The following is a 576716-nucleotide window of genomic DNA, read 5'->3' as shown; positions in this document are numbered from 1 at the left end:
TAAACATCTGTCCTGCCACTAAGGCCACTTCACAAGGCTCAGCAAGACAAAGGGACAATGGGCTTTGAACACTATAGAGAAAAGTTACTTCTAAACTTCACAGCGATGTCCCTGCTGCAGTATATACAGAGCCTGCACATCCTATGGAAACCAGGAGCTCTATTGTATCTATCTATCTATCTATCTATCTATCTATCTATCTATTTATAAATCTATCTGTCTTTCTATCCATCTATCTATCCATCAATTTGTCTATCATCTATCTATCTATCTATCTATCCAGCTATCTATTTGTCTACCTGTCTATCTATCTATCTATCTATCTATCTATCCTTCCATCCATCTATCAATCTATCTATAAATATATCTATCCATCTAGCTATCTATCTGTCTATACATCTATCTAACTATCTATCTATCCATCTATCTATCAATCTATCTATAAATATATCTATCCATCTATCTATCTATCTATCTATCTATCTATCATCCCTCTATCTATCTATCTATCCCTCTATCTATCTATCTACAGTTAGGTCCAGAAATATTTGGACAGTGACACAAGTTTTGTTATTTTAGCTGTTTACAAAAACATGTTCAGAAATACAATTATATATATAATATGGGCTGAAAGTGCACACTCCCAGCTGCAATATGAGAGTTTTCACATCCAAATCGGAGAAAGGTTTTAGGAATCATAGCTCTGTAATGCATAGCCTCCTCTTTTTCAAGGGACCAAAAGTAATTGGACAAGGGACTCTAAGGGCTGCAATTAACTCTGAAGGCGTCTCCCTCGCTAACCTTTAATCAATGAAGTAGTTAAAAGGTCTGGGGATGATTACAGGTGTGTGGTTTTGCATTTGGAAGCTGTTGCTGTGACCAGACAACATGCGGTCTAAGGAACTCTCAATTGAGGTGAAGCAGAACATCCTGAGGCTGAAAAAAAAGAAAAAATCCATCAGAGAGATAGCAGACATGCTTGGAGTAGCAAAATCAACAGTCGGGTACATTCTGAGAAAAAAGGAATTGACTGGTGAGCTTGGGAACTCAAAAAGGCCTGGGCGTCCACGGATGACAACAGTGGTGGATGATCGCCGCATACTTTCTTTGGTGAAGAAGAACCCATTCACAACATCAACTGAAGTCCAGAACACTCTCAGTGAAGTAGGTGTATCTGTCTCTAAGTCAACAGTAAAGAGAAGACTCCATGAAAGTAAATACAAAGGGTTCACATCTAGATGCAAACCATTCATCAATTCCAAAAATAGACAGGCCAGAGTTAAATTTGCTGAAAAACACCTCATGAAGCCAGCTCAGTTCTGGAAAAGTATTCTATGGACAGATGAGACAAAGATCAACCTGTACCAGAATGATGGGAAGAAAAAAGTTTGGAGAAGAAAGGGAACGGCACATGATCCAAGGCACACCACATCCTCTGTAAAACATGGTGGAGGCAACGTGATGGCATGGGCATGCATGGCTTTCAATGGCACTGGGTCACTTGTGTTTATTGATGACATAACAGCAGACAAGAGTAGCCGGATGAATTCTGAAGTGTACCGGGATATACTTTCAGCCCAGATTCAGCCAAATGCCTAAAGTTGATCGGACGGCGCTTCATAGTACAGATGGACAATGACCCCAAGCATACAGCCAAAGCTACCCAGGAGTTCATGAGTGCAAAAAAGTGGAACCTTCTGCAATGGCCAAGTCAATCACCAGATCTTAACCCAATTGAGCATGCATTTCACTTGCTCAAATCCAGACTTAAGACGGAAAGACCCACAAACAAGCAAGACCTGAAGGCTGCGGCTGTAAAGGCCTGGCAAAGCATTAAGAAGGAGGAAACCCAGTGTTTGGTGATGTCCATGGGTTCCAGACTTAAGGCAGTGATTGCCTCCAAAGGATTCGCAACAAAATATTGAAAATAAAAATATTTTGTTTGGGTTTGGTTTATTTGTCCAATTACTTTTGACCTCCTAAAATGTGGAGTGTTTGTAAAGAAATGTGTACAATTCCTACAATTTCTATCAGATATTTTTGTTCAAACCTTCAAATTAAACGTTACAATCTGCACTTGAATTCTGTTGTAGAGGTTTCATTTCAAATCCAATGTGGTGGCATGCAGAGCCCAACTCGCGAAAATTGTGTCACTGTCCAAATATTTCTGGACCTAACTGTATCTATCTATCTATCTATCTATCTATCTACCTATCTATCTATCTGTCTATCCATCTATCTATAAATCTATCTATCCATCTATCTATCTATAAATCTATCTATCCATCTATCCATCAATTTGTCTATCTATAGGCCCTGTCTCACACACAGATAAATATGTGGCAGATCTGTGGTAGATCTGCGGTTGCAGTGAAATTGTGGACAATCAGTGCTAGGTTTGTGGCTGTGTACAAATGGAACAATATGTCCGTGATTTCACTGCAACCACAGATCTGCCAAAGATTTATCTGTATGTGTGACAGGGCCTTATCATCTATCTATCTATCCATCCATCTATCCGTCTATCTATAAATATATCTAACCGTCTAGCTAGGTATCCGTTTAGCCATCTGTCTATACATCTATCTATAAATCTATCTATTATGTATCTATCCATCCATCTATCATCTATCTATCTATCTATCCATCTATCTATCCATCTATCAATTCATCATCTATCTCTTGTCTTTTTTCCCTTTAAATATTGTATTTTCTATAACTGTTACCTGTTTGTATATGATCCTCCTGAATTGTAAAGCGCTGCGGAATATGTTGGCGCTATAGAAATAAACATTATTATTATTATTATCTATCCTCCCATCTATCTATCTATCTATCTATTCATCTTTATGATCACACGAATAAAAGAATACAGCAGCACACGGTAAGCGCCAAAATATATACAAACATTGAACATATGAAATTAGAATGGCATTACTGCTATATGGAATGTACTATGAAAATGAAGGTACTAAGTCGGGAAATACTTGAGAGCCCATCGATCATGACAAGGCGTTCTTCCTTGATGGGACCCTAACACTACATCAGGCCTCTCCCTTGCTAAAATCCTACAAATTTATCGACAGGTAGAATGTAAGCATTAGTAAAAAAAAATAGTCTTAGGCTGATGGAGGAGTGCTGAGCTATGACGTTTTCTTTTGACAACGTCTAATGCGAACACTCACTTTCTATAAGAACTTGTGTATTTGTAGCAAGAACAAATGACTCTTGTGTATCTCTGAAGAAAATAAAGCTTCTATGGCAAAATCCTAGGGAACGTCGGATATTCCAGAGCGAGGAAAATTGCTGTTACGCCCCTGGCTATTCACTATGAGATGGGTTTTTGGGAGATGTCATCTTCCCACCATGACAAAAACCTTGCACTCTATCTATAGCTTGGGCTGAGCTCCTATGTAGCTGCATATCTATACACCAAGGTATTGGAGCTCATCCAGTGATATAATCACAGGAGAACACAACCAGAACTATGGGGGATATCAACCAAATCTAGTGATTGTTACCCCAAACTCACTCGCAGGGGACAGAAAGTCAGTAAAGTGGGAGGAAGCTCAGGACCCATTAACATAACAGTGAGCTGAGTCACTAGGTGCCGGGCAGTGAGTTACCCACAATGGATCTTTATGGCTCCTTAACTAACAAGTCTTTTGTGAAGACATTTTTCCTAGACGAAAAAGTTAAAGGTCAAATACATTGAGAAATCCTCCTTTTTTTTCTAGAGAACACAATACTAGAGAATAATAAGTGAATTGTCTCCCCAGCAACAAACAGGACAGCTTCATCAACAGGTGGAGATAACATCGTAAAAAAATGACAGTAAATAACAAATAAATAATCCAATAGATAGATATAATTAAGATAGGTAGTTATGAGATTGATGTAAGGATAGATAGGGAAAAATTGAGACTGAGATAGAATGGAAGACAGGTATAAATCCGAAAATAGAAGCACCGAATAAGAGATCACTAATAGGGCTGATCGAATACCTCAAATATTCGGCTTCATGAATATTTTCCGAATACCTCGCCGCTATTCGATTAGCGCAATGTAAGTCTATGGGAAGCCCGAATAGTACCGAATAGTTGTTATTCGGATTTCCCATAGACTTACATTGCGCTTCGAATATTCACAAATAATCGAATAGCGGCGAGGTAGTCGGAAAATATTTGCGAAGCTGAATAATCGAAGTATTCGATCATCCTTAATCACTAACCTTATCAATGATGCTGAAGTGCATTGCACAAGTGAGTACTGTACCCCCAAGGTGTTATATGTCCCAGTCCAGCCTAGTAGTAGATATTTATCCACTGCTAGGATATACATGTTTATTCGTTATTAGATTTTGCTGTGACTTGTAGTACTTTACAGTTGCACTCACGGCTGGACAGGGCTTAAAGGGAACCTGTCACCAGATTTGGGGACTATAAGCTGCGGCCACCACTACTAAGCTCTTATATACAGCATTCCATAATACTGTATATAAGAGCCCAGGCCACGGTGTAGAACGTAAAAAACACTTTTAGAATACTCGCATAAGGGCAAGTCCGGTCAGATGGATGTCGCTGCTCTCTGGTCCAGCGCCTTCTCTGTGGCGATCGCTGTCCTCCTTCTTCTGAGGCCCGTGTGCATGACATGTCCTACGTCATGTACGCTAGCTGGCATTGAGGTCCTCCGCAGGCGCACTTTGATCTGCTCTGCTTAGGGCAGATCGAAGTATTGCAGTGCGCATGCGTGGATGGTCTTTAGGCTATGTGTGCACAGTGCGTTTTTCGCGGCGTTTTTGCGCGTTTTTCGGGTGCGTTTTTGGCCTCAAAACTGCATGACTTTGCTTCCCCAGCAAAGTCTATGAGTTTTCATTTTTTCTGTCTGCACACAACTGTTTTTTTAAGCTGCGTTTTTGAGCTTGAAAAAAAAAAATGGACATGTCAATTCTTTCCTGCGTTTTTCTGCGTTTTCTGCCCATGCAATGCATTGGAAAAACGCAGCAAAACGCAGAGATCAAAAACGCAGCCAAAAACGCACCAAATCGCGGTAAAAACGCGTGCGTTTTTTGATGCGTTTTTTCGACGCTAGGTAAGCAATGTCACTGAGATTCTAATATTGGCTAAATTAGCAATACTGGATTATATTTAAGCATGTGCTTTACCATTAGGATCCTGATACTGGCTATATTGGATTTATTTATTGAGTTAGCACAGCTATTTATTGTTGGCACAAGCACTTTATTGAAGGCTGATTGGTTGATATTTATATGTATAGCTTGCCTGTTTTTAAACTGTGGATACTGTGTTGCCCCCCAAACATTTTTACATTTTTATGTAGCACCGGCTATTAATTGATTAATTTGAATATATTTATTTTTTATATATCTGATGGTTATTTTAAACAATTTCAATAAATAAATAATATTTTATTGGGCAGAATACTCGTTTTTTGGTTTATTTTATATAACCAAGTTTTTTTATAGTGATATTTTATGGAGTTGAGCTCTAGATTATTTTAATGCACTATCATATGTGAACAAGGTTGATATTGTGTGGGGGGGAAATGTACTGTTGGGACATCAGACTGCGTGTGGGTGAATGTACAGTGTGGCATCATACTGTGTGTGGGCGAATATACGGTGGGGACATCATACTGTGTGTGGGGGTATATACTGTACAAAATTATACGTTATGTAATGAAATGTAGTGTGTGGACATCTTACTGTATGTGGGTAAATGTACTGTGGGGACATCCTACTGTGTGTGGGGGAATGTACTGTGGGGACATCATGCTGTATATGAGTGTATGTACTGTAGGGACATCCTACTCTGTGTGGGGAAATGTATTGTGGGGACATCTTACTGTGTGTGGGCAAATGTAGTATGGGGACTTAATAATGTGTGTGGTGGAAGGTATTTTCTGGACACCATAATGTGTGTAGGGGAATGTAATGTGAGTATGTGGCACCCCTGAATATATCAGGGTGCCACAGGGTACTGCAATCATTGCCAAGGGTGCAGGATCTACCCCCCCATGGTTTCAGGTTCCTAAGAAACCGGTGTCACTAACATCAGCACAAATCCCAATCACACCTCACATCATAACCTGTCAGATACACCAGTGGGTTGGGTAAGCGGAATAAGGCCACCCACCTAGGGGTCAGGTAGACTGGTGGGAGGGAGGAAGTAGGACAGTAGTGAGAGCCCACAAACAGTGAGGAGCTGGGAGAAGTAGCTCATGGGGAGCTATACCGAGGTTGGGTCGCAGACGGTGGTCCGAGACTAGAGGAGTCAGGGACCGGAGGTAGAAACATTGGAAGGGTGCGACAGACATAGTCTAGGAGGACTGTCGACATCAGAAATTAAAAAGAACTAACCGGTACCGAGCACGACGGGGTACAGGACCCTAGGTCAGGAGCCAGTTTATCGTCCTGATAATTAACCTGGGAGGGAGAGTCTCTTTATAAACATCCCTAGGAGCTCAGAAATTGAAGGCGACACCACACACCGCAGGGAATAGGGCTTTCCAGTAACACGGCCCACTAGAATCCCAAGTGCCAGCCATCAAGAGCACAGCTACACTAAAAACATAGTGACTGGGGCCCTAACAGCTTCAAGCCGAGGGGCCACACAGAGAACTAACTTGTGCACGGCGGCGGTTCCGGATTACCAAGTGACACCGGTGGGAGCGGACACCTGGACGGGCTCCCCGTAGAGACTGTGATGCACAGAGTCTTTGGTTTATCTTCAGTGTGAGTGACTGCTTTATAATCCTCATCCTGCACCACGACTACCACAGTGAGTACCCTGGTCGCTTGCACCCTGCGCTTCCAATTACCCACCAATTACCCCAGAGGCCGGGGCCTTCCCTACCTGCGGAGGGACTGACACCTTCCTGCTCCCCACCATCTGCTACGGTACTCCTCCCAGCAGCGGCGGTACTCCCATTACTGCAACCTGTAGGTGACGTGACGAACTTATCCCCTGTAAATAATCCCCTTTCAAATATCGGAGCAAGTGTTGAGCACGGGTTTGGACCCCTCGAGCCACGACCACCCCAGATCCGAGCACCCCGGTCAGCGCTGGGGCGGCACAGGGACATCATACTGAATGTGGAGGAATGTCTTGTGGGTGCATAATAATGTGTGAGAGTAATGTAATGTGTAAACATTATATTATGTGGGGGAATATATTGCAGGGACATCATACTGTGTGGGGGTATGTACTATGAGGGCATCATATTGTTTGAGCGGAAGATACTGTAGGGGCATTATACTGTGTGTTTGGGAATGTACTGTAGAAAATTATATTGTGTGTGGGGGAATGTACTGTGGGACATCAGACTGTGTGTGGGGGGAATGTACTGTAGAAAATTATATTGTGTGTGGGGGAATATACTGTGAGGGCATCATTCTGTGTGTAGAAGAATGTACTGTGGGGGCATCATATAGTGTGTAAATAAATGTATTTGGGGTATCACACTGTGTATGTTAGAATGTTCTGTGGGAACATTATACTGTGTGTAGGGGAACGTACTGGATAACATGGATGTCATGGTATAGATTATAGCTGACAACCACCTTGCTCAGAAACAGCTAAGTTCAAAGGGCACTTTACACACTGCGATATCGCTATCGATATCGCTAGCGTGCATATCCGCTCCCGTCGGTTTTGCGTCATGGGCAAATCGCTGCTCGTGGCACACAACATCGCGTACACCTGTCACACAGGACTTACCTTCCCTGCGACGTCGCTGTGGCCTGCGAACCGCCTCCTTTCTAAGGGGGCGGTTTGTGCGGCATCACAGCGACGTCACACGGCAGCCGTCCAATAGAAGCGGAGAGGCGGAGATGAGCGGGTGGAATATTCCGCCCACCTCCTTCCTTCCTCATTGCCGGCGGCCGCAGGTAAGGAGATGTTTGTCGTACCTGCGGTGTCACACATAGCGATGTGTGATGCTGCTGGAACGACGAACAACCAGCGGCATGCACCACCAACGATATTATGAAAAGTAGCGACGTGTCAACGATCAACGATTTTTTACTTTTTTGCGATCGTTGATCGTCTCTCCTAGCTGTCACATGCTGCGATGTCACTAACAACGCGGGATGTGTGTCACAAACACCGTGACCCCGACGATATATCGTTAGCGATGTCGTTGCATGTAAATGGCCCTTAACTCTTCTGCTACATAACCTATTTATGATGTTAGCAAGCAATTCTATTTTTCAAATCTGACATGTATCATTTTACTCTACAATAAATGTTGGGATGCATCTTAAGCCCGCTTTACACGCTACAATACGATGTGTCGGCGGGGTCACATCGTAAGTGACGCACATCCGACATCGTAAGGTACATTGTAGTGTGTGACAGGTACGTGCGATTGCGATTGAACGTTAAAACGTTCATCGCATACACGTCGTTGAATCCTGACGAATTGCACGTCAGGTTGTTCATCGTACCCGGGGAAGCGCACATTGCAGTGTGTGACACCCCGGGAACGATGAACAGATCTTACCTGCGTCCCGCTACTCCAGCCGGCAATGTGGAAGGAGAGAGGTGGGCAGGATGTTTACGTCCCGCTCATCTCCGCCCCTCCGCTTCTATTGACCGGCTGCAGCGTTACGTCGATGTGACGCCGAACGTCCCTCCCACTCCAGGAAGTGGACGTTCGCCGCCCACATCGAGGTCGTATGGACGGGTAAGTACATGTGACGGGGGTTAATCGTTTGTGCGGCACGTTCAACAAATTGAGCATGCCAAACATACGATGGGGGCGTTGCAAATACGATATCGTTTGCGAAATTGCAACGTGTAAAGCAGGCTTAACATAGTCTCAGATTAGTTTTTTCCTGACACCTTGTACATTGATACTTTTTGACTTTATTAAATAAGATACTGAAATTTACAAAATAATTGATAAAATTGCACTTTCAAAAAAGTGTGTCTGCTCTTAAAACAAATAGTTTTACTATACAAAATAGTTGATAATTAATATGTCATGGAGTATAAGGGGATAAACCGGGGACTGGGGCTAGGAGGCCTTAGCTGTCCCTTATCCCAAAGGTATTGCTGATGAGGTCTGGACCACGAATCTAGTCCTGCTGCTGGCCAGCCCTGCTCTAATACCACCTCTCCCTCACCCTTGGGGGGTGCCAGGGCAGTAGTAGTTAAAAACCCCCACAAAAAGACAAACAGGAATAAATAACTGCAGTTAATTGCTTCCTATAACCATCCACAAGCTTCTTACTCCTCTCACCTGGATTTTTTGACTCATCTTTATAAACTGCTCCAGGTCTCTCATATTTGAAGTCGTCTTCTCCCAACAGCAATTGTAAGATCTCTCCACACATGTGCAATGGGATTTAGGGATACTTTGTATGTTGCGACATCGTTACTGCGATATCGTCGGGGTCAAATCGAAAGTGACACACATCTGGCGCCGGTAACGACGATGCAACATGTAAAGCCTAGATGCGCCGATAAACGATCACAAAAGTGACTCGCCCACCCCAGGGCTTTGGGACACCCGGTGCCAGGCCGGACTAGTCCAGGGGTGGCGGGTGGTGGCGGGGGCTGGCTCCGTGACCCTGGCGGGGTCAACTAATATGGCAGTGGTGGGGATGGTAATCAATAATAGAGTTTGTAGGTTATTCGTGACGCCACCTGTGGAATGCAGCTATGGAGCCGCCACTGCTGGATGGGACCTCCGGGGCTGATGGACTAGCAGCTGGGATGGTTCTGCTCCCCACAGGTGGAGCGGTACCCCGGGGCAACTGTTGGTGCTTGGAAAGGGTGCAGGGCTAATCAGGACAGTGAAAAGAACCGACACAAACAACAGTCTCTTTACCTTCTTTTCTTTTTACTGTGCAACAATTCAGTCCTGGGAGACCGTAACAGGTGGTGAAGGGTATCCGGCCGGCCTGGAAGTAACTGGGGTGATCTCCTTGGCCAGTCGAGTATTGAGGCCTACTCCCTGTTCTCCCTTTAGCTTCTGCAGGACCCTGCACTTTGGTTTTAGCAATGGCCCTCTTGCTGCTGGGACCGGTGGTTCGTCCCTTTCTCCTAGGATAGGCAGCGCAGGCCCTCTCTGATGCTTTCCTGCTGGGTTCCACACCGGGCCCTGGTGATGCAGCTGTACCTTCGGATTGTTCTGGGGGCCAGGAGGACCTACAGTCCTCCTGCCCTTTGGATTCGGCTACCAGGTAAGGGTTTTACACCACAGACTCCGATGTCTAAGTTTCAGTCTGTTCCTCTGAGGCAAACAGGTTGTGACAGTTCTCCCCTAGGATCTTCTCTTTGCCTCTCTACGGCTCCTGTTTTTCTGGGTTGAGCTAGCCTAGCTCCAAACCCCAGCTCACAAGACCGCACTACTCACTCCTCTCTCCTTGAGCTCTCCTAACAGACTCCCTAACTCCTCCTTCAGGTCAGACTTAAGGGAGTGCTCCCTGGAACTTCAGGTTTAGAGCTCCCTCTGCTGGCCTGAGAGAGGAACGATGTTGAATGTTGGTACTTACTGGCCAATAGACTTCCCCAATTACCTCCAGGCTCAGCATTAACCCTTTGGAGAGGCAATGCTGTTGTGGCAACCAGATCCTGGGGCGCCACACTGTTGTTTGTGTCGGTTCTTTTCACTGTCCTGATTAGCCCTGCACCCTTTCCATGACATTTGTACCGATTGTTAGCAGTGGGTTAGATTGTTTGCGATCAATATCTACAATTATCATCCCCTGAGATGGCAATTCTACCCGCCCCACTTTAATGGTTACTTCTTTATACCCAAAATGACACAGTGCCCCTCCAGCCTCTTGCCATCACATACCCAGAGGAAGTGCCTGCAACCCGAGCCACTGCAGGGGCTGTGGCGCAGACCCTGGATAAGGATCCCGCTGCAGAGCTCAGGCAACAGGTCCAAGAACTGACCAAGACAGTGGCTGCCCTCGCAAAAACAGAGCAGTCTCTACAAGTGACCCCATCGCCTGCAAGAATCGAGTTGGCCTCCAGTCCAGATGACGTCCCGTGGATGCGACAGAGGAGGATTCTGCCGACCCGAGGAAAAGACACAGACCGGTATGATTCAGCTGGACAACCGATCTGCCGCCGCTGCAGCCAGGCGGGCCACTACGCAAGGCACTGTCCTTTAAACGGGCCGAACCTGGGGCCAGGAGCCAACCCCCAGGTGGAGTTGATGTTGAATGTTGGTACTTACTGGCCAATAAACTTCCCAAATTACCTCCAGGCTCAGCATTAACCCTTTGGAGAGGCAATGCTGTTGTGGCAACCAGATCCTGGAGCGCCACAAAAGCGTCGTAAATCGGTGTTCTGTGTAGTGTCGGACATTTTCATAATGTCGCACCAATAGGAGATACGATGTTGTTCCTCGTTCCTGCGGCAGCACACATCGCTGTGTGTGAAGGAGGAGCGAGGAACATCTCCTACCTGCCTCCACCGGCTATACGGAAGGAAGGAGGTGGGCGGAATGTTTTCGTCCCGCTCATCTCTGCTCCTCCGCTTCTATTGGACGGCTGCCGTGTGACGTCGCTGTGACTCCGCACGACACACCCACTTAGGAAGGAGGCGGGTCGCCGGCCAGAGCAACGTCGCAGGGCAGGTAAGTGCGTGTAAATCTGCCGTATCGATAATGTTCGCTACGGCAGCTATCACAAGATATCGCATGTGCAAGGGGGGCGGGGACTATCGCGCTCGGCATTGCTAGCATCGGCTAGCAATGTCGCAACGTGCAAAGTACCCCTTAGATCTGGACTCATTGCTGCCACTTCAGAACTCTCCAGCGCTTTGTTTCCATCCATTTCTGGGGCTTCTTGAAGTGTTTGTGGTTATTGTTCTGCTTAAAGACCCATGACTTAGGATGCAGACCCAGCTTTCTGACACTGGGCTCTACATTGCCACCCAAAATCTTTTGGTGATATGCAGATTTCATGACACCTTGCACACAGTCAAGACACCCAGTGCCAGAGGCAGCAAAACAATCCCAAAACATCTTTGAGCTTTCACCATTTTTGCCTGTAGGTGCTGTGTACTATTCTTTGTAGGCCTTGTTCAGTTTTCTGTAAACAGTAGAATGATGTGCTTTACCAAAAAGTTTTATCTTGGTTTCATCTGTCAATAAGATGCTTTCGCAGAAGGATTTTGGTTTATGTATATTTTGGCAAACTGTAGTCTAGCTTTTTATGTCCTTGTGTCAGCAGTGGGGTCCTCCTGAGTCTACTGCCATATAATTTAATTTCATTCTAATGTGGACGGTTACTTTGTGCTGATACTGATGCCCCCTGAGCCTGCAGAACAGCTTGAATTACTTTGGAACTTGATTGAAGCTGCTTATCCACCATCCGAACTATCCTGCATTGCAACCTATCATCAATTTTTCTCTGCAATCCACATTCAGGGAGATTATCTACAATACTACGGGATGTAAACTTCTTGATTATGTTGCGCACCATGGACAAAGGAACATCAAGATTTCTGGAAATGGACTTGTAACTTTGAGATTGTTGATATTTTTCAACAATTTTGGTACTCAAGTCCTCAGACAGTTCTCTTCTCCTCTTCTTCTCTTTCTGTTTTCCATGCATAGTATTGCACAGACAGACACATAATGCAAAGACTGAGGCATTCTCCCTTTTTATCTGGTTTCAGGAGTGATTTTCATATTGCCCACTGTCACTTGCCACAGGTGAGGTTGAACAAGCATTACATGCTTAAAACAAAGGTGTCTACCAACAATTTTGGAAAGGTGGCAACAATTTTTTCTGTCTTAGGGCCCTGTCACACGCAGCGATATTGCTAGGGAGATCGCTAGCGAGCGTACCCGCCCCCGTCGTTTGTGCGTCACGGGCAAATCGCTGCCCGTGGCGCACAATATCATTCGAAGCCGTTTCACGCACTTACCTGCCTAGCGATGTCGCTGTGGCCGGCGAACTGCCTCCTTTCTAAGGGGGCGGTTCGTGCGGCGTCACAGCGGCGTCACTAAGCGGCCACCCAATAGAAGCGGAGGGGCGGTGATGAGCGGCCGGAACATCCTGCCCACCTCCTTCCTTCCTCGTTGCCGGCGGCCGCAGGTAAGGAGATGTTCGCCGTTCCCGGGGTGTCAAACGTAGCGATGTGTGCTGCCTCGAGAACGACGACCAATCTGCGTCCTCAACAATCAACGATTTTTTTAAAATGAACGACGTGTCAACGATGGACGATTTGGTGAGTATTTTCCATCATTAACGGTCACACGCAACGACGTCGCTAACGAAGCCGGATGTGCGTCACGGAATCCGTGACCCCGGCGATATATACGTCGTTGTGTGTAACGGAGCCTTTAGTTTTGTTAGTTTTTTTGTGACATTATGTCCAATTTTCCTTTTTTCCTCTTTTTTTGTGTTGTTCCAATACACACAAAGGAAATAAACGTGTATGACAAAAAATATGTAATTGCAATAATTTTCTGGTAGAAATGCCTCATTTCCTGAAACAATTTCAATAGTACCAGCAATTTCCATCATGACTGTGTGCAGAACAATTGGACACCTATTATTATGCAGAATTATTATGCAGCTAAATGAAAACTAAAGGGGGCTTTACATGCTGCGACATCGCTAATGCGGAGTCGTTGGGGTCATGGAATTTGTGACGCACATCCGGCCGCATTAGCGATGTTGCTGCGTGTGACACCGATGAGCGATTTTGCATCGTTGCAAAAAGGTGCAAAATCGCTCATCAGTGACATGGGGGTCCATTCTCGATTATTGTTACTGCAGCAGTAACGATGTAGTTCGTCACTCCTGTGGCAGCACACATCGCTATGTGTGACGCCGCAGGAATGAGGAACCTCTCCTTACCTGCCTCCCGGCCGCTATGAGGAAGGAAGGAGGTGGGCGGGATGTTCCGGCCACTCATCTCCGCCCCTCCGCTTCTATTGGGTGGCCGCTCAGTGACGTCGCTGTGACGCCGCACGGACCGCTCCCTTAGAAAGGAGGCGGTTCGCCGGTCACAGCGACGTCGCCGGGCAGGTAAGTATGTGTGAGGGGTCTGCGCGATGTTGTGCGGCAGGGCAGCGATTTGCCCGTGTCGCATGACAGATGGGGGCGGGTACCCACGCTAGCGATATCAGAACCGATATCGCAGCGTGTAAAGTAGCCTTTACAGTAGATAGAGATGAGCGAACTCAATGTTCAGTGTTCATACTGAACACGGATTTTACAAAAATAACATAGTTCGGGTGCTTTACATATGCTGACCACTCACTCAATCATAGCTGTGTTCAGGTACACTCGGTGCTCAGCCCAGTGTGAGCCTCTTGTGGGGTTTGAATGGCTTGACTTGGGGGTAACAACAGCGTGATTGTATGTGTGGCGCCCTGGACAAGCCAGGGGCCACAGAGCACAACACCCACACACCCCACACTCCCAGCAGGTACACCAAAGCCAGAACACAAAACCCTTGTTGCCTTCCTCCAGGGGCTGATGATCACACCAAGGGGTGGGCCAGGCGGTTGGTCCCGCCCACCGAGGAGTTCACAGTCCTGGAGGCGGGAAAACCAGGCAGATGAGTTTGAGAGGTGAAAGTGAGCAGAAGGAAGTAGTAGTTGAGCAGCCTTAAGTTGGTCCGGGTGTGTGGCCCGGACAGATCAGCAAGGTTGGCAGACGGTGGTGACCGTCTGCAGGAGTGGCCGATTGGAGTCTACCGTAAGGACCGTGGACGGGCGGTGGCCTGGCGGTACCGGACCGGTACACAAAGAGGAGCCAGCACCATCTGGCAGGGGCTTTTCGGACCCCGGCAAGGCTAGGAGTCGCCGTGAATTTGCCAAATCCGTTAGTGAAGGGGACCTCCTGGGTTTCCAAACAGTCAAGTCCCGACAGAAGGCAACCGTCCAACCGAGTGAGAGAGACACCGCCACCGCCAAGGCAACCGTTTCTCAAGGCCAGCGCCTGCGGGCAAGAGGGGCTCCTCCGGCCCATATCCAAGTTGGGGAGCGGGTTACCGGTGGGAACCCATTGGAACCGTACCAACATCTTAGGTGCAGGGAAAGGCAGTTGCCACCAACCAGCTGAGAGCAACAACACCGCAGCCGTCTGTGGGACCCGTCCATCCAGCCGTGTGTTTTACCGAGAACTGTGTCTTCATCATTGGGCTGAGTGAGTACCACAGTGCCGTGCGGCACAGCGCTGCCCCCGCGACCCTGCACCTTCCCAGGCCCCGTAACCTGCCTGCCATCCATCCCTACCCCATCATCGGGCCCCGGGACAACCAACCCCCCCTACCCACGGAGGGAAGAAATAACAACAAAGCTGCTCCCAGTCACCGCTCCCGGGATCCCCGTCTAGAGCAGCGGTGGTGTCACCAAAATCACCACAACCGTGGGTGGCGTCACGGACAATATCCATAATCAAAACCCCCACAACCAATCAATCCCCTTTTCACTCACAGGCGAGGAGCGCCGCTCGAGTCCCCGGGATCCGGCCCACCGCTCGAGCCACCACCGAGCAGCAGCAGAGGCCGCAGCAGCAGCGGCAGCCGGACCCGAGCAGTGGGAGAGCGCAGCGTCCCCTCCTCTGCCCGCGACAACTTGGCATCACGAACAGGATCCTACCGCTCTGCCGTCTGGTAGAGGTGCGCCTTGTTACTGCCGGAGGTGTCCGGCCGGAAAATTTGAAAAGCCGCCATCTTGGGCGCGAAACGTTCCCGCTCGAGCGTCTCCTCGAGTAGTGGAGGCGCGAAGGCCTAAACCCCGCCCCGATAGAGGAGGAACCGGAAAGAGACTAAGGGGGACGAAATGGCGGCTGGTCGCATGTGAGCGCGGCTATAAAAGCAGGGATGCCAGGACCCTGCGGCCATCTTGTTCCTGGGAGAGGCCACCAGCAAGATGTACATGCCGTCCCGAAGCACCGTAGCCCCCGCGCCTGGAACAGCGGCGTGGGTGGAGATCCGGACCGCGCAGCTCTATCAGAGGCTGCAGGTCAAGATGCAGCTCCTCTTGGAGGAGTGGGAGACCGACATGATGGAGGTCATAGCGACGGTGCGGAGACGCGAGGAGGAAGTTGCGGAAGGGAGGGTGAGTGACCCACGCCCCGGTACCCCTAGTGGGCCGGTCATCGTGGCTGCGGGACCCGGTCTGAACCCTCTCTCCCTACTGCCTCCCTCGCCATCCATCCCGGCTGCCGTGACCCCACCACTAGGCCCGCTACCACCGCAACCGGTAGCGATACCCAGCATGTCCGCCCTGGCGGACCGACCTGTAGCCGGAGCCCGTAGCCGACCGGAGGTGCTACCTTGGAAAGCCCCGAAACCCGAACCGGAGGCATCCCCCGAGAGATTCCCCGAGCCGGAGCCGATAGCCCGCTCCGTGCCGAAGGCCCAGCGGAAGAAAGCCCCTGTGCCCATCCCCTACACCTCGGCTGAGGTTGCGCCGGGTTGCTGCTGCAAGGCGGCGCCCAAGGCCAAGTCACCGCGGGACCTTCCGCCCAGATCACCAGCAGTGGGAAGTGTTCACCAGGTCTCGCGGGTCCCGACCCGTGCGCCGGAGCTCGCAGCAGCACCGTACTGGGATAGGGAGCCGGTACTGTTGGGCCCAGAAATCGAGGAGAGGGAAAGGAAGAAGGCGGAGTTGGTGGCCCGTGCAATCCGGGAGAAAGAGAGCCTGAGACAAGTGACCTTCCGTGTCCGGGGCCCGCTGTATGAGGGGCAGGTGAGGCGGTTTGATGTCCCCCGGGGCTTTGGCTTCATATATGAACCGGGCCTGAAGGCCGAAGTATTCATAGCCCGGCGGGATGTTAATGCCCACCTGCCGGAGGAGCACCCAGGCCGTAACCTGATGCCGGGCGACCTGGTGCAGTACACCCGGCACTGTGGGGAGAGGGGGTGGTTTGTGCTGGATGCCAAGCTGAGGGGCAGCCAAGAGGCCCGGGTGTCCACCGCGTCCCCTCCCCCAGCAGACACCAAAGAGTCGGAGAAAAGGGCAGCGGAATGCCGTTGTCACCGTCCCCGTTGGGACCACAGTGTGTGTTTTAAAGTTTGAAAGTTTGAAAATGATAAGTAAATGATTAACCGAAGATTTACCTGATTGTCAACTGTGATTTGGAACCGGTCGTAGCCGGCAGCTGGTCCCTGTTGGGACCCCCTTCACCACTTTACATAAGAAACTACTTATGAACAGGCCTGAGAACTTGCAGGGCAACCACAAACTAGTGGCATGTAAATAAAAATGTTTGTTACAGCTTCCACCGTTACCGCCTCCGGAGAGGCAGATTGGAGGAAGGGCCCGCAGTGAAGTAGGCTGGGGCCCAGCCACCACCGGAACCGGTGGCAATCCTCTGGGGGTTTCAGGGGTTCCCCATGGACGTGGGTCCCCTGAAAAGGACAGAACCCGCTCGGGCAACTTGTGCAGGACTGGGGTCAAGGGGTGCTGCCTGTTTGCTTAGGGGCAGCATCAGGGCCAGGTTGCTTGGGTGGGAGAGAGCGGAAGCCGTAACCGTTTGCAACCGTTAGTAACGTTTAAGTAAGAGTACCTCCCGATGTGGGAAGATGTTATTATAATTGTATGTCTGTTACCCTTTTTTATCTTTTTCAGTTGGTGAAAATAAAACCGGTGATGGACGGGCAGCCCGCGGACGGTCTGCATTTAACTAAGGGGGAATGTGGCGCCCTGGACAAGCCAGGGGCCACAGAGCACAACACCCACACACCCCACACTCCCAGCAGGTACACCAAAGCCAGAACACAAAACCCTTGTTGCCTTCCTCCAGGGGCTGATGATCACACCAAGGGGTGGGCCAGGCGGTTGGTCCCGCCCACCGAGGAGTTCACAGTCCTGGAGGCGGGAAAACCAGGCAGATGAGTTTGAGAGGTGAAAGTGAGCAGAAGGAAGTAGTAGTTGAGCAGCCTTAAGTTGGTCCGGGTGTGTGGCCCGGACAGATCAGCAAGGTTGGCAGATGGTGGTGACCGTCTGCAGGAGTGGCCGATTGGAGTCTACCGTAAGGACCGTGGACGGGCGGTGGCTCGGCGGTACCGGTCCGGTACACAAAGAGGAGCCAGCACCATCTGGCAGGGGCTTTTTGGACCCCGGCAAGGCTAGGAGTCGCCGTGAATTTGCCAAATCCGTTAGTGAAGGGGACCTCCTGGGTTTCCAAACAGTCAAGTCCCGACAGAAGGCAACCGTCCAACCGAGTGAGAGAGACACCGCCACCGCCAAGGCAACCGTTTCTCAGGGCCAGCGCCTGCGGGCAAAAGTGGCTCCTCCGGCCCATATCCAAGCCGGGGAGCGGGTTACCGGTGGAAACCCATTGGAACCGTACCGACATCTTAGGTGCAGGGAAAGGCAGTTGCCACCAACCCGCTGGGAGCAACAACACCGCAGCCGTCTGTGGGACCCGTCCATCCAGCCGTGTGTTTTACCGAGAACTGTGTCTTCATCATTGGGCTGAGTGAGTACCACAGTGCCGTGCGGCACAGCGCTGCCCCTGCGACCCTGCACCTTCCCAGGCCCCGTAACCTGCCTGCCATCCATCCCTACCCCATCATCGGGCCCCGGGACAACCAACCCCCCCTACCCACGGAGGGAAGAAATAACAACAAAGCTGCTCCCAGTCACCGCTCCCAGGATCCCCGTCTAGAGCAGCGGTGGTGTCACCAAAATCACCACAACCGTGGGTGGCGTCACGGACAATATCCATAATCAAAACCCCCACAACCAATCAATCCCCTTTTCACTCACGGGCGAGGAGCGCCGCTCGAGTCCCCGGGATCCGGCCCACCGCTCGAGCCACCACTGAGCAGCAGCAGAGGCCGCAGCAGCGGCAGCTGGACCCGAGCAGTGGGAGAGCGCAGCGTCCCCTCCTCCGCCCGCGACATATGTAGTGTACACCCCCCAAAAACAAAGAGAAAAACCCTGTACACTCTCTCCCGGAAGTGATCTATTTATGGCTGGCTACATGTAGTGCATACATTGTAGGTTTTTTAACCCAAAGACAGGCATTAAGGTCACTTTACATGCAACGACATAGCTAACGAGATGTCGTTGGGGTCACGGAATTTGTGACGCACATCCGGCCTTGTTAGCGTAGTCGTTGCGTGTGAAATGTACGAACGACTGCCAACGATCAAAAATACTCACCATATCATCGTTGATCGTTGACGCGTCGTTCTAATTTCAAATATCGTTGCTGCTGCAGGTACAATGTTGTTCGTCGTTCCTGCGTCAGTACACATCACTATGTGTGACACTGCAGGAACGAGGAACATCACCGTACCTGCGGCCGCCGCCAATGAGGAAGGAAGGAGGTGGGCGGGATATTCCAGCCGCTCATCTCCGCCCCTCCTCTTCTATTGGGCGGCCGCTTAGTGACGCCGAACGAACCTCCCCCTTAGAAAGGAGGCGGTTCACCGGCTACAGCGACGTCGCTAGGCAGGTAAGTATGTGTGAAGGGTCCTAGCGATGTTGTGTGCCACGGGCAGCGATTTGCCCGTGACGCACAACCGATGGGGGCGGGTGCTTTCAGCAGCGACATTGCTAGCAATGTCGCTGTGTGTAAAGTGGCCTTTAGAGTAGACAGGGACCCAACAAAAAGAGGTCGCCTTGCCATTGGCTGTTGGGCTCACATAAAATTGGCCATTTTTGTGTGCTAAGTATCTCAATTTTTACATATTTTCATAGCAGTAATGCATGTTCATGTTCCCATATTCATTGTTACACATATCTTAGCACTGCAGAGTACAACTGTCTCTTTTCTGTTACTATGTTTCATGTTCAGTTTGTACCTGTTCAAATTATAAAGTTAGGAAGTGCCATCAGTCTTTTTCTTACACTGTTAAGAGAGGTGACTTTTTTTCCTTCACCATAAATATCCCGTTTAAAAAGGGCCCACACGTGCTCAATAGGGTTTAGGTCAGGTGAGGAAGGGTCTTTCATTTTTAAGACCTTTACTTGCAGTCAAACTGTGGAGGCCTTGATGCAATGGCGCATTGCTCTGCATAAAATTCATGGTTTTCTTGAAAGATGCAGACTTTATCCTGTATCACTGCTTGAGGATAGTGTCTTCTTAAAACCTGTAGTAGGTTGAGAATTGATTTTTTTAAGTCCATTTTCAACCTGAAAAGGCCCAACTAGGTCATCTTCAATAATCCCAGCCCATAGCAGTGCCCACATCCACATTGATGGCGTCTCAGTGGAAGTGGAGGTCTTGCCCGTTACTGATCCAGCCACAGTCCATTCATCTGGTCATTCAAGAATCACTCTCATTTCATCAATCCATTAATCTGTGAACAATCTGTCTTCAGATATTTCTTGGAGCAGCCGACATTTCCTCTTCTGGGTTTTTTTCCGTGGTGTTTGGGTTTCAACCTCCTCACCTCGGTCAGGTCTCTGAGCACTGAACAACTTGTACTCCTGTGTCTCCAGGGAGGTTGGAGTTCTGGAATATGACAGCACTGAAGGATAATGAGGTCCTGGTTGCTTCACATATGATTCTTCTGAAATCATTGGCAGTTAATATGCTCCATTTTTGTCTTAAATGGACTGTGTCAACAGGTTTCTGCAATGTAATCTAACGACAGCATGCTGCAAGGGTTAAAACAGAGAATTGAGCCCTGCATGTCTAAAGGTGGTGTCACACACAGCGGCGACGACAACGACGTCGCTGCTACGTCACCATTTTCTGTGACGTTGCAGCGACGTCCCGTCGCTGTCGCTGTGTGTGACATCCAGCAACGAGCTGGCCCCTGCTGTGAGGTCGTTGCTCGTTGCTGAATGTCCTGCTTCATTTTTTGGTCGTCGCTCTCCCGCTGTGAAGCACACATCGCTGTGTGTGACAGCGAGAGAGCGACGAAATGAAGCGAGCAGGGAGCAGGAGCCGGCGTCTGGCAGCTGCGGAAAGCTGTAAGCACTGTAAACATCGGATAACCAAGGGAAGACCTTTCCCTGGTTACCCAATATTTACCTTCGTTACCAGTCTCCGCCGCTCTTGCTGCTAGTGCCAGCTCCCTGCTCTGTGCACATGTAGCTGCAGGACACATCGGGTTAATTAACCCGATGTGTCCTGTAGCTAGGAGAGCAAGGAGCCAGCGCTAAGCAGTGTGCGCAGCTTCCTGCTCTCTGCACTGTGACATGTAGCTGCAGTACACATCGTGTAATTAACCCGATGTGTACTGTAGCTAGGAGAGCAAGGAGCCAGCACTAAGCAGTGTGCGCGGCTCCCTGCTCTCTGCACTGTGACATGTAGCTGCAGTACACATCGGGTTAATTAACCCGATGTGTACTGTAGCTAGGAGAGCAAGGAGCCAGCGCTCAGCAGTGTGCGCAGCTCCCTGCTCTCTGCACATGTAGCGACGTTATGATCGCTGCTGCATCGCTGTATTTGACAGCTAAGCAGCGATCATAACAGTGACTTACAAGGTCGCTGTTACGTCACAGAAAATGGTGACGTAACAGCGATGTCGTTGTCGTTATGTGTGAACCCAGCTTTACCTCAGTCTGTTTTTGTTTACCTGCAATGTTAGTTTAAGCCTCTTATCTTTATCATTAGTGGATCTCAGCAGAAATTGAGCTCTATTACAATTCCACCCCTTCTGTGATTAGTAGCTTCTGTCCTTGGAAATGTATACTGAAAGCCTGGTGTGGGTGGGGGCCGCTCCCAGAGCTCTGCTTCATGCAGTATCTGAAATCTTCACTGTGTCAGAATGGCTGCAGCCACTAATCTAAGTGATATATTGTTGAACTCATGGCCTCTTTGCCTACATCATACTGCTCTTAGATGAGGCAGCATAAACCTGCTGACAGATTCCCTTTAACACACTTTTTCAACTCTGTTGACTATATGCATTAAAACATTTGATGATTCTTTGATCGCCCCAAAATCTTAACAATATCAAGAGTGTTGCATACTCTGTAAGATTTGTAACAATTTTTTAGCTCAGCGTTGAATAAATCTATTTTTTGGCCCATTTTATCTCAGGAAAACAAGCTGCCTAATAATTCTGCGCACTTTGATAAAGGGCGTTGTATCCTCAGGCCTCACACTCTTCCTCATTACGCAAATACACATCACCTGATGGGCTTCATCCAATAAGCTTTCAATTTTATGCAGCTCTGAGTGGGAAAATTTGTATAAGAATGATGTTCTCAAAATACTCACTGCCTAATAATTATACACACACAGTGTACATTGGAATGAGTTGCGATTTGCAACTCCATTCAAAGTGTTTACATCCGGCCGCCACCAGAGAACAGAATAGCTAATCTATAGGGATGCCGAATATCGCACCCCATTGATATGATATCGATGAGCTATCTTATTGTAGGTCAATGATATGGTATGACTGGACAACATCTTTAAGTCTACAAATTTGTATGAGCATCTACCTATAATTGATACCATTTACATATGGCTCAGGTTCAAGGGCGGAACTATTGTGTTCGCAGGGACCGCGACCAGGCCCAGGGTTGCAGGAGGCCCGCTGGCCCCAATCCCTGCTTCAGCTGGATGTGCGTCTGAGGCCGCACATCCAGCGAAAATGTATTGCAGTGCAGAGACCCGCAAACAGAAGCCGGCAGCTTTTATTGGCGTCCCCGTGACTGAGGTGGTGCATAACAATGACATCATGCACTGCCATAGCACGGACGCTGATGAAAGCTGCTGGCCAGCTATAGAGGAGGATGCCATGCGGTGTGGGAGCCGGGGAGGTGGTAAGCACAGTATACACCAGGAGGGGGACAGTATAAACCAGGAGGTGCCCAGGAGAGGAACATATATAGCAGGAGGGGGATAGTATATACCAGGAGGCGGACAGCATATACCAGGAGGCGCCCACGAGAGGAACATACATATCAGGAAGGGGAGAGTATATATCAGGAGGGGCCCAGGAGAAGTTCATATATACCAGCAAGGGGATAGTATATACGGCACAGGAGAGAAACATATATACCAGGAGGAGGACAGTATATACCAGGAGAAGCCCAGGAGGGGGACAGTATATACCAGGAGAGGGACAGTATATACCAGGATGGGGGACATATTTACTAGGATGGCGGACATTACAGGATTGGGGCATATACAGTACAGACCAAAAGTTTGGACACACCTTCTCACTCAAAGAGTATTCTTTATTTTCATGACTCTAAAAATTGTAGATTCACATTGAAGGCATCAAAACTATGAATTAAAACATGTGGAATGAAATACTTAAAAAAATGTGAAACAACTGCAATTATGTCTTATATTCTAGGTTCTTCAAAGTAGCCACCTTTTGCTTTGATTACTGCTTTGCACACTCTTGGTATTCTCTTGATGAGCTTCAAGAAGTAGTCACCGGAAATGGTCTTCCAACAGTCTTGAAGAAGTTCCCAGAGATGCTTAGCAGTTGTTGGCCCTTTTGCCTTCACTCTGCGGTCCAGCTCACCCCAAACCATCTCGATTGGGTTCAGGTCTGGTGACTGTGGTGGTCAGGTCAGCTGGCATAGCACCCCATCACTTTTCTTCTTAGTCAAATAGCCCTTACACAGCCTGGAAGTGGGTTTTGGGTCATTGTCCTGTTGAAAAATAAATGATGGTCCAACTAAACGCAAACCGGATGGAATAGCACGCCACTGCAAGATGCTGTGGTAGCCATGCTGGTTCTGTATGCCTTCAATTTTGAATAAATCCCTAACAGTGTCACCAGCAAAGCACCCCCACACCATCACACCTCCTCCTCCATGCTTCACGGTGGGAACCAGGCATGTAGAGTCCATCCGTTCACCTTTTCTACAAAGACACGGTGGTTGGATCCAAAGATCTCAAATTTGGACTCATCAGACCAAAGCACAGATTTCCACTGGTCTAATGTCCATTCCTTGTGTTCTTTAGCCCAAACAAGTCTCTTCTGCTTGTTGCCTGTCCTTAGCAGTGGTTTCCTAGCAGCTATTTTACCATGAAGGCCTGCTGCACAAACTCTCCTCTTAATAGTTATTCTAGAGATGAGAATGTGACGCCCTGGGCAAGCCAGGGGTCACAGGTCACAACATCACATGCACCCCACATTCCCGGCAGGTACATCTAGGCTAACCTAAAATCCTTGTTGCCTTCCTCCAGGGGCTGATGTCCACACCAGGGGGTGGGCCAGGCGGTTGGCTCTGCCCACCGAGGAGTACACAGCCCTGGAGGCGGGAAAACCAGGAAGATCAGTGAGAGAGATGAACGTGAAGGAGAAGGAAGTGAAGTGGTAGAGGAGCAGAGTAGAGGAGCTTGAGTGAAGAATTAAAAAGGAACAGTTAAGAAAGCCTGAAGTTGGTCCGGGTGTGTGCCCCGGACTGAGACAGCAAGGTCAGCAGACGGCGGTGATAGTCTGCAGGGGGACTGCTTGGAGGTTGCTGGAAGGACCGCGGACGGGTAGTGACCCGGCGCTACCGGAGCAGTATATGAAGAACAGTCAGCACCAGGGCAGGGGCCTTTCGGATCCCGGCAAGGCTAGGAGTCGCCATAATTTGCCAAATCCGTCAGTGAAGGGGACCTCTGTCTCCTAACAACCAAGTCCCGATTGAAGGCAACAGTCCGACCGTTAAGGGGAGACACCGCCACCGCCAAGGCACCAGTTTCCCAGGGCCAGCGCCAGCGGGCAAGAGAGGGGCTCCTCCGGCTCATGTCCAGGTCGGGGAGCGGGTAACCGGTGGGAACCCATCGCTATCAAAAAGACTTTACATAGGTGCAGGGAAGAGACCGTCACCGCTAACTGCAGGGAATATCAGCACCGTAACCGTCAGAGGGACCCGTCCAACCAGCCGTTTGTTTACCGAGAACTGTGTCGTGTTTACTGGCTGAGTGAGTACCTCCGTGCCGTGCGGCACAGCGCTGCCCCTGCGCCCCTGCACCTCCACAGGCCCCATACCCGCCTATCCACCATACCGACCCCATCACTGGGCCCCGGGATCACCAAAACCCCTACCCACGGAGGGGCAAATCAACAACTGGCTGCTCGGTACCATCACTCCCGGGCTCCCCAGACAGAGCAGCGGTGGTGTCCACTTAATCACCACAACCGTGGGTGGCGTCATGGACAATAAACTATCCCAAAACCCAATCCCCTTTCACTCACGGGCGAGGAGCGCCGCTCGAGTCCCCGGGATCCGGCCATCGCTCGAGCCACCGAGCAGCAGCAGCAGCAGGCCGCAGCAGCCGCAGTGGCAGCCGGACCCGAGCAGTGGGAGAGCGCGGCGTCCCCTTCTCCGCCCGCGACAAGAAGGTGTGTCCAAACTTTTGGTCTGTACTGTATATCAGGATGGGGAACATATATCCCAGAATGGGGACATATATACCAGGATGGGGGACATACTGTATGTGGCGCCCTGGACTAGCCAGGTAGTCACAGATAGACCCCCGCACAACACCTATCCCCTAAAAAAGTGTCATCAGCCAACCACATAAAACCCTAATCACCTCCCTCAGTGCTTTATGGACACACCAGGGGGCGGAGCCAGGCAGTTGGCCACGCCCACCGAGGAGTTCAGAGGGCTTGAGGCAGGAAAAACAGTCAGTTGGAGTTGACTTTTAGTGTTGAGTGGAGGAGGTCAGGCCTGGGGGACAGGCCTGTGACAGACTGACAGGTGCCGGGGTTGGAGCCCGGGCACCTTAGGCTAGGAGGCAAATGGTGGCCTTAACCTGCAGGAGCCGGGAAGACAGCTCGGTGGAACCGTGGTGGACCGGGACAGGTTAGTGGCCTGCCGGTACCGACCCGGGGAACCGACTCGGAAACCGGAGCACACAGGGGGTACTCAGACCCTGAAATGAGGTCCAGAATCCACTGGACTGAGTTAATTAACTGATTGCAGTCTGGACTATAGGTCCTTTCCCATCCAAGTCCCGACTGAAGACAACAGCCCAACGAGGGGGATAGAAAGCCACCGCACAGGTAGAGAGATCCCACGGGCCAGCGTCTGCAGGCAAAAGGGCTCTCCCGGCATCCACAAAGCCAGGGAGTGGACTCCCGTCGCTGAAGCACAGGCAGCCCAAGTACACAACACAGTGCAGGAGAAAGGCCAAGACCACCGAACCGGGTGGGGGACCAGACGCAGCCGGCTGCGGGCACCGACCACCATCAACTTTGCTTACCAGAGACTTGTGTGTGTCAATAACAGTGAGTACAACAGTGCCATCTGGCCGCGCACCGCCCTGCACCGCCCAGCTATCCCCAATGGGTCCCCGGGCCATCATCCCTGCCCACAGAGGGGTTAACAACTTGCTGCATAACATCTCCCCCGGGTTCCCCCGTAACTGCAGCGGTGGTGTCTACCTTCACCACATCCCATGGGTGGCATCACGAACTCAAGCGCGGCTCTGGCCGTGCACCTACCTAACCCCCTCCAAAAGCACCAGCATCCCCTTTCAGAGCGAAGTGACCCCGGGTCCGGAGGCGCTCGAGTCACCCACCAACGAGCCCAGATCCGAGCGGCTCGGCTGCAGCCGAGCGCGGGGCGGTACACATCGACTCTTCTGGCATCATGAACAGGATACTTACCTATTCACTTACCTAGTGAAGTGCGCCTTGAAGTGAAGTCAGCGGTGATCCGTTTTCGGAATCCGCCATCTTGCCGCCATCTTTTGGTGCGAAGATTCCCGCCAGAGTCTTTTTACCCAGAGAAAGGGCGCGAAAAACTGAAGCCCCGCCCCCTGGGAACGCGGCCGTGCAGCAAAGCGAGAGGTCGAAAAGCGAAACTTACCGGCCAAAGAAGGGAGTGCCTCGAAAAGTCCAAGGGGGGGCGGGTGAAGATTCAGCGACATGTGACCGAGCTGATAAAGGACAGGGACTCCAGGACCCTGACACACTTCTGGTTCCTGAACCCCGCGAGAGCGCCATGGCCGACCCGACCAACAAGCCCGGAGTACAGGAGCTCGTGCCCGGAACAGCGGCATGGATGGAAGCCCAGACCGCGCGGATGTGTCGCCGGATCCAGGCGCAGGCACGCTTTATAATGGAGCGGTGGATGGCCGAGGTGGAGAAATTGGCTGCGGCCATGCGGGCACGCGAAGTGGAGGCAACTTTAGAGGAGCGGGTAAGCGATCCACGCCCACCCCTATTTCCCGAGGGACCGGCTGACCCATCCCGCAAGCCCGCAGCACCGGAGCCCGCGCCTGGAACAGCGGCGTGGGTGGAAGCCCGGACGACGCTGATGTGCCGCCGTCTGCAAACCCAGGGGTGCTTCCTGATGGAGCGGTGGGTGGCCGAGATGGAGGAGATAGCTGCGGCCGTGCTGGTACGTGAAGTGGAGGCAATTTTGGAGGAGCGGGTAAGCGACCCACGCCCCTGTGTCCGGCCGACGCGGCTGAGGGACCCGGTCTGCCCCTGCCCTCTATGTTGCCTCCCTCACCGCCCGTACCAGCTGCCACTGCTCCCCCGCTCAGTCCGCTGCCCCCAACACCGGCAGCGGAGCCCGTCCAATCCACCCGCGAGGACCCGCCGGTGGAAGCAGCCCGCGGACAGCCAGTCATCCGACTGGTGCTAATACCGCTTCCATGGAAGACCCATCTACAGAGGATGCCCGCTCCCGGTGTGGACCCGCCAGTCCCGGAAGTGACTGCGCCCCAAGAGATCCAGGCCCCGGCAGTCTGCCCAGCTAAGATGGAGGTGGCCGTTGTCCGTAAGCCAGCCCAGCAGGTAAAGCTTGCCGCTCCTAGGTTCCAAGCCTCGGCTGAGGCGTCGCGGGGTTGCCGCTGCGAGGCAGCTAAGCAGGCCACGACACAGCGGGGCTCCCCAGTGCAGAAGGTGTTGGTCATAGCCGGCACGGGGGAGCTCCAGCTGGCCCCGACCCCCGCGCAAAGAGAGCAGGCAGACACTCCGTATTGGGAGCGGCAGCAGCGCCAGCTGGGCCGGGAGATTGCGGCCCGTGAGAAGCAGAAGGCGGAGGTGCTGGCCCGGACAATCCAGGAGAAGGACAATCTCCGCAACGCCACCTATCGGGTACGGGGCCCGACCTACGAAGGTCAAATCTGGCAGTTTGACTCCCGCCGTGGATGGGGGTTTATCTTTGAGCCCAGCCTGGAGGCGGAAGTGTTTGTGTCCCGCAGGGACATGTACCCGCACTTGCCCGTTGGTCACCCAGAGCGGGACCTGGAGCCCGGAGAGCTGGTGAGCTACACCTGGTATTGCGGGGAGAGGGGATGGTTCACCCTCAATGTGAGAAGGAGGGTGAGCCGCAGTGCCCGGAGGCACACTCAGTCCCCTCCCCTGCGATACAGTCCTGAGGAGGATGAAGAAGACTGTTGAGTGAGGAAGCGGTTCCCGGCTACCATACCGCCCGTCCCCATTGGGACTTTGTTTGATCCCCGTTACTGCCCGTTTAAATGAACATGGCTGAGAACTTGCAGGCCACCCCATAACTTTTGGGCTTGTAAATAATCCCGGACCACCTTTCAGGTCCTACAGTCCCCGGGGAGGCTGGTTGGAGGAAGGGCGTGCGGGGTGTTGTAGGCCGAGGTCCTGTCACCATGCAGACCGGTGACAACCCTCCGGGTCAGGGGTCCCCTGGACGTGGGGCCTCTGAGAGATTGCCGGGTAAGGAACTTATTACCTGGCCCATATGGGCAATACCCGGACCTGAACCCCGATTCCTGGACTGGGAACAAGGGGTGCTGACCTGTTTTTAGAGGCAGCATCAAGGGTTAGGTTTGCTTGGGTGGGCAAATGAAAGGACCCGGTCCCGTCCCGTTTAATAAAAATGTTTTAGATATGTTTGCAACGTTAAAGAATAGTCCCTCCCGTCTTGGGATGAACCAGAAGTAATCATACCCATAAATATGTTCGTATGTTTGTTAACTGTTTTTTATCTTTTTCAGTTACAAAATAAACGGTGGTGGTCAGACAGCCCGCGGACGGTCTGTAGTTAACCAAGGGGGAGTGTGACGCCCTGGACTAGCATGGTAGTCACACATAGACCCCCGCACAACACCTGTCCCCTAAAAAGGTGTCGTCAGCCAACCACATAAAACTCTAGTCACCTCCCTCAGTGCTTGATGGACACACCAGGGGGCGGAGCCAGGCGGTTGGCCATGCCCACCGAGGAGTTCAGAGGGCCTGAGGCAGGAAAAACAGTCAGTTGGAGTTGAGTTTTAGTGTTGAGTGGAGGAGGTCAGGCCTGTGGGACAGGCCTGTGACAGACTGACAGGTGCCAGGTTTGGAATTAAACGGTGGCCTTAGCCTGCAGGAGCCGGGAATATGGCTCAGTGGAACCGTGGTGGACCGGGACAGGGTAGTGGCCTGCCAGTACTGACACGGGCAACCGACTCGGAAACCGGAGCACACAGGTGGGTACTCAGACCTTGAAACGAGGTCCAGAATCCACTGGACTGAGTTAATTAACTGATTGCGGTCTGGACTATAGGTCCTTTCCCACCCAAGTCCCGACTGAAGACAACAGCCCAACGAGGGGGATAGAAAGCCACCGCACAGGAAGAGAGATCCCATGGGCCAGCGTCTGTGGGCAAAAGGGCTTTCCCGGCATCCACAAAGCCGGGGAGCGGACTCCCGTCGCTGAAGCGCAGGCAGCCCAAGTACACAACACGGTGCAGGAGAAAGGCCAAGACCACCGAACCGGGTGGGGGACCAGACGCAGCCGGCTGCGGGCACCGACCACCATCAACTTTGTTTACCAGAGACTTGTGTGTGTCAATAACAGTGAGTACAACAGTGCCATCCGGCCGCGCACCACCCTGCACCGCCCAGCTATCCCCAACGGGTCTCGGGGCCATCATCCCTGCCCATAGAAGGGTTAACAACTTGCTGCATAACATCTTCCCCGGGTTCCCCCGTAACTGCAGCGGTGGTGTCTACCTTCACCACATCCCGTGGGTGGCGTCAAGAACTCAAGCGTGGCTCCGGCCGTGCACCTACCTAACTCCCACCAAAAGCACCAGCATCCCCTTTCAGAGCAAAGTGACCCCGGGTCCGGAGGCGCTCGAGCCACCCAACAACGAGCCCGGATCCGAGTGGCTCGGCTGCAGCTGTATATACCAGGATGAGGGACATATTTACCAGGAAGTAGCCTAGGATGGGGTACATAAGAACAGGATGGGAGCCATTACTACATAATGGGGGAGGGCAACTCATTTGTCTTTATAGGATTTAGAACACTAAATGTATCCATACATCTGACCAACACACGGTGATGGGGGACCCAGGTCTAAATTTTGCACCGGGACCCATCAAACTCTACTTACGCAAATGCTCAGGTTCCTAATATGGATGATGCGCCAAATAAAATGAAGCTGCCCTTAAGTGTAAGTGAAACTTCCTAAATTATTGGATCTTTGCATTACATAAGGTTGACTTGGAGTGCTCCTATAAAGATTACTTTGAACGTGGAATTAGGAATTATTAGTCATATGTACTGTACTTCGAATAGGACATTATGGACGGAAGAATAGAAGGATGAAGGCGAAGAGGAAGACCAGAAACCTGATGGCTTGATACAATCAAGAAAATGATGGAGAAGACCCTGGTGGACCTAACTAGGTGGAGAAGATCCTAGTGGACCTATCTAAGCGGAGAAGACTATGGTGGACCTATCGAGGGGGAGAAGACCCTGGTGGACCTATCTAGGGGGAGAAGTCCCTGTTGGACCTATCTAGGCTGCACAAGATCGATCTTCCTACAGACCGTTCATCCATCAAGTCACCAAGGCTCGAGATTGAAACAAAAAATGGTACTTCAGGCGCATTTTTTTATGAGTTATTTGGGTCCTGATATGTAACTTCTAAGGTGGGTGAGCTTTAGGCAGGTGATTGTCTTTGCCCCTATGGTTACTCTGTCACTTTACTTCCTTGGGGAACGATGTCCTACATATACAAGTATATAGCATATATGATATGATGTTTTCAGTTTACTATAGAGAACACAATGTAGCAGTGCCCTCTACTGATAGAATTTAGTTTTTAAGACCATTTATATTACTGGATGCACCTACATTTTCTGGTTCCAAGCGCTGAAGGTCCAGAGTATGGAGCCAAGTCAGTTAAAGCATCTATTCCATTTCTCAAAAAATACAGCATTCTGCATCACTGTCCACATTAGTCCTGTATTTCGCAAACACATGGGCAGTTTTGGTGGAAATACCCATTAATATTCTTAGGCGGGCTTTGCACACTACGACATCGCAGGTGCAATGCGATGCGGGGTCAAATTGAAAATGACGTACTTCCGGCATCGCATGCGACATCGTAGTGTGTAAAGGTTCGATGATACGATTAACGAGCGCAAAAGCGTCGTAATTGTATCATCGGTGCAGCGTCGGCGTAATCCATGATTACGCTGACGCGACAGTCCGATGTTGTTCCTCGCTCCTGTGGCAGCAGACATCGCTGTGTGTGAAGCCGCAGGAGCGAGGAACATCTCCTACCGGCGTCACTGCGGCTTCCGTAGGATTTGCAGAAGGAAGGAGATGGGCGGGATGTTTACATCCCACTCATCTCCGCCCCTCCGCTCCGATTGGCCGCCTGGCGTGTGACGTCGCTATGACGCCACACGACCCGCCCCCTTAACAAGGAGGCGGGTCGCCGGCCAGAGCGACGGTCGCAGGACAGGTGAGTCCATGTGAAGCTGCCGTAGCGATAATGTTCGCTATGGCAGCTATCACAAGGAAATCGCAGCTGCGACGGGGGCGGGGACTATCGCGCTCGGCATCGCAGCATCGGCCTGCGATGTTGCAGCGTGCAAAGTACCCCTTACTTTACCATGAAAACACAATAGCCGAAGTCACATGGAAACGCTTCTTAAAAAGTGTATAATATTAATGTTTAATCTTCACATTACATAACATCCACACGCATGCGTCATACAAAGTCATCAGTTCATGATCATGCACAAAGTATCAGAGATGGCATGTATGCCCCGTATCAAGATAATCCCTATATGAAGATCTGTATCTCTGTATCTGTATGTAGGTGAATGTATCATGATGTACAGAAAATAAAAAGTTAAATAATTCAATTCTGTTACATCTGTATAATGACAATGTGTATCACTTTGGAAAATATTCAGTAAAGATTTTAAATCTGCAACAAAATTGTACTTGGTCAATGGCAACCAGACAGCGTCCTAACGTATGGGCACCAACATGTCAGTGTCTTCTGTGACCTGGTGGGTTATTTACTGAAATTATTCAAAGCTTCATATCTGAGAACCACCTTGTGTGGTGTACAGAAGATAAAGGAGGAATGAATATTGTCGTGGCCATATAATCACTTTAGGATATAACCTCTATAATGTGATGGTGAATGTAATGTATATATAAGATAAGGAAAACATTGAGTTATATCATTTATTCTGTAGTGATCCTGAGTTACATCTTGTATTATACTCTAGAGCTGCACTCACTATTCTGCTGGAGGAGTCACTGTGTACATACATTACATTACTGATCCTGTACTGATTTGTATTATGCTCCATATATATTACATTACTTATCCTGTAGTGATCCTGTGTTACATCCTATGTTATACTCCAGAGCTGCACTCACTATTCTGCTGGAGCAGTCACTGAGTACACACATTACATTACTTATCCTTTTCTGATCCTGAGTTACATCTTGCATTATACTCCAGAGCTGCACTCACTATTCTGCTGGTGGAATCACTATATACATACATTACTTATTCTGAACTGATCCTGAGTTATGTCCCGTATTATACTCCAGAGCTGCACTCAGTATTCTGCTGGTAGAATCACTGTGTATATATGTGGCGCCCCTGAGGCTTCCGTCGCCACAGGTCATTGCACCCCATCTGCGGTGTGATGCCCCATTCTGGGAGAGGAAGAGGGTGAACTCCGGTTTCCTGGTAAATTCACACTACACCCATTGCTAGGGACACACAGGACCAGGGAAAGTGGCAGGCAACCCTCCCATGCTGCATGCTGAGAGGGGCTGTAAGACCCATCCCTGCTCCCATAGGGTGGTAGCTTAGCAACTGGGGAGGTGGGAGGAGCCACCAGAGAGCAGACAGAGACAGGAAGGTGAAGTTTAGTCAGTTCGCTCAGGGAGTGGGAGAGTGAGGAGTGAGCATGTAGGACGAGAAGAGAAGAAGGAGTCGCAGGGCCACGGGTAGTCCTGTAAGGTGCCACGAGCAGTCCTTGTTGGGTACCGCTGCCGAGGGCCCAGAGGCGCTACGGGTAGCTGCAGGCTGCGGTGGCCCGTTCCACAGTGACATCGGTGGAGCGACTAGCTGCGACAGGGGGACGGTCCCTAGACACTGAAGGAGTGAAAAGACAGACTCCAGACAGTAAAAACCGAGGCCCAGGGAATTGCAAGCTCCCAGGGCCAGAACCCAGAGCAGATCTTCAGAAAAGGGGAAATCAGCCGACAGGTGACCCCCCAGCCTGGAGGCTGTAATGGAGGCCAAGCCAAGTCCATCTACCTAAGGCAAGGCTAGTGAAGTCAGCAGAAAAAGGGACACTAAAGAGAGGGAACCGGATTTCACGCTCGGAATCACCCAGAAGGCGGAGGTCCCTGACAGTGGTCCCAGCAGTCTGAGGGTCCTTGCAAGTGTGACAGAAACAGTGAGTAAAAGAACTGGAACTGCACCTTGGACTCGTCTCTGTTATTCCACCTACATAGACACCTACAAGCACCAACTGTGCCCCGGGCATTGCTCCACCTGTGGGGAGCAGTACCAACACTGCTGCCATAACATCATCCCGGAGGCCTCACACAGCAGCGGCGGCTTATTAGCCGCATACCACAGGTGGCGTCACGAACACAACCATTAACAAGCAAGCCACATATTCTACTGACACCCACCAGGGCCACGGAGCCGGGCCCAGCCACCACTGACTACCACCGGACTAGTCCGGCCCGGCACCGGGTGTCCCATAGCCCTGGGGCGGGCGAGTCATTTTGGCGTCACGAACAGGATTTCGTGCCCGGTCACACCGGGTACTGTGCGCCTGAAGAACTGTGTACTTTGCCGAGAAACCGCCGCCATTAGCGCTGCTGAAAGCGGGAAGAAGGGGGGCGTGCAAGAAGAAAGGGCGCGAAGAGAAGCCCCGCCCCCTTGTCCAAGAAAAGCGCGCGAAGCGGTGTCCGCCATAGAAAGCGAAAGAAAAAGAAGTGGTGACCAAATAAGCTGGCCGGCTGGCAGAAACAGCTTAACGACCGATCAACCGATAAAGAAAAAGAAAATGTACCTGATACTAAGCGGAGCGGTACCGGCCGTGATGGGCTGGGCGCCAGTCTGGCGCCAGTTGCTAGTACAGCCTCCGGCCCCGCCTCCAAGAAGGAAAAGGGAGCAGCCGAGTGGCGTGGTCGAGCACTCGAGCAGTGTTCCAGGCAGCATCTCCCAGGCCGGAAGCATGGCGGAGGAGCTGCAGCGAGGTGCCCCAGGAGCCGGAGGAGAGGACCCCGAGCTGGACCTGCTGAGAGAGGAAGTGCGAGCCCTGACCCGGAGGCTGAGCAGCGTGGGAGTGGAAGCGGACCGGTGGAGAGGGGCACCGCTGATACCGGAAGGCCTGGGCCGGTGGATGGACGCCGCGGAGCAGCAAAAGGGTGAGCAAACTGAAACCCCGATCCGTCCGGACCCATGGCCCCGCCACGCGCCCCTGACCAGTCACTTCACCGACCCTCTGGCCTCCCCCGCCGGACCCGCGGAAGCCCGATGGAGCACCGGAGGCCCGCCTGAGACCCCCGCGGACGGAGCTTGGGGTGGGATGACCCCCGAACCGCTAGTGGGCCCCCTGCCGAGTCCCCCTGTGAACCTCCTGGGAATGGCATCCCCGGGAGTGAACTGGGACGCGGCGCCCATAGAGACCAGGGGACTGCAGCGGCCGCTGCGCCCCAAGGAAACTCCCCTGGCCAATGAGCTGACGTGCCAAAGGCTGGTGGTCGAGTACCAGCAGGAGCGGGAACTCCGGGAAGAGAAAAGGAGGGCCCGGGAAGTCGCCAATCTGGCCTCCAAGGAAGAGGTCAGGAAGGCCCTGAAGGGAGCTGAGTGCCCAGTAAAACGGGGCACTGTAGTCGATTTCCGGCAGAAAGGTGGCTGGGGCTTCATCCGGGAGCCTGGCCTGGGCAAGGACGTGTTTGTAGCACGGAGAGACATTGAGGAACACCTGCCCAGAGGCCACCCAGGCCGCGACGCCAAGCTGGGTGATGAAGTGGAGTATACCCGGCTGATGGGGGACCGCGGGTGGTATGCGCTGCATGTGCGCATTGTGCAGGAAGCAGCGGCCCCAGCAGAGCCAGAGTGGCGCCGCACAGCACAAGAGCACAGCATCTCCCCAAGCAGCAGCGCCACCTCCAGACAGACTCAGGCCGCAGAACATTGCAGCCGGCCTGCAACAGTAACCCAGGAGACGCAGACCAGGATCTCCATGGCGCGTGTGATGCAGGGCGCCCGGCCAAAGCAGGGCCCCAGAGACCACAGCAATAGCCCCCTGCAGACAAGCAGCCCCCTGCAGCAGCGCCGTGCAACGCCTACCGGCAGCCCCACTCCAACCCAGGCTGCGGGACAGCGCAGAAGGTCAGGGACCAGTGCCCAAGGGACCCAGACGATGATCTCGTCAGTGGACCTGCTGCCAAGAGCCGTGCCGGAGTGGGATCCTGACATCTAGAGAACAAAGAAGATGAAGAGCTGCCGAACTGTACATAGCCCCTAATTCTTTTTGAAGAAGTCCCTTGTGTTTTGCCCCTTATTCTTTTCGAAGATGACACCCTTTCCTACTGTGCTGCCCCTGATTCTTTGCGAAGACGTCACCCCCCCCATGTTAAGTGCTACCGGGCCACTGAACTGGAATGTGGGCCCCGGTGAATGTTTAGGTGTCATGTCGTACCAGGCCACTGGACTTAGTGGCTGGTGTGTGGTGTATGTGTTTTCTGTCCTACCAGACCATTGGACTTAATGGCTGGTATGTTGTTGATATGTCTGATGCAACCAGGCCATTGGACTTAATGGCTGGTCGAAGATGTTACTTTGTTTGTTTGAAACGAACTGACGGGCTACTGGACTTGTAGTAGCCAAGAATGTAATTAGTTGCACCCGTTGTGCCCCCTACCAGAATTATGGGGGATTTGCCTGAACCGTGCAACGGACTGGAAGTGCACACTTAGAGTTTTCTTTATAAGAAGTTTGCAACGTTCATGATATGTGCCTCCCATAAAGGGAAGAAATGTTTTACTGTTTATGTTATTGCATACAAAAATGTTTTTGCAGTGTCTCCCATTTGTTTTTGTTGTTTTTCAGCCCGAGGACGTGCTGGGATTTGCTGTGGGGGAGTGTGGCGCCCCTGAGGCTTCCGTCGCCACAGGTCATTGCACCCCATCTGCGGTGTGATGCCCCATTCTGGGAGAGGAAGAGGGTGAACTCCGGTTTCCTGGTAAATTCACACTACACCCATTGCTAGGGACACACAGGACCAGGGAAAGTGGCAGGCAACCCTCCCATGCTGCATGCTGAGAGGGGCTGTAAGACCCATCCCTGCTCCCATAGGGTGGTAGCTTAGCAACTGGGGAGGTGGGAGGAGCCACCAGAGAGCAGACAGAGACAGGAAGGTGAAGTTTAGTCAGTTCGCTCAGGGAGTGGGAGAGTGAGGAGTGAGCATGTAGGACGAGAAGAGAAGAAGGAGTCGCAGGGCCACGGGTAGTCCTGTAAGGTGCCACGAGCAGTCCTTGTTGGGTACCGCTGCCGAGGGCCCAGAGGCGCTACGGGTAGCTGCAGGCTGCGGTGGCCCGTTCCACAGTGACATCGGTGGAGCGACTAGCTGCGACAGGGGGACGGTCCCTAGACACTGAAGGAGTGAAAAGACAGTCTCCAGACAGTAAAAAACGAGGCCCAGGGAATTGCAAGCTCCCAGGGCCAGAACCCAGAGCAGATCTTCAGAAAAGGGGAAATCAGCCGACAGGTGACCCCCCAGCCTGGAGGCTGTAATGGAGGCCAAGCCAAGTCCATCTACCTAAGGCAAGGCTAGTGAAGTCAGCAGAAAAAGGGACACTAAAGAGAGGGAACCGGATTTCACGCTCGGAATCACCCAGAAGGCGGAGGTCCCTGACAGTGGTCCCAGCAGTCTGAGGGTCCTTGCAAGTGTGACAGAAACAGTGAGTAAAAGAACTGGAACTGCACCTTGGACTCGTCTCTGTTATTCCACCTACATAGACACCTACAAGCACCAACTGTGCCCCGGGCATTGCTCCACCTGTGGGGAGCAGTACCAACACTGCTGCCATAACATCATCCCGGAGGCCTCACACAGCAGCGGCGGCTTATTAGCCGCATACCACAGGTGGCGTCACGAACACAACCATTAACAAGCAAGCCACATATTCTACTGACACCCACCAGGGCCACGGAGCCGGGCCCAGCCACCACTGACTACCACCGGACTAGTCCGGCCCGGCACCGGGTGTCCCATAGCCCTGGGGCGGGCGAGTCATATACATTACATTACTGATCCTGTACTGATCCTGTGTTACACCCTGTATTATACCCAAGAGCAGCACTCACTATTTTGCTAGTGGAGTGGCTACATAAATATGTTATATTACTAATACTGTGCTGATTCTGAATTACATCATGTGTTATACTTCAGAGCTGCACTCACTATTATGGTGGGCTCACTGTGTACATACATTACTTATACAGTAGTGATTCTGAGTTACACCTTTATTGAGCTCAAGAGCTTCACTCACTGTTCTGCTTCTGGAGTCATTACATACATACATCACTTTTATGTAACAGATTTTCTATGATAAAATAGAGCTGAACAAACAATTCTGTTGATGTTGGAAAGAGTCAATAAGCTTGTTGTTGTCAGAAATGGCCTCCACAGCTTAGCTGGGCTTCTATCACCCTATAGTCTGCCTGTGTGAACTGGTTCCCAGTATGATCAGTACTATATTGCTCATGTGACTTTGTTATTTTATTGGGGAGGTCCCATCTGCTATTTGGAGCATAGCGCAGTTTCAAAGATTGGCTCTGGCACAGGGCTGGATTGGATGATCACCTATAGATCACTAAGTAATCCAGTGACTTCATTAGACATATGTAATAATTAGTGATGAGCAAGTACTTATATGCTCTGGTGCTCGGTACTAGTAACGAACAGTCAGACGCTCGGATGGGCGCGACATGATAATACAATGGAAGTCAATGGGGAATTTGACTATTTTTCCAGAAGATTTCTCGGATAAATGTTAGAGTTTCCCATTGACTTCCATTATACTCGGTACACGAGTCGCGCCCATCCGAGCATCCAAGTGCTCGTTACGCGTACCGAGCACCAGAGCATGGCAAGAAACTAACGTGGGTGTAACTCCCCTATAGTGGGGGGCCTCATTGGGCCAACAGTAGTCATTTCCACCAATAGCTCCATTAGTAATCAGATTTTTCTAAAAGAAAAATAATCAAATAAAACACATCTCTTCAGCTTTTCTGATGATTTCAACTTTGATAAATTTGAGAAAATTACCTGTCTGACCCAGCACAATGCATGAATCACAAGAACTCAGTGGCAATATAGTAGATCCTCTTTAACATTAAAGCACACCAATCACCAGGATTTTCCTATATAACCTAAAGCCAGTGCTATACTGGCACTATCATGCTGATTCTATACATACCTTTAGTTGTGAGATCGGATGTATGGTTTCTGAAATATAGGCAAGTAAAGTTTGTAAAATGAGCAGCTTTTTGATTGACAGCAGCTGCCGGTTAGCTGATAGCTGGGGTGTGTATTCATAGTGATTTCCCACCCTTGCCTGTCCATCCTCCCCCTGTTATTTATGCTAATTCTATTATAGAATCGTTTTACTAAGTGACTAGAAGGACCTGTGCTGATGTCATACCCATGTGACCAGAAGGGGCGGGGCGTCAGCCAACATACTGTAGCTGATACTGTACCAAGAAACAACATTATTTTTCTGTTGGCTGAGGCCCCGCCCCTTCTGGTCACATGGGTATGACATCAGCACAGGTCCTTCTAGTCACTTAGTAAAACGATTCTATAATAGAATTAGCATAAATAACAGGGGGAGGATGGACATGCAGGGGGGGCGGAAATCACTATGAATACCCACCCCAGCTATCAGCTAACCGGCAGCTGCTGTCAATCAAAAAGCTGCTCATTTTACAAACTTTACTTGCTCGTGTTTCAAAACCTAGGTGACAGGGGTGGATATATCTGGGCGACAGGGGTGGAAATATCATTGGTACAGCCTATGCGGCCGCACAGGAGCCCTAGAAGTAAAGTGGCCATTTCTACCTCTAGAGCAGGTGGGATTTTTCATTATCATGAGCTATTGGACTGCAAAGGAACCATATATTTTTCTTGCACAGGGGTCCTCTTCTGTGTGTCCACTAGTGAATGGGTGACGAGTCACTGACGACTCCAGGGGGGCTGTAATGGCTCCCATTACCTTTAGAGGCACAAAAAATAATGCCTTAACATTTTAAACCCCAATCATGAGAAACTGGACATCCCACGCCGACTGCATCAGAACAGGCAAAATAAATGCAAAATTGGTGAAGCTTTGATTCTGTGCACAGAAAATTGTGTGAAAAATAGAATCACAGAGGACAAGCATATAAAGGAAGCTATAATGTGACAGCGATTAAAGGGGTTATCCGGCTTCTTTGACTTTTTTTTTTTATTTCCCTATTGGGCTACATTGGGGCAGGTAAGTAGATAGAGACCACTTACCTGCCCTGCTGTCAGCCCCTCTCCCCCGGCTCAGAGTGGTCATGTGACCGCTCCTGCCGCGATTTTGCTGCTTCCGGTCATTTCATGTCAACATGGGCAGGGCCATGTTGACATGCAAATCTGGAAACAGCATGTCGCCGCCCTGCTGGGAGGGTACAGTGCGTGAGTCCCCGCCCCCCTTCCCTGCACCCTCCCACACATTCCCCCGCACCTCTTTTACTCTCCAGTAACCTCCCCCTGCACTGCTGTGGGGTCCGTGACCTGGGGGCGGGGCCTGGCGGCGGCTGACGTGGTGTCAGCTCCAGCACCGGGCCCCCTGCTCAGGATCAAACATTCAAATGTACCGGCATCACAGATCACCGATGCCGGTACATTTGAAAGTGCTGATGAGAAGCAGCGCAGCGCTGCTTCTCATCACTGTCTCTCCCGCTGTCTGTGCTCTCTTCAGCACAGCGGTGACGTCACTACTGTGCTGATATGTCCAGAGCACAGAGAGCTGGCAAACGTGCAGGAGCGGCGGGGACCGAGGACGGGTGAGTATGTATTCCCTACATGTGTTCCCTATGGGGGGGTGGGGGGTGGTGCAGAGCCATATGTGTGCGTGTGCAGAGCCATATGTGTGCGTGTGCAGAGCCATATGTGTGTGTGTGCAGAGCCATATGTGTGCGTGTGCAGAGCCATATGTGTGCGTGTGCAGAGCCATATGTGTGCGTGTGCGGTGCAGAGCCATATGTGTGCGTGTGCAGAGCCATATGTGTGCGTGTGTGGTATAGAGCCATATGTGTGCGTGTGCGGTGCAGAGCCATATGTGTGCGTGTGCAGAGCCATATGTGTGCGTGTGCGGTGCAGAGCCATATGTGTGCGTGTGCAGAGCCATATGTGTGCGTGTGCAGTACAGAGCCATATGTGTGCGTGTGCGGTGCAGAGCCATATGTGTGCGTGTGCAGAGCCATATGTGTGCGGTGCAGAGCCATATGTGTGCGTGTGCGGTGCAGAGCCATATGTGTGCGTGTGCAGAGCCATATGTGTGCGTGTGCGGTACAGAGCCATATGTGTGCGGTGCAGAGCCATATGTGTGTGTGTGCGGTACAGAGCCATATGTGTGCGTTGTAGAGCCATATGTGTGCGTGTGCAGAGCCATATGTGTGCGTGTGCGGTACAGAGCCATGTGTGCGGTGCAGAACCATATGTGTGTGTGCGGTACAGAGCCATATGTGTGCGGTGCAGAGCCATATGTATGCGGTGCAGAGCCATATGTGTGCGTGTGCAGAGCCATATGTTTGCGTGTGCGGTACAGAGCCATATGTGTGCGGTGCAGAGCCATATGTGTGTGTGTGCGGTACAGAGCCATATGTGTGCGGTGCAGAGCCATATGTGTGCGTGTGCAGAGCCATATGTGTGCGTGTGCGGTACAGAGCCATATGTGTGCGGTGCAGAACCATATGTGTGTGTGTGCGGTACAGAGCCATATGTGTGCGGTGCAGAGCCATATGTGTGCGTGTGCGGTGCAGAGCCATATGTGTGCGGTGCAGAACCATATGTGTGTGTGTGCGGTACAGAGCCATATGTGTGCGGTGCAGAGCCATATGTGTGCGTGTGCGGTGCAGAGCCATATGTGTGCGGTGCAGAGCCATATGTGTGCGGTGCAGAGCCATATGTGTGCGTGTGCAGTACAGAGCCATATGTGTGCGTGTGCGGTACAGAGCCATATGTGTGCGTGTGCAGTACAGAGCCATATGTGTGCGTGTGCAGAGCCATATGTGTGCGTGTGCGTGTGCGGTACAGAGCCATATGTGTGCGTGTGCAGAGCCATATGTGTGCATGTGCAGAGCCATATGTGTGCGTGTGCAGAGCCATATGTGTGCGTGTGCAGTACAGAGCCATATGTGTGCGTGTGCGGTGCAGAGCCATATGTGTGCGTGTGCAGAGCCATATGTGTGCGTGTGCGGTACAGAGCCATATGTGTGCGGTGCAGAGCCATATGTGTGCGTGTGCGGTGCAGAGCCATATGTGTGCGTGTGCAGAGCCATATGTGTGCGTGTGCGGTACAGAGCCATATGTGTGCGGTGCAGAGCCATATGTGTGCGTGTGCGGTACAGAGCCATATGTGTGCGGTGCAGAGCCATATGTGTGCGTGTGCGGTACAGAGCCATATGTGTGCGTGTGCGGTGCAGAGCCATATGTGTGCGGTGCAGAGCCATATGTGTGCGTGTGCGGTGCAGAGCCATATGTGTGCGTGTGCGGTGCAGAGCCATATGTGTGCGTGTGCGGTACAGAGCCATATGTGTGCGTGTGCGGTACAGAGCCATATGTGTGCGTGTGCGGTACAGAGCCATATGTGTGCGTGTGCGGTACAGAGCCATATGTGTGCGTGTGCAGTACAGAGCCATATGTGTGCGTGTGCGGTGCAGAGCCATATGTGTGCGGTGCAAAGCCATATGTGTGCGTGTGTGGTGCAGAGCCATATGTGTGCGTGTGCGGTACAGAGCCATATGTGTGTGTCGCGGGCGGGGAGGAGGGTGTCAGCACACCGCGCTCACCCTCTTCTGCTCGGGTCCGGCAGCTGCTCAGTGGTGGCTCGAGCTGTGGGCCGGATCCCAGGGTTTCTCGAGCGACACTCCTCGCCCGTGAGTGAAAGGGGATTTGTGGTTGGGTGTGGGGGATTGTTATAGTTCGTGACGCCACCCACGGTTGTGGTGATTTCACCACCGCTGCTCAATTCGGGGGTCCCGGGGATGGTGATGCGGAGCAGCCAGGTGTTGCGTTGCCCCTCCGTGGGTAGGGGTTGGTGATCCCGGGGCCCGGGGGTGGAGAAGGAGGTGCGGGGCCTGGTGGGCGCAGGGACGCGGGGGCAGCGCTGTGCCTTGCGGCACTGTGGTACTCACTCAGCCTGAGACTTGGACACAGTTTGTACGGTAAACCAAACGGCTGGTAGGACGGTCCCACAGACGGCTGCACCTGCACTCCCGGTAGTTGACGGTGATGTCACTCTTCCTTGCACCTATGTTTTACTGATGGTAGCGGTGGATTCCCTCCGGTTACCCGCTCCCCGACTGGAATCTGGGCCGGAGGAGCTCTACACTTTGCCCGCAGGCGCTGGCCCTGAGAAACTGGTGCCCTGGCGGTGGCGGTGTCTCTCTGCTTCAGGTTGGGCTGTTGCCTTCAATCGGGACTTGGTTGCTGGGGGATCTATGTCCCCTTCACTGACGGATTCGGCAAATTTGGCGACTCCTAGCCTTGCCGGGGTCCGAGAGGCCCCTGCCCTGGTGCTGACTGTCCTTCGGAACACTGCTCCAGACCACCGGGCACACAGCCAACGGGGTCCTTCCAGGAACTTCCAAACGGTCCCCCTCCAGACAGTCACCGCCGTCGCTGACCTTGCTGTTCTGGCCCTACACAAAGCTGGGCCCTCAGGCTTTGCACACTCTTTGCTCTGTCACCACTTCTTGCTCTCCTCCTTTTCCACTTTTCTTTCCTTCACTTTCCACTTGCTGTTTACTTTAGCCCTGCCTGGGCTACTCCTCCACTCCTTCCACTTCCTCCTCCCTGACTAGACTGCCTGGTACTTCCCGCCTCCAGAGCTGTGATCTCCTTGGTGGGCGGAGCCAACCGCCTGGCCCACCCCCTGGTGTGAATCATCAGCCTCTGGAGGAAGGCAACAAGGATTTCTGGTTAGCTGTGATGTGCCTACCTGGAGTGTGGGGTGTGGTAGTGTGTGACCTGTGTCCCCTGGCTTGCCCAGGGCGACACATGTGCGGTACAGAGCCATATGTGTTATGTGTGCGGTGCAGAGCATACGTGTGCGGTGCAGAGCCATATGTGTGCGTGTGCGGTGCAGAGCCATATGTGTGCGTGTGCGGTGCAGAGCCATATGTGTGCGTGTGCGGTGCAGAGCCATATGTGTGCGTGTGCGGTGCAGAGCCATATGTGTGCGTGTGCGGTGCAGAGCCATATGTGTGCGTGTGCGGTGCAGAGCCCGATGTGGGGCTGTTATTTGCAATGCTGTAGTGATACCAGGTCAGGTGCTGGGGAAGAATACTGACAGGGTATGTGTGTGCAGGAGACGGGCAGAGGGTGGGGCTGGACACTGGGGAGGGGCTGGACACTGAGGCCGGGCGGTGCCAGCTGTGACTGGGAGGTTTGGCACAGGAAGTGGTCATGTTTGCTGGAGCTGAATGTAAACAAGAAGCTGCAGAGAATAAAGGGATAACTCAAGAGGAACAAAAGTTAGAAAACAAAAAATAACAATGTAGGTGTGATTTATATGACAATACAGCACAGATTAGCTTAACAAAAATTTTTGAGTTTATGTCGGACAACTCCTTTAAGCTAATAACATAGGATACTCTACCCCAAGTGAATGGCGTGAGGGATGGATTTTTTTGACATGTCCGACAGTCTATGGAAGACAGAAAACAAGAATAAAGCCAAATACATTACCATACAGACACATAAAGTCCCTTACAAATTGACAAAATGTTGTACCAGTCACTGTGGGTTTTTTTAAGGGTGTGTAAACTTTTGCAATTAAAGTTGTTTTTTGGGGTTTTTTTTTAAAATTATACCAATATATCAATGTAAAGAGAAATGTGAAAAATATATTCACATAAAAATGTACTAACGTTTTGTGTATACAGTTCTTATGCAGATATGTGTCTCCATGGCTACAGACTACAACCAAGTCCTTTGTAGTCAGACATGCAGTCAGACAATGCTTTTACCCCCTCTTGATAAGAACCAACAAACAGGTGTTTCTGTAGGGAGTACAGTAATCGCAACTGTACACAGCCCTAAACAGACAAATAGGTCAGGGATGGATATGGTTCCAGTTCTTCTATTGCAAAAACATAAGTCAGGCTCCACTGCACATGCCATGCCCCTGCACTGCACAATTACCAGCACTGACCGCCACACAGCCATAAGCAATGAACTGGTGGAGGAAGCAGAGTGGCCAGCGGAGGAAGTTGGAAAGTCAGCAGAGAAAGCCAAGAGGCCAGTGGAGGAAATCGAGAGGTGAGCGGAGGAAGCCAGGAGGCCAATGTAGGCTGCCGAGAGGCCAGCGGAGGAAGCTGAGAAGCCAGTGAAGGAAGCCAAGATGCCAGTGGATGAAGCCAAGAGGCCAGGGAAGGAAACCGAGAGGCCAGGGGAGGAAGTCGAGAGACCAAAGGATGTAGCCAAGAGGCCAGTGGAGGAAGCCGAGAGGCCAGCGGAGGAAGCCGAGAAGCCAGTGAAGGAAGCCAAGACACCAGCCGAGGAAGCCGAGAAGCCAGGGGAGGAAGCCGAGAGACCAGGGGATAAAGCCAAGAGACCAGTGGAGGAAGCCGAGAGGCCAGGGGAGGAAGCAAAGAGACCAGGGGATATAGCCAAGACACCACTGGAGGAAGCCGAGAGGCCAGCGGAGGAAGCTGAGAGGCCAGGGGAGGAAGCTGAGAGGCCAGTGGAGAAAGCCGAGAGACTAGGGGATGTAGCCAAGAGACCAGTGGAGGAAGCTGAGAGGCCAGGGGAGGAAGCATAGAGACCAGAGGAGGAAGCCGAGAGACCAGGGGATGTAGCCGAGAGGCCAGTGGAGGAAGTCAAGAGGCCAGGGAAGGAAGCCGAGAGGCCAGAAGAGAAAACCAACGGGCCAGAGGACATAGACGAGAGGCCAGGGGAAGACGCTGAGAGGCCAGGGGAGGACGTTGAGAGGAAAAGGGAGGAAGCTGAGAGGCCAGGGGAGGAAGCTAAGAGGCCAGGGGAGACAGCAACATTAACCTCCACCAGAAAAAAAACAAGAAACCTCCCAGTGTCACATGCTGAGCCCCTGTCCTGCACAATTCCCAGGCACTGATAGCCAGACACCCAAAAGCAGATGAAGTCGAGAGGCCGGAAGAGGAAGCTGAGAGGATGGGAGCAGAGAGCCCAGCAGAGGAAGTCAGAAGACCAGCAGAGACAGCAACATTCGACTCCACCAGAAAAAAACAAGAAACCTCCCAGTGTCCGACAACTGCAAAGTAGCCCTCATTTGAAGTCCCTTCTTATTTTTCTTGTATTTTGACTATTTTTTTTTGCTACAAATTCATCATAATAGTGCAGGCAATTCATGATTTATTAGCAAAATAATAAAAATGCTCTTTTTAGCACAAAAAAATTGCATGATGCACTAAAATGTTTCGAAATTTGCGCCAATGTAGCCCACATAAAGCGGCTGGAAATATTGAAATTGTCTCTCCAGGGAGGAAGAAGAAAAACTCTAGCGCCACCTATTGGAAGTATCAATCCTACAAGTCAAAAGTGGCCTTTTAACAAGCCTTTTCAAATTCTTTGGAGAAATAGAAAAAAAGTGTACAAAAGTGTTAAAACCCTTTTTATCCATCTTTTTGCTACCATAGAGAAAAAGACCAAGCATTTTTGGCAGACTGGAATTAAAGGATTTCTCCCATGGCAGAGGAGAAAATATGGAAATTTTGTATATTTTTTTTTTTTTTGTAAATTATGTTATTATGTTCAGAGCAATTGTTTTTTGTTATCAGCTGTCTTTGCCATAATACAGCATGTGCAATTATAATGTACTCTCATAAGGCATACATATGTACTGGTGTGTGTATACATCTATCTATCTATATATATATATATATACATATATATATATAAATAATATATAAATATATAGATATATCTATCTATATATATATACCCTGTATATATATATATATACACACACTAATATATATATATATATATATATATATATATATATATATATATATATATATTGGAGGGACTAAGAAAAGGCGGCAGACATCAGCATTGAAGCTTTGATGACCTTCTTGTGATACAAGATTTACATACTCAACATACAACAAATTACTTCCGCTTCTGTGAAAAAAAATTATACATTACAGAGAATACCATACAGAATAAGTACAATGTTAGAGATTTTTCCTTTTTTTTAAATCTTAAGATTTTTTTTTTTTTTTTTAGTAAAACAATTTTTTTTAACTCATTAGCAAAACCCACACAAAACAATTGCCATTCGATAATAGAAAATTGTAAAAAGTCACTTATAGAGAGTGGACAAAGGGATTACAGAAGCATGCATAATATATTTATTGATGACGTGTAAGGAGATAATGATTTTTAAGACACATTTTTCATGTACAACAAATTGGATGCATTGTTACATTTTTTTTTTTAGAAAACAAATGTATTTAGCATTTTTTTTTCTAGATTTTTTAAAATTTTTCTATCAGGAGAGCCCAAGCTGATTATGACCTGTAAAATCTGTATTCCTGATTTTTTTTATACATTTTTTCCCTAAGAAAAGCAAAAAAAAAAAGTTAAAAAGTTGTTTTTCGTTGAGATAAGTAAAATACAAGTTCTCTTCTTTGGTGCAGTTTCCAGTTCCGGGTATTAAAATACAAGAAAAGGAGAATTTGTAAACCCTGAAACAAAGTACCTGTCCTTGACCAAAAAGGATATGTCCAAAAATTACAAAAAAATTCAATCCCTAAGACGTAGATCCAATGGAATCTGAATGAAACGTTATGTAACCCGATGACGCAGAAGGTGAACTTAAAAAGCTGTTTGTACTTCCCTTATCTTCTATCTTGTTGGGTTGGTCCTGTCCAGTCCATGTATTGCTTAGCCCCTTTTGCAAATTGTTTGAGTCACCAGAGTTATTTTTTGATGATACCTCATCCAATTTCTGAGATTCAGCCTTCTGAATATGTCTTTGACTATTACGGGCTCTTCGGTGGCCTTCGGTATAGAACCTTTTGTGGTCATCATGAGGTCTATGATGACTAGGTACATTTAGAGTACAACTTTTTCCATGAGGAGAGAATCTCCGTAATACCTGTGGCTCTCGCTCAAAGTCAGTCAGGGTAAAATGAGTAAGTGTAGGATGTTGTAGGGCATCAGGAATGAGAGCAATAGAAGAAGACCTAATTGGACCTTTCCTTGGACTCGGCAGAGGAGTGTCATCGATAAAACTGACCACTTCTTCTCTGCTAAAGCACTTAAAGTCGTCTCTGTAAAGTTCTTCCAGGGTGAAGTGTTTGAGTGAAATGAGGCTCTCAGAGGCTTTCCGGCACTTTCGATAGGGCAAGCTGGCGTCTTCATGGTACATTATCAGGCTACTGCGTCTTTCACGTCTCGGCAGTGTGAAGAATGAAATCGCAGCAATATCTTCTGCGGATCCCCAACCGTGAATGAATGCCGGTATCTGTCCTGTAGTAAATATTTCCGTTTCATCATGGGAATAGCGTCTCGTTGGAGGGACCTACGGTAAATATCACAGAAGACATTAAAATAGGCCGACAGGTCACCATGTTGGAAGAAGTATTTTTTGAATCTATATAAAAAAAACAAGCAGTCTTCATAAAACATCATGGCTTGGTGTCAATCATAATGAGTATTTGTAGAAAAGATGATTCAATTATAAAAAACTAACATGAAAATAGTCTAGTACTATATGATATATAAGCCTATGGATAAGAGACCAAGATGCCCAAAGGCCCTTTATGTCTTTAGACATTTTGACACATTTGGCTGCAGCGCTCATGTGCCAACCAAAGCGGAAGAGGAGAGAGAAACGGGGAGGACTTGGCCAATTGGATGGAGGAGCAATGGGGCATCCAGATCGAGGGATGTTTTATAGAAAAACTCTCAAAAATCTGTTTAAGGCTCTGTGCGCACTGGGAAATGGAATTTTCTTGTGAAAATTCCGCATGCTCTCAAAGATTACCGCACCCGCGGTAAAAAACCGCGGGAAACCGCACCCGAAAACCGCATGCGGTTTGCCGCGGTTTTACCGCGGTATTATTCGTGGTAGACGCTGCCATGATCAAGCCTGGGGTTAATGGCGGTGATCCCCCATCACCATTAACCCCTTGTATTACCTTGCTGCCACTGCTACACGGTGGCAAGAAGAGCCGAGGACACTCCCGGTGCTGCCGCATAATGCATGCGACAGTGCCGGGGCAGCTGCGGCTGATATTCTCGGCTGTGGGAGGGGGAGTGAGGCGGGGGACATTACCCCTGCCCCTCTCCCTCCCCAGCCTGAGAATACCGGGCCGCCGCTGTGTGCTTACCTCGGCTGGAAGGTAAATATGCGGCGGAGCCCACGTTCTTTGTTTTCTATATTTCCGTTTTCTTTCTATGTGTGTTCTATGTGTCTGTGTCTATGTGATCTATGTCTGTGTGTGTGTGTGTGTCTGTGATGTCTATCTGTGTCTGTGATGTGTGTGTGTTTACTCTGCACGGCTTCCTCTTCCTGTAATGACATCACTTCCCTGCAAAACCGCAGACAGGCGATGTACATTACCGGAGGTAAACCGTGAAATACCGCAGGGAATAACGCAGGAAAACGCAGTGAACTGCACAGAATTTGCTGCCTGCGTTATTCCCTGCGGGATTTCATGATTAACATTGAGTCAATGGAGTGAAATCCCGCAGCGATGTGCGGAAAAGAAGTGACATGCACTTGTTTTTGCTGCGGGATTCCCGCAGCAAAACATGCAGCTGTCAAATTCCGCCCAGTGCGCACAGGATTTTTTTTCTCCATAGGATTTGCTGGTGATTCACTGCAGAGATGTTATGAACATTTTCTGCAGCGAAACATGCAGCAAATCCGCGGAAAATCCGCGGCAAAATCCGGTAAGTGCGCACATAGCCTAAGCCTTTAGGTCATACTCTGAAAAAGGCTCAAATGTAAAATATATGGCAGGACTTGTTTACATCTCCAGATTGTATGCCCCTTATACGTGCTCTACTATTTATGGTTCTACAAAAGTCAAATTCTGTAAAATACCATGCCATGAAAGACCTTATGGTGAAAGAAAGACTTGACAAGTAAAAATGATCTATGATTCCCTTATTTCTGAAAAATAATATAAACAATAAAAAAAAAAATCGACTGGTAAATGGCATTATGGTCAAACTTCAAATGAAATGTGAATTAAACCTGCCTATAAATTCTAACATCTCCTACCCTGTAATTCCACCATATCCAGCCAATCAAAGTGTAAGACTCATACAATTGTTCATGACCCAACACTTTTCATGATGAGCAAAACCTGTGGATTTAAAGGAAACATGTCATGACTAGTGATGAGTGAACACTACCATGCTCAGGTGCTCGGTACTCGTTAAGATCAGTTGGATGCTCTAATGGGTTCAACTTGTGTACTGAGTATAATGGAGGTCAATGGGGAACTCAGGCACTTTTCCGGAAGGCCTTCTGGAAAAATGCTTGAGTTCCCCATTGAATTCCATTATACTCAGTACACAAGTCGAGCCCATAAGAGTGTCCAACTGTTCGTTATGAATACTGAGCACCTGTGCATAGTAGTGCTTGCTCATAACTAGTTATGAGTACTGAGCACCCGAGCATGGTAGTGCCCGCTCATCACTAGTTACGAGTACTGAGCACCCGAGCATGGTAGTGCTCACTCATCACTAGTTACGAGTACTGAGCACCCGAGCATGGTAGTGCTCACTCATCACTAGGTACGAGTACTGAACACCCAAGCATGGTAGTGCTCGCTCATCACTAGCTACGAGTACTGAGCACCTGAGCATGGTAGTGTCCGCTCATCACTAATCATGTCCCTTAATACTACTAGCTTGCTGATATGTGGTTAATTTGGAGTGTAATTACGTTACAATGCTGTCCAGCCGTATTACTGAAAGTGCGGCTACTGGGAGAAAATGCACTGTATTTCTTCTGGGAATCATAGACCATAGCTAGAGCAGATTCAGTCACTGCTTAGTACACATGGAGTGGCAGCTCTAAGCACCTCTGTGCAGAGTGAACTGTCAATGAAAGTGCCAGGTGTAGTTACAGCTGCCGCTCAAAATGCTGTGAGTGAAAGGTGACAGCTCCCGGGAGGTATAAACTTCATGTTCTCCTGGTAGCCGAGGTTTCAATAAGGCAGTCGGGCAATTTTGTAATGCAATTAACCTGGGGATTAACACCTATATCTTCAGCTTAATTTAAGGTCATGACAGGTTCTGTCACGCTTCCGCTGTGCGGAGCATTTTGCATTTGGGATGCTTTTGTCATGGCTCCACTGTGCATAGCATTTTGCATTTGAAAATGCTCTGCTATGTGTCTTGTGCACTTGCTGACAGGTTGTCTTTCAGCACTAGTGTCCCCGCTGGTTTTGGGAGGTGTCTTCACAGATGTGCCTCGTTTCTGGTGATTGCTCTGTTTCCTTACTGGGCTTGCTCTGTCTGAACTTCACCAGTCGCACTTCCTGTTTGCTCAGTGTGCTCTTGGCTCCTGTTTGGTGTAAATGTTCTGATCTTGGCTTCTGACCTCGGACCTCATCCTGACCACGTCTCTGTCTGCTCCCTGAATCTTATACGTTACCTCCTGACTTATGATCCCGGCTTGTCTGACTACCCTTCTATTTATGTTGCTCGTAGTGTCTAGCATTACAGGTTCCCTTTAATATTCCAATTTTTTTAGCTCCTTTTAGATTTTGATAAAAATGTTGCATTGACCCTTAACAGCAGACAGAATTGATATATGACCCTTTCAGAAAACTTTGGCAAAACGGAGATTATCATCATTGTCACTTGGCTTTTAACCTGTACAGAGATGCCGATGGTGTAAATAAAAAACCTTACTTATACCCTCCGAATCTCGCGTCCTTTCCGAGAGAGCAGCTGTACATCATGATAATCTTCGTTTTGTCAAACTGCTATCGGGACGATACACTTCTCCAGCCGCTCTGGCACATCAGACTTCTTCAGATGTTGGGTCTTTACACAACCCTTACAGGTGAGCGCTACCATCACCCTTATCTTGTTCCTTACGTTACAGCCCTATCCGTGTGCCTTCGTCCCATCCTGATCTTTCCCTTTCACAAAACTATCATCCTAGAAATTTATATTTCACACTACAAGATATGATAACGTTTGTCAAAACTTCACCTAAAAAAATTCTGATGGAACAGATCAAATTTTGAAATTTTGGTAAATTTGTACCTTGCCTTAGATACTCACATACACAGGCTATACATATATTGCAATGTAGGCTAATATGCACATCTACAACAAGCAAAAATCAGTATAGAAATGAAATTTGTAACTAGAATTTTTGCTATTTTTCCTTTTAGTCCAATATGCCAAATGAATGACTAATTCTGAATTTTAGATAAAAAACCTCAAGCCAGATGTAAAATGATAAGACAATGGCACATCAATGCATGCAGATTGAAATAAAAAAGTTGCACATGTTGAATTAATAAAATCGAAGCTTAATAGCCCCTAAAGATAAAAATAATCAGATTATTTCCACCACCAGTGAGAGTTTACAAGCCTCTGGAGAAAATGTTTGCAGTAGGCTGGAATGAGGTACACAAGAGAGATGGATGGGTATGGGTTTGGTTGCACTTGAAGCCACTCCTTTGTAATAAAAAAATAAAAAGGATCAGCAGCAAGAAATAGATCAATCAGAATTTAGAAAGCAGAAGTTACCAAAAGTTGACAGACACGTCCCAAAAATCAAGAAACAAAATAGCACAAAGACACAAGGGCAGCCGAAGTGCAAGCAAACAATCTATAAAATTGGAAATTCCTTTATAAAACAAAGCAAAAATTAAAAAGTAAAATAATATTACAAAAAAAATGTTTGTTTTTTTTAATCAAATCAGCAACATAATTTGAGAAATAAACTAAAATTCTGAAAAAAAAATAAAAAAATATTACGTGCAAATTGTTAAATCCCTCTGTGCTGCCATTCTTCATTTTGCCCAGCATAATAATCATGTATACTAAAAATAACAACAAGAACACAATAGTGAGACATTCAAGAGTAAGAATCCCAGACCGAATGCAACGTGAAAATTCCAGCAAATTGTGACAAGGTCAAGTAAAATATTAAAGTGAAATTGAATATTAGGAATAAATGTCGGAATCATGGTAAAGTGTTTTCATTAATCATTCAAATCCTTACAAGAACACTTCTGTCAAAAAGAGGTACTTTTTCTTCATACATACAAAGGTGTGATAAAGTGTTTGCCCCCTTCCTGATTTCTTATTCTTTTGTACGTTTCATATCACCAAACAAATTTAAATATTAGACAAAGATAACACAAGTAAACACTAAAATCAGTTTATCAATGAAGGTCTTTGTTATTAATGGAAAAAGAAATCTAAACCTACTTGATCCTTTGTGGAAAAAGTGATTGCCCCTCTTTATAACATAATTTAACTGTGGTTTATCACATCTTTTGGAAACTCAGTTCAATTTCCCTAGCCACACCCAGACCTAATTACTGCCACACTTGTTGTCGATCAAGAAATCACTTAAATAGGACCTGCCTGACAAAGTAAAGTACAAAAAAAAGACAGTTTGCACGCTGATAATGCTAAAGTATGGAAACCATGAATGTGTGAACATGGACCTGCATTACTGCTACGGAAAATCTAAGAAAAATGAGATATTTAGCATATATAAATGGCCATTTGTATATCTGCCCAGTTGCCACTTCACGGCATATCTCATGACTGGGCACCTACATTATGCTGAAGCCTCTCTCTGGGTTAAAAACCTCCTGTGTATGGCCAAGTAGGAACCTGCTATATAGGATAAGATTACCTGTGACAAAGTAAAGTAGACCAAAAGATGAAATTCCCCCAAGAGTACAGCCAGTGTCAGACTGGCTACCGGAGAAACCGCCACTAATACCAGGCCTGGCTGCGGATACCTGCATTGAGCTCCAGAGCTCTCACCTGAGCTCCGGAGTTCAGCCCGGCCTGTCAACAGCTGTCATGAACTGTACCGTAATCGCCGGGGAATCAGTCGGTGCTTGCAGTTCAGTCCTGCAAACCCTGAGTTCAGTCCAGGCTGCACTCTAGAGCTCAGGTGAGAGCTCCGGAGTTCAATGCAGGTAACCACAACCAGGACTGGTATTACTGACGGTTTCTCCGGTAACCAGTCCGACACTGAATACAACAACGACTCATCAAATAGATTGCAAAAGACACCACAACATCCAAATATCTGCAGGCCTCACTTGCCTTAGTTAAGGTCAGTGTTCATGACTCTGCCATAAAAAAAGAGACTGGGCAAATATGGCCTGCATGGCAGAGTTCCAAGATGAAAACCACTGCTGAGCAAAAGGAACATAAAGACTCGTCTCAGTTTTGCTAGAAAACATCTTGATGATTCCCAAGACTTTTGGGAGAATACTCTGTGGACTGACGAGACAAAAGTTGATCTTTTTGGAAGGTGTTTGTCCCATTACATCTGGTGTAGAAGTAACACAACATTTCAGAAAAGGAACATAATACCAGCAGTAAAATATGGTGGTGATAGTGTGATGGTCTGGGGCACTTTTGCTGCTTCAGGACCTGGAAGACTTGCTGTGGTAAATGGAACCGAGAATTCTGCTGTCTACCAAAACATCCTGAAGGAGAATGTCCGGTCATCTGTTTGTGACCTCAAGCTGAAGCACACTTGGGTTATGCAGCTGAAGGAAGGGGTGCTGGACAGCTCGTGCGGAGTACTCCTTCACCCAGAAGACCCCATGAGCGAATGTGACTTCTGGTGGGGTGCATGACACTTACTAGTTTCTTCAGGCCAGTGTTCATCACCCTACTATAGACAGTTAGTAACACACGCAACAATCGCTCGGCTAACCAGAAACGTTGACTACTATTCTTCACACCGTTATGACAGACATGTCCTTTATTACTTTTCTTTCGCGTAGTATGGGGTACTTCTTTTTGACCAGTCTCCCTCCCTCTGATATCTTGGATTTCATTCTCAATCTCCAGGGTCTGTGACTCTGTTCCCCCTCTTCCTTTCACCTGTGTCCACTGCTGGTCCCCAACAGCTCTCTAGCTGGACAACTCTCTAAGAGCCTGCCATGGTGAACTATAGGCTACGGACCTCTTGAGGTTTGAGGTTACCTGTTCCCTGAATAGCCCTAGCACCGAGGCCATGTCTTCTCTCACTTGAACCCTATACTGTACTGACTCCTCTCGAGACCTCCCTACTGTCCTCTTTCCTGCATCTGTCACTTGCCCCTTAACCCTATCCTTTCCAATCCAATCCATTGTGCTGCTATCCCTGCCCAACCCCTAGGTGGTGCCTGTTGGCAACACTCCCGTTCTACTGCACCTAGCTAGCAGCATGATATATTAGCATATACAATCCAATTGTATAACACAAAATACATAGCACACTTCAGTACCGGAGAAAGTTCCCCTTCTGAACAGCAGGACAATGACCCAAAACACACCAATAAGTCAACCTCTGAATCGCTTATGAAAAACAAAATTAAGACTTTGGGATCCTGACTTTAATCCGATTAAGATACTGTGGCATGACCTTAAAAAGACAGTTCATGCTCGGTAACCCTCCAATTTGGCTAACGTGCAACATTTCTCCAAAAATGAGTGTGCCAAAATTCCTCAAGAGCGTTGTAGAAGACTCATTGCCAGTTATCACAAACGCTTAATTGCAGCTGTTGCTGCTAAGGGTGCCCAACCACTTACTAGGTTTAGGGGAAATCACTTTTTCACACAGGGCCCTGTAAGTTTGGATTTCTTTTTTCCTTAATAATAAAGACCTTCATTTATAAACTGGATGTTTATTTGTGTTATCTTTGTTCAATATTTAAATTTGTGTGGTGATCTGAAACTGTCACATGGTATTTCGCTCTAAACCCGACCAATGTCATGGTGGCATTAGACACTGTTCAGACCACAGACTCTGACACTCCACTCTATGCTTTCTCTGGTGCTTCTGATTTGCACAGGCAGGCTCTGACATTGACCAGCTGTGTGCTCATTAGTAATCAGACTAGGAGGAGTAATTGTCTGCTAGCCTGCTGGTTACTTTTTGGATCACATGTTGTGGGAGACCTATCACAGGTACTCCCCGCCTTTTTAAGATGGAGGAACCTGTCTTCCCTTGCCAACTATAGCTTTTTCTAACCCAGGCTGTGTGCTGTTGTGTTCTAGTTGCTGGTGATTTATTGTATGCTGTTTGTTGTGCTGTGGAAACCCTCTTGTTGTCTGGTTATTTCCTCCCTGCTCTTTAGTTCCTCTTTATCACGTATAGTCTTATATCTCCATGTGGGCAAGCTGTGTGATAGAGTCTTGGTTTCCTAGTTTGTCCTTATCTGTGCGTTCAACTACTCCTGTCCCGGTACTCCCCTGGGGTTGGGGAGAGAGGATATTAGTGCAGGGCTATCCAGGGGCAGAGAAAAAGAGGTGGCCCAGACATTTTCACTATCAGAGGTATCTCAGGGACAGCTACGGCTCCCTAGCCTAAGGGCCAGATTAGGAGCCCCAGTCCCCTGTCATGCCCTCCCACCCCGTGACATTATAGTCAGCCATGTTCTCTCCACACTCAAAACCGAGACTGATATGTTTGAAACATTCTATAAACAGAGGGATCTGAATGAGTTTTCCCTGTCCACCTTGCAGCTTCTCCTCTGGACATCAGCCAGATGCGCAATTGATGGCATTCTAAGGCTATGTGCGAACGTTGCGTATTGTCATGCTGAAAATTCTGCAGCGATTTGGCAGTGCATGTGCATTTCAAAACGCAGCCGATATAGATGTATTGTGACTGCCGAATTGATGCAGAATTCATGCGCTCTGGATGCTTTCTTTCCCATAGACAGAGTGGGAACAGCATCTAAAGCGCACAAAATAAGTGACATGTTGCTTTTTTAAACGCAGCAATTCGGCCACAAATTTCAGCATGCAAATCGCTGCGTTCTAAAACGCAACATGTTCATGGAATTTGCACAATTTACATAGACTTTGCTGGGGACGCAGAAAGCATGCGTTTATACTGCAGTGCAAAGCGGTGTGTGAACTCATGATGGAAATACGCAACGTGCGCACATAGCCAAAGTCGCGCAGCACCATCTCTGATCATCTGTTGAGTCTCAGTATCGAAATCAAAAAAAGGTCAGTGGAGCCTCTGTTAGGAGTCTCGACACAGAAATAGCCAGATATCCCTCCAGCAAGGACCTAGCCAAGGAGTGGCTCTTTTTAAGGAGACCAACATAACCACCATATTAAGTGGCCTTTTTAGTCAATATCCAACTTTTTGACGAGTTTCAAGATATGACAAGGGAAATACCAAGGCCAGGTATCCATCCACAGACAGCTGTTTCGGGGTATTGCCCCTCATCAGTGTGGAGTAGGATTCTAGCAGGGTGAGAGCTCTGACCTAGCCAGAATCCTACTCCACACTGATGAGGGGCAATACCCTGAAACAGCTGTCTGTGGATGGATACCTGGCCTTGGTATTTCCCTTGTCATATCTTTAAACTCGTCAAAAAGTTGGATATTGACTGAAAGGGTCACTTAATATGGTGGTTATGGTGGTCTCCTAAAAAGAGCCACTCCTTGACTAGGTCCTTCCTGGAGGGATCTAGTTATTTTCTGTGTCGAGACTCCTAACAGAAGCTCCACGGACCTTTTTTTGATTTGTATACTTCCCAGGCGGCAATGCACCTAGGATTTCACTGTGTTGAGCGCCCTTGTTGGCTGCCGGCAGTGTTTTCTCAGGCTGGTCTCCCCAAGATCAGTGATTGTTTTGTCTTGCGAGTCTCAGTATGGATCAGAAGTGTGAACTGGAGCAGCAGGAGCTGGAGGAGTCAAGGTAGGAGGTTCGGCAAGACACTGACAACACTCAGCAAGTCCTTCGGAGCCACAAGACCACTAAGAAAGAGGCCGATCCGCAGCTTGGAAATTAAAAAAGTAGGGAGTACCTGTGATTGGTCTCCCACAACATGTGATCCAAAAGGTAACCAGCAGGCTAGCAGACAATAATTCCTGCTAGTCTGATCATTAATGAGCCCACAGCCGGTCGATGCCTGAGCCTGCCTGTGCAATTCAGAAGCACCAGAGAAAGCATAGTGATGTATTGCTAAACAGTTATTCATACCGATGCTGTCACATGTGGTACATGAAGGAAAGATGCCTTAGACTAGGATGTGTTATAATGCAGAGGTATTTGGACAAATTATGGTAAGGGCGGCTAATTCTGTATATGAAGTCATAGTTATCCTTAGGTTAAAGAGGAGGCTCTAATGTTTATAGAATACCATTTTTTACAGCATTATGACCATGATTGGCCAGATGACTTGATTTAGTGGGGGCAGTTTCTTACCAGTTTTGGATAATCTAGACTGAACAACATTTTAGTTGTTTTTTTACCATTCAGATGTAAATAAGAATGTTTTTATTCACCAAAAGCAAGCACAGGTGTTCAAAATGGTAAAGAATTAAAATATAAGATAGGTTACAAAGCTACAGAAGTTTTAATTATGACTCATTAAGATTAAAGGGGTTTCCCCCATCTTCAAGATCCTATTCCAATATGTAGTAGGTGTAATGATGATAATAATAATAATAATAATAATAATAATAATAATATTAAATACCTCCAATTAGAAATGTAGTATAGCTCTATTGATATAGCCATGTCTCTTACCTCATGTGCAGGGCATTGCAGAACCTTAGGTATCCATGGTAATGACCACTAAAAACTAACTAACTAACTGGGACTATATGAGTGTGTTGTAACATTGGATATCTAAGGTCCTGCAATGTCTTGCACATGAGGTAAGTGACATAGCTAATCAGGAGAACTATACTACATTTCTAATTGGAGGTATTTGCTAATATTATTATTATACCTACTACATATTAGGATAGGATCTTGAAAATGGGAATAACCATTTAAACTCCTTTATAGATTATGTGAATAAGGGGTAACTATAGGAAAAGCATATAAATCCAAAAATACAGAAAAATCAGCGATACTACCCAGTACTAATGCACTGCAAGACACTAGTATTGTGACTAGGTATTGGTAAGTATGGCTTTTTCTTCAGTGTTTTTTTGATGAAGAAGGGATAGGTTAATAATTCTAATGATCTTCTTAAGATTTGCCTTGGAATGGAATATTAAAAACGGAAAGCCCCAAATATATGTGTGTCTGTCTTTTCACAATTCACTGTTTATAAGACTTAAAGCATAACCGTCGTTTTAATTTTTATCTCATAAATCAATAGTGCACATGAAATCCGCTTCTATCTCCTCCTGGATTGATATCTCCCTCTTAATTCAGGGCTGATATCTGTAATCAGTAAAGACAGATTTTTCCATTACTGAGATAGGAGATGACAGTTGGTGCTTTTAACATTCTATGGAGAGGGAAGGGAAAGGAGGAGATACAGGTAGACATTAACATTCTGCTGAAAGTTCTTCTGAAACGACTGTTACAGTTATGCATAGAATTTTATGAGCACCAACTGTCACCTCCTATCTCAGTAATGGGGAAATCTGTAATCACTGTAGTGAATTTGAGAATGAATGTTCAGTACAGGTGGAGAAAGAGGCAGAATTCGGCAACAAGATATATTACAAAGTTACTTATTTTCATATATACGATTGATTTGTACAAATACAAAAAAATTAAATGACTGCTTACTCTTTAATAACTTTGCTGCTAAGAAAGTCACCATACCTGGAGATAGTGCATTTTATCTTCTTGAGTTTCCTTCATAGGATACATCTGTGGAATTCCCCTTTCTAAAGCCGAAAAGTCATACTTGGTAATACGTTCCATGGCCATGATATCACCTCCATAATTATAGTCATACGGTCTTTCATATATGAGATCAGAGTGCACTCCGCCATCAGGACTGTGGTCTATACAAAATACAAGAGATAGAGAAGTTCTAATGTGATAAACAAGCATTGGTAATGACCACCACCTAAGAGCAACTGTCATAATTACGTCCATGAGCACCACCCATGAATACATCCATGATCACCACCTAAAAGTACCACCCATGAGTACCATACACAAGCACCACTCAATAGCACCACCCATAATTACATCCATGACCACCACCTAAGAGCACGTCCGAGGAGTACAATACATAACCACCATCCAATAGCACCACCCATGATTACATTCATGGTGACAACCTAAGAGCATCAATCATGAGTACATCTATGACCACCACCTATGAGCACCATGAATGAGGACATCCATGGCCACCACCTATGAGCACCATGAATGAGTACATCCACAACCACCATCTAAGAGCACTTACCATGATTACATCCATTATTACCACCTAAGAGCACCAATCATGAATACATCCATGACCACAACCTACGGACATCACCCATGAGTATATCCAGGACCACATCCAAAGAGCACTAACCATGAATTCATCTATGACCACCACATCAGAGAACCAATCATGAGTACATCCATGACCCTCCTAAGAACACCACCCATGAGTACATCCATGACCACCACATAAGAGAACCAATCATGAGTACAACCATGACCACCTAAGAGCACCACCCATGAGTACATCCATGATCAAAACCTACAGCACCACCCATGAGTACATCCATGACCACAACCTAAGAGCACTACCCATGAATACATTCATGACCACCACATAACAGAACCATTCATGAGTACATCAATGACCCCCTAAGAGAACCAACCAGGAGTACATCCATGAAAACCAGATAAGAGAACCAATCATGAGTACAACTATGACCACCTAAGAGCAGCACCCATGAGTACATCCATGACCACCACCCAAGAGCACTATCCAAGATTAACAACTTTGATTTCCCAGCACTATCCAATAAGTAAACAGTACCCTAAATTAATGACATCAACATGAATGATTGGCTGCAGCCATACTACCAGAACCATGTTGCCATAATATTTTTGCTTTTTCCTCACCTTCATTTTCATCATCATTGGACATAATTGCTATACATTTGTCCCAGACGGCTTTCACATCTGCACGATAGCGGTCACAGGCCCATAGGAACATTGGCAGTAGAAGAGCTTGAACTACAGAACACCAGAGGACACCCAGGACCATCCATTCATCTGATTTGTCAAACTTCAGACTGGCAAAACTTACAACCTGTGTACAGAAGAAGACATATCAATTAGAGTAATACAGGATTACCCAATATTTTGTATTCATGCTGGATCTTTGGATTTCCTGAACCACTGGACATTTATATTAACACGGAGGCACATACTTTCCTTTTCAGTTTCCACACCCCAAGCTCCTTTAAATTAAATTTCCCCTTTTCAATAACATGGTTTATATCTCCAGAAGTCTGTTAATTTATTTTTCATATATCTTTCCAGCAGTAGGAGCTCTGATTGATTTACTGCAGCCGTCACTTGAAGGAGTTAATAAGCTCACTGCAAACTGTTTTATGAGGATGTTTGGAACTTATCTTCTATCCAATGGAGAGGGGATAACTTGCCGATTGCTATAGGTCTGACTGCCAATTCCAAGAACTAGGGCTCTAAAAACCCCTGTATGAATAAGGCGGAGGTTGATCATATGCACGGTAGTTCTATATAAATCTATTCAAACAGTAACAAAGAGTCATAATACTGAACAACATCACCTTTTCCTACTTGACTGACGGCTCCTTTGCCTAAAGTAGAACAGCATAGAGACTGCCAGTCAAGTAGGAAGAGGCAGCACTGAATTGGGAATAGAGCTGGAGTGACGTAGCCTTCAGAGGCACCATAGTCTTTCAGCAGTGGTGTAACTAGAGTTCAATGGGCCCTGATGCAAATATTGGTCCTGGGTCACCCTCCCACATGTTGGTCAGATTTAAATCCTATAAAGACATACAGGTTACCTTCCCCCCATTATGTGGTAATGTTCCCCATCCTGTTCTCCTTCCTGGTAAGTATGTCCACCATCCTGGTATACATGTTCACCTACTGGTATATGCTATCCCTCTCTTGGACCTATTCTAATATATATGTCCTCCCATCCTGGTATATACTGTCCCCCTCCTGGTATATACTGCCCCCCTCCTGGTAAATACTGTCCCCCTCCTGTTATAAACTGTCCCCCTTCTGTTATAAACTGTCCCCCTTTTGGTATATATTCTTCCCCTCCTAATATATATTGTCCCCCTCCTTGTAAATATTGTCCCCCTCCTGGTAAATATTGTCCCCCTCCTGTTATAAACTGTACCCTCTCCTGGTATTTACTATCCCCCTCCTGGTATGTACTGTCCCCCTGCTGGTATATAGTGTCCCCCTCCTGGTAAACACTGTCCCACTCCTGTTATAAAATGTCCCCTCCTGGTATATACTGTCCCCCTCCTGTTATAAATTACCCCCCTCTTGATATATACTGTCCCCCTCCTGATATAAACTGCCCTTTCCTGGTATATATGTCCTCCTCCTGGTATATACTGTCCTCCTCCTGTTATATTATTATAAGGGTTTGATACATAAATAATAATAATAATAATAATAATAATAATAATCCATAGATAAAAAAATAGTTTTAATGCAATTTGAGAGTCAACCACAAGAGGGCAGCATTGGCTGTTTGGTTTCATTAGTGTATCCATTCTTCAGTCCCTACCACTGGAATCACTGTATACAAAATATAAAGTAACAAGATCTCAAACACAAATAGATGAATACAATGTATAACATTGGGAAAATACTGATCCAAATACAGTGATGTAGACACAGACGTCAATTCTATCTTCTCCCTGGAATCTTGTACCTATCCATTTCAGAGATAAACGTACTTTTTTTTTTTTTTTTATGTTTTATTAAAGGAGCCACAGACCCCAGGAAAAAGTACACAGCCCTCCCATTCTTCATGTTATCTTGGTGACTGCATCCCAAAATCAGAGAACTTAGGAAAGGGGGGATCCCTCCAAAGGGATCCGTCTGGCAGCCGTGGTCATAAACCCCACTGTCCTGTCCCGAGTCCTCACTCAAATATCCCACCCTGTTTTATAAACTTAATATCCACTACTCAGCCTCTAAAAGTCTCTAAGTTATGCACATATTAACCACTTCAGTACCAGAGGGTTGATCCCTTTTCTTCATTATCAAACCCATTTTGGTGGATTTATACAGTTATGTTTGTGTCACAGCATTAGACACTCAAAATGTTTTCCATGTTCCATTCATGCGGCTGGATGAAGGATTATTTTTGCAAGATAAGTCGAATTAATTATTAGCACCATTTTGGGATACATATAACCAGGCTCGGACTGGCCCACAGGAGAACATGTAAATCCCCTGGTGGGCCATTGTGTAGGGGGTAAGCCACACACTCACCAACATGAGCAGTAATTGGCCCAATTAATTTGATTCTCTATATACAGACAAATGCAGTGTCGTATCCTTCATTCAACAAACTACCACGTTTATCACTATATAGATGCAGGTAAGATTTGTGATATTTGTATGTAGCTGAACAGTGGCCCCCAGAGTCAGTGTTACTGGTGGGCTGAGAAAAAGTGAAGAGTGGACCCAGCACCACAATCCAGTATATTAAAATATCAAAAATGTATTAGATATTAAAAAATCCAACAGATCCAACACTTGAGAGAACACGCATAAGGGCACCTTACGCGTTTCGGACAACAAGTAAAAACAGGTCCTTAATCATAGGTGATCATTAGTCACCTATGGACCTGTTTTTACTTTTTACTGCAAAACCTAGAGCGCAGTTGCCTATGGTAAGCTGAAGCCTCATTACCTTTTTTGTTACCCACCCCAGCCCTACATTGTATATAACTTATTCCATTACTTTTATTAAAAGGAACCTTACAGTGGATCCATGCTGCCTGCACATGAGGAATCAAGCATTGGCTGCGTCATTGCAGCTGCCTACATTGACCATGTGTCAACTATGACTGGTCCCCGGCGGCTTCCCCCACCCAATCTCCTAATCTGACAGATCTTTCCAGATTGCTACTTCCAATAGGTGGCACTAGAGTTCGTCTCCTTCCTCCCTAAAAATACAATTTGAATATTGCCCAGAGGAGTAATAAAATTATAATATTAGTAGCTATAAGTAGCTATAAAATTCTTCACCACTGACAGCCAGATTGGTTTGTCAGTCTCCGCAAAGAGAAATGTTTTCCCCTTAGACCCCATTATAGCTTTTCATACAGCAAGATCAGATCTCATACTTTGCACTGACGAGGAACAATCATCCCGAAACACCATGTCTGCAAATTGAGGTTCTGATCTGGCATAAATCCTAGGTCATATGAAAAGGCTCGTTAAAGGGCCACTTTTGACTTTTAGGATTGCTACTTCCAGTAGGTGGCGCTAGAGTTCGTCTGCTTCCTCCCTGAAGAGACAATTTGAAGATCTTTCCATATACACACACAAAGGTAGAGACCTGTCAGACATAGGAATTGGGGTGGGAAGGAGCCGCCGGGGACCTGCTGCGGGCCCATCATCCAAAACACAGTTTCCGGATGGCCTCAAAATATGGTTTTCTCTGAAACATTGCAACATGTCAGAGCAACAAACCTGGCTGCAATAACACAGTCACACTATATTCCATGCCACTTGTTCAGTCTGCATTAATTAGATGACAAGTTCCTTTTAACTTACTTGTTGGAAGAAAAAAAATAAAAACAGCAAACCCATTGACACCCCTATAGAACATCGCAACGAGCCAAAAGGGAGACACATTCACAAGTCTGAGCTGAGACATTGGGTGCTAGCGAGTGGCAAAACATCAATCTCATCAGACTATCCGGCCACTATGGGGCCCAAGAGTCGAGGGGCCTGATGCAGATGCTAGCGCCGGCACCAGCAGGCCTCAACACCCGTTGAACTATATCCTGGATGCTGATACAATTGAAAGCAGCAATGACTCTCTTGTTTCCATCATTCTCCCTCGCCGTCTAAAATCCCAGATCAGCAGGTGCAATGATGTCACTACAGCACGTCTGCTGTGCAGAAGGTGCATATTTTTTAATCAATGAGTACACTGGTGGCTATAATACTATATGGATGATTATGGAGCATAAATTATTCTATATGGAAATCTATGGGGAGTGCATTATACTATATAAAGGAATATGGGCTGCATTATATTATATGGAGGACTATGGGGTGCATTATAATATATTGAGGGCTATGGGGTATGCATTATTCTATATGGATGATTATGGGGGGTGCATTATGCTATATAAAGGAATATGGGGTGTGCATTTTACTATATGGAGGACTTTGGGGTGTGCATTATAATATATGGAGGAATATGGGGGTGCTTCATTCTATATGGAGTACCTTGGGGGTGCATTATACTATATTGAGGGCTATGGGGTGTGTATTATACTATGTGGATGATTATGGGGGGGTGCATTATACTATATGGAAGTCTAAGGGAGTACAGTAAACTATATGGATGATTATGGGGGTGCATTATTCTATATGGAGGACTATGGGGGGGTGCATTATACAATATGGAGGACTATGGGAGTACATTATACTATATGGAGGACTATGGGAGTACATTATACTATATGGATGATTATGGGGGTGCATTATTCTATGTGGAGGACTATGGGGGGTTCATTATACTATATGGAGGATTATTGGAGTACATTATACTATATGGATGATTATGGGAGTGCATTATTCTATGTGGAGGACTATGGGGGTTCATTATACTATATGGAGGACTATGGGAGTGCATTATACTATATGGATGATTATGGGGGTGCATTATTCTATATGGAGGACTATGGGGTGTGCGCTATACTATATGGATGATTATTGGTGGTGTACTATACTATATGGATGATTATGGTGGTGCATTATTCTATATGGAGGACTATGGGGGTGCATTATACTATATGAAGGATTATTCAAGTGCATTATACTATATGGATGATTATGGGGTGCATTATACTATATGGAGGGCTATCGGATTATGGGAGATGCATTATACTATATTGAAAATTATGTGGTGCATTATTCTGTATGGGGGGGCTATAGATGCCAATGATACTATATGAATGGCTATGTGGAGGCCATTATACTATTTGGAGGCCTATGAGGGAGCCTTTATATTTATGGAGGGCTATTTGAAGATCACTATACTGCGTGCATTATACAGTGTGAAGGATTGTGCGGGGTCCATCATATTGTTTGGAGGGCTAGTGGGAGCCTTTATACAGTGTGGAGTGGTGTGGGGCCATTATACTGCATGTAATCCCTATTATACAGCTTGGAGGGCTGTGTGGGGTCACTGTTGGGGATTATACTGTGTTGGGGTCACCATACTTTGCTGGGGTACAGCAGAGTCATCATACAGTGCATGTGGAGGCCAGGGTACAGGGTACTGTGCAAGAATTCACGGTGGAGGTATCATACGGTGTTTGGGGGGAGGGGGCACTTTTTTTTGCATCACACTTTATGGGTGCAAATGAAAAGGGGTGCTCGGGGCTTCAGTAGGAGGAAAATTACTTTGCAAGTGCTGCAAAGTTGTGAGATATGTTGTTACGCCTATAGTGTGACTTTTTGGGTAATTTCTGTTTGTCTTTTAAAGCTTTTGCTGGCAGCGTCTTGTTCGCAGGCTGCTGCATCTTGATATGAGTTTTTCTTATTCAATATAGTGTTACAAAAATAAATGTGAATATAGATCAGGTTTATATGTTCATTTCTGTATCTTATTGCTTCCATTACCTACAGAAAGGAGAGTCACTGGCCGAGCAGTTACAATGTGTCTGCAGTTATTACTATATCTTTTTCTTCAGCAATGGCCCTTACCTTACACTACTCACTATGGTTCTGGTAATGAATGCCAAAAGTCTAACCTGATAGGTTGTTTTCCCCTCTGCAACTATAAAATGATGATAATTACACTCATACTAATGTTTTCAAGCTTCACATAGTTTTTTTTATGGACAGGGTAAAAAAGTTGTTCAGAAAATTTTACACGTTTGCAACATTGGAACTATTTTTTTCAAATTCACACCACTGAGGATCTTATGGTTTTACTTAATTTTTTATATCTATTGAACTTGGTGTACAGCTTAATGAATGTATCGTCAGGAGGACTCTTAAGCCTGCTTTACACGCAACAATATCGTTAACGAGATATCATTGGGGTCACTTGTTAGTGACGCACATCCGGTGTCGTTAGCTATATCGTTGCGCGTGACACCTAGGAGCGACGATCACCGATCGCAAAAGTGTCAAAAATCGTTGATCGTTGTCACGTCGTCCATTTTCATAATATCGTTGGTGGCTCATGCCGCAGGTTGTTCGTCGTTCCTGCGGCAGCACACATCGCTACGTGTGACACCGCAGGAACGAGGAACAACCTCGTACCTGCGGCCACCAGCAATGAGGAAGGAAGGATGTTCGTCCCGCTCATCTCCGCCCCTCCACTTCTATTGGGCGGCCGCTTAGTGACGTCGCTGTGACGCCGAACGAACCGCCTCCTTAGAAAGGAGGTGGTTTGCCGGCAACAGCAACGTCGCTAGGCAGGTAAGTATGTGTGACGGGTGTTAGCGATGTTGTGTGCCACGGGCAGCGATTGACGCACAACCGACGGGGGGAGGGTACGCTCGCTAGCGATATCGATAGCGATATCGCAGCATGTAAAGTGCCCTTTAGAACAGACCTGGGAAAAGTGCAGACTGCAAACCTCATCCGAGCACTTGGCTGTTTCTATCCGGCCTACGGACCATGACAGCCAAAGGACTGGAAACAGTGGGCTGTGGGCTGCAGCATGAGGCCACCTTCTTTCCTCCCTAGCCCAGTGTCTCAATTTCACCAGAAATCCTCAGGATACAGATACCAGTGAATATGAGGATGTAGGAGGGAGCTGTGTGGGAAACTGTAGGGCCATCATACTATGTTGGGGGCTAAGGGGGCCATCTTGCTGTATGTGGAATGTTGTTAGGTCCATCATACTACATATGAGACTGTGAGGGCCATCATACTTTGTGTGGAAAATTTTTGGATCCATCATACTACTTGGGAGGAAGTGAGGGACATCATACTGTATGTGGAAGGTTGTTGGGTCCATCATACTACTTGGGAGGCTGTGAGGGCCATCATACTGTATGTGGAAGGTTGTTGGGTCCATCATACTGCATGGGAGGTTGTGAGGGCCATCATACTGTGTGTGTGGAAGGTTGTTGGGTCCATCATACTACATGGGTGGTTGTGGGGGTCATCATGATGTGTGTGGGGAAGGTTCTTGGGTCCATCATACTACATGGGAGGTTGTGGGGGCCATTATACTGTGTGTGGAAGGTTGTTGGGTCTATCATACTCTGTTGGAGCTGTGGGGTCCATAATACTGTGTGTGGAAGGTTGTGAGGTCCATTATACTACATGGGAGGTTGTGGGGGAACATTAAACTGTTTGGGGTGTTGTGGTGGCAATCATATTGGGTGGGAAAACAGTGGAAGCCATTATGGTGTATGTGGAATGTTGTGATGGCCATACAACTGTATACGTGATTTGGAGGAAATCATACCATGTGTAGTGGGCTCATATTTTTTGAGGATTGTGGAGGCAATCATAGTGTGTGTGGAGGACTGTGAAGGCCATCATACTGTGTGTGTGTGTGTGGGGGGGGACATTGTACTGTATGTAGGAGGCCATGGAAACATCCTACTTTGTTGGGGAGCTGTAGGGACACCATATTGTGTTGGAGGGTTGTGGAGACATCATACTATGTCTATGGAGCTCAAGGGACCATTATACTGTGTGTGTGTGGTGGGGGGGCTTGGGACATTGCACTGTGGGAACATCCAACTATGTTGGGGGGCTGTAGGAACACCATATTGTGTTGCTGGGCTGTAGGAACACCATATTGTGTAGAGACACCATATCGTGTTGGGGGTTTATGGAGACATGATACTATTTGTGTAGGTGGCTGTGGGGACCATCACACTGTGTGTGAAGGGCAGCAGTGGGGGAGCACTGCAGGAACAGCCTACTGTAAGTTTGGGAGGGTTATTGTGACATCATACTCTATGTGTCTGGATCATACTGTGTGTGGGGAGTGGTGAGACCATTATACTGTGCTTAGGACTATGGGTGATCAGTTAATTTTGAGCAGAATTAATTTTAGCTTATCAGTTCGGCCCTTCACAGCAGTCATAGTCTCTCATGTTAACACCTGACGAAAATTAATTGCCATCCCTGTCTTCGAAACATCAACAATCTATAAAGGTGCAAAATACCCTATAGGGCTTAAAAAAAGGATATACCAGTAAGTTTGTTGAGTTAAATTAGAGAGGGCATTATATTAAAGTTCCAGATTTTACTATCCAGAATACCAGACCCTAACATTTGTCCTCCATACTTATCCATGACCACCTAAGAGGATCCTCTTCTCTTGGCCAAAATGGAGCACATAGCAACTCTGATCCAGATGTATCTGACTCGTGACAATAATTGGCTGCATCAGCAATGTAATGTACTACTGACATTCCCGCTCAGTGATAAGAGACATAATGCCAGTAGTATGGCACGTGACGTCTGCACCCAATGATTGGCTGCAGTGGTCACATGCAATTGACATATAAAAAAAGACTGGAAATATTACAGGAGAATCCAGCGCTGGATAAATGAGAAGTGTTACCTTAATTATTTTACAACAGATGTTTAGTCATCATCATTGACCCTCATATTGGTGTAGCACCCAGGGATATGGGGTACTCGATTCCGGGCAGGGTACGTGTCGCGGGCGGAGGAGGTGACGCCGCGCTCTCCCACTGCTCGGGTCCGGCTGCTGCTGCTGCTGCGGCCTCTGCTGCTCAGTGGCTCGAGCGATGGGCCGGATCCCGTGGACTCGAGCGGCGCTCCTCGCCTGTGAGTGAAAAGGGGGTTGGTTTTGGGGATTTATTGTTGTCCGTGACGCCACCCACGGTTGTGGTGATTGTGTGGACACCACCGCTGCTCTGTATAGGGATCCCGGGAGCGGTGATAGGGAGCAGCTTTGTTGTTATTCCTCCCCTCCGTGGGTAGGGGGTTGGTTGTCCCGGGGCCCGGTGATGGGGTAGGGATGGATGGCAGGCCAGGTGTGGGGCCTGGTAAGATGCAGGGTCGCGGGGGCAGCGCTGTGCCGCACGGCACGGTGGTACTCACTCAGCCTGAGACGTTGACACAGTTCTCGGTAAAACATACGGCTGGAAAGACTATCCCCTACCCTTGCAAACTTCAAACGGAACCTGAAAACGCACCTGTTCAGAAATGCCTACAATCTACAATGAACTCGCTGCCGCCCGACCACCGTGCGGAGCTGCCGCCCGACCACCGTGCGGAGCCGCCGCCTGACCTACACCCCACCTATTGTCTCCTCCCCATAATCCTATAGAATGTAAGCCCGCAAGGGTAGGGCCCTCTTCCCTCTGTACTAGTCTGTCTACTGTAACTTGTATACGTATTTTGTATGTAACCCCCTTCTCATGTACAGCACCATGGAATTAATGGTGCTCTATAAATAAATAATAATAATAATAATAATAATAAAAAGACGGTTCCCACGGACGGCTGCTGTTGCTTTTCCCCGGTAGTTGACGGTGACGGTCTCTGTCCCTGCACCTAGTGTAATGTTGGTAGCGATGGGTTCCCACCGGTAACCCGCTCCCCGACTTGGATATGGGCCGGAGGAGCCCCTCTGTGCCCGCAGGCGCTGGCCCTGAGAAACTGGTGCTTAGGCGGTGGCGGTGTCTCTCTCCTACGGTTGGACTGTTGCCTTCAATCTGGACTTAGTTGTTGGGAGACCCGGAGGTCCCCTTCACTGACGGATTTGGCAAATTCACGGCGACTCCTAGCCTTGCCGGGATCCGAAAGGCCCCTGCCAATGGTGCTGGCTTCTCCTTGTATACCGGTCCGGTACTGCCGGGTCACCACCCGTCCACGGTCCTTTCGGCAACCTCCGATCAGCCTCTCCTGCAGACGGTCACCGCCATCTGCTAACCTTGCTGTCTCAGTCCGGGGCACACACCCGGACCAACTTCAGGCTTTCCAAACTGTCACTTTCTCCTTCACTTCAACTCCTCTCACTTGCTCCTCTACCACTTCACTCTCCTCAACTCTATTCTGCCTTCAACTAACTGCCTGGTTTTCCCGCCTCCAGGACTGTGAACTCCTCGGTGGGTGGAGCCAACCGCCTGGCCCACCCCCTGGTGTGGACATCAGCCCCTGGAGGAAGGCAACAAGGATTTCAGGTCTAGCTTTGGTGTTCCTATCCGGGGTGTAGGGTGTGGTGGTGTCATTACCTGTGACCCCTGGCTTGCCCAGGGCGTCACATACGTCTTGAGAATGTCACGGTGGTGGCTGTTACCCGGTTCCGTGCCCTGGGCCCTTTTTGTAATGGGGATATCTACAGGGGATTAGTGAATAAAGTTTATACATGACGCCACTTGCGGTGTCGCGGCTAAGTGTAGGGAGCCGCCGCTGCAGAATATTCTCTACTGGGGCTGATGGTATTAGCAGCTAGTATGGTAATCCCTCCGCAAGTAGGGTATTGCCCCAGCGGGTGTATGATGTGGTGGGCGTCAGAAGAAGGAGTCCACGCAGGTATTCAGTGCAACTGGTTTACTCACTGCGGAGATGTTAACTGGTTGCCCGAGGCCGGCTGGTGTCGTCTCCAGGTCCCCGTCGTCCCAGTGCCAGGCTGGTTCTCTGGTACCTTCTGCCCCTGCACCTGTCTCTGGTAAGTGGGTCCCCGTGGTATGGAACACTGGGGGTCCCCGGTTTGTGGTTTGTTCACTTCTGTCCGCCTGACGGTAGCGTGAACCCTGTGGGGTTGGAGTCTCTGGTCCTGTCCCCGGTTCTCCCTTTGCTACTGAGTCTTCTTATTCTTTAGGGTTAGTAAGGTCCTTGATGGTCCCCTTGCTGTGCAGGTGTTAAGAGGTCGGCTTGAAGCTCTTTCCTGTTCTAGGGTCCTGTACCCCATCGGTGCATAGCTCTGGGAGTACGCCACTGTACTCCACCAGCAACTACTTCTCCTGGGTACCAGGTCACCGTTAACCCGAGTCAGGGAGTCACTTCACTTCCACCTTCACCTCTACAGTCACTACAGTTCTCATTTAGACTTAGGGGCACTTTGCACACTATGACATCGCAAGCCGATGCTGCTATGCCGAGCGCGATAGTCCCCGCCCTCGTCGCAGCTGCAATATCATGGTGATAGCTGGCATAGCGAACATTATCGCTACGCCAGCTTCACATGCACTCACCTGCCCTGCGACGTCACTCTGGCCGGCGACCCGCCTCCTTATTAAGGGGGCGGGTCGTGCGGCGTCATAGCGACGTCACACGGCAGGCGGCCAATAGAACCGGAAGGGCGGAGATCAGCGGGACGTAAACATCCCACCCACCTCCTTCCTTCCGCATAGCTGGCGTGAGCCGCAGGACGCAGGTAGGAGATGTTCCTCGCTCCTGCGGCTTCACACACAGCGATGTGTGCTGCCGCAGGAGCGAGGAACAACATCGTAACATCGGTCATTTCCAAATCATGGAAATGACCAACGCTACACCAATGATACGATTACGACGATTTTGTGCTCGTTAATTGTATCAAAAAGGCTTTACATACTACGATATCGCCTGCGACGCCGGATGTGCGTCACTTTCAATTTGACCCCACCGACATCGCACCTGCGATGTCGTAGTGTGCAAAGTACCCCTTAGACTGACTACTGACTTCCTGTGTTCCCGACAACTCTCCACAGTCCGCCCCTCCCACCTGGTCAACTAGTGGACTGGAGTGGCTCCACCTCTAGGCGGTCATCCATGGTCCAACCCTACCCCGTACCATTGTATGGGGGATTTGTTGGGGAAAACTGGGATTACCTGGGTTTTTGGGGTTACCGGCACTGGGGTTCTGGGTCTCTAAGGGGGTAGGCCCTGCATCCTGATGAGGATGCAGAACCTTGTAGCACCCTGATGGGTTCAGGGGCGCTATTTTGGCGTTTACCTTTAGCAGCAACTTACAGATTGGATGCAGAAAAGGTAATAAAAATAACTGAAAACGGAATGTAGAAAAAAATAGACATTTCCTTTAAGGCAGAATAAGTTGTAAGCTTTGTGATGGCATTTTCAGTTGAAGCCTATGCGTGCCGTGCTCAGATAATGCTGTAGAGGAGCTTTTTTCCCAGACTTCTGCTTTTATGAGCGTCTCGACGTCAAGGTGAATGCTCTCTTTGTTTTCTTCAGAACTGGGTCAGGTTCCGCGTCTCTTTTATTAATCCAGTTATTGGTAGAAATCTTTATATTATAAGTTTGAAAAATCCTGACAGTAAAGTTTTGAGTGAACTTTTCACCTTGACATTTTCATCTCGGCAGCGGCATTAAATCTATGTATAGGTTTCTAGATCTGACAGAAGAGGGGGAGACTTTTCTAGAACATTACAGGGCGAGAGCTGAACCTTTGTAGAAAGGTGAAAGTGAATTGTAAGAAATAGAAGAATTGCCATAATATTCAGATCTGTTCCAATTACGTAGAATCTAATGAGAAACGTGTCGCTGACGATCTTTGCTTTTTTTTTTAGGAGAATGTGACAAATGATCTTTCTATGCTCCTGATATTCTTATCTTTAAGAAAATATGAGTTTTGAAGTTTTGGCTATAACAATAAGGGTTCGCTCACATCTCTGTTTAATAAATCGGTTCAATTTTAACCCCTTTACCAATCAACGATTTTCCGTTTTTTCTTTCGTTTTTTCCTTCCCTTTTTCCAAGGGCCATAACCTTTTTTATTTTACCATCAATATTGCCGTATGAGGGCTTGTTTTTTGCAGGACGAATTGTTCTTTTGAATGACACCACTCATTCTATCCTATTTTGTACTGGAAAACAGGAAAAAAAATTACAAGTGCGGTGAAATTGCAAAAAAGTGCAATTACAAAATTATTTTTTGGGGTTTTTTATTCACATTGTTCACTATATGGTAAAACTGACCTGGCAGTATGATTTCCCAGGTCGGTACAAGTTTGTAGATACCAAACATGTATAGTTTTTACTTTTATTTAGGGGGTGAAAAAAAGTGTAGACGTTTGTAAAAAAAAAAAAAAAAAAAGAAGAATTGCGCTTTTGTTGATGTGAAGCCCCTCAGGTGTTGTATCGGTGCATACCTTCAGGGACTCCACGTAGCTGGTGCTGGTCACAGGTAGGGAATCTTCGGTTTTGATCGTGACGCCACTCTCAGTATTGCAGTCAGTGGGGACCGCCACTGCAGGTTAGGGGACGCCTGGGGCTGATGGTGGGTGCAGTCGGATATAGTAGCCTCCTGAGAGTGAGGCAAGCCCCAGGGCCCGGTGTGGGTTTGTAGTACCACAAGTCGCAGAATGACCACACAGGCAGGATGTCTTTTAGGGTTTTTACTCACATTTGATGGCAGGGTGAGTAACCCGGGCGTAGCTGGGATGAACCAGATGGGAACCAGGTATCCTTCAGGCTGACTTTATGAGGGTGACTACTGACTCGCCTTCCTTAGCCCTTGGTGGTTTGGGGTAACCCCGACTTTGAGTCCCTATGGGGGTCACCCAGGGAAGATGCTGCAGCCTCTCTCCCCCTTTTGTTTGCCGTTTGCTTGTTCCCCGGACCAGGCCACTCCAGCTGCTTGCCTCCTGTGACCTATGGGCCCTAACTGTGGTTACGTGGCTGCGGCTTTTGTGGTGTTGTGGTGTGGGCTTTGAGAGCCCCACACCGGCAGGTTTAGCAGAAGAAAGCTGGATCTATCTTCGCTTCGGGATCTGCCGCCCGGTTGGGCCTGGTGCTCTCTAGCAGTCTCCTTACTTCCCACTCCGTGCTCTCTCTCTAGCTGAAGCTGGCTTTCAGGTAGCACTCCTAGTTGACCGTTCTCCCCCGTCGGTAGCCACTGCGCGGGCGCTGTTAGACAGCATCAACCCCACAGGTCTGCTCCTCACTGAGCCCTCTGGAGTTCTCCTCTAACTGACTCACTGCTCCTCCTCCCCTGTTCTTGCCTACGCCACCTAGCAACCAGACTCTCCACCACACCCCTTGAGAGGAGATGGAGGCTTTTGACCCCCTGCCACTATTCCAGTGGAGGTATAGGCTTTGCCCCCTCCTGGGATCCCCAGGGGTCCTCTCAAAGGTACATGTGTGAGACCTGATCACTATGCGCCTGTGTTCCACACCCCTGTCAGCCTTCTGGATTACCTGTATTGTACTGTCCCCAGCATGGGTGCAGTACTCAGTGGTGCCTGACCAGGTCAGGGGCGCCACATTCCCCCTTAGTTATCACCAGCACGTCCTCGGGCTGCAAGACAACATTTTAAAATGCATAAAACATTAAAACATGTTAAAACATTTAAAAGCACCAGGTACCATACATCACCACCCTCCACCCACAAGTCCGTTAACCCACCCAAAACCCTTTCACGTTGGCCGCGCCTTCAGCCACTTCTGGCAGGATGTAGAGGCGGCTTTCATGGGCTGGTGGTTCTTCAGGGTATACCTGGCCTGGTGGATCCGCGCCTTCAGCCTCTTCTGGCAGGATGCAGAGGCGGCCTCCACAGTTGGTGCTGACCAGGTACCCTCTTTGTGGTGGAGAGCCAGGCCCCATAAACAGGCATGCTCTCTGGTTGCAGGTGAGCCAAGGCCCTATATACGGACGGGCTCCTCCTGGTTGCAGACGAGCCAAGCCCCTAAACAGGCTGACTCTGGTGGTGGTGGTGCCCTCTGGTGTAACTATTTACACTGCGAGAGTTTGTGGCTATCGCCAGTTCATAGCCTTAAGGTTTATGGTTTTCTCACACAAGTTTATGTGGGCACATGCTTAAACTTGGGAACGTTGCAAAACAAACTTTTCAAAACTTCAACTGGTAACTTCTTTCTTTACTTTACTTTACTCCTCTTTACCAGGGCTTGAGCCTGTATGGCTGCGGCACCTGCTGCTTTCCTGCTCTCTGTCGTCGTCGGTGGTCGTCTCATCCGTAGGTTCTTTTTCTCTGCTTTCTCTATCTCTGTCTTTTCTTCCTTCTCTTTCTTTAGGACTTTGTGTTACGTCCAGGGCATACAATCCTCTTTCGCCTTGATGCATAGTAAACTGGACTGAATCTCCCATCTTTAGATTTCTGCCAGGGTGTCCTCTAGGCAGATGAGCTCTCACATCTCTTCTGTTGACAAATATCCCTTCTTTGATACCAGGTGCTACGATGAATCCATATCCACTTCTCAAATTAAAATCCTCCACTACTCCTCTGAAAAGGGGTCCTCTGACCTGGGCTTTGGACCTTCTCAGGGCTCGTTTTTCTTGCAGGTCTCTGGCTGTGACTTCTCTCTGCTCTGGAGATGACGGTGCAGGGGATAGTTGCGTTCTGTTGCGGTGTGTCTTACGGGCTGGATTCTGTAGGGTGCAGCTCACAAACTCCCAGGTAAGGCTTTTGGGCAGTTCTTCTTCTGCAGATGGTGTCAGGTCTTCCTCATCCCAGCGAGAATAAGGCAGCATCTCTGGCTCTGGGTATGGCTCTGGAGTCAGCCCCTCAACCTCCTGGCCTCCTCCCCCCCTTAGTTCTTCCTGGCACTCCTTGGGTAGCAGTGCTGGGGATGGACTTCTTTCTGCCGGCCCAGGTGGGGAACTCTTTGCCGTGGTTGCTGCAGGAGCTGTCGGGATACTCTTTGGGGTGTGCGGAGGGAGCATGTACCGCTCCACCATCTCCCGTGGGAACTTAGCTTCCAGGTCGGCTTTTAGCTGCCAGTATGCGGAGTCCTCACCTACCAGGGATTGCCTAGCAGGGACTTCCTGAGCCTGGGGAGCCTTGTCTGCTCTGGCCTTGCAGGCCGGGGTAAATGGTACGTCAGCCTTGTCTTGGCGGGCCGCGCCCGATATGGCGGCGGCCTGGTCTTGGCGGGCCGCGCCCGGCATGGCGGCGGCCTGGTCTTGGCGGGCCGCGCCCTGTATGGCGGCGGCCTGGTCTTGGCGGGCCGCGCCCTGTATGGCGGCGGCCTGGATCGGCGTCGCAGCTGCGATGGGGTCTGTGCAGGCTGGGCTGGGCATCGCTGCAGGGACCGGGTCTTGGTGGGCCGAGCAGGGCATCGCTGCGGCGGCCGGGGCTTGGCGGGCCGAGCAGGGCATCGCTGCGGCGGCCTGGGCTTGGCGGGCCGCACCTGGCGTGGCTGCGGCCTGGTCCAGCGTCGCCGCGCCGGGCGCCTCTTCAGGGACCGCGGGCGTGGCAGTAGGGGTCGGGGCACTTGCGCTAGCCGGGGCATCACTCGACTCACCCATCGTTGGCAGCATCGGGGTCTGAGTTGTCACCGCCCGATCTGGCACTCGGTGCGCGGCTCTCTCCTCGTAGGCCCGAACCGCCGCGGTCATCCAGAGGAACTCCTCGCGTCCCTCTCTGATCAGCCTTCCGACCCTGGCTTCTAGTTGATCGCAGAACTCGGCAAGCTCCCGACACCACCAGGCAGCGGAGCCTGGCTCTGGATCTCTGCTCTCAGACGCCATCTTCATTAGCAAGCTGCTGGCTTCTCTTCTGCTCCGCCGTCTCCGGACGCTTCCGCTCTCTTCACAAGCGAGGTCAGAACTCTGCAGGGGATCTCTGGGTAGCCACACCTCTTCGTGGGCGGTAACTTCTTCCAGCGCGGGCTGCTGTTGTTTTTCAGCGCGCTTTTCATGGTGGCAATATGGCGGCGCTTCCAATTTTTCAAGCGGACCGCCCAGGCACATGGTCACCTGTCTGAACAGGTCTAGTCCTTATCCTGTTCGTGACGCCAGATGTGAAGCCCCTCAGGTGTTGTATCGGTGCATACCTTCAGGGACTCCACGTAGCTGGTGCTGGTCACAGGTAGGGAATCTTCGGTTTTGATCGTGACGCCACTCTCAGTATTGCGGTCAGTGGGGACCGCCACTGCAGGTTAGGGGACGCCTGGGGCTGATGGTGGGTGCAGTCGGATATAGTAGCCTCCTGAGAGTGAGGCAAGCCCCAGGGCCCGGTGTGGGTTTGTAGTACCACAAGTCGCAGAATGACCACACAGGCAGGATGTCTTTTAGGGTTTTTACTCACATTTGATGGCAGGGTGAGTAACCCGGGCGTAGCTGGGATGAACCAGATGGGAACCAGGTATCCTTCAGGCTGACTTTATGAGGGTGACTACTGACTCGCCTTCCTTAGCCCTTGGTGGTTTGGGGTAACCCCGACTTTGAGTCCCTATGGGGGTCACCCAGGGAAGATGCTGCAGCCTCTCTCCCCCTTTTGTTTGCCGTTTGCTTGTTCCCCGGACCAGGCCACTCCAGCTGCTTGCCTCCTGTGACCTATGGGCCCTAACTGTGGTTACGTAGCTGCGGCTTTTGTGGTGTTGTGGTGTGGGCTTTGAGAGCCCCACACCGGCAGGTTTAGCAGAAGAAAGCTGGATCTATCTTCGCTTCGGGATCTGCCGCCCGGTTGGGCCTGGTGCTCTCTAGCAGTCTCCTTACTTCCCACTCCGTGCTCTCTCTCTAGCTGAAGCTGGCTTTCAGGTAGCACTCCTAGTTGACCGTTCTCCCCCGTCGGTAGCCACTGCGCGGGCGCTGTTAGACAGCATCAACCCCACAGGTCTGCTCCTCACTGAGCCCTCTGGAGTTCTCCTCTAACTGACTCACTGCTCCTCCTCCCCTGTTCTTGCCTACGCCACCTAGCAACCAGACTCTCCACCACACCCCTTGAGAGGAGATGGAGGCTTTTGACCCCCTGCCACTATTCCAGTGGAGGTATAGGCTTTGCCCCCTCCTGGGATCCCCAGGGGTCCTCTCAAAGGTACATGTGTGAGACCTGATCACTATGCGCCTGTGTTCCACACCCCTGTCAGCCTTCTGGATTACCTGTATTGTACTGTCCCCAGCATGGGTGCAGTACTCAGTGGTGCCTGACCAGGTCAGGGGCGCCACATTGACATTTTCCGAGACCTGTAGTGTTCTCATTTTTCAGGATCTGGGGCTCAGTGATGCCTTATTTTTTTACTTCTTGAGCTCATGTTTTTAACCGTACCATTTTTGGGTAGATGCTATATTTATATCGCCTGTTATTACATTTTAATGCAATGCTGCGGCGACCAAAAAACGTAATTCTGGAGTTTTGATTTTTTCTTGTTACGCCCTTTACAACCAGATTAATTTATTTTATAGTTTAATAGATTGAGCATTTCTCAATGCGACAATACCAAATACAGTATGTGTATTTTTTGGGTATTTTTTTTTTCAATGGGGCAAAACAGGGGTGATTTGAACTTTTAGGTTTTTTATTTTTCAAAACTTTTTTCTTTTACATTTTTTATTTATTTATTTTACTAGTCCCCGTAAAAATGGGAAGGCAAATGGATGCTCCTTGTAATGTTCAATTTTTTCTCTGACCCATAGACTTGCATTGAGAAGTCTCAGCCGTTTTACATGACCATACACTGCATGGCGCAATTGTTGCCTCAGGCTGAAAACATCTGAGGAAAAACTTGCAGATCAGCACTGACTGATTGAATAACATTGGTGTGAGTGTGGTGTAATTTTTTTTATCATATTGCACTCAGTATTACACACAGATGTGAGCGAGCCATTATGACTACCATTTTTAGAGATGTTGACAAATATAGACCCAATGACAGTGAAAACCACGCAGGTTTCAACAGACAAGAACAGTGACCTGATAACTGCGAGAGCCGCATGACCACTATACAGTGATGGACACAGACCTCCATAACATTGACAGGCACATACCTCCATAACACTGACAGTAGTAGACCTCCATATGAGTAGCAGCCATAGACCCCCATATACAGTTAGGTCCAGAAATATTTGGACAGTGACACAATTTTCGCGAGCTGGGCTCTGCATGCCACCACATTGGATTTGAAATGAAATCTCTACAACAGAATTCAAGTGCAGATTGTAACGTTTAATTTGAAGGTTTGAACAAAAATATCTGATAGAAATTGTAGGAATTGTACACATTTCTTTACAAACACTCCACATTTTAGGAGGTCAAAAGTAATTGGACAAATAAACCAAACCCAAACAAAATATTTTTATTTTCAATATTTTGTTGCGAATCCTTTAGAGGCAATCACTGCCTTAAGTCTGGAACCCATGGACATCACCAAACGCTGGGTTTCCTCCTTCTTAATGCTTTGCCAGGCCTTTACAGCCGCAGCTTGTTTGTGGGTCTTTCCGTCTTAAGTCTGGATTTGAGCAAGTGAAATGCATGCTCAATTGGGTTAAGATCTGGTGATTGACTTGGCCATTGCAGAATGTTCCACTTTTTTGCACTCATGAACTCCTGGGTAGCTTTGGCTGTATGCTTGGGGTCATTGTCCATCTGTACTATGAAGCGCCGTCCGATCAACTTTGCGGCATTTGCCTGAATCTGGGCTGAAAGTATATCCCGGTACACTTCAGAATTCATCCGGCTACTCTTGTCTGCTGTTATGTCATCAATAAACACAAGTGACCCAGTGCCATTGAAAGCCATGCATGCCCATGCCATCACGTTGCCTCCACCATGTTTTACAGAGGATGTGGTGTGCCTTGGATCATGTGCAATTCCCTTTCTTCTCCAAACTTTTTTCTTCCCATCATTCTGGTACAGGTTGATCTTGGTCTCATCTGTCCATAGAATACTTTTCCAGAACTGAGCTGGCTTCATGAGGTGTTTTTCAGCAAATTTAACTCTCTATTTTTGGAATTGATGAATGGTTTGCATCTAGATGTGAACCCTTTGTATTTACTTTCATGGAGTCTTCTCTTTACTGTTGACTTAGAGACAGATACACCTACTTCACTGAGAGTGTTCTGGACTTCAGTTGATGTTGTGAACGGGTTCTTCTTCACCAAAGTAAGTATGCGGCGATCATCCACCACTGTTGTCATCCGTAGACGCCCAGGCCTTTTTGAGTTCCCAAGCTCACCAGTCAATTCCTTTTTTCTCAGAATGTACCCGACTGTTGATTTTGCTACTCCAAGCATGTCTGCTATCTCTCTGATGGATTTTTTCTTTTTTTTCAGCCTCAGGATGTTCTGCTTCACCTCAATTGAGAGTTCCTTAGACCGCATGTTGTCTGGTCACAGCAACAGCTTCCAAATGCAAAACCACACACCTGTAATCAACCCCAGACCTTTTAACTACTTCATTGATTACAGGTTAACGAGGGAGACGCCTTCAGAGTTAATTGCAGCCCTTAGAGTCCCTTGTCCAATTACTTTTGGTCCCTTTAAAAAGAGGAGGCTATGCATTACAGAGCTATGATTCCTAAACCCTTTCTCCGATTTGGATGTGAAAACTCTCATATTGCAGCTGGGAGTGTGCACTTTCAGCCCATATTATATATATAATTGTATTTCTGAACATGTTTTTGTAAACAGCTAAAATAACAAAACTTGTGTCTCTGTCCAAATATTTCTGGACCTAACTGTAAGTGACAGCCATAGACCCCCATATCAGAGACAGCCATAGACCAGCATATCAGTGACAGCCATAGACCCCCATATGAGTGATAGCCATAGACTCCCATATCAGTGACAGCCATAGACCCCCATATGAGTGACAGCCATAGACCCCCATATGAGTGACAGCCATAGACCCCCATATTCAGTGATGGACACAGAACTCCAATAGTGACAAATAGTGAAAATGTTTGAGTGCTTCCATTGATCAAATAAGGGTCAGTGTTATGGCTCCCTACCAGTTGCAATATCCAATGAGGTGATTATAACAAGTTCACTAATAATTTAGGTTTTCTGCTTGGTTGATGCTAATGAGTCCAGTGGGCGGTCCTTCTCAGTGACTCTCAGACCGACCTATGTGAGTAGAGCTTTCCACTGGATTCATAAATCCAAAGTGACTAATGACCTACATCAATAAATTACAGAGTATCCTGAATTCGTCCCATAATACTACTCCTGCTGCCCTATAACATTATACCGGCAGGGAAGTGCAGCTATATCACTGGGACAGGTTACCTTTAAAGAGAATCTGTCATCAGGTTTTTGCTGTGTAATCTGAAGACAGTATGATGTAGGGGTTAACACAGATTTCAGCAATGTCTTTCTTTTCACACTGTGTGCAGTTGTTTACCTGCAATGTTTGTTTTAGCTCCAGAAGATTATCATTGCTGGACTAGGTCAGCTAGTCTGGCACACCACTTGCTGTGATTAGCATCTCACTGTCTATACAAAAGTGTAAACAGAGAGTGTGGGCGGGGGCAGATTTCTTAGCGCTGCTGACTTGCTAAATCTAAAACCGCTGATTGTGTCAGAATCACTGCACCTAGAAAACTAAGTGATACATCATTGGATTCAGGGTCTCTACCCCTACATCATGCTGCTCTTAGATGAGGTAGCAAAAACCTGTTGACAGATTCCCTTTAAATGCAGTGAATCAAAGTGAAACGTCAATGAATTGCACTGTCATTTCAATCACACGTGTCCATTATTTCCCTGAAGGTGACACATGACACAAAATAATTCTGGTAAATGTTATCACCATTATCAAATCTGCGAGACACCGATGACTGACGGGGGATCTGATTGAGTCATTATTTAAATATAGCATCTGGCAGACTAGAGCTGTGCTTTAGTTTTTTCACCCCGCTAATCTGTGACATGGACCTCTTCTTCTTCTCCTTTCCTTTCCGGGCCGGTGTTGGCATCTCCACTTCATGTTGTTTATCTAAAAAGGTGTGAAATATATTTTGAAACCTGGTTGCCCGACGGGCTCATCTCTGATGGATGGGTGAGCTTTCGATTGGACATTCTCTTTAACTTGTTTGAGGCCATCTCACTGGCAGACTGCCTGGTTTGTAAGATTTCCAGCTGGTCCAAGTGTAGTGGGTGGGCCTACCCCCTACTAGTTTAACATAGTTACCCGGCATTGTGATTATTAAAAGTGTTGAATTATATGTTTTTATGTGATGTGTTAGGGCACCCCTAGTGGCCGGGTGGGACGGCTGTTGCCACCGGGGAGGAGGAGTCGGCCGGATATCTAGGCTAGGTCTGAATGTGTGTGGGGTAGAGAGATCCGGGTCAGCGGAGTGCGAGCATCTGCAGCGGCAAGTGCGATAGTGTGAGCGAACCATCAAGGGACACCGGAGAGGAGGAGGTGGACGTAACCTCAGAGCCTATTCTGCCGGTGTGGGTCCGGTGTATGCTTGGCTGAATAGTGGGTGCCCGAAGGAAGTAGAGTACGGAGGGCATATCCCCACCCGAGGTGACGTCTGGTCAGAGTGTCCCCAGCTCCACTAATATTGCCGTGATCCGCTGACCGGAGTGGCTTTTACCGGAGTGTCTGTCAAGCTGTGAGATCCGGGACAGCAGTGTGTGCACTTGGGCAGAGTGTGAGCGAAACAGCACGGGACACCGGAGATAAGGAGGTGGACGCAACCTCAGAGCCTATTCTGCCGGTGTGGGTCCGGTGTATGCTTGGCTGAATCGTGGGTGCCCGAAGGAAGTAGAGTACGGAGGGCATATCCCCACCCGAGGTGGCGTTTGGTCAGGGTGTCCCCAGCTCCACTGAAAGTCTGCAACTGCCTGTTTCTTTACTGTCTGCTGTTCGGATTATTGGACTGTGCTGAATAAATGTTCTCTTTTATTGCATTCAACTCTTGCCTGAAGTCTATTTGTGTAATGGAGAACGAAGACACTAGCACACACTGTTTTAACCCTAAAGAAGTGATGAAGACAGGGATGTGCCTGCACCATAGTGCTGCCACGACTACACAGCCAGAGGCCTCCCTGCCTGGTCACTTCATGTGGCGTAGTCGGCAGGATCCGAGTCCTTTGCCGGAGAACCAGGAGTCTGAAGACCAAGTAGTGCCTGAAGCACGGAATTCGGACGATGAGAGAAGATTTCCAGTCCCATGGTGGGAGGAAGAAGTGCCCAAGGCGTTGGACCGGGTACAAGATGGCGGCAAGGAGGCCGTTATCTGTGAGGAAGAAAGGGCGCGAAAAGTAGGCGCCAAAAGAAGAGCCTGGGGCTGGCCGGCGCCGAAGAAAAAGGACAGAGTACTCCGCCCAAAGAGGGGAGGCGCCAGCTCCAGGGCATTGAAGACTAAGAAAAGGAAAAAGAAGTACCTCGGCGGAGGAGTCGAGATGATGCGTGAGGCTGGGGGTGGAGTTTGTTCAAAAGCGGGAAACGAAGACCCGCCTCCACTTCCTCCAGTCTCAGCGTCGACACCACCGCCATTACCAGTGATTCCGTTGAGAACCGAGATGGAGAACTTTGGGCAACCTGCGGAGTTGGCGACGACTATGGCCCTCATCAGCCTTGGCCGAGGCCGACCCCGGTTCGCCCCTGCTAGCGAGGCCGCGATAGCGGATCTCCCCATTGGGCCGGGAGGCTCTACGAGACCGGACAAGGTCTCTTGGAAGACTTCGTGGGACGCTCAAACCGGGAGCACCATTACGGAAGTGAAGGCGACCTATGCTACCCCGCCCATGCCAAGCCGTCCGGGGGTTGCTGTTTTCCCTTGGGACACCCCGCAGCTTAACGCCGCCGCCACACCATTTGTTCCGGTGCCGGAGTCAGCCGAAGAGTTAGCCGGGCGTCTAGAGGAGGACCACCTGGGCTTCTTCTGGGACCCAGTCATCGCCCCGCCGGAGAGGGCGCGTCCCAGTGTTCCGCCCCCGAAGCCTGATCCCGTCCGGGAACGGCTCCTGGCTGAGACCATAGTCCGGGAAATGCTGTCCGGGCCCGGTGGAGAGGATCTGGCCCAGCAGTTCGTGACCGGGGTGGTTGTTAAATTCAACCAGCAGGAGGGGTATGGATTCATCCGTGAAGTAGAGACCGGGGATGACTACTTTTACAACCGAGTTCACCTGGATGTAGAAGGACTCCCCAAGCGACTCCATACCCTGTGGCCGGGCGAGAAAGTCAGCTTCTTGCCGGACAAAGGCAGCCGCGGTCTGTTTGCGGTGTGTGTTTCCCGCATGCCCACCACCCGGGAAGCGGAGCAGTGGCAGGAGGAGATTGCGTGGGAGGAGCAGCAAGAGCGACGACAGAGCCGTACCAGACCGGCCGCGCCTCCTCAACCCCGGCCCGTACCGACGGCTGCCCCGGAAGCAGAGGCAGAGCCAGCCCTCGATCCGGAGAGGCTCCCAACTGTGGTGGCGGTGACGCAAAATGTCAACAACAGGCCAGTTTTCATGCTGGACGCGTCGCCCGCCGCACCACCACCGTCCCGGGCGGAGACGCCATCACCACCAAGAGGTGCAGCAGCAGCTGTGCCGGAGGAGCCGTGCTACGCTCCGGTGTCTTTCAGGCGGATCCGCCGCCAGCCAGGACAAACTCTGGGGGCCTATATCCAGGCTCAAGCGGAAGAGTGGAAGAGGGCCTGGCCCCCAGAGTAAGCTGTTCGCTCCAGCACCTGTGAAGACCGGGATGGTTGTAAACCGGCAGAAAGTTGCTTTTGTTGAAAAGTTTTACGGGCCTGTTGCCCTTCAGCAAAGACCGGGAGCGCTATTGAAGCCTCCGGGCACCTTCAGCAAAGACCGGGAGCGCTATTGAAGCCTCCGGGCACCTTCAGCAAAGACCGGGAGCGCTATTGAAGCCTCCGGGCACCTTCAGCAAAGACCGGGAGCGCTATTGAAGCCTCCGGGCGCACATCTAAGACCGGGAGCGCTGTTGAGCCTCCGGGCGCTATCCAGAGACCGGGAGCGCTGCTGCGCCATCAAGCGCCCCTTAAGACCGGGAGCGCCGCTGAACTGGTGCCGCTGTTGAGGACTGAACCGAAAGGTTTTTATGTGTTTATGTTTTTATGTGTTTAAGAGCCTTGCCGGGAGGCTCGGATTTTAAGAGGGGAGGCATGTAGTGGGTGGGCCTACCCCCTACTAGTTTAACATAGTTACCCGGCATTGTGATTATTAAAAGTGTTGAATTATATGTTTTTATGTGATGTGTTAGGGCACCCCTAGTGGCCGGGTGGGACGGCTGTTGCCACCGGGGAGGAGGAGTCGGCCGGATATCTAGGCTAGGTCTGAATGTGTGTGGGGTAGAGAGATCCGGGTCAGCGGAGTGCGAGCATCTGCAGCGGCAAGTGCGATAGTGTGAGCGAACCATCAAGGGACACCGGAGAGGAGGAGGTGGACGTAACCTCAGAGCCTATTCTGCCGGTGTGGGTCCGGTGTATGCTTGGCTGAATAGTGGGTGCCCGAAGGAAGTAGAGTACGGAGGGCATATCCCCACCCGAGGTGACGTCTGGTCAGAGTGTCCCCAGCTCCACTAATATTGCCGTGATCCGCTGACCGGAGTGGCTTTTACCGGAGTGTCTGTCAAGCTGTGAGATCCGGGACAGCAGTGTGTGCACTTGGGCAGAGTGTGAGCGAAACAGCACGGGACACCGGAGATAAGGAGGTGGACGCAACCTCAGAGCCTATTCTGCCGGTGTGGGTCCGGTGTATGCTTGGCTGAATCGTGGGTGCCCGAAGGAAGTAGAGTACGGAGGGCATATCCCCACCCGAGGTGGCGTTTGGTCAGGGTGTCCCCAGCTCCACTGAAAGTCTGCAACTGCCTGTTTCTTTACTGTCTGCTGTTCGGATTATTGGACTGTGCTGAATAAATGTTCTCTTTTATTGCATTCAACTCTTGCCTGAAGTCTATTTGTGTAATGGAGAACGAAGACACTAGCACACACTGTTTTAACCCTAAAGAAGTGATGAAGACAGGGATGTGCCTGCACCATAGTGCTGCCACGACTACACAGCCAGAGGCCTCCCTGCCTGGTCACTTCACAAGCACCAGTCCAGCTCCTCCAGGGTGTGTCTGGCCAGTTTTTCATAGGCCTCCTCTGGTATACTTGCTTTGTTGATTGATGGTTGGTTACATATTGCTGATATTTTGCTTGGTGCTCGATCTTGCAGGTTGGCTTGTGCAGCAAAATTATTCCTTACAGTACGGAGACTGGCCAGTACCTGAGCAAATGGTGATACAATCAAGCCATCTCCATCTAGGTCACTCGCGATGGAGGAGTTTCTGGACATAGACTTTGGAGAGAGGTCATAGTTGCTGTCTGACCTCTACAAAAATTATTCTCTTCGTTGGCTCCGGACAAAGTTGTCCTGTAAAATCAGCCCTGATCCTGGGCTAGTCATTGGATCCAGGGGACTCCGTCCTGATGAGGTGCCATTGTCCATATGAAACAGTTGCTGTCTTCTGCCATTTTCAGCTGCGCTCTTGTCCTCTCCGGCCTCATGTAATCTGCCGGATCAGATAGTGTCTTCTGTGTAGAGAGGAGGTTTCTTTCTCAATTGAAGTCTAGGAGACTCAGAATGATTAGTATCAGGGATGATCAAATACTGCAATTATTCGGCTTCGTGAATATTTTCCGAATACCTCGCCACTATTTGACTATTCGCGAATATTTGATGTGCAATGTTAGTCTATGGGAAACTCGAATAACAACTATTCGGAACTATTCGGGCTTCCCATAGACTTACATTGCGCATCGAATAGTTGAATAGCTGCAACGTATTCGGAAAATGTTTGCGAAGCCGAATAATCGAAGTATTTGATCATCCCTCATTAGCAACTCACTGTCTATATAAAATGTACATAGAGAGCTTGGTGTGGGCGGGGTTAGCTCTCTGAGCTCTGCTGAATTGCAAAATCTAAAAACTCTGATTGTGTCAGAACTGCTGCACCTAGAAAACTAAGTGATATATATATATATATATAATATATATATATATATATATATATATATATATATATATATACTTATATATATATGAAAGAGGTAAGAGTCCCGGTGCACCACCTACTCCGCGTGTTACTACACGTTCAGCTGCTTGAGCCCTACTAGCCATGGCGGGGATCATGGTGCAGACTTGCGGTGAAGACCAAGATAAATCCAAAGAAGAAAGAAAGTCGCAGTGCACTGGACCCGTGGAAGCTAAGTTCTAGCGAAACGGCACGCCGTCATCCGGTGTTGTATGGCTTGTCTCACCCTCCCCACCGCTTGTACCTTCATGTTTCCCCTGCAATAAAGACGGAGTGATATGGTGATCATCTGGAGTGCGACTTTCTTTCCCCTTTGGATTTATACATATATATATATATTTGGATTCAGGGTCTCTTGCTTATATCATGCTGCTCTCAGATGAGCTAGCAAAAACTTGCTCACAGATTTCCTTTAAATGTAGTGAATCAAAGTGAAACATCAATGAAGTCCGCAGCATTGTCCTTTCAATCACACGTGTCCATTATTTGCCTGAAGGTGACACATGACACATAATAATTCTGGTAAATGTTATCACCAGTATGAAATCTGCGAGACGCCGATGACTGACGGGGGATCTGATTGACTCATTATTTAAATATAGCATCTGGCAGAATTACAGGCTGTAACACAGCTGATTTAATCAGTGAGTTTAGAGGAAGATTAGCGACCCTGATCTTCAGTCACAAACTGTAAGAAACGTGGTATAATATTGACAGGTTAATCTGGACTTTGACTGGGATTCCCCAAAATCCGATAAAACCTATTGTTCTGTAATCCCTTGTTGAGTGATGCTGGAGTCTACAGAGTTTACGTGGAAGAAAAGGATAACTATTGACTAAAGGTGGTGTCACACACAGCGACAACGACAACGACGTCGCTGCTACGTCACCATTTTCTGTGACGTTGCAGCGACGTCCCGTCGCTGTCGCTGTGTGTGACATCCAGCAACGAGCTGGCCCCTGCTGTGAGGTCGCCGTTCGTTGCTGAATGTCCAGCTTCATTTTTTGGTCGTCGCTCTCCCGCTGTGACACACACATCGCTGTGTGTGACAGCGAGAGAGCGACGAAATGAAGCGAGCAGGGAGCAGTGAGCCTGCATCTGGCAGCTGCGGAAAGCTGTAACCACGCTAAACATCGGGTAACCAAGGTGGTTACCCGATATTTACCTTTGTTACCAGCCTCCGCCGCTCTCACGCTGCCTGTGCTGCCGACTCTGGCTCTCTGCACATGTGGCTGCAGTACACATCGTGTAATTAACCCGATGTGTACTGTAGCGCACATGTGCAGCACAGCGACGTGTGTCGTTATGATCGCTGCTGCGTCACTGTGTTTGACAGCTAAGCAGCGATCATAACAGCGACTTACAAGGTCGCTGCTACGTCACAGAAAATGGTGACGTAACAGCGACGTCGTTGTCGCTGTCGTTTAGTGTGACCCCAGCTTAAGAAGTAGGAACACTCGTTTCATGATAATCTTAACGTCTAGACAGGCTGCCAATCCGCCGACGAACGCTCGTTCATCGGGTGAAATAATCTTTTGTGCTGCATAGAATATCATTGTTCTCGGCAGCGCATCTTTTTGTGTTAACACAGGGCTTGTGCCGCCAAGAACAACGGCAGTATATTACAGATTTATATGGCAGATTTTTTTACGGATCGTTCACTGCTCACCTAGCCGATGGAACGGGCTGTTCTATGTCATCTACACATATATTGTACAACTGCAACATTTTTGCCATGATGGTCAAAAAAGGTGTGGATTGTGGCAAAAAAAGAAAAATCACTGCGGCTGCAACTATTGGTTGCAACCTAAGAGCAATGCAAGGGTAGTCTAGCTCAAACGATGGCGGTGGCCCCCTTAAAGGGAATCTGTCAGCCCCTTTGACCGTTTTAAGCTCTTGGACATACAGGTAATAAGATGTTGAAAGTAGTCTTTCCTGTAGGCCTCATAGCCTGAGTTCATTCACCCCCCCATTCAATCTAAGGGTATGACCGCACTTTGCGTTTCCACCTGCGTTTCAGCTGCTTTTTAGGTTTGTTTTGAACTGCAGCGTTTTCATGCCAAAAGGCATGCGTTTTGCTTTTCCATAATAGTCTATGGAAAATGTAGATTTCTATTCCGCACTTTGCGTTTTTAAACGCTGCGTTTAATTTGCATAATTTGTGGCAAAAACCATGCGTTCAAAGAAGCAGCATGTCAATTGTTTTTGCCGTTTCTGCAGCGTTTTGCTAACATTGAAGTCAATGAGAAGTTGTAAAAAGCAACAAACATCAAAATTCCAGCGTTTTACCTGCTTTTAGGTGCAGAAACAATGCGTTTTGGACTTCAAAAACACATGCTTTTCATACATTAACATAATGGAATCATATGTACCTTTACACACACACATAGTCCGACAATTAAATGATTGAAAATGATGATTTTATTGCTATTTTAGCAATAAATATTATAAAACCGCTATAATTTCATGAAATATAACTATTTTTTTAAATAATTCAAAAATTATATATGTTGTGCTTTTTTTTCTCTTTTTTCAGTCTGTTTGACTATTTAATCTTTATTTAGCCTCTAGAAAAAGCGTCTGCGAAACGGCTGTTGGAGGTCTACCTTTTGCCCCCAGAGCCAGCCCCGCCCACCACCAGGTAATGCAGCAGCTCCTTCTCACTTTAGTTCGGGGTGTTTACCATCTGCATGTACACTGTCTCTGCTTTTTGGCGTAATTATTCTCATTTTTGGCACGGTCCCACAGCCATTAAGCAGATATTGTGCTATTTGTTTCTTGGTTCTCACCTTGACATGTCCTACACGCTTCTTTGAGAGGGCACATGTCTTTTCATCTGCCTGATCACAGGTATACACTCAGTTTTATATATATGATTTTGTACGTGTGCGCCCATAGATTGAGCTGTTTCATTTATTATTCCCTGGTTTTATTCACACCTATTACTGGTACACGTGTGGGTTCACTTTACCCACACGTGTTCATTTCTATACCTCTGGGTCTGGTTCTGTGTGGCAACTACCTTACCCCCCAACCTATCTTATAGGAAAATTTTTCCGTACCCACACCACGGTTACCTTTCCAATTTTTGTATGCCTTTTATCATCTTGTATTGTCCTTTAAATTCTTAATAAAATTGTCAATACTTTTGTATATCATTCATGCCTTATCTCCTTCTTCTCCTCTTTTGATAAAAATTATATATGTTGTGCTTTTTTTTCTCTTTTTTCAGTCTGTTTGACTATTTAATCTTTATTTAGCAGTGTCTTGATGTTCAAAACGCATCTGTCAAAACGCAAGGGAAAAAGCATGTAAAAAGCGCTGAAAACGCATCTAAAACACGGTAAATACGCATGCGTTTTTAGCGCTAAATTTCTGAAAAAGGCAACTTTGGCAAAATCAATTAATTCCAAAACGTGCGTTTAGAAATGCAACTAGGACGACGCAAAGTGCGGTCATGCCCTAATGCACATGCTCCGGTGAATCAGCTCCACGTCCGTTACCGGTGCACTGTTGAAAGTCCTCTCAACTTCCTGCCTGCATGATCGCCCAGGTATGCATTTCCGCCTGCCTGCCCATGCATGTGTGTATCCCCATGCATGTGTATATATGTGTATGCGTCACCCTGCATGTGTGTATACTGTACGTGTGTGTGTATTTTTGTCCATGAATGTGTGAACGCTCGTGTATATATACAGTATATATATCTATATATATATATATATATATATATCTATATATACATATATATATATTAGTGCAGACCAAAAGTTTGGACACACCTTCCCATCTCTAGAACAACTTTGTGCAGCAGGCCATCATGATAAAATAGCTGCTAAGAAACCACTGCTAAGGACAGGCAACAAGCAGAAGAGACTTGTTTGGGCTAAAGAACACAAGGAATGGACATTAGACCAGTGGAAATCTGTGCTTTGGTCTGATGAGTCCAAATTTGAGATCTTTGGATCCAACCACCTTGTCTTTGTAGAAAAGGTGAACGGATGGGCTCTACATGGCTGGTTCCCACTGTGAAGCATGGAAGAGGAGGTGTGATGGTGTGGGGGTGCTATGATGGTGACTCTGTTGGGGATTTATTCAAAATTGAAGGCATACAGAACCAGCATGGCTACCACAGCATCTTGCAGCGGCGTGCAACTCCATCCGGTTTGCATTTAGTTGGACCATAATTTATTTTTCAACAGGACATTGATCCCAAACACATCTCTAGGCTGTGTAAGGGCTATTTGACTAAGAAGGAGAGTGATGGGGTGCTACGCCAGATGACCTGGCCTCCACAGTCACCAGACCTGAACCCAATCGAGATGGTTTGGGGTGAGCTGGACCGCAGAGTGAAAGCAAAAGGGCCAACAAGTGCTAAGCATCTCTGGGAACTCCTTCAAGACTGTTGGAAAACCATTTCCGGTGACTACCTCTTGAAGCTCATCAACAGAATGCCAAGAGTGTGCAAAGCAGTAATCAAGCAAAAGGTGGGTACTTTGAAGAACCTAGAAAAAAAGACATATTTTCTGTTGTTTCACACTTTTTTAAGTATTTCATTCCACATGTGTTAATTCATAGTTTTGATGCCTTCAATGTGAATCTACATTTTTTTAGAGTCATGAAAATAAAGAAAACTCTTTGAATGAGGAGGGGTGTCCAAACTTTTGGTCTGTACTGTATATATACTGTATATATGTATATATATATATATATATATATATATAATACTGTATATACGGTATATACACACACAATATATATAGTTTTATAAAAAATAAATACATAATTTAAAAAAGTGGATTTGTCATGAGGGTGTCTTCTAGATGCCCACCCATTACTAATACCAGGGCTTGTTGCCAATTGGCAATTCACAGCTGTCATCAACCCCACAATTATTACCCTGTTTGCCACCGCACCAAGGCAACAGGTAGAGCCGGGTTCAGTGCCAGAATTGGCGCATCTAATGGATGTGCCTCTTCTGCGGCAGCTGCGGGCTGTATTCTTAGGCTGGAAAGGGCCATATAACCAAGGCCCTTCCCATTCTAATAATATCAGCCCCTAGCCTACCTTTAATGTTTTTCCTAATATTTCATGACACGGAGACACCGGAGCACCAAGGATCAATTGATCTGCTGATTAAAAGTGAAAAATGTTATTCCCCAAAAGCTGCACAAGAGCAAAGAGAACCCATTGTTCTGCTGATCACTGGGGATCCCCATAGGTTACACTTTATCCTCATGGTACATTAGACTTTAGTTTGATGCCTTTGTAATAATTGATCACCAGATGATCATTCAAAGAATGGATTCCACCATCAACCTACTTCTAACCTGACATGTCTGACAACCTTTAGGATTGGTCATCAATATATAATCTTTCCATTTTAACATATATTTTCATATGTACAAAAATTGTTTGTTTTTAAATGTGGCTTCAGGAAAGTATTTAATTGCATCTTCCTTGCATGGAATTATTTCCCTTATATACATTTCATAGGTAATGTAATCTAATAATTACAGTCCATTAGTTCACTATTATCACTGATCTGGATTTAGATCCATTAAGTCTCAAGTAGGGAAAACCAATAAAAGCCACTATAAATAACATAGAACTGTCACACTTCCACATCTCAGACCTGATGGAGACTAATACTGTCATTTAGTTATGTCGTTGACTCGGTCATTAAAGGGACTGCTATTTTTAACATCACCTTAGCAAAGGGCAGGTCCCCAGTGACCTGGAGAAGGAAATTACTCAGCAGTTGACACGTATTGAGATCTATGTGTAATGCATAATGTTGGCCCTCAACTCATAATATCTACAAATCCTAATAAGGATATGGAAAAGAGATATTGTAGAATAGTAGCCCACTTAAAGGGGATCAATAGATTGTCATAAATTAGTTTTGGATTCACTAGGTGTAAATGCCGCTGTTCTCCTGAATTCAGTGTTGTTATTTTTTTGTTCCTGTGCCTCTCTGTTCTTGAGATATGGCCCCTTCTTCCTTGTATGTAAATCTAGGCTATTTAAGTGGGCGTGGTCATCAACTATTTTCTATGGGAATCTTCTTGAGGACCACACCCACTTACCTAAAAAGAATACATTTAAATGAAGAAAAAAAAGGCCATAGCTCAGGAATGGAGAGGCGCAGGAACAAAAGAAAAACAACACCGTATTCAGGAGAACAGCGGCTTTTACACCAGATGTAAAAAGTTCCATCTTTATGACAAGTGACAGGTTCACTTTAATGCCGATTGTTACTTGAAACGGAACAAACAACAGGGTATCCCTGACTTTTGCTGTATAAGATATTTGTGAATATTGATTGATATAATTTTGGAAATCCTGAATAAGTAAAATCTAGTAATAAAAATAATAATAAAAAACATCTGCACAAACACATGAGAGAGGAAAAATACAGCATGCACAGCAGATGTTCAGTTTCATATCCAACATTTTGCCAAAACATGGAAAATTACTTTTTGCCCAGATGGATAAAAATTGCAGTCAATGCTCCATGCAGTGGTGACCTGGTGTGCAATGTGGCCTATATACACTTAATCAAACAATTGTATTCTGATATTTGCTGGTTCTTATGAAAATGTATAGCTCTAGAAAAGTTTAGAAGAACGCGGTCCATACCAAGAAGACTGCTGCGAACAATCAGCTGCACCATGATTACATTATAGATTTGCTGGATAAGAGGCTTTTGATTTGGTTCCACAGTGGTACCGTTTTCCTTACGGAGACTACTAGCTGGAATAGGGAGTTTTAGGGTACATGCCCGCGATCAGGACCCACTGCGTCCTGGACGTGGTGGCTACTGACCTGCGGGGCCGCGAGTCTCCTCTGCAGGAGATCGCAGCTGCCCATGCCCACGATCAGGGTTTGGGGTGCTGTGGTCTTTTGCTGTGTTCTCCCTATGGAGAACTCTTGTGACTCCAAAGCAAAGAATTGACATGCTGCGGCTCAGGAAAGCCGGAGCGCAGGTCAGTTTTTGCTGCGGGCTGTACACGCACAGTGAGCATGGGATTTCTAGAAATCCCATCCACTGTGCTTGTACTGTACAATGCAGTGTTTTAGACGCAGCTAACACATGCTGCATCCAAAACGCTGCAAACACTGATCGTGGGAACGCAGCTTTAGGCTATGTGCACACGGGAGTTTGTACCTGCGGATATATCCGCAGGTACTGCCGCAGGTTTCCCGCAGCTGCTCACTGGAATCCGCAGTTATTTTTAGCTACGGCAGTACAGCGAAATAGCTGCGGAAAACCTGCGAACATTCATGCGACTTACCTGTGGAAGTCCCAGCCTCTATCTGCATAGTGGAGGGCCGGGATTTCCGCAGGTAATTCTGCAGAAAGAATGGACATGCAATTACATGCAGCTGCAGGACATCCGCAGCATGTTCCGCAGCCGCACGTATCCGCAGCATGGACACAGCACTCCCTATGTCCCATAGGATAACATGGGGAGTGTCTGTACATGCTGAAACCTGCAGATTTATCTGGAAAATGCAGAAAAAACGCAGATTTTCCGCAGATAAATCCGCAGGTTTAATCTCCCGTGTGGACACAATTAATGTTTTTCAAACATTTTATGAGTATGTCAGATCTGAAAAATGCTTGAATGACTCTTCCTAGTGACTTCTATTGAAAAAATTTCATTTATGTTTCAGATTTTGAGTGTTTCTTAACCGTTTCAGGTTTCTAAAAGCGGAAAGCAGCTAAAAGAAATGAGCGAACCATTTGTCAGGCATTTTCTGCCAATAACGCTCCATACTTTGTAATAGTAGATATTAGGAAGGCTACAATACAAAAAAAAAAGTCCGGAAGACTCCTTGGCATCTTTTTGACAGTTTTGTAAGCAATTTTGTCTAAAAAAATGCTAGCATTTTATTAATTGCTTAATGGAAATAAAAAAGCATATGTGAATATCCACCAAATTGTTAAAAGAATGCAAACAAAAAGTCCAAGGAAAATGACAAGTTAACAAAAATACTTTGGGACGAAGAAGGCCAGCATTTCCACAAGTGGATTTGGCTTGAAAAACTTTGTTTTTGATTGTTTTAAAACCCTCCTGCAGATTAACCATACTTTTGACTGTGTGCACACAGTGCGTTTTTATTGCTTTTCTGAATGCATTTTTAGGGCAGTTTTGCCATAAATCTGCAAGGAAATCTTTATGCCAGAAAAGTGATTGAGAATCCTGAAGTGTTGTGCACACGTTCAGGATTTTTCCCTAGCAGATTTGATTGCAGAAAAAATCTGCATCATGTCAATTCTTTCTGCTTTCTTGGCTGCGTTTTCACAAACTCATTAAAAAAAAACGCATAAAAAAAATGACAAAAGGCGGCAAATAAGTTAATTTTTGCTGCAGTGTTTTTCCTACCCGACAATGCAGATTTGGTGCTGAAATTTCTGGAACCAAATTTGCAATGTGTACACATAGCCTAAGGGTATGTGTACATGGAGTTTTCTTGAGGGGGTCAAATTTTTCCAGACGAAGCAGCTTCAGGAAGACTCCAACAGTTGTTTTCCTGAAGCAACTTTGCCAACGGTTTAAGGGGGCTTTACACGCTACAATTGTGTCGCCCTGGGCAAGCCAGGGGACACAGATAACAACACCATCACACCCCACACTCCAGGTAGGCACACCTGCTAACCAGAAATCCTTGTTGCCTCCCTCCAGGAGTCTGTGATGCACACCAGGGGGTGGGCCAGGCGGTTGGCTCCGCCCACCAAGGAGCTCACAACTCTGGAGGCAGGAAGTTACCAGGCAGAAAGCTCAGGGACATGAAGGAGTGAGGAGTAGCCCAGGCAGGGGCTAGAGTAAACAACAGAGAAGTGAAAGTAGAGAAGTGTAAAGGAGAGAAGCCAGTGAAGTGACAGAAGGAAAGAAAGCCTGAGAGCCCAGCTGTGTGTAGGGCTAGAACAGCAAGGTCAGCGACGGCGGTGACTGTCCGGAGTGGGACAGTTCGGAAGTTCCTGGAAGGACCCCGTTGGCTGTGTGCCCGGTGGTCTGGAGCAGTGTTCCGAAGGACAGTCAGCACCAGGGCAGGGGCCTCTCGGACCCCGGCAAGGCTAGGAGTCGCCCAATTTGCCGAATCCGTCAGTGACGGGGACGCAGATCCCCCAACAACAAAGTCCCGATTGACGGCAACAGCCCGACCATTAACGGGGAGACACCGCCACCGCCAAGGCACCAGTTTCCCCAGGGCCAGCGCCTGCGGGCAAAGTGTAGAGCTCCTCCGGCCCAGATTGCAGTCGGGGAGCGGGTAACCGGAGGGAATCCACCGATACCACCAGACCACACAGGTGCAAGGAAGAGAGAAGTCACCGCCACCTACCGGGAGTGCAGGTGCAGCCGTCTGTGGGACCGTCCTACCAGCCGTTGGTTTACCGTACAAACTGTGTCCGTGTCAGGCTGAGTGAGTACCATAGTGCCTCAAGGCACAGCGCTGCCCCCGCGTCCCTGCGCCCTCCAGGCCCTACACTTTACATCTCTCCACCGGGCCCCGGGATCACCAACCCCTACCCACGGAGGGGCAACACAACGCCTGGCTGCTCCCATCACCATCCCCGGGACCCCCACACCGAGCAGCGGTGGTGCAATCACCACAACCGTGGGTGGCGTCACGAACTATAACCCCAACAAACCACCCCCCTTTCACTCACGGGCGAGGAGTGCCGCTCGAGACACCCCGGGATCCGGCCCGTAGCTCGAGCCACCAGGAGCAACTGCCGGACCCGAGCAGAAGGGGTGAGCGCGGTGTGCTGACACCCTCCTCCCCGCCCGCGACAACTTGGCGTCACGAACAGGATCTTACCGCTCTGCCGTCAGGTAGAGGTGCGCCTTGTTACCGCCGGAGGTATCCGGCAGAAAAATTTCAGAAGCCGCCATCTTTGGCGCGAAAAGTTCCCGCTCGAGCGTCTTCTCGAGCAGTAGAAGCGCGAAGGCCAAAACCCCGCCCCGAGAGAGGAGGGTCCGGAAAGAGCTAAGGGGGACGAAATGGCGGCTGGCCGCATGTGAGCGCGGCTGTGGAAGCAGGGACGCCAGGACCCTGCGGCCATTTATTGGTTCCTGGAAGAGGCCGCTGCTAAAGATGCTGAGTCCGACCAACAACACCGTGGTCCCCGCGCCCGGCATGGCGGCATGGGTGGAAGTCCGGACCGCCCAGCTAAGCAGCCGTCTGCAGGTCCGCATGCAGCTCCTCCTGGAGGAGTGGGAGGCCGACATGGTGGAAGTGGTGGCTGCTATGTGGAGATGCGAGGTGGAGGAAGATTTGGAGGAACGGGTAAGAGACCCACGTCCCTGTATTCCCGAGGGATCGGCCGCTGCGGCTGAGGGGCCCGGCTTACACCCGTTCACCCTGCTGCCTCTCCCGCTACCCGCGTTAGCTGCTGCTGCCCCGCCACTAGGCCTGCTACCACCACCACCGGTAGCGGTACCCTGCCAATCCGCCCCGGCGGACCGACCTGCAGCAGAAGCTCATGACCACCCTGAACCGCTTCTATGGAAGAAGCCAAAGGCTGAGCCCGTCAGCAAAGATGCACCGGAGGCACGGCGGGGATGCAGCTGCCAGGAGGCAGAGGAGGCCATGTCACAGCGGGGTCCCTCATTACTGAAGGTGCCAGTCGTAGCCGACATGGAGGGACTCTGGCTGGGTCCGTCCCCCGCACACGCTGAACCGGAGCAAACAGAAAGTGCTCCCGGCTGGGAGCGGCGGCAACAGCAGCTGCGCAGGGAGATCGATGCCCGAGAGGGGTGTAGAGCGGATGTGCATGCCCGCATGAATATGGAAGAAGATCGCCTGCAGCGAGCTACCATTGGGGTCCAGAGCGGTGCACCGTGTGAAGGTGGCACTAGAGCCCCACGAGTGAGAATGGACTGTTAAGCCGCAAAAGGCAGCGGAGTGCCGTTGCACAGTCCCCGTTGGGACCACCACTGAGTTGTTTGTTTGTTGAAAGTTTTGAAAAATGAAAAAACACTGATTGAACTGAGTTTTCACCTGATTGTCAGCTGTGATTAGCAACCGGCAGGAGCCGGCACCGTTGTCCCCGTGGGGACCGTTTAAAATGCATGGGAACTATCCATGGACAAGCCCGTGAACTCTGCAGGGCAACCACAAACGTTAGTGGCTTGTAAATATGTTGGGTACCGTTACCGTTTCCGCAATGCCACCTCCGGAGAGGCAGGTTGGAGGGAGGGCCCTGAGCAGAGCAGGCCAGGGCCCAGCCACCAAAGGGACCGGTGGCTACCCTCTGGAGGGAAGGACAGATCCCGCTCGGGTGACTTGTGCTGGACTGTGGGTCAAGGGGTGCTGCCTGGGTTTTAGGGGCAGCATCAGGGCCAGGTTGCTTGGGTGGGAGAGAGCGGAAACCGTGACCGTACACCGTTGAAACGTTAAAAGTAAAATGTGCCTCCCGTTTGGGAAGAGTTTATGATTAAAAATGTTATTTATGTTTGATTAACCCTTGTTATCCCCTTTTACAGAAAAATAAAACCGGTGTAGGACGGCAGCCCGCGGACGGTCTGCATTTTGCTAAGGGGGAATGTGTCGCCCTGGGCAAGCCAGGGGACACAGATAACAACACCATCACACCCCACACTCCAGGTAGGCACACCTGCTAACCAGAAATCCTTGTTGCCTCCCTCCAGGAGTCTGTGATGCACACCAGGGGGTGGGCCAGGCGGTTGGCTCCGCCCACCAAGGAGCTCACAACTCTGGAGGCAGGAAGTTACCAGGCAGAAAGCTCAGGGACATGAAGGAGTGAGGAGTAGCCCAGGCAGGGGCTAGAGTAAACAACAGAGAAGTGAAAGTAGAGAAGTGTAAAGGAGAGAAGCCAGTGAAGTGACAGAAGGAAAGAAAGCCTGAGAGCCCAGCTGTGTGTAGGGCTAGAACAGCAAGGTCAGCGACGGCGGTGACTGTCCGGAGTGGGACAGTTCGGAAGTTCCTGGAAGGACCCCGTTGGCTGTGTGCCCGGTGGTCTGGAGCAGTGTTCCGAAGGACAGTCAGCACCAGGGCAGGGGCCTCTCGGACCCCGGCAAGGCTAGGAGTCGCCCAATTTGCCGAATCCGTCAGTGACGGGGACGCAGATCCCCCAACAACAAAGTCCCGATTGACGGCAACAGCCCGACCATTAACGGGGAGACACCGCCACCGCCAAGGCACCAGTTTCCCCAGGGCCAGCGCCTGCGGGCAAAGTGTAGAGCTCCTCCGGCCCAGATTGCAGTCGGGGAGCGGGTAACCGGAGGGAATCCACCGATACCACCAGACCACACAGGTGCAAGGAAGAGAGAAGTCACCGCCACCTACCGGGAGTGCAGGTGCAGCCGTCTGTGGGACCGTCCTACCAGCCGTTGGTTTACCGTACAAACTGTGTCCGTGTCAGGCTGAGTGAGTACCATAGTGCCGCAAGGCACAGCGCTGCCCCCGCGTCCCTGCGCCCTCCAGGCCCTACACTTTACATCTCTCCACCGGGCCCCGGGATCACCAACCCCTACCCACGGAGGGGCAACACAACGCCTGGCTGCTCCCATCACCATCCCCGGGACCCCCACACCGAGCAGCGGTGGTGCAATCACCACAACCGTGGGTGGCGTCACGAACTATAACCCCAACAAACCACCCCCCTTTCACTCACGGGCGAGGAGTGCCGCTCGAGACACCCCGGGATCCGGCCCGCAGCTCGAGCCACCAGGAGCAACTGCCGGACCCGAGCAGAAGGGGTGAGCGCGGTGTGCTGACACCCTCCTCCCCGCCCGCGACACAATATCGGTACCCGCCCCCGTCGTTTGTGCGTCACGGGCAAATCGCTGCCCGTGACGCACTAATCGCTGCCCGTGGCGCACAACATCGCTAACACCCGACACACATACTTACCTTCCTAGCGACGTCGCTGTGGGCGGTGAACAACCTCTTTGTTAAGGGGGAGGTTCATGCGCCATCACAGCGACGTCACACAGCGGCTAACCAATAGAAGCGGAGGGGCGGAGACCAGCCGCATTAAGGACACGTCCACCTCGTTGCCGGAGGACGCAGGTAAGCTGTTGTTCATCAATTCCGGGGTATCACACGTAGCGATGTGTGCTGCCTCAGGAATGATGAACAACCTACGTCCACAACGACCAACGAGATTTTGAAAATGAGCGACGTGTCAACGATCAACGATTAGGTGAGTATTTTTGATCGTTAACACTCGCTCGGAGCTGTTACACGCAACGACGTCGCTAACGACACTGGATGTGCATCACGAATTCCGTCCCCCCGACGACATATCGTTAGATATGTCGTTGCGTGTAAAGCCCCCTTTAGTCGTCGACATGCTTGTAGCACCACGTCTTTTAGGCCGCTTTGACAGTGCCTTCCTCTACCTATTCAGTGGTCACGTTGGGGCTTCCGTCAGAACCTCCTGCAAAATGGGTTTCAGATGAATGCGCCGGCGGGGCCAATGACTATAATGGTGCAGAAGAAGTCACCGTCTGCTCTGTTGTGCAACATTTGTTCTGGAGTATACACTTACTGGAGGTGGACACACAGACGCAGTCTACTACGTCTGGGTGTCCGCCTTTAATAGGTGTACACACCTGAAAATGGTGCATAACATTATGGCTACACCATTATAGTCAGTGGCCCCATCAGCGCATACGTCCGCAACCCGTTTTACGGGGGGTTTGGACAAACCGCTTAACAGAGATCAGAGCACAGTGTGAAAGTGGCCTTACTTTACTGTAAAGTATAGAGAGTGAAGCTGTCTGAATCATGAACATGTCACTTCTTTATAACCGGTGGGTAGCCACCCTAGTAGTCAATCCTTGCCGAATGATTTTACCCAAACAATAGTCTTCTCCAAAAGAATTAGATACCCATCTGAAAACCACTGTAGGCTCTAAAGGCCCCGTTACACGCAACAACATCGCTAACGACATGCCGCTGGGGTCACGGAATTCGTGACGCACATCCGGTCTCGTTAGCGACGTCGTTGCGTGTGACACTTAAGGCCCCGTTACACGCAACGACATCGCTAATGAGATGTCGCTGGGGTCATGGAATTCGTGACGCATATCCGGCCTCGTTAGCGACGTTGTTGCGTGCGGCCGCTAACGATCCCAAATACTCACCAAATCGTTGATTGTTGACACGTCGTTCATTTTCAAAATATCGTTGCTCGTTTGCGACGCAGGTTGTTCATCGTTCCTGAGGCAGCACACATCGCTACGTGTGACACCCCGGGAACGACGAACAACAGCATTCCTGCGTCCTCCGGAAACGAGGTGGGAGTGACGTTCATGTGGCTGTTCTCCGCCCCTCCGCTTCTATTGGTGGCCTGCTGTGTGATGTCGTTGTGACGCCGCACGAACCGTCCCCTTAAAAAAGAGGTTGTTCGCCGGCCACAGCGACGTCGTTAGGAAGGTAAGTTTTTGTGACACGTACCGGCAGCAATTTGCCCGTGACGCACAAACGACGGGGGCGGGTGCTAAGTGTAAAGCAGCCTTAACACCACTAGCAGAATTCAGTTTGCTGTAAAATTCTGACACTTTATTTCTGAATTTATTTTGTTTGGAGGAAATAACCATAAAAAAAATCTTATTACTGTACGTAGTAAATAGCATTCAGACAGTGAGCTGCATTTTAATAGAAAAGGTCATAGCCGGCCGTGGGTTCTGCTTTACTGCAAAAATCCTACCGAAATAAAGTAGCAATGATATTGTTACTTTGTCGACACTAAAGATCATATTTATGCAAAATGTCTTCCTGAATCATAGTTTCTCAGTCACTGGATGCCAAACCATTCCTTAAGAGAATTGCATGATGACAGCGGGAGCATGCATTAACATAACGAATGAAAATAGGTTAATTACATTCCTAGTTGGCAAGTGTAAGAAGTGCTGTACTTGGCAAAGAGTCAGTATTATTGAGCTAAAAAAATAATAAAAAAACAACAGCGGCTCCAAGTATTGTGTCTAATACAATATATCTGGGTCTGTGTGATCATAGCTGGCTGCAAACAGCAGATTTTTTTGCTAGCACATTACACTGCTTTCGATGGAGTGTAAAGGAAATGACAATTGATGGTGAATCTCCCTCTGTGCGATGACAACAACTTCCAAGAACTTCATGTGGCTCGATCAAAGACACAAGATAGATGTTCTTGGCTGTTGTTCTTGCTCTATACTCTTAGGGTGGCTTTACATGCTGCGATATCTGGCCCGATATCGCTAGCATGAGACCCGGCCCCATCGTTTGTGCGCGATGGGCATATCGCTGCCCGTCACGCACAAAATCGCGCACCCCCGTCACACGTACTTACCTGCCCTTTGACATCGCTGTGACCGGCGAACAGCCTCCTTTCTAAGGGGGCGGTCCGTTCGGCGTCACAGCGACGTCACAAATAGACCGCCCAATGAAAGCGGAGGGGCAGAGATGAGCGGGACATAACATCCCGCCCACCTCCTTCCTTCCGCATTGTGGCCGGAGGCAGATAAGGAGATGATCCTCGTTCCTGCGGCGTCACACGTAGCGATGCGTGCTGCCGCAGGGACAAGGATCAACTTCGCCCCAGCAACAGCAGCAATAACTGGCAGCGTACCCCCATGTCAGCGAGGAGCGATTTTGGACGTTTTTGCAACGATCCAAAATCGCTCCTAGAAGTCACACACTACGACATCGCTACAGCGGCCGGATGTGCGTCACAAAATCCGTGACCCCAACGAGATCGCTGTTGCGAAATCGTAGCGTGTAAAGCCCGCTTTAGACCACTTGCACAGTATTTGGTGAGTTTTTTACCTCAGTATTTGAGTGGCATAATCAGAGGAAACATATAATAGAAACACAGGCACCACTTCTGCATCTTTTACCCACTTCTGATTTTGGCTTGTAAATATTGAGGTAAAAAAATTATCAAATCCTCAACATGAACAAGTGGCCTTAGTGGGACCGTGGTTCTCCTAAACATTTAGGCCACCGTGCACATGTTGAAAGGGGAGTTTTTTACCTCAGTATTTGGTGAGCTTTTTTTTACCTGTTTGGTGAAGTTTTTACCTCAGTATTTGGTGAAGTTTTTACCTCAGTATTTGGTGAGTTTTTTACCTCAGTATTTGGTGAGGTTTTTTACCTCAGTATTTGTAAGACAAAATCCAGGAGTGGAACAATCAGAGAAAAAGTATAATAGAAACACGGGCTCTACTTCTGTATTATTCACCCACTCCTGGTTTTGGCTACAAATACGGTACTCAGTTTAGGAGAACTGGGTCCCACTAAGGCCACATGCACATGTTGAGGATTTAGTGAGTTTTTTACCTCAGTATTTGTAGCCAAAACCAAGAGTGGGTGATAAATACAGAGGTGGTGCCCGTGTTTCTATTATACTTTTCCTGTGATTGTTCCACTCCTGGTTTTGGCTACAAATACTGAGGTAAAAAACTCACCAAATACTCATTGTGTGAAAGTGGCCTAAATGCTTAGGAGAACTGAGTCCCACTAAGGCACACGTTAACTATTTGATGACTTTTTTTACCTCAGTATTTGTAGCCAAAACCAGGAGTGGAACAATCAAAGGAAAAGTATAATAGAAACACGGGCACCACTTCTGTATTTATTACCCACTCCTGATTTTGTCTACAAATACTGAGGTAAAAACTCACCAAATACTCAGCGTGTGCACATGGCCTCATTCTGTATAGACTGGCAGTGCTTTAAAATTTCACACTAAACCACAACAAATGCCGCTACATTCGTCTTGATTGATTGCGGCACTGTTTGGATAGTTAGTGTGACCTGTACTTAAATCATGTCAATGCGCAGTGTGACCTTGCCCATGGATGGTACTACATATAAGAGGGCAATGGCCTCACTGACATACTATACAACAGTACAATTGGCAACTGCAGGGAAAGTACCAGTCATACACCTTGACGGAAACACACAGTGCATGGGCAAGATTTTACATCTGTCTAGCTTCCATATTTCAATCAATTTGTTATCTATCTACATAAAAAAAAAACCTGATCAGAGCCTCTCAACAGAATAAAGCAAGTGTCAACAGGTGAAAGCTGCTATGACAGCATAATATAAAAAAAACAATTCAGCAGCCTCTGTAAGAGTTAAGATGTCTACAAACAATGACTATATGACATTTGGACTACATTACTGCTAAATAGAATATACTTATATAATGAAGCCACCTAGTGGACAAATTGGCCAATTCATGAGAGCCCACCAGCCACAACAAGTCATCACTTCCTTTGATGGGACCCTAAGCCTAATATTTATCAAACATGCCTCTCTTGACCTAAAAGTCCACAAATATAAAGGGCAGGTAGGATTCAACACTAATGAAGGCAGCCTTAGCGGTCATTTAGACGTCCAATTTTCTTATACGATTGCTATCTGTGGTTTTGATGGCTAGCACTTGCACCTGTGATAGCCTTTGAAGCCATTTGCATGCACATGATTTTTCTTGGACGGTGTGGTCCGTGAAACATAGAGCGGATATATGTCCGATTTAGATCCAGGTTTCAGATCAAAATTTGCAATGCAAGTCTATGCGTTAGTGGGGGAAACAAAAATCACATTTTCACAAACTAGCATAATCAATAAGGTGGAGAAACTTTTTTTTCTCCATGTACGAGAAAAACTGATGACACTTGGACTACACTCATCAAAATAATCGTCTGTTATTCCCTTACATGAAAAAAAAATTGGACATCTGAATAAGCTTCCTTCCCTCCTTCCTTGCTTCCTTCCTTCCTTCCTTCCTTCCTTCCTTCCTTCCTTCCTTCGTTCCTTCCTTCCTTCCTTCCTTCCCTCTCTCCCTCTCTTTCCTTCCCTTCCTTCCCTCCTTCCTTCCTTCCTTCCTTCCTTCCTTCCCTCCCTCTCTTTCCTTCCCTCCTTCCTTCCTTCCTTCCTTCCCTCTCTCCCTCTCTTTCCTTCCCTTCCTTCCCTCCCTTCATTCCTTCATCCCTTCCTTCCTATTAGAATTTGTCTATTTGCATGTTATTCTCCACAAATTAATGAACTTTATTCTTCTCTTGGATCTCTCCAGACCCCAGAGTATAATAAACATAAGATGTAACAAATTAAAAAATCCTTATATTCCCATTACCATTCACCTCTCTGTGGCCACTCTGCTTTTGACTGACACCTATCCTGTCCGCCATTGGACTCACTGAAATCCCCAAGCTTCTACTGCTAGACCAGGACTTCTGGGTTTCATAGGACCGATAAGGCTCTGCACATGTGCCAACAAGGTTCTCGGCACACTGGAATTTCAGCGTGACCGAGGGGGATCTGAAGATGAAAGGAGGACTGAACAGGTGGCAGTGAGGAATGGAGAGGCCGAAAAGATGAGGGGGTGAGGTCAGAGTTTCTGGGTTTCATAGGTCTGGTAAGGTTCTCTGCATGCGCCAACAAAGTTCTCGTCACACTGGAATTTCAACGTGACTGATAGTGATCCGAAGATGCAAGGAGAACTTAACGGGTGGCGGTGAGGAATGGAGGGGCCAAAAAGATGAGGGGGTGAGGTCAGAGCTTCTGGGTTTCATAGTTCTGGTACGGTTCTGCGCATTCGCCAACTAAGTTCACAGCACACTGGGATTTCAGCGTGACTGATGGTGATCCGAGGATGCAAGAAGGACTGAACAAGTGGCGGTGTCGAATGGAGGGTCCGGAGAAATGAGGGGATGAGGGGAGTATATTTTTTTAAATTCTAATGTTTTTTTTATGGTTCAGTAATATGGTTACTATAAGATGAATCCGCACGGAAGCTAATTACAAACAAATCCGCATTTTTTAAAAATTTAAGTAGAATTAATTTCACTGTAATTCATTTGCTCACCTGTACTATCTATCCATCTCCACTAATACTGGACATTTTTGATCTATTGTTTCCTATCCAGTTCCTTGAAGAAAAACATGAATGGAAAAAAAATGAATCAATGAAAACACGTTGCCTGTTTCGTAGAAAACTGGAATGGATTCAGCAATATATTCATTGTTCTTTTCCCGTGTGTGGACGTTTGTACAATCATTGCCAGAAAAGCTTTTATGTCCAAGTCCAAATGAATGTAGTGTTGATTTTAAGGTAGTTGCTCATTTTAGCATGTGGTGAACTATTACAGAGATCATCATTTGTTTAAGCCAGCAGACATCGGGCTGCCGGGAGAAAGGCCAGGACTTATTACACCGTGGGATCAATAACTGTGGGACACAAAACAAAGCTGACCAGCACCTCCTAACAAATGAAGCAAATGTGAACAGGTGCAAGCTGCTGTGACTACACTAAATATACAGAGTGTATCATCATCAAAAAATAGGCAAACATTATAGGAATTTTAACCCCTTCCCAACTGCACTATTTTTCCTTTTGTTTTTACTTTCTCGTTTTCCTCCCCTTCTTCCAGGAGCCATAACTTATTTATTTTTCTATCAATGACTTGCCCCAGTACTATGGGGTACTCGGTCCCGGGCCTGGTTACGTTGGGACAGTTCACGGGGTGGCCGTTGCCTGGTTCCGTGACCCTGGGTGTCGCTTTAACAAGGTTATTTACAGGGGAATTGTAATAAAAGTTTTTGGCGTGACGCCACTTGTGGGTTGCAGCTATTATAGTGTAGCCGCCACTGCACAGTTCTCTCTACTGGGGCTGATGTTGGTGGCAGCCTGGATGACGGACCCTCCGCAAGAAAGGCCAGGCCCCAGGGGATAGATGATGTTGTTGGGCACGGAAAGAAGGTAGGCCATACAAGGGATTGCAGTGTAACTGGTTCCTTTTACTCACAGCGTTGTTATGGCTGGCAACCAGAATGGAGGCTGGTCCTCACCACTGGTCCCCTTAGTTCCAGTGCCGGTGTGACGACCTGGTGGCTTCTTTCCCTGCACCTGTCTCTGGTTGGTGGGTCCCCGTGGCTTGTAGCATCTGGGGGTGCCCTCCTGGTAGTCTCTCAGTCTTAGTCCGTATAACAGGTAGCTTGAACCCTGTGGGGTCGGTTTCTCTGGTCCTGTTCTCCGGTTCTCCCATTGCTACTGTGTCCCGAACTTTAAGGTCAGTGAGGTCCTGGATGGTCCCCTCACTGTGCAGATTTTATCAGGTCTGCCTGGAGCTTTTGCCTGACCTAGGGCTCTGTACCCCGTTGGTGCTATGGTTCCAGGAGTACTCCACCGTACTCCACCGGCAACCACACGCCCGAGCCCTCAGGTCACCGTTACACCCTCCTGTCAGCACGGTTACGTCCGTCTCCTCTCACTTCCACTTACTGACTGTCTGCCCCCCCCCCCCCCAGTTGTCGTCTAGTGGACTGGATCGGCTCCACCTCTAGGTGGCCATCCGTTGGGTCCAAACCTAGTCTGTCACCAGTCTTTGGGAATGGGGAAAAACAGGGATTATAATGTGTTTTTGTGTCACCGGCACTGCTCTTCTGGGTCCCTGGGGGTAGGCCCTACATCTTTGACAGGATGCAGTACTTTGTAGCTCCTGATGGTTTCAGGGGCGCTACATCAACACAGCTGTACGAGGCCTTCTTTTTTTGCAGTAGGAGTTGTAGTTTTGAATGACATCTTTAATATGAAAATACAATATACTGTAAATTGTAAAAAACAAATGTACAAATGTGTTTAAATTGTGAAAAAAATAAGTATTTTGCAAAATGATTTTCCAATTCAGGAAAATAATTAAAAAAAAACAACACCAAACTAGAATAGTTTTTCATTTTTAATGTTGAAAAAAGTTTGGAAATTTGTAAAAAAAAAATAAGTAAATAAAAATTTTAGTTTATGTCTCTATTTTCCGAGAACCATAATGTTTTCATTTTTGTGTCAATAGAGCTGTAGTTTTTGCATTTTTTGGTGGAGCCAAAGTGACTGAAAAGCTGCAATCCTGGTATTTCGATTTTTAATCTCTTAATGATGAGGTTAATTATATTTATATTTTGATAGATCTGACATTTAAGGATGCAGCGATAACAGATTTGTTATGTTTTTATTTCTTCATTTTGAATGCTGTAAAAAGAGAGATGATTTCTATTATAGTTTTATATTTATTAAAACTCTGTCTTCGAGGACCTTAAATCTTCAATCGTCTGATGACTTATATTATAGATTGCAATACGATAATATTGCAGTATATAGGACAAATCATGGCCCCCCACGGAGGCTAGCCGCAGGTTGGTCACAGGAGTACCATCACGTCAGGCTCAGGGGTCTTCAGCAGACACCTAATGCTCAGATCATGTCATATGCGAACCGAGTGGAAAGTGGAACAGTGCGCCCCCTACACTGTGGGGTGTAAATGCTACTGTCAGAAATCGATAGAATAATTTCAGAGGTTCATCTCCACTTACTGCTGTTGGAGATAGATGCTGACTGTGTAATACAGCCAGCACCAGCTGGGTATTCAGTTCCGCACCTCCAACTATACAGTCTACATTTTTTTTTAGAACCAGTATCTGGACAAGATGGTGAAGTCCTTCAGATTTTACACTTCCATCACATTGTTTAACATTGTATATTGTTGATCTTACTATAAAATTGCATGATAACCAATGTGGCTCTCTTTGTAGATCCCTAAAGGGGCACAGACTAGTTTTTCCAGACCACTAAAAGGCCAATATGATGAGTTGTATACGGATATATATTTCATGTAATAAGTGTTGAGTTGTAAAAACCTTGGATGATACAACTTGTGGACATACTGACCTGGAAAGTCCACATCTTGGGTATCATCTAAACAAGGAACTGAATGGTTGTAGCTTAATAGGCTATTATAGGGAGCAGAGGGACTCTTCCAACTTTCACATATGATAGATAAAAGCTCTAATATTACCAAATAGGAACTTTGATTGACTCATATGGATCCTATAACGCATTTGTGCCAACAAACTCATTTTTGCTTGGACGATCCCACCAAGGGGACCTCAAGAAGGGCTGGGGCGTAGCCTAAAGTGGCCATTTGAGGGGCATTCTGGCATTTTTCAGGCATCCAAAGACATACAGATAGGGATTCTAGATTGTGAGCCCCAATGGGGACAGTGTTGCCAATGTATGTAAAGTGCTGTGGAATTAATAGCGCTATATATTTAATGAATAAAATTATTATTATTATTATTATTATTCATATCCCCAATGATCCATTATAAATATTAATATATTGATGATGTATACAGTCTCTGCATCTTAGATTTGATTCATGTCTGAGAGCAATAAAATAACTATGGCCAATCCTAATATCTATTCAAAGAGTGACCATATTGATACCGTTTTCTATTCAAAACCATAATAAACAAAAATCAATATAAGTATCAAACGCTTTAAGTTCACATTTTCAAGAACATATACACCAAAACAGTGTACTGTGTGCCCCACTTTCAGAAAATGAGACTGAACTTACCAATATAGGGAACCCCATTAGGAAGTCGTATATAAATACAATCCCAGATATCAAATAAGTTATCTGCAGTGAAGTTTTAATGGGTTCTGATCCATCAATTGATGACCTTCGTTTTCCATGAGCGTCCTCGACCACAATAGTGGGCACATTGAATTTATTTTTGTCGATATTCTGCCCAGTTTGTATAGAGAATGTTTGGAAAAGGGAGATTCCAATGCAGACGACCCCTACCACCACGCTGCCGCTGATCAGTAAGAGAAAACATAGTCCGAAGCCCAGTCCGATTTCTGTAACGATAAATCGGCAATCCCCGGCGTAGAACCTCTGAGTGGGATTGTGCCATCCAACTGCAGGTAAGGTGGAAAGAATGAACGATACCATCCATATGCCCATCACTGTGTGCACTGCTTGCTTCTTTGTATTGCTTAACCTAAAGGTAATAAATACAAAATTATCATTAAACAGTATATACATCTCTTATTTAGAAAAAAATAGAATTAAAAGTTAATGATATGTTGTAATTTTATATCAGAGCCGCACTCACTATTTTGCTGGGGGAATCCTTGTGTACATATAGTGTCACAGGGAGGTAGTCATGGACAAGGGATTTACTCCAAATTCCCCGACACACTACATGAAAGAACTGGGTTTGGACTTGTGTCGTATGGGCCATTCGCACTTCTGGGCCACTGGTTGGCTGGTCAGGACCAAATGACAGCTCATTTTTATAAGGACACCACCAGTTCATCCCAAACAACGCTACTTTACTCAACAGTTCATCTTCATTGACAGCTTTATACACCACTTCCAGATAACTTCCAGCACATTACAATTCTACAAGGCATTTTCAGACACAGTTTCAGTTCCCACAGGGTTGTTTTCAATCTTACTGGTCCTGTGGGTCCCAGCACAAACCAGCCCAACTCTACAGTCCAATTTGTAATGGTCCCCTTCCCTTCCAGTGGCTCCAGGTCCAGTCTCTTCATAAGGGAAGGGGTCAGGGGTTCTGTCACTAGTGTCGTCTGAGCTCCCAGATGCTTCTGTATTCACATCTCAAGGGTAGTAATAGTGCCAGAGAACAGCCTTGCACTCTTGAATGCCTGGGGAGACACCGCCCGAGAAAATCAACTCTGCTCACATTTCAGTCCATTTTGATTCTGACCTGTAACCTTTGAGTCTTAGCACCTAATTACTGAAGTCCCATTCTCACCACCCTTCTACCTCGAGCCAATCCATTTGGAGGCTGGTCCCTAGCCTCAGTATTCAGTGTCTCGGTCAGTACTTAAGGCCTAGGCCACACGGGATTATGTACGATCCTCACGTGACACTCGGCTCATGCTTGCAGCAAAGTGGGAGCCGAGTGTCATGCGAGGGTCATACGTTTGTGGTTAGATCGTGTGATTAGACCACAGCTGCAGAGGGCAAGGCCGACGCTGCGGAGGAGAGGGAGGGATTTATCTCCCTATCTCCTCCGTCGCTGGCTGATGCGAGAATCGTTCTGCACTTGCATACACCAGTGTAATGAAGTGCAATGCGATGTTTCTCTCGCCCCATAGACTTGAATGGGTGCGAGTGGAACAGGATTGCATTCCACCCACAGCAAGCTGTGACTGTTTTCTCGGTCCGATTAGGACTGAGAAAATAATCGCTCATGGAAGCAGTCACATAGAGTAATATTGGTCCAAGTCTAATGCAATTTTTTATCGCACTCCACTCGCATTGTTTTTCTGGTCGTGTGTCCTAGGCCTAAGGATCATACTATCTCACTTCCAGTCTCCAGCTGCCACAAGGTTTGGAGCCTCATTTCTAAAGTCCCAATCTCCAGACCCTTCTACCTGGGTCCACGCTGTATTAAGTACGATCATGTACTGATACTGAGTAACATCCTGTATTATATTCCAGAGCTGCACTCACTATTCTGCTGGTGCAGTCACTGTGTACATACATTACATTACTTATCCTGTACTGCTCCTGAGTTACATCCTGTATTATACTCCAGAGCTGCACTCACTATTCTGCTGGTGCAGTCACTGTGCACATACATTACATTACTTATCCTGCACTGATCCTGAGTTACATCCTGTATTATACTCCAGAGCTGCACTCACTATTCTGCTGGTGCAGTCACTGTGTACATACATTACATTACTTATCCTGCACTGATCCTGAGTTATGTTCTATATTATACTCCATAGATGCTTTCACATTTTAGCTGATAATGTCACTTAGCGCATACATTATTTATTTAGTACTGATACTAAATTTTTTAAGAATAGAATTCTTTGAAATCTTTCCAGGCACTCCACAGAAATCTAAATGTAAAACTAGCTGTCCCCTACATTATAGAAGAACAACGTCTATGGGAAAATCTGTATTAGCTGGAAACCGTATTTACAAAATGTACCCATGGATTTAGAGTGAATGATCAGTCCATGAAGAGAAAGAAGCAGATTTCTCTGATAACAAATATTACAAAGTTTCTTATTTTTCTGTGTGCTATTGATTGATGAGCTAAAAATTAAAACCACGGTTAGTCTTTAAGGGTGGTGGTCTCAAAACCTGGGGAGGTTGTAGTGAGGTAATCTAGCTCTATATTATTGAAAGGACCCCGAGGGTCAGAAGAGGCTGCAGTGGGGTTTGGTCGTCGGTAGCCCTGGTACATGTTACGCTAGGTATGGGGAAGTACCACGCATATGGGGGGGACAGGGAAGGGAAACCCTGTGTCTAGGGAAGGGGGAAATGGTGACTCCTGACCAAACCTTCCACTGTCCCCTGGCTCCCATGACCACCCTTGATAGGATCTGTACCTATGTGCTGAGCAGGATACCTGGCCCTAGCTGACCCTGAAGTGGGCCCTAGGTAAGGAACGGATGGGATGAGCACTTAGTCAACCTCACTAAACTCTAAAGAAATAGGTAAGGAAAGGGTGATTTCAATACCGCGCCAACGACCACTCATGAAGATAAAGAGATTAATGTTACTTTATTTCATGCTCAGGTCTGATTTGATGTTTCTTGTGCCTGTATTGTCCTGAGGAAGGGAGAAGAGCCTCCTGAAACGCGTAGACCAGACCTGAGCATGAAATAAAGTAACATTAATCTCTTCATCTTCATGAGTGGTCGTTGGCGCGGTATTTAGAGTTTAGTGATGTTGCTCATCCCATCTGTTCCTTACCTAGGGCCCACTTCAGGGTCAGCTAGGGCCAGGTATCCTGCTCGGCACATAGGTACAGATCCTATCAAGGGTGGTCATGGGAGCCAGGGGACAGTGGAAGGTTTGGTCAGGAGTCACCCTTTCCTTACCTATTTCTACTACCAGTCGAGGGGTTACTGCTGCTGCTGACCGATTTTCTATGCCTATACAGTAGTTGTGACTTTCACAACTCCACTTGGTGAGTAACCTCACGTGCATTTCACCCTGTATGTTTTGGGGTAAGACCCTATTGCGCTCTCTCTCCACAGCTTTAATTTTCTGTAAACTCTAAAGAAGACACAGGGAATACAAACAGGGGGAAGTGAACAAATAACTTATCTCCAAGAAGAATCAGGGAGAGGAACAGCAACAAACAACAATGTTTCTTCAGATGAATACAAGCCGACTGCTTGCATCCAAGGCCTGTACAGGAATATAACTCTATCATCAACAAACACCAAGGGGAAATTTGGGTATTTAAGGACATAAGGGGAAGTCATGATAATTAACAGCTAAAAGGTGAGGATATCCACAAGGTACTAAAAGGAAAAGAAAGATACATAGGATATCATTTACACTACAGCAGGAAGAATAGAATGTCAGGGAGCAGTCTGTGTAGCTAAACGCTGCGACCTTCTACAGCCGGACACCACAGGACTGTCTGTTAACCATGACACACCCGTGACAGTACATGACCTGGAAGTTCAGGAATTACTTATACTGGACTTTGCACTGAAGACAGTGTGAATGGTGGAGTAATTAAAGCTCTTGAGTTAGGGTTTAGGACAGCGACAAAGGGAATGGAAAGAACCCTGGAGAGCAGAAGCTTATGGGAAGAGGTTGCACACAATGTGTAGGAACTATACCTGCAGGGGACGACTTAATCCACGTTTGTAGCAGTTTTTATTTTCTACCTACTTCGGTGTAATCCTACGCAAGTCTATACATGTCTGATATTTTTATCCCGTATGTTCAAGGAGAAAATAAATTCAGGCATCCAGCCATGAATTCATTGTGGATCTGAAGGTCAAAGAAGGAATGTGAGCTTTCTAGGTCACAGGAGCTCATAAATAAACATGGAAATCCACTACAAATGCGAATTTGTGATAGTAACTATTAATAAAATGACTGTAACATCCATTAATATGTTACTTGTTGTAATCCACAAAACATTAACAATTCTCCTGGAACAATCAATAAAGAAACTGTATATGTTTGCTACGTCTCATATTTGCCTTTGATTTCCTCCTCTAGAATTTCCACATTACCCAAAGATGAGGCAGGAATATAATATTATCTTTCCAATAATAAACATAAAGTCAGTCACCGATCACAAGTAATTACTCTTAAGTGTAATAAAGACAGTAACAGCGCGGCGTCCAGATCAATCAATATTTATCACTGGTCGCCCCATATTGATTTATAGGCCAATTTATTTATCTCTTTCATTATTGGCCAAAATTTAGTATAGAATGGAAGCATAATCAAAGATGATCGATCTTTTCATTTCATTTTTTAATTAATATGGTTTAGAAGCCCTGAGTCAGCTTTAATAGTCAATTTCAATGCAGGTTAGCACCGAGGAGGGGTGATGTATGTAGATACAAAAATTAGACATCTTCATGGTCCTGGGTGCATCTAACCAACCCCATCCTCCTCCATTTCAACAAGACATAGAGCCAAATAAAATGTCTTGCTTTGTATAGAGGTGGGGCAATACCCTGAAGCACATGTCTGCAAGCAGAGATTCTCATTTGGCTTTTATACTAAAGGGTGCTTTAGCGCTGCGACATCGCTAATGATATATCGTCAGGGTCACGGTGTTTGTGACGGACATCCGGCGCCGTTAGCGACATTGCAGCGTGTGACACCAAGGAGCGACGATCAACGTCATAAATCGTTGATCGTTGACACGTCGCTCCTTTTCATAATATCGTTGGTGGTGCATGCCGCTGGTTGTTCCTCATTTCTGCGGCATCACACATCGCTATGTGTGACACCGCAGGAACGACGAACATCTCCTTACCTGCGTCCACCGGTAATGAGGAAGGAAGGAGGTGGTCGGCATGTTCCGGCCGCTCATCTCCGCCCCTCCTCTGCTATTGGATGGCAATTTTGTGACGCCGCACGAATCGCCCCCTTAGAAAGGAGGCGGATCACCAGCCACAGCGACGTCACAGGGAAGGTAAGTATGTGTGACAGGTGTAAGCGATGTTGTGCGCCACGGGCAGTGATTTGCCCGTGACGCACAACCGACGGGGGCGGGTACGCTCGCTAGCGATATCGATACCGATATCGCAGCGTGTAAAGCCCACTTAAGTCATATAGCAAGGATCATTAAAGGGTCGATTTTGACTTTTAGGATTTCTGCTTCCAATAGGTGGCATTAAAGTTCTGAAGAGACTATGTTCATATGAGTCAGAGGGACTTTTTGGGCCACCTCAAGATCTTAATCCAGAGATGACTTCTTCTCCCTTCTGTATCCACGTAAGATATTGAGTGGAGAAGAGATCTATTGATAATTGTAAAGATTAATTTAAGCAGTCCAATAATCAGGGAACAAGAATCCTGTAGTGCCGGTGTCTCTGCAGAGACGCAGACTTACCGCCCCGGCTGGGTTGCGTCCTCCCCTGCACTCCCACTGCCCTGTATATGCCGCACAGTGTTCCTGGGAGTGCATCTAAAATGCATCTAAGATGCGAGCGTGAGCGCACCAGCCCTCCTCTTAAAGGGTCAGTGTGCTATTTCCAGGAAATGCCTCTCATCCATAGGAGTATATATATAATACATACAGCAGTGTATTTAAGGCAATCTCCCATTAGGGGAGGTGCCTGCGCAATGTCTCTAGTTAGTCAGTCAGTGTTTCCGTCTGCTACCTAGCTAGTTGTCAGGTCCTGAACTCCTGTCCTGTTATCCCTGTGTACCTGCTTTCCCATACTTTAGTACGTCACCTGACCTGGGGGTCAGCTGCCACAGTGCCACAGTCCCGGTCACTGGCCTGGGAGTGATACCTGACGTCTGCCTCGCAGTGGGTGCTAACCGTAGTTAAGCCCCTGCCACTAAAAGGTAAGCCAGGGTGCCCACTGTGGTCCAGTGGGTCTACTAATCCCACTCGCTGCCCCTACATCGGCCATGAGAGTTACACTTTCACTGCAAAATCTGTTGAATTTTAAATGTATACTTGACCAGGAGATTCTTGAGATCTCACTTATATGTTCAGAAAAGAACAAAAAAGTTCAGGTCACCGATTTGCTGTTCACCTCTCTCTGTCTGGACCCAGCGCACGGAAGACTTGGCTGCCAAATTCAGGATTAAAGAGATAAGAAGTCCAGTGCAGTCCTCAAAGTGTAGTTTTAAAACAAAAAATAGAGGTTATAGGGACCCCATTGAACTATGCATTTCGACACATAGTCTTAGTCATGTTCAAATGAGGAAAGAGTGTCGGTTTCTTTTTTAAAACTACACTTTGAGGACTGCGTTGGACTTCTTATCTCTTAAATCCTCACTTATATGATGACTTAAAAGTTGCAGTTTTCTGTCATAACCTTAAATCTAAATACTCTGGCCAATGTAGGGTGTCAGGAGGGTGCTTGTTGGCACCCTCCTGACACTAGGCACCCAAGGTTGTTTAGATGAGAAACCTTTTGGTTTTCCACCTTCCATGTAATTCTTGTTACATATCTATGGATATCTCACATGGTAATTGAAGACTTTCTTTCCATAATTTCCTTGTATGTATCATGGTGTTCTTCTGACATTTTTGACATGTAGATTCTGACTATGTACGGTCAACATTTTTCGTACTTTGTCTACATTTTGGGAACATGTTGCTTTGAAATATGGGTCCCTACATTTCTCGAAATATATTTAATGACTAATAAACTATAATCCTTGACTGGATGGAGTCATGGACAGAGTGAAATATTTCTTCTTAAGAACATGAAGCTGAAGGCTTTTCTTGGGATTCTGGAGACCTACCTGTAGTTTACTGGCCAACGTACCATCCACATACGATGATAGGATAAAGAGGTGACAGAGAAGCAGGTGACAAGGCTTAAGGTGTAGAATGTGGAGACAAACACTTTACAGACGCCTTCGTTCCATTCATAGTCCGAGTGCTGCTTTCTTAGCTGAACCACCGAGTACATGGTGATGGGTATGGCCATATTAAGGATATGAGTTCCGGCCAATGTGCAGATTAAAAATTCCAAAGGCTTCCATTTCTTCTGTTTGGCACTTATACTAAGAATTCCCCAGGCATTAGCTAAAAGTGAAATCCCTGAACATATGAGCCAGGCTACCGCGTTGTTGTGCAGTCTCTGCTCATCATTCATGGTGGAGGGTGAAGGCACCATTAGGAGAAGACAGTAGTGGATCAGATATGGAGACCAGCAATAATGTTAAATGCATCTTCTGGTACAAGTTGTTAGACTAGTGGGAATGTGTTCTGGAAAATAATATGTCCATTGTGGCTGGGAAACCTGTAAGATATAAATATGCGAGAGTATGTTAACATAATATATCATTGCTCCATCATAGATTAATGCTGACCTTGTGGGCAAAAAACAATTACTATGGGCCCATACTGTACATTTGTGTGGCATAGATGCCTACAGTGTTGCAATGAGAAAGGTAGGTGACAACTGCTCTGAGCACATGAAAGCTTTGGAAGAGTGTTTGTCACAATACCGATTCTTTTAAAGGGTTATTCCCAACTCCAAGATCCTATCCCAATATGTAGTATGTGCAAGAATATAACTACTTTAATAATGCCACTATGTACAAGAATATAACTACTATAATACTGCCCCTATGTACAAGAATATAACTACTATAATACTGCCCCTATGTACAAGAATATAACTACTATAATACTGCCCCCTATGTACAAGAACATAACTACTATAATACTGCTCCTATGTACAAGAATATAACTACTATAATACTGCTCCTATGTACAAGAACATAACTACTATAATACTGCCCCTGTGTAAAAGAATATAAATACTATAATACTGCCCCTGTGTAAAAGAATATAACTACTATAATAATGCCACTATGTACAAGAATATAACTACTATAATACTGCCCCTATGTACAAGAATATAACTACTATAATATTGTCTCCTATATACAATATACAAGTTTTTAACTACTACAGTACTACTCCTATGGGCAAGAATATAACTACTATAATACTACTCCTATGGGCAAGAATATAACTACTATAATACTGCCCCATGTACGAGAATATAACTACTATAATACTGATCTCTATGTACAAGAATATAATTACAATAATACTGCCCCTATGTACAAAAATATAAGTACTATAATACTACATCATATGTATAAAATTATAATTGCTATAATATTGCCCCTATGTAGAAGAATATAACTACTATAATACTGCACCTATGTACAAGAATATAACTACTATAATACTGCCCCTATGTACAAGAATATAACTACTATAATACTGCTCCTATGTACAAGAATATAACTACTATAATACGGCCCCTATGTACAAGAATATAACTACTATAATACTGCTCCTATGTACAAGAATATAACTACTATAATACTGCCCCTATGTACAAGAATATAACTACTATAATACTGCTCCTATGTGCAAGAATATAACTACTATAATACTACTCCTATGTACAAGAATATAATAATATAATACTGCCCCTATGTACAAGAATATAATAATATAATACTGCCCCTATGTACAAGAATATAACTACTATAATACTGCCCCTATGTACAAGAATATAACTACTATAATACTGCCCCTATGTACAAGAATATAACTACTATAATACTGCCCCTATGTACAAGAATATAACTACTATAATACTGCTCCTATGTACAAGAATATAACTACTATAATACTGCCCCTATGTACAAGAATATAGCTACTATAATACTGCTCCTATGTGCAAGAATATAACTACTATAATACTACTCCTATGTACAAGAATATATCTACTATAATACTGCTCCTATGTACAAGAAAATAACTACTATAATACTGCTCCTACGTACAAGAATATAACTACTATAATACTGCTCCTATGTACAAGAATATAACTACTATAATATGGCCCCTATGTACAAGAATATAACTACTATAATACTGCTCCTATGTGCAAGAATATAACTACTATAATACTACTCCTATGTACAAGAATATATCTACTATAATACTGCTCCTATGTACAAGAATATAACTACTATAATACTGCTCCTATGTACAAGAATATAACTACTATAATACTGCTCCTATGTACAAGAATATAACTACTATAATACTGCCCCTATGTACAAGAATATAACTACTTTAATACTGTCCCTATGTGCAAGAATATAACTACTATAATACTACTCCTATGTACAAGAATATAATAATATAATACTGCCCCTATGTACAAGAATATAATAATATAATACTGCCCCTATGTACAAGAATATAACTACTATAATACTGCCCCTATGTACAAGAATATAACTACTATAATACTGCCCCTATGTACAAGAATATAACTACTATAATACTGCCCCTATGTACAAGAATATAGCTACTATAATACTGCTCCTATGTGCAAGAATATAACTACTATAATACTACTCCTATGTACAAGAATATATCTATTATAATACTGCTCCTATGTACAAGAATATAACTACTATAATACTGCTCCTATGTACAAGAATATAACTACTATAATACTGCTCCTATGTACAAGAATATAACTGCTATAATACTGCTCCCTATGTACAAGAATATAATAATATAATACTGCCCCTATGTACAAGAATATAACTACTATAATACTGCCCCTATGTACAAGAATATAACTACTATAATACTGCTCCTATGTACAAGAATATAGCTACTATAATACTGCCCCTATGTACAAGAATATAACTACTATAACATTGCCCCTGTGTACAGGAATATAACTGCTATAATACTGCTCCCATGTACAGAAATGCTACTACTATAATGCTAATATACTAATATAATAGTGTTTCTTCATATTAGAATATATATATATATATATATATATATATATATTAGCTGAATGTAGTAGAATGTATTAACATAAATGTATTCTGCACACAAAAACCACAAAAAAAGGTTGGTGTATGTGTCAAATGTGTGCTAAGGGTGTTATATGTGTTCAAGTACGTGGTAGTGTGTGGCGCATTTTGTGTGTGTGTTCATATCCCCGAGTGTGGTGAGTATCCCATGTCGGGGCCCCACCTTAGCAACTGTACAGTATATACTCTTTGGCGCCATCGCTCTCATTCTTTAAGTCCCCTTGTTCACATCTGGCAGCTGTCAATTTGCCCCAAACTTTTCGTTTCAATTTTTCCCCATTATGTAGATAGGGGCAAAATTGATTGGTAAATTGGAACGCGCGGAGTTAAAATTTTGCCTCACAACATAGCACCCAGCGCTGCCCGGGATAGTAACTGTCTCTCGGTTTCTCTCCCATTCTCTGTCTGTCTCCCCCTCTGTATATATATATATATCTGTCTCTCTCTATCTTTGTCTATCTGTCTCTTTCCTTGTCTGTCTATCTATCTCTTTCCCTGTCTGTCTATCTATCTCTGTCACTTTCCCTGTCTGTCTCTTTCCCTGTCTGTCTCTTTCCCTCTCTTTCCCTGTTTGTCTCTTTCCCTCTCTTTCTCTGTCTGTCTCTTTCCCTCTCTTTCCCTGTCTTTCTCTTTCCCTGTCTTTCTCTTTCCCTGTCAGTCTGTTTCTTTGTCTGTGCCTGTCTCTTTGTGTCTGTCTCTTACCCTGTCTATGTCTGTTTCTTACCCTGTCTGTGTCTGCCTCTTTCCCTGTCTGTGTCTGTGTCTTTCCCTGGCTGCATTGTGACATGCCAACATTCCATATAAGGGCGTGGCTGCGCATTCTTCTGAAGTTCTGGCTGTACTGTGGCTCCCAGCTCCATTCGCTTTAATAGAGGCAGTTTTTTTGGTGAAGAACTGTAAAGAGCGGGGTTAAAATTTCCCCTCAAAACATAGCCTATGACGCTCTCGGGGTCCAGACGTGTGAGTGTGCAAAATTTTGTGGCTGTAGCTGCGACGGTGCAGATTTCAATCCCGGACATAACACACACATACACACATTCAGCTTTATATATTAGATGTGTACAATTTGGTCAAAAATATTCCTGCAATACTATCCCTTAGGGCCAAAAATGTGAATCTGAACAGATAGAAGAATGTTCTTGACCAAAGTGTCAAATCTGGAAAAAAAAACATGGTGATGTAAAACAGGTCTATGAAAAGCCCTTTATCCAGCGCCATCTATCTGCGTAACAGCCGCTGTCCCCGGGGATGGCGTTCTCTCGCAGGACACTGCGCTTCACTTGTAGGAAAGTGCAATTTCTTATCATAAGTGCTCGACATGTCCTTCACTTTCTCAATCTGAGCTGTAACTGCGTCTGTAATGTCTTTCTGCAGAAATATTTTGTCTTAAAGCCTTAAGCCTTGAATATCAGTCTGAACACCTTTTTCACAAAGTACAGAATGTAATAAAACGATGATTCACCAAAGTGTGGGTTTCATAATGCAACAGACAAAAATAACCTGCGCGCTGATACTTCTGTCAAGTGACCTTTACATCTTAATAATCACACTAATCTCTGTGCCAGGCATAATCTTTTAAACACCTTGTTTAAATGGAAGAAATGCATTTGGTTTCTAAGCCGCTTCCATCTTCTAGTTTTGGAGAAAAATATATATAACGTATTACAGTAATTCATTGCGAAGCTCAAATGACCTGTTGAAAACAAAATAAAATCAGAGCTAATGGTTCAAATATCACCATACACCCCAACCTCTTCTACCACTCTACATCCCAACCTTTCCTACCTCCCTATACCCCAAATTTTTCTACCACCCTACATCCCAACCTTTCCTACCACTCCACACCACAACCTTTCCTACCACCCTACGCCCCAAAGCTTCCTGCCACCGTACATCCCAATATTTCCTACCACCGCACACCCAAACCTTTCCTACCACCCTAAATACTAACCTTTCCTACGACCATACACCCCAACCTTTCCTACCACCGTAGACACTAACATTTCCTACCACCATACACCTCAACCTTTCCTACCACCATTCACCCCAACCTTTCCTACCACCGTACATCCCAACCCTTCCTACCACCGTACACACCAATATTTGCTACCACCATTCACTACAACCTTCCCTAGCATTGTACACCCCCAACCCTTCCAATAACGTATACCCCAACATTTCCTACCACCATACACCCTAACCTTTCCTACCACCATACACCCTAACCTTTCCTACCACTGTACACCCTAACCTTTCCTACCACCATACACTACAACCTTTCCTACCACCGTACACCACAACCTTTCCTACCACCATACACCCAACTTTTGCTACCAACGTACACCCCGTTTCCTAACATTGTACACCCCAACCGTTCCAATCCCGTATATGCCAATATTTCCTACGACCATACACCCTAACCTTTCCTACCACCGTACACCCTAACCTTTCCTACCACCGTACACCCTGACCTTTTCTACCACCGTACCCCCAAACCTTTCCTACCACCGTACACCCAAACCTTTCCTACCACCATACACCTTAACCTTTCTTACCACCATAGACACCAACATTTCCTACCACCATACACCTCAACCTTTCCTACCACCATTCACCCCAACCTTTCCTACCACCGTACATCCCAACCCTTCCTACCACCGTACACCCCAATATTTGCTACCACCATTCACCACAACCTTCCCTAACATTGTACACCCCAACTCTTCCAATAACGTATACCCCAACATTTCCTACCCCCATACACCCTAACCTTTCCTACCACCGTACAGCACAGACTTTCCTACCATCGTACACACCAACATTTCCGCTCTTTGAACACACAAATAAAATCACATGAAGTGCAACGAATGCAAAACTGTAAATTAAAGCTGCTTGTTCCAATACTTATCAACACTTACAATGCAAAATTTGGGGAATCTAGGCTTTGCCTCAGTAAAACTAAGCAAGTCCCAAAAATACCCAGAAATAGAGTACAATACAGGCATGGTTTTCCTATTTCATGCCCAGTTTGTAGGATGGTTGACGAAATTGCTCCCTTCCTACCATGTTCCATTTTTAATACTGTTGTCTTCTTTTGTGCCAGTGGGGTCTTTGGATTTCTTCTTGTACCAGGGTCTGGGTGCAACTTTTACTATGATATTTATTAATGAGGATCAATAACGCTCGGTCAGGAATAAGATACATAAAATAGGTAATTTTGTTACTGCTATTTTCATGCAAATTGTTCATTTTTATTGCAGACCCTAATGACTTAAGGGCGCTTTACATGCTACAATAAATCTTACGATGTGTCGCCAGGGTCACGTCGTAAGTGACGCACTTCCGGCATCGTAAATATGATTGTAGCGTGTAAAACCTCCGTGCAATTGCGATTGAACGAAAATCCGTTCATCGCATGCACGTCGTTCATTCCTCAAAAATTGAACGTGCGGTTGTGCAATGTTCCCGAGGCAGCACACATCGCAGTGTGTGACACCCCGGGAACATTGAACGACAGCTTACCTCCAGTCGCGGCTCCCGCCGACAATGCGGAAGGAAGGTGGTGGGCGGGATGTTTACGTCCCGCTCATCTCCGCCCCTCCGCTTCTATTGGTTGCCTACCGCGTGACGTCGATGTGACGCCGAACGTCCCTCCCACTCCAGGAAGTGGATGTTCACCGCCCACATCGAGGTCGTATGGACGGGTAAGTACGTGTGACGGGGGTTAAACAAATTGAACGTGCTGCACATACGATGGGGGCGGTTACGATCGCATATGATATCGTATGCGAAATCGTACCATGTAAAGCAGGCTTTAGTTTTCTGAAAATTCTTCAGCGGATCTTTTTTTCTGGTGGAAATAAGGTTAGATCATATTTACGTCAGCTGAGGATTTCCATTTCCATTGACTATTATAAAGCATTGGGCTGCAGTATAAACTGGATAATGGGGTGATCCATCCTATAATGATCACTGTCACCCACCCTTCTTTTGGGTAAAGACTTCAGCCGTACCATTACATGTCATCACCAATGGTATGATACTCACCTGCTCTTAAAATGCTAGTGACCCCTTTACCTCTTGCGTTCCTGTGCAGGTGCACAGATGCATCAATGCATATGTCCGCCCATGGTTGGAAGTCCTTCCCTTTGCTGATCAGCAAAAGGAAGGACTTCCAACCATGGGTGGACATATACATTGGTGCATCTGTGCACCCGCACAGGAACCCAATCCAACCATGGGTGGACATATACATTGGTGCATCTGTGCACCCGCACAGGAACCCAATCCAACCATGGGTGGACATATACATTGGTGCATGTGCACCCGCACAGGAACCCAATCCAACCATGGGTGGACATATACATTGGTGCATCTCTGCACCCGCACAGGAACACAAGAGGTGAAGGGGTCACTACCACTTGAAGAGCAGGTGAGTATTAATAATAATAATAATAATAATAATAATTTTATTCATTTATACAGCGCTATTAATTCCACAGCGCTTTACATACATTTGCAACACTGTCCCCATTGGGGCTCACAATCTAGAGTCCCTATCTGTATGTCTTTGGAGTGTGGGAGGAAACCGGAGACCCCGGAGGAAACCCACGCAAACACGGGGAGAACATACAAACTCCTTGCAGATGGTGTCCTTGGTGGGATTTGAACCCAGGACCCCAGCGCTGCAAGGCTGCAGTGCTAACCACTGAGCCACCGTGCCGCCCGAGTATTGCATTATGATGAATTATTGGACGGCAAAGAGCCCATATACTGTCCTTGCACAGGGGCCCTCTTTGGTTTTGTGTCCACCAGAGCTTCCAACTATTATTTTTGTGGTTCCTTAGCCCTGAAAAATTTGGTTTGGAAGTCTTTTCTCCTTGTTTTGTAATGTTCAAGTAGGGAATAGCCTATATACGAGAAATATGTGGCTCCTATGGGTGACTGGAGACAAGGGCCACATACCAGGTGGGCTTCATCCTTCCACAGAGTCATGGCAAACATTACAGATGGGGCATATAAGGGTCTGTAACATTGGGAGCTTGGGGGTATGAACAAACCCCAAACAGATTACATGAAAGCGATCCATAAATGGAAAAAGTACAGTATCCATATCCACTGTACAGAACGTCCAAAAAACGGGCAATTATGATAAAAATGCAAGAATATAAAATCCATCTGTAGACAACATCTCCTTATGTCAGGCATGTGAAACAAAACGTTTCCAATTAGACCGGCCATGGAAAATGTGATTCAGTGGTTTTCAGTTGAGCCAAATACAGGAAACTTATTTCGGTAGAAAAGGCAAAAGTATGCACCCGAAATTACATGTTGCCTTTTAGAGGAAAAACCCAGGCGGCAAGGGGTTAAAACAAAATATACAAAAGATTGTACATTGCAGATGCCAGAAGAAGTGATGTGTGATGAGGACGGGCCCCAGATCGTGTTTATGTTACTGCTTGTTGCACAATGTTCTCTATAGGGAACAGAGAAAACTTTTTCTTTTTTTAGTGAGTGACTTGGGATATGAGATGGATGTGCGGAGATGGAGCGGTGTGCAGCGAGGCAGTCATGATTGATTTTCTGAGCAAACAGATCTGTTCTGAAAGAAAGGCAAGAGCAGGTCAGCCACATCACTACAAAATACCCATTTTTTTTTATAATGGCGTGATCACATCCACTTTAAAGAGATACTTAGAATTTCCAACCTCAGAAACTATTTTTATTTTGAGCTGAATATGATCAAAAGTCTCAACTGTTTAATTTCTTAAAATATCTTAATAGTGAACTTAATTATGTCTTATTACAGATGGGCAGGTAGGAACCTCCAGCTGTGACGACAGATAAACTGACAGTTAGTGCCCACCTGAAGCCGCAGTGTGCGGTCACGAGTCACGATCTGTAATGTGCCCGCATGCTGCGACTTCAGGATGTACCAGAGCCGGGATTGTCGTGGGACCTTGTGTGGATTATGTCAGACCTGCTTGTTTGGTGGGTTAATAAATTGGAGAAAGAGGGATTTTATTTCAAATAAAGGATTTTTTTCAGTGCTTGTGTTTATTTCTTTTCACTTTCAAGATTAGTAATGTGGGGTCTCATAGATCCTACCCTTTATTAATTCACGGCTTAGGCACATACTTTAGGGTCCCTCTTAGGGCTCTTTTCCACTTGCGGGAGACTCGCACGTATCTCGCATTGTATTACCCGAGACAGCCTACCTCTCTCACGACAGGAGCGGGTCAGCTTCATGTATTTCTATGCAGCTGAGAGGCTCCTGTTGGGAAAGAGGTAGGCCATGCCGGGTGATGCAATGTGAGATAAGCGCGACTCTCTCGCAAGTGGAATCATACCCTTATTTTGATACACAGCCAAGATAAGTATATGGCTGGGGGCTGCAGCCTGTAGCCATATACTTTATCTATGCTGGATCTCACAATATGGGTGGTCAAAATTACATGTAAAATCTTGAAACTCTGTCTTGAGTGAAATGTTCATAACTGAGATAGGAGATGACAGTTGGTGCTTAGAAGATTCTATGGAGAGTAGAAGGAGGAGCTTGAGGATGACACAGACATTCTGTTGAGAGTTCTCCTGAAATAACAGTTACACTTTAAAGTGTAACTGTTGTTTTAATTATTTTTTCATAAATCAATAGTAAACATGAAAATAATAAACTTTATCATATATCTTATGAGTGACATCTTCTTTTTCCTCCAGGTCTGATCATTTATTTTTCAAATTTTCAGGTAAAATCTATCTTCAGTGAGTACAGACTTTACAATTACTGAGATAGGAGATGGCAGTTGGTGCTCATAATATTCTATGGAGAACTGTAACTGTTGTTTAGTAGATGGCAATTGGTGCTCATAATATTCTATGGAGAAATATAACTATTTAAGAAATGGCAGTTAGTGTTCATAATATTCTATGGAGAACTGTAGTTGTCATTTAGGAGGTGGAAGTTGGTGCTCATAATATTCTATGGAGAACTGTAACTGTTGTTTAGTAGATGGCAGTTGGTGCTCATAATATTCTATGGAGAACTATAACTATTTAAGAAATGGCAGTTAGTGTTCATAATATTCTATGGAGAACTGTAGTTGTCGTTTAGGAGGTGGCAGTTGGTGTTCATAATAGTCTATGGAGAACTATAGTTGTTGTTTAGGAAATAGCAGTCGGTGCTCACAATATTCTATGGAGAACTACAACTGTTTAGGAGTTAGCAGTTGGTGTTCATAATATTTTATGGAGAACTATAACCGTTTAGGAGATGGCAGTTGGTGCTCATAATATTCTATGGAGAACTGTAAGGGTATGTGTACATACTCTGTAGATTTGGTTCAGAAATTTTCTGCAAGAAATCTGCACCTTCTGGCAGAAAAACGCACCAAAAAATGCATGCGGTTTTTTTACATTTTTTTTATTTTTGGCGAAGTCAATGGCTGAAAGGGCTAAAAGCGCAGTAAAAAACGCCCCAACAATTGACACGCTGTAGATTTTTTCTGCACCAAATCTGCAAGGAAACAAAAAGCAACGTTTGCACAGTACTTCAGAATTCTCATACACTTTGCTGGCTTCAAGATAGGCAGGCAGATTTTGGTGCAGATTTCTCAAAAAACACATCAAAAACTGTGTTAAAAAAGCACCATATGCACAGGGCCTATCATTTCAGGAGAACTTGCAGCAGAATGTCGATGTCGGCCTCGAGCTCCTCCGTGATGGCGACAGTAACACATATGGGCTGAAAAGTGACAACTAATTTCGGTCATTTCACTTCATTAAAACATTTATTAAATTGATTCTAATGACTAAAATGGCGAAATCCTCGCACAGATTATCATCAGCTCATTGCATGAGCCGCAAGAAAGCCCAAAGTCTGAACGAAAAATTAGATTTTTTTTTTTAAAGCTTTTCTCGAGGTACCTGTCTTATCAGAAGTGAAGAATAAATGATTCAATACTTTCTTTTCTAATAATAGCGGCGCTTAAAGTGGAACTAACGCTATCCGGGCCGCTTAATATAATCTGATTCTGATTAAGAATTTATACGGCCCACATGCAGCTCCAAATGAGAAAATGATTGAATGTCTATCTCCCGATATGAGAATGGGATTCTGAATAATGTATTTTACCACGCTCAATACATCACCTTGAGAAATAATGGATTTATTATGTTTTTGTCAGTGGGTAGGATGATGTATTTCCGCAAGAAAAAAAAATAAGTCTTGAAAAGTTCACATCAGAACTTTTTATCCATAGAGACCAGATGTATTCTGTAGAGAAAGTGAAATCTGCTTCAGGAGATGCAGGAGATACTTTGGGGAGTATTTGGAGGAGTTTTCAGTTTCCTGAGGAAATTTTGAAGAGTTTTTCACGTATTTTTGCACATTTTTTCCCCCTGAACCCTCTTTTTTGCAGCCTTTTCATTGGATATTGCCTAGTTTGGAGACGTTACTGTAGCGCCCCACGGGGCAGGTGCATTTAACCTATTCGTCGCCGAGCCGTCGACTGTCATTGTCACGGGCGGCCTAGCCCAGCTCCGTTGCCCCAAGGCTTACAGAAGATGGCAGGGGAGAGATGATGGTGGGTAGTAGCGAGGTGAATGTCGTGACGCCCCCTGTGGTATGCGGCCAGGGAATCTGCCGCCGCTGCTGTCGCTGTCCTCCGGGCAGATGGTGGTAGCAGCTATGGATGGTATCGCTCCCCACCGGTGGAGCGGGCCCCGGGGAGGATGGTGAGGGGAGTAGTGATGGCGAGCACCGAATGGCGGGGCAGCGGTGCCGGTAATGAAGAAACAGAGTCTATGGCTGCAGTTCCAGGTTGTTTACTCCCTTTTAGTGCTCACCCGAGTATTACCAGTCCCTGGGTTTCATGAGTAGAACTCTTGTCCCTATATGCAGGTGCCGCGGTTCCGATGTGGGGTCTGGCGTTATCCTAGGCCCCAGATCCTATATGGCTGTGTGCTCTGTAGGACTGGGGCCACTCTGTTAGCGACCCTTTTATTACCCGACCCTAGCCCAGTCCTCAGTGGGAACAGGGCAACCTGGTGTGTATTTCAGCGTGTAATGTAGTGAAACCGGGACTGATCTCCTCAGGATCCTGGCCTAGCATTACACCCAAATTTGGATGCAATACTCTGTGGCGACTGAAGCCTCAGGGGCGCTACATTACCATTAGGACATGCTCTTTTTCTGTGGAGTTTTTGGATTTTAGCTCTTCCAAAAGAACTTCTATCAACACGTTTTGAAGAGTTTTTCAAGCACTTCTGCGCAGTTTTTTATCCCCTGAAGCATTTCTTTTTCAGCCTTTTAATTGGACAGTGCGTAGTATGGAGAGTTTTGGGTTGATCGAATACCTCAAATATTCGGCTTCGCGAATAGTTGCCGAATAAATCGGCGCTATTCGAATATTTGCAAATATTCGATGGGCAATGTAAGTCTATGGGAAACCCGAATATCAACTATTCGGAACTATTCGGGCTGCCCATAGACTTACATTGCGCATCAAATATTCGCATAGTGGCAACCTATTCGGAAAATTTGCGCGAAGCCGAATACTTGAGGTATTCGATCAACCCTATTTAACAATAGAAATTAACAGGAAGAGTCTTTAGCCCGCTTTACACGCTACAATATATCTTACAATGTGTCGGCGGGGTCACGTCGTAAGTGACGCACATCCGGCATCGTAAGGTATGTTGTAGTGTGTGACAGCTACGTGCAATTGCGATTGAACGAAAAACCGTTCATCGCATGCACGTTGTTCATTCCTGACGAATTGAACGTCAGATTGTTCATCGTACCCGGGGTAGCGCACATCGCAGTGTGTGACACCCCGGGAACGATGAACAGATCTCACCTGCCTCCTGCGGCTCCCGGCCAGTAATGCGGAAGGAAGGAGGTGGGCGGGATGTTTAAGTCATGCTCAGCTCCGCCCCTCCGCTTCTATAGGCCGGCTGCTGCGTGACGTCGATGTGACGCCGAATGTCCCTCCCACTCCAGGAAGTGGATGTTCGCCGCCCACAGCGAGGTCGTATGGAAGGTAAGTGCGTGTGACGGGGGTTAATCGTTTGTGCAGCACGTTCAACAAATTGAACGTTCCACACATGCGATGGGGGCGTTGCAAATCGCATACGATATCGTATGCGAAATTGAAACGTGTAAAGCAGGCTTTCTGAGCAATTTTTCAGGCTTCTTTTGGGTCAACTCCAGTCCAAAAGTTTCCTTAGAACATTCTTTATGAACCTAAATTAATTCTGCAGATTTCCTTGGGCTCTACCCAAAATCTCAGCCAAATGATCTTTGGACATTTCACATTAGGATCAAGAGGGATCAAACTGTTTGGATGCCATGTTTGTCATCATTGAAATAAAAACACACCCGGGAGTATCGGGGAGTACCCGGGAGCAGGGCCACTATCAGGGCATTACTAGTGGAACTCCTGTAGCGGGCCCGGTGAGCAGGAGGCGGGGCCCGGACACGCTGACAGGCCCCTCCCCTTTCCCTCCTCTTCTCCCCGGGCCCCAGGGCAGGGGGCGTTGACTACATTTCGCATGGCGGGCTGGTCGTGAAGTGAGCAGGAGGCGGGACCCGGACACGGTGACAGGCCCCTCCCCTTTCATTCCTCTGCTCCCCGGGCCCCAGCGCAGGGGGCGTTAACAGTACACTTCGCAGGGCGGGATGGCCGTGCAGTGAGCAGGAGGCGGGGCCCCTCCCCTTTTATTTCTCTGGTCCCCGGGCCCCATGGGCAGGGGGTGGGGACGTTGCACTGACAGCACCTGCAGTCGCACAGGGGCCCCAAGCGGGAGCGGGCCCCTAGAGCCTGAAAACGTACTGAGTATGTCATAGCTCCCTGGTACTTAAGGACCCATGACGTACCCAGTACGTCACGGTGAGATCGTGGCCCCGGTGGCTGCGATCGCTGCAGATATCTTAGATTGGGGGGGGGATGAGTGGCCCTCTGCCTGACCTCAGGAGGGGTGGTGTCTCCTCCCTGGCCCTAAGGAGGCTGTGATTGGCTGACGAACGCCGCTCAGCCAATCACAGCCACTGTAATGTTCCAACCATTGAAAATGGCTGTAACATTAAAATCCAGCCCTGATCAGTGCAGCTGTAGCACCGATCATTGGCTGGAGCTGGGTGACCTCTGCTGCACCTGCCCCCAGCTGCTGTGAGACCCCCCCACTTGCTGTGAGACCCCCCCACCTGCTGTGAGGTGGAGACCCCCCCACCTGCTGTGAGACCCCCTCACCTGCTGTGAGACCCCCCCACCTGCTGTGAGACCCCCCCACCTGCTGTGAGACCCCCCACCTGCTGTGAGACCCCCCCACCTGCTGTGTGAGACCCCCCCACCTGCTGTGAGACCCCCCACCTGCTGTGAGAACCCTCCCACTTGCTGTGAGACGCCCCCACTTGTTGTGTGAGACCCCCCCCACTTGTTGTGTGAGACCCCCCCACCTGCTGTGTGAGACCCCCCCACCTGCTGTGTGAGACCTCCCCCACCTGCTGTGTGAGACCCCCCCACCTGCTGTGAGACCCCCCCACCTGCTGTGATATCCCCCACCTGCTGTGATACCCCCCCACCTGCTGTGAGACCCCCCCACCTGCTGTGAGACCCCCCCACCTGCTGTGTGAGACCCCCCACCTGCTGTGTGAGACCCCCCCACCTGCTATGAGACCCCCCCCACCTGCTGTGAGACCCCCCACCTGCTGTGAGACCCCCCACCTGCTGTGAGACCCCCCCACCTGCTGTGAGACCCCCCCACCTGCTGTGAGACCCCCCACCTGCTGTGAGACCCCCCCACCTGCTGTGAGACCCCCCCACCCACTGTCCATCCGTCCCTCTGTCCCTCTGCCCCTCTGTCCCTCCGTCCCTCCGTCCCTCCGTCCCTCCGCCCCTCCGTCCCTCTGTCCCTCTCAGGGATGTCACAGGTGGCCCTGCCCGACTTCGTGGCCCCGAGGTGTACAATAAAAGGGGATTTGGATGATGGTGGAGAATGATGAGGATGATAGTCTTGTGACGCCACCTGTGGTACGTGGCCAGGGATTAGCCGCCGCTGCTGTCTCTGTCCTCCGGGGCGGATGGTGTTGCAGCAAGGATGGTTCTGCTCCCCACAGGTAGAGCGGGGCCCCGGGGAGGATGATGAGGAGAGTAGTGGCCGTTGGTGCCGAAGCACTGGGTGACGGCAATCAAAAGGCTGAATCAGCTGCTGTGGTTCCAGCCGTGGTGGGCCCCAGCTGATCCCGGATCTGTTGGAGGTTAGAACTGGTACGGTGGACGATGGGCCCTTCCTTCTTGCGCCTTTACAGATGGATCCCAGTTGCCTGATGCTGCTTGGGGATCCCGGTTCGTGTATTGTTAGCTCCTGTCCCGTGTGTAGGTGACGCGGGGCCGCTGTGGGGCTTGACTGTAATCACGACTTCAGACCCTATGTGGCACTGTGCTCCGGGATCTCGTGGTGGTCAGAGGGACTTGCAATCCCCCGGTCCTGCAGATTCTGGTGATACAACGTGAAGTCTGTTCCACCCTAAGGCTCTGCACCCTGAACCGCACCGGTCCCACTGCTGTTCTCTCCTGCTGGAGAACACTCTAACTGTTGTGTAAGCTCCTAACTCCCCCCAGTGGCTGCTCCTCCCCCGGTTCCCTGTCACTAGTGGGTGGCCGCCCCCCATGTTTGGTGACTAGCTTAAGACCCGACCCTAGCCTGGTCCCCAATGGGGAGGGCAACTTGGTTGTGCATATGAGTTTGTGTTGTGGAACTGGTACCGACCTCCTCTGGATCCAAGATGAGTACTGCACCTTAAGTGAGGTGCAGTACCATGTGGTGACTGAAGCCACAGGGGCGCCACATATCCATCTATCTATCTAGCCATCTATCTATATAGCCATCTATCTATGATTCTATCTATCTGCTGAAAGAGCCTTAAAGGGAATCTGTCAGCAGGTTTTTGCTCCCCCATCTGAGAGCAGCATAAAGTAGAAACAGAGACCCTGATTCCAATGATGTGTCACTTACTGGGCTGTTTGCTTTCATTGTGATAAAATCCATGTTTTCTCTGCTGCAGATCTAGCAATTATACAGAGCTCATGAGTATGCTGGACTACCTGTAGCATGACAAGTAGCCCTGGAATCAGGATCTCTTCCCCTATGTTATTCTGCGCTCAGATTAGGTGTTAAAAACCTTTTGACAGATTCCCTTTGAAGGGGTCAGGTCTAAATCCACAAGTCTGCATTATCACAATTTGGTTTCAATTAGTTTAAAAACTGTGACACATTCCCTTAAAGAAAAAAAAATAGATATATACCAAAGAAGTTAGATTTAAAAAAAAGTTAGAGTAAAGTAGGGCCCGGCCAAAAGAGTCCACCTTGTCGTGGAGTCAGGCTTAAAAAAATCTTTTGGCCAAAACAAAATCTGATGGCTGCGTGTGTGATACGGTGTTCAGTGTAAAGGGTTAATGTGTGATTGGTGAGGCTGTAGTGCAGAAGTGAAGTTTTCCAAGCGTGGCGGTGGGACTGTGGAACATTCGTGGGGTGGAGGCGGAGCTGGGGGCGGAGCCTGGGTGGAGGCGGAGCTGGGGCGGAGCCTCAAGGGGGCCCCGAACTTTTTCCAGTGTGCGGCCCTGAAATTCCTAGTGGCAGCCCTGCCCGGGAGAGCAAGTGCTGACCTTGACGGTGCACTACTGACCCCAGTACCGGCGGTGAGTATATGTTTCAGCTTAAGGGGATAAACACTCTGATTGAGAAGGGATAGTCAAGGTGTGTAAGGGGATAACAGAGGCTGGGGATTCTAGACTGGCCTTACTCCAGAGATAGCACTAATAGTGAAGATGTCTGGGCCGCCTTCCTTGCCCTACCCCTGGCAGGCTCTGATCTTATACCACCACTCCCCCTCCCCAGGAAAGGACTGGGACAGGAGTAGTTGAACCCGCAGATATAGACAAACGGCGAAACCAAAAAAACTCTATCACAAAGCTAGCACTCACCGAGATATAACACAATACATGATAAGGAGGAAATAAAGAGCAGGGAGAAAATAACCAGATGATGAGAGGATTTCCACAGCATACCAAGCAGCCCATAATAAGTCACCAGCAACAGGAACACAAAAGCACACGGAGTGGTTTTAGCAAAAGCTATAGTCGGCATTGGAAGACATGCTCCACCACCTTAAAAAGGTGGGGAGTAACTGTGATAGGTCTCTCACAACATGTGATCCAAGAAGTAACCAGCAGGCTAACAGAGATTAAATCCTGCATTCTCGATCACTAATGAGCACACAGCTGGTCGACGCCATGAGCACACAGCTGGTTGACGCCATGAACACACAGCTGGTCGACGCCGAGTCTGTCTGTGGAGCTGAGAAGCACCAGAAAAGTTAGTGTGGAGTGCCATTCCATTCTGCAATGGGAATTGTGTCAGATGTCGCCATGACACTCAGTGAGTTTAGAGCCAAACACAGTGTGCCACGGATTGTCCAAGTAGTGGACCACCCCTTTAAATCTAATAGAAGGAGGCATGGAGAAAATAAAAGCGAGGAGAGTAGATAACAGGGTCTCTGTGACTCAATGAAAACTCCATAGGTTCTACCTGTGACATAGCATAAGGGCGGCTTTGCACGTTGCAACATCGCACGTGCGATGTCGGTGGGGTCAAATCGAAAGTGACGCACATCCGGCGTCACTTGCGATGTCGTAGTGTGTAAATTCTAGATGATACGATTAACGAGCGCAAAAGCGTCGTTATCGTATCATCGGTGCAGGCTCCAACATTTCCATAATGCCGCTGCAGAGACAGGTACGATGTTGTTCCTCGTTCCTGCGGCAGCACACATTGCTGTGTGTGAAGCCATAGGAGCGAGGAACATCTCCTACCTGTGTCCCAGCTGCAATGAGAAGGAAGGAGGCGGGTGAGATATGTTTACATCCTGCTGATCTCCGCCCCTCCGCCGCTATTAGCCGCCTGCCGTGTGACGCCGCTATGACGCCGCACGACCCGCCCCCTTAGGAAGGAGGCGGGTCGCCGGCCAGAGCGACGGTCGCAGGGCAGGTAAGTGCATGTGAAGCTGGCGTAGCGATAATGTTCGCTACGCCAGCTATCACAAGATATCGTACCTGCGACGGGGGCGGGGACTATCGCGTGCGACATCGTAGCATCGGCTAAGAGTGGGAGATCAGGCATAGGACGAAAACAGAAAACTAGAGAAAATCCAAATGGCAAATCTACCAGTTTTGGAAATTAAATTAGTCTAGAACTCATTTGCTGCTCTGAATTCTACAATATTTGATTAAGCAAAACTATAAAACTAGAAACAGGTAAAAAAAATTAACAACTTGGAGTTTCTAATTAAAAATAGAGATTAGTTTGAAAATCTACTTTATTAGATGCCTCCCATATATTCGACAGAAGGAACAGTTACAGGAGGACCCTAAATGGCTGTTGATTAGACAGACTAATACAAATTTTGTATAGGTATGTGCAATACTTCTTTTCCCCTGCGGAGGCACTGCAGAGAAACTGAATACTTGCTGACAGGTCCCTGGATAAATTACAGCTGAAAGCTGGGAGCAGTGGGATAATATAATGTAAGTAAGCCTATATTATTTAAACTATTGTAATTAAAAGAGATTAATTTATCAATAGATAATACATAGTGGAAAAACGTGCCCAATTTCATTCAATCAAAACTCGCCTATCATTTTTGCTTTGGAGATACAGTATGAAAGTTTCCCTGTGATTTGGTACTATGAACAACATGGCCTAGATGTGTGAAGAGTGGCTATTGCGTTCTCTTTAAAAAAAAAAAGAACAACATTTGTGAAGCCTAAACATTTGCTGACATGGGTCATGGAGTTGTGTGATTCTCTACAAGCCCACCAAGATTCAGGATAGGTAAGTATGGAAAAGGTAGAGTCACACAAGTGACAATGGAAGTATGGCGCACAACGCGACACACTACACCATTAAGGGTACACCGGCGGGGACACTTTAACAGCAGTGGGCCCTAGCATTAGTCAGGGGATAGATGGGACACCTCCTTCACTCACCCTACACTCCTAGCCAGTCCCTATACAGGTTCCACACCTGTCGCCAAACAGGATACCTGAGACTCTGGCAGACCCTGTAATAGCCCTGGCTAGTGAGCTGACAGATGAGGGACACTAGCCCCACTGCTGCACTAATACAACCCCAAGGGAAGGAAAGACAGACAGAGGGAAAAACAACAACAGCCTGCTGAAGTCAAGACTGCAGCCTACACAGCAACTTGCAGAGAGGGCTACTCCTTCCACCTCCAGGCCAAGCATTCAAATGAGAAGAGAATAACCGGCACCCTCTACTGGGAGCAGAAGGTATATATAGCAATTGGGAGTGGTCCAAACCAGAAACACCTGAAGTGGTAATGAGGTGCTTGCTGGCAAGATATACAAGCATTAACCCTCTCCTTGTCAAAGGAAAAGGAATACATTTAATTTGTAGAGTCTCAAAGCAAAGAGACTTTGGCCCAGAACCTGTCACTAATCCCTACCAGTGAGAGATGACTGTTATGATCCGGAACCATGAAAGACCACCATAAATCATTGGTAAAAGGTGACAAGAGCATTGGCAACTAATCTGGCCGCCATCCCCTTACTAACCATCAACACTAGAAGTAGCCGAGGGGTGAACTAACATCCTGTGCACCGCGGACCCAGTCGGAGAACTAGCTATCCTAAAGGAAGGAAAGATGAATAACTCTCTGCCTCAGAAAATAGATAAAGAATAGCAAGCCCCCCACATTCAAAGACCGCGGTGATATAGGAAAACACAATACACAGATAGATGATAGGATTAGCAAAAGGTGAGGCCCTACTGACTAAATAGGACAGGATAGGAAAGGGACTGATGGTGGCCAGAAAAAAACCCTGCAAAAATCCAAAAACCTGATAGTACAAAAAGCACTCAGATCGCTAGATCTGAACTCCATCCTATACCAGGCGCTCTTGTCAAACCAATGAACAGAAAGCAGGAACCATTACTAATTCAAGAAGCAACAGACACATGGACTTATAGGAGCAATACTCCAAACATAGCTGCAGGGAGCTTCCCAGCTAAGCAACTGAGAGGGAAGATTCCTGCATGCAAATAAACTGACAAAAACCACAGCAAATGACAAATTCAGATAAGAGTAAAAAGAACCAAACAACAAATAAAGAGCCAAGCACTTATCTGGGGTAGATGTGGTCTGGAGCAGGATGAAGCAGGCTGGTGAACAAAGAACAACTGACATCCGGCATAGCCTGCCAGCAGACCAGGGTTTAAATAGGCAGAGAGTTTAGCAATGGAAAAGCCCATTGCTCAACACACCTGGTCTCTGTCCAAACCATTCCTGGCCACAAGAGGGAGCCTCACAGCAGCAAAAGCATAACTGAAATTCACAACAGATGACCGTGACAGGTAGGGAATGGAAAATTGTGACACCGAAGATGTTTGCGGAACAATTTCTGCAAAAAAAAAGTAACAATTGAAAGAAGTCTTCATGGTGATCTGGGACGGAAAAGACAGAAGAGTTAACAGCTACAATCAGAGAAGATATCAGCTGTGAATCAATGGCTATAACTATACTGTATTCACTCATCCGGTGTCCATAGCACCTGATATCTCCCTACGTATGGTCTCTGCATTAGGGGGATTGTTATTGGTCTATGTCTAGTGGATTTACTTTGTAATATTATGGTAAAATGATTTTGTCACTATGGAGTTGTCATGGAAGAGATCATGCGGCAGTAATAATTTGGGCTTTTATAGAAGTAATTTTGGTATTTGTATAGCGAGTAATGTTAAGTAACAGGATTGAAGTAATATTAATCCAATTAAGGGTGGTAAAATGTCCCTCCCAATCCCTCTAAACAGAGCCTCCCAAACCCTCTAAAAGGAGAGATTTTCTCTTTACATTTGGCTAATCTTACAGGAGTCCATTGAGTTAAATGACCCCCTCTTATTTCCACCAGTTCACTGGATTATAATGACCTACACAAAACAACAGCCCACTTCCCACAATGCACACCACAGGAAACCAGTCCCTCCATATCCGCATGTCCGTTCTTCTCTGTCCCACATTCGGCCAAGCCTGAGGCTTCCATAGCTCACAGAATTTAGAAAAGACTGTCTCATTCAGTTCACCCAATTCCATAATTACACTCTGACACCTGTCTGTCACGCTAGGTACGGGGGACTACCAAGTGAAATGGAAGGGAAACCCTGCGTCTAGGGAAGGGGGAGATGATGACCCCTGACCGAACCTGCTGCTGCTCCCTGGGGTCCCTCACCACCCTAGATAAGTTCCGTACCTATGCGCCGAGCAGGATACCTGACTCTAGGATGACCCTATAGCTGGGCCCTAGATAGGGAACTGATGAGATGAGCTCTTCGTCAACCTCACTAAACACTAAAGAAGACACAGGGAGCACACACATGAACAACTTATGTCCAGATGAGATAGGTAGAAGTTTAGCAAAAGAGCAGCAATGATCCTAAAGATGAGTGCAAGCCACCTGCTTGCGTCCAGAGCTTGTGAAGGAACGGAATATCACCAGCACAAGTCAAGGGAAAATGAGAGTATTTAAACTCATAAGGAAATAAAGATGATTGGCAGCGGAAAAGGAAGAGGAGGTCCACTGGGTCCTAAAGGGAAAAGGATGAAAACAAAGCAGAGGAGATACCTAGTACACTGAATACTGACAGCAGGAACAATAGAAAGTCAGGGAGCCTTTTGTGCAGTCAAACGCTGTGACCTTCCATTGCCAGACACCACATGACTGTCTGTCACCTGTGACACTGTCGGTCTCTATCTTAACATCTACTGTGGAGCTTCCACTCATGCACATCATCACCCATGGGTATGCTCTTCAATAGACAAGTTGAGATCCACTGCTCTCACTGGACAAAGAAACGTTCCTCCCGCACCCTCACCACACAATCACCATCTTCTTGCTCCACTGACACTTAAGGGTACATTACACGCTGCGATATCGGTACCGACGTCGCTAGCGAGCGTATCTGTCCCCGTCGGTTGTGCGTCACGGGCAAATCGCTGCCCGTGGCGCACAACATCGCTAACACCTGTCACACATATTACCTTCCCTGCGACGTCGCTCTGGCCGGCGATCTGCCTCCTTTCTAAGGGGGTGGTGCGTTCGGCGTCACAGCGACCTCATACAACAGCCGTCCAATAGCAGAGGAGGGGCGGAGATGAACGGCCGGAACATGCAGCCCACCTCCTTCCTTCCTCATTGCCGGTGGACGCAGGTAAGGAGATGTTCGTCGTTCCTGCGGTGTCACACATAGCAATGTGTGATGCTGCAGGAACGACGAACAACATTGTACCTGTGGCAGCAGCGATATTAAGCAAAGGAGCGACGTGTCAACGATCACCATTTTTGAACGATTTTGCGGTTGTTGATCGTCACTCCTTGGTGTCACATGCTGCGATATCGCTACCGGCGCCGGATGTGCGTCACTAACGATGTGACCCCGACGATATATCGGTAGCGATGTCGCAGCATGTAATGCCCGCTTTACTGTCCCAGTCTCCTCCACTCACAATTTGAGCATGGTCCTGTGACGCCCTGGACTAGCCAGGTAGTCACAGGTAGTCCCTTGCACAAACACCTGCCCCTAAAAAGGTACCAGCAGCCAACCTTAAAACCCTGAGTCATCCCTCTCAGGTTCTGATGTCCACACCCCGGGGGGGCAGAGCCAGGCTGTTGGCCACGCCCACCGAGGAGTTTGGATGGCCTGAGTCGGGAAAAACACAGAGAGTTCTGCCTAGGAGGTGAAAAGGAGAGGAAGGAGAGGAGCAGGGAGAGAGTTAGGAGAAGACATCTGTCAGGGATCTGGGTTGGAGCCCGGATACACTGTGGCCAGGAGGCAGACGGTGGTGGCCGCCTGCAGGAGCTGGGATTACAGCCGGTGGAACCGTAAGGGACCGTGACTGGGTAGTGGCCCGCCGGTACCAAACCAGGGAACCGATTGGAAACCGGAGCACCAGGAGGAGTACTCAGACCCAGTACGTGGCTCAGAAACCACTGGACCGAGTCGAATTCACTGATTGGGGTCTGGACTTTAGGTCCTTTCCCACCCAAGACCCGACTGAAGACAACAGCCCAACCATAGGGATAGAAAGCCACCTCCCAGGCATCGAGATCCCACGGGCCAGCGTCTGCGGGCAAAAGGGCTCTACCGGCACACAAACACAGCTGGGGAGTGGACTACCGTTGCTCAGGCATAGGAGTCACCATTCTACTAAAAGCGAGGTGCAGGAGAAAGGCGGAAACCATCAACCTAAAAAGGGGAAAAGCGCAGCCGGCTGCGGGCACCGTCCACCATCTTGTTTGGTTTACCAGAGACTCCAGTGTATCTGTAATAATGAGTACAACAGTGCCCTCGGGCCGCACACCGCACCGCACCGACACGCCAGCACGCATCCGTCCCCTGCCTAAGCACCTCCCTTGGCCCTCAGGACCATCACCCCCCTGCCCACGGAGGGGTCAACACCAAGTTGCGCAACACCGTCCCCGGGAGCCTAGTCAACGGCAGAGGTGGTGTCCATCAATTCACCACAACCCGTGGGTGGCGTCACGAACTTAACCCCCAAAAACAACCGCGGCCCCGGCCGTGGACCTCCCCACTGAACACCACCCATCACGTAGCGCCACCATCCCTTCAGTGCAACGTGACCCCCCGGGTCCGGGAGGACCTCGAGCCACCCACCGACGAGCACGGATCCGAGCGGCTCGGCAGCCGGCCGAGCCCCGAGGCGGTACAGTCCCCTAACACAACATGTGGCTGCAGCCACACACTGATTTACTTCCTGCTACCGGCTTCCTTATATCACCCTCTGATTGGAAAGATGTGGCTTGCAACTATATAATGTAGATACCTGTAAATCTTAGTATATAGCATTACCACATTGTGTCTGCCCTGCCTCCTTCAGAAATACAGAAAAGAAGAGGTTACTAAAGCCAAAAATACTCACCCACAAAGTAGTTACTGGGAAGATAAGCATGCCCATTAATCACACTTAATAAACCACATTCGCATTGAGCACTTGACAATATTGCCACTTACATAAATGCAGTAATTAAGAAAAAAAAAGTGATTGGGACAAATTCGGCAATTCAGTGCAGAACATCCTGTTATGGATCACTATGTCTGGCTCCAGCCGCCGGCAAGCTGGCTGCAAAATACACTCACACTACACTATTTCTTCTTTCTCTTTTATCCATAATGACACATAATATCAGTAAATTAGAGGAGAAGACAGCGGCGTGACATCTTCACAACAATTTACTGCCACCAAGTGTAAGCTGAGGTATCCAGGAACAAAATACATAACAGAGCTGCAGTCTAATGGTGGAAGACAGCCATAATACAGAGCATATACGGCCCAGGGGTCATCTATAGGGTCTAGTGCGGAGCAGTAATATGCACTGTGTCTGCTGAGTCCTCTTCTGGAAGAGAAAAACAGATAGGGGTAGCATGGCTGCTGGTAAGCTCCAGACATAAATGGAGGTGGCACTGTGGGACTGATAAAATAATGCGTTGTATAGGCACTGTACATGATTTTATAGTTATTTTGGAAATGCTACATGGAGATTGCTGAATACTGTGTGGATTTATCTTTATATTGTATGCAGTGCATCATATTTTGTATATAGTGCTGAACCACAGCTCATCACCGCCCTATATCTCCTCCCTCATTTCTGTCTACCGCCCTACCTGTCCTCTCCACAGTACTGTATCACTGTACATATCCTCCCTCATCTCTCTGTCTATTACCCTATTCTCCACAGAGCTGCACCGCCCTACATCTCCGTTAACAGTCTACCACCCTACCCTTGCTCTTCACAGTGATGCACCACCCTACATCTTCTCCCTTATAACAGTCTACCATCCTACCCATGCTTTCCACAGATCTGTATTGCCTTACATATTCTTCCTCATCTTTCTCTACCACCCTATCCATGCTCTCTACAGTGCTGCACTGTCCTACCTCTCCTACCTTATCATGGTTTACCAACCTACCTTTGCTCTCCACAGTTCTGTATTACTCTATATATTATTCCTCATCTGTCTACCACCCTATCCATGCTCTCAACTGTGTTGCACTGCCCTTCCTCTCCTCCCTAATCACTGTCTACCACCCTACACCTGCTCTCCACGGTTCTGCATCACTCTATATATTCTTCCTCATCTCTGTCTACCACCTATATATTGTTTCCCATCTCTGTCTGCCACCCTATCCATGCTCTCCACAGTGCTGCACCACCCTACGTCTTCTCCCTTATCATGGTCTACCACCCTACTCCTCTCCTCCACAGTTCGGTATTACTCTATGTATTCTTCATCTCTGTCTACCACCCTATCCATGCTCTACACAGTTCTGCACCGCCCTACTTCTCCTCCCTTATCACGGTCTACCACCCTACCCTTGACCTCCACAGTTCGGTATTACTCTATATATTCTTCATCTTTGTCTAGCACCCTATCCATGCTCTCCACAGTGCTGCACCACCCTACCTCTCCTCCTTTATCACAGTCTACCACCCTACCCTTGTCCTCCACAGTTTGGTAATACTCTATATATTCTTCATCTCTGTCTACCACCCTATCCATGCTCTCCACAGTGCTGCACCGCCCTACCTCTTCTCCCTTATCTCTATCCACTACCCTACCCAGCTCTCCGTACAAATAATTATATAATACTCTTATGAACTCTTTTATAATACAGTTCGATCTTGAATCATGGCGACTTGATGGATGAACACTCTGTAGGAAGATTGATCATGTGCAAGTCTAGATAGTATAACGGTGGAGAAGACCCTGGTGGACCTGTCAAGGTAACAATGGAGAAGACCCTGCTGGACCTACCTAGGCTGCACACAATTGATCTTCCTACAGAACCATGGATCGAGATTGAGTCAAAGGCTGTTGAAAGAATTTGGCTAAATTTTATTTTTTAAAATGACAGGTCCTCTCGAAGTAAAGTGTTGACATTAAAGGGATGTAAAAAAATTAGATATTAGGTGTAGTGTTTACTATATTGAATAAAAAAATTAAAACAAATACATTAAAAAAATTACTTTTCATATTAGTATAGCACATGTCTACCTAATCTCCAGCGGTGGTGCAGCTGAACACAGTCTACTGTTCTCTGTTAACAGCCACTTTCCACAGCCGACGGCACAGAGAAGGTCCTAAGTGTTTTATTAGATTATTTCCACTCCCACAATTTTTTCCACTCGCTCTATTTATAGATCATTTTACACCTGAAGCTAAAAATAGACGGAGCGATGTTTGAGGACAATAACTCCCCGAGAAATCCTCCTAGACTTCAGTGGTTGCTATGGACTCGTCTCATCCTCATAGGCGACAGAACATTATGTGGAGTGACAGCCGTGCACCCCGGGATAGGGGGAGATGTAAAATATTGCATGGAGGGTAAATATCAGCCCCTAACAACAACTCATGAGCAAAAGACTATCCAAAAGTCTTACATGTGTCTCAAGGGAACAAGACCTGAGTAATGGTCTTTACTAGTTAATAGTAAGTGTGGTGTCTCCAGATCATATGACAGAGGGGGCGATGGAGGTGTGAGGAGCTGGTCTCTATAGCTGCTGCAGAGGTTATGTTGCCTAGCAACAGCACAATGGGAAAGTCTCTAACATTCTAAAATAGCAAAGAATCATTTAAAGCTGAATTTTTGTGTAAAGGACACCTTCATAAATATATATATATATATATATATACAAACATACATCTAATGTATGTATATATAATTGCTTTCAGACCTCAAATAATACAAAGAAGACAAGGTTATCCTGAAAAAACAGTTGCTTCCTTCTGCTCAGGCAATGTTCCCCAACTCTGAGGACTGTTTTTTCCAGCAGGACAATGCGTCATGCCACACAACTAGGTCAATCAATGTGTGGATGAAGGACCACCACATCAAAACCCTGTCATGGCCAGCCCAATCTCCAGACCTGAACCCCATTGAAACCCTCTGGAATGTAATCAAGAGGAAGATGGATAGTCACAAGCCGTCAATCAAAGAAGTTAAAGAATGTACGTCTGGAACAGCTATGGTGGGAACAAGGAGCAAGACTCAAAAATATACAACTAAACAATAGGATAAAGAGTTGCATACCTGTCACAATGTATAGGGGAATAATGAAAATCAGAACTGCTATGGGAATGCTAGACTGAATAAATACAATGGACTATCTGAAAAAAGTGAAAAACATGAAAATGATATGTGCATAACTGCTATGAATAATAGGAATGAGAGATGTTTAGCCATTGTATTGATCAATGCAGAGGAGCCCCAAACCAAACTCCAAGGTAATCTCTATTTCTGGGGTCCCTAACCTATGTGTAACCTCACCTGAAGTTAAAAACTCTGTATGGGAAGCAAAGGACCAAGCTATATAAGTCAAAGAAGAACTGCTTAAACTTTTGCACCAGGAGTGGCATAAGGTCACCCAAAAGCAGTGTGACAGACTGGTGGAAAGCAGCCAAGACGCATGAAAGCTGGGATTAAAAATCATGGTTATTCCACAAAATATTGATTTCTGAACTCTTCCTGAGGTAAAACATTAATATTGCTGTTTCTAAATGATTATGAACTTGTTTTCTTTGCATTATTTGAGGTGTGAAAGCACTGTGCATTTTTTGTTTATTTTGACTATTTCTCATTTTTAGAAAATAAATACAACATTTTTTGCTTGGAAATTCGGAGACGTCAGTAGTTTATAGAATAAAAGAATAATTTACATTTTAGTCAAAAATATAAAGAGAAAAATCAGAAAAACTAAATAACTGACTGAATTTCATTCAAGGGAGGTAAAAACAATGTGTTTGGATGATGCGTGCATGAAAAAAAATCAAACCCATCGCACTGTCCCCCGGAAATGCTATGTTTATAGCTGCCCAATCATTGACTTTCATTATACTCGTTACTTGAGTTACTTGAGTTCAGAGTGTCCAACCTGCTCGAATACAGTAAAGAGCACTTCTGTGCTTGCTCATCATTAGCCAGGTCCTTTCTAAAAGAATTAAAAGTGTCCAGTTTTTATTCTTATTTTATTCTTGCTGCCCCCGAGTATTTATTTTTTTCTTTTTCTTCTTAAACCCACTATAAGGTTCCAGAGTTATGGGCCTTTTTTTATTTGGTATTAATTTTTATTGTCTTTACGAAGAGGGCATGTCCTGCAGGGTTCCTTAAGGGTGTGTCTTGCAGTGTTCCTCGGGGGCGTGTTCTTAGGATGCTTGATATAATTGCTTTGTGAGCAATGCCCTTCTTTGTAAATACTAAAAAAATTAGCACATTGGAAGCACTAAATCGAAAAGCCCCATATCTGTAGGACATATGGGGATTAGAAAAACAAAAACAGAATAGCAGGAGGGGTAATAGAAGAACAATAAGTGTCCACTTTTGACCTGTAGAACGGTCATCTGTAAGGCCATGGTAGGACTGTAGATTTCCTGCAGTGATGTGGCTCTTTTATCACGATCAGTGGGATTCCTATAAGTTGGAACTAATTTTTCACATATTTAAGATTCCCCCAGAGATAAGTCCCCTACCAACAAATAGACCCCAGTGTTCTGCCATCACTTTATTTTTAAGATGGGAATACCCCTTTAAATTTCTTTTTCATGTTAATTTCTCAACCTGCAAGTCACGCTGCGCGTACGAGGACAAATGTGGAAAGATTACGTGTTGATAATGGAGTAAAACAAATACAGAATAATGCTATAATGTCACTTAATGTGGGTCATTAGTACATCATTTATAATCTTCAGGATGACACAGTGTAACCATTAGTCTTTCTGGAGAACATTAATTGTAATCTGGACATTTTATAGAAACTACTGAAGACAAAGAATGCATTAGTATTTCCCAATCCTCAGTGGAAGAAAAACCTCAAGATATGGCAAGCAAGAGCAGTTTATATATTACACAGTGGGGGAGTGAGTGTGGAGGGCTGGGTGGGTGGGTTTTTGCTCTGGGCTCAAAAGTCTAGAGGGGTGCAACATTTCACTTCCCCATGTCACCCCTACTTCCAAGTGATCTGTGCCTTTAAGAGTTTCTTCTTCTTGGAGTGGTTCATAGTTGGTTTTCATAGCAGAGCAGGCGAGGTGAGCTTATCATTGGCTGCTGCACTCTGCATAGGCAGCAACCAAAATAACAAAGCTTTGCATGATGAAGTGAGCTTTATCATCTCAGTAATTATGCAGTGAGCGCATGTTCAGAGTTTGTTTTTGCAGAGCGCAAGAGGCAAGATGAGCTTATCATGGGCTGCGGCGCTCTGCAGAGGCAGAAACCAATATGACAAAGCTTTGTATGATGAAGTGAGCTTTATTATCTTAGTCATTATGCAGCAAGCGCATGTTCAGAGTTGGTTTTGCAGACTCCCACAGGCGAGATGAGCTTATCAGGGGTTGCTGCGCTCTGCAGAGGCAGAAACCAACATGACAAAGCTTTGTATGATGAAGTGAGCTTTATCATCTCAGTAATTATGCAGTGAGCGCATGTTAAAAGTTTGTTTTTGCAGAGCGCAACAGGCGAGATGAGCTTATCATGGGCTGTGGCGCTCTGCAGAGGCAGAAACCAACATGACAAAGCTTTGTATGATGAAGTGAGCTTTGTTATCTCAGTCATTATGCAGCGAGTGCATGTTCAGAGATGGTTTTGCAGAGCACCACAAGCGAGATGAGCTTATCATGGGATGCTGTGCTCTGCAGAGGCAGCAACCAGGATAACATGAGCTTTGTCATCTCAGTCATTATGCAGTGAGCTAATGTTCAGAGTTGGTTTTGCAGAGCACAAAAGGTGAGATGAGCTTATAGTGGGCTGCTGCGCTCTGCATAGGCAGCAACTAAAATGGCAAAGCTTTGTATGATGAAGTGAGCTTTGTTATCGCAGTCATCATGCAACAAATGCATGCTCAGACTTGGTTATGCAGAGCACAATAGGCAACACAGGCTTATCATTGGCTGCTGCGGTTTGCAAAAGCTGCAATCAAAATGGCAAAGTTTTGCATGATGAAGTGAGCTTTGTCCTCTCAGTCATTATGCAGCAAGTGCATGTTCAGGGTTGGTTTTGCGCAACAGACGAGATGAGCTTATCATTGACTGCTGCGCTCTGCATAGGGAGCGAGCAAACTGGCAAAGCTTGTAGGATGAAGTGAGCTTTGTCATCTCAGTCACTATGCAGCAAACGTAAGTTCAGAGTTGGTTTTGCAGAGCGCAACAAGCGAGATAAGCTTATCATGGGCTGCTGCGCTCTGCATAGGCAGCAACCAACATGGCACAGCTTTTCATTATGCAGATGGCTAACTGAAGGATTGTGCTCTGCATAAGCAGCAACTTTTTCTAACCCCAATTAGGATTATTTCTAAGGATTGGTTTAGGAATAGGGCTAGAGTAATAAAATTGTTGCATAAAAATTTTAATAAAAAGAAAAGCAAAAATATAACGTGTAACTTTTAGTTTTGCATATTTTAGCAAAAAGAGGAAAAAAATGGGTGAGTGGGGGGGTCAAACAGAAATTAAAATGACATCAGAGTTTTCCTCAAATTTCAATACATGTGTTTGGGGGGTAAGAGGTTGAATATTGGCTGATGGAAGGGAAGGGGCTCAAGTTCATGGACTGGGGGGGGAACCTTGCATTTTTTTGCAGTCTGGTGACTGTGACTATATCAGCTCCATAGCTGCTGAGATTACATAGCCCACAGAGAAGGATAAGAGGAGCTTTCAAGGGATTAACTGAAATTAAATCAGAGCTGTCAACAAACTTTATAATATAAACCACAGGCATCATTAAGGAGAACTCTAGACCTAATGAAGCTGGTGGAATTACTTTGAAAATCTGTCTGAACGGCTGCTTAATCCATTTTTAAATTTCCAACACCATTGCTATTAAAATCAGCCATTTATAAATCCAGTTATTGATAATATTAGGATTATACAGTCATTCTGACACAGATGATCAAAGTAAGTACACCTGTCTGATCAGGTTTAAGAGATCTATACAGTGCGTCCACCCATATCCTGTCCACCGCCATTAACTTGAAAACGGCGGCAGCTATAGGCACAGAAGTGGTGTCTAGGTATAGTAAAGTAGCCATGCGCTACGCAATGAAACCACCTATAGCGCCACCTGGTGGAAAACAACGGAGTTAGCATTTTTATCTTGAAAATGGAACGAGCTAGAGAAAAAAAGTGAATTACAAAGTGGTAGGGCATCATCAATTCAATACGAAATTTCCTTAAACGGAAATATCAGAATGGAACCTTAGGGGTACTTTGCACACTACGATATGGCAGGAGCAACGTCGGTGGGTCAAATCGAAAGTGACACACATCCGGCGTCGCTGTCGATATTGCAGTATTTGAATTATTTTATATACGATTAACGAGCGCAAAAGCGTCGTTATCGTATGATCGGTGTAGGGTCCGACATTTTTATAATTTCGTTGCAGAGACAGGTACGATGTTGTTCCTCGTTCCTGCGGCAGCACACATCGCTGTGTATGAAGCCGCAGGAGCGAGGAACATCTCCTTACCTGCGTCCCGGCTGCAATACGGAAGAAAGGAGGTGGGCGGGATGTTTACGTTCCGTTCATCTCCGCCCCTCCGCTTCTATTGGCCGCCTGCCGTGTGACGTCGCTGTGACTCCGCATGACCCGCCCACTTAGGAAGGAGGCGGGTCGCTGGCCAGAGCGACGTCGCAGGGCAGGTACGTGCGTGTGAAGCTGCCGTAGCGATAATGTTCACTACGGCAGCTATCACAAGATATCGCTGCTGCCCCTGTCTCTTTTATTACAAGGGAAGGAAAGAGGGAGGAAGGACAGGCAGGGGCGGAAATAACTAGCAAAGCACGACCTATTAGATATTCGGTAGCTGCTATCAATCAAATAAGAGTGCATTTCACAAACTTTACTTGCCTGTATTTCAGAAAGTATACATCCGATCTCACAACTAAAGGTATGTATAGAATCAGCATGATAGCGCCAGTATAGCACTGGCTTTAGTTTATATGGGAAAATCCTGGTGGTTGGATCTCTTTAACACTTCCAGCATGCTGTCTTCAGGTTACACTATAGAAATCTGCTGACAGAGTCCCTTTAAAATGAGGCATCAAAGAAAGACAGCCGTGAGACTCCGCGCATGTCATTCTCATCTGACTATGAGGATCAGAATAGGACGTACCCATAAAAAAACAGATAGCACACGGACACTTCCAACAAAAGTGTGAATGCTGGCGTCTACTTTTCAGAATTTAAGATTGTATCCAGTCTATTTGATAAACACAGCAGCATGTTTTTTCTTTTATCCTGATATTTTGGTACTATGTATCAGCGCAGATATAATGTGGTAAGAGCTGGAGTCTAGACTGAATGTGACTCTCCGCGGTGTGCAATAACCATCTACACAGATGCTCCGCAATGAACCCATCTGTCGTGTCAGCAGGACAATGTCAGGGTTCCTATCAGCACGACAAGGTCAGAGACTGTTAGATTTAAACAATGAATATTACCTTCTACTGACAGCAAGAAAAAGATCATGAAAATGATGAAAACTTTATAACGCTGGAACGTGGCGCTGGCATTTAGTAAAGATCAGCATTTCATGTGCCATAATGAAAAGAGCACTGGAGCCAAAAGTGATACATTTACTGAGGATAGTTTTCTTAATAAATTTGTTCCCTCATTTTCCCGTCCATCTACACTTGCAGTTTATGACAAGTTCTGGCTTCAATTACAGCAATTCTTTGGCTGGAGTCACACTTGCGATTAACTCGCACGAGTGCAATGCGAGAAAATCTCACATTGCACTCGGACCAATGTTAATCAATGAGGCAGCTCAGATCTGCTATTTTTTTCTCAGTCCAAATCAGACTGAGAAAAAAATCGCAGCATGCTGCGTTTTGGAGAGTTTCTCGCGTGAGTCTCTCCAATGCAACTCTATGGGTGCGTGATAAAAAACGGATGTCACACGGACGGCACACACCATCCTAGTGACATCCGTTTTTCTAAATACATTTCTCGCATGTTGCAGAAAACACTGGAAATGAGTGAGGTCTTTCGATGTCGGTCAATCTCTATCTCTGTCAGTCTGTCTCTCCCGCTGTTTCTTTCTCTCTCCCTCTCGGTCTCTATTCTCGGTCGGTCTGTCGGTCGGTCTCTCTCTCTGTCGGTCTCTCTCTCTCTGTTGATCTATCCCTTTCCCCCCCTCTCTTATACTCACCGATCCCCGATCACCAGCACGGCGCTGCACGGCTATCACAAAGCTCCGGCGGCTTTTCCTCTTTTGAAAAAGCCGGCCGCTCATTATTCCATCTAGTATTCATTGCTTTCCCCGCCCACCGACGCCTATGATTGGTTGCAGTCTGACACGCCCCCACATTGAGTGACAGCTGTCTCACTGCAACCAATCACAGCTGCCAGTGGGCGGGTCTATATCGTGCAGTAAATAAAATAAATAAATAATTAAAAAAAAACAGCGTGTGGTTCCCCCACAATTTTGATACCAGCCAGGGTAAAGCCATACGGCTGGAGGTTGGTATTGTCAGGATGGGGAGCGCTACGTTATGGGGAGCCCACCACCCTAAAAATATCAGCCAGCAGCCGCCCAGAATTGCTACATCCATTAGATGCGACAGTCCTGGGACTGTACCCGGCTCATCCCGAATTGCCCTGGTGCGGTGGCAATCGAGGTAATAAGGAGTTAATGGCAGCAGCCCATAGCTGCCATTAAGTCCTAGGTTAATCATGGCAGGCGTCTCCCCGAGATACCTTCCATGATTAACCTGTAAGTTAAAGAAAATAAAGACATACACCCAAAAATCCTTTATTTGAAATAAATGACAAAACAAAAACCACCCTCTTTCACCACTTTATTCAACTCCCCAAATACCCCTCCAGGTCCAACGTAATCCACAGAGGTCCCACGATGCTTTCAGCTCTGCTACATCAGAAGCTGACAGAGAGCGGTCACAGACCACGACCGCTCTCTGTGAGATCCCTGCAACTGAAGTGTCGCGCTATCAGCGATGACGTCACTCAGGTTACCCGCGGCCACAGATCTCAGCGGGAGGACTTCAGCTGTGGCCGCGGGTAACCTCAGTGACGGCACCGCTGATAGCGCCGATCACTTAAGTCACTCAGGGAATTTGCGGTCATCAGTGAGACCTTCACTGGTGACCGAAAATCAGGCCATGACACACAGACAGAGCCGCAGGATGACAATGAAGTCAGGTGAAGTTCATCCGACTTCATTCTAATCGCGCGGCTCTGTCTGTGTCTGTTGTCATCTGCCATTCAGCTCTGCTACATGGCTCTATCTGTGTCTGCAGTCAGCGGGCATGTAGCAGAACTGAATGGCAGATGACATAGCTGCTGAGAATAAAAACGAATCACATACGGATCACACACGGATTGTACAGGGACTACAATCATGAGAAAAATCACAGAATCGCATTGCTGTTGCATTGCACACTGATCAACACTCGGACAGCGCTCATGCTACTTTCTAGCATGAGACTCGGTCCGATTTTACACTCGCAAGTGTGATTCCAGCCTTTTGGGAAGTAGGAGACTGCACCCCTCCAGCTAATTGCCATCCCATTTTTAAAGAGTGCTGACAGTAATGAAAAAATAACAATAAAACAGAATTCCGCCCCCAAAATTCACTTTAATGTTTTTTTCATGTAGATTACTCAGTAGGGGGCAATAGAGTGTACGCCCCACATATTATATTCTATACAATCTACACATATCACCAAGACCCTGCTCATCAGTGTGCAGATGCATGCCCAGCCGGCCACATGGGTGTCTACAGTAAGTCGTGGAGTGAATACATGATGCCCGCACGTCATCCAAAGTCTCATAGGTTTCACAGAGCAGACATGAGAAAGTCCTGGTGCATCGTACCATCTGTTCTTCTTTATGTTTACTACATAAATATCCTGGTAATATGTATCCAATTAACGCATGGCATATAGACAGCAAACTGCAGAACATAAGTGGCAACAGCTGATCTGAGAGTTGTAATCCCAGTTATTCCAGTGCAGCTATTACAGTTTATTAGAGTGTGGTCATTTATGGCGCACCCATACTGCGATACCAGACCAATGCCCCAGTATGAGATTCACTTCCGGACCTTATGGGCTAGAAGTTCCAGTCATTATTTTGTCTTATTGCCAATTCCTCTAGCGTCATGCCTCAAGATACAGAAAAATTGTCAAATGTTTTGTATAAAACTACCACCCTTCCTCAGAACATTATTGATATAATGTGTCACTAAATTGCCCCTGTCCTGAATAACTTTATTCCCGTGCCAGCACTCAACTGAAAAGGACATGAGGGAGGAGAGCATAAACTGGTTTTAGCCAATCAGCATTACTCAGAAGTCTCCCACTAATAATGATTGGCTGAGAACAGCCTCACATTGCTCCTCCCACAGGTCCTTTTCAGTTGGATGCAAGCACAATGTACAATCTCTTATTACAATGGAGTTTTGAAAGGGTGTTCACATATTTAAGGGGTATGCCATAAATGTCTGATAGATGTAAATCTCATCTATATCTGTGTCGCCCTGACCTATCACTCTTTGATTTTACTGGTCCAAGGGATATCTACTATATATACCATACAATTTCCTTATGGTTTATTGTATATGTTTCTCCCTGGATCTATAGATGTTTTCTCCTCTCTTTACCTACGTTAGGGGATAGTCAGTCTCCCTCCATGGGACCTTCTTTTCCTCCTTCTGTCTTATTTAAACCTGTTTTTTTTATTATGTATGTTCAACTACTAATCAGCTATCACATGTGATCTTAATATTGCAATTTTGTGATAATAAAAATGTATACACTTTTTTCACAAATTGTGGTACTGTAGTTCTACTTTCAACATGTTAAACAGCCCCTATTTTTCACAAGTTATCGTATGTATATTATGGGGTTCATGTATTTTACTATGAATATGAGGTCCGCTATACTTGGTGTTTGTTTCCTTGTTTTTTGTATATAGTTGCACCTCCTGTGCCCACCAGAGTCGTCCAACACAATGCCCGGGACCTTAACCAGGTAAAAGACCCACCATATGAATGCAGCGGGTCAGGTTGTTTGGGTGGCGGGTTAATGGGATCCGGGACATTGGGACTGGACTGTCGTGGGTAGAGGCTGCAACAGAGCAGGTTGAGTCTCCGCCACCATTGAAACCGGTAGTGTCCCATTGTTGAAAAGATGAACTCTTTAAAAAAAAAAATTAATAAACCTCTGATGTCCTGTAGCTCGGGGAAGAGCTACGTTTAACCAAGGGGGTATGTGGCGCCCTGGCCTATCAGGTCATCACAGGGTATTGTGCAATCTGCCCTTCTGCCCAGTATCCACCTTCTCCTTGGTTATGGGTCCCTGACCTTTGGTGTTGCCAAGAACAAGCTAATCAAAATCCTAGGAACACTCTGCACCACACCCACCAGACACACCAGTGGATGGCCTGAAGGGAATAGGGTCGCCCACTGGGGGGTTGGTTAAGGGGAGGTCAGGAGTGTCAGGAGCAGTGCAGTTGAGTGGTGACTCTCGAGAGGAGAGGTCAGGAGCTGGGCTCCTTAGTATTACTAGGTGGCAGACGTTCGTCTGGGCCTGGTAGGAGCTGGACCCCAGTCGCAGGGGATCGTGACAAAGGGCACGGACTGTCAAGGAGGACAGCCGGCAGCCTTGTGCCATCACCGGGCAGGGGCCAGGGCACGACGGGGTACATGGACCCTTGGCCAGGAAATAGCTTCAGGCGTCCTGGCCATTTACTCGACGAGGACAGAGCCTTCAAAATCCGTTCTCCACCCGCTCCAAAATCGGGGTACTAGTGCAACGAGGGGGATAGGACTTTCCCACTACATAGTCCAGAAAATCCCAAGCGTGAACCCTGAAAGCAAGCTCACCCAGTTAGCCACACTCGGGAGCGGTACCTGACTAGTTTTATGCTAAAGGGACCAGTTAGAAGAAAAGGTGCCAAGGAAAAGGTCACAGGCTAACAAGCAACACCAATGGGCATGGGATCCAGGCGTGCTCCCTTCAAGCAGCAGTGGTGTCAAGAACTTTGGTTTACCACAGTTGTCGGTGTCAGCGTCATTGGACTGAGTTAGTACATAAGTGACCCTTACCGTCCCAACGACACCTCCCCGCAGCCCTCATCGAGTCCCAGGGCATTCCCCCTACATGTGCAGGGGTTAAACACCAGGCTGCCCCCACCATCGCCACCGGGTACTCCCAACAGCAGTGGTGGTACTCCACCTTACCAGACACCACGGGTGGCGTCACAAACTTTCCACATCCTCCCTTATAAATATTCCCCCTTTTTTTTCCCAAGTGGCCGTGCGACCCCGACCCTCGGGTCCGGAGTTCCCTCGAGCCACCGCGGATCCGGATCCGAGCAGCCCAGCTGCTGACGCGGGGGCGGCACATACCTACACCCAATTCCTTTTCCCCTTGTGCTCTATGGGAGTTATCTAAACAGCTGAGTAAACAGGTTGGCTGTTACGGTAAGGCTGGGGCCACACGGGGATTACTGCGATCCCCTCGTATGACACTCTTCTCACGCTGGCAGTACAGCAGAGCCGAGTGTCATGCGAGTGTCCCTGCGACTGAGGTGCGAGCGGACCTCAGCTGCGGGGGACGGGCCGGCGCTGAGGAGGGGAGGGCCGGTGCTGAGGAGGGGCGGGCCGGCACGGATTAGGAGAGGAATGGATTTATCTCCCTCTCTCCTCGGCTATTGCCATTCTCCCCCTGCACTTGCGGTACACCAGTGTACCGCGAGTGCAATGTGATTTTTCTCTCGCCCCATAGACTTGAATGGGTGCAAGAGAAAACAGGATCGCTTTCACCCGCAGCATGCTGCGATTGTTTTCTCGGTCCGATTAGGGCTGAGAAAATAATCGCTCATGTGTGCTGACACAGGCTAATATTGGTCCGAGTGGAATGCAATTTTTTATCGCACTCCACTTGCACCGATTTTCCTGCCGTGTGTCTTAGGCCTAACTCCCATAGAAGAAAATCTAATACATCCAGATATCTCGGACAAGGCAGAATAGGACCCAGTATCATAATACCACTAGCTTCCCTAGCTATGCCCAAATTGTTCTCGTCCTAAAAGTCAATATTGACTCTTTATGTCACGAGGTGTCTGGCTCAAAACTCGACAAGTGTCAGGACTACATCTGACGCTGTTCACACAGCAGAGTCTTAAGGGTGCTTTACACGCTGCAATATTAGTAACGATATATCGTCGGGGTCATGTTGTTAGTGATGCACATCCGGCGCCGTTACCGACATCGCAGCATGTGACACCAATGAGCGACGATCAACGAGCACAAAAACGTGAAAAATCGTTGCTCGTTGACACGTCGCTCATTTCCTTAATATCGTTGCTGCTGCTGGTACGATGTTGTTCCTCGTTCCTGCGGCAGCATACATCGCTATGTGTGACACCGCAGGGGCGACGAACATCTCCTTACATGCCTCCACCGGCAATGCGGAAGGAAGGAGCTGGGCGGGATGTTAAGTCCCGCTCATCTCCGCCCCTCCGCTTCTATTGGACGCCTACCGTGTGACGTCGCTGTGACGCCGCACGAACCGCCCCCTTAGAAAGGAGGCGGATCGCCGGCCAGAGCGACGTCGTAGAGCAGATAAGTCCATGTGATGGGGACTAACGAGGTTGTGCGCCATGGGCAGCGATTTGCCCGTGTCGCACAACCGACGAGGGCAGGTACGATCGCTTGCGATGTCGCTAGCGAGATCGCACTGTGTAAAGTACCCTTTACTGTCCATACTATGCTGCTTTTGAGCTGCACACACAGGCTCGGGCATCGACCAGCTGTGCTCGTGTTAGTAATCGGGTTTGCAGGAGTTAATTTCTGCTAGCCTGTGGATTACTGCTGGAGTCACATGTCACAGGAGACCTATCACAGTTGCCTCCACCTTTTTTAAGATGGTGTTCTCCCATTCTGATGATAACTGTATGCGATCCCGCTCCTTCTGCTTTGATATTCAGTTCCTGGTGAACTTCTGTGTGTTATTTGGTGTGTTTTGGAATATTCTTGTTGTCTTATTATTTCTTCCCTGCTCTTTACTTCCTCCTGATCACATATGGTCTATACCTCTGTGAGTGATTGCTGTGAGTTTAAGTTTTGATTTTTCCCTGTCTGTTCATTTGTCCCGATCTTCTCCTAGGTGGAGGGAGGAAGGCCACTAGACCAGTGTTGTTCACGAGCTAGGGCAAGGAAGGCGGCCTAAACATTGTCACCTTCAGACGTACCTTTGCGATTAGGGTCAGCTAAGACTCCCCTAGCCTGAGGGACAGTTTAGTCTCCCCTCTCCCTTGAGATCCTGTCACACCCCATGACACTTTATAGGGCTCTATCACATATAGGGCTTTCTGGATAATTCTATTTTCAAACACGTGTTTTGTGTTTGTTGCCCCTCATCAGTACAAAGCAGGAGAATTGATTGGCTGGGTGAGAGGCCTTTGACAGGTGGTTTAAGTGGTAAAGTTTCTCCTTGTGACGTAGTGGGAATTATAGGTCATGCAGTGCTCCTGTGGGAAATTAAATATGTAAATGGCCTCTTCAGAGAAAAGAGGACACGAGCTCTAGTGAAGAACCTACACCCTAGGAAACACAGTGAAATACATTTGTATGAAATTTGCTGATGTGGACCATTTTCGAAAATAGCACTTTTTGGGTTAAAGGAATTTTTTGGTAGTTGACATCATGGCTAAAAGCGGATGTGAAAGCCACTCTCAGCTCATTCTCTGTATATGACCTGCAGTGACAGATGCTTCTATATCTAGAAACAAAAGGGGTGGGAGGTCAAAAAGATCTTCTCCGGGTCACTAGAACGTCTGGCCATTTCCCGGGAGTCCTGTCTATTTACAATCCTTGTGGCCTAATTTTGGAAATCACACTATATGATTTGATGGGAATGAGAGCCTAGAGGAAAAACTCAAAATGGAACAGTCCCTAGACAGTAATACATGCGGTCCCAGTGACTACAACAGAAGCTGGAACCCACCCGGTCCCACTACCAGCTGTCTCAGACAATCAGAGAGCACTACATTCCCCATCGTGTACTGCAGGTTCTGACTTATATAGCGCCAACATAGTCCACAGCGCCTTAATCCATCAGTATGTCTTTAGAGTTTAAGAGAAAACCTGAGACGAGAAGGAAACCCACACAAACACGGGGAGAACATACAAACTCCCTACAGATGTAGGATTTGACCCCAGGGCTGCACGTGTTGACCACTGGTCCACCATGTTGCCCCAATGTCTAAGCCTATCACATCCCCATCATATCAACACACAGAATTCCACTATAATGTGTAGTGATAAGGTACTGCAGAATCTATGTATCTAAGCACACTATGTGTGATATGGCCCCAGGGACCCACATTGCTCCATGTTCCCTATTATAAAATGTAATTGCCACAATATACATTTTTTAGAGGTAATGTGCTGCAGGGACTGACCACCTCAGCTTATTACATGTGACTTCTGTTAAATATTGCGGTCAAGCTTAAAAATTAGTAGCAATTGTATAGTATACATACAGCGACGTGCCTATATACAGTCATGTATATAGTGATATATATACACATAGGTATACCTACAGTACTGGTATATATACAGTGATTATTACATATATACAGGTACGCTTACAGTGTTATACAAATATATACATCTATGAATACAGATACAGTGGTGTACCTATATATACAGCCAGTATGTGTACAATGATGTACCTATATATACAGGTATGTATACAGTGATGTACCTATATATACACGTATGTGAACAGTGATGTTCCTATATATACACAGGTATGCATACAGTGATGCACCTTTATATACAGGTATGCATATAGTATTGTACCTATATAAAGGTATATTTACAGTGATGTACCTATATGTATAGGTATGCATATAGTCATGTGCTTATATATACAGGTATGCATACAGTGATGTACTTATATATACATTTATGCATACAGTGATGCACCTATATACACAGGTATGCATACAGTGATGTACCTAAATATACAGGTATGCATACAGTGAAGCACCTATATATACACATGTATGCATACAGTGATGTACTTATCTACATAGGTATGCATACAGTGATGTACATATATGCAGGTATACATACAGTGATGCACCTATATATACAGGTATGCATACAGTGATGCACCTAAATTTTCAGGTATACATACAGTGATCTACCTGTATATACAGGTATACATACAGTCATGCACTTATATATAGAAGTATGCATACAGTGATGTACCGATATATACAGGTATGCATACAGTGATGTACCTATATATACAGGTATGCATACAGTGATGTACCTATATACACAAGTGTGCATACAGTGATGTACCTATATATACAGGTATGCATACAGGGATGTACCTATATATAGACAGGTGTGCATACAGGTAGATTATGGGCAGGTGTGCAAGATCAGTATTTGGGCCCTTTGCAGTCTAATAATGTGACATACCCCGTGTGCTGCTTTGCAGGCGGTGTTGACCCCTCACCTCTTAGGACCCTGTGTGCTGCTTTGCAGGCGGTGTTGGCCCCTCACCTCTTAGGACCCTGTGTGCTGCTTTGCAGGTGGTGGTGGCCCCTCACCTCTTAGGACCCTGTGTGCTGCTTTGCAGGCGGTGTTGGCCCCTCACCTCTTAGGACCCTGTGTGCTGCTTTGCAGGTGGTGGTGACCCCTCACCTATTAGGACCCTGTGTGCTGCTTTGCAGGTGGTGTGGGCCCCTCACCTCTTAGGACCCTGTGTGCTGCTTTGCAGGGGGTCTTGGCCCCTCACCTCTTAGGACCCTGTGTGCTACTTTGCAGGCGGTGTTGACCCCTCACCTCTTAGGACCCTGTGTGCTGCTTTGCAGGGGGTGTTGGCCCCTCACCTCTTAGGACCCTGTGTGCTGCTTTGCAGGGGGTGTTGGCCCCTCACCTCTTAGGACCCTGTGTGCTGCTTTGCAGGCGGTGTTGACCCCTCACCTCTTGGGACCCTGTGTGCTGCCTTGCAGGTGGTGGTGGCCCCTCACCTCTTGGGACCCTGTGTGTTGCTTTGCAGACGGTGTTGGCCCCTCATCTCTTAGGACCCTGTGTGCTACTTTGCAGGCGGTGTTGACCCCTCACCTCTTAGGACCCTGTGTGCTACTTTGCAGGCGGTGTTGACCCCTCACCTCTTGGGACCCTGTGTGGCTGCACAGGTTGTTCGCCCCTATATGACCATACAGGCAGGGTGACTGCACAGATCAGGCAGATACAAAACACAATGACATAACATTTCCCCTTGGTACCAGTGTTGGGGTCCCCCAGCTCGGGGTGCACCAGTTTAGGAGACCGGCCCTGTTACCCTCTGTGCCATGGATGGTGTACTGCATGGTGGTATTTCCTGAAAACCCCCTATTGTGTCTTTTTCATTAACCCTTTGGTGCCCGCTGACAACCTTGCAGCTTTCCTTCCATTAAACACGTGTGCTGTGAAGCATCACAAACAGAAAACATCCTCGCGTGGGAGAGCTGGCAACACATCCGTCTCCATCAAGTGTGACATGATGGAATTGTAATGAAATGTATCTAATCCTAATCATACAGCCAGGAGTGAGCCATCCACCCACCTCCCCTTACATAACACATGACAAAGGCAGGGGCCGCTGTGTGCCGGCACCAGGGGGGGATTCTTTGTTTAAACACTTCGGAGAATGTATTTTTACATTGGGGAAGACACCACTATAAGAATGGGGGACATGTTTCCATTTACCTAGACTACACGTTCCCAAGAATTAGGGGCACCTCCATTGTCTGGTGATTTCCAAGGACTGATGGTCATTACTTCCTCTACCTTTGTTGGACCCTCCATAATCCGCATCATGGGGTCCTTGTACCCCTTATATATTACTCTCCCTTAATCTTTATCCAACTATTAGGGCTTCTTACATCCTTCTACCCAAGACTCTCAATCTGAGACCACTTTCATGAATGTGGTGTTGTGACCATTGCTACCATTATTGAAGCTGAGGCTGCTTATAAAGATTAAGGGTTCCTGCACCTTTTAGCTTTTATTAGCCTGAAGGTTATTTGGAAATAAATGAGGTTCCTACAAACCCTTACCTTTGGTTAAAGGCTTCTTAGAATTGAAGATGCTGTAACCCCTTTAATTGTTCTGTCCTAGGCAGTTTCCATGAATTAGGGGAGCCCTACACTCTCCTACCTTTTCTACATGGTCCTTCAAACCTTTATCCACCATCAGCACTTTTCCAGGACATAGGGAGGTCTTTATACCCTTCATCCTTATTCTTCATAGTCCATGCACCATTTCTATTGTGTGTAGCCTTACCCTGTATTTAGGGTTGGGTCCTGCACCTCTTCTATTGTGTGTAGCCTTACCCTGTATTTAGGGTTTGAGGTCCTTGCACCCTTCTATTGTGTTTAACCTAACCATGTATTTTGGGTTGGGGGTCCTTGCACCCCTTCTATTGTGTGTAGCCTGACCCTGTATTTAGGGTTGGGTCTGCACCTCTTCTATTTTGTGTAGCCTGACCCTGTATTTAGGATTGGAGGTCCTTCCACCCCTTCTATTGTGTGTACCTGACCCTGTATTTAGGGTTGGGGTCCTCGCACCCGTTCACCTTCAGCTGATCAGTACCTTTAATTTAGGTTTGGAGGTCTTTGTACCCCTTCTATTGTGTGTAGCCTGAACCTGTATTTAGGGTTGGGGGTCCTTGCATCGCTTCTATTGTGTGTAGCCTGACCCTATATTTAGGGTCCTTGCACCCCTTCTATTGTATGTACCTGACCCTGTATTTAGGGTTGGGGGTCCAGTGGCACCCTTCTATTGTGTGTAGCCTGCCCCTATATTTTGGTTGGGGGTCGTTGCACCTCTTCTATTGTGTGTAGCCTGACCCTATATTTGGGGTTGGGGTCCTTGCATCCTTTTATTGTGTGTATCCTGACCCTGTATTTAGGGTTGGGAGTCCTTGCACCCTTTTATTGTGTGTAGCCTGACCCTGTATTTGGGGTTGGGGTCCTTGCATCCTTTTATTGTGTGTACCTGCCCCTGTATTTAGGGTTGGGGGTCCTGGCACCCTTCTATTGTGTGTAGCCCGCCCCTATATTTTGGTTGGGGGTCCTTGCACCCCTTCTATTGTGTGTAGCCTGACCCTATATTTGGGGTTGGGGTCCTTGCATCCTTTTATTGTGTGTATCATGACCCTGTATTTAGGGTTGGGGGTCCTGGCACCCTTCTATTGTGTGTAGCCTGCCCCTATATTTTGGTTGGGGGTCCTTGCACCCCTTCTATTGTGTGTAGCATGATCCTATATTTGGGGTTGGGGTCCTTGCACCCTTCTATTGTGTGTACCTGCCCCTGTATTTAGGGTTGGGGGTCCTGGCACCCTTCTAGTGTGTGAAGCCTGACCCTGTATTTGGGGTTGGGGTCCTGCACCCGGTCACCTTCAGCTGATCAGTAAGTTTCTCTGCAGCTTTCTTACCTTGTGGATGGTGATTCCCAGGATCTTGTGGAACATTTCTCAAAATAGCAGATCCCGAGCTGGCAGCAAATGGACCGAAATAACAGCTCCCGGGAGATCCACAGCAGATCCGATCGCAGACTCTCCACTTGCAAAGTGAATTTCCAGGGTGTTTGTGCTAAGCAATCTCACCCCACGCAGCTTTTCCGATCCCCCGTGGGTAAGCATTGTTCCAAAGACAAGCCAGGTCTGGAGAGATCCCTTTGTGGAGCTGTGCAGGAGCAGCCCCTCAGCCCACCCGTGACAATGGGCTCCCTCTCCCTCTCTGCTGTCATTGCTCCCAACCCAGCCCTCACTTCATCATTTGGGTTGGATGTGTCTGAGAGGATGGCAGTAGACAGCGCAGCCTCACTCGGCTTCCTCCAGCAGCCACTTCTTCTTCATCTGAGGTGGAAAATTGCAATCTGACAACTTTTTTTTTCACCTACAGATGTGTGGATTGCAGCATGGACGTCCTTGTTTCCTCCCACACTCTCATGGTGGGAAGGAGACACAATCTATGCGTGCAGTAATCCTCAGGCTGCTGGTATTAGCACAATGCAGGAGCAAGGAAAGGGTTAAACGCATGCACTGGTGGCAGGAGAAGGTCACAGCTGTCAATCATGTAAAGTTGTGCTGCAGATCCCTGTAGTCTTCTTCATATCCCTCCTGTGCACCCCAAGATGCAGGGTCGAGTTTGGAAGGAATCATGGTCCAGCCTCAGAAGAGGGCTAGCTGCCCTGTCCAAGGCCCTCAGATAGCCCAAGTGCAGAGGGGCCTTATAGCCTTCATGTGTGTCCTGTCCACGTTTGCTCTGTCCACTGTTTATCTCCTCGTTTACATCTAGACTAGAAAGACACCATGTAGTAAATAATAATAATAATATATATACATATATATATATATATATATATATATATATCTATCATAACTCACATAATTTATATATATATATATTACCATTATGTTGTTTGTGCTCCCTTTACTTTTTTGAGCAGTATATATATATATATATATATATATATATATATATATATACTACAGTTCAAACGTTTGGGGTCACCCAGACAATTTTGTCTTTTCTATGAAAAATCATATTTTTGTTGATCAAATGAGTTGCATAATGAATAGTTTTAGTCCAGACATTGACGAGGATAGAAATAATGAAATAATAATTTTCTCCTTCAGACTTTGCTTTCGGCACAGAATGCTCCTTTGCAGCAATTCCAGCTTTGCAGACCTTTGGCATTCTAGAGGTTAATTTGCGGAGGTAATCTGGAGATATTTCCCCCCATGCTTCCTCCCTCTCACAAGTTGGATTGGCTTGATGGGCACTCTTTGCATTCCATACGGTCAAGCTGCTCCCACAACAGCTCAATAGGGTTGAGATCTGGTGACTGGGCAGTCCACTCCATTACAGATAGATACCAGCTGCTGCTTCTTCCCTAAATAGTTCATGCATAATTTGGAGGTGCTTTGGTTCATTGTCCTGTTGTAGGATGAAATTGGCTCCAATCATCCGCTTTCCACAGGGTATGGCATGGCGATGCAAAATGGAGTGATAGCCTTCCTTACTCAAAATCCCTTTTACATTGTACAAATCTCCCACTTTACCAGCACCAAAGCAACCGCAGACCATCACATTACCTCCACCATGCTTGACAGATGGCATTAGGCACTCTTCCAGCATCTTTCAGTTGTTCTGCATCTCATAAATGTTGTTCTGTGTGATCCAAACACCTCTAACTTCGATTCGTCTGTCCATAACACTTTTTTCCAATCTTGCTCTGTCCAATGTCTGTGTTCTTTTGCCAACATTAATCTTTTCCTTTTATTAGGCAATTTCAGATATGGCTTTTTCTTTGCCACTCTGCCCTGAAGGCCAGTATCCCGGAGTCACCTCTTCACTGTAGACATTGACAATGGCGTTTTGCGGGTACTATTTAATGAAGCTGCCAGTTGAGGACCTGTGAGGTGTTGATTTCTCAAACCAGAGGCTCTAATGTACTTGTCTTGTTGCTCAGTTGTGCAGTGCGGCCTCCCACTTCTCTTTCTACTCTGGTTAGAGCCTGTTTGTGCTCTCCTCTGAAGGGAGTAGTACACACCGTTGTAGGAAATCTTCAGTTTCTTGGCAATTTCTCTCATGGAATATACTTAATTTCTAAGAACAAGAGTAGACTGTTGAATTTCACATGAAAGTTATCTTTTTTCTGGCCATTTTGAGAGTTTAATGGAATCAACAAATGTAATTCTCAACTAGCTCAAAGGAAGGTCAGTTTTATAGCTTCTCTAATAAGCAAAACTGTTTTCAGCTGTGCTAACATACTTGCACAAGGGTTTTCAAGAGATTTCTAAACATCCATTAGCCTTCTAACACAGTTAGCAAATACAATGTTCCATTAGAACACTACAGTGGTGGTTGTTGGAAATGGACCTCTATACACCTATGTAGATATTGCATTCAAAACCAGACGTTTGCAGCTAGTATAGTCATTTACCACATTAACAATGTATAGAGTGTATTTCTGTGTAATTTAATGTTAGCTGCATTGAAAAAATAAATGTGCTTTTCTTTCAAAAATAAGGAAATATCTAAGTGACCCTAAACTTTAGAACTGTGGTGTAGGTGTCTTTTGTCTATATTTATTCACTATATATAGATAGATGGATAGATAGATAGATAAAAATATGTGATATACAGTATATATATCCGAATGTGCTGCCATCTTTGAAATTGTTCCAGAAAATTAAGCATTTCTCCCAGAAAATGATAGCAATTACACGTATTTTGTTATACACATATTTTTTTCCTTTATGTGTATTCTAACAACCTCCCCCCCCACACACAAAAAAAGGGACCAAAATACAAATTGGACATAAATTCACACAAAACTCGAAAAATGGGCTAAACAAAATTGTTAGAAATGAGCATTTCTGTGAAAGTTCGGTTTCGCTGGGTTCAGTTGGACAGTAGATAAAGTTCAGTTCAGGGCCTGGACTTGACCTGAACTTAATCCTGGAATGCGAACCCCATTGGGTCATTGTCCTGCTTGAAGACTCAAGGCCTAGGAGACAAACCCAGCTTTCTGACACTGGGCACTACATTGCCACACAAAATCCTTTGGAAATCTTCAGATTTCATGATGTCTTGCACACAGTCAAGGCCCCCAGTGCCAGAGGCAGCAAAACAACCCCAAAATATTTTTGATCCGCCACCATATTTGACTGTAGGTGCTGTGTTTTGTTTTTTTAAGCATTATTCCATTTTCAGTAAACAGAATGATGTGCCTTACCAAAAAGCTCTATCTTGGTCTCATCTGTCACAAGACACTTTCCCAGAAGGCTTTTGGCTTACTCACATACATTTTGGCAAACTTCAGTGTAGCTTTTTAAGGTCTCTGTATCAGCAGTGGGGTCCTCCTGGGCAGGTGCATAACGACCGTGGTTGCAGAGGTCGCCATTGCGACCGGGCCCAGCAGGTTAGGGGCCGCCCTGCAGATCAGCAGCCAGCTCCTTTCTGTGACAGAGGAGCTACACTGTTCTGTTGCAGACCACGAGGCCGCTATATGTCCCGGTGGTGCCGCCGCTGACACCGGGCCCCCCTCCCCCATCATCACACACAGCAATGATAAAGCGTCAAGCGGCGCTCCATCATTCTCCCCCTGTGCCTGCGCGGTGACGTCACTCCTGTGCGACTGCTGTGTTGAGGCATGCAGAGCGGAGGACGGGAAGACGCTGACCAGAGCAGCAGGGGAATGAGGAGAGAGGTGAGGATGGAGCAGCGGTGCAACGAGGAGAGGTGAGTACTTGGTGTTTTTTTTTTTTTAAAATCAGTGAGTACACGGTGGCCAGAGGCCTGGGGGGCTGCATTATACATGGAGGCCTGAGAGGCTGCATTATACATGGAGGCCTGGGAGGCTGCATTATACATGGAGGCCTGGAGGGCTCATTATACATGGAGGCCTGGGGGGGTTGCATTATACATGGAGACCTGGGGAGCTGCAATATACATGGAGGCATGGGGGTGCTGCATTATAAATGGAGGTCTAGGGTGCTGCATTATACAACATGAAGGACACCTTATAGATGGACTATAGGAGTGCATTATACATGGAGGTCTATGGGGCTGTATTATACATAGAGCATGGAGGCCTGGGGGTGCGGCATTATACACGGAGGCCTGGGGGTGCTACATTATACATGGAGGCCTGGGGTGCTGCATTATACATGGAGGTCTGGAGGTGCTGCATTAAACATGGAGGTCTAGGGTGCTGCATTATACAACATGAAGGACACCTTATACATGGACTATAGGGGTGCATTATACATGGAGGCGTATGGGGCTGCATAATACAAAATGAAGGACACCTTATATATGGAATATAGGGGTGCATTATACATGGAGGAGTACGGGGCTGAATAATACAATATGAAGGTTTATGGGGCTGCATCATAATACATATAGGACTATGGGGGCTACCTTATACATGGACTATGGGGGTGCATTATAAAACATGGAGGACTATGTGGTTCAGTATAATATATTTGGAGTACTATGGGATGCATTATAATAAATGGAGGACTATGGGGGGAATTATAATACATGGAGAACTATGGGAAATGCATTATAATACATGGAGGACTATGGAGGTGCATTCTAATATATGAAAGGTTATGTTGGACCCTTTATACTATATGGAGGTTTATGTGGGGGCCATTATAGTATTTGGAGAAATATATATGAGGGAGGACAAAGATACAAGCAGGGGATGGGAATATTTTGTGCTGAGGGAAAAAGGCTCTTTCTCTCGGCACCCAGCTTTCCCATGCTCTGCTATACATCTCTCAGCACCCAGCTTTCCCATGCTCTGATATAGGAAAGCTGGGTGCTGAGGGAAAGATGTATAGCAGAGCATGCGGAATCTGGGTGCCGAGGATAAGATGGATATCAGAACATAGGAAAGCTGGGTGCTGATAGAGGTATTTCAGATCATGGGAAACCTGAATGCTGAGGGTAAGAGCAAATAAGAGCAATCATTTTGTAGGGCCCATTTTTGGAGCTTTGTGTGAAATTGTGTCCAATTTGCCTTTTTTGCTCCTTTTTTGTGTTGCTCCAATACACACAAAAGGAAATAAACATTTGTATAACAAAGCATGTGTAATTGCAATAATGTTCTGGGAGAAATGCTTCATTTTGTTGACAATTTCAAGGCTGCCAACACTTTTGTCCATGACGAGAGAGAGTGTGGAGAGAGTGTAGAGAGAGAGAGAAGAGAGAGAGAGTGGAGGGGGGAAGAGGAGAGAGAGGTAGAGGGGAGAGAGGAGTGAGAAATAGAAGGGATAGAGAAGAGAGGGATAGAGGAGAGAGAGATGAGAGATAGAGGAGAGGAAGAGGAGAGAGAGAGAAGAGAGAGAGAGTGGAGGGGGGAAGAGGAGAGAGAGGTAGAGGGGAGAGAGGAGTGAGAAATAGAAGGGATAGAGAAGAGAGGGATAGAGGAGAGAGAGATGAGAGATAGAGGAGAGGGAGAGGAGAGAGAGAGAAGAGAGAGAGTGGAGGGGGGAAGATGAGAGAGAGGTAGAGCGGAGAAGGAGGAGTGAGAAATAGAAGGGATAGAGAAGAGAGGGATAGAGGAGAGAGAGATGAGAGATAGAGAGAGAGAAGAGAGAGAGAAGAGAGAGAGAGGAGAGAGAGAGAAGAGAGAGAGAGAGGAGAGAGAGAGAAGAGTGAGAGAAGAGAGAGAGAAGAGTGAGAGAAGAGAGAGAGAGAGTGTAGGGGGGAAGATGAGAGAAAGGTAGAGGGGAGAGAGAGGAGTGAGAAATAGAAGGGATAGAGAAGAGAGGGATAGAGGAGAGAGAGATGAGAGATGGAGAGAGAGAGGAGAGAGAGAGAAGAGAGAGAGAAGAGAGAGAAGAGAGAGAAGAGAGAGAAGAGAGATAGAGGAGAAAGAGAGCGAGATAGAGGAGAGAGAAAAAGAGACAGAAGAGAGAGGGGAGAGAGAAATAGTGGAGAGAGAGGAGAGAGATAGTAGCGGGGAGAGAGATAAGAGAGACGAAGAGAGAGAGGAGAGAGAGAAGAGAGAAATAGAGAATAGAGATAGAGGAGAGAGATAGAGGGGAGAAAGAGGAGAGAGAGAGGAGAATGATGAGAGAGATTTTTCAGGACCACGTGTGACACAGTCGAGGATGGTTTGCACTAGTGGCTGCAGGAGATCCTTGGGGACATAGTTGTCAATCACATCTCCTCTTCTTCAAGTTGTGCCTTGGATCCTCTATCCATAGTCTCTATATTCACATTGCAGATAGGCATCAGCAGAGTCTGTGTCATCCATCCTTAGAGGGGTGTTCGGCAGCCCCAGTTTTGTTCTGCATAGACAGCCATCCTAAGCTCTGAGTTTCCTATTGTTCTTTTCTATGTACCCATGTTCTCCTTGAAGGCTTCTGCTACCTTAACCCATTCTGCCCTGATGTTACAGCTCAGAGACTTTGTGTTCATTTCCAAACTAATAGTCCTTATCGCTCTTAACCCTCAAACCATGGATGAATGCTTGAGTCTTTTGATCTTGTAGGGAGGGCAAGCATGGGAGGCTGCAGAAGCTCTTGGGAGGACATAGCTGTCAATCATTCCTCCGCTCCTTGAAGTTATGACCTACATGTAGCCTTAGCATTCCTATTAGCAGCATGGAGAAGCATGGATAGTGTGTTCCTCGTCTTTGGAGCAATGTTTGAGTGTCATCCTGCTCTCCAAGGTCCTCAGATGCAATCTTGAGCTCAGACTGCTCCGCTGTTCTGCACACAGCACATTGCATGTATCTGTCTATGCTCTGTATTTTTCAGTAATTTCTCTGTGCCTAAAGCTAAGCACCATTTTCACCTTCAAAGCCTCTGCCGATTTAACCCTCTCATCCCCATACATTTCCATCTGTCATGGCCTTTTCCATTTACCATTTCAGTTGACTCTGTTGAACCTTGGATGAAATGATCCCTTTCCCCTTGGGTGGATTAATGCAATGTAAATCATTTTAGTCTCAGTTTTCGTGTTTCTAAATATAGGCCATCCCGGATTCCTAGCGATGTAGTGGCTTCCTGATCTCACGTTAGTCTTACTATGTCGATAAATGAAATGTGGGGCTCCTTGGAGCAAAATCATAATTGTTGTGTAGGAGATGAAACCATTTTTTCCCAGAGACAGAATCTAGAACTGTACAGTTTCTACAGGATGTATAAAGGGTGCTTTACACGCTGCGACATCACTAACAATATATCGTCGGGATCACGTCGTTAGTGATGCACATCGGGCGCCGTTAGCGACATCGCAGCGTGTGACACCAAGGAGCGACGATCAACGAGCGCAAAAACGTGAAAAAACGTTGCTCTCTGACACGTCGCTCCTTTCCCAAATATCGTTGCTGCTGCAGGTACGATGTTCGTCGTTCCTGCGGCAGCACACATCGCTGTGTGTGACACCGCAGGAACGACAAACATCTAGCAAGAGTTAATCTCTGCTGATCTGCTTGCTCCTTTCATCACATGTGGTGAGGAGGCCTATCACATCTGCTCCCCTTCTATTTATGCCGGTTGAATCTTTCCACCCATGCCAGCTATAGTTTGTTCTATATTGGTCTGTGAGGTGTGGTGTCCCAGACTTACTGATGAAAGTTGTACTCATTGCTTGGTGTGATTGTGGAGTTTATCCCTGTTGATTTGTATCTTCCTACAGGCAGGTACTAAGGTTCACTCATCACTAGTTATGAGTGTCGAGCACCCGAGCATGGTAGTGCTCACTCATCACTAGTTACAGGTACCGAGCACCCGAGCATGGTAGTGCCCGCTCATCACTAGTTACGAGTACTGAGCACCCGAGCATGGTAGTGCCCGCTTATCACTAGTTATGAGAACTGATTACCCGAGCATGGTAGTGCTCACTCATCACTAGTTACAGGTACCGAGCACCCGAGCATGGTAGTGCCCGCTCATCACTAGTTACAAGTACTGAGCACCCGAGCATGGTAGTGCCCGCTTATCACTAGTTATGAGAACTGAGCACCCGAGCATGGTAGTGCTCACTCATCACTAGTTACGAGTACTGAGCACCCGAGCATGGTAGTGCCCGCTCACCACTAGTTACGAGTACTGAGCACCAGAGCATGGTAGTGCCCGCTCATCACTAGTTACGAGTACAGAGCACCCGAGCATGGTAGTGCCCGCTCATCACTAGTTACGAGTACTACTGAGCACCCAAGCATGGTAGTGCCCGCTTATCACTAGTTATGAGAACTGAGCACCCGAGCATGGTAGTGCTCACTCATCACTAGTTACAGGTACCGAGCACCCGAGCATGGTAGTGCCCGCTTATCACTAGTTACGAGTACAGAGCACCCGAGCATGGTAGTGCCCACTCATCACTAGTTACGAGTACTGAGCATCCGAGCATGGTAGTGCCCGCTCACCACTAGTTACGAGTACTGAGCACCAGAGCATGGTAGTGCCCGCTCATCACTAGTTACGAGTACAGAGCACCCCAGCATGGTAGTGCCCGCTCATCACTAGTTACGAGTACAGAGCACCCGAGCATGGTAGTGCTCACTCATCACTAGTTACGAGTACAGAGCACCCGAGCATGGTAGTGCCCGCTCATCACTAGTTACCATAGGTAAAAACACAGAAATATAAGAAACATGATTCTGAATTGTTACTTCACGGGGAATACAAGCACTTATTAAAAATGACATGTCAGAAAAGGTGATTGCTTATATATAATCTTGATGTATTTCACAGATGGTTTCAGGGGATATGGAGAGGAGCAAAGCTCCTGGAAAGCCTTTAGTCCTAATTCTTTACATAAATTCACTTATACAAGAATGATCTTCCGATGATTTTATCAGGTTATCGCGTCTTTGAATGTGATACTTGCAATTTTTCTTACATTCTGCATGAAATGCTGCACATAGTAAATGTAGAGAACGACATGAAGCATGAAATCATGACCCGAAATACTTACAAGTGTCAATAAACTGGAGGCCTCCAGGCTCGAAGATCAAATACGCCTTACAATAAGAGGACGATGGGAAAACTTCAACATTTCAAGCATTACAGGACATTAAGGCTATTTTAAGCTTCCCATGCTGAAATTGGCTGACTGAGTAATATGGTTTGAAAGGCACGGAAAAAAAAACCTAGAGAGTTATGAGTGAGAATTTGCTTTGTTTGGCACAAATTCTGTTTTCTGTTTTACTTGGCTTAGAGAAATTAGTCAAGAAGGACGCAACGTAATTGAATGTGCTCAGGACAAAGGATTTATTGCACAATACCAATAGAATAAAGTTAAAGGGCCAGTTTTATGTGAGCCCAACAGCCAGCGTGAAGGCGTATTTCGTCATGTTAAAGGAGTTATTTTTTTGGTGCCACATTTGTATATTGAAATTGTCCCTGACAAAAAAAACGAATCACAAGATATCCACACACAAAGGAAAAGGGCCAGTTTTATGTGAGCCCAACAACCAGTGTCAAGGCATATCTTGTAATGTTAAAGGGGTTATTTTCTTGGTGCCACATTTGTCCATTGAATTTGTCCCTGACAAAAAAAACTAATCACAAGATATCCATATACAAAGGGAAAGGGCCAGTTTTATGTGAGCCCAACAGCCAGCATCAAGGCGTATCTTGTAATATTAAAGGGGTTATTTTCTTGGTGCCACATTTGTATATTGAAATTGTCCCTGACAAAAAAAAACTAATCACAAGATATCCATATACAAAAAAAGGGCCAGTTTTATGTGAGCCCAACAGCCAGTGTCAAGGCATATCTTGTAATGTTAAAGGGGTTATTTTCTTAGGGCCACATTTGTCTGTTGAATTTGTCTCTGACAAAAAAAAACTAATCCCAAGATATCCATATACAAAGGGAAAGGGCCAGTTTTATGCAAGCCCAACAGCCAGTGTCAAGGCATATCTTGTAATGTTAAAGGAGTTATTTTCTTGGTGCCACATTTGTCTGTTGAATTTGTCCCTGACAAAAAAAATAATCACAATATATCCATATACAAAGGAAAAGGGCCAGTTTTATGCAAGCCCAACAGCCAGCGTCAAGACGTATCTTGTAATGTTAAAGGAGTTATTTCCTTGGTGCCACTTTTGTTTGTTGAATTTGTCCCTGACAAAAAAAACTAATCACAAGATATCAATATACAAAGTGAAAGGGCCAATATTATGTGAACGCAACAGCCAGCATCAAGGCGTATCTCGTAATGTTAAAGGAATTATTTTTTTGGTGCCACTTTTGTTTGTTGAAAATATGCTTGAAAAAAAACCTAAACAACAAAACATCCATATACAAAGGGAAGGTCCCCATACACATTAGGGTAACATAGGCTGAAGCTGACAATAATGGTCTTGGGGTCTGAGAAGGGTGTTGGAGAAGAATCCGACGCGCCCGATTTCTGACAGATGATGTTCCCAGTTTGTTCTCCACAAGATAAGCAAGAGATGTTTGGCAGTGTCTCATAGAGAACGCATAAGCGCTCGGCACTGTGTATTGGCCAACAGCCCAGTATTGTGTATGGGGTGACAAGGAACACTTTTGATAGTCGGCCTCCATTCTGTTAAAGGGAGTCTGCCACCCCTGTGAAGATGCTCGCTACACTTCTAGGTGTATTAGTGTAGCAAGCGGCATTAGCAGAAGGGAGGCAGGAATGAGGCAGGGAGGCCCCCAATATGCAAATGAGGAGGTGTAATTGTGGACTAAACTCTGGACAACCCCATCGGTGCACCATAGCCCCCTTATTTGCTTACTAATTAAAAGTTATTTTCTTGGTCACTGCACCAGTACAAGTGTAGTTTTTATAGGGGCTAAATCCTCTACATCACTGTATAGTCCATTTAATATGCAATTCAAAAGGTGACAGACTTCCTGTAAATAGAATAGGATCCTGAATGAGTTAGATTGATTTAGAATTCCTTAACAAGGTATTAGAAAATGGGTATTCTACTCGAGTTGTAAGAAAACATTCCTTTTACTAATGATAAAATCTTCTATATGTATACATCCTTGACTCTTCCCTATTTGTCATACTAATACTTATTTACTTGTTTATTTTATTATTTTGATTTATTTATTAATAATAAATAATTTGATTTTTTACTTATTATGTATTAATATTATTTAATTAATCAATACATTACATACATATAGCTACTATAATACTGCCCCTATGTACAAGAATATAACTACTATAATACTGCCCCTATGTACAAGAATATAACTACTATAATACTGCCCCTATGTACAAGAATATAACTACTATAATACTGCCCCTATGTACAAGAATATAACTACTATAATACTGCCCCTATGTACAAGAATAAAACTACTATAACACTGCCCCCTATGTACAAGAATATAACTACTATAATACTGCTCCTATGTACAAGAATATAACTACTATAATACTGCCCCTATGTACAAGAATATAATTACTATAATACTGCTCCTATGTACAAGAATATAACTACTATAATACTGCCCCTATGTACAAGAATATAACTACTATAATACTGCCCCTATGTACAAGAATATAACTACTACAATACTGCTCCTATGTACAAGAATATAACTACTATAATACTGCCCCCTATGTACAAGAATATAATTACTATAATACTGCTCCTATGTACAAGAATATAACTACTATAATACTGCCCCTATGTACAAGAATATAACTACTATAATACTGCCCCTATGTACAAGAATATAACTACTATAATACTGCTCCTATGTACAAGAATATAACTACTATAATACTGCCCCCTATGTACAAGAATATAATTACTATAATACTGCTCCTATGTACAAGAATATAACTACTACAATACTGCTCCTATGTACAAGAATATAACTACTATAATACTGTCCCCTATGTACAAGAATATAACTACTACACTACTGCTTCTATGTACAAGAATATAACTACTATAACACTGCTCCTATGTACAAGAATATAGCAACTATAATACTGCCCCTATGTACAGGAATATAACTACTATAATACTGCCCTATGTACAAGAATTAGTGATGAGCGAGCATGCTTGTCACTACTCGGTACTCGCACGAGTATCGCTGTACTCGGGCTGCTCGGCGGGGACCGAGTAATCTCGCGATACTCGTGCTTTACTCGTGGTCTTCATTTCTGCATGTTGGCGCTCTTTTGAGAGCCAGCCCTCATGCAGGGATTGGCTGGCAGACCACTGCAATGCCACAGCCCTGTTAGTTGTGGAATTGCAGTGATTGGCCGGCCTGCACAGCGTCACCGAGCCTTTATATAGGCCGGCGCGCTGTGCTCTGCTCACAGCTATCCAGACAGTCAGTGCAGGGAGAGTGTTGCTGCTTCAGGGAAAGCTTTGCGGCCCTTTATAGTTAGTTCCGGAGCAGGGCTGCAAACAGTGTGACCAGAAGTCCTTCTCAGGACTATTCTAGTTGTATACAGGCAGGCAGGGTATAGCCAGGTCGGAGTACAGTAGCAGAGTCCTTCTCAGGACTATTGTTGCTATATACAGGCAGGGTATAGCCAGGTCGGAATACAGGCTAGTGACCAGAAGAGTCCTTGTCAGGACTATTGTAGCAGTATACAGGCAGGCAGGCAGGGTATATAGCCATTCCTAGTGGTGACCGTATACCAGCCTTCATCATATCTGGGGCTGGTGTACACAGTGTAAAACAGTCCAGATAGTGTCAGACTTCTCAGTAATTGTCGCTCCTAAAAACCAGTTAGGTTCTTATTGCGTCCGTGCTTGCATTTAAAAACAGCACGTGTGTGGCAGTCGGTGGCAGCGTACAGGTGCGCGTTTTGCACAAACTATTATATAACGCACAAGTCTAGTGTATAATACACGTCAGTCAGCAGTGTCTGATAGTGTCAGACTTCTCAGTAATTGTCGCTCCTAAAAACCAGTTAGGTTCTTATTGCGTCCGTGCTTGCATTTAAAAACAGCACGTGTGTGGCAGTCGGTGGCAGCGTACAGGTGCGCGTTTTGCACAAACTATTATATAACGCACAAGTCTAGTGTATAATACACGTCAGTCAGCAGTGTCTGATAGTGTCAGACTTCTCAGTAATTGTCGCTCCTAAAAACCAGTTAGGTTCTTATTGCGTCCGTGCTTGCATTTAAAAACAGCACGTGTGTGTCTGTCGGTGGCAGCGTACAGGTGCGCGTTTTGCACAAACTATTATATAACGCACAAGTCTAGTGTATAATACACGTCAGTCAGCAGTGTCTGATAGTGTCAGACTTCTCAGTAATTGTCGCTCCTAAAAACCAGTTAGGTTCTTATTGCGTCCGTGCTTGCATTTAAAAACAGCACGTGTGTGGCAGTCGGTGGCAGCGTACAGGTGCGCGTTTTGCACAAACTATTATATAACGCACAAGTCTAGTGTATAATACACGTCAGTCAGCAGTGTCTGATAGTGTCAGACTTCTCAGTAATTGTCGCTCCTAAAAACCAGTTAGGTTCTTATTGCGTCCGTGCTTGCATTTAAAAACAGCACGTGTGTGGCAGTCGGTGGCAGCGTCAGGCTCCACGTTGTCCCTGGATAGAGACGTGCATGAGGGCCTGTAAACCTGAAGTGCCCATTGGAAGGAAGTGGGTCTATTGTAGTATAGCCCTTAGGCAGGGCAGCCAAAAATTGGGAGGCTCCACGTTGTCCCTGGGTAGAGACGTGCATGAGGGCCTCAAAACATTGTTCCCATTGCAAAGGAGCGGGTCTCCTGTCGTTGTAATGTCCATTCTGCAAAGAATGGGCGAAAAAATTTACCACTGGGGGTATACCTGAAACAAAGGCCTAAGTATTGCAATTTGTAACGGTCATCATCATGGTGGCGCATGAGGAGAAGGAGGAGCAGTCCAGCGATTATCCAAAGTCCAGAAGTGTGTACCCATGGGTGAGTGGAGGTACATGGCAAACTTTAAATTCCGCTCTCATTTGCTGGTGGTGTGGTGAAGTCTGGCCCAATCCAACCCTTGTTCATCTTGATCAGAGTCAGCTTGTCAGCATTTTCAGTTGACAGGCGGGTGCGTTTATCTGTAATGATTCCACCTGCGGCACTAAAAACACGCTCTGACAAAACGCTAGCAGCAGGGCAGGCCAGGCCTTCCAAGGCGTAGAGAGCCAATTCATGCCACGTGTCCAGCTTGGATACCCAATAATTGTAAGGCACAGAGGAATGTCGGAGTACAGTTGTTCGATCTGCAAGGTACTCCTTCAGCATCTGGGCAAACTTAGGATTTCTTGTGGCACTACCCCGCACCTCAGGGGCTGTGGTACGTGAGGGGCTGAGAAAACTGTCACACATCTTAAAGACTGTTCCCCTACCTCTGGCGGATTGGACTTGTGCCTCTCTCGGCTGTACGCCTCGGTTGTCCACTGATTCATGACCTATGCCGCTAGCGTTTTGTGAGGGGAATGCTTTGCCTACTTCCGTGACTATGGCCTTCTGGAACTGCTGCATTTTGCCTGACCTCTCCGCCTCGGGAATAAGAGACATAAAGTTCTCCTTTTAGCGTGGGTCTAACAGTGTTACCAACCAGTAATGATTGTCGGCCAAGATGTTCTTAACGCGAGGGTCACGAGACAGGCAGCTTACCATAAAGTCAGCCATGTGTGCCAGACTCTTAACAGCCATCACTTCAGTATCCTGACCAACACGATGACTGAACATGCTGTCCTCCTCCTCCTCATCATCTACCCTGTCCTCTGGCCAGCCACGCTGAACCGAGGATATGACTGCATGTCATATCCTCAATTTGGCCAGAGAGTTGCTCCATGTCTTCATCCTCCTCCTCGTCATAGTCCTCCACTGCACGTTGTGATGAGACGAGGCTGGGCTGTGTGTTATCATTCATCACCCACACCCACTACTGTTTCTTGCTGAAACTCATCGCGCTCCGCCTGCAATGCATCATGTTTGTTTTCTGAGCAGAGACCATTTTAGAAGGCAGAGAAGCGGTATGGTGACGCTAATAATGTCGTCATCGCCGCTCACCATCTTGTTGTAGTCCTCAAAGTTTTGGCGGATGGTGCATAGGTCGGACATCCATCTCCACTCCTCAGGTGTTATGTGTGGAGTTTGACCCATTTCCCGACGGCTTAGGTGATGCAGGTACTCAACAACTGCCCTCTTCTGCTCACATATCCTGACCAACATGTGCAGAGTTGAATTCCAACGCGTGGGGACATCACACACCAGTCTGTGTGCCGGAAGATGCAAACGGCGTCTTAAGCCGGCAAGGCCGGCTGAAGCAGTAGGTGACTTTCGAAAATGTGCAGACAGGCGGCGAACTTTTACCAGCAGATCAGACAGCTCTGAGTATGACTTTAGAAACCGCTGAACCTCGAGGTTGAGCACATGGGCCACGCATGGAACATGTGTCAGCTGGCCTCGCCTCAAAGCCGCCACCAGGTTCCGGCCATTGTCACACACGACCTTTCCTGGCTTTAGGTTCAGAGTTGTGAGCCAGTGATCTGCCTGCTGTTTCAGAGCTGTCCACACCTCTTCTGCATTGTGGGGTTTGTCACCTATGCAGATTAGCTTCAGCACTGCCTGTTGCCGCTTCGCCGAGGCAGTGCTGCAGTGCTTCTGTGTTGCCCTGGACAAGCCAGGGGCCACAGAGCACAACACTTAAACACCCCACACTCCCTGCAGGCATATCATAGTCAAAACACAAAATCCTTGTTGCCTTCCCCAGGGGCTGTTGTCCACACCAGGGTGTGGAGCCAGGCGGTTGGTCTCCACCCACCGAGGAGGAGGGAAAACACAGGCAGTGAGAGTTAAGCTAAGGAAGTGGAAGGAGGAAAGTAGTAGAGAGGAGAAAAGTGACAGCAAAGAGCCTGAAGTTGGTCCGGGTGTGTGGCCTGGACAGGACAGCAAGGTTGGCAGGATGTGGTGACCGTCTGCAGTGGAGGCCGATTGGAGTCTGCCGTAAGGACCGTGGACGGGTGGTGACCCGGCCGTACCGGACCGGTATACAAAGAGAAGCCAGCACCATTGGCAGAGGACTTTCGGATCCCGGCAAGGCTTGGTGTCGCCGTGAATTTGCCAAATCCGTTATTGAAGGGGACCTCAGGGTTTCCAAACAGCCAAGTCCAGATAGAAGGCAACCGTACAACCGTGAAGGGGAGACACAGCCACCGCCAAGGGCAACCGTCTCCCAGGGCCAGCGCCTGTGGGCAAAAGGGGCTCCTCCGGCCCATATCCAGGTCAGGGAGCGGGTTACCGTTGGGAAACCATCACTACCAACACTTAACTTAGGTGCAGGGAGAGACAGTCATCACTAACCTGCAGGGAGGAACAACCGCAGCCGTCCGAGTGACCCGTCCATCCAGCCACTTGTTTTACCCTGAACTGTGTCATCATCATTGGGCTGAGTGAGTACCTCCGTGCCGTGCGGCACAGCGCTGCCCCTGCGACCATGCACTTCATCAGGCCCCGCAACCCGCCTGTCATCCATCTCTACCCCATCACCAGGCCCCGGGACAACCAACCCCCCTACCCACGGAGGGGAGAAATAACAACAAAGCTGCTCCCTGTCACAGGCTCCCGGGATCCCCGTCCAGAGCAGCGGTGGTGTCCACACAATCACCACAACCGTGGGTGGCGTCACGGACAATATCCCCAAAACCCAAACCACCCCTTTTCACTCACGGGCGAGTAGCGCCGCTCGAGTCCCCGGGATCCGGCCATCGCTCGAGCCAACGAGCAGCAGCAGCCGTAGAGCTGCGTCAGCCGGACCCGAGCAGTGGGAGAGCGCACCGTCCCCTCCTCCGCCAGCGACACTTCCAGCTTGGGACTGGTGTGGAGGGTAAAGTGGATCAGGATGCGCAGGAGGAGGAGGAGGCTGAGGAGCATGACATTCCGGAGCTGTAGAGTGTGTGTGAAACCCTGACTGAGGTAGGGCCTGCAAAACTTGGTGTGTGAAGGACGTGTTCCGTCCCTCGCTCAGACTGGGTCCCAGCTTGCACAATATTAACCCAGTGTGACGTCAACGAGATGTAGCGTCCTTGCCCACATGCACTTGTCCACGTGTCTGTGGTTAGGTGGACTTTGGCTGAAACAGCGTTGTTCAGGGCACGTGTGATGTTTTGTGACACGTGGTTAGTTATGCAATGCGGGGACGGCACACAGGGAGAAATAGTGGCGGCTGTGGACCGAGTAACGTGGAACAGCTGCCACCATCAGTTCGCGGAATGCTTCTGTCTCAACCAGCCTAAAAGGCAACATTTCCAGCGCAAGCAGTCGCGAAATGTTAGCATTTAGAACTGTGGCATGTGGGGTGTTGGCAGTGTATTTGCGCCTGCGCTCAAAGGTTTGCTGAATGGATAACTGAACGTTGCGCTGGGACAAGGACGTGCTTGATGATGGTGTTCTTTCTGCGTAGGCAACTGCAGGTGCAGGAGTGGAGGAGGCTTGTTCGCAGGCAGCATGGACAGGGGATTGGCTCGCATGCACAACCAGCGAAGACGTAGCAGTGACATCAGCAAGCACTGCTCCTCGACTCTGTTGTACTTCCCACAAAGTCGGGTGCTTGGCTGACATGTGTCTGATCATGCTGGTGGTGGTCAGGCTGCTAGTTTTGGTACCCCTGCTGATGCTGGCATGGCAGGTGTTGCAAATGGCCTTTTTAGAATCATCTGGAGCCAACTTAAAAACTGCCAGTGTCAGAGTTCCGGGTTTTCCAGTTTTCTTTTGAAAGAGCTTGCCCTTTGTTAACATGGAGTTTTCTGTTCTGTTGCCCTACTTCCTGTCCATCTGTTTAAAAGCCGCCCCTAAAGCTTAGTCCAGTGCCTGAGTATACTGCTTCCTGTGTGCTCCTGCCCTGCTGCTTTTGGTTCCTGATTGTTATTCGGATCCTCTTGGAAAACAACCGACACCGACTCTGGACTTCATCTGGTATCATCTAGCTGTACCTGGACTCCGTTTGCCGTCTTTGGTCGGAACTTCTGCCCGGTTCCTTCCGTTTAATACCACTCTGGACTCACATCACGTACAGACATTTTTCGACTTACCTATTGCCCTTTTGTGTCCCGGCTGCTGCGCATTTAGGGCTTCTGGGGTGATTGCCAGACAGTCCCTGTATAGGGGTTTGCTGTTGGTGGTCTCCCTGGGGGAGTCCGGTGCGCGGTCCCGGGAATTCCCTTTCGCTCAGTCCCTGGAAGGTATTTCCTGTATTTATGTTCTACTGTGTTTTTGTTCCGTTTATGTACATATTTGCTGGTTGCATATTATAAATGTCTTGCACCAAGAACTCGTCTCTGGTTGTCATTGCCCTAACGCAATCGAAATCCTCAATACATACAATAGTATTACAGCCAGACTCGGGAAGACCTAACATTTGTACAGGCACCTTGTGTCGTGTTGTTCCGGGGAACAGTTGACTGACGTCTGCCTGGGGCCACCACTCTGCTTCTTACTGCCTGTTGTGATGCTACGCCTCCCTCCCCCTGTGCACTGCTGTCCTCGCTCTGCATATCCTCCTGCCAGGTTGGGTCAGTTACTGGATCATCCACCACGTCGTCTTCCTCTTCCGCACCCTGCTCCTCCTCCTGACTTCCTGACAATTGTGTCTCATCATCGTCCACCCCTTGTTGAGACACGTTGCCAACTTCGTGAGAACGTGGCTGCTCAAATATTTGTGCATCTGTACATACAATCTCGTCATGGCCCACTTCAACAGGAGCTGGCGAGAGGCCAGAATTTGTGAATGGAAACGTGAACGAACAGCTATTCCGAGTGTCCAAGTGTGGGATCAGTAATGTCCGTGGACGTGTACTCGGCCTGGTGGTAGGAAGGAGGATCAGGTTCTGAAATGTGCGGTGCAGTATCACGGCTACTGACACTTGACCGTGTGGAAGACAGAGTGTTTGTGGTGGTGCCAATCTGACTGGAAGCATTATCCGCTATCCAACTAACAACCTGTTGACACTGGTCTTGGTTCAAGAGCGGTGTACTGCTGCGGTCCCCAAGAATTTGGGACAGGACGTGCGAGCGACTAGATGTGGCCCTTTGTTGTGGCGAAATTAGAGCTTGCACACAACCTCGGTGTCTGCCTGCACCACCATCACGTCCACTTCCTTGTTCGTTGACAACGCCCTTGCGCATTTTGCAATGCTGTGCTGATGTGTATTCACTAGACTTGTGTGTTATATCCAAGTTTTTGCAAAACTCACACAAATGCAGCGGAAAGCTGCCACCAACAGGCACACACGTGCGGTTTTTAAATGCAAGCACGGAGGCACTAAGAACCTAACAGGTCTCTATCCAGGGACAACGTGGAGCCTCTCAATTTTTGGCTGCCCTGCCTAAGGGCTATACTATAATACACCCACTTCCTTCCAATGGGCACTTCAGGTTTACAGGCCTTCATGCACGTCTCTATCCAGGGACAACGTGGAGCCTCCCAATTTTTGGCTGCCCTGCCTAAGGGCTATACTATAATACACCCACTTCCTTCCAATGGGCACTTCAGGTTTACAGGCCTTCATGCACGTCTCTATCCAGGAACAACGTGGAGCCTCCCAATGTTTGGCTTCCCTGCCTAAGGGCTATACTATAATACACCCACTTCCTTCCAATGGGCACTTCAGGTTTACAGGCCCTCATGCACGTCTCTATCCAGGGACAACGTGGAGCCTCCCAATGTTTGGCTGCCCTGCCTAAGGGCTATACTACAATAGACCCACTTCCTGACAATGGACACTTCAGGTTTACAGGCCTTCATGCACGTCTCTATCCAGGGACAACGTGGAGCCTCCCAATGTTTGGCTTCCCTGCCTAATGGCTATACTATAATACACCCACTTCCTTCCAATGGGCACTTCAGGTTTACAGGCCTTCATGCACGTCTCTATCCAGGGACAACGTGGAGCCTCCCAATTTTTGGCTGCCCTGCCTAAGGGCTATACTATAATACACCCACTTCCTTCCAATGGGCACTTCAGGTTTACAGGCCTTCATGCACGTCTCTATCCAGGGACAACGTGGAGCCTCCCAATTTTTGGCTGCCCTGCCTAAGGGCTATACTATAATACACCCACTTCCTTACAATGGGCACTTCAGGTTTACAGGCCCTCATGCACGTCTGTATGCAGGGGCATTGGTGAACCTCACAATTTAGGACTGCCCTGGCAAAGGAAAATACTACAAAGACTCACTTCCTCAAAATGGGCACATTAGACTCAAGAGGCCTTCATGTACGTCTCTTCTCAGGGACATCGGAGTGCCACACAATGTTTTCACGTAAAATCTTTCATGTATTGATCTCAAAAAGTAACATACACCAGCTCTATCTCACTATTGGGTATGTGCCCTTAACATTTCCGCCATGAAAAATCATTTTGGGGTCATTTTGGAAGGTTTTCTGGTGAGTCCGTAAAAATGGCGTAAAACGCGGACAAAATTGTTCACAGCTGTGACTTTTGAGTGATAAATGCTTCAAGGGGTCTTCCCCATGCTGTTGCCATGTCATTTGAGCACTCTTCTGAGACTTTTGTGACATTTTTAGGGTTTCTCCATGCTGCCGGGGGGTCATTTCACAAAAATACTCGGGTCTCCCATAGGATAACATTGGGCTCGTTGCTCGGGCCGAGTACACGAGTATCTTGGGAGGCTCGGCCCGAGCTTCGAGCACCCGAGCTTTTTAGTACTCGCTCATCACTAACAAGAATATAACTACTATAATACTGCTCCCTATGTACAGGAATATAACTACTACACTACTGCTCCTATGTACAAGAATATAATTACTATAATACTGCTCCCTATGTACAAGAATATAATAATATAATACTGCCCCTATGTACAAGAATACAGCCACTATAATACTTCTCCTATGTACAAGAATATAACTACTATAATACTGCCCCTATGTACAAGAATATAACTACTATAATACTGCTCCCTATGTACAAGAATATATTAATATAATACTGCCCCTATGTACAAGAATATAACTAATATAATAATGCCCCTATGTACAAGACTATAACTACTATAATACTGCCCCTATGTACAAGAATATAACTACTATAATACTGCCCCTATGTACAAGAATATAACTAATATAATAATGCCCCTATGTACAAAACTATAACTACTATAATACTGCCCCCTATGTACAAGAATATAACTACTATAATACTGCCCCCTATGTACAAGAATATAACTACTATAATACTGTTCCTAGGTACAAGAATAGAACTACTATAATACTGCCCCTATGTACAAGAATATAACTACTATAATACTTCCTCTATGTACAAGAATATAACTACTATAATACTGGCCCTATGTACAATAATATAACTACTATAATACTGCCCCTATGTACAAGAATATAACTGCTATAATACTGCCCCTATGTACAAGAATATAACTACTATAATACTGACCCTATGTACAAGAATATAACTGCTATAATACTGCCCCTATGTACAATAATATAACTACTATAATACTGACCCTATGTACAAGAATATAACTACTATAATACTGACCCTATGTACAAGAATATAACTGCTATAATAGTGCCCCTATGTACAAGAATATAACTACTATAATACTGACCCTATGTACAAGAATATAACTACTATAATACTGACCCTATGTACAAGAATATAACTGCTATAATACTGCCCCTATGTACAAGAATATAACTACTATAATACTGCCCCTATGTACAAGAATATAACTACTATAATACTGACCCTATGTACAAGAATATAACTACTATAATACTGCCCCTATGTACAAGAACATAACTGCTATAATACTGCCCCTATGTACAAGAATATAACTACTATAATACTGACCCTATGTACAAGACTATAACTACTATAATACTGCCCCTATGTACAAGAATATAACTACTATAATATTGCTCCTATGTACAAGAATATAACTACTATAATACTGCCCCTATGTACAAGAATATAACTACTATAATACTGCTCCTATGTACAGGAATATAACTACTATAATACTGCCCCTATGTACAAGAATATAACTACTATAATACTGCCCCTATGTACAAGAATATAACTGCTATAATATTGACCCTATGTACAAGAATATAACTGCTATAATACTGCCCCTATGTACAAGAATGTAACTACTATAATACTACCCATTAAAAATTTTATAGGAACCAACAGATAGAAATAATGTACATGTAATATGCGGCTTGCTTTGCACAGTATATCTTTTCCTTGCTTGGACAGATTGCTTTTGGAAATGATTCTGGAGCACAGGAGATATGAGTCAGAAATCACGCTGTTCTCTGTAGGGATTGTAGTTTTCACGCTCACTAATCAGTGACTAATTCCACCCAATCGAAAACATTGTGCCATCTTGGTGAACGTCTTCTCCATCTTAGGTGTCTGTGCCGAGCCTCTGATTGCGCTTCTCCTCCACCTGCCTCATGGCTGACAGAGGTCACTCTGAAGTATAAATGGAGTACACTCGGTATGAACTGTGCCAAACTTAAAGGGATGTTCCCAATCAATAGAACACTCCTTTAATCACCGTGTAATAAACTTTATAATAATACCCTTCAAAGAGATCCTGTGCAGCCATTCCTGACATGTTTCAATATCACTGCTTTTTATCAGTACAATCATCCTTCTTCATACCCTGTGCTTGAAATGAAGTTCTGTTCATATCAAATGGACATAGGAGCGGGTCATCTTACACTGTAACAAACCTGCAGATGTGGTAATGGGATAGCACAATGGGGTTTCATATTTAAGAATGTTTCTCCTCAATGACAACAATGAATGCAAACATGTTTCAGTGGTGAGGAATTGAAACATGACAGTCTAGAATGACGCAGAACTTTTACTTTTTTTTACTTATGTAGATTGATAGTAGGACTTGATTCATTGATTATAAGGGTTGATACTTCACTTTAAACTACTTTTTTCCTTGACATAACTTTTTGGGTGACTGCAGCCACCACTAGGGGGAGTTGACAGGATTGTGCATTTTTACAGCTTCATTTGAACTCAATGAGCGCTTGAAGGGAATCAGTCAGATGATTTTCTAGTACAATAGTAATGTTCTCTTTAAATAGGGTTTTAGGAGACCTTTCAGGATCAGTAAATGTTATTGCTTTTTTATCCTGTTATCTTGTTGCAAGCTCCATAGAATTCAGTGTCACATAGTAACTAGTCAAGCATATATAAATACAAACTGCATATTCACTGCTCCCCCTGAACTCAATAAGCTCTTTTAGGTAATTTGTCAGATGATTTTCTAGTACAATACTAATGTTATCTTTAAAAATTGCTTAAGGAAACCTTTCAAGATCAATAAGTTTTATTGCTCTACGTTATACCGTTATCTTGTTGTAAGTTCCGTAGAATTCAGTGTGAAGTAGTAACTATTCAGGCATATGTAAATACAAACTGCATATTCACTGCTCCCTCCAATCTCAATGAGCTCTTTTAGGGAATCTTCAACTCTTCAGCTGTATGAATGGAAGCAGGGGATCATATACAGTGTTAATCTAGTTACTCTTTCCATTAGGTGAGAGTGATAGCTGCATCCACTGGTCCAACATATAACTGCAATCATGAGGTCAATGGTGGATCAACTGCATGGCAGAGGCAGGGTCAATGGCACTCTTAAGGATTCACTGCTCTGGCTCATGAATTGGGGACCTATGTGGGAATTCCACTGCTCCTGCTCATAGATTGGGGATACATGTGGGGGTTCCACTGTTGCAGCTCATAGATTGGGCAGCCACTTGAGGGTTCCACTGCTCTGGCTCATAGATTGGGGACCCAAGTGGGGGTTCCACTGTTCCTGCTCATAGATTGGGGACGCATGTGGGGGTTTCACTGCTCTGGCTCATAAATTGGGGACCCATGTGGTGATTCCACAACTCCGGCTAATAGATTAGGGACCCATGTGGGGGTTCCACTGTTCCGGCTTATAGATTGGGGACCCATGTGGTGATTCCACTGCTCCAGCTCATAGATTGGGGACCGATGTGGTGGTTCCACTGCTCTGCCTCAAAGATTGGGCACCCATGTGGCGTTCCACTGCTCCAGCTCATACATTGGGCACCCATGTGGCATTCCACTGCTCCAGCTAATAGATTGGGCACCCATGTGGCGTTCCACTGCTCCAGCTCATAGATTGGGCACCCATGTGGCGTTCCACTGCTCCGGCTCATAGATTGGGGACCCATGTGGGGGTTCTACTGCTCCAGATCATAGATTGAGGACCCATGTGGAGATTACACTGCTCCGGGTCATAGATTGGGAACCCATGTGGGGGTTCCACTGTTCTGGATCATAAATTGGGGATCCAGTTTCAGGTTTCCCCTTTTTTTACATCTATGTTCAGTAATGGTACCATACACATGCTCCCGTATACTGGTGATTGTAGAACATATTTTCTGCAGAGCTTTTCCTCCCTATTCTCCACTGCCCACGTCGCCCTCGCTGCTCTCATTTTTCCCTCGGTGGCTGAATACGCACTTGCCATTGCCAGGTCCCATAACAGTTAAAAGTGTTATTTTACGTAAGATAAGAAAGTGCACATTAAATATTTAGCGATGGAAAGACTGCTCCTGGCTTCAGTGATGCGGGCAATGTGTCTCCAGAACAGAAGATAATTAGATTGTAAGCTCTTTGTGACACAGATTAACTTTATTTGCTCAGTTACATGATTCAGACTGAAGGGTTAGCTGGCAGCATTAAACGTGGAAGCAGATGGTGTGACACAGTGATTAGGCTGTCAGGCTTTGTAATAAGTAGGTTTACAAAGGACTGTCGAATTGTGCAAAAATGTTAACCCCATTACACCATGTAAGGAGCTTGGTATAGCTGCAATTTAGGAAGCAGTGGAGTAATTTTAAGGTGTTCACAGGTAGAAGAAGCACCCGAGTCCTGAGAAAACCCCTCCGCCATATAACGACATCAGTATTATAAATGGGACCTGGCAGGTGAGGACACATTAGTATCCAAGTGAGATGTTCACACCCATCCAATGCTTCGTCCTATCGGCTCCTTTAGTCTCACCAGTAACATTGACTCTGGGGGCCACTGATCAACTACATGCAAATATTACATTCACACATTTACCTCTGCTTCTATATAATAACACGGCATCCTTGGTTACCTCTTCCCTCTTGATGGCTGGGTTGGGCGATTGTGGACGCGCGCCATGCACTGCGCATGCGCCGATATAGCGATTCGATGATTGGTTGGGAGATTACATCAATAGGTCCTGTAAGATCCAATGCGGTCACATGACCGGCTATTTAAGGTCCTCTTCCTGGGTCATTTACTAACCTGCCCTAAAGAAGCTAAACCTGTGTGACGCGAAACGCGCGTTGGAGAGGTTTTGTACATGTGGGAGACGAGGTGTGAGGTAAATTAATCATTGGTAAGTCATTATGAATATTTAATTACTTATTAAGCCAACGTCTGCCTTCATAACTTGTGGATGTCTGAATGGCAGTTCTACTATAAATGGCTGTATCATTGCTATGATCACTGATTGTTTGGGCTACCTATTACTTTGCTTGGAGATTTTTTGCTGACCCCTGTCTCACATGCTTGTGGGTGTCATCCCTGATTAACATCTATAACACTTTTAGTATTTTTTCACAATTGGTGTTTATTATATACTGTTTTTAATCTTGTGATCAATAAAAAAAATTTTATATTGCCTATAAAGCTTCTGTTTTTCATGGTTCTAATAATAACATACTGGGTAGTTTGCAAAATAAATGATGAGATGCTTCCTTTATCTTTGTTTGTCCCATTATTATGCCAACTACTGATAATGTTGGTGTGGTAAGTGACATACTACTGCAAAGGGGCCCACCAGAGGATCCTCCTGCTCTCCTGTGGGCCAGTCCGAGCCTGTGAACGTCAATGTGAAATCTGTCACAGCACCCAAAGATCACACAGTATTTCATGTACGGAGGTCTGGCAATCTACCAGAGGAGATGTTGGGCTCTCAAGCACAAGGGCCCAGACATGACTCCAATCCAGGGTCCCCACTGACCATGCGCCATTCAAACTGGTGTTTTCTCCTGTGGGCACCCGGGCTTGGGTGTAAGTGGTTTACCACTGGGGGAAAGCCATAAGGGCAGTTGCCCTAGGCATAAAACGTCTTAGGTTGTGTGTACACAGTGCGTTTTTGGTGCAGATTTGTCACAAATCTGCATGTTCTATCTTTATGCCAGCAAATTCAGTGAGAATTCTGAAGTGCACATGTTGCTTATTTTCCCCTTGCAGATTTGGTGCAGAAATAATCTGCAGCATGTCAATTGTTGGTGCGGTTTTTTTCTGCGCTTTTTAGCCCTTCCACCCATTAACTTCACTAAGAATAACGAATGGCACAAAAATGCACCAAAACCACGTGTTTTTTTGGTGTGTTTTTTCTGCCAGAAAGTGCAGATTTGATGCAGAAAATTTCTGCACCAAATACACAGTGTGCGCATATAGCCTTAGGGTGCAAATTGGCAAAAAATAAAAAAACACTACTTTTTTTTCTCCCATTGCTCCCCCACCTCCCTTTCCCCAAACCCTCCTTCCCTCCCCCCCTCTTTCCCGTTCCCAAGGGGGCATTGCTTGCACTGAAGATTTGGAGCAGGGCATGTTCACGCACACTTCTGGCCCGCTGCCCTGCATCTCTGGCTGAACTCTATCGGCACCAACCATGATACCACGGAGAAAGCCAAAAGTCCATGGCCTACTGGACCCCAGCATCGGAACACGGTCAACAAAATGACGTCACTGCATTGTGCCGCTTGCGCGGACCCACATTGTATAGAAAATTAGAAGAGTATACACTATTTTTTTGTACAGGTGGAATGGCACAAAGGTGGCTTTTTTTGCTTTTGGAGGGGGCACTCAGGCTGAATCACTACAGGATTACCTTCTAAAGTGGGCACTCGGGGGGCATTATGTGTTTCCGAATCATCCATCATTGTTAGGTTAGGATGTGTAATACTTGCCATGTCCCGAGCACTAGTAACCCATGCTCCGCCACTGCCGACTCTGCACCTCTTACGGTTATGCCACAGGGTGTAGGAAGAAGGCTAGAAGCAGGGACCCAAATAGTGGTCCTATCGTCCTTTTAACCTTCCCTATAAAGCACTTTGCTAAAATCCTGGCCTTTCCCTATATTGGCTGATTCATATTTGCTGTGAGTGCACAGGCCAGTGCTGCATTACCCGTCCGGTTCATTCACAGTGCCGCCGTACAAGGCAGAGACATGAGAAAATTATCGCATAATTTGCACTGCATCAATTTTTTAGAAGGTAATGAGCTGTTAACTATGGGAATGTCTCGTGTGAGCGTGCAGCACGCCATAAAATGTGACCTGCCCGCTACATAACATTGCACTTCTCTTACTACTCACCAGCAGAAAGTCAAATAAAACTTCTATTTTTACCACTTCAGACGTTTCACATCTTACGGTCTCTTTCCTTTAAAGTTACCAGTGCTTCAGTATGGCTTAAAGGAACTGTCAAAGATTATAAAAAATTGCGGTTCTATTTCTTCCAGAAATAGCGCCACCCCTCTTCATAGGCTGTGTGTAGTATTACAGCTCAGACTGATTTGCTGATGTGACTTATATGGAGGAAAGAAAGTTGAAATCCCAATTTGCCCTCTTCAATAGTGGTGGTTCATGGTACCAATGTCAGGCACGGCCAATATTGGTTAGGCATATACATAGGGTTACTTCTGGAAGGGCTGAAAGTGTCATGTGCAGTCCATATCCGCACACGCAAATTCCTTCTACTGCATTGGACCCTGTTCACATTGCAGTGTCCGACAGGCAACCTGGTCTCAGCTCAGCTGGGCTTCGGCTCAGTTATTTGACTGTTCCCAGCTGTGCAGGGGTTAATCCTTGTGGGAGCAGTGTGCTGAGAGCCAGGTTGCTGATTTCCTTCCACAGCTGGTCTCCTGCTATTGATGGCTGGGGAGTATAGTAGGAGACCGCCGAAAATAGTTTCTGCTTGCAGCTACGATATCCTGGCATCCTTGGTGATCCTCTATTTGGTGATCAGCGATTTGTTGTCTGCGCTGCATGATGGCTCTCTGGTGTGACTTACTCCTGATCCTTTGGTTTATTCGCTCCGGTGTCTTTTTTTCTCTCCTCTGTGGATATTTGCAATGTTGAGTTTCAGTTTATCCACTTGTCTTGTGGGTGGTGTTATTCTTCGTGTCCTGCCCAGCGCTGGGTTGGGGGGGGGGGTGGGGGTATTAAGTCAGGGCCCGACAGGAGACAGGGACACGCTGGTGGCTCGACTCTGACTACCTTCAAGTCTACCGTCAGGATAAGGGACAGCACAGGGTCTCCAGCCTTAGGGTCAGCTCAGGAGCCCCTGTGCCATCCGTACTCCCCATGACAGAAAGGGGTATTTTCACGTTTGGAAGATATCCCTTCTCCAAGGGACAGAGGATAACTTTGCAATCGTTGGGGGTCCAATTATTACCCAAATGATCCCATGAACCGGTGTTTTGAAGGACCCTATATGATTAGAGCGGAGGTCAATCATGTGCACTTCTCCATTCTTAATGGGAGCACCAGAGATAGCGGAGTGCTGTGCTCAGCGGGTCAGCAATAGTCTGTATGAGCCCCAGTTCTCAGGACCAGACGGGGTCCCAGCAGTCGAACCCCCAGAGATTGGAAAGTTATCACATTCAAGCTTGAGAATATCCCTTTAAGTATTCCCTAACTTCTTGCAAGGGCTTGAGGCGACACGTGGAAAACCACATTGGAGGCTGACACTCGAAAACCCCCTCCGCCCTCCAAGATCCATCACTGATCTGACAGTGAATAGGTTAATTGTTGTTTTCATTACACGGAGAGCCGTATAATTCCCGATAATATTATTAGCAGCGAGCGCTTGTTGCCAAGGTAATTAGATTGTAATTCATGGAATATATAAATAACCAGATACAAATGATGGAATATACAGCCGGCCGCGTGGTGATGAGCACATTCATGTCTTATCGTGGGAACCAGATTAACAAAAGTTTGCCTTTCTCAATAAACAGTGGAAATTTTTGAAATCTAAAGGAGCCATTTTATTCTTGAAGACGTCGGAGTCCATTTTTGTCCATTCAGAAGTAAAGACCGTGCTTCATTTACATGAAAATGGGAAAATCCAGATAAAATGGAGTTGTGATGTAGTGCAGGGACTGCTGCACATAGCCGACAATCAGATCTACTGTAGTCAATCTACATAGTAAGAACATCTCAGTCGGCGCATGCTCAATAGTGCAGTGGTTATGTAGAGTGGTGCGAGGCGATAGTCATGGGCGAGGCGTAGTTCCCTTACACCACGACACATTACATGAGAGATGGGGTCCTGGCTGGATGAGTGGGCTTGTCTCGTGGTGGCGGTACACCTGCGCAGGCCGCATCCTGCCGTTGACCTTGGTTGGCCAGAATCAGATGTTGACCAGTTAAGTGAAGGCAACTAAGCAGTTCTTTAAAAATGTTTCCCCACTGCATAACCATTTTATGGCATCTACCGTATATACATGAGATAGCAGCACATAACATCTTGCACATTTCTCTCCACAGACAATCTGTACTCCTTCCACCTCACTTGTTCCTGACCTCACTAGACCTGCTTGTTTCACCACCTCCCTCCAGTGGTTCCTCGTCTTTTTCTCCTTGTAAAGGAGCGGCATTGCCAATATGGCCGGATCTCAGCTTCATGGTCTCTGATGCTTCACTAACTCCCGCCCGAGGCACTCACTTCATCTCATGTTCTATTCCGTCCTAATTCATTACCCTTAAGACTTATAAACTGCTTAGGGCCTTGCTGCTAGGTGTCCTATCTAAGGACTTGTCACTCGTTCATTTGGTCAGTCCGCTGACCTGACTCCAATAGATCACTCCATGTCACGGTCACCTCTCTCTATTTCTATACTTCGGATAACAAGCTCTCCCGCCCTGTCTCCTCACACTTCAGGGACAACCACGTCATGCAGCCTTATTAATTACCCAGACCTTAGGTCTGGCTCTGTCACACAATGGGCTCTGCCTTTTCTAACAGAAAACCTTTACTGTCACTGCATTCTAGCCTCTCCCACTACGGGCTAGTCCCAACTGTTAACTCTCCCTTGCCCTACTGTCGGCAACACACATTTAATACTATAATACACTCTCTAGTGCTAAGATATGTGTCCTAAGTATCTTAATTTTTTTTAACTTGCAGACACAGTGTTTCGAGGTGATTGCCCCTCGTCAGTGCAAAGTATGGGATCTGATGAGGGGCAATCACCCCAAAACACCGGGTCTGCAAATTGGGGTTCTGATCTGGTTTAAATCCTAAGTCATATTAAAGGCTTGTGTCATATCCCCCCGGAGTCCGCCTCTGCGACTTCTGCTCCACTCACCACGCGATGCCGTGTTCCCACTGTGGATGGTGATGGGAGAGGAGTCAGTGCCAGTGGCTCTGCTGGTTGCAGGCTCTGTTCATCCACTAGGCTGGGTTTCCCTGGGACCTGCAGTACCACTGGCTGACAGTAGGTGGCGAGTGTCTTCCAGCTGAAAGTTTGCCATCATTCAGCTGCAGCCAATGGGAAGACACCACACCCTTCTTATTCCCCCTCCTGTCATCTGACCACTGCCAGAGATAGTTCTGTGCTCCTGGTTTGTGTGCTATTTGTATTTTGAGTCCTGTGCGCTAACCTTTGCTTGTTTTTTGACTACCTTCCTGCCTGTCATTTTTGTACCTTGCTGCTAGTTCCGGATTTGACCTCTGCTTTGTCTCCTCACTACACCCTTGCCTGCCGATTGTGTTCCTGTTTAGCATTTCCTGGTTTTTGACCCTGCCTGACCACCACGGACTACAGCCTACCACAGGTGGTGATCTCTGGGGCTCTGTGTAATACCAAATCCCTGTATAAGGGTTAAAGGGTTGCAGAGTTCTCGGGGTCCAGCTTTGTGAGCGGCTCCAGGCAGGCGTTACAGCTTGTTAAAGGGACACTTTTGGCTTTTAGGATTGCTACTTCCAATAGGTGGCACTAGAGTCTGTCTCCTTCCTCCCTAGAGACAATATGAATATTTCCTAGAGGGGCATTGCAGCTATAAGTCCCCTCACCTGCAGCCAGACTGGTTTGTCAAGTCTCCACAAGGAGAATAGTCTTCCCCGTGGTGCCCAACATATTTGTCCATAATTCTAGAATGTCCAAACCTCAAATGGTGCAGGGTTTATGTAAATGGGTATTTCTGGGAGGTGTTTGGGGATTTCCTGGGTGGATCAGGAACATAGATTAAAAATTGCGAGTGGTATCTTAGCGGCAAAAAAATTGAGTTCACCTAAGACAATGGTAGTATACTTAAAGGGAATCTGTCAATAATACCACTCCCCAACCAAGTGCATCTATATAGCCTCTATCTTTTGATGCACTCCAGACGAATCAGCATTTAGTTCATATGAAAATTAGGTATTAAGTGCTATGGGCAGGACAAAAGCACTTCCCACCTATCTGGCTTCCTGGGTCATTTTCCTGCCCAGCACCAGCCTGTTCTCTTGATAGTTCACTGTTGGATTTCCTTGCCTGGAGGTCACACAGTGATCTATCAATCAAGCCAAAGAGGCTGGAGCTGGGCGGGGAAACCAGGCAAAGGAACAGGAAGTGCTCCGTCACACATAGAGCACTTACTGCCTTATTTGCATATTAATTAAATTGCCTATTTCTCCTGAATGCAGCAATGTATTGAAGATCTAAAGGTATCAATGGATTTAGCTTTCAAAGTCCTACATGCTCATGTGGTTTGAGGGTAGGGGTGATCTTACTGACAGATCCCCTTTAATACTGGGAAGCAGCTCTTTCCCCCATAGAGAAATGTTGTGAGAGAATTCGTTATGCGCAGGTTTAATCTTGATTTGCGCAAATGTTGCCGTGGAGCCCGAGCCAAAATAAATTCAGGTGGTTGGATATTGTTTCTTGTATCATCCTGGGAAAAGATCTATCGTAAGCAAGTTGTCATAATTGTCAGTTCATATTAATGGCAGATGAAGCAGGTGTATAGTCACAGACATATGCTCCATCCTTGAGGGAGATGAGCCAGACTCCTTTTGTTTTGTCTTCCTTCCTTCTCGCCTTAGTCTGTTTTCTACATATCCCACACATTTTGTAAATTTCCAGGTCACTAATCTTGCTGCCGAAACTTTTCTTTCCACATCAAAGCAACCGCAAGGAGTCAGGTAAGCGGCAGAGGCAGCTCGTGTAAGCAATATTTTTTGTTAATTGATTTTTTTTTTTATTCCCCCTCTAACTCAGGTTGGATCGAACTTCAAAGCAGACACTCGTTTTCAATGGGAGATAATTTAACATCGTGCATTTTCGTTGGGCTATTGATACGATTCCTGCTTTTGTCTGAATACTTGTGATGGGCATCTGGAGATTGGACTAACTTGAATCAAAATCAATTGATAAAATGCCAGGGAAGCAGGCCTCTTTCATCTAATGTGCAACTGCTGTGAAAGCTTACCCAAGCGCTCCTCCAAACCCAAAACGTAGCCATACTGAAACCTCTACATATCCAAATCACCGTGTGCTCAGCTGTCTGCCTAGACAATCATATTGGCTATATCATATATAAATTTTACTTGCAACTATTTAGCATATGATTAGTTATGCAGACTCTTGCCATGTCACTGCATTGTTACTGTTTTGCTCCTGGTGGTGGACAAATCTTTTTCTTCCTGTATACTACAAATTACAACCTGTTCTCACATTCTCTAATAGCTCAGTGTGTTATTAGGTTGATTCCCAAGGAAAAGGTCAGTGGTTCAAATCGAGGAGCAGCCATGAAGATTTCCAAAGAAAAGAGACACAGCATCATCCAGCTCATTGATAACAATCTCTTGACCAAGATGATTGCCAAACTGCATCATATGAGGCCATGAGAGTTGAAGGAATATGAAATGAAGTCCATCCATTGAATAGTCAAGAGGTGACGTCAAGACAAAATATCAGCCAAAAGGTGGATGTATAAAATACTAACAAAATAATAAAAATGTAAATTTAGATGTTTAGTAGCATAACAGTAAAAAAGCAGTGACATGACAAGAATCTGCATAACTAATTAATATGCTAAAAGGCGGAAAGTCAAAGTTATGTATAAGATAGCCACAATGATTGTCTATAAAACGAAGTTAGTATCAAACTCAGAGCTGTAGTGGATGGTGAAATATGGAGACTGAAAGTCAAAAGTTCAAAACATTGTTACCCTCTTACCAGGCAGAGTATATTGTGATTTGCAAGGTACTGCTACTGAGACAAGCAAGTTGCAAATAATCGAACTTGTTGCGACTTGATGATGATGATACTTTGTGGGTCACATGCAACCACAATCACTTGCATTATGAGAGATCATTGGCCACGTGACCAAATCACTGTTAAAATTACCTCTTAGGGGTACTTTGCATGCTGCGACATGGCTACTGCGATATCGTTGGGGTCAAATCGAAAGTGACGCACATCCGGCGCCGGTAACGGCGTCGCAATGTGTAAAGCCTAGAAGCACTGATAAACGATCGCAAAAGCATCGAAAATCGGTGATCTGTGTAGTGTCGGTCATTTTCATAATGTCGCACCAATAGGAGATACGATGTTGTTCCTCGTTCCTGCGGCAGCACACATCGCTGTGTATGAAGCCGCAGGAGCGAGGAACATCTTCTTAGCTGCCTCCACCGGCTATGCGGAAGGAAGGACGTGGGCGGGATGTTTACGTCCCGCTCATCTCCGCCCCTCCACTTCTATTGGCCGCCTGCCATGTGACGTCGCTGTGACGCCGCACGACCCGCCCCCTTAGGAAGGAGGCGGGTCGCCGGCCAGAGCGACGTCGCAGGGCAGGTAAGTGCGTGTGAAGCTGCCGTAGCAGCTATCGCAAGATATCGCATGTGCGACGGTGGCAGGTACTATCGCGCTCGGCATCGCTAGCCGATGCTAGCGATGTCGCAACGTGCAAAGTACCCCTTAGTCCTAGCCTATATGTTTTTACATTATGCACCACTCTTACTACATTGTTGCAATGCTTGGCACTAAAAGAATGAAAAAATTTAGAGCAATTTCATTTTTTGGAATTTTCAGATTACTTAAAAGGGAACCTGTCACTTTGTACATTCAGTCTGATCTATGGACAACACAGTATAGAGAAGGAGAAACTGAGCAGAACAATATATACGATTCCTGGAAAAGATCCAGTAATACTTGTGCTTTTATTATTTGACATCCCTCTTTTGTGTATGTATGAGTCCAGTGGGCGGTCCTACTAGTGATTGACAGCTATCTCTGTATGCAAAGTTATATAGGGAAGACTGGCAATCATTAGTAGCTCCGCCCACTGGACTACTATATACAAACACCAGGGATTTCAATAAAAATAATTAAAGTTTTATAGAAACTTCTTCAACAATAATTTATATTAATCTGCTCAGCTCCTCCTGCTTGCCAATCAGAGACTAGATCCAACATGATAGGATCCCTTAATAAGATGTGAAACTTGGCAGAAATATTATTTGGCTAAAGCAATATAGCAACAGATTTGGGGTAAAGATGTAAAAATTGGTTGACCATGGTCAAAGTTTCTATTATTTTGTATATTATATACAGTATCTACCCTTCAGTTGCAATGGGGCCTAAAACAGGCATTAACCTCCATGGTTAGATATGGAAGAGGTGATATAATCACTTATCTTAAATTAGGATAACAATGTAATGGAACTTTCACTGTAATTTTTGTTTAATTTAAACCGAGTACTTCAATTACCGATGCTTCACCGATTCTGAAACCGTTTTTCTTTTTTTCCGTTTTACATTCCAAAGTTATGTCCCCTGGTAATAAAGGTGCACATTTTCCCTTCACCTAACTGGGTGTGTACCACAGAACAGGCCAATGAAAGCACAGCCACACCCACACAAGAGTTCTTTGGCACACACCCAGTTCTTGAAGGGAACATTAGCATCTTTACTACTGGGGGGCATACGTTTGGAATTAAGGGGCACAAAAGAAAAAGAAAAACTGTTCCAGAATCAGCAGAAAGGCGGCAATTAAAGGAGGTATGCAGTTTAAATAAAAATAAAATCCACTGAAAAGTCTGCGTTGTGATCTATTCATTTAAAGCATGGGATGGCGGTATTTTTTATTTTTGCTTATGACAAATAGGAGCTGTCCACTCAGTTTGATGGGAATGTAGATCACTGAAATCATTCCAAGCATGACTAGTTATCAAGGCTACAAGAAGCGAATGAAAAATGTAGAGAAGTGACACGAGTGTAAGCATGTGTAAAACTAGGTTAGGGATCAAATGAGGTCTTAGGTATTAGACAAGATAAAAGAAGCAGGAAATTAAAGGAATCAGTTGTTGTGCAAAGCGAAATCCTGTTACCTTAGTGGGATTTTAGGAGGGATAATTCCTTTTTTTGTATTCCATTATTGTCGCATTACCTTTCCCACTATATAACAAGATCCCCGATGAGAAGCCACGAGGTGATAGAGAGGGAGGCGAGCACTGGGCTAATACTTTTCTATGAAGCCCAGGCTACTCGGTGGTGACTGAACTATCTCTCCAGAAAAATGACCGCTGTGATTTAGATCCATCTTGGAAGTGACAGAAGAGGAAAAACACAGGAACGGCGGTGATGGAACAACAGCGGATTTCTCAGTACAACTGTTTTTAGATGCGACTTGAGAGGTTTTAATAATTTACCCTTCTGCTGTGACATGTACTGCATGAAAAGTGTCACCTTGTGCCAGCACGCTCCAGTATACACGACATGAAGGGTTCATTAGGACAGCAGAAAGTGACGTTAGAAATTTTGCATTTGTATGGAGAACATTTGGCTGGTCGCAGTGGAGGGCGCAAACCTCCGATAGTGATTGGCTGAGCCAGCGGTTACTGCTATAGTCATTGTGTCGAGAAGAGACCAGAAAAAAAGAGACCAGTGGTGACCGGGAGAATAAGCTGCAGAGTTAGAGAGGGTAAGGATCGTTACTTTTTTTTTTTACCATACAAAGCCCAATGAAAAATATTTTTTTTCGTATCTGCTGATAACCCCTTTAAGAATTTTTCGTTTCCTCTCTAGTCCATTACTTTACAGCACAAAGCGGCTCAAATGATGTTAGTAATAAATGTATTATGCTGATTCCCTTATTTATTTATATTGTGGGTGATACAAGGGCAGCACATTTTAAAGAGGCACTCAGTATGTGTTTGTTAGAAGGGTTTTCCTATATAAAATTGAATTATGCAGAGTTTTGCAGCCAGTGTTCAGTTTCCCTGCAGCCAGTGATGCAGCCTGGGAGGGCCATAGAGGCGCAGAATACTTAGGGATGGAAGAAATTAAATTTAGCACCTCCGGGCAGTGCCCCGAACGGCTAGTCAGGTGCCCTGGCACCAATAGAGTTGGATCCTGCAATGTTAAGAAAGAGAGAAGCGAAACAGAGACGCAAAAAAGGCAAAGAGAGAAAGGGACAGCAAGATGGAGACACAGAAAGAGAGGTAGAGAGAGATAGAGAGGCACAGAGAGAGAGAGACAGAGACAGTCAGAGAGAAAAAAGAGAGAAAGATACACAGAGAGACAAAGAAAGGTAGAGAGCAATAGAGAAGCACAGAGAGAGACAGAGGGAAAAAAAAGAGAGAAAGATACACAGAGAGAGAGACAGAAAGGTAGAGAGTGATAGAGAGGCACATAGAGAGAGACAAAGAGTCAGAGAAAGGCAGAGAGAAAAAAAAGAGAGAGAAAGATACACAAAGAGAGACAGAAAGAAAGGTAGAGAGCGATAGAGAGGCACAAAGAGAGAGAGAGAGACAGTTAGAGAGAGGCAGAGAGAAAAAAGAGAGAAAAATACACAGAGAGAGAGACAGAAAGAAAAGTAGAGAGTGATAGAGAGGCACAGAGAGACAAAGAGAAACAAAGTCAGAGAGTGGCAGAGGGATAAAAAGAGAAAAAGATACACAGAGAGACAGACAAACAGGGAGAGAAAGAGACACAGAAGGAGAGAGACACACACACACACACACACACACACACACACACACAGAGACAGAGCGAGTCTCATCTATAAATCACAAAGCCTTGCTACACCAGGAGGACCCAGGAGAATGAAGCCCCCCAATACAAAGCACCCAAAGCCAGCCTGACCAGGCCACCAACATACATGGCCTGACAAAAGGCGAAATCCGGAAGACAGTACTCAACAGGCAAAAAGGAATAACTCAGCATCTGGAGGAATGACAAACAAGTCACAGAAACTAACAATATACCAAAATTTACAGAGGGAGTACAAACTAGACCCATATCTGGAGAAACTAACAAACCCCAAAACGAGACAGATCCTGAGCCGGTACAGACTGAACTCCCACAGCCTACTCATCGAATCTGGGTGGCACTGAGAGGACTACAAGCCCTGAGAGAGCAGACTCTGCCAGCAGTGTCTCCAGGAGGCTATAGAGGATGTGGACCACTTCTTACTGCCACAAATACTCCGCAGTGAGGGACTCTCGCTTCAGGAGACTGTCTGATCTCCTCCCAGGCTTCACCTCCATGGAGGAGGAAGAGAAACTGCGGATACTACTGGGGCAAGAAGAAAGTGCGGTGACCATAGGCAATATGTCAGTGCCTGCACAGACTAAGAGAAGCCAAATATATCATTGGCGTCTATAGTCCACTCTGGATGAGTCTCTATCCTCATCCCTCTTCTTTTTACTATTTGCGTTGGCAATGCTAACATGTACTTAGTCCTGCCATTTGAATTGAAAAACAAAGAGGCAGAAAGAGACAAAGAAGAGAGAAACAGAGAGAGAGGGAGATGCAGAAAAAGGCAGCGAGAGACAAAGAAGAGAAAAAAAGAGAGAGATGCAGAAAAATGCAGAGAGAGAGAAAGAGACAGATGCAGAGAAAGGCAGAGAAACAAAGATTAGAGAGAAACAGAGAGAGACAGATGCAGAGAAAGGTAGAAAGACAAAGAGAAGAAAAAGAAACAGAGCGATAGAGAGAGAGAGAGACAAGAGTTGCAGAGACAGAGGCAGAGAGAGACTCAGGCTGGGGCCACACGGGGATCTACTGCGATCCTCGCATGACACTCGGCTCACGCTGGCAGCACAGCAGGAGCCGAGTGTCATGTGAGTGTCACTGCGACTGAGGTCCGATCATGCGAGCGGACCACAGCTGCAGGGGGCGGGCCGGCTTTGAGGAGGGGCGGGTCGGCTATGTGGAGGGCCGGCGCTGAGGAGGGGAAGGAGGGATTTATCTCCCTCTCTCCTCCGTTGCTGGCTATTGCCATTCTTGCTCTGCACTCGCGGTACGCCGGTGTACTGCGAGTGCAGTGCGATTTTTCTCTCGCCCCATATACTTGAATGGGTACAATAGAAACAAGCCTCACATTACAGTTGCAGCATGCTGCGATTGTTTTCTCGGTCTGATTAGGGCTGAGAAAATCGCTCATGGGTGCTGGGACTTCAGGCCGCTTTACACGCTGCGATATCGTGACCGATATCACTAGCGTGGGTACCCGCCTCCATCGGTTGTGCGACACGGGCAAATCGCTTCCCGTGGCGCACAACATCGCGCGGACCCGTCACACTATTTACCTGCCTAGCGACGTCGCTGTGACCGGCGAACCGCCTCCTTTGTAAGGGGGTGGTTCGTTCAGCGCCACAGCGACGTCACAGCAGCGTCACTGAACCGCCACCCAATAGAAGCGGAGGGGCGGAGATGAGCGGGACAAACATCCCGCCCGCCTCCTTCCTTCCGCATTGCGGGCGGGATGCAGGTAAGGAGAGGTTCCTCGTTCCTGCGGTGTCACACGGAGCGATGTGTGCTGCCGCAGGAACGACGAACTACATCGTTACTACAGCAGCAACGATATTCGAGAATGGACCCCCATGTCACCGATGAGCGATTTTGCGACGATGCAAAATCGCTCATAGGTGTCACACGCAACGGCATCGCTAAAGCGACCGGATGTGCGTCACTAATTCCGTGACCCCAACGAGATCGCTTGAGCGATGTCGCAGCGTGTAAAGCGGCCTATAGGTTACTATTGGTCCAAGTGGAATGAGATAAAACATTGCATTCCACTCGCTCCGATTTCATGCTGTGTGGCTTAGACCAAAGAGAACCTGCTGATGGGCTGCAGTCTTCTCTGCTCCCCTAGTGTGGGATATGTGTATTTTTGCTTTTTAAATTATTTAATCAGGGCCGCTTTAAAATTTAGAAATAGATTTCTGAGTAATTTTACAACTCCTTTAAGAACCTCAATGGTGGACTCCCCTTTATTAATGGATTTATACATGGTTTTTCGAAATCCCTTGACCTCAATACTTTCTATGCACTGGACAATACCTTCAAATGAAAGCAAATCAAATATAAACATTTGAGACATAATAAAACGCTCCCTGGTGCTCCCTACTGGGCACAACTCTGGGGGGAAAAAGTCATATATTTACCAGCGACGTTAAACTTTTTCTTCCTTGCATCGTCTGTTCCCAAATTATCACTCTGTAGCCCAAAATGTTTCCATAGATTTTTTTTATTAGAAATAAATATGCAGTGAATTCTGTATAATAGCTCCATCATCCACAACACACAGCTCCAAGCGAAAAAAATAGACATCTTTCTATTGCCAAAATGCTGAAGGTATTGGAGGTATTTGGTTTCAACACTTTAATACATTAATTATGAAAATATTTTCACCTCTAATCTGATGGATGTGATAAAGTTCAGTAAATACTTACAACACAGCAGAGGATTCAGTAAATACTTACAACACAGCAGAGGATAAGTGAATGGACTTAATGACACTTTTAGGCGACTCATTCAAGAAAACATATTCCGAGGCGAAGAACATTCTCCACTTCTGGCTAAACGAAGGCCCCTGCCTCTGTATAGGTTAATAAGGGGCTTTTCAGTCTACTGCACCGAAAACATAATTGCTGCATAATGAAAAGTTTTGTAACTCTCTGAAATATTTTGGGAGGTATTTGCCGTACCCAGGACTTCTGTGTTTGTGTCAATTGATTTATATAAATATTTTGCAACTTTTGGTCCTTTTTCTGCCAATCAAATTCATTTCTTAAAAGCGAATGGATCAGTAAAAGGGGCCGCAGCCAATTGCACCGCAAATAATTCACTATAAATTACACAAGAAAACTGAAATCAAGACGGCTTAAAGGCATAGGCACAACCCAAAGAGAAAGAGGAGTGCACCTTCTAATAAATACAGCACACCTTAAAGAGAACCTGTCAGTAGATTTGGGGCCTATAAGCTGCGACCACCACCAACGGGCTCTTATATACAGCATTCTAACATGCTGTATAGAAGAGCCCAGGCCGCTGTGAGAACATAAAAAACACTTTATAATACTTACCTAACGGTCGCACGGTGGGCCTTATGGGCGTCTCCATTCTCCGGTGCCGGCGCCACCTCTTTTGGCCATCTTTGTTCTCCTTCTCTAGCCGCGGTGCATGACGGGTCCAACGTCATCCACACTCGCCAGCATTCAGGTCCTGAGCAGGGCAGATCAAAGTATTGTAGTGCGCCTGCACAGGATCGGCGAGTGTGTATGACGTAGGACGCGTCATGCACACAGGCTTCAGAAAGAGGAGAAGATGGCCGAAAGGGGAGTTGCCCGCACCGGAGAACGGAGACGCCCATGAGGCCCACCGTGGGACCGTTAGGTAAGTATTGTAAAGTGTTTTTTATGTTATACCCCCGGCCTGGGCTCTTATATACAGCATTCTAACATGCTGTATATAAGAGCCCGGTGGTGGTGGCCGCAGCTTATAGGCCAAGAAAGTGGTGACAGGTTCCCTTTAACCTTAGGCTTTTGGTTTAAGATGTGGGATGAAAAGTCCATCTTGACAGATGAATCCTTCCTTTGTATTTTTATTTCTCACTATTTCAAGATATCTGCTTGCCGTCAGTGACTGGGGATATTCTTCTTTAAAGGCTCAATAGACCTAATAAGTCTCACGGCTATGGGTTTAATACGATTGAACCCAGTCCACACGAGTCTCTTTTAGAACTACTCTTGTATGAACTATTACCACCAACAGCCAACTAAGAAAGCCAATCACGAGACAGTAAGGCAGAAAGCGGTTCTGAGGCAATCACAAGGCAAAAGGTTCTAACGTTTACCATATACAACACTTCGGGTCGATCAGAATTAGCTTAAAGGGGTTGTCCAATACTTTTACATTGATGGCCTATCCTTAGGATAGGTCTGATCGGCTGTGGTCCCACACCCCACACCCCCACCGATCAGCTGTTCTCATTCCCGGCAGCGGCAGTAGGAAGCCGAAATACTCAGTTCTGGTGCTGCTCAATCTTCTGATAGTGACCGTGGACAGGTAGTGCACATCCGCATAGTATTGATTAGAATGGGAGGTGGATGTGCTGTGCTTGGCCGCTATTAGAAGATGGAGCAGATCCGGAACTGAGCATTTCCAGCTGATCGGCGGGAGTGCGGGATGTCGGACCCCGGGCGATCAGACTTTGATGACCTATCCTAAGGATAGACCATCAATGTAAAAGTAGTGGACAACCCTTTTAAGAATCACATAACACATCGAAAGCTATGGAAAGGGCAATCAGAATTTATGTGATTCTCGTCATGGGGAGGATAGGGTGCATTCGGTACCGGAAGGGCCACCAGCTTGGCAAAGGTTTGGGAAGACCGTTGCCAATGTAAGGAACACTTTATGAGCCCTTAATATGCCCAGCGTTTGAAGACTAGGGGAGCCTAATAGTGTAAGGTGCGCAGTGGCTTAACTTGACGGTTGTGGGCCTCAATACAAGATCTCCAAAAAGGTCCCCAGTGATCAGAGGTCTTTGGTCTTCCCTTATAGGCCAAAGGGTCTCTTAGAGATCTCTGAGGTTCCAGGCTACAACTACAACCCCCAGCGACCACTATAGATACAGAAGTAGAGCATTTAATCGTGAGTAGTCATGCTATCTGAGAAGTAATCATCTGGAAGGTGGATAATAGAAAGCAGGTGGAATAAATAAGGCAAAACTAGAAGTATCCTTAAAGGGATCTTGCTTCCGTTGTTTACAAACACATTTTTTTCCTCTACACCTCCTTTTCCTTGACTTTGGTCCAATATCTCATCCCTTAGTATGCCAACTATGTATTTCCTCTAGAAAGGGAAGTCCTGCTCAGGTTTTTGCCACCTAATAGCAAACCTTTGGGACCAACTAGGGCTCTGTAGCCCATCTCCGAAGGCCCCATAGAAGTTGTAAATTATGTAATTCTTCAAAAACACATACTGCCTAGTATATTTTGTTTTTTAATGGGAGAATTCAAAAGGCCAATATAAAGTAAGACAGTGCAATAATCAGAACTTGTAACAAACCTACTCTATTGTGCATTGCTATCTACTGAGTATCCTAAGCTGCACTACTGCTCATTACATAGACACTGCATTCCCACCTATAGATACGGGTTATCTGAGTGCACAAACAACGGCAGAGCATAAAATAAGTTATATCTTACATCACAGAACACAATACTCAGTGATCATTTTGGCCAGTGCTCCTCTCAGTCAAGGCTTTATTCTCTTGATCACTGTGGCAAATCCCTGGGAAATTGGGCTATTGTTGAGTCAAGGACTGTGCTTTCATCTGTCTCTTGGCTTTGGTTTGCAGGTAGCGGCCCTTTCCTTCCTCAAATCGTTTCTTTTCGTCTTCCGTCTCCATCTGCATTAGGAGACACAGATATAACAGGATAAGCGTAGAAATAAGTGCAAAGTATAATTGTACTGTGAGTAACAAGAGACATAATGCAAAAGTATAAAATTGTACAGGATAAGTATTGTAATATACAGTATATACACAGTGACTCCAGTAGCAGAACAGTGAGTGCAGATCTGAAGTATAATACAGGATATAACTCAGGATCAGTACAGGATAAGTAAGGTATGTACACAGTGACTGCACCAGCAGAATAGTGAGTGCAGCTCTTAAGTATAATACAGGATATAACTCAGGATCAGTACAGGATAAGTAGTGTAATGTATGTACACAGTGACTGCACCAGCAGAATAGTGAGTGCAGCTGTGGAGTATAATACAGAATGTAACTCAGGATCAGTACAGGATAAGTAATGTAATGTATGTACACAGTGACCCCACCAGCAGAATAGTGAGTGCAGCTCTGGAGTAGAATACAGAATGTAACGCAGTATCAGTACAGGATATGTAATGTATGTACACAGTGACCCCACCAGTAGAATAGTGAGTGCAGCTCTGAAGTATAATACAGGATATAACTCAGGATCAGTACAGGATAAGTAATGTATGTACACAGTGAATGCACCAGCAAAATAGTGAGTGCAGCTCTGGAGTATAATAAAGGATGTAACTCAAAATCAGTTGTCACGGGTATGACAAACATGGCACGTGCGTTCAGACCAACAGTGAGCCTGATGCACAACAAAAATAAAACAAAATACAAAAAGTAAGGGGTAACACTGGAGACACAATAACAACGGTGAGACCTAGCTCTAGTGAGGGGGGGAAGGTGGGGCACCTCTTATCCTCACATGTAGCTGTCCCTACTCTCCTAGCCAGGCTCCATACAGTCTCCTCAATTGGCACAGAGGTGCAACCTGCAACCCTGAGAAAATCCTTTTGTAGCCCTGGCTAGTGTATTGGTAGGTGGGAGACGCTAGACCCACTGCTGCAATAATATAGCAAAAGGGAAGGTAAGACAAACAGGGGAAAACAGCAACACAAAAGGAAAAAGTCAGGTTTCTGAAACAAGCCTTCACAGGACCTTCCACCAAGGTAGCCAGAATGCAATGGATTTGTATCCTCAGCAAGAACTGCTGGGAAAACACTGCTACTTATACCTGAAGGGACATGGCTACAAAACAACTGTAGCTGAAATGTTCTGCTGGGAGCTGCAGGCAACAAAACTGACATTATCTCCTTAAGTCCCAAAGGAAATGAAACTACATTTAAATATAGAGCCTAAGATGGTAATGAGCAACTCTAGTTCTTAATCTGTCACTAGTCTTCAAAGGTAGAGAGACGACCGTGACATTAGTACAGGGCAAGTAATGTAATGTATGTGTGGCGAACCTGAGTGTCAGGTGCCACAGGGTACTACATCTAACCCCGGGATTCCTGGAAGACCTCGAACACACACAATCCACGCCCTTTTCCCCAGACTGGGTAACAGGCTAGAGATGGACCTGATGGATGGCCACCTATTGGTTGGGACTCATCCAATCCACTAGTCGGGAACCTGGGAGGAGGAGAGGCTAGTCAATGGAGTGGACGAAAGATGGACATCTTGTCAGATAGTGAAAAGTCAGACAGACAGTCAGTCAGAAGTTGACGTGCTGACAGAAAGTGTAAAGTGACTACTGAGTAAAAAGGAGTACGGTTGCCAGGGGGGAGTACGGCATGAGTACTCACAGGACCAGGGCACCGGCGGGTCGCAGAGCCCTAGTTCAGGAAGATGCTTCAAGGCTCACCTGATAACAATCTGCCCGGTGAGGGGACCATCAAGGACCTTACCGACGTTAAGTGTCTGGGGCACAGCAGCAAAGAGGGAACCTGGGAACGGGGACAGAGGTCCAACCCAAGAAAAGTTCAAGCTGCCTGCCATACGAGCCAGGAGTGTGACAGCCGGAGGGGACCCCCAAAACGCTCCAGTCCACGGGGACCCACCAACTACAAACGGGTGCATGGAAGTAAAGCTCACCAGTTCACTACACCGGCACTGGAACAGAGGGAATACCGGACTGGTAGAGACCAGCACAAACCGGGTAGCAGCAACTCCAGACCAGTGAGTAAAGCACAAGTTAAACCGCAGCCCCTGTGTTGTCTGAATTCTTCCTACACCTCTGTGTATATATATATATATATATATATATATATGTATATATATATATATATATATATACCACAACCATCATCATCCTCCCATGGGGCCTAGCTCTACTTGCGGAGGGCCATAACATCTAAGCTGCTTAATACCACCAGCCCCAGCAGTGAGAGACTTTGCAGCGGCGGCTTTCCCATATGGCCATATACCCAGGGTCACGGAACTGGGCAATGGCCACCCAGTGATACGTCCCAGCAAATACAAGGCCCGGGTCCGAGTACCCCAAAGCCCTGGGGTGCGTCATATGTGCACAGTGAATCCATAGTGGGGACCCGATTGGTTGTCAGCAAGCTTTTCTAGGGTCAGACACAGCTGAATAATACAAACAGCAACTCAGTAATTGATTTCATAAGCTTGACTTAAAACAAGTAAGAATATAATGCAAAATGCCAAACAAGACCCCTGGTGCTGCAGGAGAGCCGGGACAGGAATGAAGAATAGAGTGATTATGAAGTAAGTTTTGGGCTTATGCCGCATACTTCTCAAAAATCAAAAATGGAAAATTGTGGAACGATCAAGGAATGCGAAGAAGAAAAGACTGTAATAAACTTAAATATGATCTTTATGTAATAATCGCACCATTAAAGCCGTGGTTTATCTGTACTCTGTCTCCGAGGAGAGCTGCTCGCTCTCATACCTTAAGGCAAAAATGCTACATCTGTCTGACAAGTTGTTCCAAAAAATTTCCTGGCAGAATATGACTGATTTCAGGTCTGGAAAACAATGGAAAAAAACTGCTCAAATTTATTACCAGTAGTAATGCTAAAGCATCGCATTAAGAACATTTTTTATTTTTTTATTTATTTATTTTTATTATTTTATTTTTTTCTGTTCACATAAGTTTATGTGGCGTCGATCAGATTAGGGGCTTTGCCCTGATCCCCTAATAATTAAAGGGACATAGAAAAAAATGATACAGGCAATGATAGGGGCGATTCTTACCTGTGCCAAGGACTTACCAATGTCAAGGCCAAATATGAGGATTTTATGAATGAGTAAACGGGAGTGGACACTAATGGAGGGATAGCGTTTAAGGAAATCGATAGAAGGTGCCTACTTAATCATTGGTGGAACCAAAAATTGATGGAGAGAAGTCATATTGGAAAATTTGCAACAGGATCCAGAATCAGGGTTTTTTAGGTCCATCCGGGATCCAAACGTAAAATTTGTAGCAGGATCCAGAATCAGGTTTTTTTTAGGTCCATCCAGGATCCAAACGTAAAATTTGGAACAGGATCCAGAATCAGGTTTATTTAGGTCCATCCAGGATCCAAACGTAAAATTTGTAGCAGGATCCAGAATCAGGTTTTTTCAGGTCCATCCGGGATCCAAACGCAACTACAGACACTGAGCACCCGATAGTTAAGGGGTTGGTTGGACATTTCCAATCTTGCAACGTTAACAATAATGTCCCGTTTTTAGACGTGGCACGCGTGTTCAGACCAACAGATATCTGACACATGACAAAAATACAACAAAACAATACAAGTAAGGGGGAACACCAGGGACACAACAACAACAGTGGACTCTAGCTCTAGTGAGTGGGATAGATAGACACCTCCTATCCTCATCTGCAGCCGTCCCTACTCTCCTAGCCAGGCCCTATACAGTCTCCTGAACTATCGCCGAACAGGAACCTGAGACCCTGAAAAAAAATCCTCTAGTTGCCCTGGCTAGTGTGTTGGCAGGTGGGAGACGCTAGCCTCATTGTTGCATTAATATGACACAAGGAAACTTAAGACAAACAGCAACAAAAAGGATAAAGTCTGACGTCTGGAACAAGCCTTCACACGACCTTCCACCAAGGAGGCCAGAATACAAATGGATTTGTGCAAATGGATTTTTATCATCAGCAAAGGTTGCTGGGAAACATAGCTACTTAAAAACACAGAGGCATGGCTACAGAGCAGCTGCTGTTGGAAAGCTGCTAGCAGCAAAAATGACATTAACTGTTTCAGCTCCAAGAGAAACAAAACAACATTTAAATGTAGAATCAAAGATGGAAATGAGGGATCTCAACCCTGAACCCATCACAAGTCTCCAAAAATAGAGAGACGACCGTGACAAATGTATTGCGTGGTGGGTCCTATTAACTAGTATGCCATTTTGCCCTCGTATAATATCCTCGGCACCCATATTGTTCTCCAGAACACAGAGATTTGGGAATGATCAAGTCTGACTGTACAGAGAAACGAACTTTTAACACCTGTGTCACACTGAATTGCTTATAGCGTGAAGCTCTGCCTCCTCATCCAGCGCACATTGCCATCCAGCTTAAAACATTCACATTCTTCATTAAACATCTGAAAACACCTAGAGGTGCGAGCTGCTATTTTTAACATTCGTCATACAGATTGAAGCAGCGCAGAGCTCGCGATCTGTTCACAGCTCTTCCGTTCTTTTAGCCCATTTCATCTCATTACATTCACTGTACAATTGTTATATTGCCCAAAAATAGTCAAATGTATGAGACCTGTACCCATTATAAACTGTGTGATCTGATGTTACAGCCGCCCTTGTCAGCCAAGCAGGGCCTTTGGTCGTTCTTTAACAGCCTGTGCCAGACTGCCATAAATACCATCCTCTATACCTTTTTAACAAGTACTTAAAGGGAATATGCCACCACTTTTACCTTATTAAACTGTTAATATGGCCATACAGGGTATAGAATGCTGAAAACAGCCATACCTTTATGTCTCATATCAGAACAAGTCTTGTTGTTGAATATCACCTTTTATCACTTTATGTAAATGAGCTCTTCCAGGCTATGGGGCGGATGCTGCCTGGAAGATAACTCTGCCTACAGAGATTGTTTTAAATAAAAGGGGCGTCTCTGCTCTCACTGCAGAGCTGTGATTATAACTGACACTGGTGCAGGTGCCTCTCCGCTTCAGCCTCCAGCTTGCTGGCAGAGCGTGTTTCAACATTGTTGCAATGAAGCAAATACTCCCGTAGCTGCAAAAAATGTGTTTGAAAGAAGACAATTTAATTTCTCCTGTTCTGTGTCAGTTACTTGTCTCACACTGGTAATGGTCCTTTTATTTAAAATAATCTCAGGAGGTGGAGTTATCTTCCAGACAGTATCCGCCCCCATAGCCTGGAAGAGCTCATTTACATAAAGTGATAAAAGACGATTTTTCCAAAACAAGACATGTGATATGAGACATAAAGGTATGACATTTTTCAGCATTCTATAACCTGTATGCCCATATTAACAGTTTAAAAAGATCAAACTGGTGACAAATTCCCTTTAAAAATCTGAAGATGATTAATAAAAATAGACAAATGCAGATTGTCAGGTGAAATGGTTAAAAACAAAACAAAAAACATTTTTCTGTAATTTTATATTTTGTTTGTTTCACGTTTACGGTGTTTATTGTGTGGTCAGAATGACCTGGTAACATGATTCTCCAGGTCAGTCTGATTACGACAATATTAAACTTGCATAGTGTTTTATTACATTAGTGGCTTAAAAAAATCCTGAACTTTGTGAAAAAAAAAAAAACGTTTGTGTTGCAATTTTTCAACGTTCACAATTCTTTTTTTTTGTCAATGGAGTTGCGTAAAAGCTAATTTTTTGTGTGCCGAGCTATACTTTATGTTGGTATTATTTTGGGGTAAATACATTTTGATCGTTTCCCGTTACATTTTTTTTTTCTGGCGGTGGTGGGTGGGCGGTGGGAGTGCAGAGACATAAAATTGGCAATTATGGCATTTTTTTTTTTACCGCATTTATGTCAGGGGTTAACTAATTTTATATACAATGGATCGGTCTTTTACGGACTCAGTGATACTGTATATGCTTTTTAAGATTTTTTTAGTTTATTTTTGTATAAAGAAAACTTTTTTGTTTTTGTTTATTTTTTAGATTTTTTTTTACACTTTTTATTTAACCTTCGGTCTATGAAGCTGGCAGCTGTGTACGGTGGCGAGTTTGTCGACTGCGTCTGCTCATTATACCTGTTGTATACCTGATGTAATGGTTAGTGATGGAGAGGGAAGGGGTTAAAGAGGAGTGCGGATTTGGGTTTCTGGTCTATCAAAGGCACTAAGGAGAAATTGCTTCAGCACCCACCTACCTTATAAGTAGACTTACATTTGGGAAGAGAAGGAGGGGAAATGGTGCAGGCCACCATGGACTTTAAAGAAATACGCCAATCAAATTTTAAATCTGATGAGGCTGGCTGTTTGATCCATTCCAAAATTAATTTAAGATTTTTATTTTAAGATGAGTCCATAGAGGAAGAAAAAAAAAAATCTAAGTTTATCCAGACACTACTCACCCAACATAACTGACAACTGCAGCTTGTACTGAGCAGTGTGAGATCAGCAGCAGAGAGGAGGACCAGTGAGGAGCTGTCAATTAGGCTAGGTGGGTGGATCTTGAGATTAAACTTTCAAATCGGATTATACAGCCATTCTGACATAAATTATCGGAGTAAGTTAAGTACCACAACCTCATCAGGTCAAAGTGGTCTATTTAGTAATGCATGCAGTCTTTACTTTGGATTCTGATGACAGCTCTGCCATAAATGGAGTAAGGTTTATTTCACACTTGGAAATAGGGGTGCTCAAGAACGGTTCAAACCCGTCACTGGATACAAGAGAACTTAGCACACCAAAAATGAATATAAAGATTTTATTGTAGATGCTATACCCCAAAAATATGGCGCCCTCCAACAGCGTGCAAGATGCTCTACTATACTGCACCATCACATCTATACAGTACAGCCATCTGAGTAATCTATAAATCTCACAATAATTTAGGGGTTGAAACGTTATTTTTTTGGGGTGATTGAGTGTACAATAAAGCTCTGCCATAAAGACATCTTTACTACAAATGCCATAAAGCTTAACATAGTAGTGGCCTGACTGCTGTGACCTCCCACAGAACAGTGTTGGTAAATCACCTTTTCTCTATTTCTACTTCCTGACTGCTGTGGACCTCCCACAGAATAGTGTTAGTAAATCACTTTTTCTCTATTTCTACTTTCCTGACTGCTGTGACCTCCCACAGAATAGTGTTGGTAAATCACTTTTTCTCTATTTCTACTTCCTGACTTCTGTGACCTCCCACAGAATAGTGTTGGTAAATCACTTTTTCTCTATTTCTACTTCCTGACTTCTGTGACCTCCCACAGAATAGTGTTGGTAAATCACTTTTTCTCTATTTCTACTTCCTGACTGCTGTGACCTCCCACAGAATAGTGTTGGTAAATCACTTTTTCTCTATTTCTACTTCCTGACTGCTGTGACCTTCCACAGAATAGTGTTGGTACATCACTTTTTCTCTATTTCTACTTCCTGACTGCTGTGACCTCCCACAGAATAGTGTTGGTAAATCACTTTTTCTCTATTTCTACTTCAGCAATACAGATGGGACATCCGTAGCCGTAGGGGTTTTAGAGGAGTTTACAGCATCTAAAGATCTCCTTTAGTTTAAAAGATTGCTTAAAGGTATGAAGGGTTGAATGAGGATACTTCTGATAAAAACTGTTACATAAAGACATATTTACTACAAATGCCATAAAGCTTAAAATAGTAGTGGCCTGACTGCTGAGACCTCCTACAGAATAGTGTTGGTAATTTACTTTGTCATCTATTTCTTCAATAATACAGATGAGACATCCCTGGTTGTACGGTTTTAGAGGAGTTTGCAGCATCTAAGATCTGTTTTAGTTTTATGAGATTGCTTAAAGGTATGAAGGGTTGGATGAGGATACTTCTGATCCAAACTGTTACATACCTCCATTCTAATAGTACTAATAATACATATATATTCATTAATTGCAACTGGCATCCTACCGATAAGCAGCCTTTCCTACAATATAATGCAGCACAACTAAGTGGATGTTATACAGCGCTTCATAGTAAGTGATGCCGCTATGCTAATGACGACCGCGATGGAGCAGAAAGCCGTACATAGGTGGAACCTGGGAATATCACTTTCAGATCATGACATGTTTCAAAACACTGGAACCAGATGGATTAGCGCGATGGCAAAGCAGAGCCGAGTGAGTGAATATTGCATTGTCCCTGTATCTTTATGCGGCTGTCAAACAAGACAGCTACACAAAGCACTAACCTTGGAGCGGAGCTGAGTGGGATTACAATGGCAAGTGAACTTGGAAGATCTTGTGATGAAGTGTGTAACAAGAACAGCAGATGTGTTTGGGAGTTATAGCTGGTGAAATCAATAGGATGGAAAAAGGTCAAGAAAAAATAGAAATTTTTCGAAGGAGCAAAAACCCGCATGACCTGAACTCCTTGAGCTGTGTGAAGACGTAAATTTGGTTCTCCTACCATAAGATGTTCATATAGATTAGATTAGTGTCCACCAAGACTGTCAATTTTGGCGTGACCGATTGACCATCTGATGATTATAGGGGGGTCCCTCCTCTACCCTGATAGCAAATGTCTTGAGAAAGAAAGATTGGGCTTGTTGGATTATAACAAGCGTGATCCTTTGCCATAATGGGACATAGGCTGCCACCAGAGCTGTATGTCAGCATCTTTTCTTTAATTTTGTACTTATGGGACAACTTTTAGACCTCCCTTTAACAATACAGGGGCACAGTGTGACGAATTATTGTAGCTCAGAATGAATAGTATATAGTATAATAGTATACCACATTGATGCCAGTGGGGTATTGACCACAGACCACTTCATTCATGGATCTCCTAAACGGGGGTATTTTGGTCTAATGTGAATGTGGACCTCCAGACTTTCCCTTAACATATGTTCTTAACATATGTTGGCTGCAGAGAAGGATTGGGTGAGTGAAATATCAATGCCCGATCCTATTGTTTTCAGAAAAGATAAGCTGCTACCAGAGGCGTCTGGATGCGTCTTTCTTCTCTCCACCCATTGAGAACACAAGAAGGCTTAAGGGGGCTTTACACGCAATGACATCGCTAACGAGATGTCGTTGGGGTTTCGGAATTCGTGACGCACATCCGGCCTTGTTAGCGACTTCGTTGTGTGTGAAACGTACGAACGACCGCTAACAATCAAAATTACTCACCTAATCATTGACACGTCGTTCTAATCCCAAATATCGTTGCTGGTGCTGGACGCAGGTTGTTCGTCGTTCCTGAGGCAGCACATATCGCTATGTGTGACACCCCAGGAACGACAAACAACACCGTACCTGTGTCCTCCGGCAACGAGGTAGGCGTCACTTTCTTTCGGCTGCTCTCCGCCCCTCGCTTCGATTGGACGGCTGCCGTGTGACATCGCTGTGAGGCTGCACGAACCGCCCCCTTAGAAAGGAGGTGGTTCGCCGGCCACAGCGACGTTGCTAGGCAGGTAAGACCGTGTGACGGGTCCTAGCGATGTTGTGCGCCACGGGTAGCGATTTGCCCGTGACGCACAACCGACGGGGGCGGGTGCTTTCACCAGCGATATCGCTAACGATGTCGCTGCGTGTAAAGCAGCCTTTAGCCAAGCTGAGCTTATGAGCATGGCTGAGCCGGGAACATTTGGCTGACAGCCATTTCCACTGTATGGCGAGTTAGTCTGTTTTCCAAGTCCAGTGCAGAATAAGCTGACCCTTCACAAACCTATAATATAGGTTACAGGCTTCCCCCTATCTGGCCACTTGCCATGTATTATTGAAAATTAGTGATATCTAAATATTGGAAGGTAATGGTGTATACAAATGCCATCATCCTAATTGATCCCCATATCTTCCCGCTCAGCCTTCTAGACTAAGACACCTTCCAATAAAGATATTCTGCTTTCCCCATAATGCAATTTACATATCGCCTTAACAGCTGACGTCCCATTCTGCTGCAGTGTAAATTGGCCTGGCCAGGCTGCTCGTATCGTTCTGCCTGGAAATATCAGCTTGTACAAATTGCTCATTTACATTCATGCCCCTGATAAATCCCTTGAAGATCCGCTTGGAGCAAGAGGACTCATTTTATAATCTGTCAAATCCTGACGGAGTAACAGGGTTTCCATTACAAAATAGAAGTAGCAATTTGTGAGTTTGTGCAATTAACATACGGATTTGTCACAGACGGCTTCACGTGGTCAAGTTGGGTGCGTCTCCGTGATTGGAGTCCCCGCATCCCCTCCTTCAGTAACTATCATCCACTTTATTGATATCAGCTTATCGATACAAGAGGCTGCTGTCACACTAGGTAAGGGGAAGAACCAAGTGAAAGGCGAAAGGGAAGGGAAACCCTGTGTCTAAAGGGCGCTTTACACGCTACAATAAATCTTATGATGTGTCGGCGGGGTCACGTCGTAAGTGACGCACATCCGGCATTGTAAGTATGATTGTAGCGTGTAAAACCTCCGTGCAATTGCGATTGAACGAAAATCCGTTCATCGCATGCACGTCATTTATTTCTCAAAAACTGAACATGTGGTTGTGCAATGTTCCCGAGGCAGCACACAACGCAGTGTGTGACACCCCGGGAACATTGAACGACAGCTTACCTCCGTCCGCGGCTCCCGCCGACAATGCGGAAGTAAGGAGGTGGGCGGGATGTTTACGTCCCGTTCATCTCCGCCCCTCCGCTCCTATTGGCCGGCTGCCGCGTGACGTCGCTGTGACGCTGAACGTCCCTCCCACTCCAGGAAGTGGATGTTTGCCGCCCACAGCGAGGTCGTATGGACGGGTAAGTACGTGTGACGGGGGTTAATCGATTGTGCGGCACAGTCAAAAAATTGAACGTGCCGCACATACGATGGGGGCGGGTCACATCGCATACGATATCGTATGCGAAATTGAAAGGTGTAAAGCAGGCTTAAGGAAGGGGAAGATGGTGATCCCTGACCAAACCTACTGCTGGTCCCTGGGGTCCCTCACCACCCTAGATAGGTTCTGGACCTATGCACTGAGCTTGATACCTGACCCTAGGTTAGGTTTAGGTTCCCTAAATAGGGAACGGATGGGATGAGCTCTTAGTCAACCCCACTAAACACTAGAGAAGACACAAGGAGGACACACAGGGGGAAATGCATGAACTACTTATCACTAGATGACTCGGGTAGAAGTTCAGCAAAGTTTTCAGCAACTAAACCATAGAAGGAGCACAAGCCACCTGCTTGCACCCAGGGCTTGAATGAACTAAAGAATATCACCAGCACCAGTCCAAGGAACGAATGGGTATTTAAACACCAAGAGAATGCTGATGATCAGCAGCTGAGTGGAAGGCGAGCCACTGCTGGGTCCAAAAGAGATGAATCCAGCAGGAAAGCTCCCTATACCAATGAATACCAACAGTGGGAACAATGGAAAATCAAGGAGCATTCTGTGCAGCCAAATTCTGTGACATTCTATGGCCAGAAACCACAAGACTGTCTGTCACTTGTGACACACCTGTGACAGCTGCGTCATGCATTGCAGCTCATCTCTTTCATTTTAGTGGTTGGTATCCTAAAAATTAAATAGCCCTTGCTGGCCTATTTTATGGAGGGGCCAATAATAATTTAATCCTGGCATAATTACATGACTAGGTAAAATCTCTAGCTTTGGCAGGCTGTTCAGAAACTGAGTTTCTTCTCTAGTACCCCCCTAGTCAGTGCAGACACAGAAATATTGGATAGAAATATTTTTTTCTCTTCAATATCAATTATTGTATAGTTGTGTAGAGATGATAGGTGTCAGTTCCCCTTTAACAAAATCCTAGTGGCTTCTATTGCCACTGACTAGTCCACACACTTACCCTTGTATATGGCTCCTATTATGCAATTATACAATAGGATAAAGAGTTGCACACAAGTCACAATGTGTAGGGGAATGATGAAAAGCAAAACTGCTATGGGAATACTAGACTAAAAAATACAATGAACTATCTGAAAAAGTGAAAAACATGAAAATGATATGTGCATAACTGCTATGAATATTAGGAATATAAGAGATGTTTAGCCATTGTATTGATTAATGCAAAAGAGCCCCAAACCAACGCCAAGGTAATCTCTATTTTTGGGGTCCCTAACCTATATGTAACCTCACCTGCAGTTAAAAAACTTGCTCTGTATGGAAAGCAAAGTTTTTTGAGTCTTGCACCATGTTGACACCATTGGTGTTCGAGACATACATTCTTTAGTTAGTATGCACTTTTTGTCTGAGAACCCTGCCCCACGCATAGCCATTTGTTTCACTTTACATATATAGCTTGGTCCTTTGCTTCCCATAGAGAGCAAGTTTTTTAACTGCAGGTGAGGTTACATATAGACTAGGGATCCCAAAAACCAAAAATAGATTACCTTGGCGTTGGTTTGGGGGCTCTTTTGCATTGATCAATACAATGGCTAAACATCTCTTATATTCCTAATATTCATAGCAGTTATGTATATTCCATTTTTCATGTTTTTTCACTTTTTCAGATAGTTCATTGTATTTTTCAGTCTAGTATTCCCATAGCAGTTTTGCTTTTCATCATTCTCCTATACATTGTGACTGGTGTGCAACTCTTTATCCTATTGTATAGTTATGCTTTTTGAGTCTTGCACCATGTTCACACCATTGGTGTTCCAGACATCCATTCTTTACCTATTATGCAATTGACAATATTACGGTTCTTGAACCGGCTCATAGAAAGCATCAGCACCATCTTCTAGTATATTTAGATATTTCAAATGTAAAAATATAATAATTATATAACTATAAGCATAGCTGTTCTCTGTAGTTGACTGCTGGTGATTTTCTCCAGGGATGTCGCAGTGTGTAAAGTACCCTTTAGTGTTTGAATGATTTGCACTGGGGGTAAAAACAGCGTGATCGGCTGTAGTGTGCACCAAACAAAAAATGGAAAAACCCCGTCCACCCGCTCCTCGGAAGTGATCTGTGCATGGCTGGCGGAATGTGGGACGAGACCTGAACTGCCCAATCAGTGACTTCCATTGGGTTTCAGGTCCCAAACCTAACTTTATCTAAAGTCCAGTTGAACCCGCCAAACTGAACTTCCATGGGTCCACTGATCTCTAGTCATCTGCACACTGGGTGCTACCACCAAAAACCACAGGACACACTTAAAAACAACTCAATGTTGACAAAATCAGCATCGGACAACTCCAGAAATCATCTCAGCTCAGATTTGCTCACATCCTATGGTGATACATTACAACATCCTAGGCTGTTGGGAAGAAGCCGATGCGTAATGAAGGCCAACACCAAATAGCGATCGGAATGCTGGGATTTAAAATAGAATAATAACCACAATAATAATAACAACAATAATTGAGGAATTACAATTTTTGCTTAGTTGTAATATATTTTTTTTCTTTTTAGGTAAAAAAAAAAAAAAAGGCCCTGACAAACCGAATCCATGTCATCTAACAGACATAGGACAAAAGTGCCCGTCGAGCTGTAGCCTAACAAATGCCAGTACCTTAGCTCCGAGGCACCCTAAAGTAATTTCTAGGTCACAAATCATTGCTGGAATAATCTGGCCTAATCTTTCCCTCGTCCTCCTCTTCATCGCCTCAGGACACAAACATCTTTCATGCAGAAACCAGAGCAACAGTAAAGGCACGCAGATCTCCAAAACCGGATTCTGGGGTGGCAGCAAGACACCAGGTGCCTGAACCTAATGCAAATGAGACGAAGAGGGGTTCTTAAAAGGGCTATTCCATCATATAACCCTTTTTAGGGCATTTGGATCTGAAAGGAGACGGAAGATGTTCAATTCCCCAGGAAATATAGTACAGTGGATATTGAGTAATACAAACTGTGCATTTATGGGTTGTTTGTGGAAAGGACAGGTCCTACAGGATAATTTTGTGTCAACATGTGTCACCCTTGGTTTTAAACAACCACTGAATGCTACATGCAACCCAATCAGTGGTCACTTAGATGGAATCTGTCAGCTGAATCAACCCTACTACGCTGTCTATATCGGCATGTAGGTCATATTATAAATGAACGGAAGTGTTTGCCAGTGTGAGACATGTAATGACAGAGTACCCTCCTCTAATCTACATATCTCACACTTTCCTTTAAAATAAGCCCTGCAGGCAGAATTATCAGTGAGATCAACAATTAGGTCCAAACATATTTGGACAGTGACAAGTTTTCGCATTTTAGCGGTTTACTAAAACATATTCAAGCTACAGTAAAGGCTGCTTTACATGTATCGATTTTTCGTGCCATCGTACCCGCCCCCATCGTTTGTGCGGCACGGGCAATTTGTTGCCCGTGTCGCACAATGCTGTAACCCCCCGTCACACGTACTTACCTTCCAAACGACCTCGCTGTAGTCGGCGAACATCCACTTCCTGAAGGGGGAGGGATGTTCGGCGTCACATCGACGTCACACAGCGGCCGGCCAAAAGAAGCGGAGGGGCGGAGATGAGCGGGACGTAACATCCCGCCCACCTCCTTCCTTCCGCATAGCCGGCGGGACGCAGGTAAGCTGCAGTTTATCGTTCCCGGGGTGTCACACGGAGCGATGTGTGCTGCCTCAGGAACAATGAACAACCGGACATTCGATTTTTTGAAAATGAGCGACCTGTCAACGATGAACGATAAGGTGAGTATTTTTGCTCGTTCACAGTCGCTCGTAGCTGTCACACGCTACGATATCACTAACGATGCCGGATGTGCGCCACTTACAACGTGACCCCGCCGACATCTCGTTAGATATATCTTAGCGTGTAAAGCCCGCTTTATATAATCAATATGGGCCTAAAGTGCCGACTCTCAGCTTTAGTTTCAGGGTAGTCACATCCTAATTGTAGTAAAGGTTTAGAAAGTCATCTGTTTAATATGCCTCTTTTTCAAGGGAGGGAAAAGATTTCGACAATTATTTTAAAAGCTCTTTAATTGGCTGCACGGGCCATTCCCTCATTAATACATCATCCATTAAGCAGGTAAAGGTCTGGAGCTGATTCTAGATGTTGCATTTGGAAGCTGCTGCTGTGAACCCACAACATGCAATCAAAAGAGTACTCTTTCTGTGGACAGATGAAACTAATATGAACTTGTACCAGAATGATGGTGTGGCATCCCTGAGGCTCTGGTCGCCACGGGGTATTACACCTCAGTTAAGGTGCGGTATCCATCTCAGGTAAGGGAGGGGTTAATCACCGGTGTTCCACATTCACACTCTACATACAGCTTAGGAGCCTTCCCACAGGGGTTTTGGCTCAGGGTAGGCAGGGGGTGGCCACTGCGATGTATAGGACTTTCCTGGTCAGTGAAGCCAGCCACCTGGGAGGCGGGGTCCACTTGGGGGTAGATATAGGCGCAACACTCTCACATAGAGCAGATCAGTCGAGACCATAGTTCTGACAAGACACTTTTGGAACTCTTGGATTTTACTAGGCCCGGGGCTGGGAGCGGAAGCTCAGCCCAAGTACCTAACCACTGAGGGGGACATCCTAGGAAAAGGACATTCTCTCTCTTTCTGTCTTCAAGCACCGTTGGCGGCCCCTTCAATCGCTTGGGTTTGATCGGAGCCCACGACAGCAGAGACCAGCACCTGGGTGAAGCTTTAAATAAGTGAGTAAAAAGAACCTGGAACCGCAGTTGCCAACTGAGACTCTGATTAGCGACACCGTCTCCCCGAGTTCAGCGCTTCCAAGGGACCGCCAACCCCCGTTATCCACTGGGGCCTGCTCCGCCTGTGGAGATCCACACCTCCCGGATGCCATAACACCTATCCCAGTGAGACATTCTGCAGCGGCGGCTACTCCCTGACCGCATACCACAGGTGGCGTCACGACAAACTTTCCCAAATCACCCCGCTTTCCCTTCGTTTACTGCATGCCTCGGGGCAATGGAATTGGGCAAGGCCACCCGTGACATCGCCTGATCCGACCCATGACGGCCCGGCAATGGGAAGAAGAAAAGTATGGAGAAGGCTTGGAACTGCTCATGATCCAAAGCACAGCACATCCTCTGTAATACATGGCAGAGGCAGTGTGATGGCCGGGTATACATTGGCTTTCAATGTCCCTGCGTAACTAGTGTTTATTGATGATGAGACTGAAGACAGAAGCAGCCGGATGAATTCTGAAGTGTACATGGTGAGACTTTCTGCTCAGATTCAACCAAATGCAGCAAGGTTGATTGGACAGTGCTTCACTGTACAGATGCACAATGACCCAAAACATATTGCAAACGCAAACCACAAGTTTTTTGTTTTTTTCAAAGGCAAATAAGGGCAATGTTCTGCAATGTCCAAGTCAGTCACCAGATCTCAACCTCATTGAGCTGCTTTTCAGATACTTAACCTCTTCACGACACATGACATACTTTAATGGCCTGTTTGGTCTGTATGCAGAGACTTGTGGTTGACTTATCTGATGATCAGTACTGTAAAAAATCATTCTGTGCAGACACATTATCCACAGCACATTCCATATTTACACAGGACCTTTTGCTGCAAATAAAGATGATTTTTAAGCCAACTTCAAAATCATTGCACCCAGTAAATGATGGGGGTTAATTGTTTGTCAGGTGTCTGCCTGGTTGGAAGTGACAGTAATCAGAAACCAGAGTTCCTAACGTTCCCCACCCTGAGCCCATCTAAATGGGTATTTTCATAACTTAAATGGAATCTGTCACCAGGTTTCTGCTTCACCATCTGACAGTAGCATAACGTAGGGGCAGAGATCCTGATTCCAGCCATGTATCACTTACTAATCCAACCACGCCCCCAAAACGGATTGGTCAATTCTGTATATACTATGCATAGGCAGAAATTTGAAAATCAGTGGTGTGGTTGGAGTTATACAGTACTAAGCATTAAGAAAACCAAAAACGGGTAGATCTGCAGGAGATAAAACAGTTTTTGATCAATACTGTAGTAACCAGTAATGTAAGTGACACATCACTGGAATCATGGTCTTTGTTCTCAGATGGAGTTGTAAAAACCTGTTGAAAGATTGTCTAACACAGGATCTCCTCTATGTAGATTATAAAGTGTCCTCCTTGGCATTGTTTATCACTTAGTCAAGTTTAGTTTTAAATGTTATTACCTTTATGTATTATCTGATTATTTTGCATTGAAAACCTTGTTTTTGCATGTACAAAGCCATGGGCTAAGGGTGTGAGATGATATCAACTCGGAATTTCTTAAATTATTCGACGAGAGAAGTTTTTACCGTTACTGTGCATAAAAAGGCGGCAGGAACAAACCATTCTAAGTAACTGGAAACTGTCAGCTCTAATGTATAAAGCTGTGTGAGGTATCAACCGGCTGTATTACAAAGGGCCGGTATGTTTTGCAGAAGCGTGGGTGCTCTGCAATGTGAAGCTGGCTGGGACCTGTGGTTCCACAGGATTGCATTACATGCAGAGCCATGGAAGGGTGTGTGATGCTGATTACACACTCCTTACCACCTGTGGGTGTGGCTCCATGGGTTAAAGCAATCCTGTCTCTGAACCTGGGAGAGTGTCGAGGGCAGTCTAGGGAGAGACTGGCTCTAGACTTCCAGTGTGTGTGCTGGAGATGGAGAGAGCAGAAGCAGGGTGTTTTGCACTCCTCCGGAGACCTTCTTCTGAAGGAAGGGGCTTTTAGGTCCATGTGTAAAGCCATGTGGCTGGAGCCAGGGGGAACCTGGAAAGGACACTAGCCACCTTAAGAGGAAGGTAACTGGGATTGGACCTGGGGTCTGGATACTGACAAGGGTCAGTGACACATGGGTGGCAGTCCAAAAGTGTGTGGACTTTATATTATGTGTTGGTCTTTGAGGAGAAAGCCAACGAACGGCATCTTTATGTTATGTGACCTGATATGGTTTATGGACCTGTTAATAAACCAGATGGTCTGTTAAAGAGACCAATTACTCTGGCGTGCTTTAATCCCGCTACCTGATGTGTGGCCCACATACACTTGGGGCCCACATTGTCACAGCTGGAAAACCCAAAAAATCTCCAAAAAAGAAAAATCGATATCTCCTTGATCTTGAATAAGCCCTTAAATGTTTCTTATTTATAGCAATTGCTCCATATCCCTTACGAATAATGTTTAATATTTATGAATATCTTTATTTCGGAGATACTATACAACACGCACTTGCATCATTTTTCACAGGCGTCTCAGATCCATGTTCGGCCACTATAATTAGAGACGAGAACCAGAAAATGACCGATGTTCCATTAGAATAATTTACAAAAATAGCACCAGCTAATGAGATCTTTTTTTTGTGCAGAGCCTACCAGGTACTTGATGAAAGGGATTCTTGGGAATGGGAAAGAAAAAAAAAAAGGCTTTCCAACTGATGAGAATTTTTGAGTTTAACAAGTAAATGAAAATGCATCTTCAAAGAGATGAAACCGAGCTTAAATCAAGCCTATAGATGACAGATGAATGTTAATGTATACATAGAACGCGTTACGTGAATGGATGACAGTCATTCACATAAAAAATGTCCGCAGCTTAATCCCACCAGACTCTTCTCGATGGATTCAAGGAAGATTAATTACGATGAGCGAAGGACACGAGTCAAGTCTTGGTTCATCATTCGAGAGGAGGTACCCACAAGGCAATACGTGAAATATCTGGTGTGGTACAAAAACTAATTTCCAAATATTTTGCCACATATTTCTCAAGAAGGGAATAGGGCTTTATTTGATCCTGTCTTGACCCATGAAGGACACGAGTCAAGTCTTGATTTCATCATTCGAGAGGAGGCAAACACAAGGCAATGAGTGAAATGTCTGGTTTCATGCAAAAGCTAATTTCCAAATATTTTGCCACAAATTTTTCAAGAAGGAGATAGGGCTTTATTTGATCCTGTCTTGACTCATAAAGGACACGAGTCAAGTCTTGATTTCATCATTAGAGAGGAGGCACACACAAGGCAATAAGTGAAATGTCTGGTTTGGTACAAAAATTGTTTCCAAATATTTTGCCACAAATTTCCCATGAAGAAAGGGGAAGGGGATAAGGCTGTATCGGATCCTGTCTTGACCAATGATGGGTTGTATAGATCCTGTACTTTACCAGTATGGGTTCATGCCATCAACTTTTTCTCACACCAAAAGGACATGAAAGACGAGAGCATGACAGTGTTCAATCTTTCATAAATACGGTAGTAAAGATGAAAGGCCAAGATATCTCCACCAATTATTTGGACATGTATTGTGTGTGGAAAGGGAGCTCTACACAACTTTACATCAGAAGAACGAGGAAAGGGATGACTTGATCCTATGGTCTCTCATCAAGGATCTCATACCACAGGTGCCTACACCCTACCTAGAAATTTATTGCACTTCTTTCCCCTAGAACGGGAATAAAAGGGGTTGCTACTGTCCACACCACCCTGGCCGAGTGACTTCCAAATGTTATTTGATGGAAATACCTTTGGAGAGGGAGCTCTGTGCAGCATTATGAATCTGATGAAAAGGATTTAAAGTCAACCCTATGCAGTGGTCACCCATCAGGGACTATACAGCCAGCGTGTAACAGGTGTGTTATGTGTGACAGACAGTCATGTGGTTTCTGGCCATAGAAGGTCACGGCGTTCGGCTGTGCAGAATTCTCCCTGACTTTCCATTGTTCCTGCTGTCAGTATTCATTGGTATAGGTAGCTTTCCTACTGGATTCATCTGTCCCCCTTTTGGACCCAGCAGGAGCTTGACTTCCACCCAGCTGTTGATTATCAGTATTCACTTGGTGTTTAAATACCCTTTCCTTCCTTTGAACTGGTGCTGGTGATATTTTCAGTTCATTCAAGCCTTGGTTGCAAGCAGGTGGTTTGTACTCCTTTGTAGCTGAGAATGCTACTGAACTTCTACCTGAGTCATCTAATGATAAGTAGTTCATGATTTTCCCCCTTGTGTCTTCTCTAGTGTTTAGTGGGGTTGACAAAGAGCTCATCCCATCCGTTCCCTATTTAGGGTCCAGCACTAGGGATACCTAGGGTCAGGTATCCTGCTCGGTGAATAGGTGTAGGACCTATCTAGGGTGGTAAGGAACCCAAGGGACCAGCAGTAGGTTCAGTCAGCGGTCACCATCTTCCCTCTCCCTAGACACAGGGTTTCCCTTCCCTTTCGCTGTGTGCTTGGTACTTCCCCATACCTAGCGTGACACGGAGATGCCCATAGTCTACCAGTATTTGGTCATTGAACTCATCCTGGGAAGCAAAACAAGAAATCATGGGGCTGAATGGTGTCCAATCCTCCTTGTTCTGGGTTGTTAAATGGGTTTCTGTAGAGGGAGAGCTAAATTGTATATGAAGCTTCAAACATCCTATAAAAAAGGCTAATAGAGAAAACCTTGATCTCGTGGCTGAACATTATGGGCCCCTATAATACGCACTATTTTTCATTAACATCCATCTAATAAGTTAACCAAAGTGTCCTCAATAAAAAGACTTTTATGAGTATCGGGAATGCTTTTTATCATTACGAGCGTATTAGTCGTCTTTGTTCTTCCCAAGTCCCTTAATTCCTGGATGGAGCTCGTACAACGGTAATGATTTAATTAGTTTTAGCACTTTCTTAGGTGATGAAGCGTGTCTCCTATTATAGCCACTTAAATCCTTTACATCTAAAATATATTCTTATGAGGTGTGCAGATACTTGTGAAGTGCATGTAACAGAAGTCAGCGTCTCCAGGCCTCTTATCAGCTTAATTAGACATTTCTTAAATGGATTAATGCCTGAATTTTACAAAACGTATTCTAGGCTAAATGGAAGGATAATAAAACTCAATTTGGGGACGCCACCACAACTCCCTCACATGGACGGTGAGACAGTATCACATATCTGCTCCCATTTCCAAATGGGAAAACAATAATAAATTAGAGAACATCTCCATCCAACTTAATTACCCTCCATTTAATAAAACCTCTGCTGAACTCCAAAATCCAACATAAAAGATGATGAAAAGAGGATACAACGCTCACTTAAAGAGGACCTGTCTGCTCAAAAAATTAGGCTTAGTACCTTGTAAAAATCCCTGCGTTCTGGTTTTAGGAGTTCTTTTTTCTGGATCATACCCTCTGTCAAAACTTTAACAGCCGCGGCCAGGTACTACAGATCCACCCCTATTCAGTGATGGAGCTGCTGTTTTCTGGCAGTAACCGAGAACTTACGCCACCGCTGGTAAAAGTTGATCGGCGGGAGTGCTGGGTATTGCACCATCACCAATCAGATATTGATGGACTATCCTAAGGAGAGATCATCAATAACAAAGTAGTGGCCAAACCATTTAATCATTGATCTCAGTTTTCTCGCCCAATTCCCTTGTTACAGGTGTGTAACATCTGGCCCCTCGCCCCTGGTGTATTACATCCGGCCCCTCACCCCAAATGTATAACATGCAGCCCCTCTCCCCTGGTGTATGAGATCCGACCCCTGGTGTATAACATCTGGACCCTCACCCCTGGTGTATAACATATGGCCCCTTGCCCCTGGTGTATAACATCTGGCCCCTCGTGCCTGGTGTATAACATCCAGCCTCTCGCCCCTGGTGTATATTATCCGGTCCCTCGCGCCTGGTGTATAACATCCGACCCCTGGTGTATAACATGAGGCCCCTGGTGTATAACATCTGGCCCTCGTGCCTGGTGTATAACATCCAGCCTCTCGCCCCTGGTATATATTATCCGGTCCCTCGCGCCTGGTGTATAACATCCGGCCCCTGGTGTATAACATCCGGCCTCTCGCCCCCGATGTATAATATGCAGCCCCTCGCCCCCTGGTGTATAACATCCGGCCCCTCACCCCCGGTGTATAACATCCAGCCCCTCGCCCCCTGGTGTATAACATCCGGCCCCTCACCCCCGGTGTATAACATCCAGCCCCTCGCCCCCTGGTGTATAACATCTGGCCCCTCACCCCCGGTGTATAACATCCAGCCCCTCACCCCCGGTGTATAACATCCGGCCCCTCGCCCCCGGTGTATAACATCCGGCCCATCTGCATGTTGTCTGACTATACTAACATATGACTGAATGGCTATCGGTAAAGATCTCACTCATACCAGTTCTGTAATAGGAGCCACCAATGTAACAAGTTTGTTCAGGACATTTCTGCCTCCTAAATCTTCCCATATCACCTGTGAGGGATACTAGTGGGAAGTGGAAAGAACCGCAGCAACTCAGTCATGAAGTCACCATTTCCCATGGAGCAGAGGGCAGAAAAATTACCAACTCTATTGCTGACCTCATAATTGCAAAGCTTCTATGGTAAAAATATCAGCATAAAACTCTGCACCCAAAAGGGTCTTCATGGCATGGGTTTCCACAGAACAGCACTTGCATGCAAGCTTCGAACCATCAAGCACAATGCCAATCGTCCGATAGAGTGGTGTAGAGCTGCCACCACTGGACTCTGGAGCAGTGGAAACGTGTTCTGTGCAGTGATGGATCACACTTCTCTATCTGGCATCTTATAGATGAGTTAGTTTTGGTGAATGCCAGGAGAACATTGGCTAGCTGGCTACATTGGTGGAAAAAGGGTAATGCTCGTGTTTCGGGGATTGGACTCGGCTCCTTAGTTGCAGTGAAAGGAAATCTTAATGCTTCAGTGTAGCGCCCCGGGGCTCGGCCGGCTGCCGAGCCGCTCGGATCCGTGCTCGTTGGTGGGTGGCTCGAGCTCTCCACGGACCCGGGGGGTCACGTCGCTCTGAAAGGGGGGTTGGCACTACATGTAGGGACTTCGGTGGGGAGGCCCACGGCCGAAGCCGCGGTTGTTTGTAAGGGGATTTGAGTTCGTGACGCCACCCAGCGGTGGTGAATGGATGGACACCACCGCTGCCATTGACTAGGCTCCCGGGGACGGTGTTGCGCAGCTTGGTGTTGACCCCCTCCGTGGGTAGGGGGATGATGGTCCCAGGGGCCCGAGGGAGGTGCTGAGGCGAGGGGATGGATGCGTGCTGGGGTGCTGGTGCGGTGCACGGCCCGAAGGCACTGGTGTACTCACTATGATAAAACACGCTGGAGTCTCTGGTAAACCAAACAAGATGATGAACGGTGCCCGAAGCCGGCCGCAGCTTCCCCTTAACAGTTTTGTGGTTTCCGCCTTTTTCCTGCAGCTCTTTAGTGTAAACGTTAATGACTCTTATGCCTATGCAACGGTAGTCCGCTCCCCGGCTTGCTATGTGTCGGGAGAGCCCTGTTTGCCCGCAGACGCTGGCCCCTTGGGTCTCTATGCCTTGGCGGCGGCTTTACCCTAATGGTTGGGCTGTTGTCTTCAGTCGGGTCTTGTGTGGGAAAGGTCCTAAAGTCCAGTCCTCAATCAGTTGATTTGACTTAGCCTAGTTGTTTCTGGACCTCGTACTGGGTCTGAGTACCCCTCCTGGTGCTCCGGTTTCCAATCGGTTCCCCGGTTCAGTACCGGCGGGCCACCGCCCGTCCCCGGTCCCTACGGTTCCACCGGCTGTAATCCCAGCTCCTGCAGGCGGCCACCACCGTCTGCCTCTTTGCCAAAGGTGACTGGCTCCAACCCAGACACCTGGTGTAGACTTTGGCAGGCCTGAGCACAGGTCTGCCCTTGAACTCCACTGTCAAGACTAATCTCTACTGTTTTTCCCGCCTCCGGGCCTGTGAACTCCTCGGTGGGCGGAGCAAACTGCCTGGCTCCACGACCCCTGGTGTGAACATCAAACCCGGAGGGTGGTGACAAAGGTTTGTAGTTTGGCTGCTGTCACCTTTCTAAGGGGGGTGTGTGTGTGTGTGCATGGGACTACATGAGACGACCTGACTAGTCCAGGGCGTCACATTAGCACAAGACATTTTGTACATTGTAGCTTCCAGCTTTGTGGTAAGAGTTTGGAGAAGGCCCTTTTCTGTTTCACATGACTGTGCCCACAAGGTTAATAAATGCATGGTTGTGGGAGTTTGGTGTTGAAGAACACGACCAGCCGCACTGGGCCCAGATCTCAACCTCACCAAACACCTCTATGATGAACTAGACCAGAGATTGAGCCCAGCCTCTTCTAAAACATCAGTGTCTGACCAAACAAATGCTCTTCTGGATGATTGCAGAAACAAAGAGGAACCTGTGGACAAGAAAGCGCAATAGGGTCTTACCCTGACAAACAGGGGGTGAAAGAAGAGTAATCCTACTCACCAATCAGGGTTGTGACAGGCACAACTCCTGTAACAGCATAGGTATGGATCAAAGGCAGCAGTACCCCAAGCGGCTGATAGCAGAGAGAAGTAGTGGAACGGGGCTTTAAAGAACCGCGCCAGAGATCACAGATGCAATCTTGGATTAATGTAAACTTTTATTTTGGCACAGGTCTATGCGTTTCAGGAGGCTCAGCTCCCTTCCTCAGGACCAGCAGGCACAAGATACATCAAATCAGAGATTTGATGTATCTTGTGCCTGCTGGTCCTGAGGAAGGGAGCTGAGCCTCCTGAAACGCGTAGACCTGTGCCAAAATAAAAGTTTACATTAATCCAAGATTGCATCTGTGATCTCTGGCGCGGTTCTTTAAAGCCCCGTTCCACTACTTCTCTCTTCTGGATGATTGGGCACAAATTCCTACAGACGCTTACAAAATCTTGTAGAAAAGCTTCCGAGAAGAGAAGTTGTTACAGCTGCTAAGGGACTAACTCCATATGAATGTCTACGGGTGTAGAATAGGAGGCCACAAAATCCCCTGTAGGTGTAATTTGGAGAAGCCCAATACTTTTGCCCATGTGGTGTATTTCCTGAAATGGCTCAGTTCTCAGATTATTCTTCTGAAGTGAAAAGCATATTAATAGTTCCCAATTAGGCTCCTAATGTCTAATCCAGCATTCTGTCATTGATTATTTATTGCGGAGACGACTACCACTGATTTATGAGATGTGTCCTTGTTATGGAGGCCTGAGGGATTCTCAGTTAGGCGGGATGAATTTTAATGAAGTTGTGTATTTATAGCCCAGGTATGTTTATATTGTAAGATCTTCTGTTTCATATAAATACATGTATACTCCCGACGTGCGTCTTTCATTGTTTATCAAATGAAAATGACACAAACTATGGGATCACTCTATATCTGGAATGGAAGTATTGAAAGGAAGTTCCTTAAAGGACATGTCTTCGAAGATAAAAACAGTACACTGCTTCTTCTGATGATGTTTTTATCACTTCTTATTTAGCCATTTGGAAACTATATTTGGGAAAAGTTGGTGACAACCAATAAACTTGCCACACACACACACACACACACACACACACACACACACACACACATTATATATCTATATAGCTATAGCCGCTCGGATCTGTGCTCGTTGGTGGGTGGCTCGAGCTCTCCACGGACCCAGGGGGTCACGTCGCTCTGAAAGGGGGGTTGGCACTACACGTAGGGACTTCGGTGGGGAGGCCCACGACAGAAGCCGCGGTTGTTTGTAAGGGGATTTGAGTAAGGGGATGTGAGTATCTCTCACATATATGTATATATATATATATATATATATATATATATATATATATATATATATATATATATATATATAAACAGTACAGACCAAAAGTTTGGTCACACCTTCTCATGTCTAGAACAACTGTTAAGAGGAGACTTTGTGCAGCAGGCCTTCATGGTACAATAGCTGCTAGGAAACCACTGCTAAGGACAGGCAACAAGCAGAAGAGACTTGTTTGGGCTAAAGAACACAAGGAATGGACATTAGACCAGTGGAAATCTGTGCTTTGGTCTGATGAGTCCAAATTTGAGATCTTTGGATCCAACCACCGTGTCTTTGTAGAAAAGGTCAACGGATGGACTCTACATGGGCAGCACGGTGGCTCAGTGGTTAGCACTGCAGTCTTGCAGCGCTGGGGTCCTGGGTTCTAGTCCCACTACGGACAACATCTGCAAGGAGTTTGTATGTTCTCCCCGTGTTTGCGTGGGTTTCCTCCGGGTTCTCCGGTTTCCTCCCACATGCCAAAAACATACATACTGATAGGGAATTTAGATTGTGAGCCCAAATGGGGACAGTGTTGCCAATGTATGTAAAGCGTTGTGGAATTAATAGCGCTATATAAATGAATAAATATTATTATTATTATTATTACATGGCTGGTTCCCACCGTGAAGCATGGAGGAGGAGGTGTGATGGTGTGGGGGTGCTTTGCTGGTGACACTGTTGGGGATTTATTCAAAATTGAAGGCATACTGAACCAGCATGGCTACCACAGCATCTTGCAGCAGCATGCTATTCCATCCGGTTTGTGTTTAGTTGGACCATCATTTATTTTTCAACAGGACAATGACCCCAAACACACCTCCAGGCTGTGTAAGGACTATTTGACTAAGAAGGAGAGTGATGGGGTGCTACGCCAGATGACCTGGTCTCCACAGTCACCAGACCTGAACCCAATCGAGATGGTTTGGGGTGAGCTGGACCGCAGAGAGAAGGCAAAAGGGCCAACAAGTGCTAAGCATCTCTGGGAACTCCTTCAAGACTGTTGGAAAACCATTTCCGGTGACTACCTCTTGAAGCTCATCAAGAGAATTCCAAGAGTGTGCAAAGCAGTAATCAAAGCAAAAGGTGGCTACTTTGAAGAACCTACAATATAAGACATATTTTCAGTTGTTTCACACTTTTTTTAGTATTTGATTCCACATGTGTTAATTCATAGTTTTGATGCCTTCAATGTGAATCTACAATTTTTAGAGTCATGAAAATAAAGAAAACTCTTTGAATGAGATGGTGTGTCCAAACATTTGGTCTGTACTGATATATATATATATATATATTGTGCAATACGTTGCTTGTATAGTGACACTGGGCCAACGCATGCGCACATTGATTTCAGGCGCTCTAGTGTCCAGAGTCCTAACGGGCATGCGCAGTTACAATCTCGGGGACATTGTAGCCCCAGGCTTCCATTGGCTAGTGATTATGACCATTTCCTGGCACTACCATTTAAAATCTCCATTGATTCACATGAACGCTGCTTACAGCCATGGATTACCACCACACAGAATCTGCTGCTGTCTCCCCAAGCCTCCTGACGAACCTTTAATGGGAAAGGAGAAACGCATAGAGGCTAGGCAGGGATGAGGACCTGCATTTTTCAGGGAAGTGAATCATCTTCTTTTTCCTTTTTTTGTCCTATGCATAGTATCTGTGTGGGGCTAATTGCACCCTAGTAGGACATTAGTATTTATGTGTGGTAGGGAATTTTTCTGCTGATTTCCTGGTCTTTTCCTGATTGTGGAGAGACTTAGGCTGCTTTCACACATCCGTTTTTTCCTGTGCGGCACAATCCGGCGCTTTGCAGAAAAAATGTGACGTCCTGCGGCAAAAACCGCATCCGGCCGCCGTATGCATTTTTTTCCACTGCGCATGCTCAGTAGCCTGCCGCAAGCGGCAAAAACCGGACGGGCCGCATGTAAAAAACGTATGCAAAGGATGCGGTATGGTCACCGCATCCGTTGCATAGGTTTTAGTGCCGGATTGGCCGGCTCTGCTAAAACCGGAGGTGTGAAAGCAGCCTTTAGTGGCTCCTTTTGTGACACATTGCGGTGCAATAGATTATTATATGAGCTAATTTCTGCAGACACTTTTGTTTGTGTATCACCTCCTGTGGTTGTATATCATATCACTTTGAGTCAGGTTTTGAAACACATTTTAGTGTATGGTCCCTATTGTATTTTTGGGAACGGCATTCCTTTTTCCTTTCCTCTATTTGAATTATCTTCTCTATTTTTAGGGCAAGGAAAAGGGAAAGTCGACGTGGAACGGGGGCACCCGGTAACTTAAGGTGCCACACCCTCCGTTGTCAGTTAGGGACTCCTGATTTGTTGAGGGTCATCAGGGTTTTCCCCTCCCTCTAACCCCCCTTCCCCCTTCCTTTTTTATCAGAATATTTTGCCGTCCTCCTGTATCGATATAGGGGTCACCTGACCTCGGTTTTTCTTTGTTTGTGTGTCCTTGGGATTTTTTTAATAAATTTATTAATAAACATATATCTTATTAAGGGTTGAGGTAATTTGTGAGCCCACAATATTCAAACCCTGACCGATTCATATTGAAGTGTCAAATGAGCGTGTGCAAAATGTCATTGTGAAGGGAGGGTGAGCAACTCAGTTGTGACATCAGCTACTGTGAATGTTAGATGCTTTGTATAAGAGGTGTCATCCGGCATTGTAATCCTGCCTCTGATGATAAGAAAACGCCTGAAAACTGTTCCTGAAAGAACAGGAAATATTAAACTAAAAACAGCCCCACTGGCCAGTGTGAAAATTATAAGATTACTAATTTTATTTTTTTTAATGAAGAATGTGATAGATATTTTTTTTTTAATTATATGGAACGCAAAAACCTGATTTCAACCATTGATCGTTTTCTGATTATATAGTTTCCCTTTATAGAGTTTGCTTGATAGATTCTGCCTGTCAAAATGCCAAACATCTCAGCAAAAGCCAAAATACCCCATTACAGTGACAGCCACAGATTCCCCATAAGTGACAACTACAGATCCCCCATAAGTGACAACTACAGTGCCCTCATAACAGTGACAACTAGAGCTCCCATAAGTGACAACTACAGAGCTCCCATTACAGTTACAACTACAGAGCCCCATATCATTGACAGTCACACTGTCTACATGTGTGTAAAAGTCACAGAGCCCCCATAACGGTGACAACTACAGAGTCCACATAAGTGACAACTACAGAGTCCACATAAGTGACAACTACAGAGTCCACATAAGTGACAACTACAGAGTCCACATAAGTGACAACTACAGAGCACGCATAAGTGACAACTACAGAACCCCCGTAAGTGACAACTACAAAGCCCGCATAAGTGACAACTACAGAACCCCCGTAAGTGACAACTACAGAGCCCGCATAAGTGACAACTATAGAACCCCCATAAGTGACAACTACAGAGTCCACATAAGTGACAACTACAGAGCCCACATAAGTGACAACTACAGAGCCCGCATAAGTGACAACTACAGAGCTCCCATAACAGTTACAACTACAGAGCCCCATAACATTGACAGTCACACTGTCTTAGTGCCTGCAAAAGTCCCAGAGCCCCCATATCGGTGACAACTACAGAGACCCCAAGTCACCATAACAGTGACAGGCATAATAACCCCCAAAATTATGTCAGTTAAAGTGTGCCAAAATAGTGCAGGCCAGAAGGACCCACAAACAAGCACTATGTACAATGCCCTCTTTATAGTACTATCCACCACTTAGTGGTGATGACGCCATTGCCGTCTGCCACTTGGTAATTCTATCAGGCTGCAGCATTATAGGGGCAGGGGACATAGTACTAACTATGGCAGCACATTTGCCACTGATGAGTCTATAGAAAACTTGTGATAACCCTCAGTGTCAGTAATGGATGACATACTGGTTTCAGTAAAGATTTTCTAAGAAGCAGAGGAGACATTTTAATAACTTGATATTTGAAGATGCCAGTATGAGGGACACATTGGACATCTTACTCACCACAATCTGAGGAACAGGAAGAGGTTTTGCATCTTTGCTGAGAGAGACGTAAGTGAAGAAAGCGCTGACCGCCCTGTATCGCTCCTGGGTGTCACCAACTAGAGTGTCTGCGTCCACAAACACCTCGATCTCCATGGACTTGTTACTAGTGAATGTCATACGGCCAGACACTGTAATGATGCAACCTGAAAGAAATAGAAAATGTGTGAGTATCGCACATACAGCGGCCATGCTATATCAATTATATTACAGCGGCCATGCTATATCAATTATATTACAGCAACCATGCTATATCAATTATATTACAGCGGCCATGCTATATCAATTATATTACAGCGACCATGCTATATCAATTATATTACAGCGACCATGCTATATCAATTATATTACAGCGACCATGCTATATCAATTATATTACAGCGACCATGCTATATCAATTATATTACAGCAACCAGGCTATATCAATTACATAACTATCAGTCAAAAATAAGAAATAATCTTGCAACCATTTTTGCTCCAATGCATCAAAAAGTTTAAAAGAATAAATAATTAAAGCATTTTTTTTTTTAAACAGCCTTGTTAAGGCTAGTGCTACATGTCGACTTTTGCTGCAACAGCCAATGTTTCGGAAGTCCACTGCTATATTGCAGTGCCATGCAGTGAATGGGTTTGCATTGCGACACCTTTACTACCGAGAATGTCACAAGCAAGTTGCAAAAAATCCAACCAAGTCTGATTTTCGGGACTTGTTTGTTGCAGTAGTTTTGGAGTCACAATGCGACCCCTTTCACTCGCACAGCGCTGAGATGTAGAAGCAGCACATAGTGATCTTAGGTCGCGCGGCAGCGGTCTCAACCAAAGTTGCCAAGTAGCCCTAGCTTTAAAAGTCTAGCATTTAGTACCTACAACGTCTACAATCTACCTCCTCATTCCCTTTTGCTTGCAAATCGGCAGGCAGTAGATGAAAAACTAATATATGACTGAAGGTTCAGACTACACAGAAGTTGTAGTCTGTTGCCATGGAAATGCATAGGCTTGCAGAGGAACTACAGCAAACGGTAAGATATTTAATTACAGAGTTCCTTTATTTTTAATTTTTAAAGGCGTTGTCCACTACTTTGACATTGATTGGCTATCCTTAGGCGGGCTTTGCACGTTGCGACATCGCGAGCCGATGCTGCGATGTCGCACGCGATAGTCCCCGCCCCCGTCGCAGGTACGATATCTTGTGATAGCTGGCGTAGCGAAAATTATCGCTACGTCAGCTTCACATGCACTCACCTGCCCTGCGACCGTCGCTCTGGCCGGCGATCCGCTTCCTTCCTAAGGGGGCGGGTCGTGCAGCGTCATAGCGACGTCACGCGGCATGTGGCCAATAGCGGCGGAGGGGCGGAGATGAGCAGGATGTAAACATCCCGCCCACCTCCTTCCTTCCGTAGAGCCACCGGCGTCAGGTAAAGTGAAGTTCCTCGCTTCTGCGGCGTAACACACAGCGATGTGTGCTGCTGCAGGAACGAGGAACAACATCGTACCATCGCTGCAGCAAAATTATGGAAAAGTCGGAGCTTGCAACGATGATACGATAACGACTTTTGCGCTCGTTTATCGTATCATCTAGAATTTACACACAACGATGTCGAAAGTGACACCGGATGTGCGTCACTTTCGATTTGACCCCACCAACATCGCACGTGCGATGTTGCAACGTGCAAAGCCGCCCTTAGAATAGGTCATCAATGTCTGATTGGCCAGGGTCCGACACACCGCACCCAGCCAATCAGCATTTCTCGGTCCCGGCGATGCTCAGTTCTGACAGTGCTCCGTCTTCTGATAGCGGGTACGGCCGGACACTGCACATCTACCTCCTATTGATCTGAATGGGAGGCGGATGTGCAGTACTCAGCCGCGGCCACTATCAGAAGACGGAGCAGCGCCGGAACTGAGCATTTCCGGCTACCTGCTGCCGCCGCCGGGACTGAGATCAGCTGATCAGCAGGGATGCGATGTGTCGGACCCCAGCTGATCAGACATTGATAACCTATCCTAAAAATAGGCCAGCAATGTCAAAGTAGTGGAGAACCCCTTAAGATTCATAGAAGCAAAGAAAGTACTTGCAAAAGTATACACATCCTTTTAAAAAAAATCCTTTTCAGTTATTTGTGGTGACCCTACCCCTGATAGTGGTCCCAGGGGGGAGGTGGAGGGCAAAAAAAGACACAATTATAATCAGATGTGATATTTTGCCCAATAGGAATGAGAAAATCATCCAGTCATCCGGAATACCCGATCATCTGTTATGGGAGCGTCAGAGCTTTCCTGCGCTGACATTAGCACAATGTGAGGTTAGGAAACTTTAGAACTTCGAAACATTCGACATGTGGCTCTGAAAAGAGCAAAATTAGTCAAGCTTCAAATGTTTGCCAAAAAATCCTGCCTTCTCCAGGGCATTTTAATATATTTAGAAGCAGCTCCTTGCATGGTATAGCTGAAACAATCTGTGCCGCTCGCTTTCTCTCGCAGCGTTCCTTAGACCGCTCCATACAAGACGCCCGGATTCCTGTTTTCTGGCAGACAGACCTCTAGATGCATTATTGTATTAAAGATTTAGGCATCTGCTGTAGATTCTCTACATGGGAGATGAAAACTTATGAAAACAACAAGTAGGTGCTGAGCTCCGTAATTGAAAACATGGGGGACTCAATTAGAAGGAAGACATGAAATGCACCAAAATCCACCATGAATAATTAAAGGCAGTAAAAGCATTGCAAACTTTACACACGGGTAGATGTGCGGGACAGATGGCCGACAAGACGAGAAGAACATCGTCAAGACGAGCTCTGTGCTATACTCAAATACACACATTGGTTACTTTTTTCTTATGGAGGAACATTCTCTATTTTAGGATTTGAGTACACAGCGCTCCACCACTCTGCACCTTCCTACATCTCTGTCTCTTTGCGGTATTTAGACGCAGGACTATGGAAACAACTAACATATCTTTGGCATGGGTGTAATCAACTGTGGCTTGAGAAATACGACAGTTTCCCAAAATGTAACAAGTTATTGTGCGGTCACACTAGCTTTCTATTGGGGAAGCTTCATAAGAAAAAAGACAAGTGGCACTCACCATCCATAAAAAAGATCGTTTACTGCGCCACATTAAAAAATCCATCAAAAGCAGGAGAGCAGGAACGCAAGGAGCGTATGTACAACAAATGTTTCGCATGGCTTGAACGCTTCATCAGGTCCACATTTTGTGTAGATGTAGCGCCCCTGAGACCATCAGGGTGCTACAAGGTTCTGCATCCCTACCAAGATGCGGGGCCTACCCCCTTAGGTACCCAGAACCCCAGTGCCGGTACTACCAAAAACCCAGGTAATCCAAGTTTTCGCCAACAATCCCCCATACAAGGGTACGTAGCTAGGGTGGGACCATGGATGGCTGCCTAGAGGTGGAGCCAATCCAGTCCACTAGTTAACCAGGTGGGAGGGGCAGGCTGTGGAGAGTAGTCAGTCTAGAGATGACAGCAGAGGTGTAAAGGTGGAAGTGAAGTGACTCCCTGACTCAAGTTGACGGTGACTTGGTACCCAGGAGAGGTGATTGCCGGTGGAGTAATCCCAGAACTACGCACCAACGGGGTACAGGACCCTAGGAAAGGAAAGAGCTTCAAGCCGACCTGTTAACACCAGCACAGCAAAGGGGACCATCAAGGACCTTGCTGACCCTAAAGAATCCGAAGACTCAGTTGCAAAGAGAGAACCGGGGACAGGACCAGAGACTCCAACCCCACAGGGTTCACGCTACCGTCAGGCGGACAGAGGTGGACAAACCACAAACCGGGGACCCCCAGTGTTCCATACCACGGGGACCCAATTTACCAGAGACAGGTACAGGGGAAGAAGGTACCAGAGAACCAAACTGCCACTGGGACGAAGGGGACCTTGAGGCGAAACTAGCCGGCCTCGGGCAACCAGTTAACACCTGAAAAGTGAGTAAATCAGTTGCACTGAATACCTGTCTGGACTTCTTCTTCCGACGTCCACCACACTATACACCCACTGGGGCAATACCCTACTTGCGGAGGGACTATCACACTAGCTACCAATAGCATCAGCCCAGTAGAGACACTGCAGCGGCAGCTCCTTACACTTAGCCGCGACACCGCAAGTGGCGTCACGAATAACTTATTCACAAATCCCCTGTGAATATCCCCATTACAAAAAGGGCCCAGGGCACGGAACCGGGTAACGGCCACCACCGTTACATTCCCAATAGAGACTCTGCCCGGAACCGAGTACCCCATATCCCTGGGTGCTACACAGACCTGATGAAGTGTGCAAGTCACTGCTGTTGTACGGACGTTTCCTGAGTTCCTGCTCTTCTGACTTGGATAGACTTTTTTTGTGACACAATAAAGGATCTTTTTTATGGATGGTGAGTGCCACTTGCTTATTTTCTTACGAAGATTGTCAGATTTATTTCAGCTTTCTTTCCCATTTTGCCACGGGAGTTGCAGACTGCATTACGATAGCGTTTGGGTAGTGCCGGATTTTTTCCTGTTTATTTGCCTATCTATTGAGGAATGCCTTTACAAGACTCCTCATTCTTATGGACAGCTGTGACTTTCTTAAACATACAGTGAATATACTGCATTGTTATGTCTTGCCTTTCAACAATGGCAACTCCATATTCTGTAAAATAAACTGAGCAGGTACTCATCAGGCTTGGACTGGCCCACCGGAGAAGAGGAGAATCCTCTGGTGGGCCCCTTTGCAGTATTAAGTCACTTTCCCCTCAAACATAATAACAATAATAGTAATAATAATAATAATACATTTTATTTTTATAGCACCAAAATATTCCACAAAACTTTACAATTAATCAGTAGTTGACATAATACAACAATTTCACTATGTGCAGAATAGGAAACATCTCATCATTCATTTTACAAACTACCCAGTATATTATTACACAGAAGCAGAGGTAAATGTGTGACTGTAATATTTGCATGTAGTTGATCAGTAGCCCCCAGAGTCAGTATGACTGGTGGGTTTCCGTTGCCCCAGTCTGACACTGGTATTCACCCTATCTTAGCACTGTGGCAATGTGTTAATAAATGGGTTACTGGTCATTTCTAGGGAGAGGTCCCTTTAATGCAAACATAGATTTTGTAATATCAAGGAGAAAGGAAAGGGGATGGATATATTTCTAGGAGACCTCAGAGTTATACTCATCTTTTCAGGGCAATTAGAGTCCTTGCAATTCGAGTAGAATATTGACATTTTGGGGAAAATCTCTGGACCTTGAAACATTCAAATTTCAGATTTGATCAACTCTCAGTTAAGTTCTTGTACATAGAATGTGAAAATTTAAAACTTAGCTTTTAATAAATTACCAGAAAACGAGTTGAAATGCAATGCCCATTGCCAACACATATAGAAGACTTACATATACAAACCAAAAAGACCCACTATTTTTGTCAAAGAGAAATATAAAGATGGGGTTGGGTATAATCACACTTGTAGTGCAGATCTTAAGAAGGGTCTTTGCCAGTATAAGAAAGATTGTAACAGTTTCACCCTTGCATACATGGGTAGTCATCATGGTTTTCACATCAGGATACAGATCCCCTTGAGAGCCCGATTTCACCCTATAGGAGCTAATCCTGTTCCCGTTGTGCCCCAAATACTCCCACTCTTACAAGGGCAGTCCACAGTTGGCCTAATAGATAACTAACTTGATACTTTTTTTGGGCATCCCAATACATTTCCTCCATCATGGAATCATCAGGGTAATGTGCCAAAGCATGCGGTCATATATAGTGAGGTTATATCCATAGGTGCCAAAACAGGCTGCTGCCCCAGTGTGATTATGTTAAGCCTTGTAGTCACAATAAAGGGGGGTGTTTAAATAGCTAACCCAGCTAATTACCCAAATAAGTCACATACCCATGTATCCCTGTGTCTGGCGTTCATCAGCTTGTATCCAGTCCCCGGTACATAGGGCATGACGTGACATATCACATCTCAGTATTAGGTCCCTCGATTGTGTCCTGAAATCACTGACTTTTGTACAATTCATGTACATCCGCAGAGATTGACGCTTAGGGATGTCCCTTTTTAAAGGTAACCTGTCACCTGTTTTGGGGCCTATAAGCTGCGGCCACCACCAGTGGGCTCTTATATACAGCATTCCAGAATACTGTATATAAGAGCTCAGACCACTATGTAGAACATAAAAAACACTTTATAATACTCACCTAGGAGGTCGCTCCAATGCACAACAGTCAGATGGGTGGCGCCGTTCTCCGGGACAGGCGCCTCCTATTTCGGTCATCTTGGTCTTCCTTATTTTGAAGCCTGGATGCATGATGCGTCCTAAATAATACACACAAGCCGGTATTGAGGTCCTGCGCACAATACTTTGATCAGCCCTGAGCAGAGCAGATCAAAGTGCGCCTGCGCAGGACCTCAGTGCCGACGAGTGTGTATGACGTAGTACACGTCATGAACGCCGGCTTCAGAAGAAGGAAGACCAAGATGGCCGAAAGAGGAGGCGCCCGTACCGGAGAACGGAGACACCCATCCGAATAGTGTGCACCGGAGCGACCTTCTAGGTGAGTATTATAAAGTGTTTTTTTCTGATCTACACAGCGGCCTGGGCTCTTATATACAGCATGTTAGAATTCTGTATATAAGAGCCCACTGGTGGTGGCCGCAGCTTATAGGCCCCAAATCTGGTGACAAAATGGAGTATGTGGGTGTGGGTTTTCTGAAAACCTTTGTCTGTAGTTCTCCCCCCTCTGTCTTACTGATCAAAATGTTCAAATATGGTAGAGTCAGTGCAAGTCTCATATGTAAAATTTTATTGAGACCCTCAACAAAAGATGGAAATTCCAAAGGGGTACTACCAGAATATCATTTATATAGTGAGACCATAACTCAATTTTGTTTGTATTGGTGTTGTTGTCGTCATATATCAGACACCATTGTTTCATCCCACCAGCCAAGGAGCAAATTTCCATAAGTGGGAGCACAGGCGGTTCCCATTGCAGTGCCCCTGAGCTGGTGGAAGAAACACCCATAAAATAGAAAATAACTTTTTGTAAGACAAAATCCCTGTGTACTCTATACTGACAACCTCTAGATAATAGAAAGTGTTTTGCTGCTTGCATCCCTTCCCTTTCTCATGTCGGAAAGTAGAGTAAAGTGCTTCAACGTCAATACTGGCCAAAACAACGTCAGAGTCATCGGTCAAGCCATCCAATTTCAAAATGAGATCTGTTTCTTCTTGAGCATATGAGTGTAAGGCAGTCACACAAACGGTCTGATTATCCAATCGAGATAGGTCTACCCCTAAGAGGGCTTAAACCCATGTTTATTTTAGGGAGACAATAGAAATTACCTATTACTGGATGACTCCGTAATATAAGATCAAATTGTGATCTACTTATAAGGTTGTTCTGTAGTCCAAGTTCCAAAAGAGCTTTAAGTTGATTCAGAAATTCCATGGTCGGATTTGATGTAAGACTTTTAAGACTTTCTCTCTCTCCCAGAATCTTTTCATAAAGGGATTTTTACTCTCGGGCATCGAGAATCACTATATTTCCCCCTTTATCAGATGGTTTAATAGTGATGCTTAAATCTTTTTCAAGATCAAGTAAACCATACAGCCAGTCTTTGCAGCAATTGAAATTGACCTTCAAATCTTTTGGGCCAGAGTTGATAATTCCTGTGTTACCAAATTAGTAAAAACATCTATTGACGAGATGTCACCTTGCATCGGTGGAAATTTAACACCTTTGCTTTTTAAGGGTAAGTTCACACAGTGCGTTTTTCGCAGCGTTTTTGCGCAGTTTTCGGGTGCGTTTTTGCTCAGAAAACTGCATGACTTTGCTTCCCCAGCAAAGTCTATGAGTTTTCATTTTTGCTGTCTGCACACAGCGTTTTTTTTCAGCTGCGTTTTTGTGGTGCCACAAAAACGCAGCATGTCAATTATTCCCGCGTTTTTCACTGCGTTTTTCATCCATTGAGTGCAATGGGATGTTGAAAGACGCAATGAGAAACGCAAATAGCTGCGTTTTGGTGCGTTTTGGTGCGTTTCTAAGACCAAAAACGCAGCTATAAACGCAGGAGGTGGGTAGTAAAGTGACGTGTACAGGAAGAGGATTCCTTCTGTCAGTAAACACAGAAGCGTGAATCCTCCCGGTACCGTCACCGCCGCTTCCACCTCCCGTCCTGTACATGTATGCTGCCGTGCGGCGCCATGTTCGGGCGGGAGGTGGAAGCGGCTGCGAAAACAAAAGTGAACAGTAGAAAAAAAAAAAAAGTTATACTCACCTGTCTGCAGCCTCCCAGTGCGATGCCCGCTCCCATCTCCTCTCACGGTATCGCCGCTCCGGGTGTGTGCAGTCTTCCCGGGCAGTACAATAGATGCAGGACCTAGCGATGGATCACCTGATGCAGTCACCTGATGCATCAGGTGATCGTAAGTCTCGGGCTGACGCCAGCGGCCGGCCGGCTTCACCTATCTGCGGATGCGTCAGGAGACTTCATCCCTGATTACCAGCAGCTGCTGCAGCGATCGGATGGGATCAGACTCCGCTCCAGGAGCTGCCGGTAATCAGCACATAAGTGAGTATTTTTTTTTTTTTGCACCGATGCATCTACTGATTGTATAAACGGCTTTTATACAATCAGCTGATGTGTGATGTGATTCAGCCCCTAGAACCTGACACATCATCTGATCGCTTTGCCTTCCAGCAAACCGATCAGATGATATTGGATCTGGATTGGACGGCGCGGGACCCTTGACCCAGGATTACTGCGGAGGGGGGTTCTTTATTTCAATAAAGATGGAGTCACTAATTGTGTTGTGTTTTATTTCTAATAAAAATATTTTTCTGTGTGTTGTGTTTTTTTTATCTTTACTAGAAATTCATGGTGGCCATGTCTAATATTGGCGTGACACCATGAATTTCGGGCTTAGGGCCAGCTATACAGCTAGCCCTAACCCCATTATTACCCAGCGAGCCACCCGGCATCAGGGCAGCTGGAAGAGTTGGATACAGCGCCAGAAGATGGCGCTTCTATGAAAGCGCCATTTTCTGGGGTGGCTGCGGGACTGCAATTCACAGCGGGGGTGCCCAGAAAGCATGGGCACCCTGCACTGTGGATTCCAATCCCCAGCTGCCTAGTTGTACCCGGCTGGACTCAAAAATTGGGCGAAGCTCACGTCATTTTTTTTTTTTTAATTATTTCATGAAATTCATGAAATAATTAAAAAAAAAAGGGCTTCCCTATATTTTTGGTTCCCAGCCGGGTACAAATAGGCAGCTGGGGGTTGGGGGCAGCCCGTACCTGCCTGCTGTACCCGGCTAGCATACAAAAATATGGCGAAGCCCACGTCATTTTTTTTGTTTGGGGGGGCAAAGAAATCCTGCATACAGTCCTGGAAGGAGGATGCTGAGCCTTGTAGTTCGACAGCTGCTGTCTGCTCTCCTGCATACACTATTGGATGGAGGATGCTGAGCCTTGTAGTTCGACAGCTGCTGTCTGCTCTCCTGCATACACTATTGGATGGAGGATGCTGAGCCTTGTAGTTCTGCAGCTGCTGTCTGCTCTCCTGCATACACTATTGGATGGAGCATGCTGAGCCTTGTAGTTCTGCAGCTGCTGTCTGCTCTCCTGCATACACTATTGGATGGAGCATGCTGAGCCTTGTAGTTCTGCAGCTGTCTGCTCTTCTGCATACACTAGTGGAGAATGAAGAACACATTGAAGAAGGAAATGACATCAGACCTTTTTTTTTTGTTCACTGATAAAAAACGCATAAAGACGCAGTGAGCAAAAACGCAGCAAAACGCAGCAAAAAAATGCACCAAATCGCGGCAAAACGCGTGCGTTTTTGACGCAGGTGCGTTTTTGTGCGTTTTTTGCCGCAAAAAACGCACAAAAATGCAGCGTCAAAAAAACGCAGTGTGTGAACCAAGCCTTAAGGTAGTGAAAGATCTCCTTCCCTCCAGACTCCGATCAGTTTCTGTTAGGCTAGTTAGGAGCCTCACATCTTCCAACATCTCCTCCGCGATGACTAGTTCACTACATAATTCCCACTGCTTGGGGTAGATATTGGTCTCTCAAAGCCTGTCCCTCGGCCCCTACCCCGGTTTTTATTTTTACCTCGTCTGTTCCTATTGTAGGTCTCCATGTTGGATGTTTCTCTCTCTTGTAGATATCTCTAAGTCCAAGTCTTTGTTTCCAATTTTAATACTAATATATGCCCTGTTATCGTTAATGTCTTGTACGTTTTGTGTATATTGTTTGTGTTTAAGTTATTTAAATGAAATTAGAATCACTTCAATGTGCTTTGTAATTGTTCCTTACTCGTAAAGTCAGGCTTCGAGAAGTTTTTTTGGAATTTTTATTTGTTCATTTAAAAGAGAAAGAGTCCATTTTTCTTCCTCTAACAATAGGTTTATGATCCTCAAGGGGATATTGGTTGCTTCCTTCTCCCACTTACTGGTTAAACTAGAACATTTAAACATCGTACTTGGTGTCAAGGTAATTCTAAGGCCTCGGGGTACTATATTGGCTTTTATGTAACTTTCAAGACTCTGGACCTCCCAACAAGAGACCACCTGATCTTTATAAAATTTGGTTAGTTCGTTAAAGGCTACGTTGAATGAAGGTGTATATTTTTTATTCACAAATTCCCTTTCTGATAATATATTGTTGGCCTCTGTTAGCCACTGCTCTGTATTCTTGTACTTAAGGGCAGTATTATAGTAGTTATATTCTTGTACATAGGGGCAGTATTATAGAAGTTATATTCTTGTACATAGGAGCAGTATTATAGTAATTATATTCTTGTACATAGCAGCAGTATTATAGTAATTATATTCTTGTATATAGAGGCAGTATTATAGTAGTTATATTCTTGTACATAGGAGCAGTATTATAGTAATTATATACTTGTACAAAGAGGCAGTATTATAGTAGTTATATTCTTGTACATAGGGGGCAGTATTATAGTAGTTATATTCTTGTACATAGGGGCAGTATTATAGTAGTTATATTCTTGTACATAGCAGCAGTATTATAGTAGTTATATTCTTGTACATAGGAGCAGTATTATAGTAGTTATATTCTTGTACATAGGGGCAGTATTATAGTAGTTATATTCTTGTACATAGAGGCAGTATTATAGTAGTTATATTCTTGTACATAGGAGCAATATTATAGTAGTTATATTCTTGTACATAGAGGCAGTATTATAGTAGCTATATTCTTGTACATAGGGGCAGTATTATAGTAGTTATATTCTGTACATAGGGGGCAGTATTATAGTAGTTATATTCTTGTACATAGAGGTAGTATTATAGTAGCTATATTCTTGTACATAGGGGCAGTATTATAGTAGTTATATTCTGTACATAGGGGGCAGTATTATAGTAGTTATATTCTTGTACATAGGGGCAGTATTATAGTAGCTATATTCTTGTACATAGGAGCAGTATTATAGTAGTTATATTCTGTACATAGGGGGCAGTATTATAGTAGTTATATTCTTGTACATAGGGGCAGTATTATAGTAGCTATATTCTTGTACATAGGAGCAGTATTATAGTAGTTTTATTCTTGTACATACGAGCAGTATTATAGTAGTAATATTCTTGTACATAAAGGGCAGTATTATAGTAGTTATATTCTTGTACATAGGGGCAGTATTATAGTAGCTATATTCTTGTACATAGGGGCAGTACTATAGTAGTTATATTCTGTACATAGGGGACAGTTTTATAGTAGTTATATTCTTGTACATAGGAGCAGTATTATAGTAGCTATATTCTTGTACATAGGGGCAGTACTATAGTAGTTATATTCTGTACATAGGGGCAGTATTATAGTAGTTATATTCTTGTACATAGGGGCAGTAATATAGTAGCTATATTCTTGTACATAGGGGGCAGTATTATTGTAGCTATATTCTTGTACATAGGAGCAGTATTATAGTAGTTATATTCTTGTACATAGGGGCATTATTATAGTAGTTATATTCTTGTACATAGGAGGGAATAGTGTATTAGTTATATTTTTGTACTTATAGTAGCTATATGCTTGATAGGGGGAAATATTCTACCATTAGGGTATATTTTCATGTGCTGGTAATGTGCCACATGGTGAAAACACATTTTAAGCAGTTTTTGGTCTCAGTTTTTACTAGTGAAACATGTATGTGTGTAGCCAGTAAAAACTGCGCAGCTGAAATCCCCATGGCAAAAAGTGTTAATTAACTGTGAAATGCGTGCAGTTTTGTCTCACTATCCACCCATGTGACTACACTTCTCACATCTCTCTTGTGTAAAAGCTATAAGACATATTATGTCTTCTGGAAGGAAATGATTAAAAGGGCATTTTTAATTTTGCATTTTTTTTAATTGTTCCAATGCAATATAAGGAAAAAGAAAAGGAAGAAGCTTATCACATGACTGCAGACTGCACACAGGGTTTGCTCGTCTGCACACGTGTAGATACATAGGTTTGCACAACTATAGACACTAAATGTTTTTTTCTTAATTGAAACTATTTGCAAAGTGACCAAGTATAATCCAGCTCACCACCTTAGGCTATATGCACATGCTGCATTTTTAACTGCAACCAAAACTGCACCTTGTCACAGACAGTCGGAAATGTAAAAAAAACACTTGTTATGATGGTGCATCCAAAAGAAGCACAAATTCTGGTGATGGACCCGGCTCGTCCTGTTGCCCTGGTGCAGTGGCAATCGGTATAATAAGGAGTTAATGGCAGCCCACAGCTGCCACTAAGTCCTAGGTTGGTGATGGCAGGCGTCTGAAACCCCGCCCCATCCCTAAGCTGTAAATGAAAGTAAATAAACACAAACCCTCCAAAAATCCTTTATTTGGAATAAAATACAAAAAGCACCCTCTTTCATCACTTTATTAACCCCCAAGCGTGGAGCCGAGCGTGGCCATGTGTGCGGGCGGCGGAGTGCGAGGTAGGTGGAGCCAAGCGGGGCCATGTGTGCGGGCGGCGGAGTGCGAGGTAGGTGGAGCCAAGCGGGGCCATGTGTGCGGGTGGAAGAGTGCGAGGTGGGTGGAGCCGAGCGGGGCCATGTGTGCGGGCGGCGGAGTGCGAGGTAGGTGGAGCCAAGCGGGGCCATGTGTGCGGGCGGCGGAGTGCGAGGTAGGTGGAGCCAAGCGGGGCCATGTGTGCGGGTGGAAGAGTGCGAGGTGGGTGGAGCAGAGCGGGGCCATGTGTGCGGACGGCGGAGTGCAAGGTGGGTGAAGCCAAGTGGGACCATGTGTGCGGGCGGCGGAGTGCGAGGTGGGTGGAGCCGAGCGGGGTAATGTGTGCGGGCGGCGGAGTGCGAGGTGGGTGGAGCCGAGCGGGGCCATATGTGTGCGGGCAGCGGAGTGCGAGGTGGGTGGAGCCGAGCGGGGCCATGTGTGCGGGTGGCGGAGTGTGAGGTGGGTGGAGCTGAGCGGGGCCATGTGTGCGGGCGGCGGAGTGCAAGGTGGGTGGAGCCGAGCGGGGTAATGTGTGCGGGCGGTGGAGTGCGAGGTGGGTGGAGCCGAGCGGGGCGATGTGTGCGGGCGGCGGAGTGCGAGGTGGGTGGAGCCGCGCGGGTAATGTGTGCAGGCGGAGTGCGAGGTGGGTGGAGCCGAGCGGGGTAATGTGGGGCTGAGGACGTCAGTGTCGGGGACTGCATGGCTGGGGACAGGCGAGTGTGAGTGTGTGTGTGTACATGCCGAGTGCAGGAGGGGGCGGAGCCAAGCGGGGAAGTGTCGGCTCCCTGCACACGTAGCCAGGGTAAATATCGGGTAACTAAGCAAAGGACTTTGCTTGGTTACCCGATATTTAAGTTGGTTACGTGTGCAGGGAGCCAGAGAGATCATGCGAAGCGAAATCCTACAGATTGCACTGCTCAAAAAACGTTATAAACTGCGTTCCTTCCACCCGGTGGTCAGTCGTTCCATGACTGATCAGTCGGGCGGAGGATGAAACGTCATCAGTCACAATCCGCCGCTCACACAAGTCTATGGGAACAACAGAATCCGCCAAACAGATTCCGTTGTTTACCAGAGCCGCAGATTGTGACTGTAACAAATTGACGGAAATGTGAACCTAGCCTTAGTGGGTGAACACTTAGAACACAGTGGCAGAAAGAATTGGAAAGTGAAGGTGAAGAACACAAGGAGGAGAGAGGTCCTGAGGACTGAAGCCGGTGAGCTCGTCCTAGGACAGGGAAGAAGAAAGAAAGGAAGAAGGGGTCCCAGAGTTATGGGCAGTGAGATCCACCCGTGGGCTCATATCCACATCTCACGTACCGGTGTGGAGGGACTAGGCCGCAAAGGGGACTGGTCCCTAGACTAGTGGAGAACAACCAGGCTCAGCTAGCAAACCGGAGGCTGAGGTATCTTTATGTGCCAAAGCCGCAGCCACACACGAATCCACTGAAAATGTGACCATAGAGGGCAAGGGAACAAGGGCAGAAGAGCCTCCAATCAAGACCCACGGACACCGGCTCGGGGCACTGTGTGTGAGGACGCAGGGCAGGAGGGCGAAAGGAAGATGACCAGGAAAGGGATACAGAAAGGAACACTGGTTCTGTGCCTCCAAACTGCCAGGGGATCGGCTGGATCCCGTCACCATAGGACCTAGCATTCCGAGAGTGGTGTTTGACCTGCCGAGATAACCTGGAACTGCCAATTGTGAGTAAAAGAACTAATGACTGGATCCCGCTGTGTCCTGGAATTATTGTCTGCGCCGCCAGCCCCGCACTGTTCTACCACTTCGTCGGCTAACAACCGTCTACGGCTGCCTTGGGGCCCAGCTCCACCTTTGGGGAGCTATGCCATCTTAGCTGCGTCACCATCTACCCCAGTAGTCCCATTCAGCAGCGTAGGCCATACCTGGCCGAAGACCACAGGTGGCGTCACAATTCATTATCCCCTGTAAATGTTTACCTTATTTAAAACAACACAGCCAAGGTCATGGAGTCTGGCCCTGCTGCCGTGACCTCCTAGACAGAAACCGTCTCGGTTCGAGTGCCCCCATAGTCCTGGTGGCCGTGTCAAGAGCAAGAGAGTGAGCAAGAAAGTGAGTAAGAGTGAGGAAAAGTGAGAGCAAGAGAGCGAGCAAGTGCGAGAGAGCGCAAGAGAGAGCGCGCGAGAAATAGAGCACGCGAGACAGAGAGTGAGCAAGTGTGAGAGAGAGTGAGAGAGAAAGAGGGAGCGCGAGATAGAGAGGGAGCGCACGAGAGAGGGAGCACGAGTGAGAGAGAGAGGGAGCGCGAGAGACACAATTTTAACTCTGCAGTGTTTATTTAGTCTGGAACAGTGTGGGTATCCTGCGTTTTTTTTTCCATACGTTTTTCATCCACCTCATTTCAATGGGTGACAAAAAACGCAACAAAAATGAGCATTCTGCTTCTTTTTTGTCACAAGGTTTTGAAAAACAAACTGTAGACAAAAAACTGCAACATGTGCACAGCAAATCTGAATTCTCATAGACTTTGCTGAGAAATCAAAAGCCAGAACTTGCTGACAACAAAACTGCACCAAAAATGCGGCAAAAAGCGCAGCGTGCGCTGGCATGTAGCCTTAGGCATCGTACATCGTCATGAAGCTCGGAGTTCAGCCTCGCCACGGCCAGGAAATTCAAAGAAGCAAAAGAATCCGGCTCTTAAACATGCGATTTCTTCTTTATTGATTCAAGTAAAGTGCATTCCATGGCAGACAATAACCGCATAAGTAGCGTGATCATCAACGCGCTACAAGTGCGCACAGCATTCTTAATCATGATGTGATGTCATGATTAAGAATGCCTGTGCGCACTAGAAACATGTTGATGATCACGCTACTTATACGGTTAATGTCTGCCATGTAATGCACTTTACTTGAATCAATAATGAAGAAATCACATGTTTAAGAGCTGGATTCTCTTTTGTTTCTTTCAATTTGCAAAGTGGATAAATATTTTTCAATAATAAACACAATTGCTAGTATCATTCAGTTTCTCATACAATGCACACAAAAAAATGCTGCCACAATACCCACACAACAAAGCAATAGTCTTACATATTAATACGTTATAGTGTCCTAATAATACTTAAATCCGCTGTCAGTAAATACTACCTATACAATCACTGAACAACAATGCCCAGGTCCATGGATTTCAAGCATCAAAAACGCGTAGTGTCACGGGTGACAATCATGTAGTTTCTGGCAGTAGAAGGTCACAGCATTTGGCTGCGCAGAATGCTCCCTGACTTTCTATTATTCCTGTTGTCAGTATTCATTGTACTAGGTAGCTTTTCATCTCTTCCTCTTTAGGACCCAGCGGAGCTCTCCTTTCGTCCAGTTGCCGATTATCAGTATTCCCCTTGTGCTTAAATACCCTCATCTTTCCTGGACTTGTGCTGGTGATATTATTCAGTTCTTTCAAGCTCTGGTGTTGTTGCTGAAACTTTGCTGAAGATCTACCTGAGTTATCTGTAGATAAGTTGTTCATGCACTTTTCCCCGTGTGTCCGCCTTGTGAAACTTTGCTGAACGTCTACCTGAGTTACCTGTAGATAAGTTGTTCAAGTACTTTCCCCCTGTGTGTCCTCCTTGTGTCTTCTTTATTGTTTAGTGTGTTTGACAAAGAGCTCATCCCAGCCGTTCCCTATTTAGGGTCCAGCACTAGGGATACCTAGGGGCTAGTATCCAGTTAGGCGGATAGGTGAGGAACCTATCTAGTGTGGTGAGGGACCACAGGGACCGGGGTGGGTTTGGTCAGGTGTCACCATCTTCCCCTTCCCTAGATGCTAGGTTCCCCTTCCCATTTGCTTGATACCTCCCATATCTAGCGTGACAAGTAGATTATGTGCTTTGCCCTAAAATGGGTGGCATAGGCACTTAGATAGTGGAGACCCTAAGGGGTCTTCTCTAGAAGTGAGCAGACCTGTTGAACTTTGGTTCGGTGGATGTAGCCGAACTTTATCTAAAGGTCGATTTGGGACCCGGAATTGACCTGAACCCCCAATTGAAGTCACTAACCCACATGCAGCCAGCCATGAAGAGAATACTTTTGAGTGTGGGGTTTTACCAATTTTTTGGGGGTGCACACTACATCCAATAACGCTTTTGTTAGTCCCAGTTGGAGCCGTTCAAACGCTAAAAGCGGCTCGCACTGGGCTGAGCACCGAGAGTACCCAAGCATATCGATGTTCGTGTGAGTGGTGTTCATACGTGAAGCACCGGAACTCTATTTTTGGGTAAAGTCTGTGTATGGTACGAACACCGAATCTGTAGTCCTCTCCATAATCCATTCCGGGGTCTTCAAACTCACTAGAGTTATGGTTGGTGCTCCTTAGCAATTTAGTGATTTATATTAGATGCCCTATTTTTGGAGAGGTCAACAGGACATCAAGAGCAGCTTCTGTCCCTCTCTGGTCACACGGCAATAACTTTGAAGTGGCAGGAAACTTTTTAATCCTGGGACACATGTTTTTCCAGGCTGCAGGAGCTTCAGTGTTTCCATTACATGCAAGGTCTATTTTATGTCCATCTGATCCCGCTGGGCTCATAATAAACATTAGCGAATCACATCCAGGTGCTACCAGTTTACATTATCCCCAAGGAAGGAATTTATTCTGTAAAAAGTTACAGTGTGCCACGTGGAATCCACGGTAATTGACTTTCCAGTGCGCTGCTCCTTTAAGCTCATTTTTGATATCTCAAACAATACTTTTTAGTTAAATATGTAACAGAGGATTAGAATAATTTGTGGGTAAATTCCATTAAATGCAGCTGGGGGATATTTTAAGACGACTTAATTAGAGATGTTTCCATCCTTTTAAACATTTGCTCAGAGCAGTTTAATGTATTTTTTTTCTATATTCATAATCTACTGCTGCTTTGGCCCGCAGACACAATGGATGCAAAATGGGGCAATTTACAAAATTGTTCTGAACTTTAATTTATAGCAGCGTAAATGTAGGCCAAACATTCTGCTTTCTTTGTCTCCAATATCACGACAGGAAGGAATAATATTGATGTAAATAAACATTGGGAAAATTAAGGATATAATTAGGAAAAAAATGTCAATTAAACTCTAACTTGTGCTCTTTTTGTATCCATTTAGGAAAACTGGGTAAGGCTATGTGCGCACTAGAAAATGAATTTTTCGTAAGGAAAATCTGGACCCCCTTAAAGAATCCCGCACCCGCGGTAAAAAAACCTCACCAAAACCGCAACGAAATCCCATGCGATTTTACCGTGGTTTGCCGCGGATTTTGTGCGGATTTGCCGCAGATTTTCCGCAAGCTGGTCCTGCGGATTTTTATCATTATCTACGGCAAAAACCGCAGGTACCTGCGGAAAAGAAGTGACATGCTCATTAATTCCGCAACGGAAAATCCGCGGGTATAAAAAAAAGCAGTGTGCGCACAGTATTTTTTAAAACCCATAGGATTTGCTGGGGAATGACCGCAGCAATGATACACACATTTTCTGCAGCAAATCCACGGCAAAATCTGCAGTAAATCCGCAGCGTGCGCACATAACCTAAAGGCCGCTTTACACGCTGCGACATCGCTAACGATATATTGTCGGGGTCACGTCGTTAGTGACGCACATCCGGCGCCGTTAGCGACATCACAGCGTGTGACACCAAGGAGCAACAATCAACGAGCGTAAAAACGTGAAAAATGCTCGTTGACACGTCGCTCCTTTTCCTAATATCGTTGCTGCTGCAGGTACAATGTTGTTTGTCGTTCCTGCGGCATCACACATCACTATGTGTGACACCGCAGGAACGACGAACATCTCCTTACCTGTGTCCACCGGTAATGAGGAAGGAAGAAGGTGGGCGGGATGTTCCAGCCACTCATCTCCTCCCCTCCTCTGCTATTGGACGGCTGCCGTGTGACATCGCTGTGACGCCGCACGAACCGCCCCCTTAGAAAAGAGGCGGATCGCCGGCCAGAGCGACGTCACAGGGAAGGTAAGTATGTGTGATGGGTGTTAGCGATATTGTTCGCCACGAGCAGTGATTTGCCCGTGACGCACAACCGACGGGGGCGGGTACGCTCGCTAGCGATATCAATACCGATATCACAGCGTGTAAAGTACCCTTAAGGTTGGAAGTGGACACAGAGAGAGTTGGTTTCAATGGAGTTTTTAATAACTTTCTATTTATTGCAGTGGGTGTCAAAAATGCAATATATACACACACGCAAAAAAACGTAGGGATATTTGGCTTTAGGATGAAATGTCAGGATGAGATATGAGCGTAATAGACTATTGCGCTCTATTGACAGGATTATAGGGACTTTGCGTGTATGACTCCATTGTAAATATATAGTGGCCCTATGGCCGATAATGTAATTTACCATTGGCAATAAGAGAAGATATTCCCTATCATTATCGTCTCCAGTACTTATCCTGAGGGATCCATAGGCATTTTACCTACAAGTAAAAGTATACGTATATTCTCTGTTTGGAAATATTAAAGGGAACCTGTCACCATATTTGAGGCCTATAAGCTGCAGCCACCACCACCGGGCTCTTATATACAGCATTCTAACATGCTGAATATAAGAGCCCAGGCCGCTGTGTACAACGTAAATATCACTGTATAATACTCACCTAACGGTCGGTGCGGTGGAGTTGGGTCATGTGAGCGTCTTCGTTCTCCAGTGTCTCCTCTTTTGGCCATCTTTGTCGTCCTTCTTCTGAAGCCTGTGTGCATGATACGTCCTATGTGATCCACACTCGCCAGCATTGAGGTCCTGCGCAGGCGCACTTTGATCTGCCCTGAGCAGGGCAGATCAAAGCATTGAAGTGTGCCTGTGCGGGACTGGCAAGTGTGTATGACATAGGACACGTCATGCACACATGCTTCAGAAGGAGGACAAAGAAGGCCAAAAGAGGCGGCGCCGGCACCGGAGACACCCATATGGCACAACTCCACCGCTTCTTAGGTGGGTATTATAAAGTGATTTTTACGTTCTACACAGCGGCCTGGGCTCTTATATACACCATGTTAGAATGCTGTATATGAGAGCCCATTGGTGGTGGCTGCAGCTTATAGTCACCAAATCTGGTGACAGGTTCCCTTTAATGGATTCCACCTATCAGCAACAACCACTGATTTATTTCCCTGACTGATCTGTTTGATCTAATCACACTAGCATTTAAGGCGTTTGGTATATAACTTGATACAATAATCCGTGTTTGTTTAAAAAACCTTTCGTTTTTCTACTAGATAAAAATCCTTTGAGAAAGACACAATCATGGGTTGAAACGTTAGGACAAGTACTCCTTGGAATTTTTTTTGTTTTTCACCATTAAAGTATTGAAATACCACCATTTTTCAACTTCTTTATTATCTCTTTGTGTGCTATAGTCTACATATTTATTGAAATTTTAGGATGATCCTTAAATGCACTCTTAACTTTCAGGGGAACTTAAAGGTAATCTGTTAAGGCCCTGTCACACACAGAGATAAATCTTTGGCAGATCTGTGGTTGCAGTGAAATCATGGATATATTGTTCCATTTGTACACAGCCACAAACCTGCCACTGATTGTCCACAATTTCACTGCAACCACAGATCTGCCGCAGATTTATCTCTGTGTGTGACAGGACTTAGGGGTGCTTTGCACGTTGCGACATCGCTAGCATCGGCTAGCAATGCCGAGCGCGATAGTACCCGCCCCCCTCGCACATGCGATATCCTGTGATAGCTGCCGTAGAGAACATTATCGCTATGGCAGCTTCACACGCACTTACCTGCCCTGCGACATCGCTCTGGCCGGCGACCTGCCTCCTTCCTAAAGGGGCGGGTCGTGTGGCATCACAGCGTCGTCACACGGCAGGCGGCCAATAGATGCGGAGGGGCGGAGATGAGCGGGACGTAAACATCCCGCCCAACTCCTTCCTTCCGCATAGTCGGTGGAGGCAGGTAAGGTGATGTTCCTCGCTCCTGCGGCTTCATACACAGGGATGTGTGCTGCCGCAGGAACGAGGAACAACATTGTATCTCCTATTGGTGCGACATTATGAAAATGACCGACGCTACACAGATCACCGATTTTCTGCGCTTTTGCGATCGTTTATCGGCGCATCTAGGCTTTACACGTTGCGACGTCTTTGCCGGCTCTGGATGTGCGTCACCTTCGATTTGACCCTGACGATATCGCAGTAGCGATGTCGCAACGTGCAAAGTACCCCTTAGGTGCACTATACACCTAGAACCACGAGCAGTTCTGGGTGCATATTGCTAATCCCTGCCTAACTGTCCCTGTATAGACTAGCATAGATAAAGAGACCTTTAGAAAAAGTATTTGTAAAGATACTTTATGATATGGTAATGAGCGCAGGGACTAGTCACAAGGGTGTTAGTTCCTGCACTCATTCCACCCTCTTAGCATATTCACACGCCCACAGGGGTGTGCTAACATGCTATTAAATGCCCATTGTCCAGCGTCATCAGCTGTGACACGCGTACCTGTGTCCATTATCACCACCTATCAGACCCCGGGTTTAGGCTTAGCGCACAAGATCAGATATCACCGCATTTACGGTCATGCACACTATGAAGCCGGGTGTAAAGGAGGTGTCACACACAGCGACTGCGACAACGACGTCGCTGCTATGTCACCATTTTCTGTGACTTAGCAGCGACGTCCCGTCGCTGTCGCTGTGTGTGACATCCAGCAACGACCTGGCCCCTGCTGTGAGATCGCTGCTCGTTGCTGAATGTCCTGCTTTGTTTTTTGCTCGTTGCTCTCCCACTGTGAAGCACACCCTCTTTAAGATGTATTTACTATGCACAATTATAAGTTCTCAGTCTAAACACATTGCCGATAACATAATGAAAGAGCCAAGAGCTTATTTGGAGGGTAAAGTAAAATTTTTACTTGTTCAAGAGATCATCGTTCTTGGCAGCACATTGTCCGTTATAAACAAGTCATGTGCTGCCGAGAATAATAGCAGCCTATGCACAATGAATGATCAATTACAGATCTATTACAGATTGCTGCGGACACTGAAGGGCAAGATCAAAGAGATACAAAGAAAGTTTCAACCAAGAATGCGAATGTTGAAATACGCCAATCGGTACAAACTAACTGAGCCAGGACAGATCAAGGGATGATGGAAAAAATATATGGAGCATCTCTACAAGAAAGACTGAGTGATACGGACAGAAATGGAGACTGCAACCAAACATTTTGAAGGATGAAAGCTCCTGTCAATAAGCAAAGCACCTGGATGTGACAATATTCCAATGGAGCTAATAAAGTTTTCTGAAGCAGCAGTTGATGTCATCAGACACCTATGTCAACAGTTATGGTCAACTGGTAGATGGCCCAAGGACTGGACAAGATCCGTGTTTATTCCGACTCTGAAGAAGGAAGATGACCCCGACTGCAGAAACTAACGGACTATTACGCTCATATGTCATGGCAGCAAAATACTACTGAAGAGCCAATGGTGACTGCTACAGTCTTATTTTGACAAAGAGCTGCAGGAGCAACAAGCAGGATTCAGAAAAGGCGGAGGAACAAGAGACTTAATTGCGCTAACATTAGATGGATGATAGAAAAGGCTAAAGAATACAACAAGGAGATCTATTTTTGCATCATCAACTACAGAAAAGCCTTCAACTGTGTTGATCACCAGAAACTCTTGAATACCATGAAGGATATGGGTGTGCCAAAATATCTGATCAGCCTCATCAGGGACCTTTACATCGACCAAGAAGCAACAGTACAAATGGAACGCAGTGACACGGAATGGTTCAAAGTACAGCGAGGAATCAGAAAAGGCGGCAACATGCCATCATTTCTCTTCAATTTATGTGCAGAAGCTATATTCAGGAAGGCTGGACTTGCCGAAAAAGCAGAAGAAATCAAAATTGATGGACGAATCATCAATAATCTTAGATACACAGACCACAAAACATTGATAGCAACAAGCGTAGATGGAATGAAGGACTAATTATGGAGTGTCAAGATAGCAAGCTCAAACATGGGACTCCTACTCAATACAAAGAAGACAAAGTGTTTGACTGCTGCCAAGTACGACCGGGAAACATATGAGATGGACGGCGATGAACTGGAAGTTGTAAAGGACTTCAACCAAATCGGATCAATGATCAATCAAGATGCAGGGACGACACTGGAAATCAATAGGAGAATTACGATGGGCAAATCAAGAATGAAGTCACTGTACAAGATCCTTAAATTAAGGAACATTTCCCAGGCAACGAAGACACGGCTCGTACATAGTCTGGTCTTTTCACTAGTAACACATGGATGCAAAACCTGGACGATAAAGAAATAGAGGCCCCGTCACACTAAGCAACATCGCTAGCAACATCGCTGGTAACGAACAACTTTTGTGAAGTTGCTAGCGATGTTGCTGTGTGTGACATCCAGCAACAACCTGGCCCCTGCTGTGAGGTCGTTGGTTGTTGCTGAATGTCCTGGGCCATTTTTTAGTTGTTGCTGTCCCGCTGTGAAGCACAGATCGCTGTGTGTGACAGCGAGACAGCAACAACTAATGTGCAGGCAGCAGGAGCCGGCTTCTGCGGAGGCTGGTAACCAATGTAAACATCGGGTAACCAAGAAGCCCTGTCCTTGGTTACCCGATATTTACCTTCGATACCAGCCTCCGCCGCTCTCACTGTCAGTGCCGGCTCCTGCTCTGTGCACATGTAGCTACAGGACACATCGGGTTAATTAACCCGATGTGTGCTGTAACTAGGAGAGCAAGGAGCCAGCACTAAGCATTGTGTGCTGCTCCCTGCTCTGTGCACATTTAGATGCAGCACACATCGGGTAATTAACCCGATGTGTGCTGTAACTAGGAGAGCAAGGAGCCAGCGCTAAGCATTGTGTGCTGCTCCCTGCTCTGTGCACATTTAGATGCAGCACACATCGGGTAATTAACCCGATGTGTGCTGTAACTAGGAGAGCAAGGAGCCAGCACTAAGCATTGTGTGCTGCTCCCTGCTCTGTGCACATTTAGATGCAGCACACATCGGGTTAATTAACACGATGTGTACTGTAACTAGGAGAGCAGGGAGCCAGCACTAAGCATTGTGTGCTGCTCCCTGCTCTGTGCACATGTAGATGCAGCACACATCGGGTAATTAACCCGATGTGTGCTGTAACTAGGAGAGCAGGGAGCCAGCGCTCAGTGTGCGCTGCTCCCTGCTCTCTGCACGTGTAGCTCCGTGCGGTGGTAACCAAGGTAAATATCGGGTTGGTTACCCGATATTTACCTTAGTTACCAAGCGCAGCATCTTCCACGCGGCGCTGGGGGCTTGTCACTGGTTGCTGGTGAGCTCACCAGCAACTCGTGTAGCCACGCTCCAGCGATCCCTGCCAGGTCAGGTTGCTGGTGGGATCGCTGGAGCGTCGCAGTGTGACATCTCACCAGCAACCTCCTAGCAACTTACCAGCGATCCCTATCGTTGTTGGGATCGCTGGTAAGTTGCTTAGTGTGACGGTACCTTAAGACAGAAATAAAATCTTCGCCTTCAAATTGTGGTGCTGTAGAAGAATGTTATCAATACCATGGATGCCAAGAAGAACAAACAAATCAATTTTCAAACAAATCAAGCCAGACTTGTCACTTGAAGATAGCACTACCAGCTTTGGACGTCTCATAAGAAGAAAACAATCAATGGAGAAGGACATCATGATTGGAAGAATAAAAGAAACAAGGCGAAGAGGAAGACCAGAAACCTGATGGCTTCATACTATCAAGATAGCGGTGGAGGAGACCCAGTGGACCTATCTAGGCTGAACAATATTGATCTTCCCACAGAACATTCATTTATCAAGTCGCTATGGGTACAGATCGCGTTGAGTGCCATTAAATAATAATAATGTAGCATGGCCAGAAAGTAGCATGGCCTGACAGCTACAATGAGAATGAATCAATGGGTACACACATACAGTTTATTCTTATGGGAATTATTACATATAGGAAAATCCTATAAAAAGAACTGGAGTCATTATATTTGACCTTGACACGCGGCAGATGACATATGTTAAAAATAGCTGTGCACATGTTATTTGAGAAAGTATCAGATCAGCTTTCTATGCCGCGACCAGAAAGTAAACATCCGGTCTTCTTCATCCTATTTCTTGCTGCATTGAGCGGCCATTGTGTAAGAAATATATCCTCTTAGCTCTTGTATGTGATATGTCTGCTCAGAGCCGTATCCTCAGGCCACCTATTCCACTAGAGGAAATACAGGAGAGTAGGAGCCATTTAGTCTGTGTGGCATAATATAAAGACATAAGCTGCTGCTATTCACCGCAGGACAAAAGCTGGATGGATCGCGTTGATCTCCATTAAAAGGACAGTTTCATCTAACACAGAAAAACAGGACAGACTGCATAGGACCAAAAGTTGGGGCAGAGTATAGCCATTTACTCTATATACTTTGACTAATCCTTTTTAGGCCTCCTGGTCTTATCACCAAACATCTTTCTAATTCAGGAGCGGTCTCATCACTGCCAGACTGACTTCCAAGACCCTGGCAAATGGCTGATTTTGAAGGGTGAAGTTGCCGTAACCTAATCCGTTTCCCCGGAGTGGCTGCTCGAATGGAAATTATATGGCTGCTGTTTATGGGACCCCTGAACGGAGATCACAATGCAGTGTGAAAGCGGTCTAATTGCCTGTTTTTTTGTGATTAGGATATAGCAGTTGCATAAAATATCATGTGATGTCCATGACCCGAGGATAGACAACAATACTTCTACTGGTCCACGTCTCACAAGATCTTTCTCTCATAGATCCTCCATTCACAATCCAGACGTTCACATTAGCAATTTATAGATTTCTGTCTAAGCTGTTAAACTGCAGCTAAAATAACATTTTGGGCAATATCATGCCCTTCTTCAGGTCTAGTTGCAAATGCATTGTGTATGGAATTAGGATCGATGCAAGTATTTGAGATACAAAGACTCAACTTAAAAAGGACCCACTAACTTTGATGGCTCTTTTGGCCAACATCTATCTCTCACAACTTCCCAGTATGTATGTTTGCTTAGTTTGGCCACACCAATACATTTGTTCCAGTGGTGAGAAGGGAGTAAGCTACCTCCAGACACCTCTAGTTGTGGTTTATATTTTGCGAGGACAAAAGGATCAGGTGTTGTAATTTGACTTGATCGATATTATCTCTCCAGGCTCAATCATAGGCTATCTCCCAAAAAAAACAAAAAGATCGGGCGGATAAAATTCAACAGGCCGGATCCTTCTCTCCAACATCATAGTCAGGGGAGAGTCTCGATGTCCCCATGTATGAGGGATACACATTAGTCTAATGTTAGCCACACCAGCTGATATTGACCGGTTTGATCAACTGATAATTGGGGGAGAGGTCTATCAGGCATCTCTAATTTCTGACTGTTCAATATATGTTGACAGCTTTCTCATAAAGAACATAGAAGTATACAGTTGAGTGAGCGCTCCTGTGCCTTGGTGGACACTGATAGAAAAGGGCTCAGGTGCAAGAACTAGATATGGGCCCTTTTCAGTCCAATAAGTCATCAAAATGAACAATTCCACCTGTTTTGGATGTAGAAATGGGCCTCCTGACTTCTTGGACCCATGTATGGCTGCACAGGTTGGCACCAATGATATGTCTGCCCCTGCTCCGGTGCATGGGAGAGATGGCCATAAGGGTTTTAGACTGTTGGCCGATCTCGACGATATTGGGAGTTTCGGCTGATGTGTTTGGGGGCCTTAAGATGTGATGTAGCACCAATATAGGGAGCCATTTCTCGAATGAGTCCTTACATGAATTTCATTGCGTGGTCTTTATATATTACCAGGCACATATGAATACATGTGAATATTCGACGAGAACTTCTCTGCCTCTAATTGTTTTGGATTTCCCTGACAAAAGGTAAGGCTGAACAGATGTCAATAATTAAAGCAAATTAATTAGTACTGGTCAGACAAGCCCGAGCCTTGAATTTTCCTTCTCATTTCTTGAAAACCTGCGTCTCATTATATTAACTGTACTTTGTCTAATGAGCACCTTCACTGAGAATGGAAAATTGCCAAATGTCAAGACTCCTCAAGAAAAGTAGTTATCACAGCGGTTAGAAGTTGAAGAAGACAAAACAATGAACATATTGCTGGGAATTAAGGTTAAGAGGTTTGAGGAGTTTATCTGGTTATTAAGACAATGGGTGAAAAAAAAAATTGTCGTAAGGAAAATTTCCATGTAAGGTTTTTTTACCCAAACCATTTACGACAAGTGATTAATGAGATTTCTTCACGTAATGAAGAGTCGCAAATTCATAGAATTCTCACCTAATAAAACAGTTGACGGGGTTAATTTAGTCTGGATATTACAATGTCACTTTCGTGTGACTATAATAGGATACATTTCAGCATCGCTTCTTGTCCGGGACTGAACGTAACCTATGACATGCCCATAATACAGCCATATTTGTTGCAGTGGTGCGCCAAGTGCCGTTGTCTAAAATATAGAAGTGCTATTGGATGGCATGTGAATGATAACTTTCTCCATATAAGTCAATGAAAAATTGTATCTGGGTGTACGCACCTTGAGTAGCAATGAGCGGACCCATGGAAGTTCGGGTTCAGAGGGTTCTGCTGGACTTTAGATAAAGTTCCGTTTGGGACCCAGACTTGACCTGAACCCCAATGGAAGTGACTGAGAGGTTCAGCTCTCCACCCACATATAGTCATCTATAAAAAGATCACTTTCGGGGAAGGGCAGGTTTTTTGGAGGGTTTTGGACACACTACATCTGAACATGTTGTTTTTACCCCCAGAGAGCCATTCAGAGACAAAAAGCGGCTCACACTTGGCCAAGCACTGAGTGTAGCAGAGCACCCTGATGCTCGATTGATTGGTTAGCATACATAAATGTCACGCTAGGTATCAAATGAGCGGCAAAACGTAAGGAAAGGGGACCCCTGCATCTAGAGAAGGGGGAGATGATGACCCCTGACCAAACCTGCTGCTGGTCCCAGTGATCTCTCACCACCCTAGATAGGGTCAGGTATTTGGCTTGGCACATAGGTGTGGAACCTAGGTATCCCTAGTGCTGGATCCTACATAGGGGATTACTCACAGAAAAATGGCAGCAGATGTAAACTGTCCAGGCCAAAAAAACTAATGCACTACCAGTATACAGCAAGACCAATAAATGGAGGCATCACAGGTGCAAAAGGAGCAAATCACTCCACCGTCTCCAATGATGGAGGGGAGCGATTGCTTGGTGGTGAAATTGCACACTTGTGGCTTGCATAGGGCACCGTTCACACATGCAAGCTACAAGTGTGCAATTTTACCATCAAGAAATCGCTCCCCTCCATCATTGGATACGGTGGAGTGATTTTGTCCTTTTGCACCTGTGATGCCTCCCTTTATTGGAGGTCTTGCTGCATCCTGGTAGTGCATTTGTTTTTTGACCTGGGCAGTTTACATCTGCTGCCATTTTTCGGTGAGTAATTGCTTAGCTATTGGAGGATTTAATTGCTCTTTTTGTTGTTATACCCTACATAAGGGAACGGGTGGGATGAGCTCTTTGTCAATCCCACTAAACGCTAAAGGAAGATACAAGGAGGACACACGGGAGAAAATGCATGAACTACTTATCCACAGATGACTCAGACAGAAGATAAGCAAAGCTTCAGCAATGATATTACAGATGAGAGCAAGCCACCTGCTTGTAACCTGAGCTAGAATAAATCGAATAATATCACCAGCACCAGTCCAGGGAAGATGGGAGTATTTATGCACAAGGGGAATGCTGATAATCAGCAGCTGGACAGAAGTTTAGCTCCCCTGGATCCTAAAGGGGAATAGATGAAAATCCAGCAGGAAAGCTACCTATTACAATGAATACTGACAGCAGGAACAATAGAAAGTCAAGAAGCATTTTGTGTAGCCAAACGCTGTGACCTTCTATTGCAAGAAAATACATGACATGTGACAGTAAAGCATCTGAAATCCAAACTGGGACACAGATTTTCTTTAAAGGGAACCTGTCACCTGATTTGGCGACTATAAGCTGCGGCCACCACTACTGAACTCTTATATACAGCATTCTACAATACTGTATCTAAGAGCTCAGGCCGCTGTGTAGAACGTAAAAATCACTTTACAATACTCACCTAACGGTCGGTGCGGTGCAGATTGATCGGATAGGTGTCTCCGTTTTCCGGTACCGACGCTTCTTCTTTCAGCCATCTTTGTCCTCCTTCTTCTGAAGCCGAGGTGCATGACACGTCCTATGTCATCCACACTAGCATTGAGGTCTTGCGCATGCGCACTACAATAGTTTTAACTGCCCTGCTGCTCAGGGCAGATCAAAGTGCGCCTGCGCAGGACCTCAATACTGGCTAGTGTGGATGACATAGGACGCGCCATGCACCTCGGCTTCACAAGTAGCACCAAAAAACGCATGCTTGTTTATGCGGTTTTGGTGCTTTTTTTTTTAGTGAATTCACTAGCTGGAAGGGCTAAAAAACAGAGGATAAAAAAACAGACCAACAATTGACATGCTGTATTTTTCTGCACTAAAAACTGCAAGGAAAAAAGAAGTAATAGAAGAAGCTGTGGAAAAACAAAGCGCAATAGGGTCTTACCCTCGTATGTAGGGGTATAGGATGGGGGAGCAATACTACTCACCAAATGTGGTTGTGAGAGTCACAACCACTGTAATCGCATGTAAACTTAGACCAAGGCAGCAGCAACCCAAAGCGGCAGATAACAGAGAGAGGTAGAAAACGGGTTCTTCAAAGCCGCGCCAATGATCACCAGCCAAAGGATCAGATCAATGAAGCTTTATTATTGCATCGGTCTACGCGTTTCAGGAGCCCTGCTCCCTTCCTCAGGACCATCAGATATAAGCATACATCAAATCTACTGTGACAGATACAAGTGTACATTTAAATAGACCATGTGATGTCAAAGCACCGCCCCGAAAAAGAAAAAAAAAAAAAAACGGGCGGGAAAGGGTGCACGATGATCCATGTATGACATATGCGTCATACATGGATCATCGTGCACCCTTTCCCGCCCGTTTTTTCTTCTTCAGGGCGGTGCTTTGACATCACATGGTCTATTTAAATGTACACTTGTATCTGTCACAGTAGATTTGATGTATGCTTATATCTGATGGTCCTGAGGAAGGGAGCAGGGCTCCTGAAACGCGTAGACCGATGCAATAATAAAGCTTCATTGATCTGATCCTTTGGCTGGTGATCATTGGCGCGGCTTTGAAGAACCCGGTTTCTACCTCTCTCTGTTACAGGAAAAAAGAAGTAACATGTGCACAGCATTTCTGATTTCTCAGACTTTGCTGGGAGAAGGATAGACATGCAGATTTGGGCAACAAATTGCACAATAAACTGCACCCCCAAAAAAAAACACATCAAAAACTGCATCGTGTGCACAGGGCCAAAATAATAATAATAATAATAAAAAAATCTGCTTAATAGGGAACCTGTCAGGTTCAATATGCACCCAGAATCACGACCAATTCTGGATCCATATTTCTAATCCCTACATAACTGTCCCAGCCTTTAGTAGTATTTCTAAAGATCCTTTCTGATATGCTAATGAGCGTCGGGTCTAGTTGCAAGGGAGTTATAGCCAGACTAGTCCGCCCTCTTAGCATGCCCACAGGGGCATGCTAATATGCTATTCAATGCCCATTGCCTAGCGTCATTGACATGGATACGCATATCTGTCCGTTGTCACCGCCTGTGATGCCAGGTTTAGGGTCAGTGTGCATCATCAGAAGTCACCACACTTCCGGTCATGCGCACTAGACCTCTCTGAAGCCGGGACGCGTACACCAGGCTTCACACTGCGCATGACCGGAAGTGCCAGAACGTTTGATCATGCGCACTGACCCTAAATCCGGCATCTGAGGCGGTGACAACAGACACAGGTACATGCATCTATGCCGATGATGCTGGGCATCAGGTTAGTACGCCCCAGTTGGGGCATGCTGACATACTAAGAGGGTTGACTAGTCTGGGGAACCAACGTCCTTGGGACTAGTCCCTTGCCTCATTAGCATATCATAAAGGAGTTTTAGAAATACATTTCTAAAGATCTCTTTATCTGTGCTACTAGATACAGAAACAGTTAGGCAGGGATTAGTAATATGCACCCAGAACTTGACAGGTTCCCTTTAAAAGTCCACCTCTATGGAGGACCAGGTACATCAACACTCAGTCTATTGATTATAATTAGGGATGATCGAATACTTCGATTATTAGGCTTCGCGAATATTTTCCGAATACCTCGCCGCTATTCGACTATTCGCTAATATTCGATGCGCAATGTAAGTCTATGGGAATGGGGAAGCTGAATAACAACTATTCGAAACTATTCGGGCTTCCCATAGACTTACATTGCGCATCGAATAGTCGAATAGCGGCGAGGTATTCGGTGAATATTCGCAAAGCCGAATAATCGAAGTATTCGATCATCTCTAATTATAATAAGAAAAACGTAATGATTCATGCAAGGAAATCAAACACTTTTGCTCCCGGAGTTTAATCTGTTTGTTGGGGTCCCGGAATGACAAGGGACTCACGTGAATTGTGGCTTATATCATAATTATTTCCCATTCTTATGTGTTTGGCGCCCACGTTGCATTCGGATGTCTTCATTGTAAGATCTGGGATTTACTGAGCATGGATTATGTTTTTAATTTATTACAGTCAGTCGCGCACATAACAGATTGACGTCCCCAGCTCGTTTCCAATCTAGGTGCGCGGTTGCAGTCGGAAGATGACATTCTGGACGGAAACATTGCTGGAATCACTGAAGACGCTTCCTAGCATCTGCCTCATCTCTTCCTGTAACCTTTTAATTACAGAAGGAAAATCATTTTCTCTCTTAATTGTGATTTCTAAATTAATCCCTGTGTTACTGAAATTACAGGCTTCTTTTAAAAACACAATCACATTAATAATAGAAAATGTTCTGCTGCTCAGTGGGAAGCAATTTAGCAATATTTGCCTGAAGACCCATCAACATACATTACCCAGGAACATTTATCTTCCAGCCACTTCTGGTAAGGGAAGAGAGCTGTAATCTTGCTGTGAAATCTAGTAAAATCCCAGCCATTCAGCAGATTAGATTTAGTGAGTGTTATTATAGGAACGCTACAGAAGTATAAATTCTGTTAGCTAATGAAATGTTTTCCGTTACCGGCTGCATCGGTCATCCTCCATTTATTACCCCGGGCATTAGGAATCCATAATACAAATTGTATCTGTATGTGACTATTTGTAAACAAATCTACACAAAATATAAATCTGTTCATTCCACTATAATTTATTTCCCATTGATTGTATCGCTCCAAAATATTCTGTAGCGCTGTACAAAGATGGTCACCGACCGCATCGGACAATCTCATATATGGACATGGGCCGATCTTTAGGTGAAGCCCATTAACCACAGATGAGCGAATCTGCTGAGATTTGAATATAGCAGACACTCGAATTTGTCCCAGAAATGTAATATTTTTATCAAATGTATTCAAGGTAAATCAAATTTGCCTCTTAAAGACTAAGAGGTCAATTCATTACAAATTGCATTGTGCGCACCAATCTTAATGAGGTGCTCGCTGGAGGCATGGACTCTTACCATAAAACAACACATGGCCAACAGTATAAACCACTGCCCAACAGTAAAAAGTAAAACAGGGCAATAATATCAGATCAGTGGGGGCCTGACAACTGGGGCCTTCGCTGATCAACAAAAATCTTAGTGCCTGTCTGTGCCAGTGCCTGGCTGTCCCAGGACCAGGCTGTACCTGGTACAGGGGCAGTGACTAGAACAAGGGCAGCAAATGGTACAGGGGCAGCGACTGGTACAGAGGCAGCAACTAGTACAGAGGCAGCAACTAGTACAGGGGCAGCAACTAGTACAGGGGCAGCAAACGGTACAGGGCAGCAAACGGTACAGGGGAAGCAAACGGTACAGGGGCAGCAAACGGTACAGGGCAGGAAACGGTACAGGGGCAGGAAACGGTACAGGGGCAGCAAACGGTACAGGGGCAGCAAACAGTACAGGGGCAGCAAACGGTACAGGGGCAGCAAGCGGTACAGGGGCAGCAAACAGTCCAGCGGCAGCAACTAGTACAGGGGCAGCAAACGGTACAGGGGAAGCAAACGGTACAGGGGAAGCAAACGGTACAGGGGCAGCAAACGGTACAGGGGCAGGAAACGGTACAGGGGAAGGAAACGGTACAGGGGAAGGAAACGGTACAGGGGAAGCAAACGGTACAGGGCAGCAAACGGTACAGGGCAGCAAACGGTACAGGGGCAGCAAACGGTACAGGGGCAGGAAACGGTACAGGGGCAGCAAACGGTACAGGGGCAGCAAATGGTACAGGGGCAGGAAACGGTACAGGGGAAGCAAACGGTACAGGGGAAGCAAACGGTACAGGGGAAGCAAACGGTACAGGGCAGCAAACGGTACAGGGCAGCAAACGGTACAGGGGCAGCAAACGGTACAGGGCAGGAAACGGTACAGGGGCAGGAAACGGTACAGGGGCAGCAAACGGTACAGGGGCAGCAAACAGTACAGGGGCAGCAAACGGTACAGGGGCAGCAAGCGGTACAGGGGCAGCAAACAGTCCAGCGGCAGCAACTAGTACAGGGGCAGCAAACGGTACAGGGGCATAAAACGGTACAGGGGCAGCAAACGGTACAGGGGCAGCAAACGGTACAGGGGCAGCAAACGGTGCAGGGGCAGCAAACGGTACAGGGGCAGCAAACGGTACAGGGGCAGCAAACGGTACAGGGGCAGCAAACGTTACAGGGCGGCGACCGGTACAAGGGCGGAGACCGGTACAGGGGCAGAGACCGGTACAGGGGCAGAGACCGGTACAGGGTTAGAGACTGGTACAGGGGCGGCGACCGGTACAGGGGCAGCGACCGGTACAGGGGCAGCGACTGGTACAGGGGCAGTGACTAGTACAGGGGCAGTGACTGGTACAGGGGCAGTGACTGGTACAGGGGCAGCGACTGGTACAGGGGCAGTGACTGTTCCAGGGGCAGTGACTGGTACAGGGGCAGTGACTAGTACAGGGGCAGTGACTGGTACAGGGGCAGTGACTGGTACAGGGGCAGTGACTAGTACAGGGGCAGTGACTGGTACAGGGGCAGTGACTGGTACAGGGGCAGTGACTGGTACAGGGGCAGTGACTAGTACAGGGGCAGTGACCGGTACAGGGGCAGAGACTGGTACAGGGTTAGAGACTGGTACAGGGGCGGCGACCGGTACAGGGGCAGCGACCGGTACAGGGGCAGCGACTGGTACAGGGGCAGTGACTAGTACAGGGGCAGTGACTGGTACAGGGGCAGTGACTGGTACAGGGGCAGTGACTAGTACAGGGGCAGTGACTGGTACAGGGGCAGTGACTGGTACAGGGGCAGTGACTAGTACAGGGGCAGTGACCGGTACAGGGTCAGTGACTGGTACAGGGGCAGTGACTAGTACAGGGGCAGTGACTGGTACAGGGGCAGTGACTGGTACTGCAGTGATATGTAACTTTGTCCCATTAAAGTTAAAGGGATTGAGCTGCAATACACGACACAACCAGTAGCAAAAGTACAGAGCTGAGCCTACTGAGAAGGTTATTAATTTTTATAGCTATAATCTACAGGACAGTAAATAAGACATACCTTTTTGGATTTTGCGATGAAAGTTAATAGCATCTACGGAGGCAGTAACAATATTTGTTTTACAATGTCGAGCTGCTACAATCCCGGCCACTTCATCCATTAATTTCATTGTAACACCTAAATAGGAAGGAAAACCATAAACATAATGTAACCTTGTAGATTCAAAAGATAAAATGTAATATTTAAGGTCTAATTACTATTATTATTGGCAAAGCATAATATAGATTCAAGGACTACCAGAGAGACAGCATCTGCTTGCTCTGTCCCTTTAGGTCCAGCACTACGTATAGCCGAGTGTATCAGTGTAAAGACTTGTACCATATCTTACAAACATGGCATCAATCTCTCAAAAGCAGTGAAGGTAGTCTGTGGTATTAGAGTTCAAAACAAATTACCATTTATTTTAACAAATGGAATATCCACATGAAAAAAAATAAATAAAAATTTGGAGAATGTACTATCGCTTTTTCGTGCTTTGGATGAGACTAGTCTATTTAAGTCTATGAGTGCACAACAAAAAAAAAATGGATTCCATATGGGTCAACAGTATTTTTATGGAACTATTGCTGTTATTAACATAGGGAACAGTATTTACTCTTGTAAATTGTAATAATTGCTGATGTATGAAAACGGATACCATAGAAATGACAATAGAAATGAAAAATCATTGTTTGTACTGATGATTTCTTTTTAGATGCTTGTGTGAACGAAGCCTAGATTTGGAGTTTTAAACTTACAACAGTTATCAATTCCCTTCCCCCACATATCTGATGAATGAGTATGAGAGAATCTCATATACTGCACCCCAAAAGAGAAAAATTACTAAAGTTGATCAAAAGATCTCAAAAAGATTATATTCCAAAATTTCCAAGTCCTACCGTCAATAACTGGACATGAGCCTGCCAGAGCTAAAAAGCCCATGAAATCATTCTCCCCACCTCCTATTCTGGCACACATTAAAATAGTTTTCTATTTTTCCATCACATGCTTAGTCGAAATTAGCAGTTTAACAGAAGTAATCCAGCTGCTTTCCTCACATAGGAAGATACAGCCAAATCACAAATATTAGAAGCTACAGATAATCTGAAATTGTGGTGGAAGATACAAGTGCATCTCAATAAATTATAATATCATAAAAAAGTTAATTTATATCAGTAATTCAAAAGAAAAAGGTAAACATATTATATAGAGTCATTACACACAGAGGGATCTATCCCTATATATTATATAGAGTCATTACACACAGAGGGATCTATCCCTATATATTATATAGTCATTACACACAGAGGGATCTATTTCTATATATTATATAGAATCATTACACACAGAGGGATCTATTCCTATATATTATATAGAGTCATTACACACAGAGGGATCTATTCCTATATATTATATAGAGTCATTACACACAGAGGGATCTATTCCTATATATTATATAGAGTCATTACACACAGAGGGATCTATTCCTATATATTATATAGAGTCATTACACACAGAGGGATCTATTTCTATACACTGTGTGCAGAATTATTAGGCAAATGAGTATTTTGATCACATGATACTTTTTATACATGTCGTCCTACTCCAAACTGTATAGGCTGAGAGCCAACTACCAATTAAGTAAATCAGGTGATGTGCATCTCTGTAATGAGGAGGGGTGCGGTGTAATGACATCAACACTCTATATAAGGGGTGCTTAATTATTAGGCAACTTCCTTTCCTTTGGCAAAATGGGTCAGATGGAATTGCAGCTGTGTATTGCTCAGGTCAAAAGACTACTACTACTCCAGCAGGATACAGCTAAACCCCCACTAGGTGGAGGCAACACAGGTGCAGGGGGAGCCATTCACACTCACTTCCAAATATGGAGGAGGTGATGGCTGGATGGTAAAACTGCACACTGGTGGCTTGCATAGAGCACTGTTCACACTAGCAGACGCACAGTCACAAACCCGCAGCCTATTAGGTGACGCCCATACTATTAGATCAGGTGGGCTGCCAAGCCGTACCCCCACTGCGCGCTACGTAGGGACAGAAACTCTGATAGCAAGGCCTAACAAAAAGGGGCCTGGCTGTATCCTGTCCCGTGACGAGGGTTGTAGGCTTACGTCTTATGGCCATAACGCTAACAAAAAACCTCAAAAACGTTTTTGTACAGGATACAGCCAGGCCCCTTTTTGTTAGGCCTTGCTATCAGAGTTTCTGTCCCTACGTAGCGCGCAGTGGGGGTACGGCTTGGCAGCCCGCCTGATCTAATAGTATGGGCGTCACCTAATAGGCTGCGGGTTTGTGACTGTGCGTCTGCTAGTGTGACCAGTGCTCTATGCAAGCCACCAGTGTGCAGTTTTACCATCCAGCCATCACCTCCTCCTCCATATTTGGAAGTGAGTGTGAATGGCTCCCCCTGCACCTGTGTTGCCTCCACCTAGTGGGGGTTTAGCTGTATCCTGCTGGAGTAGTAGTAGTCTTTTGGCCTGAGCAATATACAGCTGCAATTCCATCTTGCTGTAAGTAATGATATTTTCTTTTTTGCTTTTTTTACAAAATGGGTCAGAAGAGAGATTTGACGGGCTCTGAAAAGTCCAAAATTGTGAGATGTCTTGCAGAGGGATGCAGCAGTCATGAAATTGCCAAACTTTTGAAGCGTGATCACCGAACAATCAAGCGTTTCATGGCAAATAGCCAACAGAGTCACAAGAAGAGTGTTGGACAAAAAAGGCTCAAAATAACTGCCCATGAATTGAGGAAAATCAAGCGTGAAGCTGCCAAGATGCCATTTGCCACCAGTTTGACCATATTTCAGAGCTGCAATGTTACTGGAATATCAAAAAGCACAAGGTGTGCCATACTCAGGGACATGGCCAAGGTAAGGAAGGCTGAAAAATGACCACCTTTGAGCAAGAAACATAAGATAAAATGTCAAGACTGGGCCAAGAAATATCTGAAGACTGATTTTTCAAAGGTTTTATGGACTGATGAAATGAGAGTGACTCTTGATGGGCCAGATGGATGGGCCAGAGGCTGGATCAGTAAAGGGCAGAGAGCTCCACTCCGACTCAGACGCCAGCAAGGTGGAGGTGGGTACTGGTATTGACTGGTATCATCAAAGATCAACTTGTGGGACCTTTTTGGGTTGAGGATGGAGTGAAGCTCAGATCCCAGACCTACTGCCAGTTTCTGGAAGACAACTTCTTCAAGCAGTGGTACAGGAAAAAGTCGGTATCGTTCAAGGAAAAACATGATTTTTTAACACTCATGACACAGGCAGTGCGAAATCTACAGCCTTTTGAATGGGCCATAGAATAGCTTTAATCAAGACTGGTAAAGTATGTGGTTGCCATTCAATACATTGGTGGATTTTTGGATTCTAATTGCATAAGAACAGTTAAAAGATAAAATATATGGTATCAGCCAGAAAACCACAGGAGGTAGGAGGAGTACAATGGGAAATAATCACACGTGAAAATCCATAAAGGGAAAGTATGGTTTCTCCTGGAATGTGCATTTAATGTAGGATAGAAAATAAAATAAGGAGAATAAGTTGTGTTTCCCATTTTGGATACATCCTTTCATCAGAAAAAGTACTTAATTAAATTTGGACTGGGGCTCTTTAAGCAGCAGAGAGTAAGGGAAAAACACTAATTCCAATTAAAAGTTAAATAGTAGCGACTAAATGTCAGTAATTCAGCGAGTTCTGCGCGGAGCTGATCCGACTCCAAGGATAATGTGGACAGATTGTATGTGACGGATCCAAGTCACACCTCAGCTAATCGCAGGTAGTGTGTAAATATAGGCCTTCCAAAAACACCTTCACAAATCAGATCAAAATGCCATGATTATTAACCCCTCTCGCTGCAGAATCATATACCACATCTTCTCCAGTACGGCACACATTATCATAGGAGATGGAAAGAACGCATGTTTATTTAATGAGGTCCTCATAATTCAGACGGATCTGTGGATGATATTTACATATGAGGCAAGGAATGCCCCCTAGGGTCTTTGAAAAAATTAGATGGACTAAAAAAAGATAAAATTAAAAAAGAAGTATATTGGGTTTTTTTTCTTTGAAAAGACCACATTTCTACAAGAGATATCACTATACATAATACAATGAAATTCTATACCTGGGTCGGATTGTCTAATATTCTGGATCATCAATGAAGCCACCATCACCATGTATTGGGGTCATTGATTAAATCTGATGCAAAAAGAAAAAAAGTGGAACTGCTGTCCATAACAAGTAATCAGGTTCTGCCTTTTATTTTAATAAGTGTTTCTGAAAATTAAATGTTGGACAATCCCCACTTATGAGAGTCGTCACTTAATAGGCTAATGACGAAATACAAGAGTAATCTCATTAACTTAGAATATCATCAAAAAGTTAATTTATTTTAGTAATTCAATACAAAAAGGATACACATATTATATAGAGTCATTACACACAGAGGGATCTATTCCTATATATTATATAGTCATTACACACAGAGGGATCTATTCCTATATATTATATAGTCATTACACAGAGGGATCTATTCCTATATATTATATAGAGTCATTACACACAGAGGGATCTATTCCTATATATTATATAGTCATTACACACAGAGGGATCTATTTCTATATATTATATAGAGTCATAACACACAGAGGCATCTATTTCTATATATTATATAGAGTCATTACACACAGAGGAATCTATTTCTATATATTATATAGAGTCATTACACACAGAGGGATCTATTTCTATATATTATACAGAGTCATTACACAAAGAGGGATCTATTCCTATATATTATATACAGTCATTACACACAGAGGGATCTATTTCTATATATTATATAGAGTCAATACACACAGAGGGATCTATTCCTATATATTATATAGAGTCATTACATACAGAGGGATCTATTCCTATATATTATATAGAGTCATTACACACAGAGGGATCTATTTCTATATATTAAATATAGTCATTACACACAGAAGGATCTATACCTATATATTGTACAGAGTCATTACACAGAGTGAGCTATTCCTATATATTATATAGAGTCATTACACACAGAAGGATCTATTTCAAGTGTTTATTTCTGTTACTGTTGATGATTATGGCTTACAGCCAATGAAAACCCAAAAGTCATTACCTCAAAAGATGAGAATAATTACCACAAAACACCTGCAAAGGTTTCCTAAGCATTTTAAATGGTCTCTTAGTCTGGTTCAGTAGGCTACACAATCATGGGGAAGACTGCTGACTTGATAGATGTCCAGAATGCAGTCATTGACACACTCCACAAGTAGGGTAAGCCACAAAAAGGTCATTGCTAATGAAGCTGGCTGTTCACAGTGTGCTGTATCCAAGCATATTAATGGCAGGTTGAGTGGAAGGAAAAAGTGTGGTAGAAAAAGGTGCACAAGCAACCGCGATAACCACAGCCTTGATAGGATTGTTCAGAAAAGGCCATTTAAAAATTTGGGGGAGATTCACAAGGAGTGGACTGCTGCTGGAGTCAATGCTTCAAGAGCCACCGCACACAGACGTATCCAGGACATGGGCTACAAGTGTCGCATTCCTTGTGTCAAGCCACTCATGACCAATAGACAACGCCAGAAGCGTCTTACCTGGGCCAAGGAGAAAAAGCAGTGGACTGTTCTCAGTGGTACAAGGTGATGTTTTCAGATAAAAGTAAATTTTGCATTTCATTTGGAAATCGCGGTCCCATTGTCTGGAGGAAGAGTGGAGAGGCCACAATCCAAGCTGCTGAGGTCCAGTGTGAAGTCTCCACAATCAGTGATGGTTTGGGCAGCCATGTCATCTGCTGGTGTAGCTCCACTGTGTTTCATCAATACCAAAGTCAGCGCAGCCGTCTACCAGGACATTTTACAGCACTTCATGCTTCCCTCTGCCAACAAGCTTATTGGAAATGGAGATTTCATTTTCCAGCAGGACTTGGCACCTGTCCACACTGCCAAAAGTACCAATACCTGGTTTACTAACCATAGTATCACTGTGCCTGATTGTCCAGCAAACTCACCTGACCTAAACCCCATAGAGAATATATGAGAGACACCAGAGCCAACAATGCAAATGAGCTGAAGGCTGCTATCAAAGCAACCTGGGCTTCCATAACACCTCAGCAGTGCCACAGGCTGATCGCCTCCATGCCACGCCACATTGATGCAGTAATTCATGCAAAAGGAGCCACAACCAAGTATTCAGGCATTTACTGTACAGACTTTTCAGAAGGCGCCAACATTTCTGAGTGTAAAATCATTTTTCAGTTGGTCTTATATAATATTCTAATTTTCTGAGATAACTTCTGGGTTTTCATTGGCTGTAAGCCATAATTAATATTAACAGAAATAAACATGTGAAATAGATCCCTCTGTGTGTGATGATTCTATATAATATATAAAAATAGATCCCTCTGTGTGTAATGACTCTATATAATATATAAAAATAGATCCCTCTGTGTGTAATGACTCTATATAATATATAGGAATAGATCCCTCTGTGTGTAATGATTCTATATAATATATAAGAATAGATACCTCTGTGTGTAATGACTCTATATAATATATAGGAATAGATCCCTCTGTGTGTAATGACGCTATATAATATATAGGAATAGATCCCTCTGTGTGTAATGGCTCTATATAATATATAGGAATAGATCCCTCTGTGTGTAATGACTCTATATAATATATAGGAATAGATCCCTCTGTGTGTAATCACTCTATATAATATATAGGAATAGATCCCTCTGTGTGTAATGACTCTATATAATATATAGGAATAGATCCCTCTGTGTGTAATGGCTCTATATAATATATAGGAATAGATCCCTCTGTGTGTAATGACTCTATATAATATATAAGAATAGATCCCTCTGTGTGTAATGACTCTATATAATATATAGGAATAGATCCCTGTGTGTAATGACTCTATATAATATATATAGGAATAGATCCCTCTGTGTGTAATGATTCTATATAATATATAGAAATACATCCCTCTGTGTGTAATGACTCTATATAAGATATAGGAATAGATCCCTCTGTGTGTAATGACTATATAATATATAGGAATAGATCCCTCTGTGTGTAATGGCTCTATATAATATATAGGAATAGATCCCTCTGTGTGTAATGACTCTATATAATATATAGGAATAGATCCCTCTGTGTGTAATGGCTCTATATAACATATAGGAATAGATCCCTCTGTGTGTAATGACTCTATACAATATATGTGTTTCCTTTTTGTATTGAATTACTGAAATAAATTAACTTTTTGATGATATTCTAATTTATTGAGATGCACTTGTATGTCTTGAAGATCAGCTGTATTATGTGTGCAAACCTGGTGGTGTTGGATTTTCCTACAGCACCACCATAGGGCAAACCGAGTATTACACTGTGTCCATTCATTATTTTATGCAGGACATGAAAGGTTCCTCTTTGTAGAAAATTTCTATTACACCGAAGTAATGAAACATTTTAGGTGACGTAATGTGACTATTTACTATCGGAAATCCATCCTTGTTAGAAAAATCCCCCCTATTATATGTAGACGACCACACTATATTATTAGTCCATGATTACCATACATAGGATATCTCCGTGTGAGGTCCCAGAAATGTGGCCGACCCACCGCCCCAATATTGTGCTCAGCCCTTTGTTCTCAAATCTCTATATTTTGCATGTCTTTTCTGTTGCAGCTGCAGAGTTCAGTGTAAAGGGAACCATCCCGGGAATGTGCGCATGGAATATAATAAAATACTTAACCAATGTCATTTGCAGAATGTTAAAAAAAGTTTATATTGGTAATAAATTTACACTTTCTAAGCCAAGTGACTGGGTCAATGGCAAAAAAAAAAGATATTTATTAGGGGAAAGCCACACAGGACGTAAGCTTTTTCCATTCAGGCTCCAGTTTATAAAACTTCCAGCTAATATTAGAGTTTTTAAGTTTCTATCTATATAGCATCTGTTGGGTAAGAACTAGCACGGTCCATTATTCCAGTGCCGATAGGGGCCATGACTTCTACTGAACCTTATTATAACTGCCACCTCTATGGGAACTATTTGAAGGGAATGGGTCAGCATGATTTTACCCCCACCCCAAACTATTTATATGGGCTTCTTGCACTTGCAAAGACAAGTCCATCCATTCCTCCGTTACCAAGAAATCACTTTTTGAATTTATATGAGAAATGATTCTGAAGTGCTTTGGGCGTTTCCCGAGCCTCGGTCGACCCGGTGCTATTCCACGCCTGACACCACCTCCTCCAGCTTGACTGACAGCTCATCCATTGTGTGACTTTAAAGGGGCTATACAGAATTTGTAATATTTTTGCCTATAGGGCTAAGAATGAACAGGCAGGTAAGTCACTAACTACCTGCCTGTTTTGCTTGGAGACAATCTCTGTCGACGATTCCCCTGCTTCATTTCACCCGTCGTCAACAGAGAAACATCTTCTCTCCCAGTGTCTACTCTTTAGACGGACATCATTGCAGACACCATGATGATTAACAGCCAGATCTTCGCAGTTAAGGTCCAGTCACACTAAGCAACTTACCAGCGATCCCAACAACGATAGGGATCGCTGGTAAGTTGCTAGGAGGTTGCTGGTGAGATGTCACACTGCGACGCTCCAGCGATCCCACCAGCAACCTGACCTGGCAGGGATCGCTGGAGCGTCGCTACACGAGTTGCTGGTGAGCTCACCAGCAACCAGTGACCAGCCCCCAGCGCCGCGTGGAAGATGCTGCGCTTGGTAACTAAGGTAAATATCGGGTAACCAACCCGATATTTACCTTGGTTACCAGCGCACGGAGCTACACGTGCAGAGAGCAGGGAGCAGCGCACACTGAGCGCTGGCTCCCTGCTCTTCTAGTTACAGCACACATCGGGTTAATTAACCCGATGTGTCCTGCAGCTACATGTGCACAGAGCAGGAGTCGGCACTGACAGTGAGAGCGGCGGAGGCTGGTAACAAAGGTAAATATCGGGTAACCAAGGACAGGGCTTCTTGGTTACCCGATGTTTACATTGGTTACCAGCCTCCACAGAAGCCGGCTCCTGCTGCCTGCACATTTAGTTGTTGCTGTCTCGCTGTCACACACAGCGATCTGTGCTTCACAGCGGGACAGCAACAACTAAAAAATGACCCAGGACATTCAGCAACAACCAACGACCTCACAGCAGGGGCCGGGTTGTTGCTGGATGTCACACACAGCAACATCGCTAGCAACGTCACAAAAGTTGTTCGTTAGCAGCGATGTTGCTAGCGATGTTGCTTAGTGTGACGGGGCCTTTAGTGTCACAATGACAATGGAATAGTGAGCAACCGGGTCTCCTAAACTGTCCACATTGTCAGGGATACTCTTGAAGGTGGAGAGGCCGGAGTCACCTTCCTGGCCCTGCTCCTGACCAGTTCAGAGTGGATTCCCCCTTCCCTTTCCCCCCGGGAGGGACAGGAAAGGAGTGGGATGAAACCTTTAGATGAAGAAAGACAAGGAAAAAACAAAACTCTGTAACACAGTGCATACACACAAAGGAAAAGACCATATTCAAGATTCAGAAGGAAAACAAGAGCAGGTAGGAAGCTAAAAAACAACAGGGGTAAACTCCCCAACCGCACAAAGCAAAGAGCACAACTTTCACCAATAAGTCTGGGACACCACACCTCACAGACCAAGATAGAATAAACTACAACTGGCATGGGTGGAAGGTTTCAACCAGCATAAATAGGAGTGGAGCAGATGTGATAGGCCTCCCCACAACATGTGACCAAAGGAGCAAGCAGACCAGCAGAGATTAAATCTTGCTAGTCTGCCTATGAATAAGCACACAGCAGGTTGACGCCTGAGTCTGCCTGTGTTGTTCCCAGACACGAGAAAAAACAAATCAGGCGGAGTGTCAAAATCTGCAATTTGAACAACGCCCAACGCCGCCATGACAGTTGGCGAAGTTTGTGCAAAACTCTGTGTGACAGTTAGGCAGCAGAGCGGAAGAGAAGCCGCTGATCTGTCGACGTGACACCAGCAGGAGTGATCAGTGACCGCACTGAGCCAGCAGAGATCGGAGCCGAGCAGAACTGGCAGGTTGTTAGCATTATCTGCCTGTGAGTTCTTAGCCCTGTAAGCAAAACATGTCCTGGATGACAGCTTTAAGCACAGGATCCATCAGTTTGGCAGAAAAAGGCAATGCTTAGTTGAGGAGTCAGAGGTTTGGGAAGTGCTTGGTCACACCCAAAGCACTTACGCCTCATTTGCATATTGATTTGAATGGCGATTTCTCTGCAACGGAGGAATGTACTTCCTAGATTAAGGTAAGGATGGACATCTCTTTGCAAGGTCTAGATGCGCATATAAACAGTTTTGGGTGGGGAAGTGGGTGGATGAAATCAAGTTGACAAATTCCTTTTATAAAGTGTTTCCATGATTTTTCAATCAGTATTAAAATGCCAGTCCTCGGTTGCTCCAGCACCATCTTTTGTTAGCTTTGCTCAGTCCAGAAGTTTCCTGACCGCTGAGGCTACAGGGTCAGGTGACGGACAGTTGGGATGTTATCATATCCGTTCCTGGTATAAGCCACTGGAGCAGGGGAGAGACTGGAACAGTAATTAACACTTCTTTATTTTACAACAATCCTTTATCTGGAAACTGCTTTTAAGAGCAAAAAATGCCTAGAAAGAGAATCTCAATCTCTGGAGAAACCCTACATCACATCGAGAGCTAACTGATGTGAATGGATTAGTGTAATTCTTAATTTGTCCTCCATTGTAGGGAAACTGAACAACTGTGGGCGACTTCTCCTACAGACGATTGCTGGGAGGCTTAAAAAGAGAACAGCAAAAATACCATAGAAAAGATTATGGTCAAGGAACTTCTCTAATAAAACGATTTCTAATGGTTAGAGCCCTCTCTAAAGAGGACCAACCACCAGGATTTTCCTACATAAACTAAAGCCAGTGCTATACTGGTGCTATCATGCTGATTCTATACATACCTTTAGTTGTGAGATCGGATGTATACTTTCTGAAATACAGGCAAGTAAAGTTTGTGCAATGCACTGTTATTTGATTGATAACAACTACAGAATATCTAATAGGTGGGTCGGGTTTTACTAGTTATTCCCGCCCCTGCCTGTCTGCCTGTCCTTCCTCCCCCGTCTCTGTTATTACAGGGGGAGGAAGGACAGGCCACAGACAGGGGCGGGAATAACTAGTAAAATCCGATCCACCTATTAGATATTCTGTAGCTGCTATCAATCAAATAACAGTGCATTGCACAAACTTTGCTTGCCTGTATTTCAGAAAGTATACATCCGATCTAATAACTAAAGGTATGTATAGAATCAGCATGATAGTGCCAGTATAGCACTGGCTTTAGCTTATATAGGAAAATTCTGGTGGTTGGTCCTCTTTAAATTAGATGATTACATTTCGATCAATAAGCAACACTATACCTTTAATTGCAATCTCTGGTGGTTTACTGGAACACAGTGTCATCCTACAGCACACCCATACCAGTGCCCCCATAATGACACAATGTTTGCCACAATTCTTCACTAGGTGCTGCCAGTCTTAGTGCCCCAAACATATTGAAAATGTAAGAACCACTTCAGATGTCATATATTGGACAGCTCAGAAAATGCCATATATTGTTGTTGGCATATATACACCCGCTACTGCACCCAGATAAAACTGAGTCGCCAGCAGCTGCATTCGTTCTGGGAGGGTGGAGGGCCCCAGAACTTGTACACTGCAGAACGTTATGTTGCCTTCTGTATCACAATCAGTAACTTTTATTAGTTCCAGAAATGTCCCAGATGTGCGCTACACCGGATGTACCAACAGCTGTGGATCGTTCTGGGATTACATTCAGCCAACTGTGTCAGGAAAGCAGAATAAAGGAAAAAAAGGCTACAATGTCAAACAAATGACAAGATCTATAGTCAGTGGAACATGGGAAGATATAACTAAGCTAAAACAATCAAAGCCATCAAATAACAAACAACAACATCTTAAAAAGTGGTCATCCAGGATAAGAAAAGTACGGTAGTTTATTCAGGAACGGCGCTAGTCTGATCTATAGATCATGCGTGATACTGCATCTCATCCTCATTTAAAGGGGTTGTCCTAAATAAAAATATATATCACCTAGCTACATAATAAGGGATACTTGTCTGAGCATGAAGGCGGAATGGGCGTATGACAGTGATTGCAAGAAAGGGGTCCTTAAATACAGTGGGTGAAAAGAGCCATGTCCCATATAAACACTGCTGCTCCATCCATTTTTTAGGAGAGTGATGGAAATAGCCAAGAACATTATTTGGTTATTTCAATCCCCATTGTGAATGACTGAAGCAGCGTGCATGGATAGAGATGAGTGAACCCGCAGATGTTCGGGTTCGGTGGGTCCGGCCGGACTTTAAAAAAAAAAGGGAAAAAAGTTTGAGACCCATACATCTGCCCGGACACCGAACTCAATATAAGTTCATGGGGACCCTGAACATTAACTGTAAAATAAAAGGGTTAAAGCAGGAGAATATTCTTACAGAGCCTCCTGTGCAGCTGTATCACTACTTTCGGGTCCGCTCATCAGTCCTCATACATATTCACTGCTTTCCCCACCCACTGGCACCTCTGATTGGCTGCCGATAGACCACGCCCCCACCATCTCTAACAGCGCTGGTGATTGTTGGAATCAGAGGCGCTGTGTGCGTGCTTATAGTGGAATGTAAAATAAATAAATTAATTTAAATATGGAAGTAGGGTCCCCCCTATGATGATACCAGCACAGATAAAGCCACAGCTACAGGCTGCAGCCCCAGCTGTTGGCTTATCTTTGCTCGGTAAGTATATTCTCCTGCTTTAACCCCCCTTTTTTTATCCGGGTGGCTGAACCTGAACTGTATCACGGACTTTCACTGAGAAATCTGAGTCTGGGTCCAGGACCCAAACACCTAATGTTCGATACGAACCCCAAACTTTACAGTTCGGGTTCGCTCATCACTATGAACGTGGACTTGAGACTCCTATCGTCACAATTGCTGGGGCATCAGAAGTTGGACTTGATGCATTAAAAAATGTATAACTTATTGCGTCAATTTGGAGATGACCCCTTGCTGAGCTGCAAATAAAACGGTCAAAGGAAAATAATGGCAGACCTTGTAGCTCAACCCTTTAAGAGGTTATTCCAGTACATATTAACAAAAAAAATGTTCTAGCCACCACTAGAGGAAGCCTACTGTATATTTTATATACATAAAACAGTATGCATTATGCTCCCGAGCTCCCCCTAGTGGTGACTACAGGCAACAAGACTTTTCTTATTTACTTTTGTGTTTATGAAATGGATTTGGACTCCAGAAACAGCGCTATGAGAACTGCAAAAATATCTTAAAATGTGCAGCATAGTCTATACAATAAGTTAACAACAGTGGGCAATGGGATGCAATGTTCTATAGAAATAGTGGCACACACCATCCGTAAAAAAACAGAAGCTTTATTCAATCAAGTTCATAAAAATGACAGCCATAGGGTTACCGTCATACGTAGGAGGGTGAGCAAGGGGAATGCAGGTGGAAGAGTTCGGACCCAACGGATTGTGTGTTCCCACCTCCCCACGCCTTTTCCCTTTGACCTGATGGTTGAATAAACAGCTTTTTTTACCGCATTTCTGGTGAGTGCCTTCCGTCTCTCCTCCATGGATACTGTGAATTGTGGTCTATTGGAATGAGCACAGAGGCCAGTATGCAATGGAATTTATTGCCATATAATACGTGTATAACCCTGGAATAGAAGGATTAAGCGGTTAGCTCGCTGAATGGTGCCAGTGTTTCCTCCTTTTTCTTCTATGAGAAGTCCTGACTACACTGCATGTCATTCTGCAGCCAAACACTGGGCTCAGCTAGGAGGTCAATGTAGTAGTCACCTGACCGGCAATCATAATCTCACTGCTGTCAATAAAGGCAGTGTAGCACCGGTGAGCCAGTACAAAGACAGGAGTAGCGCTGGTGAGCAAGCACAAAGAGTAGCGCCGGTAAGCCAGCACAAAGAGTAGCGCCGGTAAGCCAGCACAAAGAGTAGCGCCGGTAAGCCAGCACAAAGAGTAGCGCCAGTGAGCCAGCACAAAGAGTAGCGCCGGTAAGCCAGCACAAAGAGTAGCGCCGGTAAGCCAGCACAAAGAGTACCGCCAGTGAGCCAGCACAAAGAGTAGCGCCGGTAAGCCAGCACAAAGAGTAGCGCCGGTAAGCCAGCACAAAGAGTAGCGCTGGTAAGCCAGCACAAAGAGTAGAGCTGGTGAGCCAGCACAAAGAGTAGCGCCGGTAAGCCAGCACAAAGAGTAGCGCTGGTGAGCCAGCACAAAGAGTAACGCTGGTGAGCCAGCACAAAGAGTAGCGCCGGTAAGCCAGCACAAAGAGTAGAGCTGGTGAGCCAGCACAAAGAGTAGCGCCGGTAAGCCAGCACAAAGAGTAGCGCTGGTAAGCCAGCACAAAGAGTAGCGCTGGTGAGCCAGCACAAAGAGTAGCGCCGGTAAGCCAGCACAAAGAGTAGCGCCGGTAAGCCAGCACAAAGAGTAGCGCCGGTAAGCTGGCACAAAGAGTAGCACCGCTGAGCTGGAACAAAGACTGAAAGCAGCGCCAATAAGCCAGCACAAAGACCGAGTAGCACCAATGAGCCGGCACAAAGACCGAGTAGCGCCAATAAGTCGCCACAAAAACAGATTAGCACCGGTGAGCCACCACAAAGACTGAAAGAAGTACTGGTGAGCCAGCACAAAGACAGAGAGTAGCACCAGTGAGCCGGCACAAAGGGAGTAGCACCGGTGAGCCAGCATAAAGACTGAGAGTAGCGCTGGTGAGCTGGCACTAGAGCAATGTATTCATGGCAAAACCCCTTTAATTTCTCACTGTCTCCAGCACTTATCATTTCCCAACCCGTCTGTATTTGCTGGGCAGCAGAAATGATGCCGGTAGATTGGACAAGACCATTGGTGCCATGTAAAAAATATAATGCAAGATGTAACAGGTAAGAATTACAGCATTATTCACATTGCTTCCAGCTTTTTCTTTATTGGCCATAACCTATAATTTCAGGGTATTTAAGATTCAGCAATATGTTAAGATTAAAGATGGGCGAATAGTAACTATTTGTGTTCAAATTATTTGTAATGTATCCTAAAGTTCTATTCCAGTATTCCAGAATAACGATCCTAATCCAAGTCAATGGGCAAATGGATGATTTTTCTTGCTGCGACGAATATTGGAATATTCGGTAAGCATAATCTGGACACAAACACTTATTATTCACCCATCACTAGTTATGATCAATTTGAGGTTCTAATATGGGGGCGTTGTCACTTCAAAAATTTAGAGCTTTCTGTAATTTTTGGTCAAATTCACCCCCTTCCCCCCTCAAAAAAAAAAAAAAATTGAAGAGGATAACAACCTTGGTCTAAAGAGACGAGTCTAATTGTTATCACATCTAAAGAGAACATCTCCAGTTACTATGGTTATCCGAAATTCTGCAATCCCAAATAAAGAAGATCAGAGCAGAACAAGGCATCAGGAACAAGACATTCTGAAAAGCTGTAACATCTGCCGTGAAAGGCGGGAGACATGTCTAGGATACAAACTGTAATCATATATATAGAAAGTTTGGGCTCCCTTATCATATAAGATGTCTCAGAAGAAACCCAATTCCTTGGAGCCAACACATCAATATTAGATGATGACAATTTTACTGCCATCAAAGGACTGGAACTGACTATCAGCATGTGTCAGACGCAACCTGCTGCTAATGACCGCTATGTTAGACTGTGAATGTGCGAATGTTATCTTTTTTTCATTTTCACTTATGTTCTTTTCTTTTATTCTGCAGTTTTGACATTTACAATTAAAACTCTATAGAGCCCGAGCGGTAGGATGCTCCATCGATCATCTGTGATCAAGACCCACACCAGTCAGCAGAACCGAAAGGGCCACAGGTAGGGTGCTATGAAGAGGAATGGGGCAGAGCAGAGGAAGGCCGCAGTGCCGGTCACATTCACACCCATGTGCCTGGAGAAACTGCGTGTCCAAGATTAACGTTCACAGTGTTTTGGATGCAACATGTTTTCACTGAATTCGGAATGCTGCGTTGTACAGTACAAGCACAGTGGATGGGATTTATAGAAATCCAATGCCTAGTGTGATTGTTTTTCCCGCAGCGTAAACTGACATGCGGTGCGGTTTCCGTGCTGCAGAATGTCAATTTATGCTGCGGGAATGCTTGTGTTCTCCGCAGGGAGAACAGAGAGAAAATCCTTCTGTTTTTGAGATTAGTGACAGACTCAGGGGTGGACTCTCGTTTATCATCTGAGGCCATACACATTAAGCTTGCATTGTTCTTTTGGCAGTTGCAGGGTGTTTTCTCATATCACCACTTCCGGTCTGGAAAAAAACGCTCTGCTCCCTGCAGAGGGTGCCGGTTATTCAGATCATTCTGGAGCTAGGCCTGGAGCTGTGAGGAGGTGATTACTGCTGCTGCTTGTGTTGTATGAAAGTACCCAGTTATGTTAGTTTCTCCTTTCCTTAGTTCCCCCTCCCTGTACACCTTTAGTAGTCCTCTGGTGTTGGTTTTTAGGTATGTGTTTTGTTGTTACCCTGTCTGTCTATATTTGTCAGTGGGGTTTTTGCCTTCTGTCCTAGCTTGTCGCTTTAGGTGGTGGGTTGTGGGGGGGAAATCTTACCATCAGGGCCAAGGACAGGAGATAGGGAGACACTGGGGGCTCAGACCTCGCTACCTTCAAGCGTACCTCTGGGTTGAGGGATAGCCTAGAGTACGTTTAGTCTGAGGGCCAGCGCAGGGGCTCCCTTCCAGTCACCCCCTTTCTGTCACAGCCGTGACATCCACAGCTGAACAAGCCCTGATCGTGAGCAGCCTCCTGCATAGAACACTCGCTGCCCCGCAGGATGATAATCCATTGTCCACCACCAAAACCTCTTCTTTTGGGTATGAAGAATTGAACTTTGGAGCAATGAAAGATTGTGACCTGCTCTGATAAGTGAGTTATCACTGATAACTTATCAATACAATAAAGTAGTTTCCATACAAGGCAAGTTTTATGTTAGATGTACTGTCCCTTTAACAGTTTCTAAACTGCTAGAGTAAAGGGTTACTAAATACAGCTGGAGAACAAGGTACATTGTATTGGCATGAATACTTAAAAAACATAGAAAAAACAAACAAAAAAAAAAAAGTTAATTGAAAAGGTATGGCCACAAGATGACTAGAACAGTTCTTATATTAAAAACATGTGCAGCGTACCTTCAGGGGTCGTACTATAGAAAGCAGCTTGTATGGAACCCACTGTTTTAGGCAGCTACAAAAGTGCCTTAGATATAATAGCGTTGTCAGAAATTGAGTATAACCTGCATATTTAGGTCTTTCTGCATGACGAAGTCCAGTTTTTCTAACTTTTTACAATAGTAAAACTCATGCCCTCCTTGGTTTAAGAGGGTATTCTCATCTCTGAGAGTAACACCACCACTTATGAATAGCATTCCGCCCTCTGGGAGCCATACGGATCCTCAAATGAGCCTGTATTGGAGTTTCTGGCGACCCTGCTGTACAAGGAGCAATAGTTGGCCTCTTCACTTGATGGGATATGCCCCTGTACTGTGGAGAAATGATGAAGAATCAGCGCTTAAAGGGAAGCCGTCATCAAAAAGTCACCTTTTTGTGTAAATGTACTTTTAACAATTTTTTGGCCAATGATCGTCATGATCTTTATTGAAGAAATAAAAAGGACTTATCTTGCAATTTTTTTCCACTGGCCACAAGATTTTTTTTAGATTCATGCTTCTTGTCCTTCTAGGAACAGTTTTCAGCAGTTTCCTTATCATCAGAGGCAGTATTACAAGAAGTAACACCTCTATACACAGCTGATAACACAGGATCCACCAATTACAGTAGGCTTTGTCAAATTCTTCCCCCCCCTGACCATTTCACATGAATGTTAGATGTTTCAATACAAAAGATAGGGTTGAGGTCTGACCATTGTGGCTATGAGCATGTGTTGTTTCCTGAAACATTAAAAAAGTTAGAGTAAAAAAAGCCCCAATGGCCAATGTGAAAATTGCAAGATCTCTACCTTTTATTTTTAGTACAGATAGTGTTATGTTAAAAAAAGTTAAAAGCTAAACAAATGCATGTAAGACAAAAAGACTGATTTAACAAAAGGTCATTCTGATGATGGCTTTCATTTAGCTAGTGTTGCATCACCTTCATTCCCAAAATCAGTGAGGGTTACAAAGGTTAACCCCCCCCAGCTGTAGACAAAGGGAATTTTTCATTTCACTAAGTGATAGGATGTCGGTCTTTATGTCTCAACACGGGCTTGGGGAAGGTGCGGCATGAGGCCAAACACACAACTGACAGTGGTTACAACCAGACAAACAAGGGGTACACTGGGGACACTTTAACAACCATGATCCCTAGGGCTAATGAGAGGGAAGATGGGACCTCCTCCACTTATTTGCTGGTGTACCCTGCACTCCTAGTCAGTCTCTATAGAGCAGTGTTTCTCAACTCCAGTCCTCAAGACCCACCAACAGATCATGTTTTCAGGTTTTCCTCAATCAGGTTTTCAGGCTTTCATTAATGTTGCACAGGTGATGAAATTATTCCTTTTCTAATATTGAGGAAAACCTGAAAACATGATCTGTTGATGGGTCTTGAGGACTGGAGTTGAGAAACACTGCTATAGAGGTTCCTCACCTGTTGCCGAGCAGGAAGCTAAAACCCTGAGTGATCCTACAATAGTCCTGGCTAGGGAGTGGGCAGGTAAGGGTCACTAGTCCCACAACTGAACTAATACAACACACCAGGGAAGGAAGACAAACGGGGGATAACAACAACAAACTGCTGCGATCATACCCATGACTGCAGCCACCACAGCAACTTCAAGAGAGGGCTCCACCAACCCCTTTTACCTCCAGGCCAAGCATCCAAATGAATGAGAATGCTGGTAGCAGAGGATATATAAAGAGACTAAGAGTGGTCCAGACCGGAAACACCTGAGATCGTAAGGAGACTGCTGGTAGGGAATACTGACCTTAACCCTCTCTTCCCCAAAGAAAGGGGAATAGATTTAAATAGAGTCTCACAAGGAAAGGAGAGACTCAGACCCAGAACCTGCCACTAAACCCTTAAAGCAGAGAGACAACCATGTCACTTTACCTCCATATGTAAAAATGTGCTGACAGGCTCCCTATAAGAGAGATCAAAACTGAAGATCTATGCTAAGAATACACAGATACATACATACCTAGGCAGACAGATACTGTATACAATATAGAGTTAGATAGGGAACTCAGCACTCTACGCAGTCTTTGAAAACTTTCATTTTTAACAATACTTTTCTGGCAAAGTCTCAACCATAGCTGAACTGAATAAAACAAGCTGCCCGGTTGCAGTTAGCGGAGCTTAGAAGTGTTCCATTAGAGCAGATGGAAGCCATGTGGTTTCAGTTATGTGACATTGATTTCTGTTTTTTCTTTCGAAAGGTCAAATTTTGTCCAGCAATGGAAAATATGATTATTCCGATGACTAAAACGGAATACTGCTTTAATTCCACCTTATCATTCCCAGTAGTAAAGATAAGCTTATAATGCGATAATTATTACAAGAAACCATTTATTCTACATAGTAGAGGGATGGTGGGGATCAACGAGGGGTTGCTGATGTTAGACATTAATATTATCCCACTGAAGCAGAATGGTAATAAAGTAACAGAATATACAGAACATGTATAAAACACATCATGGCCCTATGCACACAGCAACGCCACTTCCATAGACCCTTAACAACAGCACATGCAGCCTCTATGTGTCATGCTAAGTATGGGGAAGTACGACGCACATGGCAACAGTGAAAGGAAATCCTGTTTCTAGGGATGGGGTAGATGGTGACCCCTAACCAAACCTTCCGCTGGCCCCTGACCACCCTAGATAAGTTCTGCACCTATGCACCAAGCAGGATACCTGGCCCTGAAATAGGCTCTAGTTAAGGAATGGATGGGATGAGCACTTAGTCAACCCTACTAGGCTTTAAAGAAGACACAGACAGCACAAACAGGGGGAAGTTAAGAAATAACTTATCTCCAAGAAGACTCAGGGAGAGGAACAGCAACAAACAATATTTTTTTCAGATGAATTCAAGCCAAGTGCTTACATCCAAGGCCTGTATAGGAATATACTGTAACTTTATCACCAGCAAACACCAAGGGGAAATGTGGGTATTAAAGGACACAAAGGGAAGTGATGATGACTAACAGCTGAAAGGTGAGGATATATGTAGGGTCCTAAAAGGAAAAGAATTAACCCCAAGCAGAGAAGATATATAGGATACTACTTACACCACAGCAGGAAGAATAAAATGTCAGGGAGCAGCTGGTATAGCCAAACGCTGCGACCTTCTTCAGGTGAACACCACAGGACTGTCCGTCAACAGTGACACACCCCTGACACTATGGTTCCATATCACATAGACACTCCATGAACTATCATATTGTACCTCGGTATGGCCATATTTTCCCCCAAACATCAAATCTATAGAAACATGCTACACTTTTTACCCGACATACAGGTGCATACATATCATTGGTGCAACCTGTGCAGCCGCACAAGAGCCCAAGAGGTTCGAGGGCATTTTTCCACCTCTGAAATAGGTATAAATGTGCATTATGATAAGCTACTAGACTGCAAAGGGTCCCATTACTGTTTTTGCACAGGGGCCCTCTTCGGTCTATGTCTGCCAGTGCTACATATGCATATGAATGGTATAAGCACATAGGTTTTGCAGTATGATGGTTGAGTAATACAGCTACAGGCATTAGCCCTTAGTATTTAAAGAGCAGTTTACCTCTTTAAGCTCATGCAAAGACTGTCTAGTGCTATTCTTTAAAAGATCGGATAGCTCTCCGACCAATGTCCAACCAGTGCACATGTCCGATTTTTCCGACGTACCCAGTGGTCCAAGGAAAAAAATGTAAATAAATATCGTAGCATGCACCATTTGATTCGGCCATTAAAGTCTATAGGCCAGTGAAAAACATCAGACTGTGTTTGGATTACATCGGTGTGGTCAGATTTTCATGGACTGACAGAATGGAGAAGATGGAGAAATTATTTTTTATCCCCCACAATCGAGAAAAAAACTTTGATAAAACTCTAATCAGAATCTGATTAGCATAATTGGATTGTTTTCTTGGATGGAGAACATACGATTGTTGACCATACCCATTGGAAAATTGTATGTTCTTCCCGTGTTTGCGTGGGTTTCCTCCAGTTCCGTCCCACACACTAAAGACATACTGATAGGGAATTTAGATTGTGAGCCTCGATGGGGACGGTGATGATATATGTATGGCGCTATGGAATTAATGGCGCTATGTACCGTATTTTTCGGATTATAAAGACACGCTTTTTTCCCCCAAAAAATGGGGATAAAATGGGGGTGCGTCCTATAATCCAGATATGGCTTACCAGAGCGGCAGTGGTGAAGTGGAGTCACTGGAGGCTGGGTCAAAGATACTGAGGGCTCGGAGGAGGGGGTGTCACTGCGGTGAAGTGGCTCAGGAGGGTCACAGGATGGAGGGTCGGTGATGCGGCGGGCACTATTGATCTGACAGTGGGCCCCATTGAATTGACCGCAGTTGATGCACTGGACTTCCAGAAAATGGTCGCGAAGGTGGCACATGTGCAGATTGATGGAATGGACTTCAAGAAAATGGCACCTGCACATGCGCCGCCTCTACAGCCATTTTCTTGAAGTCAATCTCGTCAACCACAGGCAATTCAATGGAGCACAGAGTCCACTGGCAGGTCAATGGCGCCTGCAGCCGTGACAACCCCGAGCCCGCAGTATAACCAACCCGCCTCCTCCTACTGATCCTCCTGAACCGTAACACCCCCTCCTCTGAGCCCACAGCATCGTCAACTCTGCCTCCTGTGACCTTCCTAAGCCACTCCACCAGTGCCGCTCCCCCCTGGTGAGATATGATAAGACTCACTAGGATTATAAGACGGACCCTCATTTTAACATTAATAATTATGTTTTCCCATTTTCCTCCTCTAAAGTTGAGGTGCGTCTTATAATCCAGTGCGTCTTATAAACCGAAAAATTCGGTAAGTGAATAAATATTATTACTTTATCCCTGTAGTACCACTTTCCACCACCGATGTCACTATTTTTTTGTTTTTACATACAAAAATTTAATAAAGGCCAAGCTGCGCCTAAAATCGAAACCAAAAAAAATTGGCTCTTTGTGATAAAATAGCTTCAGAATAAAGAACTTCCCACTCATGGTAGAATATACATTTTAATCAGCAAGATTACATTTATAAAAACTTGATTTCCAGAAAATAGGTCCTGCAACCCCTTAAAATGGTAATGAATGGTTTGCATTATGACTGTAATGGATGTGAATGGGCGATTATATAAATTACTGCAGGTAGTGACTGATACCAGAATATGGAAGCCAATAATGGAATCTGCAATAATAACAGGTAATTAGGGTTAGTAAATAATAATTTCATATAATCTGGTCACAGTCTATAGTCAAAGGCCATTAAGTGAACCATTGACCCTGATGCTTAAAAGCCACGTTGGCCCGTAATATCGAGTCCAAAGACTGTGGGCGGCCAAATATTACCCCACGTAATCAATTATGCAAGTAAGCACAAGGTCTTCATGTCTGTATAATTTCCCGAAAACAAAATCTACACTTGTCATGTAATAATGTACTGTGGCAATGACTCATTTTCAATTATCCCTCCTAGAGAAGCAGCAAGGAAAAAAAATAGTTATATAAAAATTGGAAAATAAATAATATAAATAATAATAATAAAAAAAAACCATTGGGATTTCTAAAATGGAATAAAGTCCTTAATAGAAAGTGGAAAGGATCATATTAGATATTACCAACATGTTCTATATATAAATCCGCAAATGTATTCCATTTTGAAAAGTGGCTTTTTTTTTTTTTTTTTAAACGACTGTCTGGAAGTGTGTAATTAAAGCAGAGTAACTGCCTGATAATGAAGGGTTGCCATGGAAACTGATTTTATTTTCACCATAAAGAGCACCGAACGCTTCGGGTGTAGGTGCTCATGTGAAAATAAAATTATGTCATTATATCAGTAAGAAAGAATAATAAAAATAAAAGAAAATCTTTTAGTAAAAAGCAGAAAAAAAAAAGTTTTACTTTACATAATTCCATTCATACTCTGGGAGGGGAGCAATAAAAATGATTTATAGCAACCTTAAAAAAATGATATAAAAATGTTGAAAATGTAGGTTTTTATGGCAAACAGTAAAAAAAGTAATCATGAAAATAACATCTATTTCAGGAGAAGGGGATTTTTTTCCAGTTAATGATCAGTTAACTTTGGTTTGGTTATTGAAAGAATTTTTGTATGGTTTTTTTTACATGACATAAGGCTTTTTTTTTAATTGGTGTATTAGTTGTAGTACCCGGCGTTGCCCAGGATAGTAACTGTCTCTCTCTGTCTGCCTCTCTCTTTCAATCTTTTGGTCTATCTGCCTCTCTCTTTCTGTTTGTCTGTCTCCTCTCTCTGTCTCTCTTCTCTCTCCCCCCTCTCTCTGTCTCTCTCGCCTCTCTGTCTCCCTCCTTCTCTCTCCCCCCACCTCCTCTTCTCTCTCCTCGCACCTCCCCTTCTCTCTCCCCACCTCTCCTTCTCTCTCCCCCACCTCCCCTTCTTTCTCCCCACCTCCCCTTCTCTCTCCCCACCTCTCCTTCTCTCTGCCCCCACTTCCCCTTCTCCTCTCCCACCTCTCCTTTTCTCCCCCACCTCCCCTTCTCTCTCCCCCACCTCCCCTTCTCTCTTTCCACCTCTACTTCTCTCTCCCCCACGTCCCCTTCTCCTCCCCACCTCTCCTTTTCTCCCCCACCTCCCCTTTTCTCCCCCCCACATCCCCTTTTCTCTCCCTCCACCTCTCCTCTCTTCCCACCTCTCCTTCTCTCTCTCTCTCTCTCCCCACCTCCCCTTCTCTCTCCCCACCTCTCCTTCTCTCTGCCCCCACTTCCCCTTCTCCTCTCCCACCTCTCCTTCTCCTCTCCTTTTCTCCTGCACCTCCCCTTCTCTCTCCCCCCACGTCCCCTTCTCCTCCCCCACCTCTCCTTTTCTCCCCCACCTACCCCTTTTCTCCCCCCCACATCCCCTTTTCTCTCCCTCCACCTCTCCTCTCTTCCCACCTCTCCTTCTCTCTCTCTCTCCCCCCACCTCTCCTTCTCTCTTCCCACCTCTCCTTCACTCTCTCTCTCTCTCCCCCCACCTCTCCTTCTCTCTCCGTCTCTCTCAGTTCCTCCGTCTCTGCCTTTCTGTCTCTCTTTCCGTCTCCGTCCGTCTGTCTCTGTCTCTCCACTGATATCATATTATCTCACACTGAAGCTTCTTATACTATGAATGTCCTTTGTTCCTATAGCAACCAATCACAGCTCCTATTAATGACCTGTAGCTCTCAGCTCTGTTGACTTTAATGTAAGAAGGTTTTTTGGCAAATAACTGTAAAGTACGTGGTTAATTTTCCCCTCAAAACATAGTCTATGACGTTCCCTGAGTCACATGGGGCGCCTGTGCAAAATTTTGTGATTGTAAATGTGATGGTTCGGATTCCTTTAGTGGACATATACACGCACACACACACACACACACACTCACGGAGCTTCATACAGTATATTAGATTATTGAAAAAGAAATTCTGTAATCTTCATTGTATAAGATGCACCCCAAATTTAGAGGGGAAAAAAAAGGTAAATAAAAATATGAGGTCCATCTTATGATTCAGTGGTGTCTTACTGGGGGAGAAGGGGGAGCATCAGCGGTGGTGGAGTGGGGTTACAGAAGGCGGGGACGGTGGTGAAGTAGGGTGATGCTGTGAGCGGTGCGGCAGGTGTCCAAGAAGCTCGCTGCAGGCGCTGTGAGGCAGGAACATACAAAAACTGTCGACGATGCGGGCTTCAAAGAAATGGCGCCTGGAGTCGGTGCGTGTGCAAATCTGCAGATCTCCTTTACACAAGCACTGTATAGTTATCTGACGTATGAAAGAGTAACAACCTCTGTAGTTTTGATTCTGTCAAGCTGTCTTTCAAAAAACCTTTGCACTTTGTCCAATAGTCGTGTTACACTGCTGAAAATGATACAGTCATATTTAAAAGACATTAGGCAGACTGCAAGTGGTTAATAATAATCACCAAACCATATCATGTAGACATTTTTTTTTATCAATCCAATGCATTTAACTTTCAGGTTCCAGGGTGAAGGTTTAAAAAATTGTCCACAATGGTATAGTATTACCGCAGACCAGTAATCTCACTCGTGTAATGATAACCTTCTGCAGAGCTGACAAGTCGAGCACACTGTGATTCTCATAAAAGTCAAGAAACAGTGAACTATGAAGTGAAAATTATAAACCTGCGAGATGCTAAAATTATAAAACATGCCAACAGACAAAGTAAATGACAAGGTATAGAAACACAAACCTGAAAGAATAATAATAAAATAATTGTTAAAAAACTATAACAATGGAATATTATTTTTCAAAAATTAATTTAATACAAAAACAGATGAGATAGATTGTGTAATTATATTTATATGCACAGTGGGGAAAAAGTCATTAGTCAGCCCCCAATTGTGCAAGTTCTCTCCCTTATAAAGAGAGGTCGGCCTGTAATTGACATCATAGGTGACCACAACTATGAGACCAAATGAGAAAACGAATCCAGAAAATCCTCTTGTCTGATTTGGCAAGATTTTTTTTTTTGCAAATTAAGGTGGAAAGTCAGTATATGGTCAATAATAAAAGTTCATCTCAATATTTTGTTATCTATCCTTTGTTGGCAATGACAGAGGTCAAACGTTTTCTATAAGTCTTCACAAGGTTGGCACACACTGTTGGTGGTATGTTATCCAATTCCTCCATGCAAATCTCCTCTAGAGCAGTGATGTTTTGGGCCTGTCGCTGGGCAACACGGACTTTCAACATCCTTTCAAAGGTTTTCTATGCGGTTGAGATCTGGAGACTAGCTAGGCCACTCCTTCGTTGCCCTGGCGATGTGCTTGGGATCACTATCATGCTGAAAGACCCAGCCACGTTTCATCTTCAATGCCCTTGTTGATGGAAGGAGGTTTGCACTCAAAATATTACTATACATGGTCCCATTCATTCTTTCATGTACACGGAACCGTCGTTCTGGTCCCTTTGCAGAGAAACAGCCCCAGAGCATGATGTTGCCACCCCCATGCTTCGAAGTAGGTATGATGTTTTTTGGATGCAACTCATCATTCTGTCTCCTCCGTACATGACGAGTTGTGTTTCTACCAAATAGTTCTACTTTGGTTTCATCAGACCATGTGACATTCTCCCAATATTCTTCTGGATAATCCAAATGCTCTCTAGCAAACTTCAGACAGGCCCGGACATGTACTGGATTAAGCAGGGGAACACGTCTGGTAGTGCAGGATCTGAGTCCCTGGTGGCTTAGTGTGTTACTGATGGTAGCCTTTGTTACGGTGGTCCCAGCTCTATGCAGGTCATTCACTAGGTCCCCCGTGTGGTTCTGGGATTTTTGCTCAGCATTAATGTGATCAGTTTGACCCCACGGGGTGAGATCTTGCGTGGCGCCCGATTGTCAGTGGTCTTAATTGTCTTGCATTTTCTTATTATTGCTTCCACAGTTGATTTCATCACACCAAGCTGCTTGTCTATTGCAGATTCAGTCTTACCAGCCTGGTACAGGGCTACAATTTTGTTTCTGGTGTCCTACGACAGCTCTTTGGTCTTCACCATAGTGGTTTGGACTTCGACTGTTTGAGGTTGTGGTCAGGTGTCTTTTATACTGATAACAAGTTCAAACAGATGCCATTACTACAGGTAATGAGGGGAGGACAGAGGAGCCTCTTAAAGAAGAAGTTACAGGTCTGTGAGAGCCAGAAATCTTGCATGTTTTTAAATGACTAAATAAGTATTTTCCACTATAATTTGCAAAAAAAAAATCTTGCCAAATCAGAGAAGGTGATTTTCTGGATTTGTTTTTTCATTTTGTCTCTCATAGTTGTGGTCACCTATAATGTCAATATATATATATATTATATATATATATATATATTTTTTTTTTAACGTAAAAGTAGACCCAGAAGAAACACGAAGAGAAAAAGCATATGTAGCCTGGATCAGCTATAGACAAACCTGCACAGGTACTAGGTACACCCTTTTAGACGATGGTAAAACATGCACCACTATATTGGGGAAGACCCTAAGCTTTGTTACTCATGTTTGTCATGCCAGTACAAGGGAAAACATGGGGACATGTTTAAAGAAGGGTCTAGCGATAGGGAGAGGCGTCACCCACCACCTCACACCCATTTGTGTCTGATCCCTATACTCCTTAACGTCTCTACACAGGTTCTTCCACTCCATGTGCTGTGATGTGCCTAGGCCCTCGCTCACTCTGAACTTACCCTGCCTAGTGAGTAGAGCAGCAAGACACTAGTCCCACTACTACAATAAGACAATAAAAGGAAGGAAAGATAAACAGATGGGGAAAACCACAACAAATAGCAATCCTTAGTTTCTCTAGCAGGAAACTTCTCAGCTCCAACTAAAATGACATCTCAGCTTCTCTAGACATTGGCTGCTTCAAAGTGGTCAGTATAGGAATTCTATCACCGTCACAGAGTAAAGCCAGGAGTGGGTAAATATAGCAGAAGGGTGTGATGACAAGAAGCTGCATCTGTGAAAAGGCTATGAGTAATCTCAGAAAGAAGGGAAAGTCTTTAACCCTTTCAGCATCAACTGAAAGTAAATCCATTCCAATACAAGACAGAACTTGCAGACCCGACACACTCGTGACAATGTGCCCACATAAACTTGGATCTACCTTGGGAGTTGAAAGCCAGTAAATAACCCACCACCACCCATTCACCCAATGGCTATTCAAGGGCTTACAACAGATGACCTAATGTCCTCAGGATATAGAAGGAAATTTTTACTACCCAAGGACTTTATTTTGTAGACACCCCCCCCCCCCTTGAGAACTCATGCGGCAGCAGTAAGATCATATTTGAGAAGTCACAAGGTAGTCAAAAACACAACATAAGGTAGATGTCCACTATATGCATCTTCCACCTTTATAATAGGACCCTAAGAGCCGATCTGGCCAGCTTGGGAGAGGAGCAGGCAGGCTGCAAAGCATGGAGCCTGTCCGTGCCTCGCACTCCTTGCCTAGATATCTGGCCACTATGGAACTGCAGGGTGGCCAGTAATGGGCAATGAGTAGTAAACTATGAAATTAAAAATCTTCTCTGTTCTTAAGAATGATTTTTAATAAAAGGTAAATTGCAAAGTTGCTTGTTTTTAAAAGCACTTTGCAATGTTACTCATCTACGAACTTGAGACAACCCCTTTAATTTATGATGCTTTTATCATTAGCAGTAATTCTCTGTTTTCTTATCCTCCTTACTGCTAAATTTTAGTTTACAGCTTAGTGGCTGCACCTGTATGTTACCATTATCTCACAATACGCATTACATCACGTACATCCGCGATCCATCCTTTTACTTTTGAGAAGTGTCACCATGTGAATTGCACCTTATCGTAACATTATCTTCTCTGTATCTTGTTCTGCAAGTTCTTTGCTTTTTCCAATTTACAGCTGTTTCACATAGACATGGTTCGGACAAGCTCTTGAAGATTTGTTAAGAGCAGCAGGATTCCAAGTGTTCTCTAAGATATAGGGAATAGCGGAGAGGAGGATCAGGCTGCTACGTGTCCTGCTGTCTCCATTCTGCGCACAATAATGTGCACTAATTAGGTCCATGTGCGAAAATTACCATTATATCGGTATGAAGAACTACTGGAAATAAAATTATGACAACATATAAAAGGCGATAACTAGCTAGAGATGGAGAATTTCCAAGTACACTGAAGTTAATCAAGGATAGGGGTGCTCTGCACATTAAAGGGAACCTGTCACCAGTTTTTTGCCCTATAAGCTACGGCCAGCACCAGTGAGCTCTAATATACAGTACAGTATTCTAACATGCTGTGTATAAGAGCCCAGGCCGCTGTGTAGAACATAAAAAACACTTTATAATACTCACCTAAACCGGTCGCTGCAGTGGATGTGGCTCAAATGGGCGTCTTCGTCCTCCAATGCTGGCGCCTCCTCTTTCGGCCATCTTTGTCCTCCTTCTGAAGCCGCGGTGCATGACGCGTCCACGTTATACACACTCGCCGGTCCCACTACAATACTTTGATCTGCCCTGCTCAGGACCTGAATGCCGGCGAGTGTGTATGATGTCAGACGCGTCATGCACCGCGGCTTCAGAAGGACGACAGAGGCGGCGACAAAGATGGCCAAAAGAAGCGGCGCCGGCACCGGAGGACGAAGACGCCCATTTGACCCACATCCACCGCAGCGACCGGTTTAGGTGAAAATTATAAAGTGTTTTTTATGTTCTACACAGCGGCCTGGTCTCTTATATACATCATGTTAGAATACTGTATATAAGAGCCCAGTGGTGGTGGCCGCAGCTTATAGGGCAAAAAACTGGTGACAGGTTCCCTTTAAGGCAGTGCATAAGGGTCTATGCCAAGAACATATGGTTAGTAACCCCCCAAAAAAAGATTGACCTAAAGCAGACAGTAGTGTACCGCCCCGGGGCTCGGCCGGCTCATCGGTGGGTGGCTCGAGCTCTTCCACGGACCCGGGGGTCACGTTGCTCTGAAAGGGGATTGGCGCTACACGTAGGGATTTCGGTGGGGAGGTCCACGTCCGGAGCCGCGGTGGTTTGCAGGGGGATTTAAGTTCGTGACGCCACCCACGGGTTGTGGTGAATGGATGGACACCACCGCTGCCGTTGACTAGGATCCCGGGGACGGTGTTGCGCAGCTTGGTGTTGACCCCCTCCATGGGTAGGGGGGGATGATGGTCCCGGGGGCCCAAGGGAGGTGCTGAGGCAAGGGGATGGATGTGTGCTGGGGTGCTGGTGCGGTGCGCGGCCCAAAGGCACTCGGGAACTCACTATGATAAAACATGCTGGAGTCCCTGGTAAACCAAACAAGATGATGAACGGTGCCCACAGCCGGCTGCAGCTTCCCCTTAACAGGTTGGTGGTTTCTGCCTTTTTCCTGCACCTCTTTAGTGTAAACGTTGTGACTCTTATGCCTAAGCAACGGTAGTCCACTCCCCGGCTTGCTATGTGTTGGGAGAGCCCTTTTTGCCCACAAACACTGGCCCCTTGGGTCTCTATGCCTTGGCGTTGGCTTTACTCTAATGGTTGGGCTGTTGTCTTCAGTCGGGTCTTGTGTGGGAAAGGTCCTAAAGTCCAGTCCTCAATCAGTTGATTTGACTTAGCCTAGTTGTTTCTGGGCCTCGTACTGGGTCTGAGTACCCCTCCTGGTGCTCCGGTTTCCAATTGGTTCCCCGGTTCGGTACCGGCTGGCCACTGCCCGTCCCCGGTCCCTACGGTTCTACCGGCTGTAATCCCAGCTCCTGCAGGCGGCCACCATCGTCTGCCTCTTTGGTAAAGGTGACTGGGCTTCAACCCAGACACCTAGTGTAGACTTTGGCAGGCCTGAGCACAGGTCTGCCCTTGAAATTGACTCTCCTCACTCCACTGTCAAGACTAAACTCTAACTAACTGTTTTCCCGCCTCCGGGCCTGTGAACTGCCTGGCTCCGCCCCCCTGGTGTGAACATCAAACCCGGAGGGTGGTGACAAAGGTTTGTAGTTTGGCTGCTGTCACCTTTCTAAGGTGAGTGGGTGTGTGTGCATGGGACTACCTGGGACGACCTGACTAGTCCAGGGCGTCACAGTAGTTTAAAGGGACCGATCACCTTTAAGGTTTGGGGCCAAGATGGAACAAACTCAGAGTTACCATAATTAGTCAGTGAGTATTGCTTAAAAGGGTTGTCCGCTCTAAATCCACGACTGCAGACTGGTGAATCTTGACGTTGCGCACACTGTGCACTGTGGGGATTCTCGGGAGTCAGAGCCCACGAGTATGTGATATGTACACTCCCAGACAGAATAGGATGAAATGGGTGCAGTCTCGGTCAATACACTTGCATTGAGCGACCACCATTCCTGGCTTGGATACTACAGAGTCCTCACAGTATACCCAAAGTGAGAACTCAGAAGTCTGCGGTAACATAGTATGGGACATTGTGACTGCAGACTACACATTTTAGACAGGGCAACCCCTTTAAGCTGGTAGCGCCCTGGTTTGGTGGGAAATTTCCCCCACCCATCTGTATCATTAACTGTGGGATAACAAAGCAATGCAAGATCAAAATAGGTATGTTAGGGAATGTGTCAACAGAAAACAACCTATTGTTTAAATTAGGTTTAATGTTAAATATATGTAGATTTTTTCTTTTTACACATCACAATGCATATATTAGAAATCTTACGGTATTCACACCGGTCACTGGAACTGTTCTTGACTTTATATTATGCTCCCTGCTCTTTCATTCAACTCACCTGTACTTTATCAGCAATAAACTGGCTCAGATCCTGCCTTATGCAAAGCAGCATCTAATGAGCGTGTGCGAAGGTGATCGTGAAGGGAGGAGGAGCAGGTCAGCTGTGACATCGCGTATTGCAATTGGTGGATCCTGTTTTATCAGCTGTGTATAGAGGTGTTAACTGTCATTGTAATCCTGCCCGTGATAAGGAGCCTGCTGAAAATTGTTCTATACAGAGCAAGAAGTAGGAGTATTAAGTAGCTCCAGTTGTGAGCGTGAAAATCGCATGTTTTATATTATATATATATACATATATATATATATATATATATATTATATATATACAATGCCTTGTGGAAGTATTCAGCCCCCTTGATTTTTTTTTCAACCTTTTCCAACATTTCAGGCTTCAAACATAAAGATAAAAATTTTAAAGTTATGGTGAAGTCAACAACAAGTGGACACAATTGTGAAGTTGAACGAAATGTATTGCTTATTTTAAACTTTTTTAAAAAATTAAATAACTGAAAATTGGGGCGTGCAATATTATTCATCGCCTTTAAGTTAATACTTTGTAGCGCCACCTTTTGCTGCGATTACAGCTGCAGTCACTTGGGGTATGTGTCTATCAGTTTTGCACATCGAGAGACTGAAATTCTTGCCCATTCTTCCTTTGCAAACAGCTGGAGCTGAGTGAGGTTGGATGGAGGCGTTTGTGAACAGCACTGTTCAGCTCTTTCCACAGATTCTCGATTGGATTCAGGTCTGGACTGTGACTTGGCCATTCTAACACCTGGATACGTTTATTTGTGAACCATTCCATTGTAGATTTTGCTTTATGTTTGGGATCATTGTCTTGTTGGAAGACAAATCTCTGCCCCAGTCTCATGTCTTTTGCAGACTCCAACAGGTTTTCTTCAAGAATGGTCCTGTATTTGGCTCCATCCATCTTCCCATCAATTTTAACCATCTTCCCTGTCCCTGCTGAAGAAAAGCAGGCCCAAACCATGATGCTGCCACCACCATGTTTGACAGTGGGGATGGTGTGTTCAGGGTGATGAGCTGTGTTGCTTTTACGCCAAACATATCGTTTAGCATTGTTCCCAAAAAGGTTCGATTTTGGTTTTATCTGACCAGAGCACCTTCTTGCACATGTTTGGTGTCTCCCAGGTGGCTTGTGGCAAACTGTAAATGACACTTTTTATGTATATCTTTGAGAAATGGCTTTACTCTTGCCACTCCACCATAAAGGTCAGATTTGTGCAGTGTACGACTGATTGTTGTCCTATGGACAGACTCTCCCACCTCAGCTGTAGATCTCTGTGGTTCATCCAGAGTAATCATGGGCCTCTTGGCTGTATCTCTGATCAGTCTTACTGCTTGAGATGAAAGTTTGGATGGACGGCCGGGTCTTGGTAGATTTTCAGTGGTATGATACTCCTTCCATTTCAATATGATCGCTTGCACAGTGCTCCTTGGGATGTTTAAAGTTTTGGAAATCTTTTTGTAACCAAATCCGGCTTTAAACATCTCCACAACAGTATCACGGACCTGCCTGTTGTGTTCCTTGATCTTCATGATGCTCTCTGCGCTTTAAACAGAACCCTGAGACTATCACAGAGCAGGTGCATTTATACGGAGACTTGATTACACACAGGTGGCTTATATTTATCATCATCAGTCATTTAGGACAACATTGAATCATTCAGAGATCCTCAATAAACTTCTGGAGTGAGTTTGCTGCACTGAAAGTAAAGGGGATGAATAATATTGCACGCCCCAATTTTCAGTTATTTATTTTTTTATAAAAGTTTAAAATAAGCAATACATTTCGTTCTACTTCACAATTGGGTCCCATTCTTCACCAAAAAAAATAAATTTTTATCTTCATGTTTGAAGCCTGAAATGTGGGGAAAGGTTGAAAAAAAAATCAAGGGGGCCAAATACTTTCGCAAGGCACTGTATCATATGTATATAGGACTGTGGGGAGTATTGGAAAGATGCCTGGAAAGAACATCGGTAGGCCAAACTAACAGGTCCCATACAGATTCCAGAGCATTACATGTTTAATTTCTTATGTGGCAATCTTGTGACCTCATGCCAAGTGTAGATTAGGAGCGATGTACGTCTACTGGTTCCACCAAGTGGAGTGAACTGAGGATAATAGTGCTAAAATATTAACTGAATAACTAAGGTCCAAAAGATTTTGGAGGCAAAAACCTTTTAACACATTCTTCCAAATGTCGCATCTCACGGGAATCCTATTCCTTGTGAGCAAGAAGATTTGAAAACAGAATATTTAGCTGAATACTTTCCATAGATTGTTGCAGAATATACTTTACAAAGTGGAGGCAGAGCATGATTAAAGGTTAATATAATATGCTACTTCTCAAAAAGTCATGTCTTTCCTTATGGAGATCAAGCCATTAGGGAGTCATTAGGAAATGTCCCAGAACACTGGATGTCTCTGGTTTGTCGTCTAACTCAAGCTCATCATTGAAGAATAAGACTGGAGGCGACTTCAAACTCTGTTCACATTACAGAGTCTGGCAGGTAACCTGATGCTTCTTAGTTGATCAGCCAGAGTCGGGCGTCAACAGTTTAGTGCTCTCTGGTCATCGGTTTAGCAGGAGTTAATCCTTTCTGGCTGCTGGATTGCTGCTGGGGTCACAGGTTGCTGATGTCCTATCACAGCCGCCTCAGCAATATAAAAAATGGTGGAACGTAGCCTCACATGCTGATTATAGCTCTAGCATTTGCTCCAGCAATACCGGTCCTTCAGTGTGGTGATCCAGTTATTGGTGAACAATTGTATACTATTTGGTGCATGGTGGAAATATCCTTTTATTTCCTCCCTGTACTTTGTTTCTCCCTAAACATTTATAGTCTTTTCCCCTTAGTTGCTTGCAGTGAGTTTGAACTTTGGTGTTCCCGTCTGTTGGTTTTTGTTGGGTTTATTTTTCCTGTCCCAGCCCTCACCTAGGGTTGGGAGAGGGGGTGTTAGATTAGGACTACGTTGGAGGTCCATACCTCGACACCATCAGGCGTACCTCTGGGATGAGGGACAGCGTAGTATCCCTAGTCTGAGGGCTAGTCTAGGCACCCCTACTCCTCCTAGTTTTCGTGTCATACCCGTGACAGTTGATTGACAACAAGCTTTATAACAGATTCCAATGACAACTAGCAGAGTTTTGAATGCAGCTCTGGGGTACAAGACGTTTTAAAGATCCAGATGAGTATAATATAACAGAACTTATGAAAGAAAGTAATGATCATGGGGCAAACCTTTTTCTTGACTTAATTTCACTAACGCCATTTAGGAATTCCATAGTAATCCTGTCCCAAACCAAAAATCACGTGTATGGTAAACAGAGTCCAGATAGACTTAAAGTACAACTTTTAGTTAAGAAATCAATAGTACACATAAAAATAAGCAACTTTGTTATATATCTTATAAGTGAAATCTGCTTCTTTCTCCACCTTGATTGATCGTTTATTCTCAAAGTTGAAAAGGTATAAATCTGTATTCAATGAAGACAGAAATTCACACAACTGGGAGAGGAGATGGCAGTTAGTGCTTATAAGATTCTATGGAGAGGGGAAAAGAGAGAAGTTAGAGGCAGACAGACATTTTGCAGCAAGTTCTCCTGAAATGACATCTACACTATCATTTTTTTTTTACCATAGATTCAAAGTGTCGTTTCAGGAGAACTTGCAGCAGAAGTTATTTGTCTCCTTCTAGCTCCTCTCTCCTCCTTTTTTCACGGAATCTTAAAAGCACTAACTGTCATCTTTGATCTCAGCAATGTGAAAGTCTGTATTCACTGTAGGACACTTTGGTTATATTACCAGAGATCCTTCAAAGAAGCAGTTTCCCCTTTAAGAGACAAATTAAATCCTTTGAACTAACTCAGAATCAGGGCTGATAACAGGAGATGAATATACTAATGAGCTGGTAATTAGTACACCTGCACTGCAAGCAGCAATCCCGGCTCATTTTTTAGTAAATATCTCAGTTATCTACAGTATTCTTTTTCAGAATGACTGAGATGGTGTAAGTCAAGTTGTATGACCATTTAATGGTAGATATGTCTTACCCGGCCCATTAGTTTGACCCCAGAGAACAAAAAACAGGGATTTTAAAGGGAATCTGTCACCATGTTTTGCTACCCCATCCGAGACAGAGACCAGCATAATGCAGAGGCATAGTGTTGTGATCTGTGCCAGGCTCAGGCACCGCTGAGCCATTGCATGTATCAGCCTCACTGAGTGTCTCCTATGTGATGTATATACAGATGTCTGTGTCTCCTATGTGATGTATACACATCAGCCTCTGTGAGTGTGATGATCTGTGACAGGTTCAGACACCGCTGAGCCATTGCATGCATCTCTCCCCTGGGTTACAAGTCATGGGAGAGGCTTATTCCAATCTGCCTCTTCTGGGTGGTCAGGCCGCTATATCTTTGTGCTGTTGTTACTGGAACACCGTGAGTGTTTCCTGATTTTTCCTACCTTCCAGCTACCGTCCTGACATGAGCACTCCCCGTACTGTCTGTCTGCCCAGCTTCTCCTGACTTCCCGGTCCCGGCCCATGACTCTCCCGTCCCTGTTTGTACCTCTGATCCCCTGGCCTCTGACTTTACTTTGTTGTACCCGACTTCGGGTCCGCTTCTCCCTTCCGTTATTGGCATTACTTCCTGGTTCCCGACCTTTGGCTAGCACCTGACAACAATTTGCTTCTCCCCTGGTTTTGTCTTGACATCCCGGCACTGCCTCGGTGTACTGACTATTCTATTGTTTTTGCGCCCTCTAATGGGTAGTCTGCTAACTGCATCTAGAAATAGCTTCTCCAGTGTTTGTCAGTGCCCTCACTAGTACAGGGTGACACAGAGATCCTGATTCTACCAATGTGTCAGATACTGGACTACTTTGCTGCCGATTTGATAAAACTCTGTTTCACCTGTAGCAGAACTAGCAGTTCTCTGAATGCTGCGCTCAGTAAAGTGTTGCCCACAACACTGATTGGCAGCTTTCTGTGTACACTATGCATAGGCAAAAGGTTACCAATTAGCGGTGGGGGTGGGATTATACAGAGCTCATGAATATGAAGGATTATATAGCAGCAGGTTTACTAGTCCGCTAATGATAAAATCACTGTTATATCAGTAGTAGGTTATCAAAATTATAGCAAGAAGTGCAATAAGTGACACATCGTTGCAATTAGGGTCTCTGTCTTTATATTATGTTGCTCAGTGGCAAAAACCTGGTGATATATTTCCTTTAAATGACCACACCTAGGGGGTAGATAAAGTGAGTGCAGAAACAGCAGACACAGTGTCATAATGACTACGGGATAGCGGGGGAAAATGGCTCCTAAGCTGCCTCACGCTAGGAGGCCCTATGCTATCCTTAACCTCAGGGACACTCCTAATGGTGGATAGGGCTTAGTCTCCTTCCTGGCCCTGCTCCTGACCGGTCCTGATCTTATTCCCTCTCCCCGTCTTCCAGGGAGGGACTGGACAGGAGTGTGTTGAAAATCACAGAAATAGACAGACAAGGGAAAACCAAAGCGCTATTACTCAGCATGTACACACAGAGGTATAAGACAATAAGAGATTAAGAGGAAAAGAAGAGCAAGGAGGAAACAACAAGACAATAGGTGTAAACTCCACAACTGCTCCAAGCAAAAGCAACACTTTCACCAGAAAGTCTTGGACAACAAACCTCACAGACCAAACACAGGATAACCTATAGCTGGCATGGTTAGAAGATTTCATCCAGCATAAATAGGAGGGGAGCAGGTGTCATTGGCTTCCCTACCACATGTGATCACATGAGACTAACAAGCAGAGTAGCAGAATTAACTCTTGATATCCAGCCTATGAATCAGCACAAAGCAGGTCAACACCTACGTTTGCCTGTTTTGATCCCAGACACCAGAGAATCCATCGGGCGGAGTGTCAGAATCTGCAATGTGAACAGAACCCAACACCTCCATGACAGTAGGCGAAGTTTGTGCAAAACTCCGTGTGACATGGAATCTTGTCGCCATGGGGTTCAAATGGCTTAAACTCCACCAATTTTATAAATGGCACATGGTAAGGGGGCTAGTTCTGCACTGGGGCAGAGGACTCATGTGACGTCTCTGGTGCAGAGTTTGTTTGACTACATCCAACTTTACCCAAATAATAGAGCATCAAACCACAAAACTTTGTAGAAACTGGTGTCTCCCAGAGAAAATGTACTGTGCGGAGGTGATCAGACTGGTTAGCACATTTCACGTTCTGCTTTGCTCCAAGCCTGCCTTCAGGATACAACGGTGTAAACAAATGTAAGGATTGAATGACATTAAAGCTGCCATTGTATTTAATAAATCAGTGTGTCAGCAGGTTGGTTGCATTGAGAATATCAATCCCGGCATTTATGTAAAATGTAGAGGATATGAAAGTGTTGAATCATGCAGACATTGAGCTAGTGAGAAAATCAGTATACAGTACAGAATGTATTTACAACGCTGCAGTATGCAGAATGTGTAATATCTAAGACATTCCTTGTAAACCACTTATCTAGGACTGTAATAGGTGTTATAAGATATCCAAGAACTCACCTCCATGGACATAACCATGCAGAGTGCAATCCGATGGTCCAACTAAATGAATAAGACTGGACTGACTATATCCAACGGTGTATGGCTCTACAAATAACCAAAAACAATGACAAAATTAGACATTTTTCAATAGAACTAGTCGAAGAATTACTACTACGCAGGATAGAATATCTGCCACGTTTTCTAGATACTTTCAATATATGACCAATGACATTCATCAAGTACAATAGTTGTCAATGTCTGCTGCAAGCAACACCTCAAAAACAGCCTGTTGTGGTATTTTTTAAAAACATTGGGGCAAAGTTGTAAGAAGACGAGTGCAAGAAGAAGAAGGGTGCAAAAAGAAGGGTGCAAAAGAAGAAGGGTGCAAAAAGAAGAAGAGTGCAAAAAGAAGAAGGGTGCAAAAAGAAGAAGCGTGCAAAAAGAAGAAGGGTGCAAAAAGAAAAAGGGTGCAAAAAAAGAAGGGTGCAAAAAGAAGGAGGCTGCAAAAAGAAGAAGGGTGCAAAAAGAAGAAGGCTGCAAAAAGAAGGAGGCTGCAAAAAGAAGAATGATGCAAAAAGAAGAAGGGTGCAAAAAGAAGAAGGATGCAAAAAGAAGAAGGGTGCAAAAAGAAGAAGGGTGCAAAAAGAAGGGTGCAAAAAGAAGAAGGATGCAAAAACAAGAAGGCTGCAAAAACAAGAAGGGTGCATAAAGAAGAAGGGTGCAAAAAGAAGAAGGGTGCAAAAAGAAGGGTGCAAAAAGAAGAAGGGTGCAATAAGAAGAAGGGTGCAAAAAGAAGGGTGCAAAAATAAGAAGGGTGCAATAAGAAGAAGGGTGCAAAACAAGAAGGGTGCAAAAAAAGGGTGCAAAAAGAAGAAGGCTGCAAAAAGAAGAATTAGTCACCTAAAAGCCCAAAATGAAGCACACACTTCTGCTGTTAATTTTAAACAACAAGTTGTGGAACATAACCACAACCAAAAAAAAATATTTCACACAATGGAACTATTCCTCCACCCCTGTCCTATGTGTGGGGGAATGGAAAAATAAAAATAGAATTAAAATAATAAAAAATAAAAAGCAGTTTTGGAAAAACTATAAAAAGCAAAAATAAAATAATTGTTCAGTTTATGCTCTCCCATTCACTAGAAGTTTGAATACAATGTCTTTATTTCCATGTTAGAGACAATCTATGCATTATGCAAGTATGGCTAACACTGCAATATCCTTATGGTAAAGCTATTTGAGAGATGCACTATGTGATCTAGACATTTACAAACTGTGTATTCATGGGGTCTTCTTACTAATTTTTGTATTGTAATTTAAACTGTTGGAATCTATGGTTCCATTATGTGCAATCTTCCTTACCGCTATAAATAGCATTCTTTCGAGGTTGTGGTGAGGTTATTGGATATATAGCTTTGGTTATTGGGTATATTCTTACATTATATTTTGGACATTATAAGCTAGATATCCTAACAGTGTGATTTCAGCATTGGGGTTACACATACATTTAGCACGTTATATGTATATTGAATTATGGCTTTAAACAGTGAATTTCTTTACCATATTTTGCATTTCGAATAGTTAGCAAGTACTGTATTCAGCTGGATGCGCCATAAGAATTTGAATTTACCATAGGAGGCAATTATCTGTGAGATTTTTAGAACCTTATATTCATCTGTGTCCCTCTTTGGTGGCTTCTTACTGCTATTTTCTATTTTTTAAAGATTGTTTTGTATATATTTAATAAAATTATATGCACTTTCATTTTTTTTGGGTTGTGGTTATGCAAAAAGAAGAAGGCTGCAAAAAGAAGAAGAAGGGTGCAAGAAGAAGAAGGGTGCAAGAAGAAGAAGGGTGCAAGAAGAAGAAGGGTGGGCATAGAAACTTCAGTGGGATCTAGAAATTCCTTGGTAGCTCCTTAGTTAAATCTGACTATAAGACTTAGGCAGGCTTTCCACGTTGCGACATCGCAAGCCGATGCTGCGATGTCGCACGCGATAGTCCCTGCCCCCGTCGCAGCAGAGATATCTTGTGATTCCTGGCGTAGCGAACATTATCGCTACGCCAGCTTCACATGCACTCACCTGTCCTGCGACGTCGCTCTGGCCGGCGTCCCGCCTCCTTCCTAAGGGGGCGGGTCGTACAACGTCAGAGCGACGTCACACGGCAGGCGGCCAATCAAAGCAGAGGGGCGGAGATGAGCAGGATGTAAACATCCCACCCACCTTCTTCCTTCCGTATAGCCGCCGGCGGCAGGTAAGGTGATGTTCCTCGCTCTTGCGGCTTCACACACAGCAATGTGTGCTGCCACAGGAACGAGGAACAACATCGTACCTGTCGCGGCAGCGTAATTATGAAAAAGTCGGAGCCAACACCAATGATACGATAACGACGCTTTTGCGCTCGTTAATCGTATCATCTAGGATTTACACTACGATGTCGAAAGTGACGCCGGATGTGCGTCACTTTCGATTTGACCCCACCGACATCGCACGTGCGATGTTGCAACGTGCAAAGCCGCCATTAGAGGCACTTTTCACACTACGACATCGCAAGCCGATGCTTGCGATGCCGAGCGCGATAGTCCCCGCCCCCGTCGCAGCTGCGATATCATGGTGATAGCTGGCGTAGCGAACATTATAGCTACGCCAGCTTCACATGCACTCACCTGCCCTGCGACGTCGCTCTGGCCGGCGACCCGCCTCCTTATTAAGGGGGCGGGTCGTGCGGTGTCATAGCGGCGTCACACGGCAGGCGGCCAATAGAAGCGGAGGGGCGGAGATGAGCGGGACGTAAACATCCCACCCACCTCCTTTCTTCCGCATAGCCGGCGTGAGCCGCAGGTAGGAGATGTTCCTCGCTCCTGCGGCTTCACATACAGCGATGTGTGATGCTGCTGGAACGAGGAACATCGTAACATCGGTAATTTCTAAAATATGGAAATGACCGACGCTACACCGATCATACGATTACGACGATTTTGCGCTCGTTAATCGTATCAAAAAGGCTTTAGACACTACGATATCGCCTGCGACGCCGGATGTGCGTCACTTTCAATTTGACCCCACCGACATCGCACCTGCGATGTCGTAGTGTGCAAAGTGCCCCTAAGATCAGTGATCACCGAGAGTGATCGAAAATTGGGGGAATTGAAAAATGGTAGTGGATAATCAAACATGAGCATAAGATTAAGAAAATGAAGAGTAAACACCCTATCATGATGGCAACAGCTCAATTTCACAAAGTTCTCAAAGTAGAGCTTTGGATGTCGTCTAAGGTTTTCTATGGTCTTTTAAAGTTATTTGTTATTGCATATGGGGTCCTTCAATTGGGTCCCAATTCAAAAGTGCAAAGCAAGATGTCTAATTTGGGTTAATGAAAGACCTCTAACGGGGGTGTAAACAGGTACATCTTTACTTGGGGAGAGTGCTAAGCCGGCATAAGACAACTTATAAGCCATGCAATGCTCTTCTTGGAAATTAAATATGGAAATTCTTTTCTCATAGCGGAAATTGAACTCTAGTGCAATTAATTGGAAGTAGCAATCCTACCCGACCTTTTAACAAAACTTGCCATATGACAGGATAAAATCCAAACCAGAATTTCTATTTATAGACACATGTTTTGAGGTGTTGCTACTTCTCAGTGCAAAGCAAGAGATCTGGTTTCACTGATTGAGATATCATGCTTTGCCTTGATGAGGGGCAACACCCCAAAACATATGTCTGTAAATGGTTTTATACCAAGTCCTGTTCTAAAGCTTGTTAAAGAGTCGATATTGATATCATGCTTTGCCTTGATGAGGGGGTAACATCCCGAAACATATTTCTGCAAATTGCTTCTATACCAAGTTATGTTGTAAGGCTTGTTAAAGGGTCAATATTCACTTTTAAAGTTTGCTACTTCCAATAGGTGATACTAGAGTTCTCATCCTCTTCCTCACTGAAGAGGCAATTTGCATATTTATTTTCCCCGAGTAGCATTGCATGGCTTATAAATCTCCTTAATCTGGCTTAGCTTTCTCCACAAGCAGAGATATTATCCCTTAGACTTTCACAGTCAGCACTAATTATGGATAGTATCAGGGTGTGTAGGAGCATACCCCATTGACAAGGAAAATGGTAATACAGTGGAACCTTGGATTACGAGCATAATTGGTTTCGGCAGTGTGCTCTTAAACCAAGTTACTCTTATATCAAAGCGAATTTTCCCATAGGAAATAATTGAAATGCAGACGATTCGTTCCACAACCCAAAAATATTTACTGTATTTATACAAACTTATTACAGTAATACATATAATGTTCTGTATTCATATAAATTATTACAGTACACTAATACAAAATACTGTACAGTAAAAAATCATAAAACAAATTAAACATAACGTTAGCTTACACTAGAATTGTTGGTGTGCGAGAGGTACAATACAAGCAGTGTGCTGCACTGGTTATCATTAAGTACAATACTGTATCCACAAACCCAAATTGATAGAGATGCTATATAGTATATACTGTACTGTACAATGGTATATTGTATACAGTATACAGTACATACTGTACAGAAAGTTACCTCCAGAGCGGGTCAGAGTGCGGTGAAAGGACGGAGCCGGAAGTGTACACGGTGAGTATTTGCTCTTATTGCAAAGCATTGCTCTTAAACCAAGTTACACATTTTTAGAAAGATTTGCTTGTCTTGCAAAACTGTCTCAAACCAAGTTACTCTTAATCCAAGGTTCCACTGTACTCAGTTCTCCATAAATGTACACAAAGAAATGAGGATAAGACATAATGGAAAAGTTTCATTAACTTACTAACATGTTGGGAAAGTTTCCTGAGCAGAACACTGAGTGGTATTAAGGTGATGAGGCCTAAAGTGCGAGGAGTATACAATAAATATCAGATTGATAGCACATACAAACAGTGATGGAAGACCTGGAAGCAGATGGGATCAAAGTTTCGAATTTCCCATTGCAGACTCAAGAGTAAACAACTGCTACTCAACTAGCAACTACCAAATCGGTGGATGTATAACTACTGCAGTTGTGTAGACTAAACACACCTTGGACCCAAAGTGCTGTCCCTGTCTTCTTAGGTGGGCACCAGTCTCAGCCCCGGAGGTCACACATGTAAACACTAATGTCCTACCAGGTGTATCATACCGAATAATGCTGAGCTATACAGTGGTTTGTCCTCATTTGCTGAGTGTTAAGGATTTTGAAGGCACATGGTCTACTCAATGACAGCCTTGGGTGATAGCGGCAGTGGACAAATAAATTGCTAGTTTTCACTCGGAGGAGCTACATGTCAGGCCTGGATTTCATCCTTTATTGGAATTGTCTTCTTTTCATGCTAAGCCTGGCAGCCTAATATCATCAGAGAGCAGCGTTTGATACTGCGTCCGGTTACACGACTATGATTCACCTGAATCAATTAAAGTGCATGCACCGTGGAGAGTGGCGAAGGATGAATCAGGGTTTACGTGGGCAAAGTGACATCACGCCTGAAGTCCCAGGGCACAGATAGAGCTTGTCTGTTGTACTAAGGATTGATCGCTACCAAGCAGAGGAGAGAATTGTCACATTAAATTTGGTAATTTGTAATACAAGGATTTCTGTGCAGGAAGATAATGAGGGAGGAGAGATTTCACTGTAACCAAAGTATTACTGGGATAATCTGCTATCAATATAGTGTAGATAACTGTAAGGAACAACCCTATCTATTAGCATTAGCCAGGACTAGCTTAATGTGTTTCAGAGCTTTTAAAAGGGTTAATCTCAAAGTTTTCCACTATTTATACCACAGGGAATAACTGATGGCTTGGGTCCAAATGGTGGAAATCCAGTTAACTCTAGAGAGCTGCAGTTTGTATGTCGCGAAGGTGCTCAAGCCCGACCTTTGCTTCATTCATGGTCTATGGGCTTGCCAAAACTAGTAGAGCGCTGTTCTTGGCTTTTTCCAACAATCAATGGAGTGAAGGTGTTCTCAGATCCTTGAGGGTCCAACTGCTCGATAGTAATTCCAGATTTAATCCTATCTTAGGAGTAACTATTAAGCTCAGAGTATTGAGTAGACTGACTAGGGTTTCTTGAAGAAACCAGAGTACAGTGGAACCTTGGATTACGAGCATAATTGGTTCCGGGAGTGCGCTCTTAAACCAAGTTACTCTTATATCAAAGCGAATTTTCCCATTAGAAATAATTGAAACACAGACAATTCGTTCCACAACCCAAAAATATTTACTGTATTTATACAAACTTACCACAGTAATACAAAATAATGTACTGTATTCATATAAAATTATTACAGTACACTAATACAAAATACTGTACAGTACAGTAAAAAAAACATATAAAGCAAATTAAACTGCACTTTAGCTTACAATAGAATTGTTGGTGTGCGAGAGGTACAATACAAGTAATGTGCTGCACTGGTTAGCAGAAAGAGTACAATACTGTATCCACAAATGCAAATTAATAGACATACTTTATAGTATATACTGTGCAATGATATACTGTATACAGTACATATGTAGAGAAAGTTACCTCCTCAGCGGGTTAGGGCACGGTGAAAGGACAGAACCAGACGTGTGCACAGTGAGTATTTACTCTTCTTGCAAATCACTGCTCTTAAACCAAGTTACACATTTGTAAAAAGCTTTACTTGTCTTGCAAAACGCTCTCAAACCAAGTTACTCTTAAACCAAGGTTCCACTGTACATGGACCTACAGGTTACCCTCCAACTATAAAGGACATGTCGTCATTCATCTATAACTGCATCGGGATCCTTTATGTTCCTTTTTGGCATATAGATAATATCACTCAAAAGGTCTAAAATATTATTTGTAAATCATCTTGTAAGAATTGGACCTCAGTGCTAAATTATTAGCTACAAAGTCACCATCAAATTGGGGTGGCCATCATGCATGCGGTATTTAAATAATGTTAGATTTGTGGGGTCTACCCAACGTGACCCTTTTGATTTAATGGAATGATGAACTGTACTATTGATAAAGAAGCCCGTGTCGACAAGTCACATTTTCATTTTAGCCTCGTTGTGCTCTATAGGAATAACAAAGGTAGGAAGGCACCAAAATTGTAGTCAATCTGGATTCTGGACGATGACTGAAGTCTGAATAATCTCCAAAAATCCAGGCTTTAGCTTGGCCTCTCAGTAATGAATATACAAGATATATAACTTTGTTGATGAGCAGATACCAATAGAGAATAACCACCAGCTATTCAGCAGACATATGGTCCAGGAAAACACCAAAACACGTAGTGCTGAAAAAAAAAAAGTCATGTTGATAATCATGATTGATAATTATGTGTCTAAGGGTCGGTAGTGTCACAGCTGCTTCTTCCGATTGAGTCTTTCAGTTTCACCAAAGCAGAACTGTAACTAACTGGAACCTTGGTTTCTTCCAAATCTCCATCACCCTACAGACCAACTATTACTGCTGTACGTCCTCAAATTCCTGTGCTGGAATACAAGGCTGGAACATATCCACGCCGAGGTCTTCTTCTTTCACATTGATGTGCTATCCCATGAGGTATCTCTATTTTATTCTTACATCTTCATAATGAATAGATTTTGCAGGAAAAGCTGTATACAGTTACAGAAAATCAGCAGGATGCTGGACACTTTATAGCACATGAATACAGATCCCAAGATGAAGTGAACAAAGTTAAACTAGGGATAAACCTGGAACATCAAATAAGTGGATTTACTGTAAAAAAAAACCCCCATTAATCTCAGACTTTGTTCAGATGAGTGTCACGATTCCTCCACTCAGTGCATCTTGGCCGCAACGAGTGACTGTTTGCTGTTCTATTGAATCAGTGAGTGCTGAGCTGAGTGACAGCCCATTAATCCAATCTGGTGTTAGGGGATGCTGATTTGTCGGTGTGCTGAGTGACAGCTCAGTAGTCCAATCTAATACTGGGAGGTGCTGAGCTTCTTCAGGTACTCCCCGTTTTCTCTGTTATCGCCCAGCTACTTAGCTGAGCAGTTTATCCCAGACACTGCCAGTCATAGCATTCTGCTCAGTGGTGCTTGTTCGCCTAGTTTATCTAGCAATAGCTTTCTGGGTAGCTGTGACCCTAGGGTCACAACTCATAACGGAATCATGAAATTCGTGCAATAAGATGCAATCTCAGGAATGCACAGGAACAAACAATTTGGATCCTGGAGTAGTAGAAGGAGCCAACAACTAAGCTTCATGGATCTCTGCTTCCAATTCCAAGGATACCATGGAAACTGCAATACCATCATGAAGAATGGAGGATGGAGCTTTCGGAGGAGAAAAAGAATCAAGGCTGCGTGACAAAGCATCAGCCCTTATATACTTAAGGGTACTTTACACGCTGCGATATCGCTAATGATTTATCGTCGGGGTCACGGTGTTTGTGACGCACATCCAGCGTCGTTAGAGACATCACAGCGTGTAACACATACGAGCGACATTAAACGATCGCAAAAGAGACAAAAATCATTGGTTTTGGAGAGGTCGTCCAAACACCAAAAATCATTGTCTCGTACGTAGCGATGTTGTTCGTCGTTCCTGCGGCATCACACATCGCTATGTGTGACACCGCAGGAGCGACGAACATCTCCTTACCTGCCTCCACCGGCAATGCGGAAGGAAGGAGGTGGGCAGGATGTTATGTCCCGCTCATCTCCGCCCCTCCGCTTCTATTGGCCGGCTGCTTAGTGACGTCACAGTGACGTCGCTGTGACGCCAAACGCACCTCCCACTTGAAGGAGAGATTGTTTGGCAGTCACAGCAACGTCGCTGCACAGGTATGTGCATGTGACGCTGCCGTAGCGATAATGTTCGCTACGGCAGCGATCACCACATATCGCTCGTACGACGGGGGCGAGTGCTATCGTGCTCGACATAGCTAGCAATCGCTAGCGATATCGCAGCGTGTAAAGCACCCTTTAGACTCTGACCTGAACATGATAGAAAAATGAAATATAGAGAAAAAATAAGGATCATCTGGCCTGTCATTTGGTAAACCGCTTGACAGATTCATATTAGCTAAATTTTTATGATCCATCACAACCTTGATTTGATTAATAGCTCCAGCCAAAAAATGTCTCCATTCTTGAAAAGCTAATTTGGACAGTGATTAACTCATGATTTCCAACATCATATTTTCTCTCAGCAAAAGAGAATTCCCTGGAGAAAAAGGCACATGGCCGTAAGTTGGTCAATGTTTCGGGATATTGAGACAATACAGCCCCTACCCCAATTTCAGAAGCATCCACCTCCACAATGAACTGCTTCGGGAGATCGGGCTGGATAAAAACAGGAGCAGAGATAAAACACTTTCAATTTATTAAAAGGCCGCAACTGCATCAGGCGACCAAAACCTAAGATCAGCACCCTTACATGTGAGATCATTAAGTGGTCAACCATATATCATGACATTAACAATTTTTTATCTGCTTGTGAAACTTGTGCACTTGTTAAAGTCTGTCAGTCGGTAGGCTGGGGAATTTACACCATTGCCAACTCCAGAAAGAATGTGGACTCCTTCGTCCATGTATTTCATTACATATTTGCCTGGTGGCAAATCTGTGACTTGAGTGGTAGTTGACTGATGTCGGTAAACAAGCCCACTTCGTTCCGTTATCAGGTTACCAAATGCTGAAATGCTTACCAAGTTGTTTATCAATTGTGGTAAGATTTCATGGAATCCATCTGAACATTGTATCTGATAAGGGGGTGCAATTTGTTTCTAAATTTTGGAGAACATTTTGTAAAAAAAAAAAATTGAGATTGAGTTGTCATTTTCCTCTGCTTATCACCCTGAAAACAGCAGTCAGAGAGGACAAATAAGTTGTTGTCGCACTTTTAAGATGTTTCGTTTTGGCTCAGTATTAGGACTAGTCTTCATTTTTACCTCTTGCAGAATTCGGTTTTAAAAATTGGGACATTCAGTCCACTGGAACCTCACCTTTCTTTTGTAATTATGGTTTTCATCTTCATTTAGGTGAATTTTCCAGGATGAGTTCTTTGTGTCCTACAGTAGAGGTAGCCATACAGAAATTCTGAGATATCTGGAGGGAGGATCGAAAGAATATCTGGGTGGCCAAAAAGCAAAGTCGATACGAAGTGGTTCGCAGTCCCCATCTTCAAAGTAAGAGATATGTTTTGGTGATCTTTAAAAATATTTAGCTAAAAAGGTGCAATCAACAAAGTTGGGGCCTAAATATATTGGCCCGTAGGAGATTCTGGAGGTGGTTAATCCAGTTGTCATTAGATGGGAACTCCCTTATCCTTTTTGAGTCCCTAACGTTTTTCACAGATCCTTGTTAAAATAATTTGTCACTTTAGTGTTTTCTCCCTCATCCCCGCCTCCTCCTGTTTCTTTTAATGGAGGTTTAGAGTACAAGGTGCAGAGGATCGTGGATTCTCGGAGGGTCAAGAATTCTCTCTAATATCTGGTTGATTGTAAGGGATACTGACCCAATGAGAGATCCTGGGTTCCAGCTTGTTCTGTGAGGGTCAATCATTTGGTCAGGGCCTTCCATCGTAAGTTTCCTGAGAAGTCTGGTGGCTCCCCTAGAAGAGTGGGTACTATCACAATTCCTCCGCTCAGTGTGTCTTGGATGCATTGAGTGACTGTCTGGGCTTCTATGGAATCAGGGTGTGCTGAGCTGTCAGCTTGGTGAGTGACAACTCAGTTGTCCAATTTGATACTTGGAGGTGTTGGGTTTCTTCAAGAGTTCCCTGTTTTCTGTGATTACCCAGCTACTTAGCTCAGCAGTTTATCCCAAAACACTTCTAGTCATAGCATTCTGCTCAGTGGTGCTTGTTGGCCTAGTTTATCTGCGCTCTGTGTTCTGACCTATTGCTGCCAGACCTTGGACTTCATCTGACCTTCCATTTGCCTTGTCCCTTTTTTCTGATCCGCTGTTCTCCACGTATTCTGACTCCAGACCGTGAACTGCCTACAACTCTGTCCATCACCTTAATCTTTGATGTGCTTTCATTGTATCCGACCCTGGAACGTTTGACAACCCTGCCTCATGACTTGTCCCTGTAGTGACTAGCGTCACAATGAGCATTTATAAAACTGTCCATTTTTCATCATGAAAATAAAACTGATGCTTTTACATCTGTGTTGTATCCATACATTCATTCTTTGTCTGTGTGCCATCGGTATGTCTGTTTTGTATTTCCATAGGGGATCCAATTTGTACATGAACAATTTAATAAGTACATGCGTGCATAAAAAAACAAAAATGTATGACATATGGATGGTAACTCTTATGTGATCCAGTTTTTACAGACCCATTGACCTATAATGGGCAGGTCTGAAGACGGATCCAAGAACGGAATGTTGCGATTTTTTTTTTTCACGGGAACTATAAGTCTGTCTATAAACCCCCCCCCCCCAACAAAAAAAAAACTACCACATTGGCTTGGTCCTTGCTCTGTATCGTTAGTTTTGTACACAGACATTTAATACAGCGGTCTGACAGAGCCGTAATTCTTCTTCTGCTTAAAAAAGTTTAATTCTCACATTGTATATTTTTTATTTTATTGCAGAAAGTATAACATTGTGTTCTTTATTGATGAGTACTGATACAAAAACACAATATCCATATAATCGATCACTTACCTTTATTTTGTCTGTCTGAAGCAATAAAATGTATAAACAAGAAAAAACATTTAGGTTTTATGAGTAATGGTCCTGAAATACAGCCATTAAAAAAAATAAATAAATAAAAAATAAAAATTCTGGGGTCACTGGGATTAGAAAACGTGCCAGATTATTCACTAGTCTGGAATATTAGACAGTGCAAAACGAGATGGCTAAATGTAATGTTTAGGGAAAGGGAACTATCACTAAAATAAGATATTAATATACAATCTGCTGATATAACTACTATAAACATAGGGGTATTCCCACCATTGATGGTACAGTACATGGATAGGATATCTGATTGGTGGGGGTCCGACTACTGGGACCATGACTAAGGGTGGCGTTACACGGTACAATATATCGGGCGATATGTCGTCGGGGTCACGGAATTCGTGACGCACATCCAGCATCGTTAGAGATATCATAGCGTGTGACACCTCCGTACGACTGTGAACGAGCAAAAATACTCACCTTATCGTTGTTCGTTGACACGTCGTTCATTTCCATAATGTCGTTCCTCCTTCTGCGCGCCAGTTGTTTGTCGTTCCTGCGTCAGCACACATCGCTACGTGTGACACCCCGGGAATGATGAACAACAACTTACCTGCGTCCCGCCGGCAATGAGGAAGGAAGGAGGTGGGTGGGATGTTACGTCCCGCTCATCTCCGTCCCTCCGCTTCTATTGGGCGGCCGCTATGTGACGTTGCTGTGACGCCGAACATCCCTCCCCCTTCAGGAAGAGGATGTTCGCCGCCCACAGCGACGTCGTTAGGGAGGTAAGTACGTGTGACAGGGGTTTAACGACTTTGTGCAACATGAGTAATTAATTGCCCGTGCTGCACAAACGACGGGGGCGGGTGCGATCGCTCATGCGATCACACGATAAATTGTTGCGTGTAACGCCGCCCTAAAGTTGTAGCAGTGCTAGATAAAGAGCAGAGGCTACAATTATTTTTTCACATATGCAGAGCTCCTACTGACCTGAAAATATTACATCTCCTTATTTACTTGGTCAGTAGAGATAGTATGGTGGGTGAAATCCAAAGCGGTTGTAGCCATCTGGTTCCAATGATCCAAACTACAGCTATTGGTGCAGAAAACTTTGCCCCAAAACTGTACTAGGGCATTCAGAGTTAAAGGAGTTGTCCAGAGTAAACAAGCTATCATGAGTCTTTAGGAAAGGGAATAATTAGTGATGGGTGAATAGTAACTATTCGTGTTTGGATAATGCTTACCGAATACTGAGTACACTTCCAGTATTCGTCACAAGAACAAAAATTCTCGGGTTCTCCATTGACTTGCATTAGATTCGTTATTCGGGACAAATACTGGAATAGTACTTTGGGATTTGTTACGAATAATCTGAACACGAATAGTTACTATTTGCCCATCTCTAAGGATAACGTATTGATCAATGGGGTCTGACCGCTGGGATCTGGACCAATAAGCAGAACAAGATTTTTTTTTTTTTTTATTAATCCTCAACAGGCAACTTTTATCACCATTATAAAATGGAATAGAAGGTCAGATGCCTGACCGATGCTCCCCTCATCCTCTATGTCGGCAGCCGCATAGGGAATGAATGGAGCGGTGGTGTAAAAGACGCACTGCTACTCCATTCTAACAAACATAAAAATGCCCCATTCTACTAATCAGTGCAGGTCCCTGGGATCAGTCTTCCATTGATCAGTAAGTTATTGTAGCGCCGGCATCTCTGGAGGGATGCCGACTTACTCACTGCCCCGGCCGGGTCGTATCCTCCCCTGCACTCCCCTCATCCATCCATATGTACTACCGCCTTCTTCCTCTCCTGGGACGAGCAGCCAAGGTCTCCCGAGAGTGTGCTTAGATAGGAGCACCAAGGGAGACCGTATTTTCTCGCTGTGCTTGTCACCACTCCAGAGACGGTAATTAAAACATCCAAGTCTTTATTGAGACACTAAGAACAAGTCAAAAGTGTGCTTATGGCACGCGCACCACCCCTCCTCTTAAACGGCCTGCGTGCTATTTCCAGGAAATGTCTCTTAGCCTATGGCTGAGAGGTACAGTGTATTTAAGGCACCCTCCCATTAGGGGAGGTGCCTGCGCAACATCTTGAGTTAATCAGTATCCTGTGTGTAGCTAGTGGTGAGGTCCCGTTATCCTTGTGTCAGTCACCTGTACTTGAGTCTGGCTTCCCATATCTATCTGTCCCTGCCGTGCCCACCATACCTGTTCTGTACCTGCCTACAGCTGTGTCTGTATCTGCGTCCGTCACTTGCCATAGGGGTCAGGTGCCACTGTCTCAGTCATTGTCCTGGGAGTGGTACCCGGCATCCGCCTCGCGGTGGGCGCTTAGTGAAGCCCCTCTCACTAAAAGGAAAGCCCGAGTCTCCCTTGTGGTCCAGTGGGTCCGCTGATCCCGCTCGCAGCCCCTAAACCGGCCATGAGCTTTACAGTTATCATCTATCCTGTGGATAACTTGTACATATCCTTTAAAAGGAGACTTTCACGAATAAGTTGAAGATGAGCCAAAGGTTTGTGTCTCCCTCTGAGGATCCCACTACATGGAGATGCCATTGATCGAAATGGACACCTTTACATGCTACATTTTACATGCATTGGTGCTATAGGTATATTAAAGACTTTCTCACAGTTCCCAAAATATAACAAGTGGTCCCTAGGATCCAAGCGGAAGGACGTAAAAAGGAATTGTCCAACGTAACCAACCCCTTTAAATAAATAAAAGCCTGCATACTGATCGCAGCAAATTCTCGTCCGATTTTGGAAATTTCCACTTAAGCCACCCTGTAATATATTCTGTAATCGATACCACAGTGGAGCCCGCGTTACGCACGGAATGGAAAAATCTGGGTAATCAGAGTGATAAGCCACGAGCCCAGCTGCATTAGCAGTATCAATCTCCTTCTAGTAAAGGTTATTCTTCCTGTTATATAAATGACCAATATTTTTTGTATTACCTACCAGTGTCAATACCCACAGGAACTGCAAAAGCAATAAACACCAGCGCCAGCTGCTTACGAGATCTGGTTACCACAGAGATCTCAAACTTCACTCTCGATGTACAAAGTAATAAAATATTGTATTTGGCACATGGGATCAGATTCATGTGGTTTCTGTTTACTGGAGTCTTCACAGAAAATAAACACCAGACGAAATCGCCAACAGCGCCCTCCCGACAAGATTATTGTCATATTACAGGTTTCAGGTTACAGCAGGAGATGTGATCTGTCAGATTTTTTCCCAAAAAAACAGGCAAAATTTACAAGTATATCTCAACAAGCTTCACCGTATGGAGACAGCTGTTAACTAGATTTTATCTGCACAAATTAACAGTTAGTCAATGGAAATAGTTAAACGCAACCTGTCACCCACAGGGCAGTCCTATACAATCCAGTCCGATGAGCGTCACTGTTCTCGGGACCGGCTCCTCCTCAATCCTTGCTGTTTTCGGGACCGGCGCCTTCTCTATCCTTGCTGTTTTCAGGACCGGTGCCTCCTCTATCCTTGCTGTTCTCAGGACCGGTGTCTCCTCTCTTTTGTCCATCGCCGTCCTCCTTGCTTTTCGTTTATGATGTGTTCGGCGTCATCCACACAGTGCCCCTCATTGCGCTCCCGCGCATGCGCACTTTGCCCTGCCCTACTGAGGGCACAGCAAAGTACCGTAATGTGCAGGTACGGACTGTCTTTGACCTTTCCTCCCGTACCTGCGCATTAGTTTGTTCTGCCCTCAGCAAAGCAGAACAAAAGTGCGCATGCACAGGAGTGCAATGCTGGCCTGCCTGGATGACATAGGATGCGTCATCCACACGAAGCAAGGAGGACGGCGATTGCAAGGATAGAGGAAGCGCCGGACCAGAGAACAGCAAAGATAGAGGCGGCGCCGGACTCCAGAACAGCAAGGATAGAGGAGGCGCCGGACTCCAGAACAGCAAGGATAGAGGAGGCGCCGGACTCCAGAACAGCAAGGATAGAGGAGGCGCCGGACTCCAGAACAGCAAGGATAGAGGAGGCGCCGGACTCCAGAACAGCAAGGATAGAGGAGGCGCCGGACTCCAGAACAGCAAGGATAGAGGAGGCATCAGACTCCAGAACAGCAAGGATAGAGGAGGCACCGGACTCCAGAACAGCAAGAATAGAGGAGGCGCCGTACCCAAGAACAGAAAGGATAGAGGAGGAGGCGGACACGAGAACAGCGAGGAGGAGTCGGACCCGAGAACAGCAAGGATAGACGAGGCGCCGGACTTGAGAACAGCAAGGATAGAGGAGGCATCGGACTCCAGAACATCAAGGATAGAGGAATCGGACCCGAGAACAGCAAGGACAGAAGAGACATCGGACTCGAGAACAGCAAAGATAGAGGAGGCGCCAGACCTGATAACAGCAGGGATAGAAGAGGCGCCAGACTCAAAAACAGCAAGGATAGAGGAGGCGCCGGACTTGAAAACAGCAACGCCCATTGAACCTTTCCATAATGGACCGCCCCGCAGGTGAGTAGGTGACAGGTTTCTTTTAAAGGAAGATTGTCATGTTGATCTGCAGGCAGGAGGTTATAGAGCAAAAGGAGCTGATCAGATTGATGTATATTTTTGTGAGAAAAGATTCTGCAAAACTTTATTTTTTTTTATTGAAAATAGGTTTACTTATTTGAAAAGTGCATGGGAAGATAAGAAAATTTGTAACACATGTTGCAGAAAAATGCCTCTTTGCCCAGTTATTAACCACTTTTTAATTGCACTGATTTTTTATATTCCAAAACTACTCTAAATCGGTTTACAAATCTGTCTGCAGGGATCACATTTCTGTTATATAAATCTATGGAGAAGTTGGAGAAAAACAAAAGCAAAAAAAAGACAAGAAACTGCCGAGGCATCTACTGAAGAGTGGATAACTGCTAAAATAGCAGGGTATAAGTTATATAAAATGGACAGAAATAGTGTTATTCTTCTTATACGCACACATTACAGCTTAGTCTGTAAAGTCACTTGAAAGTGCAGTGGACTTTAAATAGCTTTTGGAAGATTTCTGCTTCAATCCATTTAATTTGGATGGGGTTTTTTTTATTGGAGGGAAGGACACTTCTAAAGAGTCATCAAAATGAGCTGGTCTGAAAGCCGGCCTGCTAACTGTCTGGAACTCATGCAGCTACTGAAGCTGTGAACATCCACATTTTCTAAAATAAGGCATAGAGACCACAAAGAGATAAAAGAAGAAAAAAAAAATTAAAAACTGAATTTTAAAATGGTTACAAGAGCTGTAAAGATTTTTGCCATGGATTTCTTTAGTCTAAGGCTATGTGCGCACTTACCGGATTTTGCCGCGGATTTTTTGCGGTTTTGCTGCATGTTTCGCTGCAGAAAATGTTCATAACATCTCTGCAGTGAATCACCAGCAAATCCTATGGAGAAAAAAAATCCTGTGCGCACTGGGCGGAATTTGACAGCTGCATGTTTTGCTGCGGGAATCCCGCAGCAAAAACAAGTGCATGTCACTTCTTTTCCGCACATCGCTGCGGGATTTCACTCCATTGACTCAATGTTAATCATGAAATCCCGCAGGGAATAACGCAGGCAGCAAATTCTGTGCGGTTCACTGCGTTTTCCTGCGTTATTCCCTGCGGTATTTCGCGGTTTACCTCCGGTAATGTACATCACTTGCTTGCGGTTTTGCAGGGAAGTGATGTCATTACAGGAAGAGGAAGCCGTGCAGAGAGTAAACACACACACATCACAGACACAGAACACATCACAGACATAGAACACATAGACACAGACACATAGAAATAAAACGGAAATATAGGAAAAAAAGAACGTGGGCTCCGCTGCATATTTACCGTCCAGCCGAGGTAAGCACACAGCGGCGGCCCGGTATTCTCAGGCTGGGGAGGGAGAGGGGCAGGGTTAATGTCCCCCGCCTCACTCCCCCTCCGGCAGCCGAGAATATCAGCCGCAGCTGCCCCGGGACTGTCGCATACATTATGCGGCAATACCGGCGTGTCCTCGGCTCTTCTTGCCACCGTGTAGCAGTGGTGGCAAGGTAATACAAGGGGTTAATGGTGATGGGGGACCACCGCCATTAACCCCAGGCTTGATCATGGCAGCGTCTATGAGACAGCTGACATGATCAACCCATAAGTAAAGTGAAAAAAACACAGACACCGAAAAATCCTTTATTTTAATTAAAACCAACAAGCCTCGTTCACCATTTTATTAACCCCCCCCCAAACAAAGCTCCGGCGTAATCCAAAGCTCCGACGTAATCCACAGGTCCGACATAATCCACATCCTGCACTGCTTCCATCCAGCCGCGACTGTCACAGACACAGGCTGAATGCAGCAGACAGCAGAGGTAATTACCGGTCATTTCCCACGGCCGGTAATGTGAACTCACTGCCGACCGTGGGAAATGCAGCGATCTGTTCTCTATCTATCCCTCTGTCTATCTATCTATCCCTCTATCTATTCTTCTGTCTATCTACTATCAGAATTAAATGTATTTTTTTTTTTTTTTTCTTCAATGTGCTTTATTGCATTGAATGCAATAAAGCACATCCCAACCCGCACGCGGCAAAACAGCCGCAATACCGCGAATAATACCGCGGTAAAACCGCAGCAAACCGCGGCAAACCGCATGCGGTTTTCGGGTGCGGTTTCCCGCGGGTTTTTACCGCGGGTGCGGTAATCTTTGAGGGAATGCGGAATTTTCTCAAGAAAATTCCATTTCCCAATGCGCACAGAGCCTAAAGCCTGCTTTACACACTGCAATTAATCGTGCGATCGAATTTGCGATCGTACCCGCCCCCATTGTTTGTGCAGCACGGGCAATTTGTTGCCCATGTCGCACAATGTTGTAACCCCCGTCACACGGACTTACCTCCCAAACGACCTCGCTGTGGGCGACGAACATCCTCTTCCTGAAGGGGAGGGGCGTTCGGCATCACAGCGACGTCACACAGCCGCCGGCCAATAGACGCGGAGGGGCGGAGATGAGCGGGATGTAAACATCCCGCCCACCTCCTTCCTTCCGCATTGCTGGCGGGACGCAGGTAAGCTGCAGTTCATCGTTCCCCGGGGTGTAACACGGAGCGACGTGTGCTGCCTCGGGAACGATGAACAACCGGAGCACAGAAGGACGTTCGATATTTTGAAAATGAGCGACGTGTCAACGAGCAACAATAAGGTGAGTATTTTTTCTCCTTCACACTCGCTCGTAGCTGTTACACGCTACGATATGTCAAATGGTGCCGGATGTGCGTCACTAACAACATGACCCCGACGACATATCGTATGATATATCGTAGCGTGTAAAGCCCGCTTAAGAATAAAGTTAAACAATTTGCAGAGAAAAACACCCCAACCCTCAGGACCCTTCACAATTTATGTAATCAAGGCTGCAGACTGGTTCAGCTAAATATAACTTTTCTGTACTATGATAAACATAAAAAAAATTAAATAAATTATGAGTCATCTAGTTTATACCCAGATTAAAAAGGGGGGATTCTCTAAAGGGGTGCTTCCAGTTTAAATGGACTGTCAGCAAAAAAAAAAAGGAAAAGGCTGAAATGGATGGGAATAGACAGAAACAGCATTCCCTCTCTCTCTCTGGCGCCAGGAAGTCAGAAATGAAAATGAAAGTATCGGAACGGATGTTGTTTTATTCGTCGGATACCGAATGGCGTGAATAGCCTGTTATCCGTCAGATACCGAATAGTGGCGAATACATTCTCTCATCCCTAGTAATAAGGTGTTAATAGCAGCTCACAGCTGCCACTAAGCCCTAGATTAGTAATGGGGGTGTCTGAGACCCTCCACACTTCTAAACTGTAAGTGAAAAGAAAAACACTGAAAAAATCCTTTATTTTAAGTAAAAGACAAAAAAACCCCAAAACAACTACTTTCACCCCTTCATTAACCCCAAAACACCAAGGTCCAATGTAATCCACATGGGGTCCCATGACTAGTCAAGCTCTGCTACAATACTGGAGGCAGAGTGCGTGGGCATAGATTATGACCGCCCACTGTGAGTTTCAGATAGAAACTTAACTGCGTGATGAATAGTGACGTCACTCAGGTTACTTGTGGTCACAGGTGGAGATTCCCAAGGTCTTCCACCTGTGACCATTGGTAAACTGACCTCAGGCAACCTCATTAAACTCAGTGACCTCAGTGAGGTCACTGAGTTCACAGACTTCCATCTTCTAGCAGAAAACCACGTGTTTTTTTTGCCAAGAGACGCAGATTTGATGCTCAAATATTTACATCATATTCCTTCACCCAATCTATGCCTCCTGCCAAAAAAAAAATCAAATCAATACCGCATCATAATGCATGTGGTTTTGATGTGATTTTTTTGGTGAAGATGGTCTGAACTTCGTGACCTCACCTGAGGTCACAGCAAATAAACTGACATCACAGCTGTGGCTCAGTCTCTGCCTGAAGCCCACAGCATGCGGACATATTCTATGCTTGCACGCTGTGCCTTCAGTATGTAGCCGAGCTGGAAGTCGAGTTGTTGGACATCATATGGATTACATTGGAACTGGGTGTTTTGGGGGTTAATAAATTGGACAAAGAGGGATTTTTTTTATTTTATTTCAAATAAAGGATTTTTTTTTGACCCTCCCCATTACTAATCTAGGGCTTCGTGGCAACTGAGAGCTGTCATTAACCCCTTATTACCACTGATTTGCCATTGCACCAGGGCAATCAGGGTGGCCGGGTAAAGATCTGGAATTGACAATTCTGGGCGGCTGAAGCTTGTTATTTTTTGGCTGGGGGCCCAATCACCATGGGTCTCTCCAGCCTGAGAATACCAGCTCTTCAGCTCTTGGCTTTATCATGGCTGGGTATCAAAATTGGGAGGGAACGCAAGCCATTTTTTAAAATTATTTAAATAATTAAAAATGCTGCATACGGTCACTCTTATTTTGATACACAGCCAAGATATGCACATGGCTGGGGGCTACAGCCTGTAGCCGTATGTTTTATCTGTGCTGGGTATTATAATATGGGGCTACCCTACACTAATTTTTATGTATTTTTACATCACGATAGGGACACAGACAGCATCTGTGATAGCGTGTCTGACTACAACCAATCACAAATGGTGAAGGTGCAGTCTCACTGCAACCATAGACGCTGAGAATGTCAGTGGGCAGAGGAAGCAGTGCATATGCATGAGGTTGATCAGCAGCCCCAGAAGTAGCGTTACAGCTGCACGGGAGACTGGTAAGTATAATGTGCTTGCTCTAATCCCCTTATCCCTTCTACCACCTTTTTAAGGCTCCGGATTTGGGTCCCCATAGACTTATAAGGGAACCGGCGTCTGGGCAGATATCAGGGATCAATTCCGGGCCGGTACATTTTTTAAAAAAAAAAAAAATTATAAAGCAGAAAAAAAAACCACAAACCAAAAACCTGGTTGGACCCCGCTGATACACCCATCCATAATTAAAATTTTTTTTTTGGGGGGTGGGGGGAAATGTTTTTTTCCCACATCAAAATCTTTATTAAACAAACAAAAAACTTAAAAAAATAAAAGCTTGTCATTTTCACACTGACTACAGGGGCTTTTTTAGACTCTAGCTTCCTATAGTTTCAGGAAACAACACATGTACACAATGACCAGACTCCAACCCTCTCTTTTCTATCTTTTGTATTGAAGCAGCTAATGAGCTAGTGTAAAGTTTATTGTTAAGAGCCTATTGTGACTAGTGATCCTGTATTATCAGTTATGTATAGAGGTGTTACTGGCAGAGGCGTAACTAAGAGTTCAGCCTGTGAGGGGCGGGGGCCGGAACATGTGAGTGGGACCCAAACCAGGTGAACCTGATTACAACTATGGTGGCGCAGCCTAATCATACGTATAATATTTTTTTATTTTTTGTTTTTAAAAAAAAAGTGTAGCACAAAACCGGATTGAAACGCAAAGGTCACTTTTGTCAGAAGTTTCCCTTTAATTTATTTTAACTACTGTGCTTATGAATTCCTATTTGTCTAGAATAAAACTTTGTTACTCCGTCTTATATATTGGTTGTGCCATCCTTTCATAAGGTGTGTTTTGTTTTTTCCGGGGGGGGGGGGGGGAGAGCGAATGCGAGAGATTATATTTGTTCGTTACACTTTTCGGACATGCACATTTGTTCTTGCCTGGTCTTTAAATGATCTTGGTGCCAGCCCTTTCTTTAGTGTTTTCTATATCCACGAGATATGCAACAAATGCTTTAGAGGTCCGGTCTCCGCACTAGGACCTTTGCGTATAGGAAGAATAAGGTGGCTGCTTGTGCCGTACCTTTTTGTTTTAAAGTCTATTGATGTTATGGAAAGAGATGAAGACGCCGAAGGTGAAAGATGTCCTGTATGTACAGTGCCTTGCAAAAGTATTCGGCCCTCTTGAATTTTTCAACCTTTTCCCACATTTCAGCCTTTAAACATAAAGAAAAAAAAATTTAAATTTTATGGTGAAGAAACAACAACAACAAGTGGGACACAATTGTGAAGTTGAACGAAATTTATTGCTTATTTTAAATTTTTATAAAAGATAAAAAACTGAAAATTGGGGTGTGCAATATTATTTGGCCCCTTTAAGTTAATACTTTTTAGCGCCACCTTTTGCTGTGATTACAGCTGCAGTCGCTTGGGGTATGTCTCTATCGGTTTTGCACATTGAGAGACTGAAATTCTTGCCCATTCTTCTTTGTAAACAGCTGGAGCTGAGTGAGGTTGGATGGAGAGCGTTTGTGAACAGCAGTTTTCAGCTCTTTCCACAGATTCTCGATTGGATTCAGGTCTGGACTGTGACTTGGCCATTTTAACACCTGGATACGTTTATTTGTGAATCATTCCATTGTAGATTTTGCTTTATGTTTGGGATCATTGTCTTGTTGAAAGACAAATCTCCGTCCCAGTCTCAGGTCTTTTGCAGACTCCAACAGGTTTTCTTTAAGAACGGTCCTGTATTTAGCTCCATCCATCTTCCCATCAATTTTAACCATCTTCCCTGTCCCTGCTGAAGAAAAGCAGGCCCAAACCATGATGCTGCCAGCCCGTTTGACAGTGGGGATGGCTTTCTTCTAGCCACTCTTCCATAAAGGCCAGATTTGTGCAGTGTACGACTGATTGTTGTCCTATGGACAGACTCTCCCACCTCAGCTGTAGATCTCTGCAGTTCATCCAGAGTGATCATGAGCCTCTTGGCTGCATCTCTGATCAGGCTTCTCCTTGTTTGAGATGAAAGTTTGGATGGACGGCCGGGTCTTGGTAGATTTGCAGTGGTATGATACTCCTTCCATTTCAATATGATCGCTTGCACAGTGCTCCTTGGGATGTTTAAAGTTTTGGAAATATTTTTTTTAACCAAATCTGGCTTTAAACTTCTCCACAACAGTATCACGGACCTGCCTGTTGTGTTCCTTGGTCTTCATGATGCTATCTGCACTTTAAACAAAAAACTGAGACTATCACAGAGCAGGTGCATTTATACGGAGACTTGATTACACACAGGGGCTTATATTTATCATCATCAGTCATTTAGGACAACATTGGATCATTCAGAGATCCTCAATGAACTTCTGGAGTGAGTTTGCTGCACTGAAAGTAAAGGGGATGAATAATATTCCACACCCCACTTTTCAGTTAATTATTTTTACAAAAAATTAAAATAAACAATAAATATCGTTCACCTTCACAATTGTGTCCCACTTTGTTGATTCGTCACCATAAAATGTAATTTTTTTTATCTTTATGTTTGAAGGCTGAAATGTGGAAAAAAGTTGAAAAATTCAATGGGGCCGAATACTTTCGCAAGGCATTGTATGTCATGAATGTTCTTGATGGGATTAGCACTTTTTGATTTTGCATCGTCAATGAACAAGTGTAAAGACAGGCTGTAGCAATACCCCCAGGCCATGGGCAGAGGCAAGCATGACCAGGATTGGAGGGGAGGAGTTGATCTCTTCTGGGCTAAAAAGTAGACCCTCTACAGCATTTTAAAAGGATGACAACGTGTTGTCACTTTTCCCGCTCTTGTGGGACAGTGCGCCCGCCCTCCCTAGAGAAAAAACTTTTTTATGAGTGGATTGTCAGGGGTGGGGGGGTAGTTTATCAGTTCGTAGTGGCTTTGGGTAGTTTTTTGGTGGGACCTTGAAGTTGTTTAAATTGGTCTGGTGGATCCATCCGAGTATGGAACCCCTAATTAGAAAGGAATGCCTGGTTGCCTGGTGATTTTTGGGTGTATCCTGGTGGAGATTTTCAGGCCCCTATATGTGTTGGTTAATGGTGAAAAATAACACTTTGTGTTTTGGTGCTCCAGAGCCTGTGTGGGTAACGGCTGTCAGCAAGTTGTTTTACGTTTTGGTCATGAGAAGCACCAGGTTTTTGTAGCTTCAAGGACGGTAAATTTTTGGTTATGTATTTGTTTAATAAAATGGCTGCTATGGCCAAAATTATCCAAAGATGGTGTCAGAGTCATTATTGTTTAGATAAGGAGGGATTCGTGCGATGGGATGTCTCCAGAGGAATTCCGGAATCTACAATTCCAGGGTCAAGGCGTCATGTCCATCTCCTGTGCTCAATAATGGAAGGTTCTTATTAAAGAGACCTTGTAAGGAGGATTACATGACTTATGATGGGCGCTGGATTAATGATCCATCAATAAAAGGAGACAGACAGTGAGGCTTCTGTAACCTGTCAGGGTTCAGACCAAAGCAGCTGGCTTATCCCTTGTGGAATGCTGAAAAGCAGCAGATGTACAATGGCCCAAAATGTTGGTCAGTGCTGGAGGTTTAAAGCCAAGTGAAACTAACAGGGAGGGAAAAGTTGATTTACAGAAAAAGCGAGATCTTTCATACAAAAAAGTGTTATCATCTGCAAGCCATTCCTTCAACTTAAATGCATTCCTCCTTCTCTCTGACAACTCCTGCCTGACGTCCTTTGCCTTTTACATTTTTCTGATAAAGAAAGAAAAAGCAGGCGGCTTAATTTGAATGACAGAAGAGCATCTCTAGATTTGGACCAAACATAACCAAGAAGGTCTCGAGCTACAAAACAAAGGTCACGCTTGTCTCGAACACCGAGAAACTGCTTAGATCAATTCGTTTCTCGTCACTTTTTATACAACAGTCAAGACTGCAGACATAACAACTTGACAAGTCCCTTGCAGCAGAACAGACACTTATCTTTTGACTTGCAGCCTTCAGCCAGAAACGAGGACGGTTAAAAAAAGAAATCTACAAAACACATTCAGCACAACTGGAAACTACAATGTAGGACAGATTTTATTCTGCAAGTAAAGCGTAGTTCTCTTAATTAACTTAATACTTATCAGTACTAATAGAAGCCAAGATACATCATTGCCTTGGACAATGGAATCCAAAATTAATTAAGGCTATTAATGGGAAAAGATCTTTCTGACGCCAATGATTAGTAAGAGACCCTTCTCGTACCACCTATCAAGAAGGGCAGCCAGATCTGGGAAATCCCTGTCCATGTTCTTGTTGGGTATATAGACATCTTAGTAGGGTGACCCTAACCCGAGGGTCTGCTATGACCAAGCACCTGCCAGAGTTGCTCACACTGTGGTAGCCGATACATCCACATAGCACATACCGGTAGTTGCCAATTCTTTTGCACAAGTGCCACATCATACCACTTTTCCCCTTGCATGGGGTTACCCCGGCTAAGACATCAACATATGATGGGATTGTCTAGATTTGACTTTTCATTATATGCTGCAAAATTAAGGGGACGATTCATCAAACAATTCCTGCCAAAGATTTTTACATAACTTTTTGAAATTTTGTTAGATCTTATCCGGAAGAAGGCATGGCCAAGCATAGCTAACAAATTCATCACATATACAAAAAAATGCAATTGGTTTCTTTCAAATTTTGCCACTTTTGCTTTTTATAGCCTTTGTGCAAAGCCATTTATCTTTAACTACTTTTCTATTACAGGAGGTGGATGTGACCGTCCACCAGCAGCCACGCTATGGACAGGAGGGAGCTCTCTGTAGTCTATGAGGAGAAGTGCCAAATTCATTAATCGTACTCCACCATGTCCTTCAGCGTTTGTTTCTTTTTAATTTAGCGCTTGAGTGGTTCTTTAAATTTAAGCCCTGTCTTACACTCGCCTTCCGCCGTCTTCACCATTTACCAATTCTGCTGCGCCATCTTGTGATAGTAACCTCTGACGGGATGAAGGTCAGAAGTTATGTCACAACTGCTCAATGCATTTCTTTGAGAGCCAAAAAGAGGCCATAGAGATGCATTGAGTGTCCGGCGCGCTCCATGAAACACTGGAGGGCGCCAGCCGGTCACAAACTGATGGAGACTATCCGGAGCGGCGGTGATAGAGGGGGAAGTCTCTGACTTCCAGCGCTCCATGAAACACTGGAGGGCGCCAGACGGTCACAAACTGATGGAGACCATCCAGAGCGGCAGTGATAGAAGGTGAAGCTGCCGAAAGGTGAGTATATCACAGAGAGAGGTAGTAGAACGGGGCTTTCAAACACCGCGCCAATGATCACTGATGATATCTTGGATTAATGTAAACTTTTATTTTTCCACAGGTCTACGCGTTTCGGGAGGCTCAGCTCCCTTCCTCAGGACCGGTAGGCATAAGATAAGGAGATTTGATGTATCTTATGCCTATCGGTCCTGAGGAAGGGAGCGGAGCCTCCCGAAACACGTAGACCTGTGGAAAAATAAAAGTTTACATTAATCCAAGATATCATCAGTGATCATTGGCGCGGTGTTTGAAAGCCCCGTTCTACTACCTCTCTCTGTGATCTACCGCCTGGGGTACTGCTGCCGTGAACCAATTACATGCTGTTACAGGTGTTGTGACTGCCACAACCCTACTTGGTGAGTAGGATTGCCGTGATATCGCCCCTAGTCTACCGGGGTAAGACCCTATTGCGCTTTTTCTCCACAGGCCCCTATTTTTCTGTGAAAGGTGAGTATATGACAGAGGTCTAGGAACTTATATTAAGGGGTACTTTGCACACTACGACATCGCAAACCGATGCCGAGCGCGATAGTACCCGCCCCCGTCGCAGCTGCGATATCATTGTGATAGCTGCCGTAGCAAATATTATCACTACGGCTGCTTTACATATACTCACCTGCCGTGCAACGTCGCTCTGGCCGGCGAACCGCCTCCTTATTAAGGGGACGGGTCGTGCGTCGTCACTGCGACGTCACACTGCAGGCGGCCAATAGGAGCGGAGGGGCGGAGATGAGCGGGATGTAAACATCCCGCCCACCTCCTTGCTTCCGCATTGCAGCCGGGACGCAGGTAGGAGATGTTCCTCGCTCCTACAGCTTCACACACAGCGATGTGTGCTGCCGCTGGAGTGAGGAATAACATCAGACCGTCGCGTCAGCGTAATTATGGAATTCGCCGACGCTACACCGATGATACGATTACGACGCTTTTAAGCTCGTTAATCGTATTATCTAGGATTTACACACTACGATGTCGAGAGCGACGCAGGAAGTGCGTCACCTTCGACATGACCCCACCGACATCGCACCTGCGATGTCGTAGTGTGCAAAGTACCCCTTAGTCTTTATGAATCGGCCTCATTATCCCAAAATGGGCAATCCCTTTAATATCTGAACAGTAATGTGTTCTTTACTCTAAATATAAATCATGGCCACGATTATGTAGCCATACACAATCGCTTGGGGACTTACAGATCTAGCTGTCAATAAGGCTTCGTAAAAAAAACACCAGCAATTTTTTGCTATCATAGATATGTTTGGGTCACCAAGAAGCAGTGGCAATGTATTTTCTGGTGCCTAGGTGGTACGTTTACTCCAAGGGATTGAGGACTTGTCTGTAGAAGTCCTCACACAGCCCTTATTCTGTGCTCTTATTAGGCAGCACCGCAAGAGATCACAGCCTTTGGCTTATGCTGATGTAATTTGTTTGACAAGAGAGCACTTTGCTTAGAAACATGACTCTAGACCAGTGGTTTCCTACTGTTGGCACTTCAGTGATATAAACCATACTCAATTTTTTTACGAAAAGAAAAAAAAATATATATATATTAAATTACCTGGGTTAACGACAGGCACAATATATTCGCCATTTTTCTTCTTTGTTTCAAAACGTTCCAACTTCTGGTTTTCATATCTTTTCTTTCCTTCCTCTTCTTGTTCGGGCTTTTCATACTACAAGAAGAGTTAAACAAGTCTGAGCATTGAAAAGATGACTGGATAGAGATTTTATCTTATTTTGGACATATTAGGGGGAAAAAAAACCAAGACCACAAAGAAAAAAACATATAACCAGTAAGAAGATTGAGAAGGTCATGGAAATGAGGATGACAACAATTGAGATCATGAACACATCATTGCTCAGGTCTTCAGTCTGAGGATCCAGCACTCAGGAGGACATTCTACAGAAATCATATTCAATTGGATTTTTGGAACGGAAACCAAATAAATTATACTTGTGACGCCCCTGGACTATCAGGTCGTCACAGGGTATTGCACAATCTGCCCTCCCGTGCAATATTCACCTCCTTCTTGGTTATGCGTCCCCAACTATATGGTGTTGCCTACATCGGCTAATCAAAACCCTAGGTACACTCTGCACCACACCCACCAGACACACCAGTGGACTGCTTGAGTGGAATAGAGTCGCCCACCTGGGGGGTTGGAAAAGGGAGGTCAGGAGTGTCAGAAGAGAGTTGTAGTTTGGAAGTGAAGGAGAGAGGAGGTGAGGAGCCGGGCTCCTAGGAAGTTATCTAGGTGGCAGACGGTGGTCTGGGCCTAGAGGAGCTAGACCCTCGATCGCAGGGGATCGTGGCAAGGGGCACGGTTCTGTCAAGGAGGACGGACGGCGGCCTTGCACCATTACCGGGCTGGGACCAAGGCACAACGGGGTACGTGGACCCTAGGTCAGGGAGTAGCTTCAGGCAACCTGATAATTTACCCGACAAGAAGGGAACCTTCAAGATCCGCTCTCCACCCGCTACAAAATTGGGGTACTAGCGCAACGAGGAGGATAGGACTTTCCACTGAAAACGGTCCAGAACATCCCAAGCGAGAACTCTGAGAGCAAGCTCCCACACTTAGCTATAGTGGGGAGCGGGACCTGGCAAGTTCCATACTACCGGGACCAACAGAGAAGTAAACTTAGTGCCAGGAGGCAGGTCACGGATCACCAGGCAGCACCATTGGGGATGGGACCCGAACTAGCTCCCCTCAGCGGCAGCGGTGTCTAGAACTTTGGTTTATCCAGGTGTCGGTGTTAGCTTAATGGACTGAGTGAGTACGCACGTGACCCCTTCACACCCAACGGCACTCCCCCACACCATCACCGAGCCCCGGGGTATTCCCCCCTACCCATGGAGAGTCACAACACCTGGCTGCCCCATTCAATCATCCCCGGGTACTCCCAACTGCAGCGGTGGTACTCCTAATTACCACATACCACGGGTGGCATCACAAACTTTACAATCCCCTGTAAATACCCCCCTTTATTTGAGTGGCCGCACGACCCCCGGGTCCGGAGACCCCTCGAGCCACCACGGATCCAGATCCGAGCAGCTCGGCTGCTGTCACGGGGGCGGCACATATTCACCTCCAGTTACCCTCCTGGATGCATCATTGGCCACTCCGTGATCTGATTTGGCACCAGAAGTAATTGTTATACACCTGTTCCGGATCCGGGCTTTGCTCCCCTCACCTGTCCGCTGGTCCCTGTTGTGCTCCACGTCAGGTTTTGCAAGTTGCCCAGTGTGTGGCATCATCTCCTAGGCTTTTTAAGGCTCCTGTGTCTTCAGATTGTTATCCCAGGCTCTACTTTAAAATTCTTCAGCTCTAGTGCACACCATGCTACGTGCTTCACACCGGATATGCTGGTCTCGGGACTCATGTGTGCTACGCCCAATCTGCCCACATGACATTGCCAGATGCACCAACGCCCGAGGTCCTTGTATCCACCCGGGCTTGGGGCTTAATGGATCCACATCACAAGGTGAGCCTAACTGCAATCACATCAGCACCACAGAACCGCATCAGCATTTAGTTGCGTCATCAGAAAATGAACCAATGGCGCCATTGGTTGGTGGGTGAATGACTAGATGCTCTTCTCTTTGGCAAAATGGTGTTCGCTTCTGTTCTCAGGGCAGACAAGAAAGTAACTTGTGCTTTATCCATGTAGTGACAACAGATGAATATGATTTATTTTGTTACTTTTTCGGTATCCAACCCCCAGGTAAATGAGCACCATTTCACACAAACAAGGCCTTTAAATGGTTATTCCCATCTTCATTGATGGGTAATGTTATAAAAAAAAATTGTAAAACCACACAATTTTGTAATTTGCACATTGCTATCATATTGATTATTACTGTATCAACTAAGGGTCGTTTTACACTTGAATTTCTAAAATCCAAATAGGTGACGGCTTACAAAAAGAAGCATGGAACTGACAAACCATAATTTTACATTATTGGTCGATCAACAACAAATGATCAGGACAGATCAAAGCATTGTAGTGTGCATACTGGGACCTCAATGGCGGTTTGTGTGGATGATGTAGGACGTGTCATGCACCCGGGCTTCAGAATTAGGAGGACAAAGATGGCTAAAAGAGGAGGCGCCGGACCTGGAGAACGGAGACACCCATCCGACCAGTCTGCACCGCACTGACCGTTCAGGCGAGTATTATAAAGTGATTTGTACGTTCTACACAGCGGCCTGGGCTCTTGTATACAGCATGTTAGAATACTGTATATAAGAGTCCACTGGTGGTGGCCGCAGCTTATAGGCCCCAAATCTGGTGACAGATTCCCTTTAAATTTCCCTGCCTTCCCTGTTCCAGTCATTGTGAGACCCGGAGCTCATCATCTCTTTTTCTTTAATGTTTCACTATTGAGTCTCACCAAGTCACAGCGGTTTCGAGGTTAAAGACGAAGACGTTCGTGCGTTGAGAGTCCAGTTGGAGCACACCACTTCATCGCTAATGGTTTACCAGGTCAGTTGCCTGATGCTGAGAGCTGTGACCAACACTATCCACAAAAGATGAGCGTGTGTTGTTCTTTTCTACCTCTCCAGTAAAAGAGTTATGGTTAAAGTTACACATGTGGTGTGGTTATTACGTGAGATTTCCGCTTGGGCCGTTGGGTTGCGGCAGTCATGTTATTGCTGCACATGTGAACACTGGACAAGGACAATAATTGCAAACTTTTACTAAATACTAGGATATTTTAGATGTAAGATTTGTTGGCTGGCATTCTTCCCAAGAAATATAAACTAAAATAAAAAAAAAAAACTTCTGCTTGGTGACTCACAGCTGTAGTACCGTCACACTTCGCTCAAGAAACCATTTGTGTGTCTGGTATTTTTCCGAAACAGAAATATAAATAACACGTTGTCAGCCTTGTGACTGTCTATTGAAAGAAACACATTTGTACGCAGATAACAAGGTGCAAAAATTTCAAAGAAAAACAAAAGTTGACATCACAGCTGTGCGCTACATCTGTCCGCACAAAGACAGCGGCATTCCAGGAAAATAGCGCATCAATGAGTGAAAGAAAGACCACTGATCTCTAAAATACAAAAAAGCTTCTTTTATCCACAAAAGTGAATGGTTTCAGTTGGGAATGACGAGACATGTAAATATGTGATAAAGCTGCTCAGGTCTATTGCTAAGGCCTCGAGTGTGAAAGAAGGAAATATGCCACATGGAGGCGACTCGCTTGCTGGACTTGTCTCACGCTTTAGACACCCGACACATGCCATGCACATTGCCGCTTTGGGTTTCAAAAATATCGCTGATGATTTGCAGCACAATGACAGGCAAAAATCACTCTAACTTTACAAATAGGATCAATGTAATTACATTTCTCACTGAATTGGGGTCTAAATGCAAATAATCTCCTACAAATGGATCAGTCTCCAGGTCAAAAGTGGTTAGCTTTTTCTTTTATTTCAATTTCTACCAAGTATTCCGATATTGTTGTTTTTTATTTTTTTAAATCTGTCATAAGGTTCCAGAGATATGGGCCTTTTTATTTAGAGCTAATATCAAGGAGGTGTGGCTCATAGGATCCTCGGGGGTGTGTCTTTAAAAATGTTTTATGAGACACGCCTCCTTCCTAAAGACCATAAAAATTTGCAGCCAATAAAATGCCTCAATGCTGGAACCATGGATTTAAATAAAAAAAAAGGCATGCTCAGGTTAGCAGAGGGCATAAAATAAGAAAAAAAAAAAACACACTTCACTTTCAACACTAGTGACAGATCATTTTAAGGCAAGCAAGCACCCCTATAAGGCTGTGTGCCCATAATCAGTTTTCACAGCGTTTTGGACACAGCATGCTTCAGCTGCATCCAAAACGCTGCGTTGTACAGTATAAGCACAGTGGACAGGATTCTAGAAATCCCGTGCCCACTGTGTTTGTTTTTTCAGAAGCAAACACTGACCTGCGGTGCGTCTTTCCGAGCCGCAGAATGTCAATTGTTTGCTGCAGAGTAGCAAGTGTCCTCCACAGGGAGAACACAAACGAGAGACCGCAACTGCCCGAACCCTGAACATAGGCTCACGGCCCCGCAGGTCAGGACCGACCGCACCCAGGGCGCACCGGGTCCTGTTCGTGGGCACGTACCCCTACTGTGCCAAGAGTATCAAATTCAGCTAGCCATTGCTCTACTGATGAGGGGCATACTATTCTCTGCTGTTTCAAAGTATCATTTTGCATTCTCGCTATTGCTGTTTCAAGGTGTCTGTCTACATACACAGATCAGTTGAGCCATGACCACAGTCCAATCCAGCATATCCAGCTTGGTCTTTCCAAAGCGAAGGTGCAATTTAATGTACTTTTGTTCTGTAATTCCATGCTTTAGGTGCCATCTTCCTATCCAGCTCTGCTATTCCACTCTGCTCCAGGCGCCGTTCAGGCTCAGCAGATACATTTCAGTTGCTCTACACTGCACCAACGCCTCCAGTCTGTGCTGCTCATCCAGACCAACGGCTTAGAGAATCCACTAGATCAACAGAGCCATAATTTACCCTGGAGCAGCTGTCAGCAGATTGGCATTTCCAACTTTCACCCTGCGTTCTTCTCCTTGTTTAGTGGTCCCATCGTGGCTTCCATCCGAACCCCCCACAAAACGGGTTTCGGACGTATGCGTCGACAGGGCCACTGACTATAATGGTGCAGATATAATGTTGTGCACCATTTTGGAAGTATATGTCTATTGGAGGTGGACACCCAGACATAGTAGACTGCTTCAGGGTTGGTCGCCCCTAGTAAGCATATACCCCCGAAAATCACGCACAACAGAACACACGGTGACTACGTCTGCACCATTATAGTCAGTGGCCCTGTCAGCGCATTCGTCTGAAACCAGTTTTGTGGGTGGTTCGAACGGAAGCCCCGACGGGACCACTGAACGGAGAGAGGAATGCAGTGTGAAAGTGGCCTTAGACAATAAATAGTTTAAGAATGTTTTACCAAGAAATAAATAGGTCACAACAACTTAGAAGGGACATGTTAATCGGAGGGAACTTGGTTTGTCATTGATCTTAAAGAAGATCACCTGAAGAAAAGGGTGCTTTGCACGCTGTGACATCGCTAACGATATATCGTCGGGGTCACGGTGTTTGTGACGCACATCCGGCGTCGTTAGAGACATCGCAGCGTGTGACAGCTAGGAGCGACGATCAATGATTGCAAAAACGGCAAAAATCATTGATTGTTGGCACGTCGCCCCTTTTCATAATATCGTTGGTGGTGCATGTCGCTGGTTGTTCCGTCGTTCCTGCTGTAGCACACATCGCTATGTGTGACACCGCAGGACCGACGAACATCATCCTACCTGCGTCCACCGGAAAAGAAGGAAGGAAGGAGGTGGGAGGCATGTTACGGCCGCTCATCTCCTCCCATCCTCTTCTATTGGACGGCCGTTTTGTGACGTCGCTGTGACGCCGAATGCCCCTCCCCCTTGAAGGAGGGATAGTTCGGCAGCAACAGCGATGTCGCCGAGCAGGTATGTGCGTGTGACGCTGCCGTAGCGATATTGTTCGCTACGGCAGTGATCACCACATGTCGTACGAACGACGGGGGCGGGTGCTATCGCTCGCAACATCGCTAGCGATGTCACAGCGTGTAAAGCCCCCTTAAATCTATGGACACTCAACCACCGAGAGGACTGAAGCCTATATTTATCTGTAGTGAAAAGTGCAATATAGATGTACAGAGATCACAGGATGCAAACAGGGCGATAATTGAGTCACATGTGAGATGATTTGTTCTTATATACAAACCCCCTGTGTTTACAGCAGTGGAAAATTTTAATTCGATTTTCCACTAAAGCGTATTTTTCTGCTTAGCTATCAAGTGAATGTCGTGATGGAAAAAAAAAAATAGAGTTTAGCCGGCCAAAAAAACAAATTATCAGACTGGGACTAGAGAACAGACATGGATTTCAGATTTCTGCTAGAGGAATTTGGTTGATCGTTCACATTCCTGATCCAGATTTATTCTTGTCCGAACATTCAACAATAAAATCTTGTTTAGACAGAAGAGATTTCTTTTCTATAGAACATGAAATATGGGAACGGGTCCAGTTGTTGCATAATAAAATATTAGTTTGGAAATTCTCAAATGTTTTCAGGCTCCTAAAACGCAAAGAACTATTTGCCACATTTTTTTAATTAACAAAGCTTAATAATGCATAGATTTAATAGGAAGTTTAATTTTAACACATTGTAGTCCAGCTGGTGTCATATGTGTCCATATAAGAGTCATAACTCTAATATATAAAACATGAAGTATACAAAATGAAATAGAAAAGTGCTAGATGTCAAGCAGGATGAACACCCATATGCATCTAAGGGACAATAAAGTGCTAATACTCATGAAAAAAATAGGAAGTCTGAATGGGCACAATAGCATATAAAGGACCATGTATAGCCCTATAGGTTATCCGCTGCAGCTATGATAGGGTAAAAGGTTTTTTATTATTATTATTATTATTATTATAAAACTCACATAAAGCCAAATAGATAGATCTTAATTTTTATAATCCCCCTATAATGACCATATTGGTCTAATGCTACAGCAGTAACAAAAGGGGTCACATAATAATCAAAAATAATCAAAAAATTGCCCAACAGCTTACTCATAAATCAAGAATTAATGCTCCAGTCCCTCACAGGCATATAAAAAGACCCTCTGACATGCGTTTCGCAGAAATGGATGTGACCTTCCCTGAAGAAGCTGACATCCATTTCCGCGAAACGCACGTCGGAGGGTCTTTTTTATTAGCCTGTGAGGGACTGGAGCGTTAACTCTTCATTTATGAGTAAGCTGTTGGGCAATTTTTTGATTATTATGTGACCCCTTTTGTTACTGCTGTAGCATTAGACCAATATGGTCATTATTGTGGGATTATAAAAATTAAGCCCTATCTATTTGGCTTTATGTGGGTTTTATAATAATAATAATAATAATAATAATAATAACAACAATAATAATAATAAAAACCTTTTACCCTATCATAGCTGCACCGGATAACCTATAGGGCTATACATGGTCCTTCATAAGCTATTGTGCCCATTCAGACTTCCTAGTTTTTTTTTCATGAGTATTAGCACTTTATTGTCCCTTAGATGCATATGCGTGTTCATCCTGCTTAACATCTAGCACTTTTCTATTTCATTTTGTATACTGTTTGTAAATTTTTAAAATCCTTTTCGATAAAGATATATTTTTTTTTACACATAACCGTAATGCTCCTATTAATTCCACCTTTATATGCTTGATATGGAATGGCTTAAGTTTATGAAATTCTAGATAAGATGAAATGTGTATTGGTCAGTTTTCTAAGTATCAGCTGGATGTGCGTCTGAGGGCACACATTCAGCTGAAACACATTGTGGTACAGAGACCTGTTGGGTCCTGGCAGTGCGATACACAGTGCTAGCAAACAGGACCCGGCAGCTTTCTGTGGCGTTCCTGTGACTGAGGAAGCACGTGACGTCATGTGTTGCCATAGCATGAACGCTGACTATAGAAGACGGTTTCACACATCATGGGAGCCGGAGAGGGAGAGTATAGGGGTCCAAGAAAGCAACATATATATCAGGAGAGGGACAGTATATATCAGGATGGGGGAGATACCAGGATGGGGGGCATATATAACAGAATGTGGGACATATTTACCAAGAAGTAGCCCAGGACGGCTGACATTACTACATAATGGGGGGATGGCAACTCATATGTCTTTATAGATTTTAGAATGCTAAATGTATACATACATATACATCTGACCAACATGCGGGGATGGGGGCCCAGGTCCAAATTCTGCAGCGGGTCCCATCGAACACTAGTTACACCACTGCCTACAGTCCTGTGCAAATGCTACTAACATAACAGTACCATGAATTGCATAAATGATACCGCCATATAGTGTAAAAAAAAACAAAAAAAAACCACCTAATTTCTATGCAATAATGCATAGTGCTTTACAAACTGTCCAAATGATACTGTAGTGCTATGCACCGTCCAAATAATACCATAGCCAAAGTGTTTTCATGGGTATTAGAGAGAAAATTGAAAAATGTCCAGAAATTAGGTCATCAATATCAGATTGGTGGGGCTCCAACAACAGGAGCCTCCTGTTTGCAGCTCCTGCGGTGGCCATATGTTCAGTGTACTGAGCCAGAAAAGCACAGCGCCATACACTGGATAGTGGCCATTCTTGGGTATTGCACAGAATGTTGATCATTTAGCACAGAAAAACGTCCTCTAATATATATGGGAATACTCGGTATTTATACGGACATTCTATGGCTGGGCCACTGCATATGGGATCATTGTTTGTGCATGGGGCACTCACAGACTCTATACAGCAGGTGAAATGAGTATAGAACACGTCACCAGTTTTCTATACATATACATATATATAATATATATATATATATACTGTATTATATATATTTCTAAAGGTGCAATTTACATGAATTCACACCAGACGTCGGTAACAACTCATCCTTTCCAAATAAGCAAAGAAATCAAACCCCAGATGCCCATAAATTAAGTTATGTAATAATGAGAAATGACACAGGGAAAAAGTATTGAACACATAAAGAAAGAGGCCAATGGAAAGTAAAGAAACCAGCTGAAATCTATCAGTAATCAGAAAACAATTCTGCCACTTAGTGATGGCCTATAAAAATAGTGTCTCATTAACAAGGTGCCACACAAGAAACATCTCATGATCGGTAAAACCAGTGAGCTGTGTCAAGATCTTTGCAACTTTTTTGTTGCAAAACATACTGATGGCATTGGTTACATAAGAATTTCTAAACTACTGTAGACTACAGTGAGTATTATTGGGCCCATTATCACCATAAACTGGCCACAACCAGGTGTTTCCCACAAGATTTCAGACAGAAGTGAAAAAAAATTCAGACGAGTTGTCCAAGAGCCAAGGACCACCTGTGAAGAGCTACAAAAAGACCTAGAAGCGGCAGGTACAATTGTTTCAAAGAAAACAATATGTAATGCTCTCACCCTCAATGGTCTGTATGCACGCTCACCACACAACTCCATTGCTAAACAAAAAGCATGTTCAAGGGCATTTAAAATGTACTCATCAATGTGCAGACAAGCCTGTGAAATACTGGGAGAATATAGTCTGGTCAGATGAGACCAAAATTACACTCTTTGGATGCCATAATACACACCATAAGGCACTGCTTATAACACCAAAATCACCATTCTAACAGTGAAGTGTGGAAGTGGGAATATCATGGTGTGGAGCTGTTTTTCAGCATACAGCACGGCAAACTTCATATTATTGAAGGAAGGTTGAACGGACAAATGTACTGAGACATTCTTGATAAAAATCTGCTGCCATCTACGAGGATGATGACGATGAAACGAGGGTAGATATTTCAGCAGACAATGATCCCAAACACACAGCCAAGGAAACTCTCAATTGGTTTCAATTAAAGAAAGAAATCTGCTAGAATGGCTGAGCCGATCACCAGACCTGAATACAATAGAAAATCTATGGAAGGAACTAAAGCTCAGAGTTCATAGAAGGAGCCCAAGGAACCTTCAGGATGGGAAGAGTATTTGTGTGAAAAATGGGCCAAAATCACACCTGAGTAATGCAAGCGATTACTTTCTCCATACATTAGGCATCATGAAGCGGGGTTATCACCAACAAAGACTTTTGAATGAAGTAGTAAATAAATTTCAGTAAGCGTGTTCAATTCTTTTTCTGTGTCATTTCTGGTTATTATACACATCACTAAATTTTTGAACATCTATGGTTTGCTTTCTTTGCCATCTGGTGAGAAATTCATGTCAATAGCTCCTTTACAAATAAAATTTACCGTATTTTTCGCTTTATAAGATGCACTTTTTCTCCCAAAAATTTGGGAGGAAAATTGGAGGTGCGTCTTATAATCCGAATATAGCGGTACCTGGGGGGCCTGTCTGTGCGGCGATCGGGCGGCCGGGTGCCTGTGGCTGTGTGCAAGTGGCCGAGTACCTGTGCTTGCGTACGGTGGTAGCCAGGTACCCGTGGCTGTGTGCGGGCGGCAGCCGGGTGCTGTATGCGGGCGGCAGCCGGGTGCTGTGTGCGGGCAGCAGTCGGGTACCCGTGCGGGCGGCAACCGGCTGCCGCCCTCACACAGGCACCTGGCTGCCGCCCGCACGCAAGCACAGGTACCCTGCCACTTGCACGCAGGGTGGGCGGGCAGCCTGCTGGCTGCCACTCTGTGCGTGCGGGGCAGGCGGCTGTGCAGCAAGTTACCCAGTTTGTCCGCGATCCCACTTTCAAATGATGGCGCCGGGAGCGTGCTCAGATGGAGCTCTTGGATGAGAGCTCCATCTGCGCACGCGCTGCTCCAGGAGTCAGCGCGTGCGCAGATGGAGCCCTGGGATGAGAGCTCCATCTGCGCATGCGCCAGCTCCGGGCGCCATCACTTGAATCGGAACCGCGGACACACTGGGAAAACAACGCATCAGTTTGCTCCACCACTGAGCCGTCGCCGCCGCTGCCACCACTGAGTCATCACCGCCGCTTCCACCACTGAGCCATTACCGCCGCTGCCACCACTGAGCCGTCACCGCCGCTGCCATCACTGAGCCATCACCGCCACTGATACCACTGAGCCACCATTTGAACTGGGACCACGGACACTCTCACTGCATTGGCCTGCTGCACAACTCACCCGCCGCCGCTGCTGCCGCCACCACGGACCCCGTGGCTCCTGCCACCACGGACACCAACGCGCCTGCCACCACTGACCCGCCGCACCTGCCAGCACAACCTGTGCCTCCTGTGACCTGCTTCACCACCACTGCTGCCCCCCTCCGGTAAGAGAACACTGGAACCCATTTTTCATTTTTTACCTTTTTTTATGTCTAAATTTGGGGTGCGTCTTATAATCCGGTGCGTCTTATAAAGCGAAAAATACAGTACTTACAAAATTGGTGACCTGTACAATACTTATTTCACCCGCTGTATATTGGGCGCTCACTGTTTGGCAATTTTTGATAAGTACCATAAATACAGACATTATCCACTATTAGAGGTACACTAAGGGGTACTTTGCACGTTGCGACATCGCTACTGCGATATCGTCGGGGTCAAATCGAAAGTGACGCACATCCGGCGCTGGTAACAACGTCGCAATGTGTAAAGCCTAGATGCGCCGATAAACGATCGCAAAAGCGTCGAAAATCGGTGATCTGTGTAGTGTCGGTCATTTCCATAATGTCGCACCAATAGGAGACACGATGTTGTTCCTCATTCCTGCGGTAGCACACATCGCTGTGTGTGAAGCCACAGGAGCGAGGAACATCGCCTTACCTGCCTCCACCGGCTATGCGGAAGGAAGGAGGTGGGCGGGATGTTATGTCCCGCTCATCTCCGCCCCTTCGCTTCTATTGGCCGCCTGCCGTGTGACGTCGTTGTGACGCCGCACGACCTGCCCCCTTAGGAAGGAGGCAGTTCGCCGGCCAGAGCGACGTCGCAGGGCAGGTAAGTGTGTGTGAAGCTGCCGTAGCGATAATGTTCGCTACGGCAGCTATCACAAGATATCGTATGTGCGACGGAGGCGGGGACTATCGCGCTCGGCATCGCTACCATCGGCTAGCGATGTTGCAACGTGCAAAGTACCCCTAAGAGTGGGGGCTTACGGTGGCACCCTCTGCCTGGCAGTGGAGTTGGGGTGCTCTATCTGGCACTATCTTTTGATCACTCCCTGGCAGGCTCGGTTTTGTTTGAAGATTTTTAATTAGAGTTGGGTTTGGTAACTTTTGCAAACAACTGGTATAATATGTCAGCACTAAAAAAATAGTACGGTACTTCTATTTATCAGATAACGTTACATTAATACTAACCCCTGAACTCACATTTCTTCCTTCTGCGGAGCATATCTGACATTTCTTTAACATATCAACTAATGCCATATGTTTTGCTTTCCAAAAGGCACGGAGATGCGCGACTCTCAAAACACAGTATCCTACAAGCCCTCTAGTTTAAAATCTCTCCTCTAACCCAGAAATGCAATCCTGCTCATTCCACTCGGCTCAATTATGCAATTAATTTGCCCATTTTCCAGCTGAAATACAGAATTAAACCTCGGTGCTGGCTTGCTCGGGTTTCATGCTGCCTTTTCATTGTCATTGAAAAGCTTTTCTGTGCACAAATTCCTGTGGGTTCTCTTAAAGGCGATCTGTCACACTTTAGTGTTTTTTTTGTTTTATGAATATGGGCATGCAGGTGGCATAGAGGTCAAATTAGCCATATCTGTATGTGTGACGCCCTGGCCTATCAGGTCGTCACAAGGGTGCCGTGCAATCTGCCCTTCTGCATGGTACCCGCTCCTCCTTGGTTCCGTGTCCTGTCCCTTTGGTGTTGCTAAGAACAGGTATTCACAAATCCTGAGGAACACTCTGCACCACACCCACCAAACACCCATTGGGCGGCCTGAGGGCAATAGGGCCGCTCAGATGGAGGGACTGTAGAAGAAGGGCCAGAAGTGTCAAGGAGTAGTCAGAGAGAGTCAGTGAGCCGTGATAGGAAGAGGTCACGCTGTGGAGCTGGGCTCCTGTACCCGTCACAGGTGCCAGATGTTGGCCTGACCTGGAAGAAGCTGGAACCCCGATCGCAGGGGGTAGTGACAGGGAGCACGGTACTGCCCCGGAGGGCAGTTCGGCCGCCTTGTGTTACAACCAGGCAGGGGCCAGGGCACGACGGGGTACGCGGACCCTAGGCTGGGAAGTAGCTTTATGCAGCCCAGTAATTCACCCAATGAGGATGTTCTTCCACAAAGAGTAAACACAGTGCCAAGGGACAAGGCTTCAGACCAACCAGCAACGCCAAAAGGGCACGGACCCAGCGTATTCAAACAAAGGCTACAGGGCATTCAAGACTTTGGTTTACCCGTTGTCGGTGTCAGCATCTATGGACTGTGTGAGTACGTTGTGCCCCTTTACTCCCGACGGGTCCCCAGCCTTCCAACGCCGAGCCCCGGGACACCTTCCACCTGCTCACAGAGGGGTTAACATCACAAGCTGCCATCCCATCACTCCCGGGTGCTCTCTCCCAAACGTAGCAGCGGTGGTATCCCACTTTTACCACGACCCGTGGGTGGCGTCACGAACATTACTCAATTTTTCCACCCCTTTTGTAAATATCTTTTCACCCTTTTTAATTTCGAGCGGCCGCGCGACCCCGCCTCGGGTCCGGAGACCCCTCGAGCCACTGTGGATCCGGATCCGAATCGCGGGGGCGGCACATATGCCTGTTCAGGATGATGGGTCATTTCGGAAAAATCCTCTTTTACACCATGTTCCAAATTATTATGCAAATTGGATTTAAGTGACATAGCGATTAATTTTTTTTTCACTGAATCTCATTGATGGTATTGTGTCTCAGGGTTCTTTGGATCACTGAAATCAATCTCAGATACCTGTGATAATTAGTTTGCCAGGTGAGCCCAATAAAAGGAAAACTGGATGCTCCACAATATTAAGCAGCCACAGTTTACAAGTAACATGGGAAAGAAAAAGGATCTCTCTGCTCCTGAAAAGCATCAAATAAGGCAATGCCTTGAACAATGGATGAAAACATTAGATATTTCACGAAAACTTAAGCGGGATCATCATACTGTGAAGAGATTTGTGGCTGATTCTGATTCGTGCTGATAGAGGCAGAATGAGGAAGGTTTCTGCCAGGCAAGTCCATCGGATTAAGAGAGCGGCTGCTAAAAAGCCACAACAAACCAGCAAACAGATATTTGTAGCTGCTGGTGCCTCTGGAGTTCCTCGAACCTCAAGGTGTAGGATCCTTCAAAGTCTTGCTATGGTGCATAAACCTACTATTCGGCCACCCCTAACCAGTGCTCACAAGCAGAAACGGTTGCAGTGGGTCCAGAAATACAGTCATGGCCAAAAGGTTTGAGAATGACACCAAAGTTATATTTTCACATGATCTGTTGCCCTCTGGTTTTTAATTGTGTTTGTCTGATGTTTACATCACATACAGAAATATAATTGCAATCATATTATGAGTACCAAAAGGTTATATTGACAGTTAGAATGAGTTAATGCAGCAAGTCAATATTTGCAGTGTTGACCCTTCTTCTTCAGGACCTCTGCAATTCTCCCTGGCATGCTCTCAATCAGCTTCTGGAGCAAATCCTGACTGATAGCTGTCCATTCTTGCATAAGCAATGCTTGCATTTTGCCAGAATTTGTTGGTTTTTGTTTGTCCACCCGTCTCTTGATGATTGCCCACAAGTTCTCAATGGGATTAAGATCTGGGGAGTTTCCAGGCCATGGACCCAAAATCTCTATGTTTTGTTCCATGAGCCATTCAGTGATCACCTTTGCTTTATGGCAAGGTGCTCCATCATGCTGGAAAAGGCATTGTTGGGCGCCAAACTGCTCTTGGACAGTTGGGAGAAGTTGCTCTTGGAGGACATTCTGGTACCATTCTTTATTCATGGCTGTGTTTTTAGGCAAGACTGTGAGTGAGCCGATTCCCTTGGCTGAGAAGCAACCCCACACATGAATCGTTTCAGGATGCTTAACAGTTGGCATGAGACAAGACTGGTGGTAGCGCTCACCTCTTCTTCTCCTAATAAGCTGTTTTTCAGATGTCCCAAACAATCGAAAAGGGGATTCATCTGAGAAAATGACTTTACCCCAGTCCTCAGCAGTCCATTCCCTGTACCTTTTGCAGAATATCAGTCGGTCCCTGATATTTTTTCTGGAGAGAAGTGGCTTCTTTGCTGCCCTCCTTGAAACCAGGCCTTGCTCAAAGAGTCTCCGCCTCACAGTGCGTGCAGAAGCACTGACACCAGCCTGCTGCCATTGCTGAGCTAGCTCGGCACTGCTGGTAGTCCGATCCCGCAGCTGAAACAGTTTTAAGATATGGTCCTGGCGTTTGCTGGTCCTTCTTGGGCGCCCTGGAGCCTTTTTGGCAACAATGGAAGCTCTCTCCTTGAAGTTCTTGATGATGCGATAGATTGTTGACTGAGGTGCAATCTTTGTAGCTGCGATACTCTTCCCTGTTAGGCCATTTTTGTGCAGAGCAATGATGGCTGCACGTGTTTCTTTAGAGATAACCATGGTTAACTGAAGAGAAAAAATAATACCAAGCACCAGCCTCCTTTTAAAGTGTCCAGTGGTGTCATTCTTACTTAATCATGACTGATTGATCGCCATCAACACCCACACCTGTGTTAATGGAACAATCACTAAAACAATGTTAGCTGCTCCTTTTAAGGCAGGAATGCAATAATGTTGAAATGTGTTTTGGGGTTAAAGTTCATTTTCTTTGCCAATATTGACTTTGCAAGTAATTACTGTTAAGCTGATCACTCTTTATGACATTCTGGAGTATATGCAAATTGCCATTAGAAAAACTTAAGCAGTAGACTTTGTAAAAATTAATATTTGTAGCATTCTCAAAACTTTTGGCCATGACTGTACATGAAGACTCATTTTCAAACAGTCTTGTTTACTGATGAGTGTCGAGCAACCCTGGATGGTCCAGATGGATGCAGTAGTGGATGGTTGGTGGATGGCCACCGTGTCCCAACAGGGCTGTGACGTCAGCAAGGAGGCGGAGGAGTCATGTTTTGGGCCGGAATCATGGGGAGACATCTGGTAGGACCCTTTAGGGTTCCTGAAGGTGTGAAAATGACCTCTGCAAAGTATATAGAGTTTCTGACTGACAACTTTCTTCCATGATACAAAAAGCAGAACCGTGCCTTCAGGAGCAAAATCATCTTCATGCATGACAATGCACCATCTCATGCTGCAAAGAATACCTCTGTGTCATTGGCTGCTATGGGCATAAAAAGAGATAAACTCATGGTGTGGCCACCATCTTCCCCTGACCTCAACCCTATAGAGAACCTTTGGAGTATCATCAAGCAAAAGATCTGAGGGTGGGAGGCAGTTCACATCAAAACAGAAGCACTAAGAGGCTATTGCAAAGAAATTGAAGCAGAAACTCTCCAAAATCTCTTAAGTTCAATGGATGCAAGAATTGTGAAGGTGATACCAAAGAAGGGTTCCTATGTTATGATTTAAATAGATTTTTATTTCAGTGAATGTGACCTCCTAATGCTGCAAATTCCACAAATGAGCATTTTCAGTTCTTTAAAACATATAAAATGTTTAGAAACTCTACTGTGCCTAATAATTTGGAACAGCGCATTTTGAGTTTTTTTTTAAATTTTGAAGATTATACTGTTATCATTGGGAGGTTTCTTCAATAAAATTCGATGTATACTCTAACGGGTGATGACTTTTATTAGACTGACTGTCATTTGCACCGACCATTTAGGAAAATCAGAGAAAAATATCATTTGCATAATAATTTGGAACATGGGTATATCTTCTATCTTCCAGGGTATGTTGTGTATGCTAACGGAAAGATAAGTTGGAAGAAGTATGGAGGACCCGGCACCAATTCCAAAGTAGTAAAATCCAAAAACTTTATTATGTCATCTTAAAAAATCATTGTACAAAACGTTCCAGAATATACGCCATGAGACTTGACGTGTTTCGGATGTCTTGAGCATTCCAGTTGAACCCTTCGGGGCTCTCTTTTGCATGTTGCTCATCCCTATACATTTTTACAATTTTCCATATTAAGAGATTTTCCCATTGATAAATCTTCATTTGATAAACAAGAACTTTTTTTTATAGGACCAAATATCCAAATATGTGCTAGGAACAAGCAGTGAAGTAGTTAAGACGATGCTGTAAGTACTTTATCGGTTACATAATTGTCCTTCATTTTATCTCAGGAGGCTCCTTAGCGTCTAAAATATTTACTGTGTAAGAAGAAATGCAACCGCCAATTACGGATCCGTTTTAGCAGCTGCCGCACAAAGGATTTCTTCCAAAGCCGTTCAGCAATTTCCTGTATCCACAGCGTGGTCCAAAGATTGAATTATCTTCATGTGTGATAATTCCACAGTGGACAATATGCTGCAGCGATTATGAAGAATATGCTGGTTTACCCCATTAAAGGGAACCGCGGCCAGCATGTATCATACACTGGCTGCATGAGATCAGTAAGGTTAGTGTAAAGCTGAAAAGCTACAGTATACCAGAGAAGAACATACTTATGACTGTAGAACCAAGCTGTACAGGAAACTACTCGAAAAGGTCGGTCCCCTCAATGACTGATGGGTCTCTCCTTGTATGTATGGGTAAGGACAGACCTGTCAATCATTGGCAGTGGGCAGGGAGAAGCCCCAGGGACTCACCTTCCCAACGAGTCTCCCGCAGGCTTTATCCTCGGTGGCTTTTACGGAGTTCATACAACCAGTGCCTGATACCTGATGTCCATGGATTGGACAGCATGTATCCGCTATCAAGTTCCCTTTAAACAAAGGAGTAAAAAAAATTTGTATCTTAGGGTGTTTCACCAATTTTCCACATAGCGATTCAGAGAGAAATACCACTCAATGCACGTTCTTCTCAGGATTAGCTATAGGTCCCACCAATATATGAGAATGAAACGGTTACATACTGGTCCGGACTGGCCATCTGGCAATTCTGGTAAATGCCAGAAGGGCCACCTGACATGGTCCTCTATGCTGTCAACACTATCGGCATCCTCAGAATGCTGAAACTGTTGACAGTTATGATGGATAACAAAGCCCCAGGCTCCATCACTTACCCCAGCAGGCCGCAGGCTTCCCTTGTATCTGCTGCCTGCCAGAGGCCAGCACCAAGCGGGAGACATTGGCGTTGCAATGGACATCAGTGCACAGGGCCACCAGCAATCACTGTGAGGCCGGCTAGAAGAGGAGACGGACGTTGAGGAGGACAAGGAGTCTATATTAGGTGAGTATCATGATTATTTATTTTTGGGGGCTGTTGGAAACTATAATACTGCATAGGGCACTGTGCGCTGGACCATAATATTACATAGGTCACAGTGGGGTGGACCTGCATATTATACAGGGAACAGTGGGGTGGAAATTACCTACTTATTAAAAATTTCTTTATTTATATGCATTAAAAAAAACAAACAAAAACATAAACCAAATGTGGACTAAAATTTCTTAGGTAGCATGAAAGATACCATGAGCCCAATTTGAAAACTCTGAGATCTCTGAGTGCCAAAACAGATAAATCGTCATATTAGGAGGCAAAACAAGGGGGAGGGGGGGGAGGGGTTCCCTTTCCTCTCACCCTAATTCAATATATCACTGCCTGCCCATGGAGTACTATATACACACACACACACACACACACACACACACACACACGTGTCTGCTATCTAGGTTAGGATCTTTTAAGTGCACTGAATGTATAAGTGGTAGTTGTTCACAGGGCCGGATTAAGGTTGGTGGGGGCCCCTGGGCAGAAAATCTGGTGGGGGCCCAATAACGTTAACATTTTAACCATAACAGTAGAGCACGAACTGTAGCATTTAGATATAAATACTGCACCTCAGTCTCACATTCCCCCTCCTCAGCATACTGTGCCCTCCATACTGTGCCCTCACACTGGCCCCCATGCTGCCCCTTCTCTATACTGCCTACCTCCTTCACTATCCAGTCACTATACTGCACCTTAGCCTTGCATTCCCCTCCGCAGCATACTGTGCCCTCCATACTGTGCCCTCACACTGGCCCCCATGCTGCCCCTTCTCTATACTGCCTACCTCCTTCACTATACAGTCACTATACTGCACCTTAGTCTTGCATTCCCCTCCGCAGCATACTGTGTCCTCCATACTGTGCCCTCACACTGGCCACCATGCTGCCCCTTCTCTATACTGCCTACCTCCTTCACTATCCAGTCACTATACTGCACCTTAGTCTTGCATTCCCCTCCGCAGCATACTGTGTCCTCCATACTGTGCCCTCACACTGGCCACCATGCTGCCCCTTCTCTATACTGCCTACCTCCTTCACTATCCAGTCACTATACTGCACCTTAGTCTTGCATTCCCCTCCGCAGCATACTGTGACCTCCATACTGTGTCCTCACACTGGCCACCATGCTGCTCCTTCTCTATACTGCCTACCTCCTTCACTATCCAGTCACCATACTGCACCTCAGTCTCACATTCCCCCTCCTCAGTATACTGTGTCCTCACACTGGCCACCATGCTGCCCCTTCTCTATGCTGCCTACCTGCTTCATTATCCAGTCACTATACTGTATCTCCGTCTCACTTTCCCCCTTCTCAGCATCCTATGCCCTCCATACTGTGCCCTCACACTGGCCACCATGCCGCCCCTTCTCTATACTGCCTATCTCCTTCACTATCCAGTCACTATACTGCACCTCAGTCTCACATTCCCCCTCCTCAGCATACTGTGACCTCCATACTGTGCCCTCACACTGCCCACCATGCTGCCCCTTCTCTATACTGCCTACCTCCTTCACTATCCAGTCACCATACTGCACCTCAGTCTCACATTCCCCCTCCTCAGTATACTGTGTCCTCACACTGGCCACCATGCTGCCCCTTCTCTATGCTGCCTACCTGCTTCATTATCCAGTCACTATACTGTATCTCCGTCTCACTTTCCCCCTTCTCAGCATCCTATGCCCTCCATACTGTGCCCTCACACTGGCCACCATGCCGCCCCTTCTCTATACTGCCTACCTCCTTCACTATCCAGTCACCATACTGCACCTCAGTCTTACATTCCCCTCCGCAGCATACTGTGTCCTCCATACTGTGCCCTCACACTGCCCACCATGCTGCCCATCTCCTTCACTATCCAGTCACTATACTGCACCTCAGTCTCATATTCCCCCTCCTCAGCATACTGTGCCCTCCATACTGTGCCCTCACACTGGCCACCATACTGCTCCTTCTCTATACTGCACCTCAGTCTCACATTCCCTCTCCTCAGCATACTGTGCCCTCCATACTGTGCCCTCACACTGGCCACCATGCTGCCCCTTCTCTATACTGCTTATCCCCCCTCCCCCACTACCCAGTCTCTCTACTATGCCCCGCACACTTTTCTTTCCCAATACTGTCCACTTACAATTTTCTCCCACCATACTGCTGCCTCACATTTTCCAATGGTTCCCCCCTGATTGCTGTGCAGGGACAAATATGCCGCATGCCCCCCAAAGGTACGCCCCTGTACAGTGTACAGGAAAATACATGACTGGTACACGCAGGGCCGGCTCCATGTTTTTGTAGGTCCTGGGCGAAAAAGTCTCAGTGGGCCCCATCCACACATAGACATGCACAGATACTGTACATACACATACAGGCATACGTACACATACAGTATATATTTAAAGACAAATTCACAAAAACACATATAAACAGACATAAATCTAGACACAGTCATACACACCGACATACATAGATGACACATAGATACGCATCACACATGCACACACAGACAAATTTTTATATTTTTATCTAATTTTTAATATTGGGAAGCCAGCAACAGCCTCATTCACCTCCCCGCTTGTCTCCATCCAGCTCCTCCTGGGCACGTGTCTGTGCCACGCTGATTGGTGGCTGACACTAACAGACATGGCCGCACAGAGAACACTAACACTGCTGTATATACATCACAAGAGAGGCTGGGGACATACACATTACTGGGGACATCCATATTACTGAGGAAAGGGGTACATAGCAATGGGGGGCATACAGCTCTAGAGGGGGGCAGTGGCTCTGAGGTGGGGGGGACAAAGAGCTCTGAGGTGGGGGGATGACATGCAGCTCTGGGGATATACAGCTCTGTGGTGTAGAGGACATACAACTCTGGGGGTATAGTATTATGCAGCCCCCATATTCCTCCATATAGTGTTATGAAGCTCCCATAGTCCTCCATATAGTATTATGCAGCCCCCATGTAGCACTATGCAGCCCCCATATGGCACTATGCAGCCCCCATATGGCATTATGCAGCCCCCATATGGCATTATGCAGCCCCCATATGGCACTATGCAGCCCCCATATGGCACTATGCAGCCCCCATATGGCACTATGCAGCCCCCATATGGCACTATGCAGCCCCCATATGGCACTATGCAGCCCCCCATATAGTACAATGCACACCCATATATAGCATTAGGCACCCTCATGTAGTACACAGCCCCTATATAGCACAGTGCAGACCCAGATAGCATTAGGCATCCTCACATAGTACACAGCCCCTATATAGCACAGAGCAGACCAAATAATATTAAGCACCTTCCCATAGTACACAGCCCCTATATAGCACAGTGCAGAGCCAGATAGCATTAGACACTCACGTAGTTCACAGCCCCTATATAGCACAGTGCAGAGCCAGATAGCATTAGGCATCCTCACGTAGTATACAGCCCCTATATAGCACAGTGCAGAGCCAGATAGCATTAGGCATCCTCACGTAGTATACAGCCCGTATATAGCAAAAAGCAGACCCAGATAGCATTAGGCATCCTCATATAGTGTACAGCCCCTATATAGCACAGTGCAGAACCAGATAGCATTAGGCACCTTCATGTAGTATACAGTCCATATATAGCACAGTGCAGAACCAGATAGCATTAGGCACCCTCATGTAGTATACAGCCCCCATATCATTTAATGCACCCCCATGGTCGTCTGGCCACAGTGATTGTACATACTCACTTCTCCTCGTTCCCCCGCTGCTCCGGTCTCCTCAGCGTGTCCACTGCTGTCGCTTTCTCTGACCTCTCAGCAGGCGCGCAGTGATCACGTCACCACGCTCTGCTGCAGAGCTGTCAGAATGCCGACAGACACAGCGAGAATCATGAGAGAGAGCGCGCCGCTCCATCTCATCATTGCTCTCAATTGTATCGGCAGCTGCGATGCCGATACAATTGAAAGCGCGATCCTCGGCGGGGGGAGGCAGCGCGGGCACCGGGCCCCCCTTACTAGCGCTACGCCACTCCTGCCACCACGAGTGGGCCCCCCGGCATTTGACCGGGTTTACTGTGATACAGACACCAGATGTTATACAATATACACATTATTATATACCATCTGATGTGTGTACACAGTATATCACACTGCTCTGTACACTGGATGCGGTATACCATGTACACAGATATACAATCCCCTGCACTGATCACACCTGGGCCTACAGGACAGGATGTAACATATTCTAAATGTAATATGGGCCATATAGTGTAATGTGTGCTGCAGGCTCAGATGTGATCAGTGCAGGATTCTGTGTAGTGCTGTCTGTGCTGGAGATCAGTGTGAGTTATTGCAAGGGAGAGATGAGGCTGCAGCCGATGACCCGGCACTGACAGCCCGACCTGATCTGCTGCAGAGCACACTCCTGCAATAACTCACAATGATCCCGGGCAGAGCTGCCGCTGACACTATGGAACCGGTCTGGAGTTATCAGCGGCGTCCTGCTCCCTCCTCACTGCAGCCTCCTGCCCGGCCGGCACCATGATTAATAACATCATACTTACCGGGATCCACTGAGACCTCCGGTCCTCCCACAAGCTCCTCTACGGCAGGAACTTAGAAGCAGCAACAGGTGCGCGGTGACGTCATCCTAGCAGACGCAGCCCACAGAGCGTGCAGTGGGCGTGTCTGCAGAAAAGTGACGGCCGGGATTGAAATTCTTTAAAGGTACAGTGCGGTCCTGAACCACACTGCGACATTAATAAAATGGCGCCCACACTGATGGTGGTGGGGGCCCCCTCAGAAGCTCTTGTGGTGGGGGCCCCTGGGCGGGAGCCCCGTCTGCCCCGCCTATAATCCGGCCCTGGTTGTTCATATATTATCTATGAGCCCCCAGTGGTAAATATTTTTCTCTTGAGACCCAAGTGACCTAACACGAAAAGAGTGAGGGTCAGATAAGGGAGAGCCGCCGAGGAATGGGGGCATCGTTTACATTAGGATGTACTCCATGGGCAGGCAGTGATATATTGAATTAGGGTGAGAGGAAAGGGAACCCCTCCCCCCCTCCCCCTTGTTTTGCCTCCTAATCTGACGATTTATCTGTTTTGGCACTCAGAGATCTCAGAGTTTTCAAATTGGGCTCATGGTATCTTTCATGCTACCTAAGAAATTTTAGTCCACATTTGGTTTATGTTTTTGTTTGGTTTTTTAATGCATATAAATAAAGAAATTTTTAATAAGTAGGTAATTTCTGTCACAACACTTGTTAATCTCTTACCTATTACTTATACAATTTCTCTGAAAAACAGTGGGGTGGACCATCATATTACATAGGGCACTGTGGGGCGGATTATCATATTACATAGGGCACTGTGGGGTGGACCATCATATTACATAGGGCACTGTGGGGCGGATTATCACATTATACAGGGAACTGTGGGGTGGACCATCATATTACATAGGGCACTGTGGGGCGGATAATCATATTACATAGGGCACTGTGGGGCGGATTATCATAATATACAGGGAACTGTGGGGTGGACCATCATATTACATAGGGGACTGTGGGGCGGATTATCATAATATACAGGGAACTGTGGGGTGGACCATCATATTACATAGGGCACTGTGGGGCGGATTATCACATTATACAGGTAACTGTGGGGTGGACCATCATATTACATAGGGCACTGTGGGGCGGATAATCATATTACATAGGGCACTGTGGGGCGGATTATCACATTATACAGGGAACTGTGGGGTGGACCATCATATTACATAGGGCACTGTGGGGCGGATAATCATATTACATAGGGCACTGTGGGGCGCATTATCATAATATACAGGGAACTGTGGGGTGGAGCATCATATTACATAGGGCACTGTGGGGCGCATTATCATAATATACAGGGAACTGTGGGGTGGACCATCATATTACATAGGGCACTGTGGGGCGGATTATCACATTATACAGGGAACTGTGGGGTGGACCATCATATTACATAGGGCACTGTGGGGCGGATAATCATATTACATAGGGCACTGTGGGGCGGATTATCACATTATACAGGGAACTGTGGGGTGGACCAGCATATTACATAGGGCACTGTGGGGCAGATTATCATATTACATAGGGCACTGTGGGGCGCATTATCATAATATACAGGGAACTGTGGGGTGGACCAGCATATTACATAGGGCACTGTGGGGCGGATAATCATATTACATAGGGCACTGTGGGGCGGATTATCATATTACATAGGGCACTGTGGGGTGGACCAGCATATTACATAGGGCACTGTGGGGCAGATTATCATATTACTTAAGGCACTGAGGGGCGGATTATCATATTACACAGGGAACTGTGGGGTGGACCAGCATATTACATAGGGCACTGTGGGGTGGATTGTCATATTATATAAGGCACTGTATAAAATGCATAAAATGCAGATTTACATGAAGAGTTTAGAAGCACTACATTAAACGGAATCCATCATCAGAAAGTGATGATATTCTATAAATCAGGTCTTTGTGCTAAGTATATTTTTAAAAATATTGGTAAGGGTTAATTTTTTTTTTTACATATCAGAATCTGTCTTAAAAAAATAATGGAAATTTTGCTGTTTTCACACTTGCCACTGAGGCTATTGTACGCTCACTCATACTTCCGATTCTTTAGAAAAGACTTTTCAAAAGTCTCATAACCCTCACAGACAGGTATCACCTCTATATACAGCTGAAAACACAATATCCACTGTCCAAAATAGTTGGTGTCACAGCTCCCCCTCCCTTCAATCAACTTAGTGCACACTCAATAGATGCTTCAAAACTAATAATAGGATTTACATTCATCTATTGCTGCTAATCAGCATGTACATTTATTGGGTGGGTGGGGGGGGACTATTGTACTGGCTTCACCAGCCAGTGTGAAAATGTTAATTTTTTTTTAATACAGATAGGAATTTTAATGATAACATTTTACCAATATCTTAGAAAAATACAAATAATAATAATAATTAAAACAATTAAAAATTTAATAATAATAATAATAAAATAAAGAAACCTACAAATAAGACGTTAAGTGCTGGGTGTGTGATAGAGCATTTCCTAATCCTCAGCCTCCTGAGGTTATTTCCTCGCTCAGTACCAGCCTCTGTAGCTTAATTGATAGCTCATTATCGGATTTCCTTGCCTGGTGCCTGACGTTGCACAATCCGGGACCTATCAGTCAACCGAAAGAGGCAGGAGCAGGGCGAGGAAACAAGCTCAGGAGGCAGAGGCTTGGGAAGGTTTTCTCATACCAAGAGTGCATAATACAATATTTACCTATGAGTTATAATGCAATTGATCAGATGGTTGGGGTCATAGTAATACAACATGTTTAGAGAAAAAGATTAAAAATTACCTGAATTGGGGGAACTTCGGTGATTTTATCCACATTTGTCAAGGAAAGTGGGACATACCACAAGGTCGCTCTGTTGGTCATTCTTTTTGCCCCTACAGAAAATAAAATAATAACAAAAAATATATATTATAGCATCGTAGGTGACTAAGTAATCTTACACAGTCAACAATACATTACATTTTAGGACAATCTGTGAATCTATGTATAGGATAGAGTCCAGGCTACTAGTAATTAGAAAACTATTACAAGTCCCCAATCAGTTCAATAAAACATCAAGGTCACAGGAGGAGTATATTTATACCGATCACATAACGGAGGGGACTTCTAATATTCTTACAACTCATTTAAGAAGGTGCACTATTACTTTTAATACATAGCCCAGCTACAACAGAAATTCTTTTTAAAGATTGTAGAGGAAATGTCTACTAATATAATATTTTTATTATTTTCTATAATAAATGCAGTCAGTGCATATATGTTTTACATTACTTATCCTGTACTGATCCTGAGTTACATCCTGTATTATACTCCAGAGCTGCACTCACTATTCTGCTGGTGGAGTCACTGTGTACATACATTACATTACTTATCCTGTACTGATCCTGAGTTACATCCTGTATTATACTCCAGAGCTGCACTCACTATTCTGCTGGTGGAGTCACTGTGTACATACATTACATTACTTATCCTCTAATGATCCTGAGTTACATCCTGTATTATGCTCCAGAGCTGCACTCACTACTCTGCTGGTGGAGTTACTGTGTACATACATTACATTACTTATCCTCTACTGATCCTGAGTTACATCCTGTATTATGCTCCAGAGCTGCACTCACTATTCTGCTGGTGCAGTCACTGTGTACATACATTACATTACTTATCCTGTACTGATCCTGAGTTACATCCTGTATTATACTCCAGAGCTGCACTCACTATTCTGCTGGTGCAGTCACTGTGTACATACATTACTTATCCTGCACTGATCCTGAGTTACCTCCTGTATTATGCTCCAGAGCTGCACTCACTACTCTGCTGGTGCAGTCACTGTGTACATACATTACATTACTTATCCTGTGCTGATCCTGAGTTACATCCTGTATTATAATCCAGAGCTGCACTCACTATTCTGCTGGTGCAGTCACTGTGTACATACATTACATTACTTATTCTGTACTGATCCTGAGTTACATCCTGTATTATGCTCCAGAGCTGCGCTCACTATTCTGCTGGTGCAGTCACTGTGTACATACATTACATTACTTATCCTGTACTGATCCTGAGTTACATCCTGTATTATACTCCAGAGCTGCACTCACTATTCTGCTGGTGCAGTCACTGTGTACATACATTACATTACTGATCCTGTACTGATACTGAGTTACATCTTGTATTATAATCCAGAGCTGCACTCACTATTCTGCTATTGGAGTCACTGTGTACATACATTACATTACTTCTCCTGTACTGATCCTGAGTTACATCCTGTATTATACTCCAGAGCTGTACTCACTATTCTGCTAGTTCAGTCACTGTGTACATACATTACATTACTTATCCTGTACTGATCCTGAGTTACATCCTGTATTATACTCCAGAGCTGCACTCATTATTCTGCTAGTGGAGTCACTGTGCACATAGATTACACTGCTTGTACTGATATCCTCTATTACACTCCAGAGCTGCATTCATAATTTTGCCATTGGGAACAGTGAATTAGATTGTTATCACAAACCTCTAAAAGCTCAGCTACACCCCTACATTGCAAAGTACCAGTGCAATCCTCCTACATCGGATGTATGGTACGGAGGGATAGTTACCAGAATGCTAATTAAGGGGATACGCTTTCTGCAGAGACATTAGATGAGCAACAGATGCTGGAAATGTTATGCTTTTAAGTGTGCAGAATTGTGAATGCAGCTACGGAGCATAATACAAAGGTTATATATTATAGTGATTTAACCTTTTATACAGATCAATACTATAAGTATACTGACAGACCGGGTCTATAGCTGGACACACATTTCCTACATGAATAAATACAGATTGGTCCCAGATTATTTAATATTTCAGATTGTCGGATTATCAAATACACTGGATAACAGGATGACAGATACCGTAACACATATTGATTCAATAATCATATGTACTGTAAGAACAGAATAAGGCACACATCCCCTTGTGTTCAGCTCTGTTCTGGAAAACCAACTACTAACCTGAGCCTCTGGGGTATCATTAAAAAGCTGCAGCAATTCCAGTAACCTGGGCACTGCACCCTGGGTGTTAGATGTCACATTCATTAAATCTGCACGGTTTGCTAAAGTTTTAATTAAAATGCAATTATAAATTAAGATTAAGGAGGAATGTCCCTTGACAGTGTAATAAAAAGAGCTCATTAAGTCCTCTATTAATCTAGGAATTAAAGCATATCATAAACTTGCTTCTTTGCATTGGTTACATTGGGTATGTGATGGGAATACTGGTCATAGATGAGAAGGCTGCAACACCAAATGAAACTGTTCAATGTCACTTGTCCTATTCCACGTCCTTAAAAAAAAAGAAAGCAAACAAACATGCCACAAGACATAATGGCAATCTTTTCTAATTTAAGATTAATTTCTAAAAAAGTATGCCCTTGTTCCCTTAATAGAAACATTAGTAAGGGTGCTTTACATCGCTAACGATATATCGTCGGGGTCACATCGTTAGTGACGCACAACCGGCGTCGTTAGCGACATCGCAGCGTGTGACACCAAGGAGCGACGATCAACGATCGCAAAAACGCCAAAAATTGTTGATCGTTGACACGTCGCTCCTTTTCATAATATCGTTGGTGGGGAATGCCGTTGGTTGTTCGTCGTTCCTGCGGCACCACACATCGCTGTGTGTGACACCACAGGAACGACGAACATCTCCTTACCTCCGTACACCGGCAATGAGGAAGGAAAGAAGGAGGTGGGCGGCATGTTCCGGCCGCTCATCTCCTCCCCTCCTCTTCTATTGGACAGCCGTTTTGTGACGTCGCTGGGACGCCGAACGCACCTCCCCCTTAAAGGAGGGATTGTTCGGTGTCTCCAGCGATGTCGCAGAACAGGTATGTGCGTGTGACGCTGCCGTAGCGTTAATGTGCGCTACGGCAGCGATCACCACATATCGCACCAATGACGGGGGCGGGTGCTATCACTCGCAACATCACTAGCAGTCGCAGCGTGTAAAGCACCCTTTACTTTCCTGTCCCAACTCCAGAGCCGAGCGTTGGCTATCTCCTGCTCAGCCCCGTCTCTGCGTTGGATTACAGGTTCAACCGGACGTCATCTTGTCAGACTAAACCTGCCTCAGATCTTCTAATCACGCCTCCCATGGTATGATTGACAACCTGCTTACACTACTTGCTATGATAGGACCATTATGCAGGCTGTCAATCATACCAAGGAGGGGGCAAGTCTTAGAAGAACTGCAGCAGAACTAGACCAGGGGAACAGATGTTCCACCAGACTAGTCCTGTCTGATAAGACGGTGAGGCTACAGAACAGAACTTAATTCTTCAAACACTGCAGCTTAGTAACTCCAAAAACACCATACCTACAGTAAAGGTTGGAGGTGGAATCATCATGGTGTGGGGCTGTTTTTCAGCATACAGCACAGGCAAGCTTCATATAATTGACGGAAGGATGAATGGACAAATGTACCGAAAAATTCTTTATAAAAATCTGCTGCCATCTACCAGCTCCGGTGGTCGGCTCGGCCATTCTACTTCTTTCTCTGAAACCAATTGAAGGTTTCCTTGTCTGTGTGTTTGGGATCATTGTCTTGCTGAAATGTCCACCCTCGTTTCATCTTCATCATCCTGGTAGATGGCAGCAGATTTTTATCAAGAATTTCTCAGCACATTTGTCCATTCATTCTTCCTTCAATAATATGAAGTTTGCCAGTGCCAATGCTGAAAAATAGCCCCGCACCATGATGTTCCCACCTCCACACTTTACTGTTGGATTGGTATTTTTTGGGAGATTTTCCTTTTGGCCTCCAAACATGGTGTGTATTATGGCATCCAAAGAGTTCAATTTTGGTCTCATCTGACCAGACTATATTCTCCCAGTATTTCACAGGCTTATCTAAGTGTTGTTGAGCAAACTTTTAATGCCCTGGAATATAGTTTGTGTTCAGCAATGGAGTGGTGCGTGATGAGCGTGCATACAGGACATGGAGGGCGAGTGTATTACTTATTGTTTACTTTGAAACTACTGAATCTAGGTCTTTCTATTGCTCTCCACAGCTGGTCCTTGTCTCTTTGACAACCCTTCTGATATTTTCACTCCTCTATCTGAATCTTGCAGAGAGCACTTGGTTGAGGACAGTTTATGGTTAAATTATATTCTTTCCACTTTCGGATTATGGCACCAAATGTGCTCACTGGAACCTTCAGTAGTTTAGAAATTGTTCTGTGACCAATGTCATCAGTATGTTTTACAAAGGTCTTGAGACAGCTCACTGGTTTTACTCATCACTAGATGTTTATTGTGTGGCACTTTGGTAATGAGACACTTTTTTGTAGGCCATCAGTTGAACCAGCTGATATTATTTTTCACTAAATGGCAGGATTGCTTTCTAATTACTGATAGATTTCGGCTGGTGTCATGACTTTCCATGGCTTTTGTAGCTCTCTTTCTTTGTGTGTTAAATACTTTTTCCCTGTGTCATTTCTCCTTATTACACATAAATTATTTAATGGACATCTTTGGTTTGATTACTTTGCATGTGTGGAATGGATGGGTTCTTACCGACATCTGGTGAGAATTTTATGTCAACAGCACCTTTAGAAATAAATTTACGTAGAAAAGTATAGTATACAGTTAGGTCCAGAAATATTTGGACAGTGACACAAGTTTTGTTATTTTAGCTGTTTACAAAAACATGTTCAGAAATACAATTATATATATAATATGGGCTGAAAGTGCACACTCCCAGCTGCAATATGAGAGTTTTCACATCCAAATCGGAGAAAGGGTTTAGGAATCATAGCTCTGTAATGCATAGCCTCCTCTTTTTCAAGGGACCAAAAGTAATTGGACAAGGGACTCTAAGGGCTGCAATTAACTCTGAAGGCGTCTCCCTCATTAACCTGTAATCAATGAAGTAGTTAAAAGGTCTGGGGTTGATTACAGGTGTGTGGTTTTGCATTTGGAAGCTGTTGCTGTGACCAGACAACATGCGGTCTAAGGAACTCTCAATTGAGGTGAAGCAGAACATCCTGAGGCTGAAAAAAAAGAAAAAATCCATCAGAGAGATAGCAGACATGCTTGGAGTAGCAAAATCAACAGTCGGGTACATTCTGAGAAAAAAGGAATTGACTGGTTAGCTTGGGAACTCAAAAAAGCCTGGGCGTCCACGGATGACAACAGTGGTGGATGATCGCCGCATACTTTCTTTGGTGAAGAAGAACCCGTTCACAACATCAACTGAAGTCCAGAACACTCTCAGTGAAGTAGGTCTATCTGTCTCTAAGTCAACAGTAAAGAGAAGACTCCATGAAAGTAAATACAAAGGGTTCACATCTAGATGCAAACCATTCATCAATTCCAAAAATAGACAGGCCAGAGTTAAATTTGCTGAAAAACACCTCATGAAGCCAGCTCAGTTCTGGAAAAGTATTCTATGGACAGATGAGACAAAGATCAACCTGTACCAGAATGATGGGAAGAAAAAAGTTTGGAGAAGAAAGGGAACGGCACATGATCCAAGGCACACCACATCCTCTGTAAAACATGGTGGAGGCAACGTGATGGCATGGGCATGCATGGCTTTCAATGGCACTGGGTCACTTGTGTTTATTGATGACATAACAGCAGACAAGAGTAGCCGGATGAATTCTGAAGTGTACCGGGATATACTTTCAGCCCAGATTCAGCCAAATGCCGCAAAGTTGATCGGACGGCGCTTCATAGTACAGATGGACAATGACCCCAAGCATACAGCCAAAGCTACCCAGGAGTTCATGAGTGCAAAAAAGTGGAACATTCTGCAATGGCCAAGTCAATCACCAGATCTTAACCCAATTGAGCATGCATTTCACTTGCTCAAATCCAGACTTAAGACGGAAAGACCCACAAACAAGCAAGACCTGAAGGCTGCGGCTGTAAAGGCCTGGCAAAGCATTAAGAAGGAGGAAACCCAGCGTTTGGTGATGTCCATGGGTTCCAGACTTAAGGCAGTGATTGTCTCCAAAGGATTCGCAACAAAATATTAAAAATAAAATTTTTTTGTTTGGGTTTGGTTTATTTGTCAAATTACTTTTGACCTCCTAAAATGTGGAGTGTTTGTAAAGAAATGTGTACAATTCCTACAATATCTATCAGATATTTTTGTTCAAACCTTCAAATTAAACGTTACAATCTGCACTTGAATTCTGTTGTAGAGGTTTCATTTCAAATCCAATGTGGTGGCATGCAGAGCCCAACTCGCGAAAATTGTGTCACTGTCCAAAGATTTCTGGACCTAACTGTATGTGTATATATAAGTACTAGAAGGTGGCCCGATTCTACGCATCGGGTATTCTAGAATTTACGTATTGTGTAGTTCATGTATGATTTTTGTTATATATATATATATATAGAGAGAGATGTTGTTGTCTGTAGTTACCAAGTGTTTGTGTAGGCGCTGTACATGTTCTGGGTGTTGTCTGGGTGTGACGGGGGGTGAGAGCGGTGTTGTATGTGTGTTGCGTGTGTTGCGTTGTTTGTGGAGCGCTGTGTGTCTGTAGCGTTGTGTGTGTGTTGCACGGTTTGTGTGTGTGTGGTGTGTTTTGGGGGGAGGTATGTTTTGAGCAATGTGTGTGTTGTGCGGTATGTGCGTATATTTGTGTGTGCCGCGGTGTTTGTGTGTTGGGTGTTGTGTGTGTGCAGCGTTGTCTGTGTGTGTGGGTGTCTGTGTAGGGCAGTTGTTTGTGGTTCCCAGTGTGTGTGTGTGTGTGGTGTGTTGTGCAGTGCGCGCGCGTGTGTGTGTGTGTGTGTGTGTGTGTGTGTGTGTGCATCAGCCTCTCTTCTCTCAGCCTACCTCTCCCAGCCTCCCTCAGCATCAGCCTCCCTCTCCCAGCCTCCCCAGCATCAGCCTCCGCCAGCATCAGCCTCTCTCCTTCCAGCCTCCTCCAGCATCAGCCTCCCTCTCCCAGCCTTCCCCAGGATCAGCCTCTCTCCTCCCAGCCTCCGTCCTCCCAGCCTTCCCCAGCATCAGCTTTCCCCTCCCAGCCTCCCTCAGCATCAGCCTTCCCCAGCATCAGCCTCTCTCCTCCCAGCCTCAGCCTCTCTCCTTCCAGCCTCCCCCAGCATCAGCCTCTCTCCTTCCAGCTTCCCTCAGCATCAGCCTCCCCTTCCCAGCCTTCCCAGGATCAGCCTCTCTCCTCCCAGCCTCCTTCCTCCCAGCCTCCTTCCTCACAGCCTCCCTCAGCATCAGCCTTCTGCTCCCAGTCTCCCCCAGCATCAGCCTCCCCATGCATCAGCCTCCACCAGCATCAGCCTCTCTCCTTCCAGCCTCTCTCCTTCCAGCCTCCCCCAGCATCAGCCTCCCCTTCCCAGCCTTCCCCAGGATCAGCCTCTCTCCTCCCAGCCTCCTTCCTCCCAGCCTCCCTCTCCCAGCCTCCCTCAGCATCAGCCTTCCGCTCCCAGTCTCCCCCAGCATCAGCCTCCCCAAGCATCAGCCTCCACCAGCATCAGCCTCTCTCCTTCCAGCCTCCCCCAGCATCAGCCTCTCTCCTTCCAGCCTCCCTCAGCATCAGCCTCCCGTTCCCAGCCTTCCCCAGGATCAGCCTCTCTCCTCCCAGCCTCCTTCCTCCCAGCCTCCCTCAGCATCAGCCTTCCCCTCCCAGTCTCCCCCAGCATCAGCCTCCCCAAGCATCAGCCTCCACCTGCATTAGCCTCTCTCCTTCCAGCCTCCCCCAGCATCAGCCTCCCCATGCATCAGCCTCCACCAGCATCAGCCTCTCTCCTTCCAGCTTCTCTCCTTCCAGCCTCCCCCAGCATCAGCCTCCCCTTCCCAGCCTTCCCCAGGATCAGCCTCTCTCCTCCCAGCCTCCTTCCTCCCAGCCTCCCTCTCCCAGCCTCCCTCAGCATCAGCCTTCCGCTCCCAGCCTCCCCAAGCATCAGCCTCCACCAGCATCAGCCTCCCTCGTCCCAGCCTCCCCCAGCATCAGCCTCTCTCCTCCCAGCCTTCCCCATGATCAGCCTCTCTGCTCCCAGCCTCCTCCAGCACGCCGTGCTCCTCTGCCGACACTCACACACCCGATCGCATCCACTCACACACACCCGATCGCATCCACTCACACACACCCGATCGCATCCACTCACACACACCCGATCGCATCCACTCACACACACCCGATCGCATCCACTCACACACACCCGATCGCATCCACTCACACACACCCGATCGCATACACTCACACACACAGACACTGACGATATCGCACATACGCGCTTATACTCACAACATCCGGGGATATCACATGCTTCTGGCCATGTGATCCTCTGGCAGGTCCTGGAAGATCACAACAGCACAGTATCGAGGCCGAGAAGCAAGCGATATCCCAGGATGTTGTGAGTATGTGGATGCGATGTGATGTGTGTGAGTGAGTGTGATCTGATTTGTGTGTGTGTATGTGTGTGCTGTTATGTGTGTGTGCTGTTATGTGTCTGTATTTTCCGGCGCTGCAGGACCTTGATGTGTGGATGCGATGTGATGTGTGTGTGAGGTGTGTGTGAGAGTGAGTGGGAGCCGGTGTACACTGGTAACTATGATACACATCGGGTAACTAAGGGACCTTGCATTGCGTGAGGGGGGCGGGGCCTGCAGAGAGCCGGGGCGAGAGGCCAATCCGTGTGGGGGGGCGGGGCCATGGCAAGCCCAGCGGCCAATCAGCTTTGTGTCACCGTAAGGACACAATTTCGGAGCATGACAGACAGACAGACAGACAGACAGAATAAGGCAATTATATATATATAGATATGTGTATATAGTAGTATAGTCTATAGTAGTATATAGGTAGAAACATAGATATTAGTGCATAAAACAAAAATATATTGATATTAATAGATAAAATATAGATAACCCACAGCATTTTTGCTTCTATTTTTTTTTTTTATTTTTTTTTTTTTTACAAAAAAGGGAAATATTTTTGTGCAAGACAATGAGGTTTTTTCTCTACCATCGGATGTTACCATAGTGATCAGATTCTTCTGTAAGACATCTATCCTGACCTTTCCATGATAGTCATCTGCATTTAAGTCTCCCATTTACAGGACTATCTCACTGAGTCATACGTGTCTTCCCCTGCAATAAATCTGCTTGCTTTATGCATCTGTAGCACTGGAAATCTGCAGTAACCCTGATAGTGAATTAACGGGAATATTGACTTATTGTCCAACCTTCTAGATTTCATAGGGGAAATCATTCAAGTGAGGAACAAAGCACAAATCAACAAAATGTTGATTGGTCATGTAAAAAAATTAATATAGAAATTGGAAAATGTTATTATATATCAGGATATGCAAGAATTAAAAGGAATATGTCAGCAGGTTTTTGCTATGTAATCTGAAACAGCATGCTGTAGGGGTTAAAACATAGAATTCAGAGATACCTGTCTTGTCCAATTCGATCTGTTGTAAATTTTCTATGTTTGTGTAAGCAGCTGGACTTATCAATGATCAGACTATATTGTCACGTGCATGGTATTTCGACACGCCCCCTGCTGTGATTGACACCTCACTGTCACTGTACAATCTCCATAGAGAGCCTGGTGTGGGCAGGGACAGCTCTCAGCTCTGCTAAAGCTAAATATTCTGATTGTGTCAGAACGGTTGCCCCCAGTAATGTAAGTGATACATTGTTGGATTCAGGATCTCTTTGTCTACATTATGCTGCTCTCAGATGAGTTAAGAAAAAAAAAACAGCTGACAGATTCCCTTTAAAGATCTCCTCCATCAGAAGGAAAAGTTCTGCAATTTTCTACTATACATTATATTACAATTACTTGTAATTTTCAAGATATTTATTTGCCATTAGTCAATGAAAACATTATTTTTTATTATTATGGGCTGAAAACATTTCCATTTCAAGGTCTTACACACTTTCACTAAAAGCACTGATATAAATACTTTTGTCTGTCGACACTCAGTTTATGGGTGGGAGCACACTCGGCCAGACACATTTTATGGGTGGGGCCACACTCGGCACGACTCAGTTTATGGGTGGGAGCACACTCGGCCCTGACACATTTTATGGGTGGGGGCACACTCAGCCCGACTCAGTTTATGGGTGGGGGCACACTAGGCCCGACACAGTTTATGGGTGGGGGCACACTTGGCCAGGCAGTTTAGGGGTGGGGGCACACTCGGCCAGACACAGTTTAGGGGTGGGGGCACACTCGGCCCGACACAGTTTATGGGTGGGGGCACACTCGGCCAGACACAGTTTAGGGGTGGGGGGCACACTCGGCCCTGACACATTTTATGGGTGGGGGCACACTCAGCCCGACTCAGTTTATGGTTGGGGGCACACTCGGCCCGACACAATTTATGGGTGGGGGCACACTCTGCTCGACACAGTTTATGGGTGGAGGCACACTCGGCCGACTCAGTTTATGAGTGGGGGCACACTCGGCCCGACTCAGTTTATGGGTAGGGGCACACTCGGCTAGACAAAGTTTAGGGGTGAGGGCACACTCGGTCCGACACAGTTTATGGGTGGGGGCACACTCGGCTAGACAAAGTTTAGGGGTGGGGGCACACTCGGCCCAACACAGTTTATGGGTGGGGACACACTCGGCCTGACACAGTTTATGGGTGGGGGCACACTCGGCCCGACACAGTTTATGGGTGGGGGCACACTTGGCCAGACACAGATTAGGGGTGGGGGCACACTCGGCCAGACACAGTTTAGGGGTGGGGGCACACTCGGCCCGACACAGTTTAGGGGTGGGGGCACACTCGGCCCGACACAGTTTAGGGGTGGGGGCACACTCGGCCACAGTTTAGGGGTGGGGGAACACTCGGCCAGACACAGTTTAGGGGTGGGGGCACACTCGGCCCGACACAGTTTATGGGTGGGGGCACACTCGGCCCGACACAGTTTATGGGTAGGGCACACTTTGCTTTACACAATATACAGGGGCATACTCAGTCTGATACAGTTTATGGGGGCACTCTCAGACGGTCAGACCAATACAGTTTATGGGGCACATTCTTTCTGACAGGTTACGGGGGCACTGCCTCTGCTTGACATAACACTGGCTAGAACTTTATGGGGGCATTATCTGGCTGGCAATGTTTATGGAAGTTTAATTGTGGGGGCCCTCAGTGACACTGAATACAGGGGAAACTTTGGCTTGGTTCATGAGGCTCTTTGATTTATTTATGGCATAGTACACTCATGGGTGGGGAACCCTGGCTTCCTTTGACTGACAGTGCCCCTAAAATTAAATGAAACACATTTTCTTATTGGTGGCACTGGGACTTTGGTATAAGAGGGCACTCTAGCTCCATGAGAGGGGGCATTCTGCCTCCATTTATGTGGTGGAAGCTGCACTCTCATGGGATCCATCTTATTCAGTTATAATTTGTGTATTTTCCTCGTTATGGTATACTAATACATTGTAAGCAGACATAGTCACACGCCTTATCTAAATTTTATGTAACGTATACAGTATAAAACCTAAAAATATAAAAGAACAGCAAGACATCAGCATTAGGATCAAAATTGTTCCCCTGGTTAATTCCCATCTGAGTGTGGATCCTCCTGTTTTACAGCTCCATCGCTGCCAAATCCAGCGCATTTAAATGCAATTATATATTATGTGAAAAAGTACAAGGAAATAATATGGAAAATATTTCTAGTGCACTTTGACTAAGAGCGGATCTGACAACATGCTTTTGGGAATAAGAATTACCATTGGACCTTAATAAAACCATCCTGACAGGCCGGTTACCACAGCAACCGGGAGCCACGGCTCTCTCCTTCGGCCTAAGTGAACAAAGCATGGTTTATTATGAGGCTTAATTTTATTGTATTCTCCAAACATTCACCCAACGGGGGATAGAAATAAAAAGGGTGGTTTATGCCAAAATATTCCTTTAGTCCTAAAAGGGAATTATTGACCTAGAAAATCAAATTTAAATCAAAATCCCTTTTAATATAATAAAAAATGGACCCAGGCTTATGTTGTTAAGGCTGCTTTACACGAGACGATCTATCGTGCGATGCATCATCGGGGTCACGGTTTTTGTGACGCACATCCGGCATCGCTTGTGACGTCGGCCTGTGTGACACCTCCGAGCGACGCAGTATCGCTCACAAATCGTGAGTCGTGTACTTGTCGCTCGGTTTCATTATCTCGTTAAATTAAAATGGCGCCGGTTGCTCATCGTTCCCGGGGTAGCACACGCCGCTCCGTGTGACACCCCGGGAATGATGAACAGCATCTTACCTCCGTCCCGCGGCACCCGCCGGCTTTGCGGAAGGAAGGAGGTGGGCGGGATGTTTACGTCCCACTCATCTCCGCCCCTCCGCTTCTATTCGTCGGCCGCTGTGTGACGTCGCTGAGACGCCGAACGTCCCTCCCCCTCCGGGAAGAGGATGTTCGCCACCCACAGCGACGTCGCACAGCAGGTAAGTGTGTGTGACGGGGGTTAACGACTTTGTGCGCCACGGGCAACTAATTGCCCATGACGCACAAACGACGGGGGCGGGTACGATCGATCGTGAAATTGCACTATAGATCGTACTGTGTAAAGCAGGCTTTACTCTCCTACCCCGAATAATTCGGCCTCAATTCTACGCTACTAGACATCAGCATTGACAAAGTTATATCCAATATGCCATTTCTCAAACCCCTATTGAACTCCTTCAGGCTGGCGGCCATTTTAACTTTTGACGCCTTCACCCCTTCCCCTTATTCCATATCAGAGTTTTAGGGGTCTTTTGCATAATTATTTTAAGTTTATATTGTAAATGGTGACATTCAAATGTATAAAAATAAAATAAAGAAAATAAAATAAAAAAGGAAATAAAATTAAAGTGGGGTGAAATGGTGCAGTAAAAATGAAATGATCCTTCAGGTCCATACGAATACATCAAATACCAAAATTATGTATTGTGATAGATTACAAACCATTTTGTTCTTATACAGTACTGGCCAAAAGTATTGGCACCCCTGCAATTCTGTCAGATAATACTCAGTTTCTTCCTGAAAATGATTGCAATCACAAATTCTTTGGTATTATTATCTTCATTTATTTTGCTTGCAATGAAAAAACACAAAAAAGAATGAAACAAAAATCAAATCATTGATCATTTCACACAAAACTCCAAAAATGGGCCAGACAAAAGTATTGGCACCCTTAGCCTAATACTTGGTTGCACAACCTTTAGCCAAAATAACTGCGAACAACCGCTTCCGGTAACCATCAATGAGTTTCTTACAATGCTCTGCTGGAATTTTAGACCATTCTTTTTTGGCAAACTGCTGCAGGTCCCTGAGATTTGAAGGGGGCCTTCTCCAAATTGCCATTTTGAGATCTCTCCACAGGTGTTCTATGGGATTTAGGTCTTGACTCATTGCTGGCCACTTTAGTAGTCTCCAGTGCTTTCTGTCAAACCATTTTCTAGTGCTTTTTGAAGTGTGTTTTGGGTCATTGTCCTGCTGGAAGACCCATGACCTCTGAGGGAGACCCAGCTTTCTCACACTGGGCCCTATATTATGCTGCAAAATTTGTTGGTAGCCTTCAGACTTCATAATGCCATGCATACAGTCAAGCAGTCCAGTGCCAGAGGCAGCAAAGCAACCCCAAAACATCAAGGAACCTCTGCCATGTTTGACTGTAGGGACCGTGTTCTTTTTTTTGAATGCCTCTTTTTTTTTCCTGTAAACTCTATGTTGATGGCTTTTCCCAAAAAGCTCTACTTTTCTCTTATCTGACCAGAGGACATGACTCCGGAATGTCTGACTGAAGGCCTTTGACCTTCCCCAACAAACCCCCTACCCCCCTAGGGTTCTTATCTAAAATAAACACAAACACTGTGTGACGTTGGAATATAAAGGCCACAGCAGCCCCATTTATTCATAACATAAACATCAGCCATGTAACAGTACAACTCTTCATTGAAGAACCCGAAAAGGAAGGGGGGGGTACCTGAAGGTTAACCAAAATGTTCTTTGCAACATCAGCCTGTCTCCTGGCCCTCAGCCGCAACACACCGACTCGAGAGCCCAAGCCAGATGTTGCCCCCACTATGTCCCGCTGAGACTCAACCCAGCAAGGACCCGTTTACCAAACAATTGCACCGCTAGAGGTAACCCGCTCCGGCACTGGGTTCCGTCCTCTCCTCTGTGCAAACCCCCACCTTCAGACACCCCCCTCCTTTCCGCCACCGCGAGCTCGCATGACCCCTTGTGCGCGCGAGTCCTCCCACACCAACAAAGCCTTCTCAAGCCCCTCCATCAGCCCTAAGGCCCAAATATCATTTCCCACCGAATTTAAATGGACCCCGTCCCGGCGCAACAAGTCGGCGGACGCCGCTTCCAACTCCGGGTGCCGAACAGAGACACCCCCAACCCGGGAAATGAACCGCCCAATCTCCCGATTCACTTTACTACGCGCCCTGTTTACTGCCTCCACCGACCTGGCGTGCCGCCATGTCAGCCGCGCAACCATATCCGACCAGACAATTACTAGACCCGGGTGGGAAGACAGGAGCCGCAGGCAGTCACATTTTATGTCTTGTATCAGGTCCCTGGAAGCCCGGAGACCGAGGTCATTCCCACCCGCGTGTAGTACTACCACGTCCGGTGCTCTGTCCAGCTGCGAATGGTGGCGCCAGGTAGGCAACACCTCACTCCACAGCATGCCCCTGACCCCGATCCATCGCACAGTAGCCTTTTCTCTGGGAACCCCCAACTGGCGGCCGTCCGGTCGTATTCCCGCACGAAACGCCCCCCAATACACGTATGAGTGGCCGAGCACCCACACCAACAACGGTAAACCTACAAAACAAAAGGTGACAACACAGAGGGGGTGGGGTGGGGGGGGGGGGCACAAGGAAGAAAATGGGTAATGATTACCAAACAAATACCGCCCCCGACCCCCCCCCCCTCCCCACCAATAGCTCACAACAAGTTCGGCCGGACGTAAGATCTAAACCTGGCCGAGTCCCATCGTCCAATCTTACGGAGAGCCTGCGCGCCCAGACCCCAACGAGCCGCCTGAGTCGCAGCCCCAATCCGAAAGGAATGCGACGCGAACTCAGCCTCGTTGAGACCGCAACACTGCAGGCTCCTCCGAAAGATGCAGACAAATTGGTAACTCGACAAAGCTGACCCGTCCTGGTGGGACAAAAGGGACCCCGGGCGAGCTCCCCTCACTTCTAAAAACGCCGACAGCCATCTGACAGGGCACTCCGCTAAACCAGGTACACCCCATAGTTCCACCATCCGACCTCTACCCAGCTGGTCCGTCTTTGACCGTCTCAAGCAACACCGCACCACATCCATACCGCATTCCACGTCCTCCAGCAACAAACCTCCGTGACTCCTCGTGTTTCTGCTCACCAGTTCACTAATTCTAAACGCCCCAAAGAAGGCCAAAACAAAAGCGGTCCCGAACAACTGGCATTCATACTCCGAACAGCACACCCGAGGCAACACCGACAACAGCTTGCCCAGCAGCTCAAAAGATACCGGGCGCCGAAGGTCTCGGCGCGCCCCCGCCCTCCGGTAACCCTTCATCACCTGGCGCACCCAGAAATCCTTCGTAACGTCCTTCCAGCCCAATAACTTGAAAAAGAAGGAAATGCCCGCTAACCTGCCCGCCACGGCCGACCACGAAAGGCCTTCTTCCTTAGCCCTGCCCAACATGAACAAAACTAAATAAACTCTGTCACCTTCAGATACATGACCTCCCACCTCATCAACCAACTCGAGCCAACGGTCCCACGCTGAATTATAGCTGCGCCACGTACTGGGTGCCACCGAATGTCGGATCAATTCCCAGGCCGGCTGCAAACCAGGTCCCACAACCAGACGGGCCAAACGGTCTCCTGCTGCTCCGCGTCCGGCGCCAGCATTCGAAAGCGGTCCCACTGGAAGCGAGATAAAGCATCAGCCACAGAATTCAGCACCCCCGGCACATGTACAGCGCAGACCCACAAGTTCAACTCCAGACATTTCAGCACCAAATGACGCAAGAGGTCCACCACCGGGGGGGAATCAGCTGTCAACTTGTTAACACACTGAACAACCCCCAGGTTGTCACACATGAAACGCACCTTCCTGTCTTTCAAATCCTGTCCCCAAACCTCTAAGGCCACGACAATAGGGAAAAGTTCCAACAGGGCCAAATTCCTAGTCAGACCGCAAACCCGCCACGAATCAGGCCACCTGCCGACACACCATCTCCCCCCAAAATATGCGCCAAAACCACTGGATCCCGCCGCGTCCGTATACAGCACCAACTCCTCATTTGACACCACCTCACGAAGCCACAATGACCGTCCGTTGTACAGCTGCAAAAAACGGGACCACACTCTCAGGTCCGCCTTATGCTCCACCTTCAAACGCACAAAATGCAAAGGGTGCAACACACCGGTGGTGGCTTGAGCCAAGCGACGGGAAAAAACTCTCCCCATCGGCAATATTCTACACGCAAAATTCAACTTCCCCAACAGGGACTGCAAGTCCCGTAAACGAATCTTCTTGGCCTCAATGGCCCCTTGAACACAACGCCTCAAATCCACCAGCTTGTCCTCCGGCAAGCGGCACTCCATGGCAACCGTATCCAGCTCGATACCCAGGAATTTCAAAACCGTAACCGGACCCTCCGTCTTCTCCGGCGCCAACGGAACGCCAAACCGGCGAGCAACCTGCTCCACTGTCCGAAGCAAAAGGGAACACTGCGAGGATCCCGCAGGCCCCATGCACAAGAAGTCGTCCAAGTAATGCAACACTGAATCTAGACCCGCCTCCTCCTTAATTACCCATTCCAAGAAACAACTAAACTTCTCAAAATAAGAACATGAAATTGAACAGCCCATAGGCAAACAACAATCCACATAAAACTTGTCCTCCCACCAACACCCCAACAGGTGAAAACTGTCCGGGTGCACCGGCAACAGGCGGAAGGCCGCTTCTATATCCGTTTTCGCCAAAAGCGAACCACAGCCCAACTTCCTTAACCATTCCACAGCCTTATCAAAACGGACATACGAAACCGAAACCAGCTCAGGATCAATACCATCGTTCACCGACCGGCCAGTAGGATAGGACAAATGGTGGATGAGCCGGAACTTGTTAGGTTCCTTTTTTGGGACAACCCCAACGGGGACACAACCAAGTCCGGCAATGGAGGGGCATCAAAAGGCCCCGCCATCCGTCCTAGCTCCACCTCCTTCCGTAACTTATCCGCAACAACCTCACCATGTAGGCGAGTCGACTGTAAATTTTTTAAACGAATCTCTCCCGTCTTAACCACTGACGGTATCTTGAAACCAAAACTAAAACCGTCACTCAACAATTCCGCCGACCCCCGATCCGGGTATCTACTTAGAAACGGCGCCATCCGATCTACCCTCACCGGGGTCCTCCCTTTTTGACGAAGACTCAGCGGCCTTTCCTTTTCCCTTCCGGAAGCACTTAAGGTGGCTGTGGGCGCCACCACAGCCCGAACACTCGTGCTTGAATCGGCAGGAAGACCCAAACCGGCATTCCTTCTCATTAAACTGCCAGCAAACGCCCTTTTTGGGCCCCGACGAGGTGCCAAATGATCCCCCGCCGGTGCCCCCTGGAAAGGACTGTGATGCCGACTTCGGCGCAGCCATCAGCCGCATCCATAGACTAATTTCTTTGTGGTCCCACCGTAAACTGGGTCTGACCGCCTTCCTCTGGCGAAACTGCTCGTCATATCTTAGCCAAGCAGTCCCCCCATAGGTCCTATACGCCTCACAGATAGAATCCAGATAACAGAAAAGCGCCGTACAGTTATCCGGAGCCTTTTCCCCCACCACACCGGCCAGTATCACAAAGGCCTGCAACCAGTTCTGAAAAGTGCGGGGAATAAGGCGATAACGCCGCCGTTCTTCCTCGTCCTTTTTGCTCTCATCCGGTTTAACCCGATCCAGATTAAACTTTTCCAACGGAAGCAATGAGAATATTTCAACATATTCATCCTTCCATATTTTCTCCCTGGTCTCCTGCTTCAGATGCGCCCCCAACGGGCCATCAAAGCAAACATACACTTCCCCTCTCGCCTTGTCATCCAATCGAACAATGTCCACTGCAGCCGCAGCTGCGGCAGCGGGAGCCGCAGCTGGGGCCGCGGGAGCCGCCACCACCGGCTCACCAACCGCATTGCCACTAGCAACCCCTCCAACCGCAGGAGTCGCAACCTCCTGCCCCGTCGCTCCCTGCCACACCAAGCTAGGGCCCCCCACAGGGGCAAACAAACCCCTAACCAACCTCAACAACTCGGATGCCACACTGCCGTCACCCGTCACCACATTCACGACCCGCCCGCCACTCGGGCCACCAAGTAAACCACCCGTACCACCAACCACATTCACGCCCTGCACGCCATCCATATCACCAGACCCACCATCCATAGCCAAACCAGGTGCACGAGAAATAGAAGAAACCGTGGTCTTACCAGGCTGACTCCGAGAAGATCCCGAAACAGCCGTCACATGTCCTCCGCGTCGCACTCCAGCCGCCTCGCCGACCTCCACGATCTGGTCCCCGGTGCCGTCCTCCGCGACGTCCTCCTCCAGGGTGGCCTCATCGTCCTCACTGGACCCAGGCCCAGGGAGCCCGCCGTCCGGCAGACTCGACCTCAGGCCCCGTCCGCCCGCAGCACCATCCATCCTCCGCGACGATCCAGACGCTGGCTCCGCCACATAAACACCGCCTGGGGCATGCCGTCCGGCATCCCCGCGTGCTCCAGCTGATCCCGACGCCGTCCCATCGCTGTCCCTCCGCTGCGGTCCCAGGCCGGGCCCCGCTGATCCGGGCCGTCTCCGTGCGGACTCCCCCGCCGACACTGGGACCCCATGCTCCTGCATGGGCCCCGCTCTGCTCCTAGACCTTGCCGCCGCCGCCACTGTGGCCTCATCTGCGCCCCGCGATCCCGCTGGCCCACGCAACCCAGCTGGCCCCCGTGACCCCGCTGGCTCATACGACCCCGCCGACCCACGCGACCCCGCCGACCCACGCGACCGCGCCGGCCCACGTGACCGCGGCGGGTCAGGTGACCGCACCGGGTCAGGCGAGCCTGCCGGATCGCGGGGACGCACCGGGACGGGTGAGTACGTGGGGTCACATGACCGCGCCCGGTCAGGTGACAGCGCCCGGTCAGGTGACATCGCCGCCCCACGTGACCGCGCTGCCCCACGTGATCGCGCCGCCCCACGTGACCGCGCCGCCCCACGTGACCGCGCCGCCCCACGTGACCGCGGCGGGTCAGGTGAGCGCGCTCGGTCAGGTGAGGCCGCCGGAGCACAAGGGGACGCCGGGTCACGCGAGCGCAGCGGGCCACGTGACCGCGCCGGGTCAGGTGACCGCGCCGGGTCAGGTGACCGCGCCGGGTCAGGTGACCGCGCCGGGTCACGCGGCCGCGACGCGCGCGTCACTGCCGTGCGCCGCGACCCGGAAGAGGAGGGGAGGCCGGCCGTGTCGCTCACCGCCCCGTTGCCTTGGCGCCCGCGGCCCGACTTCCGGCCGGGGCCTCGCGACGTCCCGGCTCCCGGATCCACCGCCGCACATCCACTCGGGCTCCGTCTCCGCTGCCGGCTCCTCGGTGTCATCTCCGGGCTGAGGCGCTCCGGGGGCCGAGTTCTTCGCTGCCGCTTCGGAGGCAGGGGGGTCCCATCTTCCTCGCCGACGCCGGACCATCGCAGGAGCTGCTCGTCCATCCAACGCTGTCCACGCTGCTCCGCCATCCTCTTCATCTGTGCCATGAAGTCCTCCATCTTCGGGATCCAGCCACAACGATTCCAGTCACCGTCCAGGTAGGAATGACCCACCCCCCCTCTGACCTGCCCTATATACTACCCCCTATAGCCACCACCCCTTGACCAATCAAACTGACCCCTGATCCTAACTGCCCCTTAGCACCACCCCCAAATTTCGCGCCCAAACTGACTTTCTCCATTAACCCCTTGTTAACCCTCTGGCCTGGCATCCCTCCTAGTCATGTAGCCCTCCCTTAAGCCCCTTCGGGTCAGCAGTACGGGCTCTTCCTTTCTTCCAAAACGTTTTAGGCTTTCTCAGGTAGGTTTTGGCAAACTTCAGCCTGGCTTTTTTATGTCTCTGTGTAAGAAGTGGGGTCTTCCTGGGTATCCTACCATACAGTCCCTTTTCATTCAGACGCCGACGGATAGTACGGGCTGACACTGTTGTACCCTCGGACTGCAGGGCAGATTGAACTTGTTTGGATGTTAGTCGAGGTTCTTTATCCACCATCCGCACAATCTTGCATTGAAATCTCTCGTCAATTTTTCTTTTCCTTCCACATCAAAGGAGGTTAGCCACAGTGCCATGGGCTTTAAACTTCTTGATGATCACTATAGCCAGAGTGGATCCTTCATATTACAGCATGAAAATAATTTCTTTAAAATAAATACCCTCCGTCGAGGGGTGGTAACTGGGATAATTTGCTATTAAGGAAAGAATGCTACTGGATATTCAAGCTTCAGACAGTTACACCACAGGGTTTAAATGAACAATTATCCTTTGTTCCTTTCCTCTTTACACGGTAGATCTAGGGTCAGTCCAGGAGGGACAGTCTACGTTGAGCGGGGGCGCCACATGCGTAGGAACTAGGGTGCCAACCTCCGCAGGCTAGGAAGAGCCATATACCAGTATTCGGTTGCGAGGATAGTGAGCACGCTTGGTGGTGGGTACTGTCCTTTCGACTGTATTATTTACCCCGTTAAAGGAAGCTATATCTAGTCTACTCTATAAGGTGAGAAGGGTGAGTTGTTCTTTAGGTCCCGTAGATTACCCACAGCAAGGTGTACCCCAAGAATAGAATTTTGGTGCGGTTCTAATGTCACGGCCCGATCCTAACTCTAGGGCTATCACGGCTACTGAATAATATAAAATGATGTCCTGTGTAGATATGATCATCTAATAAATATCCACTACATTAACAATGTTATGATAGTGTAATATAATATCTAGTCCCATTAATAATGGTATATGCTAGATTCTGTATAAAGATATCTAAATAAATAATAGGAAACTGAAGGTTGTTTGGAAAACACACTATGGAGCCGATCTAAGTGATAAATGTATTGAAAAAATATGCCACCATTTACATTGATACTATTACTGTAGAAATGCAAAGTTTATATTTCACAGTAAACAGGCAGGGAATCTGCGATTTGGATTATTGCTGCCTGATAAGGATATGGAAGGATTTCCTGCGCTGATACCTCTAGGCTTGATTGAGGAGGTCTGCGCAGGGCGCACAGCGCTGCTGGAGAGGATGGATTGAATGTGTGGAGCGCACGCTTGCGTTCCACACACTTCCTTGCTTTGAAGGGGCGTTCCTTTGATTCACGTGGTGCACACGCTAGGTCCGACCATGTGATCCTTCCTGCTGATTGCGATGCAGTGAGCATGCGCAATGAATATAAAATGGCGGCGCCCATAGCGTTCAGCGCGGCGCAGCATGAATATTTATGTCAGCGGACACGTTGAGGTAAGATGCAGATTTATTTTTATTATGGTGGGCCAGAATATAGCCTTGTAAAAAAAGGATTACTAAAGTCCTGCTATTTTGATTTCAGTCCGATGTGGGCATTAACTTTGGTTAAACAAGCCATTATGTGGAATTAAATGATGGCATTCTGGATGTGCAGAGTCTAAGGCGGGCTTTGCACATTACGACATCGCAGGTGCGATGTCGGTGGGGGTCAAATTGAAAATGACGTACTTCCGGCATCGCATGCGACATCGTAGTGTGTAAAGGCTCGATGATACGATTAACGAGCGCAAAAGCGTCGTAATCGTATCATCGGTGCAGCGTCGGCGTAATCCATGATTACGCTGATGCGACGGTCCGCTGTTGTTCCTCGTTCCTGCGGCAGCACACATCGCTGTGTGTGAAGCCGCAGGAGCGAGGAACATCTCCTACCGGCGTCACTGCGGCTTCCGTAGGATATGCAGAAGGAAGGAGGTGGGCGGGATGTTTACATCCCGCTCATCTCCGCCCCTCCGCTCCTATTGGCCGCCTGCCGTGTGACGTCGCAGTGACGCCATACGACCCGCCCCCTTAATAAGGAGGCGGGTTGCTGGCCAGAGCGACGGTCGCAGGACAGGTGAGTCCATGTGAAGCTGCCGTAGCAATAATGTTCGCTACGGCAGTTATCACAAGGATATCGCCGCTGCGACAGGGGCGGGGACTATCGCGCTCGGAATCGCAGTATCGGCCTGCGATGTCGCAGCGTGCAAAGTGCCCCTAAGTAACATAGACTCCCCTGATGATTTTGAAATGAAAGAAACGCGTTGGGAGTTATCTGATGTCTGCCCAGTTCATAAGGTGGATGGAGTAATAGGAGAGCCAAGGAGGCTGAATAGCCGTGTGAGATCACTCCATTTTTGTAACAGTCATTTATGATTTAGAAGAAATGACATATCTATAAACAAATGGTTGTGTGTATCACCAATTTTTTCCTCTTTAAACTGATAAATCTCTCAGACAGATTGTGGAGGGCGGTTCCCTGGAATAAACTGTCTCGTGAGAAAAATAAGGTATAGCGGCCATTTGCCGGACCTTAGTGAGGAAGTATTTTGTGCGTCGTACCTGATTTTTTGGTCCATTTGAGCTTGGTGACCTAGAATCAGGGATCACATTTTATATTCACGTTTTTATTGATTATAGATCATTTTAAAAATCACTATTAAAAGTTATATTTTAAAGAAATTATTTTCATGCTGTAATATGAAGGATCCACTCTGGCTATAGTGAATATTGTTGCATTGGAGGGATAATTTTTCTCAGTATCTTGCTATATTGAAACTTCTTGAGGACACTGCGCACCGTAGACACAGGAACTTTCAGGTCTTTGGAGATGGATTTGTAGCCTTGAGATTGCTCATGCTTCCTCACAATTTGGATTCTCAAGTCCTCAGACAGTTCTTTGGTCTTCTTTCTTTCCTCCATGCTCAATGTGGTACACACAAGGACACAGGACAGAGGTTGAGTCAACTTTAATCCATGTCAACTGGCTGCAAGTGGGATTTAGTTATTGCCAACACCTGTTAGGTGCCACAGGTAAGTTACAGGTGCTGTTAATTACACAAATTAGAGAAGCATCACATGATTTTTCAAACAGTGCCAATACTTTTGTTCACCCGCTTTTTTATGTTTGGTGTGGAATTATATCCAATTTGGCTTTGTGACAATTTTTTTTTTCTTTTCATTGCAGACAAATTAAATGAAGCTAATAATACCAAAGAATTTGTGATTGCAATCATTTTCAGGAAGAAACTGAGTATTACCTGACAGAATTGCAGGGGTGCCAATACTTTTGGCCAGCACTGTAGAAACCATCTTGTCTTATAACTGAATCATATGATCGGCCTTAGCTAACACTTATGAGCGGGGAAGTTTAACATTTCTACACACACCCCTGCGGCTCTTATTGGTGCAGAGTTATTTCTTTGTTTGGGATACTATATAAACTTGTCACATGATGTAATAAAGCAGAAACTTTCAGTACACCAAAGAGCGTGTGTGCTGCATTGATTTCCCAAGCGCTTGTAAAACAAATCTTTTTAATTTGGAGTTCCAATGGCATAGGAGAAGTGTATTTCGCTCACAGTATTTTTTTTATATTCTTTCAGAAGTTTAAATAAATCACTGCTGTCTGAGATGTGATTTACCCCCCACACACATTAATGGAGCTGCGTGGGCTTGTTTTTTGCGGGGTACACCGAGCTGTAGTATTTACTGATACCATTTTTTGGGATACATAAAGTTTTTATTGCTTATTTTTTTACTTTTAAGGAATTAATCTACAAGGGTAATTGATATATTTTGAAAATTGGATTAGTATTGTTTTAATATTTCAATTTCTTTATTTTTTTCATTAGGAAAAGGTGGTAATTTTCTTATGTAGATATCTTTAAAAAAAAAAAAAAGAAAAATTACAAAAATTATAATTTTTCATTTAATTTTTTTTTAGTCCTGACAGGGGACACGGACCTGCAATCAGTCACTTGTATTGCTTGCACAATATACTGTAACTCATATTCCAATAGAAAATTAAATTAACATAGTCAGTGCTTCCTAAGAGGCTCAAGATGGCAGCAACAGGGGTTTTCAGTAGGCCCCCCCAACCTGCCTTGGCAACCCATTGACACCCTGCAATCATGCTATGGCTGAGGTGGAATGGGTGGCGGCAATGATTAAACAGCAGTGTTCATAGCTAAGCTCTGGTTGCTGCTGTTGGTGGCATGTCTAGTATGGCACCTGTTTCTTTTTTGGGGTGGGGGGACTGTCGACCGAATAAGACCATGGGAGTGCTTTATACAATTAGAATTTACCCCCTTTCTGACTGGCATGTTTATTTTTTTTAAATCTATTTCTAAGATTTACAGCATTTTTTTATTTTTTCATTGACAGACATATGAGGGCTTGTTGTTCGCATAACAAGCTAAAAAGTTTTAAACATTAGCAATTAATTTATGCTATAAATTACAGAAAAATTAAAAGAAAAATTAGGCAAAATGCCTGACTGTCAGTCAAGTAAAAGGAGGCGGGGCTGGGAAGGGAATAGAGCTGGAGTGACAGAAGCTTCAGATTCACAGCCTCATTTGCATATCAATTTAAATGGCAATTTCTCAGTAATGGAGGTATGGAACGGCCATGTAAAGGTATTACTGGACTTGGCTTTGAAAGAGCTACATGCACATTTAACTACTCTGGGCTGTGAAATCCTCATCACAGATTCCCTTTAAATTAAGCAACTTCTGTGTGTTTGCCATCTGTCCTTGCTCCAACTGCAGATCTCAGCAGAACAGTCTCTCAATGCCCAGAAGAGGTCACATGTACTTCTCAGTTTTGTGACTAAACCACTCATTTTTTAAGTATTTGCAAAGTAAAGAAGTCAAGGTGAGTTTTAGAAATTTTATGTAAAATATTAAAACAAAAAAAAAAATAATTTGTATTTGGTTTTGTTAAAATATTGGATCTAAAAAAAAATAAATTATATATTATATACACATATACATACATTATATTACAAAAGTGAGTACACCCATCCCATTTTTGTAAATATTTGATTACATCTTTCCATGGCACAACAATGAAGACCTGACACTAATACAATGTACAGTGTCAGTGTGTAGCTTTTATAACAGTGTAAATTTGATTTGGTGCACTCTAAATAACTCAACACACAGCTATTAATGTCTACATCGCTGGCAGCAAATGTGAGTGCATCCCTAAGTGAAAATTGCCAAATTGTGACCAATTACGTTTTTTGCCGCAAGAATAGAATAGCAGGGGGTAACACGATCTTCACAAAGATGGCGCTGGAGATAAGCGCCAACTCTGATGCCATCTTAGTGAGTAGTAAAATTAGCATAGAGAACAGAAAAAGGGAGGAACAACAGGCAGGGGGGGGCAGGAATCCATATGAATTCCCACCCAGATATTTTCTGCTCTGTTGCAGATGCCACTCAACTAGCTGCCGATTTTTTAAACTTTACTTTCCTGGATTTGGAAACCTAAACATCCGAGCTGACCACCAGAGGTATGTATAGAATCAGCCTGATAGTGCCAGTATAGCACTGGCTTTAGGTTATATACGAAAATCCTGATGATTGGTTCCCTTTAAAAACATACTATGTAAACCAATACTATACACTTGAATGTACGTGCTCACTGACTATTTGTAATTTTATTTTTACAGTATTATAATTTTTATGCCATACCTTTGACCTATTGGGAGTTAGGATGTTACCCAATGCTTGGGCCAGATGGGCCATGGACAGAACCTAATGATTAATATTCAAGCAATTCACAATACAACATTTTTTTACATGAGTTTTATCATGTAGCTGCTCAATCACCTCTGACTACTCTCCCGCCACCCCGAGAAAACTGCCGATTTTGCTGGGGTGTAAGCAACAGCAAAAGTGACGACTAATGGTACGGCACACATTGGAAAGAATATCTGATTGGTCACACAGAAGAAAAAGAAGTGGTTCAATATACGGGTTTCCAGTTATCTTGTTTTCTGCCATAAGGTGTCAACACGTGTAATGGCAAAGAGAGGATGATGTATTGTGACAACGGCAAGACACAAATGCAATAAACAAAGCTGACAAAAACAAATGTTCTAAGTAAAATACATCTTCACCACGTTCTGTACAAAATACACTAAGTAGAATTGAAATGAGGCTTTTATCATTCCTTCCTTTCTCACGTTTTGGTAATGGGTAAATATCGAGAATATTACAATAGATAGAAATATGTTCACGGCCTGCGTTCAGTGTACACGGAGTTGACATTTTAAAACAGAACTCCAGTATGGATATTTACTGGCCATTTTATTCAATTGTTTGAATGGCTGCATAAGAAAAGGACTCATCTTCTCGTAGAGTGAAAAACTGGCAAATTGCCCAGGGACTTAATTTGCAAGGAGTGTCCCAAGGTTGGGAACCCCAGTAGAGACCTGAAACCAAGGAGTGTCCCAAGGTTGGGAACCCCAGTAGAGACCTGAAACCATCCGTTATAGTGGTATATTTTTGGTACATCTTAGCACTATTTGGGAACTACGTGGTAGGATTTTGGCTTATATTGTGATACAATTGGTGAGGAATTTCAAACAGGGAGCCCTATCTGTTTTTTGTTTATTTTCCTCAAAAGTCCATTTTCAAGGAGGCACTAAGAATAGGAACCTAAAGGTCCCATTACACATAGCGATGTCGTTAGCGAGATCGCTGAAACGTCACAGGTTTTGTGACGCAACAACGACCTCGCTAGCGATCTCGTTACGTGTACACATAGTAGCGACCGCCCCCCCCCCCCCCGCTGCGATATCGCCGATCGTACCTGAACGTCCTGGTTCATTTTTTGATCATTGGTGTCCCGTTGGGCAGCATACACACAGGAGCTGTGTTTGATGCCATAACAACGATGAGTGATCTCGTTGGCAACTCACCTGGGTGGAAACACTACTATGCCTCTATCGAGGTCTGAGTCATCAGAATAGCTGCTGTGTGACAGGGTCCCAATGACCGCCGAGGTCGTTATACGGATCGTTAATTAGATCCGCCTGTTTGCCAGCTCACTAGCGACCATGTAGCGATGTACCAGCCATCCTGACCAGGTTGTATCGTTGTCGGGATCGCTGGAACGTCGCTATGTGTAACGGGACCCTAAGGCGGGCTTTGCACGTTGCGACATCGCAAGCCGATGCTGCAATGTCGCACGCGATAGTCCCCGCCCCCGTCGCAGGTACGATATCTTGTGATAGCTAGCATAGCAAAAATTATCGCTACGCCAGCTTCACATGCACTCACCTGCCCTGCGACCGTCACTCTGGCCGGCGACCCGCCTCCTTCCTAAGGGGGTGGGTCGTGCGGCGTCATAGCGACGTCACACGGCAGGCGGCCAATAGCGGCGGAGGGGCAGAGATGAGCAGAATGTAAACATCCCGCCCACCTCCTTCCTTCTGTATAGCCGCCGGCGGCAGGTAAGGAGATGTTCCTCGCTCCTGCGGCTTCATACACATCGATGTGTGCTGCCGCAGGAACGAGGAACATCATCGTACCTGTCGCGGCAGCGTAATTATGAAAAAGTCGGAGCCTGCACCGATGATACGATAACGACGCTTTTGCGCTCGTTAATCGTATCATCTAGGATTTACACACAACGATGTCGAAAGTGACGCCGGATGTGCGTCACTTTCGATTTGATTTGACCCCACCGACATCGCATGTGCGATGTTGCAACGTGCAAAGCCGCCCTAAGTATCAAAAGTATTTCTTTAATGCTCACAAGGAGATAAGGCTCTTAGTAGTAGAAACTTATTAGGAAATGCAAAGCTTGATGGTCACCTCCAGGTAGATGTAGCAAACAAACAAGTTAGGTTGGGTTGACCATCACAAAGACTTTACCTACATAAAGTCTTTGTGATGGTCAACTCAGTCTGACTGTACGGACTGTATTCCTATTGTTCCACTTGTTTGGTAGGCCTTCTGGTTACTTACATGGCTGAGAATTGCGTCCACAAAAATTGGATCAGTAGGGTTGACAGTGGAGTTGCATGTTTCTACCCAACACAGTCTTTCTCACCATGACAAAAACTATCCTCTATGTGTGACGCCCTGGCCTATCAGGTCATCACAAGGGTGCCATGCAATCTGCCCTTCTGCATGGTATCCTCCTTGGTTACGGGTCCGGTCCCTTTGGTGTTGCTAAGAACAGGTATACACAAATCCTGAGGAACACTCTGCACCACACCCATAAAACACCCATTGGGCAGCCTAAGGGGAATAGGGCCGCCCAGATGGCGGAATGGTAGAAGGAGGGCCAGAAGTGTCAGTAGAGGAGCAGTAGTAGTTGGAGAGTGCCAGTGTGCAGTGACAGGAAGAGGTCATGCTGCGGAGCTGGGCTCCTGTACCCGTCCCAGGTGCCGAACGTTGGCCTGGCCTGGAAGGAGCTGGAACCCCAGTCGCAGGGGGTAGTGGCAAGGGGCACAGTACTGCCATAGAGGGCAGTTAGGCAGCCTTGTGATACAACCGAGCAGGTGCCAGGGCACGATGGGGTACGCGGACCCTAGGCTGGGAAGTAGCTTTATGCAGCCCAGTAATTCACCCGACAAGGACGGAATCTTCATGAACCGCTCTCCGCCCGCTCCAGAATCGGGATACTAGCGCACTGAGAGGGATAGGACTTCCCAAAACCGTCCAGAAAATCCCAAGCATGAACCCTGAGAGCAGGCTCACCTTGCTAGCCACGCAGGTGAGCGGGACCCGAGTAGTTTTAGGTGAAAGGGATCCACCAAGTGTAAACACAGTGCCAAGGGACAAGGCTTCAGACCAACCAGCAACGCCAAAAGGGCACAGACCCAGCATACTTGAACTAAAGCTGCAGGGCTTTCAAGACTTTGGTTTACCCGGTGTCAGCGTCATTATCTCTGGACTGTGTGAGTACGTTGTGCCCCTTCCCCCCAACAGGTCCCTACTCTGTCATCACCGAGCCCCGGGACACCTTCCCCCTGCCCACGGAGGGGTTAACATCTCAAGCTGCCATCCCATCACTCCCGGGCGCTCCCTCCCCAAACGCAGCAGCGGTAGTATCCCATTGTTACCACGAACCATGGGTGGCATCACGAACACTATCCAATTCACCCCCCTTTTTGTAAATACCTTCCCTTTTCCCCATTCTTCATTTCGAGCTGCCGCGCGACCGCGCCTCCGGTCCGGAGACCCCTCGAGCCACTGCGGATCCGGATCTGAGCAGCCCGTCGGCTGTCGCGGGGGAAGCACATACGCATGATCGCTGGTCATGCCATGTAATACCCAGTCATTTCTGTGGACTTATATGGACCTGTGTGATTATCTGGAGCAAAGATCGAATATGATATCGACTCGTTACCACTACTCAGTCTCCTTGCTCACTTCTAGTCTGGCAAGGCCCAGCATGCTCCTCCATAGTGGCGATCTTAACTCGCTACTAGACCAGTCAACCCTTTGGTGTGCACAACCCAGGAACATACATCTTACTTCTTCTTTGGTGCTACCTTTGTCCTCTTTTATTTTTAATTTTAATTATCAACAGCACCTACCCCAACCAACGTTGCAGGGCAATTCCTATGCAGTGCCCATATGGCCAGCAACAGTCCTTGTTGAAGTCCAAGGCCGTAATGTCACCCAGCCCAACTCGCAAGCAAAAGTCAAATGCTACCACTGACAAACCACTGAGAACTTGCTCTATAATACTTTGTCTGTTGCTAGTAGGAGAATGGAGACCAAATCCTGGTTGGTCTTTTTCCCCTTGCTACCAAGTAAGGGCAACCTGTACTGTAAAGTCGGCTCCAAAAAAACAACATTCTTAGCAAACAAGGAGGTGGTGGGGTTGACTCAAGGTTTCTCAAAAAGGCGATGAAGGAGGAACCTTTTCTGTCTTGAATGGAGAAACCTAGCACTATAATAGAAGGGGGAGGCCATATCTGTTTTATATGAGACCCCTCTTTTCTAGACACAAAACTTTCATGGGATAAATAGACTCAATGTGGCACATGGGCGTACCCACGCTGGGGCAGGGGGGGCAGCTGCCCCCCCCCCCCCAGAAGCAGGCAAGGCACGCACCTATTAGTTCCACAGTGGAATGCATGCTGAGACCGCCTTCTCTCTCCTCTTTGCAATGTGGAGAGTGGAGCGTATTGGACCTGCCCCAACCTCCTACTGTCATCCTGCAGCGGCCGCCCCGCACGTCGCTTCCTCTTCCCACGGCGATCTATAAGCGTTCCACAGTGGAATGCATGCCGGCGCCGACACCGCCTCCTCTCACTCTTTGCAATAAGGACCTTGTCACTCCAGTCCTAAAGCGGGTCCGGTACATGAGAATAGAAGCCCAGGTAAGGAGAGCCACAGCCGGAGGCCTTAAATGCGTTGTTGCCATTGTTTTCTCTTTTTTTTATTGCATTTATCTTGTACTTGTGTGTGTGTTGGCCAGCTTTATTTTTAAAGACATCACTAAAACCTGACTTTTTATATGTATTGTCATGAAGAGTGGTGGTTTTTTTTTCTTGAAAATTTCTGTATATAATTCTATATGTATAGTGAAGTGAGGCTGATGAGCTGTGCAGCAGTATAGTGGGGTGAGGGGGATGGGTGAGGCAGGGTACAGTAGATGAGGGCAGAGCTGGTCGTCCACTGGTATAGTGGGGTGAGGGGGATGGGTGAGGGTACAGTAGATAATGTGCATGCCTCCCAGCATTCCTCACTAATGTGTATGCCCCCCAGCCCCCAGTAATGTGCATGCCTCCCAACATTTCCCAGTAATGTGTATGCCCCCCATTGTACCTCAGTAATGTTTATATCCCACAGGCCCCCAGCATCTTCCAATAATGTATATGGCCTCCCTCAGTGTCCTCCAGTTATTTTTATATCCCACAGTCCCCCAGCGTTTCCCAATAATGTGTACAGCCTCCCTCAGTGTCATCAAGTAATGGGTACTTGACCGACCATGGCTTGCCCCCCCCTAGTTTTGATCCTGGGTACACCCATGATGTGGCATGAGGACATCAAACATGGCAGCACATGGTGCTGTACCCAAATCACCGGATAAAATATCTAGTTGCATGTTCTGATCCCCACTAGAAATAATGGATTATAAAAGCTGGAATCAAATAATCAAATTTACAACACAAAGAACAGGTAATTGAAGAAAAACAAACTGAGTATCGATTACACGTCTGAGGCACAAACTTCGTAATCGCTCAACCCTGAAGTTCATTACCAAGGAAACTGCACCTTCAAATTGTCATCTGGTTTGAGATGGTACAGAAATGTACTAATATATAAGAATGAGAGGGAGAAAATGGAGAAATGGTTTGCTGCAAGGCATTTTTTTGTGGACTATTTAAGATTACGAAACAGTTAATGAAGGTCATGAAGTGACAACGAGAAGTCTGGTGTATGGCGCAACACACAACAAAACAAGGGGTACAGTAACAACGGTGGGCCCTAGCGCTAGTGAGGGGGAAGATGAGACACCTCCTGCACTCACCTGCAGCTGTACCCTGCACTCCTAGCCAGTTTTTATACAGGTCCCGCACCTGTCACCGAACAGGTACCTGAGACCCTGGCAGACCCTGTCATAGCCCTGGCTAGTGAGCTGATAGGTGAGGAATGCTAGCCCCACCGCTGCACTAATACAACACCACGGAAAGGAAAGACAGACAGGGGATAACAACAAATGACTTAAGGGGGCTTTACACGGTAGCGATATCGCTAGCAATTTCTAGCGATAGCGACCGTGTAAGTACCCGCCCCCGTCGCGCATGCGATTGTTTGTGATCGCTGCCGTAGCGAACATTATCGCTACGCAGCGTCACACATACTTACCTGGTCGGCGGCGTCGCTGTGACTGGCGAACAATCCCTCCTTCAATATGGAGGGACGTTCGGTATCACAGCGACGTCACCGAAACGTCACTAAGCGTCCGGCCAATCAAAGCGGAGGGGCGGAGATGAGCAGGACGTAACATCCCGCCCACCTCCTTCCTTCCTCATTGCGGCCGGCGGCAGGTAAGGAGACGTTCCTCGCTCATGTGGTGTCACACATAGCGATGTGTGCTGCCGCATGAGCGATGAACCACAACGCTAAACAACCCTTACCGATTTTTGACTTTGGGACGACCTCTCCATGGTGAACGATTTTCACCATTTTTGAGGTCGCCTAAGGTCGCTGGTAAGTATTACATGCTGCGATATCGTTAATGACGCCGGATGTGCGTCACTAACAACTTGACCCCGGCGACCAAACATTAATGATATCGTAGCGTGTAAAGCCCCCTTAAGTCCAACTCATGGCTGCAGTCAGAACCAAGACTGTAACCTACTCAGCAACTTGCGATCAGGGCTCCACCAGCTCCTTCCACCTCAGGCCTAGCTTTCAAATGAACTCAGAATAACCGACTCTCTACTGGAAGATGAGGGTATATATAGGGACTGGGAGTGGTCCTAAACCGGAAGCACCTGAGGAGAGGTAATGAGAATGCTACTGGCAAAGAGAAACTGACATTAACCCTTAGCTCGCCAAAAGAAAGGAAACTACATTAAATATAAAGAGTCTTACATGGCAATGAAAGACATTAACTCAAAACCTGTAACTAGTCTCATACTGCAGAGTACGGCAGTGACAATGAAGCACTATATAGTAGTAAAATAGAAATAATGAAAAAAAAGACTTATTTATTCATTCAAGTCCTAAAATCGATTATTAATATTTTTCTTGTAGGCATAACTTGACGCCTGTGGGCTTCAATGCAGTATCTCGAACACGACCCCTAGTATTGGTCTTTTACTAGTGGCAAAAGATCATTTGAGCCCCTTAGGCGCCAGGGCCCCGGTGTGACTGTAACCTCTGCTTGGGTGCAGAGTGCCAAAGAATGGGCACCAAAACGCCACTTTGCTTTCGCAAGGGTATTTAGGTACAGGTCTAGGTTACTATTCTGAACCTTTTCTTTGGGTATATGCCTACCAATGTTTTAAAGCCCAAAATCGGGTCATTTACAGTTAACCTCACCTAATGGGTATGAAACCAGAAAAAAAAAAATCACCACTTTTGGGTGAGGTTTGTACAAAATCCTTTTTCTCTAGATATGGAAATGTCTTGGCAAAAACGCTCCGAGTCACCCTTTAGTACAGCTCCATCACCATAAATAAGAAATTTGGAATATTCTAATGGTGGCATTTGTAGCTAAAGTAATAACTTGCTGTCATGCGATATTCATTCCAAACTCACGGCGGCGTTGTGTCACTTAGGTGTCACAGTGGCGTCGGGCTCTATCATACTGCAGAGTCTGACAGGCAACCTGATGTCTCCTAGTTGTTCAGCCAGAGCTGGGCGTCGGCTGTTTCATGTGCGCTGTTCCTGCTGACCTAGGGAACTCTGCTAGGAGCTCAGGTTACTAATCATCTCAACCATCTTCTTCCTATATAAGATTCTGGATCCTGCTACCCAGTGCTGATAATAGCTCCAGCTTGTGCAGCAATTATTGTGGTGATCCGATCTGTTAGTGATCTGCGGTGTCCTTATTCTGCGGTGTAGAAGTTTTCTGGTTGTCCATTTACTTCCTCCTTATAACCCCTTGGGTGGAGGAGGGGGTAGTGAGTTATACCAAGGCTTGGACAGGAGTTAGGGTCACGCTGGCGACTCAGACCTCACTACCATCAAGTGTATCTCTGAGTAATCTCAACTTCGAGACACTTGCCTCCTTCATTCATTGACTCCATTCTGACTGTTGGCAAATAATAAGTTGAGTTACTGCAGATTACCCACAGAAGCAATTATGAACATTAGAAACTCTAAAGAGGATGGTTACCAGTATAAGAACTCATGAACATAATGTTCTAATGTAATCTATGAACACTGATTCATTAGGATTTGTAACCCAAAATAAGTCACTAAAAAAATTAACAATAAAAGGTAATACAATTAGTAAAATAAAATAAATTATCAATCAAAAAGATTTACAGCTTAACTAATTATTACTATATATTGCTAACTATGTTAGAGGTGGTTCAATACTTTTATATTGATGCCCTATACCAAGGGTCATCATTTGGGATCAGGGTCAGACAGTGTACGGAGATGAAACACTATAACTTCACACATTATATAGCGGCCATGACCAGGTTCGTCACATCAGCTTCCATTTTTTTATTCTTTCATAGGACGTCTAGCAATGTCTCATGTATACTGTACACTATCTGTCTGATTTTTTCTAGTAGTCCTGGCATGTGTTATATAGGAGATATAATGAATTAAATGACAAAATTATTTTCAGTTATTCAGGGAAGGGGAAAAAAAAATAATGGATGAATCAGCTTTCCGACAACTCTTTTATCCTGGAGGCACCAAGAATTTGATACGCACTATAAATTATTCATACAAGCAATGGTAATCAAGACTTGTCTATCACTTTATCCAACTATGCTGAGTTCATGAAAACATCTCATCCAGGACAAAAACTATCTCCTGGTGTCAAGGACAACAGAGACCTCAGAACAACCCCCGGCCGCACAAGTGATAAAAATAACTGGACAACGGCCGTGGGGCTTCATTACGTGTCATAGTACTTCATTGTAATATAATTATATGTGTGTTTATATTATATGGACACACACACCCTTCTTTCTGAATGTTTTAACTCCAGGGCCTCCTTTATATAGCCAGCGTCATGGCAGCTCAATACAAAGCTGCACATGCACTTGGCTTCGTACCCGTCAGCTTTCAGTTTCTTTGACGCTGGATGAATGCGTCCGAGCTTCATAGACGCTCACTGCCCATGATATGAAGTCATTCGCACTTCCGGTCACTCGCACTAATCCACTCAGAAGCCGGGACAGCTTCTGAGTAGTGCGCATGACTGGAAGGGCGGACAATTCCAATCATGGACAGTGAGTGTCTTTGAAGCTCGGAAGCATACACCTGGCGTCAAAGAAACTGAAAGCTGACAGGTACGAAGCCAAGTGCATGTGCGGCTTTGTATTTCGCTGCCATGATGCTGGCTGCTGTAAAGTACGTTAGCACTGTGTATGTGAGAGTAGAAGTGAGGACTAGTGTTGAGCGGACCCAAACTGTAAAAGTCCGGATCCCCGCGGTTTCAGCGTCCGATCCGGATTTGGTTTTTTTTTTATTTCTCTCTCTCTCTCTCTCCTCTCTCTCTCTCTCTCCTCTCTCTCTCTCTCTCTCCTTACATTGGCCCAGATTCCGGATCGGATACGGACTTCTCTGACAACCCGCGACGGATCCACCAGACCCCGATTATCAACAATCCGCTCAACTATAGCCAGGACAAATAAACTGGGCTTCTTCTGAGTAGTGCGTATGACCAGAAGTGCGGATGACTTCCGATCATGGGCAGCAAGTGTCTTTGAAGTCGGGTACACATACACCCGGAGCCAAAGAAGCTCAATGCTGATGGGTAAAGTCCCTACGACTAGTCACATCCCTCATTAGCATATCAAAAACGATCTTTAGAAATACTCTGGGGACCCGACAGATTCCCTTTAAAAACGTGCAAATTCTTTGATGAATTTATCACAAATCAAAAAATCACTAATTAAGAGGTATTTTGGCCACAAAGCTGGCAAAAATGCAATGATGAAAAGTTTTCGTCCACTTTTAAACATTCACTTTCAGAAATGTTAATTCCTAAAACTTTGCGGGTATGCTTATTTTCATTGTTTGTAAACACATAGATCTCCCTAGGTATGGCCCTAATCATCCTCCCCATCTTTGTCATCCCTTCCGATATAGTCTGACCTGTTGTGAATACGTTTTCCAGTTTGGGGCTCCCTCTTGTGGTCAGTGCTGGCGGTGCACTTGATGTGTGGAATGAAAGCCACGCACTTGTGGAGGACTGGCAATCAGGGTCAGATTGGACTATTTAACTATTTTCTCTGGTTCCTTGCCGGTGATCAATGTCTCCTGTGTGTTAAGGACATTCTGTAACCAGCTCTGCTCAGTACCAGAATTCCTCTCAGATAAGTGGTCTTTGTACCTCTGCTGTTTGTTTTCCACTTTCTTGTTGTTTTTTCTGCTTTTGATACTAATGCTTGATTCCTATTTTGTCTGTGTGGAGTTCTTGGAGGAATGGGATCATTCCCTGCTGGGAGTGTCTGTATACTTAGCTCCATGATTCTGTAAGGTGTTGTGTTTGTCATGCTTGGTATTAATTCAGTCCCTCATCTGTATTAGTGTTTTTGGATCCCAGTAACATCAGAGTGCTGATACAGAGGGGGAGAGGTTGTGTGACCTCAGGATTTTTCCATATCAGATGTGCTGGTATATATTAGGGTTTTTACGGCTGCAGATAGTTGCTCTTTCCTATAAAGATAGTTTTGGCCGCACCTTTGCTAAATCTGTCTTTTCTGGCTTTGTATTGTGTTTTTTCTATATCACCGTAACCTTTAGATGTGGGGGGCTATCTATCTATCTTTGGGGACTGCTCCGAGGTAGATTAGCTTTCTTATATCTCTATCTGTGAGATTATTTAGTTCTCCGGCTGTGTCGAGGCGTCCAGCTCATCGTAGGCGCGCCCCACAGCTACTTCTAGTTCTGTGTCAGGATTAGGTCTGCAGTCCATTAAGTTTCCAGGCACTCTGTTACCTTTTTGTGATTCCGCATTTTTTGATTCTCCTCGGTCCCTGAATCATAACACTGACCCCTCTCTAACCGATCTACTCCTTTATTTTTTGCCTTCGCCTCCCCCTCATCCCTATGTTATATGCTCCTCCACCACTGTTAAAATTCTCTCCCCCAACACAGAAGACCCAGATTCAATCAGGTAGAATTTGTTTGCAAGAATACAAGTTGTACCCCAATGAAAAGTCAACCTATTGCTCTAGGAACCCAAACCCATCTCCTCTGCACCAAGACTTATGCCAGGGTTTGCCGAATACATACAGTTAGGTCCAGAAATATTTGGACAGTGACACAATTTTTGCGAGTTGGGCTCTGCATGCCACCACATTGGATTTGAAATGAAACCTCTACAACAGAATTCAAGTGCAGATTGTAACGTTTAATTTGAAGGTTTGAACAAAAATATCTGATAGAAATTGTAGGAATTGTACACATTTCTTTACAAACACTCCACATTTTAGGAGGTCAAAAGTAATTGGACAAATAAACCAAACCCAAACAAAATATTTTTATTTTCAATATTTTGTTGCGAATCCTTTGGAGGCAATCACTGCCTTAAGTCTGGAACCCATGGACATCACCAAACGCTGGGTTTCCTCCTTCTTAATGCTTTGCCAGGCCTTTACAGCCGCAGCCTTCAGGTCTTGCTTGTTTGTGGGTCTTTCCGTCTTAAGTCTGGATTTGAGCAAGTGAAATGCATGCTCAATTGGGTTAAGATCTGGTGATTGACTTGGCCATTGCAGAATGTTCCACTTTTTTGCACTCATGAACTCCTGGGTAGCTTTGGCTGTATGCTTGGGGTCATTGTCCATCTGTACTATGAAGCGCCGTCCGATCAACTTTGCGGCATTTGGCTGAATCTGGGCTGAAAATATATCCCGGTACACTTCAGAATTCATCCGGCTACTCTTATCTGCTGTTATGTCATCAATAAACACAAGTGACCCAGTGCCATTGAAAGCCATGCATGCCCATGCCATCACGTTGCCTCCACCATGTTTTACAGAGGATGTGGTGTGCCTTGGATCATGTGCCGTTCCCTTTCTTCTCCAAACTTTTTTCTTCCCATCATTCTGGTACAGGTTGATCTTTGTCTCATCTGTCCATAGAATACTTTTCCAGAACTGAGCTGGCTTCATGAGGTGTTTTTCAGCAAATTTAACTCTGGCCGGTCTATTTTTGGAATTGATGAATGGTTTGCATCTAGATGTGAACCCTTTGTATTTACTTTCATGGAGTCTTCTCTTTACTGTTGACTTAGAGACAGATACACCTACTTCACTGAGAGTGTTCTGGACTTCAGTTGATGTTGTGAACGGGTTCTTCTTCACCAAAGAAAGTATGCGGCGATCATCCACCACTGTTGTCATCCGTGGACGCCCAGGCCTTTTTGAGTTCCCAAGCTCACCAGTCAATTCCTTTTTTCTCAGAATGTACCCGACTGTTGATTTTGCTACTCCAAGCATGTCTGCTATCTCTCTGATGGTTTTTTTCTTTTTTTTCAGCCTCAGGATGTTCTGCTTCACCTCAATTGAGAGTTCCTTAGACCGCATGTTGTCTGGTCACAGCAACAGCTTCCAAATGCAAAACCACACACCTGTAATCAACCCCAGACCTTTTAACTACTTCATTGATTACAGGTTAACGAGGGAGACGCCTTCAGAGTTAATTGCAGCCCTTAGAGTCCCTTTTCCAATTACTTTTGGTCCCTAGAAAAAGAGGAGGCTATGCATTACAGAGCTATGATTCCTAAACCCTTTCTCCGATTTGGATGTGAAAACTCTCATATTGCAGCTGGGAGTGTGCACTTTCAGCCCATATTATATATATAATTGTATTTCTGAACATGTTTTTGTAAACAGCTAAAATAACAAAACTTGTATCACTGTCCAAATATTTCTGGCCCTGACTGTATATACGTGGATGTCCTCCATAAAAGAGCTGATTGAATATTCCTCGGAATACATATATACATGGATGTCCTCCATAAAAGAGCCGAATGAATATTCTTCAGACCTTTATACCACGTGACAAGGCATCAGAGATAAAGATAGATCCACCAACAGCTCCGATTTCTCTACTTCTCCAGGTACAAAATGACAGCCCTCACCATATGGTTTTCAATCTCCTGCGTTTTCCGCCCACAGCACAAGAAGCCGTAGGAAAGCAAGATATATAAAAAGAAGCTAATTTGAGCAGAGCTTTAAATAAAACACGTCTCGTCTCTGAGAAACTTCACAAGTTCAACATGAATCTCTTCTTCTCTGCGCCCCGGTCCTGGCTCGTCTGAGGAATCGGAGATTAAAGTAAACTTTGCAATAGCACAACCTGTGGAAAATTCTTCTCTGAAAGGGGTCAAACAAGTGTTTTGGAACCAGAGGACGTTGTAAAATAAAAGTTAAGTTATGGCAGGAGGAATCATCACGAATCCGACAAAGAATGTGTGATGAAGTAAAAAAAAAAATAGGTTGCTATAGTAACCACCGTTTGGTGACAGAATCATGTCAGGATCTCCTATAGATCATATTACATAAAGAGATGTAGGGAGCAAAGTCAGCAACAGTATATACGTGTACAGACAATATATACACTGACAAGCAAAAGGGTAACAATGTTTTGAACATTTGACATAATAGTGAAAGCATAGACGTGTAATATGTGTTCCATGGACAAGTCTGAAATGATGGCCTGAATAAAAGGTGACGAAGCCTTAAGTCCAATATTATATGGGAAGTAAACAAAGGGAGCGCACTGTGAAAGTACTTGGTGGTCTAGTGGGATAAGAGTTATGGGCCAAGTGGGGTTGTACATCCCAGCACAACCCCAGTTCTAGCTTGTTGGTAAAGATGTTGCTGCTGGAGGAATCCGTACACTGTTGGCCTCCTTTGCTGCCAACTGCAGAGTACTTCCGGGTGGTACCACGTGACCAGGCTCCACCGGAAGTGCGTCACCGCAGGTCCTGGCGTGTGGCTCCTTGGTTGCCGGTATACTGCAGGTCTTCCAGCATGTTGAGCAGGATTAAAGAACAGCTCCTGCCGTTAACACCTCATCGGGGATAGAGGTATGTGGATGCAAGAAAAGACCGTCGGTGGAGCGCTGGGGTTGAAATGCATTTCGATAGACAAAGCTATCTTCATCAGTTGGTATAGCTATACCACCTGATGAAGATAGCTTAGGCTATCGAAAAACGTTGTGTCTACGTAGAGACATAAATAAAAGTTTGTTAATATATCTAATCTTCCAAAGTTCTTTTTCTACCACAGCGCTCCACACGACCGTCTTTTCTTGCATGCACATCAACTCCAATAATGTTATATGAAGCATCGGCTCGAGTTTACATAAAAAGGACAAAAAGTGGACCGTAGAGAATTGGAAACTGGTGATTTAGAGCCCCGAGAAGAAAGTCAATAGACTAGGTTCTGAAACAAACAAGGGGAAAAGGGGCTAGCAGATCAAGAAATTGAAGTTCAGTGGAGGATGCCTGATGATATGAGGTTGTTTCACAGCCAAAGACATTGGATACTCGACCAGGGTCACCCCCTGGGGACGCTTTGGCGAAACATGCGTCGGGTCCGTTAGTATTCTTATCACTGCCACTGCTGATTTACGGTAAAAACACATTATCATCTCCTTGACATAATTATGTTACGGACACCTGTCATACTGTGACACTGATATGATACAGATAGCAAATCAGTAATGGATCAGTTCTCCATAGTCTCCAATGTTAAAAAAATACGGATCCAGCGGAAATCAGCTATTCAAACACAGTGTTTGCAGAACTTTTTTGGCAATGGATTGTTGCAGGATCCGCTCTAATGATTACAGGACATATCAACTCAGCCTAATCAGTAACATTGTGCAAAGAAACCTAAAATGCTAAACGCAACCGTGCAGCCCAGAAAAAATACAGACAGAATGAGAAAAGAGAAGTAATCCGGACAGAAAGTGGGGCAAGAGCTGGAAGGAAAATGAAAGAAAATGTGTCAAGAGAGATAAAAGTACAACACTGAATAAGAAAGATGCATTCAGCGGCCGGAAATCCCACGCGAGACGCGCAGCTCGAGAGCAGGGCAGGGCGAGCTGGAAGGTAACGGAGAGGGCGCCTATAAAACCACAGAAAAAGACCATCATCCCGACAAAGTGGAAACGACGCATCAAATTTCAACGCTCATATTATTACAGGGGTTTCTAGTATCGGCAAAGCGTAAAAGGGGACGTCTGTGATTTTTAAAAGACAGGCTAGGATTAGGACATACATTAAAATAATAAGAATAACCATAATTTTCTTATTCAGTCCATAGTCCTAAAATTATTAGGTTGCACGACCACTGCAGCCAATCACTGACAGCAGGTGTAAGGTATATGAAGTCATCGCTGAGGAACAGCTGTACTGGTAGCGTATTACCACCACTAGGGGGCAGGATTTCAGTGAACGTTTAAGCTTTAGTTAGTTGCGCCAAAATACTTATACTATTAGGCCGTGTGCACATGTTAAGTATGTGGTGAGTTTTTTCAGTATTTGTAGCCAAAACCTGGAGTGGAACAATCAGAGGAAAAGTATAATAGATACATGGGCACCACTCCTGTATTTATCACCCACTCCTGGTTTTGGCTACAAATACTGAGGTAATAAACTCCCCAAATACTCAACATGTGCACGTGGCCTTATTAGCAGCACCTCACTGTGGCACATGTAGTCGACGCCATGTCTTGTGGATGTACTGAGGAGGGAGAGGCTCCCGATCTTGGAAGCTACCTACTGGTATACATATCCCCCTCCTGGTTTATTTGCCTTCTCCTGGCTCCCTCCTAGTATATATCTATATGACCCCCTCCTGGGCCTTTCCTGGTATATGTCCCCATCCTGGTAAATTTGTCTTATTCTGTTTCTTATCACAAAAAAAAAATAATTGTACTCCCCGGCTTCCATGCCACACGATGTCCTCCTGTGTAGCCAGCCCACAGTGGCTGTCAGCTGACATTGGTGTCCGTGCTATAGTGACACATGATGTCACTGACATGTGCCGCTCTCAGTTACAGGGACGCCAATGTCAGCTGCCAACCCCTGTTCGGCCACCAGCTTGTATCTGCTTGCAAGAACCCGATGGGTCTCTACCTCGCAATGTATTTCAGCTGGATGTGTACCCTCAGGCACACATCCAGCTGAAACAGGCACTGGAGTCTGCAGGCCTTCTTCACCCCTGGTTGCAACCCCTGCGACCGCGATCATTCCGCCTCTGCTGCAGTGATTGTTTCACATCCCCATGTATTTCCCCATGGGAAATACCAAGCGAATGGAAGGGAAACCCTGTGTCTAGAGAAGGGGGAAGATGGTGACCCCTGACCAAGCCTACTGCTGGTCCCTGGGGTCCCTCACCACCCTAGATAGGTTCCACACCTATGTGCCGAGCCGGATACCTGACCCTAGGAATCCCTAGTGCTGGACCCTAAATAGGAAACGGATGGGATGAGCTCTTCATCAACCCCACTAACCACTAAAGAAGGAGGACACACAGAGGAAAAATGCATGAACTACTTATCCACAGATGACACAGGCAAGAGTTCAGCAAAGCTTCAGCATCAATACTACAGATGAGAACAAGCCTCCTGCTTGCAACCAGAGCTTGAATGAACTGAGTAACATACATGGAAGAAGGGAGCATTTAAGCACATGGAGATTACTGATAATCAGCAGCCGGATAGAAGGAGAACTCTGCTGGGTCAAAAAGGGGAAGAGATGAAAACGCAGCAGGAAAGCTACCTATTACACTGAATACTAAGAGCAGGAACAATAGAAAGTCAGGAAGCAATTCACAAAGCCAAATGCGGTGACCTTCTATTGCCAGAAACCACATAGTTATCTGTCATCTATGACGGATACGGATCATCAATGCTTTTCGTACACATGTCATCAGGATTAAGAACACACAGTGTTTGGAATGATTGACAGACAGTATCTGTTCATAACTTTCCCATAGATTTTAAATGCTTGAAATTAAATGCTAATATTAATTCATTTGGATCAAGCTGGATAATCACACTTTTTCTCTTTAATTGATTTTTCTCCTCCAGGCTCTCCAAAAACTAAAGCTGGAAAAGTAGGCGAGCTGGTGATTTCCATTTTCACCCGTATAATAAAGTGGAGCTTTGTCTGAAAACGTCCTCAGTGATAGATCATACAATAACGTGGAGAAACATTTCAGCACACAGTATGCCATTACTAAGAGAATAAAAGCCGCTATAGAGTGCGAGACGCAGAACATCATCTGCACAAACACGCTCCAATCTCTGCCGCCCCCCATTGTGATGCCCACAGTCACTCGTCACACGGCATGTGCTCAGTGTATATCTGCTGCCGTATATGCCACAAATATGCGGTGCTGAAGACTAGAGATGAGCGAACCGGTCCCGGTTCGGCTCGAGGCGGTTCGCCGAACGGGGGGTCTGGCTCGAGTTCGGCTCGTCGAACGTTCGACGAACCGAACTCGAGCCCATAGGAAACAATGGCAGGCAATCACAAACACAGTAAAACACCTAGAAAACACCCTGAAAGGTGTCCAAAAGGTGACAAACAACTCACAACATAACACAAACACATGGGAAAGTGACAAGGACATATACTCATGTGAAAACAAAACAGCTGGACAAGGAAAAAGAGGGAGACACACAGATATATGAGTATATGCAAAGAAACATCGATTCCATTATTGTGCAACTTGAGCCCTGCTCATTTTAGGCTTCCAATCTGGATAAATTGCCTGAGCTCGCCACGTACGCCTTGAGGATCTTGTCGTGTCCTGCAGCCAGCGTTCTCTCGGAACCTGTCTTCAGTGCTGCTGGGGGTCTGCTGGCAGATAAGCACACGTGTCTGTCCACTGACAATGTGGACCTGGCTCTCAGAGGACTTTTCTTCCCCTGGGTCAGCCAGGGGAGGCGAAAGGCACGCGTATTTTTGAGAGTGCTTCATGCAAAGCATCTTTTTCTTTGTCAAAAGGGGGGCTCAACCGATGCCAGTCAAGTGGGGTGTGTGTGGCCCAGTTAGTGGCAACGAGGGAGACTGTGGTTGGAGTCCCCTCGCTGTGTCTCTAAAAGAACCAAGATGAACAAGTCATGGCTCTCAGAGGACTTTTCTTCCCCTGGGTCAGCCAGGGGACGGGAAAGGCACGCGTATTTTTGAGAGTGCTTCATGCAAAGCATCTTTTTCTTTTTCAAAAGGGGGCTCAACCGATGCCAGTCAAGTGGGGTGTGTGTGGCCCAGTTAGTGGCAACGAGGGAGACTGTGGTTGGAGTCCCCTCGCTGTGTCTCTAAAAGAACCAAGATGAACAAGTCATGGCTCTCAGAGGACTTTTCTTCCCCTGGGTCAGCCAGGGGACGGGAAAGGCACGCGTATTTTTGAGAGTGCTTCATGCAAAGCATCTTTTTCTTTTTCAAAAGGGGGCTCAACCGATGCCAGTCAAGTGGGGTGTGTGTGGCCCAGTTAGTGGCAACGAGGGAGACTGTGGTTGGAGTCCCCTCGCTGTGTCTCTAAAAGAACCAAGATGAACAAGTCATGGCTCTCAGAGGACTTTTCTTCCCCTGGGTCAGCCAGGGGACGGGAAAGGCACGCGTATTTTTGAGAGTGCTTCATGCAAAGCATCTTTTTCTTTTTCAAAAGGGGGCTCAACCGATGCCAGTCAAGTGGGGTGTGTGTGGCCCAGTTAGTGGCAACGAGGGAGACTGTGGTTGGAGTCCCCTCGCTGTGTCTCTAAAAGAACCAAGATGAACAAGTCATGGCTCTCAGAGGACTTTTCTTCCCCTGGGTCAGCCAGGGGACGGGAAAGGCACGCGTATTTTTGAGAGTGCTTCATGCAAAGCATCTTTTTCTTTGTCAAAAGGGGGGGTCAACCGATGCCAGTCAAGTGGGGTGTGTGTGGCCCAGTTAGTGGCAACGAGGGAGACTGTGGTTGGAGTCCCCTCGCTGTGTCTCTAAAAGAACCAAGATGAACAAGTCATGGCTCTCAGAGGACTTTTCTTCCCCTGGGTCAGCCAGGGGACGGGAAAGGCACGCGTATTTTTGAGAGTGCTTCATGCAAAGCATCTTTTTCTTTGTCAAAAGGGGGGGTCAACCGATGCCAGTCAAGTGGGGTGTGTGTGGCCCAGTTAGTGGCAACGAGGGAGACTGTGGTTGGAGTCCCCTCGCTGTGTCTCTAAAAGAACCAAGATGAACAAGTCATGGCTCTCAGAGGACTTTTCTTCCCCTGGGTCAGCCAGGGGACGGGAAAGGCACGCGTATTTTTGAGAGTGCTTCATGCAAAGCATCTTTTTCTTTTTCAAAAGGGTGCTCAACCGATGCCAGTCAAGTGGGGTGTGTGTGGCCCAGTTAGTGGCAACGAGGGAGACTGTGGTTGGAGTCCCCTCGCTGTGTCTCTAAAAGAACCAAGATGAACAAGTCATGGCTCTCAGAGGACTTTTCTTCCCCTGGGTCAGCCAGGGGACGGGAAAGGCACGCGTATTTTTGAGAGTGCTTCATGCAAAGCATCTTTTTCTTTTTCAAAAGGGGGCTCAACCGATGCCAGTCAAGTGGGGTGTGTGTGGCCCAGTTAGTGGCAACGAGGGAGACTGTGGTTGGAGTCCCCTCGCTGTGTCTCTAAAAGAACCAAGATGAACAAGTCATGGCTCTCAGAGGACTTTTCTTCCCCTGGGTCAGCCAGGGGACGGGAAAGGCACGCGTATTTTTGAGAGTGCTTCATGCAAAGCATCTTTTTCTTTTTCAAAAGGGGGCTCAACCGATGCCAGTCAAGTGGGGTGTGTGTGGCCCAGTTAGTGGCAACGAGGGAGACTGTGGTTGGAGTCCCCTCGCTGTGTCTCTAAAAGAACCAAGATGAACAAGTCATGGCTCTCAGAGGACTTTTCTTCCCCTGGGTCAGCCAGGGGACGGGAAAGGCACGCGTATTTTTGAGAGTGCTTCATGCAAAGCATCTTTTTCTTTTTCAAAAGGGGGCTCAACCGATGCCAGTCAAGTGGGGTGTGTGTGGCCCAGTTAGTGGCAACGAGGGAGACTGTGGTTGGAGTCCCCTCGCTGTGTCTCTAAAAGAACCAAGATGAACAAGTCATGGCTCTCAGAGGACTTTTCTTCCCCTGGGTCAGCCAGGGGACGGGAAAGGCACGCGTATTTTTGAGAGTGCTTCATGCAAAGCATCTTTTTCTTTGTCAAAAGGGGGGGTCAACCGATGCCAGTCAAGTGGGGTGTGTGTGGCCCAGTTAGTGGCAACGAGGGAGACTGTGGTTGGAGTCCCCTCGCTGTGTCTCTAAAAGAACCAAGATGAACAAGTCATGGCTCTCAGAGGACTTTTCTTCCCCTGGGTCAGCCAGGGGACGGGAAAGGCACGCGTATTTTTGAGAGTGCTTCATGCAAAGCATCTTTTTCTTTTTCAAAAGGGTGCTCAACCGATGCCAGTCAAGTGGGGTGTGTGTGGCCCAGTTAGTGGCAACGAGGGAGACTGTGGTTGGAGTCCCCTCGCTGTGTCTCTAAAAGAACCAAGATGAACAAGTCATGGCTCTCAGAGGACTTTTCTTCCCCTGGGTCAGCCAGGGGACGGGAAAGGCACGCGTATTTTTGAGAGTGCTTCATGCAAAGCATCTTTTTCTTTTTCAAAAGGGGGCTCAACCGATGCCAGTCAAGTGGGGTGTGTGTGGCCCAGTTAGTGGCAACGAGGGAGACTGTGGTTGGAGTCCCCTCGCTGTGTCTCTAAAAGAACCAAGATGAACAAGTCATGGCTCTCAGAGGACTTTTCTTCCCCTGGGTCAGCCAGGGGACGGGAAAGGCACGCGTATTTTTGAGAGTGCTTCATGCAAAGCATCTTTTTCTTTTTCAAAAGGGGGCTCAACCGATGCCAGTCAAGTGGGGTGTGTGTGGCCCAGTTAGTGGCAACGAGGGAGACTGTGGTTGGAGTCCCCTCGCTGTGTCTCTAAAAGAACCAAGATGAACAAGTCATGGCTCTCAGAGGACTTTTCTTCCCCTGGGTCAGCCAGGGGACGGGAAAGGCACGCGTATTTTTGAGAGTGCTTCATGCAAAGCATCTTTTTCTTTTTCAAAAGGGGGCTCAACCGATGCCAGTCAAGTGGGGTGTGTGTGGCCCAGTTAGTGGCAACGAGGGAGACTGTGGTTGGAGTCCCCTCGCTGTGTCTCTAAAAGAACCAAGATGAACAAGTCATGGCTCTCAGAGGACTTTTCTTCCCCTGGGTCAGCCAGGGGACGGGAAAGGCACGCGTATTTTTGAGAGTGCTTCATGCAAAGCATCTTTTTCTTTTTCAAAAGGGGGCTCAACCGATGCCAGTCAAGTGGGGTGTGTGTGGCCCAGTTAGTGGCAACGAGGGAGACTGTGGTTGGAGTCCCCTCGCTGTGTCTCTAAAAGAACCAAGATGAACAAGTCATGGCTCTCAGAGGACTTTTCTTCCCCTGGGTCAGCCAGGGGACGGGAAAGGCACGCGTATTTTTGAGAGTGCTTCATGCAAAGCATCTTTTTCTTTGTCAAAAGGGGGGGTCAACCGATGCCAGTCAAGTGGGGTGTGTGTGGCCCAGTTAGTGGCAACGAGGGAGACTGTGGTTGGAGTCCCCTCGCTGTGTCTCTAAAAGAACCAAGATGAACAAGTCATGGCTCTCAGAGGACTTTTCTTCCCCTGGGTCAGCCAGGGGACGGGAAAGGCACGCGTATTTTTGAGAGTGCTTCATGCAAAGCATCTTTTTCTTTTTCAAAAGGGGGCTCAACCGATGCCAGTCAAGTGGGGTGTGTGTGGCCCAGTTAGTGGCAACGAGGGAGACTGTGGTTGGAGTCCCCTCGCTGTGTCTCTAAAAGAACCAAGATGAACAAGTCATGGCTCTCAGAGGACTTTTCTTCCCCTGGGTCAGCCAGGGGACGGGAAAGGCACGCGTATTTTTGAGAGTGCTTCATGCAAAGCATCTTTTTCTTTTTCAAAAGGGGGCTCAACCGATGCCAGTCAAGTGGGGTGTGTGTGGCCCAGTTAGTGGCAACGAGGGAGACTGTGGTTGGAGTCCCCTCGCTGTGTTTTACATGCTTTTAGAAGGGCATGAAATGGCTTGGAGGTTGACTTTCATCATATGCAAACTGTTGGCTACCAAAATGCTGCCTTTCCAACAACTGTGGTTATAGGCAATGAGGAACATACTGATGAAGATGAGACGCAGATACCCGATTGGGATGACAACTTAAATATTCGGTCAGGGCAAGAAGAAACTCGGTCTGAGGGGTAGGGGAGTGCAAACACAACAATTGATGATTAAGTTCTAGATCACACCTACTGTCAACCCACAGTCAGACACTCGAGGAGGTCAACAGAGGCGGTGGAGGAGGATGCAACCGACGTCGAAGTAACCTGGCGCCTTCCTGGACACAGTCGGAGCACTGGTAGCACGTCTACAACTGCATCCTCAGCCACCACTCTGCCTCTGAGCATTATTCGGGGTGGATCAACAGGTCGCATGGCCTCTAAGCCTTGCCTAGCCAGGTCCTTTTTTGACATAGAAAAAGATCGCCCAAATTATGTGATCTGTAAAATTTGTCATGGTTCTCTTAGTAGAGGTCAAAACCTCAGCAGTTTGACAACTTCTTCCATGAATCGTCACATGAATAAATATCATATGGCCCGATGGGAAGCTCACCGTGCTGCAATGCGGCCTAGCGGAGCGAACCATCCACCGCCTGCCCCTTCCAGTGCATCCGCGCGCTCGTCATCTTCTAGGACTGTGGGGACAGCTGTCACACCTGTTTTTCCACCCACAACTTCCACCACTGTAACCGCAACAGGCAGTTTGCTTGGTAGGTCGTCAGTTGGTTTGGAAGGGGAAACAAGTGAGTGTGTACAGCTCTCTCAGACATCGATAGCACCAACTTTGGATGAAGGCAACATCATGTCTCCGCCTGCACTTTCCTCACAAAGCTTCATTTTTCCAGGGACACCCGACTCAACACCGTCTACACACAGCAGCCAGATCTCTGTCCCTCAGATGTGGTCAAATAAAAGGCCACTTCCTGCGACCCATGACAAAGCGAAGAGGTTGACTCTATCCCTCTGTAAGCTGTTGACTACAGAAATGCTGCCTTTCCGCCTAGTGGACACACAGGATTTTAGAGACCTTATGTCTGTCGCTGTGCCCCAGTACCAGATGCCTAGTCGCCACTACTTCTCTAAGAAAGGTGTGCCCGCGCTACACCAGCATGTCGCACACAACATCACCGCTTCCTTGAGAAACTCTGTGTGTGAACGGGTGCATTTCACCACCGATACTTGGACCAGTAAGCATGGACAGGGACGTTACATGTCGCTGACTGGCCACTGGGTAACTATGGTGATAGATGGTGAAGGGTCTGCTGCACAAGTCTTGCCGTCCCCACGACTTGTGTGTCAATCCTCTGTCTGTCCAAGTTCCGCCACTGCTTCTGCATCCTCCACCTCATCTGGGTCCTCCACCTCCGCCCCAAGCCTGCCTGGTCAGGCCACCAGCGTTCTCACTGCGCAGAAGGAATCACGCACCCCTCATTACTATGCTGGTAGCAGAGCGCAACGGCATCAGGCGGTCTTTAGCTTGACATGTCTTTGAAATAGGAGTCACACAGCGACTGAGTTGTGGGCAGCTCTGGAGACTGATTTTGATAAATGGTTGTCTCCACTCAACCTGCAGCCTGGTAAGGCCGTGTGCGACAATGCTGCAAACCTGGGTGCGGCCCTTCGCCTGGGCAAGGTGACACACGTGCCTTGTATGGCTCACGTGTTTAACCTTGTTGTCCAGCAATTTTTAACACACTATCCCGGCCTAGATGGCCTTCTGACCAGGGCACGGAAACTGTCTGCAGTGCTCACTTCCGCCGTTCAACCGCCGCACCTGAGCGACTTGCATCGCTCCAGAAGTCTTTCGGCCTGCCGGTTCATCGCCTGAAATGCGATGTGGCGACACGCTGGAATTCAACTCTCCACATGTTACAGCGACTGTGGCAGCACCGGCGAGCCCTGGTGCAATACGTCATGATGTATAGCCTGGGCCAACGAGATGCAGAAGTGGGGCAGATCACCCTGATGGAGTGATCTCAGATCAAGGACCTATGCACCCTTCTGCACAGTTTCGACATGGCGACGAATATGTTTAGCGCTGACAATGCCATTATCAGCATGACGATTACAGTCATTTACATGCTGGAGCACACGCTAAACACTATTCGTAGTCAGGGGGTGGGACAACAGGAAGGGGAGGAACTACAGGAGGATTCATATGCGCAAGACACAACAACATCACCAAGGTCCAGACGTTCATCATCACCAACGCGGCAGGCATGGGACCATGGGGGACAGGGATCAACAAGGGCGCATGGTAGCAGGTGAGATGTTGAGGAAGGTGCAGGAGGACATGAAGATATGGAGGACGAACTGTCCATGGACATGGAAGACTCAGCAGATGAGGGGGACCTTGGTCAAATTTCAGTTGAAAGAGGTTGGGGGGAGATGACAGAGGAAGAAAGAACGGTTAGCACCTCTATGCCACAAACACAGCGTGGACTTGGTGCGCATGGCTGCGCAAGACACATGAGTGCCTTCTTGTTGCACTACCTCCAACATGACCCTCGTATTGTCAAAATTAGAAGTGATGATGACTACTGGCTTGCCACACTATTAGATCCCCGGGACAAGTCCAAATTTTGTGACATAATTCCACCCATAGAAAGGGACGCACGTATGCAGGAGTATCAGCAGAAGCTGTTACTCGATCTTAGCTCGGCTTTTCCACCAAACAACCGTGCAGGTGAAGGGAGTGATTCTCCCAGTTGTAACTTGACAAACATGGGACGGCCTCGTCATCTTCAACAGTCTACCCGTACCAGTAGGACCGTATCTGGTGCTGGTAACAGCAATTTTATGGAATCTTTTCATAATTTTTTTAGACCCTCCTTTGCAAGGCCACCAGAGACAACAAGTCTGACACATAGTCAACGGATGGAGAGGATGATACAGGAGTATCTCCAAATGAACATCGATGCAATGACTTTGCAAATGGAGCCTTGCTCCTTTTGTGCTTCAAATCTAGAAAAATGTCAAGAGCTCTCCAGTTACGCCTCGAAGATTTTGTCGTGTCCAGCTGCCAGCGTTGTCTCTGAACGTGTCTTCAGTGCTGCTGGGTGTGTGCTGACAGATAAGCGCACGCGTCTGTCCAGTGACAATGTGGACAGACTGACGTTCATCAAAATGAACAAGTCATGGATCCAGAAGGAATTTACTACCCCTGTGTCATCCTGGGGAGAGTAAATGCTTGTGGATTTGGAATGTGCTTGATGCAAATCAAAACATCCTGTTTGCAACTAGGGCACAAGTGCTGCCACTGATAAGGTGTCTGTGTGGGGCCCAATTTTTGGAAAAAAAGGGAGACTCCGCTTGGAGTAACCCTTGCTTGCTGTGTTTTTTAAAAATGATACAAGATGAACAGATCTGAAGGCAAGATGAAGCCAACATCATGTCTCCGCCTGCACTTTTCTCACAAACCTGCATTTTTCCAGGGACACCCTACTCAACACCGTCTACAGACAGCAGCCAGATCTCTGTCCCTCAGATGTGGTCAAATAAAAGGCCACTTACTGCGACCCATGACAAAGCTAAGTGGTTGACTCTATCCCTCTGTAAGCTGTTGGCTACCGAAATGCTGCCTTTACGCGTAGTGGACACACAGGATTTTACAGACCTTATGTCTGTCGCTGTGCCCCAGTACCAGATGCCCAATCACCACTGCTTCTCCAAGAAAAGCATGCCCGCGCTACACCGGCATGTCGCACACAACATCACCACTTCCTTGAGAAAATCTGTGTGCGACAGGGTGCATTTCAACACAGATACTTGGACCAGTAAGCATAGACAGGGTCATTACATGTCACTGACTGGGCACTGGCAAACTATGGTGAGAGATGGAGAAGGGTCTGCTGTACAAGTCTTGCCGTCCCCACGAGTTGTTTCAATCCTTGTTCTGTATGTAGAAGTTAATACACTGCTTCTGCCTCTTCAACCTCGTGTGGGTCCTCTACCTTTGCGCAAACCCTGTGTGGTCAGGCCACCCTTCCTTGCAACTGCGCACAAGGACTACCACACACCTCCTTACTATGCTGGCAGCAGAGCTCAATGCCATCAGGCGGTCAAAGTTTTACTTTGAAATGTATGGGAAATGTGAGTCACACCGCTATTACAGAGAATAGTAGTCAGGCAGGGTCAAAACATTAATTGAGGAACAGGAACAGAATGGGACGGCCAGGACTTAATCAGAAAACAAGCAGAGGTGAAATGCGTATCGGCCAACAAGGTACATAAACAGCAAGCAGGAAAAGTAGTCAGGTAACAAGCACACAAAATCATAAAACTGAACTGGGGGTAAAATTAACCAGAGGTTCATAGCTATGTCTGGCAGTGGTCTGCAGACAGGATGGGCATAAAAAAGGGTGTGGTGTCTTCCCATTGGTTGTAGCTGAATGATGGTATTTCATCTGTGAGATACCCACCAGCTACATTCAGCCAGAGATTCTGCATCTGTCAAGGTAATGCAGCCCAGTGGGTGAGCATAACCTGCGTCCACCTGCGCCGCTGGCATCGACTACTCTCCCATCATCAGCACTATTCATGAAAGGAACACGTTGTCACCTGGCGACCGGAGTACAAATTGACGGAGCGGACTCCGTTGGTGACTTAACAGCCGTGTGCGGCAATGATGCAAACCTGGCTGCGGGCCATCCTCAGGGCAATGTGACACACGTGCCTTTTATGGCTCACGTGTTGATCCGAATTCTCCAGCAATTTTTAAAACACCATCACGGCCTACATGGCCTTGTGCAGCGGGCACGCTCGCTATGTGCTCACTTCCATCGTGCGCACACAGCAGCTCAACAACTTTCATCACTCCGGAAGTCTTAGGGTCTGGCAGTTAAACGCCGGAAATGCGATGTTCCGACACGCAGGAATTGGAATCTGCACATGTTGCAGCGTGTGTGGCAGCACCGCAGAGCCCTGCTGAAATACGGTAAGACATATAGCCTGGGATAAGTTGATCCAGAGGTGGTGCAGATCACGCTGCTGGAGTGGTGTCAGATCAAGGACCTATGCACCCTGCTACACAGTTTTGAAATGTTGACGAAGATGTTTAGCACTGGCAATGTCATTCTCAGCGTGACAATTCTGGTCATCTACATGATGGAGCACACTGTAATTATTATTCGGAGTCAGGTGTTGGGACAAGAGGAAGGGGAGGAAGTACAGGAGGAGTCATATGCGGAAGGGATAACAAGATCTACGAGGTCCAGATGGTCAGCGGCACCTATGCGGCAGTCATGGTGAGGGAGAGGGATTAACAAGGGCGCATAGTATCAGCAAAAAGTGTTGATGAAAGTGCAGGAGCCCATGAAGAAATGGAGGACGAACTGGCGATGGGCATGGAAGACTCAGCAGATGAGTGAGAGCTTGCTCACATTTCGGTTGTGCGAGGTTGTGGGTAGAGGGCAGAGGAAGGATGCACGATTCTCACCTCTCTGCCACCAACACACCAAGGACTTGGTCCTCCTGGATGCACAAGACACATGAGCGCCTTCTTGCTGCACTACCTACATGACCCTCGGATTGTATGAATTTGAAGTAATCCTGAATACTGGGTTGCCACACTGTTAGATCCCCGGTACAAGACAAAATTTGGCGAACTAATTCCTGCCATAGAAATAGACGCACGTATACAGGAGTATCTGCAGAATGTGGTACGCAATCTTAGATCTACTTTTCCACTAAACACCAGTGCTGCACAGAGTGAATCTCAACACTTTGTCATGGATAGGAGGAAATGGTCTTTTACTTGTCCACATCGGAGGGACCGAGGGATGGCTGCTGTGCTGAGATGGCGTTGAGTACGGTGTCCCTGCACAGTTGCACTTTTGGTCATATCCCAAAATGAGTTGAAAAAGGACAGATGCTGTTGGAAAGGGGAACAGGTGTGTTGGAAAGGGGAAAAAAATTTTGGTCCGTGGATTTGGTGGTTAAACAACTGTAACATTTGCTGAAGAAACAACATCTGTTACAGTGGGACTGGCAGATTTGGATAAAGTGGTATATAATCTGTGACCGCTATATAACAAAAATTAATAAGAAAAGAAAGAGAAAGGTATATATCACCTTCAGCAGTCAGTGTCCACCGTGCTCCCAGTTGGAAAAGGAGAGGTTGGCAACTTGAAGGTTTGGTGGAGGATACAGAGCTGTGTGGCTATGAAACTAATAGTAGCCTGAACCGAGTTAGACGCCATTCAGATCTGGAGACTGTGAGCCCTGTTAGCGTCACAGGGTCCACATGCCCACCCAGCCCAGGAACTCCCTGTTAACAACACAGGGGCCATTGAGTACGCTGACCGTGTGCGTAGGGGCCACACCTGTGGACAGCAGGCGCATCAGCAGCAGCAGGCCTGTTAATGCCACTGGGCTGCACAAGCAGGACTGTTAGGACAGGAGCTGGTCTTAACCGTTCTGCGTTACCAACTGTGGTGGTGGCCTGCATCCACCACCCTATCCCTGCCTACCTCTGGCCTAAAGCCGCAATGGGTTCAACACATGGAGGTGTGCTCTTTCGGAGCATAATAGAAGACTGCGCACCTCCTTGTTGGCTCCAGCCCCTTTTATAACCTGGGTCCGCCCCAAACCAGGGTGAACCACAATGCACCTCCTGGAGACAAAAGCAGAGTGACACGTCATGAGTGGCATAACTAGCGTCCTATTTGGAAACGCAACTTCAATGATGACCTCATGGCTGCCATGACCCAAACACCTCACCAGTCATCGTCTGACCATCAATAATGCGGTGACAAGTCATAGGTGTGGGCCTCTGCAAGCCATTTGGGAGGACACCTGATGCCCTGTGGTCTATATGGGACCCCCACATCAGGGCCAGGGCCAAAGAGTTCATTACCGGACCTAGTCTCTGATGCAGGAAGTGCCTGAGCATGCTCAGTAGCATGAAATACAGTCTCTGAAAAAAGACTATCAGCTTTAGCATGGTGTCTAGGCACAAAACAGGACTTAGACCCGGCACAGAATGCAAGCACCTGTGCAAAGAGGCTTTTCACACTTAGTGTGGGAGCATGCGCTGTATCCCGAAATGAAGACTTAGCGTCAGGAATGGCACAGTCAGGCTGAGCATACTCACTAGGCGAAACACTGTAATTATGCTGCAGCTGGGGTACATCGGCACACGCATGCGCACTAGCTGCCTCTCCACACTTAGACGTGGAGGGGAAATTTGTCTTGGAGATGCTGTCTATGAACAGAAGGAAAAGCTAAAGGAAGCCTGACTTTCTATCCCTCCGAATTATGAAATGCAGCAATGAATTCCATGAGTTTGCTATAACATTAGCGTAGCTAAATGTGCATGAGGGTGTGATGTAGAGGTGCTAGAAATAGCTTGTCACCAGTGGGGCACTAATGGAATACAACAGCCAGTTCTATGATGCCACAAAATGGCAGTATTTTGTGCTATCATTATAGCTTATTAAAAACAGAGCACGAGGTTGTCATGCAGAGGTGCTGCACATAGATTTGCAGTAGTGTGAATAGACAAAAGTACAATAGCCACGTTTAGGATACAACTAGGTACACTGAGTGTTTGCTACTATAAATGGCTGAGTTTAAAAAAGTTTGAGTGTGCAATGCAGGCAGACGTGCTGCAAATAACGTTCCAATACTGTGAATTGACAAAAGTACAATAGCCACGTTTAGGATACAACTAGGTACACTGACTGTTTGCTACTATAAATGGCTGAGTTTAAAAAAGTTTGAGTGTGCAATGCAGGCAGACGTGCTGCAAATAACGTTCCAATACTGTGAATTGACAAAAGTACAATAGCCACGTTTAGGATACAACTAGGTACAGTGAGTGTTTGCTAGTATAATGGCTGAGTTTAAAAAAGTTAGAGTGTGCAATGCAGGCAGACGTGCTGCAAATATCGTTCCAATACTGTGAATAGACAAAAGTACAATAGCCACGTTTAGGATGCCACTAGGTACACTGAGTGTTTGCTAGTATAATGGCTTAGTAACAATGAGTTGTAGTGTGCAATGCAGGCAGACGTGCTCTGCAAATGTCTTTGCACTAGTGGGACTATAGCAAAGTCCAATAGCCACGTTTAGGATGCCACTAGGTACACTGAGTGTTTGCTAGTAAAATTGCTTAGTTTAAAAAAGTTGGAGTGTGCAATGCAGGCAGATGTGCTCTGCTAATATCTTTGCACTAGTGGGACTATAGCAAAGTCCAATAGCCACGTATAGGATGCCACTAGGTACACTGAGTGTTTGCTAGTATAATGGCTTAGTTAAAATGAGTTTGAGTGTGCAATGCAGGCAGACGCGCTATGCAAATGTCTTTGCACTAGTGGGACTATAGCAAAGTCCAATAGCCACGTATAGGATGCCACTAGGTACACTGAGTGTTTGCTAGTATAATGGCTTGGTTTTAATGAGTTGGAGTGTGCAATGCAGGCAGACGCGCTCTGCAAATGTCTTTGCACTAGTGGGACTATAGCAAAGTCCAATAGCCACGTATAGGATGCCACTAGGTACACTGAGTGTTTGCTAGTATAATGGCTTGGTTAGAATGAGTTGTAGTGTGCAATGCAGGCAGATGTGCTCTGCTAATGTCTTTGCACTAGTGGGACTATAGCAAAGTCCAATAGCCACGTATAGGATGCCACTAGGTACACTGAGTGTTTGCTAGTATAATGGCTTAGTTAAAATGAGTTTGAGTGTGCAATGCAGGCAGACGCGCTATGCAAATGTCTTTGCACTAGTGGGACTATAGCAAAGTCCAATAGCCACGTATAGGATGCCACTAGGTACACTGAGTGTTTGCTAGTATAATGGCTTGGTTAGAATGAGTTGTAGTGTGCAATGCAGGCAGATGTGCTCTGCTAATGTCTTTGCACTAGTGGGACTATAGCAAAGTCCAATAGCCACGTATAGGATGCCACTAGGTACACTGAGTGTTTGCTAGTATAATGGCTTAGTTAAAATGAGTTTGAGTGTGCAATGCCGGCAGACGCGCTATGCAAATGTCTTTGCACTAGTGGGACTATAGCAAAGTCCAATAGCCACGTATAGGATGCCACTAGGTACACTGAGTGTTTGCTAGTATAATGGCTTGGTTTTAATGAGTTGGAGTGTGCAATGCAGGCAGACGCGCTCTGCAAATGTCTTTGCACTAGTGGGACTATAGCAAAGTCCAATAGCCACGTATAGGATGCCACTAGGTACACTGAGTGTTTGCTAGTATAATGGCTTGGTTAGAATGAGTTGTAGTGTGCAATGCAGGCAGACGCGCTCTGCAAATGTCTTTGCACTAGTGGGACTATAGCAAAGTCCAATAGCCACGTATAGGATGCCACTAGGTACACTGAGTGTTTGCTAGTATAATGGCTTGGTTAGAATGAGTTGTAGTGTGCAATGCAGGCAGACGCGCTCTGCAAATGTCTTTGCACTAGTGGGACTATAGCAAAGTCCAATAGCCACGTATAGGATGCCACTAGGTACACTGAGTGTTTGCTAGTATAATGGCTTAGTTATCAGTTGGAGTGTGCAGAGGACAAGAGGGTACAGTGGCAGGATTGTGGTGCTCTGGGTAGAGGAATGGAAGCCTGCCTTTCTATTCCCTCCTAATGGTGAAATGCAGGTAGGAAATCCCTGACCTGGGCTACACAGACGCTGTTGCTGTTTGCAGGACCTGTCACCTATGGCTCTCTGACCCTGCCGGTTGGAGCCCTTAAAAGGACTGCTATAAAGTGCTCTCCCTAAGCTGTCTAACGCTGTGTATGCAGCGCATACAGCTGTATCGGCTATAGGACTCAGGAAGACGGAGCTGCGACAGTGATGTCTGACACCAAAGACGCAGAAGGCAGATAATGGCGTCCGTGAAGAAAATGTCCGGTTTTATAATGCAGGGACATGTGACATGCAGATCCTATCACACATGCCGTTGCTTCTCTGGCTCAAAGTCCACTTAGCTGTGTGTGTGTCTGGGATTGGCTGACATGCTGGCCCGCCCCACAAGACGCGCGCACTTAGGGAAGGAAGACAAGAAAAAAAAAAAAAAAAAATGGCGATCGCCATTATAGAAACAGCAGTGATCTGAAGGCGCTGTTCACGCACACTATACACTGAAATGTGATAATAGTTTGATTCACAGAGTGACTTACACTATTACAGCAGAAACCAAGCTATGATTTAGCTGTTTTTTGGCTGCTAGAACCGTTCTCGAACGTTTCTAGAACTACCGAGCTTTTGCAAAAAGCTCGAGTTCTAGTTCGATCTAGAACATGCCCCAAAATCACTCGAGCCGCGAACTGGAGAACCACGAACCACGAACCGCGCTCAACTCTACTGAAGACATGAGTGAAGGTGCACAGCCATCATTGTCTCCAACACCACTGTGCCTCCCTAACACACTGCTGGATATAACCATAAAAACAACTGACCGAAGCACCAGGATAACAAGGAAAAGCTAGAAATTAGGAAATGGGGATTTCAAGAATCACAACAATAGAAATGAACCTACAGTGCTGGCCAAAAGTATTGGCACCCCTGCAATTCTGTCAGAGAATACTCAGTTTCTTCCTGAAAATGATTGCAATCACAAATTCTTTGGTATTATTATCTTCATTTATTTTGCTTGCAATGAAAAAACACAAAAGAGAATGAAACAAAAATCAAATCATTGATCATTTCACACAAAACTCCAAAAATAGGCCAGACAAAAGTATTGGCACCCTTAGCCTGATACTTGGTTGCACAACCTTTAGGTTAAACAACTGCGAACAACCGCTTCCGGTAACCATCAATGAGTTTCTTACAATGCTCTGTGGAATTTTAGACCATTCTTCTTTGGCAAACTGCTCCAGGTCCCTGAGATTTAAAGGGCGCCTTCTCCAAGCTGCCATTTTGAGATCTCTCCACAGGTGTTCTATGGGATTCAGGTCTGGACTCATTGCTGGCCACTTTAGTAGTCTCCAGTGCTTTCTGTCAAACCATTTTCTAGTGCTTTTTGAAGTGTGTTTTGGGTCATTGTCCTGCTGGAAGACCCATGACCTCTGAGGAAGACCCAGCTTTCTCACACTGGGCCCTACATTATGCTGCAAAATGTGTTGGTAGTCTTCAGACTTCATAATGCCATGCACACGGTCAAGCAGTCCAGTGCCAGAGGCAGCAAAGCAACCCCCAAAACATCAGGGAACCTCCGTCATGTTTGACTGTAGGGACCGTGTTCTTTTCTTTAAATGCCTCTTTTTATTTTCCTGTAAACTCTATGTTGATGGCTTTTCCCAAAAAGCTCTACTTTTGTCTCATCTGACCAGAGAACATTCTTCCAAAACATTTTAGGCTTTCTCAGGTAAGTTTTGGCAAACTCCAGCCTGGCATTTTTATGTCTCGGGGTAAGAAGTGGGGTCTTCCTGAGTGTCCTACCATACAGTCCCTTTTCATTCAGACGCCGACGGATAGTACGGGTTGACACTGTTGTACCCTCGGACTGCAGGGCAGCATGAACTTGTTTGGATGTTAGTCGAGGTTCTTTATCCACCATCCGCACAATCTTGCGTTGAAACCTCTCGTCAATTTTTCTTTTCCTTCCACATCTAGGGAGGTTAGCCACAGTGCCATGGGCTTTAAACTTCTTGATGACACTGCGCACCGTAGACACAGGAACTTTCAGGTCTTTGGAGATGGACTTGTAGCCTTGAGATTGATCATGCTTCCTCACAATTTGGATTCTCAAGTCCTCAGACAGTTCTTTGGTCTTCTTTCTTTTCTCCATGCTCAATGTGGTACACACAAGGACACAGGACAGAGGTTGAGTCAACTTTAATCCATGTCAATTGGCTGCAAGTGTGATTTAGTTATTGCCAACAGCTGTTAGGTGCCACAGGTAAGTTACAGGTGCTGTTAATTACACAAATTAGAGAAGCATCACATGATTTTTCAAACAGTGCCAATACTTTTGTCCACCCCTTTTTCATGTTTGGTGTGGAATTATATCCAATTTGGCTTTATGACATTTTTTTTTCATTGAAGATAAATTAAATGAAGATAATAATACCAAAGAATTTGTGATTGCAATCATTTTCAAGAAGAAACTGAGTAACAGATGCATAAATCTTACAAACCAACAAGTTATGTTGCTCAGTTAAATTTTAATACATTTTCAACATAAAAGTGTGGGTCAATTATTATTCAACCCCTAGGTTTAATATTTTGTGGAATAACTCTTGTTTGCAATTACAGCTAATAATCGTCTTTTATAAGACCTGATCAGGCCGGCACAGGTCTCTGGAGTTATCTTGGCCCACTCCTCCATGCAGATCTTCTCCAAGTTATCTAGGTTCTTTGGGTGTCTCATGTGGTCTTTAATCTTGAGCTCCTTCCACAAGTTTTCAATTGGGTTAAGGTCAGGAGACTGACTAGGCCACTGCAACACCTGATTTTTTCCCTCTTGAACCAGGCCTTGGTTTTCTTGGCTGTGTGCTTTGGGTCGTTGTCTTGTTGGAAGATGAAATGACGACCCATCTTAAGATCCTTGATGGAGGAGCGGAGGTTCTTGGCCAAAATCTCCAGGTAGGCCGTGCTATCCATCTTCCCATGGATGCGGACCAGATGGCCAGGCCCCTTGGCTGAGAAACAGCCCCACAGCATGATGCTGCCACCACCATGCTTGACTGTAGGGATGGTATTCTTGGGGTCGTATGCAGTGCCATCCAGTCTCCAAACGTCACGTGTGTGGTTGGCACCAAAGATCTCGATCTTGGTCTCATCAGACCAGAGAACCTTGAACCAGTCTGTCTCAGAGTCCTCCAAGTGATCATGAGCAAACTGTAGACGAGCCTTGACATGACGCTTTGAAAGTAAAGGTACCTTACGGGCTCGTCTGGAAGGGAGACCATTGAGGTGGAGTACGTTACTTATGGTATTGACTGAAACCAATGTCCCCACTGCCATGAGATCCTCCCGGAGCTCCTTCCTTGTTGTCCTTGGGTTAGCCTTGACTCTTCGGACAAGCCTGGCCTCGGCACGGGTGGAAACTTTCAAAGGCTGTCCAGGCTGTGGAAGGCTAACAGTAGTTCCATAAGCCTTCCACTTCCGGATGATGCTCCCAACAGTGGAGACAGGTAGGCCCAACTCCTTGGAAATGGTTTTGTACCCCTTGCCAGCCTTGTGACCCTCCACGATCTTGTCTCTGATGGCCTTGGAATGCTCCTTTGTCTTTCCCATGTTGACCAAGTATGAGTGCTGTTCACAAGTTTGGGGAGGGTCTTAATTAGTCAAAAAAGGCTGGAAAAAGAGATAATTAATCCAAACATGTGAAGCTCATTGTTCTTTGTGCCTGAAATACTTCTTAATACTTTAGGGGAACCAAACAGAGTTCTGGTGGTTTGAGGGGTTGAATAATAAATGACCCTCTGAATAAACTTTTCACAATTTAAAAAAAAAAAAAAGAAATAACATTCTTTTTTGCTGCATTTCACACTTCCAGGCCGATCTACAGTCCAAATGTCACAATGCCAAGTTAATTCCGAATGTGTAAACCTGCTAAATCTGCAGGGGGTTGAATACTACTTGTAGGCACTGTAACTACTATAATACTGCTCCTATGTACAAGAATATAACTACTATAATACTGCCCCTATGTATAAGAATATAACTACTATAATACTGCTCCTATGTACAAGAATATAACTACTATAATACTGCCCCATGTACAGGAATATAACTATTATAATACTGCCCCTATGTATAAGAATATAACTACTATAATACTGCTCTAATGTACAAGAATATAACTACTATAATACTGCTCTCTACGTGTATATTAAAAGAAAACCTCTTACCTGTCAATATGTTTTCAGCCATAACGTTAACTTGCACTTCCACAGAGTGCTTGGAAGTATAGGAGATCTCTGCACTGACGTGACCCACCTCTCCGATACACATGGGAGAGAGGAAGTCCGTGCGCTCCACACGAGCCAAAGCAGCAACACATTTCTCCTAGAATGAGACATTGGAAATTTAAATACAGAGAACACCATGTACACTAGACATAGAAATAGTGAGCTTATTATAAGGCCTGTCACAGATTGTCAGATTTCAGGTGTTGCGAAAAGTAAGAAACACAAAATATATTAGAAAGCCAAGAATATTTTTTATATATACAGTTAGGTCCAGAAATATTTGGACAGTGACACACGTTTTGTTATTTTAGCTGTTTACAAAAACATGTTCAGAAATACAATTATATATATAATATGGGCTGAAAGTGCACACTCCCAGCTGCAATATGAGAGTTTTCACATCCAAATCGGAGAAAGGGTTTAGGAATCATAGCTCTGTAATGCATAGCCTCCTCTTTTTCAAGGGACCAAAAGTAATTGGACAAGGGACTCTAAGGGCTGCAATTAACTCTGAAGGCGTCTCCCTCGTTAACCTGTAATCAATGAAGTAGTTAAAAGGTCTGGGGTTGATTACAGGTGTGTGGTTTTGCATTTGGAAGCTGTTGCTGTGACCAGACAACATGCGGTCTAAGGAACTCTCAATTGAGGTGAAGCAGAACATCCTGAGGCTGAAAAAAAAGAAAAAATCCATCAGAGAGATAGCAGACATGCTTGGAGTGGCAAAATCAACAGTCGGGTACATTCTGAGAAAAAAGGAATTGACTGGTGAGCTTGGGAACTCAAAAACGCCTGGGCGTCCACGGATGACAACGGTGGTGGATGATCGCCGCATACTTTCTTTGGTGAAGAAGAACCTGTTCACAACATCAACTGAAGTCCAGAACACTCTCAGTGAAGTAGGTGTATCTGTCTCTAAGTCAACAGTAAAGAGAAGACTCCATGAAAGTAAATACAAAGGGTTCACATCTAGATGCAAACCATTCATCAATTCCAAAAATAGATAGGCCAGAGTTAAATTTGCTGAAAAACACCTCATGAAGCCAGCTCAGTTCTGGAAAAGTATTCTATGGACAGATGAGACAAAGATCAACCTATACCAGAATGATGGGAAGAAAAAAGTTTGGAGAAGAAAGGGAACGGCACATGATCCAAGGCACACCACATCCTCTGTAAAACATGGTGGAGGCAACGTGATGGCATGGGCATGCATGGCTTTCAATGGCACTGGGTCACTTGTGTTTATTGATGATATAACAGCAGACAAGAGTAGCCGGATGAATTCTCAAGTGTACCGGGATATACTTTCAGCCCAGATTCAGCCAAATGCCGCAAAGTTGATCGGACGGCGCTTCATAGTACAGATGGACAATGACCACAAGCATACAGCCAAAGCTACCCAGGAGTTCATGAGTGCAAAAAAGTGGAACATTCTGCAATGGCCAAGTCAATCACCAGATCTTAACCCAATTGAGCATGCATTTCACTTGCTCAAATCCAGACTTAAGACGGAAAGACCCACAAACAAGCAAGACCTGAAGGCTGCGGCAGTAAAGGCCTGGCAAAGCATTAAGAAGGAGGAAACCCAGCGTTTGGTGATGTCCATGGGTTCCAGACTTAAGGCAGTGATTGCCTCCAAAGGATTCGCAACAAAATATTGAAAATAAAAAAATTTTTCTTGGGTTTGGTTTATTTGTCCAATTACTTTTGACCTCCTAAAATGTGGAGTGTTTGTAAAGAAATGTGTACAATTCCTACAATTTCTATCAGATATTTTTGTTCAAACCTTCAAATTAAACGTTACAATCTGCACTTGAATTCTGTTGTAGAGGTTTCATTTCAAATCCAATGTGGTGGCATGCAGAGCCCAACTCGCCAAAATTGTGTCACTGTCCAAAGATTTCTGGACCTAACTGTATATATATATATATATATATATATATATATATATATATATATATTATTCTTGGCTTTCTAATATATCTTGTGTATGTATATATATATAGATAGATGGATAGATAATATATTTAAAAAAGGACTAAAACATCTAAGGTGCATATGTCATTCTATAACAGCTCTGCTACACATTATGATGTTCTGCAGCAGCTGAGCCTTGTATTATAATGTTCTACATTATGAAGTTGTCCAACAACTGAACTGAGGTGTGTATTGCGATGTCCTGAAGCAACTGAGGCATTTATTATGGTGTTCTGCAGCAGCTGAGGTACTTAATATGATATTTGGTGGAATCTGAAGTCCGTATTATAACGTTCTGCAGCAGCTGAGGTCTTTTTATGATGTTTCACAACAGTTGAAAGGTAAATTATGATGTCCTGTAGCATCAGATGTATGTATTACGATGTTCTGCAGAAGCTACGTGTGTTTTATGATGTTCGTCATCATAATGGAACTCCTTATTTTAAAATGGATGTGAAAAATACCTGTCAGCCATTGAGATGAGAAGTAGAGAGATCTGTAATAACTTCTGCAATTTCGGGAAAACAAATGCTAAACTAGGGCTTGACTGCCATCTAGTGGGCAATACTGCTACTACACTGATTTCAAGTATGGCAAGAAGGCTGCAATGTTATCTTTATTTTATACTAATTCTAAAAAATTGTTTAAAAGAACTGAAGTCCTCAGTGGTTGATACTAATTCTAGAAATGAACACAAATTTTACAGATTATTATAAAGAAGAACACTTCTTTTCAAGTATTTTGAAACTCGCCCCAATTCTATTGTAATAACCCATTTCTGTCCTTGATAAAACATGCAATTCTGTTTTTTTGTGCCCACCAAAAAAAGCTGACTACAGCTATATGTTACTGTAACCATACATGTTAATAGAGGCCGTGATGGCTGATAGCTGGGAGAGCAATACAACATGCATTGCATGGAGATTCTACTGTTTTTTTGCGGCGGATTTAAAGGGAACCTGTCAGTAGATTTGGGGCCTATAAACTGCGGCCACCACCAGCGGGCTCTTATATACATTATTCTAACATGCTGTATATAAGAGCCCAGGCTGCTGTGTAAAACATAAAAATCACTTTATAATACTCACCTAAAACGGTTGGGGCGGTGCAGTTGTGTAATATGGGCGTCTCCTTTCTCCGATGCTGGCGCCTCCTCTTTCAGCCATCTTCGTTCTCCTTCTGAAGCCTGGGCAAATCAAAGTGCGCCAGCGCAGGACCTCAATGCCGGCTAGCGTGGATGACGTAGGACGTGTCATGCACCCCGGCCTCAGAAGAAGGACGACAAAGATGGCCAAAAGAGGAGGCGCCGGCACCGGAGAACGAAGACGCCCATATGACCCAACTCCACCGCAGCGACCGTTTAGATGAGTATTATAAAGTGATTTTTATGTTCTACACAGCGGCCTGGGCTCTTATATACAGCATGTTAGAATGCTGTATATAAGAGGCCACTGTTGGTGGCCGCAGCTTAAAGGCCCCAAATCTTGTGTCAGGTTCTCTTTAATTTTTGCTATAAGGAAATGTGAAAATCCACAGCACAGGTCAGTTTTGGAACAGAAACGTCTGCAGCACAGGGGTGAGTGAAGCAGAGGTATTTGGGTATAGTGTGGCACGGGGCAGTAGTCGTGGGCTGATCTCTTGCACCCTGGAACACTTTATGAAAAATGGGGTCCTGGCTGGGTGCATGGACTTTCACTAGTGGTGTGATACGACCATGATGCTGGATTGCTGGTGGCTTCTGCTGGACAGGACCAGATGCTAACCCATTAAAGTAGAAAGACCACCAGCTCTTCAAAAACAATGTAGTAATGGTACTTAACAGTTCCTTGTTAACAACTACGTACACATCTTCTCACACGTTTCCTTAAAGGGAACCTGTCAGCAGAAATTTTTGCAATTGACCTCAAAGATTCCCCCTCTGCAGCTCCTGGGCTGCATTCTAGAAAGGTTCCTATAGTTATTGTGCCCCCTTTGAGACCAAAATAAAATACTTTATAAAGTCTTGCCTTTTGTATGCAAATCTTTTTTTATGGTCACGGGGGCGGGCTCTCTTGCATCCGTTAGTCGCCCTCCTGCCGCTGTACGCCATCCCCCATCACTCATTTCCATACCCGAGGATGCCGCCCAGTGCTCCCGAGGTCTTGCGCATGCGCCATGCCACTCTCACGTGACTGTGCACTGTGCACAGTGTGACCGCTGGTGACGTGATTGCGTAGGCATGAGATTATGGGCGGCGCTGTGATTGTCATCAGCAAGTACCCGCCCATAATCTCGTGCCCGCGCTTTTCACTCTGCCTCCACCGTTCTGCGCAAGCGTTTGGCCATATGAACCCACATCACCTCTTACCCATCTTTCCCTGGAGCAGGAAATAGATGGGAGGAGCGGAGCAGCATAACGGTGGAGGCAAAGTGAAAAGCGCGGCCACAAGATTATCGGCGGGTACTTGCTGATGGCAATCACAGCGGCGCCCATAATCTCACACCTGCGCAATCACGTCACCAGCGGTCACACTGTACACAGTGCTCAGTCCCACGAGAGTGGCACTGGGCATGCGCGAGACCTCGGGAGCACTGGGCAGGGTCCTCAGGTATGGAAATGAGCGATGGGGGACGGCGTAAAGCGGTAGGAGGGCGACTAACGGACGCAAGGCAGCCCGCCCCCGTGACCATAAAAAAAGATTTGCATACAAAAGATAAGACTTTATAAAGTATTTATTTAGGTCTCAAAGGGGGCACAATAACTATAGGAACCTTTCTAGAATGTAGCCCAGGAGCTGCAGAGGGGGAATCTTTGAGGTGTATTACAAAATTTCTGCTGACAGGTTCCCTTTAACACTGAGCAACTTTAGACAAACTTATTTTCATTTCCTTGGCTTATCTTTAGGAGGCATCATCTTTCCCATGTCCTGTTGTAACATTCATTTAAATGTTGTGATTTGGTCTCAGTAATTCATTTGTAATTTGCCTGAAGAAGGAGCCTTTGTGCTCTGAAAGCTGATAATATAATTTTTCCGGTTCGCCTATAAAGGTATCACTCCCAAAATACTTTTGTCATTCTTGAGACATAGTATTTCAATTGATTTTTCTGGCTAACACGGTACCGCAATATTACCCTGTATTTAGCCCAGTTAAAATCCAAAGTATATAAACAGTTTGCTCAAGGTTTAGCAGTTTCCATCTTACAAACTCGGCTCTTAGGGGCACTTTGCACACTGCGACATCGCAGGTGCGATGTCGGTGGGGTCAAATTGAAAGTGACGCACATCCGGTATCGCATGTGACATCGCAGTGTGTAAAGCCTAGATGATACGATTAACGAGCGCAAAAGCGTCGTAATCGTATCATCGGTGCAGCGTCGGCGTAATTCATAATTACGCTGACGCGACGGTCCGATGTTGTTCCTCGCTCCTGCGGCAGCACACATCGCTGTGTGTGAAGCCGCAGGAGCGAGGAACATCTCCTACTGGCGTCACCGCGGCTTCCGTAGGATATGCGGAAGGAAGGAGGTGGGCGGGATGTTTACATCCCACTCATCTCCCCCCCTCCGCTCCGATTGGCCGCCTGCCGTGTGACGTCGCAGTGACGCCGCACGACCCGCCCCCTTAACAAGGAGGCGGGTCGCCGGCCACAAGGACGTCTCACAGCAGGTGAGTGTGTGTGTGTGTGTGAAGCTGGCGTAGCGATAATTTTCGCTACGCCAGCTATCAACACATATCGCTGCTGCGACGGGGGCGGGGACTATCGCACTCGGCATCGCAGCATCGGCCTGCGATGTCGCAGTGTGCAAAGTGCCCTTTAGTCATAATTCAAGATTACAGAAATTTTGGTTCAAGAGACGTAACAACTGTTCCTAATAGTTTACCCTATGCATTGGTATTGAGTAGGGGGCATATTAGATTTATCTATACTGTGAGTGGCAGCTGTAAGCCGCCCCAACATTTTGATTGACAGCTCGCTCTGCACTGATGTGCTGAAGAGCCGGCTATCAAAGTACCGGGGTGTGCATACATCCGATGCTCACAGTACACTTAGGCTGCTTTCACACTACGTTTTTTTAACATCCGTCATGAACGTTTTGTTAACGCAAAAACGAATCCAGTGCAAATGCGTTTTCATTTCAATGCATTTGCAATGGACTCGCGTCAACATGCGTTCACATGCGTTTGCGTGCGTTATAGTGAGGATCCAGCGACTTGCAGTTTTTTAACTTTTTTCAAAAACGCTACTTGTAACGTTTTTGAGCTGCGACCAAATACTGCCAATTGCTGGCTCCTGACTAAACAGCACGCAAACGCATGTGAACGGTGGCATGCTGATAGACAGGATCCTGCTTGCTCTACTGAGCATGCCCGGAAACCAGCCTCGCGTGATCAGTCTCTCTCTCCCCCTCCCTTTCTCTCCACCTCCCTCCCTCCGCCTCCCTCTCTCCACTCTCCCCCGCCTGAGAGCGGAGGACGCTCGTAACCAAGGTAAACATCGGGTAACATTGGTCTTAGTTACCCGATGTTTATCTTAGTTACGTGTGCAGGGAGCAGGCAGCCCTGCTCCTAGCAGCTGCAGACGCTCGTAACCAATGTAAATATCGGGTATCCAAGCAAGTTACCCGATGTTTACCTTGGTTACGTGTGCAGGGAACCGGCTCCTAGCAGCTGCAGACGCTCGTAACCAATGTAAATATCGGGTATCCAAGCAAGTTACAGGATGTTTACCTTGGTTACGAGCCTCCCCAGCTGTGAGATGTTGGCTCCCAGTCTTTCACGTTCAGTTCCCCTCACTCCCGATCACATGACTCCAATGCCCGCCCATAAACTTAAAGTGACAGGATCCTGCAAATTAACACATGCGTTTTTCTTTGCAAAAACAGGATCCGCTTTTGCAGCAAAAAAACGTTCATGACGCATGATAAAAAAAGTAGTGTGAAAGCAGCCTAAGTGGTACTGTGCTGTGAGCGATAACTTTAACCTGCATCGCCTACATAACTAAAAGCCAGCAGCTCCAGGGAGGAAAAAGTTAATTTTTTCCTTGGTAGCAACACTTTCAGTAAAGTGGCTGGATAAACCCTTTATCTGCAGGTAAATGCCTTTTCAAATGTGAGAGGTTCCCTTTAAAATCATAGAAATAGAGATTTACTACAGGGAAATATGAATAATTTAGATACAGTGGGGGAAAAAAAGTACTTAGCCACCAATTGTGCACGTTCTCCCACTTAAAAAGATGAGGTCGGCCTGTAATTGACATCATAGGTGACCACAACTGAGAGACAAAATGAGAAAACAAATCCAGAAAATCACCGCGTCTGATTTGGCAAGATTTTTTTTGCAAATTATGGTAGAAAATAAGTTTTGAATCATCTAAAAACATGCAAGATTTCTGGCTCTCACAGACCTGTAACTTCTTCTTTAAGAGGCTCCTCTGTCCTCCACTCATTACCTGTAGTAATGACTCCTGATTGGACTTGTTATCAGTATAAAAGACACCTGTCCACAACCTCATTCACACTCCAATCTCCACTATGGTGAAGACCAAAGAGCTCTTGAAGGACACCAGAAACAAAATTGTAACCCTGCACCAGGCTGGGAAGACTAAATCTGCAATAGACAAGCAACTTGGTGTGATGAAATTTACTATGGGAGCAATAATAAGAAAATAGAAAACTTACAAGACCACTGATAATCTCCCTCAATCTGGGGCTCCATGCAGGATCTCACCCCGTGGGGTCAAAATAATCACAAGAACCGTGAGCAAAAATTCTGGGACCTAGTGAATGACCTGCATAGAGCTAGGACTACCGTAACAAAGTCTAAAATCAGTAACACACTACGCCGCCAGGGACTCAGATCCTGCAGTGCCAGACGTGTTCCCCTGCTTAAGCCAGTACATGTCCGGGGCCGCCTGAAGTTTTCTAGAGAGCATTTGGATTATCCAGAAGAGTATTGGGAGAATGTCATATGGTCTGATGAAACCAAAGTAGTACTGCTTGGTAGAAACACAATTCGTTGTGTTTGGAGGAGACAGAATGCTGAGTAACATCCAAAGAACACCAAACCTACTGTGAAGCATGGGGGTAGCAACATCATGCTTTGGGGCTGTTTCTCTGCAAAGGAACCAGGACGACTGATCAGTGTACATGAAAGAATGAATGGGGCCATGTTTCGTGAGATTTTGACTGTAATTCTTCCATCAGCAAGGGCATAGCAAATGTAATGTGGCTGGGTCTTTCAGCATGATAATGATCCCAAGCACACCACCAGGACAACAAAGGAGTGGCTTCGTAAGAAACGTAGGAAGGTCCTGCAGTGGCATAATCAGTGTCCAGATCTCAACCTCATAGAAAACCTTTGGAGGGAGTTGAACGTCCGTGTTGCCCAGAGGCAAGCCCAAAATATCACTGCTCTAGAGGAGATCTGCATGGAGGAATTGGATAACATACCACCAACAGTGACAAGTAAAAGTTTAGACAGTGAACTTTTATACATATTGATATTACTTAATAGTAATCATTATCAACTTAATACGTGAAATCTGAGGACTATATGTATGGGGCAAATCGCATAATCAATTTGGAACAAGAAGGGAAGAGAAACGTGATCAAAAAAGCCCAAATATTAATAAAAGGACAATATTTATCATAGTTAATTTTTATTGAAAAAATGATAATAAAGCTTAACAAGTACAGATTGGGACAACTCATCAAGCATCTACGATAAACAAATATCAGGACCGCATCATATAGGGTATATATAATATATACACATGGGTTCAAATACTATATATAGGCAAGGATTTAACGGCTCTAGAACAAATACAAAAATGCAATAGACATGATTTAACATATCTGACCACTAGGGGTCGCGCCTGATTCCCTGAACGGTTCTATGACCACTATGTCTAAAAGTTAACAGAGCTTGCCAACTAGTGCAATCAAATTCATACATGGCCCAATAATAGCATAGCACTAATAAAGGTGTTAATATATAAGAAATATTATACCAAATCCATAAATACATATATCAGCGGTTACCAGAGCCTAGTGTGTGACACCCAACACGTGTTTCGGTTTCTTCGTCAGGGGGGTCGATATAATATTTGGGCTTTTTTTAATCGCGTTTCTCTTCCCTTCTTGTTCCATACCACCAACAGTGTAAGCCAACCTTATGAAGACTTACAAAAAACGTTTGACCTCTGTCATTGCCAACAAAGGATAGATAACAAAATATTGAGATTAACTTTTGTTATTGACCAAATACTTATTTTCCACCATAATTTGCAAAAAACAAATCTTGCCAAATCAGACGCGGTGATTTTCTGGATTTGTTTTCTCATTTTGTCTCTCATATATGTAGTCACCTATGATGTCAATTACAGGCCGACCTCATCTTTTTAAGTGGGAGAACTTGCACAATGGGTGGTTGACTAATGACTTTTTTTCCCACTGTATATTTCAAAACAATAAACAGAGGAAAAGCTCAAATAAATAATATGGGTGAAAAGTGTGGTACCGTCAAAGAGATAGGTGTATTTTGTACATTTCAGATTTTTAGCTGGTTAAATGCACAAAATGTAGTGTCAATATTAGAGATAACTGCTGCCTGTTGAACTACCGTGTTTCCCCGAAAATAAGCCAGGATCTTATATTATTTTTTGCTTCGAAAGATGCACTAGGGCTTATTTTCAGGGGATGTCTTATATTTTTCCATGAACAACAATCCACATTTATTCTTGAACAAAAAAAAAAAATCAATCAACATTTATTCATAATCAGTCGTCACATTCTGGAACATCAACATTTTCTGTTTCTCCTATTACTGGGTCAGGTGCATATTTTCTTATCTGATCTGCTATTCTCATGGTGCAGAACCAGTCCTATAGTGTTGGGTACATACCATATTTACAAAGGGTTAAATTACCTACTTAAACTTATTATTCTCTATCTACTGCTAAGTTTACCCCAAAAGAAAGCAGATACCCCCTAAATAAATCACACTTACCAGACCCCAAATATTCGAGTTTGCAATTGAATGGGCTCTCACATACAAATCTGCGTCACTGTCAGGTCCTCATGTGTTCTACAGCGGTTGGCTCCCCCTGGTGACTTGAAGCAGTATCACTAGCGTGGAGTGATACTGGTACCCAATCTGTCTGTGAGAGCTTCAGTGCAATGCAGCTGGAACAGCGAGGGGGACCTGGCAGTGATGGAGGGTGACCAGAAAAATGCCCACAGGAAAATTGCCCACAGGAAAATTGCCCACAGGAAAATTGCCCACACGGAAAATTGCCCACACGGAAAATTGCCCACACGGAAAATTGCCCACACGGAAAATTGCCCACACGGAAAATTGCCCACATGGAAAATTGCCCACACAGAAAATTGCCCACACAGAAAATTGCCAATTGCAGCATCAGAAAGTTTCAGATCTATGATATTTGAGGTGCAAGGTGAGGATGTTCACATGATATGTGAAAAATGTCCACAGAAAATTGCCAACAGATATGAATGCCCAGTAGGATTATGGACCATGTAAACCAGAATGGGAACATATATACCAGGAAGGGGGCATATATACCAGGATCGAGACAACGTGGACCATACATACCAGGATGAGGACCTTATATACCAGCATTGGGACATATATACCAGGATGAGAACATATTCACCAGGATGATAGGCATATATACCAGGAGGGGGAGGGGAGGCAGTTCATAAGTCTTGGTAGAAGTTAGAACGCTAAGGGCCCATACATGTGAAAAACATGTGTGAGTGGTGGGAGCAGGTCCCTATTTCACACTGGGGCCCATTGGACTCTAGTTACACCACTGCAAAAACACAGGGCCGCCACTAGGAATTTCAGGACCCCATACTGGCAAAATTTCTGGGCCCCCTTGAGACTCCGCATAGGTTGCACCCCAGCTCTGCCTCCACCCCTCAAACCTTCCACACTCCTGACGCCAGGCTTGGAAAAACGTGTGTGTGCATATATATATAATCTAATATATAAAACTGTATGTATCTATGTGTGTATGTCCGCTAAAGGAATCCGCACCGTCACATTTACAATCACAAAATTTTCCAGATGCCTCATGTGACTCAGGGACTGTCAGACTATGTTTTTATGAGAAAATTTAACCCCACGCTTTAGTTTTTCACCAAAAATCCTGCCTCCATTAAAGTCAACGGAGCTGGGAGCTACAGGTCATTAATAGGAACTGTGATTGGTTGCTATAGGAACAAAGGACATTCTTAGTATAAGAAGTTTATGTGAGAGATAATATGATATCGGAGGGGAGACGGAGAGAGAGACAGAGAGAGAAAGATAGAGACAGAGGGAGACAGAGAGAGACAGACAGTGAAAGAGACAAATAGAGAGAGGCAGACAGGGAGAGAGGCAGACAGGGAGAGAGACAGACAGGGAATAAGACAGACAGGGAGTGAGACAGACAGGGAGAGAGAAAGAGGCAGACAGGGAAAGAGGCAGACAGGGAAAGAGGCAGACACACAGGCAGAGACAGACAGGGAAAGAGACAGACAGAGAGGGAGACAGAGTGAGGCTGGGAGAGAGGGACAGTGGGGGAGAGAGAGACACACACACATACACATATGCTGTAGATACATAAGTACATACACACACACACACAAACACACAAATACACACGGCCAAAAGTGTTAGCACCCTTGAAGTTGTTCCAGAAAAAGAAGTGTTTCCCTAAAAAAATTACTTTACAGACATCACTGGGGGAAGGGGGGGGGGGCGCACAGACATCACTAGAGGGATACACAGACATCTAGGGGGGTACACAGACATCACTAGGTGAGGTACACAGACATCACTAGAGGGGCGCACAGACATCACTAGGGGGGTACACAGACATCCCTAGGTGAGCACAGACATCCCTAGGTGAGCACAGACATCCCTAGGTGGGCACGAATATCCCTACGGGGACACAGACATCACTAGGGGGCACAGATATCACTAGGGGGGGCATCAGACATCACTGGTTGGCACGGTCAGCAATTGCAGAGTACAGACATCACTAGCGGGGCAAACAACACTGGAGGTGGTACACAGCATTGGACGGAACACAACACTGGTGGTGATAAACCGCACTGGAGGGGGCTGCACAGACAGAGCACTGGGGGGCTGCACAGAGCACTGGGGGGCGGCACAGAGCCCTGGGGAGAGCAGCACAGAGCACTGGGGGGTGGCACAGAGCCCTGGGGAGAGCAGCACAGAGCACTGGGGGGTGGCACAGAGCACTGGGGGGATGGCACACAGCACTGGAGGGCGGCACACAGCACTGGGGGCGGCACACAGCACTGGGGGGCTGCAGACAGGACTGGTGGCTGCACACAGCATTGGGGGCTGCACACAGCACTAAGGGGCTGCACACAGCATTGGGAGGGCTGCACACAGCACTGGGAGCATGTACACAGCACTGGGGGCTTGCACACAGTGCTAGGGGGCTGCACACAGCACTGGAGGGGCTGCACACAGCATTGAGGGGGCTACATGCAGCACTAGAGGACTACACACAGCATTGGGGGGGCTGTACACAGCATTGGGGGGCTGACCTCACTGGAGAACAGGCACACAACAGAGGGGGGACTCCAGGCACACAGCTAAACCCGCTCACACAGTCCCAACCACATTTGTATGTAAGCACCGGAGCACTGCGGCCCCCAGGAATCTGCCCGGGGGGCACAGAAAAAGTCATTGCAGGCCCGTGGTTCCAACCCCTCAGCTAAAGCAAGGCAGGGGCGCCCCCGCCCCCCATCCCCGGCGGTGTTCAGCTCACCGAGCGCCTACCTTTCCCCGCCGGATGCCATGTCCTCGCCACCTCCGCGTTGCCCGCAGCACTGTGATGAGGCGCAGAGTGATGACCTCATCACATTGGGCTGCGGGATGACGCGCCGCCTCCCTGCTCTGCTCCATGCGCCTTGTTTCCGGCCTTGTTTTAGCAGTGTGTGTGTGTGCAGTGGCTGAAACAGCCGAGCCCCTTTGCAACGGCTGTGACTGGGCCCGGTGAAGAGGGGAGGCCTGGCCTGCCCAGGGCTTAACAAAGCTAAGTAATTACCCCTGGCCTGTCCAGGCCCCCTCTCTTCACCGGGCCCCCTACAGCAGTCACAGTAGTAATGCCCTGCAAAAACATATCATACATTTCCAGCACAAACACAAGGTCGTACAAGCGACAGAGTCTCACCTTTCTGCTGTGCCTTTGGGGATTTCAGGACCAACTATCTCTGCCAGCAGCACCCTGCTTTTGGTGGGCTCCCACTGAGATGATAATGTATTAGATGTGACCTGCAGTCCCATGTAACTCAACAGATAATACAGTGATACTTTTGTGAGTACAGATAGTAGTGATTGCTCCTCTGGATCACACTGCTGCTGGTTCTGCATGTGCTGCTGCTTTAGGCTGGTGGGAGGAGTAAGGCTACTTTCACACTTGCGTTCAGCGCAATCTGCCGCTATGGAGAATAGCGCAGTCTGTTAACGCACTGCGCTATTCTCCATAGACTTGTATTGACAACACACTGTAACGCAAGTGTCTGCGTTCCAACCGCTGGACGACGCTGCGTCGTTATTTTGACGCTGCGTCGAGCGGAGGAAACGCTACATGTAGCGTTTTTTGGGTCGTTAAAATAACTCACCTCTGTTGGAATCCGCCAAGGTGTCTAATGATTGCCTATGGTGGCGGATTCCGCCGCTATGCGCTAAGCGGCGGAATCCGCTGACGGATACCATCACGTTCTACTGAGCATGCTCAGCATGTCTAGCAGAATGATCAAAATCGTTTAAAATCACTCCTGGTCTCTCTCCCCCCTCTCACCTCCTCTCTCATACTCACCGATCACGGGTGCGACGCTGCACAGTTGTCAGAAAGCTACGGCGGCTTTTCCTCTTTTGAAAATTCCGGCCGCTCATTATTCCATCTAGTATTTACTGCTTCCCTCGCCCACCGGTGCCTATGATTGGTTGCAGTCAGACCCGCCCCCATTCTGAGTGACAGCTGTCTCACTGCAACCAATCACAGCCGCCGGTGGGAGGTCTATATCGTGCAGTACAATAAATAAATAAATAATTTAAAAAAACGGCATGCAGTTCCCCCTAATTTTGATACCAGCCAAGGTAAAGTCACACATCTGAAGAATGTAATCTCAGGATGGGGAGCCCCACGTTATGGGGAGCCCCCCAGCCTAACAATATAATCCAGCAGCCGCCCAGAATTGCCGCATACATTAGAGGGACTCTACCCGGCTCATCCCGAATTGCCCTGGTGCGGTGGCAAATCGAGGTAATAAGGAGTTAATGGCAGCAGCCCATAGCTGCCACTAAGTCCTAGGTTAATCATGGCAGGTGTCTATGAGACAACCACAATGATTAACGTGTAAGTGAAAGTAAATAAACACATACACCCGAAAAAATACTTTATTTGGAATAAAAGAATGAAAACCACCCTCTTTCACCACTTTTTTAATCCTCAAATACCCCTCCAGGTCCGGCGTAATCCACACGAGGTCCCGCGACGCATCCAGCTCTGCTACATGAAGCTGACAGGAGCGGCCGTAGAACACCGCCGCTCTCTGTCAGCTCCAGGCAGCAACTGAAGTGAGTCACGCTGTCAGCGGGGATGTCACTGAGGTAATGTGTGCGGTGATGAAGGGAGCGGTAGTGCCGGTGTGTATGCGGTGATGATGAGTGCGGTAGTGCCTGCGTGTGTGCAGTGATAATGATGAGTGCGGTAGTGCCTGCGTGTGTGTGGTGATGATGATGAGTGCGGTAGTGCCGGGGTGTGTGCAGTGATGATAGGTGCAGTAGTGCCAGGGTGTGTGCAGTGATGATAGGTGCGGTAGTGCCGGGGTGTGTGCGGTGATGGTAGGTGCGGTAGTGCCGGGGTGTGTGCAGTGATGATGATGAGTACGGTAGTGCCGGGGTGTGTGCAGTGATGATGATGAGTGCGGTAGTGCCGGAGTGTGTGCGGTGATGATAGGTGCGGTAGTGCCGGGGTGTGTGCGGTGATGATGATGAGTGCGGTAGTGCCGGGGTGTGTGCAGTGATGATGATGAGTGCGGTAGTGCCGGGGTGTGTGCGGTGATGATAGGTGCGGTAGTGCCTGGGTGTGTGCGGTGATGATGATGAGTGCGGTAGTGCCGGGGTGTGTGCAGTGATGATGGGGGGCTCTCTCTCTTGGCTTAATGCAACGTGTTATTTCACAGGAATCTGTTGCCTTTATATCACACTATTTACAACGCATCCGTGACATGCGTCACACAACGCATTGTGACGGATGCCGTTCAACGCAAGTATAAAGTATCCTAAGGCAGAATCAGTGAGATTAGAGCAGACTGTATCTATCTATCGCTGATAATGACAGACTGTTGCTACAAAACACAGATCTTCAGCATTTTTGCAGTTTTGCACTAGGTCAACTGTAAATCACAAGTTGATCACCTATTATGTGAACATCCTCACCTTGCACCTCAAATATCATAGATCTGAAACATTGTGATGCTGCAATTAGCAATTTACTATGTGGGCAATTTTCCATTTGGGCAATATTCCATGTGGGCAATTTTCCGTGTGGGCAATTTTCCGTGTGGGCAATTTTCCATGTGGGCAATTTTCTGTGTGGGCATTTTTCCTGTGGGCAATTTTACTGTGGGCATTTTTCCTGTGGGCAATTTTCCTGTGGGCATTTTTCAGGGAACCGTGATGGAGATCTCTAGGTGAGAGCCCAGCCACCGTCGCCACTCTCCAACTGTAATTGTTTAGGGTCTAGTGAGTGCAATTCTTTCTTTTTTTAGAGGGGGGGGGGGGGGGAGTCTGCTTCCTTTGATGAAGAGTCCTGCTATATTCTTTAACTGTTTTAGCTGCTTGGACACTTCCTTACGGAACCGTTCCTAGGGCTTATTTCTAGAGTACGGCTTATATTTTAGGCATACAAAAGACAAAAGACCCCAAATTCCTAGCAGGGCTTATTTTCGGGGTAGGTCTTATTATCTGGGAAACAGGGTATTGTCCATGGTAAACAAATAATCACATAAGAGAAACAGTAGTAAAGCAGGGTCACATGAGCACTGTGTGAAATTGATATGCAAGGGATGTCCAGAAGTAACAATATTATCATATAAGTAAAGACCCATTGGCCAACCTAGAGGACTACCCCACAAATGCCTCATGGATCATCCCATCTGATGACCTCATAGACCAGTCCATTTGATGACCCCACTGATCCGCCTACCGACGACACCCCAGACACACCCACGATGATGTTATAGACTTGCCCACGGTGATGCCCACCAATCAGCCCATGGACCAACCTATTCTTCAACCCACAGGCCAATGGGCACATCCAAACATGCCTACGGAGCTAACCACACTCCATACCCTAGTTTATATAAGACCAAGCCACTAATAAAGCTATCTCTATTTTGGACCACCTCTGATCGAGGAAAGATGAACATTCGACTGTGTGTCTGATGTAATTTTTGAAGCATGTACTTGATCTAATACCAATTAGAAATCAAGAGCAGGCAACACGTGAACCCTGATTAAGAGTTCACCCGAACAGTTTCAATGGATTTTGGATATTTTATAAATATTCACTCACTCACTTACATAAGGTTGTAGTAGTGCACCCTATAAGTAGTTTATGACAATGTTCACATCGGGATGTAATTTGTAAAATCTCCTCTACTTGCTACTGAAGCCGCTGTTGATTTTCATGTGTGCAAATTAAAATTCACAGCAGTTCCTTGCTGTGAACCTACCCCTAGAGAGTAAATGATATTAGTACCGCACATATACTATTCACTTGGCAATATACTGGCAAAATGATACTACAACATTTATCCAATACAAAAAAACAATTTTGAATGTGCACATGTACTAAGGCATATCTAAGTCAAATTAAATAGTGGTCATATACCACTATATTTCAATTCACAAATAATATCACTATATACACCCCTATATTGTGTTTTGTGAGTAGCTGGCCACAGACTAAAGACTATTGTACGTAGAGCGGACTTTTTACAGCACAGAGAGCCTATTACATCAATCTTATTGTATTTGATTTGCTCATCAGTTTAAGGTACACAATTTGAAGGGGGAAGAAGTTGTAACAGTGTATCTGTGCTGCCCCAGCAGCGGATCGAACCGCTCGGATCCAGGTGTAGTGTCCGTTCGTGGCTTGAGGGTCTCCGGACCCGGGGGCTTTGGGGCCACACTCTAAAGTAAAGGGGGATATTTAAAGAGGAATTATAGTTTGTGACGCCACCCGTGGTGTGCGGTAAATGGGAGTACCGCCGCTGCAGTTGGGAGTACCCGGGGTGATGGAGTGGGGCAGCAAGGTGTCGTTACCCTCCATGGGTAGGGGTATGCCCCAGGACTCTGGATCACTCATGTACTCACTCAGCCAGTAAGCAGACGCTGACAACCGGGTAAACCAAGTCTCCGGGTGCCGCTGCCATTCAAGGGGAGCTCGTCCGGGTCCCGTCCCCTGCAGTGCTGCCTGATGGTCCGTGACCTGCCTCCTGGCAAAAAGTTTAAATTCACCGTAGTGGCCCAGTAGTATGGAACTTGCCGGGCCCCGATCCCCACTATGGCTAAGTGTGGGAGCCTGCTCTCAGGGCTCACACTTGGGATTTTAGTGGGCTGCTTATATGGAAGGCCCTATCCCCCTTGTTGCACTAGTGCCCCGATTCTGGAGCTAGTGGGGACAGTCCATGAAGGCTCTGTTTTCTGCAGGTTAGTTGCCGGGTTGCCTGAAGCTTCTCCCCAACCTAGGGTCCGTGTACCCTGCCGTACCTTCAGTCACGGACCGGTGATAGGACCAGGCTGCTGACCGTTCTCTTTGACAGGTCCAGGCACCTTGCCTCAATCCCCTACGACCGGGGGTCCGACTCCTCTAGGTCCATACCACTGTCTGCAACCTAGACAGCTACTCTTGGGATCCACCGCTCCCTGCCTCCTCCACTTCGCTACTCCAGCATGCTACTCTCTCTTCTCTACTCTGACACTCCTCACCTCCACTCCATGACCCCTAGGTGGGCGACCCTATTCCGCTTAAGCTGCCCACTGGTGTGGCTGGTGGGTGTGGTGCAGGGTGTATCTAGGATTTGATTTGCTGTTGGAGGCAGCACTGTAAGATGGGGACCCAGAACCATGAGGGATTTGAATACTGCACTAAAGGGAAAGAGCATGCAGTACCCTGTGACGACCTGATAGTCCAGGAGCGTCACGTATCATCCTAAATGGCCTCCATGGACTTTACTGTAAATCAGGCCTGCAGTACAATTCATTGCTCTGCATCTCCTGGCGGCTTGTGAGTGTTTTGTGCCTCTCTGCAGGGGGCTTTTCTAATACACAATCCTGCAGACAGGGCCAGAAACTGAGCTTTTGGAACCTTCATTCCTTGAGCTTCATGTAAAAAATTTCTAAAGGGGTGGGTGTGATGAGTTCTTGTGCCCACCCAGGGGGCTGATCTCAGGAGAGGTACAACAATAAGCCACACGTTTGGTTAGTAAATGAGTTGGCACTGTGAGGTGGAGGGGCGAGGATCTGCTACTGCAGTCAGGTTCAGGTGCCCATGAATGGCCTATAGCGATTGGAGCTGTATACATGTGCTATAGTTGTGATATCCATCATATGGGGCAGCATAAGGACTATTGTTGCTGGCTGGAGCTAGATACACGCACTAAGGTTGTGATATCGACTGTCTGGAGGAGCATAAGGACTATTGTTGCTGGCTGGAGCTAGATACATGTACTACGGTTGTGATAGTCCTCATTTGGAGGAGCATAAGGACTATTGTTGCCAGCTGGAACTGGATATACGTGCTACGGTCATGATATTCCTCGTCTGGAGGAGCATAAAGACTGTTGCTGCTGGCTGGAGCTATATACACGTACTACGGTCGTGATATTCCTCATTTGGAGGAGCATAAGGACTATTGTTGCTGGCTGGAGCTAGATACACGTACTACGGTCGTGATATTCCTCATTTGGAGGAGCATAAGGACTATTGTTGCTGGCTGGAGCTATATACACGTACTACGGTCGTGATATTCCTCATTTGGAGGAGCATAAGGACTATTGTTGCTGGCTGGAGCTAGATACACGTACTACGGTCGTGATATTCCTCATTTGGAGGAGCATAAGGACTATTGTTGCTGGCTGGAGCTAGATACACGTACTACGGTCGTGATATTCCTCATTTGGAGGAGCATAAGGACTATTGTTGCTGGCTGGAGCTATATACACATACTACGGTCGTGATATTCCTCATTTGGAGGAGCATAAGGACTATTGTTGCTGGCTGGACCTTTATGCATGCGCCAAGGTCATGATGTCCATTATGTGGAGGAGCATAAGTACTGTTGCTGCTGGCTGGAGCTGGTTACGCGTGCTACGGTCATGGTATCTGTTGTCTGGAGGAGCATAGGGTGTGACTACTGACAATAAAGGTTGGGAGACAGCAGGTATAACCTGGACCCTGTTTGGGAACTCGTGGACTGGTGACATCTCATTTTGGTCACTTACCTGGAGTGTCGGCGGGGTCACGTCGTAAGTGACGCACATCTGGCATTGTAAGGTACATTGTAGTGTGTGACAGCTACGTGCGATTGCGAATGAACGGTAAAACGTTCATCGCACGCACATCGTTCATTCCTCATGAATTGAATGTCAGATTGTTCATCGTACCCGGGGTAGCGCACATCGCAGTGTGTGACACCCCGGGAACGATGAACAGATCTTACCTGCGTCCTGTGGCTCCCGGCTGGTAATGCAGAAGGAAGGAGGTGGGCGGGATGTTTACGTCCCGCTCATCTCCGCCCCTCCGCTTCTATTGGCCGGCTGCCACGTGATGTCAATGTGACGCCGAACGTCCCTCCCACTCCAGGAAGTGGACATTCGCCGCCCACATCGAGATTGTATGGACGGATAAGTACGTGTGACGGGGGTTAATCGTTTGTGCGGCACATTCAACAAATTGAACGTGCTGCACATACGATGGGGGCGTTGCAAATCGCATACGATATCCTATGCGAAATTGCAACATGTAAAGCAGGCTTTAGTGATTAATACAACCCACAATCCTCAGATGTGTTGTTTTTTTTTTCTTCATGGATTGTTTTCCTTTGGGGTCTCCTAGTACCTCCAGAGTAATCAACAAAAACATTCTTGGTGAACATTATTTTCTTATAAAGAGTATGTACATGACAAGTTCTTACCCCGGATTCACTGTTGCAGTGGCGAGTGCTTATGATGGCGCCAGCTTCCTCGATCATCTTCAGAATGGTTCCTCCGTGCACATTCCCTGCAATGTTTGCGTCATCTGGACGCATGATCCTATCAAGAAAGAAGAAAAAACAAAAAACACTTAAAATTATTCACATGGGCTCTTCACGCAAGGTTGGGTCCATTTAGCACTAATCCAGCACAGCAAACAGGAACACGTGGTTCCTATGAGATTCTAAGGCGACTTGGCGTAGAAGTGGACGCCATGGCATTAACTGTATGGAAAATCATATATTAAGAGAATGAAGAGCTCCTTCTACGCAGAAGCCACTTCTCAGTTTTTAAATTGTATTTCCCATTAAGAAATTGGGATCACTTCATGAGATACAACAAGTATAATTACAGGGGGTCTGACCGACGATACCCCCATATTAAAGAGGCTTCAAATTTTCTCTGGACATTCTCAGTACATTTTCCCATAAACAAATTTGTTCAACTTTCTAATATGGCTAATTTTGCAATTTCTCACAATTGTAAGACCTCTGCTTGCTGTCAGTGAATGGGACATTTTTATTTATTTTTGCTGGAGGCTAAGAGCCTAGACATACATCACACTTCTCTTAGACTAAAAGTATCCATCCAGTCTGCAATCTTCTGTGAACCCAGACCAATACATTGTACCTGCGCTGATACATTGCACCAAACAATCAGTACAGATGAGAGATTTGCGCTGCTGATGAATTTACTATTCAAAAGACTGTGTGAACAGACACCTATAACAAAGTCTCCTCCGAGAAGTCTCAGGTCCCTTGTAGGATGGTCCTCTTTATTGCACAGATATTGAAAAATAAAAACAAACTATTTAAAAGGAAATTGCAGAATTGTTCTTTATACATATTGCTTAATATTTAATCTTAAAAGAGGACATATCGCTAAGACAAATTTGGGCACCTCTTGGTCATATTTTATTCCCATTGTTCTCCCAAGTATAGTGTTTTTTGCTTTTCTTAGTTAAAAGAAAAAGGTTTTGGTACCGTGTTAGCCAGTTGAAAAATTGATTGCTCTCAGTGAGAGAAACAAAATTAAAATTTTGTAGTTGTGATACCTTTATATATATATATATATATATATATATATATATATATATATATATATATATATATATTTTAGTTAGCCATTAAAAGGTATCACAACTACAAAATTAATTTTAATTTTGTTTCTCTCACTGAGAGCAATCAATAATTGTTTTTCTTAAATCCGCCATACGGTTCCAGAAATATGGGCCTTATTAAGTGCACATTAGTGCTACTTGTACACTTGGTTTTCAGCAGCTGCTCCCCCTAGTGTTTAAAAGTGGAACATGTCAAACTTTAAATAAAAAAAATTCAATATTTTGCTGCATTAAAAACAAATGATATTTAAAAAAGACATTAAAACATTAATAATTTGTATTTTTCCAGTTATAAAAAAAATAAATAAAATTTAAGAGAACCTGTTATCTACTCACCTGCGGGGCAGTCCGATACAGTCCGGTCCGATGGGCATCACTGTTCTCGGATACGGCGCCTCCTCTACCCTTGAGATCACCGTCCTCCTTACTTTGTGTGGATGACGCATCCAACGTCATCCACACAGACCGGCACTGCGCTCCTGCGCATGCGCACTTTGCTTTGCCCGAGCAAAGTACTGTAGTGCACAGACGTGGGCGTTCTTTGATCTTTCCTGGTATACATTATAGAGTGCATTGCAAAGTAAAAGTGCCCGTGCGCAGGAGTGCAATTGTGGTCTGTGTGGATGACATAAGACACGTCATCCACACGAAGCAAGGAGGACGGTAATTGCAAGTGTAGAAAAGGTGCCGAACCTGAGAACCGCAAAGATAGAGGAGGCGCCGAACCCGAGAACAGCAAAGATAGAGGAGGTGCCGAACCCGAGAACAGCAAAGATAGAGGAGGTGCCGAACCAGACAACAGCAACGCCGATTGGACCGGACAGTATCGGTCTGTCCTGCAGGTGAGTAGGTGACAGGTTCCCTTTAACAAAGGGTGTGGCCACATGTTAATTATGCAGAGCAGCCCAAAACCACGCCCCAGAGGATCTTTTTCAAAACAAGCATTAGCTCTAAATAAAAAGCCCGTATCTCTGAAACTGTATTGTGGATTAAAAAAAAATTAAATAAAAAAAAAAATAAAAACAAAGATCCTTTATTTACCTAATATTATTGAAAAACTTGGAAGGTAATTAGATTTAAACTTTTAGATCTCTTTTAAATTGGTTGTCCGGGCCTATAGCATTGATGGATTATTGTTAGCATAGGTTATCAATATCTGATCGATGGAGATGGAACACTCGTCACCCCCAATAATCAGCTGTTCACGATGCAGGCGGTGAGTAGAAGATCTCAGGTGCAGAGCCGTAGAGCACAGCTCCATCAACTGCAAAGTGGCCGTGGCTGAGCACTGCCTCCTATTGTTTCAAAAAGGAGGTGGATGTGCTGTATGTGGCCCCTTTAGGCTATGTGTCCACGGTAGAATGTACCTGCGGATTTTTCTGCATGAAAATCCGCGACTTTCGCGGCAAATCCGCACCTCATTTTTGCCGCGGATTTGCCGCGGATTTACCGCGAATTTGCCGCGGATTTTTTATTTTTTTTCCCCATTCTATACCCAAAATCCGCACCAAAATCCGCAACAATAATTGACATGCTGCAGATTTTTCCGGATCAAAATCCGCGGCAAATCCGCCGCGGAAAAATCCGCAGCATGGACACAGGATTTCCAAAATGCCATTGAAATGGCTTGGAAGTGCCGCTGCTGCAGATTTTCGGAAAATCCGCGGTAAATCCGCGGCAAATCCGCGGCAAAATCCGCGGTAAATCCGCAGAGTGGGCACATAGCCTAAAATATTTTTTTTACATTTCTATAAGTGGTTACTAACTATCTTATTTTTTTTTTTTGTAGTGACAAATTAAAGGGTTGTCTCATGCTTATTCTTCAGGAGTGCACAGCACCTCTCCCTCCCAGGGACTGTGCGCTAATGAAAACTTACAGTTTGTCCTGGTGACATGGCTGGCATGGACTGCTGTCAGTAGAGACAGTTTAGCCTTTGTAGCATTGCACAAATTATGGAGCACTGAAGCAGGGATTCAGTCAGCTTCAAAGCAGCGTTTACAAGCTGTATATAAAACAGCTTGCAAGCAGGAGTGTAACGACTGCAGTCACAGAGATTACAACCAAGCCATTGCAGCAGGGGGGTCTGCTGACCCCAGTCCCTACATCAGGTGGATGTACGTTCAGCTGCAGTGTATTGCGGTGCAGAAACCCATCAGGTCCCTGCACCGCAATACACACTGCCAGTCAGAGGCCAGCAGCTGACTTCAGCATGCAAGTCACTGGGGGTAGACGACAGTAATGTCATGCACCATGGCGCACACCCTGTCGTAACGTGCCGGCTCCTGCCCAGGCTGTATAAGAAAATGCCATGCAGCAGAGGAAGGTGAGTAGAATTTTTTTTTAATGCGCTAAAGTACAGCAGCAATAGAAGAAGCTGTGGAAAAATAAAGCGCAATAGGGTCTTACCCTTGTATGTAGGGGTATAGGATGGGGGAGCAATACTACTCACCAAATGTGGTTGTGAGAGTCACAACCACTGTAATCGCATGTAAAATTTGACCACGGCAGCAGCAACCAAAAACGGCAGATAACAGAGAGAGGTAGAAACCGGGTTCTTCAAAGCTGCGCCAATGATCACCAGCCAAAGGATCAGATCAATGAAGCTTTATTATTGCATCGGTCTACGCGTTTCAGGAGCCCTGCTCCCTTCCTCAGGACCATCAGATACAAGCATACATCAAATTTGATTTGATGTATGCTTGTATCTGATGGTCCTGAGGAAGGGAGCAGGGCTCCTGAAACGCGTAGACCGATGCAATAATAAAGCTTCATTGATCTGATCCTTTGGCTGGTGATCATTGGCGCGGCTTTAAAGAACCTGGTTTCTACCTCTCTCTGTAAAGTACAGCAGCAGAAAGAGGAAACATAACAGGAAGGTGCACAGGATGAGGGACATGCAGCAGTTGGAATAAGTATTGAATATGTCACCAATTTTCTAATTAAATATATTTTGAAAAAAGCTATTGACGTGAATTTCTCCCCAGATGTCAGTAAAAACCTATCCAATCCACATAGACAAAAAAAAAATCAAACCATAGATGTCCATAGATTGTTATGTGTAATAAATGACACAGGAGAAAAAGTAATGAACACATGACTTTCTGTGTTTTCTTGCATCTCTCTTTCTTTATGACACAATCTGAACTCTATCAGTATTTAGAACCCAATCCTGCCACTTAATGAAAATATTAGCTGGTTCAACCGATGGCTTATAAAAAGGTGTCTGATTACCAAGGTTCCACACAAGAAACATCTCATGATGGGTAAAACCAGTGATCTGCCTCAAGAACTTCGCAACCTTATTGTTGCAAAACATAATGATGGCTTTGTCTACAGAAGAATGTCTAAACTACTGACGGTTCCAGTGAGCAATGCTGGAGCCATAATCTAGGCGTGGAAAGAACATCATTTCACCTTTAACCGGCCATAACCAGGTGCTCCCCAATAGATGTCAGTCAGAGGAGTGAAAATAATTATCAGAAGAGTTGTCCAAGAGCCAAGGACCATCTGTACAGAGCTACAGAAAGGCCTGAAATCAGAAGATACAATTGTTTCAAAAAGAATAAAAAGTAATGCACCCTCCATGGCCTGTATGCATGCTCAACACACAAGACTCCAATGCTGAACAAAAAGCATGTTCACTGGGAGCATATAGTCTGGTCAGATGAGCCCAAAATTGAACTTTTTGGATGTCATAATGCACTCTGTTTGGAGAACAAAAGGCAAATCACCCCCAAAACACCATACCAACAGTGAAGTTTGGTGGTGGAACATCATTGTGTGGGGCTGCTTTTCAGCATACGGCAACAAACTTAATGTGGTTAAAGGAAAGATGAATGGACAAATGTACTGAGACATTCTTGATAAAAATCTGCTGCCATCTACCAGGATGATGAAGACGATATGAGAGTGGAAATTTCAGCAAGACAATGATGCCAAACACACAGCCAAGGAAACTCTCTATTGGTTTCTGAGAGAATGGCTGAGCCTTTCACTGGAGCTGAATGCAATAGAAAATTTATGGAAGGAACTAAAGCTCAGAGTTCAAAGAAGGAGCCCACGGATCTGCAGAATGTGAAGAGTGTTAGTGTGGAAGAATGGGCCAAAATCGCACCTGAGCATTGCAGGCGACTAGTTTCTCCATACAGGAGGCGTCTTGAAGATTCATTGATTTATCACCAACAAAGGCTTTTGATTCAAATATATAATAAATTTCAGTAAGCGTATTCAATACTTTTTCCGGGTGTCATTTCTCCTTATTACACATCACTAAATCTATGGACATCTATGGTATGATTTCTTTGCCTGTTTAAATTGGATGAGCTGTTACCTCTGTTGGGGTCTGACAGCTGACACACCACCGATCATTGTTATCAGGTCTGCTAGCAGCCGCATGTAAACATAACAGTTGATCAGTGAGGGATCCGGTCAGCGAATCTGTCACCGTATTTCACAATACAACAGCCCACCCATACACATTAGCCTAATGTTGGCCGAAGCCGCCGATATTGATCATCTGACAGTCTAATGTGTATGGGCGCCCCCTGCTAGATGATGATCTGGAGAAATAAGGATACGGCATGACCAAATTCAACCAGCCAATCCCTTTGCTCTCTCAGATAAGCCGCCACCAGACATGGCTGTTAGTGGCGCTCTGATACAGAACACATTAGCGCTCGGCAGAGCAAGCGATCCTATATATGAGACAGGAAGGAAAGACAGCTGCAGCCCAAACCATTGTTCATCCACCAGCTAGATAGTAATGTACCGCCCCACGCTCGGCGGCATTCGAGCCGCTCAGGTCCGGACTCACCGGATGGTGGCTCGAGCGTCTCCGGACCCAGGGGCCCCGTGGTTCACTTCGATCTGAAAGGGGACTGGCGCTTTAAGGGGACGTAGGTCTACGACCGGAGCCATGTTTGAGTTTGTGACGCCACCCACGGGTTGTGCTGAAGGTGGACACCACCAGTGCGGTTACTGGGCACCCGGGGAAGATGTTGCGCAACAAGATGTTAACCCCTCCGTGGGTAGGAATGGTGGCCCCGGGACCCGTTGGGTTCTGTGTGATGGGCAGTGCAGGGAGGTGCGCGGCTGGAGGGCACTGTTGAACTCACGATTAGTAACACACACAAGTCTTTGGTAAACCAAGATGATGGTGGTCGGTGCCCGCAGCCGGCTGCATCTGGTCCCCCACCCGGTTGATGGTCTCTGCCTTTCTTCTGCACCGTGTTGTGTATCGGTGGGCTGGCTGCGCTTCAGCGTCAGGAGCCCGCTCCACGGCCTTGTGGATGTCGGGAGAGCCTTTTGCCCGCAGACGCTGGCCCGTGGGATCTCTCTGCCTGTGCGGTGGCTTTCTATCCTCCTCGTTAGGCTGTTGTCTTCAGTTGGGACTTTGGGTGGGAAAGGACCTATAGTCCTAGCCTCAATCAGTTAATTAGCTAGTCCCCAGTAGCTTCTGGACCTAGCTTCAAGGTCTGAGTACCTTGGAGCACCTTTGTGCTCCAGTTTCCAGTCGGTTCCCCGGGTCGGTACCGGCGGACCACTACCCTGTCCCGGTCCACCACGGTTCCACCGAGCCGTCTTTCCGGCTCCTGCAGGCTGAGGCCACCATATGCCTCCTAGCCAAAGGTGACCGGGCTCCAACCCCGACACCTGTCAGACTGCTGCAGACCCAGGTACTTCAAAACTAGACTACTGTGTTTTCCTGCCTCATGACATGTGAACTCCTCGGTGGGCGTGTCCAACCGCCTGGGCATGCCCCCCTGGTGTGTTCATCAAGCCCTGAGGGAGGTGACCAGGGTTTTAATGGTTGGCTGCTGACACCTAGTTAGGGGACAGCTGTTGTGCGGGGCTCTAACTGTGACTACCTGGCTAGTCCAGGGCGTCACACTAAGTTCTAAACATTGTTACATAAATCTTAGACCAGATGAAGCAGGTGTACTTAGATTGAAAATCCATGTTTGAATAGCTGTATAATCCTTTTTTGAATGTTTTGTTGACGAATGTTAAAACATGCATGTTATCCGCATTTTAACTGGAGGATCATCCAGCCATTCTGACATAAATTTTCAATGTAAGTACACTAGTCTTGTCAGGTCTAAGAGATCTATTAGATAAAGGTATGCAATTTGTATTGCACAAGGAATAGAGGAAAAAAACAGCACCTACTCTGGAGATCCAAAAAAAAACCTTCTTTATTGCAAAAACCATGCATATAAAAACAGAGTACAATATTAAAAGTAGACCACATTAATGGGAACCTGTCACCACTTTTTTGGCCTATAAGCTGCGGCCACCACCATCGGGCTCTTATATACAGCATTCTAACATGCTGTATATAAGAGCCCAGGCCGGGGATATAACATAAAAAACACTTTATAATACTTACCTAACAGTCGCGCTGTGGGCCTTATGGGCGTCTCAGTTGTCCGGTACCGCCTCTTTCGGCCATCTTCATCCTCTCTCTGAAGCCTGTGTGCATGACGCATCCTACATCATACACACTCGCCGGTGCTGCGCATGCGCACTACAATACTTTGATCTGCCCTGCTTAGGACCGGAATGCTGGCGAGTGTGGATGACATCGGACCCTTCATGCACCGTGGCTAGAGAAGAAGGAGCACAAAGATGGCCAAAAGAGGCGGCGCCGGCAGCGGACAACGGAGACGCTATAAGGCCCACTGCGCGACCGTTAGGTGAGTATTATAAAGTGTTTTTTATGTTATACCCCCGGCCTGGGCTCTATATACATGTTAGAATGCTATATATAAGCCCGGTGGTGGTGGCCGCAACTTATAGGCAAAAAAGTGGTGACAGGTTCCCTTTAATATTGCACTATGTTTTTATATGCATGGTTTTTGCAATAAAGAAGGTTTTTTTTGGATCTCCTGAGCAGGTGCTGGTGTTTTCCTCTATTCCTTGTGCATGCTTTTCGGCAGGATCCGGCCTGTCTTGGAAAAGGGCATCTAATCTTTTCACCACATGAATTGCAAGGTCTAGGTGAGCTGTTGGATTTTTTTTTTCCTTTATGCAATTTGTATTGTGAAATCTGGTGAAATATTGTCTTAAAGGGAACCAACCAGCAGGATTTTTATATATAAAGAAAAGCTAGTGCTGAATGTAAGCCTACATTTTGTTCTGAGATTGGATGTTTTATGTCACAAATATGTGCAAGTAAAGTTCCAGCAATGCACTGTTATTTGATTGACAGGTGCAACAGGAAGGGAATATGTGGGTCGGGTCTTGCTATCTATTCCTGCCCCTGCCTGCACAGAATTAACGTCTGACGGCAACTGAGGGAGGAAGGCCAGACAGGCAGACAGAGGCGGGGATAGATAGCAAAACTGACATATTCCCTTCCTGTTGCAGCTGTCAATCAAACAGCCGTGCATTGCTGGAACTTTACTTGCACATATTTCTGAAATAAAACCTCCAATCTCAGAACAAAAACTATGCTTATATTCAGCATCCTAGCACCAGTATAGCATTGGCTTTACTTTATATATGAAAATGCTGCTGGCTGGTTCCCTTTAAAGGACAAAGTCAATTTAAATGCGTTGCGGAATCAAGTGTAATAAATAATACTGTTAGGCCATGTGCATACAGTGCGTTTTTGATGCAGTTGTGTCACAAACTGCATGCCTATCCTTATGCCAGCAAAGTGAATGAGAATTCTGAATTTTTGTGCACATTGCTTATTTTTTTCCTTGCCGATTTGGTGCAGAAAATAATCCGCAGCGTGTCAATTGTTTGTGCGTTTTTTCCGGCGTTTTTCAGCCCTTCCACCCATTGACTCCAGATGTGACCATAGCTTTACAAGCAGCCCGGGTGTAATTCTTCCTCTTTCCTGTGGGGGCGCTGCAAGGAAATGTGATCGGTGGGGGGTCCTCACTATGTAATCAGGCTTTATAAAAGGGAATACAAAAAGCTACAAATTTCTTATTAACCCATACCTTCCCAACTAGTATAGAACTACAACTCCCAGCATCCTCATCCTATATACTACGCAAAATAAAAAGACAAGAAAGCCTGCGAGGCTGCGCACACTACCTTGTGAGGACATCGTCCATCTAGACAGGAAGCTGGCAGGGTGGTGAGGCCACATGCAGGCAGCCAGCACAGGGGATGAATGACGGCTCCTGATCGCTGGGAATATGTATGTACCTGTGATGTCAGCGTGACGCCACAGACCGGTAACCACATGTGCAGGATATGAATGGCGAGGGGCGCACCCTGTGAATCAGGGTTACACTGCAGCCAATCGCAGCACACCCACTGTTACCATGGCAACTTAGTAGCCACATTTTCAGTGCGGCAGATGGAGACGGCTTCCTGTATTTTTTTTTTTTTGTTGTACAAGAATAGAAACCGCATTAGCATGAATGTGCTATTTTGTATCATGTCATTATTATTAGAATACGTCTGGATTATTTATAAGTATACTGTATCCTCTGCAATAAAGGGGTTCCCCCCCCCCCCCCGGGATCAGCAAAAGGGTACGGCCCCATTCATCATCTGCATTCACTTATCTGTTTTGTGCCATTTGTTCATATTTTTGCACCAAATCCTTGAAAATGGTGCGACCAGTTAAAGGGAACCTGTCAGATCCAATATGCACCCAGATCCACGAGCAATTCTGGATGTATATTGCTAATCCCTGCCTAACTGTCCCTGTATACACTAGCATAGATAAAGAGATCTATAGAAAAAGGATTTCTAATGATCCTTTATGATATGCTAATGAGCGCAGGGACTAGTCGCAAGAGTGTTAAGGGGGCTTTACACGCTACGATATCGTTAATGTTTTGTCGTCGGGTCAAGTTGTTAGTGACGCACATCGGGCGTCATTAACGATATCGCAGCGTGTGACACTGACCAGCGATCTTAAGCGACCTCAAAAATGGTGAAAATCGTTTACCATGGAGAGGTCGTCCCAAACTCAAAAATCGGTAAGGGTTGTTTATCCAGGTGGTTCATCGCTCATGCGGCAGCACACATCACTATGTGTGACACCGCAGGAGCGAGGAACGTCTCCTTACCTGCCGCCGGCCACAATGAGGAAGGAAGGAGGTGGGTGGGATGTTACGTCCTGCTCATCTCCGCCCCTCCGCTTTGATTGGCCGGCCGCTTAGTGACGTTGCGGTGACGTCGCTGTGATGCCAAACGTCCCTCCCCCTTGAAGGAGGGATTGTTCAGCAGTCACAGCGACACCGCCGACCAGGTAAGTGCGTGTGACGCTGCCGTAGCGATAATGTTCACTACGGCAGCGATCACAAACAATCTCATGCGCGACGGGGGCGGGTACTTACACACTCGCTATCGCTACAAATTGCCAGCGATATCGCTACCGTGTAAAGCCCCCTTTAGTTCCTGCACTCATTCCACCACAGGTGTGTGCTAACATGCTATTCAATGCCCAGTGTCATCAGCGGTGATGTGCGCACCTGTGTCCACTGTCACCGCTTCAGAATACCAGGTTTAGGGTCATTGCACATGATCAGAAGTCCCAGAACTTCCGGCCATGCACACTAGACCTCTCTAGACTAGACACCTGCCTTCATTGTGCGCATAATCGGATGTGTCAAGGACTTCCAATCAGCGGTGACAGCAGATACAGGTACGCATGTCCAGTGTCAGACTGGCTACCGGAGGAATCTCCAGTAATAACAGGCCTGACCGCGGTTACGTGCACTGAACTCTTGAGCTCTCACCTAAGCTCCGAAGTGCAGCCTAGACTGAACCATGAGCGCCGAGTGATTGATTCTCCATCGATTGCGGTTCAGTTTATGACAGCTTCAAACAGGCCGGGCTGAACTCTGGAGCTGTCACCTGAACTCCAAAGATCAGCGCGGTCTGTCTGCAGCTGTCATGAACTGAACCGCAAACTCTGGAGAATCAATCACTTGGCGCTCGCGGTTCAGTCCTGCAAACCCTGAGTTCAGTCCAGGCTGCATTCCAGAACTTAGGTGAGAGCTCCTGAGTTCAGTGCAGGTAACCGCGGCCAGGCCTGGTATTACTGGAGGTTCCTCCGGTAGCTAGTCTGACGTGGCGCTTGTTACCGCTGATGACACTGGGCAATGGGCATTGAATAGCATGTTAGCACACCCCTGTGGTCATGCTTGTATGCTAACAGGGCAGAATGACAGCAGAAACTAACGCCCAGGAGACTAGTCCCCGCACTCATTAGCATATCATAAAGGATTTTTACAAATACTTTTTCTAAAGATCTCTTTATCTATGCTACTAGATGCAGGGATTCGCAATATGCACCCAGAAGTGCTCGTAGGTGTATATTGCACCTAACAGGTTCCCTTTAACGAATTGTGCGCAAAATGAAAAAAATGCTCCTAATTTTTTTCCAATTTTTCTTTTCTTTTTTAGCGCAAAAGTCACCTGTTCCACAAAACCACAAAAATGTACTAAATAGACAAAATAGATGTTAAAAGAACAATGGGGAAAAAATTAAAACCAAAACTAGGTGAAAAAGAAAAACAAAACAAAACAGAAAAATGACACCAATGCAATAATGAATGCGGTTTGAAGTGTTTATTTTTGTTTGTTTTTCGTCACAGACCAGGCTACACTTTTGTGCATCGGCTATTTAAGGTATTATAGCTCAAAAATTTTTAAAAACCCATAAAGAAAAAAAATCTAATTATTTTATTGATCACATAAAAATCAATATTAGAAATGTTCTCTATTCAAACATAACTATTAGGGCTCGTGCGCACGCTGTGTAATATAATGCATTTACACTGTGTATTGCACTGCAGTGTAAATGCTTGCGTCCTGCGTCCCCTGCACAGTCTATGTAGATTATGCATGAGACGTGCGCACGTTGCTTTTATGAACGCAGCGATTTGGATGCTAAAATTTTGACCCAAATTCGTGCGTTCATAAAAGCAGCATGTCAATTATTCCGTGCGCTTTGGATGCAGCTCCCGCTCTGTCTATGGCGGGGGCAGCAGCCAGAGCGCATGAAATCGGCTTTTTTGAACAAAAAAACTGCGTTCATTCCGCAGTCTTTCTGCAGCGATTTGATGCGCACATGTGCTGTCAAATCGCTGCAGAAGATTATACAGTTACATGCGCATGAGTCCTTTTATATATTACAAAGAACTCTATGTAAAACACAATAATTAAAGCCCCTCACCAGCATGTATTTTTTTTTATATTATTATTATTATTTCCTCACTGCAATGGTGCTATAAATGTAAGTCCCCCCCCTTGCCCCTGGTTTTATACTCACTTGCTGCCGTGTTCACCAGCTATCGCTACCACTCTGGTTGGTCTTGGCATTTGTTACCCTCCGGCTACACCAGTGTTTCATGGAGCGGCCGGAGGTCACAACTCCATACAAGTCTATGAGAGCCTCATTCTGGCACACAACTCAATACAAGTCTATGAGAGACTCGTTCTGGCTCGCAACTCATTACAAGTCTATGAGGGCTTCGTTCTGGCTCACAACTCAATACAAGTCTATGAAGGCACTGTTCTGGCTCACAGCACAATACAAGTCTATGAGAGCCTCGTTCTGGCTCACAACTCAACACAAGTTTATGAGAACCTCTTTCTAGGTCACAACTCAATACAAGTCTATGAGAGCCTCGTTCTGGGTCCCAACTCAACACAAGTTTATAAGAACCTCGTTCTGGGTCACAACTCAATACAAGTCTATGAGAGCCTCGTTCTCGCTGACAACTCATTACGAGTATATGAAGGCTTCGTTCTGGCTCACAACTCAATACAAGTCTATGAGGCCTCGTTCTGGCTCTCATAGACTTCTACTGGGCGCTTGTAATGTAACTTCTGACTTTTCGTCAGTCAGAAGTTACTGACACAAGATGGCGCTGTGAGACTGAAGTGACATAAAAAAAAAAGTTGAAGCAGCCAGTAAGTATAAGGCAGGGGGCTTAGATTTAAAGCGCCACTCCCGCACTGTAAAAAAAAAAAAAAAAAAAAAAACACCCCAGCTGGAGTGGAGCTTTTTTATGCCCTCCTGATCTGCTGCCGGCTCTCATATTCCCTTACATCACCATCGGACCCTCCTGCTTTGCTGCCGGCTACAGGCAAGATTTGACATGTCAGGAAAGGATAGACTCTCTGTCAGTCAGTGATTAACCGTTTAGTTGCAGCTAACTGATGCTTGTTATGAAATGTGATTATTGTCAGACTCATACATTGCTTGGGATCTATCTCGTAAAACTTTAACCCCTTAAATGGGTTTATTAATAAAAGTAATGTATCACCCATACTAAGGATTGGTGATAACGTGATTTTGGGGGTCCTAGTGCTGGATCCACACTAATCAGCAGAAAGGAAAGCTTTTACCCAGTTAGTGACAGTGCACACACATGCTTGATCTTTGCTCCATTCATCCCTATGGTGCTTCTGAGTGCCCCGCTTGCCTTTTTTTGAGGAGCCCCATACAGAATGGAGCGATGGTTGAGCATGTGCACAGCCGTCCATTCTAACTAGGAGAAAAGTGCCCCGCTCTGCCGATCGGTGCGGGTCCCGGCAGTCAGATGGCTAGGGGGGTTTTTTTTAGCCAAGTTTCACTCTGGGACTGGAACTTATATGAGCCCAACCTCATTATATTCTCCATGGATTGGGAATTCCATTGTATGGTGCCTGTCAGTGTAAAACTGTCAGTCGTTCTATGGCGCTTGGCCACAGGCAAGATCTAATGGGAACCCTAAGATGACATCCACCAAGGCCATTGTTATATCCTTGGCTGAGATAGCAACCCACAATTGTAATAAGGGTCAATAAGGTGACAGAGGGAGTCGCAGTCATTAAAGGGTTTTATCCTAACTGTAGGAAGCCAGCTGTCAATCAATATCATTTTGGCAGTGACGTCCCTTTGACAGAGAAGACCTGAAGAAGAGCTGCTCAAACAAAGCAGCAGAATACTCTGTAGGTGCTGTTGTGACGCCCTGGACTATCCAGGTCGTCCCAGGTAGTCACACACAACACCACACCCCTTTTCCAAGTAAGGTAACATCAGTCAAACTTAAGCCTTGTCACCACCCTCCAGGTTTGATGTCCACAGGGGGGTGGAGCCAGGAGGTTGGCTCCACCCACCGAGGAGTTCACAGGCCTGAAGGCGGGAAAACAGTTAGTCTGTCACACACTAGTTCTAGTGCAAATGTAGAGCAGACAAGTTCACGGCAGTCCTGTGTCCAGGCTGCCCAGAGACTACCAGGTGGCTGGGTCGTAGCCCAGTCGCCACTGGCAAGGAGGCAGACGGTAGTGGCCGCCTGCAGGAGACCGGGAAGACGACCAGTGGAACTGTAAGGGACCGGGACAGGGTAGTGGCCCGCCGCAACCGAACCGGGGAGCCAAGTGGATACCGGAGCACCAGGCAGGGTACTCAGACCCCGAACTAGGCTATAAGCCACCACCATAGTCAAATCAACTGATTGCGGTCTGGACCTCAGGGGTTCATTCCCACCTAAGTCCTGATTGAAGGCAACAGCCCAACCATTCCAGATAAGTGCCACCGACAAGAGCAAGAGATCCAAAGGCCCAGTGTCTGCGGGCAAACGGGCTCCTACGACAGATACACGTCGGGGAGCGGACTACCGGTGTCTAGGCACAGGAGTCAAGATTCACACACAGAGGTGCAGGAGAAAGGCGGACACCACCAACCTAATCTGGGAAAAGCTGCAGCCGGCTGCGGGCCCCATTCATCACTCTGTTTGGTTTACGAGTGACTACAGTGTCTTGTGTCAGAGTGAGTACACCAGTGCCATCAGGCACCGCACCGCACCGCAACACTATACCCTGCACCCGGGCCCCGGCCCACCGGACTCTGGGACTAACATCCCCTACCCACGGAGGGTTCAACACCTAGCTGTGCCATTACACCGCTCCCGGGGGTCCCCACAGCTTCACCGCAGCGGTGGTGTCTACATTCACCAGAACCCGTGGGTGGCGTCACGAACTATCATTTCAAACCAAACACCCAAATCCCCGCCAACTCCCTTGCAGAGCGACGTGACCCCTGGGTCCGTGAGAGGCTCGAGCCACCACCCACCGTACGAGCACAGATCCGAGCGGCTCGGCGGTCGCAGCCGAACCCGCGGGGCGGTACACTGTCCGTGACTGCTATTAGCCGGCAGAGATCGGCAGAACAGGCAGGAAGTTAGCAACTACTTGCCTGTAAGTTCTTGGCCCCATGAATAAATGAATTAAAAAAAAAAAATACAAAAGACCAGGATAACCCCTTTAAATGCTGCTGCCACTATTGACAGTGGCATTCAAGGGGTTAAACTGCTTGGACTTAACGCATGTCATAGTTCAGGACCAAGTACTGATCATGACATACATGTACATTATATGTTGCTAAGGAGGATAAACTAAAGCTCCTGACATGAGTCATCTTATACCGACGTCTGGCACTAAATTACTCATTTTGAGCTTCCGTGGATTCACATTGTCTATTTGTGAGATCACTAGAAACACGACCAATCATCTCTCTCCTTTTAGATAAAAATGCTCAGTAATTTACAATGCACACTGTAAATAATATAAAATAGATCACTTGGACCTGATGAGGCTGGTGACCTTACATTGAAATCCATGTCAAAATGGCTTTATAATCCTTTATGAAAGTTTCTTTCAATCTCCACCCACCCAGCCTGATTGACAGCTCCTTAGTGTCCCCAATCCTGCCCAGATCTCACACGGCTCAGTAGAGGCAGCCGTCAGTGAGGATGGGAGGGAGGAGACTGAATACACTTGAACTCCTAAGTAAGTTCATTCGATAGGTGGACGCAGGATTAATATTCAGATTATATATCCATATTGACGTGGATTTTCAAAGAAAGTACACCAGCCTCATCAGAACTCAGAGCTTTTTAATAACGAATACAGTATGTGTGCACTAGGGACTGATTGGTGCAGTGGGACTTGGAGTGCATTTCTACTGGCTGACTATCGGGAATGATCATTCTTAAAAACGCCCGTTCCATATAATCATGCAGTATAAACAGGCTGCCAATCACCGGACGATCAAGCAAAACAAGACACTCATTCATCATGTAAAATGATTGTTAATTAAAATAAAAATTATATATATATATACACAGTCATATGAAAAAGTTTGGGCACCCCTATTAATGTTAACATTTTTTCTTTATAACAATTTGGGTTTTTGCCATTTCAGTTTCATATATCTAATAACTGATGGACTCAGTAATATTTCTGGATTGAAGTGAGGTTTATTGTACTAACAGAAAATGTGCAATCCGTATTTAATCAAAATTTGACCGGTGCAAAAGTATGGGCACCCTCATCAATTTCTTGATTTTAACACTCCTAACTACTTTTTACTGACTTACTAAAGCACTAAATTGGTTTTGTAACCTCATTGAGCTTTGAACTTCATAGGCAGGTGTATCCAATCATGAGAAAAGGTATTTAAGGTGGCCACTTGCAAGTTGTTCTCCTATTTGAATCTCCTATGAAGAGTGGCATCATGGGCTCCTCAAAACAACTCTCAAATGATCTGAAAACAAAGATTATTCAACATAGTTGTTCAGGGGAAGGTACAAAACGTTGTCTCAGAGATGTAAACTGTCAGTTTCCACTGTGAGGAATATAGTAAGGAAATGGAAGAACACAGGTACAGTTCTTGTTAAGCCCAGAAGTGGCAGGCCAAGAAAAATATCAGAAAGGAAGAGAAGAAGAATGGTGAGAACAGTCAAGGACAATCCACAGACCACCTCCAAAGACCTGCAGCATCATCTTGCTGCAGATGGTGTCAATGTGCATCGGTCAACAATACAGCGCACGTTGCACAAGGAGAAGCTGTATGGGAGAGTGATGCGAAAGAAGCTGTTTCTGCAAGCTGCGGGCTGCTATTTTTAGGCTTGGAAGAGCCAAATAACCATGGGCCTTCCTAGCCTGATAAAACTACCCCTCAGCTGTCTGATTTACCTTTGCTGGTTTTCAAAGATAGGGGGAACCACATGTCAATTTTATTTATTCCCTACCCACATTTGTTTGCAGGGCAATTTTCCTGCTCTTACTACCTCCATTTTGCAGATCCCTAGACTTAAAAACAATGGGGTTGGGGGGGGACTATTTATTTGGCTAATAGATAGCTATAAAATCTGTCTATCTATGAACATCTTTAACACATTAAAAAAAATCCAAAACATTAATTTCAGGGTCATGCGTTTTTTGTGGTACATGTCACATGTACTGGAGACACGTACACATTGACAACACATGAATGACCAAAACAGAATGTGCCACACATGCAGTTATAAATCGACGTGTGAAGGGGGCCTAAACGATAGACCACCCTTTAAACATCCAGTATTCTTGGTAATGGTAGAGTCACCCATCCATATAACTATTGTGATGGGATTGTAAGGCAACTCTTGGACAGGCAGGTGGCTCTCCAGATCCGAATGAAACTGTCACGCTCGGGTCGAGAGAGCCGCCGACCAGTCCAAGCATAGAATTATGATCCCTTTCTGATGTATAGGACTGTGTGACTCTTCTCTAAGGCTGTCATCTGACGTACCTGAGCACTGCACAAGTAAATTCTAAATTCTCTGTCAAATATTCCATTCTCATTACAAACAGCAGCCTGTATTCATCATATGACTTTTGGAAGTGTAGGTGATTGCTATTTAACAGTCACTATTACATCCAGGAGGTAGAGAGCGACCTGCACCAACAAGATGGGAACATTTTTGCAATATCAAGCTCAAACAGACTGATGTGAGAGTAACCGACTGATTGAGGATCCTGGATTATCCTTGATATACACTTTGCCGCACACTATTGGGTCACCGGACACATCTGGAACCAATAAAAAATATATCCAGCAACCGATCTTCTAAAAATCCAGATCCTTTATTTTCAAATTGTTAAAAACATAGGAATGGTAGTAAAAGAAAGCCAGATAGCCATAATGTCGAAAAAACAGAAGCGTTTCGGAAAGTTTAGTCCTTAATCCTTGCTTATCATTTGAAAGCAATGATTAAGGACTAAACTTTCCGAAACGTGTCTGTTTTTCGACATTATGGCTATCTGGCTTTCTTGTACTACCATTCCTATGTTTTTAACAATTTGAAAATAAAGGATCTGGATTTTTAGATCGGTTGCTGGATATATTTTTTTCTATTGGTTCCATTTATCTCTGTTCGGCATTGCAGTATCCGAGCAATAGATCTTCAAAGGGGCAAGGTGAGCTGAAAATTCCTTTTTTCCTACCGGAACCAAACACACCATATATCTAACCATACACTTTATGGATCTTAATCATCATTATGATCGCCGATAAACATTCAAAATGTAACAATAAAAGACTTTTCTTTATATCCTGAGGCTAAACCTCCATAAATACTGGAAAACAAGACAGTGTCATATTATTTTTGGCTCCAAAAGATGCACTAGGGCTTATTTTCAGGGGTTGTCTAAATGTTGGGTAAATGTAGTAAGATTTTGTTATCATTGACCCCGGTCTTGACAAAGCTCTGCGAGGCTGGTCTCTTTCAGGGCATGCTGAGAGTTGTAGTTTCCCAACAGCTGGAGGAATACAGGTTGGAAACCTTGTCAGAATACTATATATTTTCAAACACAAAAAACCCAAGACGTGGACCATACCTTTTTGCTTTACCATGAAGGAGCTGGAAGTAAGCATTCACCCTGGCGATGGCCAAAAGTCCCGAGCCCCGCGACATGCTCATTGCTCTAGTATTCCCAGACGACTGAGCACTTAGTCCCTTGTGACTATGATACATACAGAAATCTACAAGCTACATATTTGCACAAACACAACGCAGCGTCTCCCCTTGTTGAGCATTTCTCATACAGGGCTCAGTCACTGCGCAGGAGGAATTCAATGAAGAGGTTTTACCTGGAGTGGAACAGAAGTCCTTCCAAAATGCGTCTAATGCTCGGAAGCCGCATCCTCCAAAGCAAGGTGGGTCACAAGGAACGGTGAAGAAGTCAAGAGTTTGGGAGAATCCTATGAGCTGAATAAGATGAAAGACGTTTTGCAGTCCAGAAATAATCACCTTTGCACTAATTCAGGCAGGAGATCAAGTGCAGCCTATAAGGTGAGTAATATTTAACTTACTGTCACATTGCACAACAGTCTCTACAATGCCCGGGAAGGCTAAGCATGGCCATCCTAATCTACAGCATGGTCACCTACAGGCTACACTACAATGCCCGGGAAGGCTAAGCATGGCCATCCTAATCTACAGCATGGTCACCTACAGGCTACACTACAATGCCCAGGAAGGCTAAGCATGGCCATCCCAATCACCAGCACAATGTACGGGAAGGATAAGCATGGCCATCCCAATCACCAGCACAATGTACGGGAAGGATAAGCATGGCCATCCCAATCACCAGCACAATGTACGGGAAGGATAAGCATGGCCATCCCAATCACCAGCACAATGTACGGGAAGGATAAGCATGGCCATCCCAATCACCAGCACAATGTACGGGAAGGGTAAGCATGGCCATCCCAATCACCAGCACCATGAATGGGAAGGATAAGCATGGCCATCCCAATCACCAGCACAATGTACGGGAAGGGTAAGCATGGCCATCCCAATCACCAGCACCATGAATGCGAAGGCTAAGCATGGCCATCCCAATCACCAGCACAATGTATGGGAAGGGTAAGCATGGCCATCCCAATCACCAGCACAATGTATGGGAAGGGTAAGCATGGCCATCCCAATCTACAGCACAATGAATTGGACGGGTAAGCATCCTATGGTCGCCTACAGGCTACACTACAATGTAAGGGAAGGGTAAGCGTGGCCATCCCAATCTACACAATGAATGGGAAGGCTAAGCATGGCCATCCCAATCTACAGCACAATGAATGGGAAGACTAAGCATGGCCATCCCAATCACCAGCACAATCAATGGGAAGGATAAGCAATAAGCATCCTATGGTCGCCTACAGGCTAAAGTGTAAAGGAAGGGTAAAACGTTAGTCCTATAGAATACAGCCAGTTAGAATCCCAAAGCAATAGGAAAGGGAGAAGCAAAAAGTTTCTCATATTCTGCCATGCATCAATCATGCATTGCTATTGCCAAATCACTGTTTCCAAAGACGTACTTGTGTAATAAACTATTCTATACACAGGGTAAAGTAGAAAATGATGCAATGAATATGTCTTATAGTCAGAATTTGCCGGTGGTACTGTCTGACGTAACTATTGTACAATAAAAGTTAAATGTACATAAACTATGAGACGTTTATACATACTATTTCTTATTTTACACTGATTCCAAGTTGAATCCTGTATTATACTCCAGAGCTGCACTCACTATTCTGCTGGTGCAGTCACTGTGTACATACATTACATTACTTATCCTGTACTGATCCTGAGTTACCTCCTGTATTATACTCCAGAGCTGGACTCACTACTCTGCTTGTGCAGTCACTGTGTACCTTCATTACATTACTTATCCTGCACTGATCCTGAGTTACATCCTGTATTATACTCCAGAGCTGCACTCACTATTCTGCTGGTGCAGTCACTGTGTACATACATTACATTACTTATCCTGCACTGATCCTGAGTTATCTCCTGTATTATACTCCAAAGCTGCACTCACTATTCTGCTGGTGCAGTCACTGTGTACCTACATTACATTACTTATCCTGCACTGATCCTGAGTTACCTCCTGTATTATAGTCCAGAGCTGCACTCACTATTCTGCTGGTGTAGTCACTGTGCACATACATTACATGACTTATCCTGTACTGATCCTGAGTTACCTCCTGTATTATACTCCAGAGCTGCACTCACTATTCTGCTGGTGTAGTCACTGTGTACATACATTACATTACTTATCCTGTACTGATCCTGAGTTACATCCTGTATTTTACTCCAGAGCAGCACTCACTATTCTGCTGGTGCAGTCACTGTGTACATACATTACATTACTTATCCTGTACTAATCCTGAGTTACCTCCTGTATTATACTCCAGAGCTGCACTCACTATTCTGCTGGTGCAGTCACTGTGTACATACAGTTAGGTCCAGAAATATTTGGACAGTGACACAATTTTCGCGAGTTGGGCTCTGCATGCCACCACATTGGATTTGAAATGAAACCTCTACAACAGAATTCAAGTGCAGATTGTAACGTTTAATTTGAAGGTTTGAACAAAAATATCTGATAGAAATTGTAGGAATTGTACACATTTCTTTACAAACACTCCACATTTTAGGAGGTCAAAAGTAATTGGACAAATAAACCAAACCCAAACAAAATATTTTTTATTTTCAATATTTTGTTGCGAATCCTTTGGAGGCAATCACTGCCTTAAGTCTGGAACCCATGGACATCACCAAACGCTGGGTTTCCTCCTTCTTAATGCTTTGCCAGGCCTTTACAGCCGCAGCCTTCAGGTCTTGCTTGTTTGTGGGTCTTTCCGTCTTAAGTCTGGATTTGAGCAAGTGAAATGCATGCTCAATTGGGTTAAGATCTGGTGATTGACTTGGCCATTGCAGAATGTTCCACTTTTTTGCACTCATGAACTCCTGGGTAGCTTTGGCTGTATGCTTGGGGTTATTGTCCATCTGTACTATGAAGCGCCGTCCGATCAACTTTGCGGCATTTGGCTGAATCTGGGCTGAAAGTATATCCCGGTACACTTCAGAATTCATCCGGCTACTCTTGTCTGCTGTTATGTCATCAATAAACACAAGTGACCCAGTGCCATTGAAAGCCATGCATGCCCATGCCATCACGTTGCCTCCACCATGTTTTACAGAGGATGTGGTGTGCCTTGGATCATGTGCCGTTCCCTTTCTTCTCCAAACTTTTTTCTTCCCATCATTCTGGTACAGGTTGATCTTGGTCTCATCTGTCCATAGAATACTTTTCCAGAACTGAGCTGGCTTCATGAGGTGTTTTTCAGCAAATTTAACTCTGGCCTGTCTATTTTTGGAATTGATGAATGGTTTTCATCTAGATGTGAACCCTTTGTATTTACTTTCATGGAGTCTTCTCTTTACTGTTGACTTAGAGACAGATACACTTACTTCACTGAGAGTGTTCTGGACTTCAGTTGATGTTGTGAACGGGTTCTTCTTCACCAAAGAAAGTATGCGGCGATCATCCACCACTGTTGTCATCCGTGGACGCCCAGGCCTTTTTGAGTTCCCAAGCTCACCAGTCAATTCCTTTTTTCTCAGAATGTACCCGACTGTTGATTTTGCTACTCCAAGCATGTCTGCTATCTCTCTGATGGATTTTTTCTTTTTTTTCAGCCTCAGGATGTTCTGCTTCACCTCAATTGAGAGTTCCTTAGACCGCATGTTGTCTGGTCACAGCAACAGCTTCCAAATGCAAAACCACACACCTGTAATCAACCCCAGACCTTTTAACTACTTCATTGATTACAGGTTAACGAGGGAGACGCCTTCAGAGTTAATTGCAGCCCTTAGAGTCCCTTGTCCAATTACTTTTGGTCCCTTGAAAAAGAGGAGGCTATGCATTACAGAGCTATGATTCCTAAACCCTTTCTCCGATTTGGATGTGAAAATTCTCATATTGCAGCTGGGAGTGTGCACTTTCAGCCCATATTATATATATAATTGTATTTCTGAACATGTTTTTGTAAACAGCTAAACTAACAAAACTTGTGTCACTGTCCAAATATTTCTGGACCTAACTGTACATTACTTATCCTGTACTGATCCTGAGTTACATATTGTATTATACTCCAGAGCTGCACTCACTATTCTGCTGGTGCAGTCACTGTGTACATACATTACATTACTTATCCTGTACTGATCCTGAGTTACATACTGTATTATACTCCAGAGCTGCACTCACTATTCTGCTGGTGAAGTCACCATGTACATACGTTGAACTCAGGGGCGGATGTACCATTGTTGCAACCTGTGCAGCTGCTCAGGGACCCCAGAGGTAAAAGGGCCCTTTTCTACCTCCAAAGCAATTGGTATTGAGCATTTTGTTGAGTCATTGGAATGCAACTGGCCCTCTTCTGTCTGTGTCGCCACTGGTTGAACTGGTCCTAATTTACATCCTGTTTATATTTCAACAGCAGCATTGTCAATTCTGAAGATTATAGAGCAGGGGTTTCAAACATGCAGCCCACGGGACGCATGAGTCCCTGAAGCTGCTTCTTGTGGCTCCCAGACCCATGGGCCCCATGATGAGCAAAGCTAGTGCAGGGGCCGCAGCAGTCAACGCTTTATTTCAGATGACTAATTTGCAGGCGCTGCGCAGAGAGACAAGCTCTGTACAGAGTTATTCCAATAGCAGTCATCAGCCAATCAGAGGCCAGTAGCTAAAATGTATAATGTCATTTGCTGGCCTCTGATTGGCTGGTGCCTGCCAGTGGAATAGCTGTGCACAGAGCTTGACTCTGCACAGTGCATCTCAAACAAAGCACTGACTGGTAGCCCCTGCTCCAGCCGCGATCATCAAGGAAAGACAGGAAACAGGCTACCAAGGGAACAGAGGACAGGTGAGAAGGATTACTTCTATAGGATAGGGCATTGCTAGAAGAAAAGGACCAGGAAAGTGGACATTACTACAAGAAGAGCACCAACATGGGCACATTAGTAAAAGGGGAGAATGATGGGCATATTACTACAGGATGAGGACAAGGATGGACGCATTACTAAAGGATGGGCGCATTATACAGGATGGGGACCAGGATGGGCACATTACTACAGGATGGGGACCAGGATGGGCACATTACTACAGGATGGGGACAGGATGGGCACATTACTACAGAAGGGGACCAGGATGGGCACATTATACAGGATGGGGACCAGGATGGGCACATTACTACAGGATGGGGACCAGGATGGGCACATTACTACAGGAAGGGGACCAGGATGGGCACATTATACAGGATGGGCACATTATACAGGATGGGGACAAGGATGGGCACATTATACAGGATGGGCACATTATACAGGATGGGGACCAGGATGGGCACATTATACAGGTTGGGGACCAGGATGGGTACATTATACAGGATGGAGACCAGGATGGGCACATTACTATAGGATTGGGACAAGGATGGGGCACATGACAAAAGGATGGGGAACATTACTCAAAGATGAGGACCAGGATGGGTACATTACTACAAGATGTTGGAAAAAATTACTATATAGTGCTAACACACAAAAGAAAGTGCACGTTTGTTAGAACAAACAAGCGAAAAATGTTCAAGAACTGATCCAAAAAGTGCGTAGAAAAAAAAGAAAAATTTGGTATCACTAAAAATGTCAATTTGTCCTGAAAGAAATGCGGCCCCCACAGTAATTTTTTTTCTATGAGCGGCCCATATACCCAGCCGACTTTGAGACCCCTGTTCTAGAGCATAACTCTCCCATGGTTTCCTGCTTGTTCAGTGTTTGCACTTTTGATTTACATTCCCAGGAGTGTATTCTTCACCTCATACACTATACCACAATATTATTCAGTAAAACCTAACTACCCCAGCATTAGAGCTGCTTACCTGAACCTTTTTGACCGTTTGCAACTGGCAGCTTTGCAAAAAAAGGTTTGTGAGCATAATACAGGCTAGAACTCAGGATCAGTGCAAAACTTACTTTAGACTATAGACTTTATATTGCAAGACTAAAGTATACAGTATTCGTATTCAGTTCCTGAACACCTTAGATTGTTGTATCTATATGCCGGATAACATAAAATGTAGACTCTACTTGTGAAAAAGATCTAAGCCTCTTTCCTTGGGATATTGCATTGAGTTGTTCCTGTTATTTGTCCTGGTCATGTGTTCCTAACCCCCTTATTAATAAAGTGTGCCCCTCATTTGGCATAAAACCCTTATGTGGCTACAAAAACTCCTAGAATTCTTTTTCTCTACATATTTGTAAATAAAGTTTAGGAGTATAATAATTGACTATTCTACTATACAAAGAGATACAGTCTTAGAAATGACATTATCTAAAGCCAGCTTTACACCTTACAATTAGGTATGCGATCTCGTATGCGATGTGACACGCCCAGGTCGCATATGCGATCTAATGAGATTGCACGTAGGTCGTTCATTTGCTGTCACACGAGCGTTAGTAGTCTATGTTAAATTGATCAATTTTGTGTGCGATCCTTTAGATCATGTGTTCTGTGACGTATGCATTGGGCACCTTCTTTTTTTTTTTTATTTATTGACTTGCCAAGCGTGTGTAATGTGTAGGGATGTGTTTTTACTATGTCATCTGCCATTCAGCTCTGCTACATGGCCGCTAACAGCAGACACAGACAGCCATGTAGCAGCGGTGAATGGCAGATGACAGCAGACACAGACAGAGCCGCACTGTCAGAATGAACTCGGGTGAACCTCACCCGACTTCACGGTCATGCTGCGGCTCTGTCTGTGTCGCGTCCTGATTAGCGGTTACCAGTGAAGGACTCACCGGTGACCGCTAATCTCCTGAGTGACTGAATTGAGCAGCCCTCTCTCATACTCACCAAACCCCGATCCCCGGCGCTGCACGGCATTCACACTGCTCCGGCGGCTTTTACTGTTTTGAAAAAGCCGGCCGCCCATTAAACAATCTGGTATTCCCTGCTTACCCCGCCCACCGGCGCCTATGATTGGTTACAGTGAGACACGCCCCCACGCTGAGTGACAGGTGTCACACTGCACCCAATCACAGCAGCCGGTGGGCGTGTCTATACTGTGTATTGAAATAAATAATTAAATAATTAAAAAAAACGGCGTGCGGTTCCCCCCAATTTTAAAACTAGCCAGATAAAGCCATACGGCTGAAGGCTGGTATTCTCAGGATGGGGAGCTCCACGTTATGGGGAGCCCCCCAGCCTAACAATATCAGCCAACAGCCGCCCAGAATTGCCGCATACATTAGATGCGACAGTTCTGGGGCTGTACCCGGCTCTTCCCGATTTACCCTTGTGCGTTGGCAAATCGGGGTAATAAGGAGTTATTGGCAGCCCATAGCTGCCAATAAGTCCTAGATTAATCATGTCAGGCGTCTATGAGACACCCTCCATGATTAATCTGTAAGTGACAGTAAAAAAACACACACACCCGAAAAATCCTTTATTAGAAATAAAAAACACAAACACATTCCCTCATTACCAATTTATTAACCCCCGACAAACCCTCCATGTCCGGCGTACTCCACAGTCCTCCAGCGTCGCGTCCATCTCTGCTGCATGGAGGTGACAGGAGCAGCAGAAGACACCGCCGCTCCGGTCACTTCCACGCAGGTAATGAAGACAGCCGGCGATCAGCTGAGCTGTCACTGAGGTTACCCACTGTCACTGGATCCAGCGGTGGCCGCGGGTAACCTCAGTGACAGCTCAGCTGATCGCGCTACTCACCGCCGCTCCTATCACCTCCACGCAGGTAATGAAGACAGCCGCGCGATCAGCTGAGCTGTCACTGAGGTTACCCGCGGCCACCGCTGGATCCAGTGACAGCGGGTAACCTCACTGACAGCAGCTGATCGAGCGGCTGTCTTCATTACCTGCGTGGAGGTGACCGGAGCGGCTGTGTCTGCTGCAGCTCCGGTCACCTCCATGCAGCAGCGCTAGATGCGACGCTGGACCATCCTGGATTACGCCGGACAAGGAGGGCTTTTTGGGGCTGATTAAAGTGGTGAACCAGGGAATGTGTGTGTGTTTTTTATTTCCAATAAAGGATTTTTCGGGTGTGTGTGTTTATTTACTGTAATTTACAGATTAATCATGGAGGGTGTCTCATAGACGCCTGGCATGATTAATCTAGGACTTATTGGCAGCTATGGGCTGCCAATAACTCCTTATTACCCCGATTTGCCAACGCACCAGGGCAAATCGGGAAGAGCCGGGTACAGTCCCAGAACTGTCGCATATAATGTATGCGGCAATTCTGGGCGGCTGTTGGCTGATATTGTTAGGCTGGGGGGCTCCCCATAACGTGGAGCTCCCCATCCTGAGAATACCAGCCTTCAGCCGTATGGCTTTATCTGGCTGGTTTTAAAATTGGGGGGGACCGCACGCCGTTTTTTTTAATTATTTAATTATTTATTTCAATACACAGTATAGACACGCCCACCGGCTGCTGTGATTGGGTGCAGTGTGACACCTGTCACTCAGCGTGGGGGGCGTGTCTCACTGTAACCAATCACAGGCGCCGGTGGGCGGGGTAAGCAGGGAATACGAGATTGTTTAATGGGCGGCCGGCTTTTTCAAAACAGTAAAAGCCGCCGGAGCAGTGTGAATGCCGTGCAGCGCTGCGCTGGAGATCGGGGATTGGTGAGTATATGAGAGAGGGGGTAAGAGGGATAGACTGACATGGACAGAGAGTGAGGGACAGAGATAGTGACGGACTGACAGAGATTAGTGCATGACAGACATTGTGAGGCGCTTCAGAACGCAGCTTTTCAGCTGCGCTCTGAAGCGGACCTTTTTTAAGCTGCGGTGCAGAGCGCACACCTGCGCACATAGCCTCAGACATCAAAATCGTATGAGGGATGTCACACGTTACAATTGACTAGTTTCGTACTACCAAACGTCCAATGTATGAGGAATAAACGACGTGTACGCGATCACCGTATTTTCGCTCAATATCGATCGCATGTAGGTTTCACACGCAAACACGTCACGAACGATGCCGGATGTGCGTCACTTACAACTTGACCCCGACGACGGATTGAAAGATCTATTGAAGTGTGTAAAGCAGGCTTTAGTCTCAGTAGACTCTGCGCTCCTTGGGGACTGCGGGGAAGAACTTATTAATGTTCCCTTGATGGTAACTAATATGTACTTTAATAATTGTAATGTCCTCATAGGTCCATAGTGTCATCTCCCTGTAGTCACAGAGGTGGATAATAAACAATAAAAGCCTTTCCACTCTCTTTTCAATTATCCTATCATTATACCATCTACCAGCACGGAAGGCTCAGGCTGGAGAATATGTCATTACAATATTCTTTAGTCTCCAGAAGAATTTATATCCTGATACAAGTGTGGAATTAGCAAAGAAAGATTCTAGAATTTAAGAGGATTTTTCATTTGATCTGGGGCTTTACTGTGGAGAGGGGTAATGCAAATTAATACAGGAGTTCAAGTGTGTAAAGACTAGAACATCTGAAAATTATAGATGATCAGTTATTAGAAAATCAGTTGGTCTCAACCTAGCCACTTATTAGCTAGATCTGTTGACAGTCTTTTTTTTTTTGCCCTGAAAAATGGGCTAGGCCTTATTTTAAAAGTAGGGGTTATTTTTGGGGAAACATGGGTTGGCAGCTGTGCTCCACTGCTTCCAATTGGCACACACATCAGACTGCGCGCGCACACACAGTACCATATTGCTTCCGGCTGGCAGGGGGACCTGAGAAGCAGTGCAGTGGAGCGCGAGGACCTGCGGTGGAACGCATCGATGCATTCCACTGAAGGTCCTTGGGTTCCATTGTGTCCCAGGTCCCCAGAGCAGTACGGTATCACTGGATGTGTGTGTGCGTTCCAACGCAGGTCCTCACGTTCAGGGTCTGGTTAGTATGATTGCAGAGTCTTCTCTCTTCTTTCTTTTGGGGCTGTCTGCTTTCTATAATGAAGTGTCCTGCTGTATTCTTTCAAAAAGGTCCGTGGAGCCTCTGTTAGGAGTCTCGACACAGAAAATAGCCAGATATCCCTCCGGGAAGGACCTAGCCAAGGAGTGGCTCTTTTTAGGAGACCACCATAACCACCATATTAAGTGGCCTTTTTAGTCAATATCCAGCTCTTGACAAGTTTAAAGATATGACAAGGGAAATACCAAGTCCAGGTATCCATCCACAGACAGCTGTTTCGGGGTATTGCCCCTCATCAGTGTGGAGTAGGATTCTGGCTAGGTGGGAGCAATGGTTAGTAGACCAACAAGACAAAACAATCACTGATCTCGGGGAGACCAGCCAGAGAAAACACTGCCGGTAGCCAGTAAGGATGCTCAACACAGTGAAATCCTAGGTGCATTGCCCCCTGGGAAGTATACAAAACAAAAAGGTCCATGGAGCCTCTGTTAGGAGTCTCGACACAGAAAATAGCCAGATATTTTCTGTGTCGAGACTCCTAACAGAGGCTTCATGGACCTTTTTGATTTGCATACTTCCCAGGGGGCAATGCACCTAGGATTTCACTGTGTTGAGCGCCCTCACTGGCTGCCGGCAATGTTTTCTGGCTGGTCTCCCCGAGATCAGTGATTGTTTTGTCCTGCTGTATTCTTTAACTTTCTATTTTATTTGCAATGACACTTCATTATTGAACCGTGAATAGGGCTTATTTTCGGGGTAGGGCTAATATTTAAGTCTTATGCCAAAAATTCCTGCTAGGGCTTATTTTTGGGGAACTACTGTAATACATCCCCCATCACAGCACTTATAGGAGTTCACATCAGGTTTTCTCAGACTCCTGAACGGTAAGTTTCAAAGATGAGCAATTAGATCTACGTTGCCTTTATCTGGTGACGATGATCCCTGACCCAATATGACCAGGAGTCATCTCAGACCACTTACTACACATCATAAGGATAAGTGCTATTTTACTACCATTTCATTGATTTGGTGTACTTAATCCTATTAGGGACAGAGTAGGGAGATCTAGGAGGGATAGCCATCAAGCGGGGGTGCCTTCGCCTTCACTAGGGTGCCAACCTTCACGGCTAGGCAAGGTACAGCCTACTCAATAGGGCTGAGTAGGAATCTGTTCCCAATTCCCTGCTGTGTACATCAGACATTGTATTTGTTCTAGGATTTCTTTATCCAGGTAGGGTGTCACACTGACTTGGAGTTCGTCTTTGGGGTAATTTATTTTAATTGGATACTAATAAATTTGATGTCTTTAAGGGGCAACTATATAATCTGTGAATCCGGAATTGGACTAACCTTGCAGGTAAAGCACAGTAGAATATTTCTGAACATATACAGTTAGTTAGGATCATACGCTTGCATCAGGTGGTACACGCAGCGCCTTCTGTGCTATGGGCTGACCTTCACCAAAATATTTCACGTAGAAAGCTGGAGGAGAATCTCAGGGGTCCCTTAACCTCTTGTTGTATGAGGGGCAGATTTCTCTAATGTCTATGAATGAATGTAATTATAGCTACTGTTTTAGAGAAATTCTATGCAAGCGAAATGCCTGCAACAACGCAAGGATCCATCCCGTGAATGCCATGTATACAATCCCATACATCTCTGACCTAACCTGAACTGCCATATATCCTCCAAGTACTTACGACTCTTCTAAGCCTCCTTGGGGCTGATCTCCCTTCTCTCACGCACAGTTCTCGCAGTCTCAGTCTTCACCCCTCCCACCCTGGTGTGGGCTACGGAGGCCTCGCTGCTCCCAAACTTTTCCAACAATCCATCTGATTAATACAAAGTGCTGAAGGCAGGGGGCGGCATTATTAGGATAGGATTGACTAGATACCGTAATATCATGGAATGTTATATACAAGAATATCCATAATATCATGGAATGTTATATACAGGAATATCCGTAATATCATGGAATGTTATATACAAGAATATCCATAATATCATGGAATGTTATATACAGGAATATCCATAATATCATGGAATGTTATATGCAGCAATATCCGTAATATCATGGAATGTTATATACAAGAATATCCATAATATCATGGAATGTTATATACAGGAATATCTGTAATATCATGGAATGTTATATGCAGGAATATCTGTAATATCATGAAATGTTATATACAGGAATATCCGTAATATCATGAAATGCAGTCTAATGTGATATTCACAGCAACTGAGAGCAGAGGAGTGATCAAATTCTTGTTTCTGCAAAGAAAGTCCACAAAGGATATTCATGGTGATATGTCACAGACATTGGGGAATCAATGCCCTTCATATTTGACAGTTAAAAACTGGGTTGCCAAATTTAAAACGGGCCACATCAGCACAAATGATGAGGAACGTCCTGGATGACTGAGAGTGGTTGTTGTTCCGGAGATCGTCGATGCTGTGCACAACCTCATACTGGAGAATCGACGAATTTCAACTAAAGCAATAGCAGACATCATGGGGATTTCCCTTGAACGTGTTTATGTCATCATTAGTGTTGAGCGGACCCGAACTGTAAAGGTCCGGATCCGCGCGGTTTCAGGGTCCGATCCGGGTCCGACATGGACCCGGTTATCCGGCTGCACGATCCGGGTTCAGTATTTTTTTTTTCTCCCTCTCCCTCCCCGTCTCCCTCCCCCTCCCCCTCTCTCTCTCGTCCCCGGATCCGCTCCCCACTGACTTACATTGGTCCGGATTCCGGATCGGATCCGGACTTCTTTCACAACCCGCGACGGATCCGCCGGACCCGGATTATGACCAATCTGCTCAGCTCTAGTCATTATCCATGAACATTTGTTCATGAGGAAGCGATCTGCAAAGTGGGTCCCCAAATGTTTGACAACAGATGAGAGAAGCATGTGAGTGAAAACTTCCCGATCCATTTGTCAGCGTTTCCAGACTGATAAGAACTTCCTGGATCGACTGGTCACCATGGATGAGACCTTAATTTATTTGTATGACCCTGAAAAGAAGCTGCAGTCAAAAGAGTGGAAGCACAGTGGTTCTCCTCGTCCAAAGAAGTTCAGGGTGGAAAAACCAGCCACTAAGGTGATGGCGTCTGTGTTCTGGGATATGGAGGGCGTGCTGCTAGTGGACTACCTTCAAAAGGGTTCCACCATCAATGCAAGGTATTACACTGAACTTTTGAGCCAATTGAAGGCAGCTCTGAAGGCCAAAAGGCGCGGCAAGCTGTCCAAAGGAATCCTGTTCCTGCAAGACAACGCTTCCGCTCACACTACACAAGCGAACACGGCAAAACTGGGAGAGCTGGGCTTCCAGCTGGTTGACCACCCACCTTATTCACTTAATCTAGCTCCCTCCAACTATCATCTGTTTCCAAACCTGAAGAAAAACCTCAAGGGTACCAAATTTCACACCATTTCTGATGTCATGGCTGCTACGGATGCCTGGTTTGAGGCACAGCCAAAATCCTTCCTTTTGCTAGGCTTACAGAACTTGGAATACCGATGTAAGAAGTGTGTTGTCATCAGTGGAGAGTATGTGTAATAAATGTAAAGTTTCATCATCCTATCTCGTTTCTTTTTGGGTAAAGCCAAAGACTTATCAGCAGCCCCTCGTAGCACAGGTCTTGTCTTTGTCCTTTGTTACAGATGTGGGTCTCTGTGAGCGTTGAGTGGCCATGAACGCAAGACGTTCTTCAATGATTTACAGGGGGCCCATTAATTCCAAAGCAGGTGGAATAGCGCATTTTGATAAACTGTTGGGCTACAAAGTGCCCATATATTGTTCTTGTCTATGTCCACCTGTGGTCAGACGCTTCCGATTCATTAAAGGGAGCCTGTCACCAGGTTTTGTTTTCTAAACTAAAAATAGCACCTTACGCCGCTCCTGTGCTGCATTCTATAAAGCTGCACGTTACTCCCCCCCCCGTAGACCCACAAATACCTTTATAAAATCTCCCGCCCTGTATGTAAATTGTCCGGTCTGGTCCGATGGGCATCCTAATCTGCGCCTCTTGTCACTCCTTTCACTCTCCTCCTGTGCCTCAGAAGCCATCCACGTAGTGTGGGCAAAATGTCAATTTTTATGGCTCGCGCAGGCCTTGTTGCAAGCTGAACTGAAAACATAACTCGCAGGTTCGCGCAGGCGTACCTATCTGCTCAGGCGAGAGATTTTGCCAGGCAATGTGGATGACGTCACCCGTTTCATCCATATCGCTGGGCAAAATCCTACACCTGCGCAGAGGACTCACTGGTTTGCGCAGGTGCACCTATGTTTTCGGCTCTGCCTGCAACAGGGCCTGCACGAGACGCGAATATGGACATTTTGCCCATCTACGTAGATAGCGTCCGAGGCATCATGCATATCAATCAGCACAGGAGGAGGGTGAAATAAGGGACCGGAGGCGCTGATTAAGACGCCCATCCTCAAGGACAATTTACATACAGGGTGGGAGATTTTATAAAGGTAATTGTGGGGTCTACAGGGGGGTCAGGGGGTAACGTGCACCTTTATAGAATGCAGCACAGGAGCTGCTTAAGGTGCTAGTTTTAGTTTAGAAGGCCAAAATCTGGTGACAGGTTCCCTTTAAGAGGCGCACGCCTCTCAATCACACATGCGCATCTGAACAGGGTCATGTACCTCGCCACAAACCTACTCCAGTTAGGGGTCACATATGACTTTTTTATTTTATTTTTTGTTTCCAAGAACTAACATATTGTTTTGTCACAAAGTGCAAATATGTTAAAAGGGATATTCCCACCAAAGACATTTCTTTACAGAATATGGCATAAAGGTGTGATGGATGATGCAGGTTTTACCTGTTGGACCCGCAGCTACAGAAGAGGAGACAATAGAGCTGCCGAGTGAGGAGGCTGCTGCATCAATGCGGAGACTGAATGGACGGGGGACTGCATATGTGGAGTCTATTCAAATCACTGCTATGGAAGTTACAGAAATACCGTATTTTTGGGATTAGAAGACGCACTTTTCCTCCCAAATTTTTGGGAAAAAATTAGGGGTGCGTCTTATAATCTGAATGTAGCTTACCAGGGGGTGGAGAATGAGTGCTGTGCTGGCTGCGTGGAGTAGGGCGATGCTGCAGGCTGTACAGCGGGTGTCCCAGATGCTCTGTTGGCGGTGCGGGCTTCATAAAATGGTGCTCAGAGTCGGCGCATGTGCAGATGGAGCTCTCGACTCCAGATCTCATCTGCATACGCGCTGCCTCCGGCCCATTGATCTCCCAACAACGGACGTAAGGAAAACGATGTCCGGAGTTGGCACGTGCGCAGATCGAGATTTCGACTCCGGATCTCCACTGCGCACGCACTGTCATCGGCCCATTGATCTCCCAACAACGGATGTAAGGAAAACGGTGCCCGGAGACAGCGCGTGCGCAGAAGAGATCTCAGCTTGTCATTGAGCCGATAACTCAATCAGTGCACGTACCGACTCCGAGGGCCATCTCTTTAAAGTCTGCATTGCCGACAGAGCATCTGGGACACACGCCACACCGCCCTACTCCACCAACGCCCCTGTCTCCTGTGACCCCGCTCCACCACCGCTGACGTCCCCCCATTGTAAAAACACTACCAGATTATAAAATGAACATCATTTTTTTTTCTCTAAATTTGGGGTGCGTCTTAGACAACAAAAAATACGGTACATTTTTTGGGCCAACTGCCAATCAAATGTATCACCTCTACATTCATTTATCACCTGGATGTGCTGGACAGTGACTGCCTCATGAGGGAAGTCGGGGGCTCCCTGTTTTACACATAGCGGATGGGTGCTAGAGGCGAGACCCTCCTCTATTTCATACTGCAGCACTCAGCCTTCTCCATCAGTGCCATGAACAGCAATAGGACTGGCGGCTCAAATCCAGAAGCGTCACTATTAAAATTAGAGATATTGAGCCTCCATGATATCGTAGAGAATTCCGGGGTTGAAGTTTTAGTCTCCAAAATCCCTTTCAAAACTCTTGAAAAACTAGTAGTTTTCTCTTCAAAAACTCAGCACGACGACTCCCTATAGCCTCATTCAAACTCCCCTTTTTTTTCACGCACAAGAAAAACGGACAGATTTCTTTTCAGTCCAAGTGCCATCAATTTTTTTCATTTTATTCTTTTCCTATCCAGTAATCTGAAAATCTGACCACACTCGGATGGTATGAGAGCGGGGCCTGATTTTTTTTCACAGACCCACAGATTTGTATTGCTGATTTTGATCTAATACTTGGATTAAATTCGGACATGTCTTTGCAATTGTGCATGGACTACTCAATCTGTGGAAAATCACGGACATGTGAATGACCCCATTCTCTATTGTTTGGTACCATTGCTATCCATAAAAAACACTGATAGCACTTGTATGCAAAAAACAGATGTCTGAATGAGGCTTAAGGCTGGACTCACTAGCGTATGATATCGGGTGCAATATGCTAATGACCCTCTGCTGCGAGTGTGAGCCGAGTGTCATTATACTGTGATCCGATCTTGCAATCGGATCACAGATGCGGAGGAGAAGGCGGGAGTGATCTCCCTATCTCCTACATTGTCAGCCTGTGTGTATATCGCACTGCACTTGGATGTCATCCAAGTGCAGTCCAATGTTTCGCTCACACCCGTAGACTTGTATGGGTGCGAGTGATCCGAGACTCGCAGACAATCGCAGCATGCTGCCATTTTTTCCTAATTCCATTTAAGGTTGAGGAAACACTCGCAGATCTGAGCTGCACCTTTGTCTTACATGTGGCTCAGTGCAATGCGAGATTTTCTCACTGCTCTCGTGCGAGTCATACGCCAGTGTCACTCTAGCCTAAGGCCAAGTTCCTACAATGAGTATTTGCTGTGTATTTTTGTTGTGCAGAAAACATAGTGTATTACAGCACCAACAAAGTGAATGGGATTTATAGACCTCTCACCCCTGCTGTATTTTTTGGGGTTTCCTTACCCTGCATAGACTGACTTGGTGCAATTTCTAAAACTGCAGCATGTCAGATTCTTTTGTGCTAAATTTGGATTTTATTTGCAGGTTTCCCCCTATATTTAATGGGATCAGGAGAATCCACAGATAATAATACTCTGCTTATTTGTTTTAGCACCTAAGAACACATGTAATCCACACATGACTATCAGTAAACTTTTAACAAAGGTAAAAAAATACAACGTTTCCAAAACAAAGCTGCTTTATTAAAAGCATGAAAAACCCCAAAAAAGACAAAGTGGGTTGCAGCTGAAAAAGCAAGCTAAAAATGCAAGTAAAAACTCACTAAAAAAACACAATTAAAATTAGATAATTGGTATAGAAAATCGGCAACATCAAAAATACACAAAATATTCAGCATGGGAACTTGGCCTAATAGTGTTCTTAATGGGAACCTGTCACCAGATTTGGTGGCTATAAGATGCATCCACCACCACTGAGCTCTTATATACAGTGTTCCAGAATGCTGTATATAAGAGTCCAGGCCGCTGTGTATAACAAAAAAAATACTTTTATAACACTCATCCGATGGGTGTCACTGATCTCCAGTCCGGCGCCTCCTCTCTGCTGTGATCTCTGTCCACCTTCTACCCAGCCGAGTATGGATGACATGTCCTATGTCATCCACACTAGCCAACATTGAGGTCCTGCGCATGCGCACTTTAATCTTCCCTACTCAGGGCAGATCAAAGTACTGTAGTGCATAGGCACAAGGAAAGATCAAAAACCACCCATACATGAGTGCTACAATATTTTGATCTGCCTTGAGGAGGGAAGATTAAAATGCGCCTGCGCAGGACTGCAATGCCGGCCAGTGTGCATGACGTAGGAGGCGTCATCTATACTGAGCTGGGTAGAAGGAGGATGGAGATCGCAGCAGAGAGGAAGTGCCGGTTCAGAGAGCAGCAACACCCATCAGACCGGACCGCCCCCTAGGCGAGTATAATAAAGGTGTTTTTTTACGTTCTACAGAGCGGCCTGGGCTCTTATACACAGTATTCTGGAATGCTGTATATAAGAGCTCACTGGTGGTGGCTGCAGATTATAAGAGACAAATCTGGTGACAGGTTCCCTTTAAGAATCAAAATAGGTATTTTAACTGATAACCTTGGATTAGAAAAGGAGTAAACTGCAGAGGACAATGGAAGCAGAATCCCAGCACCGATGTTCCCTGCAATGTAGTAATAAGTCATAGCATCAAGTCAACGTATAAAGATATAAGCAAAAAACTCCGCACCTCCCATCAAAATAGCACTAAGGGTGGTGTCACACACAGCGACAACGACAACGACGTCGCTGCTACGTCACTATTTTCTGTGTCGTTGCAGCGACGTCCCATCGCAGTGTGTGACATCCAGCAACGACCTGGCCCCTGCTGTGAGGTCGCCGCTCGTTGCTGAATGTCCAGCTTCATTTTTTGGTCGTTGCTCTCCCGCTGTGACGCACACATCGCTGTGTGTGACAGCGAGAGAGCAACGAAATGAAGCGAGCAGGGAGCAGGAGCCGGCATCTGGCAGCTGCGGTAAGCTGTAACCAGGGTAAACATCGGGTAACCAAGGAAAGACCTTTCCCTGGTTACCCGATATTTACCTTCGTTACCAGCGTCCGCCGCTCTCGCTGCCAGTGCCGGCTCCTGCTCTCTGCACATGTAGCTGCAGTACACATCGGGTAAATAACCCGATGTGTACTGTAGCTAGGAGAGCAGGGAGCCAGCGCTAAGTGGTGTGCGCGGCTCCCTGCTCTCTGCACATGTAGCAGAGTACACATCGGGTAATTAACCCGATGTTTACTGTAGCTAGGAGAGCAGGGAGCCAGCGCTAAGCAGTGTGCGCGGCTCCCTGCTCTCTGCACATGTAGCTGCACTACACATCGGGTAATTAACCCGATGCTTACTGTAGGTAGGAGTGCAGGGAGCCAGCGCTAAGCGGTGTGCGCGGCTCCCTGCTCTCTGCACATGTAGCACAGCAACGCGTGTAGTTATGATCGCTGCTGCTTCTGCTGTGTTTGACAGCTAAGCAGCGATCATAACAGCGACTTACAAGGTCGCTGTTACGTCACAGAAAATGGTGACGTAACAGTGACGTTGTTGTCGCTGTCGCTATGTGTGAACCCAGCTTAAGGCCTGTTTCACACGTCAGTTAAAAACACATATGTCCCTCCGTGCTCCGTGATTGCACATGGAGATATACTCACCTGTCCCTGCTCCTGCTGTCCGTGGTGCTGAAGTCTTCCTCGATGCAGCATCCAGCTGCTTCCGGGTCAACTGTGTCTGCATAAATGAATATGCATGCCAGAAATTGGCTGGGCAGAAAGCAGCAGCCAACAGAGGCAGATCACAGCGTTGCTGGAGAAGGGGAGTTTAAAATGCTTTCCATTTTCAGTGTCCGTGTTTTACTGGTACGTGTTTCATGGACCAAGCAATAGTGGGGTCCGTGGGACATCAGTGACGCCAGAAAAAAACAGACACATCTCCGTGCGGAGCACACGGATACGCCACATGGAAAAATCACTGGTGTGTGAGCAGACCCATTGATAATAATGGGTCTATGTATGTCCGTGATTCTGGTACGTATAATAACTAGCACATACGTACCAGAATCACGGACGTGTGAAAGAGGCCTAAGGCTGTGTGGTCTAAGGGGAAAACGTTTCTCCTTGCGGAGACTGACAATCTGGCTGCCAGTGAGAAGTCTTAGCTGAAATGCTCCTCTGGGAAATACGCAAATTGTCTGTTCAGGGAGGAAGGAGACGAACTCTATTTCCACCTATTGGAAGCAGCAATCCTAAAAGTCAAAAGTGACTCTCCAACGAGCCTTGTCATATGACTTAGGATTTATCCAGATCATAATTAGTCAGTCTCCTCAAGGAGAAAAGCTATCCCCTTAGACCCCATTATAGCTTCTCATACAGCCAGATCAGATCTCATACTTTGCACTGACGAGAGGCAATCGCCCTAAGGCCTGCGACACACATCCGTGCTGCCGGCACGTGTTTGTCATTTTTTGCACGTACCGGCGGCACGGAGACACGTTAACCAATGCTACCCTATTGTAGCAGGCACACAAACGTAAAACCACACGGAACGTGTGTCCGTGGGCGTTTGTACGTGTGTGCGTTTTTCAAAGCGCTGACATGTCAGTGATTTCTCCCGCAGCACGGGTGTCACACGGCCCGCACCCGTACCACACGGGTCTAGTGTGGATGCGGTCTCGTGTGACACGCGCCGGAGAAAACACACATGTCAGTGAAAAAAAAAAAAAAACATTAACTCACCTTCTCCAGCCCTCCTGCCTCTGCTGCTGCTGCCTCTTGCTGCCGACCGCCGCTCATTATTCTCATTGAATATTCACTTCACTGCGGCCGGAAGCAGCAGCAGCGGGGAGTCGGGAGGGCTGGAGACCGAGGATCAGCACCACGGACAGCAGCGCGGACAGCAGGAAGGACCAGGTGAGTATAATAATTACCGGTTCTACGTGTGCTATCGCGGATAGCACACGTAGAACACACGTGTCACGCACGTACCAGAGACACGTACTTACCTGCACGCAACACGCAGGGAAAATACGTGTCTCTTGGCACGTGCGTGAATTTCACGTGAGTGTGGCAGAGGCCTAAAACATAGTGTCTGCAAATTGAGGTTATGATCTGGCATAAATCCTAAAGGGGGCTTTACACGCTGCGACATCGCTAATGCGGAGTCGTTGGGGTCACGGAATTTGTGACGCACATCCGGCCGCATTAGCGATGTTGCTGCGTGTGACACCGATGAGCGATTTTGCATCGTTGCAAAAACGTGCAAAATCGCTCATCGGTGACATGGGGGTCCATTCTCGATTATCGTTACTGCAGCAGTAACGATGTAGTTCGTCGCTCCTGCGGCAGCCCACATCGCTACGTGTGACGCCGCAGGAACGAGGAACCTCTCATTACCTGCCTCCCGGCCGCTATGAGGAAGGAAGGAGGTGGGCGGGATGTTCCGGCCACTCATCTCCGCCCCTCCGCTTCTATTGGGCGGCCGCTCAGTGACGTCGCTGTTACGCCGCACGGACCGCCCCCTTAGAAAGGAGGCGGTTCGCCGGTCACAGCGACGTCGCCGGGCAGGTAAGTATGTGTGACGGGTCTGCGCGATGTTGTGCAGCACAGGCAGCGATTTGCCCGTGTCGCACAACAGATGGGGGCGGGTACCCACGCTAGCGATATCGGGACCGATATCGCAGCGTGTAAAGTAGCCTTAAGTTATATGACAAGGCTCGTTAAAGGGCCACTTTTGACTTTTAGGATTGCTACCGCCAATAGATGGAACTAGAGTTCATTTACTTCCTCCCTGAACAGACAATATGAATAAGGGTGTGTGCGCATGCAGAGTATTGGGTTGCAGAAATTTCTGCACCAAATCTGCATCTTCTGGCAGAAAATTGCTGCGTTTTTTCCATGCACTTTTTGCAAGCATTTGGGGTGGAAAAATGCTGCAAAAACACTGAAAGAATTGACATGCTGCAGTTTATTTTTTGCTGCAAATCTGCAAAGGAAAAAAAACAGCTTGTGCACAGGAACTTCAGAATTTGCTGGCATAAGGATTTGCATGCAGTTTTGGGACAAAATCACACTAAAAAAAGTCGATTAAAAATGCACTGTCAGTACATAGTCTTAGTTGCCCTAATATGAAAAGGACTGTACAGTTAAAGGGAACCCGTCACCACTTTTTCGGCCTATAAGCTGCAGCCACCACCACCGGGCTCTTATATACAGTGTATACACATATATATATATATATATATATATATATATATATATATATATATATATATATATATATTATATATTATATATATATATATATATATATATATATACTGTATATATACATTCTAACATGTTGTATATAAGAGCCCAGGCTGGGGGATATAACATAAAAAACACTTTATAATACTTACATAACGGTCGCGCTGTGGGTCTTATGGGCTTCTCCGTTGCCAGCGTCTCTTTTTTCGGCCATCTTCGTCCTCTTTCTGATGCCTGGGTGCATGACGAGTCCTACGTCATACACACTCGCCGCTCCTGCGCAGGTGAACCGCCCTGCGCTCGGCTGCAGCCGAGCCGCTCGGATCCGGGGGTTGTCGGTGGGTGGCTCGAGCGCCTCCGGACCCGGGGTCACTTTGCTCTGAAAGGGGCTGGCGCTTTGAAGGGGTTAGGGTTATGGCCAGGGCCGTGGTTTTGTTTAAGTTTGTGACGCCACCCACGAGTCGTGGTGAATGTGGACACCACCACTGCTGTTTACTAGGCACCCGAGGGAGATGTTGCGCAGCAAAGGTGTTAACCCCTCCATGGGTAGGGGTGATGGCCCCGGGACCCGATTGGTATGGTATGTCGGTGCTTGGCGGTGCAGGGCGGTGCGCGGCCCTAGGGCACAGTTGTACTCACTATGATAGATACACAAGAGTCTCTGGTAAACCAAGATGATGGTGGTCGGTGCCCGCAGCCGGCTGCATCTGGTCCCCCACTCGGGTTGGTGGTCTCCGCCTTTCTCCTGCACCTTGTACTGTAGCTCTCGGCTGACTGTGCTTCAGCAACGGGAGCCCGCTCCCCGGCGTTGTGTATGTCGGGAGAGCCCGTGTGCCCGCAGACGCTGGCCCGTGGGATCTCCATGCCTGTGCGGTGGCTTTCTATCCCCCTCGGTGGGCTGTTGTCTTCAGTCAGGACTTGGGTGGGAAAGGACCTAAAGTCCAAACCTCAATGAGTTAATTAACGGGGTCCGTTAGTTTCGGGACCTCGTTTCAGGGTCTGAGTACCCCCCTGTGTGCTCCGGTTTCCGAGTCTGTTCCCTGGGTCGGTACCGGCGGGCCACTACCCTGTCTCGGTCCACCACGGTTCCACTGAGCCGTCTTCCCGGCTCCTGCAGGCTGAGGCCACCGTCTCCCTCCTACCCAGACACCTGTCGTTAGACTGCGGCAGACCTGGGCACAGGCCTGCCTCTGCACTTGAACCTCACTCCTTGAACTCCACAACTAATCTCCTCCTCTCCTCAAACTAATCTCAGACTAACTCTTTTTCCTGCCTCAGGGCCTGTGAACTCTTCGGCGGGCGTGTCCAACCGTCTGGGCACGCCCCCTGGTGTGTCCATCAAACCCTGAGGGAGGTGACTAGGGTTTTTAAGGTTGGCTTCTGTCACCTTTTTAGGGGACGGGTGCTGTGCAAGGGCCTACCTGTGACTACCTGGCTAGTCCAGGGCGTCACACAGGCGCACTACAATACTTTGATCTGCCCTGCTCAGGACCTGAATGCTGATGAGTATGTTTGACGTCGGACCCGTCATGCACCGCAGCTAGGGAAGAAGGAGGACGAAGATGACCAAAAGAGGCGGCGCCGGCACCGGACAACGGAGACGCCCATAAGGCCCACAGCGCAACCGTTAGGTAAGTATTATAAAGTGTTTTTTATGTTATACTCTTATATACGGCATGTTAGAATGCTGTATATAAGAGCCCAGTGGTGGTGGCTGCAGATTATAGGCCAAAAAAGTGGTGACAGGTTCCCTTTAAGACAAAAATGCTAATCCCAAACCTGCAGTCATTCACAAGGATGAGATTATTCAGGTTTCCTGCAGTGGAGAACAATATTCAAAATCTGATAACTGTAAATACAATGTATCACACAAGTCATAGCTGTAGGGATCAGTGACCCATGAGCTATTATGTAACAGATCTGCAGGGACAGTCTCACACACCGCCCCCTGGTGGGGAGGCCGCACTCCTGCAGGCGACTTGTGACCTAGTTCCAGTTGTTCCTCCAGCAGAGTTGTGCGCAGGCCTCCACAGCTTTCTGCAGAGTCACAGCTCCCTCCCTCCATTGCATCACTGCTAATGCCGGCTTCACCCACGTGTACTGCAGACACTGCAGGCAATGCCTGCTCCCCTCCAGCATGCTCTATGCAGCAAGCCCAGCCCTGCAGCCAGGACCCCCTGCTGCTTACCTGCTGATCTGGATAGCTGGGATAGCTGCAGGGGTCTTCTGCTGTGACATTGTCTCTTTTCTGGAAGAAGATGGTTTGCAGCTGCTGAAGGTGTGTGGCTGCTCCTGGATGCTGAGCCTGGAAGGGGAGGGAGATATAGGAGGAGGAGAATGGCTGGATGACAGGGGCTCAGTCCTCCCCCTACATCCTCATCTCTGATCCCCCTTGTGTAGGGGAATGCAGGGCACACCTCTCCTGGCTGCTTAGGCTACTTTCACACATCAGTTTTCTGTATTCAGGCACAGTCCTTTTTTTTCCTGATCCAACGGATCCTGAAAAAAAAGTGAAAACCGTATCCACGGATCCGTTTTTTAACGGATCCGTTATGCCGGATCCGTTAAAAAACGGATCCGGTGGATACGGTTTGCATCCGTTTTTGCATCCTTTTCGTCCGTTTTTTGGCTGGATCCGTTTTGTTAATTACATTGGAGCATGCTCAGTTTAGAAAAACGGATCCGGCGGCCGCATCCATTTTTTACCGCATTACGCCGGATCCAGCGTCCATAGGCTTCTATTGTAAAACACGCCGTATCGCGCCGGATCCGGCGCGATGCGTTTTTTTTGCCGGACAAAAAAACGTTGCAAGCTACGTTGCCTCCGGCCGCCGCTTTAACTAATTTTGCCGCATCCGGAAAAAAACGGATGCAACGCAAAGCCATCCGGTACAATCCGGTACCAATGCAAGTCTATGGGGAAAAAACGGATGCGGTACCGGATCCGTTTTACCCGTTTTTTTCCGGATTGAACCTGATGGCAAAAAACTGATGTGTGAAAGTAGCCTTACACTTACTTTGCAGCAAGTCCATTGCAGCATTGTTCTCATTTACAGTCCATTGATTGTTATAATTAGTCATATCACAACTAACAATGTGCCTAATATTAAAAAACTGACATCTGGACCTGGTGCACCAGAGAGAATGGAAATAATCAATAAAAGCGAATTACAAAATATCATCTGTTCCTGGGAAAGTTGAAGAACAACCAATATATTGGCTCCTATGAATCTGGTCCACTAGCTCTGCTATACCCCTGAATGGCAATTACTGGGTCAGGTCATACAATCCCTCTACTGGAGAGCAGCACATAAAGTCAGGCAGGGCCGGACTGGCCATCTGGCAATTCTAGCAAATGCCAGATTGGCCGGTCTACCCATGTGCTGCATCAATTGCCCTGGGCTATTAGTAATTTGGGCACTCTCGGCATATTTTTTTAAGGGTGGGGAGTGAGGGCACTCAGTGGGCTTTGTTTCTTGTTAACGGGACAATTATTAGTTTATAATGGCGTACGCAAGGAGCAAAAAGTTGTGCGCTGTGATGCTAAACACTACGAACAGTATGAATAGAAGGGTAGTCAGACAAGCCGGGATCATAAGCAAGGAGGTAACATATAAGATTCAGGGAGCACACAGAGACATGATCAGAAGCCGGGAGGTAACAGAAGGTTCAGGGAGTGGTCAGGAAGAAGTCCGAGGTCAGAAGCTGGGAGGTAACATATAAGGGTCAGGGAGCACACAGAGACATGGTCAGGAAGAGGTCCAAGGTCAGAAACAGGGAGCAGACAGAGATGTGCAATCTGTGCAACCGCGCGGAGGCCCAAGAGGTAAGGGCAGCATCACGCTACTGACGTCACTCACCGGTGCCGCAGAGGCGCACAAAGTGTTGGTAGTAAGTGCTCCAGTAGAGCAAAAGACACCAAAGTTTTTTTGTAATTGGGGAGGGGGTTATTTGAGGATAAAGTTTGAAGTGCAAGGGGGATGGGGGTTGACACAGAATAGAGAGTGGACCGTGGAATTTTAGGGCACAATTTGGGAAGTAATGGAGGGGATGGGTGCAGACAGTATGGAGAGCGAGGAGGGGACGTATGAAGACACAGTATGGGGAGTGAGGGGGGATGGGTACAGACTCAGTATGGTGAGCGAGGGGGATGGTTCCAGACACATTATGGGTAGTCAGGGGAGGATAGGTGCAGAAACAGTATGGGGAGTGAAGGGGGAATATATTTGGACACAGTATTGGGGAGTGAGGGGGATGGGATAGATATGGCCAAGTATGGTGAACATGGGGGGAGAAATCTTAAGACAGGATAAAGAGCAAAGGATGGATGGGTGCAGACATAGTATTGAGAGCAAGGAGGGCCATGTATAAGGAAACAATATGGAGAGCATGGGTGATGGCATGGGTGCTGACACAATATGGGGAGCAGGGGTATGTGTGAAGATACAGTATGGGGAGTGAGGGGGTATATATGTGAGGAGACAATATGATTAGAGGGGTATGTGAGAAGAGACAGAATGGGGAGGGAATGTGTGTGGAACCTTTTGAGGGGAATTATGTGAGGAGAGAGTACACAGGGTAAAAGTATGAGGGGCAGAGAATAGAAACTGTGTGTGGGAGGGCGGTAAAGAGAGGGAATAGTCTGGGGAGATAATTTAATGGCACAGCCAGGAGGAGACAGTATGCCGAGGAGTAAGGGTGTGATGAGGGAGCATAGTATGGAAAGGAGAGGACAGTGTGGAAAGCATGTACCACAAACGAGACAGTGTGTAAGTCATATTTTGTGCACCGAATACAGTATGCGGAGTGAGGGGGATAGATGCGGACACAGTATGAGGAGCGGGGAATGTGTGAAGAGACAATATGAAGAGCGATGCAGTAAATACATGAGGAGACAGTATGGTTATCAAGTGGAGGGTTGGATGAGGATACTGTACAGTGGGGTATGTGGGGTAGAGTGGGGGAATGTGTAAGGAGACAGCATGAGGGAGATGGAAAATGTGCGAATAGACTATTGATGAGAATAGTGTGAGGAGACAGTACGAGGGGAGAAAAGTGTGAGGGGGCACAGAATAGAGACTGGGTAATGTTTTGAGGGAGATGGTGTAGAGAGGGAGTAGCATTGGGGTAAAGTGCGAAAGGCACAGCAAGGAGGAGACAGTATGCTGAGGAGGGGAAGTGTTATCAGGGGATGCAGTATAGACTGTGGGCACTATAGAGGGGACACAGTGTTAGACAGCAGTGTGAAAAGAGGGCCCAGCATGTAAAGGAGAGGGCAAGGTTTAGGGCATGTACCATAAGAGGGACAGTGTGGGGGTCATTTTTGTGCAAGGAATACAGTGAGAACAACTATTGATTCAGGGGCACTACTTATTTTTATTCACAAGCACTATAAATCACTGCTATTTTTAAGGGCACCGTGTCGAGATGTGCTACAAAAGATCAGAGAAGATGGAAGTCTGCAGAGATGGGCTGTGGATGGGAAAAGTCATCAAGGAGTCGGAACAAGATGAAGAAAACAAAAAGAAGAGCTCAGATCAGAAACAACATCATCTGTAAGGAACAGATGAAATATTTATTTGTGATACCGACTAATTCTCATCAGTACTATGGTTCTTGTATAATCTGCAGTCTGATGATGACTGATTAAAACAACTCACAGTAATTCCTTACAATTGTTAAGAACATACTGAGAGTTGAAGGTTCATGTGATTCAAATACATATGAAGCTACCCTGACATTACCATTGATGTATCATGTACTGATAGTGATTCTGGTGATGTATTCCTGTACTGATGAGGGTTGTGATGCTGTGTTTTTGTACTGCTGGTGATTCTTGTAATGTATTCTTGTGCTGTTCTTGGTTCTGATCCTGGACACATGTAACAATCCATAACTTGTAAGATTACATGATACATGCCTATGTTAATAAAGTATTGAGTGATCTGACAAGTTAGGGATTACTAAATTTGTATTTATGTTAGGAGCATTAAAGAGGTTTTCCAAGTTTGTGATGAAAGTCTGCAGACTTCTGAATTCTCACAGTGCACTGCATGCTGTCAAGATTCTCTTGTGCTGGCGGTAAGAGTGGGAGGTCATGAAATAACAAGTATACTATTGTATACATGAGCTTACATGCCGACTAGACATGCATGGCCTCGCTCAACATAAGTAAATTAAGTAAGGCCATACGCATTTAGTCAGTAGTATGCAAATCACATACTTGTGCTCACATGACCGTCCACTCTTGCCACTGACATGGGAGAATCCTAAAAGTGTGTAGTGTGTGTGTTATGAGAATTCAGAAGTCTACAGTCATCTAGAGTAACTGCATACTTTCATTACAAACTTGGACAAGCCCTTTAGTTATGAAATGTAGTACTGTTAGCATGCCAATCCTAACAGGGTGTAATATATTCACTGTCAGGATTCAGCTTGGCTTGCTGGTTCCAGCAGTCATCACATGGCCACTCAAATGGGATTTTCATATTTATGGTCAGGTGGTGACTAACTTATTCCTGCTTCTCTCAGTCTCAAAAGAGCAGTTCGTCAGTATGTGACTCTAAATCTGCAAATTGCATATGAATGAGCGTTCACATGATGACTACACAAACCACTTCAGCATTGATGGACAGAGACAGAAAAGGACCATTGTGCAAGAATAGTCATATAAGGGCCCTTTTCAGTCCAATAACTCCTCAAAATGCCCAATTCTGCCTGCTTTGGAGGTAGAAATGGGCCACCTTAACTTCTTGGGCGTGAGTGTGCCTACACAGTTTGCACTAATGATATGTCTGCCCCTGATCTTCAGGGAGGGGGCGCACCAACTGGAATTCTTGCCCCAGGTGTTGAAAACTCTAGAACCACCTTTGGGTAAGAGGGTCCAATCCCACCTTCAAATTAGCTGTAATTGTGCATTATAAGGTATTAGGCTGTAAAAGGGCCCATGTGATGCAGTCACTACTTACGGATAGTATAGACAAAAGAGTAGTCAGGAAAGCCGGGGGCTGGTAACAGGAGGACACGTAGGAGGAGTAAGGAACAAGGAGTAAACAGAGGCGTAGTCAGGTCACAATCCGAGGGTCAAAATACCAGGAGAGCATGTAATAAGTTCTGGGAGAAAACAGAAATGTGGTCAGGTAACGGTCTGAAGTGAAAAAGTAGGAGGTCACAGGATCAGGGAGCGGGCAGAGAGGAGTCAAATAACAGTCTGGGGTCAGTAAGCAAACATCAGAGCACTAGCAGAGACACAAGCCAACAGCACAACTGCAGAACCAGAAAATACAACTGGCAAGGTTCAGGGCGAGCATGCTCAGTAAAGAAGCATGAGAAATTACTAGGAAGGTGGAACACCTGAGTAATCAACACCAACACAAAACCCTGCTATTTCAATCAGGATGCTAGCTCAGTAACTCAGGAGGGTGCAGCAGAGCATCTCCAAAGCCAATATGCTCTGCATAGAGGAAAAATGTCATTGCCAGGTCTGTACTCGCAGCAGAGCATCAGCTAGTCTGAAAGATGCTCTGCACAGAGGGATCGTGACAGCCCATATATTGTTCTTGCACAGGGGCCCTTTTCTGTCTGCGTCTGCCACTGGGTAGTCGTATATATTCACTGCTGATTGTGCAGTCCAACGGAAATTGATTGGAGCTACAGAGTGCAGAAGAAATCAACGCTCCATTCAAAAGGGGCCATAGGTCACCCAGTCTACCGATAGGTGATCATTTCAGAGTTTCATGACAGATATCTATTTATTTATGCACTCTGCATGACATTTTCATGTTGGCACTGTATGGCCCCATTATTTCTGCACTGTTGAGTTATTTTCCTCTGACTCCATTTCTCTTTTTACACTGCTCATGCATTTCAAAACTGGAAATCTATTACAGCCATTGTCAGTGTATACATGCTACCTCTTACTTTCTGCACTATTATATTTACGGACTTACAAAATGTTTATTAAATGCAGAAAAACTGCTGAAATGTCCTATTATCATGGCATGAATCACTAATGGTGACAGGAATAGAACTATTGAGATGCATAACAAGGTATAACACCAATATTAATGCACAGTGACATACCAGAGGCTCTGTGCATTCCGCATTTGATTCTGCTGACATGCCTTCTCTTCCAGTAGACACTGTCTCCCTTGCATTATATTCAGGTAGGATATAACACTTACTATATTTGTAACACCAATTAACCATCTGAGAGCAGCATAATGTATAGACCGAGACCCTGATTCCAGCGATGTGTCACTTACTGGGCTGTTTGCTGTCATTTTGATCAAATCAATGTAGATCTAGCAGCTATACAGAGCTCATGAATATGCTAGACTACCTGCAGCACGCCAAGTAGTCCTGTAATGATAATCTACTTCTGATTAAACAGTGATTTTTATCAAAACTACACTAAGCAGCTCAGTAAGTGACACATTGCTGAAATCGGGATTTCTGCCCCTACGTTATGCTCTCTATTGAACCATATATGTTAAGAATATGAGTAAGTATTAGTATTAATATTGAAAATATATCTGTGAAAGTAAGCAAAGTAAATGCATATAATACTATAACATTTCAAAACATACAATCAGTGAAAAGACATAGAGGGCCCGTAGAAGCACAGCAGAGCGAAACAGTGCCAGCATCTCGTTTCGGACCCACTCACCTTTTAATGCATTTATAATAAAGCAAGAACATTTATACAACAGTGTGTGCTACGATTCTATCTTCTCTTACATTCGTACAGTGAACTAAAGTACAACACATAGAGCCTGGACCCCAGACCTCCGACGTATGTTTCACTTAATAGCTTTTTCAGGGAGAGTTAAAGGGGTGAAAAGAGGGTATTTTTTATATTTTATTTCAAGTAAAGGATTTTTTGGGTGTTTATGTTTATTTCTTTTCATTTACAGATTAGTGATGGGGGGGTGTCTCATAGACACCTCCCATTACTAATCTAGGGATTAGTGGCAGCTGTGAGCTGCCATTAACCCCTTATTACCCTGGTTGCCATCTCACCAGGGCAATCAAGAAGAGTCGGGTAAAGTGCTGGGACTGTTGCAGCTACTGGAAGCGACAATCCTGGGCTGCTATTTTTAGGCTGGGGGGACCCAATAAGCATGGGTCTCCCCAGCCTGAAAAAAAACAGACCCCCCCCCAACTCTCTGGTTTTATCTTGGCAAGGTATCACAATTGTTGGGTACCGCATGATAGTTTTTAAAATTATTTATTTCATTAAAAAAAAAGCCACATGCGGTTCCTCCTATTTTGGTGCACAGCCAAGTGCGCGGGTGGGCGTTGCAGCCTGTAGCCGTGGGTTTTATGTGTGCTGGGTATCATAATATGAGGGGACCCTACACCAATTTATTTAAATATACGATATAGACCTGCCTGCCGGCATCTAGCGTCAGACATGCTATTACACAGTGTGGGAGGGTTGTCTGACTAATCACAGATGCTGGTGGGTGGGGGAATCAGTGCATATGCTATGAAGGTAATGAGCAGCCCGCAAGCGTCTGTGGGAGCATACAGTTGGGCCGGTGACTCAGTAAGTATGAAGCGCTTGCTTCTACCCCTTTGCGTCAGATTTTGGTCCCCATAGATTATACCAGGGATCAATCCCCCGCCGACCCTGAGTTGGCGGGTGATTGATCTGTGAGTCCTCCTATCACTAGTGAGAAACACAGGGACAAAACGCAAAAAGAAAGGTCACCACAAAGATACAGCCTAACACAGCAAAAATGACGTCTCATAGACTTTGCTGGGGAAGGAAATGCACGCTAAAAACATGGCAGAGAATGCAGCGTGTGCATGAGGCCTAAGCAGTTTCTGTCCTGAAGAAGAAGTGTATACGTCTAACTTCTTGGAATATACTTACCTGGCTTTCCCTCTTCACAGTCTGTGCATCTTGTCCATTGGCAGCTCGTATTTTAACCCTTTATCTCCTGTTATCTAAATCTGATATTGATGACTTAAGGGCGCTTTACACGCAGCGACATCGCTAGCGATGTCGCTGGTGAAAGCACCCGCCCCCGTTGGTTGTGCGTCACGGGCAAATCGCTGCCCATGGTGCACAACATCGCTTACACCCGTCACACTATACTTACCTGCCTAGCGACGTCGCTGTGGCAGGCGAACCACCTCCTTTCTAAGGGGGCGGTTTGTTCAGCGTCACAGCGGCGTCACTAAGCGGCCGCCCAATAGAAGCGGAGGGGCGGAGATGAGAGGCCGGAACATCCTGCCCACCTCCTTCCTTCCTCATTGTGTGCGACCGCAGGTACAATGTTGTTCCTCGTTCCTGCGGTGTCACACATAGCGATGTGTGCTGCCGCAGGAACGACGAACAACCTGCGTCCTGCAACAGCAACGATAATCGGGAAAGGAACGACGCATCAACGATTAACGATTAGGTAAGTAATTTTGAACGGTTGTTCCTACGTTTCACACGCAACGACGTCGCTAACGAGGCCGGATGTGCGTCACGAATTCCATGACCCCAACGACATCTCGTTAGCGATGTCGCTGCGTGTAAAGCGGCTTAAGGGGCACTTTGCACACTGCGACATCGCAGGCCGATGCTGCGATGCCGAGTGCGATAGTCCCCGCCCCCGTCGCAGCAGCGATATGTGGTGATAGCTGGCGTAGCGAAAATTATACGCCAGCTTCACACACACACTCACCTGCCGTGCGACGTCCCTGTGGCTGGCGACCCGCCTCCTTGTTAAGGGGGCGGGTCGTGCGGCGTCACTGTGACGTCACACGGCAGGCGGCCAATCGGAGCGGAGGGGCGGAGATGAGCAGGATGTAAACATCCCGCCCACCTCCTTCCTTCCGCATAACCTACGGAAGCCGCAGTGACGCCGGTAGGAGATGTTCCTCGCTCCTGCGGCTTCACACACAGCGATGTGTGCTGCCGCAGGAGCGAGGAACAACATCGGACTGTCGCGTCAGCGTAATTATGAATTACGCCGACGCTGCACCGATGATACGATTACGACGCTTTTGCGCTCGTTAATCGTATCATCGAGACTTTACACACTGCGATGTCGCATGCGATGCCGGAAGTGCGTCATTTTCAATTTGACCCCACCGACATCGCACCTGCGATGTCGCAGTGTGCAAAGCCCGCCTTAGTCTTGTCTTGCTCCATCAAATCAATAAATGACAAATTATATACAACTTTTCTTGCCCTTTTTTTTAAGGTTACACATTTGCTTCAGCATTGTTATATCAGTAGTCATCCTCTCTGATCATAGTGGATGATCATGGCGAGCGGCCGGTATCATGTGACCCTGTGACCGTGGGTGTCTTTGCAGCTACAGAACCTCATGAACCCGCATCAAAAAGCTAATGCATACTGCTCCGTGTGATCCTGGCCATACTTATGTTACCTACAGTGCTGGAGTGTAATGCAATATGGAGCCGCTGCGATAAGGAGGGATGATGAAGTTACACCAGTTGTATAATGCATATGTCAACAGAGGGAAAGTTCAGTTTGCCAAAATTCACTAGTTACAGGGTGTGCATACAAATACCATAAAACCCTATCTAAAACTTAACATTTATTATTAATTTAATTCTAAAAAGGTTCAATACCACATTTTATGTGAATAAAGTGATTTAGTGCACAGAAGAGAGAGGGAAAATAAATCCCTACAATGTCCACTCCCTCCTGTGCTCTACCTAGCCGTGGAGGTTGGCACCCTAAAGATACGTAGTGGCGCCAGCACCCGACCTGTTATCACTCTAGCATTGGAAACAACAGCCCCACATCGGGCTCTGCGCCCGACACACACACACACACACACACACACACACACACATGATCGGGCTCTGCGCCCCCCACACACATCGGGCTCTGCAACCCCCCCCCCACACACACACACACACAAACGGCGCTCTGTACCGACCCCCCCCCACCATCATTCTGTACCGACCCCTACCCCCATAGGGAATACATGTAGGCTACATTCACATGACCGTTCCATTTTTGCGGTCCGCAAAAAAAGGTCCGTTTTTTTCACGGATGCATCCGTGTCATCCGTGTGCCTTCTGTTTTTTTGCGGACTGCAAAAAACAGAAGCAGCAAGAAAGATAAATAGATGAGTAAATATAGAGATGGATAGATAGATATAGAGACAGAGATAGAGGGATGGATGAATGAATGAATGAATGAATGAATGGATGAATGAATGAACAGAGGGATAGATAGATATAGAGACAGAGAGATAGACGGATGAATGAATGGGATAGATAGATAGATAGATAGATAGATGAGAAAGACCTATATAATGTCCCATCTCCCTGCATTTTCTAAGCTGGCACCCTTTAGTGACTTTCATGTAGCACTAAAGGGTGCTTAGCCTTGTATTTAGCCAAAAAATAAATCATTTAAAAAAAAACGACGTGGGGTCCCCCCCATCTTTTGTAGCCAGCTAGGGTAAAGCATACGGCTGCAGCCTGCAAACCACACCAGGCAGCTTCACCTTGGCTGATAATCCAAAACAGAGGGCACCTCACCCTGTTATTTTAAATTATATAAATAATTTAAAACAAAAAACGGGGGGTCCCCCCCAAATTGGATCACCAGCCAAGGTAAAGTGGACAGCTGTGGTCTGGTATTCTCAGACTAGGGAGGTCCACTGTTATTGGACACTCCCCAGCCTAAAAATAGCAGGCTACAGCCACCCCAGAAGTGGTGCATCCATTAGATGTGCCAATCCTGGCGCTTCGCCCCAACTCATCCCGTTGCCCTGGTGCGATGGCAAACGGGGTAATATATGGGGTTGATGCCAGATGTGTAATGTCACCTGGCATCAAGCCCAGCAGTTGGTGATGTCACGCGTCTATCAGATACCCAACATCACCAACCCAGTCAGTAATAAAAAAAAAAAATAGACAACAAAAAAAGTTTTATTTTAAAAAACACTCCCCAAAACATTCCCTCTTTCACCAATTTATTGAAAAGAACAATAAAATCAGGGTCCGGCGTAATCCAATAAGGGGGTCTCACGACATCCATACCATAGTCAATGTCCCAGTCAATGAAGAACAGAATGTTCCCCATTGTCTGGGAGACCAGTGCAGTGACCTGAGCTAACATCAATAGGTCAGCCCAGGTCACTGCAGGGGATGACGAGCGCTGCTGTCAGGAGGTTAGATGAGATCATTACCTGCAGTGACGATCTCCTGCTCTACTGACGTCAGCGCCGTCACTGACTTCTATGCCCGCCGCGTTCTCAGCAGTATCGCGAGAGCCCGTGACGTCACCGCTAGTGATAGTCTCCGGCCGCCCACAAGATGTGACGTGAGAACGCGGCGGGCGTAGAAGTCAGTGACAGCGCTGACGTCGACAGAGGAGGAGATCGTCACAGCAGGTAATGATCTCATCTAACCTCCTGACAGCAGCGCTCGTCATCCCCGCGGCTGCCAGCACTGCAGTGTGAGAAGCTGCTGATACTGAAGTGCGAGCAGCTGCGGGGCTGGCACGGAGCGGGACACAGACTGCACGGGCACTCCTGCTATCCTAAGCACTGTAAGCAGGGGGTCCGGTGCTGGCGGTGACACCGTGGGCGGGGAGAGTACGGGTGCGGGGGAATGTGTGGGAGGGTGCAGGGAAGGGGGCGGGGACTCACGCATTGTACCCGCCCAGCAGGGCAGCAACAAGCTGTTCCCAGATTTGCATGTCAACATGGTCCTGCCCATGTTGACATGAAATGACCGGAAGCAGCAAAATCGCGGCAGGAGCGGTCACATGACCACTCTGACCCGGGGGAGAGGGGCTGACAGCAGGGCAGGTAAGTGGTCTCTATCTACTTACCTGCCCCAATGTAGCCCAATAGGGAAATAATAAAAAAAAAAGGCAAAATAAGCCGGCTAACCCCTTTAAATTAGATTTCCGGGTTATTTTTTTTAAGTTTGATAATGTGTTTTTTTTTTCAATATTACATATCATTATCCTTTTTTTTTCAGAAATTCTTAACAGCAAGTGTGCAAACATAGTCCCACGGCCATAGAGCACATTCTTTCTAATGGACACGGCTCCATGAAAGGGAACCTGTCAGGTGTAATATGCCCTTAGAACCACGAGCAGTTCTGCGTACATATTAATAATCCCTGCCTAATTGTCCCAGCATCTAGTAGCATAGATAAATATCCCATATCATATGCTAATGAGTGTGGGAGCTAGTCGAAAGGGCGTTAGTTCCCTTGGCTAGTCGGTCCACTTAGACTGTAAGCTTGTCCCTGTGTGCGTGCTATTATGCTAATGAATGTGCAGCGTCAGAGGACGATCTCACTCACCTCTGCTGCCATTGCGTCCGAGTCCTCGATTTCAGCTCAGTGTGCATGACCCCGGACTTTTGGTCATGCGCACTACACGAGTTTGAAGCCAGGTATTTTTGTAAAATATTTAAAAAGTTAAATTAAATCTTGCAATTTTCACACTGGCCACTGAGACTTTTTTTACACTCTATCTTCCATTTGCTTCAGAAAATAAAACATCTATATTAGCCACAATGATTGGATCCCACTATTCTCATTGGTATTAAAGCATCTAATGAGTGCGTGCAGAGATAATTGTGAAGGGAGGGGGAGCAGGTCAGCTGTGACATCGCCTATTGTATGTAACGCTCGCCGCTGTAGAGGGTAAGGCGGTGAGCAGGAGTGGACCCACTGGACCACAGGGGGGACCCGAGATTACCCTTTAGAGGGAGGGGCTTGACTGAGCTCCCACCGCAAGGCAGGCAACAGGTACCACTCCCAGGATTGTGGCAGCTGACCCCCCAGGGCAAGAACGGACACAGGTGCAGACAGGCAGAGTCTCTAGTGTAGACAGGGACCACCAGGACAGCTAAAGTAGATAGTACAGCCAGGCTGGACAGACAGAGTCACTAGTGTAATGTGTATAGCTGGGATGGCTGGGACAGATGGTATGGTCAGGCTGGATGGACATAATAAGAGGACGGCTATAACAGATGACACAACAAGAACAGGCCAGTACCATGGGTATGGCCGGGACATGGAGACAAGGAAAGTTAATGCACACTGAAACTGGGACTTGACAACTAGCTGGCTAGGGCACAGATCACTAACTAACGACGTTGCTCAGGCACCTCCCCTAGTGAGAGAGTGCCTTAAGTACCCAGCACCTCTCAGTGATAGGCTGAGAGGTACTTCCAGGAAATGGCGTGCTGGCCCTATTAGAGAAGAAAACTGATTTTAAACAATAGGTCATTTTCAGATTAGGCTTTCCCTTTAAATAACCTCCCTGTAGTTCCCTCTTGTCAGTTTCTGGGTGTAATAAATAACTACAAATCCTCCCTCCCCCCAAAAAAAACAAACTTACTAAAACAGTCACCTTGTTGGGATATGCATTAATATGTAACTAAATCTACAATGTAACTTGACATAGAGATTCTGAGGTAGCAGAGTATATAGACAACGGTGAAATGATAATGTAATCACCTCCAAAAAATTCCCAGTAAATAGAAAATACAGGACAAAAAGGAACCAAGTCTAAGGGCTCATCAGATTGGCCCCGATTCATCACTGCGGTTTCTCCTATTTTTGGGAGTAATTTGCTCCTTTTTTAGTGGCTTTAATATTTGCTCCTTATTTTCTATATATTTTGCACCACTTTTTAAGTTGTTTTCTTTTTTTTTTAAAGCGCCACGCTAGGTTTTATTTTCATTTCCCCATTGGAGTGATATTACTAATGTAACAATCCCTGTCTTTAGTAATATACCTACCAGTCGCCGTCTTCTGCTCTTCCTGGTGTCACTCTAGTCCCATTCCTTTATTTGTGACCACAGCTTCTGATTCACTGGAAGCCAGAACTAACGGCCACAAGCTCTCAAAATAAGTCTATGGGAGCCTTGTTCTTGCTCTCATAGACTTACATTGAGAAGTGACTTCCTCTGGCTCCCTCAGCAGAAACTGGAGCGATCTGGAAGGTCATAACTATCTGAAAATGTCCGGAGTGGTGCTGAGATCAGAAGATGATGGAGGCTAGTATTTATATTGCTAGGAGCCAGTAACATGAATTAGTGATACACCAGAGTGGTGCTTTAAGGTTTTTTTTTTTCTTCAACAACTTTGCTTATCCACATGTTTAAAAGAGATTCATGAATCTCTGCCTGGGGAAAGGTTTCGGGCAATGTTTTTAATTTGGCCGATATTTAGACAAATGTGCAACTTCTTATAGGTTTCGAGAACCTATTATATATATATATATATATATATATATATATATATATATTAACCTGCATATATGTGATTAATCTGCAGGTCAATAGTGTTCTAAAGCAGTGCAGCCGCCACACTGAGTGCACCTGCTGCCAGGGGGAAGTTAACTTTATTTCTCCTGGTAGCCTCCGGCTTTCAGTCATAGAGGCACAGCTGGCGTGTTTTCAGTCACTGCTCTGTATATAGTGAGCGGCTGCTGTAACAACGCCCCCCTGCACTGACTGACGGTAGGTTCTAATACTGAGCGGCTTTCAGTCAGTGCCGGGGGCGCAGTTATAGCTCCGCTCACCATGCACCGATTGAAAACACGCTACACCACCCCTATGACTGAAAGCCGGAGACTGCCGGCAGCGGGGCTCTCAGTACAGTGTCAGAACACTATTAACCTGCAGATTAACCTCAATTATGTTTTTATCTTCATTTTGCATCAAATTCATGAACTATGTGCACCATTTTTAAGAATTTGCCGAAAACAATTTCAGTAAATACAGCCAGACAACAAAAAAAGTGACTTCAAGGAATTACAAATGATGAATTGACCCTTTTTATAACACTGGTGTAGTGATGTACAATACAGACCAAAAGTTTGGACACACCTTCTCATCTCTAGAACAACTGTTAAGAGGAGACTTTGTGCAGCAGGCCTTCATGGTAAAATAGCTGCTAGGAAACCACTGCTAAGGACAGGCAACAGCAGATGAGACTTGTTTGGGCTAGAGAACACAAGGAATGGACATTAGACCAGTGGAAATCTGTGCTTTGGTCTGAAGAGTCCAAATTTGAGATCTTTGGATCCAACCACTGTGTCTTTGTAGAAATGGTGAACGGATGGACTCTACATGGCTGGTTCCCACCGTGAAGCATGGAGGAGGAGATGTGATGGTGTGGGGGTGCTTTGCTGGTGACACTGTTGGGGATTTATTCAAAATTGAAGGCATACTGAACCAGTATGGCTACCACAGCATCTTGCAGTGGCATGCTATTCCATCCGGTTTGCGTTTAGTTGGACCATCATTTATTTTTAAACAGGACAATGACCCCAAATACACCTCCAGGCTATGTAAGGGCTATTTGACTAAGAAGGAGAGTGATGGGTTGCTACGCCAGATGACCTGGTCTCCACAGTCACCAGACCTGAACCCAATCGAGATGGTTTGGGGTGAGCTGGACCGCAGAGTTGATAAGGCGGTCCATAAATTTACTGTGATGCAACCTAAGTGTGCATCCCCCTTAAATCTGTCTGCTCCAAATTATGAGTCACTTGTGGTAGCATGCATACCACTCTCTTTCATACACACCAGAGACGTACTCGGATATGAATAGAAAGTAAGACTAATTTAATACGGAAGTTGGACAAACATTAAAAAGGAGTTCTTGGCTAGGAGCACGTCTATCCTATTGGATAAAGTAGAACAGCTTATTCTGTGATATACAATATACTGTAATGTGCTTGCTTCCTCATTTATATTAAGCAATGTCAGCATGATTCACTTATCACATGAAAGTAGAGACTGTGTGAGTCTTATGTCGAAAATGCAGAACTAGATGTGGTACACAGTCTCAAACAGCATCTTAAATCCTGGTTTTTGGATATCTCCATATAACTCTTATATACTCATAATAGTTCATAATCTTGTCCATAACAGAGTGAAGGCAAAAGGGCCAACAAGTGCTAAGCATCTCTGGGAACTCCTTCAAGACTGTTGGAAAACCATTTCCGGTGACTACCTCTTGAAGCTCATCAAGAGAATGCCAAGAGTCTGCAAAGCAGTAATCAAAGCAAAAGGTGGCTACTTTGAAGAATCTAGAATATAAGACATATTGTCAGTTGTTTCACACTGTTTTGTTAAGTATTTCATTCCACATGTGTTAATTCATAGTTTTGATGCCTTCAATCTGAATCTACAATTTTTAGAGTCATGAAAATAAAGAAAACGCTTTGAATTAGAAAGTGTGTCCAAACTTTTGGTCTGTACTGTATTTGATATATACTGTATAAGGTTATAGCCTGATTAATATATAGCAAGTACGTTTCGGAGTCAAACTGGCTCCATTACTGGAGAAAGGGTTAAGAATACTTACTTGTGAAGTTGGGGACAATGCACAAAAGACATTTTATTGCCTTACCAAAGGAATAATATTAGTAAAAGAAATTCTAAAGTTTAACATTACAATGAGCGGCCCCTAGGAGCAGTGTTTAGCGGTAATGTATGGACTGTGCTTTTTGTAATCTGGGAGAGTGCAAGTGGATAAATGACCAGCAGATGGCGCCAGCACCGTGGCTATGTTTTTAATAAAAGCTACATTTATGATATGCCATACTGGCTCATTTCACTTCGCAACATGTGTTCTACCAACATCATACTTACTAGAAAGTTAAAAGGGAAGAGATTAAATAGTTACACAGCAAATAAAAAGAACTGCAAAAAAATAGAGAAAGGAAAGAAAGTAAGGAAGGAAAGGGAAGGAAGGAAGGAAGGAAGGAAGGGAGGAAGGAAGGAAAGGGAAGGAAAGGTAAGGAAGAAAGGAAGGGAGGGAAGACGGAAGTAAAGGAAGGAGGGGAAGGAAGGAAGGAAGGAAGGAAGGGAGGAAGGTAAGGAAAGAAAGTAAGGAAGGAAAGGGAAGGAAGGAAGGAAGGAAGGAAGGGAGGTAAGGAAGAAAGTAAAGAAAGAAGGGAGGAAGGAAGGAAAAGGAAGGAAAGGTAAGGAAGAAAGGAAGGGAGGGAAGACGGAAGTAAAGGAAGAAGGGGAAGGAAGGAAGGAAGGGAGGAAGGTAAGGAAGGAATGTAAGGAAGGAAAGGAGGAAAGTAAGGAAGAAAGTAAAGGAAGAAAAAGAAGGAAGGTAGGAAGGAAGAAAGGAAGGATGGAAGAAAGGAAAGAAAGGAACGTTAGAAAGGAAGAAAGAAATGAAGAAAGGAAGGAAAGTAAGGAACGAGGGAAGGAAAGGAAGGAAGAAAGGAAAGGAAGAAAGGAAAGGAAGGAGGGAAGGAGGGAAAGGAAGGAAGAAAGGAAGGAAAGAATAAAGCAAGGAAGGAAAAGAATGAAGGAAAAGGGGAAGGAAAGAAAGGAATGAAAGAAAGGAAATAAAGGAAAATTAGCAGGAAAGGAAGGAAGAAACGAAGGAAGGCAAGGAAGGAAAGAAAGGAAGGAAAGAAAGGAAGAAAGGAAGGAAGGAAAAGAGGGAAGGAAAGAAAGGAAGTAAAGAAAGGAAGGAAGGAAGGAGATATATTTTATATTTCAGATAGAATTTAGGGTAACTTTACATCTAGGTTTTCTCACATAGGATAGCGTGGTAGTCCCTAAATTCTATCTTATTACCCCTTGTTTTCTTTTGACAGGTGCTCACGCGGACCCTGCCCACTACCTGCAGTTTCCTTACTATTCAAGTCTCCCAGTTAATTAAATACATTTACTGGAATTTATTTATTCACAGCTAGTTTGCCGTCCCTTTTTTGAGTGCCAGTGTTTCACCCATATATATTTTATATCTCTAATTTTTGTAAGTTTTCATATCAAACCAAGATGACAAATACTGAGATAAAAAAACCTCACCAAATACTCAACGTGTTTACATGACCTACGATGGTGCTGGAACTTGAAATATAAGGCCACATGCACATGTTGAGTATTTGGTAACTTTTTTTACCTCAGTATTTGTAGCCAAAACCAGGAGTGTGTGGTAAATACAGCAGTGGTGCCCGTGTTTCTATTATACTTTTCCTCTCATTGTTCCACTCCTGGTTTTGGCTACAAATACTGAGGTAAAAAACTCACCAAATACTCAATGTGTGCACAGGGCATTAAAAAGCAAATGACATATAGATAAAATAAATAATAATAATAATAATAATAAATGAATATAGATACAGTAATAGTGGATGGCAGATTTTGCAGTGAATTAAGGCAACAAGGTATTGAAGGGTCACACCATTAAGGGCAGTAATTGAGGTCAAAGATTAAATTTCACCAAAATACTAGGGTCTCTGTCAAATTAAGCATCAGCAACAAAAGCACAGGCCCTAGAGCTATTAGAGGAGAGCATCGGTAGTGGGCAATAATAGGATGAGATGGGAACATGATGCTTTTTTCAAAAGAGCCAAATTTAAATCTCTACTATGGGGGAGAATAAGTGCTCTGTACAACCCTATGGCATATGTTGGCGCTAAATAAACAAGAAAATAAATGCCCTTCAAAATGTTATTTACACATAGCCTCTTTAATAAAATGATGGAAGCAGCAGTGTTATTATTCTATGGTAAACATTTTTGTGCACCATACGTCAGTGACAACGCTGGAGATCTGTGGGCCCGGTGTTGACGCTCTGCAGAAGGGTTTTGTCTGGAATAATGTATATGATATAAGACAAAGCCATGTTAATGAATATGAATACTGGCACATTACTCAATTTACATCATACATACAGGGTTAGAGCTTTTTTAGAAAATGGTACTCTGAAAACAAATAAAGTATGGCTTTCCTACTTTTACAAAGTTATTTTTGTAATTTCAACTCACATAATAACTCCATTCTGCCATATGCTGTCCTTTATCCAGGTACATTACTATTCTGTAGCAGAGAACATTGTAAATGGACCTATAAATGAATTATTATTGATGAGAAAAAAGCGGAGAGCACATGGATAGCACACGGACAGCACACGGACAGCACACGGACAGCACACGGACAGCACACGAACAACACATGGACAGCACACGTACAACACATGGACAGCACACGGACAGCATATGGACAGCACACTCAGAGCACACAGACAGCACGAGGACAGCACACGGACAGCACATAGACAGCACACGGACAGCACATGGACAGCACATGGATAGCACACGGACAGCACACGAACAACACATGGACAGCACACGGACAGCATATGGACAGCACACTCAGAGCACACGGACAGCACGAGGACAGCACACGGACAGCACATGGACAGCACGAGGACAGCACACAGACAGCACATGGACCGCACACAGACAGCACACGGACAGCACATGGACAGAACACGGACAACACACGGACAGCACACGGAAAGCACACGGACAACACATGGACAGCACACGGACAGCACATGGACAGCACACGGACAGCATATGGACAGCACACTCAGAGCACACGGACAGCACGAGGACAGCACACGGACAGCACATAGACAGCACACGGACAGCACATGGACAGCACATGGATAGCACACGGACAGCACACGAACAACACATGGACAGCACACGGACAGCATATGGACAGCACACTCAGAGCACACGGACAGCACGAGGACAGCACATGGACAGCACCAGGACAGCACACAGACAGCACATGGACAGCACACAGACAGCACACGGACAGCACATGGACAGCACATGGACAGAACACGGACAACACACGGACAGCACACGGACAGCACACGGACAACACATGGACAGCACACGGACAGCACATGGACAGCACACGGACAGCACACGGACAACACATGGACAGCACACAGACAGCACATGGACAGCACACTCAGAGCACACGGACAGCACGTGGACAGCACATGGACAGCACATGGACAGCACATGGACAGCACACGGACAGCACATGGACTGCACACGAATAGCACACTCAGAGCACACGGACAGCACATGGACAGCACACGGACAGCACACGGACAGCACATGGACAGCACACGGACAGCACACGGACAGCATATAGACAGCACACGGACAGCACACGAATAGCACACTCAGAGCACACGGACAGCACATGGACAGCACACGGACAGCACATGGACAGCACACGGACAGCACACGGACAGCATATAGACAGCACACGGACAGCACACGGACAGCACATAAACAGCACATGAACAGCACATGGACAGCACACGGACAGCACATGAACAGCACATGGACAGCACACGGACAGCACATAAACAGCACATGGACAGCACACGGACAACACACGGACAGCACACGGACAGCACACGGACAACACATGGACAGCACACGGACAGCACACAGACAGCACATGGACAGCACACAGACAGCACACGGACAGCACATGGACAGCACATGGACAGAACACGGACAACACACGGACAGCACACGGACAGCACACGGACAACACATGGACAGCACATGGACAGCACATGGACAGCACACAGACAGCACACGGACAACACATGGACAGCACACAGACAGCACATGGACAGCACACTCAGAGCACACGGACAGCACGTGGACAGCACATGGACAGCACATGGACAGCACACGGACAGCACATGGACTGCACACGAATAGCACACTCAGAGCACACGAACAGCACATGGACAGCATACGGACAGCACACGGACAGCACATGGACAGCACACGGACAGCACACGGACAGCATATAGACAGCACACGGACAGCACACGGACAGCACATAAACAGCACATGAACAGCACATGGACAGCACACGGACAGCACATGAACAGCACATGGACAGCACACGGACAGCACATAAACAGCACACGGACAGCACATGGAGAGCACACTGACAGCCCACTCAGAGCACACGGACAGCACGAGGACAGCACACGGACAGCACATGGACAGCACACGGACAGCACATGGACAGCACACGGACAGCCCATGGACAGCACATGGACAGCACACAGACAGCACATGGACAGCACATGGACTGCACACGAACAGCACACTCAGAGCACACAGACAGCACATGGACAGCAGACGGACAGCACATGGACAGCACATGGACAGCACACGGATAGCACACGGACAGCACATGGACAGCACATGGACAGCACACTAAGAGCACACGGGCAGCACATGGAGAGCACACGGACAGCACATGGAGAGCACACTGAGCACACGGACAGCACATGGAGAGCACATGGACAGCACACTAAGAGCACACGGACAGCACATGGAGAGCACACTAAGAGCACACGGACAGCACATGGAGAGCACACTGAGAGCACACGGACAGCACATGGAGAGCACACTGAGAGCACACGGACAGCACATGGAGAGCACACTGAGAGCACACGGACAGCACATGGAGAGCACACGGACAGCACATGGAGAGCACACGGAGAGCACATGGCTGACAATTGAGAAAAAATCCCCCTACTCTCCTGGATGAGAATGGGACCTTTTTTTCATACGCTTATCTAACCCCAGCCTGAAACATGCCCCATGTTGTCCACTTCTGGCATATTATTTATAAACTATAATAAATGGCAAACTAGAAGAGAAAATGAATATCAGCTCACCCTGAGAATCTTGTGATAGTCCATACCAAATTGCAAATTGCCTCAGTGGATGGAATGAGGGCCCGTGCACGGATCCATGTGTCTGGCGTACATAGAGGTATAGGAAGGCAATATCCAGCTCCAGTCTTTATTAATACTGTTGTCTTTATTAGATACGATTAAACCATGGTGTAATTAAAATGGGATGACACCTGACGGGTTGCTTAATCATATCTAATGAAGACAAGATATCACGCTAGGTGCGGGGAAGTACCAAGCGAAAGGGGAGGGAAACCCTGTGTCTAGGGAAGGGTAAGATGATGATCCCTGACCAAACCTATTGCTGGTCCCTGGGGTCCCTCACCATCCTAGATAGGTTCTGCACCTATGGTCTGTGTTGGATACTTGACCCTAAGTATCCCTAGTGCTGGGCCCTAAATAGGGAACAGGTGGGATGAACTCGTCATCAACCCCATTAACCACTATAGAAGACACAAGGGGGACACACGGGGGGAAATGCATGAACTACTTATCATTAGATGACTCAGGTAGGAGTTCAGCAAAGTTTTCAGCAACAAAGCAACAGAGGAGTACAAGCCACCTGCTTGCAACCTCGGATTGAAGGAACTGAAAATATCACCAGCACCAGTCCAAGAAAGGAAGGGGTATTTATGCACCACGAGAGTACTGACAGCAGGAACAATGGAAAGTCAGGGAGCATTCTGCACAGCCAAACGCTGTGACCTTCTATGGCCAGTAACCACATGACTGGTGCTTAAATACTACCTGAGTAATCTGTAGATAAGTAGTCCATGCATTTTACCCCTGTGTGTCCTCCTTGTGTCTTTTATAGTGTTTAGTGGGGCTGACGAAGAGCTCATCCCACCCGTTCCCTATTTAGGGTCCAGCGCTAGGGATAACTAGGGTCAAGTATCCGGCTCTGCACATAGGTGTGGAACCTATCTAGGGTGGTGAGGGACCCCAGGGAACAGTGGTAGGTTTAGTCAGGGGTCACCATCATGCCTTTCCCTAGATACAGGGTTTCCCTTCCCTTTAGCCGTTCTCTTGGTACTTCCCCGTACCTAGCGTGACATCTTGTCTTTAAAGATACAATTAAGGACCCTGTCTGGAACGCGTCAGGTGTCATCCTATTTTTAATTACACCATGTTTTAATCATATCTAATAAATCAATTAAGCCTGGTGCTGGATATCGCCTTCCTATACATTCTGTAATAAATTGTGCATATTGTGTTTTATTTATTTATTGCTGTTTTTTGTTATTTTTATATTTGATCATTATATCACTACATTACAATGTATCCTTGAGTTTTATAGCCCTTTTTTTACTATCAGTGAACATTTCCACCAAATCTCTGCTCGTTTAAAGGAGAAACGTCCCATTAATCTGAGTGACAGCAGTGGATCTTCAGTCTGCAGTTCCACATAATCTATGGTAGTAATAACCCTCACCTGAATGGGACTGATCTGCCTGAATGAGTGACTCCATTGTGCTCCCATGTCCATTTCCTTGTAAGCCTTTGATCTGGTCTTAGAGAGGTGATCCCCAGTCTGCAGATAAGATCATCAAAGCACGCGGGTGAATACACTGCTAACCCTAAATAACCCCAACTATCCTCTTTATTTCCAGTGACAACAAGCTGCGCTGACTCCACTTTTGGGTGCAGGTAACATCTTGTTATCAGTGAAAAGTTACACTCATGGGATCATCATCGCTTTCTAACCTTTGAGCCAACATCAATGGTGGAACAATCTCATTAACGGACATCTATTACTGACCACAGGTATTTTAGGGAAGATCACCTGAGCGCAAACAAAATGCTCTTTGATCACCACATTGTCTTTCACAATGCAATCTAAAGAATCACTGAGCTCCTCCATGCTACAAACAAAAATAAGACTTTATGTGGTTTATAAATGGGTCTATGATGGACCACCAGGGTGGAGAGCTGGAGAATTCCAAAAAGGTATGTACTTTTCCCAATGTCCAAAAACCAAAATTAACGTGGCATACTCAGCCCTATTGTATTAGTGTCACACTAGGTACGGGGAAGTACCAAGCGCACGGCAAAAGGGAAGGGAAAGGAAACCCTGTGTCTAGGGATGGGGGTGATGGTAATGTGGTGCCCCTGAGGGTTCCGTTGCCACAGGAACATTGCACCCCATCCAGCGGTGTGATGTCCCATCCTGGGTAAGGAAAGGAGTGAATGCCGGTCCACAGGCAAATCTGCACTACACTCATTGTTAGGTACACACAGGGACCATGGACAGTGGCAGCAACCCTCCCATGCTGCATGCTGGGAGTGGCCCTAAGACCCATCCCTGATCCCATAGGGTGGTAGCTTAGCAACTGGGTGGGTGGGGGGACCCAGCCGAGAGCAGAGTAGACAAGGAAGGTCAAGAGTAGGTAGTTGTTAGAGAGAAGAAGTGGAAGTGGAAGGAGTGTGAGGAGGTCTGCGGGAGGCAGAGGAGAAGGAGAGACAGTAGGAAAGAGCTCTAGTCAGTCAGGAGCAAGAGAAGAAAGTGACGCTTCCTGGTGAAGACCCTGGGACTCAGAAGGTCCAGGTGACACCAAGTAGAGAAAAGAAGGGATTCCAGGGCCACAGATAGCTTTCAGGCTTGTGGCCTGTTCCACAGGAACATCGGTGGAGGGATCAAGCTGCACACAGGGGATGGTCCCTATAAACCGGAGGAGGAGAAGTCAACTCCAAAAGTAAAAACTGAGGCCCAGGGAAGTTGCAAACTCCCTGGGCCACAGCCCACAGCAGAACCTCTGGAAAGGTGGTAAAACTACCGACAGGCAAGCCCCTGGCCCGGAGGCTGTAGTGGAGGCCGAGCCAGGTTCAGCCAACAAGGGCAAGGCTTAAGGAGTCAGTTGAAGAAAGGAACACATAGAGGGGTGCACCGGCTTTTATTCCAGGATCTACCCAGGATCGGTGGAGGTCCCTGACAGTGGGTTCCAGCAGTCCAAAGGCACCAATGTGCTGCAGCCCAGGACCTGTGAGTAAACATCTTGAAATTGCACCCCCTGGTGTTGTCTCCGTTATTCCGCCTGCATCACACCGCAACTACATTGACACTTACAAGCACCAACTGTTGCCCCGGGGCACCGCTCCACCTGTGGGGAGCAGTAACACCATTGCTGCTGTTCCATCACCCGGCCTCATACAGCAGCGGCGGCTTAATAGCCGCAAACCACAGGTGGTGTCACGAAAATTACAAACTTTAATCACCCCCAAGTCACCAGCCATATTAATTGACCCCACCAGGGTACGGAGTCGGGCCCAGCCACCACTGACGTCCCTCGGACTAGTCCGGCCCGGCACCGGGTGTCCCATAGCCCTGGGGTGGGCGAGTTAGTAACCCCTGACCAAACCTACTGCTGGTCTCTGGGGTCCCTAACCACCCTAGATAGGTTCTGCACCTATGCACCAAGCCGGATACCTGACCCTAGGTATCCCTAGTGCTAGGCCCTAAATAGGAAACAGGTGGGATGAGCTCTTCGTCAACCCCACTAAACACTACACTGTGTACAGAATTATTAGGCAAATGAGTATTTTGATCCCATGATACTTTTTATACATGTCGTCATACTCCAAGCTGTATAGGCTGAGAGCCATCTACCAATGAAGTAAATCAGGTGATGTGCATCTCTGTAATAAGGAGGGGTGCGGTGTAATGACATCAACACCCTGTATAAGGTGTGCTTAATTATTAAGCAACTTCCTTTCTTTTGGCAAAATGGGTCAGAAGAGAGATTTGACGGGCTCTGAAAAGTCCAAAATTGTGAGATGTCTTGCAGAGGGATGCAGCGGTCTTGAAATTGCCAAACTTTTGAAGCGTGATCACAGAACAATCAAGCGTTTCATGGCAAATAGCCAACAGGGTCACAAGAAGCGTGTTGGACAAAAAAGACGCTAAATAAGTGCCCATGAGGAAAATCAAGCGTGAAGCTGCCAAAATGCCATTTGCCACCAGTTTGGCCATATTTCAGAGCTGCAACGTTACTGGAGTATCAAAAAGCACAAGGTGTGCCATACTCAGGGACATGGCCAAGGTAAGGAAGGCTGAAAAACCACCGCCTCTGAACAAGAAACATAAGGTAAAACGTAAAGACTGGGTCAAGAAATATCGTAAGATATTTACAAAGGTTTTATGGACTGATGAAATGAGAGTGACTCTTGATGGGCCAGATGGATGGGCCAGAGGCTGGATCAGTAAAGGGCAGAGATCTCCACTCCGACTCAGACGCCAGCAAGGTGGAGGTGGGGAACTGGTATGGACTGGTATCATCAAAGATCAACTTGTGGGATCTTTTCGGGTTGAGGATGGAGTGAAGCTCAACTCCCAGACCTACTGGCAGTTTCTGGAAGACAACTTATTCAAGCAGTGGTACAGGAAGAAGTCGGTATCGTTCAAGAAAAACATGATTTTCATGCAGGACAATGCTCCATCACATGCATCCAACTACTTTACAGCGTGGCTGGTCAGTAAAGGTCTAAAAGATGAAAAAATAATAACATGGCCCCCTTGGTCACCTGATCTGAACCCCATAGAGAACCTGTGGTCCCTCATAAAATGTGAGATCTACTACAGGGAGGGAAAACAGTACACCTCTCGGAGCAGTGTCTGGAGGCTGTGGTGGCTGCTGCACGCAATGTTCATCGTAAACAGATCAAGCAACTGATAGACTCTATGGATGGTAGGCTGTTGAGTGTCATCATAAAGAAAGGTGGCTATAGTGGTCATTAATTTTTGGAGTTTTGTTTTTGCATGTCAGAAATGTTTATTTCTAAATTTTGTGCAGTTCTATTAGTTTACCTGGTGAAAATAAACAAGTGAGATGGGAATATATTTGGTTTTTATTAAGTTGCCTAATAATTCTGCACAGTAATAGTTACCTGCACAAACAGATATCCTCCTAAGATAGCCAAATCTAAAAAAAAACCTCTCCAACTTCCAAAAATATTAAGCTTTGATATTTATGAGTCTTTTGGGTTGATTGAGAACATAGTTGTTGATCAATAAAAAAATCCTCTAAAGTACAACTTGCCTAACATTTCTGCACACGGTGTATAGAGGACACAAGGAGGACACACAGGGGGAAAACTATGAACAACTTATCCACAGATGACACAGGTAGAAGTTCAGCAAAGTTTTCAGCACCGATACCACAGAGTACAAGCCACCTTCTTGGGCTTGAATGAACTGAAAAATATCACCAGCACCATTCCAAAGGAAGGAAGTGGTACATAAGCACCAAGAGAATACTGATGGTCAGCAGCTGATTGAAGGTGAGCTCCTGCTGGGTAAAAAAGGCGGATAGATGAAATTTCAGCAGGAAAGCTACCTATACCAATGAATACGGACAGCAGGAACAATAAAGTCAGGGAGCAATCTGTGCAGCCAAACGCTGTGACCTTCTATGGCCAGAAACCACATGACTGTCTGTCACCCATGATACACCCATAACAACTAGTCCCCAAGATGTCACTAATACAAAAGCCAATCAAATAGTGGGGCAGCTTCAAAAATCACTACCCAATGTGTATCTGTGATTGGCAACTACAATTTAGCAGCAGGCTCCACCTTTAAGTGGCCATACATGTAAGGATTATTAAATTTAGGACCTGGAGGATACAATGCAACCTATAAAATCCGTTACTGAGCTCTTACATGTATAGTGAGAGATGTTCTGTACTGTAACCAATGTCTGCATTTTATATGCTAAGCGTAATGTTAGTAAATAATGTGAATTTAGGTCATATGTAATAGCTAGCAATAGTAATAGCTGTAATAGTAGCAGAGTTTAGAAGGTATTTCATGATAAGAATTACTGCCATCTAGTGGTCAGGTATAAGGAATGGGAAGTGTGTATGTATATATATATATATATATATATATATATATACTGTATATATACAATGTATATATATATATATATATATGTATATATATATATGGGGGACCCCTGAGGCGCCAGTCGCCACAGAGCATTGCATCTTAAGTAAGGTGTGATATTCGCCTCGGGTAAGGGGGGGATAATCACCGGTGTTCCATATTCACACTTTACATACAGTTTTAAGTGTTTTCTCACTGGGGAGCTGGACTAGGGTAGGCAGGGGGTTTGCAACCACCTGGGGGGCGGGCTCCACTTGAGGGAGAAGTAGGAGCAACTTCACACAATCTTCAGTCAGTCTACCCAGGACTTCAGTTCTGGCGACATGACACCACCATCTTCTTCCTTCTTCTTCTTTCGCGGGGCCTGAGGCTTGGAGCAGAACGCTCAGCCCGGTTCCTCACTACTGGAGGGGCAACTCTTAGGAAGGACATTTTCCAAACACCGGTGGCTTCTTCCAACTTATCCGAGGTCGACGGGGCCCACCACAGCGGTGACCAGTGCTACTGCAGCAGCGACCGGGTTACTTTTAAGAACTGTGAGTAAAGACACCTGGAAATGCAACAGCCAAGTTGGACTCTTATTATCGGCGTTGCGCGCCTCGGCGTCCACGGCCACCGCCACTACAACTATTCCCCTCATCATCCTCTCCTGTGGGTAGCGATACCATCTTGGCTGCTACTACCATCCTCCCCGAAGGACAGCGACAGCAGCGGCAGCTAATCCCAGGCCACGTACCACAGGTGGCGTCACGACAACAACCCCCATCATCACCTCCTAAACCCCCTTTTACTGTGGACACCTCGGGGCACGAAACTCGGCAGGCCATCCGTGGCATCTCCGGAACCGACACCACCGGACCAGCGACGAGTTAGGTTAACCCCCTGTGCCTGGGTTATTTCCAAAACCAGTCTTGATGTCCAAGACAGCACAGTATCGTCTACTGATACCCTTGAATTTTCCTCACATGTAGTACTCACAGACAAACAACATACTAGTCCCCAAGTGGTACTGACACAACGGAGCTGATGCTTTGTATCCCATACAGCGGTGCCAACATTGTAGTGTACAAGCAGGTGTAATATTTAGATTCATGTGCCTACCACACGAAATTACTGCATTTTTCAGACTATATGACGCACTTCAGTTTTACTAGAATAGATACACATGGCACTTCTGGTAAGATGGTGCACAAGTAGGTTCCAAAACCGTCTTCAATCAAAGAAAACTTGGCACTCATATGGTGATTGAAAATTTTTTAATGGGCGAATTTTTCAAACCAGCAAAATGCAGACGTTTCGGTCTGTCAAGACCTTTATCAATATGCGAGGCTCAATACTGCTATAGTGCAGGTGCCTTGGCTGGTGTGTAGAAAATAGGAAAAAAAAATCATATTTCCTACTAATTAAAACGCTCCTGGTAATCTACAGACGTTTACAGGTCAATATCGCTAATTTCATGCAGTAGGGTAGATTAGTGATCACACATATTGTATACACTCTCTGCAGAGTACACCTGTACACAAAACTGCTGTATGCACACTATATGCACACTCAGTTGTGTTGTATATTAATTAAAGAATGGACGTCTGGAACACCTATGGTGTGAACAAGGTGCAAGACTCAAAAACATATAACTATACAATAGGATAAAGAGTTGCACACCAGTCACAATGTATAGGAGAATGATGAAAAGCAAAACTGCTATGGGAATAGAAGACTGGAAAATAAAATGGACTATCTGAAAAATAAAAAACATGAAAATGGAATATGCATAACTAATATGAATAATAGGAATGAGAGATGTTTAGCCATTGTATTGATCAATGCCAAAGAGCCCCAAACCACGCCAAGGTAATCTCTATTTTTGGGGTCCCTAACCTATGTGTAACCTCACCTGCAGTTAAAAAAACTTACTCTGTATGGGAAGCAAAGGACCAAACTATACATGTGAAGTGAAACAAATGGCTGTGGGTGGGGAAGGGTTCACAGACAGAAAGGTTACCTTGGCGTGGTTTAGGGCTCTTTTCAATTGATCAATACAATGGCTAAACATCTATTATAGTCATATTATTCATAGCAGTTATGCATATTCCCTTTTCATGTTTTTCACTTTTTCAGATAGTCCATTGTATTTTTCAGTCTAGTATTCCCATAGCAGTTTTGCTTTTCATCATTCTCCTATACATTGTGACTTGTGTTCAACTCTTTATCCTATTGTATAGTGTTGTATATTACACACAGCTTTACTACATATGCACATAGCTCTACTACATACATACAGAGCTTTGCTACATACACCCAAATCTGCGACACTAAGCGTTTACAAAATCTTCTGTTTTCATCCAGAAAAATGGTATTTTTTTATCTCTATTGTCATCTGTAAGACATCTGTTTTTATACATCAGCCGTGAACACATTTTACAAGACTAAAAACAGTTTTCTACGTTAATAATGGCAATATATTCATAAAAACTGATATACTATATTGTTGATTGGTACAAGATCCGCTTTTTGGTGCCACCAGAGACAAACCCTATAAAGCGAATAGCCGATATTGAAGAATAAAATCCAAAAGTTAATACTAAAAGGCAAGGTAGAAAGTAATGAAAAAGTGCATTTGCACCACAAAAATTGATATACTATATTGTTGATTAGCAAAGAGAAGAAAAAAAAAACCAGCTCACCCTTTCAGGAGATTAGAGTATCAGCCAAGAACGGTGCACGGGCTTTTGGTAGTTAGACCTTACTACCACGAATTGCAGGGAGGAGGAGATAATCCAGCATCCAGTTCCAGAAATTTAAAACATCAGATTTTATTCAAAATTTCATTAAAATTCCATGTTCCATGGTTGCATTAAAAACGCATCATAGCAGGTGTAAAAAGGGAGTACGCGTTTCGGACGTATATGTCCTTAGTCTAGATAACACTAAGCAAGAATGACATGTTACTATAAAGGTTTAGAACAGGAAGTAGGAAAACAATCAAGTCGAGTGAAATACACATGTTTCACAGGTTTCACACAGAGAGGCAAGGGGAGAGTGAAAAAAAAAAATAAAAATTAAAGTTAGAGGACATTGGCAATCTCATTTTTCACATTCATGCCATGCGGCATTCTTGTTTTTAGTAAATACATCCATTTAGCCTCTCTACGCAATAAAGTTTCCCCCATATCGCCACCTCTCTTTGGTAAAACAATCTTTTCAGCTGCAACAACTTTCAAAGAATCCAGGTTGCCGCATGTTGGCTCTGAAAATGTCTGGATACCGCAGACAAAGTGCGAGTGGTAGTGTGACTGACATCATAACCATGCTCGCATATGCGTCTTCTTAGTGCACGTGATGTAGAGCCCACATACTGGATATGGCAATGTGTACAAGTCACAACATATATCACACCACTTGTGCCGCAATTTATCATTGTGCGGATTTTAAATTCTTGTTCAGACACACTTGAAACTACTTTAGTAGTGCCTGTCATGAACTTGCAAAGTCCACAATTTTTCTGTCCACACTTATAGGAGCCAACAGTGGGCAACCAACTTTCCTGAGTATTTTTATTTTTATTTTTAGCATTTTTATTTTGGTGGTCGCTAGGGGCAACCATGTTTGCTATAGTTTTATTACGTTTGGAAACGAATTTTACACCGTTTTTAAGGATGGTTCTTAGAGTGTCATCCACATACAGAATTGGTAAGTATTTCTTTATGACACTAACAATGCTATGGAAATCGCTGCTATAATCAGTAGAAAAAACTATAGGTGAACAGTCCTTTGAATTAAAGGGAGATGTTTTTTTCGTTTGCAAATACTGTTCCCTAGTTTTTTCATCTGATTTTTCCCTGGCTGCACTGATAATTTTAGATGAATAACCTCTTCTCTTAAAACGTCCCTCTATGATTTTGCATTGATTTTCATATGCATTGGATGATGTGCACGTGCGTCTGGCCCTTATGAATTCTCCTGTTGGGAGCTGATTATGACCGCACTAATGAACCTGTGCCCCATTCCTTGAATCCGGAAGAATTTATTCCTGCGACTTTTCAGGAGCAGGTTTCATTGAAATTTTTGAGAGACTTGTCTGAAACTGCGTCTAAAATCCCCCATTTGACTGACAAGAATTTTCCCACTAGAATTCCGAACCCCAAGTTTTATCCTGAACAATCCAGGTTACAAATAATGGACGATTTCCAGTATTTAGTGGAGGAATATTTAATGAAAATAAGGGATAACAACATAAGAAAAAAACATACTAATATCACGCCCCTTGAAAAAGAAGCACTACAGACATTAGCTGAAAATGACCGCATTGTAATTAAAAACTCTGATAAAGGGGGGTCGGTTACTATTCTAGACACAGCATTGTTAGTGTCATAAAGAAATACTTACCAATTCTGTATGTGGATGACACTCTAAGAACCATCCTTAAAAACGGTGTAAAATTCGTTTCCAAACGTAATAAAACTATAGCAAACATGGTTGCCCCTAGCGACCACCAAAATAAAAATGCTAAAAATAAAAATAAAAATACTCAGGAAAGTTGGTTGCCCACTGTTGGCTCCTATAAGTGTGGACAGAAAAATTGTGGACTTTGCAAGTTCATGACAGGCACTACTAAAGTAGTTTCAAGTGTGTCTGAACAAGAATTTAAAATCCGCACAATGATAAATTGCGGCACAAGTGGTGTGATATATGTTGTGACTTGTACACATTGCCATATCCAGTATGTGGGCTCTACATCACGTGCACTAAGAAGACGCACATGCGAGCATGTTTATGATGTCAGTCACACTACCACTCGCACTTTGTCTGCGGTATCCAGACATTTTCAGAGCCAACATGCGGGCAACCTGGATTCTTTGAAAGTTGTTGCAGCTGAAAAGATTGTTTTACCAAAGAGAGGTGGCGATATGGGGGAAACTTTATTGCGTAGAGAGGCTAAATGGATGTATTTACTAAAAACAAGAATGCCGCATGGCATGAATGTGAAAAATGAGATTGCCAATGTCCTCTAACTTTAATTTTTATTTTTTTTTTTCACTCTCCCCTTGCCTCTCTGTGTGAAACCTGTGAAACATGTGTATTTCACTCGACTTAATTGTTTTCCTACTTCCTGTTCTAAACCTTTATAGTAACATGTCATTCTTGCTTAGTGTTATCTAGACTAAGGACATATACGTCCGAAACGCGTACTCCCTTTTTACACCTGCTATGATGCGTTTTTAATGCAACCATGGAACATGGAATTTTAATGAAATTTTGAATAAAATCTGATGTTTTAAATTTCTGGAACTGGATGCTGGATTATCTCCTCCTCCCTATATTGTTGATTAGTACAAGGTCCGATTTTTGGTGCGACCATACACTAGAATGGGCGAGTCTTATCCGATTATGGAAGAGAGTGGTGCAGGCTGTGATTTTTTTTCGTGCGGACCTTTGGTCGTGTGAAATAAGTGTCCTCTGACCAGCCCAAATGAATAATGTTGGTAAAAGTACTGCTCATGTGATGTCATTTTTTTTCGATTGACAGCATCGAAACCAAATAATATGGTTGAACATAGCTTTATTGATGGTAGAAGAGTGCAGCGTTAACCCTGATGGCTGTATCTTAACTTCCGAGCCTGGGCAACCTCTACTCGTGAGCGCACTATGACCCCCTAGTGATACATTTCTTGGTTTCATCAGTAGTCTTGCCTCAGGTGGCGGCACGGGCTCTCAGTTCAGTCATTTTGCCACTTGTTGACATGTAATGTGCTCAACTGTTGCGTCCTTTATACAAGTTTCAACTAAAATTCCGTATAAATGCCGTTTGTTCTGAATTCTTCATCTTCCACAAATAGAAATGTCTTTCTCTTTCGCCCCCTCAGGCTTTGAAGAGATTGGTTTAAATGCAGATAAAAAAAATTGATAATGGTTTCTGCGTCTCTGGGAACGTTTGAAATCACTTGTACAGTAGATTATAGATTTTCCCATGAAACTTGTGTGCGGTGAGAATAGGAGCGGCTGTCCCCGGGCCTCACGCGCCTGTTGTATATACAAATATCTTACTTTTTAGTCAAAACCCCCTTAAGTGATAAAACATAAACAATTCTATAAAGTGCAATTTTATGGTAGAAAAAAAATAAATAAATATCCTTCATGACCCCTTAATTTAATAATTTTGGGCCAAAGGAGCTTCAGAACAGCTGAATAAGGTGATGATAATACAACGTACAGTCGTCCCTGGCTATAGTGCGGTTCACTTATTGCGACTGTATTGCAGGTTTTTAAAGAACAATCGTATTTTTCATTTTATAAGACGCACCGGGTTATAAGACGCACCCCAAATTTAGAGGAAAAAAAAAAAGGTTAAAAAAAAATGGAGTCTGTCTTTTAAGGGCACTTTACACGCTGTGATATCGCTAGCGACCGTACCCGCTCCCGCCAGTTGTGCGTCACGGGCAAATCGCTGCCCGTGGCGCACAACATCGCTAACACCCATCACACATACTTACCTGCCTAGCAACGTCACTGTGGCCGGTGAACCGCCTCCTTTCTAAGGGAATGGTTCGTTCGGCGTCACAGCAACGTTACTAAGCGGCCGCCCAATAGAAGCGGAGGAGCGGAGATGAGCGGGACGAACATCCCGCCCACCTCCTTCCTTCCTCATTGCGGGCGGCCGCAGGTATGAGGTTGTTCCACGTTCCTCAGGTGTCACACATAGCGATGTGTGCTGCCACAGGAACGACGAACAACTTGCGTCCTGCAACAGCAACAATAATTGGGAATGGAACGACGCGTCAACGATCAACGATATGGTAAGTAATTTTGATCGTTAACGGTTGTTCGTGCGTTTCACACGCAACGACGTCGCTAACTAGGCCGGATGTACGTTACGAATTCCGTGACCCCAACGACATCTCGCTAGCGATGTCATTGCGTGTAAAGTGGCCTTGTAAGGGGTGGACGGACCCCTTACAAGGAGGTGCAGTTTTCCCCCTGAAGATACCCCACGCTGGGGTAGATAGAGCTGTTAATGTTATTGATAAACTGTGTTTTTACTGTGTCAGTGGGTTTTCCCCCAGAGGCTGGGTGGGACGGCTGTCCCCATAGAAACAGTGCAGGAGAAAGGAGGAGCCGGCAGCAGAAGGGGGAGGGAGAGAAAGTGTTGTAGAGGAAAAGTTGGAGTTTTGAGTCAGTCGAGTCCGGGACAGGAGAGAAGGAGCAGCGGGGGCAGGGTGTGGGAGCTAAGTGAACAGCTAACGAAGAAAAGAGAAAGAGAAAGTGTCCTCCAAGGTGAAACAGAGTCGGGTGGGTCAAGTCTGTGGTAGCCGGAGTGGGAGCCCAGGTGAAGTAGAGTAGCCGGGCACATCCCCACGAGAGGAGACGACAAGAAGAGGTTTTCCCCCCCAGCAGAAGTTGTGAAACGACGCTATCCAATTGTTGCCACTGTTGTGAAGATGTGTGCAATAAACATGCCTTCTGATTCAACTGATCTTCGTCTGCAAAGTCTTTATACATCTGACAGCGTTTTCTGTACCACCACACTCTGCCCCACCAAGCAATCTCCTGTCCCAATAGTGACGGCGGAGCCGGGGGTTAGCCTGATAGAAAAAGGGGCCACGACTACACCCCCTGAGGCACCCCCGGCACCTCATTACATGTGGCGTAGTCGGCAGGATCCGGATTATCTGCAGGGGGTCCCGGTCCCCGAATGTGAAGACCAAGTGGTGCCTAAGGCGTTGGACCAGGCACAAGACGGCGGTAAGATGGCCGCCGTCTTCATGAGTACAGCGAGCGCGCGAAGAATTGGCGCCAAGCAAAGAACCCTGAGCTGGCCGGCGAAGAAAAAGAAGTACAGAGTGCGCCGCCCAAAGAGGGGAGGTGCTGGCCCCAAGATGTTGCTGAAGACATGTGAAGATGGCGGCGCTACAGAGAAAAAGAGGTGTTGCCTGTGCTGGGTCGATTTGATGTGCGAGACTGGGGGTGGAGTGTATACAAGAGCGGGAAAAGAAGGCCCGCCTCCACCTTCCCCAGCATCTCCACCATCCCTGGCGCCATTACAGGAAGAGCTGCAAGAGACGCCAACTCAACAACTGACCTTAAGTGAGATGGAGACTCAGATGAAGCAGCGAGCTGCAGCGGGCGCGCTGGTGGCAACCAGCCTGGGGAGAGGACGCCAGAGGCAGACTGCAGCCGAGGAAGCCCTTACTATTAAACTACCGGCTGTGCCAGGAGGTCCGGAGCGGCCCGCAAAAGTAACGTGGGTCACTTCATGGGACGCCGTGACCGGGGAAACATCCACTGAAGTCCGGGCCACCTACAAGACGCAACTACAGCCGGGAAGCGAAATGCTGGGAACACCTCTCCAGAGTCCGGAGGTGGTTACACCAGACAAGGTGGGTCCTCCAGCCCCCACAGAAGTTCCGGCCCCGGGAGAGCAACATGCCCGGGAGTTAGAGGAAGATGAGTGGGGATTCTTCTGGGAGCCGGTAAAACCAACGCCCCTGACCCGACGACAGTCCCCGCTGCCTGAAACAGACCCGGTACAAGAAAGGTTACTGGCCGAGACCGTGGCCCGTGAGATGATGGCCGGTCCCCTTAGCGACGAGTTTGATCAGCAGTGCACCGTTGGCACCGTGGTCAAATTCAATCAGGCGGAGAGCTATGGGTTCATAGAGGACGAAGAGACCGGGGACCATTTTTTCTATAACCGGGTTAACCTGGACACTGAGGGCTTGCCCCAACGTTTGCACACCCTGTACCCGGGAGAAAAAGTGAAATTCCGGAGAGAAGTGGGATGCCGGGGCCTATTTGCCGTAGGAGTGACCCGGATGCCCACTGCACAAGAGGCCGCACAGTGGCAGCAAGAGATTGAATGGGAAGAGTGTCCGTACCGGAGACGTACACAACAGAGACCGGTGCTGGCTGAGACATGCCGGCCGAGACACACGCTGGCGGTGTCGCCAGAAGTCACTACTGGACCGATAGCTGAGCCAGAAAAGGAGACGCCGGCGGTATTGGCAATTCGTCAAAGTATGGTGACACACCCGGTGGTCGTCGTCGGAAGTCCACAGCCGTCCCGTCCAGCTACCCCATCACCTCCGCCGAGAACCGAGGGGCCAAAGCCGGAGCCAGAAGAATCGGAGACACCGGTTAACTATGAACCGTTCCGAAGGCTGCGCCGCTTGCCAGGTCAGTCACTCTCCGATTATGTGAAGGCCCAGCGGGCCGAATGGCTACGAGCTTATCACCCCGTGTGAATCTCAGTGACCGGAGGTGGGGGACATATCTGTGCTAAGAACCGGTAGTGTTGAAGAACCGGTGAAGTTTTATAGGTTGTAACCATGTTTAAGTTACCGAGCCCGGAAGGAGCCTGATGCCGGACTGTGCGAGGACTCCCTCCGTGATGTTAAGGAAGACTTTATTGTTTGTGCTCCTGCCTACCAAGACCGGGAGTGCTGTGAAAGCCTCCGGGCAGAAGACTAGCAAAGACCGGGAGTGCCTGCTGAAGGCCTCCGGGCAACTTGCCTACAAAGACCGGGAGCTCCCTTGGAGGGACTCCGGGCGCAGAACTTGTGTGCTCAGTGGTTGTTGTTTTCACATGAAGGTTTAAAAATTGTGTTAAAGAGATTGCCTTGCTGCTAAGATGTTGTTTTATAGGTGCGAGCCTTGCCGGGAGGCTAAGGCAAAAAGAGGGGAGGAATGTAAGGGGTGGACGGACCCCTTACAAGGAGGTGCAGTTTTCCCCCTGAAGATACCCCACGCTGGGGTAGATAGAGCTGTTAATGTTATTGATAAACTGTGTTTTTACTGTGTCAGTGGGTTTTCCCCCAGAGGCCGGGTGGGACGGCTGTCCCCATAGAAACAGTGCAGGAGAAAGGAGGAGCCGGCAGCAGAAGGGGGAGGGAGAGAAAGTGTTGTAGAGGAAAAGTTGGAGTTTTGAGTCAGTCGAGTCCGGGACAGGAGAGAAGGAGCAGCGGGGGCAGGGTGTGGGAGCTAGGTGAACAGCTAACGAAGAAAAGAGAAAGAGAAAGTGTCCTCTATGGTGAAACAGAGTTGGGTGGGTCAAGTCTGTGGTAGCCGGAGTGGGAGCCCAGGTGAAGTAGAGTAGCCGGGCACATCCCCACGAGAGGAGACGACAAGAAGAGGTTTTCCCCCCCAGCAGAAGTTGTGAAACGACGCTATCCAATTGTTGCCACTGTTGTGAAGATGTGTGCAATAAACATGCCTTCTGATTCAACTGATCTTCGTCTGCAAAGTCTTTATACATCTGACAGTGTTTTCTGTACCACCACACTCTGCCCCACCAAGCAATCTCCTGTCCCAATAGTGACGGCGGAGCCGGGGGTTAGCCTGATAGAAAAAGGGGCCACGACTACACCCCCTGAGACACCCCCGGCACCTCGTTACAGCCTTAAATTTGGTTGTGTCTTATTGGCAGCAGCAGTGGTAGAGTGGGGTCACAGGAGGCAGCGGCCGTGGTGGAGCACGATGATGCTGCCGGCGGTGCGGAGGGTGTCTCAGATGTTCGCTGCGGGCACTGTGAGGCAGTAACATTCAGAAACTGTCGGTGGTGCGGGCTTCAAAGTAATGGCACCCATAGTCAGCGCACGCATGGTTTGAGCTATTGGCTCAATGACGAGCTGAGATCTCATCGGTGCATGCACCACCTCTAGGTGCCATTTTCCTTAGATCTACTGCTGAGACATCAATAGGCTGGAGGCAGCGTGTGCGCAGATGAGATCTTGAGCCAACAGCTCAATCTGAGCACGTGCCGATACCGGGTGCCATTATTTGAAGCCCGCACTGCAACATTTTCAGGATGGCCCCTGCCTCAACGCCCGCAGCACAGCACACAGTCCACAGCTCGCAGAACAGCCCCTGCCTGCTATTACCATTCTAACATAAGCCCAGGTTCACCCTGTGGTCCAGTGGGTCCACTCTAACTACTGCTCGCCTCAACAAAGGTGAGCATTACAAGTGGTGACAAGAGGTATGGGTACCAGTAAGGGCAGCGGCGATGAGATCATGATGGCAGCCTGTTATTGTGCTACTAATGCTGATCTATTCTCAATTTCGAAAGAAGTTTCCTCTGCAGCCCTTCTCTGTGCAGTAAAGCCTCATTCAGATGTTTATGCACCACATCTAAAAGAGGCTTTACGCTGTGACATCGCTGAGCTCCATCACTGTCTAAAGGTTGCAGAAGAAAAAAAAGTAAGAAGTAAAAGAAGGTAAAAAAAAATAACTAAAAAAAACGTAAAAAAAAAATGCAAAAGAAACTGCAAAAATAAAATTTTAATCATCCTCCAACCACTAAAAATAACAAAATTATGAATAATAATAATAAAATTTACATTTAAAAAATAGTTGGCATCACCGCATAAACAAACGTCTGGTCTATGAAAATAAAAAATTAATTAAACACCATAAACAAAAAACAAATAAAAATCACAAACTATTTATTTTTTGTTCTCCCCCTCCATAGAAAATGTAATAAAAAGTTATCAAAACATCAAATATACCTGAAAATGATATAAAAACATCAGCTCACCATGCAAAAAAAGCACACATCCCCATCTACACACACAAAGAAAAACTTATATCTTTTAGAAAATAATGCTGCAAACCAATTATTTATTTTTATTTAAATATCTGAACTTTAAATATTAAATTAAAAAAAAAGATCAATACAAGTTCGGTATCAACATAATAGTACTAACTCGGAGAATCTTGACAGGTAATTTTTATTATACAATGAACTCAGAGAGAGTTTATTCTCCTGACTTTTTAACCCCTTCAGCCCCCGGGCACTTTCCGTTTTTGCGTTTTTGTTTTTTGCTTCTTTTCTTCCGAGAGCCGTAACTTTTTTATTATTCCGTCAATCTTGCCATATGAGGGCTTGTTTATTGCGGGACGAGTTGTACTTTTAAATGAAACCATAGGTTTTACCATATATTGTACTGGAAAACAGCAAAAAAATTCCAAGTGTGGAAAAACTGCAAAAAAAGTGTGATCGCACAATAGTTTTTGGGATGTTTTATTCACCGTGTTGTACTATATGGTAAAACTGATGTGTGGGTGTAATGCCTCAGGTCGGTGCGAGTTTGTAGACACCAAACATGTATAGGTTTACTTGTATCTAAGGGGTTAAAAAAAAATCACAAGTTTGTCCAATAAAAGTGGTGCATGTTTTGCGCCATTTTCCGAAACACGTAGCGTTCTTATTTTTTGGGATCTATGGCTCAGTGATGGCTTATTTTTTGCATCTCGAGCTGACGTTTATAATGGTACCATTTCTGTGCAGATGCTACGTTTTAATCGCCTGTTATTGCATTTTGCGTAAAACCTGCGGCGACTAAAAAACGTAATTTTGGCGTTTGGAATTTTTTTGCCACTACGCCGTTTACCAATCAGATTAATTAATTTTATATTTTGATAGATCGGGCATTTCTGAACTCGGCGATACCAAATATGTGTATATTTATTTACTTTTTAACCCTTTAATTTTCAATGGGGGGAAAGGGGGGTGATTTGAACTTTTAGGTTTTTATTTTTTTTTATTTTTTAAAACTTTTTTTTTACTTTTTTTTTTATTTTACTAGTCCCCCTAGGGGGCTATAGCGATCAGCAATCCGATCGCTATTATCTATCTGCTGATCACAGCTATACAGCTGTAAACAGCAGATTCAGTCACTTTGTTTTTCCCTCTGCTCTTGGCCGAGGGAAAATGAAAGTGAAACATCATAGCTGCAGGCGTCATCACATGACCCTGTGCTACCATGGCAACCACCAAAAGTCACGTGATAACGCACGTGACTTCCGGTGGGGGCGGCAGTAAGTAACAAACATGGCCGCACGCATTTAGATCTTGCTGCCAGACTTTGGCAGCAAGATTTAAGGGGTTAATAACCGCGGGTGGAAGCGATTCCACCCGCGGCTAGCAGGCACACATGTCAGCTGTTGAAAACAGCTGATATGTGTGCCGACCGCCGCCACCTGCCCGTGGCAGGGGGCGGGGCTTAACGGGACACGATCCTTGACGGATAGCTCCGTCCAAGGTCGTGAAGGGGTTAAAGCAGAACAATTTCTGCTCCAAAACCCAGCACAAAAAAAGTCATACTAACATGTACAAAGTCATACATTCTCTTCCAAAAACAGCATGACATGGCGCTGTTTTTCTCCTTTGACTTGCTATACCTACAAGTGCATCTCAATAAATTAGAATATCCTCAAAAAAATATTTATTTCAGTAATTCAATACAGAAAGTGAAACACATATTGTATAGAGTCATTACACACAGAGTAGTCTATTCCTATATATTATATAGAGTCATTACACACAGAGGGATCTATTCCTATATATTATACAGTCATTACACACAGATGGATATATTCCTATATATATTATATAGAGTCATTACACACAGAGGGATCTATCCACTTACATAATCACTAGTTTTGTCTGTCTCCTATTCCAGCATGCACCGCGGCATTGTACGTTGCGCAGCCGTAGTTCGAACGATGCTCCGGCTTCCGGGTCCTCACTGCACGCATGCATACACACATATATACACACATAGCAGACACACATAGCAGACACCGAACACATACACACACATAGCGCACATGCATGTATATACTGAACACAGACACACACACTGCTGTATACTCACCTGTCCGGGCCGCCGCCGCTTCTGCTGTCAGCCCTTTATTGCAGTTGAATGCTTTGTGGCGCCGTAAAGCATTCAACTGCAGTAAAGCCATGACATCAACCTGCAGCGGCCGCTTCGTACACCGGATGCTATCACGGAAGAGTCTGTGTGCTGAAGCTGGAGGCTCCGCGAGCACAGAGGACAGGTGAGACACTTCACAATAGGGGACAGAAGGAAACCAGCAGGAGCACAATGTGTTCATTACTGCAGAGGACATCAGCCCCCCCGACCAGATCTGTATGCCCCCAGCCCCCCCACCAGAACTGTATATCTTCAGCCCCCCCTCACCAGCTCTGTATGCCTCCAGCCCCCCCACCAGATCTGTATGTCTCCAGCCCCCCCACCAGATCTGTATGCCTACAGCCCCCCCACCAGATCTGTATGCCCCCAGCCCCCCTCATCAGATCTGTATACCCCCAGCCCTCCCCACCAGATCTGTATGCCTCCAGCCCCCCCACCAGATCTGTATACCCCCAGCCCCCCTCATCAGATCTGTATGTCACTAGCCCCCCACCAGAACTGTATGCCTCCAGCCCCCATGACTGTATGCCTCCAGCCCCCCCACCAGATCTGTATGCCTCCAGCCCCCCACCAGATCTGTATGCCTCTGTCGCGGGCGGGGAGGAGGGTGTCAGCACACTACGCTCACCCCTTCTGCTCGGGTCCGGCGGTTGCTGCTCAGTGGTGGCTCGAGCTGTAGGCCGGATCCCGGGGGGTTTCTCGAGCGGCACTCCTCGCCCGTGAGTGAAAGGGGGTTGTTGGGTGTGGGGATAGTTTATTGTCCGTGACGCCACCCCCGGTTGTGGTGATTTCACCACCGCTGCTCAATATGGGGATCCCGGGGATGGTGATGCGGAGCAGCCAGGTGTTGTGTTGCCCCTCCGTGGGTAGGGGTTGGTGATCCCGGGGCCCGGTGATGAGATGGGAGATGCAGGGCCTGGTGGGCGCAGGGACGCGGGGGCAGCGCTGTGCCTTGCGGCACTGTGGTACTCACTCAGCCTGAGACGTTGACACAGTTTTACGGTAAACCACACGGCTGGAAAGACGGTTCCCACGGACGGCTGCACTTGCTCTCCCAGTAGGTGACGGTGATGTCCCTTTTCCTTGCACCTTTGTTTCTGTGTTGGTAGCGATGGGTTCCCACCGGTAACCCGCTCCCCGGCTTCAAGCTGGACCGGAGGAGCTCTACTCTTTGCCCGCAGGCGCCGGCCCTGAGAAACTGGTGCCTTGGCGGTGGCGGTGTTTCTGCTACAATGGTTGGGCTGTTGCCTTCAATCGGGACTTGGTTGTTGGGGGATCTACGTCCCCTTCACTGACGGATTTGGCAAATTATGGTGACTCCTAGCCTTGCCGGGGTCCGAGAGGCCCCTGCCCTGGTGCTGACTGTCCTTTGGTACACTGCTCCAGACCGCCGGGCCACTACCCATCCGCGGTCCTTCCAGGAACTTCCAGACGGTCCCCCTCCAGACAGTCACCGCCGTTGCTGACCTTGATGAACCTGTCCTGCACACAGCTGGACTACTTCAGGCTTTCTTTCTGTCACCTTTCACCTTCCTTCAACTTCTCCTACTCCTCCTTTACCACTTCCACTTCACTTCCTCCCCTAACCGAACTTCACTTGAGCCCTGCCTGGGCTAATCTTCCACTCCTTCCACTTCCTCCTCCGAACTCTATCTCCCTGGTTCTTCCTGCCTCCAGAGCTGTGTCCTCCTCGGTGGGTGGAGCCAACCGCCTGGCCCACCCACTGGTGTGAACATCAGCCTCTGGAGGAAGGCAACAAGGATTTTTGGTTAGCCTTGATGTACCTAACTGGGGTGTAGGGTGTGGTGGTGCAATGACCTGTGACCCCTGGCTTGCCCAGGGTGTCACACCTCCAGCCCCCCACGAGATCTGTATGCCCCCAGCTGCCCCCCGCCAGATCTGTATGCCCCCAGCTCCCCCCACAAGATCTGTATGCCTCCAGCCCCCCACCAGCTATGTGTGCCCCCAGCTCCCCCCACCAGATCTGTATGCCTTCAGCCCCCCACCAGATCTGTATGCCCCCAGCTCCCCCCACCAGATCTGTATGCTCCCAGCCCCCCCACCAGATCTGTATGCCCCACTACCAGATCTGTATGCCCCACTACCAGATTTGTATTCCCCCAGCCCCCCACCAGAACTGTATGCCCCCAGCCCCCCCACCTGATCTGTATGCCCCACTACCAGATCTGTATTCCCCCAGCCCCCCCACCAGATCTGTATGCCTCCAGCTCCCCCCCACCATATCTGTATGCCCCCAGCTGCCCCCCACCAGATCTGTATGCCCCCAGCTCCCCCCACCAGATCTGTATTCCCCAGCCCCCCACCAGATCTGTATGCCTCTAGCTCCCCCCCCCAGATGTGTATGGCCCCAGCTCCTCCCACCAGACCTGCATACCCGCCACCAGATCTGTATGCCCCCATTCCCCCCCCCAAGAGGTCTGTATGCCTCCAGCTCTCCCCCACCAGATGTGTATGGCCCAGCTCCTCCCACCAGATCTGCATGCCCGCCACCAGATCTGTGTGCGCCCAGCTCCCCCCCACCAGATCTGTATGCCCCCAGCTCCCCCCCACCAGATCTGTATGCCCATAGACCCCCCTCACCAGAACTGTATGCCCACAGACCCCCTCACCAAATCTGTATGCCACCAGCCCCACTCACCATTGCTCCTGTCAGGACCATTAAGCACAGACAGATGTTTATTCCACCGCACTCCTGATGCAATAGCATCGGGCCTATTTCTAGTTTCTATATATTATACAGTGTGTCCATCCATATCCTGTCCACCACTATTAACTTGAGAACAGCGACCACTATAAGCATAGAAGTGGTGTCTAGGTATAGTGAAGTAGCCATGCGCTACGCAATGAAACCACCTATAGCGCCACCTGGTGGAAAACAACAGAGTTAGCATTTTTATCTCAAAAACAGAACGAGATAGAGAAAAAAAGTGAATTAAAAAATTGTAGGGCATCATCAATTCAATACGAATCGACACCTTACATACAGAAATGCTATGATATGAAACCCATGATCCCCCCAAAACATTGAATGCTGGTCACGCATATGGCACTCATTTAACTTTGATGCTCAAAGTGGCCCCCGTCAGCTGCAATGCACATCTGGACTCTGGACAGCATACTGTATCTTGCTGCAGGTTGTGCAATATGGTAGGGGACACGTTTGCACAAGCATCTGTGATACGTCGTCGTAGGTCCTGCAATGTTAGTGGAGGGGTCGCATACACCTGCTGTTTGATGTGACCTCACAGAAAGAAGTCCAATGGGGTCAGGTCAGGTGTGCGTGGAGGCCACTCCACACAGCCACCATACCCAATGACTTGTAGGAAGGTCTCCATGAGGTATCGCTTCACGTCCGCAGCCTTGTGAGTTTTACACGTTCTAATCATAGCATTTCTGTATGCAAGGTGTCGATTCGTATTGAATTGATGATGCCCTACAAGTTTGTAATTCACTTTTTTTCTCTATGTCGTTCCGTTTTCGATATAAAAATGCTTACTCCGTTGTTTTCCACCATGTGGCGCTATAGGTGGTTTCCTTGCGTAGCGCATGGATACTTTACTATACCTAGACACCACTTCTATGCCTATAGCTGTCGCCATTCTCAAGTTAATGGCGATAGACAGGATATGGGTGGAAACACTGTATAGAGTCATTACACACAGAGGGATCTATTTCTATAAATTATATAGAGTCATTACACACAGTGATCTATTTCTATATATTAAATAGAGTCATTACACACAGAGGGATCTATGTCATGTGTTTATTTCTGTTAATGTTGATGATTATGGCTTACAGACAATGAAAACCCAAAATTCATTATCTCAGAAAATTAGAATATTATATAAGACCAACTGAAAAATGATTTTGCACTCAGAAATGTTGGCGCCTGCTGAAAAGTCTGTACAGTAAATGCCTCAATACTTGGTTGTGGCTCCTTTTGCATGAATTACTGCATCAATGTGGCAATGTGGCATGGAGGTGATCAGCCTGTGGCACTGCTGAGGTGTTATGGAAGCCCAGGTTGCTTTGATAGCAGCCTTCAGCTCGTCTGCATTGTTGGGTCTGGTGTCTCTCATAGATTCTCTATGGGGTTTAGGTCAGGCGAGTTTGCTGGACAATCAAACACAGTGATACTGTGGTTATTAATGCAGGTATTGGTTCTTTTGGCAGTGTGGACAGGTGCCAAGTCCTGCTGGAAAATGAAATTTCCATCTGCAAAAAGCTTGTCGGCAGAGGGAAGCATGAAGTGCTCTAAAATTTCCTGGTAGACGGCTGCGCTGACTTTGGTCTTGATAAAACACAGTGGAGCTACACCAGCAGATGACATGGCTCCCCAAACCATCACTGATTGTGGAGACTTCACACTAGACCTCAGCAGCTTGGATTGTGGCCTCTCCACTCTTCCTCCAGACTCTGGGACCGCGATTTCCATATGAAATGCAAAAATTACTTTCATCTGAAAATAACACCTTGGACACTGAGCAACAGTCCAGTTATTTTTCTCCTTGGCCCAGGTAAGACACTTCTGGCGTTGTCTATTGGTCTTGAGTGGGATGACACAAGGAATGTGACACTTGTAGCCCATGTCCTGGATACGTCTGTGTGTGATGGCTCTTGAAGCACTGACTCCAGCAGAAGTCCACACCTTGTGAATCTCCCCGAAATTTTTGAATGGCCTTTTCATAACAATCCTATCAAGGCTGCGGTTATTGCTTGTGCACCTTTTTCTACCACACTTTTTCCTTCCACTCAGCTTTCTATTAATATGCTTGGATACAGCATTCTGTGAACAGCCAGCTTCTTTAGCAATGACCTTTTGTGGCTTACCCTCCTTGTGGAGTGTGTCAATAACTGCCTTCTGGACTTCTGTCCAGACAGCAGTCTTCCCCATGATTGTGTAACCTACTGAACCAGACTAAGGGACCATTTTAATGCTTAGGGAGCTTTTGCAGGTGTTTTGTACTAATTATTTAAATTTTTTGAGATAATGACTTTTTGTTTTTCATTGGCTGTAAGTCATAATCATCAACATTAACAGAAATAAACACTTGAAATAGATCCTTCTGTGTGCAATGACTCTATAAAATATATAGGAACAGATTCCTCTGTGTGTAATGACTCTATAAAATATATAGGAATCGATCCCTCTGTGTGTTATGACTCTATGTAATATATAGAAATAGATCCCTCAGTGTGTAATGACTCTATATAATATATAGAAATAGATCCCTCTGTGTGTAATGACTCTATGTAATATGTTTCTCTTTTTGTATTGAATTACTGCAATAAATTAACTTTTTGATGATATTCTAATTTATTGAGATGCACTTGTATATATCTCACACACACCACATAGCATACACGCATGTATACACCAAGCATTTCAACATACACATTCCTCACCTATTGTACCCTGACCCATCCCCTGTAGACCGTGAGCCCTCGTGGGTAGGGTCCTCTTTCCTCCTGTACCAGTCTGTTTTGTACTGTTAATGATTGTTGTACTTGTTTTTATGTATACCCTTTTCACCTGTAAAGTGCCATGGAATAAATGGCGCTATCTATATATATAATTGCCTTATTCTGTCTGTCTGTCTGTCCGTCTTGCTCCAAAATTGTGTCCTTACGGTGACACAAAGCTGATTGGCTGCTGGGCTCGCCATGGCCCCGCCCCCCGCACGGATTGGCCGCTCACCCAGGCTCCGCCCCCCCCCCACAGATTGGCCTCTCGCCCCGGCACCCTCCAGGCATTGGCAATTCGGCCACGCCCCGCCCCCCTCACGCAATGCACGCTAGCTCTGGCCCCGCCCCCCCCACGCATTCCCCGAACCGACACGGTCACGGAGCCACGACTGCCAGGTGAGTACTGTACCCCCGGGAGCCCACATCAGCGTACGCCGCCAAACCAGCTGACACATACCCTCGCATTGCTGGTGGTTGGCCGGCGTATGCTGGTGTGGGCTCCCGTGCGAGCGGGGGACGAGATACGCTGGTAACCATGGTAGCATAGTTACCAGCGCATCAAGGTCCTGCAGCGGCGGAACATACACACACGCACACACATAACAGCACACACACACACATCAGATCACACTCACTCTCACACACACCTCACACACACATCACATCGCATCCACACACTCACAACATCCTGGGATATCGCTTGCTTCTCGGCGGTGATACTGTGCTGTGAGCTTCCAGGACCTGCCGGAGGATCACATGGCCAGAAGCATGTGGTATCTCCGGATGTTGTGAGTGTGAGCGCGTATGTGCAATATCGTTAATGTGTGTGTGCGTGAGTGTATGCGATCGGGTGTGTGTGAGTGTATGCGATCGGGTGTGTGTGAGTGTATGCGATCGGGTGTGTGTGAGTGTATGCGATCGGGTGTGTGTGTGTGTATGCGATCGGGAGTGTGTGTGTGTGAGTGTATGCGATCGGGTGTGTGTGAGTGTCGGCAGAGGAGCACGGCGTGCTGGAGGAGGCTGGGAGGAGAGAGGCTGATCCTGGGGAAGGCTGGGATGGGGAGGCTGAGAGAAGAGAGGCTGATGCTGGGGGAGGCTGAGGCTGGGGTAGGCTGGGAGGAGAGAGGCTGATGCTGGGGACCGAAAAGGCTGATGCTGGGAGGGGAGGGGCTGATGCTGGGGGAGGCTGAGGCTGGGGTAGGCTGGGAGGAGAGAGGCTGATGCTGGGGACCGAAAAGGCTGATGCTGGGAGGAGAGAGGCTGATGCTGGGGGAGGCTGAGGCTGGGGTAGGCTGGGAGGAGAGAGGCTGATGCTGGGAGGAGAGAGGCTGATGCTGGGGGAGGCTGAGGCTGGGGTAGGCTGGGAGGAGAGAGGCTGATGCTGGGAAGAGAGAGGCTGATGCTGGGAGGAGAGAGGCTGATGCTGGGGGAGGCTGATGCTGGGGGAGGCTGATGCTGGGGGAGGCTGAGGCTGGGGTAGGCTGGGAGGAGAGAGGCTGATGCTGGAAAGAGAGAGGCTGATGCTGGGAGGAAAGAGGCTGATGCTGGGGGAGGCTGATGCTGGGGGAGGCTGAGGCTGGGGTAGGCTGGGAGGAGAGAGGCTGATGCTGGGGACAGAAAAGGCTGATGCTGGGAGGAGAGAGGCTGATGCTGGGAGGAGAGAGGCTGATGCTGGGAGGAGAGAGGCTTATGCTGGGGGAAGCTGAGGCTGGGGTAGGCTGGGAGGAGAGAGGCTGATGCTGGGAGGAGAGAGGCTGATGCTAGGGACAAAAAAAGGCTGATGCTGGGATGAGAGAGGCTGATGATGGGGACAGAGAGGCTGATGCTGGGGACAGAGAGGCTGATGTTGGAAGGAGAGAGGCTGATGCTGCGGGTAGAGAGGCTGATGCTGGGAGGAGAGAGGCTGATGCTGCGGGCAGAGAGGCTGATGCTGCGGGTAGAGAGGCTGATGCTGGTGCAGCATGGGGGATGGAGCACGATGGGGGGTGCGCAGCATGGGGGATGGAGCACGTTTGGGAGTGCACAGCATGGCGGATGGAGCACGTTTGGGAGTGCGCAGCATGGCGGATGGAGCACGTTTGGGAGTGCGCAGCATGGCGGATGGAGCACGTTTGGGAGTGCGCAGCATGGCGGATGGAGCACGTTTGGGAGTGCGCAGCATGGCGGATGGACCACGTTTGGGAGTGTGCAGCATGGCGGATGGAGCACGTTTGGGAGTGCGCAGCATGGCGGATGGAGCACGTTTGGGAGTGCGCAGGATGGCGGATGGACCACGTTTGGGAGTGCGCAGCATGGCGGATGGAGCACATTTGGGAGTGCGCAGCATGGCGGATGGAGCACGTTTGGGAGTGCGCAGCATGGCGGATGGAGCACGTTTGGGAGTGCGCAGCATGGGGGATGCAGCACGATGGGGAGTGCGGAGTATGGTGGATGCAGCACGTTTGGGAGTGCGCAGCATGGCGGATGGACCACGTTTGGGAGTGCGCAGCATGGCGGATGGAGCACGTTTGGGAGTGCGCAGCATGGCAGATGGAGCACGTTTGGGAGTGCGCAGCATGGGAGATGGAGCCCGATAGGGGGTGCGCAGCATAGGGGATGGAGCACGATAGGGAGTGCGCTGCATGGGGGATGGAGCACGATGGGGAGTGCGGAGTATGGCGGATGGAGCACGTTTGGGAGTGCGCAGCATGGCGGATGGAGCACGTTTGGGAGTGCGCAGCATGGTGGATGGAGCACATTTGGGAGTGCGCAGCATGGCGGATGGAGCACGTTTGGGAGTGCGCAGCATGGGAGATGGAGCACGATGGGGAGTGCACTGCATGGGGGATGGAGCACGATGGGGAGTGCGCTGCATGGGGGATGGAGCACGATGGGGAGTGCACACCTCCCCCCAACACACACACACACACACACACACGCGCGCGCACTGCACAACACACCACACACACACACTGGGAACCACAATCAACTGCCCTACACAGACACCCACACACACAGACAACGCTGCACACACACAACACCCAACACACAAACACCGCGGCACACACAAATATACGCACATACCGCACAACACACACATTGCACAAAACATACCTCCCCCCAAAACACACCACACACACACAAACCGCACAACACACACACACACACAACGCTACAGACACACAGCGCTCCACAAACAACGCAACACACGCAACACACATACAACACCGCTCTCACCCCCCATCACACCCAGACAACACCCAGAACATGTACAGCGCCCTACACAAACACTTGGTAACTACACACAACAACATCTATATATATATATATATATATATATATATATATATATATATATATATATATATATATATATATATATATATATATATATATATATATATATATACAGTTAGGTCCAGAAATATTTTGACAGTGACACAATTTTCCGAGTTGGGCTCTGCATGCCACCACATTGGATTTGAAATGAAACCTCTACAACAGAATTCAAGTGCAGATTGTAACGTTTAATTTGAAGGTTTGAACAAAAATATCTAATAGAAATTGTAGGAATTGTACACATTTCTTTACAAACACTCCACATTTTAGGAGGTCAAAAGTAATTGGACAAATAAACCAAACCCAAACAAAATATTTTTATTTTCAATATTTTGTTGGGAATCCTTTGGAGGCAATCACTGCCTTAAGTCTGGAACCCATGGACATCACCAAATGCTGGGTTTCCTCCTTCTTAATGCTTTGCCAGGCCTTTACAGCCGCAGCCTTCAGGTCTTGCTTGTTTGTGGGTCTTTCCGTCTTAAGTCTATGCATGCCCATGCCATCACGTTGCCTCCACCATGTTTTACAGAGGATGTGGTGTGCCTTGGATCATGTGCCGTTCCCTTTCTTCTCCAAACTTTTTTCTTCCCATCATTCTGGTACAGGTTGATCTTTGTCTCATCTGTCCATAGAATACTTTTCCAGAACTGAGCTGGCTTCATGAGGTGTTTTTCAGCAAATTTAACTCTGGCCTGTCTATTTTTGGAAATGATGAATGGTTTGCATCTAGATGTGAACCCTTTGTATTTACTTTCATGGAGTCTTCTCTTTGCTGTTGACTTAGAAACAGATACACCTACTTCACTGAGAGTGTTCTGGACTTCAGTTGATGTTGTGAACGGGTTCTTCTTCACCAAAGAAAGTATGCGGCGATCATCCACCACTGTTGTCATCCGTGGACGCCCAGGCCTTTTTGAGTTCCCAAGCTCACCAGTCGATTCCTTTTTTCTCAGAATGTACCCGACTGTTGATTTTGCTACTCCAAGCATGTCTGCTATCTCTCTGATGGATATTTTCTTTTTTTTCAGCCTCAGGATGTTCTGCTTCACCTCAATTGAGAGTTCCTTAGACCGCATGTTGTCTGGTCACAGCAACAGCTTCCAAATGCAAAACCACACACCTGTAATCAACCCCAGACCTTTTAACTACTTCATTGATTACAGGTTAACGAGGGAGACGCCTTCAGAGTTAATTGCAGCCCTTAGAGTCCCTTGTCCAATTACTTTTGGTCCCTTGAAAAAGAGGAGGCTATGCATTACAGAGCTATGATTCCTAAACCCTTTCTCCGATTTGGATGTGAAAACTCTCATATTGCAGCTGGGAGTGTGCACTTTCAGCCCATATTATATATATAATTGTATTTCTGAACATGTTTTTGTAAACAGCTAAAATAACAAAACTTGTGTCACTGTCCAAATATTTCTGGCCCTGACTGTATATATATATATATATATATATATATATATATATATATATAACAAAAATCATACATGAACTACACAATACGTAAATTCTAGAATACCCGATGCGTAGAATCGGGCCACCTTCTAGTAATAATAATAAATAATAATACTACACATATATGTATACACACACACACACACACACATGTATGTACCAAGCATACACACATGTATACACAGAGCACACACACATACACATATGGAGAGAGACACTCTTTTTTCGTTTCTGGTTCTTCCTCCCCTTCTGCCAAGAGCCATAGCTTTCTATTTTTGACATTTTGAGATTGACATGTTTGATCTGACATGTTTGATCATGCCATTTGGGAGATAAATCATTTTTCACCATGCGCTGTCATTTACTGTAACATGACCATCGGTATATGGTGTATACCGATGATCACGTGAACGGGGACCTGAAAAAATCATGATCTCCAGGGTGTCAGCTACCCCCGGTAGCTGAAATTGCGAAGATTTTCCGACGCTAGGGGGCGCTATTTACTTTTTTCTGCCTGCTGTTTATCTCTGTAAGGCTGTTGTAATGGGGTTAAATGTCAGTAATGTAGAAATAAACCATCAGCCGTGTGATAAAAAAAACCTTTGTAAAATATCCTGTTCAGGAAGAGGTAATTGAAAATAATATAATTTATAATTAACTCCTTCATGCACCGATACTCTAATAATATGTAGAATATAATGTTCTGACGATATCTATAGTGACATTTTAATTGCTGAGTATGAAAACATAAAGCTGCTCCCCCAGATTATCTCCCCAGCTTCATATATTATGCAGAGTTATAGCATGTCTGTATGAAATGCATTGTGGAGAAATAACAGCGTCCTGTCCCTTTAAATTCTGTGTGTTGCATGACACTGGTCAGCAGCCAATAAGATTGCTGGATTTGAATATGAAGCAATAAACATAAAACAAACTGTCACTCATCCTCAGTCTATTACAGACAGTGACGAGTGGAGTTGTATATCGGTGAGTGCCGCCATCACATCCCCTGATGATCGGACACTGATTTATCTCCTCTCCTCGATGCTTCTTTCCTGTTATCTGGAATCCGCTGATGATTTTATTATTTCACCTAAACTCAAAACAGGCGAGAAACCGGGCAGAGCAGAGAATTCTGCCACAACCGCTGCTGTCACCGGCCACTAGGGGGCACTATCAGTGCAATCTGTATTTACTGGTGCACTGTGCTCCCCCTAGTGGCTGCAGGAAAGCAGAAGTTTATGTTTAGGTAACACAGGACACTGCGGCCGGCGTTATTTATTGGGGCATTATTTACCACTAATGTCAGTGGGATTGGTGTCCTGGCGCTGTTATTGGGGGTCAGGCTCTATGTGCTAGTAATGAAGTCACTTTCACTGTCATTTTTGTGGGGTTACCTGTTTTTATTTGCATGAAGAACATAGAAATCCATGTATGCCATATATCTGTATTTACAGGCCCCAGTACAATCATCAATGTACAGTGTTTTCTTGTGGTATTACCTATACTGGAGACTCTACAAACACCCAGAATAGTCTGGATTTGATCATGTTGCCTCGATGTATGGGTGTAATGGGGTCCAATACCTGGGGGGACGGTCACTATAAATATGTGTGGGAAGCTGCGGTGTTTGTGTATTTATCAGATCTGTGACTAAATCTTTTTTGGATTCACAGATTTTGCTATGGAGTTATCAATGTACGATATTTACAAGATGGCACGGAGCAGCAGCTCTATGGAGGTCTGCAGCTTTATTATACAAGGACCCTCGTTCTATTGTCCATCCCTGATGAGTTATAAGTGGACACTCACCGGATTCTGTTTTCTTTAGGACGTCTACTGCCGCCAGGAATGTGTCTTCGGATCTGGATACTTATTATGTGAGATTATTATTTTATATAATAACAATTTCCAGTTAATTTGAGAATAAAGTGTCATTCCTATAATCCAGCATTTAATAATCCAGAATATCTATTAGTCCAGCACAGAATTGCAACACATTGTAGATTGATCAGAAAATCTGTTAGAAAATAGTTTTCCATAGTAATTTGTGTGATTTTCTTTGCACAGAATCATTCAGAATCCAGCAGGTCACGGGGATTTGGGTTAAAGTTATTGTCCAGTAATTTTAAGGATTTCTGGATATTGTATGATTGATCCCATTATCTGCTTGTGTTTTCTCTCCAGCTCGTCCCAGCACCAAGGAGGAGGCGGAAAACCAACTGCTCATCTCCAGCACCAGATTCCTCCCATCACCGATCTTCAAGATGGAGGTGACTGATCACTCCTCATATTATGTCCTCATGTTCTGTCCATAGATGTAAAGGAACGTCTCAGCAGACAATTAACTTGCTCTTTTTTTCTCAGCGCCTGATGCCGACCAACCGTGAAGCCCAGGAAAAATATCTTCGGTTTCCATTACATGAAAAAAGACCCGAGCCGCCATCAGTGACGCCAGAGCCGCCATCAGGGACGTCAGAGCCGCCATCAGGGACGTCAGAGCCACCATCAGTGACGCCAGAAGAGCAGAATGAAGAGGAGATAACGGAACCAATGGAGGTGAAAGACCAGGAAGAAAGTGAGAAAGAAGACACCAAGAAGACGTCAGAGCAGTGGAATGATGTGGTGATATCCGAACCTATGAAGTATCGAGAGGTGAAAGAATTTGAAGAAGATGAGAAAGAAGACACCAAAAAGAAAGAAAAGTTCAGGAGCTAAACGGCGAATGATGCAAAATACCACAACAAGCATCCAGAACCAGCCAGCAAAGAGAAAATGAGATCAGAACCAGCTGGCACAGAGTCAACAAGATCACCACCAGCCAGCACAGAGTCAACGACTTCAGATCCACCTGACAAAGAGACAAAGACTTCAGAACAAGACAGCAAAGAGACAACGAGTTAAGAAGCAGCCGGCGCAGAGACAGATCATCCGCCAGCAGTCCTCCATATTCAAATACATCAGCTCCAACCTCAGTAGAATAAGAAACACCATTTGGACCAACCTCTTCAAAGTGAGGAGACGCTGATGGATTGTGGACCCAACATACAAGCTGTAAGAACATCAACAGCATAAAATCTGGTAAGTATAATAATAATAATAACAACCATAAAATAGTAATTATTAGGTTTAGAAATAGATTAAAAATGTAGTAAAAACATTAAAAAGACATATAATAGGAGCAGTAATATAGTATCAAATATCGTAATAATAATAATAATAAAAATAAGAATAATAATAGGAGCAGTAACTAACATTAATTGTACAATAATGATAATTAGGGCCATAAAAATAATCTCAGCAGGTTTGATCCAGGGTTCTCGGACTGATCGCCTTTTCTTGGGATCGAGAAGGAATATTGCCCCCTGAGACACAAATTGGCTGAAGGTGTCCAGAGTTTTTTTGCCTTCTTCTGGATCAACAGCTTTAGGAATAGAAATCTAAGTTATAATTTTAGTAAAATATCAATACAAATGTTAATAATAATAGTAATAATAAAATAGCAATAATCCAAAAATATCTAGAATTAAATATTACAGAGTAGAATAATAATAATAAAATTAATAGAACAGTAATGCGATCAGTAAAATAGCAACAAACTAAAAATAGCATAAATAATAGTATAATAATAATAGTAATACTAATATTATTACAGTATTTATAGTAATGACTAGAATAATTAGCATATCATTAATAGGTATTAGGGGATTTGATCCAGGGTCTCGGACTGATCGCCTTTTCCCAGGGTCGAGAAGGAATTTTTCCCTCTGAGACACAAATTGGCTGAAGGTGTCCAGGTTTTTTTTGCCTTCTTCTGGATCAACAGCTTTAGGAATAGGAATCTAAGATATAATTTTAGTAAAATATGAAAACAAATGTTAATAATAATAGTAATAATAAAATAGCAATAATCCAAAAATATCTAGAATTACAGTGGTGAATAATAATAATAGAATAGTAATACGATCAGTAAAATAGCAACAAACTAAAAATAGCATAAATAAATAAATAGTAATAATAATAATAGCATTTATAGTAATGACTAGAATAATTAGTATATCATTAATAGGTATTAGGCGATTTGATCCAGGGTCTCGGACTGATCGCCTTTTCCCGGGGTCGAGAAGGAATTTTTCCCCTTGAGACACAAATTGGCTGAATGTGTCCGGGGAATTTTGCCTTCTTCTGGATCAACAGCTTTAGAAATAGGGATCTAATTCATAGCAAATAAAGAAATAATAGAAATATTAGTAATAATTATAATATTAAAAAGAATAAGTTAAAAAGCATAGAAATAGAATTTAAAAAAATAATAGTAATATAAATGATAATATTACATTATTATTAGGAATAATATAATAATAACATAACACATTATTAGGCACCAGCAGGATTGATCCAGGGTTCTCGGACTGATCGCCTTTTTCCGGGGTCGAGAAGGAATTTTTCCCCTTGACACAAATTGGCTGAATGTGTCTAGGGGTTTTTTGCCTTCTTCTGGATCAACAGCTTTAATTCTAGTGATCTTATAGTACTAGAGTAATGATAGTAATAAGAAGTATAATAATATTATAATAGTAATGAATAGATTACTAGGATAATAATAAGAAGAATATTATAGATACAATAAATAGGTTAGTGTAGGGCCCCATCTGATGAGGTCGCCTTGTCGTTGGCAGATGGGCTTGCACAATTTGGTTAAAATGTGCACTAAGAACCTCACATTTATAAGTATAGCAAATATGGCAGTAATAAAAGGTAATAAAGAAAAACAGAAAATCAAAACACATTTGGAAACATTTGTCTTTCAATGTAGCAATGAGACACATGATCTAGATGTCGCCCGCTCATGCTGCTGTGTAGCCCTAATTTAAAGTGTATCACTGGTGGCCGATCAGCCAGTAATTGTGAGCTATGGGAATGATGGGTCCAGTTGTTCTCATCTGGATATAGTCTTGTGGGAAGCACAGTGCGCTTACAATGGCCGATCATGTCTGTTAAACGACCGCTGATCGGCCACATCCAGTCGATCGTCTGTCATTTAATGGTCTTTCTAGACCGGCCGATCATCGCACTTCCAGGTGCACAGAATACAGTTGGTACAAATCGATTTGTATGACCCAGTATATCGGCCATGTCAGTATTCTGTGGCCGCATGATGCCTTGAGAACAGTCTCCTTCCTCCGCGCATCTCAGGGCTCTCAGATTACTGATGATTTTCCGATTACTGATGAGCTCAATAGACCAGATCCTGTGAATCGATTCTGAATAACTCTAGCACAGGACAATCATCAGCACAATCATCTGTCGCCTGATGGACAACTTTTTGCTCCTCAGTCGGCTGGCCTATTTAATCAGCCGATAATCCGGAAATCAACTTTTGTTTCATTTGTAAATTTGCCTGATGAAGAAGCCTCTGTGCTCCAAAAGCAAATATTTTTTGGATTGGCCAGTAGAGAAAACGTTTGTCTGTTTTGGCATAAAATTATTTACAGTAAGATAAGAAGCACAAACTTTACAGAAAAATCAAAGCCCAATGGATAACTTCACCTTACAGCAGAAAGTGGCATAAATATAGCAGATGTCTGTATCAGCTGATGGCTGGAGTAGATTTCAGTCACTGGTGTGAACGATGCCTGAGATGTGCTAAATATATCAAGAGTCATGCACCTGTAACAAATCTGAGGCATCTGATTCCTCTTTCACACAAAAAACTCTCAGAATTTCATCCAGATAAAATACATCTTTGTACCGTGTTAACCAGTAGATAGAAGAAAAATGTTTTAAAGAGATGAGAGTCCTCAGTGGTTGGTCGAAGTTTCATTAGTATTTTCCATCAGAGTCATCAGAGTTTGGTCAGAGGACCGTGTGTGAGAGGAGAGCTGCTTTTCTGCAGATCACAGCAATGCTGCTGTGATCTACAGAAATAAATGAGTGATCAGACTGCTGATCCTTATAGTCCCCTAGGGGGACTAGTAAAATTAAAAGAAAAAAAAAAAGTTAAGTTTAAAAAAAATAAAAAAAACATAAAAAGTTCAAATCACCCCCTGTTCGCCCCATTGAAAATTAAAGAGTTAAAAAAAATATACAGGTTTGGTATCGCCATATTCAGAAATGCCCGATCAAAATATAAAATCAATTAACCTGATCAATAAACGGCGTAGCATCAAAAAAATTCCAAACGCCAAAATTACGTTTCATAGTCGCCACAAATTTTGCACAAAATGCAATAACAGGAGATGAAAGCTTAGCATCTGTGCAAAAATGGTACTGTTAAAAAGTCAGCTCGAGATGCAAAAAATAAGCCATCACTGAGCCATAGATCCCGAAAAATGAGAATGCTACGGTTTTCGTAAAATGGCGCAAATGTCTGATTTTTTTTAACCTCTTAGATAACAGTAAACTTATACATGTTTGGTGTCTCTGAACTTAAAGGGAACCTGTCATCAGAAATTTCGCCCAAAAGCTAAAAGATTCCCCCTCTGCAGCTCCTGGGCTGCATTCTAGGAAGGTCCCTGTTATTATTGTGCCCCATGTGAGACCAAAATAAAGCCTTTATAAAGTTCTACCTTTTTGTATGCAGCTTCTGTAAATCCGTCACGGGGGCGAGCTCTCTGCCGTCCGTTATTCTGCCCCCTGGTCCTGTATGCCGCCCCCATCGCTCCTTTCCATATCTGATGCACCGCCCACTGCTCCAGCCATCCCCGCGCATGCCCAGTGCCAGTCTCACAGGACTGAGCAGTTTGACCGCTGGTGACGTGTGCGCAGGCAAGTGATTATGGACGGGACTGTGACTGTTATCAGCAAGTACCCGGCCATAATCTCTTGAGCGCGCAAATCTCTCCAGCATTCACACTGAGCTCAGTGTAGATGCTAGACTGTATGGGCTGCTTCCAGGAATGACGTCCCTTTGTCACGTGATAGTATTTCGAACACGCCCCTATCACATGACAAAGGGACGTCATCCCTGGAAGCAGCCCATACAGTCTAGCATCTACACTGAGCTCAGTGTGAATGCTGGAGAGGTTTGCGCGCTCAAGAGATTATGGCCGGGTACTTGCTGATAACAGTCACAGTCCCGTCCATAATCACTTGCCTGCGCACACGTCACCAGCGGTCACACTGCTCAGTCCTGTGAGACTGGCACTGGGCATGCGCGGGGATGGCTGGAGCAGTGGGCGGTGCATCAGATATGGAAAGGAGCGATGGGGGCGGCATACAGGACCAGGAGGCAGAATAACGGACGGCAGAGAGCCCGCCCCCGTGACGGATTTACAGAAGCTGCATACAAAAAGGTAGAACTTTATAAAGGCTTTATTTTGGTCTCACATGGGGCACAATAATAACAGGGACCTTCCTAGAATGCAGCCCAGGAGCTGCAGAGGGGGAATCTTTTAGGTTTTGGGCGAAATTTCTGATGACAGGTTCCCTTTAAAATGACCTGAGGCATCACACCAACATATCAGTTTTACTATATAGTAAGCAAGGTGAATAAAATATTCCCAAAACAATGGTGCAATTGCATACAGCAGCCAGTCTAAAAAAAAACATAGAGGTGCAGTCTTAATTTGATGACATAGATTTTCATTAAAAAATGTTAACAAATTTATAGAGAAACAAAATAAATTGTAAAACCTTCTTTTAATGTCCTATACTTGGAAAAAAAATCCACCTGCTTTGGGGACATTTCTGGAGTAAGTTAAGCCCGCTTTACACGCTACAATATATCTTACGATGTGTCGGCGGGGTCACGTCGTAAGTGACGCACATCCGGCATCGTAAGGTACATTGTAGTGTGTGACAGCTACGTGCGATTGCTATTGAACGTTAAAACGTTCATCGCATACACGTCGTTGAATCCTGACGAATTGCACATCGGGTTGTTCAATGTTCCCGAGGCAGCACACGTCGCAGTGTGTGACACCCCGGGAACATTGAACAGATCTTACCTGCGTCCCGCGGCTCCAGCCGGCAATGCGGAAGGAAGGAGGTGGGCGGGATATTTACGTCCCGCTCATCTCCGCCCCTCCACTTCAATTGGCCGGCTGCCATGTGACGTCGATGTGATGCCGAACGTCCCTCCCACTCCAGGAAGTGGACGTTCGCCACCCACATTGAGGTCGTATGGACGGGTAAGTACGTGTGACGGGGGTTAATCGTTTGTGCGGCACGTTCAACAAATTGAACATGCCTCACATACGATGGGGGCATTGCAAATCGCATACGATATCCTATGCGAAATTGCAACGTGTAAAGCAGGCTTTACACATCTTTAGTTATGTAAGCTACGATGAATTTGATGAGCGGACATGACCACGCCTGTTCCCACCCATGCGCTGCGCATTCTATGCTTGTATTGGTGCAGCTGGCCGACACGGTGGTGTAAATGCCAAAAATCACAATGTTTTTGCACAACTACCAAGTTGTTAAAACATTGCAACCTATTAAAGAGAGCCAACCAGCAGGATTTTGCTGTATAAAGTAAAGGCAGTGGCATACAGGCAGTAAGATGCTGAATCCAGGCATACCTGTTATAGAAAGATCCGCTGCTTGGCTGATGAAATATCTTTAATCAAAGTTTCAGAAATGCCCTGCACTTTGATTGTGTGCAGCGGGGACTTGGCCTTTGTGGGTCGGGTCCTCGATATTTATTTTTCCTCCGGCGTCCTCCTGGCTTTCCCCCCTTGTGTTTATTTGAATATCGCACAGCACCACCATTGCAGCGCGTCTTCATTACCACACTATTCTGTCTTCATTAAAATGGTGCATCCGCGCATGCATGTTCCACGATCTCTGGCTCCATTTTATTAAAAGACAATATCCCACATTGCCAGAGGCCTGGGGAGGCTGGAGGGGAGCGCACACGGGCCTGGGGAGGCTGGAGGGGAGCGCACACGGGCCTGGGGAGGCTGGAGGGGAGCGCACACGGGCCTGGGGAGGCTGGAGGGGAGCGCACACGGGCCTGGGGAGGCTGGAGGGGAGCGTACACGGGCCTGGGGAGGCTGGAGGGGAGCGCACACGGGCCTGGGGAGGCTGGAGGGGAGCGCACACGGGCCTGGGGAGGCTGGAGGGGAGCGCACACGGGCCTGGGGAGGCTGGAGAGGAGCGCACACGGGCCTGGGGAGGCTGTAGGGGAGTGCACACGGGCCTGGGGAGGCTGGAGAGGAGCGCACACGGGCCTGGGGAGGCTGGAGAGGAGCGCACACGGGCCTGGGGAGGCTGGAGGGGAGCGCACACGAGCCTGGGGAGGCTGGAGGGGAGCGCACACGAGCCTGGGGAGGCTGGAGGGGAGCGCACACGAGCCTGGGGAGGCTGGAGAGGAGCGCACACGGGCCTGGGGAGGCTGGAGGGGAGCGCACACGGGCCTGGGGAGGCTGGAGGGGAGCGCACACGGGCCTGGGGAGGCTGGAGGGGAGCGCACACGGGCCTGGGGAGGCTGGAGAGGAGCGCACACGGGCCTGGGGAGGCTGGAGAGGAGCGCACACGGGCCTGGGGAGGCTGTAGGGGAGTGCACACGGGCCTGGGGAGGCTGGAGAGGAGCGCACACGGGCCTGGGGAGGCTGGAGAGGAGCGCACACGGGCCTGGGGAGGCTGGAGGGGAGCGCACACGAGCCTGGGGAGGCTGGAGGGGAGCGCACACGAGCCTGGGGAGGCTGGAGAGGAGCGCACACGGGCCTGGGGAGGCTGGAGAGGAGCGCACACGGGCCTGGGGAGGCTGGAGAGGAGCGCACACGGGCCTGGGGAAGCTGAAGGGGCTCAGACAGGCCTGGGGGCACAAACCTGAGGGACGCTGGGGCAGCCGCTCCTCTTCTGTGGGACGAGAGCAGAGCACATTGCAGGCTTACAACACCCACAAAGTATGTCCTCCAGTGAATGTATGGCTGAGCCTAAAATGTATGGGCTCCTTCCAGGTTGGTGGACATGTATTCTATGCGAGATTTAAAGGGCCAGCAGCCAGCAAGACATGGCTGCTGCCTGAGCACTCCTGTCCCTGGGAATCTGCCCAGGGGCCGCAGGAAAGATCATCGCGAGCCACATATGTCCCGTGGGCCGAAGGGTTCCACCCCTGTAATAGGCCAGTTTCAGACATCCGTGTTTAATCAGGTACCAGTCACACGCATGGTTATGGTCACATGTGTGTCATACGTGTGTCATATGTGTGTCACATGTGTGACATCCGTGTTTGCATACATGTGACATGTGTCTCTGCAATGAAAAGATTTTCTATATTTACCTGTAACCAGCGATGCTGTCTCCGGCTCTGCTGCCTCCCGCTCCTGACCCCCGCTCATTAGTTTCATTCACTGCCAGAGGATTTGGAAGCCGGAGCATCGCGGGGACAGCGAGGACAGCACAACTGAGGACAGCATCGCGGGGGACATTGCCGGTGACAGGTGAGTATACAGCAGTTTCTGCAGTGACATCCAGGGGGTCATCAGAGTTCCCAATGAACTCTCATGAACCCCTGGAAGTCACCATCGTGACACTCGCTGTAGCGCAGTTGTCACAGGGGTGTCATCAAGAGGTCATCAAAGTTCATTGGGAAATCCAATGACCCCCTGGGCGTCCCTGCACACACACTGCTGGCAGGATACTCACCTGTCACTAGCGATGTCCCCAGCGATGCTGTCCTCGGCGGTGCTGTCTCTTTTGCTGTCACCGCGATGCCCCTGCTCCCAGCTGCTCACTGTGGTGAATAATCAATGAAAATAATGAGCGGGGGTCAGGAGCGGGAGGCAGCAGAGCCGGAGACAGCATCGCTGGTTACAGGTAAATATAGAAAATCTTTTTATTTAAAAACCCGTGTTTTCTCCGGTCCGTGTCACACTAATGTAACACGGATCACATCAGTGTGAGATCCATGTGACACCCGTGCTGCCAGAGAAACAATGGGCACGTCTCCGTGTGAAATAGTGGGGCCACACGATCCGTGTGAAAACACAGCCGTATGAGTACACAATAGGGTAACATGGGTACGTGTCACATCCGTGTTAAAAATGGATGTCACATGTACCTAAAAACGGACGTCTGAAACCACACGCCTGCAATGCTCTGCCGCACGCTCACCCACAATGCTCTGCCATGCACGCACACACAATGCTCTGCCACGCACACACAATGCTCTGCCATGCACGCACACACAATGCTCTGCCATGCACGCACACACAATGCTCTGCCATGCACGCACACACAATGCTCTGCCATGCACGCATACACAATGCTCTGCCATGCACGCTGATACAATGCTCTGCCATGCATGCTGACACAATGCTCTGCCACGCACGCACACACAAAATGCTCTGCCACACGCACGCACAAAATGCTCTGCCACACGCACACACAATGCTCTGCCACGCACGCAATGCTCTGCCACGCACGCACACATAATGCTCTGCCACGCACGCACACATAAGGCTCTGCCACGCACGCACACATAATGCTCTGCCACACGCACGCATACACAATGCTCTGCCAAGCATGTACACACAATGCTCTGCCACGCACGCACACATAATGCTCTGCTACACACGCACACATAATGCTCTGCTACGCACGCACACATAATGCTCTGCCACGCACGCACACACAATGCTCTGCTATGCACACATAATGCTCTGCCACACGCACGCATACACAATGCTCTGCCATGCACGCTGACACAATGCTCTGCCACGCACGCACACACAAAATGCTCTGCCACACGCACGCACAAGACACTACTCACACAGGCTGACAGGTGACAGGCCATGGGGCGAAAGTGTGGGGGTGTTATTGGAGACGGTAGCATTGGCAGCAGGGGGAACGGGTGCGGTACACTACTCCCACAGGCCGAATGGGTGACAGGGGGAAAAGTTCAGCACACAGCATGACCGCTGTGAGCTGTAGAAAGATGGCGCTGATCTCCTCCCTGTGCTGTGATCTGGACAGCCCAGGGGGCGCATCCATTTCACAGCAGGGAGCTGTCCTGTAATAAGCCTAGGGCCTCTTCTCCATTAGCGTTTTTGTCCTGCATATTTCCTCGCCTTGAGAAACGGATTGCAATCTTGCAAATGGTTTCCTATGAGGCTCCATTTCCCCGTTTTTTAAGGACTCTACACAGGCTCTCCATGAAATCGCAGCATGCATGCAAGCATGCTGCGATTTGATGCGATTCTCAGCTCTGTCACCCTCATGCAAGTCAGAATCCGGGTGGCATGCGCATGTCACACGGATCCTGACACTTGCATACCGCGTCAGACTGGCTACCGGAGGAAACTCCTGTAAAACCAGGCCTGACCGCTGTTACCTGCACTGAACCCCGAAGCTGTCCCCTGAGCTCCAGACTGCAGCCTGAACAGCGAGCGCCGAGTGATGGATTCCCTGGCGACTGCTGGTCAGGTCAGCATAGCTGCAAACAGATCAGGCAGACGCTGGAGCTCAGATTACAGCTCTGGAGCTGAGTGCAGGTAACCGCGGCCAGGACAGGTTTTACAGGAGCTTTCTCCCGTAGCCAGTCTGACGCTGCTTACCTAAAAACTCACATAGCACCCGCATGACGCTCACATGTCATACGGATGCTATATGAGGAAAAAAACACACATTGTACGCATATCACACGCAGGACACACGCAGGATACTCGACTCACATTTTGAGCCGAGTATCGCTGTGATTTAAAAAAACACTTGTGGAGAAGAGGCCTTGGGGTCGGATTCCGACTATCAGAGTCTATGCACAGGGGCTGCCATAAAGGAGGTGAGTAACTGTCGTTACACACACAGCAAATCCATCAGCCCGCAGTGCCTTCAATAAAAATAGAATTAAATAAAAACTAAATAAACAGTGAATTTCATTTTGTATTAAAAATACTTGATTTCATAATCACTATTATTAATACAAAAATAAAAAAACGCGACACCCTACCTTTAAGTAAATCAGGTGATGTGCATCTCTGTAATGAGGAGGGGTGTGGTGTAATGACATCAACACCCTATATAAGGTGTACTTTAATTATTAGGCAACTTCCTTTCCTTTGGCAAAATGGGTCAGAAGAGAGATTTGACGGGCTCTGAAAAGTCCAAAATTGTGAGATGTCTTGCAGAGGGATGCAGCGGTCTTGAAACTACCAAACTTTTGAAGCGTGATCACCGAACAATCAAGCGTTTCATGGCAAATAGCCAACAGGGTTGCAAGAAGCGTGTTGGGCAAAAAAGGCGCAAAATAACTGCCCATGAATTGAGGAAAATCAAGCGTGAAGCTGCCAAGATGCCATTTGCCACCAGTTTGGCCATATTCCAGAGCTGCAACGTTACTGGAGTATCAAAAAGCACAAGGTGTGCCGTACTCAGGGACATGGCCAAGGTAAGGAAGGATGAAAAACGACCACCTTTGAACAAGAAACATAAGATAAAACGTCAAGACTGGGACAAGAAATATCTTAAGACTGATTTTTCAAAGGTTTTATGGACTGATGAAATGAGAGTGACTCTTGATGGGCCAGATGGATGGGACAGAGGCTGGATCAGTAAAGGGCAGAGAGCTCCACTCCGACTCAGACGCCAGCAAGGTGGAGGTGGGTACTGGTATGGGCTGGTATCATCAAAGGTGAACTTGTGGGACCTTTTCAGGTTGAGGATGGAGTGAAGCTCAACTCCCAGACCTACTGCCAGTTTCTGGAAGACAACTTCTTCAAGCAGTGGTACAGAAAGAAGTCGGTATCGTTCAAGAAAAACATGATTTTCATGCAGGACAATGCTCCATCATCACATGCATCCAACTACTCCACAGCGTGGCAGGCCAGTAAAGGTCTAAAAGATGAAAAAATAATGACATGGCCCCCTTGTTCACCTGATTTGAACCTCATAAAGAACCTGTTTTCCCAAATAAAATGTAAGATCTACAGTGAGGGAAAACAGTACACCTCTCCGAACAGTGTCTGGAGGCTGTGGTGGCTGCTGCATGCAATGTTGATCGTAAACAGATCAAACAACTGACAGAATCTATGGATGGTCGGCTGTTGAGTGTCATCATAAAGAAAGGTGGCTATATTGGTCACTAATTTTTTGGGGTTTTGTTTTTGTTGTTTGCATGTCAGAAATGTTTATTTCTAAATTTTGTGCAGTTATATTGGTATACCTGGTGAAAATAAACAAGTGAGATGGAAATATATTTGGTTTTTATTAAGTTGCCTAATAATTCTGCACAGTAATAGTTACCTGCACAAACAGATGTCCTCCTAAGATAGCCAAATCTAAAAAAAAAACCACTCCAACTGCCAAAAATATTAAACGTTGAAATTTACGAGTCTTTTGGGTTGATTGAGAACATACCGTGTTTTTCCAAAAATAAGACACTGTCTTATACTTTTTTTTGCCCACAAAAAAGCGCTAGGGCTTATTTTCGGAGGAAGTCTTATTCTTGGAGAAACAAGGTTCCCAAAAAAACAGACCCACTCCCCCTCCTTCCCAGGAGACATACTTACCACACCCTGGACGGCTGAGTGACTCCAAAGTCTTCCCTGTGATCTCCGGCAGCCGCTGCCAGCAAGTATGCTGCACGCTGCCTCCTGCTGCTGGACGGATACACACACATACTCATAACACAGACACTCATACACACACATCAGATATCACACACACACTCCATCCATCCAGCGGTGCAGAATGCGTTTGTTAGGTTATACCTGTCAGGAGCCCATATATTCTAGCATCTATCCCGGCCGCAGGCATGGGAAGAAGTCACGTGTCCCAGGTCCTTGCGCTCCACCGCACGGCTTCTCAGAATCTGTATCGCTGGATGTGGTGAGTGTGTGTGAGCGATTTAAAGGGTGATTGTGTGTGTGATGTGTGACTGTGTGTTTGATGTGATGTGTGATTGTGTGTGTGATGTGATGTGGGATGTGTGCGGGGCTGCGATCGCTACAGGTCCTGCCGCTCAGCGTCTGGTCAGTGTGATTGCAGGGTGTCCGCTTTCTATAATGAAGTGTCCTGCAGTATCTTTCTACACTGACACTTCATTATTGAACCACAACTAGGGCTTATTTTCGGGGGAGGGCTTATATTTAAGCCTTGCTCCGAAAATGCTTAAAATTCCTGCTAGGGCTTATTTTTGGGGGAGGACTTATTTTAGGAAAAAACACGGTAGTTGTTGATCAATAATAAAAAAAATCCTATAAAATACAACTTGCCTAATAATTCTGCACACGGTGTATTAGCTTCATACGTGGAGAGATTTTGCCACTCTGAAGGACTTGGCATTTCCAATCTCTGCAAAATTAGGCCCTGTGCACACGCTGTGGTTTTAATGTGAGTTGTTTGTTTTTTTTTAATCCCTCTTCTTCTCTCTTCTCTCTTTCTCTCTCCTCTCTCGTCTCTCCCTCTCTTTCGTCTCCCTTTCTATCCTCTCTCTCTTCTCTTTCTCTCTCAATTTTCTCGCTTCTCTCTCTATTCTTTCTCTCTTCTCTCTCTCTCGCTGTTCTCTCTCCTCTCTCTCGTCTCTTTCTCTCTGTATTCTCTCTCCTCACTAGTCTCTCTCTCTTCTCTCTCATCTCTCTTTCTCTCTCCTCTCTCTTCTCTCTTCCTCAATTCTCTCCCTTCTCTCTCTACTCTCATTTCTCTCTCTCTCAAATTCAAATTCAAAATAGCTTCATTGACAGGTCCAAGTACATGTTGGTATTTCTAAAGCAAGTGGTAAAAATGGGGATAGGGGTTCGTCCATGGTGGGGTATAGAGGCCCATCCAGGGTGAGGTGGGGGGGTGGGGGCTCCTCCAGGGTGGGGTATAGAAGCCTCTTCTCTCTCTCTCTTCTCTCTCCTCTTTCTTCTCTCTCTTCACGCAGGCTCACATGAGTGTGAAAAACGGTCGAGTGCAATGCGAGAAAATCTCACATTGCACTCTGACCAATGTTAGTCAATGAGGGACAGCAGTTGGTCAGGTTTTCTGCAATTTTCTGCGAGAGCCGTGAATTGAGATTCTTTGAGAGATACTTTGGACTGGACTCGGATATTATCCCACAGGCTGACAATTGAGAAGATGGGTGGATTAACCCCTCCCTCTCCTCCACAGCGCCCGTCCTCAGCTTCACAGCTGTAACCTGATTGCAGGATCAGGTCACAGTCGCATGACACTCGCAGCAGAGCCTGAACCGGGGGTCATTAGCTTATCGCATCCGATGCTGTTGCATCGGATGCCATACGCTCGTGTGAGTCCAGCCTTCCTCTCTCTTCTCTCTCATCTCTTTCTCACTTTCTCTATTTCTCTCTCTCTCATCTCCTTTTCTTTTCTCTTCTCTCTCCTCTCTCTTCTCTCTTTCTTTCTCTTCTCTCTTACTTTCTCTTCTCTCTTTTGTCTCTATTCACATTTTTCTCTCTCCTTCTCTCTTCTCTCCTCCTCCCTTTCCTCTCTCTTCTCTCTCTTTCTCTCTCTGTCTCCCTCTCTCTGTCTTTCTCTCTCTCTTTCTCTCTCTCTCTTCCCCCTGTAGTGGCGCTGCAGAGCAATTGAATACTTGTTGCAGGGTAACCACACACTACAGTTGATTTTTTGGGGTCCCAGTAGAAGAATACCCTGCGATCTGCTGATAGCTGGAGGTATAAGGGGGCTGTCAAAGCTGAATAATTCCTTGTTGATTGACCCAGTGGCGTACCTTGAAGATTGTGGTGGCCCCAATGCAAAATCTCCAACAGGACCCCAGTTATCCAAATCTATAATGCAACTTGTCTTCTCATAGTAGCCCAACAGAACTGTTCTGTCTGCGGCGCAGATTGGGGTGCTCGGATCCGGGGTGGTCGTGGCTCGAGGGGTCCGGACCCGGGCTCGGCAGAACTCAGATCCTTGAAAAGAGGATTATTTACAGGGGAGAAGTTCGTGACACCACCTGCGGGTTGCGGTAATGGGAGTACCGCCGCTGCTGGAAGGAGTACCAGGGCAGATGGTGGAGACCAGCAAGGTGTCAGTCCCTAGGCAGGTAGGGAAGGCCCCGGCCTCTGGGGTAGTTGGTGAGATGTTGGCGAGCGCAGGGTGCAGGGGAGCCAGGTTACTCACTGTGGGTAGTTGTGGTGCAGGATGAGGATTATAAAGCAGACACTCACACTGAAGATAAACCAAAGATTCTGTGCATCACAGTCTCTACAGGGGAGCCCGTCCAGGTGTCCGCTCCCACCGGTGTCACTGGGTAATCCAAAGCCGCCTCTGTGCACAAGTTAGTCCTCTGTGTGGCCCCTCGGCTTGAAGCTGTTGGGGCCCCGCTCACTATGTTTTTAGTGTAGCTGTGCTCTTGATGGCTGGCACTTGGAATTTTAGTGGGCCGTGTTACTGAAAAGCCCTATCCCCCGCGGTGTGCTGTCGTCTTCAATCTCTGAGCTCTTACGGAAGTTCATAAAGAGACTCTCTCTCCCAGGTTAATTATCAGGATGATGAACTGTCTCCTGATCTAGGGTCCTATACCCTGTCGTGCTCGGTACCAGTCAGTTCTTTTGGATGTCTGATGCCGACAGTGCTCCAAGACTATGTCCGTCGCACCCTTCCAATGTCGCTGCCACCGGTCCCCGACTCCTCTGGTCCCGAACCACTGTCTGCGACCGAACCTCGGTCTAGCTCCCCGGGAGCTACTACTCCCCAGCTCCTCACTCTCTGAGGGCTCTCACTCAAATGTGCTCCAACTCCAAACTGACTTCCTTCCCTCCGACAAGTCTGATTGACCCCTAGGTGCGTGGCCTTATTCCACTTATCCAACCCACTTGTGTGTCTGACAGGACAGGATGTGAGGTGTGATTGGGATTTGTGTTGATGTTAGTGACACCGGTTTCTTAAGAACCTGGAACCATGGGGGTTAGGTTCTGCACCCTGAGTAAGGATTGCAGTACCCTGTGGCACCCTGATATACTCAGGGGCGCCACATTAGCTCCTCCCAGACTTCATAGCCAGGTGCAATTTCAACCCCTGCACCTACTATAATTATGCCCCCACAATAAGCTCCTCTGCAAACTTAGGTGTCTCATCTGTTCCTTCCCAACCTAATATAAACTTTACTTAACCCCCTTCACCCCTGGGAAATTTTTCTTCTTCCAAAAGCCATAACATTTTTTTTTCCATCAATGTAGCCATAGGATGGCTTGTGTTTTGCAGGACGATTTGTATTTTTGAACAACACCAATCATTCTGCTCTATATTATATTGGAAAACGGGAAAAAAATTATTCCAAGTGCGGTGAAATTGCAAAAAAACTGCAATTGCACAATTGTTTGAGGAATTTTTAATTTACAGTGTTCACTATTTCAAAAAACTGACTTGGGAATATGTTTCCCCAGGTCAGTATGAGTTCGTAGATACCAAACATGTATATGCTACGCCCTGGACCCCAGGGGTCGCAGGTAACAACACCTACCACATTACACACACACCCCCATCCCTTGTGAGGACATATCCGTCACCTGAAAGGGAGACCTGATACCTCCCTCTAGGGCGAGTAGGGCACACCAGGTGGGCGGAGTCAGGCGGAAAGACACGCCCACCGAGGAGACTACTGTCCTGAGGCAGGAAATACAAACAGTTTTTAGTCAGAGAGTGACAGTGACAGGAGGTGTGAGGAGCAGAGCTGTGAGGGACCTGGGTTGGAGCCTGGGATCCCCGTAACGTCAGGCAGGCAGACGGTGGTGGCCGCCTGCAGGAGTACCGGTACAGCAACCAGCGGAACCATAGGGACCGGGCCAGGGTTGGAGCCTGCCGGCCCTGAACTAGGGAGTCAACCGTTGACCAGAGCACCAGAAACCGGGTACTCAGACCCCGTCCTAGCTTAGAAGCCACTGAGTTTAGGCAAATTAACTGATTGCAGTCTGGATCGCACGGGTTCATCCTCACCCAAAGTCCCGAAAGAAGGCAAAAGCCCACCGATACCAGGTGAGAGCCACTGCCAAGGGCCAAACATACAACGGGCCAGCGCCTGCGGGCAACCGAGGGCTCCTCCGGCAGCTAAACGCCACCACTGTGCAGGCAGGGGAGCCAACAGTCAAACAAGAGGTGCAAGGGAAAGGGGCCACCATCAGCCTCACAAGGGACACAAGCAGCTGGCTGCGGGACCCGACCAGACCCGAACTTTGGTTTACCAGTGACTCTGAGTGTGAATTAATCGTGAGTACACCAGTGCCATCCGGGCACGACACTGCACCACAGCACGGCACCCTGCACCCCGACAACAACACCGTCGCCAGTCCCCACCGGGCCCCGGGACACACCGCCCCTGCCCACGGAGGGGCTGACATCCAGGCTGCGCCTTCAACACCGATCCCGGGAGCCCCCTTCACTCCAGCCGCAGCGGTGGTGCACCCCTTCACCACGACCCGTGGGTGGCGTCACGACCCGTCCGACGACAACGCGGCCCCCCCCGGCTGCGACTTCGTCCCACACCACCACCCCACTGCCTCCCCTTAACAGAGCGACGTGGCCCCCCAGTCCGGAGGCGCTCGTGCCACCGACAACCCGAGCCCGGACCTCGAGCGGCTCGGCCCGAGCAGCGGAGAGCGGCCGAGCCGCTCTTAGGGCAGTACACATCTTTTTACTTTTATCTAAGTGGTGAAAAAAAATCAAACGTTTGTTAAAAAATTAATTGCGCTTTTGTCACCATTTTGCAAGACCACTATTGTTTTCATTTTTTGGGATCTGGGGCTCAGTGATGGTTTATTTTTTGCGTCTTAAGCTGGCATTTTTAATGATACCATTTTTTGCACAGATGTGATGCTTTGATCGCCTGTTATTGCATTTTAATGCAATGTTGCAGTGACCAAAAAAAACATAATTTTGGCGTTTGGAATTTGTTTCTCACTACGCCGTATACCGATGAGATTAATTGATTTTATATTATGATAGATCGGGCGTTTCTGAACGTGGTTCTACCATATATGTGTAATTATTATTATTTTATTTTCAATGGGGCAAAAGGGGGGAATTTGAACTTTTAGGTTTTTTTATTTTAGCATATTTTTTTAAACTTTTTTTTTTTGTTTTAATTCATTTTTCTAGTCCCCTACAGGACTTTATGACTACACAGTCTGATCGCTACTGATCAGAGCGATACTTCAGCATCACTCTGATCAGGAGAAATGCTGATCTCCTGTGAGTGCCGGCGCTCTGCTAACATTCACAGGACAAATGTCACGGCAGCAACAGGGGTCATCTTTTGACCCCACGCTGCCATGTTAACCGATTAACGTCATTGGGCCAATGTCGGTGGTGAACGGCGCGATTCCCTCAGGAGCACATTAGATTGCACTGTCAAAGTTTGACAGCACAATCTAAAGGGTTAAAAGGCATGGGCAGATCAGATCAGCAGTGATATCCGCAATCCCTTGGTAATGGGACAGATACGGCTACGGACGCACCGGTATGTTCTTGGTCATGAAGGGGTTAAAGCGGTTGTCCGGCTTTGGGATACAAGTCTGGAATCTAAGTAACTGCAGACTTGTGAATTCTCACAGTGTGCACGCTGTCAGGATTCTCTGGTGATGGGTGGACATGTGACCGCAAGTATGCGATTTACATGTTTCTGGCCACATTCCAACTAGACATCACCGGCCTTGCTGAATTTACTTGTAATGAGTGAGGCTGCGCACATACCATTGGCAAATGACTACATGACTTCAAATCTCATTCTTGTGCTCAGCGCAGACACTGGAGAATCCTGATAGCGCGATCACTGCATGGTGTGAGGTTTCACAAGTCTGGTCACATAGAGTAACTGCAGACTTGTACCCCAAGCCTGGACAACACCTTTAGGCTAGAGCCCCACTTTGCGTTTTGAACCTGCGTTTCTGCAGCGTTTTGAGGTGCAGCGTTTTATGGCCAAATGGCTTGCGTTTTGTTTTTCCATGTTATCCTATGGAAATTGTGAAATTTCTGACCCCACTTTGCGTTTCAAAACGCTGCGTTTAATTTGCATAATTTGAGGCAAAAACCATGCGTTCAAAGAAGCAACATGTCAATTGTTTTTGCCATTTTGAGTGCCTTTTGATACATTGAAGTCAATGAGAAATGGCAAAAACCAAGATTCCAGCAAATTCCTGCGTTTACCTGCTTTTTCAGTGCAGAAAACATGCGTTTTGGACTTCAAAAACGCATGCTTTTTGAACATCAAAATAATGATTTCATATGTCCCATTACACACACACATAGTCCGACAATTAAAAATAAGAATTTTAATAAATTATTGCTATTTTTCCATTAAATATCATATTACCGCTATAATTTCATTAAATTAATCTATTTTCATTATTTTTCACAAAAATATAGATTTGTTTCTAAAAAAAGAAACCAATTTTTTCATTGAGTTTGACTATTTAAACTTTATTTAGCAGTGTCATGATGTTCAAAACGCATCTATCAAAACGCAGGTGGAAAAGCAGGTAAAAAGCGCTGAAAACGCATCTAAAACACGGTAAATATGCATGCGTTTTCAGCGCTAAATTTCTGAAAAAGGCAACTTTGGTAAAATCAATTAAGCCAAAAATGTGCGTTTAGAAATGCAACTAGATAAACGCAAAGTGGGACCCTAGCCTTAGACCTCGGTTCCACTTGCGCATACCTTCCTATGCAAGAGCATCGGAAGTGATATGTTGAGGACCCGTGGCTCTTAGTCTGCTGCGAGCGTCAGCCGAAGGGCATGTGACTGTGATCCAATCTTGAAAAGAAAAGAAAAACATAAACCCTATCTAAAACTTAACATTTATTAATATTAGATACTATAAAATATATATACCACATTTACGTGACTATGTGCACAGAAGAGAAAGGGAAATAGTCCCTACAATGTCCACTCCCTCCTGTGCTCTGCCTAGCCGCGGAGGTTGGCACCCTAAATTTGCGCAATGGCGCCCCCGCTCCTCGTCGGCTATCCCTGCTATGACCCTATGGGTCCCTGGCCAAAAAGATAAAGTGCAGTGCATACAATTAAAGTGCAGTGCAAAACCATAAAGTGATATTGTGCCAGTATAAAACCCACACTCAACCTCTAAATCAGAGGCTGCAAGCCAATTCTCACTGAATTCAAAGGTCTAGCAGGGATGTAAAACTTATCTTGTGTATCCTCTTATGCTGCCTCAACGCGTTTCCCCATTTTCTGGTTCCTCAGGAGGCCGATATCAATCTATTGTGGTAAGATAAACCCGTGGCAGACAGAATGCTGCCAGATTCACATGATGCTGAAGGGGCCACAGGGTGAATGATTCCCCTTATAACCCCTCAGGTGTCCTCCAGATCCAGGCGCTAGCCAATAGGCACCAGGTTACCAATTACCTTATCCGTTAACGCCATGTGTCCGGTTGATATTCCTCCCCCATCTCCAACATAGTGCATACATCTATTTCCGCGTTCCACAGTGGAATGCACGCCAGCACCGCCCCTAAGCACGTGGGGCCGCGTCACTGTGCCTCAGGGGGATAGTCCCAAGAAGCATTACAGACGCGGCATCCCCACTCCCTCATTCACTTCCACGTTCCTCCCTGGGACGCACGTGCGTCCCGCCCCCATCACATGGAGCCGTGTCAAACGCACGTTCCAGGGGGCGGGTCCCAGGACAGGCACCGCGTCACCAACTCTCCCGAGAACTGGGAGGCGCCAGGATGCATACCACAGTAACCGGGTACTGTGATAACCCGTCACTTCCGCGTTCCACAGTGGAGCGCAGCTTCTGGCAGTTCTGTGTGTATCCGTACCCTGATTATTCCAGCCGGGTCCAGCCATATAGTAATAAGCACCGCACATATATCAGTATCTCACCCTAGAACAGAAGGTGTTTTATGACTTGTCCCCTAGATTGTTTACAACATAGAGGGATATCCCTGATAAACAAAGGGGAGGGGATATTGAAAAGGAGCGGGGGCGCAACTAGATCAAAGAATGGAGACTGGGTAGATTTATAATAGTGTAGCTACATTGAGGATATATCAAACATGACAAGATATCCTTTATTGCACTCAGGATACTGGAGGACATCCATTCAGATACATAAATAAACACAAAATTCATGCTATCCTATAAACAGGACAACTAAGGCCAAAGATCCCATCTTAGGGTCCCCATCAGTGTCACCCTGTTGTTACAAGAAACACGCATACGACAACTGTTCATTGATTCCCTTGGGGGTTAAGGAATCCAATCTGAAGGTCCATTCACTTTCTTTCTGAAGTATGCACTTGTCAATATCACCCCCTCTGGGATTGGGCTTAACAACCTCCATGACACAGAAGGACACCTGGTGTGCATTTCCCCCATGTGTGTCAATCACGTGCCTGGCCAAGGGGGTATCACGCTTATTGCGGATGTCGCCCAGATGCTCCCCCACCCGCCTCCGGAACTCTCTCCTAGTCTTCCCCACATAGTCCCGGGGGCAGGTGCAGGTAGCCACATAGACGACACCCGCAGTTTTGCAGTTAGCAAAATCCCTTATGAAGAACTCCTTGCCATTGCTTGAACTCCTGACAGACTTAGATGGTCTCATATAGCCACAATAGGAGCAGTCCCCACACCGGAAAAATCCACAAACCCTTCTATCCAGGCAAGTCCCCGATGGTGTGGGCTTCCTGTAGAAGCTGTGTACAAGATGATCCCTGAGTGAGCGACCTCTCCTGTAAGTTATACTTGGCTTTTGGGGGATAAACCTGCTAATGTCTGGATCCGCCAGCAATACCCCCCAATGCCTCTTCAGAATTTCAAAGATACGTCCATTTTGGCAGTCGAAAGTCCCTATCAGTCTAGTCAGGGAGTCCCCCTCCTCGTGTGATCCCCGGGGGTTCAAAAGACTCTCCCTGTTTTGCCTCTCTGCATATTCACGTGCTGGATAGAGCACCTCCCCAGGATATCCCCTATCCATAAACCTTCTGGTCATGTCATTTGCCTGATCTCTGAAATCCTCTAACCTGGAGCAGTTTCTACGTAGTCTGAGGTATTGGCCCCTTGGGATACCCTTCTTCAGAGGAGGGGGATGGTGGCTTTCCCAATTTAATAAATTATTTGTGGCTGTCGGTTTGCGAAATGTTTTTGTTTCAAGAGTCCCATCGGTTCCCCGTGCGATCAAGATGTCCAAAAATGGAAGCCGTGTCCAGTCATGCTCTGATGTGAATCTAATTCCCAGATCATTAATATTAAGGACCTCCACAAAATTCACAAACTCCTGCTCCGACCCCGACCATAGTACAAGCACATCGTCGATGTACCTGGACCATAATATGATCCGTGAGTGCCACCAAACCTCCTCATCACCAAAGACAGTGGTTTCCTCCCACTAGCCCAGGAACAGGTTAGCGTACGAGGGAGCGCAGGGGCTCCCCATCGCTGTGCCCCCGAGCTGGTGGAAGTACTTCCTGTTGAAAATAAAGAAGTTGTGTCGCAGGATGAAATTCATCAGATCTACCATGAAGAGGTTGTGTCTCGTACATTCACTATTGCGGCTACCGAGATAATGCCTCATTGCTTCTATTCCTATCTCATGTGGAATGCTACTGTATAGCGCCTCCACATCTATGGAAGGCAGCAGAATTTAATTGTATGCACTGCACTTTATCTTTTTGGCCAGGGACCCATAGGGTCATAGCAGGGATAGCCGACGAGGAGCGGGGGCGCCATTGCGCAAATTTAGGGTGCCAACCTCCGCGGCTAGGCAGAGCACAGGAGGGAGTGGACATTGTAGGGACTATTTCCCTTTCTCTTCTGTGCACATAGTCACGTAAATGTGGTATATATATATATATATATTTTATAGTATCTAATATTAATAAATGTTAAGTTTTAGATAGGGTTTATGTTTTTCTGTTGTATATCCCTAAACTAGTGGAATCTGTGATCCAATCTTGCAATCGGATCACAGCTGCGGAGGAGGGGGAGAGAGCACTTTCTACCTCTCCTCCACTGCCTGTCTTGCTGTATATTGCACTGCACTCGGATGGCATCCTAGTGCAGTGCGATGTTTCAGACACTCCATAGTCTTGTATGGGTGCATGTGAGTCGAGACTTGCTGCCAAACGCAGCATGAGAAATCAATCGCAGATGGACACTGCTTCAATGTTTTGCACTGATGTGAGTGCAATCCGCTGTTTTATTGGATTGCACTCGCTCGTGCAAAACGCAAGTGGAACCGTGGCCTTAAGGCCCTGTGCGCACGAGATAAAGGATTTTTCTCAAGAAATGTCTTAAGAAAGAAATTTCTTGAGAGTGAAGGATTAGTGCACCTGCGTTAAATAAACGCACCAATAACGCACCGAAAAACGCATGCGTTTTTACTGTGTTTTGATGCGGTTTTGGTGCGTTTTGCAGGTTGGTCACTGCGTTTTTTAATGCGCAACCGTTAGGTAAGTATTATAAAGTGTTTTTTATGTTCTCACAGCGGCCTGGGCTCTTATATACAGCATGTTAGAATGCTGTATATAAGAGCCCGGAGGTGGTGGCCGCAGCTTATACGCCAAAAAAGTGGTGACAGGTTCCCTTTAAGCTAGGACTTAGTGACAGCTATACACTCCCATTAACTCATTATTACCCCGATTGCCACTGCATCACGGCAATCGGGAAGACCAGGTAACACACCAGGACTGTTGCACAATGGATGCGACATTCTCGGGCGGCGGTGGGCTGATATTCTTGGCTGCGGAGGGGAAGGGGGGGCATTAATCCTGCCCCTCACCCTCCCCAGCCTGAGAATACCGGGCCGCTGCTATGTGTTTACCTTGGCCGGACGGTAAAAATACGGCGGAGCCCACTTTTTTTTATTTTTTTTATTTTTAATATGTAGGTTTGATTTTGATGTGCATTCTATATGTATATGTCTGTGTGTGAGTGTGATATGTCTGTGTGTTATATATGTATGTGTGTGAGTGTGATATGTGTGTGTGCATTCTATATGTGTGTGTTTACTCTGCTCCGCTTCCTCTTCCTGTCATAATGACATCACTTCCTTGCAAAACGCAGGGCAGTGATGAACACTATGTTCCGAAAAACGCAAAATAATGCAGGAATAACGCAGGAAAATGCAATGAAACGCACATAATTTTCTTACTACATTATTCCCTGCGGCATTTCATGATTACATTACAGTCAATGGAGTGAATAACGCAGCTACCTGCAGAAAAGAAGTGACATGCTCATTCTGTTTCTCAAGAAAATCTACAGAAAGAATTTTCTTGAGAAAAAAACGCAGTGTGCGCACAGCTAATTATTTTTTCCATAGGTTTTGCTGGGGAATGTCTGCAGAAAGGTTACAACCATTTTCCCAAGAAATTTCTGCAGCAAAAACGCAAAAAAACGCGGGTAAAAATGCAGTGTGCGCACAGGGCCTAAGGATACTATACTAAAGGATCCGTATATCTGTGCCAGTGGGACATGATTAAAAAATATATACATAGGAGAACGGGAGTCCAAAAGTGCCAAGAAAGTGAATATATTTTTTATTATAATACAATCATGAGCGTGCAACCAGCAAAAAGAGGGGTTAAAATCACAGAGGGGTGTGAGAATACATAGTCAGGACCGTCAGACAAAAGCCTGTCCCCTCCCGCTGTGGGTGTGCTTGCCGTCGTCATGGCTGCCGCGCTCTCGCGCGAGCGGGATGATGCGTCCCCGCCCGACGGCTGGCCCGCCCCCATCGGGATGCTGCCGGCGTACGTGCGCGTCATCCGAGGATGTGACACATGCGGAAGTGAATATGCGCTTCATATATATAAACCCCTAGGCTACAACGAGCATGGCGCTGCCTTCTCCCTCCCTGAGGAAGCCGAAACTGAGCACGTTGCTCAACTAGGCGAAACGTACGTTGGTGGGACATGGGGGAGCCTTTCTCTTTCATACTCAGGATCATGCACTGGCCACTTTGATATGCACTGGCCACTTTGATTTGAACATGCTGCTTTTTCCATATGTTTGTACCAGACTTTAACTCTTGTATTGGGGGCGGCTGAGCAGGCTATTATAAGTATTTATGCACTTGCACTTTATATGTACTGCCTTTACAATATCTGCCCTGATCTATCTTTTTTCCCCCGTATTCATTATTTATATATACTATTTTGTCTGACGGTCCTGACTATGTATTCTCACACCCCTCTGTGATTTTAACCCCTCTTTTTGCTGGTTGCACGTTCATGATTGTATTATAATAAAAAATATATTCACTTTCTTGGCACTTTTGGACTCCCGTTCTCCTATGTATATATGCTAGTCCGAGTCTGTGCAATGGTTTCACTGACCAATCTGGGCTAGTCGTTGCCCAGCATGTGTTTTCCTACTGCTGTATGGGAGTCCCTATATTTAATATGATTAAAAAATAGTGCTTGTACATATAAATATAGTGCTTCGTTGCTGACACCAAGCGGAGATCTGAAAAAAGGATTAGGAAAGTGTTATATATGTAAAACTACAGTTATTGCAGGAGCGGCCATAATATTGGTGCACAGGGGCCCAGGAGGTAAGGGGCCCATTTGTACCTCCAAATAGGTAGAATTGTGGATTATGATGAGCTGTTGGGCTGCAAAGGGCCCCAATTACCGTTCTTGCACAGGGGCCTCATCAGTCTGTGAGTCTTTGTATCACAATGTCACCTTTTGTTCCACCAATAAACTATATCTGTACAATAAATAAATACGCATAGCGTGTGGTGCTAATAGGAAGCTCATAAAATTTGACAAGGATATAGCATGTAACTTTTTAATTTGCTCCTGAATTAATTCTTATTAGTTCTTCTTACGGCAACAGGTTGATTATCATCGCAGTCAGGAGACAAGCGTGCCGCCTATGTATTAGTATATGGCACTGGGGTGGTGGTTGAACCTGCTGTCGCTTCACACGTGTGGACTGATCTGGAGCCATTGAGTCTGATGTTTTCTCACGCTTCTGAAGTGCTTATTCAGACTTATTAAAATCCTTCACCTGCCTGTGGCCTCGCCTGGGAAACGCCAAGTGAAACTGCTTACTCAGTGGGAGTGGGCCCAGGGCTCGCTCACTTCTACACATGCATGTCTGGGCAACTCGGTTACAGTGCATCTGACATGGCTGAGGCATAATGATCACCCTCCCTTCCAGGCGTGTGTCTCCAGCTCAGCACTGGATGATAAGATGTTATCACACATGGAGGTTTTCACCTGTTGATGCAATGCCAGACAATTCTGCAGCCAGGAGATAGACACGCAAACCAAAAAAAAATGCAGCTGTTTGGGGTTTTTTTTTCATTAATTTTTTTCATTAATTGAGCAAACTACTAATTTGCTCAATTAATATGATGGAAGCTTAAGTATTGATTGACAGCTGAGAATGGTGGTCATTATAGGGAGAAGCCTAAATGGCTAAGGGCGGCTTTGCACGTTGCGATATTGCAGGTGCGATGTCGGTGGGGTCAAATCGAAAGTGACGCACATCCGGCGTCGCAGTCGATATCGCAACGTGTAAAACCTTTTTGATACGATGAACGAGCGCAAAAGCGTCGTTATCGTATCATCGCTGCAGCCTCCGACATTTCCATAATGCCGGTGCAGCGACAGGTACGATGTTGTTCCTCGCTCCTGCGGCAGCACACATCGCTGTGTATGAAGCTGCAGGAGCGAGGAACTTCAACTTACCTGCCGCCGGCTGCAATGAGAAGGACGGAGGTGGGCGGGATGTTTACATCCTGCTCATCTCCGCCCCTCCGCTTCAATTGGCCGCCTGCCGTGTGACGTCACTGTGACGCCGCACGACCCGCCCCCTAAGGAAGGAGGTGGGTCGCCGGCCAGAGGGACGTCGCACGGCAGGTATGTGCGTGTAAAGTTGCCGTAGCGATAATAATCGCTACGGCAGCTTTCACTAGATATCGAACGTGCGACGGGGGCGGGACTATCGCTGCAGCATCGGTAACACATTGTTATCGATGTTGCAACGTGCAAAGCCCGCCTAAGGGTATGACCGCACTTTGCGTCGTCCTAGTTGCATTTCTAAATTCACGTTTTTGCCTTAATTGATTTAGCCAAAGTTGCCTTTTCCAGAAATTTAGCGCTAAAAACGCATGCGTATTTACCGCGTTTTAGATGCGATTTCAGCGCTTTTTACATGCTTTTTCCCTTGCGTTTTGACAGATGCTTTTTGAACATCAAGACACTGCTAAATAAAGATTACATAGTCAAACAGAATGAAAAAAGAGAAAAAAACCCAAAACATATATAATTTTTGAATTAATAAAGGAAATAGTTATATTTCTTGAAAATATAACGGTTTTATCATATTAATTCCAAAAATAGCAAGAAAATCATAATTTTCTTTAATTTATTTGTCTGATTGTGTATGTGTGTGTAAAGGGACATATTATTCCATTAATTTAATGTTAGAAAAGCATGCGTTTTGTTTGTCAAAAACGCATGTTTTCTGCACCTAAAAAGCAGGTAAAACGCAGGAAATTTGAAGTTTCTTGGTTTTTGCCATTTCTCATTGACTGCAATGTTAGCAAAACGCTGCAGAAATGGCAAAAACAATTGGCATGCTGCTTCTTTTTCTGCATGGTTTTTGACCAAAAATATGCAAATTAAACGCTGCAGAAAAAAAAGCAAAGTGCGGACAGAAATTCATCTTTTCCCACAGACTTTGCTGGAAAACAAAAACGCATGCGTTTTGGCACAAAAACGCAGCCTCAAAAAACGCAGCGGAAACGCAGGTAAAAACGCAAAGTGCGCACATAGCCTAAATGGCTAAAGGCGTGATATTAGGAAACCTCAGAAATTCCATTAAAAATGCAAAACTTTTGTTAAAATTAATACAGGGGTCCATTATATAATAATACAAATGGGGGGATTGCAGAATTCATAATATAAACTAATCACAACTTCAATAAATAGGAATTAATTAATGTGTGAGTACATAGTCATAATTGCATAGAAGACAACTGATACGTTAAGGCTCCGTGTCCACGATCAGGTTTCACAACGTTTTGGACGCAGCTTCATTGTATAGTACAAGAACAGTGGATGGGATTTATAGAAATCCTATGCCCACTGTGCGTGTACGACCCACAGCGAAAACTGACCTGCGGTGCAGCTTTCTGAGCCGCAACATATCAATTCTTTGCTGCGAAGTCACAAGTGTTCTCCGCAGGGTGAACACAGCAGGAGACCGCAACTGCACGAACCCTGATCATAGGCACAAGCAGCTGCAGAGTGAACACAGCAAGAGACCGCAACTGCCCGAACCCTGATCGTAGGCATGAGCAGCTGCAGGGAGAACACAACAAGAGACCGCAACTTTCCGAACCTTGATTGTAGGCACAAGCATCTGCAGGGAGAACACAGAGACCGCAACTGCCTGAACCCTGATCATAGGCACGAGCAGCTGCAGGGAGGAAACAGCGAGAGACCGCAACTGCCCGAACCCTAATTGTAGGCACGAGCAGCTGCAGGGAGAACACAGCGAGAGACCACAACTGCATGAACCTTGATCATAGGCACGAGCAGCTGCAGGAAGAACATAGCGAGATACCACAACTGCCCGAACCCTGATCGTAGCACGAGCACCTGCAGGGAGAACACAACGAGAGACCGCAACTGCATGAACCTTGATCATAGGCACGAGCAGCTGCAGGAAGAACATAGCGAGATACCACAACTGCCCGAACCCTGATCGTAGCACGAGCACCTGCAGGGAGAACACAACGAGAGACCGCAACTGCCCAAACCTTGATTGTAGGCATGATCAGCTGCATGGAAAACACAACAAGAGACCGCAACTGTCCAAACCCTGATCATGGGCATGATCAGCTGTGGTCTACTGTGGAGGAGACTCGCGGTCCCGGAGGTCAGGACCCGCCGCATCCAGGACACCGGCTGTCCTAATCGTGGGAACATACGGTACCTTAAGGGCTCATTCAGATGTCCTATTTTTCCAAGTATGAGAAAAAAGGACTGATATTTTTGGATCACACTTTGATCAGAGTTTGATGAGAGTGCGCTCCGAGTGTTATCAATTTTTTTTGTACATAGAGAAAAAAAAAAGTTTCTCCAAGAAAAATCATAGAAATTTGACGCAGATTTTGATCCAATACTCGGCTCAAGATCAGACATCTCCTTGATTTTCTGTGGACTGCACAGTCTGCGAAACATCACGGACATGTAAATGGCTCCATAGACTATCACAGGTATAAGGTGAAAACCACGTATAACATTTGTACAAGAAAATCAGACGTCTGAATTGGCCGTAAATGTAATTTAAAAATATAATAATTTTAATAATTCCACTCAACCAATCATAAACAATAATACACATAAATACCATTGTATTCGCTCAAGAAGAATAAACCAGAGTATAAATTCTGAGGTGCACATTAGTGATGATAAGGGTCTATAATTACACACAGAAGAAATTGGCACCAGCTTACTGTATATAACTACAATGCAGCGCCAGTAGTATAGTATCATTATGAGGCAGACTGATCCAAAGAGGGAAAGTGGTATACATAATAATATAGGTGCTTACTTATGAAATTGGGGCCGATTCATAGATGGCATTTTTTAAGCCACGTTTCCTTTTTTTGTCTTTTTGATGTTTTTTGCATCAAATTCATCAAAATGAATGGCTCATGAGGTTCAACAATTTTGGGGCAGTCAAAAGGGTTCTTCTTTTTCCTCTCTTCAAACGTTTTTGTGTCTTTTTGGCACAAAAGTCAAACATTTGCAAAATGATGCAAAATTTGCTCAGGTTTTTTGTGGTACACGAAAAGACTCCAAAGAGGGACTGGAGTAAACTTTTTGAGAAGTCACAAATGACAAATCAGGCAAAAACATCTGAAAACCCTAACTATGGTGGGCATAAAAAAAAATCAGATGAACACATAAAATAGACTTTATATATATATAGGTGGTTCTGTCTCGAATGGACATTTAGGCTATGTGCGCACTTTGCGTCGAGGTAGTTGCAGTTCTAAACACATCCTCTGGCAGAAATGGTTTTTGCCAAAGTTGGTTTTGACCACAAAAACGCGATAAATACGCATGCGTATTTACTGCGTTTTTGCGCCGTTTTTTGCGCGATTTAGATGCTTTTCCATTGCTTAAAGTCAGATGCCTTTTGAATACAAAGACACTACTAAATAAAGTTTAAACATCCAAACACTATGGAAAAAACGGAAAAAAATTATAACAAATATCAAATTTATTAACAATCAAAAATTGACTTTTTTTATTAAAATGATAAGTTTGTGATAATAATTATGCATAAAATTACATTTATTTATGGATTTTCTTAAAAATAATTGTCGGACTGTGTGTGTAAAGGGACATAACATGCCATTAATATTTTGCCAAAAACGCATGCAATTAATTGGTTCTAAACGCATGTTTTCAGCATCAAAAAAGCATGTTAAACGCAAGAATTTTGATGTTGCTTGCGTTTTGCAACTTCTCATTTTATTTATTCAATGTATAATGTGTGAATGTATCATAGACACAGGATAGAAGATGGGAATACCCCTGTAAAGTGTTATCTAGGGGGCGAGCAGAGTAAACTGCTGTTGGACACCTCTGACATTGGCTTATCGACTTGACGTGATCACATATTCCACAACTCTTCTATAATGGCAGCACTATTTAGATTAGCAACATAATGGACTCATTTTGTGTACTTATTGTACTGTTATATGGGGTCCAGGAGGCCAAACAAGGGAAATTAAAAGGTTTTTTTTTATTTAGATGTCAACTTCTATTACTAAGAGTATGTGTGCATGATCAGGACCTGCAGTTCGGGTCCTGAGGGGCCACAAGTCTACTCCGCAGGAGACCGCAGCGGCATGTGCCCACGATCCGGGCTCGGGCAGTTGCGGTCTCTCGCTGTGTTCTCCCTATGGAGAACACTCGCATCTCCGCAGCAAAGAATTGTCAAGCTGTGGCTCAGGACACTGCACCGCAGGTCTTGCTAGAAATCCCATCCACTGTGCTTGTACTGTACAACGCAGTGTTTTAGACGCAGTGAAAACACACTGCTTCTAAAACGATGTGAACCCTGATTGTGGGCACGCAGCATTAGAGCTCATTCACACCTTCGTTTTTTGCGTACAAGTATACTGTCTGTGTTTTTCAGCACTCTTAGGCTTCTGCCACACTCACGTGAAATTCACGCACGTGCCGAGAGACACGTATTTTCCCTGCGTGTTGCGTGCAGGTAAGTACGTGTCTCTGGTACGTGCGTGACACGTGTGTTCTACGTGTGCTATCCGCGATAGAACACGTAGAACCGGTAATTATTATACTCACCTGGTCCTTCCTGATGTCCGCGCTGCTGTCCGTGGTGCTGATCCTCGGTCTCCAGCCCTCCCGTCTCCCCGCTGCTGCTGCTGCCAGGCAGTGAAGTGAATATTCTATGAGATTAATGAGCGGCGGTCGGCAGCAAGAGGCAGCAGCGGCAGAGACAGGAGGGCTGGAGAAGGTGAGTTAATGTTTTTTTTTTTTTTCAATGACATGTGTGTTTTCTCCGGCGCGTGTCACACGGGACCGCATCCACACTACACCCGTGTGGTACGGGTGCGGGCCGCGTGACACCCGTGCTGCCGGTGAAAAAACGGACATGTCAGCGCTTTGAAAATCGCACACACGTACAAACGCACACGGACACACGTTCCGTGTGGTTTTACGTGTGTGTGCCTGCTACCATAGGGTAGCATTGCTGTACGTGTCTCCGTGCCGCCGGTACGTGTAAAAAATGACAAACACGTGCCGGCGGCACGGATGTGTGGCGCTAGCCTTAGGCTGAGACCGCACTTTGCGTTTCCACCTGCGTTTTAGGTGCTTTTTAGTCCGTTTTGAGAAGCTACGTTTTCATGGCAAAAGGCATGTGTTTTGATTTCACAGCAAAGTCTATGGAAAATGAGGATTTCTAGACCGCACTTTGCGTTTCTAAACGCTGCGTTTAATTTGCATATTTTGTGGCAAAAACCATGCGTTCAAAGAAGGAGCATGTCAATTGTTTTTGCCATTTTGGGTGCGTTTTGGTAACATTGAAGTCAATGAGAAATGGCAAAAAACAAAATTCCTTAAAATTCCTGGATTTTACCTGCTTTTTCAGTGCAGAAAACATGCGATTTGGACTACCAAAACGCATGCTTTTTGGACATCAAAATAATGATTTGATATGTATGTCCCTGTACACACACACATAGTCCGACAATTAAATTTAAGAAAAATATGCATTAATTGCTATTTTAGCGATAAAATGTATATTGCCACTATAATTTACTGAAATATATCTATTTTCATTATTTTTCCCATTAATATAGAAATGATCCTTTTCTTTTCTCTTTTTTCATTCTGTTTGACTGTTTAAACTTTATTTAGCATTGTCTTGATGTTCAAAACGCATCTGTCAAAACGCAGGTGAAAAAGCATGTAAAAAGCGCTGAAAACGCATAAAAAAAGCGGTAAATACGCATGCGTTTTCAGCGCTAAAGTTCTGAAAAAGGCAACTTTGGTCAAATCAATTAAGCCAAAAACGTGCGTTTAGCAATGCAAGTAGGTGAACGCAAAGTGTGGTCTCAGCCTTAGCCATACACTTGCGCGTAACCCGTGTGACTCTTGCATCGCATCACCCAGCTCGGCCTGATGCTCTCCGGACAGGAGCGTCTCAGCTGCATAGAAATACATACAGGCAACCAACTCCTGTCAGGAGAGTGCGGCGGGCCAGGTGATGCGATGTGAGACTCGCACGTGATACGCGCAAGTGTGACTCCGGCCTTACCTAGAAAGGCTCGCGTAGACAACCTTATTTTGGTTCAATAAAACATTGAATCAAACTCGGACCAATGATATTCAATGGGGTCTTGCACATGTCTGATTTTTTTCCCTCGGACTCAGTTCATCCGAAGAAAAAAATCATAGCATGCACGGTTTGCCTTCATAAATTCAACGGCACTTGGCCATGTTAGTCAATAGGTCCGTGGGAAAAATCGGACCGCACTAAGATGTCACAGGACTGACAGAATGGAGAAATATTTTTTTTTTCAATCTTCTCCACGTCCAAGATAATCAGATCACACACTCTGATCAAACGTTGAGCAGAGTGTGATTATCACTATCGGAGTGATTTTCTCAGTTGTCAGAAAATACGGTTGTGTGACCCCAGCCTAATAGTGAATGAGGACATTCGCATGTCTGTGATTTTTCCATTTTTCGGAAACCTGTCCGATATTTATCTGTGTTGCATAAAAATTGGAAATATAAGTCTTTGGGCCTATGAAAACAATCGGACAGCTCTCAGATATCATCTGTGTTCTGTCCATTATTCATTGACTGCTAGATAAGAAAAAGAACTTGGATAAAACTTGGATATAATTCACTGATGGTGAAACTAGAACCATTTTTTCTTGTACGTGAATAAAGCTGATGTCTGAATGAGCCCTAATAATGAGAGCCAGACATTATCTTGGTCTGATGAGGCTCCAGTATAGAAAGTTTGAGAAGAGCTGATCCATTATATTCAGCACTGGAAGATCCCCTCGTAAACACTACTGACATCAAGCGCAGGCTTACTTTCACACCTCTATCATTGCCATGTGCAGACAAGAAGTGACAGATATAAATCTCTCATGTCCTGTCGTAAACAGCTAAGCGTCCCCGCCTATGTTTTTGCTTTCCCTCAATAAGTATGGCAAGTGCATCATATGGGCAATCCATGTGCAATATAGTGACATACAGGACACACCAAGGCATTACTAAATAGTGGGAGCATTGTGTCTTTGTTGTCTCCCTCATTATCCCGGGATGGAGCAGTGTGTGGTCATTGCATTTCCATACAGTTGGGAGGTGACTGATTTACTGTAATAATAGCACATCGTAAAGACGGAGCAGTTCCCAAACAAGACGAGACACGAGCAGGGAACACGTACATGAGAGAAATCCCATCATTGCTTGATGCCTTACTCCATCCACTATCTTGGGCCACGTGCACACGTTCAGTATTTGTTGAGGGTTTTTTTTTTTACCTCAGAACAATCAGAGGAAAAGTATAATAGAAACACGGGCACCACTTCTTCATTTTTTACCCACTTCTGATTTTGGCTTATAAATACTGAGGTAAAAAAAACCTCACCAAATACTCGTGTGCACAGGGCCTTATATAGTACTGGAACTTGAAATCCTAAGCCATGCGCACACATTAAGTATTTGATGAGTTTTTTTTCCTCAGTATTTGTAGCCAAAACCGGGAGTGGAACAATCAGAGGAAAAGTGTGTCACACTTGCGAGTGCCTCGCGTGTATCTTGCGCAAGTCTCGCGTTGCATCACCCAGCACGAACTCACACTCTCCTCACAGGAGCGGGTCGGTTGCATAGAGATGCATGCAACCAACCGGCTCCTGTGAGGAGAGTGTGAGTCCGGACCGGGCGATGCAACGCAAGACTCGCGCGAGATACACGCGAGGCACTAGCAAGTGTGACACCGGCCTAATAGAAACACAGGCACCACTTCTGTATTTCTTACTCCTGGTTTTGGCTACAAATACTTAGGTAAAAACCTCACCAAATACTCAGCATGTGCACGTGGCCGTAAGGCCCTGTCACACACAGAGATAAATCTGCGGCAGATCTGTGGTTGCAGTGAAATTGTGGACAATCAGTGCTAGGTTTGTGGCTGTGTACAATTGGAACAATATGTCCATGATTTCACTGCAACCACAGATCTGCCAAAGATTTATCTCTGTGTGTGACGGGGCCTTAAGAGTTTAGGAGAACTGGCTCCCACTAAGACCACGTGCACACGTTGAGTATTTGGTGAGTTTTTTAACTCAGTATTATACACCAAAACCATGAGTGGGTAAAAAATACAGAAGTGGTGCCCATGTTTCTATTATACTTTTGCTCTGATTGTCCCACTCCTGGTTTTGGCTACTAATACTGAGGTAAAAAAATCACCAAATACTCAGCGTGTGCACGTAGCCTTAGTGGGACCCAATTCTTCTAAACATTTAGGCGCACATATTGAGTATTTGGTGAGTTTTTTACCTCAGTATTTTTAGCCAAAACCAGAAGTGGAACAATAAGAGGAAAAGTATAATAGAAACACGGGCACCACTTCTATATTTATCACCCACTCCTGGTTTTGGCTACAAATACTGAGGTAAAAAACTCAATGTATGCATGTGTCCTCACAGTTATACACTGGTTTGGAGATTATGTTTGGGGATTTTTTTATGAGCTGTTTAATAAGATTGATCTCCCCAATGTCTTATAATACATGCCTACCTTACAGGGATTGCACAAGGTTAGAAAAACATGGTTGCTTGCACAACTCCTATGCAGGTTGTTTCTGTTGAAGTGAATGGAGTTGAACTCCAGTACTAGGCACAACCTGTGGACAGGTGTGAGAGTATTTTTTGACTGTCCATTGATGTCTACTGCTGGGAAAAAAAACAAGGACTAAAAATGTGGCTTTTTTAAGTCATTTATTTTCTTTTTTTTTTTAACCTTTTGGTATTGCGCTAAATTCACGAATATTGCGAAGGCGGTGGGGCTTTTTTTTTTTGTCTTCCCTATACTTGAATTCAATTTGCATTGCCCTGGTCTAATGCCCAGTCCAATCCTCTGTGGCAGTTGTCTTCAATTCTGTGGCTTGCACTCTTAGCCCGGCATCCTTAGCCTGGCACCCTTAGGGCTTATGCGCACATAACTGCTGAATATTCTGCAGCGATTTGACAGCACATGTGCGCTTCAAATCGCTGCAGAAACACTACATAATGGATGTAGTTTTTTTGTATAAAAAAGCCGATTTAATGCGCTATGGCTGCTGCCCCCACCATAGAAAGAGTGGGAGCTGCATCCAAAGCGCACAAATTAATTGACATGTTCATTTTATGAACGCATGGATTTGGGTCAAAATTTTAGCACCCAAATCACTGTGTTCATAAAAGCATCGTGCGCACGTCTCATGTACAATCTTCATAGATTGTGCAGGGGACGCAGGATGCATGTGTGACGCCCTGGCAAAACCAGGTAGTCACAAAAGAGGCCCCTGCATAACACCAGCCCTCACAGGGTTACATACAGCCGACCTGAAACCCTAGCCACCCCCCTCAGGGCAAGACAGGCACACCTGTGGGTGAGACCAGGCGGTTAGGAAACGCCCACCTAGGGGTCTAGACAGCCCGGGGCGGGAAAACAGTCAGTTCAGTAGAAGTCTAGAATTCAAGCTGAGAGGAGTGGAGGCTGGGGCTAGGTGTAGCTCCAGCGGAGGTGAAGCTCAAGTGGACTGGCGCCAGGGTCGGAGCCCTGGTGCCTTGGCTAGGTGGCAGACGGTGGTCTCCGTCAGCAGGCGATGGGAAGACGGCAGCTGGAGATCCGAGGTGGACCGGGACAGGGTTGGAGCCCACCGGTACCGACACCGGAGAACTGACCCAAAAACCGTGCACAGAGGGGGTACTTGGACGCTGAAGCCAAGACCGGAACCAACGGCCTAGCTAATTAACCAATTGAGGGCAGGATTTTAGGTCCTGTCCCAACCAAAGTCCCAAAAGCAGACAACCACCCACAGAGGGATAGGGCAACCGCTAGGGCCCGATAGATCCCACAGGTCAGCATCAGCGAACACGGCTCCTCAGGTACACAACAAGCCGGGAACGGACTCCCGTGTTCCATACCAGGAAGTCCAACACAAGCAAAAACAGTGCAGAGGGAAAAAACTGCGACCACCAGCCCTGGTGAGGGACCAGAGTACAACCGGCCGCAGCGGCCGGCCACCAGCACCTACCTTTACCAAAAGACGCGTGTCATTTATTCAACTGTGAGTAACCAAACATCCCCTGGTATGTCCGGGTGCGCAGGCCCCTACCATCACCATCCCCTGTACAGAGCCACTGTGCCCCGGGGCAACCATCCCTACCCATGGAGGGGTTAACATCCAGTTGCCATTACATCTCCCCCGGGGTGTCCCACAACAGCAGCGGTTGTACCACCTTTCACCACACACCGTGGGTGGTGTCACGAACTGAATATGGCCAAGCCCGTACAACTACGTCCCCCTTTTCATTTGGCGTGTCCGCGTGACCCCCGGGTCCAGAGGATCCCTCGAGCCAAACAGCGAGTCCGGATCCGAGCAGCCCGGCTGCTACATGCGTGGGGGCGACACACATGCATATACGCTGCAGTGCAATACACAGTGTAAATGCATGCAATTATGCAACGTGCGCATGAGCCCTTAGCCTGGCACCCTTGGCCTGGCATCCTTAGCCTGGTACCCTTATCCCGGCACCCTTAGCTTTATATCCTTAGCCTGGCAGCTTTAGCTTGGCATCTTTAGCTTGGCACCCTTAGCCCAACATCCTTAGCCTCGCACCCTTAGCCTGGCACCCTTAGCCTGGTACCCTTAGAGATAAATCCCTCCCTCCCCTCCTCAGTGCCGGCCCGCCCCCACAGCTGTGGTCCGCTCGCACGATCAGACCTCAGTCGCCATGACACTCACATGACACTCGGCTCCCGCTGTGCTGCCAGTGTGAACCGAGTGTCATGCGAGGATCGCATTAGTCCCCCGTGTGGCCCCGGTCTAACTTCTATCTATCTACTGTATCTATCTATCTTTATACAATAGCTATCTGTCTTTATCTAATATCTATCTCTCACACAGACAGAAGAGGACCCATGTGCAAGAACTGTATATGAGCCCTTCTCAGTCCAATAACTCATCAAAATGCACGACTCCCCCTGCTTTGGAGGCAGAAATGGGCCCCCCTCACCTCTTGGGTCCCTGTGCGGCTGCACCAATGATATGTCCACCCCTGCACCCATGTTTTCTTTGTTGGCAACTTTCTGCTCTGGCTCATAGAAATGGGGACTGAGTGGGAACCCCTCCCCCCCCCCCCCCCCTCCTAAGTAGTGGAATTGTGCATTTTGATGAGCTGTTGGACTGAAAAGATCCTATATAATATTCTTGCGCAGGGGCTTCTTCTGTCTCTGTCCCCTCTTGCTGTCCTGTCCATTTCTTCAGTTATATTCCTGGGAAAGCTGGGTGACAATATGTCTTTGTTTACAGCTATAATTCTTATGATTATTCACCACCTGCTTTTATACAGCCATAAAAACTAACCAGACCGAGCGATCAGCAAACTAGAAAAGCTGGGTAACAATGAAATAAACAAACACTACATCAACAATGATTTGACTCATTTTTCTTTTTCATTTTTTTTTATTTTGAAATGAAAATATAGAAAATATAGAAAAATTTATCATAAAAAGTCTGTAAACAAAAAAGTGCAAATAATACATATTTACAAAGTCTTGTTGCACGTTGCCCTGCCATGTTTTAACCCTTTATCCACTAGAGAGACAAGCCAAAGCTTTGTACTCCTGCAAATAAATGGTTAAAATAAATAATGCAAATTGCATACTCTTTATAAACCCTTTGGGTTCACCAGGGTTCTTTTTTTACCCCTATATATATACATATATATATTCAATCCCCTAAAAGGAATAAATTACCCCACAGTGTATTGCTTAGAATAGTTTTCCATGCAACAAGTGGTTGTGTAGGTTTTTTTTAACATTTTTACAAAGGAAATGATGGGTGTGCAATAAATTATACTGGAAATATCGCATTAGAGTCCATGTTTGGTCTGCACCATATTATCCAGATGAAGCAGATTAGCTTTTAGGTGGTTGGACAAGTTCACACATAGGGTTTACCAAGGTCTCCAGATGGAGCTGGTGGGTTGAGGTGGGCTTGGAGCTTGTGGTCTTGGTGCAGACTGGTTAGAAGAGC

The 576716-nt window shown here is 46.0% G+C and overlaps 3 protein-coding genes across 9 annotated transcripts in view; all 3 read right to left on the bottom strand.

Moving 5' to 3' along the window:
- Positions 1–46616: 46616 nt before the first annotated feature.
- GPR153 (G protein-coupled receptor 153) lies at positions 46617–161875 on the bottom strand. Its single transcript, XM_075328918.1, has 6 exons — positions 161437–161875; positions 116700–117202; positions 109530–109959; positions 60391–60580; positions 59140–59324; positions 46617–47907 (listed from the first exon to the last, which is right to left on the bottom strand). Exons 2-6 carry the CDS (start codon positions 117074–117076, stop codon positions 47134–47136), a joined length of 1956 nt encoding a protein of 651 aa, XP_075185033.1. The 5' UTR covers positions 117077–117202; positions 161437–161875; the 3' UTR covers positions 46617–47133.
- A 40315-nt stretch (positions 161876–202190) lies between these two features.
- Positions 202191–544938, bottom strand: ACOT7 (acyl-CoA thioesterase 7). Of its 7 annotated transcripts, none has more exons than XM_075328835.1 (11): positions 484825–484909; positions 461204–461321; positions 442147–442264; positions 421882–422038; positions 360033–360124; positions 334313–334427; positions 318230–318244; positions 306616–306702; positions 268456–268572; positions 233719–233903; positions 202191–204198 (listed from the first exon to the last, which is right to left on the bottom strand). In XM_075328835.1, the coding sequence occupies exons 2-11, from the start codon at positions 461254–461256 to the stop codon at positions 204094–204096; spliced, it is 1044 nt and encodes a 347-aa protein (XP_075184950.1). In that variant the 5' UTR covers positions 461257–461321; positions 484825–484909; the 3' UTR covers positions 202191–204093. The 7 variants fall into 7 exon arrangements, with proteins under 7 accessions (XP_075184950.1, XP_075184951.1, XP_075184955.1 ...); XM_075328836.1 differs by lacking the exon at positions 484825–484909 and adding an exon at positions 472553–472620; XM_075328840.1 differs by lacking the exons at positions 461204–461321; positions 484825–484909 and adding an exon at positions 544556–544938.
- A 31176-nt stretch (positions 544939–576114) lies between these two features.
- The window catches only part of HES2 (hes family bHLH transcription factor 2), a 2112-nt gene continuing 1510 nt past the window's right edge, over positions 576115–576716 (bottom strand). The window contains exon 4 of the mRNA XM_075327778.1: positions 576115–576716. This exon is cut by the window's right edge and continues 228 nt beyond it. Coding sequence (XP_075183893.1) covers positions 576637–576716 — 80 coding nt within the window. The 3' untranslated portion in view covers positions 576115–576636.

The sequence above is a fragment of the Anomaloglossus baeobatrachus genome, chromosome 11, assembly GCF_048569485.1.
Source record: "Anomaloglossus baeobatrachus isolate aAnoBae1 chromosome 11, aAnoBae1.hap1, whole genome shotgun sequence".
NCBI lineage: Eukaryota > Metazoa > Chordata > Amphibia > Anura > Aromobatidae > Anomaloglossus > Anomaloglossus baeobatrachus.
The sequence above is the reverse complement of the archived record's forward strand: the minus strand, read 5'-3'. Positions and strand labels throughout refer to the sequence as shown.

Excerpts from the sequence above, each read along its gene's own strand:
- GPR153 (XM_075328918.1), bottom strand. The coding sequence starts at position 117,076 with ATGGTGCCTTCACCCTCCACCATGAATGATGAGCAGAGACTGCACAAC. Across the intron at positions 109,960-116,699 it reads CGTTGGCCAGTAAACTACAG|GTTAAGCAATACAAAGAAGC; the intron begins GTAGGTCTCCAG and ends TATTACCTTTAG. Across the intron at positions 60,581-109,529 it reads TAATGGGGTTCCCTATATTG|GTTGTAAGTTTTGCCAGTCT; the intron begins GTAAGTTCAGTC and ends TTCTGTACACAG.
- ACOT7 (XM_075328835.1), bottom strand. The coding sequence starts at position 461,256 with ATGCGGCTTCCGAGCATTAGACGCATTTTGGAAGGACTTCTGTTCCAC. Across the intron at positions 360,125-421,881 it reads GGCTGAAAACATATTGACAG|GGGCAAAAAGAATGACCAAC; the intron begins GTAAGAGGTTTT and ends TATTTTCTGTAG. Across the intron at positions 233,904-268,455 it reads TCATCGCAAAATCCAAAAAG|GTTGCATCATTACAGTGTCT; the intron begins GTATGTCTTATT and ends TATTTCTTTCAG.